Here is a 576,716-nt window from a genome sequence, read left to right as displayed (position 1 = left end):
ATAACCCTATAATATGTGATCGGGTCTTATAATATAGATGATGCTCAGTATAGAATATCGTTATTATATAATATTTCACTATCCACACCATGCAATCTCCGCGAGTATCATTATTTACCGATATTATAATTAAAATACATAAAATATTAATATTATTGCTTAACCCGTTACTTGACGCAGACTACTGTAGACTGTAGTTATAAAAATTATAAATATATTTTTGAAACGATACGTTTCGACAGTAAAGTAAATAATTATGATCTGTTATATCTATCAATACACACATTATGTGGTTACCTAAAGATATTATCATGATTTTTTTCATAGATACGAGTGTGTAGCTCTTAATCCAAAATAATTAATTTAATAAAATTAACCTGCTAAAAAACTATGATCGATCTGATTAGATCGTTCTAAGTTATAGGTAGTAAGTATATTATGGAATATGGATGTGGTACTCGTATTCGTATACTATACATGGTTTATTTTAATGTACATTATTCTATACGTATAGCATATAGTGTCTTCACTACAGTGAGAAAAAAAAAATACTTTTGAAGTTTAGAATATTAGTCTAAAAAAAAAAAAAAACTGACTCGATGATGACTAAAATTTTCAAGTAATCCTATTATACAAATATGCCATAATATTTAAAATAAAAACCATTCAAACGTTTTCTAAAGACTCAAACGCATTTCTTTGTCGATAGTGGAATTAAAAAAAAAATAAATAAAAAATTGGAATTACTATTTATAATTAAGTAAAAATCCCAGCATTATCGTGGACCAAGCATAGGCAAATTATAGAAGCTAATATTTTTGCATCATAATAAAATTGTCGCAAACTCCCCTTTTATGCATACACAAAATAAAATCATCTAGAAACAAACATATTAAACTATAAACACGCAAACGTCATTTTGTCATGAGTATACTTACGTATACTAATATTATGTTCATAGTATATTTAAATAACGCTATATACGCTATATAACGGAATACTTAATATAACAAATTCGTTATTCTTATTTTGAAATATTATCCTTTGAATTAATAGTTTAGTCGTTCTATGGCTTCGAGCTCTGTTGATTGAGGGGGCAGAGTTAACTAGTGACAGTAGATATCCTGGAGACTGCGAGGACGAGATTCTACCGGTTGTTGTTTTCAATAATATTATCCTAGAGAATAAAAAAATCGTGTTAGGCAATAAACCGTGTATGCTAGAGCTATTCTTCAATGTGACTGAAACATTATAAAAAAATAAAGAAACAAATATTCCGTTACTCGACCTTATAAAGGCATAATATAATATCTATTTGATTTTATATTGGGGTAACAGCAGCGGATGACCAAAATTAACAACAATAATAATAAATAAAACGAGTAATAAGTAATAACTAAGCATGGGAGACGATATACATTTTTATAATAATTTAATAAGAACGATTTTAAACGGATTATTTAAAAATTGTGTTTTTTTTATGTGGAATGGCACACGTATCTTCTTAACAGGGTGTATATGCGTTGTATATCATTATATATTAACGACGTTGTATACATATAAAAACGTAAAACGAGTTTCCATCTAAAATATTTAATTGGCGGTAGCGAAACATACCAAACACGATGATAATGTCCTGGAAGTATCACTTGAAGTATTTGGTAACATTATTATTATTATTGTATTAAACGGCATTTGCAGGTATAATAGTGGTACCATGTATTATGTATTATACATAGAAATAAAAATATAAAATATGATAGTAGAATCAAATATTACACCTATAATCTAAACATTATTTTTTTAATAGCAATTTGCTTTGAAAAAATACATTGACACAGTTACAGTTTTTGGTTTTGGTTTTCTTCAATTGATGTATAAAAATAAAAAAACCGTTAGTTTTACATAAAATATCTTTGACATAGCCAATTTATGCATGCTGTAAACATTTTGAACACGTTAAATCATTAAATAAGAGTAGGTATTATATGTATTGAAATAATCTTGTACATTTAAATTATAGGTTGGAGAAGACGAGTAGAGTAAATAGTAGGTGGGTATCAGGGTATGTATGTATATTGTATACGCAAGGACAGTCGTGGAGGACACCCTATATGCAATTGCCGTGGGTGTACAATTAAGATTTAAAAGACTTGGGAATTTTTTTTCAAAATTAAAGTTTTACGCGTAATAATATCATTAAAAGTATTATCTTTAAAACGTTGAACGATGACTGTATAATTTTATATCGATTGAATGAAAAGTTATATGAAAAAAAGAAAAAAAAAGTAAAGCGAATGAGCAAAATATAAAATGTAGCTTTTGCTTTCCTGAAAATGTTCAATTAAGTGAATCTTATAGCCGCTTAGCTTTCTTCTAATGTCATCATCGATGCATTCCACATAATATAATATTAAAATATTATTTATACACAACCCGCATTGTTGTGTTGTGATTTAACAGACTTGTACTCGAAACTTCCAAACCGTGACAGTCTTGAAATTAAAAAAAAAAAAAATCGAAATATGCGTTTAATTCTGCGTTGTCACTCTGGTCAGTGTGTCAATATCATGTGTACGAAGTCATGTCATGTTACACGAGTGTTACAGGATATTATATTATATTATCGTATACACTTGTATAAACATACACATCATCATCATTCTTCGGCATTAGTCCGCTATGCAAGAATTGAAGAATACCGACTACGTGCGATACGTATGTTTTTACAACGACTGTCGTTATTAATTTTCAGACTATCATGATTTTTTTTTCCTCCTAATACGATTATTAATGGTATGATCGCTATATACGGTATACGTCACCGACGATGCTGCGGCGCAGGCGGACCACAGTGGAGGCGAGGACTTCACGGCGATACACCGTACACATTATAACGACATAATAGATAACACACGCGTAGAATAATAGTAATAATAAATACACGAGAGCAAAAGTGAAACGGTACGTCATCCGAAAAGAAAAGTCGAAAAAAAATAACACAAAACGAACGACTTTGACTCCGACTGCAAGGCCGGACGCCGTTTTAACAGTGCACGTGTATACATTACATACACACAATGATAATGTCATTATATATATTATATATTATTGTATAATAATATATTATAATATATATCACTTTTTTAAAACGTTAATGCGATCGTTTTCGTCGGGCGCGGCGGCGGCGGCGGCGCTGTACGAAATGTACAATATGATATGCAAATGACTGGCGTGGGTGATATTTTTTAGAGCGCGTAATGTGTGTTCGTGTATTAATAATAATAAAAAATACGGTATATACGAGCATTACGAGCCCAAAACCGCAGTGCGACGACAATATACATAGTACCTCCCATATATTATAATACGTGTGCATTATGTATATATAATATTATGCATGTAAGGTTCGGTCATAAAACACTACGACGACGACCGACTACGATGACACCGACTCGCCGTCCTACGACAATCGGTCGCACGTTGCGTCATTATATATACCGACGACAACGAGAGACGCTTTAAAAAGAAAAAAACTAATAGTTTTTGTGATTTAATAAACACATTTTGTTCACATTATATCGGCACGATAATATATTATACGTTTGCCATTGAATGTACGTTAATAATTATTATTTATGAGCATTTATGGTATAATAATATAGTATGACTAAAGAGTGATTTGAGCTTTCCTTGCAGTTTTTACCTTTAAACCGTTGTTTATAGCATAATTATTTAACTTGCGTTTAGTGAAAATATACAGAGAAAACTAAAAAACATGTTTATATAGTAGTAGTGAGTTACCAACATAGCCCCCGACATGAAATCGGATTTTCCAGAAAAGTTGTATGAAATTGATAGCATAAAGTGGAGGTGCCGATTTCACGGACATACAAGATGATGGAACGATATGTCGATATACGAATACTTTTTTATATAAAATATCACAACAATCGTTAAAACAAACTTACACAAAAACATATAAATATACCAAAAACGCGTACGTTTCCCACGTATGTATTTAAATTTGGAATATCGGAACAAATGAATAATTAGTCAAAGATACTAATTATTTATTGGTACATCTTATATAGTTATCAGACTTGATACTTATTACTTACACGTACGACATAGACAAAACGCGTTTATGCAATCTGAGTAGAACTCACTCAATTTTAGTTCTAGAGTAAATTTACTTATTATAAAATTGAATTGTGACAATATTTCCGAGAGCAAGACGCTGCGTTTTAAAAATTAAGTCATTTAAAAATGTTGACATTTTCACTATTTCTAAACGATATAATAAACGTTATATTGAGAATAATGGAAAAACGCAGCGACTCGCCCTCAGAAATATCGTAACAATTCAATTTTATAATAGGTATATTTACTCTAAAACCAAAATTGAACGAGTTCTACTCCGACTGCGTAAACGCGTTTTGTCTATGTCGTTCGTGTTTAAGACAGCACATGCGGGTATTACGTCCTCTTAACACGCCGGAATATAGGTTTTAAATATTGTCAATGTTATAATGTTATATTGATAAATTGTATCTATAATATTATCTAAAATGTATGAATAAACTTGTAATTTATATGTTGGATCGCAGCTTGTATACAATATACTTATATAACATTTATTGCTAGTGTCGTTGGTATATATTGGTATAATACCCTTTGTAAAATATGTACATTGCACTATGCACACATCTTTACATAATAATAAAAAAAAAATTATTGGGAAATCCTCCCCTCTATTTAACATAAAATAATTATTATCATATCAAATATAAAATAGATGATGAATCAATACGTACGGTTCATTATAATATATAAATACTAAATATAGGGACGTAATACCAATATAATACACCCATATAATATGTCGTACAAGTCCATCATAAGAATAGTAATTTAACATCTGTACTTACGGAAAATAATAATTAAACTTTCCTCGCATCTCCACGTTATGAATGTGACGTTAAAAAATAGTATTTCACTGGCGTATAATAAATAATAATAATGTAATGCACGCAAACGCACTGTACGCCGTCGTCGACCCTTTCAGCTGAGTCCCGAGTTTCCAGTCATCCGTGAAAAAGACACGCATATAAGCAAATGCACTGACTCTCAAACCCTTTACATACTATGATATCATAACACATGCACGTTATAATATATATAGCGTTCGTTTTGTTTTACAGTAATTTGTCCATCGCAGCGACTCGGAAATAATTTATATTATAAATACACTCGCTATGTCATGATACGCTTTTCGCTTATTTAACGCATGTACACAGTCGTTTTAATTATTTTTTTTTCAAACACCCGACAGAGTTTAATATTTTATAATAATATATAATAATATATCTGGGACTTGGCAGAAAACAGTGGCAGATCCACTGGGAGAAAGGACACTCGACGTCTGAAAATGTATAATATGTATAATATGCTCATTTATTAATCATTATATCGGTGAAATAATGTTATCGTTAAGAAACTTATTTAAAAAATCTGTATCTATATCTTATATTATTTATAAAATCCTTTTTTCTAAATCAAAGTAGGTATACCGAACTTTAAATTGTTCATAGCCGCAAGCTTTGGAGTCTTCGTATAAAATACCCACGTCATACATGTGAATATGGAATATGTGATTATTTCTTGGATATTTTATAACATTTTATGCATTGACCACTGACCAACCATTTTATAAAGTGTCCAGTTTTATACTTTGCCAGTAACATATAAACCTACCACATAACTGCATTGGCGTGCAGTATAATACAATAGTTGTAACTTGTATAACACTCGCCTACATCGTTAAAACGTCAAACGTATAGGTATATATATACATCGTATATTATATATATATATGTAGATCGTTTATATACTATCATTTTATTATAAGCTCTGTAGAGATAAAAGGCCGCGTGCAAGGCATAAGTTATATCATACTTAAAATAACATTCGAGGGATGTATACGCACATATTATATTATACATACAGTTTTAGGTAGATAGTCTAAAGCATTCTGTTCCCTCTTTTTCGACGACCTTTCACGGACCGTATATAATATATTATTAAATATTATGTATATAAACAAGAGCCGAGAAGGTCGTGAACGTTGATTTTACTACAGCACCTAGCTTATGTACATACATATACATTATGTACGACGGACGTATTCGACTGGAAGGAGATAACTGCAGTGAGATGCTTCGTATAATATCTTTATAAAAATATAATATTATCTTAGCATGTTGACTTTACCGTCTTATATAGATAATAATATAATGTATAATGCATACATATTGTTTATGCGAGTAATTATAATATACCATATAAAAAAATACGCGTTTTGCGAGTATACCGCATAAGTTTTTACCAACGCAAAGCGACATTGTAAAGTACGATACTCAACGTAAACAAAATTATTTCTACCACTAAATTACCAGGACTGTTTTTAAGTAGTTTTACGTAAAAACCAAAACGTTGAATTTTTTTAAGTAACACTTTGATTTTATTATAATAACTAGTTTCTACATGCTAATTTTTTTGTGGCGTTTTTCCAAACACCAACTTTTTAAGATGCACTATAGTCATACTCATAAACACACTTATGAATATTATGATTTAGCACTTTTTTAGAAACAATAATAATATCATATTGGATATTTTCAACTATACGGAAATATATTATTACACGTGTTTAAACATTTTAAATAAAGAGTGCCAACAGATTATTAGATTAGATTTATTGACTACAAACTATCAAAACCATATTTACATAGTTATAATATCAAAAACATGTTAGAAAAATAATATATCGTTATTTATCACCAATGCAAGTGACGAAATCTATCCATAAGCTTAGGCATCTAACGCATACATTATTATTATATTTGCTTAGCAGTTAGCTTACGCATAGTATTATCGTGTAGTGACAACGGTTTTATTTATATTTTACAATGACTTCAATATTAAACCTAACCTGAATTATTTTACCTATGCATATTATAAATATTGTATTGTTTGTGATTTTGTGTACAATATAACAACTTTTTTTCATTATTGTGCTGGGTGTATGTAACAGTAATATAATAGGTAATGTTTTAAACTCGAACGTTGTGCGTAATTATTATCAGAATAATTATTACTATCAGTGTTGTAGATTTACAGTAGTCGCCGGTCGGCCATAATTTAAACAAGAAAAACCCAATCGAGTCACTCCAGATATGACAGCGTGGTAACTTACAATATTTTAGTAGTACCGATACGATGTTTTAATTGCAAAAAGTGCTATAAATCATGAATTTGTTTATATTTAAATTGAATAATTTCCCTTAAAATTACAATTATTGTTAAAATAATTAAGTATTTTAACGGGCGTATAATATTTTTATCTTAACAACCAAAAAAAATTCCTGTATTTAATTCCGATTGAATTTACTAATCGAAATGTTGTGTATTAATGTTGCTTAAACACATAATTACACTAATATCATAAGAATTTAAATTCTTAATATACCTACCATAGTATATTGAAATATAATATTAAATACTTTTTCTCACTAATTGGTTATAGTATAAGACATTTAAAATACATTAGACACATACATTTTAAATTTTAAATACCTACGACAAATTTTCATTTTACAATAAAATTGCCTATTTAAAACCCCTTGAATTAAAAATCGAACTTAGACATAATATTATACCTTTAACACCACTATAAAGATAAATTATTATTATTATAAATTTGATATTTTCGATACATTTTTACGTTTGAAATATGATTCTGAGTAAAGTTGTGAAACTATGCAAATAAGGAAATCGTATGAGAGGTCTGAAGTTAGTGGTAAATAGTTGAAATACTAAAATTGGTACCTAAACGATGGATTATAAAAATGTGAAATTTAAAAAACATTATTGTAAAATAATATAATTTAAAAGGCAATAAATTAAAAAGTGTGCTTATTATAATAATATGTATACTGACGTTGAGAGTGATGGCAGAGTAATATATGTTAAATATTGTACGTTTCATTATTAAAATCGTATTATGCATATTAAGTAGTTATTTTATTTGTTAATATCATTTTAACTAATTATAATTTATCAAAAGAAATAAAAAAAACTTAATAGCTATTCTATTTTAGCTATTTTGGGACAATTTTAATGAATAATTTTCTTTTACGTTGTAATGCCACTGTCAAAATTTAATTATCAATATTATTTTACAATAATTAAAGTATTCATTATATACGTTCGTCGGGCGTATATCACAGATGATACACAATATTAGAATATTATGTAACCAACCTTGAAAATTCTTGTAAAACGGCTCAGGGAACTGGCAAAACTACACTGACCTGGGCGTATTTACATAAATAGTTAATAGTGTCTGGATTAGTGCGTATACTATTATCGAAAGTGATTCACGTCGTATACAATTTATTCATATATCTAAATATTATATATAGGAAAATTAATATGCGTTTAGAAATTAAAACTTTTTAATCGTTTTTAAACCTATTATGTATTAATAGTGAATGGTATTTATAGTTAAATTTATAATATCTATATTTTGGTTTCATCTAAGTCGATTACATAAACCAATTAATGATTTTTATGTTTATACGCTGAGTTTTATATACTATTATAATGATTTTTATCGCATTTTATATTAAATATAGAGGAATGACCAATACACAATAATACCTAAAATTAATATCGTTATTGTTTTAGAAATTTTCAATCTAAGTTTACACTCAGGAATGTTTATTCAGGGAGGCTTACAACTTTTTCTACTTCCTATTACACAGTAATTCACATTATTAATTAAACTTTTACAACATCGATAGAAATCTTTATTATTTTTATCACCATTACCAATTAAAGGTGACGACCAACCACCCGTTCTAACCACTAGCAAAGAGGACTAAAAGTAATTGATCGGCGTTACTATAAATGTCTTTCAAAACTATTTTCTGTATTCAATATAATAATAAAAATCAAAAAACATTGTAACATATATATTTACTACAAAACAATATATTTTTACTATGAATGAGCTAATTAAAAAATTAAGTTTTTTTTTTTTATGGAGTCTTGTCCCGATAGGTACACCAGTTGTTTTATTTACCGTGACTTTATTACTATACTATATATATTGGGTCCTTGGACTTGTCGATTAAAATTTTTATCTATTAAAAATAATACCTACTTTGATTTAAAAAATAAATTGAATTTGAAGTACTTGAAATAAATTCAGATAACTCAACAAAGACAAAGAATTGTGGTATTGACAAAGATATAGTAAATTAAATTGAAAATAGATTCGACAGCTTTTATTAAGCATATGTATACGAAATTACGAAGCATGAAATCGTTTTAATGGTCAATTAAGTCAGTATAATATTTTTCAAACATTTTAAAGTTATTTAAATGTCTATATAATAAGTGTTAGTCTAAATAATGTCGTGCCTCGAAAATATTAATTTAAGAACAAGTTGACATCAGCAACATACGGATCGGAACTTTCTGTAGGTATATTGCAAATATATGTACATTATATTGATTATTAAATACATAATATTATAATTTCTACCCGTTTATACGTATTGTAATGTATACGAGTAGTACAGTGTGGTGTATGTATTTCTTATTTTATTTTTGAAATATCGTTACTTTACGACGGGTTCGATTAATACACTTATAGTATACCTATTTCAAGTACTTCAAGTGACACTATTATAATTGTGACTGCATGTGTTTTCGTGTTCGACCTACCACTACACTACACACTCTTGTCCCACATATTTCTATCTCGATGCCACCTACGTTTGTCATCGCAGAGTATTTAACCCACACTTACATTGTCTATGTCTGCAGTATGATTAAATACTGCATGTTGCCCGGGAAAAAAGATCATTTGGTATTTATATATGCTGCAAGGCCGTACGTTGCAAGGGGGATAGATCCCCTCGTACAGACTATTGTTGGCAAAATAATGGCGATAATGACGTTTCGTATAATTGATTAAATTATTATTCCATCTATTACACTGTTAATGTACTCTTATTTTATCTTATTAAAAGATTATAACACCAATACTGTATTGTAAACACGAAAATGTTCACCCTTTTTTTCAAATTTTACAATAGGTATTTATTCATTATTTTATAAATGACTTTGAGTGAAACACGATTGCAGGCAATCATTGTATAACAAAAAGTATTATTTTGCACCCAATAAATTATACGACTCTGGTCGAAATTTAGTGAAACGTTGCCACGCTGTGCGATGCAGTCTACCGAGCCCAAAAAAAAAAAAAAAATCCGGTTTAAGATATATACGTAAAATTATAATAATAATAATACAAATACGAATTAAAATACTGTAAGCGCTATATTATAATTAAATTTTATTATTTAATACTTTTGCAGCTATTACTGCAGTATTTAACAAAAATGACTTGTAACTCCATACTATACATTTCATAAGCTCAGAATCCCTACATCCTTACATTATCGAAGTATTATTTATAAATTTGACAATATGTGTCAGCAATCATGAAATTGTTGGGGGTCTATTGATAAACTATAATCATTCGCAATCAGGTCGCCCTGATAAGAACCGTCTGCAGTCGTGTATCACAGATAAAAATGATCCCTAACACGATATTTATTCAAGTTTAAAATACATAGTTTAGAACAGACTCGATTTCGTAGTTATTTTTTCGAAAACCAAATGGCGGGGACAACAACTAAACGTCCTAGAATTGTTGCGTATTATTATATTATTATCATATCATAAATCATTTTCTAATTTTACCAGTTTAAAATCTGTTAAAGATTTTTTAAATACGTCTGCATACAATATTACAATCATACGTCTATATTAATATATTATTGTAAAGATATACTAAATAGAATATACCTATACATATATATTATATTGAACAAGTTCACCTATTCGTTTACCAATCACCGTATGATTTAAGATCAAAATCGAAGGCGATTACTTATAGTTGTTTACATATTATGTATAGTACGAGAAAGCGTTAACTCGATACCAGAAAAACGTGAGACGCAATTGCTAAAAATATGATTATGATAATGTAATAGTTTCATATTTAAATTAATATAATATACAAAGTGATTTACTCATCATGCTCACCCTGATTTTTTAACTTAATGATGAATTTATTCAAATTTTTATACACAATTAGGAATTATTAAGAATTATTAAATATATTTAAATTTGTTTGTACTACTTAATAAGAAGTTTCCTGGTGATAAGATAATTATGTTTTTAAAATGAAAATTATCTTCTTTAGTACAAATTATTATGTGAACAATTTGTTTGTAAATATCAATGTACTTTATTCAAAATTCAAAGGATTAGTTTTTCAGTTATTAAAATGTTTATACTGGGAGTAATAATCCTTAAAAAAAAACAATGCATATACTTATTTGTAAATTAACAGGATGGTTATGATGACTGAGGTGATAGCCAAGTACTAAAATCACCACAAAAATTACACAGATTTTTTTCATATTCACTAATAAAATTGTTTAATCGAAGGACTCGACTTTGAATTTTGAAGTCACTTTCATTTCGTAAACAATAGCAAACAATTATACCCACATAAGTTTATTTAATAATATGCAATGATGAGCATTGTATCGTACCAATCATAATTTAGAGTCATTAATAGTATAATTACTATCATATATACATACAGGAGTAGTTATTTATATGTAGATATGCGAGTTGTATAATAAACTATAAATGCGTATGATTTTGTATACAATAATATTGTGTACGCGTCTATATGTCTATAATCGTGCCCGTTGCCGTTGCTTTTGAAATTTACGTGGACTGACAATGTGTGTATAAATTAATAGCTTCCTTAAAACTGACGCGTCGATTACATCAAGATATACACTCAAGGTGATTTTTTAGTTGGCATTTATCAATATTGATGTAATTTGCGATTTGTGCGTAAGTTAATAATAACATTACGTAATTTTTATTGCACGACAATAATAAAAAACCTCGCTTGATTCAAAATTGAAATTACTACATAGGAACTTAAATATTTACATATAGTTACTTATTACATTTATATTACATTTATTGTACATGATTTTTACGATAAATACCTTTGTATCTACATACTTTATTTTATAATATTTTTTAATTCGTTTACTGCAATTTTGATATTTATTCTGGTAAAATGTATCGTGCAATCGATTAATCGTCGGAAATCGAATGGGTAACCGTATGCTGAATGATAATTTAATATTAAAATATATTAACAATTATGTAATTCTAAGACAATACGTACTATATAATATATATATATATATATATATTATGTCGAAACAAAGGTTAGGATTTTTAAACTATAGTCTCCCTCTAAGGCTTTAATATTTGAATTAGTCTTCTTGATCAGATTTTAGTCGTTTTCCGTAAATTTCTATGTACTTTTTTTTAAGAAACCTGTGGTACTCGTATAAAAAGCTCGTTTAACGGCGAATGAAACTAGAATAATATACACAATAAATCCCCGCCGGGCATTTTAATAATAACTGTAGTGTCTGAACACTGTACAGGACATTGAGAACGATTAAAGCCCCTCCAAAAAATAAAAGTCATCATTCTCGGAGTATCACTGGAAGAGTATATATATTATTATTTTATGTGCGTTTCGTTCGTGGTTACTGCGCTTCGTTGATATCATAAAACGAAGTCAATTATTTTCGTGAATTTTTTTTTCATGTATTATGTATAGGTATTAATCCTGCAGGAAACTCTGGAGCGTTGCAGCGTACTGATTCACGAGTATATAATAACATATATGTATACACAGATATGCGGTTTTCGGTGTTAGAAAATAGTTACACATACACTCGCTTGCTCGTATACGATAATAAGTATATCTATATATAATATTATACAAACGACCTTGCCGAATTCCGTGCGTATACCTCTGATCTGCCCTCGTCCCCGACGTATATACGCCGAATTCTCATTTTACACACACCACTCTCATATTATAATGTACTCGACACACGTCGTTAGTCCCGCGGTAAACGTATACGTACCTACGCGTAAAATATTATTATATTATTGTAATATTAGATTTTTTTTTTTTTTATCTCACGGCGGGCGCGAAACGGCCGCATCATAGGTGCCCACGGTATTATTAGGTATTATTGCGGGAATCAAACAGCGATCTTCGCGTTCGGTAGTCATCAGAAACTGCGGGCACGTTGAAAAAGAAAATAATAAAAACGATATAATTACATATATATAGGTAGTGTACGGTAGGCACATACATTTGTATTTGATATTATATCGCTCTCGGTACGCATATCTATAGGCATAAGCGCCTACGTGGACAATGGATCGCTGATCATCGGCTGAGTGTAAATTGTGCGTGTGCAGTGTGCATCGTTGCACTGCAGCATAATAATAAATGTGTCTGAGCTCTGCATAGTTCGAATATTTGATTGGTAGGTACTAGATATCACACATATTTCGTATCATGTAATCAGTGTCGTATTATTTTAATTTTTAATTTTTGTTTTTGGGGGGAGGTTTCAGACCTTTCGTATCTAAACATACCCCTCCCCAAAATTTAAAAATAAATGGCCTAATATATTAATATTGTACTCATTCCTATCAAAACATTTATACACAATCTCCAACCTGCAAAAGTGAAATTAATTTTATTGCATGTTTTTATGTATACTAAAATACTATATTATAATTGATACGACATAATAATATATAATACCCATACTATCTGTTTATACTGTGATAGACGAATATTGTGTCTATCAAAAGCACATATTTACAAATAACTCATGGATAATTTTCCAAGATCGTATTTCAGTTTAATAATCGTCTAATATACAACATAAATATAGTATAATAAATCATAATATAAATCGTTGTCTGTGAAAATACTGCATCAGAGTACCTATATAATTATACGGTGATTCTATTTTCATCCACATCTGATCGCGATGCATGAAACTAATAATATAAATAATATTGAAATCGTTATCTATAGGTGGCTGTTGCATGTAAGTTATAACAAAAATATACATACACACCGCCAGTTTCAAAACGTAACCTATTGCTTGAGTATATTTATTTTTATTTTTTAAAACACTGCATGCCAATCAAGGAAAACCACATCGACGGTCGGTGCACCGTTTCGCATGTCTCGCGTTAGAATATAAATATATAGTAGAAATATAATATAATAATATTAAAAAAATATAAATTTATTTTTGTTTTTAAATCCTTCATGAGTATATTTGAAATTGTACGGAAATTGCGATTATTGCAATTTATTTAAATCGCACGATCCCCATGGTAATATCTATGTAAACACAATTATCGTATATAGGTATTCATATGTTATTAGTTATTACCGACGTAACTATATAGTTTGGAGGATACGGATTAGTGTAAGGAAATTGAAGGCTCTACGAATTTTTCATCTCTTCTCAATCTCAAGCCTGAGTAGTATAACTTACATGTATCATAAGTTAGAATAGATGACAAATTTTTTAGAGATTGATATTAATTTAAATTTTTAAATTTTTGATATTTATTAAATTATACTTTAATGCACTATATGTATATATACAAGTTAAATTGATAAGAAAAAATTGAAGTATCTAGTAATGCATATTATACATTTATATTAATATTTAATATGCTTCTTTAATAATGTGTCGGTTTGAAACAATTAGTATGTAGACTGCAGCTATAATAGTGAACATATAATATAATATAATATCTTAATATATATTAAATATTAATGTTTAATATATATATAACTGTAACCAATTAATAAGTTACTGTTAGGAAAACTTTATAATAATAATAATAATAATAATAGTTAAAAAAATGTATACCTACATAATTAAAAACACTATAGGTATTGTTGTATTTTGTTAAATTTTAATTTTATCCACATATCTTATGATAATTTTTTTTTTTTGAACGACTCTACATTGGGCACATGATCAATGATTATGATTTTTCTAGGTATATATAATTATATATATACGAATACCTAGAAAAACAAATTCGTATTATTTTTTATTATACATTATTTATTTACACGTGGGCATGATTGAGAAAATGATCGACTGTGATTTCCAAGTACAAATACATTATTTTGAATAACAAATTCATTAAAAAATTCCAACACGTCTGTTTTAAATAATAAAATGTATGCATAATCTGTATAGGTTTATTGAAATTTTGTCAGAAAAAAATGATTCACCGTGCTAATTTTTTTTTGTTCGCGTCGTCTGAAAAAGGTTAATGAACCAGCGGTGTAGTAAAATACATAAAGTATTACCGTATTAATATACATGCGTTACGGCTATAATAGTATAATAATGTCGTGCAGAACTTGTATACTAAATTAATTATTATTATGGGTGATTTCAAGTACCGAATTAAGTATTATATTATTATGTTTAATATATACACAAGTTTATCGCCAGTAATTCGAATGAATTACATACAATTCTCTACATTCATGTTATTTTTTCATTCACAGTATTATAATATAATATATTTTCGTTCAAATGATTATTGCCTTCTTGATCAATCTCGATCAATGAAGTTAATTAAAAAAATATATTAACTAAAGTTAAACCACATTAAACTATATTATGCTAGTTAATAAAATGTTAATTATTCAGTACCTATACCTATAGTTTCCTATAAGTAATATAATTATTCGACTCAGAGCTTATTTAAAATATAATTGACAACTAAGCTTTTAAGTTTTATAGTATAGGTACATAACAATATACCATAATAATCTACGACGATGGTGATCCGATACAATTATTAGTTTTGAACTGATTGATTTATTTCGTCAGATACTCACTCGTCACTCTCTTTATTATAAACATTGAAATACGCATAAACTACTCGTCAAAACGGAATAATAAAAAATATTAAACTTGCCTTGAAATCGTAAAATGTATAATTAAATCAAACCTGCTAAAATGTGTAATACACGTTGCGTGTAAACACACTAATATTAACTATTACGATATGATTTTATAATATATTTCTTCGGTTCACAGATCTCTTCATTCTCCTTTGATTGAGAGTTTATTGGACACACCGCATGCGCGTATTATTTTTTACACACTCCATACACCTGCTTGTACGCGATTACAATATATTTTATATCGTTCGAGTGAACCGCTTTGCGAATAATTTGTGAACTATTCGACTAATTAGGCGCGTACAGCCATAATACACGCGCATAATACCGTGGAGCATCTACGTGGTTACTGGTTAGGTAATCCATGAGCTTAAACCGTCGGAATTAATGACTCGTTTATTTTAGTAAAAACTTGTCGTCTTGTGTTTTATTTTTTTTTCGTGACGGGTTCATCGTATTGTTACCAATAGTAATAACCTAGCCTAAAATAATTTCATGTTTGTAGATTTTCGTAAATTTTAGGTAATTAGACTAATTATAGAGTTAATTCCTTACACAACGTGGCGTTATCGTCAGTGACCAGTGTCGTGCGCTTACAAAACAATGTAATTAATATTCATCATAAAATCAAGACTTATCAGTAGGTGCGGTTCTGTTTCTGTAGTAATGTGTCTTGTATGTATTAGAGCTGCGTCTTGTATGTTCGCTAGAAATTTAGCCAAAATCTGACCAGCGTTGCGATAATATTATATAATATACGACGACCGAGTACACGTGCTGTCGTGTTATATTATGTATAATATAGCAACGATGCGCTGTGAATAGTTAAATATTTTGGGTATTTATCGAGTACTTACTGTCACACAGACAGCCATTTAAAAATATTTTATAAAACATATAGATATATTGTATTATAATAGTGAGGATTACATTTTGGCAAAATAAGTTATTTATATAGGACAGAACAATGAAGCGAATGTGCAGAGACCATCATTGTAGACTCTCCCAATCCTCGATTAACGCTTAACTTCCATCGAAGCACATTTCGCTCAACTTATATTGTGAACATTTTGTAGTATCGTGTACTGCAGGGGCGTTTCACGATCAAACGCTGCCATTATTATAATTATTTCGTCGACGATGACATTCGTTGTGGAAACACCTATTCGTGTGTGGTTTATACCTTCAACAATGTCGTGAACCACACAGTATAGGACGACGACCGGTCTAATTCTGGCGAATCGAACGCGAATCTGCGGAAAAACGCGAGAACAGGAATTTCTAATGACGTTTTCGAATCCCAATCATCGGTAGGTATATCCACGGGAGGAATGCCGCAATTTTTTCCATTGAAATCGATCGATTTGTAAAACACTAACGAGAAAGGAAAAAAACTAAAACAAATGTATAGACCATTGCGTCATTTCAGACGAACTGACCAGACCGAAATCGTAAATGATTATCATATTAATTACACCATAATAATATACGTGCACACACCACAAACATTTCGTACAATATAATATTAATATTATATATTATATATAATATCCTTCGTGTGTTCCGAGTACGAATATCCGTCATTACGGGCGGCCGCGGGTTTTACGCGCGCGTACGATAATTATTACACACTATCAATAACGCCGCGTGTCTGCACGCGCGCGGAATAAGGTTAATCCCGAAGAACGCACTCATGAGACACAGAGTTCAAGGTTTGCTCACCGCATAAACATCTATGCGCCTTCGTACTATTTCGCACAATATCTGCACTGCGGGGCGACCGCGATGACTCACCGTACTTTAATCGACGTAAATAAATTATGATGAATTTAATACCGTATTATAATAGGTACTACCTATGCGCATATCATAAAAAAATATTATATCATAATATTATATTGAATGAAACGTAACGGGAGGCATTCATCTGCCGGTCAAATCCGCCGAACGCGTTAGTCAGTCGGGAAAACTAGTTATATATTCACTATACGATTATCTGTGTGTATAGTGAGACTATCATCTGCAGTGGTGGGTATTCAACATTTTTCACCGGTTAGGTGACCACGTCGAGTGGACGAAAGAGAATCCCTGAAAAATATTTGATGTAATTTTGATGTACGTAGTTTATATTAGTAAATTTAAACGAAAGGAGTATAAAATACCTAATGAAAAATAGTAATTGTTCAGCATATTATTTTGACGTTTGATGGAAGTCCAGTACGCCTTCCTTCCCGTAAATTTGTAAACTTCATATATATAATTTAATATACGCTCCGTTTATAAACTGTAGAAATCGTGCTGCATACTGTGCGTGCATATAAATCACGAAAACGGATTTTGACCATCGATTATCGATTTTTCGAGGAACTCTTCTTTTTTACAAAACGATGATGAAATGATATTAATATGATTTAAAAAAATATATTATACTATTACGTTTTTGTTTTTTACACACCGACAGTCAAATATCAACATCGACATCAACTAGCGAATCATGTGGATGTACGTGATTTTTGCAGAACATGACTCGGCATCGTTTAAACTACCTATAATAAATTATGTTGTAATTTATTAATATAAAAATATGAGGTTGGGTATATCTGGCACCGGCACCAAACTGAGAGTGTACAACTATAACATGATATTACTAAATTAGAAGTGTATTTAAAAAATAATCATAATAAATATATGGTATACTATGTCATACCTATAATAAAACGAGTGTTTTAAATAATAATTTATATTTTCCACAAGGGCGATGAAAAAATATCAAGTAAGGTATCTTTGTAAGTACAAAGTTATGTGAACGGTTTACCGCGGAATCAAATCTTTTTTTTTTTTTTTATCAAACGACTAATTAGTTAAACTGTTTAAATGTTTGTATAAATAATCGTAAATCATCGTCCTATACTATAAAGTAATTTAGACCCTTATAAGCAGCTATAATTATAATGATATAGAGTACCTATGGCATAAACAAGACGATTGCTAAAATTATATGTATCTAATCACCGCGAGGTCGATAGAACATAAACATTATACAAATATACTATTATATTTACTTATAGACAGTTTATAATGTTTCCATAACACTTTCACCTCTTCAATATTATATACTACATTACAATATTATCATATTATACAGTAGGAGCTTCAGTAATAATCTTACAGTAATTAGTTACGGCCTATTGCCCAATGCTATTTTTACGATTTTACGACAATATATATTATTTTTTTCTTTTTGTGCAGATACACATTCAGTATAATGGGTATACGTACGATTTAAACACCACGTATGGCTATAATATTATTATATATTTTATCCCTCCCGCGCGTGAGGTCATCATAATAAAGATAAACAAAATATGTGTTTAACTATTAAAAAGATCGGACAAAATGTTAGTTAATGAATTATTGTTTACAAAATATATGTATTATTATTATTAAATATACCAACACCGCACAGTCTGTCCAAGGTTGAACAATTAATTTTTATTTTTCCAGTCAGTTAATGGATTGCAATTATATTATGTATTATAATACATTATGCCGAAGACGTTTCGAACACTCCGTGTATGGTGTATTTGTCCAAATATTATATACACATCTTATACAAACGCACAAAGAGAAAAACTTCCTAAATCTTAGTTTTGTTACACTGCACAAACGTCTCCGGAAGAAACTTGACTAGACGAAAATATTTGTATACCAAAAACCTCGTCTTAAACGTTTAGCGATTTATTAGTTTCATTACTGATTACAATGTATAATATAATGTGTGCTGACCTAGACGCTTATACGTAGATGCTGCACATCTCTTGTCCTTTTTAATTTATTTGCTGGGCAATGAAACGCAAATGATACTGTTTTGGTAGTATACTTATTGTGTACGTAAATCGATAGGATTTTGCAAATGGTATTTTTTTGTTTTTAAAAATCTGTATAGTACGTGAACGACAATAAAATAAAGGAGAGCATTATACGTGATAATACGATTTATTATTCGATTCTACGGTGAATAATGATTGACGCGCTACAGGTAAATAATAATTTGATATGCTGATGTGCTCACCTGTTTTATATAAATGTCAATATTCTGTATTATTGTATGATAACACATGACAGTTTTCGAATGTTACTGACTAAAAAAGTAACAATATACTAATACAAATTATACACATTATAATATTATTGAGTGATGACTGATGATTATAATATAAAACATATTATTATAAATATTTTTATAATGGCTAACCGCGCGGCGGTATGCAACAACAACAAGACTGTTATTACAAGCACGTAATGATTATTGTGTTAACAATTAACATAACATTTCAAACGTTCGTCGTTATTCGTCGGTACACATAATATTATAATATATTATGATAATATGATGATTCTAAGTATAATTATACGGGTGCGAAATTGCAAATCTCCAGTCAAACGCCACGCCATATTACTATATATTATAGGTATTTTGGAGAAATCGTGCACCATAAGTACGACATTATAGCCGATACGAAAACAATATACGATAATCATTTTGTAAACCGACCGCGGCTGCATAGTTCACACCATGTGACCAAATCGTATTGAAGTGTCTGAGACTCGTCAGTCGTCGAAATTGCAGAATCCCATGTACCATACTAGTAAATTATACTATCATATTAATATAATATTCATACTACCATAATAAAATATCTTTATATTGCACTTGTATATGTGTCGTCGTTCACATCGTTCAATCATTTTTAAATTAAAAACCTGACAAAATATTAAGTATATTTACTTTTTGATCTATATTCACGAGCAAGTATATTTTTGAAGTATGTAATATAAAAATAAAGTAACTTTCAAATTGCAATAAATTTGATGAAACAACTTAAAAAATGTTAGGAAATCTTTTTATTGGTATGATGATTTAGACTTCTATCTCGTGTAAATGTACTAATTCATAATTGGCTAGATACCATAATATTCTATTAAAATCTCATTAATAATAATAAAAAAAAAAAATGATTTAGATTTGGAAATGGGTTGCATCCGAGTTCCGTCCCACATGTAAAAATCGAATTTAAAGATATACTTGTTCTATTCTTAGTTTTTTTTTAACGGATATATACTAATTCTGTCCTGTGCTAAGTCTTTTTATATTATGCTATAGGTCTATAGGTATATAAAATGTACAAATTAATAATGTCGATCATCTAATTCAATAATTATCGCACCAAATAATCTAATTTAAAAAGACCAAATTTTTAAAAAATTTGTTTTGACTATTATAGTATGCCAGTTTGACTAGCTATTTGAATAACTAAATTATCAATTTCGTATTAATTACGATTAAATTATGAAGATGTATTAATATTATGATTGCCTGTATTTAATATTTTTATATGCATTTAAAACAACAATATTTATACACTTTATTTATTATTACTTTTTAAACGGGTTGGAATTGGAACAAAAAAAGGTTCTCGGGACAGAACTCAGATGCAGCCGGTGAATAGTATAAAAAGGAAGGCTGGTATGTAGTCTGTTTTATCTCAATGTACTTAATACTTACGTATATTGGTATAATGAAAAAAAAATATTAGACTATTATTACTTTATATAATCTACAATATTCTGTTAATAGAAATAGTAAACTATTGGTAGATATTACATAGTTTACTGTGTATGGAGTTATTGTTGAACCCGGAATATTTGAACAAACAAAGATTGATGATATAAAAATAATAAACAATGGTAGAATTTTCTAATTTATATTTGTATATAATATTTATTATTCTTCTATCTGACATTCTACTAATATTATAGTATACCGAAAAAATCAAATGTTGAAGGTTACAATTTAATGCAGATTTTGTGAAAACAATGATAATAATCATATATACTGCATATATAATATTATGTATGCGATTCATACAGTAGGTAGGTACACATCATTATAGCAATCACAATAATTAGTATTTATTATTGTGGTACATCCATTATAAAATGTGCATCATCATATTATGTAATATCATATAATATGACAATATATTTATGATAGATTGATTTATAAACTATTAAATATTTGACAATACATTTTTTTAACGAGAAGTATTCATTAAGATAATATTTTTGTCAAACACAATTAATATTGATTTATAGAGTGAAATTTCAAATTTAATTATGTAGTAGGCAGTAAATCTACATGATTGAATTTCAAAAAATCTTATAAAATATAATAATAAATCATTATGATAACTGATAAGTATACCTAAATGAATAAAATTTACTTAAAAAAAAAGTTATTGTGAAAAATGTTTTAAAAAATGTCAACACCGACTACCATTTTTATGTGAAATTAAACGAATATTTATAATTTATGTTTAATGACACAATAAAAATATTCATATTGGTATTATGGTATATTGCCACGATATTTGATTAACGGCCGATTACTCATAGAAAATTTATGTGCTTAAAATGATATACCTAATGTGAAACATTAGTGTGTATTCTAAAAATAGTAGTATACTAAAAAATTTACATTTTGTTGTATAAAGGTACAATTTTTGTTTTGTCTTTTAAAAAAATCATAAATTTTCCTTGTTTAGATCAAATTTATAGATACCAACTCTTAAAGCCATAAGTATATACTTGTATAAATATATATATAAAATATACATACATGGACAACTAGCTGTATAGTAATAAAGTATCGTATCGTGTCCAATTAACTCTTTTATGTGTTTGCAATTGTAAAGCTATGCATGCATGATAATTTAATCGAATAGCTAAATAAATTAATTGTGTACAATGATTTTAGTCAAAACCTTCGGAAGACATTGTAGCGTGTGTAAATAAAAATATTTTAAACCTTGTGCAATATTTCATCCATTTATATTTTATATATTATTATGTATATATGTATTTCGTTACGTAAAATGATGACGTTATATTAGTTATACACTATAGCTATATATCTTATATTATATAGTTAGCTAATTCGCAATGTATGGATAGCATTTTTATATATAATTCTATATTATACTATAATGCCTAAGTGTAATGAAATAACATATTATTTAAAAAAGTTTGAGGGTATAATTAAAATAATATAGTGCTAAGCTTAAAATATTAAGATATTTAAATTATATTAAAATTCATAGATATTATAGTAATACGAATAAAATAGATATTATATCTTTATATACCTATACTTTTAATTTTAATCGTTATTGTTTTAAAAAAAAAAAAAACTGAAAAATTATAAGTATTATATAAAAATAATATTGAAAAAAATTAATTGTTTTAATTTAAAAAAAAAAAAAACGAATATTTCAAATGTCTATAAATAGCCTTTATATGAAGTGAAATATTTTAAAAATTAAATTATGTAAAGAAAATGCTTATCTAAATAACTGGTGCAATTTTCAAGTATCTACGATTTATACTTTTTGAATAACAAAATATATTGAAAATTGATTGAGGATAAATCGTTATCGTTACGTGATTTTGTAAAAACTTAAATTCAGATGCTCATAAACTATTTTCTTGCATTGACGTTTCAAGTTTTCTCTATAGCTATTTGAAAGAAAACTTAATGTTGAATTTCTTAACCTCAGATATGAAAACAAAAAATTTTATATATTTTCAACAACAAAATAATTTGCAAATTTTCGCGATTTTGATATATTTCATAAAAGTTTGAACTTTAAACGCTTATAAAAAAATTGTGATAAACGATTTTTAATTTTTTTAAACTAAAATAAGAACAACTTATGATAAATCTTGTGTTAAATTTTTAAGTTTTTTTTGGACACCCAAAATTTTTTATCAACATTTCAAAAAAAAAAATCTTATACTTCAGTTATCTATAAATAGCGAAAAAACCCATAATAAACTATGTGTAGAAAACACTAATATAAATATTTGTTGAAAATTTCAAGTATTTACAGTGATTTGTTTTTGAGTTCCAACTATATAAAAAAATCGATTTTGTCGAAAACTGGTTTTTTTTGTAAAAATTCCCGTTTTTCGTTACTTTTTATTGTTTTTACCGATTTTTTTAATACTACTTCTTAATTTTAACCTCTATAATGCACCGAGGATATTCACTTTGTCATCGGAAACCATTTCTGAAGTCTTAAATTGATGCATTATTACATTATAGACACGTTATGGTATACACACACACACACACACACACAGAATCAAAAATAAGTTAAAACTATTCAAAATAATAAACAGTGTAAACACTTCCTATATATTACTGATCACCCGGGTTCAGATTTTAAAGTATAATAAGCAACTAAAAAAGCATACGATTGTTTAAAAAAAAAAAAGAAGCATATTTATTTAAAAAAAAATCAAAATAAAGCATGAAAATTTACTTGAACTAGTAAAAATATTAATAAAAAAAATTGAAAAATCAATTTAAATTAAAAAAAAATTAACTACCATGTATTTCTTAAGATTTGCAGAAGTTAAACTGACTATATTGTCAGACAGAATATTTTTATACATAGAAAATGAACTCTACTTCCACTGAAGTAAATCTTAAATTTTGAAATAGCCGATATCGATGTTATAAGCATATTGATCGTATAGGTACTGCAGGCTATGTGTAGAACGATAATCTATATACCTACCTTTAATGTATTTAATAATCAAGCCGATAACGAAAACAATAACAACCCAATATCCGCATTCTGGGTTTTTACATTTCTTATTTATTTTTTTTATTTTTTTTTATTACAATAGAACAATAAACATATAAAAATTCTACAGCTGAAATAATTGAAAAAAAAATCAAAAAAAGCATTTACATAAAAAAAAAAAAAAAAATAAATTAGTTTGTTGGGAATCAGAATGATGTAAAACGAATTTATGTATAAAAAAAAATATACTTCTATCTCATATATAAATAAGAAGCATATTATGCATTAAAATCCAAGCTCTACTGTTCATCTTAAAACAATATATGTATATGATGTTTTTATATAATGTGTATTATAATATAGCTAACATATATTGTAATGAAAATAGGTTTACCAACCCTAATAATTCACACAGAAAATGTACACGATAATTTAATATTGTACAATTATTTCACCTCAAAATAAATGTCAATAACAATCCATTATAATACCTACATACTATATTATATACTATTTTATGGGTGTTATATAGGGTGCAGTACTACACAATACAAACGTAGTAGTATGTCTACTCTATTTTACTAGCCATAGGTATAAATATCTTGTTTTATGAACAAAACGATCAAGAATATTGGACAAACATAACGACGCTATATATTTTATAATATTATCGGAACAATGACACGTCTTATAAATTATAATATATCATACACTCACGTCTATATTAATTTCTATACATTATATTATTATGATTATACGTACCTACTCATAATATATGTGTGTATTTCAACATTTATTTTATATTAAATATTGTGTTTTATTCACAATGAAAGACCAATAAAATTGTATTTGGGTTGTTTGATATACACTCGTATTTATATAATGTATAATTATATAATTTTGAATTTATATTTCGTATATTGTAAGTTCTAATGTTCTAAATATATTATATTCTATATGTTACAGCAGTGGATGCAGTACTGTGTTAAAGCTAGCTATTAAGTCACTACAAATGCCAATAATTGATATGACTTTTTTTATTATAATTTAAACTTAAGTGTGTACGTTAACATATATTTTGTAAGTATTTTTGCTGAGATACTGTAATATAAAAGACTTTATTTAACTTAACAAAACATAGAAAAAAAATATATATTTTGAAATGTAAAAAGTTTCTAAGTTTTAAATTGTAGTTATTTGTGTAAGTAGTTTCTTATGTACCGTTTAGTAATTTTTTTGTGACACACATGAGTAAATATTATAACAACAATGCATCGTTTTGTTATTATATTAATGTTATAATAATAATTATTGGTATTAAAGTTTTCAAGCTAATTTAATAGATTAAGGGTTACTTATGTATATTCACACTTTCACATAGATAGTTTATATATCTATAATAATATTTATATAATATAAATATATTTATTACAATATTGTATCATCTAGAAACAACTGGATGATATTTTGGTAGGGTAATAAATATCGAAAACGAAATTCAGCGATTACGATCGATCTGTCGTTGCTGGCGCGTTTGTCCGAAAAGTTACCAAGGCAAACCGGTGTTTTACTCATCATCTTCGTGTATGCTGAGCGCATATATTTAACGGACACGTCATTACTGCTTAGCTCAGCGCGCGATGCCATCGACGAAGAGATACTGTTTGTAGGATTTAAAATTCTTTTTTTTTAATTTTTATATTTACGAGTGTTAAACATAATAATTTTTTTTTATTGTATTAAACCACTAGGGAAGTTATATTTATAGATATATGAGTCACTGGATAAGAGAACTTAGCATTTGATTTTTGGAAGAGTGTCATAAATGTTTGAATATTACACGAGCCGGAGCGAACGGCGGTAGCTTATTGTACGCGTTCTTTTTTTTTAGTTTTAGCTTTTGAATATATAATATATATAAAATAAATTTATATTTTTTTTGTTAGAACTGTAGGTTTTGCAGATCGTAATTTATCGTGTTTTACCAAACATAAACACATCATGAAAACTATTTTTCTTTACGATGTTCTTACCCTCGGATCATCAAAACGTTATAATAATATAGATATGTGGATGGTCGTTTTTACGGGCTATATTTTAATTGTTCACAAGCTCGCATATCCCTGTAGTCGTCCAAAATATTAAATAGTTCAGTGGAGGTTTCTTGTCACCCTAAAGAAATGGTTTAATAGGTATACGAAATTAATCGACTTCTACCCGTCGTTCAAAATATAAATTTTATAACAATTATAATGCCGTCGTGTACAAGCCGGAATCCATGATGAAACGGGAAACACGATCGCTTATCGACCTGCAGAATATTTTATTATTTATTTATTATTATCGTCGTTACATTATTATAATTTAGCTACGACAATCCTCGTCGGTACGGGTGCTGGTGGATAGTAGTATATGCTATTATAATACGATGTTTCGGAAAATAAAACACTGCGTCGTCGGGTCGTTGAGGTCGGTCGTGAGATAATGACAGAGCGGCGCGGCGGTTGGTCATCTTCGCATATTATATTATATGCATACCACTTGATTCGGCGGCAACTGCAGAAAGACGCGCGTGCACCTGACTAGCGTCACGCATTGACGAAGATTCGAGAAAATTGTGTTTTTCGTTCCGACATATCGTGTTGAATGCACATCGATGCAGGTACGTCGAGACGTTGTTGTGCAGTATAGACGTCGTTCACGCACCGCGATCGCAATGTTCTGCAGAGTCACTTTGGGATTCGATAGAAACTATACACATCGTTTTCGTGCACTTTACATTTATTTTTAAATCGAACGTACCGCAGTTCAGTATAATAGAGAAATCCTACAAATCCGTGTCCTATAGCCCAGACTACAAGTCTCGAAATCACCGAGAGATAGTTTATAGACGTACTGATAAAATAAAACCAAAATAATTACGGCCAACGAGGGGGGCATATATTATGTAATTAATCTTTATATAATATGCATACTATATTTGAATATTTCATAATATAGTATTTACGGTTTTCGTAAAATGTTTATTATTTTCGGGGAATTTGAGTTCAGTTATTTTTAAAATAAAAATATTTATCATTGGTGCGAAATATTTGCAGTACAGCACTTTATACACATTAAAATCCTAAATACTGCAGTGGCACTTTTATATAATAATTACTAATATTAGTGTATAAGCCATTAAGTATAAATAAACATTAAGCACACGTATTTCATATTTTTTCAGAACGAAGTAACATATTATAATATACTGTTTAGTGTTTACCTTAGTCAAACCTGTAATAGCTATAGCATCCATACTACTTATATCTATTTATTTTATGTATATGTTATATATAGAGAATATTATAATTATTTATAAATCATAAAGTCTAATTTGCAATAAAATGAATAATTACTAGTTGCGCATTATAAAGTTTTTTCAACATGAATCACGTTTTATATTTAACGTGAAAAACGTGTAATTCTTGAATTAACGTTACTATAATACTGTAAAGTGACTAGTGATGCTATTTTATCAAGGATGATACCTACTGCATCAATGACTGGATTTAATTGGTTTCATTGCGAATTAAATTTATGATGCACGTAATCTTCTATCAATAGACGAATAATGCAATACCTTAGAAAGCACGTTTCGGATTACACACAATAATTGCGAATCAGTCTAAGAATATTTCGTAGATCAAATGATTATCAGGAAGTGAAGTCTTAAAACCACAACTAATACAATTTTAATTCATACCCATATACTTACATCGAATTTCAAATGAGTTGTACGCGAAATTTAAAATACAATAAATAAGAAATAGCATATTATGTATATTGTATATACATATGACGTTACCTCAGACCTCGGTAATATTATTATCATATAATATAATATATACTTATTGGATTCACAACGGAGGATCAAGTCAAGTCTTCCGAACGTTCAAAAATATTTCAATAAAACATATTTACGACAAGTTCTCATCTTGGTTTGACATCCCAAACGATGAGTATAACACTTAAAATAATAACATGGAAACTTGTTCGAAGACTGAAGAGCTCCATAAAACTGCTTTTCGCCAATTCCCCCTAAAAGGATTAATGGTAAAAAAATGTAGTTCTAAACGTATTCGTCGATCATGACTGTTACCCCTGTACGTGCATTACATTACTGCGAATCACACGATAACAATAATTATATGTAACAATTTGTATGAGAAAGACACGTGCCAAATTGATGATCGTATTCTATATTAATAAGTTAAATAATATTAGGAACACTTATAATATATTTAAATTACATATATACATTGAAACGGGTTTTTACTACAATGCAAATCATTTACTTTATTGACTTATTGTACAATATGATACTATTACCTGTATAGATTCACCTATTTGTATTTGGGGTACATATTATTATATTAAGACGGATACACCATAGGTGGTAAAAATCCATAAACAAATTTAATGTATATATTTGAATGTAAAGTATAAATATTATTTAAAATATATTTGTAATTAAATCTGGAAGATGTCGTCACGAGCTTGCAAATATTTCAACAAGAAACGAATAACAACTTAAAAAACCATCAGATATAAGTTTATGTTTTTTTTATTGTTGATCTTTCAATAAATTTATCTCGAAATTGTTATTAAAATAGTATTTTAATTATTTAATGGTTTGAATATAATTTTCATAAATTGAAAATATGTTTAAAAGTATTGCGGGCTATTTTTGATTTGTTACGGCATAAACTGTTAGTCTATACTTTAAGTATACATACATCTATTAATTTTTGTTTGACATATTTTATTAAACCAATATAAATTTCTTTTGACCGTAAAGTGTATACATTATTATACTAGTATACTATAATATTTATAAGTAACTATATTCATATAAATACGTTTTAAATGGAATCGTATAATCTATACTATCCCCATGTGGGGATAGAAATCCATATACACTATATTGAAATAAAACGTAACCTAACCTAAACGTAGTGGGTATATATTATACAAACTAGAATATTTATATCATAGATAAAATCCCCCTCTCGAATCCCAGCACGTAAGTCCATTAGTACTATACGGGTATATAACGTTTACTTGTACATATATGATTTATATATAAATATCATAATAATAAAATGGCTGGTTTGAAGTCGTAAACGACGTACGGGCTATCTATACTCTGAAGTTTATAATATGTTACCGTGGTAAAATTAGCCCTGCAGTAGGTTCAGTGAAAAATAAATAATAAAAATACGACTCTGTAGATTTTAATGAAAAAGATGCATGTAATCGGGATTTGGAGATTAAAGATATAAAGAAAGATAAATGCAGCATTAAAGCATTTAAAACAAATTATTTTATTTACAAAATTACGTATCGACTGCCGCCATTAGAGGCATTGGTATATTATTTCGGTTTATATATTCTCTATTTTATAGAAAAATGAATACATTGATTACTATGTTAAATTCTACAGTATTTTTGTCTAATTTTTTTTTTAAGCTATAATTGTAACTTGTAAGTGATGAAATATGTCTAGCTCATATTGAATATTTGATCGTTATTTCAACAACTAATAATTAAATGATTACTTCACTGTTATTATTTAGTTGACATATCTAAGGTAACCTAGTTCGTATTCAAAAAAAAAAAAAATTTTTTTTAGACGCTTATACCTAATAATTAACTAACTATAATTAATTAAATTTTTTTGGTCTTTTTTTAAGACCTCATACTAATACTAATACTCATACATATACTAATTACATCAATTTAACGATTATTGACTAGTTGTTTATATAATACACCCAGAAAATTTGTTTAGGTAAATAGTATTCAAGAACGAAGAGTTAGAGTATACACCAAGACAGCCTTTTTTCACCAGTGTGGTAAAGATGCTATCAACGAAATTATACGGTTTAAATATTATTTTCCTAGTTCATTTACTATACATCATAATACATTTAATTGATACAAAATATCAAATTATAAATTAAACTTGTACTTCTCTAAATTAGAGATCTTTAAGTACTACCCTCAAGAACAGTGTTGCTTTGGTGATAGTATACTATATTAATAAATAATTGTTTCAGACTACTGTATAATTTTTAGTTATGTTAGTTTTGAATTATATTAGTATGACAATCCGTTTCTTAATAAAGGTGAAGTATCTACAGGAACAGCAAACGACTACTCATGAAATAGATAAGCATAAGTATGAACATTAATAATAGTGATTCAAAAAATCGAAGGAGACTTGTTGCTTCGTCGTAAGTATGACGTTATTTTTTTATACCCTACGTCGACAATACCAAGTGTGGATTACACGGCGTCGTGGATAGGCAATTCGGGTACATGACATTCGAAGGTCCATTTTTGCGGTATCTCATAATAATATTATGATACTTCACAATTAGAAACCAAACGGAGTAAAAATAAACCTTCAGGTTTCATGCCTGTTAATATATACGCTAATCATCTACAGTGCATAATACATAATATTAATATTATGAATGACGTGTGGATTATTTAGCTGACTGAATCGTGTAGGTAGTTATATATTTGCAGACAATTGTATTCATCTCATCAGCATTAATTGCATCTAAATAATTTACAATGACCTAAAATCTAGAGTAGGTCGCAGTTCAGAAATTTTGAAATGATTCATGAATAGATTAATGTTATAGTAATATATATTATACTAAATGCTCTATAATAGTGTTAACTTTCAACCGAGCTTCGTTTAATGTGGCCAACGGAATAATTAAAAAAAAAAAATTTCTATTTATTAAAAACTGTATAGTATCATTTCTGTGTAGAATTTATTGTTTCTATATTTTTTCAGCTATCGATATTGTGTTTAATAAATAAAACTATATAATTATTGCGAGAGGAAAAAAGGTACTTACGTACCAATAAACAATAACAAAAACAATAATTATTGATACCTAGGTACAGGTATATTACTATTCTAAATAAGACTGACAAAAAGGTCACTGGACTCGTCTTGTACGTCAATGGCATTTATCGATAAACATAAAATTATTTTTAGTTTAAACCGCAACATCTCCTACTACTATATATGTTCAATATAATACCGCGGATGAAAACGATGTCGCAGCACAGCAAGATTATAATATATATAAAAACGTAGCCTCGAGGAACTTTGCTTCGGCACGTCACTTAACGTATATCCGTTCGCCCATGATGTTTGACGTTCGTATTACGTAGTATATACTTATTATATCCGTATTATACGTGCATGTGATTTTTATACTTAAATAGTCGTATACGATCGTTCGGCTTCCGATTCGAAGAATTTTTTTCACACACGACTCGGCCGGACTGGTCCGATCGCTACACTAAAAGGGTAGGCGGCGGTCACGGCATGCTAGTTAAACTGCACCGCGGGCTCGAATTTATATTGCACTCCCGCTGCAGTTGCAGCAACGCGCGCACGTTCGGATCGTTCGATACGTACATAAAGCCACGGTGTTTATGATCATTTTCTTTTATTTTACAATCTCTAACAAGCGCTCGCGATTTAATGGGCTCGTGCAGCAGTTTGTTTTTTTTTTTTATCATTTTTCTTGTTTTTACTCCATCCCGTTCGCGACCGGTCGTTAATACGTGCGAATATATATTTTAATCTCCCATTTCCACGATATATGTAAAAAAAAAAAAACAGTTGTTTTTATTTCTCACTAAAGCTATTATGTGTGCGTGTATATTTTATATTACACTCATATATATATAATGTAGAATATGTAGGTGTTTAATGCGTATTGTACTATTGTAATAATATGATGGCGCGGTTCTTGAACTGTCTCTACGGGAACCTCGAAGAAATTATTCTGGAGAAATTTCCGACATAATTATTATAAGATTTTGATTAAGTCACAATATATACTATAGATTCTATAGATTAACCAAACTTAATTCGGACTGTTCAAGACTTAAATTACAATTTTTTTAAAAGCACAATATCAAGTACTTTTCACCGAGATTCATTCCAAGCAATGTTGTAAAATTATAAATGTCTTACAGACACCCTACATTTTGTTTTACAGATTTTTTTATTATTGATAAGTACCTGGGTAATAGAAATTACGAGTAACTCAAGTTAAAAGCTCATAGAAAACTAAATTCAACTCAATTAAAAAAAAAAGTTATTATAAAAGAGAGCCACATATACTGTTATAGTTTACAGATTATTTTGTTGTTTATTTTAATTTGTAATAAAAATATTATTATTGTAAATTAATTAATACTTCGTTTTGTTTTTCTTAGAACTCGGGATAACCAATATTAAATTTATATTATGTTATAGAGTTAATTATTTAACTAGTAGTTCCCAAACTTTTACCTCCCAATTGTAAAATAAAATGGCAGAGCCCCTCCTTCTTAAAAAATGGATAGGTACATAAGTACGCTATAAAAAAATAATCAAGCTTGTAACTTTCGTCGTCTCCCTGGATAGCCCTACCCCCCTCCCTGAGAACTAGGTATCATTGAAAAATATATTACTCAACACATATTTTTTCGAAACGCACTTATACAAATTGTATAATAATATTCTCATAGATATATAAACTTAACAACAAATATGTGTATAATAAAACTTCCACATTGCGTGTATATAATAGATGCAGTACCTAAGTCGTAATTATTAAGTACACATTTTACGAAAACTATTATTGTGAGATCTGGATGGTTGGGTAGGAGAGATACGACACCCATTCCTCTTTTCTTCTGTAATTGCGCTACCATGTACGACGGAGGTCAGCAATTAGCAATGTGGTTTTATCATTTTTTTTTTTTTTTTGTTATAATATATATACATATATATCTATATATTATGTTCATAATTGATATTTATATTATATATTGAATGCAATTTTTTTTTTATCTCAATAAGGTTTTTCACTCGTTTCTGTATTACGCGCAACCGTAATCTCGAAAGTTCGTTGACTCACATACAGCCTATTTTCGTATAATATTATTATATATAATATAATATGTAGTCAATATACCGTGGCGGTATTCGGCTGCAGTAAATAATATGCACGTTCACTTATTCGGGTACGTTTATGGTCACCCGTCAAAAGTAGCGCTTCGTTTTTAATTTTCCTGTTTTCGTATACGGAGTTTTGACGATCGTCTGATGGCACCGACTACTCATTTTTTATTTTTCTATCTTTTTTTTTAATGTTTACACGATACACATGCGTATAATTAGAAACAATAATAATATACGACATGATGGCCGGACGAAGACGACGGCTCATCATCATCATCATCGTCATCGTCATAATAATTATAATAATAATAACGGTATGATATGATATAAATCATATCATTACGTGACTATGGGATAATAATGATGTGTCCCGGTGACGACTGCAAAACTCTGCAGGAAGGGTCTTGTCTCAGTTTATTACAACATAGTACGCTTTAACAATATTAGGAAGGATTTTAATCTCGATGATGCATAATACGATGATATAAAAAATTGTATGTATTATTTAATTCATGTTTATTTTTAGAAATAGTTTCGTTCCGCTCCACCTGCAGCAATGAAAAAGGACCGAACGTCATCGTTCAGAAAAAGACGATAAATCGACGACAGTTGGAGTCACCAGTCGGCAAGTCGCCACTATTTAGGCACCCCCACGTCGTGCACGTGCTCCAGAAATCTCACGTTATTTTATTATTTAAAATTATGACTATAAATTATAACTATATAATATTATAGTGTATTTAATGTATCTAATTTGTATCTTTCTAATGTAAATTGGACTAATGTCGGTTAAATTATAAATAAATAACTTACAATAATGTGTAAAAAGTTTATTAGTACCCTGACTTCTAATTCTTTCGATTTACAAGATCTTTTATAAACAATAGTTCATAATACCGATAACAATATAATTAATATAATATGAATTACTGAAAATGAATTTTTATTTTTATCTACCCGTGTACTGACCGATATATTTTGTAAGTTTGCATAGTTAATATACAAGGTAATGTACAAACATTGGTGTCACACTGTAAGTAAATGATATAGATAACAATACAGTAGATAATGGGCACTATGACTAGTGGTCGCATGTACCTACTTCACATTGTCGTTATAGGATAACGTAATTAATATCGTAATCCATTATCGGGTGCGAAACTAATTTTTAATAAATTCGACATTTTTCGTGTTTAATTCGCGTATTGTCATCGTCGTCGTTTTAATATGTTACATTGAATCAATATACCTGAAAATGACCTGCAGCCCGAGGCCGCTGTTCGTATAACTATGCCATTGATCTTCAACCTCGCGAAGTTGTCTATTAAATGACGAGAGGAAAATGGTTTTTTTTCAATCATGAGATGCACATCATGGAGCTGACGTACGAGTAAAATGTAAATGAATGTAAATCGAGGTTACGGTAATGGAACTCGCTTATACTCGCGCATATTGAATGGTACGTTTTACATATATATACATTTGTGTGTGTGCGTATATATTGTACACGAGTATTCGTCCGGCAAGTACATACATAAGCACCATAATATAAGCGTGTATATTATTGAGCTGTTATTATAATATAACCGTTTATAACCATTATTAATGCACGTTGCTGTATACGGTATAAACCATTCCGCTGGTATCGTGATGCGAAATAAAAAAAAAAGCCGCCGTTTTACTGGGAAAGCCGGACAAAGGCACTTAAAATTATTATCAATCGCATGGCATAGTAATAGTCGTAATAATGTAGGCAATATAATAGAGACGCACAGAGCGTGTACTTATCTCTAGCCTCCGCAGACGAGGAAGAGAATACGTGCGTTATAATGACATTTATATTCGATTTCAGAGACGTATAATAATGTGATCGTAAAATCGTTAAGTAAATCAAAATCACCCATGTCGCAAGACAATTAAATAATTATTTATACATTGTGGTACCTATATATGGTTATACTTGTTATGTATGTAATATATAGTAGTATATAGTATATGCACTTATACAAAATGCGTTATGCGAGTATTATAGCGAATACTGGGGAGGTACGAACTGCGGACGATATCGTACAGATTTTTAACTGTCTTATTATTATCAATCGAATATTAAACGAGCCATAAATATGTCGGACGTGAAAATACGAGGAAGATCCACCGCTGAGGATAATCGAAAACGATTCAGTTCCGTTTACGTCACGTACATTATTGCAGGTGACCGACACGAATATAATATATTATACTCGACTCGCGGAAAACAATTGCGCTAACTCTTCAAAGCTATTATTCTAAGTACATGATCAGAAAAGCATTTTATAGTAATGTAAATGATTTCATTTATGATAATAATAATCATATTATGATCATCGTCATTACATTATACGCTATAGGATACGAGCGACCGTGCCGGTGGACAGCGTGTGCGCGACGACTTTATTATAAGCGAATACAAAATAAAATAATATTTATAAAAACATGACGATTTGAATAAGACGTTTCTCGGTAAAACGAGATTTTCGCAGTAAGTATTATATGCCTGTAAACATACGTGATACCAGCTCTAGGTCCAGACGTCGCAAAGTCGCTAACCTCCCAACGTGATAATGCAGATTGAAAATACAATATTGTCTTGGCCGATAAAATAATAAATTTGTAAAAACGACACGTTGAACTTTAAAGCGGAGGTGAAGAAAAACCGAGCGTGGCCCGACAGTGCGGCTGCTCTGCTGCATATTTATATTATATATATTACGATTTACAATATATATATATTATAGGTACAAACGTTTTATGCGATCTATAATTTGTGATTGTCGGAAAACGTACATTGCCATTTGCCGTGGCTCTTTAACGTATACGGCACATATATTATATACCAGGATTAGTGTTATGTTTCCTATAGTATCACGGAATATCCGCGACTCGCGAGTACGATATATATTATTATTTTATTACGTTTAGTACGTCGTATAATATATTGTACTATCACGACAATATTATCATAATAACATTGCAATAATATTTTGTACTCTGTGCGATCTATAAGAAAAAATAATGTGCGTATTGAGCAGTAAGCGACAACGACCAATTTATTTTCATTTCGACGTTGTAAAAAAAAATAGGTATATAATAGGAAGGTAAATTCCAATTATTGTTCATATTGTTATTATTTATTTAAGAACTTTCACTCTGTGTTAGAATGTATAATCGTATCGATCACATACTTGCAGTTTACACTTTTTATCCATTCGCGAGCGTGAAAGTCTTATAGAATTTTAGGTTTGATTAGTGTTTATAGTGCGCAATTAAATTTTCGATTGCGGCTAATTCGATGAAAGAACCGGCAATGAACCGGAACATACGTGCACCATTGTTATTGTCGTGATGCTCATATTATTATAATTTATTAAATTATTTATACTGTATAATGTTAGCTGATTTTCGTTTTATCAAAACACAAAAGTGCAAAACAAATACTTATTGACATAAATATAAACTTAGAATCTTTTATCTGAATAACAGCATAGAATATTCACTTTAGATGATAGATATAAAAACATAGTATGTGTGTTGTATAGCATATTCCTTTTATTTGTAATATAAGCAAAAATCTATTTGTAAAAAAATAAAACGATTTTTTATTAATTATCCGATGTTGGTTCGAATTTATTCGATGTCAAAAACATTAATGATAATAATTTGGCATATAGGTGCATAGGACGGATAGGTTGTGAAATCTGAAGAATCTTTCTTATGACGTATACCTATATTTTTACGTTGTGTATAATATGACCAATATTATAGCGGTTAAACAATTGTTTGGAGGTGTTTAAGATTAAGACTATGATTAAAGTATACCTGAACAGTGGCCAATGGTCATGTTATAATTATAATAATAATAATATAGTCTTTACAATATTATCGGGCATAATATTTAATTAACGAGTTTATTTTTTCATTTTTTGTCGATTTCGCCTCAAGAGTTTGAAAGTACGTTATGAAGAATACGATAAGTTTAAGATTACATCATCGATTCATCATAATATATTAATTATATATTATATTCTACATAGATACCACATATAAGGTTATGTATGCATCGGATATATTGGATAATGATTGACTATCACGAACAGTATTTTTTAACGCCCTTCGCGATAAGCTTAAAGTTTTCTTAAGCATTTATGTATAATGTATATATAAGGATATAAGAAAAAAAATAATAATGTACCTATATATATTATAAAATGTACGAATTATTCGAATTACAGCACGCCTTGGAAAATGTTATCAAACGGTACATTAATCCAAGAGCACATTGTTTTTTTCAATTTCACGGAAAAACGGTTAAAGCCGTTTCCGGTAAATCCTTCCAGCCAATAGCAATTTGTTTGGATAAACTGCATACACACACACACACAATCACACGTCACAAAACTCGTATTTATTTATATATATAGTAGAAAAATACGCGAATATACGTATCGACGCTACGGTATAGGGACAGGAAGAGCGTTGGCGAGAGAAACTATAGTATAAATCGATTTTTCCTGCAACTCTTCTAAGAGATTTAACACACCGCTCCGTATATATATTTACTGGTTTCACCCTCGGAAGACTTAATAACCTTATCCCGACCAACCAACCCTACCCAGCCGCCACCAAACCACCGCCTCCGCTACCGCCACCACCGTCGCCACCGTCACTTCATCCGTCTCTCGACCATCAGGACGTCCATTGCGCGGTAATCCGATTAACAGGCCGTTCGCGATAATAGATTATTTTTATACGTCTGTATACCGAGAAAGGGGAAACATCCAATATATACACGTGACTACTTACAACACACATATATACACCACCATCCCCCACCAATGCTGCTAAATACAATAATATTTTTTCATCCCCTCCATTTCTATAAAAATTTTGTTCGCATTGTTGTTATTTGGTAGGGCGAAAAGTGCGCAACGCGATTACGCATACCTACTCTCTGTTACTCGCGGTCTTCCCTATTTTTCGCACGCGGAAATTCACGCACGAACGGTTCGCGGATCGCATTCGATATCATATAAAGACTTAATTTATAATAATATAATATAATAATATGAACAGGACGTGTACATAGGTCGCTATATATTCTATGGGTGGTTAGAAAGGCACAGAATTTCAAGTTCACTAGGGCCAACGACATGAATTACTTAGTGTGATACAGTGACTGTCTTTAAACCTGCGCCGCGATCGTAATACCATTACTATAGTGTTGTTATTATTATTATCTTTTCAAGTAAAAAATGTTATTACCGCTCATTATCATTATTTTAAAACGAGTATAGTCGACAATGTTTCTCTATACGCATTTGAACATAACAATTTTTAAACCCCGTTTTAAAAGAAGTTTATTATGTTATATAACAGCGTGTCAACTAAATTACTACAATAGTAATCTCCAAATAGCATTTCTAATTTTCAACCTCTATAGTTGCCCGGTAGCCATGCATTATAATATTTCATGGATTTTGAAAAACCGTGTAATTTATCATAAACAACTAACGAATCGTATTTTCGTGAAGTGCGTTTCAATGTATATTATATTATATTTTGTTATATTATGACATACTGTTATACTATGTGGCGTATATTATAAAGAGAAAAAATATATATATTCTGAGTACCTAATTATGGGGGGAAAATATAATTTTATACATTGACATTACATTCATTCTAAATTTTTAAAAAAATAAATATAAAGTATTACATTTCCAAACAATGTTTATAATATTGAAAATTGTATACATTTTTAGCTACTTATTGAATTGCAATTTTTCGATATTTTGATGAATTTTGTCAACATTTGAACTTAAAATACTAATAAAAAATCGTTTTCTCGTATTTTTAATGTATTCAAATGGCTATTAGCCACAGTAGAACCGGTCTTAATAACAAAGTGTTTCGTGCATAATCAACGTGTTATCTCAATAAATAAAGTATTCGATTTTCTACCAAAAAGCACCCTCAAAGTTGAAAATTTAAAATTTTTTCAATTAGTTAAAGTATATTGAGATACAAAAACCATACATTATTGTAAAGTGATAAATTTATCACTTTTCTCAGAATTTAAAACACATTTCAAAAACCTAAATTTACGTATACCTATAATAGCTATATAAAACCACGCTGAATACTTGAATTATAAATATTTATAAATTAATTTGGCTGAAACGAATGCGCATAAAATTTATGTGCATTTATAATTTTGTTAAGTATAATATATTTTAACATTTTTAACTGTACGATAAAATGTATTAAAGATAAATGATATCTAGTTCCAATACACGACGGTGAGTCTATGTATAGTATTGTATAATAATATACACTTAAAGCAAAGTGGGTATAATGAATATACTTTGTTAAAATTTTTAAATTATTGAAATTATATGATTAAAATAAGTATAAGCTCCTATGCTTATTAAATTCTTTTAAAATAAAAAAGAATAATAATAAATAATTTTCGAATAATCCGTTGAAACTGTTTTGGTTTACCTACACTTAAAATTAAAATAAACTTTATCCAAAAAGCAATTAGAGTTCAAATACTAAATCATAAAAGACATATCATATTATTATGAAATATATTTTTGCAAATATATTTGAATTTAAAATATTATAATTCAAAATCAAAATGTACAATTGTATTTCAAACGTTTATAATAATTGGATGAAGTGGAAAGATATTAGGATAAGATGATAAATGATAAATAATACTGTGAAACGTTTTGTTTATGTATAAACTTATTTAAAAAATATATGACATAATATATCACTGTAACTAGTGTTGCTTAAGATGTTTTAAGCTCTCTTTCTCCTTGGCGTTTACAGCAAGTCCTTGGAAAAATACATTGTCATGAGTTCAATTTTTAACTATTAACTATACCTATGATATATATATATATTATATTATAATGTTAACTACTACTTTATGGTTATCTAGTTTTCATGGAAACGGTATAGTAGCGAAGCTACAGTATTATATTGTTTTTCTTGGAATGGAATAATTAAAACTTACATGGATGATAAATTATATTACACTTAGTGATTTACCTATACTAAACATGGAAAGTTTATTATTAAATAAAATTGATAATTATGTTATTTTTAAAATATTCACTTTAAAATACAAGCATAATATTAAATAAACATGAAATATAAAATATTATGCTACTTTACTGTAGATAAAATATATACTCTTAATTTATTATTAACATTTGATTTTTTTTTAGAATTTTCGTGTTAATTTCGAGGGCTCCTTTCTCTGTGATTACTAATTTCTTGTTATGCCCATGAAGGAGGATGTGGAAAGGGTGAAGCCACCAATGGTTTATTTTTAACTTTGATTCTCTTGGACCGGAAACTATTAAATAATCCTAGTTACGCTCACATATAAGTCCATATAAGACCTCACTGTCCATAAAGGTATATTTATGATTTATATATGATAATAATTATTGCACAACATATATTATAATAAAATCGTGGAGTAATTATTTAGAATAAAGAAGAATTATTCAATGAATATTATAATACAACACCTTACCAACATATTATGTGTACACGTATGTCAGTGGCGTACATATATAGTGATGTACCCATCATAATATTATTAACGCATTTTACTGCGTTTCACGCGTCAAGTCCGACCACGATGTGAGACAACCATCTCGTTAAGTTTACATAGTTCATAAAATATAAACGAGCCACGTGTTGTATTTATACATATATTTTGGGTAAGCAAGTAGAGAGAGATAGAAAAAGACGTACCATACGAGCATAATATTTATCTCTCCTAGTATCGCGGAAATAAATCGGTCTAGACTCAAAATTATATTACTGTTCGCATTTTATTATTTTTAAGGAAACGTATACATTTACATTAAGTATGTAAACCAATACTATTATATAGCAGCGCGTATATCTATGCTCATTTTCGGTAATTGCAGTTATTTTTTTATCATTCCCCTTCCGCACTCAACTTTATTCAGCCGTGTAATAATGTACCTACCAATATACTACGGAGGCGTCTAACGAAGTTTTCCGTGGGCGTATTGCACATTTATATGCATACTGTATGCGTATACTAAATTATTTTGGTACACAAAATTTGTATTTTACAAAACCCATATAATGTTAATGCATTACCTATACTATTTTAATCAGTGAGTAGTAAATTACTAAACAATGAAAAGTACTATTTGGATCTACATTTTTTATCATTATAATTGTATCATTTTTATAATTGGCTAAATACCTACATCAAAAGAAAATATAACAATATATTACAAGCATGTATACTGTATATAGTAATTTTGTTCTAAATTAACTCAAAATCAATTTATGTTTCTTTAAAATCTGAAATACATCATAATCCTTCGAAATTAATACGATATATTGTAATAAATATTTTAAAAATTGAGTTCCTGTTATTTCTATTAATCATTCATACAGACATACCGATTAGTTCTAAATAGTTTACACAAGAAAACAATAGAGTTTAAGAAAAGTATACATAATAAACGAGTGGGTTCGAGGACAGGCACTATGAGATATTTAGTAAATAAATATTAATAATAATAATAAACTGTTTGAACAGTATATAATATATTATCTACATAGAGCATAGATTTTCATAAAAAGAAAAAGAAAACAGCGTTTTTATTTTTTTTTTGTAATACATAATAAATAAAATATAAGCATCGAATACTCTATAATTTATAGTAGTTTATTATTTATAAGCAGTTAAGATATAAACGAGTGAAAGAAGTGGGAGAAATCGGACACCCTTGCACTACGATTTGTTTTAAACTTTGAAAGTTACAATGCGTATAAAGTTATAAATTACATGTACTGGGTATCATCGATAGTATCGATTCAATATTCAATAACCACAGCGTTTAGTGTACTGAAAAATTCAGTGTTCACAAAGTAAACACTAACCTAAAAGCCTATAATAACATGATTGAAAATAGACAATTCGTTGATACCATATTTTCGGCGTCTTCTATTCGGAGCGTTTAAGATACCCATGTATAGTTAAGAAATTCGCCACGGTTCAAACATTTATTTTTATCACTCGTCAAATGCGCCCATCACAACTCTTGATTTTTAAAAGCGTAGTCCTCTAGTCCCACCGCACAGATGCACAATACGACGACAAGTATGAAATAGTTTAGTCGGTCGAAGGAAAAAACTCGGCTATTGTGGGACCGAAACTTTTGAACTCGAACAAGCGGTGACGGTCATCAGCCTCCGATAATAATTAACGGCAGCGCGTCGCGAAGAGTTACAATTATTATTATATTACCAGACTATAAAAGGTTCGGTAATAGCTGCTGCTGCGGCAGGTATGTGACATTAAAAACGATTTCGTTTTGTTTTATCGTCGCGCGTTAGGCACTATTATAATAATAATATTTTATACCGTGAACGCAATATAATAAGCAGCGTATAATCGTGTGTACGCACGTCGCACACACTAACTCGGCCGGGGCTCGTTTTATAGTACGAAAAAATTGCGTGCGGCGTCGTTAATTGCGGCCGCATACACCTACCCATAACCATATATACCCAACCGTGTATACCATATATACCTACATAATATATACACATATATATATATATTACATATACATGTATAAACGCATACGAATAGACGCGCGTTTGCCGCCGTATATAAATCAACGGGCGAACGGAGCAACAGGTGCACGCGGGCGGGAAATAAAAACTCGTCCGTCGCCGCCGACTGTAGAGCTGCAGTCGCGCTTACGTATACCTACGTAAGTACAAACGTATAATAATAACAATAATAATAATATAATGATGATGTATACAGTCTAATAATATAAAAGTAACCCAATGCAATTCGATATCGCCGTATTACTTTTTTTCCATTTCCTTCCCCGCCCCGCCGTCCCTCCGTCACGTATCTCTGCTCGTCCGCTGCAGATACTTCGCCGCGCGTGTTGTGCCTTAGCTCGCAAGTCGCATGCAACATAAAAAATGAATATAAAATCGCATTTTTAAGACCTCCAAACGTGAATTAAATACGTTTCGTTGGTTTTCCCACCGACAGTGCGTTTGTACCCGTATTATATATTTTATATAATATATATATTTTTTATTTATAAATATTATATATATATATACTTATTTATTATTCGTATCGTTTTATTCTAAAAGTGCATATCTATACGTTTGATATTATTTATGACATAACACTAATATTTAATATTCATAATATGTAGGCGGTACAGGTGTAAAGTTACACATCTCGTAAAAAAACTTCAAAAACGTTTGAAACGATTTATGAGTATATCGGCACGCGATCAAAGAATGTGCATTTGTTTTATACACAGACTTCGCCGCGGACGTGCAAAATAATAAACAGACTACTTCAATATTATAATTTTTTTAATATTTACTCTATACTCGTAGGTACCTACGTCATTTTCATAAATGTGTAGGTACCGTCACTATTGCAGATTCAATTATTGTGTATATAATATGTTAATATATAATATTAATTATAACTACAATGAATAGGACGAGAATTTAAATTTAGTAAAAAAACAAAGAAAAATTCGTTTATAAAATACGATTTATATTATTATATTCTACTGTCCGTCATTGAAAATCCTGGTATCTGAATATTTATTAGAAATTTAAAGTAACTACTACGTGTATTATATTGCAATGTATTTGAAAACGAATATAACTTCTATAAAATCATTTCATATTACAACATTTTTCCTTTAAAAATGTTATAAAACATGATATAACTCTGCATCCGACGCGTTAACGATTCAATAGGTACCTATACTATATCTACATATTATACACACATATAGTTTTCAAATATAATAAATCGTTCTTGTTAATTATTTTCTCCGAGATAATAATATAATTTAATTGGTATTAGGTTTATGTAACTCTTTGGCATTATTCGATTCTTAATTACTTTTGTTGTACATCCTCTCCCACGCCCTGAAATCAACACCGTTCACCTACCACCCGCACCAGATATATTTTACGTGTACTTTTATCAATACATATAGAAATAAAATATAAATGTGGTCTTTTCGTTCAGACACAACTTTAATCGTGGACATACATTATTTTAAAATAACATCGGCAACTGTTTATTGTATATATGTATGTATAATGTTATAGAAAACATAAATTACACACCTCGATGACCGCAGTAGGTGACCTTCGTATAAGAGTGACCATAAATTTTCCAATTTTTCTAAACTTACGGCATCGTAACCATTTCAGATACCATCTCAGTTGGAAGTCTCCGCTAACACGTCGTTTATCAAAACATGTGAACTGTTGTTGTTTATGCTGTTTTTTATTATATTTTTTTTTTTTTGTCTCTTCAATCCTCACGTTCGTTACTGTATTAATACCACCGCAACGTTATTTCAAGATCACACAGAGATGACGAGATAGAAAAGTAAAAATCGAAAACCCATAGCTAAATTAGCTACTGACAAATCAACTTATCATTTATAAAATATATAGATATTACGACATTAAAAGTGTTCTATAAACTATAAAAGTATAAAAAAAATGTCTTTTTATTTCAAAATATTGATGAATTCGAATTGAAATTTAAATGAAACATTTCTAAATCATCTATATACATTATCAGAACTCTTAAGTAAAATTTTGAAGAAATTCAATTTTGAAGTGAAAAATTGAATGTATTTTAAATAGTATAATAAAGGTATGCTTAATAAAAAACTATATACTTATTTTACGATTTTCAAAAATAATAAAAGTTTTATATCTAATTAGACAGATTTAAAACTCGCATTATAGTATGAGAAATTAGAGTTACCATAATGCTGTATATAATATCATGTTAATACATTTCAAATTATTTTTAAAATTTATTACATAAGTTTTTAGGATAAAGCTTAGGTTTATGCGGTTAAACTAATCACGAAATGAATTGTAGTTATATAATACTATATACTTGATATAATATGAAAATTAGATAAAAGCTTTATAATTAAAATCGATAATCTACTTAAACTTTTATTATATAAACGAAAAAAAGTTTAGGTTCCAACCATCAATTATGTACAATGTATTACAGTACGTTTCTATGTTAAAACTAAACATTTTTTCAAACCGTTCAATTGAATAAAAAATTATCAAAATATCAAAATTTAGCAGTTGACTGAAAGTGAAAATAGATTATAACGTACTAATCACAGCAATATGTCATGGTTTTTTACTGATAACACTTAATATATTGTTATAATTTCACAATACATATCTCTAATTGAATATTATTTTATTTATCATACAACGTAACGTATTGTATAAATAAGAGTAATAACTTTTAATTAATGGAAGGATGGAGAAACGAACTCTTTAGATCGTAATGTTGATTATTGTATGTAATTGAGTCTTTCGTCTTTCGATCCAACCATTGACCGTAAAACATTGTGGCTATCGTCATTCCTTGAAAGGCGATGCGGGAATACATCATTTTCTGCCCCAATTTAGGCCGGTTGGTTGCTAACGAACTAAGTCCGACGGCGTAACAGCCCATTGTCATCACGATACCTACAGAATCAGCGGCTTTATAAATGGAACTGGTATTATCAGTGGGATCTTCAATCATTTCATCAACTTATATACTCGCATTTATTTAGTGAGTATTTTCCAAAAAATAAAAAAATGCGTAAAAAAAAGATACTGATCAATGAAAGTGATCATCTAATAATACACTGTGCATTAAGTAAATTTGTATACTACATCGACAAATTGAATACATTTAGATTTATACCTAACAGTCGTACCTATAACTGAAAGTTAATAACAGTATAATATGTAATACTTGTACAAATATAGGTAGCATACACTTTATAGTTTCATACGTATCTATTGTAAACTTTATTGTTCTATGTAATATTAGGCACTAGGTTTTTAGCAAAACGGCTAAATTTAAATATTTATAATAGAAAAATTGAAATGTTTACTAATTTTTGACACAAAGATTTAAAATAATAATAAGATTCATGTAAATAAATCTACAGTTTAAAAATACCGTGACCAAAAAGTCGTTTTTATCAAGGTTTGTGCCACCAAAAGATGTCTGCTTGCACATATCAAGTTTTACAGCTTTGCATTAAAATTATACACACTACACGTAATAATAATGTATCATTACGTTAAACTAACCTATCGGTACTATTACGTTTTCGCCCAATTTTTGCAAAATATTAGGACACGAATCGTATTGGAAAACCGGCATCCACTTCGTTTTGGCTGAAAAGTTTTCCTGAAACTCCATATGATCGCTCATTGTTCTTTAGTAATATAATATAATGTACTATTTTACCTTCTAGAAATTATTGTGATTAAATTAATATACTCATGAGACTATATTTATACTACTGAAGTGTTGCTATAACGATATTATTATAATATATAAATATGATCTTTTGTCTAATATATAGAGTGATTACTGATTATATATTATCACTGTCGACTTCTTCAGTTATATTTACCTATATATTTAATCTGTGTGTAGTTAACCAGTTAATAATAACATCGTTATTGATTTATCCCGATGCGGTTACAATATTTATTATTTATTGATTATTATTATTATTTACCTATATATAATATATTTAATAATTATTTCACGATTTATTTATTTATTCAGCAGAATTAATATTAACAAAAATGGGTTACGCGTATCGATACTGCAATGTATCGTTCATCACTAAGGATAACATTTTTGTTTTGATAGAGAAGAATCTCTATAAATAATAATTTTATAATAAATCGTATAGTAATCATTAAATTAATTATAATATAAATTAAAATGTATACACTATATAGTATAATATTGATAAAATTATTTTAAAAATTAGTTCACTGATTAATAACCAAATCTTTATAAACAACTTAAAAAATACAAATTGACAATTTTTTATTTGAATAGGAGGATTTTTGTATAATATTAATCTAATTTTAAATTATTTGTTATAATATTTTGAGGTGTTTATTTTGAGATGGATTAGATTTTCAGATTTCATTTAATAGTTTTCTATACCACATATACATGTATACAATTTATATAAAATCATCATGAAATCATAATATTATGTTAGCAATAAATAACTTATACATATATATATTTAAACTAGAACTGACTAGAATTTATTTTATTAAGAACTGTATGTAGTATGTACTTATAAATAATTTATTATGATATATCAATTTAATATTAAACGTTAGATTTCTATATATACCTATGAATAATAATAATAATATAAATTCAGGTGTCACTTACATACAGGTATAAAGTTACAAATATTGTAAAAAATTCAAACGTTTGAAACAATTTATTATGCATGGTATATCGGCAAATGATCAAAGAGCGTGTATAAAATAAAGATACTTAAATTTTTTTCCTATCTCTATCATACATCAATACATTTTATTAAATGTACTTACTATTTTCCGTTTCAGTTATCACATCTAACTAAATAATATTGCACATCAATTGATGAATGATGCGTACAATATAAAATGGTCAATAAATTATTTGACATAACTACACAATAATATCGTTTGATCGCGTGTAAAAAATTATAATTGTCATCCCATTCTCATAGCAGTACACATATACATTCAAAAGTATTTTTTTATTATTATATATATATTTTTGACAACTAAAGATAGTTACTGAAAATATGCACAGCGGCGTATTAATATGAATCCAAAATCAGTATTGAATTATTATATAAAAATATAACAAACCGATTTTTAAAATTATTTTTCAGGGATAATAATACAATGTAAATTTAATAAGTGTTAGGATAATGTAACACTATTTGGTGTTATTAGGTTCTTAATTATTTTTATTGTACACCGTCCACTTCCAAGCCACCTCACATCACTTGTTGCACCTACAGAATATAATATGAAGGAAAGGGTTTTTAATCGACTAGGATTTTGCGTGGTCATGTCTTATGTGCTTCATAATCTATGACACGTGATTTACTGGTTATCTAGTCGTTGCTTTGTAAATAAATATTGTCGTGCATATTATAATGTACACTACTGCAGCTGCAGTGTCCGCAGTAAATTTAAGTAATTCTTTCCGTTCAAGCTTTTATATTATTATCATTATTTTAGCAATATCGCCGACAACCATCTCATACGTGTATATATATTTACTAGTGTATACCACTGCAATTCTATCAGTAGGTATATATACTATAAAATATGTACCTTAACACCACCGCCGTCGCCACAGCAGTGCATAGTATACAATAAACATATAAATATATTAGTGCGCTTTTGTGTGTACATAGAGATAGATATATATTATGTACGTAGGAGGTATCCGTAAGAGTGTTTATCTGGACGGCGGATCTGTGCGAAGTTATTTGCAGCGCGCGTTGGTTATTAACACAATGGGTATAACGTATATAAGAATAGCTATATAATAATATCATGTGAAAAACAATCACGGAATTTAACTATTCGCGTCAGTGCGGCGCTGGAAAAATTAAACAATCGGCAGCGGGCGAGAGCAGGGTAAAAAAATCCCGCGAGAATCTTAAACCGGTAGGACTTTTTTCCTTTTTTTTTTTTTATGGTCATTTAATCGTTCGCTGCCGGAGTATATTTTTATTTTTTTTCATTTTTTTTTTTTTTGTCGTCGCCGGTCGACTGTCGACGATGTCGTTCGCGGTGTGTGGTGAGGTGGAGGTCGGAAAACTAAACGAAAAAAAAAATACTATATAGCAGGGGCAACTGCTGAGGTGCGCGCTTTTGACGATATATATAGATAAATAAAAGACGGTGGTTCGAGGTGGTCGCATCTATATACCTATAATACTCATCGTTCGACAGTATATATTATTGTACATGTACAGTCGTCGCAGCACTCGCCGGCCGCGGCCTTGGTACCGGGCTCGAGGAATGAGGAAAGGATATACACGCAGATGAATGCAGAGCCAATAACCTTGGCAGGTCACACATTTGGTTCAACGACTGTTACGTTTTGTGGATTTCGTCCGGGCGAACGTTATTATTTTTTTTTTTTTATATATATAATTCGTGTGTACTGTATTGCTGCAGTTATAGATATACGCCTTTATGTAAGTATGCGCACAGAACATTATATACACATCATCATCGCGTGCATGTTATGGCACGGAAACCATACGTATGCACTGCGTATATATGTAGCTCAGTAGCTGATTCTAACGTATAATACCGTCCGGAAGTTGACGCTCCGTCGTCGGACAACGGTAGCGTATCCTTGAAACGATGATTGTCATTATATTATTATATATTATACGTACTTATATTAGCATGCGAAACCGTAAATCCGTGGAACACCCGGCACAGATTTATACACTACATTATACTATTATATACTTAAGACCCTTAATAGTTTATGAAATAAATAAATACAATAAATACTTGTGCATATCATATAGTAGTTCGAATAGCCAATAACTCCTGTTCGGGTCGGACGATCAGTTTGGTACAAGTGTATGCACTCACATACAAAATCGGCGTTTTGCTTTTCTTCGGTTCAGTCGGTGATCCGGCCGGTTCGGGTCTATAGTATGAGCGGCTTAAAGTATTTCTAACGAATCATTTATTATACATTTATTCCAGGATTATTTAAGTGAGTATATCTTAGTTTTAATATGGGTAAGAAATAAGTATGTTATCGAATATTTTCAAAACATATATTGATGAACACAAGAATGTATGAACATTTACGAGCATGCTGTAGAATTTGTCACTTGCAGTTTTAAACTTTGAATAAAAAGCCTAACGTTGATTAGTAGTTCACTAAGTAGTCGTAATTATAAAATGGGTTACGGAGTAATACTATAAGCATGATAGACACATCTTAAATGTATTAATATTAATCGGGTCGCAACGTGGATATAACGTACGCAAAACCCTGGGCTGCATTCGAATTAGACCTTTTTTCACAGTTATCTCTGGGAAGCAAGTACTCAATTAATATTGAGTCCATAATATATTATAAATATACATAAATGCATACAGATATACCGTTGTTCCCGTGTTTATAGATTACACGAAAATATACAACCTATATGTCCTACTCGTATATGCACACACAATATTCACACCCACATGAGTGCATAACTCATCAGTATAATTGTCCGGCATTCCCAACTACTACTAATAATTGAACTGCTTACACCCACTGAACTAAATACCTTTTAATTAGTGTTAATAATATATTTAGTTCCGTGTAGATAATATCGTATACACACGTTTGGTTGGACGTCGGAGCATATTGACCATAATAATATATTGGCACACGCACGAAATAGTTGGCGACCATGCGGCACGGAATGTATATTAATATTATGCATCCCCGTCCTATATATTATGTCGATTTAAAGTAGAATATTTTTTTATTATAATAATAACTAATTAAATGGATAATTTTTATAGTGATTCAATAATCGATAACAATTTATAGATTAGGTATATACTTGGCAGGTATAGATACATATATACTAAATACTACATAAGTATAAAACAGAAAATTAAAAATATAAAAATCAAACTTCAATATCATATTGTAATTACTAGTTACATAAATTAATCAATATATACTGTGAACATGCTACGAGTATGTGATAAGACATGAGAATAATAATAATCAAAAAGATATTTTATATAATTATTAGGGCATGGATGTTAAAGCATAATAAGCAACTACAACTAAAAAAGCACACGATTGTTTTAAAAAAGCTAAAAAGAAGTACATCGATTTTTTTAAACATAAAAGGGAAAAATTAATTTAAATTGAAAAAAGAATTAATTACCATGTATTTCTCTAGATCTGCAGTAGTAAAACTGACTCCATATTGTCCGACGGAATATTTTTAGTAGAAAACGACTCTCTATACATCCACTGAATTGATCGGTGCATACTTCATACAAGAGGTTTCAAATAACAATACAAAATCTTATTAAGTTTTGAAATGGTCGATATCGATGTTATAGGCATACTGACCGTATAGGTACTGCTTGCTATAATAATATGTAGATCGATAATCTGTACGTTAAGGTTAAATATATTTAATAAACAAGCTGATAACAAAAATAATAATAATCCAATACCTATAACACACTCTGGGTTTTTACGTTTCTTATCAATTCAATTTTTTAATATTACTATAGTAACCTATTGGTTTTAAATAGTAGTCACGTAGAATTACGATGAAGACGCAAAACGAACAATTACAATACTTACATACCAGCAGACCACTGGTACCTTGCATACGGGGCTAACGGGGCGTCTGTGTGTTTTGAAATTTCGATATAGAATTTAATTTTGATAGGTACACGTGTCGTATAATACAGTACAATAAGTGTAAGTTTTGATACGAGTTTTATGCGCGTTTTCATCGTTGAGCTTGTATTTCGTACGATACAAGTGAATAAGCGCGTGTTATTCTTTAAGTCCGTACAAAAGCCGTCAGTGACCGAGTGTGTAAAGCTTAATCGAATTTTGAATCGCCTACATAATAGATTAATCGAGAGCGCATTTATCGCTATATTATATCGTACGGTCTACGGTCGGCGAGAATTTCATACGCACATTAACATAAAAATATAGCTCACATATATTATATGTGTACGTCTGGACGCATTATCATAATAGCATAATGTTTATTTATCAACAAAAGATCAATTCATGCAAACACACACACACACACACACACACACGATATTATAGTCAAACCGTGTTTTACTCGCGTGTTTACCACAGCGTCCGATAGTAGGTTGTATATAATATAGGTACCTATACATAAACGACATGTTATATATGTACCGCGATACTGGCTGTATACTTACCTATTATGCCGATACTTACAAGTCACAAACATTTATACAGTATACTAGACGTATATTAGCATACAAAAACTTGTATATATTATAATGTTATACACGCGGTGCTTTATTGGCTAGCTTTGTTCTCAGCGAACAATTGGCGAATATACGCGTCCTACCTATATATACACCATCAATGTGAATTAATTGTTTTTTATTTTATGCAGTTTCAAAAAAAAAAGAAAAAAAAACAGTGTACTTATAATAATAATAATAATAAAGTATAAAACGTGCATAGGCGTGTGTATACTGCAATATTATATATACATACTGTAGCAGCATAAAGCTGCTTTACCCGCACTGTACAAACCTATGTCGACTTAACAGTTCAAAATGGCATCGACTCTATACGTCCATATAATATTGTCTTGTATATATTATAGCGCATTTGTCGTACTATATTATTATAGTTATTATGTTGTACAATATACGCCTACAATACGAAATATTGTTATTTATTATTATAATGTAAATTGCAAATTATTATGTTTGCGATAAATTGACGTTCCTGCAAAGCGAAACGTAGCCAAAAACGGTAGAAACATGTGTAAGCATAGAATATATTTTTTTCCAATTATAAAATACGTATAAATTTAGTATAATTGCCGTTATAGTAATACTATAAATCGATTTGAACAACCATAAGCCTAATATAATAATATATTATTAGCTGTTGTATACACTAGCTCTTCAGTGGCAAAATCATTTCTCGTTAACGAATTCAAAGTACTTATGGCTACACATTTCATATAAATTTGTATGCACTGATTACCAAAATGAAGCGCGTACTAGTGTAAAAAAATTGTAAAAGTTGTTATGGTGGGAAAACTTATGCGGCAAAATTCCAAGTACGTGCCGAGGTGAATTTGCACTACGTCGAATAAATTGTATCAGTATACATGATACTATTTATAAATAATATGCTACCCTGCAGTAGATAAAATGTCGACTACTTCCAGAACTTTATTACCAGCGATGGTTCAGTAATATCTGCAGTTGGTTATGCGTACAGAATTGTAAATTGAACGTGTGACCTACACGGCTGAAAAAAATTTCAATCGATTTTGAGCTTTTTTCGCTATTATTATGTGTGTATATACTGGGTTTCGAAAACACACGTGTAATATATTATACGAAGTTGCAACGTTATAACGCTCCATTATAACTTTAATAATTTATTATACGTCGCGTTTATTTGTCGTCCTGAAATTGCAGGTAATAATGTAATGTGCCTTTCATTCGACTGCAGACTTCGTACGATTTAAGATTTTACTCGTATATTTTTTAACTTTTAAGAACGTAAATTATATAATGAGTGGGTACGATACAGGATAACGTATATAACTTATAGTAATAAACGAAATTTTCCTAGTCATTAATTATATTGACAATAAATTTATTACGTCATAAAAATACCAACGTTATTAGACACTTATCAATTTTTTAGTTGTACACAACGTTTTTATTTTTGTTAGAACATAATACAAAACTTTGATATGATGACCAAGTGGTTAGCTACATTTTACATGGACGCATATCATACATGAAAAGACCTAATCTCTGTAAGAGCTACTTTTTATTAAATCTAAAACAGTTATTTTCGCAAAAACCTAAAGTTAACCTATTTAAACGTGATAATCAAATTCATAATTTTCAAATACCTACCAGCTATATCGCGGTTATAAAATAAATAGTATTTCATTGAGTCAAAGTTTAGCTGTGAAACCTACCTCTGATCTTTTAGAATTTAACGTATACCCACTGTAAATCGAAAAGAACTAGCTTTTAATTTTTATGATCTAATTATAATGTCGACTATAATAAAATTTAGTGCTTAAGTACGTAGTACTAAGGTACATTCGCGAGATATAGATGTAAAAAAACCCCTTCAATCAACTTAAACCACACTTCAAATCCATCGTAGGAACGAAAGTATATAGTAGTAGCCTGCAGTAGGAACTAGAAAGATAAATGCTAATAACGCCGTGGAAAACTTAACGACCGTGCGGGCGTCGTAGTCATTCTGCTTCTACGTATACAGGTATCAAGCGGATTTCTGCGCAACGCGTCTCGCCATTCCGATCGCGTTAAGATATTTTTTACAACTACCGTGCCGTGATGCTGCAGACACACTGCACACGCACATTATTATTATTATTGTTATTACTGTTTTCGGCCTTCCGCCCGATGAGGTGTATAATTACGTCGTATATCGCTTAAAACCACAGATATGTAATATAGGTACAGCCGACGTCCCATATAATATATAATATGATACGTACGCATAATATAACTGTACATGTCCGCGTGTTATTTTTTTTTTTTTTCATTTCGACTTCTTCTCCTCGCCATATTTTCTCCTCTCGTCACTGCCCCGCTCGATGGCGTATTTACTTCTGCGTTCTCGTATAATAATATTATGTATATTGCCGGACGAGCAAATTATATTGTGTGTACCCGTTCGCGCGAGCTCGCCCGCACGAAGGAGCCAACAACCTCGCGCGTTGGCGCCACCGAGCGTCGTGCGCGTCTCCGAGAGAGAGAAAGACGGCGAAAGACAGCGGGCACCGCAGACCCGTTGTCCGATTATTAGCACTATTATCGCGAGTATTTATAATAATATTTATATATCATACATGAACACGCGGCGGTCGTAATTGACGTTCGCGATTCCGAGTGGATTTTGAAGTCATCGCAATATGAAAGCCCGACGACCGTCTAGAAACTCGCGACGTCGATGCCCATCTACGATAAAAAAAAAAAAAAATTATATCAAAACAAAAATACCGCTATGACCCTTTTCTTGCGATCGGTTTTTCTATTTGGAAGAGGTATTTAAAAAGTTTAATCTACGTATAAAACCCTCGAAATGCCGAAGAACTAACAGGTGTCTCCGCGATATAATTTCGTCAGAACCCGCGGCAGACGAAGGTACCTATGTATAAATGACATTGTCCGTGCGGTAGAGACGTAATAGTTATACTGTGCGGATCATGATTTTTCCCGCTAGTCCCAGAATCGAATCGACGACGACGACGACGATATCGTTAGTATTTCGTAACCGTACTCGTAAAAATATATATACCTGTAACATTATACATGCGTACCCATAATATGACTCTCGGACGAAACGTGCGCGGTATTACCGCTACAACAGTCGGCCGGAGATTCGCGGTGAAGAATGCGCGTTTTAATATAGAAAATAATATCTACTGTGCTCGACAGAACAAATAGTCGGGAAAAACGAGTTCTCCGCCGCTATGCGAGCAAAAAGAATGCAGTATGCTTATAATATTATTCTATTCGAAAAAATACTCGAGGAACGGACTATACGTTCGCAAACGCTCGCGTGTACCTATTATATACGTATTTTATATATACCTATATCTACGTGATATATAGAATAATATTAATAATAATACTATATAGGTATATATACGAGCCGCCGACGCACAGTATAACAACTACTATCGTAATATACCTGCTGCACCGCCACGACAATATATATAATATATTTCAACCATAGTTCTGCGCACGTGTATGTACATAGGTATATTATATGAAATATTTTCCAACTATAAACGAATTATTAGGAAAATAAAACCTCGACGCTCAGCGTTATTATAACTGCAGTATTGCGTACGGACGATACGCACGCATATTATTTATATATATATATAGGTATATTATATCGGTCGACAATATCGGTTTTCTTATTTTAGACATCATTAAACTCGATCTTGTACTTGTTGCATACATTGTGCCACGGCCCGGCGATCGGTATCCGACTCGTCGTCGCGCGGGCACTAACCCGGCCCTTAATGTTTTTTTTCTCCACACACACACACATATATATAAGTATTCCTATAAATAACTATATATACACTACACCGCTCTGTGTACATTAAATATGTATTGCTTTCCTTTGAAGGAAAACGTTTTCATTTATAACGAACGCGATATTGTTGTATTACGACGATATAATAATATTATATATAGTCGGAGCGCTACAAGGGTTCAAGAATTGCCTGTATAATAAAATACGTTACAACAGCAAAATTATATAGGTATAAATATTATATTAAATATACGTGTAAAACACTGATTACCTACTCACCGTTCGACTGTTGAAGTAGGTACTGTACCTTCCTCGAGGAATTCGTGTAAGTATTACAGAAAATATAATATATATAATGCTCGTATATAAACACATATTATACAGACAACGATGTATAAAACTTGTAACTGCATCCGACTGAACCGACAGAAACATTTAAATTATAACATAAATAATTTATTTTGCGTTTATATTATGGGCAGCAGGAGCCAGGAATGATGGGTACGGGTTTTATATTATAATATAATTGGCGTTTTTCCTATATGAATATACAGGCCGCGACTCGATCATGCGCCAGCGTAGCTGTCAGTTTGATATCATGGGAATGATATATAAAATTATCGATTAGAATAATATAAAATGTGATGTATAAATTTTACTATTGCGACATATTACTGTTATTTATATACAAATATAATATATAAACACGACATAATAATGATACTAGTCTGAATACGCGAATACTCGTATAATATTATAATTTAGATGGATTTACTTGTATACCTAAATACATGTCTGCAAAGAACGACAAGCTACAAACACCATCATAAGACTTAAAGTATATTATAATAACGAAAATGTTCGATTTGTTATATTAATCGTACCTATTATATATCTATAACAATAAATGAGAACTTTTGCTTGCAAACTTTCAAGACAAACAAATATAGTTTATAAACAGGAATTACTATGTCTACTATCAAAACTGAGACCACAGAATCTCACACAATGGCGTTGTGTAGACGCCGTAAAGCTTATTTAATATGAGTATATTACTATGAAAATTTTGTACCTTGATATTTTAATTTTGAAATAGTTCCTATTACAGCAATAAATTCTTTTTCTGATCAAAACTATTGTTGTTATTTATTATTATTATTATGTTTTTTATTATTACTAATTCCTGTATAGTTAAATTAATTTAATAAATCCTAGTTAAATAATTTTGTAAATTTGTCATATAGCTAAGTCTTAGAATATTGAAGTTACCTTGTTATTGAGTAAAAAAATTAATTAGGCTAAACTGAATTTTAATTTTAAAACGGTCCACATAATATTACAAGATCAAAAATAGTTGTGGGGTTATGGCTATATTGTTCGAATTTTTTAGTCATTAATAAAAAATAAATTGTATAATAGGACTTAAACTTAAAAGTTTAAATCATAATATTATAATATAATTTATTTTTTCGCGTACATAACAACTCAATATCAAAGAGTAAATTTTAAAACATTAAATATTATGGGTATACAAATATAATATATTCATTACAGACTATATTATGTCTCTACTTTATAATATATAGTGCAGAAAAAGAGTTATACGAGGTGTACACTTATATATTATACTTATATAGGTATAAAAATTATACAAAATGCAAATTAATACAATATAAACATTATAAAGTTCTCATAATTAGAAACAAGTGGTTATATAATTAGTGTGTATTAATACGACATAATGTATTCATACAGTGAGAAAAATATGAATTATGATAAATTTAAACGTCGGATAACGGATGAAGGATTATAATATATTGTGATGCAAAATATAATAAACGTTTCGTTTGAACTGACGCAGTGGCACGTATTATTATAATATCAAAAACTACTGTATACATTATATGTAACGTAGTGGCATACTCCTGATACCCCAAAAGGAAAAACGCTTATCAATGAATATCATCTCAACCATTATATTCGTTTTGTTTGATCGTCGTATACGATGAATTATAATTTTTCCAAATGAAATATTGAAGGTTTTTAAAACGTATTTAATTTTTTTTTTTAGGAAATATTATTTTAAGAACGCTTTTTCTGATTTTCTACGATAATTAATTAGTGTGCATTTAATAATTTTATACTCTAATGATGTATAGCATAAATTTGATGATTAATATTATCATTCTTAATACCTAATATTATCACGTAATAAAAATTAGTAAATTAAAAATAAATTGATAATTTGATTCGATATTTGATTCACGAAACAGTGTCATGCGAACCATGTCCAGCGTCATTTTATAGTTCAACGTTTTTAAGCCCGTACTTGTTTTTTATCGTATCCATACGACGTTTTCGTATTTTGTAACTTATATACAAGTCGGGCATGCCATTAAGATAATTCAAAATCAAATTATTATAATTTTCCATGTAAAAAAAAAAAAAAAACTAAAAATACACACACATATAGATTATATTTAGCTCTACTATAATGATATAGAAATAATAACAATTACGATCGCACGGTAAACACGTATATAAATAGAATATTATTTACATATTTGTATAACGCGACGGACGCGGTGATGACCGAGTTTCGGTAGTCCGCTAAAAAAATCGTACGCGCAGTATATATATATACTTTATAGATAATTATTATATAGGTAAGTACCCGGAAGCGCGAGGATATGTGATATTATTATTATTATTATTATTATTATATTTTTAGACGGGCGCCCCGCGGCGGCAGACAATCGGCCGGCACCAGTGACTGGGTCGAAGCGTCGTCGGCGCGGTCGGATCGACTACGGTTTGGCGCCATCGCGCGCGATAGGAAAAGAGAGAGAGAGAGCGAAAAAATTGAAAAATTGAAAAAATTTAATATAAATAAAACGATCGATGGATAGCACCTCGCGGGCGCAAATGCATCGAATACCTACGTGACGTGCACATGGCGTATCGTGTATATTCATGCACGTACATATATTATTATATACACAGCGCATAATAATAATAATGATCGTATATAATACGCGTCGGAGATATTAATAATAATAATAATATTTATCGACGCCGTTGTCGCCTCTACCGTGCGAATATAATAGTATCGTATACGCCTAATGTGTGTAATATATATATATATAATATTATTATTATCATGTGCGCGCGTACTCGCATAATTTACGATATTCGCGTGTACTATATGTATAATATGATCGTAGCCTCCCAAACCCGTGTACAGGATGATATTTGCATTCCGTCGGGTGCAGGCAGCTACACGCATTCCGAATAAATTATAAAAATCATTTTGACAGGTACTCGGTAAAATATATAATATACTTATATGATTTCGCGTAAGTCCGATCTTCTCGAGTCCGCGGGAAAATTCGGCACAACTCGCGATATTCGTGATACTACGCTGTACTTTATATTAGCAGATTACCCGACTCTTTTATTTATTTTCTATCGTATTTCGTTTTGCTTTGTGTGCGACTTGAGCTATATCGTTGAATTCAAATTTAACTACAAATATATAGGTATTATACTGACTTACTCAATAAGGAATACACTCGACAACACTTGCCACAGACCAGAGCAAGCGTTACCTATACTTACCGCATATAAATTTTTTTTTGCATCTTATATGGAATTGTTGGCATACCTGCTTCGTAAGTCTATGAAACACTTAAATTCGAATACGATCAATCAAAGGGTAGCGAGTGTAGTTAATATGTATAAAATTAAAATTAGATAGTAATTACCTCTAAGAAATAAGCGGCGTTAAGTTATTTTGCAAGCACTATTTTCCTTAATGAACTGCAGTGATCACTTTCGGGTGATAAATTTTTCAATGGTTCACAAGCTGTATAATAAATGCAAATTATAAGCGGAGTAAAGTATAATTTCTAGTATATTATGATACTACTTTAAGTTCAAATACTCAGTATTCACTCATACGATTTACGTTCGAATAGATACGGTTCAGAAACTTTATAAGTAATTTGTGTCCCATTGTAGTTTTTCTTTAGTTTCGTTCCACACTATCGATATAAAGATTTAAAAACAGATTAATATTTGTTTATCATATTTTCACAAAAAGTACATTTTTTTGCGGGAATATTAGTATAGTATTATATTATAATTTTTATTAAACAAATCATTAGTCATTAACGCATATAATTACAATACATATACATTTATACGGATACTGTATACTATATGAAATAATATTGAAACTTTTGGGTCAAGGAATACAAATAAAATAAAAGAGAATCCGTGAATATTTATCAGATATACGTTTCAAGTACTTAAGATAACGCAATAGATATGAAAAAAAATTATATGGAATAAATAAAATAAAAGTAATAATATTATAAATTAGTATTAAAAAATGCATAATATATGAGTGATTTAAGTAATTATATAATTATATTTTAATGATGTCATATTTTGTAATAAGACAGTAATTTATTCTATTATATAGAGACTTTAAAAATAAACTTATACATTTTAACCATGATAGTGTAATGTTAACTTAAACTCATCTTTTTTATACAACAACTATACGTATATATGAATAAATATTATACATACACCTATACAGGGTGTCCCGTGAGGATTTACCCATTGCGATATCTCCTGAAATAATGGACATATCATAATTCTGATTTTTTAATAAGACTCACAGGAATAAGAACTACAATATTTTATGTTTTAATTTATTTTAATGTTTTGGTAAAAAGTTAAAAAATATATTTTTTTATTTAATTATTTTCAAAAAAATCGAAGATAGCCATTTTGTAGAGTTATTTTTCTGAAAATATTGACGTTTCAACATTTTGATTTCATTAATTTCCTGATTTTTAATATTTTTTCTAGTTTCTAGAAAAACAGTGAATTATTTAATACCATAGTGGTAACAAATACAGATAACGAGATATCGCAATGGGTAAATCCTCACGGGACACCCTGTATATACAACCGTTTAAGTATACCGTAATGACTTATGAATTTATGTTCGTATAAAATATATTTAAATGTTTTTAATATCATTCATACTAGCCAATTATATGAAATATTATAATTTATAAGATATCAAATCGACTATTTATAAAAGTGTAAAATTATGTCTCGTGATTGATAGTCAATTACAGTCAATAATTTAATAATATTAATATTCATTATGCATAAAAAAAATATGTACGTTATTATACGTTATACGTGCATGGTACATATTATGCGAACTTTTACTACAAAACGATCAAACCCTTACTTGCGATTAATAGTCTAAAGTTTAATATTATTATAATAATATAACATGTATTATCATAGTCAATAATGTATTATTTTACACGGTTTTTAGAATTTATAATCGACAGTGATTAATAGGTAATAACGAATCGCCTCGCGTGTGCTGACGATTCAAAGATATTTCTGTCATTGAAACGTATGTATACGCCCGTACAGCATCTGTACTACGCATTGCATGCAGCATAATATATATATAATATAATATCGTTTACTGCCGTAAGTCGTTCACTGATATAGTGATAATATATTTATTATTTTTAAAGTCGTTGTACAAAACTACACGAGTATAGCTGATAGCAAAAATAAAATATATCAATAAATAATACTGGGAATATCGAGTATCCATACTGGAATATTGAGAATTCGCAAATACGGGAATAACACTGAGAGATTCATCAGACACGTAATACCTGATCCAGCTAACGGTTCGCTCAGTATAGTTCTTCTATACTATCGACCATCACTACTCACGTCAACGCAGGATTTCGGATACCGACTGATGGACCTAAAAACTCATCGATGATTATTCTAAAAGTTCCATTACACACTCGTGAGCGTAAAACTATACAACAATGTGATATAATCGTGTAGTTTCGTGTAATTTACATATTATATTATATATTACTACAAAAATGTTTAAACGCGTGAATGCCGTATGGTACAAGTACTCGCACGTTTATTAATGCGAGCTACGCTCTCTGTGTATTTACGTGTACGTACAACTATACTATAATATTATAATACGATTCAGCTCTTAACACATACTCGAGCACTACAATGCGCGTGTCTGTGAAGTTCTCAAGCGCAAAAACAATCGAAAATCAATTGACCCGGTTTGCGGGGTAAAAAAATGATGACGAGTACTACTTGGCACTGGTCCCTACGCGATATTGTAATAATATATTAATAATATATTTTATTATTATTATCATTACGATTGCGCCGCGTCCGAGTGTGTGCGGTGCACCGGTGCAACAGGCCAAACGCCCGGAGGACGTGATGGAAATCGAAAATAACCGTTTAAACGATCGCCACTCGGCGAAAACGCGTTCGCTACAACACACCGGGCGTCGTGTTATAATGTACCGTGCATTAAATATTATATTACCGCGTAAGTGCAACGCTTCGACTGCGGATTCACATCGTATCGTACTGTATATAGGTATCTGGTATATAACAATAATAATTTTATAATAGAGTTCGAGTTTCGATGCATTTAAACGGACGGCCGTGATATATTGTGCATTTGTGATACTCGTACGCGGAACCGTACGTACACGTGTATATGCATTTACTATCACATTAACATTTTGGCCATCAATCAGTTTTCACAATTGATTCCATGCGATTTCGAAATAACCCGCGGTACTGTTCGCTGCTCCTGGAATGTATTATGTAATAATAATATGTATTAATAGTTAAATGTAGTATTATTTATAATGTCGAAGCCGTTTTAAACACATTCGAATGATTAATAACTTATTTCGTTCTGAAAATAGCATCGAGATGGCGACGAACCTATAATAGAGATAATAGGACGACAAACGAATGTTATAATAATATCTCGTATACGCGTTTCGTCTTCAAGGACCTCGCTGTAACGGACAACAGCCGGTCGTGTTAAACGGTTTTGTTACATCGGGTGTACAGCTTATGATAATTCAATTATTATTCATTTTTCAGTCACCTGACCGAACCAATGCATGGACCGAAGAGACCGGTGATATATTATAATATTATTATACCCGTGTATATATTATTACAAACCACGTCTTAGTAGTATAATGCAGAATATACGACAAAGGGGGCGAAGAAAATTTAGAATGCTTAGCTGACAAAACTTATACATTTCTTATCGAAAACATAAACCAACATTATACATAAAACCTTAAGTACTATTAAATATGTTATTTAATGTTACTATTTTTAACTATATAATCTATGTATATCTTGCTCATCCTAATTTGAATATTAATAATTTAATTTTCGTTCACATTGATCATATATATAGTTACCACCCAGCTTAAAAAAAAGCGGGTAAATGGGTACCGCTCTGCTATAGAAACTACCCCCGAAGTTTGAAATTGAAGCATTATTTCGACTAATTATGCTGTACACAAAAAAAAAAAAAAAAAACATACATCATTGTAAAATCAATACATTCATCACTCCGTTCAGAATCTAAAAATGACTATAAAGAAATATAACTATATATACTTTATGAGATATTAAAATATTTAAGTAAATTAAACTATATTTAATTTTAAACGTAAAGAATATGATTGTTCAATCAAACTATATGTATTTTATTATCCGAGTTGACATCTTCTATTACATTGTTATTAGGATTCGTGAATCAGCCGAGACGGCTTCGTGAGGTTCCGTTTTATTCGACGGATGATGATCTGATATTGAAATGAATTGTCACTTTTGACAATTCGTGACACGCATCCGTGGCCCGGCTTTCAACCGTCCAAGTACCTACACTAAAATATTATAGGTATGACTTGATGATTGATCTAGTCAATATTTCGATTTGGCATTTAAATATAATATTATTTACTTATTTGTACACATAGTCATCCATACGTCATGTTGTTAGCTACAATTTTTACGACAAATCACCGTCTTGGTGCATTTGCAATTTATGAGACACTCGACGAATATATACGTTAATTTACCATTGTTAAATGTTTGTTCATCAAAATTTGAGCATAATATCAATAGTCACTGTATTACCTACATCACACGACGGAATATATTCCTTCTGTTGGACAGACATGAGTACAGGACATGGCATACTATATAGTGTTTATGTACCACGAAGTCAGCCGTTGGAAGGTACCGTGGCCGTTTGTAAGTTAATGCACACAGTAGGTACCGTTATACAACCGTGGTCGTGACGAACAGTTATTAATTATTCCTATTCATTGCAAATAATTATCAATGATCTTAAACTATGGAAAAGTACTTCAGTGTGGATTTCAGGACTTTATTCTACCACAAAATGCGCCATATGTGATGTCTTATTTACAATTTTATATTTACTTAATTTCAGTGTACTTTCATAGATAATCCGTGTCCATAAATATAGTAATATTTTAATGAAATTATAATTTTTTGGTTAGACTAAAAAATTGTTAATCTATTAAAATAAAGATCAATAATTGCTTAAAAACTAATAATAATATACTTACATGCATACGTATAATTTATTATGCAGTATAATAAATTATAAGTACAATAAAATATAGTACCTATACATTATAATTTATAGTGTACATATTTATATAATATTATACACTCATTACACGTTCGATATTTTTAACTCTCGACTGCAAACGCCACCTTGCCAAGTACCATCGATCTGTACGTGTACTCGCATTTGAGGAATGATATCTGCAGAAAATTATTACATGGACAGAAACCGCAAAATAAACGTCATTTTCATCAGTTGAGATGGCGTTTCCGTTGCACATTGCATAATGTTATGTTATTATGATTATTATTTTCGTATTCCCGTCACTAATACAACGATATTATTATGCCGACCAACCTTCACATCTGTCGCTTGTCGACATTGATGTAATATTATATTGTCTTACAATACTGCAATTAGGTATTTACGATATTGCACGATTTGGTTTTTCTCATCTCGATGCCTGCAGAATCTCATTATTGTACTCATGGTTAATATACATACGCATACATATTACATACAAGCATAGTATATACTATATAGATACATATATTTAATGGAATTATTATCATTTCCTTGCGCGTGAACTTCCCTTTTCCCATCAGCAGTGTTCCTTCCTTATATATATATATATATATATATATAGATGTACGTACTATAGGCACGTAGAATAGCCGTGTATCCATAGTATACGTAATCATCATCATAATCGACATCACCATCTCTCCGACATCATCGTCATTGAAATCATCGTTTTTTATCATCAACATCAACATCATCGTAATCATCGTCTTCATCGCACACTCGCAAGACATCAGATAGTCGACAGACCTATATACACGTATACATAATGTAAGTATTATACAGCTGACATGTGGACGAGACGTCTGAATGTGCAGTAAATACTGAAATCTCTGGAAATTTCGATCGTCTATCTCCACACGACCAGACAATGGTAAAAACAAATTATTGCATTTGAAATATTTCTACGATTAACATTTTTGGATTATATAAATACTGCTACAGATATTTAATATATTTGAATGCTAAAATTCTAAACAAATTATAACTACGCATATTAATGTCTTTTTACCGACGAAAAAAAATTGTTAGAGCACAGTATTGGAACAATTTGATTTGAAAAAAGTATTTTTATTTACGTATTATTATTTTTAGATGAAAAAAAATTTAATTTTTTATGGGTTAAGCTATTCACAGTTTCGCACTGCGTGATTCTGTTGTATGAAGTGGCGTACTTTGAAGGTAATATAATAGATCGTGTATGACGTATGTAATAATGTAGGTATATAAATGGTGTCTACGACCGACAATGACTAGTGGCGACGAAAAAAGAAACGTGATTTTAACCACAGAGACTTAAACATTTGTTAAAATTCACTCGAAGCGAGGTGTATAACGGACGGCAATCGGAAATTTTGCCTTGTCACCTAAAAGCTTCGTGTAATTACATGTCCCGTCTGCAAAATATACGCAGTTAAAATTATATTTTTTTTATCTTATTACCAAGAATAACGGTCGGTTTACAATCCAATGATGGCATTTTCGTAGTAAATTTGGCGTCTTGCAAAAATTGAGTTACCCGAACATTTTTTTATATTTATACGCGCGTTAAATTCGAAATAATTATTGTTACACATACCTAACTGTATTTTCAAATATTAATTTAAAATTTGTATCCTTTAGCTTTACTTGTATCAAATACATTAATATATATACAACAAAAACGTTCTTTACCAGCGGATCACATACCATCTGTGTGTGATAGTTCTCACTCACCTAGTCTATGTAATTTTATTGCATTTTATATATAGGTAAATGCGTTATAGCATCTGCAGTGACTAGCCCTATCTATGCCTGTATGACGTTCTCAGCTGGTTTATAATATTTATTTTGATTTTCAATATTTACTGCCTACTGATATGAAGTATGCTGATTAAAAATGAGATCGATAAAACTACGATCTTTTTGTTTTGAAAAAAGTGGTCTCGCCTTTGTATTTCATTGGCTTTATGTAGACATATTTGTCGTACAAATGAAATGTTTATTTAACATTACGATGTTCCTGTTCCTAAACGGTATCCTATTAGAATGATTTTCGTCGCTACAATAGTCATCATTATTAATATTATATTAATACATCCTAATCGTATTTATCGCGAAATTTTGGTATCCAAGGACAAAAAAAAAAACTTTTTTATATCATGTACAATAGCCGACAACAATGAGAATAATTTGTATATCTGTGTATATCATATTATGTAGTTACTATAAAACCGACCGCGGGATACAATGATAATGCATAGCCGCCGACACCGGGATATCACGAAAATGTTCTCCCGGATGTTCGATTGTTCGATGTCGACCTGGTACACGAAAGGCGGTCATCTCGTCAACCGTTCCAACTTGCAAAAGTATTATTCGTTTGTATACGATATACCTACATGTGAATATATATATATTATAATATCACGTGTATATACACGTTATACACACCATGACTTTTCGCGCGTCAAATCTCGATGTGTATAGAGGTGCATTATGTTAACAGGTTTATTTCCTAAATGAGATAAGATCGCAAAAATCGTGCATTTAGCTGGGTTATGACCATATAGCTATACAACAAGTGTATTATATTATAATATACAGGAACGTTAGTTATTGAATAGCTCGCAGATCTTATAAAAAATAATGTGAATTAACTTAAGTTTAACCATTATGATGTATTGCAACTTGCGAGTCTGAATCGTGAAAAATATTTAATTTTATTGTTATTATTATTATTTTTATTGTAATAATAATGCGCCCACAAATGGGCAGTCAATGGGTTTCATCGTGTTAAAATGTATACCAAGTACATGTAACTGCTGATACATTCCGGTCACCAACTTTAAATTTGCATTTCATGTGCCAATTATACGTGCGCGTTTATACACATTATAGTGATTTAAATTAGAAGCGCGTATGCACATCAACATCATATCAGTTGCCGCCACTATTACGCTACTGCGTATATTAATTGAAACTTGACTACATTAGCCTACAAGACAGTAAACGTTAAATATTATAATTTACAAGAAATTACAAATTTCGAATGATATTATTTAAGAAATATATCAGTAGATAGGTAGTTCATAAAATGCTGTTAAATTTAAAATATTATTTTCACTCCCAAATATTACGTCTAGGATTTTAGATCGGTTAAATACATTATATATTTGTATAAACGCCATAGCTTTACGTATTATATCATATATAGTTCCATCTACAGGGTTGTTCAAGTAAAAAGCTTAGGCTATTTGAATGATCACTCATCGTATCATACATAATAATCGATATTGTCTCGTGTGCGAAGTGATGTATAAAATACATAATAATATAATATACTATATACATGATTACGTTTAAACCGACTTATAATATAAATTTCCAGAAAAAACTAAAATACGAATTCAATTTTATGATTTGTGTTTGCAATTATTTTTCGACCACAAATACAACAGCTACACGAGTGATGAATTATATAATAAACACGTCTTCGTGAATCGAATAACAGTACTATAAAAAAGTTACGAGTAAATAATAATATACGCAAACAAACATTACGCGAGATAAAACAACACGCATTTGCTATATTAATGACATAGTAGGTACCTATATACGAGTAATTCGGCTGTAGGTATGTAGAACAAAAACGCTCACATATATGTACCTTTCATGCGTATTTACGGTATGTAGGTACGCGTATAGATAATGTAGTAATAATTACCGAAAACACAAATCGCAATTATAATAATAATAACTATCAGCGCTCTGCTCCGGACAAAAGTCGAGAGGTACCTAATTCGGTGATTTGTTTTCTGTACCGTACGGTACTCGCGGGTACCACCTCGGTATACTGCTTTTATATAATAAAATAAAACCTCTCTTCGGGTTAAATAAAAACGAATAATATTACAACGCACCTGTGTAACGTTACGGCGGCGCGGCTAAGATAATATATCTCTCGCGTACACGATATTATCATATATACCTACGTACATGTGCGCGTGCGGCGGGATGAGCGTATATATAGGAACGCCGCGGAGGAAAAGTCGACTGCGACGATAATACGGCCGGGGCTATACATATATATAGAAACGGGTCGTAAAAAAAAGGGTTAGGCGTACGATATATTATATACGCATTATGCGCGTTTATACGTATATTATTGTGATAACGACGATCGTAATATTATGATATATTGTGTATATAAACGTACAATAATAATGTATAATGTGGTACATCGGACCGCTGGGAGCTGGTGGATGCTGCGGCGGCGGCGGCGGTGGCGGCTGCGGCTCGGCCCCGTACGCGCGGCGGTAAGTACCCGCGGTGAATGACCTTGACGGTGAAGGTCACGGACGTGCGTGTACGGATATCGCGGCCAATTGCCATCATCTCTCGTCTTCTCCGTCTTCTGTAATCCGTCGGCCACTCGCACACGACGACGAATATATACGTATCGGCGTGTGTGTGTGCTGTGTAAAATACAAACACAACCCGTAAGCGCGCGTATATTATATGTATACGTGACGGGGCGGATATTGATGTCGGACGGACACGCGGTTTTGCGAGTGCGTCTGACGAGAATGAAAAAAAAAAAAAAAAAGAAAAAAAATGACCGCATAATATATTTGTGTATAGGTATATAACGGGAGATGACTATATGAACTGCGACGACGGCCCCGGCGGCTTCGGACGATTATATTATTATCATCATCGTCAACGTTATTATTATTATTATCATCGTCATCACTGCAACTATCATCATCATCGTCTTCGTCGTCTTCGTCGTCGAAGTCTCCGACGGTCGTCGTTATGTGCGATGCGTTGTTTCGTGTTTTCGGCCGAAAGCATATAAATATATATATATATAACGCCGCGGCTGCAGATTCCTTCGCAATTATTTTAAAACTGATTATTCGTAGGTATGTAGTATATGTATATGGCGTACATAATGCCCGTACAACCTCCTAGATAAAAAATGTGCACGGCGCGTGTACGCGTAGTTTATCCGACACCGATCGAAACCCGTCGAAAATTTCTTGTTTTCGGTATTTAATAATACGATCGATCGTTGATATACCTGGTACCTATTTATACCATTATTTATTCATATAAGGTGCCGAAATAAATAGAAAAGTTTGATAAGCGCGGGTATTGGGAAATTATCGTGTTTTGATATTGCCAGAACGGTGATGAGCAGCTTATATATTTTCGATATTTCCAGTAGTTATGTATTATGGTAGATATACCTATAACATTTATAATAATTACAAAAAACGACTATAAGACTTTATGCGGAGATGAACAAGAAGTATCTATAAATAGAAATACGCACCAACGAGATCTTATATTGTATTAAATTTATCCATAAATCATCAAATTTTACTCATTTATTTTTTATTCGTACTTAAATGAAAAATGCGAATTCACTGATAACTACTGCATAGCTATAAAACAAAAAATACATACTGCAGCCTGCAGGTATCTCGAATGCAATTAATATAAGTTTAATGCATATTAATAAATTATAATGTACTTATTGCAAACATATAAATCATAGATCATTTTATGAGACATTTATTACAATCGTATTTTTAAATATATATATATAAGAACAGTTTTCATCTAGTGTAGATTAAAATATAATAATATACAATCCTATAAATGAATACACTCACCTATCACTTTTCGTTATACTCCATACGTTTTTAAAAATTAATTTATATCAATATTATATCATATATCGTATATCTAACCAACCTGTACTGTTGATTTTATTGTTCTTAAATAGAGATCAATAATTAATACGAATAAGTGTACCATACCTGGTGTAGTTATAGACTTTAGTAGTATCTACTAGATAATACATTTTTTTCTTTTTGATTTGTGGAAACCGCTGGTAACACATTATTTATTGTTAGAGCGATGGGCGAGAATTACCTATACAAAAATTATAATATCAATACTGAGTTATACTGGTTGGATAATGTACCCACTGTTCATCTGAAAACTAACGAATACAAAATATGTTTATTGTTTATAGTTTACACACGTATGGTTTTTGTTAAAAGTTAGGATCTATACTCTATAGAGGCATAGAGTTCTAAAAGTGTACTAAATATCTGCACTTATAAGATCCGTTGTTCAATACGTAACGTCAAGTAATTTATATTAAAGCTTACCCATTGTAATAAACATAATACAATGAAATAGAAACTCAATAGAAACGAACATAAGTACTTATAAATAGAACATTTGTGGTGGGAAAAGTATATAGATCATTTTTTCTTCCGCTGTAAGTTTAGCATACGCGTTTTATCTTAAATATATATTTATAATTATTGTATGATTTGTATCTTAAATTATATAACTATCAAATTATATATACAAACAAAAATCGGGTAAATTATAATTAACGAAAAAATTCAAAAAGTTGATCAATTTAGGACGAAAAGAACTCGGTATTTAATTTCAATACCTAATATTAAAAATGTTAATCGCCCCTCTCTCTATTTATAGTCGAGCTTTAGATATGCCACCACTGAGTAGATATACACAACGTATATTGTATGTGCATAACAGAAATCAAAGAAAAATATAAAAAGTATATCTATTGATACCTCATGCACTGCAGGTGTATCATATTATATAGGTATACGCGTTTGATAATATTATAGCCAGAAGCAAATTAAATTGCGGCGCTACTGCGCAATTCGTTTTTTTCTCTTCGGTTTTTTTTCATAACAGATTATTACTACCCGTTTAAATGCATAATATGACGTGTACACGCATTAATGACACGTAGGCGCCGTTTCAGTCCTGTGTAACTTGGAAGGACTGTATTCGAAACGGTTTTAAAATGCAGAATACACTAGAATTTTTTATATTTTTTAATCAACTATCTGCTAGTAGGTACACATCATAAATGCAAAACGCTCCGTATCCTATACACTATACTGTGTGTCTGTGTATATAAAGTATATACATATATATATATAGGTACTATATGTATAAATATAACCTCTGAAATATATAATTTGTTCCTACGAATGCGTAAACATAATTACAGTTGTTACCTATATTATATATGGACTCATATACCAAAACGGCAATGTATATGTATACACGACACTCAATTATATATTATATAGCTGCAGCGCATTAGAATATATTATTATTAATATTATTATTACGTGTTACTGTACATTAAAATCGATCGACATAACCAGGAATTTGTTATATTTTCTTTTTTATTTATAGAACACTGCACGTCGATGCATATTTTTTATTAGCTATATACGCACCTACAAACTTGTTCTGCGCTATAACCGTATTATTCGTAGTACCTGGCTGTAGTATAAGTACTTTTAAAATCCGTGCAGCGATGTATACCTACCAACAAGAACTATTCTTAAATTTGAAACTGCGATTTACTATTGCCAATAACCTACCTACCTGTATACTCGAAGTAGACAAAAATTGTGATTAACTTTTGAGCAGAAATACTAGACGCAGACTCGTTACTAATAATGATTACATCGCTATATTTTAAGTAAAGAGTATTATTATCCATATTATACTAGGAATTACTAAAATATTTAAAGTATTCACTTCTTTTTTTTTATATTAAGTAATATCAATGAATATTTTTACTGATTACGTTACTTATTCGTGTTATTTTTATTACAATTCTATCATAAAATGTACCTATTATTAAGTATTACATAGATCAGCAGTTCACAAACTGTGAAGCGCGCCGCCGTTGGGATTAGCAAATTCTTGACAAGAGTGGCGAGAGGTAAATATTGATATTGTACCTATATTTTACTATTTATTTTACGCCTATAAAAAAATTAATGTTATTTTGTTTATTCAATTGGAGCGTAATTAATTATTTGATTTTAGGGAATACATAAAATACATGAACCAAGTTTGGAAACTGCTGGTATAAATGTTAATATTTAAAAATAAAATTACTAAATAATCAAAAAAACATATTATTGTCTTTATTATAACATCATAATAATAAGCAGAAATATAAACATTTACATTATAGATTAGGCTATTTCTAGAAGTCAAATGATGTATAAAAAAAATCATCAAATAATGTATACATTAATATTCTGAAACTTTTATATAATTGTTTTTAGACCATTGTTTTATATTTACAGTCAACATTCAAAGATATCGAAATGTGTAACGATATTTGAAAAGAACTGAATATCTGCAAGATAAAAAAAAAACACGTTAAACGAACGTCCGTCGTAACCAATAATAAAATTACTACGTCTTTTATACAAGTGCATCATACATGAATATTAATATATTATTATAAATTTAATAATAATAAACGATTGAAAAAGAGCTTCAATAATATTTTACTATCTTAAATATATCTCGATAATGTTATAAAAAACATATAGGTGCACATTAAGTAATTTCATGGGCTATTTATACACACACAGATACCACATCGCATGGATTTTAATAATGTAATATTATACACTATAGGACTGTCTGTTTATTATAATTTATGATAATACATAATATTAATACAATATTATCAAATAATTACATTCCGTCGCGATCGAGTTGGTAACGGTTTATATATGCTACATTAGCTGCACACTGAAGCTAAATAATATCTCGTTTGCTTCACACATTTATCGAAATTTTAAATATAATTAACGTTTAAGCTGGTAAACAAGATATAAAATTAAAAATCTATATGCCTAATTAGAAACATGTCCAGTAAAAAAATTGACTGAATACCATCGTCCAGCAGTTTTCCATTTTGAAACACAAGTAGACAAATAAAAAATGTATTTCGTTAATTTTTTATTTTAAATGTATTAATTTATAAAGTCAAATTGAATATTCTACTTATTAATGTGTGTGTAAGACTCTAGTAATTAATTGGCTCGACATATAACACACGTTTATTCTTCTGATTATCAGTGATACGAAGTTCGTAAATATTCCATTTCTGAGTACTTACCTACATATTATATTGTGTTAAACATTTTATTGAGTTTCAAAATTAATATTCATCTGACAAGAAAAAAAAATGAAAAATGAAATAATGAAATAAAACTGATAGTAAGCCTCTTTCTGCAGATAATGATGGTTTTTCTAATTATTTCGATATATATTATGTATTCCTTGGGTAACATCTAAACATTAACGAAACATCTAAACACATTACGCCCAGACCGAGGAATTTAAATTAAATTTCAAAACATCATAAAAAAAGTTATTTTTACAAGCAGTAAAAAAAAAAGATACTAAGATAATACAGTTTAGTGTTATTTTTGTCTTTTGGTTTCTAATTACATACCTCCTATCCGATTCACAAATATTTGTGTCACCGTAATGTCATACCTATTATATTAAATATATAATCCATTTGGCATTTCATCTTGATTTTTGTAGAATTCAGTAAAGATGCTCACAATGATTATTTACAAAAATTATAGTGCAATAAAGATGAAGTAACTACAAAAAAATTACAAATATTGCATTAATACCAGAGAGGTTTTCGTCCACAGTGTTATTGTAACAAACTATTTCATCCCATCGAATTAATTCAATTCAAATAAATACCGGTTTGTCTCGACGTATAATCGTATTTCAGTTAAAGATCTCGTAAACACAGTCTTCTAAGTTCTAACGTGTAGGTATTCAAAATTTGACATTTTTCCGCTCAAGTAAATTATATGAACACGAAAATAAAACTTCATATACGGTATTTGGCATCAAATACTTAATGGCATGTATAATTAACTAATGGCGTGGTAACTAATAACTTTATGTCTATTTATAGAAACATTCACTAGATACAAAACCATAAAAATGTATAAAACGTCGTGGAATTTATTTAATCAATAATCATAATAAATAATAATTTTAAAAATAATTATATAGATGTGTAACGCTTCTGGCGTTACATGAACAACGCTAGTAAAGTAGTAAATAAAGTTGTAAATAAAAAATCTATTCAAAACCAAGACCAATTTTTGCTTACCTATTTTTTTTTTTATTTGTATATAACAAAATAAATGTTTTAAAATGAATACATTAATTGATAAATTATATAATTTTGGCGCTACGGTTTTGATATTTTTCATAATTTATACAACCAAAATGAATCATTATCGAGATTAAAATCTACTCCGCATTATACTATACGAGTTTAACTATTAACTATAGGTATTTAAAACAAAAATAATTTTTTTAGACTTTTTTTCTCTAACATATTATAGGAAAGAAATGTGACAAGACTCCCCATATTAATGTTTTAGTTATTACGCCGATTCCCGTTGTATTATATTATTAGTAGTTACTCAATCGTACTATTCGTTCAAATTATTGTATTTATTGTTACAAATCGCGGTTAATCGATTGTATTTTTTAATACACTGCACAGACGATATTAAGTTCAGTAGGCTATCAATAACAGTGTTATAATATAATAAATTATAAATAATATTATATTAATTACTAGTTGGCCCTACATATAATATAATATAATATGCATAACACCATAATAATATGTCCATACATATACAACATTATAGTAATATTATATTAATATTTAAAACTGCCATCACTGCGTTTCGTGTTACATACAAAGTATAAAACTGCGCAGTATTTATAGCAAACACGAATATCTAATAGCTAACAAACAATTCATTAAAAAATTACAGTAAGTATATAATAACAACAATGATAATCATTTTACTTAAGGTATTCAATCACGAATATATCTTATCTTTACATCCAAATAGACCATAGGCTTTTAAATAATATCATATACCCATTGAATCCTCTATACATACTTTGCTACATTTTAGTATACATCTTAATGTCTAATAACACTACCTAATAACCTAACCTAGGTATATATGCACATTTTTTAAAGCTTAAATGACTGGACTAATAATAATATTATGACCAATAAACAGAACATTATTAATTGATACTTGTGTCTTGTTTCACTTATTGATAAAATAATACATATTTAATTTAGTCGGTTTAATATCCTATAAAAATTAACATTTAGTTGAAATAAAAACAAACGGCGGTCTTAGGGAATTTGAAGGAGAAATAAACCGAACGCATTTATAATTTAAAAGATCAACAAATTTCACGGTTTTATTAATTATTTATGTCTTTTTAATTATGACCCGTTGGCACAGCTGCCATAATATTTCATACGCTCGCTGTATATATTAATCCTACTGAAGTCTCTGAGCGGGGACTGTGTTATTATACTGCACGGCACTGCAGCACAGCAATTACAATATTATGCGCGTACTGTTGAATGCATATTATGCAAAATATGCATTAAAATGTATATTTTATGTAATTCTACGGTTTTATGTAATATTATCCAATAGTTGCATGCGGACAGTGTGTATTGTGGACGGACGGTTGGCGTCGATCGCGGACTTCTATCCGGACGGACGGTGGCAGTTTAACGACCGCGCTGCACTTCAACAATGGTCGTATTATATTATATATGAATGATTTACCGACAGACACGCGTGTGTCATTCTGCCAATGGTCCGAGGGCGGAAAAGGGAGGCCAAAAGCTCGCGAACAAAAGCGCGTGGCGGGGAGGTGCACCGCGGGTCGTCGGTATTACACGTCGTCTGCCGATCGCATGCATAATACCGTATAATAATAATAATAATAATAGAGGTACCTTACACCGTACGTCGGATTTATGCCGGCCGATTGTGCGGGGAAAAAAATCTCCTCGGCGCGGCCCGCCATCAGTGAAACGACCGGGACCCGCGGCAGTGTTTTCGCGTAGATATATTATAGGTAGGTACTATTATATACAAATATATGCATGTGCCGCATATGTGTATAGGTACCTTTAGATGTATAATATTACTGCTGACGGGATGGACTCGCGGCTACCTCGCAAAAACTGTGAGAAACCTGCGGGTACGCGCCGCACAAGAGACACGACGAGGCAATAACAAAATAAAAATCCAATAAAATATATATTATTTTACGCGTGTGTGTGTGTGCTTGTGTGCGTAAACGATTCGTCTCTGGCCGCAGGCGACTACCGCTGCAGTATAATATTGTAATCCCCGGAATGTCGGCTAATCTGCATTGGAAACGCGACGAGAGATTTATCGCCCCGACCGCGACGCCGAAGACCGCAAGAGATTCAGACGCACGTCTATGATGTGTACGTATATACTTAAACGGGCATTATCACAAAAGGGATTTTGTTTTATGCACAACTCGCAGTAGTAGGTATATATACACGCATAAATCGAATTGCACGAGCGTATTACTATATTATGCATTTATATCGAGCGACGTAATCCATTCACCGCTAGCACGAGATTATAATGTTTTTATAATATTATTATATTATAATAATTATATTTATATGTATAGGTTGCGCGGCATCGTCGTGGTAGATATTAATCTCGAACTCTTCGCAGTTTTCAAATTAAATCGTATATATTATTATTTATTAGTATACCTATATCTCGTATAGGAACGTATATAATATTATAGAATATGTTTTTAATTCTAATTTTTAATTTTTAAAGGTACTTACCCAGAACGCTGCAGTATACATTTTGAAATGTAAACGTCGATAAAGTGTTCGCAAAAAATACGTAGAGAAGATATTTTGTAAGATGAACATTCAGGAATTTAAGGACGTAGCGCAGCTTCCTCGTAGCAGATAACTTGAATAATTGTATGGAAATAGCACTATGGTACCACTATGGTGCATTGGTGCTATTTGCTAATGTGACTGCTTTAAATTTATAATTTGCTTACGTCATTCTTAAATTTTTTAATTATGACAATAAAGAAACAATTTTAAACTGACCAAATCCATTAGTTTTTTAATCAAATGTCAAAATTAACATTAAAATGCAAACAGGTGTTTTTTTTTTATAAAATCATAAACTTTAATTTTGTATAAACTTCGTTCAAAAATAAATATTTTAGATTCGATTGTAGTAGTTATACAATTGTGTGTATTTATTAATTTTTTATCTAACGTCACTTTTAGGAAAAATAAAACAATTTTTGTATCTTAAGCCTTGATAATGATTTTTTAAAGCAAATAAAGTTCAGTTAATACTTAAGATAATCAAAAGAAGACATTTTTCAGTTTTTTAAACAATAATAATATATTGGGAAAACAATAATATAAATAGGTAATGATATAGGGCTCAAATTTTAAAGCATATAATAAGCAACTAAAAAAGCACGTTCAAAAATTAACATGAACTAATTATAAATTTTGAAATGACCGATATCGATGTTATATCCATATGACCATATACTGATCGTACAGGTACTGCTTGATATATATTATGTAGATCGACAATCTATACGTTTAATACATTTAATAAACAAGCCGATAACGAAAACAATAATAATTCAATATTCGCATAATGGGTTTTTACGTTTCTTATTAATTCAATTTTGTATTAATACATTTTTTAACCTATCACTGTATAGTAGCATAATAAATATATAAAATTTCTTCAGCTGAAATAAATGAAAAAAACAAAACTATATCGGTTTATTTGGAATCAAAATGACGTGAAACAAATTTATGTATAAAAATTAGATTTCTTAAAAATCCGAGCCTATTAGTAATAAAACATTAGACATCATTGTAAAATAAATACATTCATCGCCACGCACATGAACTTGCGCCCCCCCCCCCCCCGACTTTGTTTTTTGATTTCTAAGTTTTCTGATAATTTACAAACTTGGGAATTGAACTTAAAATTATTTAAAAATTTTCGCAATAAATTTTAAAAGTTTTCAATATATTTTAATGCTATTCGTATTAATTATAAACTTTTGTAATTTTCTACTTTTTTTTTATTTCATTTTATATTAGATAAAGTTTAAAAATATAATATAAGCTACACGGTTTATACGCTGTATATAAAAATATTACTCGTAACACATTTGAAATTTGACATCACTATTCATATACATATTATTATTATTATTAAACTACGTGTACACACATTGACATTTTTGAAAGATTTAAGATAATTTTAAACTATTTTTAGTCTAAAGATGTTCTGAGTAGATAATTTGTTATAAACCGGGTACCAAATACAATTTTTAGAACTAACCCGGTGTCGGGTATTAGTCGAGTAGACATTTAAATTTTAATCAAGATAAACAACTAACAATCATCACCTACCTACCGGTTATAATTATTAATATTAAGAACGAACGAGTGCATGGTGTAAAAGAATGTAGACTATAGAGTGATTTATTACTTATGACTTATAAGTTATAAACTTATAACTGACAATTTGTATTTTATACCTACCACAATCCTATTCACTTATTTTAATCAACTAACTCTACTAGTTTACTTGTACATGTAGGTGTTTATTAAAAAATTGACATCTCTCATTGATTTATTTTTATATATTATGAAGTCTTCGGGTAAAACTTGGTCACAATACTCATAACTCATAATAAATATAAAATAATAATATAATATTAAATAGACTATGAACTGTGAGACGAGTATATAGTCGTAACGGAACTTTCCAGTTCAATTTACTAAATCTTTATTTATACGTTATGCTTAAGGTAAAAATACCTGCTATCTACATATTGATCAGATTCGTATTAAACAGAAAAATAACTATCCTGCAGTGTAACACAAATACATTAATATAAATTAATTATTGAAAGCTACTTAGCTGCATGCCATCATTTGAATGTCACTGTGGCGCTTATAATCAATCATATAATCACGTAGATATGAAATATAAAAATACTACGAACAAAATATGTAGAACCTTAGGTATGTATTTATAAATAAATGTAACTAATAATAATAAATCCTATTCCCGTTTATAAGTAAACACAATGTTTTATTTTAATGTATTCAATAATGGATATTTACGTTTTTAAATTTATGAACAAAAAGTAGGTACGGTATATAAGTGTAATTTGTATTATTTAATAATTATAAAATAAATTATAATGCATATTTTACTTATGTATATAGTTTGTATGTATACTATTTGTAACGTCTTATACTCATTATATACCAACCATATTATATTTACGTATATGAAACAGCGTCGATTTTTAATAAAATGTTGTTTATTTTTTAATTAATTAATATTGAAAAAACAATTAATCACGTTTCTTATACTGAACCACCGATCAATAATCATGATTATAACAGAAGTGTGTGTTAGACAGATACACGGTTAAGTAAATATAAATTCCAATATGTTTTTAAACGATTAACCGCGTCGTGTTTTGATATAAATGTTTATTAATTTTTCGTACATGAAATATGCTTGTCTTTTGACAAAATAAGTGTTTATACAATAGGCAAAAACTGTATTAAAAAATTATATACAGAGATACTTCTTTGTTGGGAATATTATATTTTTATTATTATGTTATATATACATTACATATATATATATATACCAAATCTTACTAACGTCTAACCATAAAAGTTATTTTAAATAATAATAGTTATTAGTGATAAATTCACTAAACAGTTAAAGTTTTATTAAATTTATCTATGTCATCTCTGTATACAAAATATAGTCGATTAAAATGATCAGTATTTAAACAAAAAAAGTGACTTTTAATTTGTATTATCTATCACACGTTTATGATGGGTATCGAAAAATTTAATGTTTTCTTAAAATGTGTATTTCAATAGGTACTCCCAAATTCATTTCCGGAAAACCCTATTTTAACTCAAACTCGTCTACTAAAATATTTAATGGTACCTATCTCCACGGTGAACCCGCTGTACTGTAGGCATTTTTTAAGATATCGCTTGCTTAATGTTACAAAAATAATCCTGTACAATATATCCAATAACAAACAATGTATACATATATATATATAGACATAATATTATAGATAGTATATGTTATATTAGTGTATGTAAATAATAACGTTGTACACACTATATATACCTATATAATAGGTACAAAATTACTCGGTCGAAGAAATAAAAAAAAATTGGTCAAGTCGAGAGTGCACGCAACGACTATGTGTGTAATAATAAACCGTTATAATAACCATCGCATAGTGATAGTTACCTATACGCCATATACGTATATATAAACACATAGTATACGATATACGACGTACCTATATACAGAGTGTGTATATATTATATCTATACGATTGACGCTAGATCTTGATCTCGTCTGTTCGCGTATATTTCTCGCGCCGTCTCTCTCGTACTCTTTTAATATATACCTACGTCGGCAGTTTTCTCTCTCGTCATCACTTCTACACCGTCGGACTGAGCACCGCGGGTAAAAACTCTGCACGATTATCATTATTTTCGACGTGAGAACATAATATTATTATACTCTACACATATGCGATATAGATACGATGCCAACGGTGTACGAATGAGACGGCGGCGGCGACCGTTGGTCCCTGCAGTATAACTGCAGCACCAGCCACGTATAAGCACTGCACTTAAGATTTTCCTGCCAGCGGACAAATTACAGTATTGTGTATACCAAACGTTGAAGATTACGTAATCAATTGTCGTAAACTATGTAACAAATCGATATTTTTTTGATATTTACCGGTTGTTAACGTAGATCTTAATTTTTCGTCATTTGCACCATAGCAGTGGTTAAATAATTCTCAAACTTCCTGACTCTAAGAATATGCGGTGTTATTGTGGGCATGAACCGATTGCTCTTGTGTTAAAATTTTCCCAAATTCATCAACATCGACATAAACAATCTACACACTAAAATGCTTGAAAATTAAAAACTTATTTGTTGATTAATTAATTACTAGCTAAAAAGTGACTGGTTATAATATATATAATATTATATTAAGTATTAATAGTTAATACTCGCAAAAAAATTGGTTAGTATATTCATTTATCATATAATTATAACTGAGTAATACATTTTTTCCTTATGTACTGTAAAATGTATGAGCGAAATTGGTATATAAAAAAGTATAATTTTAAGCGCAATTGGTAAATTTCCATTATTGTTTTGTACCATAACGTATATTATGTCATTACGCAATATAAAACGTGATTATTTGTTGTTATAAATTTACGATCAATTCGTCTCCACGAAGAAAAAAAAATCAACGATACTGCAGCATTTATGACTTTTTCTGTTATTAATGTTGTAATTTATATTAACTGTCACTCATATATAATATATACGTATGTGGTATTTGTAATCTATTCATGTTGATTGCACTGTATATTTTATTTTTATAATGTGAATAAGGAAGCGAACAAAAATATTTAGAACATTGATATAAGAGAAATGGGGTTATGAGTACGAATAATAATCACTAATCGACTAAATGTAAGCCAGATATTTAGTCGATTAGTGACGTCTACAGCAGCCATGTGATGATGTTAGACACGGGTGTTGAGTACATATTATATTGCTACATTGATATATATATATGTATATGCTATAATATATGATACACGGCAGATTTAGTATAGCTAAAGAACGCATATTATAATAATATATTATATCCTACCCAAGTATGTTATTTTTTTTATTATATTGTAGGTTACCGTTAAATAAACCGATACCGGATACCGTTTGACGAGCGTTCGAGTGACAGGAGTCGTAAAGACATTCTGTATAATATAATATTTAATTAATTTTCGAGAAGATCTATTTGGTGCAAGGAAATAAAAACGAATAGTAGTTTATTAGTACGGTTATAGTCTTATTATATGTATAGGTATACAACACCATTACAATATAATGTTTAGAAGATGCGTGCGATGGACTTAATTTTTAAGAAATTCCGTGAAAACCGTGGTACGAATTTTTGTCAGTATTTTAAATTGAAATCTAATTCGCATACATAATATAAATCCTCGTAAACACACCACTGCTAAACACTCGATAATTATACCGTTAATACAATATATAATATAACCGTATACACTGCAGCGCGTACACAGAGTTAACGGTATTATTGTACACGATAATATCGTCGACTGGCGCTTAAAATAATAATAATAATAATAATACGAGTACCTATAATATGTACGTACATAAATAAGTCGCAGGGCTACCGCATTAATATGTATATACGGTCTTGCCGTGTCAAATACGAACAGTTTTTAAATTTACATTTTCATTTGGCACAAACGCGCGGTGTACCTAACATTATAATAATATATATGGTAACCGTTTTACACGCATTGTAGTAAAACAGAATAGCGAGGCGTTATTATATGAGTATAAAAATATATTTATTTATATAATATATGCTTACATGTTATATAGCTGCAGTTTTTTTTCCGGCCGATCGGCTTTATAACGTGCGACTTATCAACTTTGATCTTCCACGGTGAATTTGATCAGACACGCGTGGCTGGAAAGTCGTTCTGCCAAGGAATTTATAGGTATAATGAAAATAATACTATTCAACACCATTCCGAAGTCGCGTGTACCCGCGGCCGTTACAGCTGCAGGAGCCGCGGCGTAGTAACATATTATCACATTGCAGCGGACGCATTGCAACGAAATTTATAACATATCAGCCAGCTATAGCTAACTATAGTGACCCGAGTACGGATATGCATATTCCATTGTCGAATATTCCCTGCGAGGCACACGTGTACGTATATAATTATAATATATTATTATATTATCGTAAAATATCTTAAACATATGAGCGTACATTTTTGAAAACATTATAATTCCGAGTTATGTGCTGGTATTCTGCCGTAAAAAATTGCATAAAATAGGTTTATATAAATACTTTAAATGCTAGTCTGAGTATATAATAGTAGTAGATAGTAAATAATATAGTAAAATAGTAAATATCGTGTGCCGTATAGCCGATGCGGAAGAATATTCGTACTGCAATAGATTTTCATTTATTAGACGATTACTTTTGTGCACGCTGTTCTACGCACAAAAATATTCGATTGAAATTTACATAAAATGTGTGCCAAATTCCAATGATAATATATAATGTATAATATATATCATCGCACGAAGAATTACAACGTGCGAGTCTCCGCAGTCGTGAATTTTTACTGCGATATACATATTATTGTACAGTCATACAGACCGCCGTGATTGTATTATATATTTCAGTATGAATCCTCCGTCTTCGCATCGCATCTATATTAAGTCATGCCTGCTGCAGTAGTCATTCGCCCGCGATGTACAAAACACATCTCGCCGGCTTTACGTCGCCACACGTTAGTGTTAACTGGCATAAGTCAAAAAAATAAATATTGTAAGTTTTGGGTATCTGCAGATCTGGTCCACAGAACCGCCGTTAAACGTTTTTGGTTAAAGTTCGGAGCTTTCGTTTGGCGCAAAAATATAGCACCGATGAATATCAATTCGGTATTTTAAATGGGTAGTGCTGGGAATGTGGATCCCTTACTCGTTTTTAAACGGATAAAAAAAAAATTGTTAAATTATAGATCGCGATCGGCGCGAATCGAGGCGGCGGCCGCAGCGTAGGTGGAGAAAGCCGATAGTACTGCGCATACGTGTAATGTGTATATTATGTGAAAATAACCGACTGCCGCCGCCAATGTCTGTCCGTCTGAAGGTCGTTTGTCCGTCCGCGTTCGGGGGCATCGTTCGGCAAGGTCACGCGGCGGTGGCTATACAATCACGCCCCCTCCTCGCATGCGTAACCGTCGCACAATTCGCGATCGAGGATTCGTGCGTTTTGATTTTCCCGGCGACCGAACGAGAATCCAATAATATAGTGACGCATCGACCACCGTCTGCCACAGACACGGGTAATAATGAACGTTATTTTAATTATTGATTCTTCTCCAGGCTGGCGGTGAACGTTCCAGCTCAAGATTATTATAGCAGTGAATACTATTAAATAGAGTATAAAAAAATTAAAAGTCGTCTAACACTGCATATACGCAACTAACAACCCACTAAAAAAATTCGTTAGAGTGATTTAAATGTCAGTTGCGATGTTACGCTGCTGTGTTAACATAAGTATAGTCGGCGATGAGCAGCTGACCGAATATGTATATAAATGACAGACGACGATAAATAGGATTATAAATAATTTAAAATGATAAATCCAAAATTGTAATCGGTGATGTATAAATGGATGTAGACCCAACGTTGTTTTCAAATCAATTACAACAATATAATACATAATTTACTAATATATCAATGTATTCCGAGCGAGATCGTTGTATTCACGGTTTTTAAATGATTACGGATTGTTAAAATAAAATGAAATTAAAAAAAAAAAATACAAGTTTCTTTATTTTTTGACAATTTTGAATAAACCGATTTTCTAGTCACGTGAAAAATGCCCTTAAAAAACTTACTTCATCACATATTCAGCATATTCATATATTATATACAAAGATATAGTTATCAAGAACTCTTTTACTAAAACGTTAAGTTAGTCATCAGTACTCGATTCCACTTGCGACGAACCCAGCTTACGTATAAATTACATGAATAGGTACATCTAATGCCTATGTCTGAGAAATTAGGATTTTTCCGATTTCTAGCTTTATGAAGAATTTTGTAATACTTTTTCAAGCTTATTATAGACATTAAAATCAAAATATGTTGGTAGGATCTAAATAAGACAAGCCTAGAAATCCAAACTTGTTTTCAAAATCCATCTCACGTATGTAATTATAGATTAATCAGTATTCAACATGTAAGAATGTGAGTCTATTTAGTTTCATACTTAAACTTTAAAAGTATGGTTCAATATTTAAACTTAATAGATAACTATGATAACTGTCGGCATACGAATTTATACAAGACAATTGTTTATAATGTGAAATACATATATTTCTGTTTCACGAACAGCGGTTTACTGCGAAAACATACCGAAAACGCGATGTCCTGAATGAACCTACGTCCTACATGTACGAATACAGTCTTTATATTATATTTATACGGTATTAAGTTTTACGTATTATCTACGTGACCTTATATTGACACAAGTACCTACACAACGTTAAACTGTTCAAAACCGTAATTTTCAAAGTATAATAATATTATATTACACTCAGTGGTGGCGTTATATATTTTATTTTTCGCACAATCGGTCGTTTTGAAATTCGCCGCTGTGCGTGCAGATGCAGGTATAATAAACCGAATGCGGCAGGTAACGAATTGGTTGAATATTATTCGTACACCTAAGCGTATACATTTTTTAGATAATCATTAGTATAAATTTATACGACCAATAACAACCGTTACGGACGTTTAAAAAACTGTTTATAATTACAAATAAAATTTATAATATAACCATGTCTGGATTGTGTATTATAGTACTTATACTGTATTCACCATAATATAGTGTATAATGTTATTAAATTTCGGTATAATTTAAGTGTCCTAGAGATTTAGGGTTTTTGGCTATATAATATAAACGTATAAATTGTTCCACGATAAACGATAATCATGTTCGCTCATTTATGGGTATTATAATAATTCGATATGAATATTTAAGTACACGAATTCTGTTATTCCTGTTTTTCGACAAATTTCCCATACTACTACTTACATACCATTTAAGACGTTTGTACGGATTTTAATTAATATAATTTATACCCAACCATGCTTATATCCAGTCTACAGAGTGTTCACAAAAATAGTAAATTGTTGTTTTTATTCTTCTAGATGAACATTTCTATAATTTCATATGTTTAAATACAATATGAACATTGAACATATAAGTACAATTTACTGTATTAATATAATACATATATTATGTTTATATGTATAAAATATCACAATAAACGCAAAAATTCAAAAATGTCTTTAAAATTATCATCTCTTTCATTTTACCAGTAAAAGGTAATAACGTTTAATTTTTAAAACTTGCCCACTTTTAGATCACAAACATAGAAAGTTTTTTTTTCTTTTGCGATACAGCTCGTCGCGTCACATCAATACTGTAATCTTGGCTGTATACTTACTATATACCTATAAAAATATTATTTTTATATTATAGTACCTGTATATTATGGAATTTTTTTTTCTGTTTTGTTTGTTAAACGTTACCAGAAAAGTTTTTTTCCATTGTTTCACCTATCATGCGCACTTAGATCCGTAATCCGTCCATTTGACAAAGTGACAACTGCAGATATATAGTTCAGCGCTCTCAGTTTTTTCTCTTTTTTTCTGCACATTTTCAATATAAGCAATAAAACGATGATGTTGATCCGAACCTACCGATTGTTGATTTAGTACATCATAATTCTTGAAGAATGTTAAGGACGTCTCGTTTAATAATAATATTCTTTTGTATTGTGTCCGTTTTAACGTATAGAATAATTGTTGACAAATACACGCGACAAAAATATATTCTTATTCGTTTTTCATTCCGATACGTCGTGTATATATATAATGTGTGTGTGTGATGTCGTTTAACCCTTGTCTAGACTGACGAGTGACGATAAACCATTAATTTTAAAATGCCATATTGTAAGGCATAATATATTATATACGTATATATAGAACGATTGTATATTGATTTATTCTGAAAATCGTACGAAATCATGAAATCAGCACTTATTAAGGTAAACAATATACGTTTACCTCCGTAGTAGTAATATAAGTAATATAGTAATATTAGTAAGTACGGCGGTTAAAATCAGTAAAATTACGATTGAAAATAAAATGTCACTTGAATCCCGTCGTCAGGCTGCAAGAAATTCGCAATACTGGGAAAACCGCACTGCAGCAATCCGATCGAAATTGTGTTCGTCAATAAAATTTACGCGCCTTTAAAACGATATATCGCACTGGTGCGACACGTCATAATATATTGTTGTGATTTATAAACTATAGCTATAGACGAGTCTAGTCAGTCCAGTCGATCATATTATTTAATCACGTTACCGTGCACGATGTATATTGTGTATATATACGTATATGACGTGTATAATATTGCAGATAATAATTAACGACGACGACGACGACAGTTGCAGCGACGCGTATAGGTACAGCACCTCTGTGACTCACGTTTATGTTATGCTCGTGTGAAGACGATTTTATTTATTTTTTACCCCGATCAACTGTCACAGTCGTCTATTCGATTCGACGAACTCCTACGTTTATTGTCATCACGTATACGCATTGCAGATCGGACGATAGGTATGTGGTGGTACATCAGCAGATCGATATATATTATATATAAATATACATCTGGCGATCGACGGTCTATGATTTAATATTGACGACGATCGTTTTAAACATTCCTCGCGCGCGCCATCGCAATGTGGCAAAAACGATATCGAAGCATTATGCACGCGTATCAAATTGATATTACCCGAAATGACGATTTATTTAAAACTCACAAACAAATATGACGTCTAAAACAATATAATATGCGTTCCGTGTTGTTTATTATTTTCGTATATGTATACCTCTATCGTGTACAAACGAGTTAATGTATAATATATTAGAAATGAATTGCTTGTTCATATCATTGCTAGGACGAAGGGTGGAATAACATTTAGGGGGTGCTTGATTTTTTTATTAAAAATTACCATGAAATTTAAACAAGTTCACATCGTTTTATAACCAGCTCTCCTCGGTCACTATTTTATACATAATATTAAACATCATGTTTCCATTTTTCTTATACGTTATACATTATACTTACTGCAGACGCGCATTGCAGTGTAATAAACTGAAAAAGCGCAGCGTGGAAATATAATATACATACATTTTATAAATGCCGACACTTGTTGTAAATATAATATTTATACTACAAAAAAACTAAGTACTTAATTTTAAACCATAATAATTTGAGTAATGCTATCATCACGATACAATAAATACGACAGGTATTTCGCTGGACGGCGGCTGCGACGTCTCACTGTACGCGGGGGTCGTAATTATTTTTATAAAATATATTGTTTATACGAACCTTGCGAGCTGCCCGGTATATTACTTCCTGGCTTCATAATTTCTGTAGCCATCAGTGTCGTAGTTACTTGTCTTCAACAATCCGTGGTAACGGCCATCTGATATTCCGGTACCCAAAAACACCATAATCAAATAATAATATTACGATCAATCGTTTATTTCGTACACTGTAAAAAAAAAAAAAAAATAGCGCGTAATTTATCAATTTCATTTATTGTCATTTGTTGTCTGCCAGCTAAATTGGACGTGTGTGTTTATGAAATTAATTAATCAACGGAATTAATTATTATTATACACTTATAACTTATATTAAACATAAATATATAGCAGTAGTCACCACAACTGGCAAATTATGTATTATTATAATATCGGAAGTAGTTTGGTTAACAGATAATTGATTTGTTGCATTTGATAACACGAATATTATCAAAATTTAATATTTAAATAGAAATGATTTCATTTATTTGGTACATTAGAGGTGATTTACGAATTTTAAACAATAATTTTTAACGTTTTATAAAAAGTGAACAGTATTGAACTTTACTATGAAATTCAATTAAAAATTGACTTGTTATTACTTATAGTTTAATAATATACTCATTATTTAAAGTTTAAATAACATATTTTGTTAAAAAAAAAATAATAATAATAAGTATCTATGAATACAAAATCTATGATTAGAGAATAACTGTGATAAAAATTAAAAAAGATTTATGATTACAATCATCAATAAATTGACTAAAAATAAGTGTGTATATGCTGTAAAATATACATACAGTACAGCATACCTGATGAATCATAGAACTTTCAAAAAAAAAAATTACGCATTTTATTTTTATTAATGGTTTAAATTAGGTGATTAAATATTTTGAAATTACACATTAAAATGAAATAAACATGTCTATTTTGTTTTTTAAAACTCCATACTATATAAATTTATATATAATAGCTACGCGTGTAGCGATCGCATGTATAACTTGTATGAACTATAAGATACATCCTGTAATACATAAATAATAAATATAAGTGTGTTAATGCTATATAATTATTAACGATGATAAACTATTATATTTTTTGCTAACGTTTCTGTATAACATATTGCGTTTCCTCGACTTCTTTAAAATAGTTAAGTTTGAGAACCGACTTTTCAAAGCATCATAATAAAATTAAATAATCGCTGTACAATACATAAAAACTTTTATCTAATTCTAGATAATTAATTTTTGCTAATTAAATAACTTAAATCGTTATTCGCTTATGATTTCCTCCTCCTCACATAAGCGTTTTAATAAAATACATATTACACAATATCAGGTTGTAATTAATAATTATTACAGATACAAAATAGTATCAACAAATCGTTATATCGACTGCATAGAAATATAAAGTTCTGAAAAAATTAATTGATTTAACATTGAAATATTACTATGTACCTAACCAACGTTTTCCTGTAATAGTAAAGACTTGTATAATCACACAATTTCGATATTAGATTTTCGATTAAAGTAGATAAATGTGTATGTATGTATATACTACTTATTCGTAGATTGAACTAGCCACCAGTGATGAGATGAAGAGTGTACAATAAATTGCAAACGTAGATTATAAATAAAAATAAATTAAACATTGTGACTGAGCGTAAACATAGATAACATAATTTATATTGTTCAAATCTATTTTATATATTAATACTTCCTTTGGTATAAGTACGTACAATATTAATGGTGGAAACCTCGATCGTGTTCATCTATGCCCTATGAGTTCATAAGTAAATAACAAATAAAATATTAATAAATAATAATGTTGTTATCAATAATCAATCTTAGTGATCATAATAAATAATAACAATTCATTTAAGATACAAAATTCAACATAGATTATTATATATATATATTTTTTTTTTTGTACTTATTAAACCATTTCATATTTTATAGATGGTAGGTTGGTATACGAGATATTACTATAACACATAATAAGAAATCATTTTTAAAACCAACAGCATTAGTCAAGCCAAAACTCATAACTATAATGATGTATTATATCCCATATGTATATATATATATATATATATATATGACGTATTTTTTTTTTTATAAATTACATCGAAGAGCTGGGGTAATTTTTAAATGGTGTTTTTAGAAAAAAAAATTGTCGGACCGATCTTTTTATGGTATGCTTTACAACAGTTGTACTACTGGTGACCGCCATAATATGATTTCACCATATAACTTGTCATCAATAGATAATTAATAACTATTCACAAATTGTGCATCCTGTACAATATGTAATAAAAAAAAACACAATACATTTCTCAATTCAGATAAGTACAAAATAATATATTCCTATGAATTCTTATTCTAATAGATAGATTGTTATTTATTAGTAGTTAAGTAGATTTTTTTTTTATTATTATTATTGTTATTGAAATATTGATATTGTAAATCGAATGACGATGAAATAGACGCAGAAAAAAAACGACAATATAATAACTGCAAGAGAATACAAGATAATTGTTATAAACGGGAGGTATTAAAACTGAGTTCGTTATTTCGTTATACATAATTGTATATTTCCGTTTCATCCATACATCATTATCGTTAGGAAACTGCGCGCAGCATCTCTTCTAACTGATACAGCTTTTTAGCTTGCATTTACTGCAAACAAGAAGGTTGCAGCTTAAGCATTTGCATAAAATTCATATAAAAACGTGACGGTCTCATAATCGTCGTTTCGAGAGAGCATAAATCAATGAGTATCTATGCCCTATAACTATATAGTACCTATATATACCGCCTGTATACATTTTATCCCTAACGATCAATGAATGGCACGACACCCATTTATAATAATATCGTATGTGTACGCAATCGAATTACTTTAATAATATATCAATCGCGATGTACAACAGTAGTTGCCGGCCAACTATATAGGTGCAGCACAGGATGCGATGACTTTAAGGTGCAAAAATATAATATAATAATATTATACTTGCAACCTAATAATTAATTTTGCACGTGTGCGAATAACACACACGAGCGTTTTTTTCGCGCGCACAATGTTCATGTATTTACAGGATTAACAGCAACACCCTCGATCCCATTGCTCGCCGTCTGTTATTTGGCGTATGTAACAAGATAATTGCTGCTGTGATGGCTAACCGAGTAGTACTTAGGAGTTAGGTGTATGTAGAATATATGTATTATATTATTATATTTCGATCTACCACACACGTGCAACCCAACGCGTATTTTATAATATAATATTAAATATTGACAGCGATGAAAAAAAAAATATGATTCGGACGTCCTAAATAATTACACGGCACGTAATAATTTAACGAGTCTGCAGCAGCCACCTTTAGCAGTGTTATGACGTGTAGTCGTACACGCGCGCATATTATGAGTGTAAAACGACGTTTATGAGCGCATTAAATCAACACACAAAGCCAGAGGAGGTATACCGAATCGCAATTCCCTGGAGTATATTATGGCGTGTTGTGATAATAATAATAATACACATCACACTCGTATTATATCCGTATAGTAATGAAGAATAATTAATAGCTAGCCGCGAACCGATAAATCATTTTACGTTTTGTATTGTAATGGGCGGGCCCTAATAATAATCCGATCGAAAGGTAATAATCAATAATAAATACTGTGCCCCGCCATATATATTAAATGTTATATATAATATTATATTCATATGTGAGTACAGATCACAGTTAACGATTGTATTGCATTGAATATATTTGAACGTGTATTATTATTTTCAAATGATCCGACAACGAGAGCGTACGAAAAGTACGTCAACGTCATACAAAGAGTATCGTCGACCTTTTCGATCATACGAAAAATATTTGTACTACGAATTTTTGTCTTGTGACAATAGTATGATCAATTAAATTTAGATAATTATTGTACAGTACATTATCATCTCGTGGCATAACATTTTAGGGGAGTATTTCCACAACTATAGTTATATGCGTATAAGCGGGTGCCATTGGAGGTGCTTAGCGTTAGCGTAGGTACCCTCTATAGTTTAATTGTAGTACTCTAGCAAGAACAGTATCAGAATATTAAAAATTAATAACAATTTATTTTCCACAGATATAAGGATAATCATATCGATTATAAATAAAATAATTAACTTTTTTTTAGTTATGTTTAAGACTAATATTTTTATGTCATAATATAGATTTAAAAAATACTATACCAACAAGTATATTTTTAAATGGAATTCTATTATATATCTTATTTTCTTTTTCAAAAATAAAAGAGCTAGTAATACAGTGTTTTAATTATTCCAATACTATTTATTATTCTCTGAATGTTATTTATAATATAATAGATAAATCAATGCAAATATATAGACTGGTAGATTTTATCTTGTCGTGTCAAGTGTAATTCATAAGGTACCTAATAACTAGACAACGATTTCTTCACGTCATATTTTATTTGCCTCATCACTTTTCAAACTAAAATTTATAATAATTTTCATAATAGTTGTAACATTATTATAATAATGTTATTATATTTATACTACATGATACAAGTCGTTGAGTGCGGACAGTTTTGCTACAGCAGACGACCATGCTGGTTAGATGTACCTACGTATGCTGTGGTTGATTTTATAATGTTAGTTGTTAGCGTGCAAAAAAAAAAATTACAAATTGTAATGTCGCTGAGATATCGTAATCCTCATTTAAAACTCCAGAGCATCGGTGGTGGTCTGTCGAGACGATTACGGGTCAAGGTGACTACAAGAATATTGAAAATAACGAGCACTCATCACCTGGTATAACCGAAGGGAGGGCGCCCCTTAACCGTGTACATATAATAATAATATAATATGCAATGAGCAAAATTGGCGTGTAAGAAAATCTGAGAAAGTACTCAAGAGTAAAGGTTTTTTATTGCCATGTCGTCGTAAAATAATAATAATAATTAGAGATGACCGAAGTAAGAAAGATAAACGAGATCGTTAAACAAACTAGATTTTAGGTTGTAGAATATGACGCAAATCTAAATGGCGATTTTTGTTGCGATTGTTCGAGATCGTAACGTGGTTATGGCAGCTTAAGGTACAGAAATCTTCTTCTAAGTATATGGGCATACTTAAAACTATTCCACTAATAAAGTGATAACTAAGAAACATTATAAATCATCATGGCTATATGTATCATATAGTACATGCATATAAAAACAATTCAAAAAATTATATTTTATATTTTTATGCCATCCTCTCCCTTTGCCTGTTCATAAAAAAACGAAAGAACAAAATGATTGTGTACCATACGAGTAATCCAACGCTGCATACATAATATATCAAAAGACAAATTCAGTATATCTATACGACCGCTACCACAAGACGTACAATGTACATAATATGCATACAATAAATATGTATAATACATAAGTACAGCTTCTTATCGGAAAGTGAACAATAAAAACATTAAATATATATATTTATATATATTATATTACCTATGTGTATAGAGTAAAATAAAACAAATACACAACTTATTGGAACAATAATATCAATCACGCCAAATCTACAATAATAGTAGATAATATAAAATACAGAGCGCTTCTCATTTTAGTAATTTGCATACCACAGCAGAAATAATTTTTTTGAAATACCTATACATTGGTATTCTAACCACTTATGGCCGTTTATTAACCTTTAGATTTTGTATGTGTTGTGAAATGAGTATAAATTAATTAATTTAGATGTCCTTTCATTCTCTTTTGCCCTTTTTTTTTTTAAACTGTGCGAATACATTTTCAGTTATCATTATTATATCACAAAGTTAAGATACTGGAGTCAACAACAAGAACCGTATTTGTCTAATAAACAAATAATTGTTGGCCTAATAATACTTTGTAATGGTATAAGTGGAAGATAATAAGCTCGTTCGTATTTCACAAAATCATTATAATATTACCACTTATTATAAGCAGACTTCGACGTTTGAATGCAACGACTACTATAACTATTGCAGTCGGCAGCATACGCAGCGCGCGTCATTTAAACCATAAATCTTCAGCCATTATATAAAAATCACCCCCCCCCCCCCCCGTACCTCAATACGAGTGAATAAAACTATAAAATATATTATATACATATTTTTATCAGAACCTAATATTATAGATATATGTTTTATAAGCATGTAATCAGTAATAAAATGAGTAGATACATCATAAATTTCACAATTTAAAAGTGTAAATATGACATATGTCCTATAATATTCTCGAAGTATCTATTAATTGAAAGTCAGTACCTATGTTACAAAGTTGGTTTGATGGGGCACTTACACGCCGTTTTTCAAAATAAAATAATTATAATTATAATTTTTTATTGTGATTGCAGTTGTCATACGATAATATTATGTATTATATTATACTTATACATAAAATTGTGGTTGGGTTAGTCTATAAATTATAATAAATCGCGCGTTGGATAATCATACGTTAGACACCCATCACACATACATGTCCTGACGATTTATCACGAATATTCACCACTTATATGCATATTATAAGTGCAGAGAATTGTGGAATTCGAAAAAATTACATTGATTTATCTTGAAGAAAATGTGCACGAAAATGCATAATATGCGTGTATGATATAATGGTTTAATATACCTAATAGAGAACACCACGAAACGCGTGTAATATTTTTACCGGTTTTTCTGTTGATTGAATACAGGAATATAACACTATAATATAATATATAAGCCCGGATTAATGCGAGTCAGTGAGGCCTCAGATTTTAACAATTTATTTTTTTCATGTAGGTAGCAACAAAATATAATTAGTATTAAACTATACCTACATATTAAATTTATATTACTAAGAAAAAATATTGACCCCAATTATTTTTCACTGAGATTTTTCTAAGATTTTTAAATAAAATCATCTTTTACTATTAGCTATATCAGTGTGATTTATAGTTCAATACTATAGTATAAAAATATAAATTATATAATATAATTTTATATGGACGTTTATAACAGACCGTTATTATCTCACCATCATCATCAGATGAACATCGTTCGCCAATCTATGCGATTCCGAATATAAAGAAATCAAACAATAATCATCCATAGTTTCGTATCCACATACGTATTCATATATTGTAATGTTTTAGACAACAATATACCACTAAAGCTACAATTTTACTACAAGATCGTTTTTTTAATGATTCATCTGCTCAAACAATTATGTTAAAATGTATATAAATTAATAATTATTGTATTATTGAGTACCTATGTTAGTTAGAAAGGCATATCATAATCAATTAAACAGGTACCATCTGATAAGTGCATAGTCTCATAACAATAAATATGTACCTATAGGCTTCAAATTTATACGTATCGAGAATTAATCCAATATACAATCAAAGAATTTCTTATTTTTTTTAATTAACTTAATATTTAATTACGGCGTTTTATAACATTAATTTATAGCGTATTTAATAAATAAACTGTATCCAATAATTTATCTTTAGAAGTTATTATTAGATACAAGGAAAAATGCATGAACTTATAGTTTAAAGAATAACTTTATCTGATTTTTATATGAATTCATAACAAGTAACCAATCTTCCCATGTCTATTATAAACAATATTATTTGATACTCATATAGAATTATAGAGTAATATGTACATGTAGAATAATATACATATTACATATTATGTATATATTACTTATTAAGTTACCTTGCATCGTGATGGTGCTAATAAAGTATAATGATATACAATTCTACATTAATTAATAGTAATGACATTTTTTTTTAAACAAATATTTTTATTTCTTTATTGCTTACCTCTATCACTCGACGACGTATTTGTAATAAAAGTGAACGATATTCTTTCATTGTTTTTATAATAGCACGGTTTTTCTTTAATGAAATATTTATTTTAGTTCGTCTTTTATCTAATCAAATATAATATATTCTTGAATTTTTTTAAATATATATCGGTTAATAAATTATAATTAATATGGCACTTAATAGTTTTTTTTTTATTCCTGGTTGAATTTAAATTATAATAAAATTTGATAATATTTTAGAATCAAAATCGATGTAAATGTTACCATATAAGAAATAAAATGATAATTTTTTAACTAAAAATACGTCACTTTTAACATGTTGCAGATTACATCAAATTTCAGGCATCCTTGGGACCGTTTAGTGGCGCGATTGACGCCATTTGATGCTTGGCGTCAAATACTGATTTGAAATAAATTTTTACTGAGCTGAAAGTGCTTAATAATATTGGTTACTGCGATGGTTCAATATATTTTTTAAATATTAGCGTATCTTCATGTACACCGTTTGTAAGTGTAAGTGTATTACCATAATATGATGGTGGTTTATATATTTTATTAAAAGTTTTTTTATTATACACCATATATACGCTGAAGTTTGAAAGAAAATGCAGTTAAACAATATTATATAGGTAACCTAACATAAGGTAAGCGTATACGATTGTCAAAAATCACCCTACTGCAGTAATCCTGGTACAAGACGAATAATATCAAAGAAAGTAAGCACTAAGCATATAATTATTACATATTATATAACATTGATAATATGGAATGTGTTTAAAAAACGATGTATTATTTTTCTAATTCAGTAAACTAGGCTTCGATTGAGATTGAAAACGATGCCAAGTTGTTGAATGATAATAATACAAAATATAATACACAGCCGAGTTCGCGCACCACTTACTGCATCCGCAGCCATCTCTTATTGATCCCGACTCCCAACTCACTTGTGTCTTGTCAAGGTATCGGTTACCGGTATTGCACGTGCTACATATTAGATTAAATTTACTTCCATTTCGTATGGTCGCTCTGGCGGATGCAAGTCGTCTGGAAGTGAATTCAAGTACCTGCAACTCATGAAAAACGAATATTATTTTTATTTTTATGTATTGTTTTCCATTGTACTCGTAGAAAATAAAATAGTTATTATAATTCGTTATTATTTTATTTTAAATTTAACGGAGTTTAAGACATTATGTGAACTATAGTAAATATGGCGTAAAGACGAAAATAATTACCGGATGGTTGTAATTAAATTTCAATTTTCCAGTATTCTGACATCCAAGTAACCAACCGTAATGTTTAACTGCGGCCACAGAAATTTGTCATATTTCCGTACAAATCACTATAGTGTTCCAATTTTAATCAAAATAAATTACGTCACAACTCAAAAGCAGAAAGTTGTTATACCGTTGTAACATTACCAAAAGGGAAACTTACTATATAGATTCCAATGTCTGAAAATATAAAAATCACGACGACAATAATTTTAGATTTTTTTTAACCTCGTCTGCTAATGTAGGTTTCAATGTTTGAACTTAATTAGTAACATAGAAATTTAGAGTATAAGAAACAAAAAAAATACGTAAAAATAAATAAATAATATTAACATTTAAACGAAAAAAAGTACGGAATTATTAAATTAAATTTAAATATTGCTTACAATACGTTTTTAATTATACTTAATACCTATACTTATAATATCTAGCCATGTAGATACAATTGAGACTACATTATTATATTATTTTGTATAATATTATATATCGTAGGCGATATGCCATTACAATTTTTACTGTGAATAATATTTTCAAAGTTTTATCTACAAAAAGGCTTTTTGGCTTATATTTCATTCAAATCCATACCTACCGTTTGACAAATCTTTTCTTGAGTGGTATGAAATCCAATTCCATTGCATCCACTCCTTTATAATAATATTGACAATACGTAGTACCTATATATATTAATATGTTTTATATGTGTTTAAGTTCCAGTGCTCGAGTCACAAAACACATTATATATATATATATATATATATATATATAATACGCCTGTACGCGAAACATGAAATGATTATATCGTACCTATACAAAGAACAGGCAAACACTGCCAATATATTATTGTGTACAATCACATATAATATATATCTGGTGAGTTCCAGATATGTGTACAGTCTATATATACCGTCACTGCCACGACAAGTTTTGACTCATGTGCGATGATAATAATTCCATTTACAAGTTCACGTCTCACCGAACCCTCCGCGCCACTCGAGTGTCATTCAAATATTTACCGGAGCTTTCCTGCACCCCATCATCGGTTCACTCTCTGCACATGCAACCGCTACTACGCTTCCACGTGACGTCGAGTGGGTTAGCGTGAGTTGGTATATATACACTCATGAATATTATAATGTATTATACATAATAATATACCTTCCTATATGTATTATTCGCACAAAAAAACACTTAGACTACGATGACAGAGTATAGTATAATAATATTTTAAACTTTTGTGAATAATTCAGAAAGTAAAATCGGTCACCTTTCAAATACTTTCATGGTGTTTGAAAATTGCAGTCCAACGCGTCCTGTTCGAAAAAATCTTCCTCTTATAGAAAAAAAAGTCGAACACAATATCATTACGCCCTAGGTTAGAACTTAAAGTATTGGTATTATATACCTAACTTATCCATACAGTCACAATCGCCAATGATGGTAGACCTTTTTGTATTAATATTCATTATAATCAATGATGTATGATAATGAGATCGATCTCCTCAATCTTCGCGAGATGGGTGTACCATATATGACACTGCAGGTATACCACGGCATGCAGCGCGTCGATTACAAATTATTGTAACCTAAACAATATAATATATATATTTAATTACTATAGCCTACAACATAATATTATTAAGTACAATAATTATAATCTTGTCTACTACATGTGTTCGATATTATACGTATATGGACTATTATGAGTATTTAGTATTATTATTATTATTATTATTGTTATTATTTCAGTGATGCGTATTGATGACTGCTGCAGTTGAGAAGAAGACTCGTCATCGCTGTTTTTCCATAGAAATCGTCACTGCGGCCGTATTGTACAAGTATTATATTATAGCAGGTATACAATAGTATAATACTCGCTTATGGCCATAAGAGCTTTAAAATATTCTGCACGAGCACCGCTGTGCGTGCGCGCCTCTTCCCCTCTCTTGATCTCGATGTCCGCCGCCATCTCTCTCGATCTCCACTGACTCCACATTTTAGTACCTGCGTGTGAATCCCGCCTAACCATTTCACTGGAGTTTTTTTTTTTTTATTTTATTATTATTGTGCATTTCGTATCACGTGTGTCAAACGCGTTTTTTTTTATCACGGAGAACTCTCAACCGCTGGCCGACCGCGCGCTGTGCCGACGAATACGCGTCTATATATTATATTATATTCAATAAATGTACGTATTGTTTTTCCCTCTCGGTAAAGAGGAGACCAACCTCCAATCCCCCTGCCCGCCGTCACCTCCACCTCAACACGCACGAGAGCACTCACACACACACACACACGCGCGTGCGTTCTCGTGACTCTTACCTATTCGACACTGCATACACATATATGTATATAAACTGCATAACGATGAGTCGACACTGCAACTGCATCTCCACACAAATGCAGTTTACGTTACGTTAATAATAATATTTTTGTATTTTTGTACGAATAGGATATAGTTCTACTGCACTGCTGCGGAAACGACGATTTGCGCGCACGCGTGTATACAGAGTGAACTACTCGCGTGGTCAAGAAAACGGTCCAGCAGCAGCATCGACAGCTCGGAATCCCTGTAATGCGCTCTGAGGTCAACGCACGATCATCGCCGTCCACGCGCACAGAAAAACTCTCTTCACGACGTGTGTGTAACCTTCGTTCCCCCCTTCATCTCTACACCGCATCTCCCCCCTGGAACTAAAATCGCCCTAAGACGAGGCACCGCGAAGAAATCTCGACCCGCTGGCAGAAAATGTTTCGTTTTGTTTTTACCAGATCACCTCCGTCGCTCGTTTCGAGGGCGAATTCCTCCGCTCCGATTTAATAATCATCACATTGTGCGGCATTCCGAACGATCTTTAATGTTATGAAATACACGAAGAATAAATCACGTGCCGAGCATTTGTACGCGCGAAAATTGTCACGTAATTGGTGGGAGGGGGTGCTTAGTACCCTCAACATTTTTCATATTATCTAAGAGCGTTCAGATTATATGTCTGTAGAGTATTTTAATTGCGTGTGATGTTTAGTCTATACCTACAGTGATACGTTAATTTCTAGCCAAAAAAAAATTTAAACATGATTCATTATTACAATACTAATAACTAATAAGCCTAGATGATTTGGATTTAAGAACAAAACTTCGAATCAACTGTATAATTAACTAATCTCGAACTTCAGAGTAACTTATGCTACTTTTAAACTTTCAAGCATCTATAATATACACGAAACAAATGTTGTGTTTACGTCGATAATATGTCTAAACACGTGATTATATTTATATATCATTATTGAGTATAAATAGACACCTACAGATCGTATAATTACGTCAATACGAAATTACATTTCAGAAATTATTTGAAACCTGTTAGTGCAGACGAGATTTACACAATAGTATACAAACAAATTGCAGTAGCAATAGTTTTCAATGATGAAATAACACTTTTGCAATGCGAAACACGCGATTCTTATTTTACTAATTTCATTAAGCGCGTCATTCGGAATTTAGTAACCACAATTTTATAATTGACTATCGTTGCTATCTATAGGTACCTACCTACTATGGTTGCGACTTGCGATGAACGTCGTATTATAATAATGTTATAAAAATAATAATACTATTTCTAGCTTTATAGTATAAATATAAATGTATAATAATTAATAGGTATATAGAATATAATTGTATTTAGTATTTATTTTAAAAATAGTACAGAAACGAATTTTTTTAATTATTAAAAATATTATGTTTTAATAATTTTATTATTTTTCAAAAAAAAAAACAATTTTTTAGTTGTAAATAAAAAAAAAAACAAGAATTCCAATATCGCATAAAAATTATGTTTACCTATATACTATCACTATAATATTCGTATTATATTCATTCGGTAGTGATAACTAAAGCAAATGAATACGACTATGCAATGCTGCATAGTATCGTCGGAATCTTTAAGCAACACAAATTAAATAATCAGAAAGGAAATATATAAAAAACGCGAAAGTGCAACTGCAGTTGCAATAATCACGGTAGCTGATGTGTAGTAAATTTGTTTCTTTGACAGCAAGGACATTTACTCTCGTACTACTTTTCCCGATATGAGAATTTCAAAAAAAAATTGTTAAAAATAACTTTTTCTTCAGTAAAATTAATTTTTAATGATATAAAAAAAAAAGAAAAATATTTGGACAAGTGGGTACTGGGTACCTATATGTTGTACGTAAAGTAGTTGTCACTGTTATGGATGTGCTAAATTTGAATTAAATGATATATCGTTGTAAATAAAAACCAATGCTGAGTGGAGAATTTTTAATTTTTAATTTAAGTTATGTATTAGGTCGGAACTGACTACTGTAATCGTTTTACTGAAAAAAATTATTATTATTTTTGTATATTTGTGTATACAAAAAATCTAAATATCTATATTTATCTATAATTTATGTTATAATAAAATGAATTCGGAATGATTCGTCTTCAAAAAGAACTAAAATTTAATAGTATGTACAAACTAATATTGCAGTCGGAAAATATAAACTCGATCAAAATTCCCTTATGGGGAAAATTACATTTAAAAAAATATAGGATATCGTATTTTAATTTAATATATATCTGATCATTACTAGTTAACATGAACATATAACATAGCTTAAAAATGAATTTTATCCAATAACAATAGAAACTAATGGGAAATAATAATATAAGGGTAATAATATAGGTAGGTACATGGTTACTTTTTGTACCACTGTACTATAATAATTTTGTGTGTCATACGAACGACTAAGCGATTATTTTAACTAAACACCATTATGATTTACAGTCTATACTTCACGATAAATACATGTGACAAATGATAAGTGAGAACAACAACATTAATATAGTACAATAATAGAATTAAATAATTTTAAATCGTTTTTAACAACTAATAATATATTATGGTAAAGATGAGTAACCCGAGAACATAATATGACCAGTGACTTATGACTTAGGGGCAGTCAGATCATTAAGTATGTATAAATATTAAATTATAACTAATTATTACAGATATACGCAAAATCGTAATAATATATTATACTACCTAATATTCGAGTAGTCATCGAGTGATAGAGGTTCAGGGTTAGGCCAGTTATCTTGATTGACGCCCGGCGGTGACTGACTGACGCGTTTAAAATCGGACGTGAGTACCTACTACACGACAAACATGATTAATAATATGACATCCGCGATCCATCCAAAGTATAAGCTCTTATGACATGTAACTTGTCACAGTAGAGGAACTATAGTATTTAATATTAATAGCAAAGATTGTTATTGCCTATATGTTTTTTATAATATATATACTTATAATTAATTATATAGTATACTTTTATTACTTAGGGTTTTGTGATTTCATGAAACGTATTTTCTTGATACATTGCATGTGCATGAAAAATAATAATATTAATTAAATGATAATAAGAAAAAATTGAAATTAAAATAATAATGGTTTATTATGTCATCATATGATATACGAGAAGAAACCATTTAAACCCATTTGACATAGGAACTAAGCTTTTTATACATATCGTTAAATGTTATATAAAAACTTAAAATGCAAAAAATACTAATTTTAAAACTAAAATAGTAAAATTCAAAATATTGGTTGATATAATGATAGTACATAAGTACCTATATTTGATATTTATTTAAATACTTACTTTTAAAAGAATATACATTATTACTATACGTCTATACTATATTATCAATTCTACAAGATATCCCATAACAATACAATAAAGTCCTAAACAAGGACTATAACACCCAATTATTACCAAAATGTAAAATAATAATAAATCATTTATTATCATTAATGTCAATAACAGACATGCGGAGTAATAAAATATATACAACCGTGTCATCTGACGGTAAAAATGACATATATTTCATAATTCTAAGAGAATCATTTTAAACCTTTATTATTACTACAGTGTATCTAGTGTATCTATTATAAAATTAATATTATTTATATAATACAATAATATTGCGTTTTATTATTCAATAATATGCGACAATCGTTCCGAATTCAACTCGATGAGAGTATTATTAAGAGGTCGTTCTTGTGCCCGAAATTCGACCGTAAAAACATACCTATACGACATCTCCGGATTCGACCGCCGCAATCCAAAGACCTTTTCGGGCATACCATCTGAATAATTTATATGCAATGCGTCTTTAACTACGATATTTTAATTGGACACAGAAATAAACTACAATAAAAAACATTATATAGAATTTACGAAAAAATCCACCACGACGACGATAAGTTTTTTGACGCATTTTTCAACGTTCAATTAATAAACCCCGGTGTGTAATTGGGCGTACCAACTATCAAGTCATAATATTATTATTATACGCATATATAGGTACTGCAGTAGCATTTATCAGTACGCATGGTGTATTATACAATATTATAGTGCTCTATAAAAAGACCGTATACTTCTTTAGATAAAACAAAAACCCGATTTTCCCTCGACCTTTTGTGTGTGAGCTGCGCTATGTAAGCGTATATTATTATACATACATCTAGATTTTTTTTCGTCTTAATCCTATTACTGGACCACTGAGCATTATAATATCGTTATTTTTACACCGTTCTTATACTATTTTTAAGAGCATCTGGCATATTATAATATTATATAATAATAATAAGTCTTTTAAAGCCCACCCATCACGACGACAGCAATAACACGGTTATAATTACTACATTTTATTTCTGTAATAATAAAATTATGAAAAAACATTTTTTTTTTCTTAAAACCGTCCCGATCCGTGTTTTTTCATATAATGTATATTAAAATTAATAATTCATAGGAATATGTTTGCATGAATTGAGAAATACGTCATTAATGTAGGCTACACAATCGATAAATAGTTATTTCTGACGATTGATTTTTTTATATATTATAGGATCAGCTAAACTAATATTTTCATCGACAGTAGATGAGGAGAATAAACAATTTAAAATAAAAAAAAAAACAACGAAACGAAACGTTTCGCATTTATTACACTTAGCACTGCATCAAGATCATAAATTCTAGGTGTATAATTGATATTGAAATCGTGTTAATTAGATTATAAAACATACTATCTATACCTAAGTCATACCTAAATCGAGTCTCCTTTGCAAGGACATGAAGATGATCTCCCGTGGTCTTTATTTTTTATTGGCCTTTATAAATGCCTAAAAACGTGTTTTGCACATAGATAATAAATTGGAATTTTTTCAACAGATCTTAACAGCTTCACCATACAACAGTTATGTATACACCGTCACAGAATATTCAGTGAAACCACACTGTCCACTGATCCCTTAAATATTTATCTACAAATTACCACTGTTATTGAATATTTATAATTAAAACGTATCTACACATTTAACCAATACGTTTATTTTGATAAACGTTCACTATTTTGTACTCACTAAACAAGCAACTCAAAAATATGAACAAAATTAATACCTTATTATTTTTACATATTCATTCGATGGCATGACCGCTACGGTATCATATTAATGTATTATATGTATAGAAAATAGATAATTAGACTAAGTGGTATATTCTTAGACAATGAAATTATACACATTAATCTGAGAGTGACTCTCAACATTATTAGTCATTAAAAAAAAAATATTATGCATAACTTTAACCATAATAAGTAATTACGTATGAATAATAAAACAACCCAAGTCCTGTATATTGTGATTAAGAGTTTAAAATATCATATCATACAACAATACTACATAACTATACATAAATACACTAACAAGTATATAATATTTTGTTAGTGTAGTACATATTATATTATAAAAAAAGTTCACAAGATAATTACATCCCAGTCCACATTATAATTTGGCACAAATTAGTAAACGATATATATATATTATAATATAGGCCAAACTATCGTTAATTTGATATCATACTGACATTTCTTAAGAAATATTGAAGAAATTGAAATTAAAACTTACCCCATATTATTTTATTTTGAATTAACGTTTTGGTAATCTGAATGATACTCAGTAAATCGAATCGACAGATCATACTATTTTTCTATACCAGTACAAATTAAGAAGTTAATATTTTCATTATTTCATGATCGATTAGTAAACGAAACACCACGTCTGATTTCATTCGTATCCTGTATCATAATTTTAATTGCAAAAGAATAAAAATCTAATAGGTACTGTAGGCAAATATTGTAGTTATATAAATATTTGATTGATATAAGTAAATAATAATACTTGCAAAGTATTTTGGACAATTTGATTATTTCTAAAAAATGTTGACAGTCATTCATCCGTCCATGGTTTGCAGTACCGTATAGCTATCGTAATATTTCATCGCCAGCTAATGAACACATTAAATTTATATAATGAGGTTTTATATAGTTATATTATAATAAAATCATAAACTACAAATTATGGATATTTAATCATAAAGTTTTAAAATTTAGTAGAATAATACCTGATTGTGTATTTAAAAATATATGGTTCCCGAAAATGTATACGTGTAACAATAATTGTTGTTAACTTGTCATTAATCGCGCTATGACCAAAACAACAGCACTTAAATAATATCTTTCATGTTCTGTAAAAAATGTATTTACTCACTTGTATATTTAAGATTTCACATACTTTATAATTAAGAATTTACTTCTAAAATCATTCACAGAAAAATTAAAACTAAAATTTAATAACAATATAATACAAATAATACAATACCCTGCAGTTATCATGTTTATAATAGGTACTTGATTATCTTAAATTATCATTCAATATTTTTTTTTATATTGGGTTTTTGTATACTAAAAAAACTTAAATTAGAAATTTTAAATATTAATTTGTTATAATACAATTTACAACAATTGTGAACAAAATAAAATCATTTATATTTTTTTATTAATTTTGCGCCATAGTATTTGAAAAGACTAAGAAGTTAATAATAGTGTATCTAATATTATATGCCAAACTGTCATAGTGACTAATTATGCGTATAATGTAAGAATAGGTATTTATGAACATGCATATATGAATTATACATACAGTAATCATATTATTGTATCAATTTATAATAACAAACAATGATTACATAATTTTACAAACATTTGATTAAAATTTTCTACTTTTTTAAGCGTTGACTCAACAAGTATATATGTGTATATAGTAATTAGGTATTGCACATAAAACTGTTTACTATTGATTGTGTTCAATTTATTTGTTTCGAAGACATTATTTAAGATTGTAAAATCCCAATTTTATATTACTTTATCCCTTTCCAATTCCTTATATAAGTCTAATTCATATAAAAATATATGAATTATATATTTGATCATAGTAATATACAATAAGTTTTATCTAACCTAACCCATCAAGCAACATGATCATAATTCATAGCATTTACGTGATTCATCGGTGCGAAACATAATAATGAGATTAATATTTTTTTTTTTAATTCCCAATGATATTACAATAAGTATTTTAGTTACAAAAAATTACCAACGCAAATATATAATAAAATTTTTCTATCCATTATCGCATATACGTCACTACTCTCTAGTATCTCCACGTTTCATACGTACAATGTGATTTTTAAGCTTAAATTATAAATATTTTAATTAAATTCTGATTTTTTGGGTAAAAAATAATTATAATTTTACTATAGGTATATACCAAGGTAAGTACATGAATATACACTTACAAACGTAGTATGTTTAATTGTACAACATTCATTACTTCGCTATTGACTCGAAAATCCTCTAGCACCCCTCTCGAGAGCAGTCTACTCACGTCCGAAATTATTATTAGCAGGCGAGTTAAATAATATAATGTGTATGGGGATAAAACGATACATCGTATACTTCGCCACTACAGCTGCAATGTCCTCTCCCAAAGTCATTCGACCGGAATAATGCAGTAAATTGGCAATCGCAAACAATTGTATTTTTTTATTTTTGTCCTCGCGTCGGATGTACAATAAAGCAATTAGTAAAAAAAATACAAATAATAAGAAATATATCGTATTCGCATATAATATGATAATTTATTATACTTATATCAACATATTGTATATTTTGTGCGAAAAAAAACTGTACGCATAGTTACACTGTGTAACTATTCGTAGTAAGCTGCAGTGAGCACTTAAATACAGTATTTGTATAACGATTACATAATATATTTTGAACGTATGGCTTTGAATTTAATTCAGATTTATTTACTACCATAAAAAACTTGTAGGTACTACACCTATTTTTTAAAGATTTAAATGTGTAATTTTTTTTCCCTCGTGTGCAGAAAAAAACGATTTCGAACTGCACTCCCAACAGGAGTGTGTTCAACGATTTGTTGCAGGTGGGGTATGGGGTAATATTCATAGGTTATTCATAATAACATCATACCATAGGTAGGTAGTATTTTTTATATTGTTATAGTTTATTTATACAAGCTCCTAATCACACACTTGTACGTGTCTATATATAATAGTTGATGGTATAATATGGTATTTTTGTGATTTTTATTTTAACAATATACACATTTTTAGAAATACAGGCTTGGAAAACGTGGCTTTAAGGGCCTCACCTGGAGGCACCCTTAACCCTCATTTTTAAAGTTTAAATCTAATAATTAGATTTTTGTCTTACAACATTTATTAATGGTGACTTTATCAATAAGATAATATTATACAAAATCTGATACCTCGTATATTCAATATCCAGTATCATCCGTATTCGAACACTCTATTGCGCAACAATAATAATGGTTGACTTAAAGGACACCACCGAATTTAAATTCAGTCCTACGCCATATGTTTAAAACAGATTGATGAATAAGTAGTTACGTCTAGATATTCGACGAATGACCCACATATTTTGCTATCTATGTAATATATTTTTTTTTTCAATGCGTCCCATCACTCATCAATCATCGCGTCATTGCAATTTCCACCAAATTATGTGCATAAAATACAGGTACTGCCATACTGGTATATTGTAGATAAATTATTTCTTTATTTAAAATTGAAATACATATTTTTTATTTTACTCGAATACTATGAAATACAATATGGTGCAATCATAAAACAATGTACATGTTGTGTTTTTTTTATTTTCTCTTACAAATCACACCGCATTCAGCATCTTTTCCGATATTACGATGACTATATTATAATAATAACAATAAAATAATACCAATACGGAAAACCAGGAACCAAAATCACGATAATACGATAATAAATGAATGAAAACAACGTTTTTGAACGGAAAATAGTCAAAACTCCTCGCGATCTTTACTCAACTATTTAAGTTATGACGACAAAATTTAAATAAATTTTTAAATAACTGATTGGTGCTTTGTATAATATTGTCTGTAAACATCATCTATGTAGGTAATATCATAATTTTTGATATAATTTAGCATAGATAAAAAAAATAGTTTTAAAATAATAATTTCAATATTTCTTACGGGAAAATTGAATATTATGTTTTGTATAATTTATAACTAACACAATTTAAACGGTTATTATTTGTTTATAAATTTTTACAATTTACACTTTTGGGCTATTGAATACTGATATTTAATAATTTAAATTTAAAAATCAATAACATACCTTTATTTAATACTTTGCAGTTCAATTGTGATTTTCCTCCGCTCTGGTAAAAATCGATATGACCTAGTGACTTAAACAGTCCAAGGCTATTTCCGTTCGTATGTACAATGTCTACAAAGGTCGAATCATTTTTATTGATCCTGTATTTCGGATCAGTATTTTCATAAAGTGGCAGCACGGGATCTAATCCTTGAACAAATAGAACAGAAACATATTTAGTTTAATAACGAAATTGCGATAATTAATATTATAATACAACGATAAGCAACATAACAAATATATATATATATATATATATATCACGTTAGGTCTATTTATAAAAACGAATGAACACAAAATAATATAATTATTCTTAAAGTTAAAGAGTTAAAGAGTGATATAAGAACTATTTTCCGATGAAAAAAAAATAGCTTCCATTCTCCAATAATCTAAACGATTTAACCATTACGTTTCTTAAAAAAAAATTAATTAAATGTGTATAATATATACTATGGATACTAGTTATCCGAGGAATTTGACCGTTTAACTTCTTCCCAGTGTATCCGACGATATGGGCTCCCATACCGTGACCTATCAAGTGGATATTTTCAGACCCTACTTTCATGTTATTCGTAAAAATTTTCAATACTTTAACTATATTGTAACCGATGTATTTAACATTGATTTTTACCGACGCATAAAATAAATCATAAGTTAACTGCTTCCAATCCACGCAAATCACGTTGCACCTTTCTACGCGTAAATAAGCTGCGAACAAATAATTAATGTATAGTAAACAACGAGTATAGAATGTCAAAAGGTTCATAATTAATCTTTTATAGTAAGCAAATAAATATTTTGATTTCATTATATAATTATTCGATGTGTTTATGTAACGTTACAGATTTAACCTAACCCAATAAATTTAATTTAAAAATTAGTTTAAGGTGCTTATTTTTCAAACTTTTGATTATTGAATCGACCAACTTTGTTTGACTACTATAATAACTCTATTAACTTAAAATGACACAAATTATCTCCGTTTTACTAATGCGTCATATACCAACATTGAACATTTATACTTTCAGCAGAACTAAAATTAAATTGGGGAGGGGCAACAATTATTTCTCGTTACCCACCACCTTTTACATCATCAGTGGCTACATAACTTACCAAAATAAATAGTAGGCTGCGAATATTATTTATCATTACACCAATAATTGCTCTTACACGAGCGCTGCATGTGCATCATACGTGTTATTTTCTGCAGTTTTTCGTGTGAATTTTGATGACGACGTGCCATATAATAAAATATGTATATAATATGTATGATGTGTATATAACATATGGGTACATGTTATTCAACTCGTGCGTGGATGTAATTGGCGGCAGGTCGGGACTACGATGCGTCGTCGTTTACTTTTCCTCGATTTTTCCCGGTTTATTTTCCTCTCTCTGACCACTTCATCGTATATGTTCGTTCTGAAGTCAGATTATCGACGGTATAAAATAATTTTTTAATGCATACACACATAATAATACATAACATACACGTGGCGGTTACAACAAAAGAACTACTCGAGAACAAGGGAAATATTTTGAATTAACGTGTGTGTGTGTTTTTTTTTTTTTTTTGATTTTTATGTTTATTGCTAACAAAAGTTCAACGACACACGTCGCGAACTCGTTGAAACCGTAGAAAATTGCAACTCAACTGCAGCATCAGTGACCTCCTGCTCGAGTATCTTGTTGTAAATAATCGTGGATCTACAACAACGACGAGGGATGACGGTGCTGGCCGTTAAATTTAATATAATATAAGTAAAAACCGTACTTCAATTTTATTTTTTCTTATATTTTCTTATCCTCAAATAATAACAATAAAAAAAAATATACAATAAAAGGATTAAAATTATAATTATATATTACGTACTTATAAGAAATCCGAATTTTTCACATCTTATGTGTAATGTGTATAATATTAATATGGTTTAAATCCGTTTAACCTGAAAATGATAATATTTTATAAAAGCGTTTTACACATAATATAATATGGTATGAGTTATATTATATAATAATACATCAAGCAATAATTTATCGGCCGTTGGATGGAGTCTGTCACAGTATACATACCGTACACGTCTAATATAGTATAAAAATAATAAAAATATATTATGCACTAGGTATTATAACATTATTATATTGCCTATCGCGCGTATATTTTATGATTATTATAATATATTATATTTTCGCTAAACTCGAATAGAATAAACCTGACATAAATAATATGAGTTCTGACTTTTGACACGTTAATATTATATTATATTCCGTCTGTTCTTTTCCCCAGTTTTTCGCGGCGTAATTTCCGTTTTATTATCGTGAAAATATTATACTAGAATATGTGTATACTACTATTATTATACGTCCTATACATAATATAATTAACGCGGACGCGAAAAGTTTCAACTAAACGCTCTGATTTATATACTCGTTTTACGAAATGTATATAAATTATACTAACGCCTCAATAATTATACGATTTATATGCGTATTTATAAGTATTGTGGCTTGAACTCGTAAGAATCTTATACACTAATAATGTACACAGAAGTTATCAAACAATACGTTTCTTCTATAGAGAAAAAAAACCCTTGGTGAATGTGCTTTATAAACTTGCTTGATCTGTATACGTACGATTTCAAAACAATATTTTTATCAGATTATACAATTTGAAAACTTACAGAATAAATTAGATAGAGACGTGATTGGTATAATTTTATTTTAATTATTCGTGTATCCTTTTAATTGATTACAGAATGCTATACCTGCAAAAAACAGGGGTATAAGATCGCGACATGTTATTGGCACCATATTGTATTGATATTTACGATAGTTATGTTTTTATGACAAATAATTAATATTTTTATTCTTAATCGTATAAAATATCTATAACATAATTTCAAAGTTAATATAACATAACATTAATAAACAACTACATAATATACCTACCTAATAAATATATTTGCCTATAATTAAAATACTACCATTTATCCTAGCCGTTATTTAATGTTTATTATTTTATTTATTAAAATTAACATATTACTAAACATTAGTACATAATATGGCAATGTATGTATTTTAATCATTTTTAGGCATGTATAAATCTAAACAAAAATTGAATATACTTAGATTAGATTTATTATGTTAAAATACTAGTTAGATATTTTTAATTTATTGATTAATCTATTTTTCAGATAACAAACGGAAAATAACTATACGGCCACCGCGGAAGCCGTGGCAGCGCAAGAACTATGAATTTAAGAGTTTAAGAAGCCCACTTGTAGGTTGCAAAAACATTTTAGTACAAAAATATTTTCTTTAATAAAATTACCTATATTGGCCTCTTATTATTATTTTAATTCATAAAATGGAATTAAGACCGGTCTAAGGGACCGGGTGAGGGTTGCGGGTTGAGGGTGTGGTTTCTGAATCGGCTATTTTATCCAATTCATGGAATTCCATGAATCGCGCTCGCAATCAGCAACGATTATAAAGTGCTTACAATTGATAATAAATTATTTTTCATACTGTTTATTGTCATTAATGCGGTCTGTTAAATTGTTAAATATAAGACATTATCATACTATACTACGGCATTTGATCACATTATTATCCGTTATCGCCCCATGAATTTAGCAATTTCTACTGCATCATCATCTTTAAGCGTTAGCCTTCATCGTCTTTATGCAAATATTATACTTTGGGTGGAACTCGCTACTTAATAATTATTTTTATCGTTTTACTATACTACAATATTCGCTATCCTATTAATATTAATAAGTATGTATAAATATAATACCTATAACAATACGTATACCTACACTGCACCACCATCTGCGACTGCTTCATAAGATGATGGCAAAATTCTCTCTAACTAATATTATGAAGTATGATAATGTCTGTGTTAATATTTTTTTATGTTTTTAATGGCAACAAACAAGAATATATAATAAGTAAGTTGTACATGAATTTATGGTAATATTGTTATTAAACAAATTTACAAATTTCATAGCCGCCTGTCAGCTTATGCATTTTTATATATTTTTTTTTTAATACAATACCTGTGGTAGTACCCTGGTACGACGAAAATTAATCGTTTCTCCGTATGACTTTAATATTTTGATGCTTGTTTGTCAAATAAAGGATATTTGCTTAACAGAATTGTTCAATCGTAGATGTTATAATGTTATATTATATAGTAGGTGTACCTATTTAGAATACAAATATTTTAATGACTAATTAGTATATACTATAGACAGTATAGATGCACGCAGGTATATATAATATTGATACTCAAGCACGATGCTTTAAGAAGATAAATAAATGTCTTGTGTAATAAGTATGCAATAAATTAAAAAGCTTAAAACATGGTAAAACAATATAATTTGTCCCTATTAAATTTAGGGGACAAGCGGTAACTTCTTATGGTCTGTATTTACTAATAGTATCGTTGCATTTATTGGCGGTTATAATTTACGTAGGTAAAGATAATACATACCTACTTAGGACACTTAGGTATTCAACAATACAGAGACCACGATTAACAAACAATACTACACCGATATAACTGATATAAGATATTCATAAATTCATTGACAAACGATATTTCTGCGGCGCCCTATCAAATCACTTCAGTATTTGTGTGAATGTGTACCTACAACACATAGATGAATATAATTAATTATTACAATTATAATATACGATACGTCTAAACAAATATCTAATGAAATAATAAAGGTATGTCGTTATCATACAGAATAATTGAATGTAAAACGCGCGAGAGATCGTTAAAGTCTACCATACAACGTGTGTTTGTTTAAAACGGTCACAGTTGAATAAGTGTTACTAAACCTTACTGCATCCTACAGGTGTAAAACAAATTTTATGTACTAATTCTTCGCAGTTTCTTGAGCGTTTGATATTTTTTGAAATTGTTGTAGTATAAAGAAAGAACCAATCATTTTGGAGGACAAAATATACAATTTTCATTTTTCTGGAGAAAAAAATCGTCACCAGATGCCATATTTCAATTTGAACGCCCACGAAGATGTTATCGACCTGTTATTGTCATCGTAGGTGTATTCGTACAACTTTTACCTGATGTGGCTATGTATATAAAGTATTAAGGTAATATATTGTATAGAACGACGGGATTGAGTAGTTTGAAGTAAAAAAAAAAAAAATAGTAATAATATAGCAACCTGTTTATATAAATATACACATTATAATATATTATAATATACATAGTACTACATAGAATTTAAGAGTTTCCATCTATCAATTACATACAACTTAGTACAATATGAATTATAGTATATTACATTTATAAGTATACATAATAATATAAAGTTAAGAACCAACAAACATTATTGCTTTTGTTTGATATTTTATATAATAATAATGATATTATCACTAAGCAGAATCACTTAATAGAATATTATAGTTACTATGGTGTGGTGCGGTTAAACCAGCTGGCGGGCTCCTCGTCGTATAAACTATAATATGTTACGTTACATGAATTGTTATTACAATATTCAGTTCTTTTTTCGATTAATATTACATTGTTTCATTTTTTACAACTATATCTTTATATCACTAGATTAATATTTTCGATAGGAAAACAATATTAGGCAATTAATAATAAATTAACAACTAAATAAGACTAAAAAAAAAAAATAAAAATACAATAAACATAATATTATCTATCATGTTTAAAATTGTACATTTCAAAAGGGGCACATACACGTAATTTACCATACTTATTTATAATATCATTTACGAGGAGACGGGAGTAAAAAAAAACATTTTAGTAATGAAAATAATAAAACCGTCAAGTCTAAAAAAAAGTAAAAAATAAAATACAAATATGACTTTTTTTCTTTTACCACGCATAAGATATACAATGACGTGTGTGTGTATTTAAGCAGATAGTGTACCACGTGCCGATGAGGTAGGGGAGGAGTGGAGTGTGTCGGCGATGACGAAATAGTACACGATAAAAGAAAACTAGATAAAAAATGGTATGGCGAATATCGTCGGTTGATCTCTAAAATCCGTTCGGACGACATGTGACCAACATCTCTCATCATGAATTTTACAGTATCGTCAAGCAATCGACAGACATTGTAAACGTCATAATAACGCGACGATTGTTCGCATTTCGGTGGTGCGAAGAATGAGCGATACGTCTATATAAAATATAAAGATGATCAGTATACACTATACACATGAATAAGGTATATAATACATAAACGCGCATACATACTATTACAGATAATAATAGATATACATGATAAATATATGTACACGGTTGTCTGACGATATCGAGCTGGGTCCTATACCGTCACAAAAAAAAAAAAAATTGGAGTTTTTCGATATTTTTCTTATATACCTAACCTAACGCCAGGCGATCGTCCGATTGCGGTTCGGTGGAAAAATCGTTCGACTTCTGACAACATATCGTGGTTTCGGTACACACGTATATTGTAACGAGTTTTAAAAGAGTTCGGGGGGCTGGGCAACTGTCTTGTTGGGTACAAATCAAGTATACCGACAAATGTACACTATACAGAATATTATACATTATACACATGATAATATAGTTATATTATACTCTTCCAAATCAAATTATCGCAATATAGAGGGAGGCACCTATATACGGTTGTTTGACATACGGGAGTAATTGTGTATATTACGACGTTATATATTGCATATAACACGATATATATATATACATTCATATTATAATGTATTAAAAATGCCGAATGCAACACAAAAAATAATAATAGGCAGTAGCGTACAGTTAGGTACTAAAAATAACAATAAAATAAAAATAATAGTGATAATAATAACTGAAAAAAAAAAAAAAAAAAAAAAAAAAATAGAAACGGAAAGGATAACAAATCTATTGATGTCGACGAACACAAAATCGAACGACTTTCACACACCTTTAATAATTTATTAAAAGAATGTTATATTTAATGCCAAAATAAACGTTTGGTCTGCAACAGCGTTTCGGGGCGCGCCGTCAGATTTTTTTTTATGCATAATTTATCCTCTTAACAATATCGCGAATTCAACTTCACGTGTGTTTTTGATATTCAAATCATCTCCGAGGTCCTCATCCTTCTCCTCCTTTTGAATCCTCTATCTTTTGTATATTATGTTATTTACACGACGACGATTTATAGTGATAAATGTATTGAATAAAAAATAATATATAAGATTGATCACCGCTAAGTCGAAAAATTAAAAATTAAAAACGTTGGTCAGACTGTGTATTGTTTTATGTATTTATAAATGGTTAACGTTTGAAATAAGTGTCAAAATAGAAGGACACAAAAGTTAAGTAGGTACCTGAAAAACGAAAAATAAAAACATAGTTATTACAATATATTATACAGAGTAGCATTAGAGAAATACATCGACATCGACATTTCATTAAATATTACTATATTATACATAAAAATATAAATTATAATATTATTATTAGGTTTTATTACAGTTTGTCATCGTTGGTTACTGTCCAGTTATAAATTGGTTCATTGAGTATAATTATTTTTTTTTGTATTTAATCGGAAGCAATGATGTTCAAGACTAGAGAGTCTATAGGCGCACTATAAATGTTGTTGGATTTATTTTACTCATTTCAGAATTCGGATTACGTAATTCGATCGTTATCCCAATTGACTTAACTTGTACTAGTAGGTACCTTCTACTTAGTAAGTAGAACTTACTAACAACAATTGTAAAAAGAATCTCTAATCCATGCTTTTTCACATTTCATAAATATAAATCATACCTTAACCTATTTATGTAGCACTGTATATATATTATATATACAGAGTATTTAATAACTTAATCATAAGTGGAATGTATATAAGAAACGGGAATAGGCTTCAATTAAATAACCTAAAGAAAATATGTTTCAGAAAATTAATTATCTTGGAGACAAACAACACGTTTTTGTTTAGAATCAGTATTTACAAAATATAAAAAAAAATACCTCAACTGCATCATTTTATAATCTTAACATACATAAATGAATTAAATTGATTTTCAATAATTTTACCACGGCCGCTGCTATATCAACGATTATAACGTATATTATGCCCATTTGCGATATTATAGATATTATAATGATTATTGAAAATCGATTAAAAAGAATATTAAAAACTATATTTCAAAACGCATTTATTCTAGGTTCAATCGTCACTGGGAAAACTTAAACGACCTCACAGACGGTTGTTTTATGGTATTTTATCTAGTTATATACAATTTACATATTAGATAATACTATAACAAAGAGGTAATCCATTTAAATGACAACAATAATTTTCCGAGTACATTTTTATGTTTTGAAATAAATAATATGAAGTTATATTTTAAATTTTAAATTTTGTAATGACAACCTATACATTTTTTATTTCATTAAAGAAAGCAGTTAAATTTTATCAAAATTTATAAATATCAAATATTAAGCCCATGACTTTATTTTTAATTTTACTTATCTAAAATGTAGATATAAGTGGAAAATAACGTACAGGCTACAGAATACGCAGTCGTATTATTTTACATCATTCAATATCTTATTAATCAACAAATTATTTGTTAACATTTGAAGCTTAAATTACATTTATGCTCATCCTTTTATTTTATAAATAATGTAGTTATTCTAAATTTTGATTTTTTTAATTTTTAATCATACAAGGACTACTTTTAAATTATTTTTTGTATTACTTATGAAATGTCTCTTGAAGATAAAAATGTCTGTTTTTCAAACAAGAATCTCCTTTTCTACTGTAAATTATTTAGTGAATATATTTTTAAAAACTTTTAACGTATCAAACTATCAAAATCGAAATTCGAATGAGTAATTCTAAAGTATAATAAATATTAGATCCAATGTTACATCTATATTTTTATATTTTTGTAAATTCATTTATAAGGGCTATTATATTATTATATTTAGCATAAATATGTTAATAACTGAGAAATTACCGAACAGATATTTGAGTATAAGACATCACAAACTATTCATATATTGATATTGGTTAAAAATTAAAACGATTTGTTGGTCCAACTTTTACAAATAATACAAATATTTTTAAAAACTAGAGAATTCATCAAAAACTCTAAATAAGTTACTCATTTTCAGTAGATACTTTAAGAGTATTAAATAACCATTAATCATTAAACTATTACTAATCTGAATCTATATTGTACATGTAAAAGTTACTTAAAATATTCTTTAATAAATACATACCATAAATAGTGGTATTTAAAAATGTCACTAGAAGTCTTGTAATTAGGAACAATAATAATATTCCTACCACTGCAACCGAACGGATCAACTACTAGTGAAGTTCAACCAGTTAATGAAATCCATTACTGCCCTTACAGGCATATCTGATGAAAGTGCTTTAACTCTTAAATTTCGATCCTCTGTCAGCAGCACAACATCTCTAAATATTTTTTTAGGTTCTCCTGCAAAAAGAAAATAATTAATAAAATATAATTCCCGTACTTTTATATACTAGCAAATTTACCTTCTACTGGTAGATTATCTACAGATAGTTGAGAATTATTTTTACAAAGACTTAAACAAGTTGCCAGTATTTTATCATCATTATTTCCCACCTAAATAATAAACATTCATTAAAATGAGAATTAAGAAATTTTATTTACTAGACCAACAACGCATACAAAATTGTTTTCTTCTTCAAAACATGTTGTAGATTTAAAACTTGATCCTTTAGTAGTTACAAATTTAACGGCAGCTGAATCTATGTTTTTTAATATCTTTAATGCATGTTTAGCAGCATCACACACTGAATCTCTGACCCATCCACCTTTGGCCAACCCTTCTAATTCAATGAGTACTAATATAAAAAATAAAATGATGTTTGAATTTTCATTATAATTCAATTGAATTGGTTGTTTGAGAAACTTGACTTGTACAATAAAAAAAGGACTAACATTTTATTGCAGTTTTAAATTCTTCAAATGAAAAATTACAAATTTCCATAGAATCACGGCTTGTTGGCCATTAAAATAGTTTTTAATAATTATGGAAATTATAGAAATCAAAAAAATTTGTATTAGCTTAGAATATATTATTTTAATTTTTCTGATAATTTGGGGACAAGTCAAGTTCTCATAGAACCAAGTAACATACATATGATATAAATTTTAACTATAAATATTTGACTTACCAACGGTAGGAATCATTAGAGTGCAAGTATGTTCTTGTGCATGTGATAAAGAATATATTAATTTCTCTAGTTGCGGCAAATAATCAATAAAACAATTGGTATCTGGAACCACAAAATGTGGTTTGATTTCAATTTCAATACAATACGATGCTTGTTTCAATATTTCCTAAAATAAAAAAAATTCAATATCAGTTTATAACTACTAAAATAAATTTATAAAAATCTTTAAAAGATAAATAAAATTTAATAATTTTCATACTTGTACACGTTTTTGCCTCAGTTCTTCATTTCGTTGTTTTTGTTCCAATTCTTCTTTTCTACTTAGAAGCTTCTGTATTTCATTAGAAATTGGTTTAACTTTTAACTCGGATACAGATTTGTCTTCAGATGGTCTTGATTTTAAATCATTCTCCTCATCAATCCAACTTTCAAAACACATTTCATCGTCTTCACTCTATTATAAAATATTATCAATTGTCAAACACTGGATGATATAAATATAAATATATAGATATAAAATAATAATTACATCATCTTTAGGGCTAGCTGTTTCAACAACTGAAATATATTCACTTGCTCCAGTGTCGGTTTTATGTAATTTAAATACAGGTGGTTCAGTACCACACAGAAATTCTGTACCAAAGAACAATATACAATTCACTCTATGGGTGAGCTCAGACAGGTCCTAAATATATTATTAATTTATTTCTAGATATGTAAACAATGATATATTATATATACTTATATAACAACACTCACTCTATCTGAAGTTGTTGTGATAAAAACAGGTTTTAGCTCATAACCAATTATTGGTGTAAACCCACTAAACATAGAATCCTCAGGCAATTTCAGTTGTTGTTTTAAATCTATAATGCATAAACCATGTATCATTTAAGTAATTTTTTTAAATACAACCAAATAAAACAAATAGATTTCTCCCTCTTACTTGGATCACTTTCATCAGGTTCATTTAAAACCAATTTAAAATGCTCTTGGAATTTTTCCAAATTGTTGACCAAAGAGGCTAATCGACACCAACAGTCTCCAGTCCCACTGAAAAATATTTATTTAGTACAAAATTTTGAAAAAAACAACACAAAAAGTAATTTTTTACAGTCGATAAGGTATTGTACACCAACAAACAACACTTGGTTAATGTGTACATATTATGTACAGTGCAATAGTGCATACTAAATTCAGGCAGAATTTTAGTTTTAGTTTTATAATTACTATAACCTATCATTTGATTTTTATTGTCCAGACTAAATTTTGAATTTCTTGATAAAAAGTAATTCAACACGACAAAAATATGGATATTTAAAGATAATTTTTCTCTTTATAAATTGTTTTAAACATAATTATTAATAGAAAATTTATCATATATAATATTTTAGTTCTTGGTAGTCTATATTACTCAACACTCATTTTGTGACTATACAATGTTCCAATGTTGTAATTTTTAAGTTAACCACCAAAATTTAACATTGTACACATAATTATAAATTATCTTAAATTATTAAAAAAGTATTAACTACTTAAGCTAAGACTGGCTATATAAGCTAAAGACACAATATCAGGGCTAGTAGTATTAATAATACTGAAATGAAAATGCTAAAAATTGCAATTATATATAAAAAATATTCACTATATAATCTTATACCAACAAATATGAAATAATGTAATAATAAAATATTCATTTTAAATTGAATAAGATTAATATTGAAACATATAGGAGCACCAAAAATCTTAATCTAGCCCTGCAACTATCTTTTATTGATTACAGCAATGTTTCTCAAACTGTGAGCCGAGAGAAGTTTTTTTTAAAAATACTGATTATAAGAAATTTGTTTTTTTTTTTTAAATTTATTGTGTAGACTAGGAATATCCATACTTTTTTATTCAAAGGACACAAAAAATATCATCATTTCTTAGTGGGCCAAAGTTTATACATAAATTATAACACATACAATTTTTAATTTTTAAGTGTTAGATATCTTCTTGTACATTTACTATCTTATGGGGGCCGCGGGGCAGTTAAAATTTGTTCAAGGGTCGTTTTTCAGCATGCAGGCCATAGTATGGAGACCCCAGGTATAGAATATAGAACTATAGAAGTATAAGAGGTTGCAATAGATTTTTGAAAGAATATTTGGGTCGCAGTCCTAAAAAGATTGAGAACTACTGGATTACAGCATATATATTTCCAAGTCTAAAAAATACTTACGAAAGTTTATAATCTGAACACGATGGAGGTGGATTCCATACTTTAGAATTACATAGAAGCCAATCACACCATACCTAGATAAAAAATAGTTTTAATTTTAATTTCCTAGGTTTTAATTTTAACGAATCTTTATCATACCTTTATGGGTGGTAACAGAAAGTCAATGTCACTACCAATCAATTGTTTAGCTGTAGATCCATCATCTTTATTCAAGATATCTTTCAATAGTTGATTGCATCTGTCAACAATCAAGCTAAACATTTGTAATGACATTGCCAAAGCACATTCATGAACTGTAGACCAATATCCTTGTTCTACATGTGTTTCTAAAGTAAACAAATTTCAAAAAAAAAAAAAAAATTAACTATCATAAATATTTGATTATTTGTATTATGAAATTGATTTTGTTTACCTTTTGGACGACTATATTCAATTGAAAACATGTTTAAAGCCAAATACTGCAAAAACCTTGTTGTTATGATTGGTATTGGTGTGTTTGATAATAATTTACGAAATTCTCTTAACATTTGTAATGCAGTATCTTGAAAGGTCTCCATACTAAAAATAAGAGTATAACTTTATTAATAATTATTAATTTACATTTTATACAATAAAGCTTATAACAATGAATAAAACCAATACTTAAAAAATAGAAAACATTTTTGATCTAAGTTTACAATTTCCTTATTTACTTTAACCCTAGAGCACACGCATCACAATCAAAAAGACCAGGCTTTTAGAATTTTGTTCATTGCTTCAACCATATGAAATACTAATCTAACCCAACTAAGGTACCTTCTAATTAGGAGATAAACAAAATAGAACTTACCCAACTTTAGTAAACAGTTTTCCGTGAACATGAAGAAAACTAACAATGAACCTTTTATTAACCTGTAATAAAAATAATAATTCTATACAATTTAATCAAGATGAACATAATATTTTTACAAAAGAATTATATAATTATTCAATTCTATTAACATAATAGATATTAAAAACTAATCTTAAGATAAAATTTAATATTTACCTCTGACTGAGATAGTTTTGATAATTCCTCTTCATCAATGTCTTGAGTTGGTTCAGTGGATGATGTTGTTCTATGAGAGCGTTTACTACCATCTGGATGTATCCATATTTCTTTCCTTCTTTTACTATATTTTTCTTTAGATGACATAGAACTCTCTTTTTCCTTAGCCTTTTCCCGTTCACGTCTTTCTCTGTCTTCTAGACGTTTTCTATCAGTCATTTCATACTGAAACAAATGTGTTGTAAGCTTATGTAAAAATAAACTCATTAAACATAATCTTACTTTTCTTCTATATTCTTCAAACAAAGATAATAGGCTATCTTTCGCTGACTGAAATGGATTTGAAGCCATCAAACTTCTCATGTAATAATAAACAGCATCAAGTTTTCGTTTTTCATACACAGCTAGTAGAGCCAACTGATTATAGGGTCGACCATTTTTAGGGTTAATTTGATTGGCTTTGGTATACCACCTACAAATTAAACTTGTCAGACAGATGTTACTATTTATATTAGTTTAATTAATACTTACTGTTTAGCAATAACATAATTGGTACTATGATTCATGATATCTTTATACCTTGCCAAGTCTCCTAATGATATGTATAATTTTTGTGAAGATATCAAAGCAAGACCAACATTTCCAAGTTTTTTTGTAGACAGGCATGTCAAAGATACATAATCATCCAAATTAAAATTATAATGTTTTTCCAACAACTTTAATAAGTCATTCATATACTTCATGCCCTAAAATATTAATAATTGTATTTAATAACTATTAACATTATGAGATAAAGTTTTAGAGATCATACTTCTTCTATTAAATTCATTAGTAATGTGGTATAATCTTTTACTAATTCTGGTGAATCTTCATTTATAAGTTTTTTTAGATGTTCAATAATATTGTGGTAAAGTATTTTCCAAAAGTGTGTTTCAATATTTTCTCTTTGGCAAAATTTCATGTCTGATTTTAAAAGCTCTTTTAATGAATCTTTTAAAAACTCCCTTCAAATAAATATATAATAATTATCATTTATCAAAACAAAAAACTGTGAGCATAGATGTTTATTAGTAATTTAAAATTAAATACCAACCTGCATGAATTGATTATTGGCCAATTTTGAAGCATATTTGGTTCAAAAACTAAATTTCCTATAATAGAATCAGCTTTTTTGATATCCAATAACAAAACTGGATAGATTGAGGCACGGTAACTAAAATTTAAAATTATTAAACACATTATTAACACACTTGATTGTTAGTTTTAAATTATTTAAACAGCCGTACTTATGAAGAGATGTTCAAAGGTTCAATCACCCTTTCCCCTCAAAATTTATTCAAACTACTTTAACTTTGAAATTTACATCAGAATTTTTTTTTTTATAATATACAATATTTTATAACTTTCCCCCTCGACATCAAAATATTTATTCTGAGTACGGCCTTGTTTAAAAATATTAATTTAATATAACTCTACCTTTCTGTGTATGGATCATACCAAGCAGGTGGTGCACTACCATAATGTGCGCCAGAATATTGCTGAGCATTTGTAGTGTTAATATTCATTGAAAAATGTTCTTTAGCATGATGTGGTTCTATATTAGCTGGTGGATAACCTGCTCTAGCATTTTGTTGTTTAGGAGATATCACTATAGGTTTATTAGGGTTATTAGGATTAAATAACTGCTTAGCGGGATATGAAGATTGTGAGGTTGTTGCTGTAACAGTCTTATTTAAATAACCATTCAGACTAAGTGACTTATTATCAGAAGCATTAGAAGCATTAACATTCACATTAGGTGGTAGTTTTATAATACCACCAATATTCTCAGTTTTGTGTGGTGCTGATTTTTCACTGTTATTTCTATGATAAAAAACAAAAATATTATACATATACATAAAATAAAAAATGTATGTTGAGCTAACCTGTGCCTACGATTCCGTGAACGATTCCTTGATCGATCAGTACTACAATTTCTAATAGATTTAGGTTTTTCTTTCCTCCAATTTCCACCATTACTATTCAAGCTTTCAGAATTATCATTGCTCTGAGAATGCCAGTTAGAATGAGTACTGCTAGATGGTTGGTCACGTTGATGTAATGTATTTATACAATTTCTATCCTTACTAGCACCCCTAATTAAAATGTATGGTCATTAAATTAAAAACTACATAGAAGTCATCAAATTTAATTTATTACTTACCTCCTCTGTCTTCTATCTCTAGGAGAATTTAATGTTTTTTCAGCATTTTCTAATCTTTGAATTTCCTTTTTTGAATCTTCTGCAACTTTGGACATGTTTTCAGCTCGTTCTACTTCTTCAGCCCAATTCTATAAATGTTTAATATAACAAAATTATTAAGTAAATACTATTGTATATGATAAAACTTACAATTGTGCCACTAGGGAGTAAAACTGCACTTTCAATGGACTGCTTTATACTAACAGAACAATTGTTTTCGGTATCATCCCTAGTACTATGATCAACAGTTTTCAGTTCATGATGACTGTTATAAACTTTGGTAGGTAAATCAAAATCAACAACTCGTCTACTTGATTCAGTTGAATTATTGGTAACTGCAGTTTGCTGTCTCCTCATTTCAGTCTTTAGTGGAGGTTGATTAGAATTGGTTCTATAAAATGTCTGTTCATGTCTTTGTGGTTCATTGAATCGACCCTTGCCACTTCTTGGAGGTAATGTTTGACTTCTCGATTGATATGAACTGTTAGGTTTATGATGTTCATCTTGAGATGATAATCCATTCGTTAACATTGTTTCTACTTCCTCCATAGAGATATGATAATCATCACAAAACTTTTTTCGCAATCTTGGAGGCAATTTTTCATAATTCATTAAAAGAGAACTAGGTATTGATTTACTAGGGACTTTCTTTTCTTCTCGTTTCTTATTACCAAACCCAGATGTTTTATCTGTGTTATTTTGTACAGTATTAACACGTGTATTTGTAACCATTGTAGGTACAACATCAACTGGAGCAGTGATTTTTTCTAAAACGATTGGTTTTTCATCAACTTTTTTAACTAATTTGGGAACAACCACTACATTAGGTGTTTTATGTGCTCTCCAATTCTCATCATCACCTTTAGAATCATTAGGATTTACAAAGTTTACTCGTGGTCGATCTGATCGTTTATCACTACTCCATTCATTAGGTGGCTCATAGAATAGCTGCGTTTTCTTATGCTGTTTTCGTTTTAAATTGAATGTACTGTAATTATCAGCAGCAACGCCATTCATTTTTTGACCTCTTGGAAAATTTTCTTTTTTCCTACTTGGATTTTCAAAATGTTTATTAGGTATAAAATCACTCTTTTTTGATGATTCAAGGTCACGATCGAATCCAGATCGTTTATCATCATCTTCTGCATCTTGGCGAGAATTTCCACTTCTTTTTAAAGGTCCACTTCCAGGCCTGTAGATTTCTACTTCTCTCGGGAACTTGTCTTTCCTTCCAAATTTATTACTCGAATCATCGCCTGCATCAACAAAATTATTTAAGGAAAATTAAAACTTTACATATTATAAAGAAATAATTCCCAATCTCAGATGGTCTCTCAAATAAAGATGACAAAAGTTTTTGTATAAATTAGAGTGCATAATTGACATATTACTTCATTATGGTGTTAAGTTTATAAATACTAAAAAAATGAAATAACAAAAAACATTGTGGAAGAAAACTTATAAATATTATGAAAAATCAATATGCTCATAAGTGTAATTCCTATAATTTTTCATATTTTTTATCGATAGAAAAATTTTAAAAGTAGCAACTTAATTATTTAAAATGGAGTTTATTTTATTACTAATTTTAGATTCTGAAAGAAATTGTGGATGAATTGGTTTTACAATAATAGGTATGTAATGTATTTTTATTTTACTGTTTTAAAAGATAAAAAATGTTTTAATCTCCAATTTTAAGTTTGGTTTCTAGTGGAAAGTTGATCTAGTTTGTAATATTATTATTTTGATTAATTCATAATAAAATAACATTAAAGACTTGAAATGTTCTCAAAGTATTAGATTTTACAAGACATGATATAATTTTCAAAGTATCTGGAATACATTTTTTATAAAATTTGATTATTTATACAAGAAAACCGTATTTTAGCTTTAAGGTACCTATTTCTATTTAATTAAAAAAATATTTATCATAAAAAGAAGTTAAAATATTTTCTATTGTGTAAAATATTATTTTTTATGCAGTGTTAGGTAATTTGAACACAATAAGAATTTTTAAACATTTAATTTATTTTAATTTATTAAGTCACAACCTATTCAAATTGTTTATGTTATAAAACAATAAATTTTTATATTATTATAAAAATTATTTATTACTAAGTGGTACAAAATACTTATATACAATGTGTTTTACAAAAATCTATATAACTTTTTACCTTAATACGACTAAGCTATCGTTAAATTTAAATTTAACACATCCATCACAGAAACTTACTATATAGCAAAGTGACTTTCTCGAGGATTTTTTTATATCTTATTCAATTCAAATATATTCAAACATTATTTATAATTCAGTAAATTCTATAAGGCATGTTAGTATGTAATTATTTAACTATTTTATTATCAAAAAAAAATGAAGTGAGCACCATTGAAATATGTTTATTAAACATTTTTTTTAAAAATTCAAAAGGTAAAAATTTCTTAAATTAAAGTTTATACCACATGATAAGAATAATATATTTAGATTTAGATTTTTTAGTAATAATAAAATAATATACTATCTAATAGACAAAAGTAAATCACTGATAAATGATAAGAGATGTTAATTATACTCATTCATGACATATTTTATACAGAACATTTTTTAAAATTTATTTTAACTAATACCAAATATTTATTATTATAATGATTTAATTGAAAAAAATTGAACAAACTTTAAAATATATATATTTAATAACATTTATCCAATTGTGGTTAATAATCATCTTATTGGCAGGCTACTACACAACAAGTGCAAAATTATTTTTTACTTAATATATGTATGAGTTAAAAATTGTACCAATTAAAATAAGTATTTATAAAAAAATAAAAATATTAATTAACTACAATTAATAGAGCAACCAAAAGCAGAAAACATTCACTGTTTATACTAAAAAAATAAATTGTCAAAAAACTTAAAATAAAAATCATATTAATAATATTATATTGGGTATATAATTATTACTTTTTTATTTTGTTAAATTTAAATTCAGAGATCTCGAGAACCTAGGTTACAAAAATAAATATGCCTCATTACAATAATAATGCTTGAACAATTATGAAGTCTAACCAGCCAGTAATTCACACAGAAGACATGTGCAGATCAAATTAATAACACAGTTAAATGCCATGATATAAAATTATATTATGATTTTTTTGAATTAAACAAAAGATAAAATGCAATCGTGGGGTGACTGTCAAAAGAAGAATTATTGAATTTATAAAAATAATATAAAATAATAATACAATACAATAACAAAAAACGTTTCCGGAAAAACGAATTTCACGCGGCCTTCAAAGGGTGAAGAAGTTATGTCTACAGTGGATAAAAACAGTCACAACCAATCAAGCGGTATTTGTAGTTTACGATGGTGTGCGAAAAATCCTAAACCGCGTATATGGCCTCCACTCCGGCAGCGGGATCATGATTTTTCGAACAAGTAAAGCACGGTACCAGTTTCATCACTCACCTATGGACATACGCGACAGATCTTCTTCAAGATTGGCCATGGTCAGGACTAAAAATACAACTTCATTACTTCCGTACGGTGAGTCGTCGAAAAAAATAGTCGAAGAAAATACGTGAAAGACAAACAAATAATAATAATATTATTGTCGGCAATTGTAGATACGAATTGAATGCAGATCGTACTATTTTTTTTTTACTCGTTAGGTAGTCGTTGTTTGCGCATAAACAAAAACAAATGGACATGTCTTATCAAAAACACTGCAACGAGTGCCGTTATCACAGATCGTGGAAAAGCGTAACGGGTGCAGTGCGAACGGGCCGAGGGAATACACGGCTGCCTAAACGACAACACTATCCGCCACATTTCCGCGTTCCGCCTTATTTTAACAAAATCTCTTTTCTTTCATTAGTATTTTAGCATTTTTATTTGGTAATATAATGACGGAAATTATGTAAACTGTAACAAAAAACTTAACTTAAGTAAGGTATTTATTTTCAGACGAGAATAAAATTAATTGATAGTATGAACATTTTAATATTAATTTTTTTAATAATTATAAGAAAATCAGTGCTAAAATCTATATTATTTTCAATAAAAAAAATATTAAACGAAGTGATTTATAAATATTCGTGATTTTTATCAACTTTGTTAGAATTTTAATTTTAAACGCTAATTTAAAAAATACGTGCCTATAGTTTTAAAATTGTTAAAGGTATAAAAAACACTTATACAGTTATACCCATAAAAATATATACCTATAATACCTACCTATTACATTTTCAAGTTTTTTGGCAAAGTAAACAAATTAAGAAATTTCAAAATTTCAAATACCTATGAATAGCTCAAAATAAGTCTATAATATAGGTAAGTATTTTGAAAATTTAACTGTAAATAGAAAATGTTAATCTTTATAATAGTAAAATGTCTCAAGTTTCTAATATATTTTGAATAAGAAAATATTAGCAAAATGCATCATTATTACATAAAAATATGTAACTAGTAGCATTGATAATCAAAGCTAGTAGGTTATTTCAAATGTTAATAGGTACTTCAAGAAAATAAGCAGCTTTATGATAAATTTATTTTAAATTTCAGTAGGTAATGTCAATTCGCAAAAATATAGCTTAAAATCAATTTGTATTGTATCTATAAAAGTATGTACTTAGATATATATTCAAAAATGATTTGTCAGATTTTTCTTTTGTTACATTTTTTAAGATTTTAAATTTTGAGCGGAGCAATAAATATATTGCAGCTATTTTACCATGATTTTTTTATTTTATATTTTGTGTGTGTATGTGTACAAATATAGTCGATAAAATACTTTGATTTTCAACTTTGAAACTGCATAACTTATATTTATGAATTGTTATAAAAAAAAAAATCTACATTTGTGTAATATAAGTATACCACACTATTATAAACAGATTATGTGGTTGAAATGCTGTGTACAAAAAATTATTATACGCGTGTGTTATTACGTGTACCTAATTATATATATATATATTTATGTAATGATATAGTATTGTATTATTGCAGTGCCTATTATATGTATGATTAATATTAATATGTAACATGATGATCCGTGATAATAAAAAAAAATAATAAAAGGTACCTAGGTACCTAAGCAGTGGGTACCGCTCTGCTAAAGTACACATTAATAAATTATACTTAGTGATAATACTAATAACTTTTGATAATGTTATTTCAATACGTTCGATGTATTAAATCAAAGAATTCAGTTGTTAAATTAACACCAAGTCATGGTTAAGGTTAACTCATTAAACAAATTTAGAGTAATGGTAACTTAACGGTTATTTTAGATAAAACAACATTCCATGATTACAAATTAACTAAACTTTTATAAGGTTAATTTACCTAATTTGTTTTAATATAAAATAACCCTTAAAACTGTTAATGATTCGAAATTCCTCAACATTTAGTAAATTTTAGGTACCTAGGTAATATTATAAATTTAACCACGACGTTGATGTCAATTCATCAGCGAGATAACCTATATTAGCTCAAAATCGACGTTCAAATGTATATAGCATTATAGAATTGACAAATTACCATCATTGTGGTTGAAACCTATGAATATAGTTGTCAAGTGGGTCACTGTTATGAATATTTTAAATTTGAATTCAATAATAAATCATTGTATAATAAAAACGGATGCTAAGCGGAGACGGTCTAAAGTGGCCTATGTCACCAAGTAGGTATATTTCATAATATAGCTAAAAAATTAATTTATTTTATTTTTTGTATAATAGTAGGTTGATATAATTTTTTCCAAAAAAGTTGCATTTATTATATCATTATTCATTAGTAATTTATTATTTTAGTATATATATATTTATATCGAATAATATATAAACTTATATGCAACTCAACATTTTATAAAATCTTTTTGTATGACAATAGGTACAAATATAGGTGCGATTTGTGTAAAGTAAAATTCATAATTAAATAATATACATACAATTTTAAAATTCCCGCGAAAAATCTTTTTAAATTAAAACAAAAAATTATTCATCATCGTTATTTATTGTTTAAATAAGTAATTTCGTCAAAACTCTAACTTCAAATGTATAAAAAAAAAATTGTGGTTATGTATTTTTAATAAATATTTTTATAAAGATACATAAACACCATTTATGTAGCATCTTGTAGGTATTAAATTTTCAAGAATTTTGTCAAAGCGAATAATTTTTTGTCAACATTAAGAAAAAAAAACTAAAAATATCTTATGCCTATAAATAGCTCAAAAAGAGATAAATTTATATAAATAGAAATTGTATTATATAATAAAAATTAGAATAAAAACCATTTTGCGAGCATTTCATGTACTTACTGTTATTTTTTTTAAATACATTAAAAAAATTTTTAGAGGACAAATAATTATTATTTAACAGATTAGGCTTAATTTAAAATTTCAATTATTAAAAAATGTTTTTTATTGTATAGGTTAAATAATTACTGAGAACTGTAATAAATGTTTAAAAATAAGCATCTTATAAATCTCTTTAACTTCAAAATCTAAATTTAAATGATTATAAAAAAATATTGATAAAATAAACTTTTGATATTTTTTAATTGAGAAATTAACTACTTATTAACTACGTTGTATTACATTTTCAAGAATTTTAAATCATTCATATTTTTTTATGGGCATTAATAAAAAAAACAAAAATCGAAATTTTCAGTTATTTATAAATAGTTCAAAATAAAATAAAATGAACAGATCAGCTTGCGTTTAACTATCGAATTTATATGACAAAGTGATGGACGATGGTTAGGTACTTTTAACTTATTGATTATTACCTATTACCATCAAAATTTGTATTAGCATAACTAAATAACATAATTAGTTATGTACTTTTGTTGTACCTATATAATTTCTATGATGCGGAAAAAAAATAGTTACGGAAGCATTATGATACACGAACGATTTTCAAACGTATAATTATTATTGTTAAATATTTTTTTCCGTATTTAACAAATTATGAATCAAAAGCTTAAGATATTATTTATAAATTTTTAACTGAGGATATAAGAATTATTTTTTAATATAGATTCTTATTAATAACCTTGTATTTTTGAAGTAATTTATCATTAATATAAAAATTTAAGAATAATGGATTAAAGTGATTTGTATCGTAAGCTTTTTAGCTTTACATAATTTTATGACCTATACTAAATGTATGGTTTTGTTACTCACTTGTGCAGTTGGCCTATGCTTCTCGCAGCCAAGTTATCGATGTGTTTTATTTGTTAAAAAAATATATGAGTGTTTAATAACTGATAATAATATAATAATTCGTTTACAGTTACAATAATCTAAATTATTGCATAATAAAAAAAGGAAAATATTATATGGTTAAAAAAGTTTATGGTCCTAAACCTGTGTCACAAGCATGCAATTAGGTACAAGACTGTATGATAATTAAAAATTCCATTCTATTCTATGTTTGTTAATTTAAAAAAAAAAGTTAGAAATAAGATACAAAATATTTGTACAAGTTTGGTGCTGTTATAATGATAATATGACAGGGGTGGCCAGCGAGAAGTGACTCGCAAACCACCAAATGTATTAATAAATATGGAAGAGCCAAAATGAAAAAAAAAAACAAAATAAAGGCATATTATTATATTATAATATGTAAATTCATATTAAAAAAATGTATTTATAAAAATGTTACGATAAGATGCGAGCCGCATAAGTCTATGTGGCGAGCCGCAGGCGGCTCGCGAGACGCGGTTTGGGCCACCCTTGTAATATGACTACATGATCAACTTACACATGTGTCAGTATTACATATACCTCTATATAGCTCTATTTATGTATAAGTAATTATAAAAAATGATTACGTATGTGGTTTGACATCAGAAAAAAATATGACATGTCTGTACTGTCACGTACTCATTAATGATTAATTAATACTCAATCCGTGCGCAGTAATTAAAATATTCTCTTATTATTTAAAATTGTTAATTTAAAATTTGTTCATTATTTTATAATAGTATATAATAAGTGCTTTCAATGGTTTGGACTCTAAAATATTGGTTCCAAATAAAAGCCATATTCTATAATGACTTACAAATATATACTAATGAATAGGGCCCGGAACTTGATGTACTTGCATCTTTTTTTCTAATGCTCACCTTTAATGCTCGTCTATACGGAAACGTGATTCATGAAGTATAGAATTTAATGGTACAATTTTTATTTTGCGTTTTTTGTATTTTTAGGGACATTTATGCTTTACGGTCATTTTTTAGTATTTTTGGTGCATTTTATTCATTTTAATAGTTTTTTTTACATATATTTGCATTTTTCTTGTTAAAAGTTACATTTTAATGTAACACATGCAGTCACATGCATACATATCATTAGTTTGTAGATTATTAACGTTCATTATTATTTTTTGTTGTTGTCGCAATCTACGATTATTTAATAATCTATAGTATTTAAAGTAGTATTTTTTAATATATAGTTTTATTTAGTTAAATAAAAATAATTTTATAATAAATAATAGAATAATAATATAATATAATAATTTTAATATTTTAATTTTTGTATTAAAACAATACTTATTTATCAATGTTTACAGTAAAATATACATTTTTAATATCATTTTTTAACATTTTATGCATTTTATATTTTGTGCATTTTTTATACATTTTTAGATCATCAAGTTCCGGGCCCTATACTAATGAATATAATTGGCAACTTCTTGTGATCAAACCTTATACATCATGTTTTTCTATATAATATATTTAACATCAACTAGGTAGGTAAGAGTCTAAACAAACAAAAATTATTTATTTATGTAGACTGAGCAGAAGTTATAGATTAATCATATAAATACCATTTTTATATAATTAAGATTTAAATTTAAGTTGACTGTTATGGTAGGTAATGACTATTTACGTCAAATAGTTTATCTTTCATTACATAATTAAAAATGTATGATATTTTAATTATTATTTTATTTATTACTCATTTAATGAATTTTAAATAATGACTTATTAATACTTGTATTATATAATTAAGAGTATTTAACTTAGCTATATGGATTATGCGTACACACTCATTGCGTTATATGATATGACATACGGCTGCAAAAAAATCGTTGAAGTCATTTAAGTATCTAGATAACTGGTAAAGAGGTCCACAACATAATATTTAACGAATTCACACTAAAAATCGTTTGTAATAATTATCAAAACCTACATATTTTCATCTATCCCGAAAATCGTTCTCAATATTACACACTTTTAACACCACGGCGTTGAAAGCTGTAAAGCTGCTTGAAAAATACTTTTTTTTTAGGTCAATTATGTCATATTATCGTAACCACGTATCTGACCTCTATTTTGTTTAATAATTTTAAAAGACCCATCGTAACATAAAATATATGAACGATTATGTAGGAGACCATTACTCCCCAATGACTACATAACACTGTTACACCCGTCTAATCTATACGACAGTTGATAAAAACATAATATGTTATATAGATCAGTAATCACTAATATATTTATAGCGCAGCATTTCAGTATATTTGCGTAATATAAAATCGATAATTGTTCATATAATTTTAGAAGTATCGTATTCCCTCCACAAATAGATTATATCATCTCGAAATCCAATTTAAGAATAATAAAAAAAAAAACAATATAAATTACGTTTTCTTAGATGTAAATTCATAGTAGTAATTCATTATTCATCCGTACTCCGTAAGCGTTCCCTGCGACAATTCACAGTTACGTTACATTATTTCGTAACAATGATTTCGTACCTGATCAATTTGATGTTTGATAACATCCTTTTGAGTTTAATTATTGTTTGTACTTTCCTTTATTATTATACGACGTCGACGTACGACACATGGAGAAAATTAAATGTGCCGTACGCAAAACCAGTGCCTATTTTCGGGAATATATTCAAAATGTTCACGGGCTTAGAGCATCAAGTGGACGCATTCGGACGAATTTATCAACAATTTCCCAATGAAAAATTTTGCGGATTTTATCAAATGAGTACGCCGTTTTTAATGATTCGTGATCCAGAGTTGATCAATACGATGATCATCAAAGACTTCTCGTATTTCACCGACCACGGTATTGACATGAACCCTTCGGTAAACGTAATGGCGAGAAGCTTGTTTTTTGCGACCGGACAAAAATGGAAAATAATGAGACAAAAACTAAGTCCAGGATTCACGTCTGGTAAGCTGAAGGGTACGCATGAACAAATCCGAGAGTGCAGCGATCAGTTGACAAACTGTATTCATGATAAATCCAAGGAAACCGACGGAATTGAAGTATATGAACTCGTCGGAAATTTAGCCACTGACGTAATTGGAACATGTGCATTTGGTATGAAATTGGATACAATTAATAACGACAACTCAAGTTTTAGACAGAATGTAAAAAAAGTGTTCAAACCTAGTGGTAAAGTAATTTTTCTTCAAATACTTGGAGTTCTATTTCCGAAAATCATTAAGATCTTAAAACTTCAAACTTCTCCAGTGGACGTAAATGCCATTAATTTTTTCCATTCAGTATTTAGAGAAGTCATCGAGTATAGGACCAAAAATGATGTGGTTAGAAACGACCTAACACAAACATTAATGAAAGCAAGACAGGATTTGGTTATAAGCAGTGATTATAAAGGAGAAGGTAAGACCCACAGTTTTTGAAAAGTCAATGATAATTTATATTTAATATAATATTATTATTTATTAGGCACTCATATGTTTGTATTCAGATTATTTATTATAGATTTTATGTTTATTTATAGAAAAGTATTGTGAATTAGATATAATTGCAAATGCAATGTTGTTGTTTACGGCTGGTTCTGAAACTGTAACTGCCACAGCATCTTTTTGTTTTTATGAGTTGGCATTGCACAAAGATATCCAAGACAGATTACGTGCCGAGATAATTTCGTCGAAAATAAAGTATGGTGGACAGCTTAACAATGAATTTTTAGAAGATCTTCATTACGCCGATATGGTTTTAGATGGTAATTAATATTTTTATAAATTCTTATGGTTAGATTAAATTTGGCACTGTATTATTTTAGAAACTCATCGTAAGTACACTATTATTACGGCCCTACTGAGAGGAGCTACACAAGATTATGACGTACCCGGAGAATCATTAACAATTGAAAAAGGACAAAAAATTTTAATACCAATTTATAGTATACATCATGATCCAAAGTATTATCCGAATCCAGATACTTTCGATCCGGAAAGATTTACTGCGGAAGAAAAATCTAAACGACCGAACGGAACATTTTTACCGTTTGGAGATGGACCTCGTCATTGCATAGGTATATTGATATTCCGAATATAAGTAAAATATACATTACTTTACTTGCATTAAATCATTATTCATTATGAAATATGGAATATCATTTACAGGAAAACGTTTTGCTGAATTGGAATTAAAAATTATTTTAACAAAAATACTATCGAAATTTGAAATTTCACCTTGTGAAAAAACGGAAGTACCGTTGCAAATGAAAAAAGAACGTGGGATAACTTCACCGAAAAATGGAATTTGGTTAAATTTTAAGCCAATTGTGGATTAATATACTTATTAATTATACACAAGTATATAAATAATTGACTTAAAATAATTTTAAAAAGTAATTAAAATATATATATTGTTGTTGATATATCTTCATAATATTTTATTACTTTAACTAAGTATTAAATTAACTACCTATTTGTTCAATATTTAAAAATAGTTTAATTGCACATTTTCAATTATATTATATAGATCGAATAAATAATATTAGTTATGAGTCATTTGTCATTACAAAAAGTGCATTTGTTATAGTACGAACATAAGTAAATTAAAATTGTTTTTATTAAAATTCATTATTATAATATTACGTGCGTTATGCATGCCCGAATACTTAATACATGTACCTAACTATTAACCATAATCTATTATAGTCTATAAGTACCGTAATATAATATAATATAGTATATACATTATAAAATAAACTAAATACATATGTACATTTTATAGAACTACTTATATACTCGTATGTTCGTATACAGATTACATTTAGTAAAAATGATGATATAATATTATGTTGCATCGTTTAACCAAATGTTTACGCTTCGCATGGAGAGGAACTACCCATCAACATAATATCTAGGTAGTTCATCAACGATTCCGATGTGGCGCTGTACTCATTTTTTAAATTATGCTTACAGGTTAGAATTTATATAAAATATTATTTTTATTTTTGTAAATTAAAAATTTCTATTGATTTCAAATAGGAGTATATTTTTATTCACTCCAACCACCCCTCCCATCAATCAGTGCTTTTATTACTCACAAGAATAATTAAACAACAATCAATTTAAAAATAAATCAAAAATGTAGTTTTTAGACATTTTAATTGAGTCTACCATGTTGGAAAGCATTAATTTTATTTTGTTATTACTTATTAGTAGGGCTCGAATAATTTCCTTACGTCATTTTTGAATTGTTCAATTAATAAAGAAACAATTTTATCAAATTGCAAAATGAACATTAAAATGCAAACAGACGTTTCTTTATAAAACATAAACTTTAATTTTGTTTAAGCTTCGTTTAAAAATAATTTTTTTGGATTCGATCGGAGTGATTGTGACGATTATAGTAGTTTTACAATAATTATGTGTTTTTATTTTTATCTAACGTCACTTTAGGAACAATAAAACAATTTTTGAATCTTAAGACTTGATAATGAATTTTCAAAGCAATTTAAGTTCAGTTAACACTTTAGAGTTTAGATGATCAAAAGAAAACATTTTTCAGTTTTTTAAACAATATATTGGGAAAAACAATAATACAAATAGGTAATAAATAAGGTTCGGATTTTAAAGTATAATAAGCAACTAAAAAATCACACGACTGTTTTAAGAAATCAAAAAAGAAGAATATTTATTTTTAAAAAAAGCAATAAAAAACATGACCCAAAAATTAACATGAACTAGTGATAAAAATTAATAAAAAAAAATTTAAAAATTAATTTAAATTAAAAAAATAAATTAACTACCATGTATTTTCCTAGATTTTCAGTAGTGAAACTAAATTTATTGTCCGACCAAATATTTTTATGCATACAAAACTAAAACATCCGCACTGAAGTGATCGGTGCATAGTTCATACAATAGGTTTCAAATTACAAGTTATATCACTAAATCTTAAACTTTGAAAATACGCTGACCGTATAGGTACTGCAGTCTATATGTAGATCGATAATCTATACGTTTAACTTAATAAATAAGTCGATAACGAAAACAATAATAATCTAATACGTGCATTCTGGGGTTTTACATTTCTTATTGCGTAATTATTAATTTTTTTATTACAATAGCATAATAAACATAAAAAATTCACGGTTAGAATAATTGAAAAAAAATCGATAAAAAAGCAAAAATAAATTGGTTTATTTGGAATCAGAATGACGTGAAACGAATTTTTGTGTAAAAATTAGATTTCTATATCTCATATATAAAAAAAAGCATAGGTATGCATTAAAATCCAAGCACTAATTAAAAATAGTGATTTATTTTTTATTAGAAACATCGAGTTGAATTAATGTCAACTATAATGAAGTCGCATATTATATTAAATATTTATACTTATAGAGTGACTCTACTTCGCTTGTGGGCTGCGAGCAGCATGCTATCGGGCCGTGAACCATATAATATTAATTATTAAATATTATATTTAAAATAATCTAATATATAAATGTGAAAATGAAAACCTTTGAGTGATATGTTCTCAGAAACTACTGAACCGATCGTTTTGATTTTTTTTTTAAATTGAAGAGCTCATTGCGGAGAAGGTTTATGGCATTTGATCGATTCTCTAACATTAAAAAACAAAAGAGTTATCAATTATCATAAATGAGATGACTTATTACGTAGGCTATTATTATTATTATGTTATTTTCGGTAACCATAGTAACAATTTTTTATTATTATTATTTATTTTCCCCATTTTTGTAACATTTTTCACTGATGATTCGCTCCTATTGGTAGCAGGAGAAGATGATTATGTAAATGTAATGATATGTAATGTAATGACGTCACTTTCTAGCAAGAAAATAAACTATATTAAGGTTGCTATTAGTTATGATTGAATATAATAGTTGTAAACTTATTGATATATTTTGTCAAAACCATAACAACAAAAATAAGAATTAGCGAAATAAGTCAATGTCCACAGTAAATCTCAAAATCACAGCAATAGACTAACATAACAATATGAAAACCACGAGATGGAACATTATTGTATTTTTCCATTATAGTAAAAAAAAATTTATTTAACTTTGAAACTTAAGGATTAGATATTATAAAATTACATATACATCTCACGGGGTCTGCAATCCACCACGGGTGGATTCCTACATGATAATATACTGCTCACATAATCATAAGAGTCTCACGGGTGTAGCCAAACAGAATGACTATACTATTATTACTTGACTAACTCATTGACTGATAAACGTATAGAGTCTGAACAATGATAGATCGTAGCTTGCAATTTACACGGTACATTCGTAAAATCGTACCACAAATTTAGTGTGCAATAAAAAAGCATTTTTAAGTGGTGCTTGAACGAGTTTATTGAAAATCAAAATGGTCAATGAAAATGTCTTAGTGAATCATTTTATAGAATTGGCATTTTTAACGGGCAACGAAGTGCATGGGGTCAGCTAGTATTGTTATATATTTCAATTGGCGGTATCGAACGGTTGAATGTAGTTTTATCTCATATGCTATAAGTGGTGTGCTATAAGTGGGCCTTAAAGATTTTTTACAAAATTTGTGGTCCGCACAACTAAATGGTTGGGATAATATAGAGTCAATAGACTATAGTTATTAAATATTTAAATGCTATTATTACAATACTATTTCATTTCCATATAATTTTACTAGCTGTTACTGACTTTAAACTCATAACTTGAGGGTTGCCAAAAAAACGTTCTAAACGGTTTTTTAAAAATATTTTTAACGTGTTTTAAACATAATGTTTAAAAAATTTTTTTTAATGTCTTATTCGTTTACTTGTTTTAAATTATAAACAACTTTTTCTTAATAATTTTCTTTTTAATTCAAGGCAAGTATATTTAATTTTAATAAAATATTTAAAACAAATAGACTTGTTTAAAACACTTTGCAACCCTGAACTCTGATTATAAGTCAATATCATCTTACAGTAAATCAGAATAAATAAGTTTGTGACATATCGTATGATAAATATGTTTGTATATTTTAAAACCTACGTCATATAAGTCGTACATAATTTAGATACATAATACTATATAAATCAGCGGTTCTCAACCTTTTTGTACTCGCGTACCACCTACACAGTTTGAAAATTTTTACGTACCACCTGACCATATTTTTGCTTTTTTTTTTTTTGGTTATTAATAATGTATACGTATATGTTTTTTATAAAGGGAGATTTTCTTCGCGTACCACCTATGAGCTTGCCACGTACCACAGGTTGAGAACCGCTGCTATAAATAGTAGGACAGGTGTTTTTAACCAATGCTAGAATGCCATCTAGTCGTAATTCGAATTTGTAGATCAATTCAATTTGTAAACCTATTACCTATTGTAGCATAAGCGGATATCATTTGAAAATGTTGGGGGGGGCTACAATTATTTACATAATTTACAAAATTATTTAATGCAGACAAGTCAATTAACATACCAATAATTATATAATAACAGTAAAGAATATTTTATTTTAAAACCAACTATAGCATTCTGGAGGAATCATATCACCAATGAGCAGTGCGAATTGCTATGTATGTGTTCTGTATTATTTATATATGGAGTGATTTCACGGGTGTCTTACATTAGGGCTCAAAAATAAAACAATTAACTATTCCTACTATCTCAATTGCCGAAAATTATAAATACTAAATACCTAGAATAGAATATAGCAATTCGCATTATCCGATAACTACTATGCGATCGACCGATAATAATAATAATTTTTATTCGCGATCGATCTATATTTCTAGAAAAATCGACCACTGCCTTATAGGTGTATAATATAATATATAAAATAATATAAGTAAAATGTTCTCAACATAAAATGTATGATATATTATAGGTATTTGAAAAAAAATGTTTCTTAAAATTTTTTCACTGAACTGTACAGTATTTTTATAATTTTGCAAACATTTTTGGGGGAGCTAAGCCTCCCCAAGCCCCCCCCCCAATATCCACTAATGTATTTTAGAGTGTATATTAATCCCTTATGCTAGGTACATAATTAAGATAATATTATTTTGTACGAGTATTAAACACTATTGCAAAAATATATATTAAATTAAATTGTAGGACGAAAATACACTGTGCGTGTGCACTTGAGTATTATTTTATCGCGGAGCTACAATGGACATCAGCTAAGTCGTACCTATAATATCGCATGACTATATATTAAAGTTATAAGTGAATATTTAAATATTGTGTAATTAGTAATTGTTTCTATATGTGCATACGTTTAGGTATACATGCACATCTATATTATACATATCAATTATCAGTATCTTAATGGTTATATTGAGAGGTACTGATAACACAAATAAGCATTTTTTGAGTGAGTGATTGTTAAAATGTAAAAACATGCCAAATTACACCATTATCGAATAGGTACTATAATGTACTATTGTCTATTGTCTATTTTTATGACTAATAATTACTCGTGTCTTTAGATTATAAGCATTATTTTTAATTAGAATTTTGACTTATTACGTAATTTATCTTAATTTAATCAGTTTTAACACACCATATTCTTATTTCATAAATTATTTCCTGATTTTTGTCGATCAACAAAATTGTTAGATTATAAAAGCATGGAATTGCCACGTTTGAAAAAAAAAACGAATGAAAATAGTACGTCATGCACTGTTATGAAACTCAAACAAAAATCTTTGGATGTCTTTTGTCAATAGCCACATTATTATTATAATATTTTATCGTTAACTAATTGAAGCCAAGGCACACTTAGGCTCAAAGTGGCCGGAAATTCAAACATGTTTGAACGGTTGAAATCGAATTTCGGGTCGGGCGATCGGTTGGGTTTAATAGTACTGCAAGCGCACTCAAAGTCGGAATTTTGTTTTTGTTTGGTTCTGTCAGTCCGGCCGGTTCGAGTCTAGTGTAGTATGCGTGGCTTTACTCCCTCATTTAACTCCCTCGCAGTCACCATTATTTATCAAATATAATAATTTACAATGACATGATAAACTATTAATTATATGGACTGGGAGGCCTCTAACCTCCCTGATAAGGCTGCCCTTCAGCCCAATTTCATCACAACATAGTTTATTATGATGTGATATTTGTAAAATGATAGTATAAAGTCCTTTGATAAAAAATAAAATCTATCGATTTATTTAATAGATAAAACAAATAGTGAAAGAGGTATAGGTATTTTACGCTGTCTTCACATACGTAGAAAATTCAATATAAATAATTCATTCAGACAAGTCAGTACTCAGTACTCACTAGTCATTCAATAAAAATGATTTCGTACTTGATAAATTGTTTGTTCGATCCCATTATCTTATGTCTCATTATTATTAATTGTACTTTTCTCTACTATTATTTAACATCCACTTATGATAAATGGTCAAAATTAAATGTTCTCCATGTAGAACCGATCCCTTTGTTCGGGAATGTGTTCAAAATGATGGTTGGCTTAGAACGGCAAGTACAATTGTTCGATCGAATTTATCATCGATTTCCTGAAGCAAAAATTTGTGGTTTTTATCAAATGAGAATTCCGTATTTGATGATTCGAGATCCAGTATTAATCAACACGATTTTGATCAAAGACTTCTCACATTTCGTTGACCACGGTATAGACATTGACGAGTCGGTTAACATAATGGGGAGAAGCTTGTTTCTTACGAACGGACAAAAATGGAAAATAATGAGACAAAAACTAAGTCCGGGATTCACGTCGGTTAAACTCAGAGGAACACACGAACAGATTCAAAAGTGTACTGATCAATTGTTGAATTATATTGACGAAAATTCCAAACAGAAAACTGACGGCACAGAAGTAAATAAAATCATCAAAAATTTAACCATTGACGTCATTGGAACGTGTGCTTTTGGTATGAAATTGGACACCATTAATAGTGAAAATAATGTCAACTTCAAAAAATATGTAAATAAACTAATAAAACCCAACGGCAAACTACTTTTCTTTCAATATTTACTTGGAACGCTGTTTCCAAAAGTTATTAAGTTGTTAAAAATTCAAACAATTGACGTTGATGCTACTAATTTTTTTCGTTCTGTGTTTAGAGAAGTCATTGATTATAGGACTGAACATAATGTGGATAGAAACGATATCGCTCAAACGCTAATGAAAGCTAGAAATGATTTGGTACTAAACAACGAATCGACAGGCGGCGGTAAGACTAATTTTTGATGATGTGACAACAACCAATTGTTATGGAATTTAGATATTTCAAACTATAAACTTAATTTTTAATTATAGAAAACTATTGTGAATTGGATATCATTGCAAACGCAATGTTATTTTTTGCCGCTGGTACAGAAACTGTAGCCGCTACAGCATCGTATTGCCTTTACGAGTTAGCAATAAACACAGATATTCAAGACAGACTACGAGCAGAAATTACTTCGTCGAAAATAAAACATGGTGCACAGATTAACATTAACAATGAATTTTTAGAGGATCTTCACTATGCCGAAATGGTTATAAATGGTAATGTATACATCCACATTTTATTGATTATCTTGCAGAGATATTTTGCGGTAAGCATTGTAGATTGTTAGATTCTTACATAAATAAACAATGCTAATATTAATATTTTATGGTTCAGCAGCATAATAAACTTTGATTAATAAACTGAATCATAAAATTATTTTATTTTCAAATTGTAATCATATACCGCGTGTCCACGTAACAGAGTACACTACGTCACTTTGTACCCTGTAAATATTTTTCAATTCTGTACACGGTAAATTAAACTAGACTAATATGAATCATAAATTTCTATGAATTTCAAATTTTTTAACTCATTTATCTTGCAACGTGAGCAATACTTTTTAATTTTTTTTTTTAATGGAAGTTCTTATTTTGAATAGGTATATCATTTTAGAATTAATCAAAATTTTCAAGTAATTTACCTTGTATTCTAAACCCAAAATGGCGAAATAAAAACTAGGTATAATTTTATAAAAAAATGTATTAAATTAAATTAAATTTTTTAATTGTACGAATTTTTTCATTCAAAACACCATATAGATATATGAATATATTATGATATCTATACATTATGCATTTATTACTAATAAAGTAATAAATTATTCACTATTTATATATTATTGCATTTTTGTGTTTGAAAAAAAAAATACGAACAATTAAAATAAAAATTTAATTTATTATACATATTTTTTAAATTATACAAATATTGCTAATGTGTCGCTGTAAATTGCGTCCTGCAGGGTATAATATTATATACATACGTAAATTGCGGCCTACAGGGTATATTTTTATATATTTGCCTACCTTAATATTTGTTATTGGTATGTAAATTACGTCTAACTGTCTAAGAGTTACGAAATCAATATTTTCTATCTCATTTTTCAGACTTATGACTGACAATATAATTGTATTAATATTGCAGGTATATATATATGGTTAGTTTTGCTGTTTTCTTTATAATTTAAAAATACATTATTAAATATTAGTTAAAATATCTGTAAAAATGTATAGGTATAGTGAAAATAATGTGCCTAGTATTAAAAATTCGAATTAAGATGTTGACAAAAATGTATAAGACAATTCCCACACATACCTAGTCTAACCGAATAATTGTTTTGCTTTTTTCGTTCCCTGACTTCTCAATGTGTTATACGTAATCACACGTTGGTTAAATATAACCATCTGACCGGAAATCAGAATATTATAAACTTTGACCTTTTTAGTGTAACGCAAATACGCAATTTACCGACTCCGTACTATATACTGTATTGTGCCTATTCTATTTTAAGTTTTTCAAGTATTACTTTATCGGCTACCGACAAATAGATCAAATGTAAAAATATTTCATCCCCCTAAAAAAAAAAAAAAACATGAGAAAGTATTACATCCATTGGTTATTGATAAATAATAAGTATAGGTTCAATTCTAATCAAAATGCATGTATGCATATTAAATATTACTATTGTAGTATCATATAATATTAGAATGGATGAAATTCGACCATTAAACAGTTTTAAATTTCAATTGTAAAGTCAACACAAAACAATTAGTATTAGATTTACTGTCACTATTTAATTTTGGTATCGGCATTTATACTTCTTTTATTTTATTCGTACATGAAAGTTTTATACAATACAAAAAAAAATAAGTAGGTATTTAGTACCTATTTTAAATTTTGAGTCTATAATATAAGCGATAAACATACACGAATATTATCTTTTGATACATTCTAATAATAAACTATAATTAATTACTATTTTAAATATATTTATATAATACATAATATTACATATTTATTTATAAATTTGTTAGGTCACTACTTTTATATTTCGTATTACTGCACTACTTCGCTCGGTAAAATTGTTTTAAATTTAATTTTATTGAAAAGATAGTGTATTACCATTTTCGTATTTTACCTGTCATTATATAAATTGTTTTTATACTTATATCCACTCTAAAATAGCTTTACAGTAATATTATATTAAAATTATAGTAATAGTAATAGTAATAATAGTAGTAAGTAGTAATTATACCCTATTATAAATTACTTGCATTATAAATAAATTGTAATATTTTTTTCAGAGACTCTTCGGAAGTATACCTTATTTGCGACCTTAATGAGAAAATCTACTCAGAATTATGACGTACCCGGAGAATCATTAACTATTGAAAAGGGACAAAAAATTACAATACCACTATATAGTATACATCATGATCCAAAGTATTATCCAAATCCCGACACTTTCGATCCGGAAAGATTTACTGAAGAAGAAAAATCTAAACGACCTAATGGTACCTTTTTACCGTTTGGCGATGGCCCTCGTCATTGCATAGGTAAACATAAATATATTATTATTAACTATAAATATTCAAAATATACGAATAATAACTATATATTCGGGATAGTCTGTATTGATCATTTACTAATATAATTAGGGCGCAATTTTAATGTAATAAAAAAGTCAAAATATGCATCAAAGAATGTGAAATATTTAAAAAAAAAAACAAATTTACAAAAAAAATTAGTATTTTATATGAATTTAATTTATTTGAATCGATTTAATTCATCTAATTATCTTCATTGTTGTCTTTTTCGAAAAAATTGGATTTAACATACATTTTGGTGATTTTGGTGATACAAATTGTAATCTCATGCTAACAGCTTTATCAGTTATCTCCTATTTATTATAACTCCGTATATGGCGTATATCAATAGAAGCTGATAGATCAACATTTCCAAAGTTCAAACGTGTTTATTTCAAATCAGAATTAAGAAATTTAAATAAATTTTTTTATTTACATAAAATTCTGCGCCCATTTAACAATATATATACCAGATACCTATATACTTTATATTAATATAATAATTTGATTTGAATTTAATTATTACAGGAAAACGTTTAGCTGAATTAGAACTAAAATTGATCATATCAAAAATATTATCGAATTTTGAAATTTTACCTTGTGAAAAAACTGAAATTCCTCTTACATTTAAAACAGAACGTGGAATGATTACTTCAAAAAATGGTGTTTGGTTAAGTTTTAAAACGATTAAAAATTAATTAAAAGGTTAAAAGAAACTAATTTTTGATTCATTTAGTAATGAATAATTCTTAAATGTAAGTATAATATTATTTTGATTTAGGTATATTTTTAAGCACATACCTGGCTACCAATACCTACGGTAAACAGTTCTTTATGGATTTTAAAAACGAAAAGAATTATACTTTCTAGTTCCTACATTTAAACATTTTCAATATTTCTTAGTTCAAGATATTTTAACCGTAATTATTTGTTTGAGTTGTGAGATTGTCCAAAATATTTTTAGAGGTTAGTTATTTTCGACAAATGTATGTCTAGTGTTTAACAATATTATATCTTTTCATATCACATTATTATTGACTAAACATTTTTTAATTTGTATTTACTGAATTCAACAATTTCAAAAATATCATTTTTGGATAGCTTAATTTATGCAGTTTGAACTTTTAAATAATGTAATTATATAAGCGCTTATTATACTATTATTATGACTATAAAATACAAAAATGTAGATTTGCTACAAAAGACAAATCCCTCACGAGTTTTTGATAAATATATGAACTATGTAATACTACGAGTAGGTATATGATTGATTGTAATTTGTGACTTTTAAGTTGTGAAGTGGACTATTTACTGTAAATTTTAATATAAATAAAAATTAATGATTACAAATATTGTTATTGTATGGGCATCGCGAAAATAACGTTAAAGTGATAGCATTAATAATGTGGTTATTAAAAAACACTCAATTATGGTTCTTTATATTATGTACAATAAATAATAGCATTATAGCTACCTACGTATACATATACTTCTATGTTCACTCAAAACTTGTTATTATATTTTTTTGCGAATGATATCTTACACAGTTACACATCGTAATTACCTAATTATAATATAGGTACGCATACACAACATTACAAATTATTAAGCCTAATTATATGATTAATTGATATGACGGACTAAGATAGAGAGGATTGGAAACGGGTAAATTTGTAATGGTTCAAAGTATACCTCTGCTGATTTGCGTAATATAGATACAAAGAATAATAATACTTATATTTTAATTTTTGATATAGGTACATAGCTGGTCTAAACGCTACCTAGTAACTGGGTGGACAGATTAATAATGATAAGAATGAAAATGATATTATTATTAGACGGTCTAATAATATAATTCATCAATATCATGAATATTTTCATATTTTGAATTTTCAATCTTGTTTCTGTAGTACAAAAAAGTAGACAACTTAAATATTTATGAGTAATGACTACGATTTTTGATATACAGGATACTGACGCATGAGAGATATAATTTCCCCTATGGTCATTAATATTTACCAACATTTCGTTAACAACTGATATAAACATAAACGCTTCAGTACTTTCATTACTGTCTAGGTTTACATCTTAGCCTAATATTGTACTTTTAAGAAGAGAAAGATCGCCCATGGACAACTTGGGTAACAGAATGATAAGAAAAAAACTTATAAGCAATTGTTAATACTTGATAAGCGTTACTATAGGTAGGTATATAAATTGTATTTTATAAGTAAATTGTAACAAAGTAGTTATATAGTTCCTACAACTATTACACTTTTTGACTTATTTTTTAAGAGTTACCTTCAAAATCATCCTCATCATTTTCAATCTTCCAATTCATTATCTTATATATCATAATTTGCAATTCATTTATAAAAACTGCAGCAGGGGGTCGATTCTTGAACTCGTTCGATATGCTAGAGAAAATTAGTAGTATACTACAATATAGTCGTATGATTAGTCGTATACGTTTTCTCTTATCTGTTAATGTCTATTCTTGAACACCACTCGACAATTTAGTTGTAGTATACTACAATATAGTCGTAGGAAATTTAGGTATTCATATAACCACGTATAACCGCATATGGTTTTTGGGTTATCATTATGATATGAACTGTTAGTGGTGATAAATCAGCTGATACATCCATCAGCTAATTATAATAAAAAACGAAAATTGAAAATTTAAATTTTTTTTATTAATGTTTAATATTTTTAATACAGTAATTTGCTCATAGGTACTAATTAAAATATTAAATTTAAAATGAGTAACGAAAGTAAAGGTCGAGCGACGACTGAGCAAATGATTGGACTAAACGAGTTTTTGAAAAACGATGTTCAATTGTTAAGTGGTAAATTTAACTCAACATTTACATATAAAATTGCTCAGAAACGTTGGGAAGCAATCGCCGAATCCCTAAATGCTATGCCCGGAGCGGTAAAAGACTGGAAAAAATGGCGTAAAGTAAGTAATTTATGCAGTGGTTGAACTGGAAAAAAACATAAAGGTGGACTCTAAATGTAGTTGAACAATTATCATTTCAAAGCATATTAATCTGAAAGTAAATTATGTTCTCTGCATTGATATGTGATTGACTACACTGATGCTTGGAAATCATCTTTCTTAAACTAGCTTGTTGTTTGAATATACTATTTCCAGATAGAACAATGTCACATTGAATCCAGTTTGATTAAGATTTATATTTATTTTATAGCATATATTACAACCCAACCTTTTGTTTTTGAAACATAGCCATGAATATTCTTCACAAAAGTATTTTGCTTGTTTTAAGTCCCAACATTTAGGAAGTTCATCATTACATGTAAACTCAATTGGTTGACAACTGTTATTACTTATTAACAATAATGTTTTCATTATTAACTGAAAAAAAATACATGTTAATTCCATTAAATTTAATAATTATTATAATGTTAAATATGAAAAAACTCAGTATTATTATGATAAGTATGATATAAATATAATTATTTAATAAAAATGTGTTATATATGTGTTACAGTACAAATGAATGAACAAATTAAACTTTAGATTGTATTATTAAGTAATCTAGGATATGTAGGTACACTATATATTTATAATGTATAAAACAACTATAACATTCAAATGTTGGCATACATAACTTTTCATGACCACAGAAATGATACCTATTTATATTTATATCATAATTCTTAGGTACATATTATAATATAATAATACTCATATTTAAATTTAAATATTGAATAATATATAAGTGAAGACCATAACAATGTCTGAATTAAATTGGAAATGGTCTGCAACAGATATGTTTTAATATAAAAAAAAAAAAATGTTAAGTAGAGTAAACAGAACCAACAAAATTATTAAATAAAAACATGTATTCCATGAATTGTAAAATACCTGCAAACATTTGTAAATATATAAGTACCTACAGTTTAATGTTTATTATTATTAATATTAATAATTCATTTATTATTACTTAACCTATTTAAACATTTATTTAATTAATTATAACAACAGTTCATTTATTAGTAGGTACTTGAAAGGATTTATTTTTATGGTTTCATTATTATAAGCAAAAAAAAAAGAAGAAATTAGATATTTGCTTTAAATTATTATAATAAAAGTAGTTAAATGAACTTTATTTTAGGCATTGTATTGTTTTTACCTTATAAACATTAATACATTACTCTTAAAAAATATTATATTATGTCCACTATACATTGTTTATTACCTAACTTTGGTGTTTGTGTGTTCATTCAGTGGTACAGTCACCATAAATTTCCAACATGTAAATATTGAATCTCATTCGACAACGTCAAATTGTAGTATACGACTAATAAATAGCGCCGTTCAAGAATCGACCCCCTGTCCAGCGAGTATAGTATGACATAGTATTAATCACGGTATTAACTATTAAGTATACACACTGAATCTAAGATAAAAAAAACCACGGATAAAAAAGCCGTCGATAAAAAAGCCATGGATAAAAAGACATGAATTTATTTTTGCGCTAAAACTGAATGGTTAGGTTAGCTAAAAATAAATGAAATATTTTGAAAATTTAACTATGTGAAGAATTATGTAATCCTTTTTTGATATAGGTATCTTTAAGTTATAACCATAAAAAATAAGTCAAATATTTTAAACTATAGGTATAAATACTATAATTATACATTTATGCATTTGAAATACATATAAGATATTAAACTGATTAAGGTTTATAAAATATAGCAATAAAAGTCATTGCCATTTGACTTTATCTTAAAACTGGTGTTGGTATCTTAGTATCTAAAGTATTGTATTATGTGAACAATATAATGTACAATGTGATTGTCTCTATTATCCAATATTATTATAGGTTGACCGAAACATATGATTGGGAAATTGGTAAAATTTTATCTTTTATACACTATTTAGTTTCCATTATGCTCAGTCTGTGTACAATATAAACGTCGTGAAATAAAAGTGTAAGGTGTTAAAATTTGTAAGAAATTTTTTTGAATTTTTATAATGGAAATTGTCAAAACAAACAATGGAGGTAACAAAATTTGTTTTAATGGTCATATGTATGTCATTAAGCATTTGGGGAAAAATAAAATAACATGGCGTTGTATGAAAGCGAGTTTTCTCAAGTGTACAGGGACAATGTACACTGAATTGCAACATGATAATCCTGTAGAAAAAAATCCACATTATCATCTACCCGATAAAGAAGAAATAAAAGTTACTAAATGTATACAAAAAATGAAGGATTAAGTAACTTCTTCTTATAGTATGATAAATCCTGTAGAAATATTTACGGAAAATGTATCGCAAATAGAAACAGCAACTAAAGCTAGAATGCCCACTGAAGACACGGTAAAACGCATGCTAAGAAGACAACGATCAAAAAACTGTCCTATTAATTCTACTATGATCGAAGCTCGAAGGTAATTACAAAATTAAAAAATATTAATAATTAAGGCTGTGAATTTGTAGGAAAGTGCATTTTTTCGGTGATTGTGAAACATATTGCTTTGTAAGTACATACCCAGCAGTAGCGTAACTGAGAGCCCGAAGACCACGCGTTGCGGGGGGGGGGGCACTGTAATAGGGGCCTTTGGTAGTAAATTTAATTCTCGCAAAAAAAAAAATTGAATAATTGGTTTTTTCAAATTAAATTAGTGTTAATCTATATTTATAATAATCTATTATACAAAATATGTTCGTAATCGTATGGTAAATGTTTAATAATAATCTTATTGTGTGTCTTACCTATACATGGTTTAAGATAGGTTTAAACTAGGTATCTTAAATCGTGATCTACAATAAGTAATAACAATACCTATTAACGATAAAACGTTTTATTACTCTATGTCTCCAGTCTACAAAGTTATGTAGTATTGTAGTGTGACAGTACTATTTTTACTAATTTTTTCTTATTTTTGCGGGGTCCCAAATTTTTTTATTACGCCACTAATACCCGGTAAACGTATCTAGCACGTATAATATACGTATATAATGAGTATATTTTTGGTGAATACATATATACATAGTTAATATTCGTATAATAACAGTATAATAAACGTGTATACTCGTATATTTTCCGTGATAAAATTACGTTTATTTAACGTATTATGTACAAACGAATTCATTAATAAAACTTTTATTTTGCATTTCTTGACGTTTTTAATTTTTTTATGTCATTTTTTTGCATTTTTAGTTTATTTTCCGGTATTTTTAATTAAAATCCACCAATTATCTATGAAAACCTTTTTTGTTTGTCTTCACAATTTTAAAAAATATTTCAATAAACACATTTTTATTTTATTAATTAATAATTATTAATAGGTAATTGGTGCACGACTGGTGAGCCTAATTTTAAAAGATTTTTGCTATACGTCAATGGTTCAAACTCGGATGAACGTATTACAATTTTTGCCACAGATGACGGCTTAAAATTGTTATCAGAAGCTGAAGAATAGTTCATGGATGGCAACTTTGCATTATCGTCGACGGAATTTCAACAACTATATGTAATTCGGATTCGAGTAAAAACAATATTTATTACACCTGTATTTTGCTTATTGAAAAGAAAAACCCAGTCTAGTTACGAACAATTAATTATAATTTTATCAGAAAAATGCAATGAGAGGGAAATTTATCTTGATCCTCTTATAGTACATGTGGATTTTTAAAAGGCTGTTATTGAAGCATTAAAAAATACAATTGGAAACCATATTTGTATTAAAGGGTACTTTTATCACCTTACTCAAAGCACACATAGAAAAATACAGAATCTTGGACTTGAAAATATGTATAGAAATAATAATGATTTTAGTTTATTTTGTAGAAAACTCCTCGATAGTTTAGCATTTTTACCAGAAAACAAAGTTTTAGAGGGAATGGATTTTTTAAGAACAATTATGCCACCGGAGGCAACAGATTTAGTCGATTATTTTAATACCACGTATGTCCATCGGTCTTACAGAAGTGTTCAGCATAATCCGAATAATGGTATCAGACTTAGAAATATTGCACCGCTTTATCCACCATCAATATGGAATGTCTATCAAACTACCCTTGATAATGGACATCGAAAAAAAAGGGTGGAACCATCGTTTTTCAAAATTAGTAGGCCACAATCATCCTTCTATTTGGTCATTAATAAAGAAAATGAGATTAGAGTTGTCTTCTGATGAAACGAAGTTAGCCCAATTCGTAATAGGCAAGTAAAAAAAAAAAAAACTTATGAAAAAATGCAAGAAAAATGTTATAAAATATGTGGTGAATGGTGATGGATTAACACAGCGGACAATAGACGAATATTTAACAGCTATTGCTTACACAATACGATTATTTTATATTATATTTTTAAATTATAATTTTAACTTTTCTTAATTACATTAATTGTATTCATTTTTAACATAACGGACAACGGATGAATATTTGACAGTTATTGCTCACACATTTTAATTATTTGTTTTTCATATTATATTTTAAAACTATAAATTTTATCTTTTAGATTCTGAATGAAATGATGAATGTATTGATTTTACAATGATGTGTGTTTTTTTGTGTACAATTTTTTTTTATTATATTATTATATATTTATATTATTAATTATTGTAAAATGTACAAGTAATTTTGTAGTTGAAAATTCATATGATACTTGATTTAAAATTCGTCTTTTTTGTCGGTGGCTTTTTTATCCGGTTACCATACACACTATATACACCACAAACCATGGTTTTGGAATAGAATATAGCAAAAGAAATTAAATTTAGATATACTTAATTCGTGGTATCGAAACAATTGCGGTCTGGCTCCCCGTTACTCGACCACCAAATCGTTTCCAGTCCTCTTGATCTTAGTCCGTGCAGGTAGATAATTATAGTATTTAATAAGTAAAGATATTTTTATCTTGCAGTTATTATAGGTTATATTTTATATTAAACAAATCCTGAGAAACCAATTTTTGGACTTAGATCTTCTGAGAAATAGTAACATTATTATAAGTCTATAACCACCACGCTATGTTGTGTAAAACCTGGAATTCACCAAAACATTTAATTTTAAAATGTAACCGGATGTCTGGATGTTAACGTTAAGCGTTAGCAAATAGGTGCCTATAACTTACATACAAATTTAATTAAAGAAATCTCAGAATTCAGATATCCCAACAGGCAATAATATATGAACATTTTATAAGAGCTTTTGGTAAAATTATAATACATATAATTCTAGAATCAGAAAAAGTAATTGATTTTTTTTCTATATATAAAAGCAATAATATTAAAGTAATGGGTTATTAGTTATAAGCTATAAAAATCATTATATTGTACTTATAGTTGTTCAATTATAAAAAGTATACTAAAATATATACGTTGAGTATATTTTTGTGTGTTTTCATTTATTTTAGAGCGTGTTCTTGTTCGTGTGGGGGCCCATGGAGACTTATCTAAAAAATATTTGATATATTGTCTTGTCTTAATATTAATTTGATATTTACATAAATATTGAAAATTTACGGTTTTTGCGTGCAAGGATTCGAGACTTCCTTCCACCATTAATCATCAGGTAAATACAATTTATTCACTCAGTGCATGTTTTGGTAGTAAACACCAACACAGACCAAAAACAAAAATTATAATTAATAAGTATGGATAATAGGTATATAATAATAAGTTATAAAAGGTAATAACACTAATAACTTAGTAATAACAAATAAGTATCAATAAAAATAACACATTCTCTTACACATAATATAAAACATATTATGTTTCTATCATACATTAGTAAACCATAATTAATTATGGTTATTATATATTATGGAATTGAATGGTAAAATGTAATGAACTTTTTAGAGTAATTATAATTATGGAAGTGTTTAACTATAATATGCTCTAAATATTACCAAAGAAATATTGATAATAATTATTTTCTAAATTTTTCATACTTTTTTATTTTTATAGTTTATTACAATATTTACTTTCAATTACATATTTCTTTAACTTAGTACCTATGTAAACGTATATTACTTATAATTGCAAATAAAAATAATTTCACGCTTAAATCTAAGTAATAGTAATATTTGACAATAATACAATATTGATATTTAAAAATATATTATACTTTCCTCAATTATATAAAAACAAATAGGTATGAGTTTATTTCACATACAAATAAACAACAATATAATAAGCTACAATTTGTTGCAGGATAGTTATAACTTATAGAGTTTAAAAAACGTAAACGACAATTAAAAATATATCAAATTGTAAACCTTTAATATACCAAAATATAACAACAACAGAATATATAAAAAATAATGTCCATCATTGTTTTTTTAAAGAGTTAGCAGCGCTACGTTATTCGCCATAAAAAATGTGTTTGGTTATTGTCGTACAAACATAGTATACTTTGACGTAACTTTAACTGTGGGCGAAGAAAAATAAAACGTTTTGATTTTTCAGTGTCAATCGTTAAAATTCACGATAATTTACCAAACGACGATGATGAAGACGTATATTTTGAAGAAGAACCGTAATCTGTTTTCATCTGCATGAAACTCCGAACGCCGACTGTAAAAAAATAACATTACATAATATTATTTTAATTTGTACATTATAATACATTATTAAGTCTTATGCCTATTATAGTTCCATACTTAAAATTTCTATAATTTAATAGTTGTGCACAATTCAAGAGATAAATATTTATTAATTAGTAATTATAATATGTATACTCCTGGTATAACAACACTTAAAGGGATCTTGTAAAAAAAAAATTAAAGTAAGTGTTAAAAAACATGTTATGATATATAGATACCTAGAGAGTGTACTCTTATAATAAACGGTACTTATGTATTATATGACATTATTAATCATACCTAAATTATCAGTGTTAGTGTGTCTCAAATGACTTAAATGAGTAGTGACCGATATTACCTTTAATATATTTTGTTTTCACAGTGCGTCAAAACCACTCTAGTGCGCATCGGCCCTGACATAAGTGTAGAACGCACAGAATTATAACGCGTTATATTATCATTAAAATATACAGTATGTCCCAAAAGTCCCGTATCACCCTTAATATCTCCATGTAAAATCACTATATTTAAACGCGGTTTTTTTTACAGTACTAAGTATGAAAATTCTGATTGAATGGCATAAAATTCATTTTTTTTTTTTTTTTATTCAAAAATTTTCAAAAAATTTTTTTACGCATTTAAGAAATTAAAATTTTTAAGATAGCCATTTTGTTGAACATATTTTTTAAAACAGTTCAAAAAAAAAAAATACTAAAATTAAATAAAAATTGACCAAGTTAGAGCAAGTTATGTTTTTGAATAATTGGTAAAAAAATCAATTATTGTTTCACATTTCAATAATGAAATATCTAATTTCAACACACGACAATACTTTTGCATTCCTAATTAAAGTTTTGATTTGAATAGAAATAAAAATAGCCGTGTTATATCGTTTGCTGAACAGTGAAACTGGTTACCTATTTTTAAGTATCAAATCACGTAATTATCACGTAGATATATGGGAACAAGGGGTCCAGTGCTTTGGCCACCTAGGTCTTCCTATTTAACACCGATGGATTTTTTTTTATGGGGTTATTTGAAAAATCTTGTGTATCCGTCGTGTTCATTGCCTGATCTTCGTCATAAAATTGAACAAAATATTCAAAATATCTTACCCGAGACATTAGGAAATGTTAAGAACGCTTGGGTCGAAAAACTTCAACTCTGTGTTGCAAATAATGGAGGTCATTTCGAACATTTATAAAAATAAAAATGTAATGAATTATTTTCGTTTTTATGTAATAAAATCTTTTTTTATATTAGCAATCAAGTTTAAAAATATTATCTGAATTTTAATTTTAATCTTTCCTAAAAACTTCACTAATAATTAGATGTTTACAGATTACCATTAAAAACAGCATACCTACATAACTATTATTACAATTATTTATAAACATACTCTACTCAACTAGCTCTATCTTTATTATAAATCGCATTAATTATAACTGTATGATTATGTCCAATACCGTAACTTTAGGTTCACTTCATGATAATTAAAATACTTAAAAATAGGTAACCAGTTTCACTGTTCAGCAAACGATATAACACGGCTATTTTTATTTCTATTCAAATCAAAACTTTAATTAGGAACGCAAAAGTATTTTCGTGTGTTGAAATTAGATATTTCATTATTGAAATGTGAAACAATAATTGATTTTTTTACCAATTATTCAAAAACATAACTTGCTCTAACTTGGTCAATTTTTATTTAATTTTAGTATTTTTTTTTTTTGAACTGTTTTAAAAAATATGTTCAACAAAATGGCTATCTTAAAAATTTTAAATTCTTAAATGCGTAAAAAAATTTTTTGAAAATTTTTGAATTAAAAAAAAAAAAAAATGAATTTTATGCCATTCAATCAGAATTTTCATACTTAGTACTGTAAAAAAAACCGCGTTTAAATATAGTGATTTTACATGGAGATATTAAGGGTGATACGGGACTTTTGGGACATACTGTATAGCAGGGACGGTAAACCTTTTTGTACTTGCGAGCCAAATAAATACTTTTGAACGGATAATATTTTCCCCGCTTGTTAATTAATTTTAACCTTCTTTTCCATATTAAACCTAAAAATTCCCTACGAATGATTTTCTGTATATGACACTTGCTCCACTTGCGTGTGACAAAACCTATAAAGGTTCGCCAAATGTGTTGTATAATATATTGTATAGTATAATACGTGGTTCGCTAGAGCACATCACTGAATATTATGTACTATATGTAGATACTATACGTCTAAAGTGAATACTTAAATGATTTCAATTTACCATTTTCGTTTCTAGGTTCATTCCACGACTGCACCTCCGCAGATCCGAAAACAATGTAAAAAATACTGGAGAAGAAAAGTATGACGGCTCCCAGCGTGAACACGACCCTCCATTCGTCCACTGAAGTCTAAAATATAAAACGTATATAAATAATGAAAACCAAAGAGCCCAATTGCTTTTTATAGGTGACGATTTCAATTCGATGACTTACCGTATTTGTATACGTAAAAAGGGTGGTTCGTGTGGTTAAATGAGTAACACTCTGTTGAACAATATAGGTATCGAGTGGACTTCGGTCATACAGTAGTTTTACTATTATAGTTAGGTTAGGTTACTATAATGGATGTGTTAAATGTGAATGCAATGATAGGTATTATATTGTATACGAAAAACGATTCTGAACGGATATGATTTGTCAACCTAGGATATATTTTTCATTGGGTAGTGAAAAAGATGGTTTATGTTTTAACTTTTAATGACCTGAATACGTCAAAATTCAATCATGTACAGAAAATGGCAATTTAAACAACTGGTGTATGTTTCAAGTTTCTACGACCAGTAATTTTTAATTATAACAAAAATCTAAAATTATTTGATAGTAAACCGTTAATTTACGCGTGAATTTTTGATTTACTAAAAATTTGAACTTAAAACGCTTATAAAAAAAATTGTGACTAACGATTTTTGATTTATTTTAACTACCATAAAAAGAACTTATAAAAAAACCTTGCAATAAATTTTTAAGATTTTTTATCGACATTTCAAAAAAATATAATTAGAAAAATCAAAATGTTAGTTGTCTATAAATAGCTCAAAAAATCCAAAATATTTTGAAAATTTAATCGTGTATGACGTGTATAGATAACGCTAACATAAACATTTGGTGAAAATTTTAAATATTTACAATGATTTGTTTTTGAGTTATAATAAAAAAATCGATTTAGTTAAAAACTTGTTTTGAGTAAAAATTCCTGTTTTCCGTCACTTATTTATGGTTTTTCCCCATTTTTTTTTAAAACTGCTGGAAACTTTTTACTCTTTATTTCAATAAGACTATAATGCACCAAGCATAATAAATGTTCCACCGGAAACCACCCCTGAAGTTTTAAATTGAAGCATTATTTCTACAAGTCATGGTGTACACAGACAATAAAAAAACACACACATTCATACATCATTGTAGAATCAATACATTCATCACTCCGTTCAGAATCTAAAAAAAAAGCCTAACGAACTATATTAATATATACTTACTTGATCGTGTACGATGAATCCGCAAACAGTAGGTGCTAACACGCCGCCTAAGGCCGCTACAGCGTTCGTGAAGCCCATCAAAATCCCAGCGTAATTGGGTGCCAAATCGAGATGATTGATGTTGAAACCGACATTTGTACAACAGCCAATGGCCACCACGAACACGTACATACATATGGCTGCGTTTGCGTTTTCACCCATATAGCCTAGGACCATGAGACCCAAAGCACCGCCACTCATCCCTGTATATGCGAACAAAAATAACACGACAGTGAATAATTGCAATTATACATCAGAATCCATTTAAATCGTTCTTGGCTTAAAAATGTCCGAATAACTTTTTATCTATTATCATTATTTTAAGTGTACCTGTGTACCCATGTACCTAAATGGGTTTTAACAAAAATAATTATACAGAGAATTTTAATCAAAATATAACTATAATAATAGAAAATAAAAAAACAGACTCTAGAAAAGTAAATATACATGAATATAATTATATTAAACACGTACATAGTATGAAATAAAAATATATAATACGAGTATATTATTATGTCGTTGAGTTTAATATTTTTATCGAGATTTAATTTAGCATTATTTGGATTAAAACTTCCTATACCGTATTAATGTTTTTAAATGAAAAATTAATAATATTAATAAATATTTATTTCTATACTTCTAAAATGTTTACAAAATCGAATTGCATAATAATTTTTATTTGATTGTTTCAAACAAACATTTTGTGGATTAAAAACAATATATTTTTTATATATTTTTGTAAAAATATGTTATTTTTCTATATAGGTAATGAATTGAAAAATAAAAATAAAATAAATTTAAATGAAAATAAAAGTCAATACAGTTTTAGTTTATTTTATTTATTAAGTATATAAATATATAATATAGTTCTATCAAAAACATGCAAACAATATTATTGTCGGTCTCTAATTATTATAACACAGCGAAGTTAAACATTACGTGGTTAAGAGTATTATATGTACTTATGTGCTTTAAGAATAAAAAAAAATGTAATGTCTAAAATATTACCTAATGTATTCCAAAATTTACGCGAAAAAGTGAGAGAAGTCACATTTTTTTTGTTCATATAATCGGCAAAATATGTAACTGGAAACTGACACAGCCACATGGCCAAGTAAGGTAATGCAGACACAAATCCATCCTGAAAACGTTTACCACAATTTTTACTTATTATTGTATCTAATATATTATACATTTGGTATCGTACTTTTTTATTTTAGATAATAAATGAGTATAAGTCAATATAATATAATTAATATTTATATGTACGGTACTGTTGTCTAGTATTTAGTAAACATAATATATTAATATGTACTATCTTGCTTTACTAATAATCGTACGTTAATTTTTACTAAAATATTCACTATTTTTAAATATTAAAACATTTACAAACTTAGTAATTAATTAAATAACATTTTGAATTCGTTATATAAATTTCGAAAATATATAATGAATATTATGGTGGCTTTTTCAAACAAGCAATACAGTTACATAACATAATATAATTACACTAACAAATTCTTACCGATTTAATGTCGAACTTTAGTACAGAACTTATAAATGTGGGCATTTCACTGAGCAGCAACCAAAACCCACAATTGTGACCAGCGTGTGATATCGTAACAGCCCATACTGGCATTGAAGTAAATATTTCTTTCCAAGGAGTTATTAAGTTCTAAGGTCGGTAAAAAAAAATTACCAGTAAGTGATGGAATAAACAAAATTAAAAACTCTTAAAAAACTATTAGTCAGGAGAATATACATATATATATAGGCCCATAGAAAGCCCTACCCCTTTCGAAAAATAATTAATGTTTTCTATTTAAATGAATGATATAATACATCTACTTATATTATGTCACTCTTTTTACCTTTTTCTCAGAGACCGTTTGGGTTAATGATGATTTTATATAGTTTCTCTCAGATCGCGTGATTAGCCGATGTGTATCTGGGCTTTCTGACCCAAATATTAACCATAATATTACCCAGAAAATACCAAATGCACCACTAGTATAATAAATCGATGGCCATCCCGATCGAGTACTAGCCAGTATTCCAGAACCAACCAAAGTTATAACAGTGCCAAATTGGAGACCTAAAATGAAAACAGGAAATTATTATTAAAATGTATAACAATTATTCTTTCGTACGAGGCTCTTCAATACATATCGAAACTTTTTTTGTGGTTTAGTTAAATCACATAATTTGAATAAAAAAATATTTATATTAAGGATATTGTCATTAATAAAAAAAATATACCTTATTAATTTTAATTAACCAAACAGTATCTTTAAATTTAATATCAGTATCGCAGTTTTCTTAGAAAAAACCGGGTCTATAAAACTAGTAACTAGTAACTAGTCTATCAGTGGCGTAACTAAGGGCCCGCAGACCCCACGTTGCGAGGGGGGGGCACGGTAATTTGGGGCTTTTGGTTATAGGGTTATATTTGGTATAACAATATATTAGGGGCCCATTTTTAACATTTTTTATTTTTACAAGGGAGGGTATAATTTTTTTTGTACGCCACTGTAGTCTATAAAGTAGCAACAACGCTAACCTAACGCTACAATGCTAAGTAATAATAATAACAGTTAATTTTTCCTTTAATTATACGAATTAAGTTCTGAAGACAGTAGTAATCGTTTTAAACGACATTCATATGACTAATCAAAATTAGACATAATAATTAATTATCTATTATAATTATATCGAAAGTAGGTAACAAAATAAAATTTAAAAATGTGATTAGGTATATTATATTTTATATTTTAATTCTTTTAAATACCTTATGGTGTCTATAAAATATTCAAATCGAATTCATTAGGATTATAATTTGAATTAATTAAAAAACAAAATCTATATTAAATATAAGTAATGAATGTATTGATTTAAAGTTAATTTCACATGTTCTTATGTGAAAATGACAGAGAATTGACTTTAAATCAATATTTCAAATTTTATATAATATTTACACGTTTATTTAAAATGTATATACCTAAACATTTTAAATTAATTTTTTTTACAAGTACAATGAACAATGTTTATTTTTCAAAGACAACTAATAAATATAAATATTTCAGTAAGTAAATATTTTTACTGTTTATAAGCACAATGACAATATTTACATACACTCAATATATCTACATTAGTTTTAGTTCTTATTACAAATTTATCTTTTGCATATTTACTATAAATTACCATTTAAGATTTTAAATGAATTCAAATTTATATTTTAAAATTTAAAACACCTACACCATAGTTAAATTTAAAACAGTAATACAGTATATAAGTTCTTCACATACATTCGAATAATATTTTTAATATTTATTTTTCTTATAATCAATACTATTTGTTAGAATTTCACTTAATTTTAATATTTTTAAATAATGATCACTGTTGTTTATTATTAAATCTATCATAGTGTACATCGTATATATGTCATAAACCTATTTTTTCTTAAAATCGACGATTTAGTGAAAAGTTGTCTATTTATGTTTATTTTATATATTTTTTGCGTTTGTTACATTACGTTATAGAGCAGAACATTTGACCAACTTTAACATTAGTGGTATCTAATAGACAATTTTATTTAATTGGTAATTGTAGTCAATAACTAGAAACATCCTCAATACCTACTTTTCTGAATAATAAGAAACAAATAAAAAAATATCGGAATATTGAAGTAGATAAACGAAAACTGCATTGCAGGTACGGTCTTCATAAATGTGGAATACTATTACGATCCACAATAGTCAAGGTTTCCCAAACTTTTATGGAAAAAAAAGAATACATGCTAATTCTTTAAATAATCTCGATTTTTATTTTAAAAACAGCATCTAATTGAAAATTAGTTATTATTATGCAACATTTGCAGCAAGCCTGCAGTTTAGAATAACCAAAACACCGCTTACAAATATTGTCAACTATATTTTCGGTCATAAATCACAATCAAAATATTTATGCAGATTAGGTGTCTAAAGACTAAAATATTTGTATTTATTAGTTCTAATATTATACTTATATACACTTATACATTTTATATTTCTTACCTACAATATTTAAAAAAGTATAGGTTTTACAATGATGCGAGTTTTTTGTGTTTCTCTTTAGTCATTACGTTTTTATAAATAATAATACTTCAAACTTCAACATTAAGAGCGATTTCTGCCGAAATAAGCAAATTAGGTCTGGCTTTAAAAAAGACAAAAGTAAAATCTCTCTATTCAGAATAATAGGAGAAAACAGAACAATAAAAAGCGACAAACTGGGAATTTACTCAAAAACAGTTTTGGCAAAATCGATACATGTAGTTTTTTGTCATAATTCATAAATTAATGACGGTATAACATTTAAAAAAAATTATTTAATTTAAATTTTAAATAGCATTTTATAGGCAATTAAAAAAATTAATTTACATGATTTTGAGCTATTTAAATAGTAATTTAAAATATTTATTTTTGATTTATACAATATACAATTGTCGATTGTAAGTAAAAAAGTTTGATAATTGAATAGATATAACATTTTAGTAATTTAGTAATTCTTATAGCAATTTATACTAATTTTAAGCTGATTATACGGTGAATCTATATTCATCATTAACATCATTCCACAGCACACGGCATTGACTTTAAAGCTAATAACAATAATGCATAAACTATCCTCCATATCCCCCTCCTTTCCGTATGTACACCACAGTATATGTTACATTAAATATTAGGAAACTTTTATTGGTCCTTGGTACTTAACATTAATAGATAAAAACATATTGACAATTAAACAAAAAGGTTTCTTCAAGTAGTTAAGATTTTATAAGACATTGTACACAATATTATTATGTATGTCACGAGGTTAATAGGATTATATCTCTGCTAGATATTAAGCTCATGATAGCTTTGGTTGAGTTTTAAATGTTAATGCCCTGATAATAATTTGTAAAAAAAATAAATAATACATACATTATAATATGCATATATATTATATATATTTAAGCGACAAGATGAAAGTTCGTTGCAATTATTAAATTTATATTATTAAATTATGCATGTTCAATATCTGTATACCTACTCATTACCTATAGTCGTTATGGATAAATTTTTAATTTTAAGATTTTTCAATTTAAATTGTTATTAAATCTCATATGTATCTAGGTACTTGGTGACCAATTTATATACAATTATAGATTTATTTTAATTTTTAACGCATGTAAAAAAATTAATAAATTTATGTAGGCACATATCATGTATTATAATATCTACTTGCTGTATTTAAATATATTGGCTTTAAGTTTGATAAAAAAATAGCTAGATGATTATGAAGTGTTTATAGTCACTACAGCATTATACGATTATAAGTTAATCTATTGGTAGCTTGTACAAGTAATATATGTATTAGATTAATTTAGGATGATTATTGTGACCAAAGAATATTTTTCGAGTTGATCTTACTTCTTAAAAGTGCCTCGTACGATAGTTCTATAAAATAATTTACCTCCCAATACAAATCCAACGAGACGACCACGTTCGTTCGGTGGCGCCCACTTGGCGCTGATGCCATGTATCATAGGCATGGTGAACGCCTAAATATAAATATTAAATATATAATAATATACCTACATGACATATTAATATATTATTGAAGATTACAATTACATAGTTATATTTGTAATTATGCAATTACTTATACACACGCATCAGATAAACAGAAACCACTAATACGATAAATACATAATTTATATTAGTAGTAAAATTATTATTAAATGTAAATAGAAGTGCATGGGCAACCATAGGTAACATTTTAAGGAGGGGGAAATCTTAAATGTAACATAATAAAGATTTAATGTTATTTTCACATATAAATGTAATTAAACCTGTAACCTAACCTATGCTTATAATATTTGTAATGTTACATAAATAAATAGTTAGGTAATTAAAAATAATTTTAATAAGTATAGACAAATATAGAAAATCAAATAAACGCAAAATTTTCATTACATTCTTTTTCAAATCATCAAATATGATCGAATCTCCATATAGTTAAAAATTAAAAATTTAAAAGAATTATATTGACGAATGACACTCAGCAATTAGCATTAAATATAATGTGTACGTATGTAATGTCACTCGGACAGTGGACGACTAAAATAGTAAAACGCAGTACAAAGATGCTTGTATTTTGTAATATTTAGGTAATATTATAGTAATATTTATTTAACTACAAATCCATATATATTTTGCCTAGAGGGGGAGTTCCCTATCTTGTCTCCCCCAATGGGCGCCCATGTATAAGACGTGTAGCTGCGATATGTATTATCATTAAAAAATAATATTGAATTTCAGCAAATATTTAATGTTCGATTAATTTTGTATTTACGTGAATTATTGGTTTTTTTTTTATTAATAAAAATCAAAACTATTACTACTATAATAATAATACACTTTTACCTGAGTTAGGCCCTGCAAGAACCTAATAAGTACAAGTATCGGCCAATTGAATGCGACCACTAACATTGGTGTGGCTAGACTGAGAGCTACGGTCAATGTCATACTCATGGCCAATAGCATTTGATTGTTGTACCGGCGACCGATCATGGCTGCTGGAAGGTTCATGATAAGGTAGCCCCAGAAGAATGCGCTTAAGATCAAACTCTTCGTATGTTGTGTCCAACTGAATACCTTTTGATCCACATGCGTAGAATATAATATTATAATACAGTGAAACATCTAAATACCGGACACTCTTGCGGTTGCTGAAATTTTGTCCGCTAACTAGAGGTGTCCGCTATTCAGTGGTTTCATTTTTTAGAAAATGTGAGGTTTGTTTAAAAAAACGTTCTCTATTTGAAGGTGTCTTTTAGGGAGTTATCGCTGTATTTATATGAAAAAATCAAAAGGTGATAAAATAATGTTTACAGTATAGAATATTTATTGGTTGGTAAGGGATAATCACATAACCTGAATTGAATTAATACGGTCGTTATTCTTATCCAAACGTTTAAAACAGTAAAACACCATAAACAATTTCTATTTCTTGAATAAGTAATCGCATAGGAATTTACAACAATTTATGGAGGGTATCACGAGCTTAAGTTATACTAAATGGAGCTTTATTAAATGCTGTTTAAATGTATACGAAAATTTATGAAAAGTGAACACAAATGAGCCCTGCAAAGGAATATTTAAGAGAGATGGATAAGATAAGATTATATTTTAATAATAAAATGTATTCTTACTAACAGGAATGTGGTAATGCGTTTCGAGTAAGAAGTCAGTAGAATTCTTGTCAGGCGTCATAGCCACTATTGCAACAGATATGCTAACCCTTAGCAGATAAGCTGCGAAAAGGCATAGAAACAATAAAAAACTTTGTAGGTATCGAACACCACGAATTTTTCCACCTATAAAAAAAATAGCAATGTTATTGAATAAATTACTTATTTAAAAAAATAAACATAGTAGGTACATATTATTATAAAAGACATAAACTTTACATACGTGTTTTAGTGTTTATAAAATCTGAAATACTTAATAGAAATACCATTTGAGTAACACTGCAGCGTGTTCGTAATTATTTTATTTGATATCTGATAGCAACATAATATCTTAACACAATAGTGAATAAAACACAAAACAGTATAATACAACTATTACCTATCTCGGCTATACCTAAATAATTAAGTTTTGAATAAATACATAATAAAAAGTAATAATATTTAATATAATATTATTGACTATCATATTGAATAATATTCATGAAAATTAAAACTTCTATCAAGAGATATTAGAATTAGATACAATGTAAAATTAGATTCAATGTCTAATAAACAGGGAAGAACCGAAGAACGCCATATCTACATCAGTTTTGTTACCTACTTTATAAGTAAAAATATTTTTATTAAATGCAGTACTTATGATAAAGTTAGGAGGGAAGCAAAAATATTTCCAACACCCTGCTTAAACTCTTCAACCCGTGCAACACAGAATCATAAAAAAATATACAACCTATTAAAAGTTATTTAAGATTTAAATTAACAGATTTTTTTTATATTTTAAATGATGTTATAATTATAATTGTAATTTAAAATCAAAACAAACACAATGCATGAGAATTATCAAAAAGAAAAAAGTTCCAGCCAGGAAGAAATAAAAAAATAACTGATATTTTTCAACTATCTAAGTACAAATCAATAATTTGTCTTAAACACGAATGACCAGATAAATTTGAATTGTATTATTTTATAAAATTATATTTTTATCGGATTAAATAATCGGCATAACAGTATTCTAATTTTCCCTAAGAATCAGTAAATGATAATCCGATGGATAATTATAATCTATACATACGCCGTTTATATCATATATTTACTAATTTAATAACCACACGTATTTTATCATCTTATGAATGTTTGTTATATTCATCAGTTACATAGGTACATTTAAAATATACCTAATATGAATATAAATATGAATAGATTTAAATGATTAAGACAATAAAGTATTTATTGCAGAATTCAAATATTTGGTTATGAGTTTATGACTCATAACTGTTGTAAGGTCATGTATATACGATGTTGTTTAGACATTTCGTGATTATTATATTATAAGGTACATAAGTCAATGCGGTGATAATTAAATAATATATTTAGAATTTAGATGCATAATTTTTATTTTGTTATACATATTATACAAAAATTAATTAATACTAGGTACCATATATAAAGTATTCATACTATGAGTAAAAACTGAAAAATATACATTATAGAAAAGAAATAAGTATACCTATTGAGTATTGGCTAATGATTTACGTCTCATATATGCTTAAAATTTAAATATATTAGCAATAGCAAACTTATTGATTTTGCATATTCGTGTGGTAGATCATTATGTGCTTTTTATAAACGAAATATTAATTTACAATAAGATAGAACAATAATATTATAGTAAATACAAAATTTTATTTTGCATATAGTCACACATATATTTGTTTACTTTTAATAATAATCGAAGGATCAATAATATTCAGTATTTTGCATCATTTTTGATTATTTGTAATTATTAATTACTAATTTGAATGAAATTTTAATACCTTCTCAGTTTTGACGATTTTGAATAAATATATTATATATATATTTTTTTTTTATTATTTTTATCAACATTTAGTATTTTTATTGATAATATAAAACTTTATTTTACTATGCTATTGGGTGTCTATAGGTATTAATGAGTAAATAAATTATAACAATAACGATATCTGTGAAAATATAATCCGATAAATAATTATCGATAGTGTTATCTACAGTAATAAATCATAATCACAAACAATATAGGTACCTAGTTATCGAAAGCGTTGAATTGATGCAGATCGCTATTCGTTCATTCTGATAAAAATATACAATTTATTTAGTTTTGTAGTTTTGTACCTAATCGCACCTAATACTATAAAATATAATAATGTCATTTATGTACAATTTTAGCTACTATAAAAAAAAAAAAATAATAACTGAATTTATGATTTGGAAATCATATTATTGTTTGACAAAACTGTTTAGGTATAAGGAACTAAACACATATTTTAGAAATTATGTAGGTAGTTTATAGCGCACAATATATACAGTTTTATAGAAATATTTAATATATATTTTTTTTCAAATTCAATTTTTATTTTACGTAGTGTAGTTTAAGTAGACTTAACAAAATCCCCTACGGTGCTACCCGTATTGTATTCACTCAATACTACTTGTGTGTGATTTTGTTTTAAAAGCATGTGGTTATGAACATTATACGTTTCAGCACAAACCATTTTCAACCACAATATTATACAATAATATAAAATACAAAAATAAATAGGTATTGAAATATTATATCAGCTACAAATTCACATTATTCACGATATAGCTTTAAAAAAAGTGGGCAAGTAGGTAACCATTCTGCTGTAAAGCAGGTGTAATTGAATAGGTTACGGAAATAGACGTGTTTAATTTAAATTCACTGATAATCATTATATTATACGAAAACCGATTCTGAGCAAATACTTGAAACTTTCATAATATATATTAATATATTTTATAAAGGAAGACAATTCAAATTTAAAAATATTTAGATTAATATTAAGTTATTGCCTATTTATACTATGATACTCTTAACACCGGTACACTATACTCGTAAATTTGTTTCAATTTTATGAATTTTTGATATTTCAATACCTGTAAAGATGGTCTCTGAACATTTGAGCATGGTTACTTTACTACAACGCCATGTAATACAACTTTTCCCGATATATTTTAGAAAATACATGTAGGTAACCCTCAAAACATAATTTGGGGTTATTTTTATTTGAATTAATGATTTCTACTATACGTAAAAATATAAAATGAATAATTACACTATTAAAAAGAAGACAAATCATAACTCTGGAGATAGACATGTGAATACATACTACCAACTGTATCTATAATATTGTAAGATATGCATTATGCAATTTTTATTTAACTTGACGAAGATCGATAAATCTGAATGCATCTACTAAATAATAGTAACTGAGCAGTAAAAACTTTTTTCGAATTATATGTTTTAGAATATCAAATAAATTAGATATTTATGTATAGGTAATTACCTTATTATTGTTTTTACATGCGTAATCACAGCTATAAATAACTAACAGATGTTACAATTATAACACTTGTGTAAGGTGAAATCGAGTTATTAATTATATGCAAGCATGCCGATTAGTTTGGCTGTCAAAAATATAAAACACATACATACAAAGTTTGTGATTCCTTTATTTACTATTCCTACGTACCTGCTTAGTGCCGTTCACAATATATCATCAAATTATTAATATAAATGTAAACTATATTATGTATAACTTATTTTACTTATTAGTAATTATTATATTAAGACATAATTCGTCAGGGACGTTGTGTAGTGTTGAATAAGTTAGCAGTGAACTAAGGAAAAAATCGGAGAAAAAACGCACATCATTAAGTACAATAGTACAATACATTGTTAGCCCGATGTATATTTCACAATGGGAAATATGTTATGTAGGTACGCTTATTTAATAAATTAAAATTTATATTATAAAGACTCAAAAATAACAAAATATAAATAAGCTGCCCTCCCCTTAAAATGTAGGTATTCAAATGTCCACCTGTATAGGCCTGAATGCGAAATGCTTGAATCCGACCTTACAGGATAGGACCAGAAGTCAGAACTCTTGCACAAAATAATCGCATGCGTGGTCAATCAGAACAATAATAATAATGTAGTCTGTAGATAATATAGTCATATCAACAAGATTAAAATATATTCATATAATCGTATGCTAGTAATAATAATAATACGTAATGAGGTAAATTAGAAACTTGTATAGGTTAAAATGTATAATACAACTTAATAGTTGGTGCATATAATAGTGAGATATTTTTAAATTTTTTTTTTAACAAAAGGTTCTACTTTACTCTGTAGGTACTCATGGTAGACATGGAATTTCTTCCCATAGTTTTATTAAACACACAAAATAATCAGTTTCGAGTAAAATAATTAACAAAAATCTTATAGTGTTTATTAAATGCCAACTGAAATATAACAAGCAATTTGAATAAAGCTTACAAGTTACAACGATACAGTACAGCCTACAACAATTATATTTAATAAATAAATTATTAAAACAAATAAGAGTAATGAGTAGGTACCTGCATCACCCTGGTCAAACAAACAACCAATACATACGTCATTCACTCGCATAATATACACATATGGATGAGTTCCTCGCACCAATATGTAACTACTAAGTACTAACTAGGTACAATAGGTACATATTTTATAATACGATAACCTGACGAAACTATTACAACAATAATAAGAAATTTCTTACGTTCGGAAAACTCGTCTTCGAGCAGATGCGTTTTCGACTGCATGGCACTGCGGCGTGTAGGCGAATAAACGGTAATCGATCAACTATATTGATAATATTTATGCAAATATAAAAACGAACCAGGAAAACAATACGATAACGTGATTGACGCGATGACGATAGCACTCGTTCGCGCGTCAAAACGGGACTGATGCGATTGCCGCTCTCGGTTTTGGCATTTGCTCGCGGTAACAAAAAACAATATTGTAACATTCCATAGAAGCGATACTAAAGTGGTCTGTTATCGAAGTTCACTTGCCACGCGGTTCGGTTACGGGAAACTAGCGGCACCTCGTTGCTCCACGCCTGCCCGGTCGACTTTGAAAGCAGATAACGCGTGACATAATATTGTAAATTGTAATGTTTAATACCATACCGTTTAATGTTTATCACCTGCTTTCAACACGGTATTAACAATAATGATGGTTTGCATAAAAATAAAAAATTTAGAAGAGATGCGATTGCGAATAACTGATATTGTTAATAAATTTAAATATTTAATTATTATTCAAAAGTTAGAAGTGTTAGGTATCGTAGAAATTGGTTATAAAGAGTAGTTGAGATCAAATGACAGTGGTTTTTTCTTTTATTTTACCAAGGATGTTTTTAATTGAGAAATCTGTAAATGAATTTCAACAAATAAAACATTTATCTTTTGAAAAAATCGAAAACGTGCTTTTTGCCATTGGCTATGTGATAGTTTCTCCGCTACACTGAAAAGCATATTTACATTTTTTAAACCTCTCCAGTTTCGAAATTCGAAATTAAAAAAAAAAATGACAGTGTTACAGGATGCTATAAATTGGTACACTAATGGAGTAATACAAGACTTAGAATACTTACAAATTATATTACATCATCTTAGATTACATATTATATGACATACCTAACTATATATTTTTGGATTATTTGATATAACGATTATTTAATGATTTTTTTACTATGATTTAAATATTTAATGTGAACGATATGATATTATATAGTAATTTTTTTTTAATAATATAATATCATGTTAATTTTATACTACTACTTGATTTTCTTCACTGGCGGAGTTTACAGTAAAAAAGGTTCTTGTGGCGGAGTTTACATGCGCTCGTAATTTGTTATTATAAAACGCAGATACATCACACATGCAATTTCGCGAAAAGGATAAAATACTGTATTAGGTAATCCACTTATTTCCGTTTTTATCCCACTACCAAGGGACAAAAGCGCAAATTCATTTTGTGCTTTTGGGTATCTCCGCAGATGTTTACCTACTGTCTACCATAATAATATAATAATTCGATCATATATCCGTCCATTCCTAACAGTTATTTTTTGGCACGCGTAATTGCGCATTTAAGAAAACAGTGTCTCATAAACACTTAGATGAGAAAAAACTATGTACCATGACGTGCTCATTGTGCCCGATTAAGTTGTATTAGTTTATCCATGAATACACAATAAATCGTCAGTGTTGTGACAGTGTGACACAACACATTTTTGAATAAATTATTTTAGCGATCATCTTATCATTGCTCGTTGAACATCTATATTATAACAAATGGACTTACCTAGACTGGACTCGTTCGATGACGAACAAAGAGTATAATCATAATATTTAATATTTATAATTATAAATACCTATCCAGTAGGTTGGTACTTACTAAACCGATTTTTATCGATATTTCTTATTGCATACAGTCATTAATAGTTATTCACTAGAAAATAACAATTATTATCTATTTTTACATTTGCACTTTAAGAACGAATAACTAATAATGTTATTTTTCGATTATATTATAACGTACTTACCTAGCTAGGACCTTATAATTTACTTTACCTACCGTAGTTAAGACATTTATAAAAGTTTAAAATAGGTATTGTACACTCGTAAATAGGTAGGCACTAATTACATGTTTTGAATAAGATTATTATTATTATCTGGATTAATAGAGAATGAACAATATACCACAGACTTTAGTTTATGAATAAACTCAAAAATAGCTACAATAAAATTAAACATATTGTACTAAAATAACTAAAACTGAATAAAACATAGGGAATTACTTAAAAAAAATCACTAAATAATAGTTGAGTAAGTAAATAACTATTTTATTTAAATAGATGCTTTAAATTATTTCTATCCGGGTACCTAATGATCAACACTGATTGATTATGCGAATTCGAAATTCCATTAAAGGTAGTCTGCTAAGTGTATCTACCTAATTATTAATTTATGTGTGTATCTGTAAAACAATAAGACTACAGTAGTTTACCTAAAATAATATTAGGTAGATACAAAATAATAATTTACGACTTTACTATACTTTAGTGTTCAGTTAGGAAATTAAACGATCTCACATTCGTATCTACAGGCACGTACGCAAAAAAAATTTTCGGGGGGTTTCATAAAAAATTTTACAATAATCAATGTTTAATGTTTATCGATGAAGTATGATAAAAAATAAACTACACAACTAGGTATTAATTTTCTTTGGGGGGATACACCCCCAACCACGTATACGTGCCTACCGTATCTAAATAACAAAATATACCTATAGGTAATATGTATACAAATATACAATTCGTGTAGGTATAGAGTAATGCGTAAAACATTATGTAAGTAACTACTACCTACCTATGTTAAAGTTTTTTTAAAAAAAAAAGTTAAAAAAAGTTTTTTTAATCATATTAATATAAATTATCCTTATCGCATACAGTCTTACAGTTATAAATTATAATATTATAAGTATTTATATAGGCCGGTAAGGGTATCCATGAACCTGATAATACCAGCTGACGATTGTTTGAACAACGAAATGTATGTCAATCGAGTTCGAGCGCGTTTAAAACGCTAAAGCTCCGGTAGTCCGGTGCTTCGGTCATACATGATACACGGCGTATTCCGCGGCATTTTCCGTTGAATTGAAAATGCGTTGGTTAATATCGGAGTATACACAACGGATGTAATAAGCCACGCTTTTATTACTTCAGCCTTCGCCAGCTAAAACGCAAGCTAACCGACGTTTTCCGCCACGGATTATTACTCGGCATATCACTTCCGTCGTCTAAAGCTACTTCAATAAGAAACAATGAGTTTTGAATTGGATGGAAAACTCCTTGTATAGCCTCGGCTATACCATTTTGAGGAGGATTCGAAAAATAATTTTAAGGAGAGCTCATCCTTAATTTTACGACGTGTTGAAAACGACACAAAAGTACAGCCGTCTTCTGCGGACATTAATATTAAGGAGCCAAAAGAAGAATTGGTTATCTATCTCCGGATGACTACCTACAAACCCGAACACCACTCACGAATTAATGTATCACCGCTGAAAATGTGATCGAATGTACCTAACGAAAATGATTTTACACCAACCCGATACTTGAAGGAAGGCAAACTATTGTTTGTTGTTCGTGATGCGATCTATCAGCTTCCTAACAACAACCAGATAATATCACTGCAGACTTCGATAGATTTTAAGATGTTGGCCGAGCTACTTGTTATTTAGATACAATTATAAAAACCCCAGTTCTAAACACTATGATTAGCCACCAATATAATCTACATTCTACAAGTGTTTCGTTTTTAAACTATTGCCATTTGGCATTTACCTACTAGTGCATATTTTTCTTTCTATTGAGCACACGGGCGCTTTAGTAGTTTAGTACTGTACACTATTGCTGTGTACGTTATAACTGTACTCAATTATACATTAATCCAAGTTAAAAGATGAGTACAGGTATTATGTATAATATATTAGACCTTCAAATCTTCTTAAAAATTCGACTTTCTATATTGATTATTTGTTAAATGATTAAGAAGTTAGTCCTCATCCTTTGTGTATAAATTTATTATTGTCTATGATTTTAGCCTAACCATTAGAGTTAGATTAAAATATTTTATTGTTACAGTAAAATCAAGGTAAATACGTTTGATACATTTTCTGGCTTTATCGATTAGCTAAACTTTAAATTTTCTATAGCCTTGGAAAATTATTGTATATGGTAATGTAATGATTTCTACTTAAGAAAAATATATTTTCAGTAATTCAATTTATTTAATTTTTACATTTTTGTAACAACTTTTGAAACATTTTGTGGAAAGAATGGAAAAAAAAATTAATAAGGAATACAATATAAAAAATAAAATGTTAGTAATTTTTTTCTCGTAAATTTACTGTACATGATTCCATTAAGCCATTAGTCTATAGTAATAAACATAAAACCAATTCATAGGTATAATAATACTTCATAATCAATTAGATTTATGAAATCTAAATGTAGAGTAATATTATGTTGTGTTTAATTTTGTTATAAAAAAAATTGATCACAAAAAATGATAATAAAACACAAAAAATAATAAATAGCTTATAATTTGTTGTGCGCTTATACAAGTCCAAAATAAAAATATTTAATCGGAATCACTAACATCTGAAGCACTTCCACTACTTTCATCTACATCATCATCTTCTGAATCACTTTTTCTTTTTTTCATAGATTTTGACTTTTCTTCTTCACTCGAGCCATCAGATGACTCCTAGACACATAAACATTTATAATTAAAACATTTAGCAAAGTTAGTATAAGTTGGTAAAAAATTATAAATTACCTTTTTTCTCTTTGATTTAGAAGACTCATCCTTTGTTTTTTTAGATTTGACTGGGGATTTTTTGTCATCACTTGAATCATCCGAAGACTTCTAGAAATATAAAACAGTTTTATTTTTATTAATTACAACTAATAATATATTATTAATAAGTTATAAGTTTGTAACATACAATTTTTTCAGAATAAGTCCTTAATATGAGTTACACAAAATATTATATTTTATATTTACCCATATTTAACAATAAGGCTAATTTATTCATGGTCAAAATTTGATGTGAACAATAATCAATATTCAAGGATAATGCATAAAATATATATTTTAACAACAAAATGAAGAGTGTACTGGAGGTAATTAACTAGTAATAAGTTTTTTGCTAGGTCTTTTCATAGCACATGTGTGTTCGTACTCTGTGCATATTATATATTATTATTTATTTTGTATTTATTTATTGTATCCTACTACTGTATTATTGTTATACATTTTCTCAAGTTTTTATTTACATATTTAATACATATCATCTTGTATACTTTTTTAAATCAGTTATTAGATCACAGAACACTAAAAATAATATCTAATTAAAATTATTTTTAACTGAAACCAATTTAGTTAATTGTATAGCATAATTATAACACATACAAAATTGTACCAAGTTCATTTATTTATGTTAGTTTCAAATAAGACAGTAGCTCTATTCATTGTATACGATTTAAGGCCAGTATAGTAGTGATTTTATGAAGTACACATAAGTCAATTAATTTAAATTACTATTTGGAATGTCACTTATTTAATTTGTGTTGAAATATAACATTACATTCTCTATTTTTCTATATTTAAATTGTATTAAATATATTCAACTTTGAGTAAAGTAAATCCATTCACAGTTATCTGCACTAGTATACCTGTCATATAACATAATATTGATAGTCAATAGGATTCTTAAGATAAAAGAATCTAATAACTAATTTTTATGTTTGAAAATAATGACCATAAATATGTAGTTTAATTGAATTCTTATTTGAAGTTCTAATCAAAGTTCATCGACGCCAAGAGAAAAACACATATATTTACACAACAAATCCCAGGATTTAGTTGTGTCTTAGAATACTCTTATCTATCTTATCATAAGTTGAATAATTTATTTTAAATAGGTTCTTTAATCTGTCACCTTTAAAATAAATAGTCGTTGTATAAACATTAGGTGAACGTATAAAAAGGTATAAGAACAAAGGATAATATTATATATCTATATTATTTAAATATTTTTTTTTTATGATAAAAATTAAATAATTAGTAATTAAGATTTTTGAAAGGCCAAATAAGTAATAAGTATTAATTCATATTAAAACATTTTTTTACATTGATTTAAATTTTCATAGGTATTATTTTAATTTGTAAGTTATTCAATTTGAATTAAATTACATATACAAACACATCCTCAAACTAAATTGTGAAGAATACAATTAATTAGTTAATTATCAAGGTTTTTATACTATTATTATTATAATTAACTAACCTTTTTAGATTTTGTTTTATTATTGCTTTTCTCATCACTTTCACTCAGAGATGAATCATCGTCAGATTCTATAAACTCTTTTGAAATGAATGAACCACTCTTTACAGGAGTTGAAACTTTTTTCTGCGAAGAAGGTTTCTTTGATGATTTTTTAGAGTCCTTAGATGATTCTGCTCCTCCACCGGATTCTTTAAATTCTTTCATAGCTTTCATATATTCTTCTTTAGATTTTGCTGCTTTTTCTTCATATTTCTACAGAAATAACATTCATTAACATTTAATATTTAAAATCTACTAATTCTATGTAGATTATTGTTAAGTGTCAAAATACAATATTTTATGTAAGTAATAATTGGTAATAAAGAATTAAGATATATTTATTTCAACCTTTTGCATAAAATTTATTCAGAGATTAATTTTTAGTTATATAATATATGCACAATACACGACGAGTGAATAAATTACGATGTACAAGTACTCAATAGCAAAATTGTAAAACAATATTTACATAATTTAAGTTTTAAAAAGTCTTTAAAGTTTCCAATTTACTTATATAGTAAGTTATGTCTATAATAATATAAGATAACTGCTATTGAATGTATTCTTACACTTTTGTTATGTTCTCAACATTATTAATTTAAAATGACTGTATTTTATAGTTAATCACAAATAATAATATAAATTAGTGTTAATATTAATTATCAATAATCAAATATTTTTTTAATAATGTAGGTAATGTAGGTTTTAATACATAGTAATAAATATTAAGTAAGAGCAATTATTTACCGATTTTTCACTGGTTGACATTTTTTTCCATAATTCACCTCCTTTTTTTGCTATTTCAACAAATGAAATTCCTGGATTATCAGATTTTATTTCATCACGTGCCTCATTAAACCATATCATATAAGCTGTTGCTGCTCTCTTGGGTCTACCATCATCAGGTTTTTTAGCCTTTTTTGACTTACGTGGTTTTTCAGACTAAATAAAAATAACACAAATATTATTTAAAAATAATCAAAACATAACTTAAATAACAGTAATAAAATTTAAAATTTTTAATATAAATATTTTAAAACAAACAATTATCAATAGAGGCATGTAGTTAATTCGGAAAATGACGTGTGAAATAAATCTACATTATTAATTTGCTGTAGCACATTAGGATACTCAAGTTTCTTGTTTATTTAATATTTATGATTGAAAAGTTAGAAATTCATTGGAAAAAAAATACACTAATTATTATCGTCAGATTGCGGTTGCCTAAACACATAAGAATGAAAAATACTAAAAAATTGTTTTTTTCACTTATGAAATATTATGATTTTGAGTTAAGGAATTAGAGTGCCATATTACAATCACATAATTTAGGTTTAACTGAAGTGCATTATAATAATGTCAATATATGATTTAAGTATAATAAATGTAAGTCATGATAAAAGTCTTTATACACGTGCGCTTAAAAAAAATTGTTGATAACCTTATTAATCATATTTTGTGTGATATAAATTTAGTTTCAAGTTAAAACTGATACTAAGATCCTTCATTTGAGTTGTCTTTACATTGTTTTTAATTTATTTATGATAATTAGTATTTTTCTTTTTTTTAAAAAAGAGATTGTAATCGATTTCTTTATTTTACACATTTCATTATTATACCAATCGATAACAAATATTTAAATATATTTAATAATGCATTCGACACCATAAAATCATTTGTTATTGATCCAGTAATTAATGAATACTATAAGTATTATAAATGTATTACATCTATAACACCTTTATTTTCAAACAAACTTACAATAGTTTTAGCTGATTTAGGTTTTTTATCTTTTCTTTTCTTTTCTTTCTTATCTTTCTTTTCACCACTACCTCCTTCCTCATTACCAGATTCTGATTCTGTTGTCGATGGATTACTATCAAACCTATAAAAGACGCAATATGTTTAAATTTTCAAAACATATAAAATAAAACTTACTCTTCAGCAACATCACTCTCTTGTCCTTCAGGGTTGAAATCTTCATCTGTACTCTCATCTGAATCATCATCATCATCTTCATCACGTTCTTGTCCTTCACGTTTAACTCGGGCCAAATAAGCATCAGGTTCTGCTTCATTATCAGAATCACCATAGTCATCTCCAGTGTAAGCAGGTTTATCCTAATGATGATGTTTAAAGTTGAGTAAATGATAATTAAAACAAATAATAATACTAATTCCATTACTGATTTGCCAGTGTTTTTCACTCTTAGTTTTTTAGCATTGATGAAATCATAAAGACTTCCATATTCTTCCTTTTCTATGCTGCTAAATGTATGTATAACTCCATTTTTTAGTTCAATTTCAAAGTCAAAAGACCTTGTACTACCGCCGCCTCTAGCAAAATTAACACTAGAAATTTCTTCAAATCGGATGTGTATAGGAGGCTTATGTATGTAAATAAAGCCTCTTTCAAGTGGATAAACATAACCAGCTGCAGCTTTATAAGAACAGCCAATTGCCGACGTTCCAGAATGACTGAAAAAATAATAAATATAATTTTCAATAAATTAATTTGTTTACAATACAGTTATAATTAATTACAACATGTATATTTAGAATATAATCTTATTAACATTGATTAAATATACATTAAATGTTTATCAATTGATATTTAATCAATGTTAATATGTAATAATATTACAAATTACAATATCATATCAAATGTATAATGTTAACATTTAATATTTAATAATAAATAAATTACTCATACCAATGTTATGTACATAGTTTATGGAGAATAACTTTACTTGGAAATAATTATACAATAATACAATACTTATTTTTCTATTATTAAATAAGCATAAGTAACATAGGGCCGTTCTCACAATGCCCAGTTAAGTGTCTGTTAACGCTTAACCTAGTGATTCCCAATCTTTTTTTATTCAACACCCCTTTTAGATTTTTAAAAATCACTCGGCTTGTTTAACATTTATACTTATAACAGTAATAAGTAATAACTAATAACTAATTAACTACTCATTAGAAACTTCATTTTAATATATTAAAACACACTGAATATACATGGTCATGATGTTATACAGAATAGTAATAAACTTGAAATTTATAATGATAAAAATAGTTAAAATATAATTTTCAAGAACTGAGTTTTTGAAACTGGTGTTTTTTGATGAAGAATCATTTTTTTAATATCCTTCTATTATATGCTGGGTTTTTAAAGATAAGGTATGCATTTGATAATTTGTTTATAAAAATAAATTATTACCCTTTAAAACTGGCCGGTGTTGTGATTTTTCTATTCACAATAGCTTTCATAACTTGAGCAAGAACTTCATATGTAGGACCAGATAGTTCTTTGGTTAACTTTCCAGCATATTTTGTTTCTATTTCTTCACTAGAAATTAATTTTATTAAATTAATACATTTTGATGTTATAAAACATAAACCTGGAGTTAGCTTGAATAACTAATATTAGGTTCAGTGGTGTATTTACAGAGTGAGATTAGGGAGACATATTTTCTCCCAGTCCTTTCAAATCTTAAGCTTATATTTATTTAGTTATTGTTGTTTTTATCAGAAGAAAATAAATTGTAGAGACGTTTGACATCAACAACTTTAGTCATATCTCCCCCCTTTCCAGGAAATTTAAATACACCACTGATTATGTCTGATATAAATAATTTGTGTTTTAAACTTACTCAGTGAATGGGAGTTCAATAGATGTTTCCTCTTCCATATTAAATAATAATACTAAATAATGGTATCTGGTTTGACCTTGTTTAATAGGTGGGTCCAAACTGACTACAAAAAATATTTGACGACCATCTTTGTGTGGTAATATAAACAAACGAAGAACAGTAGTCATTGGAATTTTGTAATCAAACGTTTTACCGTGGAGTTGGAAAAATGTTTGAAAAACTTTTATATCATAACGACCACTAAAATAATATTTTAAATGTTAATATAAGTAATACACATTTTCGGTATATAATTATAAACTAATATTTTTAATATAAAATATAAATTACCGAGGAGTAAGACACTGCATTTCTCTGAATATAGCAATTGCATCACCAGATATTGATATAACACTGGCTTGCTTCATAACTTGATCATGGAATGCATCTACTGGATCTTGGTCACCTGCAAGCTCAGCAGATGGAATATGAAATCTCATTTCACATAAACTAACTGGTGTTTCATCGTTCTATAATAAAAACCATAAATTATAATATCAATTGGGTAAATGTACAAACTCAATGGTTTAGTTTAATGTTTAATGTCATTAGAACTGAATAATGAAGCTGAGACACTGAGCTCAAAATCAACCAAAACATGACAATTTAAAAATCATGCTAAAAGTTTTAGTTTATATCTGAAGCATTAAACCAAAAATTTAGTTTGTCATTGTATGATTAAAAATATTATTTTTTTACCTGATGAAATTCTAATGTAACTTCATTCTTGCCAGTAGTACATTGTGATACATTGTTTAAAGGTATTTCAAAGGCAGTTAGATTACCAATATCAAAACTTAATATTGATCCATTAAATTTAGTACTACCCCAATTCCAGCCCTTAATGGCTAGTTCTTTTTCTAACATATCCAAGCGATATGTGTTTTTAAAATATTTGGCAATTTTATCTTGATCCTATGAAATAGGAAAATAATTTTATAATTTTTTAATAATTATGTATACCTATATTAAAGTAATATTATACTTACAGACTCATTGAAACCAGAGTATCGATGAAGATTACCATTTTTTAAAAAGATTCTGATACCACATGTACCAACTAATTTTTGCCAATTAACAAATTCTATATCAGAAGATGTTAATTGTTCTACTTTGCCAGTTTTTATATTTTTAAATACAATATTTTGTTCAGTAAATTTTAGTCTTCCAGTGCACTGAAAAAATATAAGTATAATTAAAATTAGTTATTCCTATAATAGATTAATGATTTGTAATAAATTATCAAACAATACTTTTTATAATTATAATAAAATATAAAAAATAAAAGGTGTATTTAACACATAAAACTACAATTTTTATAATAGGTATTAGATTATTTATGATGATATTTTAATGTATATGTAATGTAATAATGATAAAATATAATTTAAAATATTAATAAATAAGCATCCAGTAAATTATTTTTAAATGTTGTAGACTTAAACAATACAATTTAATTTTGATAAATTTAAGTTAGGGACTTAATTTTGTAGGATACTATGCCATTTCATGTATATAAACTAATAAGGAACTAATTAATGTACATTTTAATAACAAATGTTTAAAAATGGTTACCTTTGAGGCTTTGTAACTGTAATATAGGTAATATCAAATTTTAAGATACAAACAGAATTAATAATAAAAAAAAATTGTAATGCTTAAAAACTATTACAAGATAAATCAGTTTTCATTATTTTATTTTATTAATGTTACCAAAACATTAAATTTAATAAATCATTTCAGTTATTACAAAGTTAAATCTAGTAAGAACATCACATCTAATACAATGACTGGTATTTTAAAATAATATTGTGTAACCATGATATGTTTATTAAAATGAAAATATATCTTCTATTGTTCAAATATATTTTAGGATAACCACATGACATAGTGAGACAATTTCATCTAGTCACAATAACACTTAGAATGGAAAATACTACTTACCATAATACCCTTAACCTCAGCACGTACATCTTGGAATTCCAAATCCATATTTAAATATTGAATAAAAAAAACTGCTCAATACTCAAAACATGGAAAATTTTAAAAGTAATAGTTGATCCACGCGAGGAATGTGAATAAGATAAAGCAGTTAAGCAGCAAGTAGCAACGGCAGCAACGCATACAGCATTGTATGAAATACAAATTTGTAAACACAATTCACAATGTTATATCGTAAACATACGACGCGGGAAATTGATAACATAGTGATAGTCGTTGACTCGAGGAGATCGTATACACGTCGGCGTCGATTTTATAATCTCCTTACGCCGAGACCGTGACAACTCGCGTAAATAATCGCGGTTACGCTAATAAGTAATAATAATGGAATATCAGCTGTAGTTCCACTTAAGACGTTTATTCCAATTAATAAAGGTCTTTTATTTCAAAAAAAAGGTTTGCAACTATTGCATATTATAGTTATCCTCTCGTATTAACTAATTACTAATTACTAATGAATATCGACTTATGTTATTTTGTTGTACTGATTTAATTTTTAAAACATTGTTTTCTACTTTGTAGGGACTGGGATCGAAGGTTTTACCATTATATTTAAACGACACTTCTCAAAGCATTCTTTGACAGAACCTATACCTAGGTATATAATTACATGGAATAAATGCAGTTTAGTACCTACTCAATATATAACTACATTTTCATTTTTTTTTCATAATGTATTTTTAGTAAAATCGTCGTTCTTAGTTGCTCTCTTAAAAGAAAAGACGGGAAAATTTTATAATTTTCAAAATAGTTGTTAGCTTAGTTATGATTTAAATATTTAATCAACTATTTTAGATTCTGAACGAAGTGATGAATGTATTGATTTTACAAATTTACAATGATGTGTTATTTTATTTTTTATTAGTTTTATACTGTTCAAATACTAGGTACTCGTATTAGTCGTAACTCGTATTTATTGTGTAATAAGTGCAACTAGCAGTAAACAAATCAATTATTTACGCCGATGGTAACTTTTAACTCGTTAATAATTACGATGTGGAAGCATACCTCACTTAAAAGGTAAGTACCTACAATCTGATGTTCAAAATTATTTATTTAGTTCATAGTTATTAGTTGTGTGATGGTAACATTTAGCTTAAAAAATATGCTACTAGAAAAATAAAATCAATAAATAATAAATAATTGTTTTTAAATGTAGATATGTAAAAGTTAAGGTTTTTTTGAGAGAATAAATTTGCTTGAGAATTCTTTTGTATAACCATCGATTAAAAATAAAATAATAGAATAATTGAGTATTGTATTTATAAACAATGGTGCATATTTCATTGAAATCTTGTTGAAATTATTTCAACAAAGCAATCATTTTGTGTTAAAAATTCTTATTAGGTAGGTATACTTTATGTTTTGTTGGAATTTTTTATTGATAGGTATTTTAACTTTGAAGTAAGTTATAAGTATATGAAATATTATAATTGAAAAATGCTAGTGATTCATGTTTTTATTTGACTGAAATATATTTGCTTTTAATGCTTTTATATACCTACCTTAATTAAAAAAAAAAAAAATACAAAACATTGGTTGATGAAAAGTATTTGTGCGCATCTGGAAATCCGTTGATGACTTTCATCGCTAGATGGCACTACTATATGTGTCTTGCTTTAAAAATTTAATTTTCGATTTCCTACTATGATTCCGAAATGTAACCAATCGAAGTCATTTAGATTTAGGTAATTAGGTAGGTTAAGGTAGATAGGGTGGAAGAAGAATCCAAAATTTTACAGTTGAAAATGAATATTATTTTTATTTGAATCTATACAGGTTCGATTACCAAGTAGATATAATAATAATAATCAATAATAAAATATTCAAATTAATAAGTATCAACAAATAAGTTAATAATACAGAAATTGTTCGCTGTATACTCGTTATTTAATAGGAAATTAATTTCTTATTTAGAAAAGAAAAAAAATTGAATTAATCAGAATTAAGAATTGGAATTAAAAATTCTTTATAGGTATTTCCTTTCAATCCTTAAAAGCAAAAAAGGATAGTGTTATTTATTTGTTAGGTATTATTAATAATGCTATCGACAGTTAATAATTATTAGTTTCTTACCTGTATAGAAAAATAAATAATGGCGTGCACGTATATTGATGCAAAAATATAAGCAAGATGGTTGCATGCTTTATTGTACACGCTGTCGTTTGAAATCGAAGTTCTAAATCATCCCGAATTTTTATTATTATTATTGTATGTATTTATAGACCTAAAGAGATCGAATTTTTTTGGTTTAAACTTTAAAGCAGAACGCTAAGTTTTTGTCTAGAGATAGAATTTTAGTTAGTTGAAATTAAATTAATTGGTTAGATAACAGCTCAATGTGAAAAATTGTTATCTATATTGGTTTTTTGTAGAAGAAAACAGTAGGTAAATTACTCATTATCTTATTATATTTACTCTTGTATTATTATGTTTTGTAATTACTTATCATATTAATAGTTAGACATTGTTTTTAAAGAGTTTCAAATTTAGTGGAAATTTGGCTTTACCTCTGGCTTTACCCAATCGAGTCTAATCGACATCGTTTTTCAACTTATAATTAATATAACTGCACATTTAATTAACAGTATAAGGTGTTACTGATTGAGAGTATTATTTTATTTATCCTGTGGTATTAGCAGATATTCAGGTTATCACAAAAAGATATAGTATAATGTGTCATGAAGCCATGAAGGCACATTATTGACAGGATTATATTTATAGGGATATTTATTCTATGGACATGCGTTTTATGCAAATGTTATACATTGTATAGTGCGTATTTATGATTTATAGTATCATATATGAATTGAAATAATATTCAACTTGTAGGTGACGAATTATAAACATTTAGTTATACTTATTTATGTACATGTACATATTGAGTAGGTAAATGAAACGATACGGTAGGTACACTGAGTTGTAAATGCGTCTTTACTCGTCGATTTTGTTTATCGTAATGTTTTATAAATAATTTGATTACACATAATATATACTTATTGATATATAGTTTGATTGTATTTCAACTATTAACTTCACGAATAATAGCAAAAATATAAAATAAAATAAAATAAAATAATATAATATAAAATGCAATATTTTAAAAAAATAAATAAATTAACCTATCATTTTAAAAAGCTTACTTTTAAATATACTTGGTAATATAGTCTGTTAAATTGTCTCTACTCACTATCTACTCAGAATCATTTCCATGTATACTACGATGTATGATAAATCATTGAATTTAAAGTTAATGCATCCATTACAATGTCTATAGATGCCTAACGTATAGCAGAGAAGTACCCTCTTCCCCTCCTTTTTGTGTTGTCGTTTTTTGAAATTGCTGTCCTTTGCAGTTGTGACAATAAAAGGGTTAAAATATGTGTATATACCCTTGTCATTTATCTATTGTTAAATCCATATAGTTTGGTATTATTATTAGGTGGTAAATTGTTGCGGTGGCGCCAGAGTAAATTTTCAGGTCCTGTACAGTTTTACTATATAATAATAATGTTTAAAATACCTAGGTTGTAATATTATGTGAATTGCTATAGTCCCGTACTCCGGTCAGACACTAAAAATGCGGTGGTAAAGGGGTGATAATATATTATTAATACGGAGTACGGACCACGTATGAGAATGAGAATATAGAATTAAACCAGTTTAAAAGACATGTCTTATTTGACATCGCCGACGTTAGTATAACTTACAAATATTGAAATATCTAATACCTATAAAATAACAAAACATAGATTAAAAATATTAGTATTTATTATCAATGGTAATCAATAATTACTAATAAGTAATAATTATTATAGCGATTATCGTTTATTGTTAGTTGTTACTTATTAGTCATGTTGGTTATAACTTATAAAATAGAAAAGTGTAAACACAAAGTAGTAAAAAAGGTTTCAATTAATGTGTAGATGAAAAAAATGCTTGCATCGATGAAGTGAACACTGTACATAAACAATAAGCGTATACCGGCGTGTACGTATATTATTCTACATGGTGTATTACATAAATCATAATTATTTTAAAATAAATATTTAGATGGGTATTTAGATTAGGTGTTAGTGGCGGTGTCACTCTTTTTAGCCAAGTATTAATAAGATCTATTTTTAATTTATCCTGTGATTTCTTGAAACAAAATAAAAATTAAGAAAATGTTATGTACATACTACATAGAGACTATGATAATATTATGAATAACGTCACCTTGGAAATTAAACATTTACACTGAACATCTAAATGATTAACGCAGATTGACATAGTTTTATATTTTATGTTTCATAATATTCAATATAAAATTTATATGCAATAATAATAAATAGCATTCAAGTATTCGTAACTTATTAAAAACTTGTAATCGTTTATGATACCTAATTACTAGACAACTTTGGCAAACATTGAAGTTTTAATAAATTCTCCTGACACATTTTCTCTTAAATATATTTTATCTCATTTTGCACATTTCTTAATATGAATACATTTCAATTTGATTAGCTCATTAATAATTTAAATATTTAAAATAATATGACATGTTTAAGTGATGTTTGTCGACGCAACACCGGTTTTTGATTGCCGCCATAAATCGTTTATTGTTGACTTGTTGCATGTAATACAAGCATACAACATTCGCGGTTTGTGCTGGTTATTGGTTAGTGGTTTGTTTTCAGTGTTTTCACATGATATAAATAACAAATAATGATTGAAACTTTGACGGTTAGATATTTTGATACTCTGATTCTCAGATCTTTTATTTATCTGTTTTAATATTATATTATTATTTATTATCTATCCTAAATTAAGAAAAACAGTCTAGTTTTAATTGTATCATTGATCATGGTCCATGTCCCATGGTATCTAACCGTAGCGTTATTAGTAAATAGTGACTTCGTCCTCTAGTATGTATTAAAAATTTCTTTAAAAACTATTATTTCTAAAAATTCTGTTTTCTTTAGACTTTCAAATTGATATTTTACACTTTGCAATAAATATATTATACGAAGATGAATCTTTTAATGAAATATATGAAAACAAAAAGTTAAAACTCTAATAAAATTAATGCCGAATACGTGTACTTACTATTTAGTATTCGTATTCATAAAGTACTAGGTACCTAATATTTGTAAAATAAAAACCACACCTAAATTATGGAAAGTATGGAAGATTACGTCATTGCAAATTAAGCATATATTTATATTATTATGCAGAATAAAAACTATTTTAATGTGGTTATCTACATAAGTTATTTTATACTCCTGTACGTGTTGGCTAAAATGCTAAATATTATATTTTATAAGGGATATTAATTTATATTATACTATATCAGTAAATAATGATAATAATATGTAGGACGTAGGTATACCTATATATTATTATGAATGATAACATACAAATATTTTTTTCATTGAACAAACAATAATTTAATTTTTTTTATACAAACGCTATTATTGGTGAAAAATTATTATAAACCTATTGTATGCAAAAATAATTATGAAGTTAAATTTTATGGTGTATCAGCAGAATTAATACAAAGCACTTAACATTTTACTCATTTTAGGCAATAATTTTAACAAGTTTAAAAAATATCGAATATTTAATTTACGGTCAAAATAAATATTAGTATACCTACCTGACAGAAAATTTCAATTTTAAAATTGTAATATATTTTAAAGGTTGGTTATGTTGATATTTAGAAATAATAATGTTAACTTTGATGGTTAGATTTTTTTGGTATGTATACATTTATAAACATTTTTGCTCTTGGTAATATCGGTGTTGGTAAGTTGCGGCTATATTTTATTTATCACTCCATATGTATAAGCCACGGTTTAAGATTTAAGTATATCTTAAACCATGGTATCAGCCTATATCACTTATCAGCGTTTCCTAGAAGACATCACCAGGAGATTGGTTGAGTCGGCTCCCGAAAGTGTATTTTTATTATTTTTTTTACTGATGATAAGTAAAATTATTTTTTGAAATTATTGGTTGAGCAAAATTTTAAAACTTAATGATTTAACGAAATCAAATTGCTCTATTTCTTTTTATGCTAGTTTTGTCATCTGTCGTCTTATAAATGCTTCTTTTTCACATATTTTCTACGTTTTTATTTCATCGCTTCTACATTTTATATACGTCTCAGATTGACCAATAAAATTATAGATGTTAGGATGGTTAGATTAGAATGATAAATTTTTTTAATGGAAACTTTCACAGCTGTTAGTGGTACGGTTGAAGCTAGCAGAAATTTTTACCCAAATATTTGGGGGGAACATGGCGTCCGGGGATATTTGGTTGTTAAATAAAATCAGCAAAACTTAATAGTATTAATAGGTACAATTAGATTAGATGGAAAAGTTTCCTGGGCCACAACTCACCTATAGCCCTTGATATTACTGTTTTTATTCACGTCACTCGTCAACATATTTATGATGGCCACCTTTGCAGTGGTGGAATTTTAACAATTTTTTGGAAAATAATATGTATTTTAAAAGTATTATTTTTGTTTTTGTTAAATACAAGTATTGGTTATATTTTTATTTATTTATTATGCGCGTATTATATTAAAAAAAAAAAATAAAGTTATTTTAGTTTTATAGAGTTTTTACTATCGTAATATAACCGATTAACAGGAATTACCGTTACTATGGACGATTTTACCCGATTATAAATATTATATTATTGTTGAAAAATGGCTATTAAATAACTATTCAACATTTCAATATATTTGAATAAATTCATTATTTAAGGAAAGATGTTAGTAAGTCACTTAATATGCCTGGTAAATAACCCTGTGACCTAAATAATATTTTGTACTTAGTTTGAAACTGAAAATATTTTCGAAAATAAAAACGTTGTGCTTGTATAGAGTTACTGTTGTATTTTGTTACATGACTTTATCTTTGAAACTTTACTATACTGTGGGTAGCAATATTTATTTACAGCATTATGTGGCGTCTATATTATGACTATGCCACAGTAACACAACACATAATACCATAACTGGTATTAAATATCCATTCTTATAAAATAATACAACGAGTTACGCAGTGGTATTTTCAGGATTTTTAAATAAAAAGGGATAGGAAATTTGATTACAAAGTTTACCATAGAGTAACTATACAATAACAATAGAATATAAAAGTACGATTCCTATATACAATTAATTTCAATAATTATTATTTTTACCATATAGCGACATGTATATAAAACAATTTTATTGTATTTTATTATGTATAACTGTTATCTATAAAGTTTGATCATAATATGAGGTCGATCGCCTTATTAAAAAGTAAAAAAATAGTAAGCCTGCAGTTGGGTCCTCTCAGAGTTAATGTGGCGATGTGCTAGATAAAAATTCAATTTTAATTTAATAGTTAAGATATACTTTATAGGCTATTATCAATTAAAATATCAGTTCACTATAATTAGTAGTACAGTTTTTCAGTCCGATCTTAGAGGGGGGGGGTAGGGAAGTTTAATCAGTGTGTAATGTGTATAGTGTATGTGAACACGGTGTAGAACGACCGAAAAATCGATTTGAGGTGATATGCTGTGTGCTATAATACATTATATATATTATCAGCATAGAAGAGCGGTTTGTTTACTACAAAAACTGGCGGGTACAAAATGTATTTTCAAACCCGAGTAGAAAATTAATGTGGCGCCAGCCGGCTGAGTTGGACTGCGGATCCGAACGTCATATACTGATATACATAATGTTATACAGGGCGAATCACTGTGTTTCTAGGTTTCCCATGTAGCCGACAAGGGAAAGCGTGGCAGTTCGTCCTGTAAATATGCTGTAGTGGCAAGGGCAATTATTAGAGTTTTACGTTATTTCCTCTGCTGCTGCTGCTGCTGCTATAAACTATCGTTTCGGGTGGGATTTTTCAGGCGTCTCTATTGTAACTTATTCCGAGTACGGCGCCTGGTATAAAAGCTCTAGAAACGCATAGCGCCTATTCCCGACCTCCTGAAAACTGGGTTTACCGCTACTATACGTCTATTAAAGTGATGTCGTAACATTATAATTATTTTAATCTAATAACATAATATAGATATACGATACGTTTTAATAGGTGATACTATAGGTAAAGATTCTTGTATAGCTTTGTAATTTTTACGAAAAGTATTGTCACTTACATGCAATTTTAATTTGATGTATTTAAACACTTATATTATATTATAAACAGTATATTTAAGAAAATCGGATTAGAATTTGAATCTTAAAATAATACTAACTCAAATTTTTTGTCTATTTTGCGTTGATATATATTATAAAAAGGATATTCAAAATGTATTTTACAGCTACCTAATCATATAAATATTCAAAATAGAGAATAAAATGCACTAAGATATTTTTTTTATCTATAGAATGTCTAAAATGATTTGAATATTTGTCAATATATTATGGTTTGAGGATAAATTTTAGAATTTAAAGTTTAGATATTGAAATGGAGCAATAATCATTGTGTTTTATAAACATAATATGAAGACATTTTTTTTATAAATTTTAGTGGTTGAACAATATTAATTATTGCTAGACTATGGCCTATGCTTGAAAGCGATTTTTAGTTTTTAGTAATTGTATTTTCACCATACGTATGGTGGTTGTCGGTTGACGTCATCATTTATTTAGCTACTTAGCGGCGTGTAATTGAATTACAAATTTGAAAAACTTACAAACTAAAAACTAACTATAATGACTAAATTAATTAATTTTGTTCAATCACTAAAATATATTACATAAATATCTTCAAATTATAATTGTAAAAAACATGGAATGGAAATTTGAATTTTTAAAATTGATCTTTAAAATTGTTTAGGCCTAATACTTTCCTCTTAAAAATATATTGTAAATGCTAGGTAGTATCTATAAAACGTAAAAATTATTTCTTAAAAAAAAAAAAAACATACATTTTCTTTGTTTTTAAAATTTAGGTACCTAGATATATATTATATATAATAATAAAATGGCTATAACATATACTTTGAATCACTGTATCTTATTGTATATATTATATATTCTAAATTAGTATATTATAATCTCAAAGAACTAATGAATAAAATTCGTATTAACAAAAAAAAAAAAAAAAATCGAAAAAAAATTTACTACTGTGTTGGAGTTTTAGATATCGGTACATCGTCTTCGATTTGGGTACCTACCTCGAAAAAATTAAATAATAGCTCAGGTTTTTTCTGGTTTCGAAATATGTTTAGAAGATTCCGGTATTAATATGTAAAATACGTTGATAATGCGATATATACTTTCGATTAGGCGTTTCCAATTCAATCTATAACGATGATGGTTAGAACCGTATATAATAATATTAATATGTGGTCGGTAGTCGGCACGTCGATATCGAGTTTTAAGTGTATGTACGCTCAATGGTAACTGTGTACAATGTTAGGGTGGTGTTTAGTGTTGGCGGTATGAGGGTTAGGAGAAACCTTTGAGAATACTATAATTTATTTAGCTGAGCTTCGCTATAGGTTTTTGCAAGACGGTCCTTAATAATTTTGTAGTGGTGGAGAGTATAGTTAGGGGGAGGGTAGTAGCACTAAGCAAAGTGAGTTACGCGTAAAAAAAGTTTTTAATATTATGATGTAAAATAATAATAACATTATAAATATTATATTGTACCTATACCTACATACATATTATGTATCGACGACGTGACCGCCGAAAACGCGTTTGACCGGCCGACGTCGTCGTCACCGCCGCCCGTCACCCGTCCCGCCAAAGAGACCGATCTTTTCGCGTGACCCTTTGGCCCGATGATCGCTCGCGTGTGTGTGTGTGTGTCTCGGACGGCGATCAACCCACTCCCGCGGCGGACGGGCAGACAGAGTTGTATGTATATCGCCGCCTCCGCCTTTCCCTGTTCCACGCGCGACGCCGGTTCGCCTCCGTCGAGACACGCGGCGCTTATACACATTACACATACGCAAACTCGTAATGCATAAACCAGCGAGCGAGTCGGGGCGAGCGCTCGCGCGGTCGATCGAACAGCTGTTCTCCCTCCACCCGATCGCGGATCGCGTCCACCGTCATGTGTGCGCCGCGTTTTCCGTCTTCAGTCAACCGCTTTCCGTCGGTCGCCACGCGAGTCTTCCCGCCGTTTCGTCGTCGCCGTCGTTTGCGTGTTTTATCGGTTTCCGTCGATTTCGTGAAGTGCGCCGCTCGTTATCCTCGGACGTCGCGGCATGAAGTGAATCGTCGTGTATACCTATTATTAAATTCTCGCCGTCGAAACCATCTTCGAGCCTGAAAAATGCTGGGAGTTTTCAAAAAACGTTGGAAGCCCAAAAACAGGTGTGTTTTTGTTTTTTATTTTTGTCATCGCGGTGTTATCACTAAAGTTGTATTATTACTATCACCTGCTGCCGTGGTGTGTCCGTATGAATGTAGCATGCATCATATCGAATACTATAGGAAAATAGTACCTATAATACGATCATTATGTCGGTTGACGCGAGTGTGATTTTTATCCCGGAAAAAATTTGGTCCAACTATACTGTGCTTTTCCCAATGGTCTTTTAAAGTTGTTATGATAATTGGTTCGCTCGTAAAAAACAACGATGGGGGATGCTCAGTGTTAAAATACCGGTACATACACCGGTAGTTCATCGCTTTTTGTTTTTATTTTCATTTTTATTATATTATTGTACAATATAGATTTATAGACAATTTCTACGTTAAAACTCGTTACGAAATTTTTTAGAACGAATAATTATAACTCTATTACTCTAAGTATTGTTACACAATACTCGAATTATAAAATTAAGCTTTTTTTAAATTTATATTTACATAAAAACTTGTCATCTTGAATAGTTTTAAAAAATGCGACAATCCGTCCAGTTTTTCTTAAATCCTACTAAATATTTGAATATTTAAATATATTTGCCTATGCTATTTTAGTAGAATCCAAGTGCAAACTGTAGATTGTAGATTATTCTTATAATAAGTATGAAAAGTTTTAATTTTATTATAAACAATATTTTTGTTATACTTATACGTATCAAGTAATTCTAAAGCGGTTTGATAAATGACCATGTGGGTTAAGTGTTGGTTAACATGTAAAATTGTGTTAAAATTTATGAATTAGTTGTGTACTTATGTAATTATTTTTATCTATTATTGCGGAATATTAAACAAGTCATAGATAATTACTAAAATTGTAAATTTTTATAAATGTAAAGTAGTATTTATACCTAATAAGTAATATTATAGGTAATTTACTCATCGAAAACTAACCTTTATAAATCTCAATAAATTTATATTGAAACTAAGATTTTAATTTATATCAAATAATTTCATAATATTATTATAATATTAAAATATTTAACTACATTTTAGAAGCACGATAAATGTATGATTAATTTTAAATAATAATTCTAATGTACCTCCTATGTATTGGAATATTGTTAGGTTAATGATTATAGGAAAGTAAAACTTATTAATTATCGAGATGTAATTATTCTGGTCGTTTCAACTTCTGGAGTTTTGGATAGGCAGGTAATTTTATTAATTTTTATTTTATAATTAACCGTTATTTTTTGTGGCCTTATTGACGAAGTTTAGTTTATTAATTAGTTTGAATTCTGTAGTATTTCGTATTTCGAACTTAACGAAATATAGTTTAGAGTAGTCGAGTTTATCGATAGTTGTTAAAGTTTGTTAGTTAGTTAGTTGGATCTCTCAAATCTATAGTATGTTCAAAACACGACAATTATGTTATATTGTAGGTACTAAATGCCTAATACTAACTTTTAGAAGACTATACTATAGATAACTGATGTCCCAATTTGTACATAATTGATTACTTGGGTTATTTTGAATTATTATTTACCGTATGTAAAACCTAATGTCCTTTTTGAGGATAATGTTTGTAGTTCAGATAACAATTGATAACTTATTATAATCATATCATATACAAGTAGTAACAATAAAATGTAAAAACAATGGTAACATTGAATTGTCGAAAATGTTTCAGGTGGTTCGATTTTATTGCATGTTCTATTTTGTACACATTAGTGATTAGTTATCTGCTAAGATTTTTAAATATTCTCTTCGATCTGAAGATGTCTGAAGAGTAAAATTTTAATTTTTTATTTCATTTTGTTAGTAAGTTGTTGATACTTTGTATAGTTATGCAACTTTTAAGTTAGGGAAAATTCTATTTATTTAAAAATAAAAACATCAGTTCAAGTAAATTTAAAACTAGATTTTTAGTATTTATTTAAAATAAGAAAATAAATGATAATGTATAATATTATGGCATAGGTTATTAGGACAGCATTCAGATTAACTTAAGCTATAATAGTATAGGTATAGATATTAGACAAGTACAAGATTGGATTTAAGTTGTCTTTAACTTTTTAGTATTAAAATATTTAAAATATAAATCCGCAGTATTGTCTTAAAAAAAATAATAAATAAAATTTAACAAAAGTTACTGGTATAGATATTCAAATAAATTGAGCAACAACGATCGTAAACTAGCTACTTACAGTAAAATCAGGCCCCACGTGCGCATACGAATTGTTATATTGACAAGTTTAAAATTGTGATGTCTTATAAAAGTTAAATTTCCAGAAATTACTTATTATTTAGGTATTCAATTTTAATACGTGTGGTTGATTTAATATGTAACTAATATTTATTTTATATATACAGTTCTATATTATACTGATATTACGGAAGAATTTATACAAGTTCTATGTACGTATTATTATATTTGTTTTAGTCAAATTACCTTCTAGGTACCTAATATTATTAGATTTATTTCATTAAAATATAGTTACACATAAACATATTATATACAAAGTATAATAATAAATAATAAAATAATTGTAAATTAATACATCTTATACATCAATACACAACCACATTTTAGTATTATATATTGTATTGTACATTTACAGAGCATTATAAATTTTATGTTATACATTTGTATTTATAGTCAAATACTTAAATGTTATGATCAATGATTTTCTTACAGTAAAATATTAAAAAATATAGTCGTTACGCTCTTATGATTTTTTTTAAAAGTTTTTAAAGTAAATAATATAGCATATACGTAGTTGTTGTATGACTTGTAAGCGGGTATAGAAAGTTAATAATAAATATAATTATAAATAGTGTGCACTGTGTGCAGTTACCGCGATAAATTAAAAGTATAAATTAATTATTTATTATGAAATTTACTACAATATATTATGCATACCTATATAAGTAGTTATATTAAACGTGTATACTTGTAGGATAAAAAGATATATATCTATATGATAAAAGTGATAAAGTTATTGTTAAGCATGCAAATAATGTTAGCTATTATAATTTATTATAGTAGTGAACTAGTGACAATGTGACATTTAAGGTGGGTATATATTTTCGTTGTTCGAGTTACAATAGGTATTTAGTGTCATAACCGAGGTTATAATATTTTTTTTTTGGAATATTGTGGAAATCAAAACACTTATTGTTTATTTATATATATTTATATATTTGAATATATTTGAATGCTATAGGTACGTATTAACTATTATTAGTAACTTCCAATTCTTGTTTTTAGTAGTATTTCATAAACATAATTATTATGGTCTATTGGATTTAATTAATACTAACATTGATTAATGATTATTAATTTTTTAATAAGTCAAGTATTGAGTAAATATCGACATAGATAAAATGATAAGTATAAAAACAAAGTACCTATTAGATTTTAAAGTTTAAAGTTTAAACTGTCTATTTGTATTATATTTTAAAGATAGGTATATGCAAAAAGACTTTTATTATTATTAATAAATTATAAAATATTATTTATTGATTTAGTTTGTTACTGCCATATATATTAACAATCAATGATTGAAATCACTATTATTCATTAACAATTTTTCTCTTTTATTTATTTTTCATTCAAATTGTTATTTTTTTCTATATTCTATATCATTTGATCATCATACTGTTTCATTTTTTGTTTAAGTGAATTGTTTATTTTTTAATTTTGAATACTAGCAGACATACAAATTTCTTTTACTTATTTATGTCCAATACTATTCAACTTCTATTTCATTTACACATGATGCACATAGTTATTTGAATCATTTCTACATTATTTTTTATAATATTTTTTTTCCAATAACTGTAATGATGCATTAAACTATTTTTGATTATAAGCTTTTCTTGCTTAGCTTACCTCATTACAGTAGTGTTAAAAAAAATTAACTAATATCTTTATTATTTGGTTGATGCTCATTCATGAAGAATAACTGTTGTAAGTTATTATTATTTTTTTTATTGAGAATGTACATATTCTTGAAACTACACATGCAACTTTATGATCATTTATATTAGCTAGTGTTCATATCAAAAATATTTTGTAAAACCAATATATTTTACGTTTTATTCAAAATTTAAAATCAATGTGAAAAGTACTTTTTATAGGGTGATTTTAACTTATAAGTTATAATATATTCATATTAAATAAGTACTATTTTTAATTTATTCATTACAGTGAAACCTTTCTATAACGGACACTATTATTAGACGAAATCATTCTTATAACGGAAAATGACAATAGTCCCGATTCAAATAATGTCATTCTACCTCCTTATAACGAAAAAAATTGTTGGTCCCAAGCGATTCCGTTATAGAAACGTTTTACTATATTAAATTTAATAAGCTAAAATTTAAAAATCTCAAATTTAGCGTACCTATTCATAGTTTATACTTAAATACTTAATATTTCTTATAGCTTAAAAAATATGGTATAGAATATTTATAACAGGATTATGATTTATATATAAAGACATATATTATAGACAAAATAATTTGTTGAATTATTTAAAATATATTAGCCGTATGAATTTATCTATAGAAATAAAAATTGATTAGAAATAATAATGTACCTATAGCATTTTTAATTTTTTTTTTTTTTTTAAATAATTTAAAATTTATTCAGTCGGAAGTTATTCATAATCATTTCTATTCAATTTAAATGCTTTAGAGCACGAGTAAAAATATTTATTAAATTAGATACTATATTTTATAATACAAAATAATTAGTCACTAATATAAGCACTTATTTATACATTATTATACATAATAGTAATATTTGATATTTATTAACTATTTTATGGTAATAATTTATGAAAATATCTCTAAAAACATTCTTATGTGTATTTTTAATGACATTTTTTAAAGCTAAAAAATATTAAAGCACTATCAGATAATAATTGATAATTTAAAGAATTTGTATTGCTCTTAAAGACTTATTGTATTCGCGAATTATGATGTAGGTCTGCAAAACGAATTATTGATCTCCCTGTGACCTCCAAAAATAACTAGGTCAGGTTGAATATACGAGTATTCTTGTTTTGATATGACACATAGTGGGTACTTAAATAGTGTTTTAGACATTAGTTATACCAATTTGTATTTTTAAAAGCTTAAAAAGTGTTACTTATTAGTTGTTTTTTTTACGAATGATACATATGCATAAGCTAATTTATTAATGCATTTTGATTGCACTCGTGTCATGATAAAAGTTAGTATTCATTGTATTTAGTAAGACCCACCTTCTTATTCAACTTTTTTTTATGATACTGGTAGCCTTGCTTACGAATTTTTACATAGTAAAATACGATTAAATTAGTCAACCTAATTTCGTTGTTGATTTAAAATTTTATAAACAAACTAAAATAAAATCACGTAAAAATCATATACTAACTATCAGTTATTATTAAAATTTATAGTTGATGATTGTAAAATAGTTACCTATAGATTATGATGATACCAAAAGTATAACATGTGACTAACCACTAATTAGATGATGGATTTTTTAATTTTGTTATCTATATATAGTACTATATAAATCATTTTTAATCTTTCTAAAATCTAAGTCTTTAAAAAAAAAAAAAAAATTAAAAAATAGTAGTTAAATAATTTAGTATTTTTAAATTTTTAACAAGCCATTGTTAAATGAAGTTATATATATACAGTGTATATTATACACTTATGAGAACTATTTTTTTAGTGTACCATTTATATCATAAAATTAATTTATAATATTCTCTTATAGTTGAATTCTTTATTCAAATTCTATGGTCTGATAAATTTAAAATTCTAACACTAATAGAATTGGATAATTGGTTTGAAGGGTGGGAGAAACCATTGAAATATAATAGAAAGGTACAACTATCGTCAAATTTATATATCTTATTATCATGTTATAACGGTAGACATTTCTTAGATATACCTACTGTTATTTTTTTTAAATGGAGTTATTCAATGGAATTATGTTATTTAGTTTTTAGTTTTTTATATTCTTATAGATTTTTTCCTATCAAATAAAAATTATAATAGATAAAATATAGTAGATTTATAATATTAAATTAAATTGAATTAGTCTAAATATTTTAAAATTGGATTGCAGTGTATGGAAATATTAAACTACATATTGAAAATAAGTTAATTTTAGTTCTTAATAATTAAATTAGATAAATTGCTATAAGAACAACTTATGAGAGATCTTATATATAATATTCTAGCCTTTGTTATTTAAATTGACAACTTCGTGATATTTTTAACTTCAGTAAAATTTGCAAATATGGTTTTTTAGAATATTGTAAAAATTTGAATTTTAACGTTCATATAATATAAAATCATCTGGCATGTATATTTAATAATTGCTTTAAAATTTTTTGATAAATATTGAATCATATTTTAAAGTTATTTTACTGAGCATAAATAATATGTTTTAAAAAAAAAATTATCTCAATTTTTGTCTAACTTTGACCCAAAAAGTATCATCTATATCTAATCTGTGAACCCAGAAATTACACATAAAGTTAAAGATAAAAGGAAAAGTCGATGGCATAAAAAAATTAACTCACATAATTGTAAAACCACCATCAAAGTATACATTTTGTTCTGTTTGTAATCTAAAATATAATTACATAAATATTCCTGAGAATATTAATACAATACCAATGAATCACACTCCGAGTTTATACTATCTTTTTTATTCAATTTTATAATCTGATATCTTAACAATGCGGGTTCATTGGTTTATCAATAATTTAAAAAATAATAACTCTGTGTGGGTGTACTTCATATTATAGGATATACCTTTTTTACTTCATGTTATGTATAAAATATATCAATTCTTGTTCTATGTAAATTTTATCCAGATTCTGGGTCTAATAAATAATTTGCATTTCATTGTTGGCAAAATTTTTTGTACACAATAGCAATTGGTAATGTATTGCGTGGGTGTGAAATTCTTAAGCTCATCACATATCTAAATACTCTTATATTGTATAATCATTGTAAAGCACTGTAAATATACTTATATATGGTTATGAAGTTGATTATCTGTGAATATTAAGTGTTAAATTAAATAGTTAGAAGCTTTTACAATATAACATAAAGAAAGCTTAATGATTAAATCAGTTCTTAAAAAAGAATGTGATTTTTAGTTTTAAAAAAAAGGGTGAAAAATGATTACTTTAAATATTAACTGATGAACTTATACTTTATAACATTTTTTGGTAGGATCGTATATTATGTATCACCCGTAGTAGTGTTTTATTAAACCAAATAAATAAATGTTCCAAATTAATTTAAATATTATGTATGTGATATATTAGGTACCTATGTATGTGTATTATTAAATATATATGATATTTAATATTTTAAATTCTAAGCGAAGCGATGAATGTGTTTTAATTATACATTGATTTTGTTTAATTTTATAATGCAACTCGAAGCATCTGAACATACGTTGTACCAATCAATTACGAATACATTACGTACCTATAAAAAATTCCATAGAAGAACATTGTAATATAAATAAGTAGGATTTAATGCGATATAATATGTTATTATTACATTCAATGATATTTTTGAAATTTGAAAACAACTAATAACCATAGGTTACTGCGTATTTGTTTCATACCGATACCTATATCATTATATATTATGATATTTAATAATTTCACCTTTAGATTTTGAGTTTATATACTATAATAAACAGAGCTCATTATATTGTTTAAATTACCTTAATGTTAAAAAATTCAGAGTTACTCTTATTAATCTAACAACATTTATATATTCAATAATGCAATAAAGTAAAAAAAAAAAAAAATAATAATAATCAAACGATAATATTTTAGTTTGGAATAGTTATAGTTTAGTGTGATAATGGAGAAACTATGAGGAGAATCTTAAATATTAAAAGAAAAGTTATTAATTAAAATGTCATTGCTACATTTTACTGTTTATTATTTTAGATTTCTATAGTTTGACTAGTGCCAAATGATGCACATGTTATTAATAACACATTTGGCATATGTCCATTGCAGAAGTGTGTAATTTATTTTTTTACATTCCTTCTCGAGATAGAGATAGATTTATTCTTAAATCTGTGTTTTGAGTACAATTTAATTTATAGTGTTGTATAAGTAGGTGCGTGTGTAATGTTTATAATACGATAATACACTGTATAATGTATATAGAATTTCTTTTACTTCAAATTTTTTTACCTTCTAAAATAGATATACTTGAAATATTAAACGAACATTTTGCTTATTGTACTTGTTGAAATTATTATATCTACACTTTGACTAACTAAGTCATATTAATTTTATGTTTAATGTCCCTGTTTTTAAAGCATACAAATGTTACTAGCATAGTGTACACTGTACTGTATCTGTCATGGATTCAATATTAAAATTTTAAATACTAGTGTACTGCGTAGGTATTTATATTATAAACATACGACAGGGGCCATAAAAGTGGTTTAGAAAAAGTCGTTGGTGTGATAATTAACTACATATGCCAATTACGGTTAAAGATATTTATAATCTCCTAATATCAAGTCTAATGACAACTATCTTAGACAGACTTTTTTTTTATTTGTATGTCATATTAAATAATTTATATAATTTGTTGTTGTTTATACAATATTAGTTTTGAAAAAGTAGGTTAAATATTATACAGTGTAATATGAGTATAATACCTATTACCTATGTATCTACTGATATGCTAGTTATTGGTACTAATGAACAAATTTTTTTGTTATCCAAAATAAACATTATAAATTAAATGTTTCAATCAATTTTAATATATATCCTGTTATCGTGATGTAGAACTCAATCGTAATTGTATACCTAACAATAATGCTTACAAAATTAAGGAAATCTAAATTAATGGGTTGAAATGAATATGCTAAACTGTATAATATGTTATTTTGCTATTTTTCTGTCTTGATATTGACATTGGCCATTGAACTGTATAATAATATAATTATAATAATTTTACTAATTGCATTAGATTTAAAATTTTTTTGGAAAACATATTTTCAATACATATTATAATATATTTTAAAACCGGTCGAATCGATTGGATGAAGTAGGTATAGGTACAACCACAATACAGTGGATTAACGTGATTTGCTGCTAGCTGATCGTTTTTAAATTAATGGCTTTAGTAAGTTATTGTATACTTATATTATACTCATATCGCGTATAATATTATAATCGACCTTAAAGTTACTCTAATGCAATGGTGTAAATGTGGTAATAAACGTTGAAAAGTGCTTCGAACCAGTTTTTCATCAAAACATTAACAATTCGTGTACTAATCTCCATTATAAATGGTGTATATATTGGTACGTACCTATATTGCATAATATGTTTAAAAATGTGAATATATTAGGTATATTGTATAGAATAATATTAATAATAACAATATAATATCGTTACTTTGGATCGATTATAGTTTGATAGTTAGGGAATTTTCACATAATTACATATGTATATTATAGTTATTTGTTTATCGCAAGAAATAATAATTAATATGCAAATTTGCTTATCATTGTTGACGTTTATTCTAAAAAAAAAAATAAAAACCTTTTACGATTTCAACCAAACTCATAAGGTTTATGTCTCCCCAGGGGTCTCGGAAAATGCGTTTCAGAAAAATTCCTTTTTTAAATTTAATAATATTAACCAGTTTGAACACATTGAAATATATGTATATATTTTTACTTAATGTTGGCTGTTGATTAATTAAACATATAGTGTATATAATAATATATGATATACCTAGCTAGATATAAATGTATAATACTATAATGTATATTCTTAAAACAAGTTTCGCCATAATTATATTATTTTATAAAAACGAATTTCGTATTATTGTGTATTTAGATTATCTATCATTATTTATGTACATTATTGTGTGTTTTTTTTTATTTCGAAATCATGAAAATGTTCTTTTAAATTGTAGATACCTATTGGTTATTAAGTATGAGAATGCATCTTAAAAGAGTTATTAAATTTTAAACCTAAAATAAATTAAACAAATAAACATTACATTTCTAATATCTAATAAATGTTTTTAAATTTTTAAGGATTAATTTCAATTAATTTAATAATTTAATACAAATATTTAAGTTCTATAGGACTTATAATATTTATTATTAATCTATAGCTAGGGTTATTACTTATTCAAGACTTGTCAATACGTTCTAAAAGGTTAAATATTTTAAGTTTTTAGGTTTATTGCGATGATTGACATCTATAATACTAAAAAAAAAAATACCATATGAAATCGATTACGTACAATATTTATTAAATTATAACACAATAACTAAAATCATTAGTTTTCATATAAATATCGAATGCTGTCTACATTTAAACATCAAATATGTCTGTGGGTTTTTGATAATTTCAAATCATTGTAAGAACGATATATCGAATATTGTATTACATTTTCAAGCTTTTCTATCAATCACAACAATTTTTGACTATATATTGAAAAAAAAATCAATAATAATTAAATTTAATAGTTTTAAATTTCTATGAAAGCTTAAAATTAGTCTAAATATTTTATATTTTATGAAATTGTATACAGAGAATGAATGTGAGTAATATGTATTAATATTTGTTTTTGAATCACAACAAATATAAATCGTTATTTTATTTATTTATTCATACAATATCGGTAAATTTTAAACTCAAAATTATATTATTATTATTTTTTAATTTCCAATAAAAAATTCTATATATTTTTGTGATTTTGATAGATTTTATAAAAAAATCAACTTAAAATATGAATTAAAAAATTGTTGTTTGTATTTTTGATGTATTTTTACAATAGTAAAAACAACTTATGAATTATAATGTGTTTATTAAAAGATAGGATAGATATTTTTTAGTATTCGTTATCAAAATATCAAATGCCTGTTTTTTAATTAACGAATTTGCATATAATAGGTCTGTTAAATGTAAACTCATTGTGATTAATTAAGACTATTTAATTATATTCTTTGTTACTCTATTCATTAGATTATATTTTAATGATATAATATATTCGGTGAGTTGAAAGTATTACATTTATTCTCTATAGACATTATCAATAATGATTAATATGCTAATAATATTATTTTATCTTCATATTACAATGCTATATGTTTTATTTTTATTTGTTGACATGGAGCATATTTAAATATATATCTATACCTACCTATTAAACTGTATTATTGGTTATAAATTATTTTTTTTTTAAAATTGAATTTTGTTAGTAATATTGTATATTTTCTTTACAATTTACAATATTGTTATTGTGGTGTTTATGGTTTTAAGATGAATATAAACAAATAATTAATAATTACTTTTTAAAAACAATTTAGTACTATACAGTTTTTACTATAAAAAATGTATGTAGAGTCTTATCTATTTTAACTTGTGTATTTCGATAAAAGTTAGTTTTTTTTTTTTTTATAACAAATAGTTTTTGTTTTTAAAACAGTCTTGTTGTACATATTTTTTGGTAGTTGGTGAAATTTTGTACTTTATATAGTTATATATAAGTTGATTATAAATTAGGCGATGAGGCTAAAGCATTCTTTTTTTTCTATTTAGTTGAATTCTAATATCGAATAAAAAATTCAAAAACAAGTAGGAGATATTTGTAATTTGTATACTCAAATTTAATTTTCAAAATATTTAGAGCATATATACACTTTAGCAATTAGCATGTAATTTTTGGCAGTGAAATATCTTTCATCTTATAATATTATTCTTTACTATAACGTTGTATACGCTTAAAACTTCATTCGTTAAAAATAAATAAATAAAAACGATATGTATGTCCTAATCAATCATTTAGATGATCGTTTGTTTATTGGTGAAGTGTGTTAATGCCATTATCGACCGTTCGCCAACTCATAAAAATCTCTGGGTCCACTTTAAATGAAATATTCTATTGAGATTTAAAATGTCCATTACCTACTCTCTTGTAGTTTTGACGGTTGTTTTTACGACTCTTTTAAAAACCAAAGAACAATATAAAAGTATGTGAGTTCTCTCGTGACCTTATGTCATTATAATATAAACAATTGTACGAACAACTTGTCTGGTGAAATAAATATATGAGTCATCGTATAGTGTTTTTGTCTATTATTATCATATGGTAAATGGTCTTGTCTGCTGTCAAGAACAGATTATATGAGCTGGACAGATCGGTATTACTTAAGGGTACGTATGCGAGTGTGGTTTGTTTGTCGGAACTAAAAAAAATGAAAGAAAGTAAACTTTTCAGCTAGTTTTTCAGGTAAATAGTTTTAAACTTCATATAATTATATATATTCTATAAATACTTTATACTATGTGCTTAGTTTTTTTGGGAGAAATCACTTAAGCTCATAATTTATCGCTATAGGTGTATAAAATTATTTTTAATTTTTTCAAACGTATACTGTAATAAATTAGTTGTATAGGTATAGTGTACTAACTGTTTAATGCTATAACTATAAATTACGAAAATGTTTTTTGTCGTGTTGTTATTATTTATAATTATTTAATATATTTTAGTTTAGATATATATGTATAACTTATCAAAATACGTATATTTATAATATAATTTAACAATTTAAATGCTTTTAAGATATCTTTTCTAAAAAGTTGGTTGTATTTGTGATTTTTAAATGATTTCTGTATTTACTACATAGACTATATACCTAGACATAATAATAGAGGCTTGTCCATATTCTTTCTTCATAAATTAAAGTACCATTTTAATATCTTAAAACTCAAAAGTAAATAATAAATTAAATATTGTAAATGAAATTTCCTTCTTACTATTCACTTATTTTCTAATTTATTCTCGTCAGGTTTTTGTTTTACAACATCTATGCGGGTAAATAATTTGTATGACAACTTATAAAACCAGTTTTAATTAGAATATTGAATTATTAATAAATTAAATATTTTGAATAATTTTATTTGTTTAGGTACTAATGTCTAATACAATATTTTTCGAATAGTGTTGATAACTTTCATAGTTGTTTTGCAATGGGTAAATGTTTTTGTGTGTTTTATTATCAACAAAATTTATTTAGATAAGCGAAAAAAATTATGACAGTAAAATATTAGATTAATATTATGTTAATTTGATATTTTTATTTTTGATACTGCCATACGGGCTTAGGATTCCCTATATTATTAATTTTTAAAATATTACATAAAAAAAAAAGTATATATTCTATTAACTATTAAAATATAGGTGCTATTGGTGTGTAATGTCATTCAATTAAAATGCAATACAAATTTATATAATTATTCAAATTAAACTATTTAAACTATTAAAATTTATACCTTAAAACAAAATCAATTAGAGTAAAAATGTTCTACAAAATCTAGAACTAAGGTTTTTACCTATTAGGTTCATACCTATTATAAAAAACTACTTATTAACATTCCGATTTATATAAATAATTTAAATTTATGTATAAATATTAATCTATTAAATTATCTACAATCTACATGTTGACCTTATTTATAACAATCACTGCTTATCAGTAGTGATAACCATAAAACATGTTTTGCTATTGTTTACTAGATGTCCGTGGACCGTGAAAGGCAATATGATGAGGACACAGGTGCTAATAACCAATACATTTATTTTTAATATTTATAATCACCTGTCTACTAGTTGATTGTTGTATCTTGTATGATTAACTAGAGAAGAGAAGGTAAACTAAGAACATTTTTAAGCCCTTATTAAAATATGATTTATATATATAATAAAAATTTATATATTTATATATTTAATAATTTTTTCTTACTATTACTGATCAATATAAGATTTTAAATCATTATAATTTAAGTTATATAAGTTATTGGTATTATTCGTTGTTGAATTTTGATTCGAATTGAGTGGTGAAAAGGAAAATTAAAAAACATTATTTCTTAATTTTAGTGGACGGTTAACAAGTATTAGCTAAATTTGCTTTTAGTCTATTCAAATATGTAGTTTATTGAGATTTAGAGTAAATTAATAGCTAGTAGCTATGGATTTTATAATTAGATAAGTTTCGGAAATCATATATTTTTGAATACTGAAAAAACATGTAAATATATATTAAAGTAAAGTTTTTAAAATATCACTGGGTTACCTTTAAAGAAAATTTCAAAAATATAGATGAAATATTGAAGAAATATAATCCATTATTAATATTATCGTATTAATTATGTGATTTATATTTTACAATAAATAATATCTAATCTAAGTTATATAAGTCGATATCAACGTACAATAAACCCATTGGCTATTACGGCTTTTTAATTTTATTTGTATAAATTACCTATAATATTATTTAATTTATTTTTGTTTCTGGTATCTATAATATACACTTTTGCATATATCTACTCATTTAGTATAATAATATAATTAATCTTATATTATTTTAAATGTTTATTGGTTGACCTTAAGTTATTATATTCAATGTTTACTATGCCTGATGAATTCTTTTTTTTTAATATCTAAAAGACAATAATAATAAAAGTAACATATTTCTTACTGTAATCATTTAAATTATAAAAGCGGTTTTAGATGTAAATTCTTAGTAAATAGTATACTATTATCATAATTATTATACAATTACATTTATGCATATCGATTACGATGTTGAAATTTATTTTTATACATTTATAAAATTATATAAAAATCCTGGTTATTTGGTATTTGTATTGTAGTATTATATGTATTTATTGATTATTCAATTATTCTATATTTATTATAATTTTTCAATGTTTTTCATATTACTATCTTGATCATTATAAACATATTTTGTATATAATAATTATACATTTATAACCAATGGTAGCCTTTTATGCTGAATACTTTTTATAATAATAATAATAATAAAATACTAGTTGTTTATCTACGCTATAGTATATTAATTAGTAACAAATGAACATATTATTATGTCCATTGGCTTTATTTGAAAAAAAAATGCTCGAATTTAATAGATTTACCCGTTATCTTGTATACACATCTTTCTATTGGATTCACGTGCAATATCACAGGTATAGGTAATGTGTGACATCGACTTGTCCTTCGACCATGAGATCGATGAACCTGCTGCATTGCACTTTGCGGTCGTTGCGGGGCATTTGGCGAATAGTGTCTACAACTAACAAATACGTGCAGGGTATCGAGAAATCGCGTCACGTCACTTTGTAGCTTTATTATTGACTAGCTAGTATTACTTGTATTCTATGTTGTTATATTTATGAAAACCGGAAATTCATTCATCTGTTCTCGGCTATTCTGGTGCCGATGAGTGTATCTAGTGTTCATAAATTGTCTTGTTAAAATTAAATTACCTGAAAATACGAATGTTTCGTTATAGTTATTTTAAATTGATGATGTTACTACATCTATAATATTAGCATACCCGTTTTTTGTTAGGTTGAAGATTTATAAAACAAAATTGGTATTATAAAAACAGTTGTGGGCTTAACAATTAAAAAAAAAAAAAATTCTAATGATTAAAATTTTCTACATATGAATATAAAATAATTTCCATTTTAAATGAACATACCTATTATTAAAATAAATACAGTATTTATTAATAAAATATAACTATCTATATCATCTAGATATAAATTCAAATAGAATATTAAAACTATTTAGTACGTTTTTTTTATTTATAATAAATACCTAAATAAATACATTTTTATTTTCTATTTCATATAAAATATTTTATAATGATTTATTTTTTTGTCTATCAGCATTTTTTGGAGCAGTAAAAATATTTTAAACTTTAACTTTCAGTTTTTGATAGCCAATTATTTGACTTAAATAAAACAATAAAATTAGAATAATATTATATATGCGATGGAAACAATTAGTTCAATACTTTAACATACCGTATTACATAATATAAATTTGTATCTATTATAAATCATAGCACTAATAATAATAATAATAATAATATAAATAAACTACAAAATATACTTAAAAATAGGAAAACCGTTTACGCCAAAAAATTTTTTTTGTATGTAATGAATTATCATTGAATTCAAATTAAATACATCGATTATACAATATTACAATGACACGTTCAAAGACGATGTTTATTCAAATACTTGTTACCTATATAACATAGCAGAGTGACTTCCCTTATTATTTTCATAGTTTAATACTTATTTATACGGTTAGAATTTTAGTATTTTTTAACTTTCTTAAATACACTTAGGTAAAATTTAAAAATATTATGTTATGGTTGCTTTATACATATTCTAAATTAGCATAATATAATTAAAGTAATTACAAAAACATAAAAGTTCATTAACCTCTAGACATTTTGACATCAAGGGTTCATTAAAAGAAAAATAGTTCACTTTCAGGTTATACACCTCCACCAACCTAAATATATTAAAAATTTCAAAGTACACCTTTTCTTAAAATATATACTAAATGCTTACACTTTAAAAGGTATGTTGAACTAATTTTGTATTGTAATATTTATAAATGGCTTAAAAAAACAATAGTTTTTATTTTTTAAGTAATTTCTATATTATTATTTATCAATAAATAGTATATAATTAATGTACAACATAAATTATATGTAAAAAATCAAATGTATAGTATAAATGTAGTATGTTAAGTATCTTAAATTCAATACTTACTTATTTTATTATTTTAGTACCATAATATGATTTTTAAATATTATTCATCGTTTAATTAAAGGCTAAATATATATATATATATCAAATGGAATTTTACTAATTATATATTCTTAGTGCTATACTTCATATAATTTGTAAATGGTTGTGAAATATACTTAAAATGTATACAATACATCATAACATCACTTTATCGAAACATAAAATATCGATATGATGTTATGATATTGTTTTTGTCGATGTTTGATGTTTTATAGATTAAAGTGATTAGTCAGGTGGTACATGGGTCTCGGTGGCAAACACTGCTGGTGGTCCACGGTTTACACGTGTGGCAATAATGACTTCGCTCCAACTACGATAACATAATATACACTATAAACGTGATTATACGTATGATCTGTATACGCATTTATTTAAATTATAATATTTTCTTTACATCGGACATGGCTAGACATTAAACAGATCCCGAGGAGTTTGCACTTTGCGGCCAGTGAGCCATTTCAGTTGTCTATTGTTTTAGGTTTCAAAAGATTTATTTTGTTTTATTTAATCTTTTCCTTCCGGGCCTTATGGATATTTATTGTTCATGCGTCAGCCCGCACACATTGAATATCTATATTGTATCAAATATTTTGGTGAAATCATACATACATATATTTCTTTGGATTTTTGTTCTTTGGGTACATACCACCTGTATGTGTTAGGTGTGTTGACTTAATCTTACAAAGTTGAGTTTAGTAAAACCAATTTGGTGTTGTTAGCTTTACTACATAGAATGAATTGATCTACTATCATATTTAAATGTATCCACATAAAGCTCATCCTACGGCTACTAGTGTTTGTTTGTCAATTTTTTGCGATGTTTTAACTTTCAAATGAGTAATAAGTTTGAAAAGTATTAAAATAAAAAAATGATGCACAAACCCAGGTTAGGTTAGTTGTATGTGCTTACCTCAACTTTTAAGCATGATAATTTGATTATCCACTCAAGTATTAAAGTAACTGCATACAACTGCCTCTATATTGAACACATATTTGTTTTAATATAATGTTAATTAAGATAACCTAATTTTTTTGTGGGAAAATAAAACTTAAGTGATTATGTATAACTGTAAATAAATATTATTGTGTTGCTTAGTTTAATTAAGTAAATTTGAATTTGAATAAGGATTATTAAACTTATGTATGTAATATGTAAACTATGTATACACTATGTATAAAAAATAATTATTCAAATATCTTGTATATAAAATATTAGGTCATTGAAGTTTGAATATTGTTTATTATTTTTCCTGCTAATACTACTAATATTTTATTCAAATAAAATTCAAAATTTTTAATTCAAATAATTTTTGAAATTGCTGGTAAAGTTATTTAAAAGTACTTTTAGTTTAATCTAAAATTTACGTACTTAAACTTCACTATCTTATGTTAGTGTCTATTAAATTGTTAGTAAAAATAAAAATCCATAAAACTATATTTTTTTTAAAAATACTTATCATGATTTAAACTCAAAATATTAGAATCATTAAAATTTAATTTTTTTCCAAAAGACTATTAGTTTTTGAATCTCATTTTACGGCATTTAAAATTTAAATATAAGATTTTAAAATTAAATATTGCTACTCGCTTATTAGTTTAGAATCATCGCACCAAGGACAATATTATTATTATTATTATCATCGTCGTAAATAATAATGGACTTCCAAAAAACGAATTTCCCAAACATTTCATTTATAATTTTGACTTGTATCAGTTATTTTTATTGTCGTGACTTGAAACTACAGTTAAAATTTATTTCGTTTGATATTTTACTTCGTGACATTCAGAGATAATTCTAAGATTAAGCGTGATTAGAAACAGTGATGACTATAATCAAACTGTCTAATTCATAGCAACGATTTCTCTGGTTTTGCTGAGTAGATCTATACGGTCTTATAAGTATTTGTTCTTTGTCACCGTTATAATCGTGTTACATGTGTTATAAAAACATCAAACCACAAGGCACCAGGGATGATCATTATATTTTTTCAGAAACTCAAAATTTAATAATACATAAATCCCCTAGTGCATTGAACTCGTTTTATGATTCATTTTATCATAGACTAATTTCTACATGAAAAGTAAATTGCTAAGCTTAACTTTACCATATTTTTTGTATTTTTTTCGATTGTAATTTATCTAATATTTTTTATACGTTGGATTTATTTTTGCTTTTATTTAAAACAATATTAATCTATACCATTTTAATATATGTATTGCAAAAATAAATAACGGTTATAAATTTGAATCATATTAATATTAAAAACTATAAAAATAATATATTTGTTCAAATAACCTATGATAATATTATTTCGTTCATGGCGATATAGACAGTATTATAAAGTTATTTTTATTTCTAATAGTTACACGAATTTTAAACAGTGTTAAGCAATGAACGAGAGTACCTATTACTTCACTATACAAACGTGTGCAATATTGAAATGATAAATAATTCTAGGCATTTATTATCTTATATAATTGCTAGTTTGATATTTAATTTTATAATAGTAATAATTGATGAATATTGAAACAACTAATATATGTTATTTAGTATTTTTGACGCTGAGAGAAAAAAATCTTGTACCTGACTTTCAAAAAGGTTTTAATGATTTTTCTTATGCTAAAGCATAATATTTAGTGTAATACTATAAAAAATTAAACTTACAATAAATGATATTTTTATAGGTTGAAACTTTTAACCTTAATAAAATAAAAAAAACAGATAAACATAAATTATTTGTAAGTCCTGTTTACAGCAGTATTATAATTAAGGAATATACATGTATACCTAATGCTTTATGGTAACCTGTGTATGTAAATAAATTTAACGTCAATGACCTTTACTACAGTCAATGTATATGTTTATAATAAATAGGATTTTGATTTCATTAATTTATAGTATTTCAATATTAAATTATAAATTACAAAAATAAGTCACGATTATTATTTATTTTTCACAAACTATAACATATATCAGCTATTTTATTTAATAAAATAAGAGTGTAAAGAATGTATTAGAAAATTAATCGTCATTTTAAAATTTAGTAGGTACTTAGTTAAAAAATTATGAAAAAATATAATATATGGAAATAATTGTCTCAAGATTAATTAGTATAGGTAATAATTGAAAGTATAAACCAAAGTAATTTATCACTTATTTATTATGCATATAGTAATTGCCTATTGAGGTATTTATTTATAAAATATTATTTATATGACGATAACGATAATAATGATGTAGATGAAAATACTTATATTTATTAATTTTATAAAATATATTTTTACTTAAATAGTAGTAGGTACATTAGTAGTTTAGTATATATATTATTTTACAATTTATAGAGTTATTTTTATTTAGTCATACATACGTTTGTATTTATTGTAGAAAAATAATGTTATACTCTTATAGTATGGTTATAGTTAGTTATTATTGGTACATGATAAATAATTCATTTAATATCAATTTATATTGTGTATAATATTAATATATAAAAACACGAAGTAATTTAAAATTCACTTCTATGATATTAATCGGATTTATAGATTTTCTGGGGGAAAATCAAATATTACTATATCTAACTTTATATAAAACAATCTGTACAATAATTACATGTATCAAATGCATAAAGGATACAAACGAACATTTAAAAAATTAAATGTCTGTACCGTTTGTGTATGTACATAAAACATTGAGTGATTTTATAGTATTTTATGTTTCTATATTATTATTGCTCTAATATTTAGCATACTATATTATAATATCGATCGTGTCAACACATGACGCGTTGTATCGATTTCTGATTATATAATGCAATTTAAACAGTATACCTATACGGTTATTCGTTACAATAATATAATGTCTATAATATATTTATCATTAATAGCTGTATATTTTAACATCGAATGACAGATGTATAGCGACGTTTTATATACCTATTATGTGGTGATCCGAATTTTATTCCCTTCGGTAGTCATTTGAAGTGCAGGAGCTATACGTATATAGATGGTTGAGTCGAAAACCGGTTCATTATACACAAGACACGCGACTTGTGGTTGTTGTAGAAATGCGTGGGTGTCCGCGGCTCGTGACATTATCGCAGATGAACATGTTATTGGCTGTCTGTTCGGGCCGCTCGCTATATACAAGTCGCAGTTCACAAGACTCTAATTTAAATAAAATCTCCCAAGCCCATGTCTCGCGTTAGTCCGAAGTTCTAATAATGTGTTTTCTTATAGAGTTTTTTTTTAAATTTTTTTTCTCCATTTGGTATAGGTATGATAAAACAATGGCAATTCGCTATAGGGTCTAGAATCGAGTTTTGACCTCCGAAGACTTCGAGTATTAATATAATATTTGCCATTTATTGGAAGCACTCGTTTGTCTTGTTTATCTCGAGAGTTTTGTACTGCAGTTGGCCTAACCGTAAAGCGTATATAGATTTATAGAGTATTATCCATTACATAATAATATGATGCTCTAATTTAGTCACGAAATTATTGAAATTTTGCCCATAGAGAATATCTATAAAGTACTTCATTTAAATTTTTTATTAGTTATACTTTATAAATTATAATTCATACACTAAACCAATAAAAAATTTAGGTTTGTTTTAAACTGTAACATATAGTTAAATGTTTTATTTAATTTTAGTTAAATCGTTACACGATACGTCTCACTTAATATTTATTCGACTATAATTGTTATTATTTGTTTTTGTAATACAAATATTATGTATTCGTCCTTAATTGTAACAGATTATTATGAAAATTAAATTATGTTTAAAAACAACGGTATACACATATTACATATATATGCTGCATTGCTGCATGTCATTATATTTACAATGACCGAAAATAATTTAACAAAGGGTTTCGTCTAATTTAACTGATATTTATGAGGTTTTACCTAATAAAATAATTGTTCCAGCAGAAAAAGAAAATTTTTTTTCGGATTATCAAATGAGTGTACCTAAGTCTAACTGGATATCACAAAATGTTTAAGACAGTTTTTCGGATTTTCGTTTTAGTCGCCAAAAAAGTAAACAATGTTTTTACGTATGATCGATGATAATACATTTTTGTTCATGTTTTAGGTTGTATAAAAAATTATATATAATACTATAATAATATATTACATAATATTATAATAACATTTTTAAAATATAATTTATTAGTTTATAATATTATACATACCATACGGCACTACTACCTGAACTATAAAATTCCATATATTTTAATGATACATTTTTATGGAACTTATAAACATAAAAACACATTTGATCAGATACTTAATTAAAACACGAATACTGAAAGTTATGTAAATTATAACTTGAAAATAACGATTTATTGGAAAAAATAATTCATATACATATTTATATTATTATTTTTTTTATCTATTTTTCATTTATTGAAAAATAATTACAACTGAAATTATTTATATTATTCACTAACAAAATTCTTTTGAAATAATATGTGTTTTATTCAAACGTAGATAAACAAGGATTATAAATGACACTTTGATTTCAAATTTTTTAATGTATAATTTATTATAATCATGAAACGTAAAGAGTTATATGGACGATTACAATATTTTAACGTTTATCGAGTCATTAATTATGTTTTGCTGATCAACCTTAATTCCTTATTTGTTATATTTTGGCACATAAAGTGATGTAAATTGGCATGAGTTAACAGGAAAAAATAATAATCACGATTTCGATGTGTAATTGTTTGTATTAAGTCATGAAGTAATCAATATTATGCATACGTCTATAAAATAATAATATATCTATGATTTCTTGTCATTTTATAATGCATAACTATAATTACTGATTGTGCTAAATGTACTTATATTATAATAATATAAAAATATAATATATTAGTAAATATTAATTGAATGATTTGGATATTATGTATAGATAAATTATAAAATAATCACACTATTCCACATTTCCACGAAGTGACTTACGCATTTGCATAAAAAAAATTAGCATGTTTATATTAAAATGAATTATTTTTTTCTCTATTTATCATGTAGGCCATCCATGAAAATAATTGAAGTTTTAAATTAGTATTAAGTCTTGTGGAATTTTGTTATGAATATGACTATTTGATTTTTATTATTAATTATTATATATAAATGGTTTACGTAGAATGCGTATATGTGATTATGTATATACCTAACCATTTAATATAAATTTATAAGAAAAATATTTTTATAAAAACTAGTTTTCTATGAGCAATTAATAAACTAACATAAAATAACATGTATAGACATATAATGTATAGGATGTATTTATAAGAAGTAGACACTATATGGTAATATAAAGTTCATTATAAATTATATGTATAATATGTATGTATTATCGTTTACTGTTTAAATAACCTTATTGTGTATTAAATAAACGGTATTCGTTCGTTTATTATTATTTACTATTTATGAATTTTGGAACACTGCTCTTAGTTGTATTGATTTAGTTCCTTAAACACTGCGAATACAATATTATTATTTCTCAAGAGTACAAACTATATATTATTGAACATTAATTTGTTCTCGAATTTCACGGTGTATCTTTAACCATCTATAAACATTGTTTCTTTTATAATATGCTTCTTTCTAAATCATCGGTATACGACTTATACGAGTAGTGTCCATTGTTTTCAAACTAGTCGCAGATATAAATAAAATTACCGTAACCAAATTAAAAAAAAAAAAAAAAAAACTATAAATTAATCGAAAATTCCCACAGTTCCGTATCCTGACTTACATATTGTTTACACAAAGGCTTATAATGTGAAATAATAATTTAAATAGCTTTCAATTTGAAACTATCTGTGACGATTACGTAATTATAGTATTTAACACTGTTCTCAGGGATTAGTCAAGCATTGTTGTGCGAACTTCTGATTCAGTATGGCTATTGGGAAATTAATCGTGAGCTCGAATAGGTATACTGGTATATATATATATATATATATATATATACATTTCTCTCTCTTCATCTCATTATTCATTATTTACATCACATTATATACAACCTTGTTAACGGTGTTTTATTTATTATGGTAATTCACACTTGGGTCGATAATATTATTATTGGCAGGGAAGTTAGAAGTTGATTTATTCGATCATTCACTATTAGCGTAAGAATTAAAAATACATTATTAATTTTAATTCGTATACACTGTTTTGATTGTATTAATTTTTAATCGATCTTATAAATATTTAGAGTTTTTTTTCTTTTGTATATTCTTTGTAGGTATTTGCGTTTCGATATATACCTAACCAAATCATGTATATATTTTAAGTGTACACTATACCTATATAAATAAAATACATTTTCTTACAATTTTATATTTGGCTGACTATCAATATAGAATATTGATTTACATCTACTAATTTATTTTTTCTTCGTGAACTAATGGTACACAGGCCATATTGAGTCATTGAGTGATATATAAGTACACTATATGTTTCTATATTTTATTTTATTCTTATTTACTCATACTTGGGATTCCATGTACCCTACGACTGTTCGCACTAATAATTCATATATCATAAACTATTTACGCAAACATTTTTCCTGGATTATTCATTGTTGGTAATATTTATGATCGCATTCATTTTTACGTCCAATATAATGTAATATTATTTTACACTTAATAAAGAATATTTTATTATAATAATAAGGAAATGATTACAACTCACGTATGTTTTACATATTGTCTATGTATGATACTTCAAATCATTTAATAATATAGAATAATTTTTAGATATGTTGTTATCCTTGGATTGTTAACTGATAATAAAAACACTTTTGACCGAATTCAAACATTAGAATAAATTCGTTCTGATAGATCTCAGAAAAGTAAGCTTATAGAAAACTTAAAGTTTTGTAAATAATGTTTATAAATAGGAGTTTTTTCTAATTTAATATTTGATTTATAAAATCACCAAAAACGATAACATATTCAATATATTAACTACTTTTATAAATATAAATAATTATATTTTTGTGGGGTATCTACCTGTTTGGTTTTTTTTTTGCTTCGGAAAACAACTGCCAAAAATACAGCTGCACTAATTTTTTTTTACGATATCACTACCACTTGTCCTCGATGCACTGTTAGTGAATAACAATTGGAGGTTAAAATAAGAACAAGCGTGACTATACAGGAAGTCTTTATTTTTATTTTTGTTAATACGATTTTTATAGTGGACTTTTGTATGAAATTTAAACCAGGACGCCAGGTGAATTTTTAGTTATTCGTTTCAATATGATGAAGAAAATATTTTGTTTTATTCATACAATAGTTTCTTGATTATGTAATGATTGATGCATTGTAATACTGTATTATACAATTTTAGTTGGAGTTTATTTTAAGATTTAAAAACTATTAATTTTATAATAATTGAATTCTGGACACAATTGAGAGAGATTGATCCCAAACTTATTAAGTTGTACAGTTAGTTTTTGAAACTGTTTTTCATAAATAAAAAACTTTGAAAAAAGTTATTTCTAAAAACATAGATATTTTAAAATATAGACTAATAATTTATTATTAGTATTGTGAGTATAGTGTCCTTTTTTTTTACATGTTTGACTAAGAATTGAATCGGAAAATGTTCAGTAGTTTCATAAGTTTTGTACGTTATGTAAGAGTAGGTAGTAGGTTATGACATACATTATGACTATTTAATAACAACATATGCGGCAGCAGACATACTGCCGTTAATGGTAGTATAGTAGGTAATAGGCATACGCCATAGCTCAGCAGCCCAAATGATTTGTTGACCGTCACCCGATCCATCAAGCAACTCGATAAAAATTTCATTAGCCGTTAATAAACGACGTGAAACATATGGGCGAGCATACGCCACACTATAAAAAAAAAAGAAAGAAACCCGAGTGTTTTGTGCCGATCATATTATAATATTTATGTATACGCAGATATAGGCCGAAAATAGATTGTTTGTACACAGCAGGTGTTCGGATTTAACACCTTTGTTCTACTCGATATTTATTTACTTTCGTACTTCTATATGGACTGACGGTAATTTGTATAAAGAATAAAACAAATCGAATCTATGATAAAATTTTTTTACTTAGTTAAAAAATTATTTTCTCAGTCTTTTAAGCAAAAAAATCGTTAATTTTCTAATAGAAATTAGAAGGTATTCTACGGTACTTTCTTATAGTTTATAATTCATTCAATCAAATATTATGATTGTATTCCTATATGAAGTCTCGAAAGGACTAAGCTTAAATCAAATAATAATGCCAGATTCAGTTATAATATAATATTATGTGTAACAGTTATCATAACTTATGGATTACTCACTGTATATAGTATAAACAAATACAATAATAGAAACGTATTTAAAAACATTTAAACATTGGCATTTGTAGACCTATAAGCCATTACGATTGTCTATAAAGTTAATAAATATTATTTTCATTATTACGTTCATAATAGTATATTATACTAACATAGTTTATTAGCAGTGTGTTTACTAAACTCGAGTTTTAATGTGTGTCGAGAAACCCACGCGGATGCCATTGTTGTCCGTTCTATCTGGGTGCAGCAAAGATTGTCGTACTTGGTTTAATTTGGTGACATATACGTATATTTTGTTAAGTATGTTAATTTTTATACACCGCTGTTAAACCTGCTCAAGCTTAATATAAAATTACTAAATATTAGTAATTTAGCATCTTATTCAATTTTGTTAGAGAATTTTATTACATCGACTTATGTTATTTATTCTAAATTAAAGTTATCACAATTATTGTTAGCTTCTTTTATTTAAGTAACTTTATTTCAATAATAAAGTTAACCGGAATAATATGTAGTAATTGTAAATTAATATAATATTGCAATGGAATGCTTAAGTTTCGTATCTTTCAATATTTTAAATTTTTATATATTTCTTCTTTTAATGCTACCTACCAGACCGTAAATGACCTTCCATGAGATTCAGCTTGAAGACTATTTAGTGTTGATCCTGTCCCCGGGGGTATGGTACATTCGTCTTACTTCATGAATTCGACCAATTCCAAATAGTGTGTGATTTATGCCACCAACATTATGTAACAATCGATACACTCCTAGCATTGTTAAAACTTTATTTTAAAAATGTTGAAAAAACCGCAAAACTAAAAAAAAAGTTATTAACCGCATCGTTTACAGCTACGAGAGACCAACAAAGCATTACGTTCTTATTTTTTTTTCATTTGTCCATTATTCTTTTCACGCTTCAGAAAGATGAGTAGAGTAGCTTATTACTTGAACCGAGACGATATGGCGTCCGGCATAGACTCGTTTAAAGGGCGATACTATAACGTGTGTCTATTTTGGATTCGACCGATGTTTTCGTGTTCTAAGCATGTGGGACATCATCCAAAACTTTATAGAAAACAACATTCACCTTTCTTCGGCACTAAACTTTAGCAGAACTATGTACCTATAATTATTATGTTTTCTATAAAAGAGAAACGACAATGTTTTCGTCAATATTGTTAATTAATAAAAACTATTTTCCAACTTAATTACATACTTCTGGTATTTAATATTGTGATTATAAAGTTCATTGTATTTTGAATGAAAAGTATCTTTATTTATTTATATTCAAAGAAATTGGTTGTGGTTGTTTAGTTAACTAATTTAAAATAATCACTTGATGCACTGGGTATTTAAATTTAAATGCAACGTCTTAGTTTTACAAAATATACGCATGAACATCATTCTAAAGGGATATAATATTACATAATATTTTTAGGTATAATTATTAAATGACCAACTATATTATTTGAAAACGTTAATTCAGACGACTGTAATTTTAAATTTTTTTTCCATTTAAATGTATTTGTTTTACAATACATGATAAAATAACTATTTTTTTTAATCTAATACGTGCATTAATAGCAAATAGATATAATTATAATTTAAGTTTTATAAATTATTAGATCATAGTAGGATATATAATTTTATCATTAATAATAAGAGTTTCTTGAAATATAAAAATATATTTACCATTCTACATTTGTACCTATTTTCATTGCTTGGAAATAATGTGTCATTGAGGAAATTCTTTAGAAACCGTTACATTAACGCGTTCCTCTATTATTTGCTAGCTGGCTACGACACGACTTAGTGTGACAATCACGTAAAACGTATAAAACTGAATATAATATTTTTTTCGAGGTTTTGTTATTTTTATTTTATTTTATTATACTTACATAGGACATAATATCATGAATAAAATGTATATTAAACATACAGCTGATGTATGTGCCTACGTCTATCTAGTTTCTCAACCATTGCAGGTGACATTCTCCGCGGTATTTTTAACACACGTAGCACAAGAGGTATTTTCATTGCTTTATTGTATCTATATGTTGTTTTCCCTATTGACTTAGTGAATTTTTATTCAACAGCTCTTTTTTAAATACTCATAAGTCCTAAATTGGATAACATTGGATAACTGTATTATTTTATACTACACAATCTTGTTATGTAATAATTAATAACTATAAACCGCAATACCACATACAACGTAGTTTTTTATTCTTAAATATGTCTACACTTGTGTATTCAGGACTTAAGAGGTGTCTAATGTAAATTGTACTTATTATTTAGTTTATTGTATTCACAATAATTATCTGTATAAAATAATGATCAATGATTATAAGTACGTTAAAATGTGAAATATATAGATGCGCTAAATACACATGTAGGTATACACTATCATTTATAGTAAATTTATTGCATATATTCAGCTACCCATACCTATTATAATATCTGTTGCTTTCGTGTTATATCGTAGTCAGTAAACACTAGAATATTATAATCAAGTATTCAACTATCATTATATCTGTTTGACGGAGAAAGAAATATTTTACAGAAATATTGTATAAATAGAAAAACCCAATTTTGTAACTTTTCTGGAAATTTTTGTCGGAAGTATATTATAGTTTGATGGTCGAAAATACAGTTAGTTAAGTATAATAAATAGCATACGTTATTACTTTGCAGTTTACAGATAAATAAAAGCGAACATAAATTATTAGATATTTTAAAACATTATTATTCATCTAATTTATATTATTATTTTAATATAATAATAATAATTAGTTCTTTGATTAGAAAAAAAAAACAATATAAAAATACATCAATCATCAGAAATATGTTTTTTATCAGAAATTATTTGGTTTTAAAAAATGAAAATCGGTGATTGTTTTTTCTGTAAATTTATGAAATGCCAATTATTAAAGTCCGATCTTTTTTATTTTTTGATCTCTGTTATTAGTATATGATAAAAGTTACATCTTAATTTAAATATAAATTGTTATTCTGTATAGTATAGCTAATTATTTTTGAATTTCCAGTCAATGCAAAACCAATAAATTTTTGAATAAATAATCAACATGGTAGAGTAAATGATTTATATAGGTAATATTGAATATAGGATTATACTTGGTATTAATTGAAATTTTTACTGTAAAATTACAAAAACGATATCTACGTGTCTATAACTATCAACTAGGTGTTTCATGTTTATATTTTTAAAACAAAACTTTCAACATGCTTATGTATGTATGTAGGACGTAGGTATATACTTTTAAAAAAATAAAAATAAAAACCAGTTGTACTAAATATATCGATGTGTACTTATAATATGATTTTGAATAAAATACATCCAATTAATGTTATTATCGTTTTCAATTTCTTAGTAATAAATTTAATTAACAATGTATATACCTATTAGTTTGGATTTGGTTTTAACTATGTATTTATTTTTATAATATATTGAAAAAACTAAATTTTATCCATATTTTTAGTATACCTATATTATATTGAACTATGTACTTATACTAAACTTAGTTCATGTCGAGAGTTTTCTGTGAAAACTTGTCAAGCATGGTCATCTCTATCCTTAAACCAGTTTCCTATTAGAGTAAGAGTAACTGATCAGTCATACAGTGAGTGCAGGAATTGACATCAGATGGTACCGACGGTATTGCTCCTATCGTGAACATGACGTAGTAGGTATATAATACGTTATGAAGAAGTGTAGTTGCTATATGTGTTGTGTCTACTATTATAGTGAATTATTATACATAATCAATTTAATTCATAAAAAATTATTATTATGTTGCATTAATGCAATCACCATCACTAATTTATTTACTAATCTAATTAATATTATACATTATTCCTTATTTCATAATTTATTATCATATTTTTTTTGTGGAATATTATTAAATGGTCACTGATTAAAAATTTGTTTTTTTTTTATACAATACCTATTACAATTTAGCGTTTAAAAGTTTTATTTTTTCAGTTTCAGAATACATTCATGATTCCATTCGTAGATTGCTAAATAACGTTTGAAATTAAATTTATATATTTTTTTAAAACATACTCTAATATTTATCTAGCAAATAGAACCTCTGAGTTTCTCGTTTGCTATGTGTCTGTTCTATGAATTATTTAGTGCCTTATCTTTGACATGGATTTGTACTTTTGTTTACAAGTATAGGACTTGAAACTTATTTTGGTAATGTTTTATTAAAGTTACTAAATTATATGTTAGTGGGTTAATAATTTATTATTTACGATGCAGCATTGACGTTTATTGTACAAAATATAATTCAATTCCTAACATATAAAAAATATATATATATATATATATATAAATTATGTATAGATAACTATGTATTGGTTAAATTACCTCTACCTATATAGTATATAGTATACATTTAAAAAACAAAAACAAAAAATGAATTAGTGTCGTTTAATAGAATATAACCAAAATACTGGTCATAGAAAAAAAAATTTTGAACTAACCTATTTTCAGTTTAATATTTCATGGATTTTAATTGTATTTATGTACTGTTATGTTGATTAAGACTGGACTTTTATATCCATATTTGTAATTGTGTTTAATTGAATTACTGTATTTTCTTCTAAGGTTTACTTCTTTTAACTTTAAATAATTATTATATTTTTGTTAAGTATTTATACTTGTTTTAAATAAAATACGTATTTATTAAAACACATGAACTTAAACTAAGTTAAACTTAGTTGGTTGAATTAGTAAAATATTGATAGGTTCAAAGCAGTAAATAATTATACTCATGGGTTTAAACTACATATTACGTTGAGTGACTTTTTTACCAAATTTTTAGTATTCATGAGGAAATAAATCAAAACTTGTTTTGATTAACTACTGTACATAAAAAATATCTTGTGTCGTCAGTCACAATAATTTTTGTTTTTTTATTATTATAATCTATTTTCCCAGAATTAGTTGAGAACTAACGGTGAAAAATGATTATGAAAATATGAAACTTAATTAATTGATAGACGTGATTTTTGAAAATGTATTAATTATCAGCTACTTTCCTTTTATTGTGTAATGCATTATGCTTTTATGTACATAATAAATAGTGTAGCTTATGTTAACAATATTATAATTTGGTAGGTAGTTATTCTTTCTTTCTTTTTTTTTTTTTTAATTAGATTTTCTACAAAATAAGCTACCAATTTAGGTATATAATGATGATGTTGATTATGATTTGTTATTTGATTTCAATTTAATAAGAACTAATAACTTCTTAATGATATGTATTTAATTGGTTACTTATAGGTTATAGCTTAAATCTATTCACTTTATATACCTACGTTGGTATTGGTATCGGTTTATAATTTTGTATTAATTAATAATAGCTTATTGTATTATATGAATTAACAGTTTAATTTTTATATAATGTTTACAATTTGTTTTTGGCAAAAATGAATTCAATTTACCTCATCACTAATAGAAAAATAAATTACTAATATATAGGCTGACAGACTGTATCCAATCATAATTGTTTTTCATATGAAATGATTTATTAATTAATTCAAATTTAAATAACACATTCATTACAGTGACCTACTCATTGACAATATACGATTGATACCTACTAATATTAAAGCAACTTTTTTAATATGAATTTTAAATCTAATGGAAAATGTTGCATTGATATTTATAATTTTTCATTGAATATGATTTTCGTAACTTTTCCTATTACTTTATAACATAGTCTGTTTTAGTAATGCGTCTGGTAAAAATAATTATGTATTATTATGAATTATAAAACATCAGAATAAAATATAATTGGCAAAAATTTACCTATTAAAGGTACTTTATTAAGTACCTATCATAATTTGGACATTAGATGGACAATTATTATCAAAGAATAATTTATATAAAACATTATTTTTTTCAAAAATAATATTTACATAGAATATCATAATAATAATAATAATTAGAAAATAATAACAATAATGTGTACATTTTAGTGTGTAGTTCTAAATTTTATGAACCAGAAAGCCTCTTCTATTTTATTTATTATTTTTATGGGTGAATAATAATTGGGTAACCTAATAATATACAAATAAAAGTGGCGATGAAAAGATTCTATTGATTGATACAGACAATCGTTGGCTTTCACTGGACTCCAGACGTTTCGGGTGTCTGGCGCCAAAATTTTGTATTGTTATTAATATTACTATTATTACTGATTTACTTTTATAGTTAAGTCGCTTTTGTAAAAATTAAACTATATATTTTTATTCAATCGTTAAACAACCATGCATTAATACAATATTAGCTTTTAATTGGTAGTACAATATTATTAATACTTTTTATGCACAGTATATCAACACATCGAAAGTGATATTACTTTTGTGAAATTTGAATATAATATGAATACATTCAACTGTTGCTTAAATCAAAAGTATGCGCGGTATTAGCAAATGAGCTTGAGCAGAATAAGATGGGTATCTTAGGTACAGTCACACATTATAATATTTAGTGTGTTGCATTATATAATATTAAAAACGTGTCAAAATATTATTTTATAATATGTAGTGAGGTGTATGCTAAATGAATGCAGATTTATACTTTCTTCAGCCACTTTTCATAAATCTTTTCTACGTGTTATTATGCGTGAATAGCAATAATGTTTAATGATTATATACTTTATCGTATTTTTTTTAATACACGGTCATTTAGTTGATAATTGCAGTATAAAAATATGGAAAACGTACCTACGCCTATTCTGATATAAACATCACACTTACATATTATATATGCCTACGTTATTATCATGTTTTGTTATTATTATTCTTATTACTATTATTATTATCGTTGGTACATTTTAAAGACCACTATCATAGTTGAATTTCGTGTGCATACCTATACACAATATCATTACCGTTACCGCTACGTGTTATTATTTCCATACGATCAAATTATATAATAATAGCGATTCATCTGCTGAACACATATAGCTGCAAATAGTTTATTGTGATTAAATCTCTTCTGTTCCGACACAGCCGTACTGTTTATGTAGGAAGTCCTATTTTCTTTAATAACGACTGTATTTATATAATACAATGTAATATTGTAACTATATTGAATTACGATGTGAACTATTCGAATAGTGTTATTATTCAATCATTTGTGAATATTTGAATACTATTGTGTTGACTATTTGAAATATTAAATTTATTGAATTTTATTGAGAAATTCTATAGTACGTTCGACTTAGTAAATACATGCCTACATTATTATTTATACATTTATAAACTTATTACAATTATTTATAAAAAATTATATTTTTTTGTTATTGACGATTATGATATTAAGTGATGACAGATGAATTTAAACAATTTAAATTTCTTTTAAGAAGATTTAGGAAATCAACTACTAATGTTTACATAAGATTAATTTTAGTTTTTAAACAAACGTGCTTAAATACTATACCGATCATAATATTATTAAAGTAACTATTTTTACAGATATTTTTGGAGGCAGTTTCTTAGTATCGGTTAATTATTTATCAATATGGACAATGCCTTGAAATAATACGTTTGATATGTAAACAATAAACATAATATATCCATATACTTAAACTTTTTAGATATGTTTATAGATCAAAAATGATAATAGGGAGTTCAGATATTTTTTTTACTCATAATGCTATCATATAATATTCGTATATCACACTATGTTTTAAGCCAATTAATGTAGATAATGATATTAATATACTATATTATTCAACAGGTATATAATATGTTGATATGTTGTGTATCAATGTATATTATATCATTATAATTGAAATCTTAAGTTAAATTATATATATTTTTAAATTAAATATAATATATAGATTCGTATCATTAAATACATTTTATTTGGTTATACTTTGTGCTACATACTGTATAGTATACTAGAATTTAATATGAGGTATCACATACCATTATAGTAGGTGATTTTGGGCTGTAAATTACAAATTGTAAACACGAGATATAAGAATTGACAAAAGAATGTAGTTGTGATAGCGAAGGGCGTTGACAAATATTTGATGGATGAAGTCTGAATTATGCACTAATGATTTTTAACTTAAGTGTATGATATAATTCAGTTTTTCATATTTATTTGATTTTATCTATCTAACAGTAGGTTTGTACAAAGTTATTAAAACATGAAATATAAATTTATACTATAATATAATATATAATATAGATGCTTACCTATTTTAAATTCAAACAGGTATTTTATTTAAGCGCGTATTTCTCTATACTTATAAGATGTTGATAGATATAATAAACATTTATGTAGGCACTAAAATTGCTTTTGTGTTAAGCTCAACCGAATAACATCTCTATCTGTAATAAATCTGTAATAGTTATAGTTAATTTAATGTCAACTTTAAAAAAATATATTAATGATAATAATATATGTAGATGTATGCTATATTATTTTATGTGCACTTTTAAATTAAGTATAATATTATTTTAATATTTTAATTTTTTTAAATAAATATTCCAATTTTATTACTTTTGAGTTAATATTAACAATATATAAAACAAACTATGACCATAAACAATATACTTAAAATAACATACAACTACTGAATACTTAAATAAAATAAAGTATATTATTGTTTATTTTAAAAAAACAATCTAAGATTTTTCTTTTCTGATTTTTCTGATTTGATTTTCATAACATTTTGTTCTATTGTTTCATTTAAAATAACATTTTTGATTAAGCATATTCGTTATATTAAACGTACAAATTCAATAAAACACTGTTGACTACAATAACAATTACAAAACAATAACTTTTTGTTGAAAAATAAGAAAACAGCAGATGTTTAATGTTTATATACAAATGTGTACATACCTTTAAGTGGAGAATAGAGACGTAAAAATGTTTTTATACGAACTACATAACATCGTACGCGTAATTTCGATACTTTTGTAAAGTAGACAAACTTGTTAGTCTTTACGTGGGTTCCACAAGTTACATTATAATATTATATTGTTGTTGAGGTCAAATTCATAGATCATATCTGAGATCATCGTTGCTTGTATATCTCTTGCATCTCGATTTACTGACAAATAAAACATAAGTCACTAACTCTCAAACTATTCCTACCTGTAGGTACATTTTCTTTATTGCATTATTATTAATTTTGAAATGCATTGCGGAGCACTAAAAAATTTAATAAAATAAATTGTTGTATATGCTTGAGGCTTGTCGTTGGTTCGTGTTTTCCGTGTTTAACTAAATTACTGCTATATGTTTACGACCAGTAAGTGTATAATATTTGTATAATATTAGTAAAGTGTTTTCCTTTAAATGCACAGCTGCAGTGATGATATTATAATATTGGTATATTAATGCCACTCTGCGCGTGCAATATAATAATATTTTATTGAAAAAAAAATAACATACATTATAAACCATGAATAATTTCCTATATTTATATTGAGTAAATTCACATGGACAAAAATAAAAAACATATATATAATAATAATAATAATGGAGAAAAGAAAAGATATAAAGTGTTATGACGTCCGTACAATGATGAATGGCTTCTTAAATATAATGATCCTAAACGGTTTAATAGTCCTCGGAAACCTACCTGCAGGTATTGGTAGTAGTAATTACGATCGTCGTGGGTAGTCAACACGTATATTCTCGGTATCCGTAACTGAAATTTGAATTTTTCTACTCCCACATTTAGGGCTTGGCATGGATACTTCGAGTTATCATTTTGAATCCGTGGGTAACACCGATATTAGATATGTAATTTAATTTATCATATTATATTACTGTCTATGTAGTTATCATCTATATTAGACATATTTTGTTATGTATTATTATATAGATTGTATATACCTACATGGTCACATTGTTTCTGATCCAAATTAATATTAAAATATTATGTCATTGCGTGTTTCAGGGTTACGAAAAGTGAGAACAGCGATGATCTAATGTTGAGTTGTGGCAACGAATACTCTGAACCAATTAATGCTTACGTGCTTCCGGACTCTCATATCACCAAATTATGTTCTGCCAGGTGAATAATATCAGTGTTTACTTATTAGTTATTACTTTTTGTTTGTCCCGTAACTCTTATCAGATCTTGAGTAAACTAGATTAAAAAAAAAATAAGATGTTTAAATATTATTGAAAAAAAAAACCGTATTGCGTTATAGTATAAGGATTTAAATTAACTGCGAACATAATTTTTTAAGTCATTGCGTATTTACGATATGTTTTGTATAATAATAGTTTGTGTGTTTCATTATTGTAATTGAATACAAATGAAAATATTTATATTTGCCAGGAAGTGTAAATTGGCAATAAAAACATCTTAGCGATATTGTTTTACAAAATTATTTTTTAAATTGTAAATCTAAATATCCTTTAATATAGTTAACTCTAAATTGAGCAGTATGAAGACGTATTGTTTGCGATTTAGTTTAGTATTATAGAACAATGGATGTTTAGTTATTTTATAGTAATAATAATTAATGTTGTTCTTGCAATGTTTGATACAAATATTCATATTTCATATCCTCTGTTTTCGTAAATATTTTTGTCCAGAAAATATTATTTACTTATCGATACTGGCGGTATTATTGTATGTAATATAATCAATAATGGGCATTTAAATCAAACATAACTACTTTATCATAATACATTTTAATATTATGTAATTTATATACCTAGCTATTATACCTATATGATCCACGTTATTTGAACTGTTTGTAAATGGTTATAATATTCATTTATACATAAAATATGTATATATAAATAAATAAACAATATGAGTATACTTACCTATATACAATGTATAATAGATTATGGGGGTGAAAACTTTATAATATAGCTCATACATATTTGTGACTTTCTCGATTAGTTACCATATGTGTTTGTCACGATGCGTTGCTATAATATGTTGTAGACGATGTATTTTTTTTATTATTAATGATACAGGTTTGATGAATATAATGTGTACTTTATATGATAGATATGGTATATAAATATAAGAATTCTAAAGAATGACACTGTTTAGGGTTGAATCTCAACACAAACACTAGAGTGCATAGTACCATAATGGTTTAAAGTGTACACCTATATATAGAAACGGTATTCATTATTCCACTTGTGTCCAGTGTAAAAAATTATATCTCGCATCTCCCGCGATATTATAATATTTTTCAATTATTTATTTTTTTTTTTACGAAAAAAAATTCTCAAAACGTATTATCGTTTATTCGAAACGGTTTAATGAATTATTTAAATTTAAACCATACTTTATATTCTGTCTACGGTTAAATAGCTTATTCTCCACATATTGAATTATGGTGTACTATATTAACTGTTAAATATACACTTATTTGCACTTGCACATTATCGAGGACATATTTTACTCTATGAATTTCTATTTTTCCACATTGTGGTGTTGTCTGTAAAACCAAACCATCGGGATCAAAATATTATGATGATATTAATCAAACACGCATATATAGAAATAGCAGCGTGTACCTATTATATTAAATATATTTTATTTAAACACGTACACCGGACATGATGCACGCATATGTCACGATCTAGCCAGCTCGCGGATGTACAAAATATGTATATTTATAGAATTACACGTCGTTGTGCGATCGTATAATATAATATAGGACAATAATATAAAAATACAGTATTTACGTACATTATTCGTATAGGATTATGTGTGTGACTACACGCGAGTATATATGATATAGAGCTTAGTGTGTAGCAGCTGTTGGATGAGGACTGCGCGGTGCGAGGCCCTGGGGGAGAATCGGGAGGGATACGCGACTGAACGACCTTGAATCGTAAATTTTGTTTACGCCTCGCAAACAACAGGGCTGACCTTTGGTACGGATCGTGTGCAGCGCGCGCGGGGATACCGCTGAACGGACATAACTTTTATCGATCGCGAGTGGCCCGGCGGCGGCGGCGGCGGCGGCGGCGGTTGCGGCGTGAGTTTTCGACCATTACCTCTGATAATGATAATAATTATACACTGCCATCGGTGGTTTTTTTTTATTTATTATTATTATTATTTATTTATTTCATATAGAGGTACGTGTGGCGTATAACGCGTTTAATATGTAACATCATTATATTTTATTATAATATTTTAACCGTCGTATATTATTATTATGCCGTCATTGTATGTGCATTTAATGCACGCGGAGTGAAAAAATAAAACGGAGACGATTCGGTGTAGGTTTTCGATTGATAATAATTAAATTATACGTATTTGTACGTACCGTACGGCTTATCGTATAATGATTTACGCAAGACTTCGCACAGTCCGCGTGTTTTATTTTTTATTTTTTTATTTTCAACAACAACAACGTTGAGCTAAAAACCGTGGGAGGCCGTCTACGCGTATTTCTATGTGGAACATAAAATAAACCTTTCGACATCTCGACGTGTACGTTTCACTTTTAAAATTAAAGATAAAATGCAGTCTTGCGTTTTTGGTTCTTACGATAATTTTATTCTAATACGAATATTCGCTTGGATTTGTTTCACGTCGGAAAAACCGTATACGCTTGTTTGATGATAATTTTCGTAGTACTTATATAAGAGGTAAATGATAGTTATTAAAAATAAGAGCTCGTCGTCAGATATTTGAGTGTAAATCTAATTCTAAAAGTTTTATAAGAATAACAATGAAGATTGCTTGTAGAACATAATATCATAATAATAATAACAATAATTATTATTATATAAACCGTATCAATAAGTGAAAAGAGTTTTGTTGTTTGGATATGATGGTATTTTTCTCTTAGAAACTATTTGCTATACATTATGTTCTAAACAATAGTTCTTAAATATATCAATTCAATATCATACCAAACTTTAAACCTTGAATTTGCAGACGATAGGTAGTTTCTAATATTTATAATTAGTCAATAAAAGTGACAATTGTTTCATGCTGAATGTTTACATGTTTAATTTTTTTTAATTATGTATTTGAATTAAGTTAACGGAAACAAATTATAGCTGTAAAAGATACACGTAAATTGTTTTCTGTATATTAGGAGTATAGTATAAATGAAGGGCATTAATTATTTTAATTAACAATTTATTTATTATTGTTCCTTTGTATAGATCTAGGTAATTGAAAAGTACCTATGTTTATATTGCTTACTTATTATATATACTTATAACGTTGTAGATTGTTAGTGGTGTTTAAATTATACATATCATTTATTTCACGTTGATGGGATTGTTCCATTCCGGAGTTGAACATTATTGCTCTTAATTATTTTGATGGGATAAAACAAACAGGATATTACTACTGTATGTTGTTTAATTTATATTTGAAATATAATTATTGTTCTTGGGTAAATACCAATCGTAATAGTACATTAGTGTGTACGCTAGATAACTGATGCTATAATTGTTAAAACGTACTCTAACAAATGTACCTATTTAAATGTAGGTGCACTTATAATTAATAGTAGACAATTATAATCATATTAATATAATTCTAAACCGATTGGGCTACAAACTTCATTTATGAAACTCGCGTTATTACGTTATTATTTACGGACGACTTTGTAATGACACTAGATTGTATATTATACACAATATAATATATGTAGGTACTAGTACACCAAGTATAATACGTATGCGATGAAAGTTATTCATTTTTTTGCACGAGGACAATACGATCTTATTTCTTGACATTCACGATCCGTAAAACATACCTTTCACTATTTTGTGGTTGTTAGATGATAACATAGTATATTATAGTCATATACCGACTAAAAATTGATTCGCTAAATAATTTGATTGTGCCCGATAAAAAATGTTTAAAATAAGAAAACTTGTTGCATAAAATTGTCGCGTTACAATCGGCCACTCAAATCTCAATGTTAATCCAGGGTAACATAATTGAATTAGGTTATGTACCTATATACTTATTACCTTCATAAAAAATAATATAATATTTATATAATTATTAAATATACATATAATTATTAAGTTCCTACTCTGTTATCCGCGTAGATACGTATTTAACGACTTTGTAATTTCTCGATCGCATAAACTTATTTTTCTTGGTTATGTAGTGTAGGTACGTATTATTGTATAGATACCTACTAGCGACTGAAGGTTAAAATGTGAAATATGAGAATTGATACAAAAGTGTGTGTTTCATTAATATTATTACGTGTTATAAAACAAGTAGCAATGATATGGTAATACAGTAAGTATAGGTGCATTATAACAATAATACATAATATATTAATATATTATGATCCTTATAGACAATAATATATTATTGTATGATTTTATATTGGTATTTAAAGTGTTCGACTACTGTACATAGTTACATAGATATCGACAACAACTTGTTTGTTTGGTAAGACGATATCGCTGTAATCATATCGTGTATTTGGTGAGAACATTATGTAAATATATACTATTAATAGAAATAGTATAGCATAATTTATATTTGAATCGCCAAAATATGAATACATTATTAATTTTAAATATATTTTTGTTTGATATTCTACAGGGTGATTCACTAAACATTCTCAACCCATTTTTCCTTTAAATAATATATTAAAATTATAAATATATGAACATTTTAATACATTTAACGACCATGTGCATAGAACACCACTGGATCGTCACTGAGACAATACAAACTTCCCTATTTTCAAATGAAAACCACCATTTTTTTTTTTTATTATAAATCAAAGATGATATATTTTTTTTAAGAATGTTGATATAAAAAAATATAAAATTAGTTTCAGTTGTTAAAACATACGTACTTACTTATACTAAATTTTACTAAGGATAATAATCTGTAATTGTGCTTTTACATAAATAATAAAATAAGTAGGTACTATTTTTTTATCAATATTAATAAATACTACTTTAATGTGCAATCCTTCAATTCTATTACTATATTATACTATATAATATATTAAGTTCATTCATTAAAAAATTACTCATTCGAGTTTTGATTTATATAAATTAAATTTATTAAAAAAAAATCATCTACCTACTTTGCAATGTATATATTAAGAAGGGAAAAAAGGAATTTTTATCATCACTACTGTACACTTCTTAATAGCATACACATTTACCTACCTGAAAATATATTAGAAGCCTAATACATTTACCAACGTAGGAGTACGATAAATTAGAATTCTAATAAATTCATAATAAAATAAGTAAACGGTGTGAACATGCCTTGTGAATCATTCTGTACATTTTTGTTGTTATGGATGATATTCGTGCTCGATTTTGATTAATAATACATAATATCGATTCGTGTATGAGAATAAAATGAATTGATAATATATTATGTATACATAATATTCTACTGTAAATATTATATTACCTATGGAATTTTAACAAAATTGAATCATAAGTAAATACTAGATACTGTTACGCAATATGCAGTATGAATTTTTGTATGGGTACTTAAATCAATCAATTATTCTTGAAATTGAATGCATAATACTAAATTGGTGTTCTTACAATATGATGTATTTAATGTGTAATATTAATTTATATTATGTTCTATAAGACGTGTAATGATATGTGAGTGTGAATATAATTTTATAAATCTGTGAAGGAAAACTTTTTGAAATCAATAATAGATCAATATTTTAAAAAATAATTTTATTATTATTTAAGTATTAATAAGTTATACAATCATCTTTTATTATAAAATGCATATATTAAAATATCGGTTAAGGATAATTAAATTAGATAAAATATTAAAATATTTTTTTGTTTATGAATTTATGACTATACAATAATTCCTATGTATTTTAGTAGCTAAATTAAATATTAGTTATCACGAAGGGTATAACTAAGGGGTTGATGATAAATTATTTTCATTAATGTTTAATTCAAATAAATGCTTAGCCAACAATTCAACTTATATAAATATATTAAGTATTTAGGTAATCATAAATTAATTTCATATGAAGTTAAAATTATATATTATGGATATGTAATAGGTGTTTAAGCAATATTTTTAGATGTAGAGGAACGATACGTTCAAAATATTTTTAAAAAATAAACTTAAATATGATTTTATATATCTTAAATATTGACCAACGTATCGTTTTGATATGCAATGTGACTCATTTGTTTTTAATAGATATTTTACTAATCTATTTATTTTTTTCGTAAATCAATATTTAATATAATTTTACTTTGTTTAGAAAAAAAACTAACATGCTTTTATTTTTATAATTATTTATACCTATAAAGTATACATTTATTTTTTTATTTTTTGTACAACTTAAACAAATTTGGTTATTATTATAAATTACATTAATTATAATAATTAAAATTATGAAAGACAACATACATTTTATATTGTAAATTGTAATCTATCAAGATTTAGTTTTTAGTTTTTATTATTATATATTTTAATAAATTATAATTATTAGTGTTTATAAATTACATTACATGCATTGTTTGTAATTTTTTTATTTGAACTTCAATAGATTATTGAGTTAGAATATAACTAATACAAATAGGTTGAAATTACTATTTGAGTGGTAGCTTATTGCGATTATTATTTAGTAAAATTTCTATTAATGCAATATTTTATTGTAATTATTGGATATAATATTTTGTGTTAATGTATTATTATTTTATTTTTAGGCAAATGTTTCCGGTGTGTGATAACAACTCACATTATTCTGTAACATACGAAACATTAAAACCAGTGTTAGTATCGTCGGATACAGCATCTGTAGGCTATGGAAAACTGGAAACTGTGCCGCCACCTATTGGTGTAGCTTCGGGGAAGAAAATAGCGACTATCAACGGTGGAAATACAACTACCCCTAATATTTGTATCGAGGGTGGCCGGATTGAATTCGTCAAATCTCCAATAGATAGCGGTGATGAAAAACAGGACTACCTAAAGGTAATATTGATAGAAAGCGCTAATGTGATTATTATTTTTTTTTAAATAGAAACTTCTTCAATTACTTTAGATAATTTTAATAATTAATGATATTATTATAATATAGTATAAGGTATGGAAATTATTCGTTTGTAGGAATCGTATTAGTTTTATTTTAGATACATTTGAACTATAAGATTATCAATGATTATTGATTGAATTAGATTTATTATTTTCAAAATAATAAAATATAAAATATTATATATAGTCATACTCTGGTTTAAAAAAAAATAAATAATAATAATATCCAAAATCAAACTCAAATAAAAAACCAAACTAAACTCATAATATAAAAATTATATACTATTCTTACTTATAATAGAAAAACATACACTCGTATATTATTACCTGTATTGTTATTTTGTAGTTTGTACTAGGATTTAAATAAGTAATTATCTATGACGTTCATTTATCTTGAATAATATTGTCAAAAGTGGAAGTAAATAAATGATTGATACAAAATATATAGAACTCAAATAATAGTAATAAACTATATTACGTCATATTGTAATAATTATAGGTCAAAAACTCCAAATTACATATACGCATATTATCGATTTCTATAATATACTTAATATATTATAATATAGCTAAGCGCTTGTTTATGAAAAATCCTATATAGCTGACACATTTAAATTCTCTTATGGTAACTTTTATGTATAGAGGTTTCATTGTATACATTTTATAATATTGAAGCATATATAAAAAAAAATTTAATTAACAAAATTAAGTCGACATACTTGTTTTTATGTTTTCATTTTAATTGTTATTTATATATTTTTGCCTTTTGGCTCTTACAGCACGTTTAATATATTAAGTATGTATTTGTGAAGAGGCTTATGATTATATATTGTAATCCAGATCAACAGTAATGGGTTATTAGTTGAAAGCCGAGCTAGCTTAGGTGAAGGATTACACATTTTGGCGTAATGGAAATTATAACCCCAAGAGAAATCTACTCTTTCGTTTTCTTATAGCAATAATATGTCGGCGCAACAGCTATGCAATTTCAATGCGTTCTTGCTTAAGAATCATTAAATACGTATTTATACTACGCTGAACATTAATATCAACATTTATTTTTTTTTTACAATTTGCAATTTCAAATTTTGTTTATATAATTTTTCAGATTTGATAGGTTTAGGTGATATTATTTATATTTATTTCGATATTAGGTCAAATATCAGTTACCTACAGTAGGTCAGACATCTTTTTGAAAAATTTTATTATTTTATTACAAATATAAATATCGATTATAATTTGTAATATTTGCATTTAATTGATAAATTAAATAATATTTTTTTTTGTTTTATAATATGCAGTTATAATGTTTTACATTTTTAAACCTTTGGATTATTTATTAAAAATAATAGCGTTAATTATTGGTATAAAACCATGTGTATTATAACTTGATAACAATAGTAATTGATAAATTAACATTATCATTTAATACAATTTAGAAGTATAATAATATATTTCTATATTTTGAGTTTTTATTATTTTAAAACAACACAATATTATTTTAATATGAATGCATATCGTACTTTTATTTTATTCGGGTCCTTATAAACAGCTAAGGTTTGTTTGATATATAATATATATACATATAAATACCTAGATATTTGCATCGTTTTTTTTTTTTGCTTCTAGTGGTAAAACTGTTAATACATATTAATGTTAATTAAATTCAAATAAGGATGTATCATGGTCTTACGATTTATTCGTTATGCATGGCCTTTTAATAGCTTCTGATACAATTTAGTAATATGTATAAAAGTCAGTTGGATGGTTGACATTATATATATATTATTTTTTTGCAGTGTTAGGTATTTTAAGATATTTTGAAATAATAGTATCGAAACTTTCAAAAACGAAGGTCTAAGTTTTTCCTTCTTATAGGTGAACCTTTTTGTTGAAAAATATAAGGAAAATATAAAAGTGTATGTCCATTATTCTCACGACACACTGTTTATTAAATTGGAACGTGCTGTGAACAGTATATAGTGCTATATAGTAGTCAATATAAAATTGAAAAGACCTCCGGGAAATATTGAATTAGAAATAAACTGATGATGAATTTCTTAGAAACTCAACGTTATGACACAAAAACAATATTGTTTCAATAACATAATACAGAAATTGAAAATCTCCTAACTATTTAAATATATTTTTTTGCATAATATAAGTTTGTGCGTTATGCATGTAATATTTTAAAATATAAATATTATTATTAAGTTTTCAACTAAGATATTTTTCTGCAGTCCACCGCCATACAAGCTTATTAAATATTCGTATATAATTGATAATAGATGATTTTGAAAAATTAAAAGAATATTATACATCTTTAAAATTATATAACATACATAAAAGAAATTTAACTTTAAAAGTTATCCTTTGTATGAATATAAATTTGAATGTATGTCTCTGTAAGTATGAATGTACAATTTTTTATGATGATAAAACAAAACTATAACCAGGCAGGAAAACAAATTAATCTTGACAAGTTAAAAACTTAAATATATGAGATCAAAGTGCCTTCACTTGAAAGTTTCTTTATTCTGTCACTCTTGCTATAAAATCTTTTATCACGTACGCTTATTGTTTAAAATGTAACAGATTTTGGAAATACATATTTAAGTTAAAAAAAATATGTTGTCAATGTAAATATTAAATTGTAAGATTTATAATAATTACAATATTTCTTTGATTTTTTCAATATTATTGATACAGGGTTTCGAAATATATTTAATTTCATATTTTATGCTAGAATTCTTTTTATCCTTCGACTTATTAGTTCAAATTTGGTTATAAAAATTGTAATATATTGTTAGGTATAAATATACTAATTTTTTTAATTTTAATTTTACTTAATGATGTAAAATATTTACTATGAAACTAACATTAGACTTGTACTCATTTAAAGTTGATATACGTCATATTAAGAAATTTTTTAAAGTTTTTAGTCTATATTGTCTTATTTGGATTTTACAATTTTTCATTATATTTTTATAAATATCATCTACGAAGTCTTAAGAACTTTATAAATTTCTTTATACCATTATTGTAGTATAATAGGATTTCAAGTACGTTATAAACTTTTTAAAAATTTGATCACGTAGTTCATATGGTTAGGTTTAATATTTATGATAAAATATTTTTTTTTAGGTATAATTATACTGTCATAATGTGTGCGAAACTATATTTTTTTAGTTACAAAAAATCAATTAGCCATGTTTTCCTCCCTTCGGGATGTTTCCTATGGGACCCAACGTCACGGGGATGCCATAAGAGGATAAAGTGAGTCCTTTGGGACCTTTAGGAAAGGCGGTATATGCACACACACACACACACACACACACACACACACACATAAACATTTTGATCGTAATTCAAAATCGCACATAACGGATTTAACGACGGACGAAGGATGTGCTGTAGAAAGGGGAGGGGTCAGAAATAGACTGCTTCAGATTGTCAAAACGTAATCCTTTTAAGAGCGAGGTCGCCGCTGGATTAGGTTACTATAGTATATATAAGGATTATTTCGCAGTTTAGGTGTTTGAATCGACGTTCCAATATTTTATAATAGTGTGTAATTTTGAGTACAAGGATATCTTTTATCGAAACATATTAACTGCTGTTCATAAGAAATTTTGAAGACAACGTAGATAAAAGTTATTCTTTTAACTTATCACCCAATTTTCAATTGGTTTTATAAATCAACATTTCCCGTTGTAAAAATTGAAATGTCAAGGTTATAATGGATTAACTTGAAAATATAAACATGACTTAACTTTTTATAATAATAGCCAATAACTAAGAGCTTTACTTTTAAAATATTTTAGCTGTATTATCTCGTACTCCGCAGTAATGATATTTGAAAACCTATCTAAAAATTAAATTTGTATGTAAATATGGTATATATTTTATATACTCGGTATTATTTGTAAAAATCTTGACGTTAGAGTCTATTATTAATATAAAGTCTACAAAACCATTATAATGGCTATTGATTAATAGTATGTTTAATGTTTATATAGTTTTAAAAACTGTCCTTATGGAGATAAACTACAACAATACAGTAGTTGCAGTGTATGCGTTAATCAATTTATAATAATTTAATGTAATCTATGTTAAAGTATTTCTATAATACTTTATTATTATTTACTATTCAGAATCACATATACTAATCTTTTTATTTGATGTACATGATTAAATTAATAGTTAGTGTGTTTTCTGAATTTCGTAAAACATTCTACACTATGATTATACGGGCCTTATAATTTCATACGGTGTGGAGATTAGTATTTGATTAGTATTATTCAGTAGGTAAAAATCGTAAATAATTATAAAAAAAAAATGTTAAATATATGTCTATCGTTTAACAGAAGTCATACGTCGGAGATTAACGAACAAATATAAGTACATAAAGATAAAAAATCCAAATGCTTAAAATGTGTATAATAAAAAAAAAGTATAGAAAAAAGCTATTATGTTTGTTCAGAATATGAGATCTTTAGAGGAGTAATGGCCGCCGAAGGCAGTTGAAATAAAAATATAACAATATATATATATACTAACTGCAGTGACTGTTAGATGTTCCATCTTTTCGGTGATTTTATTTATTTATTTTTTTTTTTTTTATTCTGACTGCGGTAAAGGGACAAGTGGAAAAAATGAAATGACTTTTGAACGGACTTAAAAAAAAAATAGGGGAGTTACCACGAAAAAGGGAAGTATAATAATAATAACATTCTGAAACCAACAAAGAGCCTCGTCATCGTACGCATTACTTTCAGCTTTTCTGACTAATGTGGCCTAAGCTCCCAACACACAGCAGCGACCCTAGCATCAGTGGCAATTCATTTTGATTCAATTTATATTTATATATTGTCTTCATTCCGGAAACACTTTCGGCCGTATGTCGTGGGAAATAATGAAAAAATCAAATTATGGAGAAACAAATCAGTATTATAGCTAAATGTCAAAAATATTTACTTAAGCACATAGAAATAAGTTTATTAAAATTATTTTTCTACTTTTTAATATATTCATGTAAAACATATTGGTTAAAAATACATGAAATCGTATTTTTAGATTCGTGTTAAATAAATTAAATAATTACGTCTACAACTTTAAGTGGTGATTTAAATGTGAAATTATTTAATAATTTTTAACATTTTTCTAGTGCATATTATAAGTAGGTATGTATTATAAATTATAGGCACATACATACTTTTTCACTAATAATAATAATTTTGCTCGGTAAAAATAATTTAATTAAAATAAATAATTGTTTGAGAGTCATTCGTTATTATAATGTCTGTATAAAAAAATGTTGTATAGAATATGAGCAGAGAAATTATTCTCATTCCATGTAGTCCCTCTCCCAGATTTTAAAAGTTATAAGTCATTTTTAGTAAAATTGTTTTTGTAGTATTATTAAGAGGAACATTTATTTTGAAAATGTAATAAGCATATTACATTTAATTTATTATTATTATCATTAAAGCTGCTTTGATAAGTTTATTGAGAATTAGTTTAAACAAATTTAATTTAATTCACTATAATGTTTTTAGATTCTGAGCGAAGCTTTGATTCAAAGTCAATTTGTTTTATTTATCCGTCTAGACGTGTGGCATTAAATACGATGTATGCTAAAAAAAAATCCTAGTTCAAAGAAAATTAATGTTTTTCAAATATCTACGTTAATAATTTAAAATGTATTTATTTATTTATTAAATAAATACCACTTTAAATTTGATCAGATGTAGCATTATCAGATATATAATATATATATATATATATAATTGAAATATTTATAACATTCTTTGTATGTATTTTGTTGACAATTAAGTTTGACTTTTTTCTTGACGTATTTACACTTGTATATTACAAAGGTGTTTTAATGGTATTATCAATTAGTACTCGTTTTGACAGTTTGTTGGGTTCATGTATTTGGTATGTAAAAAAATTAAATAAGAGGGGTTGAGAAATTGGATTAGTTGCAGCAATGCTGTCAATCACATGACGTGCACACTGCACACACTGTATAATGTGGGTACACCCCACAATATTTCGTTACAAGTTTTCACATGGTGTTTGTATCACGATAGACGATATAGATTTTCTAGCCATTATGACATTTAGTTATGTTTTGTTGTATAAATAGCTGTAAATTATTAGTTTTATTTTATTATATGCTTTGAAAGACCAAAAAAGAATAATAATAATAATTAAAAAAAAAAAAAATATGAAAAATAACACTTTTATATTTGCGAAACAATAATAATATTATAGTTATAGTTGTTTACCCTAATCATACACAATTTATTATGTGTTTTACTTAATACAATTTGTTTAAAAATTGATTTACAGTTATTCAATTGAAATATTTAAAGTTAAGTATCTCTTAGCGGAGAATACTGTACATAAAATGTGTATTGTATATTCAATGAAAGAATAAGTAAATTATAGAAGTATTATAGTATTGTGTTTTCAATTAAAAAACAAATTTGCATAATAATAACACTTAAATAAAATACATTTTATCATTCACTCATAAATAATTCTGATTTAAATAAGTTTGAAAGCAAATAAATAAAAAAATATATATAACATATTATTATATTTTAAGTACTTATATCTATTTTAAACCGTGATTTCATACCTAATGAAAATTGTGCTATAAAACGCATGATTAATTTAGTGGTGAACGCGTTTCATTCGTATTATATTCAACTAAGTAGAAAATGCAATGAAAATCCATTGAGGTTTATAACTGTTTAAACGATGAAAGTCTCATAAAGTTATTCCGATGAAAGCCTTTAAATAGTTCAAAGGTGTGAATTTATAAATGTTCAAAGACAGTTATATTAGTTTTCATATTTATAATACCAAACTGTTTCTAAATCTATAAAACTTGTTTTTACTAGAAAATCTTAACGTATTATACAAATAATATTCAAGTCGTACCTAATAGTTATCTTAACAAATGAAATGAAATGATGGCAATCTAATTTATCTGTCTGGATTCAGACGAGTCGATCGTCATTATAATTATTTCGTCTATGTCGAAAATATATTTACTATTGCATGTGATAATATTATCATGTTTGTATATTTGTAGTGATATTATTTTAAAGTATTCTGCTGTGTATCTATGTGTGTAAAACGAACGGATGAAATTACGCCTAAACTTTTCGTGAATCGTAATTGTTATTATTATTATACAAATATTTTTAGTCTAACACGTCCAGCGAAGGTTTTTTTTATATTTATAACGAATACGTGACTATTGTCAGTTGTCACTAATAACCCGACTGCGATGGTGCTGTGTACTGAGCGTGCATATATATGTATAATGTATATATTATATATATATATACATAGTGTAAGAGCATCAAATGCAACAGTGGTGGCTACAATTTAGCTCTTATTGTTTGCATATAATATGCTAAACACGACGGTGACTCGCGCGTACAATGGCTGCCGGCGCGACGTATATATAATAAGTAGTCGTGAGATTTTTCGGTCTCTGAAATGGAAAACAAACGACGAAAAAAAAAACGATGGAAAAAGTCCGCGGAGGGCCGTAAATAACCCGTACATAGAGATAATTGTTTCGGAGAGGCGATCAATACCGTTCGGCAACGATGCATTATGGCTATTGTTTTTGGCGGATAGGCCTGCCACGCATTCTCGGTGATTTGTAAAAAATCGTTTGTTATTATATTATACTCATGTAGTAGTATTATATACTCGTAGATTTACTATAGCTGATGCTATTGTACAGGGTGGGCTACCGTGTTTGGCCACAATGTAGTATTAGCGACAAAACGGTAAAAATGGGGAAAACTTGCAGTGACTCACCGTGTGTGTATATAGTGTATACTACACTTGTATGTAGTTTTGCGCGAAACAAAGGACATTTAATTTCAATGAGATTTCCGGAAACCGGATACTGCACTGTGCCGGAATTTGGCTAGTGTTTGTGCTAAAACATTACTTATATAATTCAAACTTATTATTTTAATGATGACATAATATCGTATGATAGCTTATAAATAGTCTGCGTTTATCGTCAAAAATCAATATTCGTGGAGACTGTCAGAATTTAATAGTCCATATTGTAAAGGGAGCGCGGTGGGTAGGTACATTGCTATACTGCAGATGTCGATGATCTGCAACCGACAGGCAATTATAACAGAGTGTGTGTGAGAGAGAGAGAGAGAGACTATATTATATATTATATAATACACGGTGTTGCTCTTTGCCCGTAAATAATATAGTGACGAAAGGTTTTCGAAAACACTGTTGAATCGTCGCAACGTTATATATTACGCTTTTTTTCAGCGCAACATTAGGTTTTTGTTTTTAAAGGTTATAGATTCTTCGAGTCTTTCTAAAAATGTGATTTTAATGTCACAGAATAAGAAGTAATAATATAGCTACAAGTACCTATATTATACTAAATTAGTCATACATATTAGTAGCTATTACTCAACTGATTATTATGTTATTATAATAATATATTAACGCGTATTTTATTTGTTATTGAATTTGTGTTTTCCGACTGAGCGCACACAACCCTCCCCAAAATCTGTTAAATATAATTATGAAATATCGGGAGTACAAATTATTTTATAGTTCCAGTATATTATACTTTTGGAGTATTCAGTATTTGCGATTGATAATCATCGTTAGCGTAAAATATGTTTTTAAAATTGAATATTAAATCCGTGTGACGTTTTTAAAGTAAAGTGTCACATACTATTTGTTTATTATAAACATGTACTTATTTGATTGATCATAGAGATATATGAAAAAATTGAATACAAATCATTAAGTGTATCAGATAATCAATACCTTTACATATATAAGAACCAATTTTCTAAATCATCTACTACAAAATCTTTTGTTAATCCATATTTATTTAAAACATTGATAATTACACGTTAATTAATTTTCATTACCTTAATTTAATATTATTTCAATTTAGGATGACGTTGGTTGACATAATGTCAGTAGTATATAATACTGTTAAATGAAAATTATTTGATTGGGTTTTAACAAAAGCTCGTTTAAAATTCTTTTTGAGATTGATAGGTAATGCTATTTTATATTGATGAGAAATAAAATTGTGTTTAATTTAAAACTTTGTCAAAAAATTAAAGTGAAATTGTATGATAGTTGTATTATATACCACCATGTACATTATAACAGCTTCGTATGTATGTGAAAGTTTACATTTTATATATTACTATTAACTACGTTTTAAGATGAGTGAGGATGAGTCTTAAGATTTTGTACTTTTGTTGAGGTTGATGATTTATAAAGGGTAACAAAATTTTATTTTTAGTAATTAAAATATATTATATGCATGTATACACGGTTTAAATAGGTACATTGAATATTTAAATAAATACTTAGGTATTATAACGTCTAAAACAAATAAAGATTTTATTTTTATTTTTGAATACAATAAATAATAAAAAAAAATCTCTGTTATTTCACATATAGCTCTCTCTCTCTTTCTCTATCTTTCTCTCACTTCTTTATTAGTGATTTTATGTTTTAAACGTTTAAGTTTAATTTTAACTGTAAATATAGTTTACCTACTATTCTATATTAAAACTATAAAATTAAATAATTAAAATGTGCAAATAATTTTTAAAATTATATTGAAGTTGAGATTACAGTTGTGACCGAAATAAATATTATCATGTCAGCCCAGATTGTTATTATCTGTGCCAGTCTGTTGTATGTGAATGATTGACGTAATCGAGCGGGATACAAAATAAATCACCCTTTCCGTTGTGGCGTGGTTTTGTAATCCAATCCTTTTTTTTCACTTTCTTTCTTCAATTTCACTGAATTCTTTTTTTGTCTCGCTAACAGCTACAATACACGTTCGTGCTGTGACCATGTTCGGCCAAGGGTCGAATTTGTTCAATTTCCTGGGGGACTGGGTTGTCCTCGAAACAGCTATAGAAAATGACACATATCTCTTCTCTCTTGGTGTACAATGTATTATATTGATGTAAGATATACTTTATTAGTTTTTTTTATTATTATTTTTTCGTCACAAGGACTAGAACGACATTTTTTTTTTGAACGAACCGACAAACGTCAAACAACATTTTCTCTTATCTACACGGTTTTTGGTAAGGGTGAAAATGTAATAATGGCACTCATCGTTATCGTTTTCACAAGATTCCGAACTATTTTGACACACATGGTACTATGGAATTTTCCCCATAATATTGTATTTGACGAACTGTTCCTTTTGATTTGTGCTTTGACTTTTACCCCTTAAAAAACGCTTTTTTTGTCTATTTGATAGGTTCAATTTTAAGATCATGTGCACTGTAATACAATATACGTCAAATGGACAATGACCTATAGATATTGGTAGGGAAATGCCCTAAAGGCATATTATGCTAAATTGCCCTCTTTTCTGAAAATAGTTTGATTTCTGAAACTTACATTTATTATATACTATCTTACAAAATTGGAAAATTCTTTGCTCAATACATATAGTAGGGCATTATACGTATAATGTATATAATATAGGTATATAGTATATATGACCATAACATATGGCATATACTTAATCAGTAATTTCTATTTTTCCTGCAGATATTGCACCATGTTAATTTTATTTTATTTATATAATAAAATTCACCTATTCCATAATATGATATTTGTATACTATAATATATAATTTATTATATATATTTATATTGGTAAATTATACAGATTACATATTATATAGATAATTTTTGAATAATAACAGAGTTTTTTTAAATAATAAATAAACCTCTTTTGTTCTAAATTTGTTTCTTTTTAGTTTCAAAGTATACCTATTATATATTTCTTATATATAATGTAAGTATACTTATAAAAAATTAAAATATATACCCATGTTAAAAATTTACAATTTAAAACCTAATACTATTCATTAATTCTCGCCCACTTTTGAATTCAAAAATCTTTATAATGATAAAAAGGAGTAAGGGATTGATTTCTGTTTTTTCATGGGGAAATTGAATTTAGGTGCATCACATTAACTATCCCCCTAATAATATGTTTAAATTATATCTAACATGCAGATAAGAAGGAAATTATTTGTAATACTTCCCTATCTCGTCAGTTGTCTTAAGTAAAATGATGAATGGTTGTTTTGGAAAGTTTGGCCACCCACGAATATTAGATCCATAGCCATCATCTCACCCTAGAGCATAAAGGGTTAATATCAGGAAACATCCTAAAGGGTTGTTGCCAAACTTTACCAATAAACATGAGACCTGGAGCATCATACACCCTTTTGATGATATTACTAATGGTTGTGGTGTGATTAAAAATCAAGAGCTAATAATGTAAAACAAATACCCGAGAATGTGGGACGAGTAATTATCTTAGGTGCGTTCTAATTTGACAATGGTTTTTTTTTTAATCGATATGCTCTTAAATTATTCTCACTTGTTTCTAACGCATCTTAAATATACATGTCATTATAACTGTTAAATATATCAATGCACTTATCAAATAGCTCTGTATGTGTTTAAATTTACAATAGAAAAAAAAAATACTGTTTGACGAAAATTGTATTTAATATTTTAATAATTATTATGTGTTGAGCTTGAAACATTTTTTTTTTAAAAATTCTGAATATTATTTTCTTTCAAATGCATAATTTATATCGGTATATGTAAGTATCTACAAGGTACCTAAAAGAGTATTTTATCATTTAAAAAAAAACCTCTTGCTCGAGTGCACGAATATGTTGATCAAATTATTTTCTGTTTAAAATCATTTGTGTACGTGTACATAATTAATTGTAAAGGCGAGATTTGTTGTTCGTTTCTATTTGAATATCAAGTGGTTTATCAGTAAATAATATCCAATACCAATCGATGTTTAACACTAAAATATTTTTAAAAATTGTTGTTTGCTTACCAGTAAAATAAATAAATACAATAATTTGTTGTAACTAAAAATTTAATGAAGTCTTATCTCGTATAATCATTAATAACTAATAATAATATATATTATATAATATTTACCTTATTACTTAATATACAGCACAATATATGTAGAAAATGTATACATATTTTATAAACCTTTTTGTTATAGTCTGTTTGTTTTGATTATTTTCGTTTATTTAATATGATTCATATTTAAATTTTAAATACAATGTAAAATGTATTTCATAATGTCATAATGGTATATTTTGGCCAATTAAATCATTTTGAAACGTGGAGTCTAAATTAAATCTAAAATATTCCAAAACTTATTACCTATTAATATGCATATGGTTTTGCGTACTTGCATAAATACAATAATATAAATACCTATATATATATTATTGTATTACAATAATAATTATTTACAAAATTCAATTATTAAGACAATTTCACTAAACCATGATATTGGAATGTAGTATTGCGATAGTAGTTATTTGGTCGACGAAATATTATTTGATGCATTATTGTCGTAGAAATGTAATTTAAATCTGTGATTCGAAATTCATTCGATTTATATTAGTTATTGGGTAGCGAAACAAATGTAATACGTTTAAATGGGCTTCCGCAAGAATGAAACGTATTTTAAATATATTATGTACGCGAATACCGTGGTGACGAATTATTGGTGTGCGTAATGACAGTCGTAATTCCAGTGCACTTCCAGATTGTATAGTCATTAGGTTAACTGTGGATTTCGTTTCCGGTCATTTTGCCGTGAAGACGATAAAAGAACGGCACAATGCAAGCCGGCAATTTCAAGGCCATTAGCTTTTCGAAATCGGCGAAAAAACTTTCTTCGTATAAACATTCCGAAACTTCGTCGGCAATTCGTGCTTAGAATATAACTGAAAAATACGAAAAACGATTGTATTCACGTAATGCTATTGACTTAACACATTATTTTATCTATAAACCGAACTACAAAATTTTCATATATTTAATAAGAGTATACCTATAATCAGAGACGTCCTAAAGTTTTTTGGGACCAAGAACAAAATAATGCGGGGGCCCCTAAATCATTATTACAGTATAATACAGTATGAAAAATAATGAATGGTTTCTAACTTGATCTGTCCCTAAATGATACTGGTGTAACTTAATAATAAAATAATAATACCCTGGCAATTATATTTGCTGTACGACACTGAATAGTATAATTAAAAGTCATAAACACTAAAAGACGCTGTACAAGTAATAACGAATATATTGTACATTTAATAATCATTCATGGTAATATCTTTAGTTATTGCCGACTCAGTTATGCAACGTCGATACTTGTAAAAATGAATTTCTATGAACAAATACGGATATTTTTATCATTCAACATTATCCTCCTATATGATAATAACAACAGTGACAATAATAAATGATAATTATTATAGTTTAAGATAACTGAAATAGCAAAATACTTAATATAAAAAACTACAGAAAAATAAAAATAATTGCAATATAAAATTTCATAAAAATAATGATTTTGGAAATACCTAATAGACTAGTCAACTAGTGGGTAACGCCGAATAATCCTAATAATCCTAGAAATTTTTGTGTCATACATACCTGTCTGACATGCAAGTTCATATTGAATTTTTAAAGGGGTTTATTTGAAATTGTTCTAAAACAAGACAATATGGTTCCGTCACCCCTCCTTCTCTGAATATAAACATAATATCGTTAATATCGTTTACTCGTATTATTTATCAGTTTTTATTTCATCAATAAATATAATTATGTATCATATAATACAATTTTGTTTTGGTTTTTTCTCGACAATATTGAGTCTCTCCCAAAAATTAAGATGAAGGCTTAAAAATTGATCGAATAAGAAAACTCAGTTCGTTTAGTTCCCTGGGCTAAATTAAAACATCGCCTGTGATGAATAATATGGGGACGAGGAGGGTGGTACTAGAGATAATAACAAAGAGCACATTCTCTCGGCCGAGAAGAGACCCCTGAATATTTTAATACTCTGGCTGGAGATTTAATTAGTTTTTCTCTGTGTGTTGCGAAATGTTCTTTCCCCTTACAGCGCAAAACAACCAAAAAATGTATTAAGAGATAAAGACCATTATTATGTATATCATTTGTTTGAACGCATTTCCGCAAAACGATTTGTTATCCCCCAAAGCATCTCATTTTTGACAAGATCAACAATTAGTTATGACGTGTGCGATGACACCGTGGTCAAATCATAATAATTGTAATGCTTAATAATTTAAATAGGATCGTTTATATCCAACATGATTTTAATTTTAATTAGAGAGGAAAGAATTGAAACATGACGGTGTTTCTCCATTTAAATTAAACCACTTTCATGTCACTGTTGATTATATTACTATTATTGTATTTAAAAAAAATGTATAAAATATCTACTCGATAAGTCTAATATTTAGTCATTACCGTTTTTACATTTCTGACATATTACAACATAAAATACAATTAGTATTATCAACATAAATTGAATTGTATCTGTTACACGCTTAGACAAAATTTATAAATGTTAGTTTTGGGTTCAATATTGGAAATGTATATTAATCTTGAGTATAATTATACCTCCCAAAATTTTAAATCGATTTATTTATAAGATAAATTATTTTTAAAATGGTACTTTTGAGCATTATATCTTTTTTTATTTATTTTATTTTGTGATGTAGATTATATTCATGCTTATATATTGTATACATAAATATACTAACATGTAGTTGTCACTGGTTCATTAAAATAGTACGATGTTTTTAATATCGTTAGTTATTTTATTACCGAGTTAGCGCTAACAGCAATATTGTCATCAACATTATAAATAACTATTACCTTTATATTACCTTTAACGAACGGTTTTATAGTAGACAGTAGTTAACATTTTATTCTGCAAAACAGTGGACAAAGATTATAAGATAACAAGAAAAAACATAAAAACATATTTTTTTTCACGAAATTGCTTATTCATTTGACGTTCTCCATTTTATCATAAAAAATAATAATAATAAAAATAAACGAAACCAAATTTGTTGATTAATTTTGTAATAACTATAATGCAGTTACTTATGAATTGTCAAACTCAATAAGTCTGGGAAAGTTTATTTAAGTTTGCTTAAGTTTTGCTAACATGCAAAATATATTTTTAATTATTACGTTAAGTGTTAACTATTATATACAAACAGCTAATATCATAATGATTTATGCAGTATAAAGATTCAATACATATAATATTATATTACATAAACAAATTATTTAAATCTTTTTCAAATCTATAATTTTAAATCAAATTCCATATTATGTATGTTCCATATTTATCATTAAAATATAATATTACTATGAAAAACAAATTGTAATACATGTATTATATATCTTTTACTACTACAAAAGAATAAAAAAAATTAAAACCTATTCTCTGTTATTTTGGAATCTATATTTATGAAATGAGGTTACGTGACAAACTAAAAGTACATCCGTTTGAACACGATCGCGATAGTTATTTAATTGTAATTATTGTTTTCAAGTTAGTTTATTCTGTCGATTTTATGTTTGTCGTGGGCTTGCTTGTAATTAAGTTATCTTGGACATAGATAAAATAAAAATAGAGGTTAAGATGTCCGTCGCAATTGATGAAAACTCAACAAATATTACACGGTTAATGCTTTTGGCCACTCGCGCGTGTATACATATATACATAAGTGATTCTTTTATCGAACAATAATCATTATTTGAAAATATATTAACGTTTTTTAAATAAAATGTTAAATTATTTTTACACAATTGCTAGTCAAAACTAAACAAAATTAAAATTATATACCTATATACATACATTTAATTTCATATTTAAGCTTTGGTAAGCGAAATGGTTGAACAACATTTTTCGGGGTATCATTTTACTCCGTTAATCAAAAATTTAAATACTTATAATACTTATATGTTATAACTCGTAAACTTATCTTCTAAATTTCGATTTTTATGTATCAAAATACTTTGAAAAGTATTCTGTTTCGGAATATGAAGTTAAAAATATATGATGTTACACAAAACAGTAAAAAAACTTAAAAAATAATAGCGATAGAAAATATTCAAAAATATAATTTTTAAATAAAGTGATATTTTATTTTGACTTGAAACTATCAAATTTTTTTTTTTAGAAATGTTAATTGATTTTGATATAATGAATGTTGTTCGATAAAATAATCACTCAGTAGGTATATATTCGCACATAAAAAGTTTTATATTAAGAATGCAAAAATATATGATTGCATTAATTCTCGGGGAAAATGTTTTATAGAATTTCACCTAGTCCACACTATTTTCGTAAAGAAAAAAATAAAATAAATATATGTTCTTTTTTCATTGATTCTTTTTCAAACGGTAAGTCACAGCTCTTTTGTTCAATGGACTTATGCCAACTGCCGAGTGTCTATGTGTACACGCGAAAGTAAATAAAAGTCGGTTATTATTGCCACTCCGGATGGAGTTGTATTATTTTTGGCCAATATCCAAAATAATGTCGCACGCTTATTTCAAACTTCGCTGAAGTGATCCGTTTGTCTGTGAAAAAAAAATTCGAAAATATATTTGTAGATACTTATAAATTTAAATCGTGTCAATCATCGTTTTTTTGTCGGTTACTTTATACAGAAAGAATAACTGAATTATGTTTGTGTATATTGGATCATCTTTTTATTTTTTTAAACCTCCACATTTATAATAATATTATACCTATGCACACATTGGAAGCCTGCAAAATAAAGATGTGTAATTTATTATAAACAGCGTTTATCACATCATTATTATATAAAGTTATAAACAACTGAACACAAATATAAATATTAATATAGTAATACAACAATAAATTTAACTATTCATTGTCCACATTTCTCTTTATCTTAGTTAAACTGATGTACATATCGAGTTATTGTTCACAATTTATTATTTTCATAAATTTAAATTTAAAAATAATAGTTTTTTTTTATACTTCAAAGGATGATTATCGTCTATTAATTGTAATTCAATAAAATGTATTGTTCTAATATAATAATGATTTTATCATATGATAATATCTAAAGCAAAAAGTAGTATAAAATAGCTATAGGGTTTTTTAAAATTAATTAAAATATACCTAATTCAGTTTTACGAATTTAAATATTGTTTTATGTTCTTATTAAAAAAAATGTTTCTGGTATGTATAATACAAATATAATAAAATAAACGTAATCTGTAGATAAAAAATAATTTAATAATAAAAAATAAAATGTTTTATTTAGTATTATTATTATTATTTTGTAAATAATCATAATATATGAGTACAAATGTAAAGATATCGTTTAAGCTCTTGACTCATAAATCATAGATTAAACATAAAAATAATTTATTATTCACAATTGGTTATCTCGAAAACAACATTCACAAATTATATATGAAAATTATTTCACTATTAATAGTTTTGACTTTTGGGTTATTACATGGATAAAACATAAATTGTAATTGGAAGTTTGAGCAATTAATATATAATTAATAATTATACACTATACAGGTATAGTTATTTACAGTTATTTACTGTCTAATATATTTATTTTAATAGTTTATTCAAACTAATGTATTTTATCTGACTAAAAAAAATATTAAATTTTATTCGTGGAACTAAACTAATATTAGTTGCTTGTACAATATTAATATTTATTATTGTATTGTTTTTCAAATTACTTGAAAAAAAACCAATATAATTCTGTATTATTCTGTTTTTATTATACTATTAATACAATATATTAGATATTTTCTATTAAATCAGATTTTCTAGTTATTTGTTTTTGTGTTATAATATAACTAAAATGAATAGAACCTTAATTCTGCAAGGACAATTTAAATACATTAAATACTAATGAAATAGTCATACAATGTGTACCTAGTTGTACTTCATTTTTTTTCTATCTTATTTGTAGGAAAACATGTAATATTCTAATACGATTTTATAGTAGTTTAAATTTTTATCTAGTTATAGATAGGTAATATAATATAATAACTATAAAACTACGATGAGTACCTATTTATTATATTATATTACTATAAAATATTTAATTAATTGTGCATTTAACCAATGAAATTGTTATCTTTTTTAATCAACTTACAAAAGTATATACAAAAAAAATAATCTTGCAAAACCTTTTTTTCATTTTGGACAAGCTAAGAAAATAACAAAAATTAATTAAACTAAAGAACTTGTTAAATCAAAAATCAAAAACTTATTAAAACAATTTTAATTTTGGGAAACTTAATTATATATTATGTGTACACATTGAATGATTATTTTTTTATATTTTAACATTATTTTTATATTTGTTTTTTGTTGTAAATTAATTCTTACACAAATGCCGATATATACTCATTATAAAGTTTGTTAATATTACAAATTGTATAGCGCTATTGTTTAATTTAATATTATGAGGTTTATAGTATAAGAACACAATTATTTGAGAAACGCTGTTATAAGCTATAATTTGAATTATTAGAAATAATAACTTATTATGATGATATCTAAATTTCAGAAGTAATATTATTATTATTTTCTGAAACCGTAAGTGTTTTAAATGTGAATAATACGATAAAAAGTATTTTGTATTGCTATATTTTCTTGGCACGTTGACACAATGCAAAAACCCGTTTGAACAACCCCTATAGATAAAATTTGAATACCAATGATTTATGCGTCTGCACGAGCTATATGTATTTATGAGTTTGTGTGCATATAGCGTTTCAATCGAAAATTAATAACCCACAGACTACTTCAGTTTGTATAGTGTTAAGACCAATATAGTATGAGTGGTTTTTTTTTTAAATTTTTTATATTAAAATTCACGATACAGTTTTTTTATTTATAAACTCAACAATGAAATATTAAAATAGACCTTCCAATGATATTATATACACATCCAACTTCGGAGTAAGGTATAATAGGTAAAATGCATGTACTTGTATATAAATAATGTAAATAATAAGAAAAAAGTTCTTTTTATATAAATCCGTTTTTGATTATGATACAACTTTCAGTTACATTTTCGAGGTAGGTATATAGAACTGGTTGTGGCTTAATATTTTTATTATTGCTATTTTTTTTTTTTTATTTAAGACTTAAACGTAGTGGTTAATTATTTGCTACAACTTACAATTATTTACATTATATTTTGATTATATAAATTAATCTGTACATCATTTCCGTTTGTTTTAGGAAATGTATTTCTGTATTTATTTATTTATTTTTTTTTTTGTAGTAATATTTTATAATAGATTTAAATTTATATTTTTTAATGTTGTAACTTACAATAATAAAAATAGAAAATGTTACTTCGTTTAACTTTTGGATTGGATTTTTAAAATGTTTAATTAAAGTAAGAAGTTTTATACATTTTGTATCATTATGTATGCTTGTATAGGATATTTTTTTATTTATTTAATGCACAAATACGTGTAAATATGTGACTTTTATTTATTTTTGTAACAGACTATACATGTATGTGACTATATATTATGACTGAAAATAAGTTTATTGGTATTGGTATGATAATAATATAAAATTTAATTTATTTCAACTACCATGCTCGCCCCAACCTTTTTCTTTAATAACGCAATTATTTTAAATTTGATTTTTAGTATTTTTAAATATGCTTAAAGTCCATAATATTTTAAAGTTATCAAAATGTTGTATATTCACCTTTGGAAAAATGTCATGTGAAAATTGTGTTTTTTAAAGAATAGCGCTCAGTTTATACATTAAATTATTTAATATTGAATTTGTATGATCACAGGACACTTATCTTTAAGCTGTACAAAAAAATATCAAGAACTCAAAAGCATGGTTTTTAAATATATTTAAAAGTTTCAAAAATCAACATTTTACTCAATTTATTATTAAATGTAAAAATGGACCCGAAAACGCTTGGTAAGTTGTCTTGTTTAATAATTAATAACCCTTGTTTAGGTGGTGAACTATTACGTGTATATTCAATATCGTTTTTCTGAAAAATTTAAAAACAGATCGGTATAGCGCCATAATGTTTTTATTATTGAGAGCGTTTGTCTAGCATAAAATAATTATGAAATACTCTTAACTGGTATGTATAAAATACGTTAACACGTACGTGGTATACGCATCACACTTCCTTTTAAAACCGCAAAATCTACAAATGTACACGAGAAACGGTGGCCTACTATTAATTTCACTCATTCACATGCCGAATTCTAAATATATACTATACGTGACATAATTTAGTTTAAAATTAAATTACCGTCAAAGTGTTTTTATTATTACTTTTTTTATTCGCCGTTCGGTTGAGGCTCGTTGAGTTTGATTTTACAGTGATGGTAGTGATATATATCCTCGTCTTCAAAGGATTCGCGTATTAAAAATGTATGCCGGCTACGTCTCACACGAAGTATAAATTGCCCGCAAGATTGTTTTTATTTTATTCCCGCACGTGCTAGCACCCGGGATCCATCGAAGATCAAAAGCCGGAAGTATATAATAAAGTCCTTTGCACATATTATATATAGGTACCTACGCGTATAAACGGTTGAACTGGACACGGTTGAATAAGCGCGTGATGATAATATTATAATACTGTGCGACTGACCGGAGGCTGTTTTAAAATATTCAAAATTGGCCTTAAAGTACACATAGTTAGGTACCTAAAAGAACGACTTTCTGTGGAGTGAAATATTTAGTGTGCTATAAAATATAATATAAGCGTTATTACGCTATAAATGTATATTGTGCACTGTCGTAACATAGTTATATATTATTACATGTTTGGTTCTTGCTCGCGGGCTAGCAATAATTTTTTAAGTTACTAAAAACTTGAGCAGTTAAGGCGAGATCGAAAGAAAAAAAGTTTATAATTCGATTTTTTTTTAATTTTTAGATGAAGTTTTCCTTTGGTATATTTTTAAATCGAGTTATGTTCGTTTTTTTCTTCGTTAAATTGTCGAAATAATATTTTCATAATTTTAAATAACGAGTGTTTTACGGTGGTATTTATTATAATTAATATATCAATGTATTAATGTATTTTATACCAACATTGACATAAATATAATATTATGATATATGTAGAACACAAATTAATCTATAGCAAAAGTATCAATTCGTATTTATACATATTTCAAGTTATACATTTAAAAAACAAAGTTTTGCGTTGTAGCTGAAACTTAAACTAATATTTATACAATTCAAACACTTTAATAATAATTAAATAATATATTTATTGGATGTAAAAAACCACTAGTAGTATAAAAATCCATTTAAAATTAAAGTGGATACTAAATTATAATTTGTACATTATTACGATTTTGCTTCGAGTAGTATATTTTATTTTGATAAGTTATGGGATGTTTCACTTATTCTTTTGTCTTGTAATAATAATGATTTGTTGAATAGTTGTACTTGCTCATTTTTCATTTTTATGTTCTTAGCACTTTTAGTTGTTAATATGTTATTTTGATGATGTTTTTAAACGCACATCTCCCATCTCCCGTTTACCCGTTTTATATTGTTTTATGTTTAAACTTATTTGTCTCTTCTTATATAATTGAAAAGTGTTTATTATCTAATATCTATGTATTTTAACTATACATTAAAAATGGATACAGTCGTCGTGTTAAACAAGCGTTAGAGTCCTGTAATTTATTGTATCTATTCCTACATACACAATATAATATAATTGTAAAAAATTGTCTCGTTTTCCTTTCGAGGACGATTTCTTCTGCTTTTATCTACATGACGACGATAATAATAATAATAATAATAATATGTTTTTTCCCTCCCCGTATGCAGTTATATATATCTATAATGACATTTTACGAAACTCAGACGGAATTCCGTCTATTAATTCTCTCTCATTGTACCTGTATACATGCATATGGTTGAGACTATAGAGGCGTATTATACACGCTTAGAATGCCAAACATCCGTGTACTTCGTCGTCCGGTCAGCGGCTTCTCTTTTGAAATAAACATTTTTGCCGCTGCCCCTCCCTAATGATTTTCTAGAAGTAAAATATAATATACATACGTCGCATTTGAGTTCGATATATTATTATTATTATTATTATTATTATTATTATTGTTGTTGTTATTGACGTTGTGTACGGATACGCGTAGATGATATATAATGAAATAAAAGGCTACGAACAGTCGTGTTTTTCCCACGTCGAAAGTTGCCACAGTCAGATTCCGTGACGCAGCCGATGACTATAAATTGTGTTTCACCGCCACCGTGACATCGGGAACGCTTCATTCTTCGCAAACGCGTTCAAACCACACCCTCCGTGGTATATATCTATATATACCTATAATATCACATGGTTAGATAACGTTAGGTCTATTGTCTTTTGTTAAATTTCCTATAGCCATTGTTACACTTTTCTATGTATTTTTTAAAATTTTTTTTTTTTTGTCATCTGTGTTAATATGTGGTTATATAGTATAACATAATTGCATACGATATGAAAATTTGTTTAGAGGTCTTGACGACTTTGTTTGTGTTTTGGGATTTTTTTTTAATGCATACGACATTTGGTGTAGTTTTATCATGTATTATGTTGACAAAACATTAAAATATTATCTTTACGAGTCGGATGCGTCAATCCCAGGTGGATGAGCGTTGATGTGACTTCAATCGGGGTATATTTATAGTTTCTACATATATAGGTACTGTACATGTGCTAAGTATATCTAGCCAAATATTTAGGTACCCACATACGTATTCATAAATTATTTTTATGAGATAACAGTCATATCAATTTGAAGTTTATATAATAATAAGTTATAAAATGTTATAGGGAAGACTGAAGTTATCTACATCGTGGTGAATCGCGATTTAAAAATGAAATATAATGGGAGCCTAAATTATTTATTAATATACCTTTATAAGTGACATTCAATAATAAACTGGTAATATTGTGTTCATTCAAATGAATAAGATGGCGTTGAGATCAAATATTTAACTGTTGGATTTAGATAATATATATATATATTATACATAGATATTTAGTTTATTGTAGGTATATAAAGCTATGCCTCGAACAGTAGTCGTTTGTCGGGGTGGATTACGATTTATAATATCCTAAAGCTGTTTGAAATAAACTTATATAATATATACGTCTTAGTGAGCTTATCACAGAAACTGGTGAATAAATATAATCATGGTTTATCTTCGTCAACACTCTGTATTTGTGTACATATACATCCTAATATACATATACGAGTATATAAATACGGGAAATGAGATTTAACATATTTTCGGAATATTCACATGATGATGTTTTATAACTATTCTGCAGTAGAGCTAGTGTATCACACAAACGACAATAATGATATGATATTGCAATATCTGTTGTTCTGATTTGTTTTGTATTAATTTATATTAAATAGAATATATTTTATACAATAACAATATCAGTTATAATTTCGTGTTGAACTCACACTTGAAGACAGACAATTGTTGTGTGTATTTTATAATTACAATATCGCGTGTGTTGTGTACTCATAAAGTTATACATAGGTATTATAAAAGCATCTACGTAAATGTCTCTATATCGTCGTATTATTATGATATAGATGAAACTCATTCGCTATAATATTCGATTTCCCGTAAGCTTCTTAAATACATATTATATATACGCAAACGTACACTCTTACAGCAGACTATAATTCGGGAGAAATTTCATTTGAAATATAATATAACAAAAGACACGCAATAATATTATAACTCCTCTGCTGAAGGATTGTGTATATATATGGGTATAGTATCTTTTCCGGTTTTAATTACGCCTCGAGGGCTTAAATGAGTTAAGGACTAAATAATAATATATATTTTTTTCTTTTCCCTTTTTAACCGGCCCAGCAAAAGTTTGGACGTTTTAATAAATCGGGTTTTCACCCTCTTGTATCACCGTGGCCGACGAACGACAATGACGGATTCGCACCGCGGTCTTTCGGTTTTCCCTTTTTTTCCTAATGCCTACTGTGACGACTGTTCGAGTCTGTGGTAATATTTCCACCTGAAAGAACCGCAACACAGACCCTTCAAACGTAAACACCAGCAAAAAATAAAATTACTGTTGATATTATTATTATATAGTTAAACCGTCGTAGTGTATTATATAAAAAAAAAAGATATAAAATGTCGTTTTTCGAAATTAATTTTTCTGACTTATTATTACATTTATTCAATAAAAGGAAAACTTTTCGGATGCGTTTTTAAATTAAAAAAAAAAAAAAAACAATACAGCTATGCTGCATTTAAATATTGAGAGGGTTTTTAATTTGTTTTTAAATTATAAAATCGTCGACGGAATGGCAATTCAAGTTAATATTTATTAATAATTCTATCAGAATTCACAGAGATTATGTATTCCTTCTGTTTAATTAAGTATCTAAGTACATTTTCTTAACTTCGAAGTTTCAAGAAGTATTTTGTAAACGTTTTTCAGTATTAATAAATCAATTATTTAAGCACTAGCTTTCAGAATTTACAAGTAACTCACGTATATGTGTACTTTACTCGGTAAATATATATATGCAATGTATAAATTAGTCAGTTATATACTTGTTAGTTATACTGCATAGTGCTATTTTTTTTAAGATTTTATCCAAAGCTCCTACTGTCAAAACAACTTTAAGGTAAACACTGATTATACTGTATATATGTATATGTATGCAACTAACATTTTAAAGGTAGGTATTTATAATGTTACAATTAGAAATTTTGATTGAACACATGAATTAATATGTACGTGAATACGACATCCATGTACACATGTAAATAAAAAAATTGTATTCATGCATATTTAATCAGGAAATTTACTATACGTGTTCACGTCTTATAGACTTACAGCCATATCTTAAGTAATCGCATAAATCTACAATAGTTATTAACCTTTTATTCACTTTCAAGTAAGAATTTAAAAATAAATACCTAAAAAAAAATCACCAGATAGTTTTAAATTAACGAAATGTTATATTTTAGGACAGTGTTATATACTGCATTTGTCACAGCATCGCTCAATATTATTTATAAGTATACATAATGAAAATTGTACATTTTATACAATAGGTATACATCTATAATTCGACATGGCAATCAAATAGCAGTAGGTTACGCCATTATACCAACTATAATACTCCATGATATATTTAAAAACACAAAATAATCTTTGATAAGAAAAAAAATCATATTTTTATCGCTTGGCCCGTATAAAATATTGTTCTCTAAAAAATTATTTGAAGGATTAAATAAAATCAAATTCAATAGCCTCATTAAAATTAAAAAATGACAATCTATGACTATTAAGAAGCTTACATTTTTAAGACCAGAAGCTTCGGTATCACAGACGTATACGGTAGTGCGTGTGTAATTTATTATAGTCAAATGCAATATAAGTAACAAATATAATACATACATTTGGAGCGCTCGTTTTTATTTTTTCTCCACGTTCTAATAAGTAATATCCTTACTACATCCGAGATCCTAGTGGTAATATAGGTACACAATAATATAATGTACGATAACACAAACAAAATAACTGTATATTAAAATGTATTTTTTTTTTCAAAAAATTATCATTATAGTCCTTTCACTCTACCGCATTACCTGGCCGCCATCGTAGCCACCACTTTCCGCGTGTTGCGTTCCCCTCCGGTCTTCGTTCATTCGTCAGGACACTAATCAAACAACACCGTCGTCTCCCGCCAACGTGTAGGACCCCAGAGGCGGTTTTATCTTATATGCAGCAGTTTATGCGTACAAATAACAACGTTTGGAACCATTAATCCTTTCCTAATGCACCTGACGATGAGCATATTTACATTAAGCCTACCCCTCCGGTAAAGTCCCCGTGAGCTTTATGTCCGCTACTCACACGACCCTCATCTACAATGCTGCCACTGCCACTATTTCTGTGTTTTTAAAAAATGATGATATATTATACATACATATCTAAGTAATATATTTTAATACATGCTAATATGCTATATAGCAAGGGTGGCTAATATAAGTAAATTCGCAAACCACCACATGAATAAATACAATAATATAAATATCCAAAAATGTTAAAGTAAATTTTATATAATTCGATAATTTTTATAAATGTAAACCGAAAAAAAATTAAAACTCTTAAAAATAATTACATAACTTTATTATTATTTATAATTAAGACACAAACTGCAAGTTTGCCGCATCTGCTATTTATAATATTATTTTAGTACAATAAAATTTTAATTTATAAAATCTATATTACATTTTTAATTTCTTTTTTAACGTTTTGTACTAGAGTCGTTAAAATAAATATCATAAAAATTAAACCATACTATATATTAAATACCATTATTAATACATATGACACACTCGAATATTATTAATGTTTTATTTTTTGCCCTGGAGGATACTATATTAGGAGCGCTAATACAGTATATAGTGGTGCTCTCAATCTAATTTAATTTAAAAAATCTGGACATTATATAATTCATATTCTATGAACAAAGTCACCATATTTTTTTATTCATTTGTATGTAATTTATTCAATGAGAGATAATGTCAATAAGGTCATCGGCTACTTTACCGGGTGAAAGATTTAAATCCACGAGTATTCATAGTGATTCACGTGTAAACGTTAAAAACGCTTTTAAATTTTCATTCAACTCTAATATTCCTCTTCGAATATACGCGTATATTATTCATAGTATAATATAAATGAATTATTTTTATTATTTATGTCGTTGTGTTACATAACAATATATTATTATATTATATTAGGATAACGAATATATTGGAAATGAAAATATAAAACATTTCTACCTAACCATTTTCAAACCAACATAATAAAAAATATTTCTTTGTGTAAATACCAAAATAAATCGTATTATTATTTTTAATTTCCTATCCAAATATTTAATACTATCCATGTATAATATTATGCTATACGATTACAATTATCCTTTGTGTTAACCTTATGTATAACGCTACTGCTAATATTATTATACTCTGTTTGTTTGACTAGCTGTAATAAGCCATGCATTGTACCATATAGGTGTTATGCCGACCCGATGGTCGATATCATTGGTCTTAAGTAAGTTTTTATAAAATGTCAAGGTGAAAAGTTAATGTATTTATATATATAGATGTTTATGCAATTTTAATGTACCAAGTATTCTTGATAAACGTTCTTGTTTTTATTATTATTACTATTGGGAATATTATATTAGATATTATAATTATAATAATATATGAACTGCTGTTCACGTCTCCTAAAGTATTTTCTTTAAAAAAGTAAATTATTAAATATTTTATGACATTGTTTTCTTCTGTGATACGCGCTGAATTAATAACAAACTGCAGTGAGTACATATTGTAGTCGAATTCATAAACATTTATATAATATATAATATGTCTAACTAAAGTGAAATACGGTTGAGTGACTTTTTCAATTTCCCGCGCTCATGTCTTAAATATATATAAATATATAAGGGAAAAAGCTGTACATCCCAAAGCACACTATTATATATACCTACGTACATCGTACTCGTAGTAGCTGCAAACATCAAAGGGTTAGGTCGTTATTTTTGGTGTTCTTGGAAAGGATCCGCTCCGGCGAATTCTATAATTTGTCATCACCGCCACCGACGTGTAAACGACATTTTTCGAATGTTTGGAATGTTTGGCGACGACATATATTGTTATGATATATTGTATCGAATTTTCTCGTTCGGAAATGCGAACACATTTCCGATATATTTTTCCATATCACGGGTAAATTATTACGGTGTATTATTATGGTGACACGTAATAAGAATATTATTACTATAGCTATGGCGGTAAGACGACGACAACGACGACAATAGCACGCGAGTTTTACGGAATGATTACAGTCATATTATAATTTCGTATGGCTGTAGAAATATACGTTATGCTGTTATGTTGTAGCACTGCATATTTAGATGATATATTTTGATCTGCGCATTTATTATTATTATTATTACGGAAGACCATGTTTGAATAAGATCTTTTTTATTATTATTAACGTAATATCCGGACAATGCCGGTGTTCTGTTCATTTCCGTTTTGTTCAAAAGCGTACACTACGTACATAAAAATATTGATAACATAAAATAAATCCAAATAGAAGATAATATATACATAATAATATATAAATATTAAATTCAGCTGAGTTTATGCGCTCGTCAAAAAAACAATCAAGACAAAACATAATCTATCCATTCGTTGTTTAACACATATTATTTGCTATATTCAAAATATACTGAGCAGTAACTCCATAATATGTTATGGAAGATCTAAGAGTAAATGTGCGTGATTTAACTATGAATTGTGGTATCGTATATGACAGTTACAAAATTATAAGCTTGTTGCGTTAGGTAACGTAATAACGAGCGAGATCGTTACAATCTATACGAAAACGTGTTGAGATACAACTTATTTATTTCAATATCAAATTAATGAGTAATATATATATATATATTTATTTTTATCGACTATACAAACGTAAGTGACACTAAAATATTATGAAAAATCAATTCTCAATAATTGATACTTTGATAAGAAAATCAATACGTATTGAAGTAAATACATGTAAAAATATCCGGTGCAATTATCTATATTTATCAACAATCTTGGCATTTCTTCTTGGCACGTTAAACCGAATACGCAACTATTTGTTTTTCACATTCGTGAAATTGTTATTTTGATCAAAGTTAAGCGTGATATTTTGATACTTGGCTTGAAAATTACGTACTTGCAGGTTATATTTTATACGACATTATATATTATTTGACCAAAGATACTAAAATTACTGTCCACAACTAATTATTAGTTTTATTTATTTTTTTATTACGGAAAATTGCTTTAGTATATATTGTATAATACGTATTATGTCTTAACATCGTTAGTGTACCACTGGGGTTTTCAGACATTTGCTATTCGAACGATTGTTCTGTTTTTGTTTTTTTTTTTTTTATATAGTTCGTAGTTTCTTATTTGCCTGGTGATTGACGACCATGCCTTGGTCGATTAATCTTGTTAGGACTGTAGCCTCCCATGAGGATATTTTCAAAACTAGCAGTTTGCTGGTCTATAACTAGGTGACACATAAGCTATATTATATAGATTTTTACCGAGTTTTTCTAGTTTTAATGTTATTTATTTATATATGTAGATAAATGTATTATTTGATATTTATTATTTAAAAAAAGTTTGTTTCAATGTAATTAATCACTTGTTTATCAAAACAATTTTTTTCCTATTGCCTAACTTGCTGTCGTCAATATGATATAAATTCGTAACAAGTGTTTTCGACAAAATGTTGATAAACTTTTAATGTATCGTAATACATTTTTTTTCGGGTTTCTACTAATAAGCTTGTCGCTGTCGCTTTCGACGTTATTGATGAAGTTCAACATTTCATTACTGCCTTCCTATTGCATTCACGCCATTTTTCAGTTCTTGTACAAAACAATAATTTGTCTACGTTTCAATTCGTCCAATTATTGTGGCCAAAACCTCCGTTTTTTTTTATTCTGAAATTTTACATTGCATACCTTCTTTCTAACACTATTTCCGCCCACGTAACTTCCATCGTCCCACTTCACAATAAAACAGAAATACAGAGGTTCTAAGATTTATCGACGATGTTTTAATAAGACTGATTGCGGTTTTTTCCTGTCGCAAGACAGGTATTGCCTCTTTCGTAAGTCAACATAAGTGACATACATAAATATATATTGATTTATATAAATTTTAAAGTAAACTGTCAGTTACCGGCATTAATTTTCAATCGACTTATTAAAAATATTCAATTAATAAAATATTGTAATATAATACAATTATTTTGACCGTATATTTTTTAATTTTTGTAGATTTTAACAAAATGTCAACCTATAGTTATAAATTTTTAATCATTTAAATAAAATAACTGAAAAATTGCATTCTCATCTATTTTTATGTGACAAATATTTAATAAGTAACTATATTTTTCATAAATGTTTTGAATAATATCATGTACCAATAAAGTAAATATTACAATATTATATTTAAATTTAGATTAATTAATTATTCAAGTATATACTATAATATTATATTAAATAGTGGTATAGCATAATATTTAATATAATATTTTTTTTAATTCAATAGTGTTATTATATACGTGTATTGCATTTTTGTGAGATGTTTTCTTTGACGTACATGTTGTCGTTTCTTGTTTACTCCGGCAACAATAATGTCCCCTTTTTACAAATTCGATGGATACTACGGTTCATTGGCTATAACCCTAACTCATTCCTCTCAAAATCGCACAAGAATGTATTTGCTTCAATACTTTCTTCCCTTCATGAGTACGCGATGGTGATAAAATTCTCAATGTCACCTGGATTTTTTTATTTTTATTTATATCAAACAACTTTTGTATCAGTCAATTGAAGTAGTAGGCTCTATGATTTAATAATGTCGTGTTACTACATTCAATTTGCAACAATTTGAAATATTCTATATATAATATTAATATATTAATATGTATATAATATTATATGTATAATATTTCTTATTAATCGTTAACATTAAAAATACATATAATTGTTCAGATATCATTAAAACATAATCTATTTTTTTATTAATTTATCATATAGGTTTAATATCTATTATTTTCGTATCTAAAATTTCGAAGTGTTTGATAATTATTTTTTAGTATCAAATAAAACTATTTTAGACTTCCGCATGCATATCGCATTGTTTTTGGTTTTACAAAAAAAAAAATAATCTATTTTTATAAATTTTAAATTAATATTGTTATATCTTAAAATAAAATTGTTATATATTGTATACAAATTTTACTAGATTTTGTGAAATAGAAAAAATTTCTCTGTGTTAAAATTATTATAAATTGTTCTATGGTCGATAAATATAGGTAGTTACAATTTCAAAAAATAAGTATCTTATCTTATTCGTAGTATAAATTTTTTCTTTATTTATTATTTTCTAAGGGTTTTAATTTGAATCCCATTTTTATTATTTTATTACAATTAAATATATATTATGATTATAGTATTAGCATCATAAAATGTATACATTTTTATTATTCATGTTTTAATCTTACTTCATTCTTGATCAATGGTCGTTAAATTGGTGATGTATTTATAAGAAATAAGTAATAACATTATATAAATAGTACTATTCTTTAAATTATATATATTCATATCTATAATACTGTAAGCAATCATTAATCATTATAACATTATAATATTCTTTCATAATTAATAGTTTTAGTATTATAAATTGACCAAACATTCAAACATTTTTACAAATTGATTTTTTTTTTTGTTTTAGGAGTATATGGAAGCGAAAATCGTGCAGCTGGAATCTGAGTTAGTAGCGGAACGGCGAATTACGCAAAGGGAGAGGACTCTAAACTCCAAGCTGCAAAAACAATTAGCTCGGGTGAGTACAACATAATATCAGTTATAGTTTGTCTCCGATTTTGCAAAATGCATACAATATTCTTTACGGAGGGATCCGGTCAGTTAGGCAAATGAGGGTCACCCCCGTCGTTGGCATGGCGACCAGCTGGATAACAATCCTTGCAGTCTTTTGTGTTCTCTCTGTGAACGGACCGGCGATATTGAATTCTCCAGCAATTGACGGTCCCCCTTTCACGTCGTGTCCCCGCACTCCTATAGTTAATATATATATATATTAAACAGGTAAAAAAGAGATCGAATTAGACTCGATATGTTATTATTGCTTTGTCGAGACGACTTACGATTGAAAACAAGACTTTTGTCCTTGTGGTTTATTGCTCCGGACGAAATCTGTTTATATTTTACTAGAGATCGAAGACAATTTCTACGTTTGAATATTTTAGTATATAAATCAGTACTTATACATACATACATGTATACATGTATATAATATACAAATCACTTATACAATATACATTATTTATAAGTAAATATAATAAACATTTGTCATGCAGATGTAGGTAAATTGATTCAAAAGTCAATACTTATCGCTATTTTATTTATCCAGAATGATTTTCTATTACTCTTTAGTACTTTTTTGTTAATTATACATATTATATAGGAGCGCATTACAATAAAACATATTATATTTTTTAATTTTATCCTACAGCATATATACACATCCACATTTTTAATAGTATTAATTTTTTGGTTGATTAACTAATAAGTATATAAATCTATACCTACATAAATATCTCTTTATCTTGATTCGTTTGCTAATGGGAATGCCATTATTTTTGAGGTATTTTAATAAATTAATACATATTTTATACTTGCGATGAAAAATATTTTTTTTCACATTGTAGGGAACAGCTACTTGTATCTATTACCTTTGTTTATAACCCAATATTTTCCACCCAAATGCTTTGTATATTGTACTATCGAGTATTTTAGTGAATAGGAAAAACAATTATTTTAGGAAAAAGAGTTAGAACAGTGTAAGAGATAATAATCTCAAGAGACATATAATATATATTTTACAAACCATCTGAAGGCAACTTGGATTCAGCTGTGTCAAAACTGTCAACGGTGCATGATTTATTTTTTAAGTTTTAAAGATAAATATAGGCTTCTCAAGAATATACAACTTTTTTGACAATTCAAATTTCGATTACTCAGATATTCGATAACTGCTTTTCTGAAAAGAAAACTTATTTATTTATTTATTTCATCGTTTTATAATGACTAACTTCGTAGTGGCATCCCTCGACTAATTTCTATAAGAGAAGGGTAAACTCGATATAATATATAATATCATATACATATATTATGTTATATTTTTTATATTGTGAAAAAAAAAGTATGTACGTACCTACTATAATTCATAATACGAAATAGTATTGTATACAACCTATGTAAGTGAATACTATCCTAATAGATCGCAATATTCTCATATGCGCCGTCACAATATCAGTGCCAAAATGCATACAAAATTGTAAAATTTGTAAGGAAATAAATATTCAAAGTAAAATCATAAAAATCTTCATTATGATTTATTTAACTTCAACAACTGTATACGCATGTTGATATAGAGTATAGATGTAGTAAAATAATAATGTACGGTAAACCTGTGTGATTTATGAGTAGGTATTAAACATATCTAGGATTTTCAAAATGAAAGATTTTAAATTTAACTGCGGATGTAGCATTGATTTTATTTTAAAATAATCAACTAGTACAATGATCTGGATTTAAACCTTGTTGCTGTAAACTATATATATTTATTAGATATCAATGCGAACTAAAACGAAATAACAATAATTACATATAATTATCTTACAAAAAAATTTCATATAGTTCCTTTAACTCCGGAAAAGAGTGTATTCTTGGTTATTAATATAGAGATTACGTAACTCGTAAAACCCATCGCTATACGTAAATATCAACAAAATTATAATGAAAGTGTTGACGCCGGTTGTGGCAGAAACTTTCTGGATGGTCGGCTGAACTTGTCTGTCAGTGAAATCCGGGGAAGCCGGCATGATCCACAATTTGCAACTGTGATATACGCTCTGTCGACTCGGTAGGTATTAACTTTGTTTCGTTTATCGTACACTCGAAAATAATTGTACTTAAAATTATTGGTAATCCGATTTAAGATGGGCTCTAGCATTAAATATAAAACTAAATTGTTATTTCGTGAATTATTGTCGGATCGTAATATTCACCATGTATTCTTCAACAGTATCATAATATACTCGACAACGGTAATATCGACTACTGTGTAATTAATGTAGCAGATGATCATAGTTTAGATGCAATGAACACAATCACTTAAACTAATAGAAATATTTAAATATTAATTAATAGATAATATATTCGAGCGTTTTATTAAAAAATTAAATCTAATAGGTTGATATTTTATTTATCAATTTTAATAAATTAATATGAAAAAAAAAATATTATTGAAAAATGTTTTAATTAAACATCCATACTTTGAGAAGTAAAGAAAAACTTTAAGCTTGGGTTTACTACTTTATTAACATCGTTACTTTTAAAATAGTATGTAAACAAATTACTTATCAAACTTAGTATTTTTTTAAAATTATTTTTAGCAGGCACGATTATAATAAATAGCCGCGTGTTCGTTAATTAAACATAAAAATCTATAAAAATATAATCTATGTATATGGAAGTTAAAAAAAAGTTAGAACTAATAATTTAAGAATTCATAAAAAATTGTCTTGCTTGAAACTATACAAACATAGTATTTTTTATTTTATTAATTTTTTGAAATTTTATGATATCGACCAATAACAATAAAAATAAAAATTACTTGTATAATGACATAAGATACACGCTATGCATCATATTATATATAATGTTATATAACGCGCGTGTGTATGATGTACTAAATATAATATTATATAACGTATATATATATATATTTTATTTTAAGCTAATGACGATCCCTCTCGGATCTGGTTTATGTTTCATGTGAAGAGTTAGAGTGACAACGGTCCGTCGCTTTTCACACAACTTCCCCCTTTTAATTTTGAAAAGTGCTGCATTTCGTTTGTCCGAAACAAAGAGGTAGCGAGAACAATGTCAAAAAAACGTCCACTCAAAAGAGTATGACGAAATAAAAGAGGAGATACTACCCTTGTTTGTTGTACATATATTGTCCTCGGTAAACGAGTAATCTTTTAGATCAAACAAAAATAGTGTTTACGCAAACATAATCATGGATTGACTTTGTAAACAAAATATTTTTGGGTTTTCGATTAAAAAGTAGCGTAACAGAATTTGGATTAATTTCGTATGGAAAATTGTTTCGTGTCCGAAAATGATAAATGTCCCTCGGACGAGTTGCCAAGAGTGAAGTCGTCCCGGGGGGCGCATAAAGAACTTCAATGTAGGGGAAGTTCTTGTGAAATCTTATTTAACCATCTGAGACCTTTGTGTTACGGTTCAAGTATCGACTAAGAGTGTTTGGCTTTAATTGGACGTTACGCCTGTTGGTCAACTCAATTTTCTAAAAAAAAAAAAATTCTTCTGTAGGTATATACTGTCACTATAGGTACCTACGTATAATATATATCCACATTTATCTAGTTTTTGCAGTAAACGTAGTAATTATTATATAGTTTTAGATATGGTAGAACTTCTTATAACAAATTACATTATTGCTTTATATGAATAAAACAATAAATGTATGTTTGTATAGAATATAGATACACACAAGTGATGTATATATGATTATATGAATTTGTAAAAGGTTAGGGAGTCTATATCAGCGAATTCAAATTAACCTGGCGTTTCGATTAGCGGCAATACTCGGCTTGGCTATAAATTACATTATGCAAAACATGGGATTGCATTATAAATACATACTATAATAATAATACTTTAGGGAGATATAGTATATCGTACAAATAGGGTACCTTTTGAACAATAATCTCATAAACTGGATTATCTTTCGATAAAAATTTAACTCGTTTATTATAGGGAAAAAATTATTTTAAAATCGTATTTACATATATTTGTTTGATATCAAGTGTATTCCTACCTCAATTTTCTATACTGTATGTCATTTTATTTTTAGTGGCCATACCATTCATGTTGCTTATTTACATATAGGTATATTGTTTTATTTCTAATTTTCATATAATTTATAGTATTTTTTTCATTAGTTATAATATTTTTTATACTATACCTATATATTTTATCAATAACATATTTTTTTTAAGTAAATTATTTTAAGAATAATATCAATTGTCTTATAATCTAATATTAATGGTTCGTACAAATTATTATATTATGCAATAATATTTTTTTCTAACCTTATTGATATTCTATAATATGAAAAATTTAAGACAAAGAATATATTGTTTTCGATAAGAATAGTATCCAGGTGGCTTTCTTTCACCCTTGTATATACGAATGCTGCGTATTTTGATTTACGTTTCAAAAGCAATCCCGTTTTTAAGAGTCGAGTCTCGCGTTCTAAAATTTATCGCATCCTAACAGGAAGCCAACGAACCGCGGTATAAGCCGGTAAATACCACTATTTCCCCTCTCCCAAGATATTACCCTACAGAAGGTATATCGTAACCAACTATGGAATTTCTTTAAACATCCGGTATAGGATTTTCCCAAAAAACATCAATCATCAAAGGCTAACTTCTATATCACAGCTTGGGAAAATAAAGGCTAAGAGAAATACAATCGTAAGTCGTTCGAATCCCTTTGTCTTTAATATAAATTACTTATTTTTTTTTCGGACTTTCGGGGTAAAATAAAATAGGGGTAAAGCTATTCGGGTTCTAAACACCCTAGGCCGTTTTTCCCCGTGCGAGGCATGTACTTTAAGATGGTTGGCCAATCCAATTTAAGAAAAGGGGAAAAACAGTTCGTAGTACTTTTTTTGGAAACAATAAATATATCGACTGTTGGTGGGGAAAAAAATGTATATGGCTTTTGTATTTCTAATACGTTTAAAAGTATACGTTTAAGAATTGTTTAATCGCATATCTTATAAAATATATAACATACACACTACACATATAAATTATACATACTATGTAGGTAATATTTACTATTTGTGATAGGTAATATAAAGTATATAAAAATAATATATATATTATTTATAGGTAGTGTATTTTAAAGCAGATATTATTTAGTATTTAATTTTCAACTGTATTATTATATTCAATATTTGTTTCTACCCTTACAATGGACAAATTAATAAAAAACATTAGTTCAATAATCAAAAATGTATATTGAATTATAAATTACAATATATATTTCAGTTTGTTAAACTATAAAAGTCATAGCAGATTGTTTTAAGTTTTTATTTATATAAGCAATTTAATAATTCAATTTTAACTTTTTATTTTACATTTGATCTTGTAACCAGGCGTTTTATTTTATCATTTATTTGTAAAAAGTTTTATCATTTTTATTTGGCAGTATTGATTGTACTTATAAAAATGCACTATATAATAACGTTCGAAGAATTTTTATTTCTTACAGAAATGTTCCTTTATAAGAATTGGACAGCCGTCGGTAGAGGGTGACTTGCATGTAACTCTTTTTCGTTTTTTTTTCTGTATATGGGGAAAAGTATAAATCTAGTGGCCATTAAAAAAGCTTTCTTCCGTATATATTGTGCGCTTTGTCAATTCGGACCGATTTTACGCGCCGTCGACTGAATGGAACGTTTAAATCTCGTTTTGCTGGCGTCTACGAAAGTATAGAACCTCCAAACAACTGTATACCAGATAAGAAAACGCAATTTAATCTTAAAAAAAAAAAAATAAAATAAAAATAATTCTTTCTGTGTAACTGTTTCAAAAATTGTGTAACACAAACTATGTTTGTTGTTGTTATCACACGGTGGTTAATGGTTGTAAGACTCGAGAGGGAAATGGCCTTTTAATCCAACCACGTGACTTCGAAATAACACCACTTTCTTGAAAGCCTTATAGTCTCTATTTTCAACTTAGGAATTTAGTAAATCCAAATGTTCTACAGTTACACGAAACTATGTCAATAATATATTCAAAATATTTTTGAACGGGTAAAACTTCAAAAGGATTCACTATGCAATATTCGAATTCCTCGGCATCAAACGAATTGAATATTATATTGATGTAATCACTCCCTTCTATTAAAACATCGTCAATACATACATATTTTATATACATATATAAGACTACAAGGACACAAATGTGATAATATAATATATATACTGTTAATCAATATATAAAAATTTGATTGTTAGTTTATATTTTTTTAAATTTAAAAAAAAAAATAGTTGCAATGCTTTTTTGATTTAAAATTAAATAACAAATTAATTTATTTAGGAGTTTAGGATTGCAAGTTTCAAAATACATATTACTGATTTAAACAAATCACACATATTAATTTAATTAAAATCTTATTATTATTATAGTTGACAGAAAGTTTTAATTCAAGTAATATTGACAACTGAATAATTTAGTTTGAATCATAATAGTTTTAAAAAACTATAAAAATTTAAATTAATTATAATAATGACTGATTTGATTTGAATTTTTAACTTTTCACACCAATTTTATTAAAATTGTAAGCAATTTTTTAGTCATTTAGTCTTTTAAATAATATTCTTATCTTAAAAATTCTTCCAATAATACCGATTTATCTAATTCATAAAATATTCCAATAATTTAAAAACACGGATATAAAATATAAATAGTAAATAATAAATAGTATGTTCTATATTATCAATGTGTTTTGTATATGAATGTTATTTAGGATAGGTTAGGTTAAAAAGATATTTAGGAATTTATATACCGTTGAGTCATTTGAATTCAGTGTTGAGCTTCAGTCAAGCCATGAAACTATTTAATTAGTAGGTAATTTATTATTACATATTATAAGAAAATTAATTTGAAGTTAAATAACCCTTAAATAAAACGATTTTAACAAAGACATTTGGGTAGTCAGTTGAAATATAAGGGTTCACAAAACTTAATGATGAAGTTCTGATTTTCGTTTTAGAAGTATTTTCAACGATTATATTATAAATTTGGAAGAAGTACACTATTATTATTTTAAAAACATTTATAAAAATTAAAATATACTTAATCACTAATTCATTTTTAACTTGCCAACCATTAATAATAAAATAAAATGATTAGGTATTGTAATAGTAAATCATAAGACATAGTATAATTAATTGTTATTAAATAATAGTCTTTTTTCCTATTTTAAAATCAAAATATTGAATATAATTTTTGTAAGTATCAAGAATTTAAACTAATACTTATTAGTCATTATTTTTCAAACTTAAAGTTGCTTATTTCTTATAAGATGTACTTAAAAAATAAATGTATTCTAAATCATATTTTATTATGTCGTGACCACGGTAAACATTTTCTTTCTATGTAGGTACAGCAACACAACTTTAGTAGTACTACCATACTTAATTAGACTTAACATATTGATATTTATAAATTAATTTTATTGCAATACACTATTGTCAACATTTTATCCATTACGATAAATAACAGTCTCTTAATTTAAGCCAATGCAAGCTTTTGTGTTTCTCACTGCAATGTCTTTTGTGTCGATGTTTTAAAAATATCTAATCCTGATTACTGATTAATAGTCTCAATTTCTCTTTATGAATGTGTATACATTCTTCGTTCTCTTTAATACAAACCGATCGTAATAAAAAGTTCTGACTCGTTCATATTTCACAACTACGTGACACTATGTCGTGGTTTTCATAGACTTTAAAGTTATGCTGTAATTGAAAATAAAATAAAGAAATACAATTATTATAAGTTAAAAATGTTGAAATTAATTGTTTCTGTAATTCAAATTTGATAAGTGTTAGTAGTTTTGTTGATTTCATTTAGAATATAGGTATAGGGTATACCTACATAGATATGATGATAAATTATCTTAATAATTGACAGTCACAATACTATTAATAACACAATAAAATATATAATATTTATGCATTTTTAAATTGAAAAATCTTTATTTTTTCCAATAATGTTTTCATTTTTATGCAATTTAATATAGTAGCTCACTTTTAGTTACCAGTATTCGGATGGTTGTAGAAATTAATTATCTAAAAACCAATTTCATTATTTCACGTCAAAATGTTTCCTTTTCATGCATATTATATTGGCTTATATAATATAGATTATAGACTCTGGAGATGTTTCAGGGAGGATTTATAATACGTTATATTCTGTTCGTATTGTCTCGGATTTTATATCGTTCAATTATAATGTATAGTAATTTATGAGCATCTGCTAAAGGCTATACCAGTATTTATCAGGAGAAATATCGTCGTTGCCCACTTATACGGGCAATAGGATACAGAAAACGTATGAAAAAAATTTGCGAGTATTTTTTGTCGTGTAGTTGTTGTCTATACATATCGGTCTGAGAAACACGCGTGGGTGAGACTTCTGTTTATTAACGGCACACGGTGAGCCATGTAGGTTTCCTCTGATAATATTATACACTATACACTATACAATATACAGGATGTATTTTCAATGTAATATGATCACTAATTTTTTCAAAACAAATCTTTCATTCTTTATTATGTTAGGCAAAAATGTTTACCTACGCGCGCTTATAGATTTTTAACACTCTTTGTATTTTAACTATTTTTAGTTTTTTATAGACTACAAGATATTTTAATTGTATCTAAATAATGTTCCATGCAATTTTGATATTCTCTAAGGTTTCATATATTCCTATCAAAACATAATTTTTTTTTATCCCGTTTGACAGTTTAAAATTGAATAAAAATATACTCAATACAGTATTATTATATTATAGTGGCTACTGCTTCTATAAATATGATGAGTAAATATTTATGGCATTTAATGTCGTGGATAGTAGGGATTAAAAGTGTCAATAATTCTAAACCCGACTACAAACTTGATAAATGTACGTTTTTTTTTTAAAAAAAAAATATATATGACGTATACGTACTTTTTAAAAACACAATATTTACGCGAAAAAATAAGCGTTTGGAAAAAAATATATCCTCTAGTAAATTATACACATTATACACATCAATTACGGTATATAGCCATCTATTATAATAGATAATATACAATTAGCACTTATTATATGTACTACACACCGTGGGAATAGTTACAGCTACTTTGGATGGTTGTGGGGAAATTGATTTCGCGAGCGCCCGCCAAAACGGAATGGTGCCGGCGTCATTTATATCGCGTACGCGGCCTCATACACACTTGTTGCATACAGACATACACACACACATACACACTTTGCCACACAGACTGCGACGATCATGTTTTTCTTTCGTCTGTCGACGTGCATTCTCGCGCAGACGTTGTTTTACGCGTGATAACGATGACTTTTTCGAATTATATGTTTACAATTATTATGCATAAATTGTATAATTTAATATTTATTTTACACACACACACACGCATATATATATATAATTAATAATATTAATATCATCATAGACTTCGTACTCATTGTAATCATAACATAATATACGCTGTACAACAGTGTAATCAGAGCAACTGAATTTTTACTTTTTAATTTGATTTTGTTTTTTTTTTTACATTTTTACAGCATAAGTACATTGCACATGGCTGAAATTTGAAAAATTCTATTGTTAAACTCTTTTCTTAATTTAATATTAATTTCTTTACACATTAAAAAAAAAACCTGAATCAAGTCAAATGTCATCTGGCTCACATTTTTAATGTTTCCTTAAATCATGGTAACGTTGTATAGTATATTATAACATTTTTCTAACTATATGATACACGATAGTATATTAAATATCATCTTCGTGTATGCGCATTAAGCACGATGTGTGTGCGCGCGCCTATACGGTTTTCACATAATGTGGAATATAATTTGTGCGTGCGAGACGTGAGTGTAGTATGTACCTACACTATATAATATAAAGTACAGTACAAGAGGTTTATCTTCAGCGTACGTGGAGTTTCGTTATAAAAAAAAAATGTTGGAAAAATATGTGTTATAAGTACACTAAAGCTATATTATTATAAATACTATACTCGTGTATAGAGTAACACGTTTTAATTTTACAAAACTAACTTGTAAGACGCTGAGATAGTAAGATAGAATATATTATATATTTTTAACATAGTAGAATATATACCGCAGTATTACAGTGTACTGAATAACTATACTGTTTGTGCTCAACAGTTCACGACTTTACTTCTTCGTTTATGTTTAAAACTTCTTACTTATTAACGCGTCTATTATAATATAATTCTATCCTGTTCGCCACGTATATCAATAGGATTTTACTGTCACAAACCATGACATGATTAACGCTCACAATTATTTTTTTAAAATTTTTTATCAGTATATTTATCTATTGCCCCCCCCTTATGTTTTAAATAAGCTATTGTGTTTGTGAGTTTAACATACCTTCAGGTCGTGGTCGTTGAATAAACGCAAATTACGTTTTCAACGTGCTGCTAAGACCTTCTCCCTAATACCACTTTTAAATTTTATCTAAAAACATATTAATTTGTTTATTTATATTATTTTTATTAACCATGTTGTATAAGAGAAAGAAAAATATTTTTATTAGTATCATTTCCAATTCTTTAAATTGTGTTAACAATATTATTCAGGACGTATATTTCACTATAAATTACCCAACAAATATAAAGATTATAATATTAATACCTATCTTTTTACATTTGAGATGTTTTCATAATTATGTTCAGATAAACTAACTGGAAGAAAACAAAAACGTGTTAATGCTTATTTTAAACTTAGCGTACCCTTCCGTTGGTACCTAGTTCAATTATAACAACGATAAGGAGTTTCTCAAATAAACGCTTAATATTATATATATATTTTTTTTATTATTTGACTATTCAATTTTAAAAATGCATACAACGTAACGAAGATAAGAAATTCAAATCGTATTGTTAAATATTTCTTGTTAGTTAGAAATTATTATTTTGTTCGTATTTTATTCATATTATATTAATTGAATTATTTATTTATTTTTATGGATTTAAATTTATTAAATTCAACTTTTATTACATTTATACGAGAATTTTTATAACTCAATTTAAAATGTTTGCATAGCTGGCTATTTTATTAGTTTATTACTATAACATATTGTATATTTTTATATGTGAGTATACCAAAAGGATAACCGATTTTAGTATTGTCTACTGTTATACGTTTGCAACTGAATCATTTTATTTATCATTTACTGTATACATACATTTTAAAAATACGAAAAATTATTTTCCAACTTTATCCAAAGAATCGGTTTTTATTGGCTAAGTCATTTTGAAATTCTCCAATTATCATACATTTGAACATTTACGATAGGAACATAAAATAATTATGAGCCATTTATTTCCTTTAAAATAAAACAAACCAATATTATTTAATATATAATATATGGTTTAACTTATTCTAAATTAGTTTTGAAACTAAATACTTATTTATATTATATATTATATTAGAAGAAGTTATAGTACATTCATTAAATTAAATTAGAAATATTTTTTGCAGAAACTAAAAATTATATTTATGAAATTTGAAAACCTTATTATTGAAATTGTATGAGTTAAAGCTACAACTAAATATAACTGTTAACTTCTATTCACTATAAAATAATTTAAAATTAAAATCTTAAATACCTATAATTTTATGTAATATTTTTATACAAGTATCTATTTTAATTTTATAATACTCTAGTTTTAGTATAAATTATACTCCATAAACTTTATACGTTATACGTAATTACACGAAATAAATTAAATATAAAATATTATGTATTTTGTATAATTAATGTATAAAACATCGTAAACTTGATATTGGTTTAAGTTGACTTTAAGTTTATCTAGTGGTTCATTAATGTTACTAAGACACGTGTTATAAATACACTATACTTTATAGTTGTCTATACTGTTCCGTCTACATAGTTTATAGAACTTTCATTTTGTATTACAGTAGCAATCATATGTAGCAAATTGAAAAGATTAATTATGAAATTATATGTGCTATTGTTGTCTTAAAATAGATCGTTACTAGTTATATCATATTAAAATGCGACCCCAACTATACAGATTTATGGTTTCTAGACTTTCTAACTTTTAATATCGTTTAATCGCACGAAATCCTCCGACACGCGTAAATCTAACAACGCTATGCGTTCACTTCCAAATAACACATTACTACAATATATTATTATTTTATGTGTATCTCGATTAATCGTCGAGTTTAATCGATCGTCTTGCACTCCTTCTCGTATACACGACCATGACCACGCGTTTATACTATGTTTAAATACGGTTACTATTTGTAGTTACTGGTAAACGGGATTTACCATGGCCATACTTAGAAATTTTATGACCACAAACAAACAATTTATTTCGTTGATAAAAACCTAAATATGAATATTGTAAAACTTCTTTGTAGATTTTTTAATCATTTTAGAAACTTACCATTTTCTAATATGTTATTCTTATTATAATCGAATAGTATTATTGAATTGAAGTCATTTACCAATTGCAAGCATTTTATTAAAAAAAAATGTTTTTATAAAATATAATAAAATAAGTATTAATTGTATATAGTTTTTTTTCTTGCCTAAATCGTTATTTAATTTTCCCTATACAATTATAAAATTTATTAAAAATAATATAATACATATTTTGTTAAATTAATTTTTACTAAATGTTTTCGTACACAAACTCAGGTCTTCTTTAAATATCCCCACCTCTAATGTTTTAACTCAACGATACTGACACGTGATGTTATTTTACCTATACGTAATTAGGAGGGTGAAGAAACTTTTGAAATCGGTGCAGCAGCTGACGATTAGATACATACATAATATTTGCGTTACCAATCTCCTAACACTGCATTGGGTAGTGTCTCGTTTAAGAGGAGAAACTATACACATTGAATAACATACATATATGGTATATAATACTTAACCGTTGAATTGCCATGTGTGACGTTACGACGATCGCCGTCGCCCAATGCCGGGGGGGACCGCAAAAACTTTCCGCCTGCTCTAGATCGACTGTATATATATATATATTTATATGAATGCTTGTATACGTATGTGCAGTTGCTGCAAGCGGTGGTAATATTGAACATTTTAGCCACGATTTGCTTTTATGTTCGTTATTTATGCTGCACTTTAAAGGGCTCTCGGTAATCATAAACTCTCGGCCAAAACAAAACGAGTGCGTATCCAGGGATGGGGGTATGGTGGAGAGGAGCAGTAGGCTTAAGTATTGGGTGGGTAGCTGCAACGGTGCGGGGAATGTTCGGGCCTCCGCCGCTGCTTTTGTATGGTATCGTTGGAGAGAGTTGTGCGTATATGTGTGTAGGGGAGGGACGAGTTGAGAAGGGATTTCGTTTCCCCCGTTATGATTTCGGGCGCCAAATATTAACGCAGCTAAAGCAGTGGTCCACGCCTTCACCACCCACCCATTCATCTTTCTAATTCTACCGCCTTTTTGCTGGCAAAGTTTTAATCTGCGAAGAAAGTCGATCGGAAATTGTACTCGCGTATAACCGGTGTATGCGTATATACTAAGACCCGAGAACGGCTCAAAGACCATAAAAGAATTTATAAAAAGTTTCTGCTGACTTTTACGACGTTGACGTTTAATCGAAATGTCCACTCTCTGCATTAATTCAGTACCGTTGCTTTTAGTCATCTACTTTATTCACACAAAAGGTTGATTATTACCGTTGTCGATTATAGTTATTAGTACAAACTATGTATATTAAAATCGGGCTATTTTGATTATTATTACACGAATTATATCTTTAATATGCAACATTTATACAGTCTTATTATTCGTATATTTTAGTAAATAGCTTTGCTTTGGATCTTAATATTTTAATTTGATTTATAGCATTATTGAACAAATAGCCTATATCGATTCTATATTGATTCATTAAACTTTAAAAAAAATAAAACTCATTATGTTTAAAACTAATGATTTAAAAAAAAAAAAAATTGTTGTACTATTTTAACTCGTTAAAGACTATACTTTTTAATTTTTAATATATATTGTTTTTTTTTTGTTTTAATGTTTTTAATTTCTGAAATTACAACATTCATTTTTAATTCTTTCTTCAAAGTAAAATTTTTTTTGGAGTACTTTATTGATTTATTTCGAATTAAAGATGGTTTCATACAGAACAAACGTTACGCGGTGAATTCGATTTTAAATCACCATGAATATGTTATTAAAATTTAATCACTATACATAGTTTTAAGTCAATGTTGTCACACAACAAATAATTGCTAGGGTATACGTAGCGAACAATTGCAAGAAATCGGTCATATTTAATTTTAAAACAAAAAGTTTACGAGTTATAATTATTTTAAGTTTAAATAAGTTGAGTGGAGTAGAACTGAGATAACCACAAAATGTTGGTCCACAACTTCATTCATCAAAACTTTATTTTATAACTAACTAATTTATAAAATTATATGATTACTAAGAAAATACTTGACTGAAATTTTATTTTGATAAATCGAAATGCTCTTAATGATGATCTGCTTCGTGATATAAAATTAAAAATATATACTTTCAGTCAAAAGAATATGAAACTTATAAAAAAATGTAATGATTGTATGAATAGTATGAATTATCATTTTTTTTCAACAATTTTGCTATCAAATGATGTTTTTAATGTATTTAAAATATACATTTTAAAAAACTGTTTTTTGAAATAATAATTGTTTCACATTAAATCAATAACTCAGGATCGTCTACAAGTCAAATTAAGAAAATTAAAACAAAAATTATAAATTCTCTTTTCGATATAAAATATTAATAAATATGCGGAATGTTATTTTTAATTGACTTTATTCAATTGATTTGTTTAGTTTTAAACTTTATATAATACAGTCTATGGAAGTATTAATAAACAGTTTTTAATTAACATTGTAATATTGTACATAACTATGGGTGGTGATATGCTTCTATGTCGGGTATATATACATACGCCCTACAACGTTTTGTCCTCTATTAACCATAATTTATGTTAATGCGATTCTCCCATAATCCGGTCGTTTAGCCGCATAAAGCGCAAAAAAATGTCAGCCTTTCGAGCATTGCATATATCCCACGGAGCTTTAGAACGTCCCTATCTTTTGGGGTTGTAAGTTTTTTTAATCAAGTTGGTTTGAAAAAAAAAGTTTGGCTGTAAAAAATTTAGAAACTTAAAAGAAGCGACTGCTTATTATCTTATATTGATCTGTTTTCTCTCTCGAAGTCCCGATAAAATTTAAACGAAAAACCGTAAAAGTGTATTATACTCTATACATATATATATATTATAGTATTCATTGTGTTTTAGTCTTCGTCATGCAGTTTAATACCGTTTAATCATCCTTACTTATAAGTTATAACAATATAGTCGATTTAGTAGATTGTTGGGGTTATAGTATACGAGGCTTTCCAACTGTTTCGAATCATCGGCGTTGACCCATGAGTAAAGTAGTGAAAAAAGGGAAATCTGATAACATATATTATAATGTGTTTTATTTATATCAATGTATAGGTAATGTGGGCGATGAAACAAGCATTTTTTTACCTCGTGCGTGCATCGTTTTAAATAAATGGAAGTGCACACAACTCCTCGAGGGTGTAATTCCGACGGTCACCCCCTTTCCTCGGGCCGTTATGCTTTTACACCCTCTCCGCCTTTAACGGACACGTTAATAAATAGCCACCTTCAAAGGTATGTGTATATATGCAAGTGTGCGTGTGTGTGAATACTGTACACAATATAATATATTATATAAATACGCAAGTATTTTATTACTCCGTAGCACGCGCATACCCAAATATTATACATGTGATAAAATTATAAAAATATTAGCGTAATAAGTAATATATATATATAAATATCGTATAGTTTATGTAAGGTATATTTTATAAATATAGGGATGTTTGGTTTTTCCAGTATGCAAAGGCTAATATTGTCGCTAGTACCTAGTATAATTAATTACAAAAATGTAACGAGTACTGCTGAGAGAATATAGCTTTCTGTTTTTGAATATTTTCGTCTTATTTTCGTTCTTGTATTTATTTCGTCGGAAATAATATGAAGTGAACTCCGTGACGTATACCGGATAACAAAAGAAACAAAAGGTAGTGGGTACTGAAGGGCAAATGAACATTTTTTTTACAATCATTTTTTTTTTTTCAAAAGTTGGAAATCATCTTTAACGATGCTTTTTGAATCAGCACAAAGGACTGTTGTAGATAATGAACGGATGTTCTTTTGTTACCCTCCAGGAAAACAACTCTCTCTGTATCTCTCTCTTCTTCTCTCATCGTCCTCTTTCGTTTCCCAGTCTGACGATTCCACCGTCATACACCACGTGGCTGTGTCGTTGTTACTCCAATCGCTTCTGTGTCTAGCGGATTTTATTATCTTCACGGCCTTTACTGTTTTTCAATACATGTACGCAGAGAACAGTATATCGACTATCTCTATAGACAGTAAAAAAAAAAGTAACTCGATAGATATATATAATAAAACGACTAGCAATAAAATATATTTCATACTATGTTTTTTAGTTTTATATGTATGTGTATATATATAATATTATATATACTTAATAATATATTTTCAAACGTTTCCGTCTGCAAAATTTAAGTGTTAAAAAGATAAGAAAACTGTCTTCTCCGAGTATGGGTGGAAATTATTTTATTTATTTGAATATGTATAATGTATATAGATAGATATAAATATGTAATTTCGAATTTTTCCACCACAGTGTTGGCTTGATTTTGATGATGATTACGAATTTTATTTTTAAAAATATTATAACGATGATTTGTATTAAAACCCTAATATATTTATGTAGATTATTATCATTAAACGTTATGGAAGGAATAAATATGAAACTCTTGAATAATAAAATATTTTTGTAATATTATTACGATATTTTTAAATATACGTATAAGTAATAACTATGATAGAAAACCTATTTTAATTATTTTTAATGTCTTAAAAACAAAAACTAAAATAAAAGATTGAAATATTCATTCAATAAGCGCATCACCTAAAAAATTTAAAAGTGAATTTCTTATATAAATATATATTTTATTTTAACGTATGATTTTGTTAAAAACTTTAAAAGTGATAATTTTAAATAACAATAAATAAAATAAATAATTAATAATTATTTTTTTCTTGATTAATAAAATGGAAATAAAATAGCCGTATGTAACACTCAAAAAAATAACTTTAATACATATCGAGTCTTAAAAACATACAAAAATATAAAACATAAAATTATATCGTAATAATATCATTTACCGAATGTCATATACGAGGAAACGCTCTAGAAAAATACCTGTTAACGGTTTACTCGTTAGTTAAAAGTTTAGAAGAAAGGTGTTTGATCATCCTCGGATAATTAATATCCGACACGGATATCCGTCGAGTGGACGACGACTCGTTGACGGACGACGGCCACTAAAGACGCGGACAGTGAAAAATTCACACGGGGTCCCCCAACGCAATTTAATGCGAATTTAACACCACTATATGTTTCCACCAAACGACCATCACCGTCTGGGCCTGTCGTACCTACCGGTGCAGTGGCGTATGGACACGATAGGTGTATAATGTATTTGTGTGTGTGTGTGTGTGTGTGTAAAGAGAGAGATTTAACGGTCTCGAGCCAACTCGGTCGCGGCGTCGAAAAAGCTCCAGTGATAATATATTATATACCATTATTAATCCTCAGCATGTATATCGTGTACATGTATATATTTATATCGGTTAAATCGACGACCACCCTCGCGCGGTCCATGTATAAGTAATTGACGCAGTTGTGGGCGATAAACGACGCATTCCCTACTCGAACACACACACACACACACATACACACGAACGGCTAGCCGCTGACCTTAAACCGCAGCCCATTATCCGTGTCGTAATTCTTCTCGAGACCAAAGACTGTTTTATCGGCAATACATATTAATATGTTATAAATTATGTCTCTCTGCGCGCATTTGAAAACCAATTTTATGGTACACTCACCACGAAATGTATAATATAATAATAATAATAATAATATAATGTACACACGCTCCGTATTCCGGTTTTTGTACAATAGTATTATTATTGTCGAGGTGCACATCTCGATATAAATATCTATTACTTAATTGCGACTAAGTCGTGGACCCCTGTTATTTCGATACGTTTTTCAAAAACCGTTTATTTACTTAAAAATATCCCTTATATATTTGGCCTTTCGAGACACTTTTCCTCGTTCTTAAATCGTTTTAGACGGATTCGATGAGCTATCGGTTTTCCATCTTACAGTTTTACTATATATCATAATATAATATATTATTATTTCCAAATGCAGATTGTTTATCGGCATGAATTGTAGCTTCTGAAAATATATATTTTTTTTATTGTATCGTTACAGTATTTATTATGTTGTATTTCGAGTGATTATTAATTTTCAAAAAAAAAACATTTGATAAAGAAAGCGTCATGTTTCTATATCATTAAAATACTTGAAATAAACTAAATAAAGCAGTATACAAAGTCTAACTCATTTAACATTTTATCGAAAATCTAATTAAAAACCATTACTATAATCAACTTAAGTTCTTAACTTAATATCTTTTTTTTAACTGATGCAAACGAGAGCAATGTTTTATTTTTAATTTATATTTTTTTTTACTCGGTTATAATTATTCTTGACTCGGAAAGTACAAATGTATTAGTCCAAATTAGCTTTAAATACATTTTTATTTTGCTCCGTCATGCCTGCAGTGGCCGCTGTAAACACAGCGCATTAAATTATATTATATTGTCCGCTCGATAAGTTTGTTAGGGCCAATTAAATATTTAAAGCACTTGGGAATCAGTTACCTGTGCCCAAAGCGCATTAAAATTATCCCATAAATTTTCACCAACAATCCAGACGTGATGTAAAAAAAAAAAAAAATATTATACTTATAATAAATAATAGTAACGTCTTCCGCTTAAACGATTCAAAAAATAATATACTTCCTCCGAATATAGGCGGCTAAAATGACAAATAAAAAAAGAAGAATAAAATACAAAAAAAACAACAATATATTATATAATACTATGACGTAATTTTAAGTTTTTTTATGATTATACGATGTTGGATTTTCAACAATCACGCGCGGAGTAGTTGCTGGTGTGATATAAATATATAATATGAGTTCTCTCGTTTGGATTTTAGATTTTATTTACTAATATCGTGATAATAATTTATACAACTATAAAAGTTTGTGTATGATTTAATATTATAACCATAATGTATTATATATCTCAGAATTACAATTTATAAACGGATGGCTTTTGGTGGTTCATAAATTATTACTACGAAATTCATAGGCACGGATGCCAAAACGATCGATTATCTTCGGGCCGTTAAACATTGGGTCATCGATGGATATGTATATATATATATATATATATATATAATATATACTCAATGTCTTTGGTGTAATAATACCTGTCGTGTATTCATTAATCATATTTTATAATATGCAAGAGCGCATCGCAAATCCATTGTGGCCGTGAAGTCTTTTGTTCTTCACTGAAAGCTTACTCAGTTACTCGGGTATCTTAATAATTATTATTATCCTTCCCAAAACACGAATAAAAATAATAATAATGTCCTTACGTCGATAAATCACACCACAATAATTGCCTCAATTATTATATTAAACTGTAGAATAATTAATTTACTTTTAAAAATTTCGAATTCATAAGGTGCTTGCGCGTTTATTCATGCTTATTACATTATTACCAACAAGTAATTATTACAATGTCAGAGTTATACAATTAATTACATAATGTAATAAACAGAACTTGAAATATTGACGTATTTTAACGATATTTATTAGATAGTTGTGTATTGGGTTTGGTTAAATTATGTTACGTGTTTATCATACCATCTATTTAAATATTAAATTTATTCTGGTAGGACGCTATCGTTTGTGTTTAAAAATTGTATTAAATGCGTTCAATAAAATATGCATTTTTACGTATATATTTAAAACTTCCGTCACCGAGATTAAATATTTGTAAATATATCAAATCTAAAGTCTTGTATGGTTGTGAGATTGGTAAAGTGAACAAAAATAAATGATTTGTTCAATAATAAATTATAATAAAGTATAGGATGGTATTATATTTTTGAGACTGTGTTTCGTATTTATTTAATGCATTTTTTCGGTTGGATTAAATTATTACAAATCTATAACGTTGTCGATTCAAAGAAAACTAAAACTTCTAGTGTATGATAGTAAACTAATGTGTAGCTAAATTTATAAAATATAATAGGTATATCGTTTTTGAGTATTTAAAAGATATCCAAATGTTAATATATTATGTAATTATACTTTCAAACGGTATTTGATGTGTATATTTTTAAACGTTATTTTAATTATTTTTAAAAACAAAAATAAACTTAAAAATCAATCACATTGAAAATCAACATAAGAATTGGATGAATAATTATAGAAAATATCCACTAATAAATATTTTAAATGTTAAAAAAAAATACTATTATAGTATGTTAATTATTGGTTACAAAAATTAGTTTAAATTAACCATACCTATTTAAATAATAACAAAAAAGAAATAATGAAATTGAAATTTCATTTATATCATAAATATAGTGTAAAAAGGGAAAAACATTACTCTTAAGTCATAACTATTTTTTTTTAATATTACACTATGTAAATACTATATGTGTATTGTTTATTATTAATGTTAAATAATGGTTTAGTAATATTTTGTTTAATGGAATTTGAATTTTTCTGTTTATTGATTTCGTTATTTTTTTTTAAAAATATTTTTCCGTTATAACGTTATTACATTTTTTTTCCTGATCTTAATCCCTGGAAGTAAGCACGTCATAATTTATTATAAATTGAGGAATTTTCAATTTTGACATATTCGTAGCCCGTAGGTACATAATATATGTCATAAATCTAAAACGAAATATTATATCATTAAAACGTTCGAGCCTTGATCTCAAGGCCGCAGTATTTGAGATAATTTCCGTACTCCAAAGGGTTCGGATGTAATATGCTGCAGATGATTTGTTTACGGTTCGCGTTCTATTAATATATAGCAATATTGACACACGAAGACCGCGACGTCCGATTTGCACGCACAAAGTTAATGTTCAAAGTTTATGTTTGTTATCGGTAAACTCGCAGTGGTAGTTAAACGCCACTACAGATATATATCATATATGCATAATAATAATAATAATAATAATAATATTGTGAAATATTAATATTTAATAGCAGCCAGCCCGTAATAGACGTAAATTGGATAAATTGATTCGGAATGGGAAAAATTCAAATGTATATATTGTACAATACATTATTATATATTATGATATCGTGTTATATCATACGGGTTTCGGTTGACAAATTATGTTTTTATGTTACCCTACATACAGTATAAGGCGAATCATTCGCTCGTTACACACACACAAACCTATATAATGTATGCGGTTTAGCATTATTATTTTTTGGTTTTTTTTTTTGTCTTTTAGCTCTAAACGACTTTTAAAACTACCGCCTTTCCCGGGATTTGAGTTATGTCTTTTGTGGCGACGTCGTGTAACGACGGTTTGAAATTCCACTGCATACATACAATGTTATATACATATATTATATAATATAATATGTGCACAAGTACAATGATTAGGTATGCGATATCGAAATATAATTTTGTAAACGCCCACTCGCACACACATAAAATCGGTTAGGTATATGCGTATCATAATAGGTAGTATTATATTTTTACGTTATTATATTGCCATAATATTATGGCTATAACGCAGTCTATTGCTCGAAGTTTTTTAGCCAACTTACTTTTGCTTCTCATTTTCCCTTCCCCTCTTCACACAAAACGTGGTATATTTTAACCTCTCTCCCGTTCCCTGACGACTGCAGCTTTATTCCTCCCCCAGGAACGCGATAAACAACAACGTTGCCGCGCCGAAACAATGATATTTTTTCCGCCGCGATATTGCGCGTTATACGTCGCGTGTTTCGGTGCGCAAGTGTGATGCGTTATTGCATACACGTGACGCCGGCTTACCGCTCCAGACTATGACCGCCAAAATTCGTCTGGCGACCACGCAATAAAACGAGTCGTTCGTTTCGGGACTTTCACACACTGCGAAGAAAACTCAAGTGTTTGCATAGTATAAAATATGACTGTCATCGATCCCCGTCTTCAGACCACGCCACCAGATGTACTCTGAAAACAATAAAAACCACGTTCTACTCGACAATTATTGTCTATTACTTTACTGTGCGCCGAGACATAAACAACAATAATGCGTTTTACAATTAATCGTTTATATAATTAGGTTTTATATTGAACTACAAGGTTTAACCCCTAAAGTCTAAAAGGTGAAACGCTGGAAACTTCACGCACTACTAGACGGATTACGATAAAGAATTTTGGCATTTAGTGTTGCACCCCATCGTTTTCATTCGGTCTTAAGTTCATAACAAATCATCTGTGGTTCTATAGAGTTTTCGTTTACTATAATATGATCACCTAACTAAACCTATACCCTCTTCTGATGCGAGAACACCCCTTAAATGTAAGGATATAATGCAATAACATAATAAATAATATTGTCAACAGTTTTTGATCAGACGAGTAAAATTAAATGGACTTCTGAAGCTTATCAATTCATAACACGCTCGTTTTATTATCCAGTTTGTTATGAAAATATGTATATATCACGTTCACCGGTAAAAATGTATACGTAAAAAAGAACATAATATAAAACATGATACGTAAAAAAAAAAAATGTAGTATCCACCGAAAATATAATCCGAACTAGGTTCATCGAATTTGTCGTTTTTATGAAGCATAAAACAAATTAACAAGTGACTCTTTGAATGTTATTTTTCTCGATTTTTTTTTTTTTTTTTGTAATTACATTGCTATTTAATAAAACAGACTACCTCCTACCAATAAAAAATAAACGGAGATTGACATTGCGAGTTATGAGTTGTGATAAAAATAAAAAGTAATATTAAAAATATTCCCTCTGCAGTTTGAAATACGTTTATATAAATAAAAATGAATATGTTCGTTTTTACTACATCAATAATGTGCAATTCTCTTTAACTACGCTATTATATTTTTTATTTTTAATAACAATAAAACACTCCTGGAAAAGTAATACAATATTTTAATAAATATATACTATTATAGTAGATACTTGTATAAATCATAACTTTTTTTTTACTTTATCCAATTTAAATTAAATCAGTTCAATTGTTTAGAATTTTTTATCTTTTTAAATATAATACTATAATATATAGTATTGCAGTTTCTTTACAAAAAAGTTGGATACTTTTAAAATAGTTTTATCTTAATCTTTTTTTTTTAAATCACTAATAGGTATATATGTAACAAAATTTAATAGTAATAATAGTATTAATATTTTACAATAATTGTATTAATTAAAAATATACGTTAAATTATTTATTCTGTGGATGCCAATATTATTTACGTACCTACTAAATTATAAACGCATAGATAACGACTTTCAAAGTTAAATTAAATTAAGTCATTGAATTTAAATTTAAGTTACATAAAATATCGTAATAACTAAATTTGTGATAAGAGAACTTTTGCCTGTTATAGTCATTGGAGAGGAAGTAAGTTTTACATTTCTTAACTAGAATCTTTGAATTCTTCGAAACGAGTTTGAATACAATAAAATAATATATTCATCTTCAGATCTCTATAGATTCAGATGTAATATTTTCAATTTATTTTTGGATATATCTTAAATTTAAAAATATGAATATCACAAAATAGCATATTTACTTTCAAAAATGAAATAGGTAGTCAAATAAACAATTGAATAGAAAGCAAAATATAAAATGCGTTTTTTTTTTATAGTTCTAAACACTGATATCGAAAACAATCAATAAATAATATTAAACCCGATTCTGTTGAATTATATTTTACTATTGTAAACAATTGTATGCAAATCAAACTTTTGGCAATTAAATGTTCGAATTCAAATAATTTTAATTAATCTCGAGCTTGACAAGTGCCGCAAACATCGATCAAATTTAAACTCGACAAACAATGAATTCCTTGGACAAATTACATCTACCCCAGGTTGTGTGTCAAGACCCCTTTGTGAGACTGATTTTGTACTTTACAACGGTTATATTAAGTTAGCCTCCGATATTCACAACTAATTCAAGTCTAAATTAATTCCATAACCCTTTTCCGTCATTCTTAGAAATTCCACGCGACAACCGTCTTGTTATATTAGTTCTTCTGTACCTAAAACATGTGTCGTGTTTAAGGATTGTAATTTTGTATTTCAAATCATCTATTTTATACTATATAGCCAAACAATAATGGAAAATAGTTGATGTCCACCTGTCTTTTATAGTCAGAAGTTTTCATTGAATCTGTATACAAATTAAAATAAAATGTACCTACATATCATTTAAAAAATATTTTTGGTTGCGAAAGTATAATACATCATTTTGGTTTTATTTTTTTATTTTTATTTGTTTGAAGAATAATATACATACATATATCATGATGTGTTGCCATACGTATCAAACAATCAAAGTCCCAAAGTATCCCTAAGAGGATACCGTATTTTTTCCTTTCGATTTCGTCGATATAGTATTATATACCATATATATATACTATATATACTATATATACTATGTATGTGCTTGTATGTGTGTACATACTTTTATTTTTTTTTTACATCGTTCACCTGTTTTAGATTAAAAGATCCGTCTTCACCCTCGTTTCTGATGTGATGCGGCTCGCAACGTGCGCGTATCCCTGAAATGCGATTCCCCCACCGACGAACGTATTCTCTCTCTATATATGTATATATATAATAATATAATAATATAATACAAGTATAGTGACTTTCCCCGCCATTTTTAATAAGGGGAAAACGAATTCCGCGAGAAAGTCCCTGTATATATGATACGTGTATATACATCGACTTCCGGGCGTTCAGTGTCGCGCTTGCACCCCCTCTATTTCTCCGAAAACCGTTCATCCCCCGCGAGAATTCCACGATTTCAGCGCCTCCGCGGGTGGCGATGCTGCATAATTTCACGTCACGAAATTATATCGTCGACGAAAATTCTGCAACAATAATATTCTTATACGGGCGACCGGGTAAAACACGCGAAGGTATACATAATATAGCCTGCGGTGACTGGGCTACATTATACAGGGTGCATAGTCACGTGTTGGCAATATTTATGTAGAAAACGAAAAACACAGTGCATGTCTCTGTATACATAACTTTATAGCTGTTACCCGCAGCTATTGTATACTATATTTAACGCTTGGAAAACTCGTTCAGAGTCCATTCACGGACGTGCGTTTGCCGTATGCGGTGCAGCTCGTATATAATATTATGCGCGTACATAATATAATAATAACGTTTTTGTGTTATTTTTTGTAAATTATAATATCGTGTGTGCCTACGCCATTTTGAGATGAGTATATGCGCGCACCGTTTTCGTGGGTTTGTCACACGAGCCGCGTTTGTTCTTAAAATATGTAAATGCATAAAGAACGACTACTACGGTCGCCGGCGACGAATTTTACTCTTGTTAAAAGCTTTTGTCATCTAATACGGGGCGATAAATCTAAAAACTCGACCGAAAAACGTTTTGATGTGTGAACAAGTGCACCGTATATGATATATACATTATGATATTATACGGCCGTGTACAAGTGAGCAAGAAAAAAAAATAAGTCGTCTTAGTGTCTTACGGGTTGAATGTTAAACATAAGGTTCCGTGTGCGATGTTATGAAGCGGTTTTTTCTTTCAATCGCAATACATGCAATACATACATAAACATAAATTTACAAATGCAAAATACATTAATACATTATATTATTACATCATAATTACATAATTATTCAATTTTACGATCTAAAATTTGTGCCACTACTTATGTAAACGTTATATTATTATTTATTTTCTTTCTTTCCCCCGAAATTTCTTATATATTTTTATACTTATTCTAATATTTACAGCCATAAAAATAATTTTCAAATTTAAATTGTTTATAGAATGTTTTATGTTATAGCATTATAGCAATATTATTCTTATGCTTCAAAATATTACATTTTTATCGATAAACGACCGCACTACCAATGATTTGCCTACAATTAGCAGGCAACTTACAGTATTACTAGAAATAATAAAATATTATCGTATTTTTAAACTTAGAACTTTAATTATTCATTAATATAATAAAAAATTGTATTAAAATTTGAATCAATACATTCATGAACCCTTCCTCCTCTCCTGCCCAATTATATAATCTATACATGGCCTTGATAATGTACATCGCTAGTAATATGAAAAAAATAAATTCCAAACTCGTTTTTAAAATTCTAATCATTTTGTTTTGTAACGATAGTTTGTGAAATGTGTAACGTTAGAACTAATTTTTTCAGTATACTATATATATTCAGCACATTTATAGGTATATATATAACTACAGTAATACTTCATTGAAACTGTTACGTGAACAAAAAAAAAAAAAACCGTCAAAACCAATCTCAACTGGTATTCATCTATATAATTGCATCGTTCGATAAAAGATAACTTTTAATTGGTTTTCCATGTGGAAGTTTCGTGTATATATACATATATACATTGATTACTTTTAGTCTCTTAATATATTTGAAGATATTGTTTTGTTCTTTACAGAACACAGTGTATAATGAATTAGATGTTACTTATAATTTTATTGTATTAGAAATTTCACTTTTTAATTTCAAAAGTTTCAAACAATTAAATATATATACTACACAATAGGTACATTAACTGTTGATATGTGTAGGCGTATATAGCGTACTTACGAATTTATTACCATCAACGTGAATATTTTCAAATATGCACAAATCAAGCGTCCTGCGTAAGTCTTTAATTATTATAAATTGGAAAATAAAACTGCGTCATGATATTATATAATACACTTATACTTAAACATTAGTTCTTATTTATAAATCATAAATATTTATTTTAGTATAAAATTAAATTTTTCATAAAGCAGGTATAATATATTTTTAAGTTTTAAATCAATATTAACATATTGTATAGAATAAGCATCTATTTGTTAGTTAAACATATTATACCTATTATTGTTATTTACATACTGTTTCAAAAAATATAATATTTTCATCGACCAATTTATTTTTACACAACAATATTTTTTATTAACTGTATTTCATTTCGAAATCACTGATTCGGTATATATTAATAGAATATACTTTAGGTATTTTAAACTATAAATTATTTTGTTATCGTGTTACTATATTTATTTATTTATTCGTTGTTGCTTTCGGCGTTATCACAGTTTTTTTCATGTTCATGTTGATCAATAAATTGACACTATATGTATTCTTTATTATATAATCATTATATTATAATGTATTACCGATTTCCTAAGATTCTAAAATAATATTTATTTTTATTGTTAATGAATGTTTAAAACGTGACAACTAATTCTTTCACTATTAAGAGCCATTAACAATACCACGTATTGTTTCATTAATAATTTTGAAAATATGCATCTATGGTAAATATTATCTATAATATATTGTCCTACCATCCTATTGTCTACGTGTTTAAGATGGCTTTGGTGACAAACGATAATAAGAAACAATTATATGTCGTTTATCGCATTTTGAACACGCGCGATTGTCGATAGGTGGTCCTATAGAATATAGAAACACCGAACCTTTCTTCTTTCGTAAGTCTTTTAAGGTCTCAAGTGTAGAGTGTTAGAATTTTTAATCACACATTTAATATTTTCCGGTGTATTTTCAAAGAATATTGTTTTACTAAAGGAATAATATAACCTGCAAACCTAGAAATGTAACCTTAAAATGTCCATAATATACAGGTAAACATTCTGAAACGCCATATAATAATACATTAACTTAATAATATCGCACATAGTGTGTACAGAGCACTGTAATAACTATTATAATAATAATATATATTTTAGATTATTACGTCTTTGTCCATCGTTTTGGTCGGGTAGAACATAATATTATACATCCCTATACACTATACAGTATATACATAATTTTATATTCGTCGCACGTGTATATCTATAGTGAAACGATCGTTTTATCGTGTAAACATTTTGGATGTAAGTAGTATCATTTGCCGTCGCCATTTGGAAATATGAGCGTTTTATTGTTGGGCTAATGACTCGCGAGTCTAAAACACACATTCACACAAACACACGTGTATGTTACACGTACGCTTCATAGTACTGTACAAAATACGTATAAAAGATCCATTCCGTGTTGTCAATGTAAACATGCGCGTCTCTTCTGGCGGGACGGGAAGAGGTGGAACCATGTAATGAAAGAAATAGAGAGAGAGAGAGAGCGGTATATAGTACAAGAGTGGATATTTGACGATATGTTCTTTAGATTTTTTTTTCCTTCTCGACGAGCAGCGCGCGCGGAGGGCGCCGCTTAAAATAGTGTTGTGTTGCGCGCAGTGCCCCAAAGGTTTCGTCAGGGCCGAGAAAACATTTGGTCTGTACGTCGTCGTGGTACCAAAACGGTTTTTACGGTCGCCCGCAGACGGTTCTAAATAAAAACCTACTCAAAGACCGGACCGTTTGATTGATCGCACCCTCCGGCGGCGCTTCCCTTCCGCTCGTTCGGCCGTTCCTACGCGGCAGAGGTCACGGCTACCAGACCGCCGTCGCTGGCTCGCAGTCAAATTACACGCTATTATTAATACATTAATATTTCTATTCCATAGAAATTCCCTGGAAGCGCAGGTACATTACCTATATTAAGAATTAAAAATCGTATTATAATAATATTAAACGTATATATAATATAGGTAGTGTTGTAGCTGATACTAATCGTACCTATATAAATTGGTCCTATTATTCCGATAACGTCCATCACAGTATGATTTATATTAAAAAATAAAAATGTACGTCAAGAATTTATTTACATAATATTATTATCTAGTATAAGCAATTAGTTGATATTTTTTAAAGCCTTCTTTGTAATATAATCTTTAAGTAATCTTCAGTATTATAGTGAGTATAGTAGGTAGGTACTATAATATATATGTATGTATGTACCTATATATTATGCCTCACATCGTTTTTGTCTCATTTAATATTTGTATGTATTAAAATGATAAATTAAGAAAATCTGTATAATCTGGTAACCTAACATTTGGCTAGTAGCACGTGATTGCAGGGGCAAGAGGGACACTTTTCCACTTTTTTGTTTTGCTACCTTGATATTTTTAATACATTTTTATTTCAAAATAAGTTTTTATATGTACGAGTAATATATTTGTGTACAATGTTTTATTATATTATTATTATTTAAAGCCTTATTTATTTAAATTTCATTACCTTATTTTAATATTGAAATATTCAAGCAGTCTGGAACTATTATATTTTTGACTACCTACTTATTTCAGAATATTATTATCGACAGTAAAATAATTCCTCACACCTACAAGTTAATATGTCTTTAAGAATTGTATATAAACAAAAATATTGGGTTTATCACTTTTAAATTGATTTTGTTTATTTTTCTAGTCAATTAAAAACCATCTATTTGGGTGGTGTGAAAGATACATTATAATATAATGGATATGACTATTATTCTGTTCAAGTAAAATCGACTATACATATACAGGAAACAGATTTTGTGTATTCAAATACAGACATTAAAAACAGTAGTGACAAAATTGAACGGACGTGTTCGATAAGTTCAGTGATTTTATGTTTTCGCATCGAACCCATATTGAGTGTGTGTGCGCGAATGCTTGCGTATTATGTTCTGTGTATATGGAAATTCTATTCAATCAAATGCTTTGCCGATTATAGAGTAGCAATACGAGGGGGCGGAAAAAATAAAAAAATATTACGTGTAATTTCCGAGAGACGTGACGTCGTGTAAAATCGCACTCTTATCTGCGTAATTTCCCATTTAATAATAATGTGTGCACGGAGGTGCTTGCTTTTATTCGGTCCTCATACGTGCACTTAGAATGCAAAACGAATGTAATATTATAATATAATATAATGTTTATGTGTAAACCTGTGTTTTCCAAACGCATTTACAACATATTACGAGCGTATATTATATTTATATATGCTATGCGTAAATCCGCAGGGGATGTGGTTTTGCAGTAACGTACTATATAGCGACGCGTATGCGTTTTAGTCACATTTGAGCCATAGCTAAGAGGTAGAAAGACTGTGTTGTGCGAACAATTACTATTTTGTGAAAAAAAATATATTAATAAATAAATAAACGAAAATAAAAATGAAATTCCTCCGTGTGTTGTCCTCTGCGTCACGTGTGGAGACGATAAAAGCAACAATATAACGCGTAACGGCAGTATATATATATATACATATTATATATATTCAATATTATATATAATCGTGTATGTAATGAGCCAAAACGAGTGAGTGTGCGTGGAAAGCTTTTTAAATGTACTTTTTATGTACTATATTCCCGAGGGCTACTTGAACAAAAGCTACTAAAAAACAATTACCGTGACAAAAATTAACGCAAATACATTCTATTTGAAACAATAGTTCTTGTAACGAACAGAGAAAGACTGAAAAAAAAGAAATTTTCTGTGGTTTTGTATTTTGGATTTATATCCGCCGAGGTTTTTATTAGAATGATATGATTTTCACTCTCTTTCCTGGCGGCGATGCTGTAGTGTAGTAACGATAACATCCGGCGGGTATATCCGACGTGAGTATATATATATTATATATTATATATACACATCTACCTATGTCCTGTATAGAGTATATATATGCAAATCAGAAATCAGTTACTCATAAAATGCCGTCATCTTATTATATACAATATACACGGTCTGAAGAGAAAATAGATTAAATATTATATTCGTAGTATTATTATTATCATTCTGTCCGTACACTTTATAGTTTCGCAAAGGGTTTTCGTTGCTAAGATACCTATTTCACAGTCGATTGAAAACGAGTTTGCAAAATATTATCTTATGTAGAATACGAATTCCAGAAAAAGACGAAATGGTTTTTTTTTTATTATTATCTTCAGATGAATTCAATTATTTATTCACATATATCAATCCCCGTCAATAGGCTCGTTATTATTATTATATTCGTTTTGAATGGCTTAACTATATACATGCAATATATATGTATAAGGTCGTCTGCTGCAGGTCGTACGTCATTCTTTTCTGTTCTCTTGCCTTGCCAGCGGTTGGGCGCGTCATTAAGATCTTCTACACAGTTCGATGCTTTGTCGCCCTCGCCTCTTCGTGTATAGCCACCGTATGATCCTATTACTGGGCCCCCGTGTCTCGCGAGGTTTATGAAATATTTCTCTCTCTCTCTCGTGGGTGTTTAGTTTCATTAGACTCGTTTTCGGTGGAGTAGTGGTACGCCGGTAGTAAGGGAAAGGCAGGCGCAAACAGTATACGTACACAGTAACACAATAATAATAATAATAATAATACAACTTACATTATACAAACGCAACGCGTCGTTTAAGACTGTGCGGAGGACGAGCCAGAGCCGCGTCTTCTTTGCGCCCGAAGTCGTTCTCTTTATTTTAGCTTCACTCCGCAGTGAATAGTTTAGTTCCGGTTGAAAGAGCATCCGCTCTCGTCCTCTACCCGAAACACCCCACTTCCACCACCTTGCAACATTCGCGGAAAACTGCGTGCATATTATATAATGGTATGCGTACATATTTTATGCTTTGCGTCGGGATTCTTCTTTCTGCTCTGTGTTTTTAACAAGGACTGGTAATTAATAAAACAATAAAAAATAATAACAATATATATGTAAATATTACACAAAACGACGCCAGTATGTGCGTAGTATGCGCTTATAGTATGTTATATTATTTTGTACGCAGAGATAACTAACTGCAGGATACCGTTAATTCCACCGTATACCTTCCGGACACTGTAAATGCATACGTGCTCCATATTATATATATTATATTTGCACTTGTTTTTTTTCCCTGGCGTTAAATACATTCCCCCCGTCATCGGGTTTGTCGAAGGGGGCGCGGTGTTATGTAGGGGCCGCCGAGAGGAAATTTTCCAAAAAAACAAAACATGCGAAACATCCGGCGACGGTTACCATGGTTACTCGTATGCACGCGCGCGTGGGTTACTGCTGCCGGTAACTGATACGCCGCAAGATAAACAATGACTGCGACCAGTTTTACGGCATGTTGTGCGTGCATTGCGTCCCTCGGCATTGCACATTATTGTACAGTATATATAATACGAACGTGGGGATGGAAGAGGTATCGATTCGCCACACAGGACCTGTCCGCGACTAATTAATAACATCGTGTATGGATACGGATATAGTATGTTTAAACTCGTGATTTTCGATTCGACTCGACTGGTATCCAACTCCTAAAAGTAGGATTCTCTCTCTTTTACTCACACACACGCATACTCTCTTCCTCTCGCTCTTTTCGAGTTTTGGCCCTACGTTTCTAACCATCATGTGCATATACCCATTTCTACTCTCGTCCACTTGCGAAATTTGAGAACGACGCATTTTTTGTATACTCACGACCTTTTTCGTTATATTATACGTTGCCCGTTTTTGTGAAAACCCAAACTGACTCTCGTTGAAACACTTGAAACGCCCGAGTTTATAAACATATCACGTCACACGTAAAAAACACTATAATACTTAATACTAAAAATAATAGCCATCTACCACCGTATAAACGTATTACCCATAAACTTCAGTAACGTCTAAACGTGTGTCAAAAAGCAACTATATAATCTATATTTATACACACATATTCAAAATAGAACGGTGATAATTATTTAGGATACTCGGCAGCTATACTGTTTTGACATACCTACACTTAAAAACGATTGTCTTTCCATGAAGAACAGTAGTTGGAATAATAATAATTACAATAGCTCATGAGTGTGTGTTATTCGTGTATATACAGGTGTTCCTCTCTATGTTCTAAATTTACTGAACGCAACTAAAAAAAGACTACGTAAGTGGCTGACTGACTATTTTATATTCTTGTCGTACTTGCATTGTGTTGTTTCCATTTTAATAACCCATACCATACCTATCAATTTGTATATTCAGATTTGAACTTTTTTTTAAAAAACGTTTGATAGAATTTTAATGAATAAACTTAAAATTAAGAATATTATTAAAGCTCCATCTAAATTTGTTTTTTGTATATACATTTTGAAGCAAGTTATACGCATTTTAAGTAACATTTTATTATACGTGATAGTTACTTATATACTTAATTAACTGTATACGAATTCATCACCAACAAAATTATTGTCAACGGTTATATAATATAATTAATAATTATAACATATTTGATAAAGTTGTTTAATTTTTAAAACTTTGACCCAACAAATGCGTACTTGAATGTATTTAACTTAAATGAGTTTTCAGAGACGTATTCAAAACTTTTGCGGCCGGATGCTAATTTACTTGGCCCCGTCTATACTTTTAAATGTCTAAATTGTATTACAGTTTTGGTACTGTATAATATTACACTTTAATTAACATTCGGAAACGGTATTGTGAAGAATCAAACGGCACAATATAGACTCGGAAAATCAGAAATTATCGTTTTTGTCGTTTTTGTTGATCACGAGCATACCTACCATATAATAGAATATAATAATTAATAATATAATATTTTTCGTTAGTCAGTCTTACCCCAAAACGAGAATCATTTATAATCGGTCGGCACCCACCGTTTTCCTTTGAAAACTATAAGTAACGGAAAATATCCCAGTTACCTCTATCAAAGAACATAAACCATATGGACGACGGTCATCTCAACTATAGGGTCCACATTTTACACGGCACACTTGTGGGCTGGTAATCCCGTTAAACTTCGTCATCATTTTGAACGCAGTCAGTCTCAGTACCCCGCGACTCCCATAAATATTTACTTACGATCCGCCACGGATGAATTAAATCGACAATATAATAGTTTCTAACATGTTTCTAATAATTAGAACGATTATAAGATAGGTAAACAATTATTACCTACCATAATATATTTTTCGTCACGAATGTTTAATCTTTTGTTGGACGTATTTACGTAACTAGCCATATAGGTACAGTTTTAAGACTATATTAAATTAAATTACAAGATACAGTCGCAGTAAATATGTCTACAATGATTACGTTTAACAATGCTTTATTTATAATATGTTTCTTTCAGAGATCGATAGATACGATGTACACACAATTATACTTAATGTAAATAAAATATCACTCGTACGGTATATTATTATGGCGGACACATAAATAATTATGTTGTCGGTTTGGGGGCGTTTGATGTACTGTAACAATGGTTGATTTAGAGTGATGCATTTGTCGTAATAATAACACTCCACTCGAGTTTGAATAATAAATAGTAAATTGATCATTAATCCTCCTTATAATAATTATCTACATGAAAATGTCGCGTGAAATGGATCCCCGTTACAACCATTTCAAGTGATGTTCATGATCAGACCAGAACAAATAATTCAATTTGATATTTCAATAATTCACGGACGTTAAATTTCTGCCTTGTATTTTCTGGTCTTGTAAATCGTTATTTAGAGAAACCTATTTTCTAAAAGTATTATACGCTTATATTGGGTTTGGCTTATTGAGCTCTAAACGGGATATATATAGAATACAATATATATATACCTATAGTCCTATTATAGTAGGTAGATACGCTTGTAATACTGATTTCAATCTAAGAGCGAATGAACTATAGGTCGTATACGAATGTTCCTATAATCTCCAAAATGTGTGTGAAACGCAATTTTCTCATTTTGCTATTCGACATTTCGACCTACCTTTACGTCTTCCCCTTAGTTCCTTAATCCTTTTTGGTCCGTCTCGTCTCATTTCATTCTTGATTTGATTTGATTTGTAAGCAATCGAAATTGGCTTTAAAGTCAATGTTAAGTCGATAGATTTTCCATGTCTTATGATGAGGTGTATACGAGTTTACATAATATGGCATTGGCTTTAGTAGTTTTTGCTTTCTATTTTTGAATACATTTGAATAAATCAAACTAAAAAAAAAGAAATGAACCACTTATTAAAATAATGTTTACAAATAATTCATATAAAATATGAAGAAATAATATAATTTAATTACTTATAAGAACTGTGAGTAGCAAATCGAAAAAATATAGTAATGGAGGTTGGATATTGATGAAATAAAACGATATAATATTATTTATATACTATGTTGTAATAGTTAATTAGAGTAAAGTAAATAAAAGCGACAATATTTAAATTGTTAGCAAAGTTTAATAATTAGTAAAGTCATGACTAATATATGTTGGAAAATATTATATTTTAAATTGAAACAAATTATGCTTAAACCCTATGTAAATACATTATAATATGATTATAATATTGAAACATACTTATAAAGAAACTAGTTCGTTAATCATTTTGACAACTTAGTGCACGCTTGTAAATCAATCATCGCTATTGAAACGTGAAACGTATTTAGGGTAAACTTACATGTATGCTGTGTTTGAACGGACAATGATAAACCCCTTTTTAGAATAACGCAATATTCTGTATCAGAGCGGAGCATAAGAATATAATAGTCACACATGTTTAAATCATTACGAATAAGTCCATTAAGAAAGTATATTGTACTACAACATAATGTTGGTTTTATTTAATTGGAAACACAATATGATATGTTTATACGATGTAAATATATAAATAAATATGATAAGCTGCTAATTAGCTCGATAAATTGTCGTTTTTTTCTCGATGATATTAAAATGATATATTATTTTAACCATAATAATATTTACAACTAAATATTGAATGATGAAAAAAAATATATAATATTTTGTCAGTTTTCCGGTTATACGAGAATTATGCATCTGATACAGGTCGGGTATAATCAATGTTTCCGTCGTGTCAACATCAATAATGGATTTTTTTTTTTACATTTATATTGGTTGGAAAATCGTCGTAAGTCTATATGTCGAGTAAAAGGTTTTTTAAGCTATTTGGGGAAAAAATAAGTATAAACTCATCTGAAACGCAATGCGAAATCGATAACACCCGAACGGAAAACTACAACGACAACGTTATCGGGTTAGGCGACTCGTATATGGCGTACATTATAGTACCTATAGGTACGTATATATGTATATAGCATAGTAAAATACTCTTCCGTTAAAGCAGTAGAAAGGAAATGAAAACGTCCCATTGATATTGGATTTAGTGACTCGACTTATTGCGTCAATGCGTCGCGTAAAAATCGATCGATAAGACTTGTGGATTTTGCACGCTCCCCAACCGCAGTTACTCGTCCGGTGTGTTACTCGCGTTAAAACGTCTTATGCTTCATATTGTTATTTATATATATATATCACAACTATTACAGACGGACGTAGTCCGTATATATGCGTATAGAATATATATATATATATATATTATGCGTTTTTTTTTGTATAAGGATACCGCGGTTATATCCTATGTACTTGTATAATATTATCCTGTAAACCAGGACAGGTCGTTACATGACTAAAATATATGTGAATAAGTGCAGGTGTTCGTCCGGTCTCTGACGCGTCAATCTTAGGCGAAAACACGATAAACGACTTAGCCCTAAGCTTTAAGATACACTGCCGCAGTGTCGATAAATTGCAGCCGGACACAATTTACCGCAGCATTGTGATGTTCACCGTAATCACAGCCCTTGAGCATGTCGAAATCTTATATAAAACATGTTTTTCGCCACCGTAGGCGAAAATCAGATGAGTCGTTCGACAGGGTTGTTCAATAAACACCAACACAGCGATCACATTATGTGAGTTTTAGACTTATACATATAGTGATTCCGCCTCGTGTATAGTTTATATTTAGGTATATCATATTATAAAATATGTCGTTCATCGCGTATGACGGTAAGGTTATTTCTACGGTCATCCGTTGTTAAACCCCCGTGTCCTTATTATATATCTACTATCAATGCTGCAGGTGCAGGTGTAGTGTGCCAAAAGTGTCGTGTGAATTTCGATCCTTGGCCTCAGTATAGAAGGTATATTTTCAGTCGACCGACGGGGAACTAATTTTAACCGTATCGGTTTAGCTCAACCCGTTCGATGATGATATTTGATTCACTAGTCTATACTGATCGCGGTGCGGTCTCGTCACCTTTGTCCTTTATGTCTTTTGTTTTATGAATACCTCGACTTTGCATTAATATATTATAACTATTGACTATTTACTATAACTCTCAATTGTATGGAGATCAGCGATTAAAATGTTTAAATATGTACATAATGAAGCTCTAATAGCTATACTTCTGTAAAAAGTAATCATCGAAAAACGATTATAGATAGCTATAACATATTTCCCTTGAAGAGTTCTGATTGAAATGTTAGTACATAATTATACAGTAAGACATTCGTACAATATATACTTCTGATAAATTATTCCGTATTTGAATACACTCGCTTTTCATTCACCAAGATTTATTCATAGTCTATAGCAGATTTATTCTCCTTTTTTTCGTATAAATTATGATGATTCAGGGTTTTTTTCTATATACGTGTGTATAAACCATACGTATACTGTAGTTTAATAGTACAATTAAATATAATTATCCTGTTTAAACTTTTTTTACGACGTTTTGAATTGCTCAGAAACACTTGCGAGAATATACGCATAAAATACACACACACACACTTACTACTCTTTATGGATAGCGTTAAAACACGTGGGGTAAGGATATATAGTTTACGTCCTGTGAGCGAGTTAGTATACACTTCGTATTTCAGATTACTTTCTCCCGTAAAAATGTAAACGAACAAACGCCCGCAAAAGTAAAATATATGAAATTTAGTTTTTATTATAATAAGTAATAACTTCTGTCATTTCCAGATTTTGTTTTTCGTGTGTATTACATAAATAGCCACATTGATCGGGGGCGGGTAAGATATTATTATGGTTATGTATGTATACAGTGGTGATTTTGTAAAAAAAAAAATATAAACTAAAAACTTTATATGTTCATTTGTGAATTTAAGTTAATGATGCGATGAGTATTCTAATTTTATAAGCGCAAAGTTAATCAAATACAGCCCTTCAAAAATCAATAAACAAAAAAAAAATAATAATAATTTAATCATACAGAATTTAGATAGCTAATTTTAAAATCCCATTCCGTGTGCAATGTATACCACTGGCTACCTATATACATATTTTTTTAAACTTTAAAGTATTTTATAGGATAAATGCTAATTTACCAAATGGTATACTCCCATGTATATGCCCTCCAAAATGCTATTGGTTTTATATACGAGTTGGTAATAATGTTATCGTCGTCGTCGAAGCGTTGCTTTGCTAAGGCAAAAGCTGCTTCGTAGAGATAGTTATGAAAGGCCTAATAGGTTTTGACTGGCCTTTGATGGTGGAACGAGGTTATAGGGTGGTGGCAAACTGGCAACCATGATGTATACATATTAAATGTATGTATTATACGTATACAGGGATAAAAAACAACCTCGGAATATTTCATTATTCGCGCCGTTTTCGTTTACAACGTTTGAATGCGTAATGCGAACTGACGTGTTCTGCCATTTGTTTGCCCGTCGTCGTTGTCTACTGCTACTCATCCTTTTCCTCCATCATCATCATTATCATCATCGCGCATTTCCCGCCGTCGACGGTTTTCTCAAAAGTTTATCAATCCGACGACGACGTTGTATGGAATTAAGTCTAAAACTGCCGAGTGGAGTGCATATTTTATGCGTAAACGGAACAGGAAAAAAATACCCTATTTGAATTAATTTTTCACTCAAATGATGCTGCAGCATTGCGTATATATTACAAACGTTTTTGTTAGTGGGAAATATTGTTCCAAAAGTATATAAGCTATAGGGATGATAAGATAATGTGGTTTTATTTCAATGAGACTATATTTTTGATATATAAGCTATATTATTCAATTAAATGCACACCTATTTTGCAAATTCTTTGCCTCTGATTTGATGACACAAACAAAATATGTTTAATATTTTACTTTTTTGAAGTGTTTTTGTATCATTTTTATATGAACCTAACAATATATATATATATTTTTTTTTTAAATCATCGTAAACAGAATTAAAAAGACATAAATTATTATTGATATTATTCGTAAGAACTATTCTTTAATGACTCTGTGAAATATTTTTATTCAATCATCATTCACTATTGTTAGCCAACAATTATTTCTGTCGGTATTAGATATATAGCACATAGATTGTAATTTCAGTTTCAGTTCTACGGGCTCGTAAAAATAAACAGTACAGCGCTTAATTAAAAAAACGTTTTATGATAGTTGGAGTTATTATTAAAACAAAATACTTTAATATTTACACTGAAACCATGCAAGTTCAGTTTTTAGTATTTAATTACGTATATACTTATATATATATATATATTATATATATATATATATATATATATATAATATTAATTAACTTGAGCAAAATGCGTATTTTTGTATTTGGGAACATAATATAATGTTACACTACATTAAATATATTAATAACTGCAGTGTTAGGTTATAAATTATATTTTACACGTGTTTTTATATTTTCATCAATTGCGTTTGTCCAGAGATTAAGGTTCGCTTCGGTTTAATAATAGCAACGAATTAGTCTTTTTTGACGTTCTTTAACGAAACATTTCCAAGCTATGCGTAGAAAATAATATAAAATAATTTTATTTCACAAATTATCATGAAATAAAGAAGGAGCAACAGAAAATTTGAGGTATTCATCATAACTGTCGTTATGATGACGAAATATGTAGCTCATTTCGAAAAAGGGTTCAGTGAATGTAGGTAGGCATATGCATGGTGTAGATACAGAACACCCGTTGTCTCGTCTGTTTGGTACAGGGTAATATAGCTGGTTAAAAATTGTTCTGTATGAGGGGTGGAATGAAATATTTAATACATCAAACATACGTTGAAACGGAAAAAAATATATTATTTGCATTATGTAATATACGCGTACATAGTGCACCTAAAACTTTGGGGACAAATTCGCCCTCAATCTACACGTTGTGCTATGCTGCCCACGTGCCGCCGCTATGGACCCTCAAACGTTTTAAAATTGCAAAAACGAATCAGGAAATTCGATTTTGCATTCATATTAATTCTAAATAACAAAAACAATAATATGGCAAATATAGGCAAAATAGCTGGTATTTTAATCTTTAATCCAATAAAAGCTAAATGTGTTGACGGGAAATTTGTCGTACGGACGATTTTGAAAAGGGTGGAGTGTGTATAAAGTATACATGTATATATATATTATATAATATAATATATACAAATGTTTTGTTTCTGCAGCTGTTTTGACTATTCTACCCTTCGGTGTTCTGCGTGCAGTTTAAAAATCCCACCCATGTACGTGTTCAAAATAATATGTATTTAGGTGCAGGCCACCCGTGAGTGTGAGGCCCTGTCACTAGAAAACTATAAATATATATTTTCGCACCACCAGGGATGTATCAACTTGTCATCGATCGATACGTTCTGGACCTTCTGGTATTAAATATTTTTTGAAGTCTGTCAATACATTAAATTAACGTATATAGGTTCAGAAAAATATAAACAGTTTACCTTTAATCCTGACTTATCACTCATTTTTATTCATAACATATCATAATATCCTGGCAATATTAAGATACTTAATAGTTTGTTTTTATATTTGTTTGAAAACAGTTTTTTATACCCAGTTAATTTATTTCAGTTTTAAACTGCTTATTTTACAAAAATTTACTTATATCTTAAAAAAATTGTATAATACAATATTATATTAAATAGGATATCTAGTTTTTATGTGTATAATACAACTTGATAAATCCATAGAGCTTATATCTCACTTCCACTTTATATACCTAATGGCTAATGTACGCAATCGTTAATTTTATAAACTCATTTATGCGCATATTATTGAGTCGATATGATATGATAAGAATTCGTATTATTATTATTTTTTTTTTTTTGAAATAAATAACATACATTTTTGTCATGATTTTAGTATGCAGTGAAGAGGTTTTCCATCCGGTGTACAACAATATTTTTTTATATTTTGTCGGAGTGCGTTCTATATATTTATATAATAATAACATATAGGTTCACAGTAGTAATATTCCACATTTTACGATTCAAAATATTTGCATATGCAGTAGAGACGTTCATACTGTTCCAGACAATTGAATTTGCACATCCTTTTATGTGCTCCCGTTGCGAAATTCGTTTCCAAAATTGTACAACGTCATAATACAACGCCGTACGTAAGAATCAACTACCCCGATTGCCGCCGTCGACATATTATTATCATCATAATAATAACACGCCCACCGGTAGCTGGTAATTCGATTACGCAACCGGAAAATATGTTTTTCGTTTTTTGATTCTACTCACGATACACTATAATAATAATCTAATCCCGCATGACTAGTATCGTCGTTGGATGATGGCAGTTGGAAATCGTTATTACCAAAAACACCTTGTCATTATTGGGTTCGGTCTATGAACGTTTATGTATTATTATAGTGGTGGTAGTTGCCTCTTTAAACGGGAAGAGTGACTTAATATAATACTACTCTAGTTGTAATAACATCACGCGATTTTTACGGCCGAATAAATTCGCCGATTGATATAATACGATTCGGCGAAACGTGGTTGCCCTATCGGCTCTTCTGGAGGCGTTATTAAAAACAAGACGCCGATATAGAAATAACTTCGATTACTACACCGTCGCATAACGTACTTTAGGTTTAGGTATTAAGATGGGAATTGGCGTTAAACGTGAAGTGATGGTTTACCCTCCTCCCGCAATTTACAGTAATCTCTTACATAGGTATAAAAAGTCTGCAGATGCATTAAATACTTATATCTAGGGAACATTTCAAAAGTTATAAAATTTTATCCATCCCGCAACAGAATGTGTACATTTTAATATTATATACTACAATTTTGTAGAACATATAAGAGTGTTTTATAGGTCTTTTTTGTTATCTGTTGTTAAGTTTTGTTGTAAGCGATTATATATAGGTAGGTACTATAGGAGGTAATTTAGAGTTTTATTTTATAGTGAAGATGATATTTTTTTGTTTAATAATTAATAATATTCTTGATACTTCATTGCTAATAACTAGCAAGTAATAACTCTTACGAGTTACTCTAATGTAAGTAAAAATACTCGTATAGTACAATATATTATTAATTTTCATTCGGATAATCAATGGATAGGATGTCAAACAATTGTAATATGTTGTACATAATTATATGTATATTAAATGTAAACTATTAATTATTAACCATAGTAACCAAATATTATTGGTAATATTTTATTGTCATATAAATTGTTATTATAGAAATAAAAGTGGCTAAAAATATTATAATAGTATTATTCTTTAAATAATAGTTTTAGATTAGCATTACACTATTTGTTGAAATTATAAGTGTTAACAATAGATTATAATATTATAATAATATGCTCATTTTTTAAAAAAATTATAAAAAATTAACAATAAGTATAACTATATTTGAATGTATATTTTATTCAAACAAATGTTTTTATTTAAGGACACAAAAAATAAAAAAATTCAAATGCTTCTAGACTTTTAATATTTTTCTCTAGATATTATTATAATATGCAATTGGATATCTTTCTATGTCTCCATTTGTAAAATTGTAGTCATTAATCATTTTGATGTTTAAATATATATCGGTTTAATAGGTATATATATATATATTATATATGTGTGTATATTTAAACGAGATATGTAGGTATATAATCTATATTCAATTACCGTACGTTCTAATACTTAATAGATTATAGCCATATACATTTTAATTTGATTAAACATTATAATAAATAAACAAATTTCGTTAGTTAATTAACAGTTATTGAATATGATCGGACTAAATATTGACCATTGACCTCTTGAGTTGTGAACTAATTTTACAATCACAAGATTAAAAATGAAATTAGATTGATATTGTTTATATTATATATTATAATGAATTATATTTTTCTGAGTGCGGGGTCATGTATAGATGTTTACTGTTTAGTATTCTTCATAATTTGTTATGAAAAGTTTGCGAACTACAAAACGTGTATATAATAAAAATTATAAGTTTACAATATTACTCGTAGATACTTTTTATAATTTTTAATATACATACCATCTCTGCGATTTAGAATGTTAAATAATTTTTTTTTTTTTTTTTTATGACATTTATGTAGAAAATACGTGAGCACGTGTACCATCGATTAATAAAAAATAAATAAAGATTACCATTTAGAAATATACATCAATGAATGATGACAAATAATGATGATGGTTAGGTTTTTTTTTTCATTCGATTATTAAGTATCCCCTTTTACTTTGGAACAAAATCTCGTCGAACAATAGGTGCCGTCAAAGAAATTCTATTTTTAAAACACACTTATTTTACATTCTCGTTGCGTTCGTGTTTATTTTAATTTATTAATGGGTGTTGTGTATTATATACAATGTGTAGTATATAATAAACATATTATAGGAATCGTAATTTGGGCGCTGTTTTAAAATAAATAATAGTAATAATAATTGTAATAAAAAAAGAGAATGTGTCGCGCCGGCCCGGCAGTTTGGTACGCCTGCCCCGCCAGCGGAGGAATATAAAACACGGTTCGTCGGCGGCGGCGAGTGGCGACGACCAGCGGCTGAGCGGCTTCAGTAGGTAACCGATCGCGTACTTGTTCGCGCGTGTTTTCCCCTCACATTCGGGGTACGAAAAGTTTTTACGATTTCTCAGAATTTTTTAAGTCGTAAATTTATTTTTTATTTTTTTATACCTTACCGGATAACATCACTCGGGCTAGTTCGTATCTACCATCGCAATCGGTTTTAATTCCCCAGACCGGTGTAGTGAATAATAATATTGTTTTCGTTATTACGTTCGAAAAGTGAATATTACCTACCTACCTACCGCACGAGTAACGCGTCGGCGATGTGAAACTGCTGAAATCATCGCACGCAACACTCATGGCATGGGAACTAACTTGTCCAAAGGGAGAAACGTGAGTGCCGGTACCTATATGGTTTTTCCAATGTGCAGCGTGCATCCGGCAGCCCTCGTCTCGCGTGTGTAGTAGGCCGTCGAAGTTCCGCCGATGTATTGTATAAGTTCTTTTTGGGTACGGTAAATCAAAGTGCAGTGGTGGTGGTGATCGTTGGTTGGTGGTTGTTGGTATAGTGATGGTGATGGACCGTGGGCGTTATTTAATTTAACATGATAAAATGTACGATTTGTTATTTTGTAATTGCTTCGCACCTGCAAATATTATATAATTATTATATTAACACACGTGTTGTATAGTTTTTAATATAAGTAAATATAACAAAGCTCGTGGAATGAAAAAAAAATATATATAAAAAGTTTTTAATTTGGAAAGTGTGACTCCGGGGGAGGAGGATAGTTTCGTGAGAAAAAAAGATTGAGGGGAGGGTAAGGAGAGAGATGGAGAATGGGAGAATGAGGGAGAGTAAAAAAGGTCGTATATTTTATTGCAAGCAGCGGCGGCGGACGTATAGTATTGTACACGGCGGTGGTGACCGGCAACAGCTGCGGGACGCAAACCGTTAAAAACTATACGCCGACGTCGTCGACGGGAACCTTTCGATCGGCATCGTAAAATTTTACAATGGTCATTATACAATGTAATAGAAAAAAAAGCCGTCTAATTTATTGGCGCTTCGTTTCGACATTAAAACGGCCATAAAATCATATTATCGTTCTATTTAATTAAAAATACATTGTCGTTCTATTTTTTCGCAAAACAAAAATGAATAATTTAATAATAATAACAACAACCGTTGCGGTTACAACACAATAATGATATCATACGCGCTTATATTCAAATTGTTCGTGAATCAGCAATAATTTTACTTACCAACGTAAATACTAATGTACCTACTAACGTCTGGAATTAGACAAAACTGCCGATGTATATTATTATTAGTTCATAATATATATTATATCGAATGGGTGACATTCAAGTACCGGGAAGTTATATTGATATATAATAAAATGATAAATATAGGTTTAATCGAAATAGTAATTTTTTTTCGAACTACTAAAGCTAAATTATTCGTGTTATTATCAATTTTGTATATGTGAGTGTGTGTAACAGGATTACTAAAGGATAAATCATGTTTAATTTACAATTTATATTGTATTATGTATTTACTATTTATGTATACCGACTAAAGTTTATTGAAATTATGAGATACATTTGTTGCGCACACGTGACTGATAATATAATATGAATGTTTACCTCGAATAGTTCCACTGCATGCTTTTAATATTACTATAAGTTACAACATTTTAATCAATAAAATTTTTTTTTATATTCATTGAATAACACTATTATGCGTGATGAAATTTACTTTTATTTGAACAAGTATGTAGGTAGGTTATAATATTAATTATTACCTATACATATTTTATACGCATTTATAACCTAATAAATAACTAAATACATTGTTGTATAATGTAGTTGCGAAACGTTAAAAACATTTCCTGGCCTTAAATTATTATTTAAAATTTTAAAAGAATATCAAATTATTCATATTTAATATGATAAGATATTTAGATAAAAAATTAATTATTTCTTTAATTATATAGGTACTTACAGTATAAAGTAATTGAATAATAATAATAAAATCTTTGATATAACAATTTTAAAAAATCCATTTACATATTAATTACTATACATAAGTGAAAAATATGTTTTTCAAAAGAGCAATTATATTTATTTGAAAATTAGTAAATTTATAACGTTTTATGTGCTATAGCTAAAACTTTTCTGAAAGTCTTCAATAATTGAAAGTTTCACTGTGTTAAAGCTAAATATAGTTGAAGTGAATGAGTGCATTTTTGTTGGGTCCTGTAAGTAATAAATTAGGTATACTTTAAAATATTTTCTAGCTACCATTTTAAACTATAATTATTATATTTTGACGTTTAGTGATTTTTATTCGAAATAGCGTGTTAAGAATAATATTTATTACCCAATTTATCTTTAATACATGTTACTTATTATGTTTTAAAATTAACAACATGTTCATATTTGTTATGTTAATAACTGAAGTTCAACCAATTACCCAAATATATAATACTATATTGAACCACATAATACAAAACCAAATCATTTGGTCACGAATATACATTATTTAAGTATATCTTCAGGGTTGAAATTCGACAATATAAATCGGATGACATGTAAACAAAACGTAAAGTATTTACTGTTTGTTTTATAGTTTTAATGTTTTTACTGTTTCGGTCGATTAAATCTTTACTAAACTTTGGTGAAATATGTAAAATATTTCTATGTTCACATGGTATTCCAAATCGAATATATAAACTATAATAATAATAATAAACAGCATTATACACCGTATTTTTTTTTGTTTTTATAATATATATATATATATATATGAATGCATTAGGAAACAGTGATGAGTAAAATGTCAAGGCTTTAGCATACAGTTTATGAGTTTATACTTAAACTTTTATCGTTTTATTTTTAGGTCAAATATCACGACTTCTCGTATAAGTATTACATTTTATCATTTCAACTTAACTTCCTATTTCGCGATATTTCTATAATACTTTGGTGGAAAAGTTTTTACTCAAGCTGGCGCCTACCGGACGCCTATTGTATTCGATGACAAAAATATAACGCTTTTCATGACACTAACTATACATATTACATATATTCCCCTCGTCAATAAACAATATAAACTATTACCGTTAACAGCTCATAGTATGTAGCTTGACCCTCGACTCTTCTCGGATGAATTTCCGTAATTTAAATTGAAGTCTATATAGTATTTATCGACGCGTAAATAGTATAAAAGTTCTAAAACAACGTATTTATAATTAACACTATTTATAAACTCAAAAACAATAAAGTATTTTAAAAAACAATTATTTGAGAAACGCTATTAAAGATTGCTATTCCGGTATAATATAATAGATTATCATGCATTTTTATTTTTAAATTAATTATTTTTGCGATTTTGATGTTAAACGAAACATGCAAGCAAACTAATTGATTACAGTGATGTGTTATTATTCTAAACCCCTTTTCTCGTAATTATTTTTTCGCTTATGTTACAGTTCTAATTATACGAATTAATTTTACAATACAAAACAGTCTTTAATTACAAAGTATAAACATAAGGCATTGTTTAAATAAAAAAAAATATATTTCCTTTCCCTCTTACTTTTTTTTTATATTTTGCATTTTTAGTGACCATTTTTCTACCTAACGGAATGCCTAGAGTGTTCATTATTATTTGCGTTGTAAAAACAAGTCGTTTTTAACATTTTTCTCTGTCCTTTTACTCGTTTAATTTCTCTTCCTTTTTAATCCTTTAATTTTGTTTGCATATTCTGCAGATAGGGTTGTATATTCCGTACATCGTGCATATAATAATTTAATTATTATAACACATTTCGAGCAAATAAAATGTATTACAACAAAACAGTCTACTACGTCAGCTCAACGACTTACAGAAAACATTTGAATGATTATAGTAGTTTCTATGGTATGATTTAGGACGAACGATATGTTCAAAGTTTGCTTTTAATGACACATCATTTATATGTTGTTGGCTTTAAATTACGTAAACCCAATTTGTTTATATATAGGTGTATATAACTTATATGTGTATCAAAACCTACGAGTTGTGATGTGATTTATACTAGCTCTGCTAACTCTGCCTACCATATTTCTCTGACTAAACAAAGATTTAATCCCTGATTTAATTTTTGACTCTTGACTAATATTCTATACATTAAAATATCAATTGTCAAACAATTCTTATTCTCATAAAAAATAATATAATTATATCTATATGCGTATAATGACGTAGTCTATGTCATGTAGAATATATGTTTTATAGTACAATTCGTTAGGTTTTTGTTGCGCGAAAAACAGTTAAAAATAACGTAAATCTAATAATTCTAACAACGTGCATTAAAAATATATACTGGTACCTACACTACGATACGGGTTTGCTGTCCACTGCTGTGTATGTTTTCATTATATATTTATATGTCAATGTTTTAAAATCATTGTATTTTATTATGTAATAAATATATACTTTATAAATTGTATAGTCATCAATTCCTACATTTTTTTTAATAAAATACAATATGTTATTACATAGTAAGTTCTATAATAATATATTGTATACCTAGTTTCGTTTTTGTTTTTAAGTTAGTGTTTTACAATGGTTGACAATAACAAAATAGTTTTTAAAAAAATTCTGATATATCGTAACAATATTGTAGTATATAATTTTTGCATGTAGTCTATAGGTAGATACATTTTATATGATATGCAGGTTTTCAAAACCACTCGACTTTGCTCTTATCTATTCTTTTATTATGAATTTAATTTTTTTTTTTAAATTTTTTGTAACCTTATATATATATAATACTATAGTGGCATAGTATATTCATTTCTATGTGTTTCCTTATCGCGGTCCTTGATGCAACGTCGCGGAAACACAACCGACAACGTATTGTCATCGCACGGCTGATCGGTCTGATTTTTCGTTTTCGTATTTCCGGATTTCCTTGTTAAACTGAGCGTGTGGTAGGAAATAGATGATAAAAAAATTAAAATCATCAAATATAATATATAATTCGTGAATAAAAATTATAAATTTAAATAATAATGTAGGTACTACACGTTTAGTCCTCGAATGCTGTAGTCGACACGGCGTAATCAATGCTTTCCGTCACGCCACGCACCGTCAACGATGACATCTATGTACGTACACTGTACTTCTCGCTCTTATTATTATCTATTTTTTTTTATTACATAACCTCGGGTGTGTGCGTTTCGGTGTCTTGAGTTTTTTTTTTGCATAGGTTATTAACAATGTGTGCATTAGTACAGCTGTCGAGTCCGGAAACTAAGGATATGCTGTATAATATAATATGATATACGTAGTACACATAGTAAACGTTACATGCTACATTTATAGTCTATATTATAAATAATCTATAAAAGTTGATTTTGTTATCACGAGTTAACTTTTTTATCGGCCAGTTTTCGTATTTTTATAATTATTTGTATGTCTAAACAGTTTTTTTTTTTTTTTTAAAGAATATTAATTTTTTTATTTAAATCTTTTGTAGTCTTGTTGATGAATCTTACACAAATTAGTTGGCAAAGTCAAGTGAAAAAACTTATTATAGACACAATATTATAATATAGTATTCTGAAAACCAATGCAAATATCTTACATGTCAAAAACATCATCGTGTATATTACGAAGAAAGTATAATGTTTATATTATAATAGTACTTGCATAAAAAAAATATAAATCAAAAACGCTGTTCTGTGAATCGTCGTTTCATGTATTTCGTACATTGTTCGAACGCCATATCGCTTACATATGACGTTTTTTTGCGCGCGTGTTCGTTTAAAATTAAAAAAAAAATCCTCTTCTCGCAGTCGCTTTTCACATTCAGTTAAATATGCATATATTTTTGACTATACATAAAATCATTTCGACGTCAGTGAAAAAAGTACATGCGTCCTTAATACAGTCGATCAGCGATAAATTAAGTGCGCCGACCGTCAAGTAGCACTTTCGAATTTTCATCGTCTTGTTATACCACACTCCGAGTAGCTTTTATTATTACGAGTGGTGCGTTCGTCGACGGTTTTTTATACGCTATATATCTAATACATTACGTCGACCACCGTCGTGTTTTCCTGTACACACGCGTATGTGCTTATAATATACAGTCGTTGGTAGTTTTTTTTTTTTGTGCTTTTTACAGCATAACATTTCTGTCGTGTGTAGCCAATTTGCGTAAAGCTTTTACTTACAATATTCCAAAAACACAAATTTAACAGAATTGAATCCAGTCACGCGATTCTATTTTAGGCCAAGTTGGACAACAAGCGACAGCTTTTTTTTACATTAGATCGCGTTAATTTAATTGCATTCAGCCGACTGTCAAAACGTTACGAATGTCGTCGGTTTGTTTCTGTCGATTCCCAGTGGTTCAAAAATAAAAATATAGGTATGCATCTAACATCTTCCCTATAGTTATACTTCAACCTCCCTCCAAACAACGAAATACCCTCGTAGTCTCGAAACGAAACATCAAATTCAATGGTCTTCTGTCTCCCTGCCAAAGTTCTCCCGGGCCAATGGCGTTTAGTTTTTATATTGCTTCTGAGTTCAGAAATTTAATAAAGTTCTTTATAATACAACGCAAACACAGTTCATGATGTAATATTTAAAAAAAAATACGAATGTACAATTTAATGATATATATTATTAGGTATATTTGTACACTAGCGTGGTTTGATGTTAAATCGGCTGGAATGTATTAAAAATGACGGTTTTTTTTTTTTGTTTTATTATGACGTCAGCACGTCACACGATAATAATAATTTTATTTAAAGTTGTATATCTGCGTATGTTATTGTTAAAACTGGCGGCGGGAAGTCTACGAAGTACAAATAAACTCTTGACTAGGTTTTAAAACTAAAAAAAAAAAAAAAATAGAAAAAAAACGTGAAACCAATACGAATCTCATCGATCACTGAAATGGAATAGGTTTGTGAAAAATGTCACTTACGTTGGAACCACGACATTGTAGTGCAGTAACCATGCAACACAGGTGTAGATAGTCGGTTTCAAATTTTGTCGGCGTCTTTTATGAGTAGTCCATCGGTAAACTCCAGCTGACGTTTTAAGTTGCCGGATTTTCGATTAAATAATATACAACACGCGTTACGATAGCTATTTCGGACTATATTTAGTTTATATTAACATTGTACTGCACGTGTAAAGTAATGATGACAATATTTTAATGAAAAGAACTGAGGAATAGAGCGGTATCGGATGTGTTGTATGTAAAGGATTTTAATATAATATTGTATAAGTACTCACATGAATCCGTACTTAAGAATATACACTATTCAGGGTGTTTTATCATAATAAATCTTCGTACCCAAACGTTTCTTGCAAAACTTAAAAATAATAAATTATAGGATATTTGAATTAACTAAATTTGTATTAGTAGTTAAATTATCAATAATCAATTATCTAATAATATCGGTGAATTCAAAAAATATTTGTGTGGTTTAATAATGTTATAATAGATAACTTAGTATAATATGTTGAGACGAAATTATGTTTCAAAAATATTGAATGAGGGGATAAATAAACACACTGAGAAACACCCTGTATATTATACAGTAAGCGAACTTGACTTGTGAATAGAATCGCACGCATGCATGGAGACCGACCGTCATAAAAATGTGTATAAAAGACGACGAAAAAGAGACTTATATTTTATAGTTTTGTATAAATGCGGAGAAGGGCAGTATTGTCGTACAGCAACGAGTTAATCAACCGAATCGTAGTCGCGAACAAGCCGGGCGGAAGGACCCGATAAAACGAGTGAAGAAGAGGAGAAAATAATTTTATACACACGACAAATCTACGGCACGGGCGTACCACGAACGAGGAAGAGACGATTTTATTTTTTGTACGCTTACGCACGTCATGATCTCATTTTCGTTAAACTTTTCTTACCGCCGCCGCCGCCCTGTGCGATGATTATGACACACTGCACGCGTGCAATACGATACTCTAAAACGTTAATAACTATCGCGGCCTGACGGACCGGAATCGGGTTTCGAAAGACGGTTTATCGTCGTAAATTGTACGAATATTCGAGAGCTGTACTCCACGCACACCCACTGTGTTTTATCTGTGCGCTCTCGTGCCGCCCTGTCATCGGGATGTGTACAGCACACGTTTCATAATAATATAATGGCGTACAAACATTGTTTCGTTTATGATTTCGTCCGATTCGCCGAGACGCGCATCAACTATATTCCTGTATCATATTATTATGATATTATTTACACAGTTTTTGCGCGCGTGTTTTATATAACCGTGGCCGTGGTGGACTCGAGACCGCTGCAAAATAACGTTAAACTTCGAGAGGTTTTGTGGTGAAGGGTTTGGCTCAAAACGATCCCTAAATGTGTCACATCGTCATCGCGTCTGCAGCGAAACGAATTTGACATACGAAATATCGTACGGCTTTTATAGCACAATGAGCATTTGTCGTTGCACTGTACAAAAGGAATTTTATAAGTGTATGTCAACCCACTGCTCGCAAGACGATCTATTGTTGGTTATCGATTTCCACGCATTGTACGATACGCGTATTATATGTATTGATGTGTAAGTGACATTTATGTACATGTACCAGCTATACACGACGCGTACGCGTATTTATAAGACTTTCGATCTCTAACGTTATCCCGTTAATGTTTATAACTACTCACACTGTTCTAGTACATTCCGAAAACTTTACTGTATGTGTCGTGAACAGTTTGTTGCGGTAAGTTCGGGGATACGAAAACCGTGTTGAAAGTTTTGATCACCGCGTGTGCAGCTGCAGTCGACATGCGATGGGGTCGCAACAATATAATACACGACTTAAGTTTATATGTGTACATAATAGTCACTTTTCTACGTTTTATTTGAACACATTCATATCATCGAGTGCTATTTAGTTTCTCGAGTTTGAAATTTTACTTAACCAATGTACTGCAACAATTATCTGAAATTGTTCGTGAAAATAGTAGTTTTACGAAAATATAAACTTAATTTTGAAAAAAAAAATTAATCGCTTTTTAATCAATTGTAACGTGTTATTTTCGAGATGGAAATAACATTGTAACGCTGTTTTGATTTTCATCATAATTTAATTGTTGTGTTATAGTATTCCGGTGGTCTCGGTCGTTTTAATAATGTAACAATATTATTATTATTATTATTATTCAATCGTAGTACAAGTCGTTGTTACTCGAGCAATCTGGACTGGTGCCTATATTTTATAATACATTATATATTGTATTATAATATTTAAGACGGTGGGCGCAGCTATGCGGAGGGTTGGGTGGGCAGTGGATGGCGAACGACTGACCGTTGATTACATATTAGTATCCTTAACCTTGGGGTGATGCACGCGGTGTGTCTGGCCCCGGTTTCTCCGCCGCCGCCGCCGCCACAGCTGACTACCCGTTCGGTCGGTGCAGCACATCATAATAATAATCTAAGTGTCTACCTGCTGATAGTATATTATGTATAGCCACGAACGAGCATATATATCATGTATTATGCACTGTATAATATGATGTCTACATAATATTATAATATAAAAATAATAATACTTTATTATATGTTCTCTCTGTAATTTGTAAGTAGTACATTGCGCACACTCATGACTCATTACGCGTCTTGTCGTCGGACGTATATGACACGTCTCACGCGTCGTCGTCGATGTGCTTGGCGTTTATAATATCGCATACAAACAGCCGAGTGATCCTTTGAAATTGCTGCACTCATTTTCTCGATACTCTATCCGTTATCGTATATATACGTGCGCACAAGCGATCGCGTGGTGTCCAGCTCCATATTTTTACGAATATTATATAGTTAGATTATACTATACGATATATTATCCACTGTATAGCGGGAAACGATCGGTGATCGGTTACGTCCGGCGACGATTGCAGATTTTTGACTGGAGTCGAATATTAATCGTTTTATAATATTATATTCGCTGTCGTTTTCGTCTTCTTTAACAAATAAAATATTTAAACCGCGCACAAACGAATATAATAATATATTATATTGCGAGTGTAGTATAAGTAATACATAGGTACTTTATTATGTTTGACGTGCGTGTGTACCGAAATACACTCGCGGGAAGGACACGAAACGCGAACGCATAAATATTCATTTGTCGACAACACACACAGTCGTTCGTCGGTCTTCTAACGAAAACATATTATATATATATTATATTATAATAAATATTAATATAAGACGAAAAAGATAATAGTAATAATATAACGACGTAGAGCATATTTGACAAGACTTGTTTGCATGCAAAATATAAATATATATTGCATACAATCTGTAGTGCATACGTACTACGTAAGTACCTATAAAATAATACATTTTTGTTCAAGTTAAATTTATAAAAAAAATTTAAGTCTCAGAGGAAATTCCGGAATAAAAACTGGATACCTTTAATAGGTTGGCTAGGTCGGCCGACAGCATGTAATTGTTTTTCGTTTTATATATCCAACCGCCATCCTCTATCATGGCTCCTCTAAAATAGACTAGAAACGATATAACTATGCAAAAACGTCTTATTCGTTATTCCTAGGAACTTTTCAAAAACGTAAATTATTGAATAACGAAGCGTTTCAAGATTTCCCCATACAGGATACGAGTTATAAAACCCCTACAATGTCATGTATTCTGAGGAAAACACAGGCGTTGCCGACCTTATATACTTCGCATCAGTCGTGCAATTTCATTAATCTCGATCGAAAATCGTGTTCGCATCGCATTAGCTAGTGCATATTAACACTGTTTTGTTCGACGTTCGCGATATGCGTGGCTGCTGTCGGTCGCTGAGTTTTTATATATTATACGGCGCCAACGCCCAACGATATTTCGAACATGATTATGTGTGTCGATGTTACCGTAAGCGACCGCCATATAGTTTATGCGAATATACAATAAAAACACAGGACGGGGCGTACAATGTTCGATACTGCACACCGATTTCAAACGATGCTGCGCCAAAAGCTTGCCGTTCCTTCATACACTCGTGTTCCGGTTTCCGTGTTTCACGCCACGCCGTGCACGCCATTATACATAATACACAATTTTTTTTTTCGATTTCATACTTCCGGTGCATCGTTTAAAATCGATTTTGTATAGATATCAGCCGCGTATCGTCGGCATACTATTCGACAGTAGTCTGAAAAATCAGGTTAAAATAATAATCAGATTTCCACTATTTCCATAATTTTGCGCCAAGTTGAATGTTATGTATTTTACTTATAACGTTTTACTAACGTAGGTTAGTAGGTTATTGAACACTCGAGACAACGGCACAAGACACTAACAATGCGGTGTAAACCCGATTTTAGGTTAGGCTAAGCACACTCATCGTAATATGTTAGTGTAATCTCCGTCGCTTTACAAACGTACGACATAAACATTTTGTTTTCAATAGTTTCAACTTTGTGTAGTGACCTTTAATTATATAATGTATAATAATTAATGTTAAATTATAAAATATAGTTTTTTACCTACTACACACAATTATTGGAAATGTCGAAAACAAATTTGGTATGCGATATAAGTTTGTGAAACGGAGATATCGTAATAATTTGCGGGCGTGACGTCCTCTTTTTAAAATTGAATTTGGTAATAAGTAATAACGCTTTGTCTACAACAATAAACATATGATATATAATAATAATAATTATACAATGAATTTAAAACTATTGTCGACTATATAATATTTGAGAAGCTATTATTATAATATGTCTTCGGGGCCTCTAATATACGTTTGCACCTGGGCCTTAAAATTTGAAATTTGACACTGATGCTTATTCCCGTGAAATAATTATAGCTGACGCGGTAAATACTGAACGGCTGTTCGTGTGGCCATCATGCTGTATAATACACGTGTACATCACATTATCAATTATTATAATTATTATAAGGTTTAAATGTTTTATGTTCGTATTCGATAACTCGTACGGTACAGCGATAGAAACACAAACACTGAAATACTCGATAATATGTTTAGGCATAGGGTTGGGAAAAATGTGGTCACTCCTCCACGTCTAACTTCCCATTTTAATATCATATTTTCTTGTCTTAACTTAAATCCTACATACTATAATTTATCACACAAAAATCAGTTCAATGATATTGTGTTATACCGTCACCATCCACCCAAAACGCGTCCCAGTAAACAATAGTTAAATAAATTAATAATAAAAATACAATATTGTCTTGAAATTTTTGAGCACTATCATTTTCTCATTGTACATAAATAAATAGAAGGAATAATGGTATTGTACTATAGTAGAACACTCGCGATGACGATGCACAGCTGTATATAATATTATTTATTATTTATACGATTATACGTAATATTTGTACTGTGAATATGGTCTGACGGTAGTTAATATTTTCCGTTTTGTTTGTTTATAGCGTGAGTGGCTGCAAAGGGATGTGGACAGAGAAAGGAGACTGCGCTTGGACACGGAGGCTAGACTCAAGGGTTCCAGTTCCGAAGCAGACAGATGCCGTGTCAAGCTGTCGACTTTACAAAAAGACTTCACCAAGTGAGTTTTTTTTATTTGCATTATTATTATTATTATTATGATTATTATGATCAACATCGCTGTCATCGTTTTGATTTTTCCCGGTGCGATTGCCCGCCTACTCGCAATATACCATAGCGCGAATCGACCTTAGCAATAGGTTTCAATAGTAACAGCGAAAGCCGACATATAGGTACTTCAAATTGACAATCGCTTTGACCGTTATAATACGGTACCCGTTACGACTTTTATATTACATTGCACATCTATGCGAATATTACAATATTATGTGAATGTATAATGTAGCGTGTTGGATATAGGTATATCTACTACTATTATTATTATTATTATTATTATTATTGTGACCGCGCAATGTATTTACCCATTATCCGCGTCTGGTCCATACTTCTGCATAATAATTTATTGCAATAGATTGACAGAAAATAAGCCAGAAATACAGAATACAAATATGTATAATAGTTTTATTTTTATTTTAACACAACTCACGTGGATTTGATTTCCTCTGAAATAATTATTGAAATTTGACGCTATCTATATATTATAATATAGCACGTATCGGTTGTCTATAATATTTATTCTATATTATTGCATATCTTAGACAAACGTTAATTTGAAGTGTCGACACGTCGTACCAATATATATTATATATTTAACTCGTAAGTAACCGGAGCGCGATAATTTTATTGTTTTATGATAATGAATAATATTATATTCATTTGTCACGCCGAATTGCGAAAACTTTTTATTCTGTTCGAGGTCCTAACCTTGCCATTTTTTTCTAGTCTTTACGACATTTTACACTAAGAAAATTACGACAGGTACCGTTTTTCCGTCACTAAGGCGACTAAGCACAGTTTCGCAGTTTTATGTTGTACCTCCAGGGCTTACTCCCCCTCCTGTTTATAGTTACTTATCCAGATGTCGGCAACGAAGGTTTTCCTGTGAGATCCGAGTGTTGTTTTTATTATATACCTATATACTTATATGATATTAAAGTATCATCGTATCGTCGCCGTCACTTTATCAGGATTTAAGAAAAAGTCGAGACCGCGAGATTTTAAAAATGCTCGCAGAGAAACGTATTTGCGTGCTTTTTATTGTGTGTATGTGTGTGTAGCAAAGGAGAATTTTTCTGGCGCCTTTCACTAACAATTATTGATGGTCGGGGGTGTTGTAAAAGACCCGGTTTTCCCGGTCGCCACGAATATCAACGCGCGGCTGTGGTGGCAGGCACAAAGCCAATCGCCTAACCCGCATCGGACAGCTAATAAATCGGTCTCTGTCCCGTATATATACCACAACGACCGGCTAGTTGCTTTTACAGCCTTTCGTGCCCTTTCACAGCATGCAGACGTTATAATTATCGGAAGACTTTAATACCGAGGACGAGTGGGGATGGTGTCGGGAGGCGTGAAAAGCAAGCGAAAAAAATATATATCTAAAAGAGATCATGTACTTAAGCCATATACCACCATTATACCACTACCACCACTGTTTCACTTTATTTATATAATATATACCACTTTGTCGGGTACCAAGGACAGTGGAGTTTCTGCGGGAAATCCTTTAAACCACGGCTCTCTTTCCGTCTTTTCTCTTTACTTTTATCTCTTTTATCTACCTATATAATATATAATGTATATACTTTATATATATATATATATTATATATATTCCATTTGAAAACCGTCTGACAATTTACATATAATTATCACCCTTCTCAAACCGCACTGGTAGTTATCTATTTTCCGAAGGGGCATACACACAGTCAAATATATATATATATTTATATTAAATGTACAAAAATAAAATAAAAATGTACTGTTTTGTGGATGGTGCCAAGTTAAAATATAATACAATAGCGGTGTAATGTAGGTAGGTACTAATACTATATCGTATTATACGATTGTTAGATTCACAATTTCGCTAAATGCTCATTAGAATAAAAATCCGGTATTATGTGTATGTACATGTATATTTTAGTGGTTTAATACACATTAGTTATTTATAATTTTTATAATATGTTCTGTGGAATGGTCTTATATACATGATATAGACACAGTAATTAATAACAAAATAATATATAATATATTTAATTTTATAGACTATATGTAAAATAGTATGATAAATGATAATGTTTCACTACATAACGATAAACGAATATACCTACTTCATTTAGGTAACACAATAGGTACTATGTCACCCTAAAAACGACGTTATTCACTGTCTCTTTATTTTTCCGATGTTGAATAGTACCAATGTGTCTATTTATACTCGAAAGCGCTCACCCCTATTGAATACTCTGACTTAAAATATTCTATTATTATTGATTTAAGCTTAATTTCTCGCCAATATAAATAGTCCATGCACGTGTTTCTAGCTGCAACCGCCGAACGGTGTATTTTATTTGCAGGACGAACGACCGCAATTATACGTGGGAAAAAAACAAACAAATATGTATACAAACTGCAAAATCTCAATTAAAACGGTACGACCACGCTAAGCGCATAAATCGTGCGGTTTTTCACCTCCGTCGCTCGTGGAATACACATTGATGTATATATATACCTATATGTATAATATGTGAGCACGCGTATACTCGCTATAAAATACATACAATGGACTCCTTTATGTACGTGTGTATATATTATATATGTATGAGACCCTTGCTCGTGCGAAACTCGAAATTCTGGAAATACTCCCCTGTGACTACCATCATCATCCCACCTGCCTTCCAACCCGCCACCGTGTATATATATATAATGTAACACCCAGGCTTGAATATTAATTATGCTTGAGATTTTTTTCCTGGCCTTTGCACCGCGTGTATATTGTTGTGTGCGAATACCACGGTATATACGTGCGTGAGCGTGCAGAAAAGGTTCTGTCTCTCTCAGTGCGTACGGGTCATTTATTTGTCGCAAATGGGGAGAAAACAAACTCGCCGGTGTCGGACCGCTGCTGCTGCTGCAGCTACGACTACGGCGCTTATCCACCGGAAAATCGGAATTGTTTGGGCACCGGTTGGGATGACGGTGGTGGTGGTGGTGGTGATGTTGTAGGCGGTGGGTTTCGGAGTGGTAGGCGATCTTCGTGCGTCCGCTATACCCGGTATGTCGTATACGTATATACGTGTTTATTTTATTTAGGGGAAGGTGAATTATATCGAGAGGCATAAAATGCAGCCCACACGCGTACAATATATATAATAAATATAAGTACCGGCGGCCATGTCAGCGTTAAATCTCACGTCGTTAGAAAGGTGCGCGTGTGAGCGTAAATGTATATAATAATAAAAATAATATAATAATAATGTCACCGGGTCTGCCGTAGACGTCCCTCTGCATGCACGTCTAGTACATAATAAATAGATATATGTTTAAAGTGAAATACCGGGCCAAAATATATTATATGCGCGTTCGAAAATAGAAAAGACCCAAAGGGACCGCGAGGCAACGACAGGCAATCCCCTCCCGAGTGACTAATATATGTTTAGCATCTACATAGAACGTATAGTGTATAATATATATATATATAGTCAGATTTGGTCACGAATTACCCCTTCTCCTTTTTGCATTGTATATATTACGTGAGTACGCGACGCGTAAATATTATTCTTTAACGACGACGACGTCAACGACAAAGACGCTGGCGATCTATAATAACAACGGCTTTTCAGCGGTAAATAATAATATAATAATATATAATTCTCACATGTGTTTGAGGTCGTTTAAATTTATCTATTTTCACGTCACCACACTACTTTATTGATTAATCGAATTTTAGACCTTATCTCGTATCTGCTTCGAATTAAAAGTCTTCAACTACAGTGTAATTATTCAAGAAAACTCAAAAAATGTGAAATTTCTCTTTCACGTATTAAGTTAATGTTATATAATTTGCAGGGTGGTGGTAATAAATAATGTAAGAATACAAACTATAAATTTCTATGTCACAATTTATTATAATTATCTTCCAAAGTTGTGATAGGTATATTGATAGATAAATTAGAATTTGCACTGTTGGGCGTATTTTATATATTACATATTTTACGCGCGTCTTTTTATTCTACTTCTCCTCCCGCACTACTAATATTGCTCGCTAATGGTCCAAAGCGGTTTTATACGCGTTTTATCTTTCGAGTACGTTATGTGCATTGTGTGTTTAGTGCGTGATATTCAGTCATACGGGTCAGCGTACTCGTTCACGCGTTTAGTTACACACTGCATACACGTACTATGTACATACAAAGGTACTTGGAGCAATATTTCTACCCCTCAGTTGCAGGTTTATCGCGGTACCTACAACGACGTCGTCTTCGGGATTAATTGGGTGGATGGTTATATATACGTGCGCACTCATCACGGATAGGTCGTACATCCGTTTTCCATCAGCCGACCGGTGATATAAGAATGGGTCGAAAGAGGGGTAGTTGTAGTCTTGATGTCGTTATTTAGGCTCGTAAGTCGTGCTTTCACCGTGAAACACATATTATTTTATTGCTTTTTTTCACGACCGTCTTGAAGAATACGATTTTTGAGGGATAAAAGTTTTCGGGGCCGATATATAATATGCAGGGAACCGAACGTGTATATAGTTATATCAACCATTGCTTGCACGCGAGTGTGTGGCGTGTTTTCAACAGTGCACGTGAAACGCTAAAGAAAGGATATACTACATTCCATACTACATATATATAATATATATATAGTAGTTTATGTATAATATAAAAGTCGTTTGTTATAATATCATAATATTATATTGTATGAGCGCATTTTTTTACGAGGAAATGCACCTGGCGCACGTGGTGGCTGTGTCGATGATGATGATGATGATGATATTGCTTGTCTCTTTTGTGAGTTTTTGGCAATTATACTAAGTATAATATAATATATGTAACATGAATTACCTATAAATATATCATAAAATACAAAGCATTGCGAAACGTGTAAGCGCATATACATGCGTAATATATGTTAACAGTAAACATGTCGATAGGGAGAAGCTTTTTGTGAAATCCTTCAAAGACTTTCATGCAACAGTAAACTCTATTACTTTATTAATATTGTACGAATTTATACTTCCGAAATGTTGTAATGGGCATTCGTAATCTAATTCACAATATTTTGAACTAAACAATAAATGCATTCTTATAAACTCTTATGGAAGATAGCTAGTTATACATAAACAACATTATTGTAAGACTTATACCACGCGAGTTTTCGATATGTAGAAAAGAAAAAAATCATGTAAAAATATGTGGTATTTAGATATACTTCTATAGAACCAATTACTGAGAAGATTTTGCATTATACATAAGAAATTTGAGATCCTGCAGAAGATACCTACACGATGTGTTTCCCCAACTAATGAAATTTGTCGTTTATCATTAAATATAAAGTCACCACTTGCAATTGATTTTCTTAGTTCCTATTATTGCCGCACAATATAAATACGTATATTGTATTGTATGGAAAACGCAGGGGCTCATCCGTTATATAACGTTAGAAAACGGCTAGACAGATATATTAAATGTCGTAAATTTAAAATCACGTATTTATAGACGAAAATAAATATACAAACCTTTACGATATCGTTTCGCAATATACCTATATATTATATATTATATATGTATATAATATATATATATATCACTCGAACGATAACCACTGAAACGACTGTAGTCAATCACGTCGATATGTCATACCAGCTATACGATGTGTGCTTCGTGGGAATTGTGTAGGGGAGGTGAGCAAGTCGTGTGTGTAAAACGTCACAGTATTTCCCCTTTCGCGAGGACGAACCATCGACTGTGAATTATATATTATTATATACCACGCTGCGTGCACACACTCCGATACAAATGATTGAACACGCACGCACGCACGGCTACATGTGCAAAAAAAAAACAATATCAAAATAACATAATATGACCACCACATTACGCAGACTACGCACGTGCTGGCACACGACGTACCTATATAATATACGAGTACACGGCTGTATGCAATACTGTGTATACAATTTATAATATGTGGTCCGATGTTGATCGATGATCAAATACGATGTCGTCGCTCAAGCGCATTTACAACGTGAATTTATAACGTAACCTAATTATAATCTGTTCACATTTGTTTGGTTAGATTATATATGTAGATACGATAGTCCTGTTCTAGTGGTAGCGGGTTGCTCGTATTTGTACATCGCTCAACGATAATTAGACTCGATAATATGTCGTTCATAGTCTGTTGATAATACTATAATATAGTAAGAGTTCACGGACGTATTATTCTTAGACAAAATTAGTAAATTCGGTTTTTTACCACACAGTCATCTGATGTCCGTGAGGTTGGTTTGAGCATTTTGTAATAAAAGAATGACTACCCACAATGTGTATAATAATTGTAATATTGTATAGTCATGTGTGTAAATAAACCCAAATTATTGTTTTGGCTGTATGATGCTCGCTCTGTATTAGTTTTTGAAAATATTATCCAGTAAGACTTAGTAATATGTACTGGGTACTTATATAAACTGTTAAATGGCGGGTCTACTCGAAATTGCACCGTCCCCTCTGCTATTTGCATCATTTTCTATACAATTGTAAGCACCGTAGCTGCAAAAAGGTTTCCCGGCTCACATTCAAAATTACTCGTGTTTATTGTAATAATATATTATTAGCGCTCTTAGTCTATACATTTCAAAAAACCTTAACCACACACAAATACCTCCGGCGAGCAACGATCTCAATGTGTATTTATATTAATACACTTTAATGTATAGGTATTTGCACGTATAATTGCAGTAGAGTGAAGTACTATCTATACCTATTATGATAATAATAATGCTTGACATTGCCCCGTGGGCGACGGTTCATCACAAAAACACGATCTCAATATATTTTTTGTGAATCGCGTGATTTAAAATAAATACAGATTTCGCGCCATCGCATGCACTGCGGATTGTCATTAAGTTGTATAATAATATCATATTGGTTATATTGCTGGAGCATGTTTATTTGTAATATCTCCGTTCACATTCCTTGTTTGTCGTTTAATCGTTGACATTAGTTTATTTTCCTTTATAATATGCGTTGGTACGCAAGAATCGTTTGAACATAAATGTAGTTGGTTTGACTGCGTATTCGTATTCGTATATTTAAGGAAACTAATCAAAAACGATTGCAGTCTTAAAGAAAATAAAATGTTAAAGAGAAAAACGCGATAAATTCGTTGGCGAGGAACACATCAAATAAAATGTAGGTATATATTATAATCGATTCAGATTTGTTTACGGTACATAAAATACATTGGAAAACGTTTGAATAATAATTTACGCATGCGTTAGTAGGTAAACATTATACAGAAAACGACGAGTGCCGAGAAAATTCGCTCTCGGCGAATATTTTGCAGCGAAAAAAAAAATGTTCTGCATCTATATCGTATATACACCCTGTTTGTAATACCCACAATCAATAACTTTTTTCGATTTAATATTCCTGAAATATGATATTGGCAAATTCAATTTTCTATATTAATTCAATTGTTTTTTAATCAAAATCGAGAAAAAAATTAATGGATTCGCGTTTCTTAATAATCCAAGATGTAATTATGATAGGATTAGATAGGATAAACAATACAGTGGTGAAACACTGTACCTATATTCGGGTTTTATAATAAGTCAGCCCATATATTTTTATATCACATCTTATCTAAGAACGACTGTACAGTACGGATGGCAGTTATTCCGACGGTAATGATTTGAGCACACATCGCAATAAAAATAAAAGTCGAAAAGATGTGAGTACAGTGTTTAGCCCGAAGCTGATGCTGGCCAGAGCTATACGCGTTTACTGAAACAATGCTGGAAATGGGGAAGAACGAAGAAGTTTAGCGATCATGCCATTTAACCGTCGACTTCCGCTCGGGGAAGTATGTGTGTATACATATATATGCGAGTACGCCCACTTGAACTTCGATGGCGCGTTTGCCGTTTGGTCCCACCAAAATAATACATCCTCCCGGGAAGATGTATAATAATATAATATACGCGAACAATAATATAATATGGGCTCCGAGGACAAATTGCCCTCCGAGCCTGTCATAAACATTCGGCGCCCATAATTTAGATATTTTAGACGCGCTACGGCGAAAAGGGTCTTTTATATAGCTGACGGCACTTAGGTCGCCGCCGTTTGTGTCCAGTGGCAGAGAGAATGGCTGCGGAGAAAGGTTTATACAGTTTTCTCCTTAAACGAAACGCCACTCTGATTAAAATCACGCGGCCTATCGATCTCGCGCCCGCACAAGTCGCACACTATACGGTTGTCTGTCCGAGTCGCGACCCTCATCCATCTCCGTCACACGGTGGTGTTATTCGTCTTAATGTCGTTGTTCTCGCCTCGGTTTTTCACATTATTTTTCATGATCCGTCGCAGATGTCCTCGATTCTTGCAAAACTAAATCAAGATAATGTTTTAAGTTTTAAAATTATTTTTTTCTAGTTCTTCATTCAGTATTTGTCTGTATACTATAAACTGTATATTCAGTTTGGATTGGCAGTGATAAAATTAATATCGTTAAAAGTCAAGTTAATTATTGTAAAGATCAATTAATGTTTATAAGTATAATACGTTTTTAAGTATAACTTTGCTAATCAATATCCGTATTCATCTGAATAAACAACGTTCGCGCACAATAATTTAACCTTTTATTCAGTTTATTGAATACTTTTTTGGGTATATAATTGCAACGTTCGCAGTTAAGTGTAGTTGCCAGTTAGGCAAATTGTTCGTAAAAGCAAAAACGCATTAGAAAGTAATATAAAATGAATGGGAAAAAAAATCACCTGACTATAAAAAATAAAAGTGCGTTTGAGGCGGTAGTTCCTATTCAAATAAAAGGTTGATCACTCTTTGGCTGGTATTCGTCGACATTTTTTTTTTATTTCCAACAACCTAAACCATTTTCAGCGAACATTTTCTCGGTCAATACATCCGGATGGTGAATTAGAGAGAAGGTAAAAGGTAAATTCTTGAGAATTTAATAAAACATAATTTCCTTTTCCTATACATACAACTTACAATACATATATACTTACAAAATATTCTATCTAGGTAAATATATAAACCAATTTATTACAGCAAATTAAACGAACAGACATCAAAGAAATGCTTTTTCGATTTATACACGAATACACGTATATGCGTATGTTATATTAATGTGTTTAATAATAAAACATAGTCATAAACTCATAATAGTTGTCACACGTGTGTGTTGATGCAGCCATGCGGATCGAGTAATAATTATTAATTTAAACGTATTTTTGAAATCCCATTAAAGGATTTAAACATTTACTCGTTTACAGAGATTTATACATCTAAATACACACACATACTACACACATACTTATAATTCATATAGGTATAAAATATATTATATTTTAAGCGTCTTACAAACTCGTCACTTTTTTTCCATTCCCGCCCGGTCTTTACCAGCCACTAGTCGAAGTATATGTGTTCAAATTCAAAAATATAATATATTATAATACACGCTATATAGCTATAGTATATGGACACATGGTTATAGTGGTATACTACAGCAAGGTACTACTACAGAACGCACTCATCGCCGACGACGGCTAATTAGCGATGCGATGTGTATGTGTGTGTGCAACACGATTCCATTAAACATCAGTGCAGCGGAGCAGTAGTAATAATACATATTATTATATCTTGTGCGCATGTACGCGTATTATAATTATACCGACGACGAAGTCCTCGAGCAGAAATGTCGTCTGACATTTAATTTGTCAACGTACCTACACCGGTGCACTTTATTTCCACCGTCTCTCTTTGTCTATCTGTGCGCCTGTCGTTCTCGCCGTGAAACTCTCTCCCTGCACTGTTTAATCGGCTTATGCCGAAAAAAAAATAGTCTGAGCTCTTCGGGATCGCGTTGCACGATGCGTTATATTGCACTTGCGAGCAAATAACGTTATACTATACCGTAGTTTAAACGTCGACGGATATTACACGTTCGTTATAATTTATAATAATATTATATACTAAAAAATATATTTATGCCGCTTGCTATCGGTATCGTATTCTCGCGTTTCCGGAATAGGACGTTTGCTCTTTTACGCAGTGATCCAAAGTCGTAAACAAATCTCCGCCATTTTACAGTAACTATCTATTCGAAAACCTCAATCGTATAGGTTATTCAATATAACAGCCATTACGTACGAATTTTTCGATTCCTTCGAATCCGAATGCCGACGATAACAGTATTATATCTATGGGCTACGATCCTTACAAAATATAATGACACACTTGTTGGTTAAAATTCTAATCGTTTACGGAATGTATATAATATAATATATAATATATTGTTTTATTTTATCCCGTTTAAAATTCGAATGCGAAAAAAACAGTTTAATTTATTTTAAGTATTCTTACTCTATATTAATCTATTTATCTATTAACCAATGATCCAACCTATATCAGAAAACAATATTATTTGTAAATTTGTAATATGAATATTTTACTTTGGCTTGATAAGTTAGCTTGTGGTTAGTATATGCATAATATGCATTTACAATTTTTCAATTTGTTTTAATAATAAATAAGTAGGTATACTGCTGTTCTTATTTTCTTTTTTCAGTCAAATATAATGATTTAACCACAAAATAAATGTTACATTCTAGGCATTAGGCATTAAACCGGTTATAATTTTACTGACTATATATATTACGGGGGCTTACATTATATGTTAAATATGTAAATCAAATAATTAAACGACCCTAATGTACGAGACAAAACGTATTGTAAGAGATTTAAATGTCGTTTTTATTAAGTACACAAAAACGGTTATTATTCTCATTATTTTATTTTTTCTACCCACGAAATCGAAAAATAAAGTTAAAATCATTACAAGTTCCGGTATACAGTGGTTATTTTATATAGATATACATAAATTATGGTCCTATTATTCGTTTCTACAAAAAAAAAAAAAAAACATCTTACCTAGTTTTTAAAAATTATTATTCATCGATTGATCGTATGAATATTAAATGAAATTTATTGAGAAAAAATAACTAATTTGTAATTTTCACTTATGTAAAGTGAGGCAGAACAATTATTTTTTTATGTAAAATAGCGTCAACGCAATCGTGGTATTATTATATTGGTTTTAAATTTAAACTACTTTTATCCACAGGCTAAGTTATAATTACAAGCATAAAGTCAAGTTAAACCAAAATCTATTCAACACTCTATTTTTTAAAAACGTTTAAATAGTAAACCTTAGGTAGTCATAATTTCTATATTTACCTATTTTTGAAACAAAAAAATTGTTGTTATTATTACATAACAGCGATGCCTAAAGCCATCAGCGGTTATTCTTATAGTTGATAAACTTTAAATCGATCAATGTAAATATAACGTCTTAAAACTCAAGTAAAATATCATGTATAATTAATTTCTATGAAAATGCGAATCGAACCTTTCTTTTAAATTTGGCGACTGTTAGAGTAAATAAAAAAAAACCTCCTCGCCAACTTTTAGACTCTGCTCTATACTGTTGTTGCATTTTACAGTAGGTATACCTTTATATAGGAAGATGGTATATGTATATTATTTCAAGCTAGCTAGTACATATTATATTCGGTAAATTCACTTAAGTACGATGAAAAATACACAGAAACCGAGTTAGTGGTTCCTACTCGACTGCTTTTCGAGAGGTGCGCGTATTATGTATATAATATAATGTATTTGAGAACCTTTTTTTTTTTTGTTATAATTCTCTTCATTCTTTTTTCACCACCCGCAGACGCGAGTCGAGTGGCCGTCGCAGTATTATTTTATTGTTTTCGCCGAGCTGCACTAAAAGCCAAGCCGTGCCCGTCATACTTTTAAACAAGAAAAAATTAAATCCGTGCAATACTACATGGCTTGTATTGTATGTACATTGTACTTGATACTTACGATCGGATTCTGTCACTACTGGCGCGTGTACACAATAAAATGTATCTTACATCATATTTATGTTTTTAATAATTATTATGGATCGATAGTATCCAATTTAAAAATAATAATAACGACTTGTTTCTTTATTTTTAATGGAAAATTTATTTATACAAAATTTTAAGCATGCATTGAACGATTATGACTATTATTGTTTTCAATAAATTTTTTTATAGTGTTTTTTTTCTGAGTATAAATATAGTTGAATCATTTCGTTCGATATTACAACGACGGTCATCTAATATTATAATGCTATACTGGCCGTTTATATCAAGTTCTGTTAACACTGTATTAGTGCTCGCCTGCACGATGAAAACGTGTATTTGTCCAGTACCAGACAAAGTAAATTACAGTTCATTCAGTTAAATGTTCGCCGATTTATATTATAGTATTATGTTGTGTCATTCGAGCACCGACCTTGCGTGCAATGAATCGTTCGTTAAATTCGCTAATAATCGTTTGCGAGCCAATAAGCTAATAAGGTATTACAGCAAGACTGAGTGCTATTTAATGAACACTTATCGAACATTAATAGTTAGGTATACATATTAATTGTATATATATCCATATAATTTCTCTCAGCTATAATATTTACTTTATTTTATGCGATAGCTTGCGATATGTTCACGAACATTAAAACTTTTTAATTTTTAACATTTTATTTAAAACAAATACTATTAAACTTTATTTGGAAAAAACGAAAATACGGAAAACTAAAACTGATTTATAATTATAATTGTTTTTAATCAAAACTATTAGGTAATTAGTTTACTACGAGAGTAAGAGAGTGTTGTTAATAAAACAATGAACCGTAACATTAATGATTCAGCTATAAAACTTTTGATAAAAAAAAAAAATCTACTGGAAATAATTAAGAAAATACATGTTACCTAATATTAAAAAAAATTGATTTTGCTAAATTTCGGTATGTACCCTGTGTTAAAAATGTTTAAAATATCCATAAAAAAGTTACTATTATGAATAAAGTAGTAACACGTCTTTTTCTATTTTTTTTTTTTCATGACATTATAATATCATAGATATAAATTATTATACATATGAAAAAAACTAACTAGGTATGCATACAACGACATAAGTAATAAGTTATTACTAATAACAAATATACCTATGTTTATAATAATAATATCGTCGTCGTTGGATGCCTTAATTAACAAACATATTCATTTCAGCCGAGACTCTCACAAAACCGTTTCGTGTACGAGCGATACGTGTATTATACGTTTACGACCTCTCCCACGAACTATCGTAATATGTGATATACTATATGGTATAATAATAATATTATTATCATACACTATGTTATGTAATAATAATAATAATAATCGTGATCTACCCATATAGTGGACACGGTAGTACATTATGATAATCGCAGCATACGTTGTATCAAGAGGATGATACTTGTATGTAAGTGTTTGAATTAAAATAGAAGATTTTAAATAAATTTTCAAGAAATATAGAAATTTAAAGATTATTCCTCCAGATGCGAATATTTTTTTTTTTATAATATATTTCACTAAATTATATCGAATGTTTATAATATGTTATAATATGACCGATGTTCATGTAGGTACATCGATGTCCTTTTGCTTTTGCTTAACCGAGACAATTTGATTCCAAATTATAACAATAATATTATATAGCACGAAATTCAGCAGACAAAATAAAATTTCTTTTTTTTTCAGTTTCACTACTATTAATTTTGTTCACCCTAATCGTGACGCCGTAGATTTTGGCGAAACACGTGTTTGTCCTGGCAAATCTCTTAAAAAATACAGCACATGCTATGCGTATGGTATGGTCTATAATCCTAGTCGAGTGCATTGTTTGATACGTACGTTCGCATGCGTAGATAGGGATTCGTAGGTACACAATGTTATTATAAAATATTATTATTACGCGCGTGCAGCGTCCCCGCGGCAACGGTAAAATCACCCGCGAGGGAAAAGAACGGCGCGCTGCGGTGATACCGTTCCGGCGCGCGCCGAATACGACTTATACCCCGCGTTTATCATACGTTATTATTATTCACAGAATGTTTGTTGGATTGATTTTTTATAAGTTTGTCGCTAGGTATTCGACGAGATCGACGTAACCAGACAAATTCAAAAGGGCCTAACTCCGCGAATAATAATAACGTATAATACTATGTATATTATTACAATATAGATATAATTATTATATTATAACCTGTCAGTATATTTTACGGATATTCTTCTCGTTAATATTATTGAAATATACAGATTTATAAACATTTTTACGTAAAAAATATACGACGAACTAACGTCGAATTCTAATTGTAATACTTATCAAAATCGTAACATTCAATATATAGGTATGTGGTTAGTAAACAGTTACATCAATTATATCATGTTCATTGTGGTCAGCGATCAGTTGTCGTTTTCTCTTGTTCGTAGTATGTCGACTGAGCTTTGGCAAGTAATTTTTTAATAATATCATAAATAATTTTATTTCGTCCATTAAAAAAAATAAAATTAACGATCTATGAAAAAAAAATTATGTGTTATTAGTTTAGATGGCTTATAATTTTATTATTATTCGATGGTATAATATTATACAGAGAACGCACGTTTAAATATTTTCATTATAAATCTGCATTTAATCAATATTTAATAATAAGTATATATTATACATACTATATCGTAATAACTATTCCAATCCGCTCTCAAGTTTTATTTTGCGTATTTTATCACTACCACGATATAGTATGGAAGCGAAGTGGCTTATTAAATATATAGCTTATCCGACTGAATCACGTCGATCGTCATAATAAGTGATTAACATAATAATTAATATAATATTATACCTATACGTTATACGGTGAACTACCTATAGTCCTATACGTAATACTATGACGACAAAACAAATATTGACTCAGAAATAATATTATATTTGGTTTTGTGTACTTCCACTTTGTTATTTAACAATAGTCGCGCAAAAGTTTATTGAATTCTAACGAGTTTATTAGAGTGGAGCTGGGTAACGACTATATATTATATTATATTTAAGTTTAAATCAATATACATACACTCGTATTACATTATAATTATATAGTACAGTAATCGATTATTGGTTTATAATTTGAAAAATAAAATTATCGGTCGCGTGCGAGAAACGGGGAAAAACACTGCGGCCCACCCTCGCTGATATACCCACCTTCGGGATATCAATGACATGCGATTTTAACGTGGCACAAACAATAATCAGTTAAAAAAAAAAAAAAAACTTGTCGACGAAATCACATAATACTCGAATATATAATACATATTATGTACTTCGGGATAATATATTATATATTTTATAACAATACTTGTACGCACTCAGAGACAGAGTGCCGGATAATGCATGGCGTATTTCCGATTTGCGATTCCGATGCGATAGGTAACTCATATATATATGAATTACTGATAAATAGTATATATATAAAACCTCGTTTGGAATAATAACTCGTACACGTCTGTTGCAGTAGGTTGTTGGATTTGAATAATTGGCAGGAAATTAAAAAAAAAAAAACCTAAATAAAATAAATCTAATACCATCGAACATATTATGATGTAATATATTATTATTATTATACGTTCATCGCGGTTTTTGTGTGTTATAGCTTTGTCGTAGTAAAAAAAAAAAATGAAAACGCGACTGCAACGTGTCAGTTGTGAGTTCCCCGTCGACCTCAGCTTTTTTTGTTCGTTATTTATATATTATTGTTCCGCCGCACGAAAACGACCAACATAGTCGTTCAACGGTACAACACCGGGCTGCGTGTATGTAATAAATTTTATTATTATTAAACACACGTAGAACCGCGGCGTTTTTAAACCCTCGGCCCAGGCAACGTTAAGTTAATGATACGCTGTCAAAACCATTATCGTATCAATGAATGCACATTATTAATACCTACGTCGTTCTGTAGTGCACAATTAAACAACTATCGTTCTACATTATATTATACACAATATGAGCTATATAATATATTACTATTGTACACTATGATATGTATACACAGGTCGGGTGATTTCTGTAAACCAACACACTATATGTTTGATTTTGTTGTATCTAAGACCAGTGATTTTTGTGTTTTTGAAGAAAAAAAAGTACGTTAGTGTTTGTTATTATAACGATAATAATATGATGCTCAATTTTTGTAATAAAATCGCTGTGTATCATAATATTATATAATATATTATTATAACAGGGGGTCATCATATTATGGTTGGAATCCAACCGTTTCCGCTCTGTATATTATATTGTATTGTGTTTCATTATATTTTTTCATTTTCGACACGGCGCGGCGGAGAAAGTAGGAGAGGAGCAGAGCTTGATTGCTATACTCGTGTGTCTGAGTCTAAATCTCGAATAGGCACCGACTTATACACAATATGTGTAAGGAACAATATTCGCGTATACAGTATAAGTGACGATGATTTATGATTCGTAAAATATGTGTTTAAGCTAAGGTACGGTAATTGTTCGTCAACGGCTATGTGTTATACTTACTTCTAATTTTCATAAATAAAAACACGTGCACCATTGTTGTTTCTTACAAAAAGAAAAATCGTCTAGTTAAATGCGTTCTAAGTTTTTTCCTATCGTACTTTTATGTGCCCGCTCACAAAAGTTGACGAGTCACTCGCTGACGACGGTATGACAACGATCGTAAAGTCGATACGGAGGGTGACTTCGGAGGTGGCGATGCACGAGTTGTGAGGAAAGGGAAGTTACGGCGACGAGTCGTATAAAAATCGTCGTCGTCCCTTTCACGTGTTATATATAGGTATACGCAGTGACGTATACCTATATAACGTTAGCACCGTATACAGAAGAGAGAGGAAATCGAATTTCGGTTCGTTTTATCATGTCAATGCGCGTCCGTCCGCTGCCAGTGCCGCCGCGTAATCTCACCGTAAACGCACCTGAGACGGATTTCCAACCCCTTGTTACCAACGGAGGAAGTGAACAAATAAAACGCTCCGTTGTACACCCACCCAGCTACTTTGGCCTTCCCGAGACGTAGGTACATGTATATCTGTGTATTTATATTTTATAAATATATATATACACAAGTATGTGTTTAGATTATACGTTTGTCGCCGTCGGAAGGGTTTAGACTTATGTAAGGTCTCACGCATCGGATTAATACACTCGCTTCATGACGTCGTGTTTTCCCCTTTCCACCCACGCAAATATCCGCAAACAAAATATGTACGGCCGACACGATACGTATACGAGTAAAGATATATCTATGTAGGTATATATTATATTATGTGGTGAATTGAGGAAATGATTTAGTAGATTTTTATCTCGATCATGACTGGATATATTAAATCTGGCATAATTATGTATCGCGACATTAGTATTATAAGGATAATATTTACCGGCTAATTTTGCGTCTCTTCGTCTCGTTAACTTCTGCAGCTACAACTTCAGGAACGTGCTAATAATAACTATATACCATTTAGAATATAATTGTAAAGCAAGATTAAAAAATAATAATTCAGCGTTATTACCTATATAGTTTCGTTGTTTTCTTGAATCACTGGTCATTTTGATTAATTTTTATCCGGTAGCTCCGAAATGTATCGGCCGAACGAGCAAAGAACTCTGTCACGCGGGTATGTGTATGGACTTTAAGCGTTGGTCTAGGCCCTAAACTCTAGGGATTTTGAGGGAAAGTTTATCCTTTGTTTCACTATAGTACGGTTGGAATGAAACGAAAGGGAAGGTAGAACTCGCGTGCCGTAAATGTTCCATTGTGAGCGTCTAAAACTATTGGAAATCACTAACACGCCGGACACGACCAACTCGGCCACTTCCTAAAAACGGCTATTTTTTCCTCTCATCCGATTGGCTTTAACTGCTTACAAGGACGATTCTGGGCCCATAATAAAGCTTTTGAATACATGACAATGAAAACAACAACAAACTTCGGGTGGTTAAAGATAACGTTGTCTGGTTACCCTCTTCCCACGGCAAAAACCATCTGACGACAAGCGTTCAAAAGTTTGTGTGTAATATTATGTCATTGTACTCGTATAAATTATAACGATGGAATAATAAATTAGTTAATGTTTCCGTTTGGTAGTATATTACATAGGTACTTAGTTGTTTTTCGATTTTTCACTTGGGAATTAGTCGAGATTCAATATCGCCTGCGATTTCTACAACGATAATGGTCACGTGCAGTAAGTACGTACCGAAATATATTTGACGAGAAAATACATTTATGGTCGTTTTGGGTTTTACGATCAATTTCAAATAACGTTCATTACTGCAATATAGAACCATAATATATAAATATAGACTATTCAATTTGTATATATATTTTAATTATATCTAAATATCAGTAAGTTCAATATATATATGCAATTATCTGTTAAATCTATCAGTATACAAATATTAGTTTAGAAGATAAATCATAATATAACAAAAGTTTTTTTTTAACATTAAAATTATTATACTAAATTTTTAAATATTATACAAATAAAAAGTATTATAAGTATATCGAGTGATTTTTTAAAAATATATTACAAAATAAAAATATTAAAACGTTTCTATGTAGGTATATATATTTTTTTAAAGCTATATTTAACTCGATGCGAGTCTCTCTATCCTTAATTCAATTTTCCAATGCACTATATTTAATACAATCTTGGGTCACAATGGTCGTAATATTTATATAATATACCTATTATTAAAATATTACATGTATTCAGCTTAAACAATAATTATTATTAGGTAAGTTGTTGTATTATCGTCATGATGAGTTAATCCCACAACGCACGTTTCTATATCATACTGTTGTGGCGTCGTCTCATGTATTCGTGACTAGTGACGTCATTGACATCTATTAACTTCAAAATCGGTTTATAATTATTTTGATTATTTTCGACGTTATTTGAATTCGTTTTAACAAGAAGCTTGTCTTTGTACGACTAATCACGATTTACATGGTAAACATACTGTATTTTATTACACATTATAGTATACTCATAAGTATAATTGAACACGTTAAATAAGAAAATTATTACGGCATTATCGATATATTAATTTTCAGTGTTTAAGGTACTTATAAATGTGGTAGTATATTGGTATATATAATGTAAAGCTTTTGTATTAAACATAATACAAACGGTTTCAGTACTAAACGTATATAACGTATATAACTTATGAAATATTATCAAACAATTCGTCTAATGTTAAAAAAGTTTGTAGACTTAAATCCTTTAATAATACCGGCATATGCATAATACATGACGTATAATGTATAGTGTACCCGGTACCGTTAAAAACTTTACACGGAGAACTATGCAAAATCGCTTTCGGCTCATCACACATCGCGCGCACATACGTAGCCGCAGAGCCTACTTTATAATATATGTATACACTGCGATGATGTACATCAAGAATTTCATATATTAGATGAAGTTTGGTCTTGTGCTTAAAAGCGTACTCGCTTTTCCGACAGACAACCGAACGCGTTTAAAATATAAATGTTTAGTATTACGCCATTCGTCAGCTGCAACAGTTGGCTTTTGTCAACGTTTTTATCCGAGCACAGATAAAAAATCGTTTCATAACCTCCAGTTTGCGATTTCTTTTTTTTTTAAAACGTCCTCCGACCAACCATGAAAATAGCAAGTCATAATTGTTCTTCCCCTCGCATAGTGTGACAATTGCTGGCCGTGACGAAAAAAAGACCGGTCGTGTGTGATTTAATGTATAATATTATATTGGATTTGCAGCATCTACCCGCTATATCGCTTTCATTTTACGTTTTGGGTAAATCGATTGCGTATAGAGTATAATTTTTCCTTTTATATAATATCTTATTCACCCTTATCTTACGTTAACACTTTTTCAGCGCTTTCGAGTACTTTGAAATATTTATACATATCGATTATTAGACATTAATAATATCTATAGAAAAATCGGCATTTATTAAATATTTTTATAAAATATCATGTTATTATATTCGGTTCCTACCTATATAAAAGGTAGGTAGCTAAAAGTAGATGAAAATAAAAAAAATCCAAACGTGACAAACCGTTTTTGGAGAAGGATATACCGATAAAGATTTCCAATTTCGTTTAAAAGGTGTTATATACACACAATAAACTGCATATTATTGATACCTCAGATTCTATATTTTGAAAGTATAATAAAAATCATTGTAAAGCGATCCAACACATTCCTTATGCTCCGTTTAAAAATCTCATAACATCTCGAGGGGTGCCAGGACGTCTAAGACCTTTATCGTCACCACTACACCCAGAATAGGTTCTTGGACATCGTTCATTGACATTATCTGCACAGCCACTATTCACTGTAATTGGCACAGGCGTGTCGTATGATCACCGGACGCTCTTTGTGAAAATATACCTATCTATACTATATATTATCATTATTTATTACATGCGTTTGATCGACGCACGTGTATAATTTTGTACAAGCGCCTACATTGATCGGATTAATATATACGGTATGGTCGAATACGACGACTATCGCTTTTGTCGGGTGCAGCCTATAACGAGCTTCTTCCGTACCGTAAGGCGTAATTACTGTTTAGGGTGCAAATTAATGCTATTATATTATTATTATATACCCTTTACTGGTTCCGCGACTGTCCGCCGCCAACACGGATCTCAGCCAAATCCATTACGTATACACAATATAATATTATATAAACGTATATATTATGGTTGCCTTTTGACGCCACCTTAATATGATTATAAGCACATACAGCTAAAGTTGTACGGTCTTAATAACATAATTATCTTTCCCTGCCCTCTCACGCGATTTCAACCGGCCGCCGTCGTAACTTTGAATATATTATATATTTAGATGTTCTCTTACCCACAGTAAACTTAACTTTAGAAGAAAGCCTTTTCACTCTACCGCTTTTTCTATTTATTTAAAAATAAGTTCGCAATGATTGACGCGTGCAAAATTAAAATACTTATAGTGTTATACCACAATACAATCACTTTCAATGTATGTATATTGTATATATTTTGTAGTTTAATAAAATGTGCACCAATATAGAACGATGTTGTTTTTATATAAATAAAATTAATTAAATAAAAATTGTACATGTTAAAATCTAGAAACTATGACATAAAAACAATATATTAACACGGTATAGGTTAATCAATAATTAAAAAAAAAAAAATCGACTGATTTGACAAATATCAATTATGGTGATACGACGATTTTTTTCTGGATAATAAACCGCTAAATGTTTCGAATGGCTTTTTGTCAGCAATACAAGTCCAACAGGTACACATTATTTATCATTGTACCATACTGTCCTAAACCTTTTTATAACTTATTATAGTTAATAATGGCAGTTCGCGCTTACATCGTAGTGAAATATTACTGTTGACAATAATATAATATTTCACGTGCCACGTTGTGTGCACGAATTGAATTGTCTAGTCAGAATTATTATATTTTTGTAAATTATTCTTTTGCGTTAGTCATAAATTTTTATTATCAAAGGTAAATAATAATATATACTTGTAATAAAAATTTGTTAAGGATGCATGGTGTCTCGCAGAAGTGCACTACACGTCCAACGGACAAAGTACTATATATCCTTTTGAAAATCATGACAATAGCTTGACAAAGACGTCTTTCGAGTACATAAAAACCAGATCATGGCTATATATATATACAGAATATTGATTTCATATTCTTCTTCTTCTTCTTTTTTTTCCGTCTATATAATATCGAGTTCGAGCCAGCGTGTTTTACGTAAAATAATTCATGCGGTATTAATTTAATTAAGAATTTAATAAAGAAAACTTTCGCAAACTTTGAGTTAATTTTCGAACAAACGCATAGTATAGAATTTTCCTTAAAATTAATGAAGTTTTAATAATAGAAATAAATAGAAGCAGTGAAATAAAAATGTAATGGAAAATTATGAATAAATAGTAGGTACCTATTATACCTACATAATTAATACATATTGTAGTTATCATTATGTCATTCTTATTAATATTTAATTAAGTTAATATAATTACATGATATACAACTTTAAAGAGGTAGTTTTTACTGTAAATAAATAAGAAATAAAAGATATTTCAATAAAAAAAATTATATTATCATAATGAAGAATTCAATTAAATATAAAAACTATATCGACCAGTACACGAATATAACAATTCGTTTGTTCCATTTGTTTGAAGTCTTGAGTTTTCATTATATTATATTAGGTACACAAATGAACACAGTAATAAAAACGTATTATTCTGAATTTTTTTTCTTTGCAATTCACTTTGATGTTAATAAAACTCAACATAAATAAGACTTATTTCAAAAAACCAGTGTATTATAAAATGTTATACATTTTAAATGTATTTAACTTGATAATTGTTTTTGTCAATTAGCAGAGGTTTTTAATTATAGCGCGTAAAATTGTATTTTTGCTGTTGCAAGAAGTAGTATAACAAACTTAATAAGTCATCCCCATTATTATCTCATGACCACAAGAATTATTAAGACTTCAAAGTTCAAGAATTAACAAAAAAGGAGTGTTTCAGCGAAAGTTCTGAGTACTAGTAATTTATTGCCTATTGGTTGATTATATCGATTTACTGGATCAAGGAATCCATCTATGAATACCACCATAGAAAGCAAAGTCTATAGTTAGGTCATTTTCGGGTTTTCTCTAAGAATCGTCTAATAACCTTTCCTTGACTACCGCGGCTGTTGTGTACTTTAATGTTGCCACATATTCGTATAGAAATACATCTATTATCGTATAGAGTGTATACTGTATAAACGAGACGTAATCTACGTGCCTTCCTATCAACATTAGGTGATTTAATTTGTATGTATTATAAACACTCCCAATCAAGAGCGCTACATTGAAACAATAATATTGTAGGTACAAAAAAAATATCAAATTATTTTCCAATCATATAGATCACTTACAGTGAAATTGAGATAGCATGATAGTAAAAAAAAAAAAAAAGAAGGGTTCTTATTAGGTGTATAATAGCATATTATATAGATAATCACTATAATTATTTGAGACATGACTATAACATTATAATAATATATATATTCTGAAAGTAAGGACTTTTTGGTGATTTTTTTGGACAGCTCAGCTATATCATAGATGACGAAGAATAGAATTTATTATAGCAAACTATACATTTAATACTTACATATTTTTAATCTGAGCATTGGGCAATTCGGAGACTCTATGACACACTATACCTCATGAACTTATTGAGAAATGTAATTTCCTGCACGTACCAACAGGTCCTATTATATAATCATTATCAGGATTAAATGACAATTTGTATATTTTTTTCAAAGCTCTACATGCAGTACTAAATTTGATCGAATTCGCATTACATAAGTTAATATGAAATAATCGTTATAAAAAAATAGTAATAGTAATAATAATAATAATAATAATGATTATTTTTCATTACCCTATATATGTTTGAAATGCAATAAATATTTCACAGGGGCAGTGAAGCGACGTTTAGTTGTGTATTATTGGCTTTCAACGAATATTGGATTTTAGTTAAAAAATAATTTATAACCGTAATTAAAATCGACGATCCTAACCAACGCGTTGTTATACCTTTTTACAAGCGCTTCGCTCAGTTTGAAAATATATAATATTTAATAATTATTGTTGTGCTTTTACCCCGTTAACTATCTGTATTCAACTTTAACGATTTGTATAGCAACAATAATTTTATGAAATAACAGTTTAATTTCAGAATATGAAGTTTTATTTACCTTTTTATAAAAAAAAAACTATGTATGCCTTTATAGTCTTTATCTGTATTGTATTTACTGGCTATAACTTGAATATAAAATATTTAAATTTACAATACCTTTTTGACTTGCAACATATACTCGTACCTCATACATATTTATAGTTGTTTAATATTAACCATTTTATAATAGTATATGAAAGTCAAAGTCGTGCACACTACACATAGAAGTTTAACATATACAATAAAACCAATAAGTGCACTGTAACTTTAAGTCTTACTTGTGTGAGTACTAAATTTGTAAAGCAACGCTCTAATGTGTATATAACGACCCACCCAAGAAGGCCACCAGAATATTGATAATTCTTGTCATTATTAGGAATATGATTAGATAAATTGAAATATATGCATGTGATTGTGTTGTCTTTGTTTCCAATAACTAATTAGTTATTAGTAATTTAATAAATAAACAATGATGCATAAATTATCTTCATTACAAGGATTTCATCAAAAAACTAATGTCAATATGGATATAATAATATAAATATTTATATCAATAATTAATACTACCTATATTATTATAAATTAAAATTAAATATAATATTATATTTATACAATCACACAAATACTTTAAATTTAAATCACAATGTATCTCAGACACAGTAAATCGATAATTTCAACTAAGTAAACGCCACAGCATAGACACATTATGATTTATTATGTTATCCTTTTTTTCTTGGTTTTTATTTTATTCATTGTCTATCATGATTAAAAAATCGCTTACACTTCGCGATTATTTTTTATTGCAATTAAAATATTATTTTAATAATTTAATTTAAGAATATTAAAACCATTACCATGTTAAATTTTTATATCATATTATTATAATATATTGAGATAATCTAAAATAGGAATAAAGTATTATAAGTAGATCAACCAAGAGAAAATTGTTGGTTTTGTTCTTTTACATTTAAATTTAATGGGAAAGGACCAAAGCGGTCGTTTTGAATATTCGCATAAAAGCCGAAATGTATATATATATATATATATATAGAACGTGCCACTGATTAGTATAGGCATACTCGTATTATGTGATATAATTAAATTATATGTGTTATTAATTATTATTAATGAATGCTGTAATATTATAGTATCTACTAAGTATTAACTTCTATTAATATTAAGCTGTATACCTATAATAATATTTGTATGGCTAAATATCCGATTCTTTAAGTGCATTGAAGAAATTATTGTAATGTTAAATTATACGATTACAATATATTTAAAATAAGTTTAATATTAACGGAAAATCGAAGAAACTACTGGACCCAATTCAATAACAAATAAATCTATAGATTATTTGAGATTCGTGGGGTGTTTAAAGCTTCTTTTTTAACCCTGATATAGTTTTTTTATAGAATACTTCACACGTGCGTTTCGTTTTGGCTTAGGAAAATAGAATAATTGTTGTTTATTTTTAAAGTTTTCGTCGGTTAGATAAATAAAATTAAAAAAAGGCTTTGCCGACCTTTTATGTATTTCTATGGAATTTTTTAAGCGAACAAAAAATAACATTTAATTAATCGTTTGTTATTCAAACGTATGACAAAATGATAGTATGTTTGTAATTTGTAGACTTCAAACTATACAAACAATTTTCACAAAAATGTCATAGTTTTTTATTGGAGATATGAGAAAAGTTTAGAGAGCAATTTTAACCACGCTTTTCAAAATATACATAACGCTATATTCAATCTTTCACAGACGGATTGCCACTCTCGGTCGAATCAATTCACAAACCGAAGTTCACCGATTTCGATTTGTCAGTGATATGGAGTGATACACTAAAACCAAAATACACCGACACGATATGGCATTTTATGTTTTCTTATTTTTTTTCTGGGAAAAGTCGGGTTACGTCGTTAGTAAACATATTATGCTAAAAGAAATTTCAGTCTCTGCTACAATAAAAAAAAGTCGTTATTCACAATATAATACATCAATATTGCAGTCCGCGAACACTCGTCAGACTAGGTGCGTACTTTTGTACTGCACCTTTGACTAGGTACGTAGGAGAAGCGCAGTGAATATACAATGTCCAGTTGAGTATAATACACGCTGTAGGGTATGTGTATAATATTATCGTAAGTACCTTATTACATATTTATAAAATATACGGCCGATTGACGATAACAATATGGTCGTCGCAAATACGTATAATATGTACATAATAAATAGGTAAACAACTTACATCTGATGGCAATACCTATATATGAGTAGATTTTTACGAAACCACTGCGGGGGTCAGTGGTAGACGAGCGATCGAGAGGGAGAACGGACCGACGGAGTCACGGAGACGCGTTTCCGGTTGTGCGTGCTGGTTTCGGCTTCTGCAAGCGGAACGACGATATTATAATAATATAATTACAATATATTAATATTTTATTTTATACAGCGCGTTTCGTTCAATCGTATCGTACTGCACTTCGTTCACGCTGGTTTCTACTTTGCGATGTATCGTTTGTTTCATCCGAATACACAGCATATAATAAGACATTGAAAATACATATATTAAGTTGGCTATACGAAATCCAAAGGCTATAATATTTGTAGCTTATAAAATTCACCTAAGGAGACCAACGCTGAGCGATATCCTATATAATATATAATATAACTGGAATTCCGGATAGTAAACCGCTGTGCTTTCCTCTAAACGGCGGACAAACAAAAGAGCCAATTTCAAAAGCTCGCGTCGTCTCGCTCCGCGCGTAAAAGGGTTAAAATTCCCATGTCGTATACGCTGCATCAATTCGTGCCTTTCACGTATTATTATCATGATTATTATTATTATTATAGCCGTACAACACGGGTCGCGGACGGCTGACTGTCTGGCGGGCGGTAGAACCGCAGACGCGCGAAACCACCGCCGCTACGGCCGGAAGTCGATTTCCTGTTCGCGCGAACCGGAACGGTAAAAAGCCGTCGAATGTACACGGAGTAGTGATGGCGTTTTCTAGTTTCATCCGCTTATTCGCTGTAAACATACAATGCCTATACATTATTGCCGGGGTTTCGGGGCGAAGGGCCCTGAAAGGATTACCTCGCGCGTATTATATATATATTAACGACTAAATTGTGTACGGCTTGTTTAGGCTCATCCTCGCGCCTTCTGTATACGGTTTACGACTTGCACGCGGTGTATATAATAATATGGGTTTACCGGAAATTCGGCTTTGCAGCGATTACAGTTTATCGCAGTATCTGGAGATATTTATTATATTTTACCGAGTACACCATGTGTGTAGATCGTTGTGCAATGCTTTCTCAGACATCGTCATCGAAAACTCTGTTCAAAATAAAGATAATATGCAATTTGGTAAACCGTTACTAATATTCTCAATCATAATTATATATTACGATTCGTCGTCGTCATACGTTCATTACGACGATAGACATATTCAATATAATATAGTGATATAAACATCGTGTTTGCATACATTTGGAAAATCATAATGTCTTGCGGTCTATAACCGCTGAAATGTCCGTTGCATTCGTCTCATCCGACGTAAAAATAAATAATAACCGTCTCTAGTTATCCCGTATTAGTAAAAACTTTCTACTTTATGGTGACTCTCCTCGGATAACCGTGAGAATAGAAATCCGCCTTGAGTACACAGAATATTATTATATATGTATATAATAATATAGGTTCCGTTTTAAATTTAAAATGTTTATTTGAATATAATTATAATGCCATTGCGGGTATTATTCGTTATGTTCAACAGTGAAATTCGTAAGGAAACACGGTTATATAGTTCTATATGCGAATTCCTATATTACATATATATATATACTTTTATCATCTACCGATAGTCGGAATAGTTATTTGGTTTGTTCCTTTCTGTTAGTTCACATTTCTAAGACCACCGTCGCCTTTCCCGTTCAAAATTGCATATATGCTCGTAGAGCTTTAAATCGTTGACGTTCCGGGGGTCTGAAACTTAATAATGTACCCTATATACGCCTATACTACTTGTACGCTGCAGTATTATGAGGACTGAGACAATTGAATAATTAAAACTTTGCAAAGTCGTTATCGTGCCGTGGCAACACCTTTAACACGCATCTTCCGGCAACAAAGGGTAAAAAGACACGATAAATTATATGAAATAATTGTTGAACATAGTACAATTTTACGAGACTTTACGAGGCTTTAATAGCATAATAATGAGTTGCGAAAACAGAAAAAAATAACATATTATTATTTTACGTACCTTTAAATTATTAATCATAGGTAGTCGTATCTATCATACAATCATCCCTTGATATGGAAATATTACACGTTATTAAGTTGTATTATAATATATATATATATATGTGTTATTCCGTTTTTGGACACGTTTTATGTTTGGCGATTTAAAAAAAACCGTGTTTAAATCGCTACATATAATTATAGAAAGTTGCGAAAAGTCCACATTGACAAATTATTATTTTTTTATCATATAGCATATTTTGTTAACGAGCTTCACTATAAGCCAGTAGCACTCGCCAAACCTAACGACCTTTTTATTTTTTCCATAATTTTAATACTTCAGTAATGAAGGATAACAACAACGAACCACAACTTAAAAGCGACTTTTATTTCTTTAGTTTTATTTATTCGAAAAACATAAAACCCTAAAAATATACTCTTTGTTATGACAAAAACATATGCACGACGGATCAATGGGTAAGGGAGAGCTATTGCACCCAAACACCCCCTATAAATCCGCTTTTGTATATTATAATATATACAATTGTGTATATTGTTGTAAAAGGCTTCAGACCATTATTAAACCGGCGGGAAAGGTTTCCCCAACTTTGCGTGTCTATAGCTACGGATAGTACGCCGTCGTAGTCCGTCTTGTTATTTTTATATTCGATGGTAAATAATCTCATCGCTCACTTATTATTATTATTATTATGTATACGCATGTTCACCATATAGCTATTGATCAAAGCTTCTTGGACTCTCGAGTACGTTGCACGTGTACAGCTTCGTTATTTATGTTGTGTTTTAACATTAAATTATAATTATATAAATTAATAAATTGTATCATATTTTATATGCCGCTTTGTCAATTCGGACCATCTTTGTGGTGGAGCTTATTACCTGCAACATATATAAATCCCAAATGTTTTCAAGACATCCACGACGAATTAAATTATTTACACAATGTATACTATATATTCGTCTAAATGCTATGTCATGTTAAAAAGGTACATAATATATAATGGTTTAAAGTTTATACTTTCATAAACCTGTTATCTATATGCTTCGGTATAGAGATTATAAAAATGTATTTATAAATTAATATTTAAGTGCAATTTATTTCGCTATTTTAAAGTATTTATAGCAAATAATAATCAACAATTCAAACAAATACAACAAACATGAATTATTTTATAATAATGATTTGGTAACGAAGGAAGAACATTGGTATACATTATCTATACACCATTTTTATTTTTATTATTTTTTTTTTTTTTGGTAGAATAGTTTACTCGCATGAAATATATGCTGAATTGTATATATTTTATATGAATTATGAAACTCGTCTTTTAATGAAAAAAAATATATACTCGTATATTATTTCTTTAAACTCGGATTTGTGAGTATTGTTTTTTTTTTATTTCCAAGTCGAATAACTATATTGTGAAACCCAAAAGACTTTTCAAACAATGGAACAAATCCATCAATATATACACATAAAAGTTCAAAGTCCTATACACTCTTAAAATGTACTAGAATGTTGAATAAAAACCGTCGAAAGTAAAAACTTTTGAAAACCAAAGTTCGAATGTACTTTCTTAGTCAAAAAACTCGAGCGTGTAATTTGAAGAGGCCTCCGTCGGGTGGAGACGTCGCGCCTCGAGATTATTTCTTTCAAACGCCTTCATTATATTATAATAATATATAAATATATTATTATGCCGATTTAAATTTCAATAAAAATGTGTTACTTATTAACTGAGGTAAATTACACTATTTCTTAATTGCACACACTTATTCACCTGTTTTCCAACACCTATAATTATTATAATAATGATCGTAATTGATTTTAATTTTACGCCACTACAGGTAAATCGTTATTGTTCTTAATGGCAACGTGAGAATTACGCTGCATATACCTATTAAAAAATAAATATTGACGCATTATTATTTATTGTTTTATAATATAACTATAACATTACATTTAGTAATGACGACTGGGGTATATTTAAATAGCATTAAAAAAAAAAAAAATGGTTCTGTATTCACGTTCGATCGTTAAATTGGATTTTTCCCGAGGCATGGCTATAATTTTCGAATGGATAATTATTTAATAATGCGCACTCGATTTGATACTTTCGCATAATAGGTAGATAGGTACTTTTATACTTTGGCGTGGTCCACGTATACCCATCACAAATTCGATTATAATAAACGATAATTAACCCCATCGTTGACTTTATTATTGTACTGCATGTATAATAATAATAAATTATTAAGGTACGCGGTTACAGACTGCAGTAATAATCACAGTCATGAAGCGACGTCGTTGGTGGCGATGATTATTATGATGATAATAATAATAAAAATCCTAAATCACAGAAAACGGGTGTAGGTACCTTTAATAATTATTATTAATGCGAATATATTATTTAGTTACGTTTTATTGCGACGACGTAACCATCAGACCGCCGTTGGAACGTCCATATTATACTACTGCTATACATGAAGAAGTCCTTAAAATCATGTTTGTCCATAAAGTGTATGCAAAACCTATGGTATTTAATGAATTTCGGTCGGTTTCAAGTGTAGCATGAAATAATTTTGAGTATTGTTTATGAATAAAAGTTAAACCATTGTAACTCTTATTACTTATTTTGGGTCTCACGGCAATATTGTTTAACAAAATAAATTAGTACATTTAAGAAAATATTTTACAAGAATTGATTTAATCAATAGTACCTATTTAACAATCGATTCATGTGTTTTCCATTTTTATACTTATAGATAGGTAGATACAATACTATTAATAACTTATATTTGATAGCTAATCAACCATTTGCGATTTACATTTTTTTTTTTTTTTGAGAAGCAGAGATGAATTATAATGTGTTTTATTTAATAGAAAAAAAAAACAAATTAAGCTGTTTTAATATTTTTTTTTTACAAATTTATATTCAATTCAAGTTTCAAATTTTAAATATTACCCATTGTTTATTGAATAATTGTTGTACATTTTTAAAAAACTTGTAATTTTTTTTTTTAAACACTAAATAATCGTATCACTATAAATTCTCAGATGATAATAACAATACTGTAATAAATAATGTGTTTCTTATACATACCTCTAATAGTTATCTACTACAATAAATTAGTTTTCATACAAATTCGTATAATATATTTGATATTAATACTATATTATAATATATAGTATTAATAGTATAGTATAGTATAGTATATATACATATTATAATATCCCATTATTGTTAGATAAACCGAACAATTCATCTATCAAATCATCGAAACAATAATTGTTTATGACATTGTCATGTCGATGCCGTTGTTCAATAATATTATACCTATTCAAATGCAATATTATATAATAAAACATTTTAAAAAAATTTTAAAAAACTAATAAATTCATCATGTTGATGGTAGTGAGAAATCATAGTAACTATTCAGTATTTTACTCTACACCTAAAAATACATTATAATAATTATTTTTTTTTTATTTATCTAAATATGTAGTGACACGATCGAAAACTCTAATCACTAATACTTTTACAGTGGATACATGGATTTAGAGAATATAGTACAGATATAGCCTATAGGTAGACATACAAGTGCAATTTTCGACGACTTCGCCAAAATAAAAAAAATATCGCGTGTCCTTTAAAGTAATAATAATAATAAAAAAACATTTCGCCCGGCGGGCCGTTAATGATTTATACTTATGTGCACAATACTGCGGTGTCTGTATGTATGTGTGTGTGCTTGCATGTATGACAGTAAATATAATTATGCGATAATAAGCGGTGTTTCGACGAGGGGATTTGCAAAAACATGACTCACAGATTTTAATGAGCCGTTTTCTAAGGCAGCGACGGCGCCCTCGTCGTCAAAGCGTGTATCGAATTATCGCAAAGTGAATATTTTATTATTATATTATAATACATTTTAATTGAATATTTTCGATTATACATCTGTAGGGTTACTCACGATTTATTATATTGGATGTCACAAATGCGCTTTTGATTTTTACGTTTAACTTTTATAATATTATCGTAAAATAGTTTCACGACAATGCGCTATAGCTATATTATATGATATGGATTCGTACGCGGAAATTCACTCGAGCCTTTGCACGGCATAATATTTATATATACCTTTTACTTACCTATGAAAAGTGGCCGATAAATATTTATCGTATTTTTATATTCGATTCGAATTCACCGCCTTTTGCGGACTTGCGGTAGAGCGAACCCGTATTTTTATCATATTATTATTAAATAATTTCGTGCGAGGGTGCGAAAAATAAAACAGTCTTTTTTTTAGACTTCTTATAATATTTTCTTCTCATCCTGCACCCTTCTTAAATTATAAGAGTCGTCGGCAGCTATCGCGTATATTATATAATATAACCATTATGCGCATTATACACACTATGCCGCACATTTTTACGTTTCCCTCGAAAAAGAGAAAAACGATCATCGCGTACCCACGTCCGACGTCGTGAAGCTGGCTGTACCGCACGCGTATAGATGTATAAATTTAATATAATGTATGTATATGCGTATGCGATACTGCTGTCCCGGGACCGTTTTAATAAATAACGCTGGTATATTATATACATGTGCATATAACCAGACGATTTTATATATAATATATTATATATTATTATGTATTCCCATATAGTCATCTCGTACTTTTATTTTTTATTTTTTTGCTCGGCAGCGTCGCCACTGTATATAATATAACGCTACGGGTTTGTTTTTTTTATGCGTTTTCAATTTCTTCTCAATTTTCTCCTCCAACGATTTCGTCGAGGTTGTAAACAATATATATACACCCTCGATACCGCGCCTAGGTCTGTGTGAAAAACACTTCCATCGGATATTTTCCATTTTGTCCGTTGCGCCGTATATATTATATATTATCATACCGTGCCTATAATACGGATATGTATATTCAAATAACATAATAATATAAAATACATAGATCGAAAAATTTATAAACTTTTCAGACGATGTGGCTGCGCGTGTTCCTTATCAATAATTTATCGATTTCCATGTTTGTGTTTATTTTATATAGGTGTACCTATATTATAATAATATAGTTATTACATTATTATTATTATTATTTTTACAGAATGGAAGAAACCGTACGGTCTTTACTTCAATACAAATCCAAATTTGAGCAACTAAAACAAGACCGACACTCAGTGGCCAACTCCTATGAAGTAAGTCAATGTTTTTCTATAATAGAATAAGTGTCAGTACGCAAAATAAAATACGTCATATTTATGCGGAAACTGAAATCTATATCGTAATGATTATCCCAATAATTATTTTTAATAAGTACATGCCTACCAGTCATCGATGCATCCCCCCCCCACAAATTAAATTGCATACTTTAAACCTACATATTATGTTGTGTTTTAGCCGGCATACAATAACTATTTAATAATAATAGTATCATAAATGTTACGTTTAGTTGTTAAAATACTTATAAGTTGTCGTAAATTATAATAATATTAATGGCATCATATAATAGGTGCTTTGACCCTCACGATTTAATTTTTTTTTTACGGTTTCCAAACAAAAAAATAAAATCACTGCGGCGCACCATGGTCGCAGAAACATATAAAATACATGTGCGTTTTTAAAAATGATTTATTGTTTTAGCTTTAAATACGAAACGAAATATGACGCGTTTTTTCGTTTTTGTATTATATATGATACGTTATACACCCGCATACATTTATATATAGGTACCTATGAGCCAGGAGGTACCTGTGTACCGTGAATTTATGGCTTATTTTTCCTTTATTTATTATTATGTTTGTGTGTGTGTGTAGAGTCGACTAGTTTTCTCTACATTATTACTCCTCGTGTAATTATATATAAGTGCGCACCGCCATACAGGTGTAGACGATACAAACGTGGTAGTCGAATTTTCTAAGACCATATTATTTACAATAGGACCGGGCGGCTCGGATAAAAGAATTTCGCGAGTATAATATTATTATTGTGCACATATATTATTCGAAACTACGCAAACATTCACATAATAATATAATACAACAAACTATAGACCGTACGCTAGCTGTTATGTTAGGGCTATAACGTATGGTTGAAAACGGGTAAAGAAAAATAAGTCAACAACTTTCTTATACAATACAATAGCAGTGTATTATTATTTATTATAATATTATATAGAATAAGAAATAACGAGATAATAGCGTATAATATGAGTATTGTCACGAGGGGTCTAGCGGTGGTGGTGGTGGTGGTCGATTATATATAACGAGGTTCACTATAATATCATATCATTTGTTTTCCATTTTCGCGACGTGGACGGTCGAAATTGAATTCCACACATGATTCCGTCGTTATTTTTTAATCGACCGCTTCTGGAACGTTCTCTCATTTAAACTATATATACGAATAATAATAATAAGTCATAATACACTCCAGTTCGCCCCCGCCACCGACGTGCGCACTATGTATATATGCGTGTGATGTCTGCGCGACGCCGCACAAAGAAATCGTATATACACCGAAATTAGGGTGGACTGCCCTCCGAACGTGACCCTTTTTAAAACCGAATTTGGTTTTCGCGTTTAGCATCGGGGGTTTATTGTTTTCTATTTTCTATTTTTTTTGTCCGCCCCCTTCTTTCTCCGCCACCGTCACCGCCGCCGATCGCGACCATCGACCCGTCGGACGACGCCGTCGCCACAGCTCTATAATCCTCACTGGGTCTCTTCTCTCTATATACCGCCATATATACGTATATACAATCTAATATGTACTCTCGTGTTGTTGTCGGGCTTGTCAAAAAAACTTAGCGCGGAAAAGGGGTTTCGGGCCTCGGGCATACGCACAAATATCGATTGTACGGATAAATGACGTCACCCCGCACGGTTGTCGCGGTCGTGGTCGTGTATGCTGGAGACGTGTGTACTCGGGGAATACGAAATTAATTGCGGAGACACGCCACGCACGACCAGGAAACGCCGCGCCCGCTCGCCCTCCTTTTTACACTCTCGTGGACGACATATATATTATATACGTGTTTTCTGTATATATATATATTGTATATACATAGATTTAGACTTGGAAGCGCTGACAGGGCCCCATTTTACAGAGCACGACGACGATTTTTCGATGAAAACGCATTCACTTATCTATATGCACGTGATGTATATATCATGTGTGTGCGAGTAGACTTACAATAACTGCCGAACCGTTTACCCGCCGAAAGTGCCACAAACCCTTCCCCAGAGACTTTTTATACATTTGCTTTATACATACGTCCGACGGTATATAAGCGGTATAATTGCATTAAACATTTACGAGTTTATGCACGCTGACACTTAACCATTATATTATACATCTCTAACGTAATAATACATTGTATTATAATAAGACAATTCAAAATTATCGTTTTTCAAATTCATTCACTGTAATTTATTATAATTATTATTTATATATAACTCGTGTGACTACATCTGTAGTTTATATTATTCTTTCCATTTTAAAGAAATCATAAGGTTTGATGTATTGTTTTCTTAACCAACTTCTGTTTCGCGTCTCTATAATACCAAGATAATATTTGATCTGTGAAAATTATATGTCACGATTATTATTAATGCGAACGTAGTTGTATTTGTTTTTTCGCTCGTCGACCCGTTTTTAAATAGTACATATTAATATTCGGAAAGACGAATAATCACGGCAATCACGTCCGATTTAATTATTTAACATTGCCTACAACCGCACGTACGACTAAGTGTACAAAATGTAATGGCATTAAAAAAATATTGTTCGAATTGGAACGTTGACGGAGTACGAATGATCAATATGCCGATGACTATGAACTACACGTAAAATAATATATTGTGCATTCAGTATTGTATATGTAAACCTAAAATAGTGTGTATATACACTATACCTATGTACCAAGATATTATATTCGAAGGTAGTTGCAACAAGACAAACACGACGTAAAAACAATAATAATAATGACAATATAGGTGCATACTGCATAGTGTACTGTATGATAATATATATATATCGTTCTTTTGACTAAAATAATACGCGAAACGTGACGATAATTAATTTCCGTTTTATCGAATTGGGCACACATATTAATTTTACGTATAAATAATAAAATATAATAATATTATGTCGGTTTTGGGAGGAGAACAAAAATCGAAGACAATAACTATCATAACATAATAATCATTGTTTATAAAACACAAGGCTTATATGTAGGTACGCACTAAAATATTGAATGATAAACAAAAAATATGTCCGTTATACAGATAATATCGTAAGGGAATAATAATTAATGATGTACTACGACGTATTAAATCAATCCGATTCTATCGTAAGCAGCTGTGTTATTGGTTCCTAAGTTTCGTGAACTAAAATGTTTATCTGATGAATGAAAAACTTCGATTTGAAAGCAAATTCAATTAAATTTTTTGGTGAGATAAAAAATAACGTTCGACAATAAATAATTGATAATTTATGTAGTTTTCAGTTAGTCAACAAAATCAAACTGTTAATATATAATTCGTCTTTCGATACGACATTGGAATAATTTGAATGACTTCAAAAATTATGCCATTGGTCTCTAAATATATTACCGATTTTAACGACTATCACTATACATATAGGAGCTCCGTGTGGGTAATCGCAAAGAAACATAACTTACATAACCACAACTTACGTTACATTATATTATGTACTCGGTCGTGGTAATATAAGTCGTCATCGATATAGCTGGTAACCTGCAGCAGTATACACGAGTACCTTCCGGCTTCTTATATATTATGTATTTGAACGACGATGTCATACGACCGCGATTTACCATCCAAAGCCCGGCCCGAGGGGCTGTTTAAGCGTCTACTCCGTGATTTCTACACGCTCAGAGATCGGGTTGTAGTAGCGTTGGGGTGGTAAGGGTTGAAGGGATGGACGTTGTAGGTAGGGGTTGTGTGCGACCCTCCCCGTGTGGTTTTGACTGTGCGTTTTACAGATAAGGACATTTTTACGGATATATCACGATATCCGTGCATCGGCCACGATCGCGTATCTCCGACCATGACAAACCGTATAGCCAGCCACTTAAAATTTACGACTGGTCTGGAGAGTATAATAATAATAATAATAGTAATACTGTATATTATGGGTGATTGTGTAGTGTATACGCATAGAGCGACGATGTGGCAAAACTCGGACCTCGGAAAGGGTCGTCCACAAATCGCCGTTGGTAATTTACTTTTACTCTAAACACCGCGCGCTTCTTTCGTGTATATTAATACCTATATTTCTTAACCGCAAAGTTTATTAAAAGTATCGGTGTATAACGCAGTCATATTAAGCTTAATAAATAAATAAACATCCAATAAATTATAGGGTTTTTCAAAAATGTTCAACAAATTGCTAAAAACAATGTTGGATAAGTTTTAGTCGGTCGGCCGTCAGTTGTGAACATATTGCGACGGTTTTGGGAAGAAGCCCATAACTTCATAACTCTTTAACGAGCGTCTTACAATCATTATTATTTTATTATATTGTTTTAGTGCAAACAAAAAAATAACAAAATTCGTTTAGTATACATTATAAAAAAGTGCAGTAATTTATATTCTAGTTATGTATAATAGTAACGTGTACTTAAACAACATTGAATATCGTTATTTTGATCGAAAACTTTTGTCTGTCAATAATATATTCTATATGATGACTTATAAGTGAAAATACATTCAACAAATAACATCATAGACAGTCTCAAAGCAAATAACTGTTATTGTTATCGTTTGTGTTTATAGACACTTTTTGCGATATTTCTAAAACGTAATTATGATGTATACTGTTTACTTTTACATCGAAATATTTATTAATTTATTATATTTATTTTAAAACATTTTTGTTTCGGATAAAATTTTATTTGCCCGGATGTTTTTTCTTTCGAGTACGTTTATTTTTTAACTGTTATCCAAATTGCGTGTAAACTTAATAGACCCTGCCACAAAACAGCACATTCTTTTCCATTTAAATTTATTTGACACGACGATAATATGATAAATAACACGAGTTTAATTTATACCATATTATATAGTGACACCATGCTGTAGCATTTATTCTACAACGAATAACGATAATTGTTTTGCGCAGATAATATATCTACACGTGTGAAAAACTATGTTTGTGTGTATGTGTGCATTTAATATTGTTGAAATTTGATTAAATCGAGGGTCGCTTTCCTCGTTTAATTATCGTGATCTAATTTGCACGTACGTGCGTCGTATAAAAAAGCGTTCTTTTTCAAAATATATATTAATTTTTTCCCCGTTTGTACGCATCACACGTGGTCTTCGGCTCTGTTGATAAAATATAATATAAGTTTAGTATAATATTGTGCGTACATTGTGCGGCCAGAAGTAATAGTAATAGTATAAAGCTATAAAGACGCGAACGATCAACCTACATAATGTCATAATTATATTTAGGGTTGATACCCACAGTGTATTATATTATTGTGCGCCGACGACTTCGTAAAATCTTAACAATATTAAAATATCACTATTTTACTTAAACTTGCGTCATACTGGCAGAAAAAAACATCAATACAATATTGTGGTGGGCGTTTGATTAAAATGCACCACATTTTTGTTATTGACATTGAGATTTTTACCAAATTAATATTTTCTGAAATCATATATTTTCCATAAGATGTAAAATTATAAAACCAATTTTAATTTAAATTTTAGAAGAAATATTTAAACATTAAATATAAATGTTAACAAAAAAAAAAAAACAAGTAACACGAATCTCGTCCATAAAATAAATGTCGTTTTCGCTTTGCTGTGAAAGGTAAAAAAAAATACTCATATATAGTGCCTTTTAATGGAATGCCCGCGTGATATTGTTTTTTTTTGCGATATGCATTTTTTTTTTAATCCGTACGCGCATTATGTATATAACGCAGTATATTTACACCGCCTTTTTGATTATATGAAGTGATTCCCGTATCTTTTGCGTGCTCATATTGTGGTAAAGTACACAAAAAATTGTTTTTCAGTTACTTACCGACGTTTGTCAGAAAATTATTTTTATACTATTTTTAAAAACATTACACATATATCATATCTATTAATGGTTGATAATATAATATGAGTTTTATAAAATTATAATTTTCATAAATATTTAATAATATTTTTTTGCATATAATATAATATTATTGAATATAATTTTTTTTAATAGTATATAGTTATTTCTTAGTCTTTAAATTATACATTAAAACATTCCTAACCTAACATTCTTGATCGGGACCAACTGATTTTAGACTAAAATATACAATATATATTAAATCTATATACGTTATACCGATTATTAGATCTATAAAGAAATTTCCATTAATTTGAGGGTTCGATTTATAGATGTTTTATTATTAAATTAAACTTATTAGGCTATATTTTTTTTGTGCTTTAAAGCTCCTTTTACCACAGTTGTGAGTCGAAATAGTTCAGTGTGTTACATTAGGTATTTTTTTTAAAAGTAAAATTAAAATTTTAAGTTCCGTAAAATTATTAGTTACATATCACGTATATAATTTATTAATACTATTAATCACACACTGGACAGTTTGTTTTTTTTACAAATGTACGGAATCGTGCTAAGCACTCAAATTTGTCAACATTTAAATATAGTATATTATTATAAAAATCTGGTGAATAATAATAAAACTAAATGTTTGCAGATAATGGAAAATGTGTTAGAGCTATGCATATTTATACGTTATAATGTTGTGTATTATTATTATAATGGACTACAATATGTAACCATTTATAAAGTAATTTATTTGTTTTACTTCTAACGAAATCGTCCTGAAATGGGTTATCGCGTGAAACTGCAGGTATGTATTTACACAATATGTATAATAATATTGTGATGCAGTCGGCGGTAAAATGTCAAAAAAAAAAAAAAAAAAAAAATACGAAAATAATAACAAAAAAAGAGTTACAAAAAAAAAGTTACACGTTCATAGTCCCCTGGGTGGCGCACGTGTTCGAAACTTTCAGTAGAGTACCTACCCTTTTAACGATATTAATATAGGTAAGCGAAACGCACGCGCCTCGGTTTTCGGTTTTATGTATATGATATAATGTATTAGATAAAGCATCATTCCGTTCATCGTGCGGGTTATAGCGCACACGGTATAGTACGTGAAAAATAATCCCGACGCGTTTTTATCGATCGCCATGCTATTACGCGCCGTGATATTAAATTGTTAATCATAATCGACTGTGCGCGGTCCATATTATCATCATGTTATCATCGTCGGCCATCTACACCCTACGGTATTATAGGTGCACGATGTGTTCTAGTAATACAATAATAATTTATATGTTGTATATTATATAAACAATGAACGTGTTAACTTATGGTAATATACATTTCTAAATATTATAATTCACATAATAATGCGTGCGCACGAACCGCCGACGGCCGTTTTACTATAGTTAACAACGATTTAATTTTTTGTTTTCGTAATTTTTTTATAATTAGGAACCACGTAAGTTTTAACATGGTATGAAATAGGCATATTGACGGACTGTTGGAAGTACGAGTACGACGAAAAACGCGACCAGGGCACTGTATATTATGACTTAAATATTATTTGTGTCATGTATAATATTATAAATTGACCGGGGCACTGATTTTCTATAATTTATGTTTTTTTTTCATAAAATCTTGATAACATAAAATAGTATATTTTGTTTCTTCTGCATGCACATTATTTATTATATATAAGCAATAAGCAAAGACAAACGTTTAAAATTTGATTTTTAAGATTATATTTTATTGTTTTATCGATATTAATCAAATTTTAAGACAGTCACTAAACCCTTTTCTAATATTCATATTTATTATTATATAAGCGATTCTATATCAAACGTTTAAATCAATTTTCAAACATCATCTTATAAATATTATCGTGTTTTAAAATCGTATTCTTATCTGTTTTATAATTTGTTTTTTCGTTACAAGGTATACCATAAAAAATACACCATAGTTGGTATATCGTCGTTTCCATTTACGAAATACTATCTATTTTCAATATTTTTATAGACGTTCGGTAGTCGAATGTCTTTTGTGTACGGTTTATTATTTTTCCCGAAAAGGATTCCAGATTATAAAAATATAACCGATCATATTACTATATATACCGACCATACGGTATCGACATATTCGTGGCATGACATTCTACACAATATTATCTTTATCATTTGTCAGGAAGCAGTTTTTCGAAGCGTAACACGCTATTCGTTTTCTCCGTCAATTGTTTTCATTTGTAGACTTGAAGTACTTCCAACATAATATTATTATTATTTTTTCGTTCAAGCGATTCTTACTTATAATAACTATAAGTTATACGACAATAGAACCATATGTATTTTTAAAAGTTTTTAATTTTATTTTTATGTTTAATAATAATTATTATCAATGAATTATTACGAAATATTTAAAACGCAGATAAATGGATAAATAACGTAACATACTTCTACACGCACTACGGGGCTCCTATTGTGCGTGCCATGCTGTTCTTTTTATGTTTTTAATATTGAATTTAAAACTAAACACTATAAACTCAATAATTACTTTCGAGTAATATTGCTATATTATACACTCCCGTCGGTTTAGTTAATCATTGAAATTTTTAGGTTTTTAATAAACTCAAAATATTTTAGTCGTGGTCGAGATTTAGTCGTACAAGTTTATACTATAGTCAGTTCAGCAACTGCTGTGTAGAACAAAGCGCAATGCCTGATAAATTATGCACTATTATATTGTAGTATATGTGTACCGTGCGCATTATATATTGTTGTGCGATGAGTTCAATAATATTGTAATATACTATGTGATAGTTATTCGTGTCTCGTCGTACAATCGAATCACCGCGTGTAACAGACATAACACCTGGTCCACACGCATCCTCCGCGAGTAAACAGAACGACACAATATTTATGCAGTGCGTCTCTGCAATCACGTGCCGCTATAGTAAATCCGTCTTCTTTCGTTCTTAAATCAATAAACGAGAAACGAATGACACGCTTATCGACCGCGGCTCGTAGATTATAATATACGTATAGTTGATTTAAATATAGTGCATATGTATATACACATATATGAGTTTAAGGAAGGCGGCATCATGACCGACTGAAGGGGGACTGAAAAACTCTCCCAGTTGTTTAATGGGTCGTGATGGGCCGCGCCGCGTATATTATGTGTAAACACACTGCACAACACTATACACACGTATATTATATATTAATAAATTATATGTATATATATATGCTGTACAATGCGTGTGTACTGCGCACACTAAATCGACCGTCGCTGTGCCGCAATAGCACCACCACTATCCGTCCTATCGCCGTGCTCTGCTTTCGTGATTCCAAGAAAGGGTTAATAAACTCCGATTTATTAAATTTTGAACGATCGACGAGATTATTATGTATATTATTATAATATCGTAATATCGTAGTCTGGTATTTCGGTAGTCTGCAAATATTATTATCAAACACTGTACGATGTACATATTATACTATCTGCATTACGTTACATTATACCTATACTGCAGTCCGTCACTATAAACATAATTAATAATCATAATAACTTTAAACCGACCCTGATTCCAATGATATCGCCCACTGCAGCAGCAGATACTCGGCCCAGTATACAAACATTAACCATACGTAATATCATATTATATGCGTACTGTGCACGAGCACAGTAATTGTGTTAAAGCACTGATATTAATTAAATATATTATGTACATTGTACAGGTATATTATGTAGATAAGCTGTATTTCGACTATCATTAATTCGTCTCCGCGAAAATGAAATATATTTATCGTGAATACCCGAACCACCTAATATAGTAATATAGGTACACGACGGTCAACGATTATACATTTTTTTGTTCGTTGCGATGGTAGTTTTTTTTTTTTTTTTACAAAAAATACGTTTTGTTTTTACCGTAGGTATGTAATATTTCGTATAAATATATATATATATATATATATATTTATTATTTATTGTAAAACCAGACTTACCGTAGAAAAATATCAACCAATATAAAATTTGGCGCTATATCGATTTTAAATGTACCTACCTCAAATCACTGACAAATAAGCATCGATGTACTTCGCTTTGTGAACTAACTCAACTGAAATGGACAATTCGTCTGTGGTAGATTTAGTATAGCATTTGGTATATTTTCAAACGTGGTTCAAACTACTCTCTTAACTTTTCTGATATCTTTGAGAACAATCTTCGAACTTTCATTAAAACTATAGTCGAGTAGTTTCCGAGTCTACAAACTATAAATATTTCAACATTGTCTCATACATTTGAATAACAAACATAATGCAATATATATATATATATATATATATTATTTAATGTTATTTCTATAGCAAATTGCATCTTTACATTTATAAAAAACAAACAAAATATTTGATTTTCATGTGTCACTTTACAATAACCAATAGGGGTTTGAAAAACGAAGCAAAGAACACCATTGTGGTTCAATGAATATATGTGTACAAAATTTGACGACAATTGTTTAAACGTTTCCAAGTCTATAAGGACTATACAATCTTATATTAAAATGTACATATTATATTATGTAATATAATCATATTAGTAGCATATCTAGAAATTGATGTCCGTTACTGAATATATTATAATATATAGTTAAATTTTACAAATATTAAGACGTGTTTTGAAGATTATGACCTAATTCAATGACATCTCTTATATAATGTGAATAACAATGTAAAAGGTTTTACAACTAAAAAATATAGTTTGTGTTCATTTAATTTTAAAGAATACGCAGTGTAATAAAAATAATAATTCGACGGTGATGGTCGAAATATATGCAATGCATATTATTAGTTAGGACATAATAATATTATATAGGTACAGTTTTTAGTATAAACAGCTGCTCGTAAATTTCCAGTAACCTGCAAAGTATACAGGATGATCCACCAAACATGTTCCCCTCATTTTTTCATTTAACAATATGCTTATTTTATTTAAATTCTTGAGATACTATTTACTACGGATATTTAAAAATTTACTTTATTTGGATCATTTTTATAAATTATAAACATTGATAAATTATAGAAATTACTAAAATTTTCAAATTTACTATAATCCCTGTAAAATCATAATATAATCATAGTCCTAATAACCTTACTAATACACACAATCTAATAACTCAAAAATTACACGTTTAAATTTAAATTTTGATATATCAACATTTTCAAGAAAATGGTCTGCTAATTAATTTATTGTTCAAAGGTAGTGGGGATTGTCGTTTGAAAAACAAAAGTTTGTGTCTCCACAGGACCTCCTCATAAACAGTGCGAAAGTCTCAATAATTTGAAAATATCGTCTTTAAGTATATGTATTTATAAGTTTCAAAAAACATATATCGATTATAAACTAACTGCATTATTGAAGAAGAAAAAGTGGATGGCCGTGCTTGGTGAATCACTCTGTATACAATTACGTATTGTATAGCTCACGCGCGCGGTAGTATAGTCCTCCCACACCCATCCAAATTACGACGTCCGGAACCAGTTTATGCGACACACGTGTGCGAAAAAAACAAACGTTTCACGCTCGATTTTTTTTTCTTCCGTATATTATAATAATATATGTAATCACCATGACAACAGCAGCGATTGTCCGTGTAAACTGCAGTTAATTCGGTCACAGTCTTGGTACACGACCGCGACTGCTGTCATCCCATATAATATATCTATTATAAAATAAATATAAGCGTATAGTTCCAAAGATACCGCGGTTGTGGTATACACGCGAGTGGTATTCGACGGTCTAGCCGGTCGTACGCTGCACGGACGTTTGTGTACATAATTTCATATATTTATACGATACACGTGTGTACACTGCACTACTATGCAAGTACACACTCGCGGGCTTACGACCACAAATTACACATAAATATTATAATATATATATACAATACGTATGAGTATATGTATGGGAAAACGATGTATGTACAGAGCTCTCGCAGTCTCGCGGGACTAAACCACCACCATCGCCTCGTACGACCGGTCCCCGAGCGGTCTCGACGCTTCATTACCGAGCGCGAAGCGACCCTTATGGCACACGCTAGCCTGATTCCCACCCCCGCTACACCTATGTTTGGCTCCGATCGAGGCTTATTATTACCTCACCCCGAGTCACCCTTCGTCACAAATATATATATATGCACGTTTGTGTGCGTGCATATATATGTATATATTTATATGTACATTATTCACGTCGATAGTTCGTTAGCGACGACGGTGACCGGTGACAGCGGGGGCGAGAGGGTGATTTTTTTTTTTACTAGCGTTCATAATAAATACCACCCGATCCATCGGGAGAGCTGTCTCCTGCGTACGACGCACCCCTAAATTTGCACTGTTCGAGAGAGTATATCGCCAAACCGTTCCAGTGAAATAACGACGTCGCGGTTGTGCGCTGTTTGTCGCGAACAGTTCGATAACGAACGTCGGGTCGTAGCTGTTTCGCGTGTTTGGGGAGAGAGATTTTTCGAAAATTAATGAAATCGCGATCATTATAATAATGATAATCATAGTAAATATAATGTATTCCTGACCCGGATAGGTTACGCGCAAATATAAATGCGACGTACGATGATAACGTAATATTTTTCCTGGTGATGTCTGCTTCAGCGACCTACCACACCGCGGATGCATTTAAACCCTCGAAATTAATCCTGACGTGGCCACCCTTGTTTACGCGTGCACTCCGTCGAATTACATTATATTCCGATGTACGCATATACATATTTGAAGCTGGTCGTTTTTTATGTTTCCCGTCGACATTAACGATAACCGAATTATTGAAGCCTGTAGGCGACCTACAACATCAAAGTTTAGATCGTATGGTGTATACTGCATTATTCATTATATATATAGTGTATAATATATGTGTCGTTTTATTTTTGATATGTCATAATATATGCTTTATTCGTTTAGAATCCCATTCAATACAATAAACAATCAATTTCCATATATTATCATACAGGCAAGGGGAGATATATATTCGTGCCGTGGAGATGAGTAAATTTAGGTTTTTTCAAATATTGCGTGATAAAAATGTCGGATAAATCATATTTGTCACGCAAAATTTAGGTAACAATTTGATATAGTATAATATATTATATAATATTAAAAAATATAACTTGTGGCATAGTCTTTAATTGAATTAATTTGGATAAAAATGATGTCAATATTGATGAGTATAACGTACCTATAAAATGATTTTATTTATTATATAAAACGGTCGGTACGATCTCGTTTTTGATTGTAATTAATTTGTATGTCCTTGTACATTTCTTTTTTATTACAATTTTGATTTCACTCATCATCCTTGTTGGCTGTAGGATAGTTATGTATTTTCTAAACAGCATTTTTGAACGGGTTTTACGTATACGAAAACAGAGAAAACACGGGTTTCATAAAGTAATTTCTTATATCATCTTAAAACACAGGCTTTTGGGGATTTTTGTTAAAAAACAAAATGCCGTACACTTAATTACCGTCAGTCAACGAGAAATGCGTAATATGTTTTGCAAGGATTTGGTGCGTGATGATTAATTTACGGCAGAAGCGAGTCTGCAATGATCCTCAGAATGTATTTAATTTGATTTATAGCGCTGCATACCGGGATTAGTTTTGTGAAATAGTTTACATCATTAGTTAACAGCTAACTCATAGTAAACGTAGTGTTCTTCTATATATTACAATAATATATATGAAAGTATACATATATCAAACAATTTTGCTCAATGGCAAAAGGTATAAGTTATTTTTTTGCCATACTTTTTTGAAGTTTCCTTAAATTTATAAAAGAATCTTATCTCGATTGAAGTATCTAGTATTACAGTACTGATAAGAATACCGAAATTATAACGCCAATACATATTCTATTTTGCAGTATCCGAAAAATCACTAGATGAGTATAGTCACTATAGTCAGTAATCGAATTGTAGGTGAATGGGCGAAATTAAATCTTGAAATTTTCGAAATTCTTAGTAATAATTTATCATCGAATAGACCTATAAAACACTTTAACGAGCCAATTGTCGTGCCAATACCTCTGAGGTTTAAATCTTAAATTTTAAATGCATCGAAGTAACCCCGCAAGATTTTAATTTCACTATGAATATTGATTTATCCCCATCGATTTTTGGTCTGCATAATATATAATAATAATATATTATATGTATCAGCTGCATTATGCACATCTCACGTTGTATAATGCGTACTATATAATATTGATAATTTGTACATTGTAATGTATAATAATGTAGGTATTACGACGTGTAGGTCGAAATTATTTCCTCTGTACAATGAAACGTGTGATGTTTACGCGGCGATGTGCTGTACCGGGTCGCTCTCACACATTTCGGCCCCACCGCGAACACAATCGCAAAGTTTCCAAAACCATCGGTGTCGCTGGGCAAATTTGGTGTACCTATATACATATACGGAATGTTCTATGGTGTTAATCGAAGTCATTCTATATTATATGAGGGGAAACTTGAAAACGCGGTGGCCTGTACTACGAACGTGTAGAATTTCTGTACTGCTGTGGCAGCGTAACTGCGGACGTGGTCGGATCGGCGGGTCGGATTTATGCATATATATATATACGCATAGTATAAGTTTGTAAGCTGAAATGCTCGGCTAATTAACACTGCGACTTCTGTATACTCACTACGCGATGGCGTTTGACTTGGGTTTCGCTCCTAGGTCGTTACATAATATTGTTATTATATTATATATACATATAAGATTGTATATAGAACGGGCTGGTAGGGGATATGATGTGCATATATATCTGACTTATGCGCACACCCGATGCGTAAACGTATACGTGTGTATGTATTCCTATAACTATTGCCGGGTGCTATTAATTTCCCGTCCTCACCTTCACGGTTATATGCATGTGTTGCACTTATAAACTATATATATACATTATAATTTATATATATATGTGTGTGTGTGTGTGTGTGAGTGTGTGTATAAATATTAATAAAAATAAAATTGTGCCGTTGGTAAGAGCACAACTTGAAAACGGATAGACCGATAGAACACTTTTTTTTTTTAATATTCATAATAGTACATGTAAGAATTACAACTTTTAATGGAAAGAAATATTGTAAAAGTTCTCTGGAAATATTGAAAAGCTGACAAAAGGTTTCATCTACAATTAACAAAAAGCAAGAGTGTAACATCGTATTCTAAACTAAAACAATACGTATTAATTATTATAAATATATATATATATATACTGCCCTGCTAAGCAAAAGTGCCGTAACTCGAAAAAAAAAAAAAATTAGATAGATACGGCATCTGATCGGTAAACACATTTTACACATTCTCTGTAGAAAAAATACCCCCAAAATCACATTAAATAGGCTACAAACACATAAAACGTTATTTAGAAACGCCGTAAGTAACGAAGAAAATTAGAACTACTAAGTAAGAACGCCGTATCATACATTTACTAAGCATAAACGCCGTAAATATTTTGATAGATACGGCATTTTTGCTTAATATTTCTATGTTCTACCCAAGTTATACCCAAGTTATAGTATCTACTAACCAAGATATAATATCTATCATAATAAATATAAAATTATTTACGGCCATTAGTTCAAGTAATTATATCTATAGACAATTATAATTATTAAGCAATAATGCCGTAAAATTGACTTACGACGTTTTTATTTAGTAAATAGTGGTATATTTACGGCTTATGGCTCTAAGTAATAACATCAAAATAACTTTTATTCATGTAACATATGGATAAAAGTTTTATTTTATTATTTCATTGCATTCCTCGTCAAAAAAACTATAAAGGTGAATATGTATTATACTAAATTAATTGGGATAACAAATAATAAAGTTATAATAAAATTAAAAAAACAAACATTCATTTTTCTCAAAAATAAGAAATTGAGTTTTACGGCACTTTTGCTTAGCAGGGCAGTATATATATATATATATATATATATTAAAATAATATAAATCCCAATGGGTTATACAGTACGAGGTATGTCCTTTAATTCTATCGACCGTTTCTCGAAATTAGCTGCTAGTGATTGTCGCTAGAATCGACGTCTCGATAAATACACGAAAACGGTTCTATGCACCAGGCCGGTATTTACATTATTATTTATAATAATATATTATACAAAGTCTGGGTGCAAACATTTTCATCTCCTCCGAGTTATATTATATACGCGCCTTTTAATATAACTTTACGACGCATAAAAGTCTCGCCTCCTCCCTGTCTAAATGCCCTCCCCTTCTCCCAGCCACCCCGACCACCATCTCTCACTCGTTCTTCGCGCATTGTAGTATGTGTCTATCACTCTACTCGTTTATGGATCCGATGAGGGTGCCTCGCAGATGTTACACACCCCTTATCGTATCTTTAACACTCCGCGGGGCTTGGGGGACTCGGCGAATATTGTGCTGAATTCGGTGTTTTTTTTCATGTATGTTGCTCGCTATCGAGATGAACGAATTAAGTAATCTCGGGCGCGTTTAATACAACACAACAACAACAACACAAAAAAAAAAGGTCACCCTTGAATTATAGCCGTCTCAGTTACTTCGAACGCAATATAAATATATATTATTGTATTATAAACGAGAGTCAGCTGCTTGGACTTAATATTTTCTACATTTCCGTTTTGTATTATTATTCATTATTTTATAATATACATTACGACCCCCCCAACCACACGATTTCCGATTCTGTTCTCTGATCTCATCTCCTGATTTTACATATTAAGAAACAACCTGCGAGCGCAGGTGTACAGCACCTCTTTCAATACTTGTATTATACTCATATAACAGCTTAACAATATACATCACAACTATATTATAGCGTTTATGTATATTACTATATTACGCGATAACTCCGCATCGCGCCTTAGGATTAATTAAGATAAGAATATCTCGGTTTTCGGTTCTCGGCGACCGAATCGCGTGCACGAAAACTATACACACCGCACGCGTACAATATAATATTGTAATATTATTGCAGCGTATAGTTTGGCCCCGCGTGCCGCCTGCACGACCCCCCTCACGACACCCACGCCGCCATATAATATTTAACATTACTGCGCATTACCTCTGACCACGTATTCGGTTACGTAATTAGTCGACGTTTTCGTTTTATCGTGTTCGCGAAACTGCGGGTGTGGGAATTTAAATGTCCCCCGCGTCAAGTGCGTATATTATATATTATTAAACGATTTCGCCGACGAGGGCATATTATAATATCCGACTCGCGGAATACCGTAAATTTATTATTTCTGCCGTTGAATTGATACGATATATCGTGTTCGTGGGCTGCAGGTGAAAAACAGTACCTATATTGTATGTGTCGGACGTGATTCGCGAACCGATCCGAAAAAGACTTTTACGACCCGATAATGGCGGCGGGCGAGCGTTCAGCGATAATTGGCGGTCGTGCACTTATATGCCCCGCGAAGACCCGAGGGGGGGGACAGAGTGCGTACAGCGTCTCCACACTGTCTCCGCCACCGCAGACGATGTGCGTTTACAAAACTTTGCCAATAAAGTCGTGTCATTATTGCCGACAACGACTGCTGCCGCAGTACATATTATTGTTCACCGTGTACGAGTGTGCACGTATAGGTGTAGGCCATAAAAACAACGCGTCGCGGATAACTGCCGAATGTCCACTGCATATCGTCAACATAATATACCATTATAGACTGCAGTAAATAGGTAAAATATAATATATATATATATAAGGATTGGTTCGATTTATATAATATAACGGCTGCACGGGAAAACTCTCCGGAAACCTCACCCGTGGCCCCGAAATCGAATGCTTTAATGTCGCAATAAATTACCTAAACAAACACACACATATATATATATATATATATATAGGTATATATATTTATCGACTATAAATACTAATATTTATAATCAATGATATTATATAATATATTTGTCTCGTCTGCACATAGACAGATGATCTACTCCGAAGATACTATTCTACTATCGCCGTATTCCATTTTATAATATGTATAGATCGGGTTCAGAATAATTGTCTCGTCATTAACCTAATTAAATAATATCGTTTATTGATAAAATTATCATTAATTAGTATTATAACGTCATTATGATAACCACGAAGAACACGGCGAAGTAATTAAATATTTTCAATTATTTGTTTATTATGGTAATGCGTTAATGCTCGGAAATGGAAAACGGCGATAGTGTCTTTATACAAATATAATAATATAATGTACACTTATTCAGAACTCCAGAATTTGTCTAGTCCTAACCGGCAATTATCCGTACGGAATCGGGTTAAGATTAAATAAAAAAAATTGTGTTTTATAATTAAAAATTTAATCTAAGTGGTTTTTTCTACGCGAAGCGGTTTTTTTCAAAAAAATATAGATAATGTTAAATTGGATTACACACAAGGCATTTCAAATATTTGAGTTTATTTTTTTTTTATACTACATTGCATTTTATTATACTCTTACAATTAAACAGCTGCGGCCTGCGATCGTATGATTATGTTCACTTCTACAAAAACAATGCTTTCTGTAATATCCCACAGTATTTAATAATTATAATTTTTAAACTATAAATTATAATATATCATAATTGTATAAACATGATAATTTTATTTTTCAACCAATTTTACATTTATATTTTTAACACGTTTTTTTCAACTGGTCCACAAACATAGTTTGTGTATAAGTATATAAATATAATATAGTAACATTGTCATGGTTTTTGTCACAGCATCAATACAACTAATTATTTTTTAATCGATATTATAAAAATGTAACTTAACCAATTGCACTCCGTGATATTCATTAATTTATATTTTGGCTGCAGTTTTAAATGATTTATTATCATTCACTAGAATCACATTATTATATAAAGTAAAATAACAATAATAATTCTACTGCGTTCCGTACAATAAAATGTGTATGAATGACTTTTTTTTTCTATTTCCGCTGATCCTGTGGTCAGATATAAAACAATTTTTATACAGTCGACTTATAAAATATACTATATTTTAGAATTTATATAATATAATCGATAGAGTCATATGCCCCGACGGTTGACGAAAAAAGGAGCAGTTTTAATTTATTTTACGTAAACCGCAATGGCAGATGTAACGTGATTCTTATTTCTTAATCGAAAACGTTCGATCGATAAACATATTATATTATGCGCGCCATATACAAAGTATGCATATACATGTTCGTATTTATTTTACTCAATTGTTTCGATAGCGCATCCTGCGAAACATCTGTTTGCTTTCACCGGAGACCATACTAAGCGTGTATAAATATACGTATTATATTGTGCATAAGCTAGGTACGCTACACTATACTATAGGCCGTTGCTGATCATTGCGCTAAAGCCTGGGGAGCGTGACCAGCAAAAGCTGTTTGGAGAGAAAATCCTTGTCCGCCGCCACCTGCACCTGCTCGCAAACGCAGCTATAGTTTAATTGAAACGTCAGGGACAGCAGCTGACAGCAATTAACGGAATCCGGGGACCTCCGTGGGCTTAAACGATATTATAATACTTACATATAGCTGCGAGGAGATCCCCTTCGGCTGGCGCGGATACAGTGTTAAAATACGAACAAAGTTACAAGCGTAGTAGTATACACAAGTCGCTTACATTATGGCAGACCAGCTGGTTTTCACGTCAACCCAGTTACCCCCGAAGGAACGAGGAAGTGGGATGCTGTTGGACTGGTGATAAGGGGAAGAAGGCGAAATTTTATTTTTCTCTTTCTCTCAGCCTGTTTCTCAATCTATTTCCACCGTGTCGTTTCCGTCTTGAGTTTGGCGATGAGGGTGAAGGAGATTTTTAACGTTTTTCTTTTTTATTCTATCGCCCCTTCACCATTTTCACTCGATTACAATAATATTATCATTATAAACGACCGCCATCGCCACCACACGATCTATAGCGAAAACAAGCGAAGTTGGGCGGAGTGGAGGGCCGTCCAGTGCAGAGGACGGGTCCTGGAGATTTATTTACCCGCCACTGCAGGCATATTCGCTCCGCAGTCTCGACATTCGATGCCCATGATAATCTTTGCAAGTATACGCACATATATATTATGAGTATATAAGCGCGTTGCTTAACGTCTAGCGAAAAATGATTTCCTTCCTTGCCATAAAACTTCACAAAATTAAGAACGAAAATAAAATACATAAACAACGATTGTATTTTTTATTATTTGGTGTACGCATAATAATATACTTAACGCCCAGAAAAATGTAAGACGTCTTCATTGTGGAAACGTAATTGAAATAAAAACAATAATAATATAACTACTGTCGCTTCGTCGATATTATAATAATATATACGTTAAATCGCTTTTCTCGGTTTCTGTCTCCCGCTGTTGCCCTATCTATTCCAACCACTGTTGTTAAGTATTATAATATCTTACATAATGCTATTATAAGAGTCCAACGCGTATTATTTTGGTAGTTTTTTTTCAAGTTATTTCAAAACGTGTGCGTTTGATTTACATACGCACGTAAAACGTATGATTTGAATAATTTATATTATACGTACTTGTGAATCCGTGATTCGTAAACCAAACCTTCCATTAAAATCGTTTTGAACACTGGACCACATCTTCCTATTCCTTATATTTTTACCAACTCTGATGCGATGCCGTCCTATAAACACGCTGACCTTTTCGAGGTGTGACCATCAAAGTAGACCGAATATGTTTATTGTATACATTTGTATAATATTATCATCGTCAATTGTTCGTTGTAAAACAGCTGCCGCGGTTATTGTTTATTATGCATTTTTGAAAACCTGCTTTAAAAATATGTACGTTTTTACGCGACACAAATATTTATAGGTATACCTACGATTTTAATCTCGTTTTAAAATATTAAACACGCATTATTTATAGTATATCTTTTAAAGGGAGAAAAAACAATGTGGATTCAGTGAATTTCGTTTTGTTTATTTTCCAGCTTGACGATAACTTTCGAAAATAATTAAGAATTAAAAATGCACGCTGTTTTCCATTTTTATAACTTGTAAACTTGACACTCGACGACGGAAAATATGTTTTAACCCCTTTTTTTCGCGAAAAATTATAATTAGCTAATATGATATAATATTTTTATTTCATTTTCTATCGTCGTGTTATTTTTGTGTGTAAACATACCGATAGGAACAACGTCGCAGTAAAGGTTTTTGCATCAATAATTTTTTGGGAATAATAGCAATTGTCAATTATAATTTGGGGGACGACTTTAATTAACTTACCATTTTGTACACGAATTTAAACTAGAAACGATTGGTCGTTAGTTTATGCTCTTATAAACTTACAAATTAAATTTAAAAAATAATTTTTTAAGTGATTTATTGATTTTTTATTACATGTACCTATACTGTGTAGTAGGTATACATATTGTGTGTGTTGATTAATATGATCATTTATAAGACACATCTTATTACTTTTTTTTTGTTTCTTTAAAACTTTTTTTGGATTCACCTGACTGAAACAATTTATCTGCATTTTAAAATTAATTTACGTGAATTCCTAACGAAAAGTAGGTAGACGGCAGACTGTAAAATAATAGTTATACGTATTTTTTATAATATTATATACACCGACACGAGGAAAGTACGCGCTGGAAATGATCATAAATTTATTAAAATTACTGCACCGCCCGCTCGCGTTTCTCGAGGGGTAAAATTCTCATCTTATAACTATTACCCGCCGTAGCATAATATAATAATAATAGTTATAATGATTGCATTCGTTCCATTAGGTTAAAAGCTTCACACCTAAAAAAAACTTTACACGTTTATATATTTTACATTCAGTGCTACAGGTAATAGTAGAGAATCGTGTACATAATATAGCAATAATATGTTAATTTCCATAAATAAATGAACATAAAAAAATGAATGACCGTTCAAAACACGCGGCGACGCATACCGTATACGGAACTCTGGTGGGTAGTTTGAAATTTTAAGTTTAGGTAAGGCTATTCTAGGAGTGTTTTCTTTGGAAAACAAAATATTATATAGTATTATTGTGTACCTCCTCAACAACATGAAACGTACAGACTATAATAACTATTAAAGTAGCATAATAAATAAGCACTCGTTTTAAATACGTTTCGAATATTATTAAAATAATAATATGCACCTATTCTACTACGGAAAATATTGTGAGCCGTTAGATACAGGAGAACTGTATCGTCAAGGCGTCTTCGATATCAATAATCCTGCTTTCGATTATAGTATTATAATATTATGTAGAATTTAAATTTGTCATTGATTGGTAGAATAATCATATTTCTATAAGTAAAAAATATAGATACCATCGTAGTTTCTTTTAAATTTTTTTTTTATTTATTGAATATTTTCAATTTATACATAATTTAATACTTAATACGTAAATGAAATGAAACATTTTTTGGATAAATTATTTTTAAGTATAATATAAATAACCATGTCAAGAGTGAATTTCAAATGACGCCAGAAATGTCCAGTACGAATTCTTCCATGTACAACAAACAATAATAATATAGGCTCGTCGATGTCGTTTTAAAATTCCATCAATATCAGTATTATATTCAAATATCTTTAACAATTTTCTAGTTTAAAAATAGGTAACTATATTCGAGTACAATTTATGAATAAGATACATCTTTTTAATAAATATATTGATTGCAAAGTCGTGGTTTTGAAGTATAAAATATTGAACAATTTGCATAATAGAATTGCACCGGAAGAAGGGTATCAACAGTTTTTCAAGCCATTATTATTAGGCGCCTTATTGACAAATTTTAAATCAGTTAGTTATTAAGTGGTCTTGATAAAAAACAAAGACTTACAGAAAATTTCAAGGCATAATATGACATTCTGTGTGATGGACAGTTTTCATTAAAAACACGACTTGCGACATTATTTAAATATCGAAACAATTATTTCTGTGATAAATGCTACATATCGTGTGGACAAATTGTTCACATCATATAAGTGCCAATAGTTTCTACAAACGTTTCATCACATCTGAAGCCGTTTTAGCCGGCTTAACGAAATAAAATATCAAACTGCTCGTAAATCGTATTTGAAGATTGATGTCACGTCTAAAAACTTGATAAATTACTTATACATAACGTTATATTATTATCGTCCCTCAAAACATCACCTGGAGACACATATGTCTTCAAAGTTGTTAACGTCACGGAATCGGCAAAAAAATAAAACAGATCAAATATTATTTCCACGGAATATTTATGGCGCTTTTAATTCTCACATTTATGTATTTACATATATCATCGCCCATTTTGTCGGGTCATCTCTTTGCGATTGATAACACGGAAAACACGCATAAATCCCAACGGGCGCGCCGCCTCGGGTGTAAGACCTTTTTTTACCGTGCATAATTTAGCACACGTGACAGGTTAAACCTCTCGCGTCGCTTTTATACATGTGAATTCAAATGAATTATTTATTTGTACATAATTTGACGTTCCGCTATAGTCTCGACCGGTATTTTTATCGTCCGATAACAATCGTTGTATTCTGCTACAATGCCAATGACTATTATAGTCCTCTACGGGGATTTTTTTAATCTGATTTTGCGAAAACGACAAATGTTGTCATACATTTTACGATATTATAAGTCAGCACAAACTATACAAAATGTAATAATCATATAAATACCTTTTGGCACTGCGCTTGCAGTGTGTAGACATTAATTGCTTTAATCCTGTATACTCCATATCTAACCTATAATAATCAATAATAACTTTAATAAATAAATCGTTTATGAACCTGGCTCGCGTCGTTCGTTATAACAATAACGAGCTTAAGCTTATAAGTACCAAAAGTCGAATGTCGATCCTGTTTTAATCGACTCAATTAATAATTATAGTATCGCAAGATCGTTCACCGTATATCACTTTATATCGTAATAGTGAACAATCCACTTGGAGAACCTTTATACTTTTGCTAATTAAATCGTTACTGCTCGGAAAAGGAAATCGTATTTCAGAAAATGTTTTAAAGCGTTATAAAATAAACAGGCAGCGTACTAAATCCGAAATCAAGATTATATTCTCTGACGTTACGTGAAATGAAACTTTTGTTATATTATATTATACCTCGTTCGTATAATAATTATGGAATATATATATAGTTATCGATCGGTCGTGACTCGCGGGCGTCGGAGGAATTAATAATACAACATATACGGCGAAGACATTGTAGTTTAACGGCGCGACGCGAAATTCGATTAGCGTCGAATCGAGTGAAATACATAATATAATAACGATCATTGATGTATTTTATTTATTTTTAAATTTAAACTTCGCCGTTGTCCGGTACACTATCGTTGACTTCGTGGCGGCGGCGTTATTATCCGGATTGCCCGTCTCGGCAAGTCTTTTCGTGGATAACCGATAACGGTTATATCGCGGAACCGATGTGTATTTATTTCCAAGAGAGGCCTTTGAGCCTTGAGCTGGCTTCTACCCAACCGTAAAGTTTACCCGAACACCACACGTTTACATTTACATGAGCGCATTTACGCATATAATCGTACATATTTTATATGTATAAGATCGGAAAGATACTTATATTGTACGGCAGATTCGGGGCGTTAAGAGAAAGGGTGAGAGAAAAAAGGTAAGTGGTAGGGGTGGGAGTTGGCACGACGGTATCAATTTATTTATTTATTCGGTCGGTGCCGGGGGAGATCCGCAGCCGGCTTAAGATTAATGGTACGCTTTTCGAACCGCTCGGACTTTTTTTCTCTCTCGCGCACACGTCTATAATATACTCGCGGATACCAGCTATTCTCTCTGCGGATCGGCCGACAGACGTGCCTCGCAGTCGCTAGTCTATAAATCTTCCGCGGTTGTTTCCGCCCCGTAGGTACCGCTCGTGTATAATATGATAATATACACCACTGCAACAGTCGGCTAGGTACGCGCGAAAATGTATAGGTATGTGCGCTCCCGCATCACACGCACCCGGACGTGCACTTTTCGGGCTAGTGAAACAGAAAAACAAATCGCTGACGTTGCGATCACGTTGGCCGCCGTAGCTGTATTGTATATAAATACATAATATGTAGGTCTAAATCCCCGCGGACCTCATCACGCAGTATACAACAGCGCGTTTTCTTGAGCGACGTTATCGTCGGAACCCGGTGCCCGAGTCGTTGAGGATAATATATGGATGCATTTTTGATCCCAAAATTTTACTCGAAATTATTTCAAACCATCACTATGTAACGTGACAAGTCCCGATTCGATCCCGATATCATGTAATAATAACAATTATACGTGCATACGATACGAATGGTCAGGGTAAAGTGAAATATAACATTATAACATCATAACCTAACTCGGTGGGATAATAACGCAAAATGATTTGAAATTTGAAGGGAAAATTTGAAGTCTTAAACAAAACACAATCCAATAAAAACGCATATAGTTTTAGAGCACTTCATGGCTTAGACTAAAATACTGTAACTTTAATTACAGACTGATAAATGCAATGATGTTATTCGCCCCTAATAAAGCGTCTTGAATCAATTTGATATGTCAACTGAAATCGTGTGAAGTAATATTAATTAATTCGTCTTTTTTTTGTTTCAGAATCAAATCTTACAGCTCCAAAACGCAATCACCAAACTCAAGATTGAAAACGAAACGTTAAAGAAGCAGATAGATACTCTCGAAGCAACGGTAATGTATAAAACACTATAATATGATATAGTCGTAATACGTAAAGGGTCCTCAATCTTTATGAATGACGAATCCACCCCTCCTATTTTGTTAGCTAAATAAATTGTAAACGCAACTTTTTGATTTGTAAACACTAAACACACAGGAGAAAAAAAACCAACATAAATAAATAATAAACGAGTTTTTTAGGAAAAGGTCGATCTAACGTTTACGTGACAGCCGCACGACTCGTAAGACACGTTTGATCTTATGTTTATTTGTCTTCCGCAGGGCATCAGCCAAGTACAAAAAGCGTTAGTCGAACGACTCCGGATATTGGAACACGAGAAAAGTCGCATCGAACGTGAGGGTGAACAACAGCGCAAACAGTACGAGAGGTGTCTAGACGACGTGGCCAAACAAGTGGTCAAAGCGGTGCTGTCACAAAAGGTACGCATCATCGCCCTAATAGTGTATAACACGACGATAATGTCATGTACATATCACTACAATTATTTTTAGACTTGTTTTTTAAATGTATCTTTGCGTAATAATTTTAATAACTGTTATACGTTTGACCACCCTATCGCATTACAACAGTAGTATAGTAATCAAAAAGTGTTAGATGGACGTCCGGAATACACCGGATGAATGTTGTTTTATCATGAATCGATTGGCAATACTTCCGGAAATATAAAATATTATCGATATTAGTTTAAAAACATATAGGTACTATTTTTAATTTGTCTATAATTATCAGTATTTCATTAAAACGTATTTATATGTAATATTCATTATTTTTTAGGATATTGCAACGGTTTACAATGAAATATTAAAATAAACATTTACAGCTTTAATAAATTTTTCATTGTTATCACGATAATATGACGAAAATAACGTTTCTCGTTTGCTCGTAGGGTCTACGGGAAGAGATATCCTCACTCCAACACCGCGTCAAAGAACTTGAGACCGGCAACTGTGCGCTATCCGCCCTTCTGGTGCAACGACTACAGGGCCAGAAGATCAACTATTCGCCGACCACGATGCCGGTAGCTGAGAGTCGGTCGGTTATGTTTGACATCCACCGGTCGCCGTCTGTGGTGAGTCGCACTACGATATTGTTATAATGCCTATAATTGATGTGATGTGTTTTTAAGTTATAACAATGTTGCTGCAGTTGTGGTACTGCTTATTTAGTAATTATTAATACATTTTTTTTTTTGCACAGAAAATGGCTATTGAACGACCAGCAAGCTGCGATCTCACCAAGGGTCTGAAGAGATTAAAAAATGACGGATGGCAGGCAGCGGTATCATACCACAGACCGCAGTCGTTGAATCTAGAGATTTGTTGCTCGCACAACGGTAAGATAATACGATATTGTGTATACAGAAAGGTGAAAATCTTTTGTGCACATTTTTAAAATTCTATACGCTACTTGATAGTCCGCTTGTACACAGAATTAGAATGTGTAACCTTACGAACATACAAATCAATATATTATATAAAAATAAAATAAAAATAAATCTAAAATAATACTAAAATATGAAACTATTGCGATTATTATTTTTTAAACTCCTATACAAAATCGAATTTAATGCAGTTTTCACTATTGTTTAAGCATCTCTATGAGACGGTTATATTATACGCTATATGTCTATATTATAATGACTCGACTTCTGAAAGAGTGAATGATAAAATAGAAATATATGTACTTGTGGCGCTATCTATACAAATTGTACCATAACATTTCAATTATTTTCTTATATAAGAACTATTTCACCATTCAGGCTGGGTCATGATTCACGAATAACTAAAACAATAAATCGAAAAAAAAACAATTTAATAAATGTTTGCACTAATAGCAAATCAAATTTCAGGTAAAATATCTTATGATGTGGACAAACGGTTGACGGTTATTTTTTTTTTATAATACTTTTTTTCATTTTGAAGTATAAGAAAAGGGAAGTTAAAAAAAAAACTTAATCATGTGAATTGTTCATTGTTGTATAGCTGAAGAGACAACGAAATGCGACAGAGTGCTCGGTGACGAGACGCCTGAAAGTGGTAACCGAGACGAAGGGTATTCGACCATGTCGAGCGACGTGCAAGGCACAACCGAACCACCGTCCACCAAAGGTTTAGAAGACGTGAAGGAAGCCAACGAGAACGAATCGAATGCGCTCATGGAATCATCGCCGTGTTCCAGGTACATATTATATTAATGTTTTTGAATACCTGTTATTAATGTTGTTATGTCAAATAAAAAAATATCGGCCTAAATACCTGAAATTCGGGATTAATACAAGTCATTTTATACGGGATGATTAACTCGATATATCCGGGCAGGTTCGTTCGTAACGTTTATTATTATATAGATTAGATTAAGAATTAAGATCAAGTGTTCCAAACAAAAAATAACACTTAATATTATAAATAGTTTTCAAACACGATAATAATAATAAATTTAATTACATTATTTTTTCGAATAATTATTTTTTTTTTTTTTTAGATTACTTCTTTCGAAAACTTGATCAGCGCCCAAATATAATCCTATCTAGTCAAAAAATTGTAAAATCTTAGTTGAATCTCTAAATATATTATTATAATACTTGCTACTACTCTACGTGCACGGATTATGCATTTCTCGGCTAGATAAGGACTCAGAATCGTTACTCCAAATTACCTAAATATACCTCTTCTACCAGTCCCATCTATTTATTGCGCATATTTGCGTGTTAATTACACACAATGTGCATAGTGGTAATTAGTAATGTCGTTTTCCCGAAATTAAACAGAGTTCAATTAATAATATTATGTATAATATATAATATTATTATTCGTTGCTAAACTGGAAAGCTGTTTGCCAAGTCATTACGGACCGTTTAAGGCATATTATTAATGAAAGTAAAAACGAGTTTAAATTCATTCCGTTAAAATAATTATTTTCATCATTAATCAAATTCTCAACAAATAAATGTTAAAAAAAAAAAAACCGAAGACAATATTGTCAAAGCAACACTCTCCCTTCTATAATCTTATAATTCCTCGTGGCTAAGAATAAATTAATTACTCGCGGCTATAAACGCGGTTCAACGCTATTGATCTGAAAAAAAAAACAATAATATAGTACATACTATGTATATAACAACGTAATTTAGTCTTGTACGTTACGCGTGAACTACCCTATAATCGTCTGTTTTTATTTGTGGCAAATATACCTATATCGTTAAAAGCAGGTGAAAATCGATGAGACTCTCTTATAAACAAAAAAATCATTTATATTATCTTATTTACGATTAAAAGGTTCAAGAAGACGAAAAATGTTAGACGTGAGACGAATTTTTTTTTCATTTGTCATTATTAAATAGATGTCTAATATACCAAAGTACTCATCAATCAACGCGCACTGCACTTATTATTATTCGGCCTGTTATGCAATATCTTGCATAGATCGATAATAGTTTTTATTTTTTATTTAACGGCAATACGACAACGGTTAACTTTGCGGACATTATGTATATTGAGCCATTATATAGTTTTTAACTACATGCAAAGTGCCAGTTAGGGTTGAATAAATGTCGCAGGCAGCATAAAATGTATTCCAACCTCGGGCAATTACATTAAACGAACTATGTGTATTAATGGACCGTTTCGAATAAATCGACTTTAATGGATATGAAAAAAAATAAATAAGAGATCAACTCATTTTTAAAAAAATATATATACTCGGCAATTCGTTATAGTAATCTACTCTGTGTGTGTCTGCGTCCGTATTCCTCACGATGAATCGAATCATCTACTCGTTCTGCTGCAAAATAATAGTTATCGGACAAGTTCTTTAATTATCTATTTAAAGAAAAACTTACATAATACACCGTTTATAAGTCCATAGTAACTTCATGGTTTTTAAATGAGTAATAGTTAGACATATTTTCAGAAGACTTTGTTAATCAATGTTACAAGTAGTGTTGCTATAAGTAATGTTTAATAAAATAATTTACGATTGATTTGAGTGCATTTATAAATAAAACAAGTTGATTTAACTGTCTAAAAGCAATATCATTGTTTCAATAATATTGTAGTTGTACACTTGTACGTCTAATTACTACTATATGTTGACCTCACAACGCTTTTTAATAGATTTTTGGTATAATATTATGATATACACAGTATTATAGCTATATGTTCAGAATGTTCAGATAGTTATTACCTATTGGCTCATTTATGCTGTATTATAAATTTTCCATAACTTTTTGGAAGTATATGACGGCAAAAAGTTTAGAAAATTTATTTTTATTTTTTATATTTATACACACAAAATTAACCTCGTATATTATGATGTACGATTGATGAACAATTATTACGTTTCGTGTTGCAGGGTGATGAATAGCGAAGATACGGACGTGATATTCGTGCCGCTCAGTCTGTCGTTCAGCTTCATTAACCCGCGTCACAGCTACCCACCATTGCGATGTGGTCCGGCGGTGCACAACATAATGCGAAGCTACTCGGACTCGCATCTGTTCCTGAAGCTGGCCGCGGCCACGGGTGGTTTAGTCGAGGACGAGGACCGGACGTCGTGGTACAGTGGCGGCGAGCTGTGGGACATGGACTACGTGCAGCACTGGCTCCGATTGGACGAGACGCGTACCGCCATCCAACAACGGATGGAGTACGACGCAGCCGAGCTGGAAGACTGGAGCATGGACGACGGTACCGGGACGTCGAACGGCTGGAAGAGGATGTCATCTGTAGACGGAAAACTGCAACAATCGTTGCCGTGCATCGAGGAAGATGACGCGACCGGTTCGTCGTCGACGTCCGGCTGCCGCAAAGACGACCTGCTACAGGACATAGGATCGATCAGAGACATGTCGTGGTACCACTTCCAGCATCACCATCACCAACAACAACACCAACACCACCAACAGCCCCCCTACGCACCACAAGGCCAGATTCAGGTGCACAACAACCATCAGCACGATTGCCAGCAACAACAGCAGAATCACCACCTCCACCACCATCACCACCAGCACGGCCTGCACCAACAACAGCACCAGCAGCTGTCGTACGGTTCGGGGTCGCCCGGTGGTGACTCGTGGTCGAGCGCAGATGAGTACGCGGTTGCCGACACGCCGCCTTCCAAGAGGTCGTCGGTTAGCTGCTCGGCGGACAGCATCGAACTGCTGCCGCCGCCCGGGCCGATTGCCGGCACCGACTTCACTCGCGACTTTTACCGTCTGGTCAAGTTTGAAAGCTCCAAGAGTCTGGCTTCCACCTCGTCGCGGAGCGTGACGGGCGGAGGATGTGGTCATCGGACGCCGCCGGTGGTCGAGGCGCAGCTGGATCGCGACCAAGCGTTACAGAGCGTGCTGGACTTTATCGCCGAACAACAGCAGTACTGTTTGTCCCGGCAAGCTGAAGACAAACGAGAATCGCCTCGAGCCCCGTCACCAGCGGTCGAGACCGAGGAATGCCTTCGTTCGGATCAGCCCTCGACCGACACGAGGTCTCAGACACCACCACCACAACTACCGACGCTGCCGACGTCAAATCCGACTCCGCCGTCCGCGTTGCCGGCGGCGCACCAGACGTACGACAGTAACAGCTGTAGCGACAACCTGCTCAACTCTAAGGACAGCGGACTGTGCGGCAGTGACGTGGAGATCGAGTGCCTGCCCGAAGACTGCAATTACGCGGCCGATCAATCGCCCACAGCCGCATCCACGCCACTTTCCACTCTTCTCAGGACCGTGGTGGAGGAAGACGAAGAAGCGTCAGCCAAGTCGACGTCCCCACAACCGCCGTCGTCGTCGTCGTTTGTCGGCGCCGGTGGTTCAAGTAGCGGTTGCACGGCCGACACCACGGTGTGCATGGTGCCCGCGTGGGCGGACGCCACGTCCAAGGATTTGATCGACCAGTTGAACTGGATGGACGGTTGTAGCGAAGGCCACCCGCTCTTCAATACGTCACCCGAGGATGATGTCGTTCAACGTCGTTCTCCGTCGTCATCACCCGACCTGGACGAGGCGTGCTGCTGTCCCACCGGATGGGTGCACGTCGAACGTGACATCGACTTCGCCGATCCTAAGGTTAGTTTGCTCGAAAATGTTGTTTGAAATTGTATACATAATAAACTATATATTGATATTTTAGAAAAAATATTTTTAAAAAAATTGTCTATAATATAGTCGCGATAAGCTTAGTCGATAACATATAGATAGTACCTAATCGTAATTCATATTTTTATTTCATATAGGTAGATTAATCAATCATTGAAGTACCAAAGACTGTAAACTTTCATAATTATTACTTATTAAAGGTTGGGTTTATAAATTATACAAATTTAAAATATTCAGTTGTAATTCAATCGTTCTAATAAGAAAAAAGGCCATTCTAAAAGGTCTGGTACACACTATAATGACTGTATAATAATCATTTGTTACGCAGCTCCAATTCAAATAATAATGTCGCATATATTGTCTATATTAAACTCCTCAAAAAGTTCGTATCGAGTAGCCTTGAATTAAATACAATGTATACTTGGTTTAAAAAGTACAACATTAAATCGATACATATATTTTTCTTTAGAACTCAACTAAAAGAAATGATTACCCCCCCCCCTCTACGACCGCTCTTATATCCATCACTGAAACATATTGTATAATATAATGTACATTTTTAGAGCGTACAAGTTAGAACCCTACTAATGGCAATTAATCGTTTATTTTCAATAAATTCTATGCCGTTATGTATATAATTTACATGATATACACACACCATGTATCAATGATATGACCTTTTTTTATTCGATAACAACATATTATATAATATGAATGATATAACTGAATAGTTTGAGACAGCCGATCAGCGTGACAGACAAGTCTATTGGGTATATCATATGAATTATTATTTGTTTAGATAAATATCTTCGTTGGATTATGGTTTTTATTTTTAAATTATAATGTTATTACAACTCCGCGTAATTTGCAAATCGACTACATGGAAATCAGTTTTCAATAATCTCCTGCAGTATTTGGACGTAACAAACCACGTGATGATAAGACCTCCGCAGACTATAATCTGATTATATAGATGATTTCCTAATAATTATGGTACACGCACGCGTACTTTAATACTCAATTAGACTTAATGCGTACGGTTATCAGCTGCAGCAAAACATTAAAAAACGATGATCCGCTCAGCCTATAGTGAATAATATGTAAATAACAATACTATATATATATATATAATATATATATATAAAAATATTATTCCACCTGACGACGGTACCCGACACCGTCGTCGCTTGGCTGCTCAAACTTCCAACACCGATTAAGACAGCTACGATGTATTTTCATAGTATATGTGACGACTGACGACGAATATTCAGTGTCAGACTAATTATTTGAATACTACATAAATTATTATTTTATTATTGTATATACACCACAATCGGCTATATTATTCAATACATTATTACATATTATACTTTTATTGAATAGGAGTACCTGTAACTTTTATTATCCGGTAATCAAACTCGGTAACGCGGCAATTTATAGGTACGATCGTAACGAATTAATAACAAATTAATATATATAATAAATTTTATTATAAATGTATTATTAAAAAAAAAAAACTAACCCAATTTTATCGATGAATGTTGTCTATATTTTAGTTTTATTATCATTTTATGGTCGCTCCCCGGGTAACGGAACAATAAAACACAATAACAATTCCGTGTGTAGTTTGCGCATCTTTTATAATAGGTATTACAATTACGAATTACCTACACCATTGTAAAACATAATTCGCGTCAAAATGTATTGACTAATATAGTTACAGGCAATCTTGTTTAATAAACAAACTCGTCTAGGCCACAACAACTTGTAAAATTTCATCTACGAAATCGTTTACGCTCATGTGTCGGACTTGTGCAGTTTCGAATATGGATGTTACCTTATACTTACACAAGTTTAAATGATAAATTCAAATCTGAGGGAGTAAATAATCAACTTTTAAGTACTCGAGTGAGTTACTGTTCCATTCATTTCTAACACTCAGTAAATAAGTCGATTAGCTGACAACAAATAGTTTTCGATTTATTAGGTATTTTATGTTGATGTTAACACTATTATAATTATTATTATATGTATATATAAAGCTTTACAGATAAATAATGTTGAAAAAAAACGCCAAAACATAATTAGTTTAATTTTCTCCACTAATATTATGTTATTAATTGACCCACGTTTGTTATCTTTAATGGATGATGCGATTAATGAAATCCATATAATATATTATATATATATATATATTATATTTAACTAACGCGTAAATAAATTAGTGTCTCCACGACTCCACGCAGACTTTGTAAAATGAAAAATAGGTTAGGTTACAGTACCTACACACATGTTATCTCTTTACATACATTTTAAGTAAAAGTAAAAATAACATACTTAAGAACGCAACTATACATAATATACACATAACACACCCACATATACAATACTAGGAAAAAAAATACTATCTCACTATTTTTGTGATTATATATTATATTTAATTGTGTAGCTAGCAATTGTATTGTGGCCCATTTTAACATAGTATTCTATTTTCAGGAACGAGCAAATCTGTTGGACGTTATGTTAGCGGCCAGTAGAAGTTCTTCTAGCAGCACGAGCAGCGCATCGACGGGTGAGGACGACGACGACGACAGCTGTAGCAGTGGCGTCAGTGGCGGAAGCTGTAGTGGCAGAGCTGGTGGCAGTGGTTGCAACGACACAACTGACGACAGTAGCGACGACGAGCGTGACCCAAACGACGACGACATCGCTCGTCAAGTCAGCAGACGACGGACTACTGAGGCCGGGATCGATGCATCAAACGAGGAATCGTACAACCGTCTGCATAGGTTGCACCGGGTGCGGAGACAAAAAAAAGGTAATATGTTTATCTAATACCGCGGGCTGATTACTTGAAGGTGGACCAGTTAATTTGAACTTTACTCGACATAGATTTACCTGAATTTTGGACCTCGGTATGATCCAGCGATCTATACTCACAATCCAAATCCGATAATGTATCAGATCTTATATAATATGATGCACTTACAATATTTTCGTATATGTATTGCCTTCGGTTTCATGTCTATCAAAACGATTTCCAACGTCATGAGAGATTAGGATTTTCTCTTTTATTATTATCAAAATTGTCTGTCTTCGTACGCAATATTTTCTCTTTCGCTTTTAGTTAACGTGGGGAGAAGGCCCTGAGGGATTTACAGAGAGTGATACTGCTCCAATAGTGCATTTCTTATCGTTTTTTAATTTGAATAATAAATATTTAAAGAATCTGAATTGCTCACAATCCGGTCGAAATATGTGTAAGCTTTGTATACAGACGCATACCACTTGGATATTGAATAACTTTATATTGCAGGCTTTTGAAATTTATACGAACGAAATATTGAAACAAATATTTGCGTTGTATCCCGCTCCCTATTACTGTGTAGGAAACTAAACAATATAATATTATATTATCTGATTGTCATCTTAAATAAAAAACAAAGCGCTTCTCATCAGTAATAAAATAGACAGTTTAACGTTCGAGATGTTTGTATGATAAATCGTATAATATTGGTGTACAACGCATGCCTACATTTAGGTGAATAATTTCAGTAATTATTGATAGTTTCTCGTCTCTAGTATTGGATTTTCAAAAAAAATTTCAGATTTCAGATGTCTTCACCTGTGATTTTATAGTCTCTGCAGGTTATGGTCACTATATTCAGTAACAGTATATACTAGCAATCTAATAAAAAAAAAATAAAAAAAACATATGTAATAGTTTATAATGTTTATATTGTGCGTAGTGTTTGTAACGTATCGTTATTTGTAGTAACTCGTAAGTGGGACGAGTGGACCACATACCAGCAAAATACTATTTAAATGTATGTTATACACGTCAACCGTGCACTATAATAACGTTTGATGTTTCATCGGGGCAGGGTGCAGTGTAACGGGGTTTTATACAGCAGCGGCTTACCCGAAGACGATAATTTACTGCATATTATGTTTTATAAATCGAATTAACGAAATATATATGATTAAAAACCCGCCCCAGAGAGAACCCCCCCGGAGTCGTCGTCGCGGTATAATATGCCCCGTCGCGGGTTAGGCGATATTATAGAAAAGGTCAAAACGATCGAAAATATTAAAACGTACAAAAATTTTGTTTCAGCTTCCGCGATCCGCGACGGGTTCGGCGTGCTCCGGTGCCCGGCGGCGGGACTCCGGCAGTCGATCGTGGGCCGCAGCGACTTCTTCGTCCGGTTCGGCGACAAGGAGCGAGAGGCCATCTCCAACTTCGACTTCCTGGACGACCTGTCCACCACGTCGCTGAGCACCGACTCGAGCGACCGTCCCCCGTCGCCCCGCCGACCGTCCGCCGTCCACGCCGCGTCCACCTCCGCGGCCGCAGACCACCGCGGCAAATACTACTCGTACACGTGTTCCTCGTCGGCCACCGCGGCGGCCGCCAACTCCGCGGTGCCCGGCCACCGGCGGCCGCCCGCGTCACCGTCGGTGCTGCCCGCCGACTGCCGCCGGCAACGACGCCGCCGCTACTCCGGCCTGTCGCTGAGCGATTCGTGCGGCGACTCGGACTGACGTGGCTGCCGTCAGTGAAGAACGTACCGTCCGTCCGTCCGGATGTAATCGGCGACCGCATAATATATTGTTGTAAAATATTCGTATTTTCTCGCGAGACAATTATTATTCTTCCGAAGCCTCCTCCGCGTTTTGAGTTTATATAAATATTTTTTTTTTTTTTTTTTTGATATTATATATTATAATATAGAGAGGTATATTATACATAATATAAATATATTATTATATTTCATCACACCGTACTACTACCTATTATATTATTATTATATTATTATTATTAAAAATCGTATTATGACGATGAGACGTTCGGTATGTTTTCCGTTTTTTACGAGAAAAAAAAGTATATTTATACGAAAAAGTAGGTAGGTAGGTACATGATGTAACGCGAGGTATTATACTACTCTGTCCGTATTTTAAAACGTACGGGTTTAAACCGACAACTAAATTATCTTAGTTTGTTGTTTTTTATTTTTCATACTTCAAGTGTATACATATAATAATATGTATTATTAGTTTACATGTACCTACCTTTTAATATTGTATAGTCGTCGGAGGCGGTACGACGAATAGTATTATAATTTCATTATGTTAAACATTATTATATATATGATACACTTATATATTATTATTATATTATGATATTATATACATCTTATTATTGTAGTTATTTCGTTTATCGGCGCCGCTTGTACCTCGTGAAAAAAACCGCTTGTTTTCTTCTTTTTATTATTATTTTATTATTTTTTTTTTTTTTTGTCTAATATAATTATATGTGAATAAAATATTAATATTATATATTATGATAATTCAAATGCAAATCATTATTATATAATATAGTCTATATTATTATAACTATTATTGTCGTATCGATGATACTGTGTGTGTGTATAAATACATATTATTATATATATTATACTACATTATTACATTATTTTTTTTTTGTTCAAAATAAAAATTTTTACCCAACGAGTTTTTATGACTTTTCGTGTTACAATATTATTATTATAATATTATGTCAAACAAAATATAAATTATAAAAATATTTATTTATATAAATATTATATCACAGTTGTACTTGTTAAAGATATAATTTATAATCTATTGGAAATAACGTAGACCATCGCCTCTCCGGAGTTGGTAAATTGCGTGTCGCAAAAAAAGGTCATAGTTATATTCTGTGTAAATTGCGGCCCGAGTATATTTTATACATACGTAAATTGCAGCCTGGGTATATTTGAAATGTACGTAAATTGCGGCCCGGGATATTCCGATTTCGACCTCTCGCGTATTTCAATTTTCAAAATGCTGCCCAAGTGTTTTGCTTTCAAGACACTTCGGAGAAATTGCTTTCTAATCTGAAAATTTTGTTCGTATATGTAACATAAATATATTGTATACACTAGGTATACATTATATTATGTGACAGTAAAATTTAGAATATCAGTAAAACCTAGGTTCTACTGACTGTGATCTTTAAATACCTGAAATCCAGACATTTACCGATTGATTTCTATAAAATCTAGGATACACAAAATAATTTGGTCAACCTATATTACAATATAAATTTGTTAAATTTTATGTTGTTACAATAAATTTATATTGTTATTAAATATCACCACAATAATATTTATTATGTCTTTAAGTCGTGAATAGTGATTTGATTATTTAACATTGATAGATTTTGATTCTTTGACTTCATTTAATATTACATCGTACTTCTCATTATAGTAGTTATGTATTTATGTACAAAGAATTGTTATAGTTTTTCGCTGCGAAAACACGATATTAAAATCTATAAAACCGTTTATTAAAATATAACACATTAGAATGTAAATTCCCAAAGATTGTAATTTAATAATTCGTAATATTAATTTAAATGTGTGTAGTATGTACCCATATTATGTATAATATTGTTTGTAGAATATGTTTGGCCGGGATTGTTCGGAGCATTAATAGCATATTATATTCCTACAATCTAACTTATTAAGAAAACGTGAGGTTTAAAAAAAAATGTTTTAAATCTTTAAATATTACAAAGCATTACATAAATTTCATTCTGAAGATATGTAATTAAATATGTATTAGAAAAAACTAAAAACACAATAATTATTCTATCTATGATCTATGTAAATAGTGTCAGTACTTTATTAAAACTAATATATATTTAGTTGGCTGCGAATTAATACGTAGTGGTTAAACTACACAACAGATAAATAAAGTTTATAGTATAAACGGTTGGCTGTAGTCAATTTGCACCAAAATTTACCCAAAATATTTACAATATAAGTAAATTTGCACCATTTTTTTTTAAAATTCGTTTGTAATTTACATCAAAATAAAGATAATTTGCACCATTCTCAGGTAGTAAGAAATAAAAATTGTAATTGGGACCAAAATTAAAACTGATTATTTTTTCGATAATATTACAAACATACAAGTTTTTATATCCTAGTATAAATTTAGCTTAGTTTTACTTATAAAATAACTGAGCTTATACACATATTGTTGTAAGTTTATATAAAATCGTAATATTATGAACATAAAAAAAGTTGGTCAATTAAAAAAATAAATGTATACAATATAGATTTCGATAAAGATGTATATAATCCTAATATATAACTTTAGTTTAGTTTATATTTATAAAACAGCTGAGATTATGCACATATTAAAACTGTTATAAAAAGTTTATATAAAATCGTATAATTTTGATATAAAAAAAATTAGACAATTAAAAAAATTATACCTATGTAATTACTAGATAAGGCGAAAAATCCCGAAAAAGTATTATTTTCGTTCGTGTCCATTTAGTCTCGATGTTTACGAAGCTACCGAGGAATAATCGAATATTTCAAAATCGAGTACTCGATAATCGAACAAATAAATAATCATTTTGGTGCATATTACAAATTCTATTTTCAACTACCTGAGAATGATGCAAATTACATATCTTTAATATAGTGCAGATTACAAGCTCCCAAACGGTTGACTCGATAGTGAGCCCTAAGCCCCTAACTGGTTTGACCTGCCTTCCGCCAGACGAAAACTATTCTCCTCTGACATGTTTCTTAACTTGAAGTATGAACAGAGTATTTGAATACTATAAAAGTTAGTGTTTATGTAGGGAATATCGCAATAGTAATTAAATAAAAATAAATAATAGTAAGAGACAGGTTGAGGCTTTAAATCAAAATATGTTTGGCCAGGATTGTTCGAAACAATAACTGCATATTATATACCTACAATCTAACGTATTAAGAAAACGTGAGGTTTTAAAAATGTTTTTTTTAATTTTTAAGCAATGAGCATATTAACAAAAACACCTAAATACCTATAGGAGAAAAGTTATATAAATTATTGAGTCCGGGGTGTTAAGTTTTAAATGTATAATATTTTTACTTTTTTAGTCTGCTTATTTAAAGAGGGAAAATGTTATGGCACATACTCACTAAATCTAATTCTTTCTCATTTTCAGCTTCTTATCCGATTGATTATCTTAAAGCAAATATGGTCAGGTCAGATTGCCAATTGTTGAGAGAATTAATGGAATTGGTCACATCGTAACTTTTGGGTTAATCATTTAATGATAAATATCATTTGAACTGATTAATAAAATAAAGTTCTTTATTATAATTTTGAAAAAAAAAAAAACAAAAATATATTTCTTACTTTTTACTTGTATTTACATATTATAATAACGTATGACAATATTATATTCTCGTTAACACAATAAATAAATTGATATTTTATGAAAATTCTAAATTTTTACTCATGGTTTCCCTATGTATGTATATTATATAATTGTATATTAGATATAAATGAGAAGGAAAATGTTGATTGATACATTTTTCTAAATTAAATAAATAACGAAATATTAATTTTATATTTAATTATTAATTTAAAAAAAAAAAATTGTTTTAATGAGTGACCGCAATCAGTATGTAACCTTTTTGAGGGGTGACCGCAACTAGTACCTATGTAATTTTTGATTTGACCGCAACTAGTAACCACTAAATGTGATGCAAGGTTCATGTCCTTATGCCATTTTATTTATACGAGCTCAATTCAAAAACAAAAAAGTAGTATGGACTCATATTATTGAATATCAATACCTAGTTTATATTCTATTATAATACATTATACTATACCGGTATAATTTACCATATAAGTACTACATTAAATATTATATTTAATAAAATAAAGTTTTGGAGTTACCTACAGCGCGTAAAGCTTTCATACTTTGTTGGACATGTATTAAAAATTGAGTACCAGCTACATGATTATTCTCTTATCCTTTTTAATCAATATTTAAATCTTCGTTGATTGACAGGCGAGTACAACTACGTATACATTGATTGTTTCTTGTTTATTTTTAAATTTCCCTGTTTTAAATCCATTAAAATATATCATCATTGAGAATAGATTACTGTAATTAATGCGTGCATTACGTATTAGTATAATTAATTATTAAATACGAAAAACGATTCTTTTCCTATCTGTCATAAAACAAATCACATACATTATAATAAAGTAAATTTTTATAATATTATTACATTAGGACTAGCATACAGTTTGTATGCCAGCTGTTATAATGTATGATGTGTACTAGGGACCAAAAACGATTAATGATAAAACAATTAGGCCACATAATCACCTATATAATAATGGACAATAAGCAATGACTGTTGATGAAAATAAATCAAACATGGAAATTTTATTTAAGATTGATTGGGGTAACATCGAATGCTACAATTTATATAATAATGTATAGAATTATAATCAAGAAAATAAAAAAAATAAAAAAAAAACACAAAAAATAAATTCTACTCGAATACATGGAATAATTTAATAAAAGTTATAATCATTATAATAATAATATAATTTATAAAATAAAAACAGATATTCATTTTTTACAATTAATAAAATAAATACCCTAAAATTAAAAAAAAAAAGTGATTTATACATTATCATACTCCTTTTTCGTTCATCATAATAACATGTTTACATAATTTATTAAGACATTTAATTAATTATATTTCTAAATACGAGAAAAAAAAATGTTACAAATCAAAATGCCAGAGTGCATTTGTGTGTTCGTGTGGGGGTGTTTGTGTATAATGTGACACGAAAAATTGAAATTTAAAAATTATTATTAGGATTTTGGTTTGTTGGATGGTTTCAAATCGGCACAACAAAAAGGCTTATAATATGTTTAGGAAGGAAATAGTTTTACTCGATAGAATGTGACACGAAAATGTATACTTAATTCTATAATAATGTATCATGTCGCTGCTACATTTAAGCGTATCCTTGTCGACGTTCTTCGTTCCGTATGCTGCTCGCCAGGCACAGCGCAAAAACGATACCGACCAGCTGAAACAAATTAACACGTTTGATTTAAATAAACACGATACATTTTTGGTTTACGTAGTTACCTACAAGTCCTACATTTTAAAATTAGCCAAGACAAAATGACCAAATTTTAAATATCTTTTGATATTTATTATCGTTTAATCGTGGCAGAATTATTGCGAACTCCATCTGAATATATTGTGTATATAATTATTATACTTTTGTTAAAGAATTTTTTAACACTACACAGTTTATCCCATTTAAAACAATATTATTACATAATATGTACCACGGACATTACCCATAACTCTGAACAATCCAAATTTATTGAATCTACTATTCAAAATGAATTAAGAGATTATCCATAAAATATTTGTTGACTATGATATCATATGTAGGTACATAGTTATATAGTATCATTTATTTATAGCTGACAATGTCAACACGCTTAACTGAATTCGATAATACTGATAATAGTGTTATAATGCAAATATATACATATATTTTAATGAGTATTATGTGTACGTCGCATAGATAGTAAGCAGTAACTATATTTACTAGTTATAATAATTATAATAATATTATGAAACGTGATAAACTGATAACCATTGATGAGTTTTGTTTTAACAGACTGTACTTCAATTTATTCGTATCAATTGTTGATGTGACTTAAAAAACACTGGAATTTATTTAAGAAAACAATCGTCGCCTGTACCTCACTCTACGTTATTATTGAATATGTTGTTTACGAGTAGAGTATACGAACAAATATTTTACAAAAATCCTAAACACAAAGATAATTTTTCTACCTTTAAATGTAATAACAAGTCTATTGACTCTTAGACTAACGAAACAGAACTGAATAAATTTACATTTGTCATGTTTCGCTTTACAATAATATGTATACAATATTAAAACAAAAGAGCGATTTAAAACTACATAAGCACGTCTTAGTTTATTTTTTTTATTATTTAAAATAATATAATATCTTTTTATTTTCCAAACACTACTTGTTAATCAATCAATGATGGCAATAAGTACTAACGTATGCTTCAGAGTTACATAACTCGTATTTTATAATGTTAAAAAAATTCTAATGGTAATTTTTTTTAAATATTTTAAAATGGTCACTGGTAACACATTGAAGTTTTATACATTATGCAACGTGATTTACTTAAGGATTATAATTTATTATAGTCTACTATTTACTAATGGGTCATTATAGTGTTAAATAGATTAAATGTTGACGAACATTCTACTGTAAATACATAATACTAACATAGACGATATTTTAATGCGTAAAATAACGAAAATAAATTTTTATCACGTTTACACAATTCTTGGCTAATTTTTTTTCATCACAAATCCAATCCCTATACTATAAACCTCACTAAGTATATAGTTAAACTCATAGTTGTGATTTCATGCTCACCTCTCCACCTGCAATACCCATTATGATCTTGAATAGCATGCCTGACGTGCTTTTGACCAAGTCGATAGACTTTTGCAGACAACCATCCTGCCATGCCTGAGCCTTAGAGCATGTCGTTCCTTGGCCACCATCATCGCGGCAACAACTGTGCGGTATAGCAGCCGCGTTATTTTCGGTCCAGTAGTTCGGTCCGTCTACGCCACAACAGGAAAACTAATAATACATAAAACGAATGAATTATTACATGTTTGATTTCAATCTGAATAATCAATAAACCAAATGTAAAAATTGCAATTGGAATTGTTGCATCACTTGCATCGCTACATAATATAGGTACTAATGTATGTATTAACTGTTTTAAAATGTTTAGTGAATGCATCGTACTTAAATAAGTTGTCTTGTAAAACTTGACGATTCGGGTTCAAAACATTTTGATTGACCTACAAGAAAATCTTTTTTCGCCACCGAGTAATTGGGACGTATTTCATTTAAAAATAATTAGGTATCTAATTTAAGAATTAATCAAAAATAATTTTTATCTTAACATCGACAATGTACCGTTTTCACAAGCACGTCTTATCGATTAATACTGTTAATACGTAAATGTTGTGGATAAAACTATCAGATCTCATAAATAGCAAAAAAAAAAAAAAATGCATCATCTTAAATACTAAATGAAAAAAAACTGTGTGTAAAAATAATTCTCCTATTATTATTATTAAAAAAAGGTTTTTACCTTCAAGCCCGATGTTACTAAGATACTAAGTAATTAGAGGGTAAACGCCTATACCTTCTAAAAATTAATTAAAGACATAAGTGAAATAAAATACTAATTACTTTCGAAAAAATAAAAATATTTTTATCTTGTTTTCGACCATTTAATTTAGTTGTTTAGTAGAAAAATTATCATTTGTTTAATAATAATCAACCATCATATTATCAATATCTAACAATAATTTATATGGTAGCAGCAAGATTTTTTAGAGTCTCTTAATATATTAAGTAAATAAATAGTTTGGGCAATGGTAATATAATATACATAATATATTATACACTAGCAATATTAATTAAATTACAAATAACATAATTACATGACATTATAACGATAATAATATGTGCACTTGCTCGGGGCGATTGTAAACTCTACCGATAGTAAACTCTAACGATGCGATAAACTCTCCCAGGTCTACTCCAATATTACCTGTCTGAAACATGTAAACTCTCCCGGGTCTCCAGTACTGCTAATTTAATTAAATTAAATTTCATAAAATCATAAAAATTTTTTTTTTTTGGTACCCACCAACCCTCGACTCAATCAGCATAAATATTTGACGACTAAAATCAGTTAAATGGTACAATACAGTAAATACTGCACGTATGTCTGTAAATTCTATATACTATTTAGTATTTACACTACATTTTATAAGATCTACAGTAATATATCAAGCAGTCACCCACTTACCTACTAACCCACCAACTAAAACAGTTTTGGGGTATTTACCATCCATATACATGTTCAACGTCAGGTAAAGCACCAGAACACAGTACTGAACACGTATGCTATTAATCTACGAATTAATAATGGACACAAATAACTAGTATTGTAAACAATAAATAATTTACGCAGGGATTGCAATTTTTTTAACAGAATAATTGATAGGTAGATAAACCTAATAATATGTAAATGTTAAATTTTATTACAAACACTATATATTAAATGATTGTAACACAAATTGGTGAAATGAGCTATATAATCTTTTATTTTTCTGTAAAAATGTATTGCTTAAAATTCTTACGCTTAAAATACATTATGATAAGGATAACCCTTTAAATGGCAATAAAAAAGTAGTCAATCGTTCTTAATAAGCTTTCTCATCACATACCATGGAACTCATGCCATCCATATACTTCCAAAACCTCAAAAATAAAATAAACATTTCGACTTTCTCACATAATATACCAAATACATTGTTTGCAAACAAAACAAACCACTCGGTCCATATTTCACTTCCATAAAAACATACTAAACTTCTCTAACCGTTTATATTTAAATTTACAATACAATGTAAATAAATTATATAATATAGTGCAATTTTAATCCAATATATTATTAACTTAATTATAACTTATATTATGGCATATTATCATAGATATATTGTAATAGTTACCACGTATTCTTTTTTAATAAAATATATTTAATATGTTTGTTATTTATCGTTTATTGGCCCGTATGTATTCGTTCTACATAAACGAAATTATTTGGAAACCACGACACGAACCACAATCTCATTGGTCAAGATGGACTTTATTATATCAACGATAATGCAACAACAAAAACAAATATACATTTTTATATACTTACGTCATGTTGTATTTCATCGACAAAAGCGTGTGATTCCGATTTATTTGAATAATCATCAAAAACTGTAGTTAAGGATTTTCGAGTGATTGATTCCACTTGTCCCCGGTTCACGTATAAGAAAACTCCGACGGCTACCTCCAACAAGAAGAATGCCAACAGGAACATTGCGTACTGAAAATACGTCGTATAACCATCGTTATAGTATAAGTATTTATACATGTGTGTGTGTGTGTGTGTGTGTGTGTATAATGTGTACATGTTGTGTATGATAATAAGTGACTGTAGCACACGGAGTAAGTATTTAAAACGGACACCTCTGAATATTATAAAATACTGCAAATAAAATTATTTTAAAGCACATCATAGTAAAATCAATACATTCATTTCTCAGCTCAAAATCTAAAATGTTATTTGAATTATGTTAATATTTCGAACTAAGGAAAGGAATTTCCGTGTTTTATAAAAATCATAAAACAACTGCGGAAACGAATTATAGTTTACGCATCATAAGACTAAATAATAGTGTATTTAATTCAAATATTCAATTTAAAAAGCACTTTTTTGGTTCGTTATTCGTTCAGCATAATATTATAGATCACGTGTAATCAGAAAATGTTTCGACTTTATGTGTAAAACAAAGACAAAATATTGTTTATTCGTATAATGTGTAATTTTATGCCTGTACGCACGACTAATCAACAAGTTTAATCCGAATAAAATCAACCATGCGTACAAATATCTACATAATCATTCAAAAGAATATAATATTTAAATATTATGACTTATTTTGTTTTACAAAAGTTCAAAACAAGCTCAAAAACAACGGAGTAATTGCAAACAGTTAATTGATATACAAAAGGATAGATAATATATAATTAAACAATTTAGAGGGAAAAAAGTAGGTAGTTCATAAACTTATACTAATAACTTAGTATCTTACATTGTTTATAAGATTAGAACACCAGATTACTCATATGAACAAAGATCAGGGATTTGTTATTATTAACAATACAGGAATTTAACAGAAAACCGAAATATTTTCAACAAAAACACACGTATTCGAGTGACACTAAATTATGACAGTGGATAAAAAATTATATCTGTGTGAGAGATCATACCAACTTTCTGGCTAAATACGTAGAACAAATCTATAATATTTCAAGAAAATTAATATTCTTGTATATTTTTAAGTAGAGTATCAATAAAAAAAAAAAATAATGCATACTTAAATGTAAAAAAAAATTGTGTTCTCATAAAGATTTAAATGAATTATTGAATAAGATATGAGTATAATTAAAATTTAAAAGAGTTTAGTACCCAAAAAATATTTTATTTTTAATAAGTGATAAACCATGTCCTCTAAGGCTTTAAGTTTAAACAATGATGGTTATAAGTAAATTATTATTTTTGGAAAATAAAAAATATTTTTATATACCTAGAGTTTGAAGTATTTATAATACTACTTAAAAAATAATCTAATTTTCTAAATAGATATCAATTTATATACCTAAATAGGCACAAAAATATTTATTTTTTAAAAACACAATAATTGATTTTAAATGTAACGTGGCCACAAGCCTGATTAATAAACCATCTTATTTAGTTTGCGTATATAATATTTATAAGTATGATACATAATATATGTCGTACCATTGTGATCATGCAATGACTCTCCCGGATAGCTCCACAACAGCCGAAGAACGACACAATGAATATAGCTCCACCGATGATGATGAATGCCAAAGCCGCAAGACCAGCTGCATCTCCAGATGCTTTATTGGCCAGTTCTTCAGTTTTCGTTGAATAATACCGGGTAAACAAACCCAAGGCCAACAGTGCTAGTCCGGAAAGCTGAAAAACAAGACAACAATGTTATCAATTTATCGTGTTTGTGGTGTGTAAACACTTGGTACAACGATAACATATAAAAATATATTAATATTTTACGGTATTCTGCAGAATGTAGAATACTATTATATGTTGGCGGATTTTGAAAATCTAGTTCTGAATCATATTTGATAAAAGAAAATAATAATAACATGTAATATTACAATATATACTGTTATTATATGTATACTGTTATGTATACTTACAGTCATTATTATCCAGATCTAAAAAACGTTAGTTTTGGAAATTTATTAAAAACAATAATTAGAATAATACCTATTACTTTCGAATATAAAAATAACATTTGAAACCTATGGGAATGTATAAGAACATATCAAACACACTTAAAATACCTAACCAGTTCGATATAACTAATTATTATAATAAGTATTTTTCGTCAATTTTTATAATAGTTCTTTAATTATCGATGGATTGCCTATTAAAAACATGGAATTTACAATGCAAAATAGACTGATAATTATGTTATTAATTATATTACATTCTATTCCTATTTAATTGATATGGTTTCTGACAATAGGCAGGTTGATAAAATTTATGCAGACATAAAAAGAGCGTTTGTTACGGTCAATATTATAATTTTAATTGCTAAATTAAAATCAATTGGCATAAAATGGTCCCATATTAATGTGGTTATTGTCATACTTAACTTGTACTTAGAAAGTATTTTTCAATGTCAATCAGAAATATTTAATGTGATTTCAGACTTCCCCTTAAAAGGAATTTCTCGCACTGTTATTTTTAATTTTTGTTAATGAATTAAAAGATATACTGCATAATTATATTCTGTACATTTTTATGACTTATTTCATAATGATGATTTAAAATTGTTTGCTCAAGTAAATAATACAATTTATGATCAGTCATTGAGTAATTTTCGTGATATAAAAGAATAAGATATATTATATATCTATAAGGGCCTCTTTTTTAAATCTCATAAGCCCCATTTACGGTAGAGCGCATAGAAAATTAAAATTTATAACACATAACTGTAGGAAATTATCAGCCATTAGCCACTTTTAAGTTTTATTTTGCATTGGTCCTTTCTTTATTAGACGTGGGATCAATTATTTATAATCCCAGTCAATTTGAGCAAATACACATTATACATCGTTTATTTAATGCGAAATATTAAACATATTGATAATTAACAATAAAAATAATATTAACTTCTAAGCTATATTATGATATCAATAAAATAGTATACATTATGACGATGTCTACATGTGGATGCCCATTACCCATAATTACTGCTGACCGAAATGCACTCAAACCGAGATACACCGATACACGAATGTTAGTCAGATATCAGATATTAAGGGGCAATATGCGGGCAATTTCTAGTTACGTTACGCGACAGCCATACAAAAAGAATGAGAGCAAACCATTTAAAATTACTTTACAGGAAAGACGATCCACTCATCGTAAAACAATAAAATGTATAATATCATTTATATTTCGAGTGGAAGAGAGAAACTTTATTTATATCACATTGGGATTAGTAAATTTAAACTTTAATAACGCTATAAAAATACTAAAAAAGTGTGATTATTCGGATATTTATTACAAATTATACAAATTAAATCCACATACTTAAAATAATTCAATGTGACCTATGTTTTGGTTACCATAATCGTACATAGTTTTAGTGAAAATGTCGGAAATTACAAAATACGTGTATTTTTTAATATTCAGTCGATGTGACGCACTACATATTGGACACTCTTATGACTACATGAAAGTATATACATTTAATATAAATAGACACATGTGGATGGAGTGACACATCGAACTGCATCTCGAGTGTATTGTGTTGTTATCGAATAAAAATACATATTTTTTGACGTCAGCATAACATGTCATCCTGAATAAAAAGCTATTAAATATTCAAAACGATGGTTTCGCAATATTATGAATTGCCTAACTGATTTTTTTTATTCGTCGTGATATGATGAACTTTCAACGGTCAAATTATTATCATTGTTAAACTGCTGTACACGTTTAATTAAGTAAAATATTAAATTTAAAGTTATAAGACGTGTAATAATTATATACTATGGAATATAATATTATTGTTCGCGATGTCCAACCAAATTTCTTGTAGAATATTATAATATTAATATAGAATGTAGTGTTGTTTAATAATATTATTACTGATGGAAGTTCTAAGTATATTTACAAAATTTACATAATTTACTACTAATGACTTATACACTAATCCTCATTGCACAGTGTATACTTCCTCGACCGTCGATAAAGAACACGTCGCTATATAATATGTATTGTTACATTATACGTTTGTATATTATATCTATATTGCCGTCACACGTTTCCGGACGCTTGTAAAATAAACGGTACAGGCGTAGTACGTCGTGGGAACGAGCATGTTGCAGTCTTAGAGTGGTTAAACTACGTGTATAAATAATAATAAAGCAAATTTTAGATCATCTTCGTAAGAAAAATACTGGTATTAATCGATTAGTACGTGATTTGAATAATAATTTAAGATTGAGTACAATAATATGTGATATACGTATAAAAAGAGTAGAATATACTCGAAGATGCACATGCTGCAATAACATGACATTTTATCGTTATCCATACCGATAATGATAAATAATAATCCATTATACTACAACGGTGTGATCATTGGTCGGTCTCTTTCGAGACAAATAAATTAATCGTTTCCGTTGACATAGAACACGTTGAGTACTTGTCGGATTGATGACACATGTGCGTTATATATAATATAATATTATTATTACTCTAGAAGTGCGCCGCCCACGACGACAACAAATAATTACGAATTATAATAATTGACACGAGATAGGTACTACGATAATATTACTACTATTATTATGACACCATATGGCTATGCTGTTGTATCTATTATAGTCATTACTTGTTACTTATTATAAATACATTAATTACCATCCGATTATCATTATCGTCGCTCTCGACAACGGTTTAAAAACCGTTGATATTTTCGTCGAAAGGATGCGTTTCAGTCACCAGTGTCTCGCTCAAATTTATTGTATTCGTCTTGTAAACGTAAAACATATTGAATATGATTGAATCAGCATTCAAGTATTCAACAAGACCAATTTTGTGTTGTTAGCTTAGTTTTAATTGAAGTATTATCAAACTTAATTATCAAAACCTTATGTTGTATAGTGTATGAATAGGTCTTCCTAAGTGAGATATTACAATTTAAAAATGCTCATAACTGGTTTAAAATTAATGTATCCTAAAACACCAATAAATAAATATATAGATAAGGCGACATTATTGTTTGATAGTTGATAAATTCGTTCAAATATTAAAGCTAACTACGCAAAATTAGTTCTACTGAACTTATTTTAACTTGAACCGTACCATCGATGAGTGTATATCGACATGACATAATATGCACAATTAATTATTTTGTATGTGAATGTTTATTTTTTCAAATAAACTTTTCGGTTGTATTAAGGAGGATCGGTTTATATCAACAATATTAAATATAGATAATAAAATTATTAAATTGTTCATGAATCGTTTCTATGAAATATTAATAACTTTGCTCTGCTTAATAATACACGAATAGTTTATTATATCCTATAACTTAACTATAAAAGTGTTTATCGTATTATTATTATCATTTATCATTATTTATATGACTACGAATCAGTATACTTCATCAAACGCGCCTAATCAATAAGACGCAATACGTGTGATCGAAATGGATACAAATCTTTCACCTTAAGATAAATATAAATGTTTAAATATAAATAAAATAATAATAAAAATTAGGTATCTATTTTTTTATTTTTTTACGAACAATTCTAATTACCGTACGTTCAGATTTGAATTTCAAACCTAATCGTTCTGCGGCCCGAACAATATAACATTCATATAGTTTAATGGTTCTGGAAAGTGTGTATGTGCAGTGTGTACAAGTACAAATGTATTCAAGTCATTAGGCGCGTATTATGTAGGAGACCATTAAATTTTCGTACAAATTATTTCGTTTTACGACGACAACGCGCATGTAATTGCTGGGAGTTCTTTCGCTTTCGATTGTCTTAGCAGCCAGTGTATTCGTTGCGTTTGTATTTGTGTACACTAAAAGTCGACGGCCGGCCGCCGCGATCGATCCGCACGGTAAATTGATATTAATTATTCAACGAGCCACTATATACATTATGATTGAAACGCGCTACAGTGTGTGTCTATAATATTATGTTTATTATTTTTGATCGAGTATGACAACACGCGTTGCTTTATAACACGCCACACGCGACATACTCTTATTATTATTACTGTCGTCATGACAGAGATGAAATTAAAAACGAAAACAGACCGCTCGCCGTACAGCTAACAGACTTAAAAATCGTGCGTTAGACAGTAGTATAATAGTACTGTAATATGAGTAATTATTATAAAACACGTATATTATAATATTATGCGAAAATGCAGCCATAAGGCACCCGAAAAGGATATTAAAATTGCTCGATCGAATCGGTATCTGTGGCGGATTTTCAAAAGCCGCGAAGTGATCGGTTCAAATAATTAAACGCGATTATCCGTTTAAACACCGATTTGTTTTATATAACAACACGATGGAGAGATGCGGTTGTATTTCCGGAAAAAAATCATCTGCCCGGCGCGCGATTGTAATGCGCGCTCAACGTACACATAATATTATTATACAGACATGAACCGTCACTCGTTCGCGCATCTTAAGACACGCAATTATCTCTCGATCCGACGAGCGAAACGAGCAATGCGTAATAATTTCATTGTCGTTATTCGGCATGAATCGATTGTACACACTTTCCTCGGCGCGGTCCGACAACCATCTATAAAAACGAGCGCGGCGTTGCGCAACGCCCGGCGTACCTCCATTAATTCGCTATAGAGATAACCTGCGATAATATTATAATTGATACTAAGTATACATGAATCGTGTACGTCAGTGATGGTTTCGGATTTTTTATGATATTTTCTATAGAAAAAAAAAAATACTTATATCGTTATTGTTACAGTGGCTAACACATGCAGTACTGCGACTCCTGGATGTGCAAAGTGTGCACTGCACGGTATATCGACTTCAGCCTCCCATCGGGACTTTTATAAGAATAGTGAAAAAATAATAACACGTCATTTAGCCGGAGCTACCCGCGGTAATAACAAAATAAATATGAAGATGCTCAGTCGTGATCAAACCATTTCGTGTTCCCAATCGCAATTAATATTACATTCATGTTATAATATACAGGATAGGTACATAGAATTACAAGCGATGTACTATTGGTAAAACGTTTAAATTATAACAAAACAAAAAAATTGTGGGAAAAAGTTTTGTTTCCGGAAAGCAAACCACTGAGGACAAAACTACAGGAAGTACTGACAAAAAAAAAAACACCAAAAATATTAACAGCAAGTTGTTGACAACAGTCATTACACTACTCATACTAAATGTAATTAAAAAAAATCATAGAGTCAATCATCAAGTATTATTCAACATACATTGACGTTACGCAATGATAATAATATTATGTAGAGTGAAACGAAAAATGTGCGTCTGTGTTATATATTATACAAAAGAACGCGTTAAGTGAATTTCTAGATTTCAACAAAATGTTTTTATTCTCGGTCCGATTAAACAAATGACGAAATCGTTATTTATTGAACTGCATACGTAATATTGTGTAGTTTAAAGTAGGTCTAAAATAAATCGTATTTATTTTCATACAGACAATAATATTTTTAACAATATTAATCTAATACGCATAAGTGTATATTCTGAGAGAGCAAGTGAGGAGAAGTTTTGTATTGATACAAAAGATATCATTTTAATATTTGACAACAAAGCATTAAACTCTTGAACTTGACTATTATTTTACTTTTCTGTAAGCGTTTTATGTAATTACTAATTTTCCATTATTATAATATTATATTTTAACAGGAATGCTTGAATATATATAATTATAAAATATATGTATATAGATAAAGTAGTTACTACTAATTATTTTATTTTCATTCAATAATTTTGCATAGATACAAAACTTTAAAGTCTTTCATAATTTCACCACCTATCACACTAAATGTATGGCCATAATATATAAAAATATCAATTATACATCATAATCCTTCCATCACAAGAAAAAATACTTTAAAATAAGGATGTAATAGTTACCACTTATACGAATAATATTGATTATTGTTGTCATATACTTTATTTTACAAGCTAGGTAAATTTATCAATTTCAACTTTTTTAAGTATCCTATAATAAAAGTGATAAAACAAACTCTAAACCAGTGATTCCATATGTGGGTGGTACCCCTTCAATGGGCTCTTTTGATTTTGAGAGGGACGTTTTAAAGAAATGCTAAGGAAAGTGATTCTACTGTGACTTTTATTTTTATTGTTTACAAATCATAACTTATAGAAATGAAATGTATATATAGGTAACTGCCTACAATCAAAAATAATTTAAAATAATATATCAAAAGTAATACACAGAAGTATATAGATATGCATATGTATATTGTATACAAACTGCAATACGAATTTAATATATAAAAATAAAATTTGCTTACAGTTTTGTTTTTTTTTTTGCTTTAATTAAATTGCTAATTAGAACACTATATTTCTTTTTTATTTTATTTGGGGAAAAGTTGTGTAAAAATGTTGAAAATCTTAAAGGGGTATTGAGTAAAACATATAGAGTCTTAATCAGTAAACCTAAATTACCAAAGCCTTAACTAACAATGTTATATATTATAAAAATTCCGCTTGTACGATGTATTCATACGCACATCCCGGACCTGATTAAATAATAATATATTCATGTAATAATATGTGGTATAATATACACGACGATGAAGTGTCGTAAAACTGAGAAAAACTTTATTGAACAAGCCGACAAAACAACAAACGTACCGTGTTAAAAATTCGATTATATAGCTTGTCGTCGGCTTCGTCATTCATCAATCCAAGGGTACCTATAGTCGATTTATACACAGCCGTACATTATATTACATTATTACACCTACACGATTGGGAGTTACGCACCACCTGTACGTGTATATAATAATAATAACCATTGTCGAGACCTAAGCACGGCGTAAATGTATAAAACAAAAATAACAACGAAAAAATGTGGTGTAAAAAATCGTGAGCCTACAACCGAATCGAATAAAAATGAATTATGTCAAACGACAACGGTGTTAGGTGTATCTATAGGATGAAAAAACACAAAAATACGCCTAAAATCATTAGACCGGAAATCGTTTTCCTCTATAATCCCCTCCCCTACCCACCTGATATAAACTCGAGAGAACAACACGCACCTATTATTATAAGCTCGGAGACTTGCGGTTCGCGGTCGCGTTTTTTCACATAGTATATTATTATATTTTTAATTATTACTAAAACTATATATATATATATATTATATTGTATTGTATTACATTACATATTTTGCACACTAAATAATCGTTCTAGAACTATAGCGAAAAACAACGATGACTGACCGACCGGTGACAAAATCTGTTTTTTCGATTGAAAATAATAATAATATATTATATATACTGTTCCGAAACGAATCGATAACAACTCGGCTTATTTCTGAATGATTCACACGGTCTACAGCCAGACAAATATATATATATTATATAGTATTTTCTTTTGAAAAACTATACAAATTATTATTATTATCGGAATACTGCCGGCCGAAGGTTGTATAAACAGCCGTTAAACGCATCCTGAAGTGCAGTTATGATAGGCGGTATCACTGTCAGATGTTTTCTGGTCGACTATTTAATTTGATTTTAAGCCTATTTTGAAGAAAAAAACATTAACCGCTTTGTTTCTACACGAGAACCACAAAAAAAAACCGCAACATTTTTACATAATTCGTTGGACGGCAGATTACATATTGTGTTGGTATTGTCGTGGATCCAGGCCAAAGAAATATATTGATATAAGTATAGTACCCAATTTTAGCGGTTCATAAAATGGAAAAAATATATACCTATTATACACATATATATTATATTATACATAGGTATATATTTTAACGTATCGCAACTAATATCCATTACTCCAGGTAACATATTTGAAAATCCATGCATCACTTTTGTATACATGGACAGATTGGACGGAACGCGTTTTAGGAAAATGGCTTGGGCTCTACTTCTTGGACTCAAAATGACTATTATTTTTTTTTTTTTTTTTTATTTAATATTTCTGTTATTGTTTGTTATAGATTACTTAAATTGTCAATCTTCTCTGCAGAATTTTACCGTGTGGTGCAAGTCATAATAAATATATTTTAGCCAAATACTATACGACTATACTATTACCTAGCCAATACTCGATATTATATAAATATAAAAGAAATTAGTGTGTCTATACTTGAAGAATTTGACAATTGCTGGTTGTTGATGAATAATTGTTACATCCGTCGCATATACCTATACATATATAATATAAGCAACCTAAATATGCCATTTCCGTCATTTTAAAATAGGTTCCCCGAGTACCTACTTAGTACTTACAATTAAAGTACTCGTCACCAACACCAATTGCCAAGGTATCGATCAGCGTCTACAAAAGATTATAGAAATTCTGAATCGGCTGAATCAATTCAAATATTGAATTATATAACGATCGCAACGGTCAGGGTCATTATATAAGAATGAATTTTTAAAACGATTGGTTTAAATGAATATTTTTATCTATCGTGTATTCATGCAAGGGATAAACTAATTTATCAATAACATATGATATATTTTTAAGCTTATACAGTTTTACAAATATAAATAAAACATTTTATCGAGGAAATTACACACCAATTCTTATAATATATTATCATAGTCAGTAAATTATGTACAATCAATATTGTTACAACCTTGAGTTTTTCACCCTAATATGTCCTGCATAGTCGATATTTCGAATACTGTATAATTTTTTTTTCATTATTATATCAAATATATATGAACATGCCTGTAGCCTTTTATTCTTGTAGCTGCGTGTTATGACATACTCATATATATGTCACATGCGTAAACAGCGATAACTAATTCACGCAAATCGTTCATAAATAATATTGTAATACCAGGAAATGATTTTGGAACTGAAACGACAACTTTGTGTTATTATATTGTGCATATAAATATATAATATACATACATATATATTTACAAATAATTAAAATACTTAAAAAAATTACAATATTTTCGAGGACATCACGTCACGGGAGTATGATCAATTTATTTTCAATTTATTAAATACGTGCATAACAACGGCCAATATAAGTACATTAAAAAAATATTTTTAGTACTTTAAAATTGATGTAAATATTGTATACACAAATAAATATATAATACGGTATGGCTGATATATGGCGCTAACACGTTATAAAATTTCGTAATACATTAATGTGGATGCACTTCAATTACCGTCTTCACCACTATAATAACCAATCAATACTATGACAGATGAACAAAAATCAATTCGATGAAAAAAAACTGAACTTATTAACGAATAAGATAAAACATGTTATAAAAGAAAGTACAAAATATACATAATAAATTAGTCACAAATTTCAATGAATTATTACTAATAATTAACGACTGATATAATAAATCAGATAATCATATCGCAACTAAACAATTATAAAATCTAATGCACAAATGTATAACGTAATAATATATAGAGTAAATTATCAAACGTGGTAATTCCCATTTTTCACTTAATACCTAATAAATTTATTCAAGTTCTGATTTTTGGAATTTTTAAGCATACTTAAATAATAAACAATATTTTCAAGTTCTTATAATTTTAAATATTACTTAAGGAATGTCCTTTAATAAATCTAAACGTCTATTTTTGAAATGAGAACCCTTCCTCTTTTTTATTTTAAAATATATATTAATCATATTATCATAACTCATTATCAAGAACCTATTGGACCAGACTGAGTGTAAGCTCAAGTGTCACCATAACGTGGGTAGACTAAAAATTATTTTTAAGTGACAGTGACACAGGTTAGTATGACAAAATATACTGAATTTATAGGTACTAGGTAATAATAATGTTTTAGCTTTTTCGTTGTCTAAATAAAATTATAATTTAACATTAGACGTGAAACTTACAAATAAAGATTTGTCAAAATATTAAATTCGTCGTCGGCAATAAAAATCAATAGACATATATATTAATACCAACATCCGTTACATAATACATCACTTGACAAACTATATATAAATATTATTCCTCAACGTACCTCCAGAATACCCCCAGGTTTGGTTGGTTGGTTTGTGGGGCGAAAACTAAAAGCGTTTAAATTTGTTAAATATGGTAACACAAATCCATACACATTACATACTAAATATAAATGTATAATATATATATATATATGTGTGTATATTTATTTTTTTTGTGAAATTTTTATGTGGCTTATTGTATGTTAAAAAAATACTTATTACTATTTATTTTATTTTATGTATTTATAATATACACTTCAAATTGTATACATTAATGTAGGTATAGGTAATAGGTACTTATATAAATATAATAATATAAAGCTCAGCATAAAAACAGAGTAATAATAACGCACAACGTAAAGTTTGCACATTTGTAATCTATATTCTATATATAACGATGTATTATAATATTATATAATACTATGTAAGTACGTATTACTAACTTAAGATTGTACACTATGATGATATCTCTCCGGAGTCCGGAACGATAAGAAATTTGGTAAAATACCATACGTTTTAGTCATAAAACTTATAACTAAGATAGAAAATGTATTTGTTTTTAAACATAATATAATAAGTATAATATGTTGTAATAAACCATCATACAAATTAAAAAAAGAAATATGAACTAGTTTTTATTTTATTTTTTCATTATTGACGATAATCTACATTAGTCAGGTACTCAGGTTTACAAAATCGTCCTCGTGATTTAGGTATAATTATACCACCTACATCATTTACCTTTATATGAGTACTCATGCTACACCTACGAAATGTATTTATACCCATCAAGTACAAATATACATTAGGTACGTAGGAGAATACTAACCAAAAATGTCGTATTTATTTTTATTCTCGTTTTTATTTTATGTTTTTTTTTTTTTTTAAGGACAATCCGACTCTATTACAAATGTCGTAAGAAGATTCGTAAGAAGATTCACTATATTACGTAGGTAGGAAATCCAGTATAAAACGTGTACCCACACACACACATCATACATAATACCTACTTATGTAATTTCAACATACTATTGCTCCAAATATATTATTATTTTAAAGCCGTTTCATAATATACTTGTATTTAAAACGTGACGTGTGCAAATATAATATTATAACTATGTAAGATGCATTACATATATTTCATATATAGTAAACAGTATATAATATAATATAATACTGTTCCAGAATTTTCAAGTTAGTTATGCCTTGTGACATAGGTCCGCTCCGCGATTCAGTGCTCGAGATTACTGAGAAAACGTTTAGCTGGTTAGGTATAGAAATAATTAATAAATTGAACAAAGTACCGTAGAAAGGAAATAATCGATTTTCCGGCCCTTAGCTCGTAAAATGTACCCAATAATCTTGTATACTTACAAGATCTTTGTATTAGGTACATTTTCGTATCACACGCTTAAATTTTAATTATTAGCGGCGCTTATTTTTACAGTTAGGTACGCACTTACACTTATTTAGCAAGTTAAATTTTTAAACATTATTGAAATATCATAAACTTTTTAAATTTTGAGTAGAAGAAATCTAGGGATAAAAAATATAACTTATTTTTATGAACAATTTACTAAAAATACAATGTTTGACTTCGTGGACGCTATATAGATTTGGATTACTATTTCAAAATAGATATACCTATGCCTCCAAATTCTTCCATAATACCGCACCTATAATACATTAATACTATGTCGTATACCTATGTCGGAACAGAACACGACAGTATATTATTATATAAAAAAAATAAAGAAAATATTACGTGATAATTAAGTGTGTATTGTCATAGATTAAACATTTAATCTGTTATATTAAGCGCTAACGCGTGTATACAGCTACAATAAATACCACACCCGTTCGACAGTTATATTTTACTTTTAAGTACATGTAAGAATATAAAATATGGATCAGTGGTCCCCAATTCCCAAATAATTTTCATAATATTTTACAGTATCTATTATATTTAAATTGCGCTATTGTATATTACAAACTGGTACGCTTTTGTAAAACACATTTTCATTAATGTAAGTAATAAGTATACATGTTAACGGGTATAATTCCATCATCACAATTAAAATAAAACAGTCACAAAACTGAAATCAGTATAAAAATTATGCTAAACCCGACAAGTTGATATGTTATAAGTTATAGTATGCTCTATACCTACCATATTGTTGTATTAAAATAATATGAATGTCACGTTAAAATGCAACGGTATTATACCTAAAAAGTATGCATTTAAATTTATAATATACACTCAAATTTACAATAAATTATATAAAATAAAAATGTGCCAAATGCACACAATTGATATTAGTCCAAGTACGTTCAAACATTGACAATTTACAATGTAAGAACTTAGAAGTAATAAATTATGTAAATTATCAATCGACTGTAATTTTTTCTATGTTAATTTTAAGCTGCATATAGATACTAAATACTTTATTTTATACCTTGTGAATAATTGTTACTCAAGTTTTTAAAATATTGTTTCTTCCAACATTCAATTTTATGTAATTTTAATAATAAATAAACTAAAGAAAAAAGTATGTAATGGATATCAGTAAATACATTAAATATTTTTAAAAAATGCAAAATATGTTAAATATTACGAATATATTATAATGGTAATACATAATTTATTGGATAATAAAATTTGTATTCTTAACGATGATGTAAATTAAATCTTGCCCATTTTTTTTATTAAATTTCCAATAGATTATTCTAATAAATATATGCATTTACATAAAAAAAATCTGTTTCTTGTTATATAATATAATTAATTCTTCACAGTACACTGCAATGGTTATTGATATTTTTATAAGATTCCCGTGACGATGATGATTATAATACATAATAATAATAATTTAATATAGGTAGCAATAAATTAATAATGAATACAGAATAACTGCAACTATACATTTTTAATATCGCCGAACCCAAAGCACATCTAAACATTTCATTATAGTAGATCAGCAGATATAGATGATTGGTTGAAATTTCGCTAGATCGATTTTGCAAACACTCAGGCCAGATTTCTGTTATAATGCGCATATTTAAAACAAAAATATTACTAAAACCACGCCGCCACCATCATTAGCAGAGTTCTTTCAACGTGATAATCGAAAAATATTACGTACAATTATAACTTTTCTTCACGCCCCATATTATCACGAGTATATTTTACACAGTATGATAATAAATAGTCATCATAACACTAATCGATTGAAAAACGAAAACCATAACGGTAACACCAGCAAATGAGAAAATTAGAAAATAATATTCTGTCGAGACTGTATATAAACAATATAATAAGTCACATCACATCGTAAGATCGAAATAATATAGGATTGTCTTTTCGTTCCACACCGCATATGCGATATTATGATCAAATGCCTATTATTATCATATTTTTATCGTCGTTGAACGATGAATTCACGGCCAATATTTTGTGGCAGATGTTAATACATGCTATGTATATACTCTATAGTCTACTGTATATTATAATAGAAATCGGATTTTAACATATTATTTTGAAACCGAAACGTCACACCGAATACATTATATCGTCTAGTCGCATGTTGCATGTGCACAAGGTAAGGTAAATTCAGCTGCAGCGATGACCTAAATCATAACGATAGATATCGTCGACAAAGTGGAACTCGAGCTACCCGATCCGACTGCGATTGCTGCAGAGACAATACGATCCGGCTATGCTTTCATATAATTTCTGTTGCTTGTGTGTGTGCACGTTCCGACGGGGCTTCAGTCTACGGTGATCAGGGAATTCAGAAAACTTTTTTTACAACTAAGGAGTGCTGCATGGTTATTAAAATATTGTGCATGCTGGATAATATGTATAATATGTTATATACTATATATATGTTGTATTGTTATCAATGGCCAGTGACCGTTCATCAATTTAAGCTGACACTGCGTCTCCCCGAGAAAAAAACACTAGCTCCTATACTAATAAATAATTATCATATTAGTCTACAATAAAAAATAATAATTCATAGAAGTATTTTATTATCTGAATTGGAGATATATTATACACCGACCGGAATCATAAATATAACAGGAATAATTTCTGTCATCAGCGCCAATCTAAGAAAAACGTGGTCGCCACCGCCAAATATTTTCTCCGCATCAGTGCAATTCTCCTTCAACGCGTATGAACAGTATGTCAAGTATGTACAACAGAATGTATAGACTGAATCGACTATATGAATCGCGAAGTCTCTATACAACGTAGAAAATATGTTAACAATATATTTTCGAACGTTAAGACTGGATGATACCGTGAGTGACACGTCATATTTGGTCGCGATATACTGACATTGGTTTCCAACAACGCTTCGCCAAAACCTCGTCGATCATACAAGCTTGTACTTTAGAGTACACTCGTTTTTCAATTTCTGTGTTTTGTGCCTAACAGTGGTTTTAAGTATTATAACGTATAACTATAGATTCTCTTTATATGTAAACCACGCAATATAAAGATTAATACGTGCGATCATTTTGGGTAATACGGTCTATGATTATATTAACTACTTTGTAGTATTATGTACTATGTATTATCGAATATTATACAAAACACGACAAGATACGATATATACGGTGTAATGTTAACTTTTAAAGTTGAAAATAAACGATACAAATTTGTTGTCGATACTTAACCTATATAATTTTACTATAATGAAAATGAAACTGCTTTCGATTATTACATTGGAAACTTTAAGAATTAGTTGATTAACAACAAAAAACACTAAAATATTTTTCACCGGTGCCTCAAAATGATTATTACGATTGCGAAACTGTATACCTACATTAAATCTTAAGCAACCGACGATATTATATTGTAAAATTACCTTCAGAATAATTGCATTTTATTAGTATGCAAATATTATAATTTATTAATAGTATCGTCATTTACCAACCGATGTCCGCTACATTATATTATAACTATGTATGTATTATGTATATTGTATAGCTGCAAGAATATTATATATGTGATTATAAGAACGAGAACCAACCCCGGTGGCATAACGCACAACAGATATTTGGCCGAATACCAAAACATAAAAGTACATACTTAATATAAATGTATTATAATAATATACTACTGTATAGTCTATGTACCAGCAATGAATAGTTGTAAATAATACAAAATTTTAAATTAAATAAATAGATTCTAATTATCTTTATGTATCCGATTAAAATTTAAAAATAATAACCTACATTTTCTAGTGATAAAAAACAGTAGTTGCTCTTTTAAAAACAACTTGTTATTTTTCACATTAAACGAGTTATCATGGATTTATAATTCAATGATCTCAGATAACAATATGGGCCCCTAATATTGTTTACCTTCTCCATCCTGTCATACTAAAATTAAACATATTATATAAAATTCATCTCTTCACATCAATTTTTACAAATATATAATATAAGTTATTATTTTTCTATTACGTACCAATGGAAAATATTTTTAGTAAACTTTGAAATCTTTCAGTAAAAAAAAAAAAACCCGAAGATAATTTTATGGAAACCTTAAAACCCAAATTTAATTAGATAATTAAAATAATAATTATTACGTAATACGTATGGTAATATGAATAAGTATATTATATAAACTTACTCGAAACCAACATCACTAATGTACATAACAATTATTAATTAATATTGCGATAAATACGAGCAATATACCTACGAAAAATGTATTATTATTAAAATACAAAATTGTAAAATGTAAATAGAAACAACACCATACGTCATATATTATATTTATCTCTATATTATGTACTCCTTATTATCGCATCCATGTGGTGTAATCAAACTAATCGCAAAGCAGATAATATCCATTTAATTAACTTCAATCACAACTTGTTTTTAAGGTTCATGTATTCTGTGTATGCAAATTAACGTGTAAAAATTACATGTAATGTATTTACAATACCGGAAAATTTGTTATCCACTTCCACTAAGTATATACCTAACCTTAAAAAACCATCTTACACGTTATGCATGAACTTCATTGAATTTATATTAATTACATGTTCAATCAAACTAAAAACATTATTTATATGAATGTGATATGCCAAAATAGGAATATAATGATAATCATACAAAATAAGCGTATGGCATAAATTGATTTGGATTTTATTCAATATTCTATGAACGTTTTTTTTTTTGCAAATCGAACTTATCTGACTTATCTTTTTCGACCTAAATTTCACACAAGCAAATATTTACATATTATATATGAGTTTGCGCAATACTATGCAAAGAATATCTGTGCGATAATATTTAATTTTGCAAAACTTTGGATTTTAACGAAATAACAGATGTATCTATTTACTATATCGCTATATATATATTATATATTCTATATTTACATCGGGCATATATAATATGTATTGTATGGTTGTATGTGTGTAATATACTTATATGGTATATGTAAATCGTGTATATCAGATAATAAGTACGTAACACCATGACAACGTTTTAAAACTAATTTAATACGACCTTTTATTGAAATTATTATAAAAAAACAATGTTCAATCAAATAATATTGCCATAAATGTTCATAATATTATATATTATATATATTAGGGAATAGCGGCAATTATTCATTTGGATAATGGAACAAGTATAATTAAAGACAAGACATTTTAAGAAATAACGATAATTCAGGATTATAATTGACTAAATAAATTAGGTAATGTTTCATATGTATACTAATCGACTAGCACTGTTGGTATTTCTTAACCGTTTATTATAAATACCTATATAATGATAATGAAAATTATCACTGAGCCTATCATCGGTGTCATCATTGTCTAAATTATTAATTTACTTTACACTTAGATATGGATTTATATTGTATTAAGTTATTATTATTTAGATTAACTTCTGTAAGTACATTTTTGACTAGGATTGTATGCGTAAAAATTCTAATAAATTTAATATAATATCATAATCAATATAGTATAGTGTGTTTAGTTTAAGTATAAGATGAAAAACGCACCATAACATTTCATACTATTTATATTTTTATATTATATAATTCGTTTGTATGATAATATTAGGTATTGTTGCTAGACAGATAATAAAATAATATATAAATATATATTATAGTAAATGTGTATAAGTTTATTGAAATTATCGAATAAATATTCACCATAAAGTTCGTTTCATATTGCAATAAGTAATAAACTAATAACTCATAGGTAATAATTTTTATTTTTATTTTCTAAAACGTTTATGTTCGTAGATATTCACGGTAACTAGATACCTAATATATGAATATTTCATGTTTGTTCAAGACAGTTAAACATTATTTAAAATAATTAAAAATCATGATAAACTTAGCAAAATAGTCACTATTGACTAGTAATTCACTAAAATGAGTAATACTAAGTATATTGATAATAATATATTTATATATATTATATTAATACAAATACATTATAATTCAAAATTTATAAGCTAACGAAGATTACCACCGATTGGTCATAATATGATCAATGATCGTATATTTTTTGTACTATAGGTACATAATATAGGTATTTTATGTTTGGTGATCGTTGTATGAATATACATTTTAATTTATAGTACGTGCATGCAATATATTTGTGGAATATAATACTCCATATTTACTTAAATATAATAATTATATTTAAGTAAATAGATAATGCAATATGTTATTTACTGCAACAGGACAAGTCTGGACCTACACGCAATGATAGATTTGTAAAAATACTTAAAAAAAAACATATAAGTATAAAAATATTTGTTTTGATATAAACAATATTAAATATTTAATTAAAATGGACATCAGTTTAATATGATTCAACGAATTATATAAATCTGAATGGTCCGGAACCAACTCATTCGGCATTGTTAATGAAGCGGTGCAGATCCAATATTATAACTATAACTTTATTATATTAAATATTAAATTTTCGATGTAAAATTATCTATTGTTCTAGCCAATACACTTGGTAGTTTGCATCGTAATATAGTTCACCGATATTATACTATTTATACTTCTTCGACTAGCGTACAAATATTTTAAACATTAAATAATACACAACTAGTACAATAACTGAATAGCCACCATTCCTTAGGTCAAACTCGTTCATTATCACAAATCTGACACATTGAAAGCACGATAGCTGTGCACACTTACGAATTGTTTGCTAATAATACTCCATCAATCAATCGTCATTAGAATAATATATTACAAAACGACTATAACACAATATAATATTATATACAATCATCTGTCATTAAAAGCTATACGGTGTATGAATCGGATTCATACTCCATTAAATATACTTAGATATGTATATACGTGTGTGTATGTGTAAGATGTGACATACATTAAGCAGGAAATCTGGGCACACAGTCAAATTTATCTTCTATACTTCTTACTTTAACAGTAACATAATATTATATATATTGGATATATATGTATTAAAGTACACTTTTCTTCAAGTACGTATCGGTAAGTGCTTATAAGTATTTTTCAAAATTACATAATATTCATCACCATTCGGAAAGATTTAAAGAAATACATAAAAATATTTTTTTCAAAAAAGTCAGTCTCCCCAAAATGCCATCACGACAGTAATAATATAAAGCATGAGTTCCCAAACCGTGGTTTATGATCCAAAAGTAGATCGTGGTCATATTTTTGTGAGCCGTGTTAAGTTTTGAAATATTTACCAGGTAAAACACATAATAAAAAAAATCAATGTGTCACATCTCATATTATTCTTCATATTATTATATTATTATTATTTTTTTAAAAACTAATAAGTCTTACTAATATTTTATAAACTGCATAATTATAATGCGACTCGTCGATAAGATCATTGTTAGGGACTTCACTGCATTTTAATTTTCGTTGAAACTCAGAATAAGGATACATCTGAAATAGTTATACCTACAGATTATTTAAATCGGTATACATGTACATTTTACGTGGTATATTTACAGCTGGAGACGTGCATCACGCTTATTTCAACTCAAGAACATCATGTACCTACGTATGATAAATCACGAGAACCATTTTTCATATGTACAATAAGCGGTTAAGAGTGTAGGTCAACAGAATTCATATTCATACCTAATATATTATACTTTAATATTATTTCATATTACCTTTTTTATTTACTGTCTATATCATATAGTTGTGGTTGTTAAATATATACTTCGTGTAGTCGCGAAATGTTAAAAACTGATAATTGTTTCCATTACAATCTATCAAGAAATATTAAATCTTCAACATACGATTCGTAGATTTAACACTAAAGCGTTTGGTTTTGTTTGTTTTTTTTTTTAAGGTTCATCGCACATGACACCATCACCTCGACTATACGCATGACACTTGCAAGGGCAGTGCCGCTACAGCCATGACCGTGAATTTAAACTTTATACAATATAATAATATTATATTTCTGGCCTGACCAAGGACTCGGGTTTCAGGGAAAAAAATATGAGAAAACGGAAGCGGTACAATTGTCCATTGTAATCGAAAAATACATAATTAATTACTTATTTATAATATAATTAGATGTACTTATTTGCGTATAAAATATTTAAAAAAAATCTTCGAATAATCGTTAGGCATACTACGCACAATTACCCTGTCGAGGTATGCGTCGTGCATATTATAATATTGTTGGCGAAAATAATTTTTCCCACGTTTAACCGTTGCTTTGTAGATGTTCATTAAAATGTTTATGTCTAATGCTATTGAAAAAGCCTAGACACTAATATAATCATACATTTATAATACCTAGATAAATAAAGTAAATCGTTACGACATTTAATAATTTTGTGAACTAACTGTAACTATAATTAATTAAGTAAATATACTGATTACAGACAAAGCAAGTGTACGATGTCCATCAATATTTTAATATTATGTCGATTTACATGCGTTTTACTCTAACTAAATTAGAGAGGCGTATACGATTTAATATCTATGTAATATATTGAAGTCTAAATAATTGACACGACTGCAAATAATACGTGGTGAACCAGCCAAGATTATAGACGAATTATATATTATTGTAGACCTCCGACAAAAAAAGAAAAATGTTTCCGGTCGCAGACTCTCTAAGATCTCGGGTAAAAAAGCTTTCACTTTCGTAAACTTATTCGATCCCGACGTCTGCTCCTACTCTCATACGTGCGTACAGTGTACACTGATATTATTTACCACTGTACAGCCTTTCTCCTTACTTCGACCAACAGAACGTATCCACCAAACATCGCCACCATCTCCGTCATTGTATTCCTTGTATTCCCCTGTCGATTTCTAATTGGTGTTTTTGAGTTCGACTGTCACTCACGACATTTTAAAAATCTAATTATAACGATCTATATGCAAAACACTAAACCTTTATAGTTTATACCTATAGGTCCATACCTATATATCAGCGTGATATACTGCAACTACTAGCGAAGCCGTTGATTTGACTCGCTAAAACTTAGTTAAATCGTAATACTATGTAGTATATCTTACTTATAAAACACTTGTACGCTAATATTTCTCTTGGTTTTGGTAATAATGAACCTACGTTTTACAAGGTTATGTTTTTCGATTTTAAAAGTACTACTCTAACACACTGTTTCCTGCTAAACATTCATTATAATATTGTTCAAATACGTTTTTGGTTCTATTGAAACAGTAAAATAAATATTCGCAATATTAAATGTGTTTAGGTACCTAAGTTTTTTATTATATCTTATCGGCATATAACACAGGTTTTATGGGGTAGAAATTTAAATAAAAAAATATATACTTCCTACACAATAATATGATAAAATGGTTAAAAAAAGTAAATATTAAAAATTAAATTTAAAATATTTTTCTCTCAAGAATTACAAAAGTTTACGGAATCAAAAATCTTGATTGATTTAAAAAATAAACTTACATACAATTATACACATTACTATGTAAGATAGAACAAATAGCGACTATCCTCAAAATAATATATGTATTGCTGAAGACATTTTCGAAATGGATCTACCTACAAACGATGGCTGTATTTAGTTTAAAATATTTGAACTTGATAAAAATCACCCCAAACTATATCCACTATGGGTAGGTACCATTAAATACATCAATACATCATACATTCTTAATCACAAGGTCACATATTTATTTCGATTTTGTATTCACTTTTGAGTGGTATCAAATTATAATGTGTCTAATAATTTAAAAATAAATTATTTAACACCAACATATAAAAAAAAGGTTCGAATTTCTACTTTAATAGTAGGTACCTCTATTAATTCCCGTCTAAACCTAAATTATTAATTGAGTATACATTGAAAACCTTTGAATAAAAGTGTATAAGGAATACTTAACAGTTAACGATCAAATTCTTAAATGTCGTTAATGTCGTTTGTGGCTAGTGTTCAACGAATTCTATACTCCTCTTCATAATACAAAAAATAGGATATCAGAATATCTTAAAAATTAATAATATGTATTGTAAGTATTTGAGGACTACATAATATTATAATAAATATTAAATAATATGCTTTCACTTCACTTATACGTATTCTGTGTGGTACCTATTCAAATAGGAATAACACGCGTCGGTTCGTATCGCTATGTCTTATATTATTTTTTACAAGTACCAACACATGTTTATATTATTATTATTACTAGCATTGTAATATTGTATATGTATAATATATATAATAAACCGTATATAAAATAATAACGCAATGATAATATAAACGCCGAAACGTGTGTATGGCACAAATAAAATATAGAGCAAACACCTAAAACGAATTGTTAAGTCGTTACGGATAGTTAAAATCAATCGGTAAACCGATAAACAATATCACAACATTATTATTATTATTATTATTATACAGACAAATCAACTGCAGCTAAGCGTACTGTGATATATTGATAGGGACGTATATTGTATACGGCGCATCGAAATTATAATATTACATATTTATATGCGAATTACCGCTTCATCTGAATAGAATAATAGGTTTTTATTCGATACTATATTATATTAATATTATTATTATGGGAGAGACGGTACAAGACAGCGGTGTGGAAATTATACACGAAAAATCAGAAAATATATTATATTACAATTTATAATAATACCTAATATTAATATATAAATTGTTGCCTGCGGGTGGACGTCTGTGCACCGTAGAAAGTCAACCGCTCTCGTGCATCTACTATACCTACGACAAAAAGTGTACAACGCGGTCCACGAAGGCACGAACCGCTACGAAAACTAGTTTTTGGAAAGTTCCGTCGACCGCTAGAAGATACAACACCAGCGATAACTTCTCTGATTAATGATTATAATGCGAAAAAACACTTTCAACTTCGTCTGAGATTTTCTAAAAATACGAGTAGGTGTATACTATACTATAATAATTATGCATTACATTAGGACCCGCAAGTTTAATTTAATTTCAATAGTTATTATGTTTATATGAGCATTTAAAGTTTATGGATCAAGCAGCCTAAAATAAGTTAACATATAATTCTAGAAAAATTCTTATTTATTTATTTAAAGTAAAAGCAACATTTCGTACATCGAAACTAAAATGAAAAGTAGATACTTATAAACTAATGAGAAGTGACCAAGAAAATTGGTACTTAGAATGTTAACACATTTTAGTTTGTACAGAGTAACTCATTCCATTGAGTGATGCCTTAGTCATGCTGATACTATTTTTATGTTTGAAATATACATTATACATTTATTCCAATAATTTTACTGGTTCATAAATTTGAAATCATCACAAGATATTAGACAATCGGCTTGAATGCCATCGAAAATCTAAGTATTTTAAAATATAATATACTTTCAATACAACAAAGCTCAGAATTTTAATAAATAAACAAACAAATGGGTCAAACCTGATAAAAAATCAGGTGCTTTCCGGTTTATATGTGTATAAGTATCTAGTACCTACAGTGTGTCTATGTAAGATATAGGAGAAGTATAGCTCGCACCAAAAACGTAACGTTCTATAATCGAGGATAATATGTAATTACAGAAAAAACCTCATTATGATTTGTAGCCCACATGTATTAGAGTGAAACTGTGCGCCACTGTCATGCTTATATTAAATAGCTGTACAAATGTTTTAACAGACGAAAAAATCAAAATCACCGTCGTCTCCACAACATCAGATCAAATGTACCGCACGTGAATACGTAGTAAAAATACCAACATACAGTACAAGTATTTAAGACATGATTTGTATTATGTCGCGTAAATTATAACTCATTGGTCCGAACGAAGTACATTAAACGTTATATATAGATTAAACGATATTAAAGACCTCACCTAAACCCGCAGTACGAGATATGAAATCTCGAAAGAAACTTTGCATGCAACACGCTAACGCGTACGTTAACGTACTTGAAATATATACGATATACATAATGTACAATGTACATGATAAAATATAAAGGCTATGATTCCGCATAATGAGTTCTTATATCGTGTATTATACTGCTATCTGACGTCGTTTGAAGAATATTTTCGTTCGGAGGCTTCATCGTTGCATATAGGTTTACCAGAGTGCCTAACCTACATGTCGTTTTACGTGCGGTGTATCAATATAATCGCGTAAATATTTTATAAAAAAAAATAAGAACACTACAATGTATATTAAATCGTAGATGTTATACAAGTTTATGAACGATTTGTAACCAGCCATGCCATTATAATAACGATCGACCGGAAATATATTCGAATATTAGGTTATAATGATAATATAATGTAACGAATACTATAGACTAATCTACATATATACCTATATTATATATATATATATTGACCAAATAGTTACTAAACCGACAGATTCCTTCAGAACAACAAACAGCCACATTCACCAGACTATTATAATATAATTATAAAGTATGCATTATATATTTTACTGCCATACCGACCAAACCTAAATTGGCCAGTTGTATATATATTAGGTATACAATGATATTATACGGTACGTCCCTAATCATCGCAAACCCCAACATAATAATAAATGATAAATGATAATATAATGTTCCGAATATGTATATCATTATACCGAAACACCTAACAAACTGTACGCGAAAAAACGAAATGTACAAGCGTTACTATCTATCATATATAAATTTACGATTGCATATGGGGGCTTATATAGACTTGAAAACTACTGAACCAATCGGTACCAAGTTTTTTACACATTTTCCTGGACACTCTAAGAGTAACTTCATTTTTCATCCTACATAAATTGCATGGAATGCAAACTAATACCTCACACATAAATTTTGGTTTTGTTCACAAAAAACGATTATTTGTTTACAGGGTGGCCGTTGCAGATTACAAAAATAAAAGAGATTTTACAAGGTAGATACTAAACGTAACAGTCGTGAAGCATACTTGCACTGCATATCATATAGAATTGTGTGTATAACAGATGTAAAACACAAGACTTTGAAAACACTTATAAGTGATGGCTCACCACCGGAAACGCCAATTGTGCGGAGCACGACTTTTTCCCGACCGAATCATGTATTGTCTTCGCAAGGCCGACCCGTCGGCCGTCGGTCGTCATCGTTCGAAACAAGGTTCAAAACAAACGTTATAAAGCAATACAATACATGCATTATATATTACGTACTACGACAAGTGTGTGTATTTGTGTAGGATTCTCTGAGTCTTTCTACCTACATAAAAAATATGACTCTCGAGCCCCTCATTTTACGACTGTTAAATTGTTATTATATACGGTGTCAGTTAAATTCGCTTTGTAAGAATCAAGATGTAAGCAGCGTCTGTCAATTCTAGGCTAGTAGAAAATATTTAGAAATAGTTAATATTTTTACTTCATTGGCTATTGTAGTATGATGCATGTAATTTCTAAAGTGGTACCGTAGCTGCAGATGATAGTAATATATAGTTTATAGTTGTATACATTAAAAATGAAAAAAAGGCTGAGTGGGCCGAATTGTAAGGTCTATGCAGAATTCAATTGCAAGAGGTCATGAACTTTTTAAATCCTAAAGACGGGTCCCAACCAGTAACATATTTGAGAGTTATTTATGTATAAAAATTGGAAAATGAAGTAAAACAATAGGTAGGTATGTTTAATAATTGTTTATAAAACGTATTATATGTTTATATTTCTGTTTAATCATCCTATAATTGCCACTCCAGACTACAGTTGTATAAATAATACAATATTTCATTAGATGTCTTAAATCATGACTTTCCAAATAAAATAAAACAATATCTATTTTCTAATAAAAATAAAAATTGATTTATAAGATCAATAGTTTAGTAACGATTAAAAAAAAAGAAAAATATCTCAAGAAGGATCTTTCAGTGTATTGTATAAAAGTCGTATTATATTATACGATGTGGTTTTAGCGTTTTCCTTGTTATAATTATGAATTACTTCCAATTAAATAAACACAGACATTATAGACAACACTATTGTAGACTGTTGTACAGCAGGATATGTTTGCCATAAACGAAACCAGTAACTCTGATGTTGTAACGTTAAATTCATTCCTTTTTAATACGTTTTTTTTTTTACGAAATAATACCTATGTGAACAATACTGTAGTATAATTATTGGTTAATTTTATTTAAGTATGTGATAATAATCCACAATTCCAAGAATTATAATTATATTTATACTGCTATTAGGTATAATCAGAATAAATTACGAATATCCTATTAATACTTATTACGAATAAGTTATCAGTACCTAAGCTATTATGGTTAAACTCAGTGCAACATTATTTTTGCAAGTTTATGTTATCACTACAATGGCGAATGACGGAAATGTAATAAATTAAGGTAAATAACAATGTGTACTCAGCTGATATCGATTATGTTCAAATTTAAATAGTGGAATAGAAAATTAACTGATTTAAGGCCAACGAAGGCCGCGTGTGGACCACTTGATTGGTCACAACTCTTATTATGTAGGTACGCGTTATAAATGTATATTATAAGTGCAGTGATGGTCTATCATTACTATGAGCGACAGATAATTTTCCCACTTGTTCTCTATGGTATTAACTGATAAGTAGTATATTTTAGTACTTATATATCGTACATTCTGTTCCCATTTTTGTTTCTTACTAATATAACTAGCTACTAAGACATGTTTAACATGAATTGCTTCACTCAGTCACAGAAAAATCAAAATTTACTATGTTAAATTTCGAGGAACCACACAGCACGTATGACCGTATGGTTTTCAAAAAAATATTTGTCACATGCAAAACTTTTATTATTTTATTTCACCAAATTGTATTACATACAAGTTGAAAAACAGCTTAAACAAAAAAATCAAAAATTGTATACACGGTAAATAATTGTTTGAGAAGCAAAAATTACTAGCCGCACACTGTGTAATTTCCCTGGAATGTTAAATGGTAATTTCTAATTTTTTTAAACAGAGCATTACCCACCGTCAAATATGTGGTTACCGCTATAAAAAAGAAATAAAAATAAGGCTAAAACATACAACACTCGGGTGCTCGTATAGAAATAGAAACTACTTAAGAGGTACACGTTTATTTGTGTAGTCTAGTGTACGTACAATATGCGTCAGTTTTCTACTTCGGAGCGATTAATTTTCTCGCAAATTATTAAAAACAGAGTACGACAGTCGACAACAACGAGCACGTGTAATGTTTATTATTTTAATAATGATATATAAACAATGATTGGTAGGTGGCTGTACATTGTACAACTGTCAATGTCTATCAGTCGAGCATATTATACATTCATGGATTCGACTCCGTCAAAGTATGAACATTTTAATAATTCGGTCGTTGTTGAAATAGGTGCGTATTATTCTATCGGGTGAACCCATATAGCGATGCGCCATTGTAGGTGGGCGCACTTGCACGAGAAAAACAGCCGACCGATTTTTTAATTGTATGCAAGTTGTGTTTTGGTTATCATGAATTCATTATACGGTTTTATTACGTACCTTAGGTTAGAATAGGTACTAATGGATTATAGGTAGATACTATGGCCTACATCCTACATGTATATATTATCACCAACGCACCGCGCATGCACGCACACACATACAACACAGTCGAGTTTACTGAAATAATATTCACCCGTCGGGCCTAAAACCAGAAAAATCTGCCGTTAGAATCGTTCATGAATAAGTTCGTTTATTTTCCGTTTGATTAAATTCGATCATAAGTTATAACACCCGTGGTGTAATATCATACTATAGTTATATTAAATATACAATCAATGCACGATTTAAATGTTTAAAAAAAGTCTTACACAACCTCCAACAGTCCAGATTGTAAAGCACCGCATATTTTTTTGTAAATCATAATACGTAAGTATACTACAATTTATACAGCCATATGATGAAGATGTGTCGGTTTTCGTCAAGAAATGATCGTTTTCTTTTCGAGACATTAAATAATAGTAGTACACACTGTAATCTAAACTTAAAATCCGAATGAAAAATATCAATCAACGCGCGTATTTGGTTTGAAGGAGAGGACACGTGAGTTCAAAACGGAAAAGGCCGTCGAAGATAGCTATGTTATAATAGTAATGTGTACACATTACACAAACCTATCGAAAGTCCAAAAGTCAGTGTAAATTATTGTCAGATCAAATACACGACGTTGTGGAATTACTACAATCTTCCCATTCATACATATGAATATAATAAAATGGGTATCGCTACATTTAAATACATCGTTTTAATAGATTATAATATCCGTTAAAATGTGTTCAACGTTAACATTGAACAAACGTTAACAGCTAAACCGCTAAGTGAATGTAATAATAATATTCTACCGTCTACTGTTGTAGAGCCGTAAAAGTCCGTGTATACGATAAACCAAAGAGCTTATTGGTGGACAACCGACATAATATCATACCGATATGATAGCATACCTAAATTGCTAATAAAATGTGCAACGTGCGCGTTACTGAACTTAGCTATTATAATATGCATGTTACAATACACCCGTATACAATTGTAATAATAATATGAAGTGGATTTAGGGTTATGAATGTTATAATGGATTTTATATGATATAATATTGTGAATATTATATAGTGTATACAGAGTGTACCGTATAGGTATCACTCGTTTAAATTTGACATTCAATTTGCATCGTCAAGTTCTCCATAATATTATTATTAATTATTACACGATTAATGTATAGAAAATACTTCCTATACGTATACAATATACTTCGAGATATTTAACTATCGTCAAGATTGAAATACGACTACTATATAAATACAAGCAAACGTGTATTTTATTTTATTGCCTTGACAAGTGTGCAGCTGTATTTATTTGTTAGGTATTAGTAATAAAAACGTCAAACGACTTTTGTAGGTACTCACGGCGAACGCAAAGTTGAAAAAAAACAAAATGTATTTGATCGTGGATGTTCCAAAACCCATTTTGATGCGGTTTTATGCGACTGAAAACGAGAATATCTCCTGACGATGGCACGACGTCTGGACGTAAAACACTGGCGTTCGTACGACAATTAAAAATAAATTGTAAAAACCACAACAATTATAAAACAAACTACGGCGGCGACGACGAAGTCAGTATTATCAGCGGATAGTACGTGGTGTGGCGTACATGAACGGCGGCAAACTGTAGCGCACTAGTGACGAGAGAACGTGTTGCTTGCGTTTGTTTTGATCGTCTTCGACGGGAACGCGAATGACGAACGGCGACGGACGAGACGCCATCTGACGGCATAAATCGGCAGAAACCAAAAGCTCAGAAAAAAATTGCGTCATCTCGGTGTACTTATTAACTAATATTATACCTATATTATTATAATTTATAATAAATATCCCTTGTCGTCAAGGGTGCCCATAGGAAAATTCTGGGGGGGACAAAATTTTAATTTATATCAATTAATATATAAATGGGAATGACTATATGTATATTGTATATACTATATAATATATATAATATATATATATATACATATAATAAGTATATATTATGGTGATTGGTGGTGTAAACATACATATAAATATCATATCTATGGCAATACACAATATTTTAAATAAGGTGGATATATATATATATTATATAATATATACGTATCCACCTTGATTTTAAGAATTTATAATTACCCATAGAATAAAAACGAAAAAGCATGCTGTTATTTATAGCTGATTAATTACCTGGTTTTTCATAAAAAAAATTATGGATTATCTTAAATTCAATTAAAGTTTTTAATTCTATCTAAATAATTAAATAGATTCTGACCACAGTAAACAATATGCTAAGATTTTCTAATTTTCAACATTTTCCAAGGGGGACATGACCCTTCCTTGCCCCCCCATATGGGCGCCCTTGCTTGTCGTGGTTCGAATGATACACTGAGATAACACTACACTGGTGACAAAATGTTTACGCGGAAAACGTAACCGCGGTGTTAAGTGTGTGAACATTTTATAAAACTGTTCAAATATTTTAATTGTTTTCGATTTATTTATTTACATTTAATGTTCTTTTACACCATTTGTTTCCGTATATTATATTTCCTTTACTCTTGTATGACCCATTATTTGAAAACTTAATGATATATTTTAATGATAAAATAATATATTGTTATAACTTTATAACGCGGTTTAGATACTATACCAAACCACTTCAAAGTGTGTTGTGTTTAATATTACGAAAATATAAAACGTGTAAAATGTGTTATGACTTTAAGTTGATTCTCACGATTTTTGATACTTAAATCATTATTTATATGTATTTATTCAGACTATAGCCGCTTTAGAATAACTTATTTAAAGAAAAAAAGCTTTTATTGAAAAACAACTAACAAGTATTAAAATATTTAATAGTATTATAAAACTGTTATCATTGTACCTATCTACTATTTAAATAAATTTATTAAAATTTAAATATGTAAAATATGTTAATCTGATTTACAATAAGAAGTAAGAACATCCAATTTTCATCGTCCGATTTTTTGAATTTTTATTTATACTTTATTTATACTTAAAGATAATATTCTCAAATTCTTGAGATTTTAATTCTGAACAGACTACAGAACGATGAATGTATTGATTTTACATTAGTATAATATATTATAATGTGTCCTGTGATTGATACAAACTCTGGAATTTAATACCTGGATAGTAGAAATCTAGACGGTACAAAATTGGAATACCTATACAATTTTGAAATCCGTAATAATCTGGACCGGACAAATTTGGACGGTAAAAATCTGGACTGGACAAATCTGGACCGTAAAAATTAACTTTTAAGTAGTATGAGTAGACCATAAATATTGTTTTAACAATATTTTGGAACAAATCTAGTTTAGCACCCCCTCGACATGTTGGGGGTTTTTTTTTTTTGAAAACCTATGTATTTCAACGTTTTAAAAAATTATGGTGCCAAAAGTTTTTTCCGGAAATCATTAGATTTTGAGTAATCAAAAAAAAAAAATAAAATAAAAGCTTATTCTAACAACATATAATTTTCAAATACATTTTCAAAAGGAGTATAGGCCAATTAGGCCAGCGTTGCCACTCGCTCGGACATTTAAAACGAAAATATCCCTCTATTTGCTATGCAACACCATCTAAGGTAGGTCACATATGTCCATACTTTTGCTAACAATTTATGGCCTCCTAAATACCCTTTAAAAGTTAATTTCTACGGTTCGGATTTTTACCATTCACATTTGTCCGGCCCAAGTTTTTACAGTCCAGATTTCAACTGTCCAGGTATTAAATTCCAGAGAATAACATTCCAGGTTTTTACTCGTCCCCCTAAAAAATTATATTACCAAAATAGTAAATAAATAATAATTAAAGATCTAATGTTTATCATACCTGGACTTACAAATTATGAATGTTGATAAATTTATTTATTTATTAATTACTAAAATATTTAAATCACTTTAGTTCCAATATTTTTCATGGACATAGTATTCTTAATGTAAAATGTAAAATAACTCTGATGTTACATGTAGCTAAATAACACAAAAACTACTTGCTCAAAATTTGATTTTGTTACATGAAAATTATTAAAAAATATATTCACTAAATAATTTACAGTAAGAAGAGTAGATTTTTATTTGAAAAATAGAAGTTTGTAAATCAATCACAGGACCCTCCATAATAGGACGCTTCATTCACATGACGTATTGTCTCGGTTTTACAAACGTAGGTTGATACAACATAGAAAAAACCGTTCTAAGAACCATTAAGGCTATAATCAAAATTAATCAACTCAATTTTCCCAATAAAAAAAGGGAAACACTGTCTATGCAACATCGTATTTAATTTTTTGATAATAATTAATAACATTCATGAACAAAAAAGAAATGATGCATGCTTGGTGATCGGTGAATCACATTATAATCTGTACAATTGCATATAATTAAAATGGTACCTATTATTGGTATTTTATAATTTATATATATTTATTTATAAGTTACATAGCACGTTATTCCCGCCCACCCTTCAAATATAAATAAATAAGAATTAAATAGTTGTAAAAACCCTACAAAACTGATTATATTAATTTATGATTACAATGTGCAAATAAAAGTAGTGACTAATATTAAACACAGTACAATAGAGCGTTTACTATCTAAATGAGTTGTCATTTTACGATTGGTAGGTAGGTAGGTAACTTAAATAACTATTCTACATTTAGAATTCAAACAAATAAGATTTATTCAATTTATTGATATTGACTACAATATTATATACCTATCATATAATTTATTAGAAAGTACCCAGTAAACATGTCAATGTTTATTAAATGTCTATTATATACTTTTTATGAGATCAAAATATCTATTTTTGATGTATAATAGATGTCCTTTTTATGTTCCAAAATAAGTCTAAATGAGACAACTATTTAAAGTCTAAGTGAATATTGTTAATATACGTATTTAAGACTGTCTTTAATTGGTATACAGGCACGGCGCCAAGGGGGGGCAAGGTGGGGCTCTAGCCCCCCCAGAAAACAGATCAGCCCCTTCGCCAGCCCCCCCACTAAAAAATATGTACGATATTGTGTAAAATATCAATATTTAACTTATATAATATATTGTCACAACTAAAAAAATTGAGGAATAAATTAAATTTATTATTTGTCTAATAAGGAAAAAATTTACTACAATTTCAATAAAATGTGTTTTGAAATTTGTAAAATAAGAAAAAATCTTTTATTTATTTTTTATTACCTTTATTCAAATACTAATTATTAGATGAAAATGAACAAATAACGTATCCCAAATCATTGCATTAAAGATGATTGAAACAAATTGTTCATTACTAAACACAATTACTTTAATTTATATTTATGAAATGTAGGTAAGTAAAAGAAACATAATTATTCATTCACAAAGGTATGTAATATTAAAGTCATAAAGAACTTATCATTTTTGTGTATCATGTCATCATTATGATATAGTTGTTGAAGGTCTGTGATTAGACATTTTATTACATAAGGTACAAAAAAAATATTTGACATTATTCTTAAAACATTTTTAACTATTCAAAAGTTTGTATATATTATCTGTTTAGACTCTTAGAGCATACAATATAAAACGTATGTACTATATAGATAATAGCTATATTATGTTATATGATACGAAAATATTTATATTTCATTAAAATAACCTCAGTATTGTTGAAAAATTTTAGCCCACGTAAAAAAAATATTTGCCCCACTCTGCCTCCCCTGGAAAAAAATTCTAGTGCCGTGCCTGTTGGTATACAAACTAGCATTTTAGATGACATATATAAAATATCTATTATTTGTATAGGATATGAATATATGATACATGACTAATTAATATAATTTAATTTAACTATAGTACACTAGTACCTAATTAATGATGTCATCAGCAATTTTCTGAGATGTTAGTATAGTGTAGTTATTATGATTTTTGAATACCTAGTGTTTATGATTTTCATGACTTATTGATTTGTGAGTTTTTTTTTTTTTGTGAACCGCTAACAAAGTATCAAATAAAAAGAACTGTTTAAGCATTACTTCTATTCTTAAACTTAGTGCACACTCACACTGTACATTTATACCGTAGATTAAGTATACTAATAACTTAATCTATAATTATATACATACTAACTGACGACAGTGTACTAAGTACTTATATAGATAATAGATATATTTACATTGTTGATACATTGGAGCCAAGCCCTATTTAAAAATGCTCCCATATTATTATAGTTTTGAACTTTAGCGCTATAAACTGATAGGTATGTTATTTTAATGATATTTTGTCAAGAATAATTGACTTTTTAATAATAATTATAAAATGTACCCTACTACATAGGTAGATGATATAATACGTTAAGATCAAATTTTGAAATTTTCACGTATTAATTTTTACACTAAACTATCATAGGACATAGACACCGGAGACAAAATAAATTAGCAGCCGGATTATTCGGCACAACTTATTTAAAATACTAAGTAGGTATTGACAACATATCTAATTATGTATTAGGTTGTAATGCATTGAATAATTTGATTGCCCATTAATTTTCAAACTTTTCGTACTCAGGACTGGTCTAACTATACTTCCATGGAAATAAAATATTATTAGGTATTTTAAAAGTAACTTTCATTAATCAGAATTAATCTAACATTACTACATACTTACTAAATCCTAATTTTTTAATTTTATTAATTTTAAAATTTAAATTAAAATGTAAAGATTAATTGTGAAAATACCATCGTTTTTTAAAACTAGGTTTTAGTTAATAGTTAAAATAATATGTAGGTAGGTACCTAATTAAGTTCCAATTATACTCAATGGATGATAAGGTTACCTTTATTATTATTATTAATATTTGATAATTACTAATACTAAACTAGTAGGTACATTGATGTTTACAAAAAAGGTAAGATCAACAAAAATTAATTTAAATAAAAACAGTATATAATAAAGCTCACAACTTATGAAACAGAAAAATAAAGGAATAAAATAAAATGTATTAGGTACTTTAATTAAAATAACAATATATCAGAAAGTTGTATAAGAGAAGTTGTGACCAAAACAATAAATAATGTTTGTTTGATAAAGGTAATACGAGTAATAACAATTAAAAATCAAATTTCATTAATAAGTTCATAAAATATTATAATATAGAACAGTGGTCTTTAACTTTTTTATTTGCGACTCATGTTTGTTTTTGTAAAAATTTTGAAGACCCATGTCAACTTAATCGGACATAGAAGAAAAAATAAGACAAAATTGGTTAATATAGATGTATTACTAAAACTAACCGAATAAAAAATTGATTTATGTAGGAAGTATTTTATTTTTAACATTGTTTATATAGTAATAAATATTAATACATGAAAAAAAAATTAATATACCAGCCATTGATTGTTTTTACATAATAAATTCCATAAATCATATTTGTTATGAAGTCAGTTCTTTTTGGACATTTTCAGATAAGATAATGGAAAAAATCCATTTTCACATAAAAATTTTTTTGGAGATATTAATAAAATGTAGATTCTAGTTTTACATAATTTCATGTACATAAGTGTGCCTAAAAATTGTCTAAAGAAGATTCTATAACATTTGTTTAAAATTATGATCACCCTAAACCTCAATTAATTGATTTTCTATATTAGTAGATAATGACAAAAAACTTTTCATTTATATAATGAGCCTGCATTTGATTTTATGGTTTACTAATATCTTCAAATTATATGAAATAAAACAGTTTAGTCATAAATTATTGTTTTTCGAATATCATACAGTCTTACAATGATGCTCATAGGTACATACACAATGATACAATATCCATTATTATTATTTATGGTTTATTATATGTTATTACAATTATAATAATATCATGTTAAGATTAAATTCTCTACATGAAATGTTTTATTTATTATAGTTTTATAGTCTTATAATTTTTAATTTTAAAGACCTGTCACAACCCATTTTTAATGCTCACTCATAAAGACCATTGATAGTATATGTCTTACAAACAATACTTTATTGCAATAATGATTTTAAAAAATGTCATATAATAAATATGCGATTACAAATAATTGTGGGAAAATGTATTAATATCAGTCTTAATTTTACAAAATTATTTTAAAAAGCACTCTTCATTAATTTTCTTCTTCTTCTTCCATCTGTTCTTGCTTAGTAATAACTTCAAATTGTCCAGAAAATTGTTTGGTAGCATGTAATAGCATTTCGGTTTCTGGTTCGCTGAGTCTATCATAAAAATCTTTAATACCCTGAAAATTATAATAACAATAGTAAGCAAACCTTAAGAAAACCATTCATTATTCATGAATAGTATTTGAATTTAGATATTATACAACATATTATTTTAAACATTACATATTTTGTCATCTTTGCTTTTATCAATTGGAAGTATAAATATGTACAAAGTTATAGTGATAAATTGATAGTTTAACAAAATTAACAAAACAAAAAATGGTAAAAATGTTTATTCTATTTTAATAGAAATTTAATGAAACATTTCCTTGACATAATAATTACCTTTCAATTATTTCTTAAAAAAAAAAAAACATTTATTTTGCTTCCAAACTCAATCTCAATTGTGAAATACTATAGAGATATAATAATTTGTAGTCAATCAGTAGTCAAACATTATATACAATTTTGATTCATTTATATTTAAATGTAACATGGGAGTTCATACAAATAATATTTTCATTTAAAGTATATGTTATCATTTAAATATTAAATTATTTACAAAACAAAAAATAAGTTTTTTTTTAAATAGAAGACTCTAATAGTAAATGAAAATTAATCCTATAAACTAGTATTGTTAATAATCTAATAAGAAAATGTATTTAATAGCTATGAGTTTAAAAAGTATTACTTAGTAATCAGTTAATGAATTAAATAAATACCAAAGATAGTTGTAAAACCGAGTCTGGTGGATCATTGACTAACATCAGTTTTTCCTTCTTTGTTAGATTAATTGGCATATGTTTTAATTTGATCAGGAATTCTTTTATTTTAGTTGCATTTTGTGTTGCACATGGTCTTTGCTCTAAGTACTTGTTAACCTGTGAAAAAACAAATATTTACTAACATTTCCAACAATTTTAAAACATGGTAGTAAACCAAAGGATTAAATTGGATCCACCTCATATAAAATTGTCGAATGGTTCATGCCTCCAATAAGTTTTGTATTTTCTTGAGATTTTTTTAGCAATTCAAAAACCTAAAACAATAATAATTATATTTTTAAACATAGACACAAGAAAAATTATTTCACATTTGAATATTTTATTAGTTTTTCTATTCTATAAAAGAGGAGACAAATTAATCATGTTTAATCATCTAAAGTTTATGGTCTAATGAAAGTGATTTATATGTCTGGCAACTTTCTTTACACTTTTTTATAGAAGCTATTTTGAACACAAAATAAAAATAGTTTCCTATAATACTAGAATAGTAACATTTAATTTTAAAATATACCACTGATTGTATCTAATGCCTATCTATTGTATAAATTTAAAAAAAAAATTGTCAAATCAAGAAAATTACAATTTAAAAATACTCATAGGTACATAATATAATAAAATCTCTCTATAATGAAATAGCTAGGGACTAACAATTTGTTTCCTTTTAAGGAGGTAGAAGTTTCATATACTATTTGATCTGGGACTATTGACATTATTCATTATAAGGAGGATTTCTTCTAATTGAGAAGTCTTACTGTACGTCTGTACATACAATCATAAATTATGTTTATATGTATAGATAATGCATCGTGTAGATGAAATAAAAATATTTTAAACATACACCATACAAACTTCAAATTATTTACTATAATGTAGCACCTTATACACATTTAAATAAAATAAAAATAAACTAAAATAATTTATTTTGAAAATATTAGTACCTACCTCATTTGATTAATTACGCATCTAAATGAAAGTTTATATTTTCCTTATATACTAAATTTACCAGCAGTTTATCCTACTTTCAATTTATAATACCTTTCTTAGTTATTTTACAATCTTATTTCATTTAAAATCAATAAATATGCACTTAATAATATGTAATTGAGCAACAGACGCAAAAAGTAGTGGCTGGAGGGTACTGCTCAACTGTATACTATGATTGCTATGTAATAAAAAAATTAAAGATTTTATAAGTTCACAATTACGGATTTAACCAGAAAAGCTTCATAAAAACCCAATATGGACCTGAGTTTCAGTTTTTACAAATCTCAAACACTATCTATTTGAATAGACTAAAGATTGCAAATGTTTGTAAATTGTATTACAAACAATACAGCTTGAAAATCACAGATTTAATAAAGAAGAAATCATACTGATGAATTAACTTACAAGAATATCATTATACCTATTGTCTATTAGCATATTTACTTGTACAAGAATTCTAGTTTATGTATGTCAAAAACACAAAGAAACACACAAAAAATCATTACATTTGATGAATATTTTTGGTATTTTAAAAATATATTTATTTTATATATTATATTTTATTGTTATATGTATTATACTTATTAATCTAAAATATATTTTAAATAGGTAATATTTTAAAATACTGCAATCTCAACATGACCAAACTTTATATTGACTGTCATTGTCATGTAATTATAACAATCATAGTTGCAAGTTACAATATTACAGACAAAAGACCATTTGACATGGAGAAACTCTAACACACATATTAAAATTGTATGTTAAATCTTGGAAAATTCTTTGATTGGTTTATAATGATTAATGGTAGTACAGATAACTTTACCTCATTGTTACAGAGTACGGCTACTTGTGGATTTTTTCTGTATAAAAAAAAATATATGACATATTAGTAAGTAACAAATGGAAGTATTATGCAAAAAAAAATAATTCTTTAGCAATGTAATACTTACACCTCCATTTTTTGTGTTGCTTGTGAATGATAACATATACAAGGCACTATATAGGTAGGTATTACTGTATTATATGGTATTTATAATATTATTAAGGTAAATCAATCATACGATCAAAGACTCAATGAAACTAAATAACATATATTCAAATTCAAAATACCTACAAGGTAGGTGTCTAAATACTAGAATAGCAATATATTATTAATTCTTATACTAATATTACTAATAAATACAATAAATAGTAAAAAAAAAACTAAAAACAAAATCTAGTCTAATATTTATTTATTCTACTAGATGTAGATTATTATGTTTATTTTTTATTCTTATCAATGATTGTTATTATCAATTGGCTCAACAGTGTTGACGTGGTCGGGAAAAATAAAACAATATTGTACCAAAAAGATGTTATAATATTATGGTCCTGAACTAGACTAATATTATAATATAGGTACTACTTATTACTAATTATCTACTGACGAGTTATAACTTATAAGACATTTACACTCAATAAACACTTCCTTAAACTACCCAACTTTGAGAAGCTATATCTTATCAACAGATTAACGAAAAATTAAAATTTGAATGTGATAATTCATAAAAAAAATAGCCATATATTAAATTTATGAAATTTTAAGAATAGGTTGTAATTTGAAAATCAAAAGTCGATAGTGGCTTACCTAATAATTATAAGATTGAAAATATGGAAGAGTTCTACAATTGCTACATACTAACAGTATGGATCATACATTTTGAAAAAAAAAATTGAAAAAAGTCAATACTTTTTGAAATAATGAGTGTTGTTTGATAAAAGAATCATTCTGTATATATATTATACCTGTATAATATAAATTTAAATATTTAATATGTACTAATTTACTTCAAGCGGTCAAAGATATTAACACGGTTTTTCATTCTTAGATCGGAATTGTTATTTGTTATTGAATATAATCAATATCCAAGTATAATAAAATGTATATATTTTTATGAATTTTACACAAAAATATATCATATTATGATATCACCTAAACTATTTGTAGTTAGTGTAGTAGTTACTTGGTTACGTCACCTGAAAATACGCGCGATATAAAATAATAATAGTGGCGACGTGACTACTGTAGAAAATATTATAACACTGGGGCTAATATGCTGTACATACGTATAACATATGCATATTTTGTATCTATTTATTATTAATATTGCAGCAGTGTAAATAATATGCGCCCTCGGCCCCCCCTTGGTTATTTTCGATAAGATACCGTAAAAATACTGGGTTTACAGCACAATAATAATAATAATAATATATTTTGCCACCCGTCCACGTATGTTATGTACTTACTATTATAGTTATAGTACTATGTGTAATACTACTAATACGTATATGATAATATTACATTATTTCAGTGTTCGCCGCGAACCACGCATGATGCACTTACACATATTAGGATTTACGATCGATCGACTTTGCCGGAAGGGGACTCGCACAAACGACGTGTTATATATATATTAAATCGTGAACAATTTCGTATTATTTAGGAGACAAATCCTTAAAAATTAGGTCATCAAGAACGACAACGTGTGCACATAAAACGGAACTACGCGACGTCGGCAAGGGTGTATAAAATATAAATGTATAATAATATACCGTCGTCGTAATGTGCACCTATATGGCTATATATTGCTAGGTTATACATTATTATTACAAATTTATAACTAATGTACACGACGATAGGTATACGGTTACCGTAATATGTATTATGCGTGTATGGCACGATGGTATCGGGTTTAAAAATTAACATCCTGTATTGAATAGGTACTAGGATTATGTAAACGCGCGTACTTTACCAATATACATACTTATTAAAATACTTGCCAAAAACGCATAAAAATTAAAAACAGTTAATTATTACCTCATCATTGCAGTAATTTTCGACCGTTATTTCGGAATTGAAAAAAAATAACAATAAATACCGTTTTGAGCGTTGATAAATTTTTTCCGGGCTAATATATCAAAATGGTGATTATAAGTTATGACCACGTAAAACAATACTTTTTTCAAACAAGAGAGACAAGGTTATTTATAGTGTATATAGGTATAATTAATAGTGCTGAATTACATTATCTGTGTTTTGCAGTCTTCGTTTTTGTCTTCTAATAATAAATTACACAACGGTTATTAGTTATTACTATCACTATTAACTTACAATTATTTTTAGTATACTTGCGTCATGTACTTAGACGTTATCGTGTTTTTAAAATCTAGGTACTTATATGTTTCAATTAAAATGCCTGTATTGAGACTTGAGTCCCTCAAATATTCAGGTGTGTGCAATCGCTTAATTGCCTGTGTAATAGTATCAAGTGAAACACTCAACAGCGGAACTCCAAAAACATACACATAATATAATATTAATATATATAACCCCGGTTAATATTACTTTAATAATTTAAAGTTATTATTATAGCCAATCAAAGTACCATAAGTATTTTTATTGTTTTTATTTCATGAAATTTTAGCTATTAAAAAGAAATATATATATTATTTTTTGAGATTACGAATGATTATATCCCTAAGATAATACTATAATAATTACCTATTATATTAGATATGTATTTAATATTTATATAATAATAGTGTGCACATTATTCATCTAATTCTACCTATATATAATATGATATTATATTCGTCCGCCTTTTTAGTACCTTTGTTATATTAAGATCTTTTTAACGTATTCGTTTAAGACTTAAGAGGATAAAAAGCTATTTTGTTTGCGAAAATAAATAATATATTGCTTAAGAATAATCGTATAGGTATTTATTATATTATTACTATTTTATACAGCTTTGCAGTGTTTGTCGCTTATTTCGTTTTCGCGGTCACCGGTTGATGCGATCGATATTTTTGCCAAAATGTACCATTTTAAAGGTCAAGGACTAGAATTTGGGCTTTTATGCCAATGCGCAGTGGTGGCGAAAAAAGGCCGTCGTCATTGTTAACAGGTACCGCTGTAGTCGTGCTTATACACAATATTTCCCTAAAACACAACCATCTGTATATAAGTATGTAATACTATAATATTATGTTAATTTTGGCGCAAAACAGTCAACCATAACACGAAAGTTCAATAATAACGCACAAGACGTAATGTACTTTTTATGAATGTTTACTTATTCATTATGTCCGTTTTTAAGGAGTTAAGTATAGGCAACTTAATAATAGCATACTGTGTATAAACGTGTGCGTAAGTATAGAGATCATTATAGAGTGACGCGCTATGGGTGATTTTAGTGAAAAAGAAATATCTGATATAATTACCTGCTATATCAATGTTAATTATTTGTTGTTAATTGTCAAAAAGTTTCAATAATAGCCTAATAATTATCTGATAAAAATTGGGAAAACGTATTTGAATTTCGCATCTTGAAATTTACTTGAAAAACTTTCTTCCAACTTTAAACACTAATTTTTAATTCAATTTTTTATACACTATGACTTTGTTTTTATGTTGAAAATTTAAAAATCTAATTTTTAGCATATTTAGTTTAATTGAAAAAAAAATGAAAAATCGTTTGCAAAATAGTTTACTTATTCGTCATAAAGAATAAATCACTCTTTATAAAGTTAACTTTAATTATCCAAATATGTTTTCAAAAATTTTATTCCATTGGTATATAGGATAAAGTCGGATACAAATGACATAAATATATAGGTACATTTTAGTAGAAATCATAGCAGAGATCGAATCCTAAAATAAGCACCCTGTGTATACTATAATTAATATACTTATATTAATATATTATTAATTATACGTCGTATAAGCATTTATATTGTACAATTGATTTATAAGCTTGTAATTTTAATGTACGAACGAGTATATAACGCATATGTATAGTATATTATTATAATATATTGTACACAATATTATATTGACTTCGATTTTTATTTTCTTTATTATATCTAATATATTTATCGAAAATACGAATATATGAATCAACTTTTTGAAATATATCAATATACATATGTATAATATTGTAACTTAACTATACTAATAGTATATAGAACGTATATAGTATTTCCACTGAACTTATATAAAATATTATAACAAACTTTACAATCGTGCTTAGATTCTGCGCGATATGATTTGGCATTATTACAATCATTGATTTTATAGTATACTATAGTCAAAGTTACAATGTATAGAAAATATCGTCATAACATCGTGTATTATTGTCGTATTGTCGTATAGACGCATATAACAATATTTATAAAGTAATGCGTATCACGTACACATAAACATTTTAATAATAAAATAAAATATATTTTATACGGTAGCAATTACATCTTTGACATTTTAGTTTATCTTTATTATATTTATATTTATATAAGATAACATAATAAAATATTCATGAATGTAAATTGTAAATAAGTTTAAAATGACTGTGAAAAGATTAACATTTTAAACGAAATGAGAAAAACATTTTATATGACTAACTATTTGAAAAATAATGGCGTAAATTCGCTCATATCAGAATATTTAAAATCTAAAACAATATTTACCAATCCATCTTTTAACCCTAATAAATCTTCATGCTATAATAGTAAACATAATTATGTACATAAATTATATACATATATGTATACTATTATTTAGGTATATAATGTGTAATTGCATGTTATATCATAGTATTTTTAGTTTTACTTTTTACGCAATATAGCTGACACATCATAACACTATAGAATGATTCAAAAACCCTGTTCACGCCCAATTTTTCTTTAAATAACGCAATTACCTATTCAAATTCTGATATTTTGAGTATTTTATAGTTTTCTTAAAGACCATATTTTGAGATAAGTAGATTTTTTTAAAACGATTTATGAAGTATTTTATGAGATTGTGAACGGATTAATGAGCTAATGAATCGGTTTTTAAAATGACGTGTTATTTTTGAGTCTAAGTACAAATTTGAAATTTTATTGTAGAAAAAAATATTAAATTTACTATTTAGAGTGTGATTTTTGGTAATAAATTCTGATTTTTACTTGGGTCAAAAGTAAATAATGCCCAGTTCTTTAAAAATAATCGGAATGAACTAAAAAAATAAAATACAGAAGACGTTTATATTTACTCAGTATTATAGTTTTTTGACAAAATCGATTGAGTATTTTTAATTCAAAAATTAAGTATTGCAGATATTTAAAATATTCAACAAATATTTAAATTAGCATTGTCTGGATATGATTAATGAATTAACAATAAAAATATTGTATGTCGTATGATATACTATCATAATTAATAATTATTATTATGTTGTTAATATAATTTGTGATATGTGATTATGCTAATATTTCTCAACCTTTATGTTATGTCACCAAACTATTAAAATATTTTATACTCATTTATGATATACAATAACCAAATAAGAATAATGGGTAGTATAAAATATGTAAAATATGTCAATAACAAATAACTTCTTTTTAATCGTCATAGAAATTATATCAAATACTTATTATTAGCTTTTGTAAATCATATCAAAAATGTTTAAATATTCTGTGTCCTTTAATATACCTACTTCATGGCACATGACATTTGTACTTATTTCCCAACATACCAGTTTATATTGCTATATTACTAATAGAAAATTAAAATACTTATATATTATATAGTTATTTATTGAAAATGATATATATATATAATATATATATATATATTATATTATAGTAATAATAATTTAAATTTAACTCATCCATTATATTATACATACTTAATAATGAGGAACACTTGAAACCTATTAATATTCAATAAAACAAATTACTTGGGTTTTCTTATTATGTTTCATAATCTTACACATTTGGTGTAAAATTCTTAATTGAAGTTTGAAAGTTTAGTACAAATCAATTAAGTTGAACGTCGTACTTGAAGACAACTTAATCTTGAATAGTTTATAATATCGCTATTTATACGCTATCTAATTTAACATATATAGACATAAAGATTACATATGGGTTGCGTCTTACAAGTATATAGTAATCGTTTTATTTACCAATTTATAGTTTATGAATTATTAATTTTTAACAGTTTTTGTTCAATCTATCTTAGTAATTACTACATAAGTATATTGACTATAATAATTATAGTACACTATCTATGTAAATATCTATATTAATACTATTCGTATGTAGTTATATATACGTTATAATTTATAAAATTAATTAACAGGGCTATATAGTATATACATTATAAATATTGTGGTAATAATATCCTTTGATGTCAATATCTTATTTGAAACACTGACACAAGTATATTATAATATTAAATCGTGTACGAATTAAAAATTACCAATGTGCATAATTATATTTAAAAGACGGTTAATAATACCAACTGATAATTATGAGATCGTCGATAAACAAATTAATAAATCTATATCGAAACAGAAAGTATTGAATATATTTTAGGTAATACTGCAGCAATCCGCTGATTTGCAGTTATAGAAAATATATAGAAATAATATTCGAAAAATTGTTGAAACCCTCAAGAGTTGGTATAGGTACAATAATAATTTTATAATATTTGGTACACATTTTACTCGTTCTTAGTATAAAAAAATAAGGCACCGCTATAAGCGTGTATTACATAATATAGGTAGTTCTTTTCTGTGAAAATACACGTCATATTATTTTGATGAAGTAACTATATACAGCGACGAAATGGTAATTTTTTAAAACTTTATGCGTCCATTAGACTACCTATAATAGTCATTTAAATGATACATGTAATAATAAAAAAAAAATCTAAAACCTAATATACATATATATAAAGAATAATAGTTAAATAATACATCAACATATTGAATAACAATATGCGCGATGTAGGTACACAACAAGTACACATAACACACACACACACACACACACACACACACACACACACACACACACACACACACACACACACACACACACACACACACACACACACACACAAGTACATATAACCATATAGAATATGGGCCATGTGGGCGCAAACCGGACGAAAACTATTCATCACACGAGAACAAAAATCATTTGGTCGTTCACATGATATGTTTACTAAAAAACGAAACCGGCCTCGGTCCTGGGCGTAAAAAAAAAAAAAAAAAATATAATTACGCGCTCGCGTGAATGGATGTTCGTCATGATTTATATAATACCAACTCGCGTGTATACTTATATATATATGTGTACAGGTATCAGAGTTGTACGAAATGTAAACGATTTTACTATTGTACGCATGACGTGTTTACGCGAAAGAGGAAACGATTTGTGGGTGCGTCGGTGTCGAGGAGGAAGAGTGTGACCGACCGTCTGCGTCGGCGGCGAGTGGTATGACGGCCATTTATTGATCGGCCGCGAACCGTCGAGGACGATGACCTTGCCCTTGTTAGCGACGAGCGCATGTCCGTGCCCTGTGGCTGCCGCGCCGCCGCCGCCGCCTTATTCTTTGCCCTCCTGGCCGAGAGAATGATTTTATATTATTATTATTATTTATCACTGTTGCGATTTACTTTTGCTTATCATAATAATATTATCACAATGCGTATGATAATATTTTAAATTATGTACATTGTACATTGTAACAACATTGGCTTAAAAAAATAATTAGTCAATAATTATTAACTACAGGTATAGGTAAACAAAGTAATACGTAACTTCTAATCGATATACATTGTTTTTTTAACTTACGATTAACTATATATTCTTATCATAATACGATACCTAAATTTAAATTTAGTACATTTTATTATGAATTCATAATAAAATGTACAAGAGTACCTATATTATATAGCATATGTTAATTAAATCTGAATGTGCACTATAGTAATCGGTTTCTTTATGAATATTATACATATTAAGGAATAACTTGCAATTCGTAAAATAGTAATTCTAACAAAAATACTGATTTTGTATAATCGACCTTAAAGTTATCAAAATTTGAAGTATACGAATACTTCTCAATATATATATAACCAAAACGATCATAAAATAAGATTACCCATCATATTATTGTACATAAATGAAATCTTTTGAAATCCGAGCATTAAAACATGTATATACGCAAATTAATACCCGTGCGATAAATGTTTAAAGTATATATTTTATTCGAGTTATATGGTAATATATACAGCCGGGTAAGTTATGATTTGAAAGTGTTTTAAAAATCATGTCACTCTAATAATATAGTATAAGTATGCGTTGAAAGTTATTGATTTTCATAAGTTTATTCGCATTATTGTAAAATTATATCTTTAGACATTTTCACGATTTTATTATTTCTATGGGATTTTTACAGTACTATAACACTCAATGAAAGTAAATCAAAAACATTTAATTGAAGTGCATTCTTGATTTTCATGTTATATGGTAATAAACGTAGTTTTTCATAAAAAAAATCTAAACTCATGGAACGGAGTGACGATTGTTAACTTATAACTGTGTATTGTGTTCTAAGTATTATAACTTGTTCAAAAAGTGTATTAAAATATAAATAATATATAAATATAATGCATTTAAAAAGAAAACATATCAAATTATCAAATTTTTTTTTATTTAATCATATAATCTATACTATATATGTATAGTAAGTAGTAAATTTGGTAGAACATGTACTAAGAACATATAACATGATAAACGGTGAAAAAGATTACAGAAACCAGGACATTTAATAATATAACTTAAAACGTAAAAATAATAATATACTTACTGCATAAAAAAATCGATTTTCAAACATTTCATCATGGTTAAATTAATAGGTATATCGTATTTATTAAATTATAAATCATTATGCAGTTTTTAAGCAATATTTTTTCTAAGTATAATATAGCAGCGACATTTATTTCAAAATGAACCATTTACCATTTAAAATAGATGACTATAATTATTATAAACTAAAGAAATCAATTGCATTTGTTTTACAACCTACTGTATAAATATAGCGTAAAGTGCCGTATGAATACCATAATATACATATTTTTATTTTACCTCATATTATTATGACATAAAAACATTTTTTTTTTTTTAGACTAGTTTCATCCAAAAACGAGACTTTGAAGATATAATTAACAACACATCATTGTAAAACCAATATTTTATCGCAGTATTTTCAAAAATGTAATAATTATTAAATTATTTAAATGACCATCTATTTACGTTCTGCGTAGTTTTTACTCAATGGTGAATTTGGCGAATAAAATACATGTTGCACAAAACACGTGGCTTTATTGTGCATAATGGCACTTACATAAATGCATAACGCACAACGCACATGAACATATTATATTCAGGTATATCTGGTATAGTGGTATATAAATATCAAATTCTGAGTCGATTATCGTCCGACAATGTCGCGTGTTATAATATAATAATATATGAGTATGGATCATAATAAGATCGTAAAAGTCATAAGAAATCGTCTTGCCGTGGTTTTTGTACAACTGTACAAGTCTTTGTATACATTACGCAGCTTTTGTTTTTTATTATAATGAGAACGCGTTGAGTATACGTCGCAATACTAATTGGCCGTGTGCCACTCGAATCCTAAAACGAATCCTTTTCGTGTGCGAAGTATGTACTTCTATAAATTATTGTGTGTATATATGTATGTGTGTGTGTGTGTGTGTGCTCCAAAACCGTTTCAAAACTCTGAAAACATTTTTAAAATCATTAAGCAAACACTTCGTGTCGAGTGCTCTAATTGTGACCGTCTACATTCTATACTTCATCGAATGTTACGGATTTCACAGACGTATAATAATTTATTGCAAATTTCTCGGAGATTTTTCAAAATCGCATAATAAATACTAAAAATTACGTCATCCGACTAAAACGACTAAAATAATATACTATACTGTAAAATGTCTGTAGCATGAAGATAAGTTAAGATATAGCATATATTAACTATGTATACCAATAGTCAGTGCCACCCGGAGAAAATGTTTTGGTGCCAACTGCCAACTTACCACATGCATGTATATCAACTTATCGCAAACAGAGTAATCACACACATATTACAATAATATTTATTTAAATCCATTTATGTTTTTATAACATTTATGAGTAGGTGTATCTACCTATATATTCTCACTTTTTTTTTTTTTTTTAAAGGAATCAAATTTTTTTTTAATAATTTTGTAAAGCATTAAAACATATTTCGTACTGTTAGGAAAAAAAAACCCCAAAAACATTCGATCGTCTTACGAGATTATAATATTATTATGACATAAAATAATATACGAGTCGTCTGCGGTCGTGCAGCGTAAACTGCAACGACACTATAAACTCGTATTATAGATGTAAAACGTCGACGTTTAGTGGCCTGCATTGAACACACGTGCACCACGAGACGAAATCTTCGGACCCGGGGCCGCGCGTCAGCTCGTTCCGGCGCGACTGTTGTAGAATATATTTTATCGTCTAATATTATAATATATATATGGACGAAAGCGCCCGCACCGAACGCCGCCGAGTGCAGTGCCAACTCGCTGATGCACTTGGTCGGCGTGAATGAAGCTTTTTAAATAGTTCGTACACGCAGCACCTATATACCGACGCCGTAATATGTGTGTAATACATATATAATATTAAATAGGGTGTACGATTCACGTCTCGTCAGACGCGCGTGCGATGGCAGCGACGACTTGCAGCACATATGTTAAATCCGTTCCCCGATGCGCTCACTGCTCCTATTTATAAATAGCCGATGATCAACGACGACGTTTTAACGGACCCGAAACGCGTCAGATCCGATTTTCCCTTCGTCTCCTGTACGGTATACGCAGCACGCGCTTTTAGAAACGACGCTGCACGTGTTTGTGTATAAATTATATATCCAGCTCTGCGTGTTTGTGCTATAGCAGAGATGACGGTGACCAGCAGCACAGACGACCGGTGACCCATCGACCTAACGTGGTAAATATAATGTGTACGTAAACGCGAACGGGCGAACGTATGAGCTGCGACGCGTGACGTGTCGGCTTTAAATATATATATACATAGTAAGCACCGGCGCAGTATTATTTTGTATACATACACACGTGCGTATAGTGAAGTCAACTCATACTTGGCATAAAATTTTATGTATTGCGGGGCACGGAAAACAGATAACGTTTTTCCGATGACTTTCCAAAGTCCGCCGGACGATCGATGGATGACGAGTATTATATTATAATATTATTATTATCGTATGACTAAAGTCATTATCAAGTATATAAGTACGCTCGGCGGTCGCCCGTGAGTCACTACTCGAATCTTATGCGGTGACTCATATTATGTGATTTGTAAATTTCAACCGGCGCGCACACAACGACGTAGCTGTTTTGAAAAACTCGGCTGTCGAAAATCGTCAATATTTTTCAGTTTTACAGGGTGTATGCGGATGATGGATCGTATATTTTGTCGGGGACTAATATTAGTATTATTATATATAACAAATAACAAGTACGTAATACCCAAGTTGCACATAGATGTTCATAGAATATTATAAGAATTTAGAATATTCATAAAGAAGACATAATATACTATATTATTCATGAGTTATTCGCAATTGTTCCATACTTATAAGCTCTATAAAAACTTGCAAATTGAGCTTACTTTAGATATTCTACATGAATATTAATTAATATAGAAGATAGAATAGTTATCTTCTATTAATCTTTTTTAAGGAAATTCATATAATATACCCAAACATTCATATAATAAATAATAATCATCGGATATTTATTGTTAATTAATTCGTAATATCAAATATGTTATAGTATAATTATGATTTATGACGTGTCCACATCTATCGCTTCATTCGGAAAATTAACAAAAGTTTAATCTTTTTTCAATTGTCTTATTTTACGATTGTAAATATATTATACCAAAACTATATTTTTACAAAAACGGGCGTTTATTATATATGTTCGTTTATTTTCGTTGTATATATTGTCTGTATGACACACTATTTGAACTTTAACGCAAATCTTGTTCGTTTTTCGAAACTTATAAGATTTCTAATGTCTCGGAGAAAACGATCGATTTCGCCATTTGTAACATAATCCTTCTCCGAAATCATATCGTTAAATTCGTGGCTGTATGTGAACCTCGACAAAATCTCACCTTTTCTAAAAAGTTGATAGGTATGTAAACTGCGGCTAAACATTTTTAATATTATACGACCTGCGACAAAACCGATAACATAAATTATACAAACTGTGGCAATTTATTTTTTATTTATAGGTACTATGTGTTATCACGTACATATATCGTTTAATCGCTTGATCGCTATCATATTTATAAAAAGATTAGAAAATCGACAAATGGCCGCTTCAAACATCAATATTTATAGTCAATATTTGACGCTTGTAAGATGACGTAGATCAATATCGAATCAAATTTTTTATTTGCGATTTACGAGTGTCTGTAATATGCATGCATGCATGCATGCAAAAAATCATAATCAAATTAAATCGATATAGATTTGTCTATAATATGCATCGCGTACAGATTCACATTTCATACCAAACGCTAAATATAATACGCTCGATCTTGCACCAGATTCGAGTGTATAATATACGCTATAATATTGTATTTTAATAACATGAAAAATCGTATTAAATAGAGTAAGCGACATTTATAATTTTTGTCTTCGTACTATTTCAGTTTCGATTTTGGCCCTCGCGTTTATGAATTCGTAGGCATTTTTGTTTAGTATTTTGTCGCGTTAAAATGTATATTTTTTGTTTTAATCAAATGCTTACGAGCCGGAAGCTTACAATATACAAGTAGTATATAATGGTCACCATCTATACGACTCGTCCGTACGTGCCAAACGGAAATACACGGACCATTACCATAATATTATTACGTGATATCTATGTGTATGTTTTAGGTGTTTGTACTGTGTATAGCGAATAGTGACGTGGTTATGACTGGACCGAGTTGAATGAGTTGTTTACGTTAATTAGAATATATAAGCAGCTCAATCAGCATAAGTGCAGGAGATTGCCGCGGGCTAATGCAACTCACGAACTATTACGTGGGCTACGAATTGTGTTGCTTTATATATATACGTCATCGTAAGACTCACTATATGGTGTTTCGGGTAATTGCGTGTGTACTATTTTGTTCCTTGTGATCTATTAAAAGCGACAAGTTATGTTGTACGTAACGATATAGTAAATAAATAATTCACAAGTATAAATATACGATACGTTTTTAATGAGAACCGTCTTAACCCGATTTGTGGCTGAATAACTGCAATCGACTACTAGCCCCCTTGTCATATATTAATGCCACCCTTGGAAAAATCAGCACCCGGTGCTAAGATGCATTTAAATTACGCATAGTTAAAAAAACAAAAAAAAAAAAGTGTACTTACAACTATACGTCATCAACGCTGTAACTAGAAACACATTTTGCGGAAAAAGAGATTAGTATTCGTTCAATCTCTTTTAGGCTTTATCTGCACGTTAGAATTTTTTTTACTGGTCTGTGCAAACTTATCGAGTACCTACATATAGGGGGACGTAATTTGTACTCGTCAATCATCTGCGGCCTTCCACATAGCTATACGACATTATTATTGTAGTGGTTAGGGATACTGTAATAAGTGATAAGTAAACATTTTGATGTATATTAATGAATTCAGATGGTTATAATATTTAAAATAATATTATAAAATGGCTTTTGGCGCCCCGCCGTCTTAATGCCCGCCCGGTGTGCGTATAATATGTACCTTTCGCATCCCACCAGACACGACTCTTTATACGTCCATTATTACAATAATATTATGTAATGTAAAACAGACAATATAATATTGTACAAAATCGGTAGCTCGCTACGGATATTCTGATAAATTCTCAAACAATAAGCTGGCCCGAAATATTTTGGTCAAAAAGAGCTCTGTAGTTGGCCTAAATTCTGAATAAATTCTTCACAAAACATAAACGCAAAATGCATAAATTAAACTTAAATTAAACTGCTTAAATCGAACGATATGGAAAATATATTAAATTAATTTACCCAACGTGAACTTCGATCTGGGTATATTTTGTTTATAATAACGTGTAAATTGTTGTCTAAATATTTTGTAATCATTTGTAAACTATGACGTATTGGGATATTTTTGTTAATTGATATTTTACTTTCATTTCTCAGACTTAATCTAAAAAGATAATAATTTTTTTAATACATATTAGTTTTTCTGTTGAATGTTGGTTGTTTATGGTTATTACATAGGTAGTTATAAAAAAACTGGTAAAACTGAGTACATGAATGTATGATAACTCTCGCACAAACTAATATTATTATTATTTTTTTTTGCTTGCAATTTTTTTATTGTACATGATTTATGCATTTTTTTTCATGAATTTTTAATTTTTTGTTCCCTGAATTCAAACTAATATATTATTATGTATATCTTTGCATGTTTTTTTTTTGTTTTAAACGCCCCGACCGGGTCCACAATTTACACAGTTTATGACTGTGACCTTTTTTAAAGAGGCGATTTATATATTCCAAAATTAAAGACCAACCGCGATAAAGAGTCTGCGGCGGTCGATGACGCGACGTCAATAACTCACTTAATAACTCAGTTAATAACGTTAAGTTAAAAATAAAACGGAACAAAAATATGTACGGTGAGACATGTTTCATGGCACATAACGATTACTTCCCCTTCACCCGCTGTTTTTCAATTCCTGTGCACACCGCGCCAGACGGGAAATAAGACATTTGACATCGTCTCATATTTATTTTTATACCGTATTTGTATGTTTACTGCACGTATTGACCCGCCACACTGGGCACCGCCAGCTCGCCCAAGCACCTAACTAGACACCAAGTCGCGATAAGTTATATTATATGATAAATAAAAAAGATTTTAACAAGTATAATATTATGTACCATTAGGTACATTTAAATTTGTAAAAAAATATATTTTATTTAAATACAATAAAACCGAATGATAATTAGTCAGTATATTCCATAGTATAGAGAGAAGATGTTGTCTGATCGTCTCCTGTGACATTATTATTACAATAATTGAGTATAAATGCATTACAGGCTTTTGAATTCGTGGGCATGAAGCCAGGGATGCGCTATGGGGGTGGTGACGATAGTATCATAATATCTCTTAGTTTGTCACTACTTATTTATTTTTTTGTGTTCTTTCTAATTTATTGATTTTTCATCGACACAGAAATATATTTGTATAATTTATTTTTAAAATAAAAATGCTTGTTTTAAATATTTTTCCTGAGTTATTTTTAAAATTTCATATACCTAAGTCAAGTTTATCGATAACAACAATACATATTATACTATGACAATGTAATGCGTTAATGCGTTAGCATATTTACCGCTTCCAAGGGTTGATTTATATCAAACTGGGTTTTATTAAAACATACATTTAAATTCCCTCTACCCACAATTATGAAAAAAAAAGAGTTTGGAAATTCCAATAATATATATTATATACATAGTTGTTTAATTTGGTTTGATTGCTCGGAAACAACAAAGATATATCGTTTCGCCAATGTGGCAGCATCATGTACCATATACGTTTTTTCAGCTGTCCGTTTCAAATTCCGTTAGCGAACACAATATTATCTAGAATAAAAATATCGTCTATCGGACGATTACGCATCAACGTTAGTTGGGTCAATGTCGATTTAGTGTCTGCCAATGGGTAGGTTATATGATCACTATAATTGACAAAACAAAATACTATTCGAGCAATTGCTTACACACGAACGAATACCATTCGGTTAATAAATCATCCAAAATTACGCTGATAAAATTAAATAATTGATCATTTTCTATGTTTTTGCGAACGACAAAATAAAAGTCGATAATACAAATAATTCGGTTGCCACCAATCGCTAAGTCGGAAAACGGTTTCTTGTACATTTTTTCCTTTTTAATTTAATATTACACCGCCGTGTAAGTAACGAGTTATAACCACAGAATAGATGAATAGAATTGCATCTGTTCTATGATATAACTTTTAACAGCACATTATGAATGAATTGAGAATTCCAATAGCCATGACAAAATATTAAGTGATCTGTTCGTCGACGGCGTCGAAACAGAAGACTGACAGATAGATAGCGCCCCGTGACATGATACGACTATTATTTTGCCTAACGTTCGGGCGTTTCGTTTCATCGCGAAAAACGTGAGAACTTCAACAATAATGATAATAACAATACCGATTTACAATCAACAATATTATTGTCGTTATGCTCCAATAGAACCACAAACGGACAGCAATGGATTTTTAAATTTTTCCATTTATTCTCATCTGAAATAGATAGTATTTAAAAACTATACTGAAAAAATCCTTATATAAATCTGTATAGTAAGTGCGAGCTTGTATTTTTTTTTTGTCCCCTCAATTGCTGCACAAATAAAATATACAACATCAAAAAACCAACACGTTTTGGCTAATATCGAGGTACTATATTATATTGTTTCCATAATAATTTAGTTATCCATTTGATTTCCAACTCGGAAGACAGATGACGCGTACTGTCCTACCCGGATTTGACTATATCAACACGTATATAATACTATGTATAATGTGTATTTCATCACGTGCAGTACCGTATTGTGTTTACAGGTAGGCGAATTAATAATAATAATTATTAAATAATATATCGACGCGTTATATTATTATTGTACGGATCACGAGGAGTTCCTCAAAGACCTGACCAACCAACGTCGGCATTGCATTTTAATTTGGCAGATATCCGAGGTGCACCCTGTACCTATACATCGTAGTAATAATAATATATTGCGAACAAAACCGTTATTTGTGTGGTCGGACGAATCGCTCGCTTCCGCGCCGTGACATTTATTATTACGTTTTCTACTCACGTAAAAGCCCACTATCGTTCCTGTACCCGCAATCGTGTGTATTATAGTTGTAGCTGCGTATAGTGGCAGACACAATAATAATAGAACTTCACTTCATCTCCGCCGAAAGCTTCCGAATACTTTCCGTGTTAGTAAAGTAACACAATAATGAAATTGTAAAACGCGTACCTAAATTCGCCGTCGTCGTCATCGTCGTTTTTATTCTCCCACCGACTATATTAAATATATGTATATAATATATGTATAGGTACCAACGCGTTTATTATTATTTTTTTTCTTATACGATTATGGCTTTGAACACGCGTAGGTATACCTAAAATTCTTTAATAAAAATATAATCCGCTCATTGTATAATATAATATACTTTATACGGAAGGTATACGCGCATAATAATATAGTGTAGTTACTACACGCCGATCGCGAGCTACACCGGAAAGATGGTTTTTGTATTATATTATTCTGTTTTTGCACATCGTCGTCGTCGCCGTCTCCGCGTCAAACACAGCCTTGAGCCGGTGAACAATGGTTTTGGAAAAAGGTAAAAATACTAAACAGTAACCGTTAAGTCGAAAGTACATAATACGATTTAAATGTAGATATATGATGAACAGCAATAAACGTGTCGAGATAATGTCATAATAATATGATGATGATGTATAATAATTTATTATATTATAGATTGTATAGTGTTATAATTTTAATTGATATTCGATTTTGATGATTAATAATAATATAATACTAATACTATAATAATACGGATAAACGAGATGTAAAATCGTAATTAAAAAAAAAAAAAATCGCACAGATGCACAAAATATACAGACTACAAACAATATTATTATTGTCGTGAGGCGGTGCACTATATACACATAAAAGATTTGATCGCGTGGAATAAAAACGAGTCAAATGATTTGATATACATATGAAAAGTACATTTACCTATGCATAAAATGTTATATAACGATTTTGACGGAAAAAGAGCAGCATAAATGATGAATTGCACCGCAGAAAAACGTCGAGATAGCATTTTATAATGAATAAAAACATAATAATAAAAGAAATATTAAAAAAAAAAAAAAAAAAACGTTTGCGTGTACTGTGTGTAGATTGCTGTGTATTTTTTTAAATGACGAGCGTTTTTGTAATAATACATGTTTTGAAACACCACGTAAAGTTTATTTTATTGAAATACGAATTTGATAATAGTCGTGTATAAAAATAAAACCTTCATGTGCATTTTATATAAAGCACACTAGGCGATTATTTTACGCGACGGCCGCAAAGCGTAAAGTTGATTCCATTTGGCCAAATCGAATGAAAATATGAAATATAATTTGACGTCATATCGATAAAACCACTGATACACCCACGCTATTATGACATTTTCTATACTTTGTAAAATGTAGTTATATGAAAGTATATTTAGTTTTTGAAGACGCGAGGAGGTGATTTGTGTCGAGTAAAACAGGACAAAAAGAAAAAAATTGATTGAAAAAGTGATGGTAAATTGTACAAGAACAAAAGATGGTCAATTTCGAGTAACTTTTTTACTCGAAGAAGTTATCCCGAAGGGTTGAGTAAACAATCTATACTATAACTAATCAGGTACAGCTATACATCAAGCTGTAGCCGGGAGGGGGGGTTAGGGTTCATACCCTCCACCCTTGAAATTGTATTTTTTTGGAAATAAGATTGAATAGTAAAAATTTAAATACTATTTTTATAATTACATATTTTATTACATAATATAACAAATCTATACTTTAACCCCCCTCCAAATATTTTTCTGGTTACGGCCTTGCTATACATATATATCCTACATAGTTATTGTTCGGCGTACATTGCTGTTTTTCTAAAAATTCGTCGCGACTCAAAATCGGTTTGTTAGTGGGCACACACGCAGTTCGTGTCTATAGTATTAGCTCGGAATATAATCGTGATAACATTTCGAATTATATTGCCAGCGTGCGCCTCTGCGCGCGTAAGTTGTACGGCTAGGATACTGGGTACATAAAATATGTATATATAACGACTACATCATTGAAGAAGCACAGCCGCATGGGATTTATTTTCCGTAGTCATCGTCGCGCGATCCGAATGCATTATACCATACTATACGACACACGGTCAAGACGTGTATACGTAATAGGTACTCATTAATACGCTCGTACGGGAGACCAATAGAGGTTATAATATTATAATAATGATATAGGTCGGTCGGGGATCGAGGCGGCGTCTACGAAGGGCATCGTCATCATCGCCGTCCAAACGGCGCGGGGTACACTGTTTTCGTGTGGGGTGTGATGGATAAAAAAAACGATACGTTTCCCAAAATACACTCCGTAAACACACAGCGTGTACGCATTCCATCGAAATGTACCTATAAATATTGTGATTCAAGAGTTCAAGGCGAACGGCGGCAGCAGAGAACAACACATTCATTACGGACCGGACCGCGTCCCGCGACCAGAAGAGGGTTAATTAAAAGTATAAAAATAAAAACACACCGTGGCCGTGGAGAAATACAAATCATAAAAATATATCAGGAGGCGCCCGTTGTACCCTCGTGGCTTTTAATAATGTGTTTTGTTTAAGCGCGATATATCACACACATCATACTCGTTATACTATATTATATTATATATATATACACACACACGCATTTTGGTTTTGATCCAAATCCAGCGTCTTATACAAGAGATCTGAACATTATAATATAATATACCGACGAAAATATGGTCAGTGACCCATTTCACCACATGTACAGCAATAATAAGTATATACATATTATTATTTAAGTCTGCCGCCACCACCGCCGCCACTGTGTTTTTTATTTTAATCTCCAAATGATTATTATTATTATAATGCTTTGTTTTCATCGTTGCATAATAATATGGAATATCATAATATTAAAAGCTTAAGTCCGTGTCCGGTCTAATAATCGAAATGGCTAAAACGGTTATGACGAGATTTTCACGGCAAGTGTAGAGGACTTTGCAATCCAATGCAATAGCTACTTTTTATCCCGAGAAATGTTATATGTTTCCTGCTTAAAAAATCGTTAAATTGTTGATATTAGTCCAATATTTTAACAGCAATGATTGTCATTAAGCTTCAATGGGTTCTTTGTCGCTGGTTACTTCGTCGAGTTGAGTTTTATTGAGTAAACTACAGAGCAGGTTTCAAGCATAGTTTTATAGACCCACCTTCGCCTGTTCCCGAAAAATTAAGCGAGGAAAGGAAATACACCTGTAGCGCCATCAGCTGATGTTTACTGGAACCTTATAAACATTCTTTACGAAACCGCTTAATTTACCTTGTTAAACATTTGTGTTATTTCACAGGTGGAAAATATACACATAAACTATAGACAAAACCAATTTGCTCGTGGAAAGTGATTTCACTTAAACCAAAATACACCGAGCGGTAACTGCCGTATTTTATAATTAATCATTTTTTCCCATGCGAAATTGTTTAATACAATTAATATACTATATATAAACGGCAATTATATAATATTAATCGTGACACATAAAATCATGGTTGTTTTTGGAACGGGGGGGGGGGGACGAAAGTTTATCGAATAACTTTGTGGTACAATCTAAGTTACTAACCACAGTCTTTGGTTACATTTAAATTATACATAATATTCTGTACTCGTCTCTTACTATGTATATATATATATATCATTGATAGTTTGTCCTAAACCCCATAGCATCAAGTATCTACCCATTGGCATACCACACACTAAGTAGCATTTGTTAGTTTAGATCATATTATCATTGTTTATAATTTATATATGTGTATATTAATATTGTTCAGTCCACTCGGCCAGAAACTCCTAGCTTTCACTGTCATTTTTTCACGTTTTCGACAGTATAATGATCCATAAAAATATATTATGGAACGAGAATATTAAAATTTCAGAAATTAAACCACTACACCGTGAATAATAAATTGAAAAATTCATACGTAAGAACAATACGGGTATAGACGATCGGCAGTCGGCACCCATCTTACATTTATAATAAACCAACAAACTAAATTATAAAATGTCGACAATTAAATTTATTTTAGCAAAGCTGCGCAAGTTAATCAATTTTTTTGACTACTTAGTTTAAATTAGGTTATCATAAAAAAGAACAAACTATAAGCTAAGTTAAAGATAATTTTAAAATATAAATGAATTTGAGTAACTAAATTAAGTTATAACATTTTTCAGGAAAATAATAGTTGCTTATATATAAGTTAAAAGTTAAGTTCTTTTCTTTTAATTCCCTCAACTATATATTCATAAACATTTTTCTCGTCGAAAATAAAACGACTAGTTTGTATAATATATATATATTATTACTATTTCTTATTAACAGACTGTTTTCATCCAGAATATTCGGGTGACCGCGTTGTATTCAATTATTTAACTTAATTTTCAACTTTTTAATTGCCCAGCTTTGTATCTTAGAATATAATATGATATCTTAGTTAGTTGTGGATACGGATTATTGATGACAAGGAACGCATATAATATTCATGGCAAATATTATGAACAATGAGCATATAATATACAAATATCATATCGACAAAAATTTCACTAAAAATTAATTTACTCACCTGCAGTATATCCATTGTTACATAGATAACTTGTGGAAATGGTTTGTACTACGAGTTCCTTCTGCTATGGTTTTTTTTTATTTGATGAAAAAGCCATCAGCCAAACGTTTTTCAGCACTCAACACGTTATTTTGTATTATATGCAGTAATATCTGAGTCTTGTAAGTAATATATATATTTAAAATATTTTTTTTTGTAATTAAAAGTAAGTATGAGATTGTTTTATAATATAGTCGAAATCAGTGGAGTAGCCAGCGGGTAGGCCTGGTAGGCCCGGGCTTACCAACTTTTCTCCCTCCAAAAAATGTTTTATATCATTAAATGTGTAGTATATAAAACAAATATTGATAGGTACTATGAGTTTTAAATTTTAAAATAAATACTCATAATATGCATAATATAATAAATGTATAATATACGATATCCTGTTACTTTTTTATTTAATACAAATACCAAGCTATTTATTGATAATCATTACAATATCAAAATATTGGGTCTACCCAAAAAAAAGTGTCTAGCTACGCCACTGGTCGAAATGTATTCTTTATTGGTTTTACAATAATGTGTGTTTTTTAAATTATATATTATATTTAATCAAATAAACGTATTTATATACGGTTTTTAACATAGTTATCTGCTTTTTGTGGTATTTAAATTTCAAGCTGTCGAATTTTGACCCTTGCCTAAACTAACATTTCGTTTGAGTAAGATCAATATCACCTAATTATTATTATTATTATTATTAATTACACAAACTACAGCAGCAGAAGACCGAATTCATTTCGAAATCACTGTAGGTATTGATCACTTAATTTTAGACGACGGTAAAACAATAAAAATACGGTGCGAGACTCATCTACATATCAATTAATATACAGCAAAAACCCGCAAAATGAATGGCATGGGGTGATGAGTTGTACATATTTAAATTTAAAACCATTTTAAAAATATATTATTTATTTGATATTACATTTTATACACATAATTGATAAAAAAAATTGAAAGACTAATTGAACTGTAATGAAATATGAATAGTGAATACAACTAAGACTATAATAAATTAGTGTATCACCGCAGTCGGTCTATCCACGATAGATAATAATAATATGATTTTATCCTTGGGACGAACTATTTTAATCGGACACTAAAAATGTTCACGCGACGGCTCAAAAGTAGTTAATTACTATTAACAGTGTCTATTGCATGTGACTATATATTATTATTGTGCATACAGAAGTAGCCAAAAGAGGTGTAGACGGTGCGCAATTTGTGTTGCCAAAGCGTATATTATCATATTATTATACGTATAATATATATTATACGTCAAGGGCGTATAGATTTCGATTTCAAGATCTGATCCCTTCAATAATCACAGTGTGTTTAAGCTCGTTAAATAATACAATTTCACTTTACGTTGACAACGACGTTGCAGTTGTAAAATAACAACCATATAGGTATGATAAATTAAATATTAATTATTAATAGCTATACATTTAATAGTAATATTTTATATTTCTGGTTTACCATATACACAATCGTATTCCGACAAACGTCATTTATTCTATGATGAAGACGAGTTATGTGTGACAAATGCGTTTAATTATTTCAAAGTAAAACATTTTAATGATTATTGTCACTGCAGATTTTCGCCAATTTGAATAAAGATTTATATCGTCCTTGAAACTAATATTTATTTGTGTCATAAATTAAATTTAATAATAATATACTTACTAAGTGCTAGTTATATCCTTGGCTTTCGTCTAGACAGCGATAATCATAGCACTAGTTACGACCGTTTGAATTCCAATTAATTTTGTCATACTCACTGCACCTACACAGAAATAGTAAGATTATAGTTTAAGAGTTATTATTTTTATTTGCAGTCGGGTGTAAATGTTAACTTAAGATAAAGGTCATGTATATAGACAAATATTTATCGAATAAGCATTTCGTCAGTTGGTATATTAGCAGATATTACAAACAAAATCAATGAAACTTTTTAACTGTGTTAAGTAGTCGTATTTATTATTATAAATTTTAGCTAAGTAAATAACCAGTGAAAAAAAATTGTTTACAGTTTCTTAATTATATATGTATTATGTATAGTATATAATGTTTATATAATTATTATATAATCAAACATATTGTTAAAATTATACGTAATATTACGAGTACCTACAGCATAATGCAATCAAACGCCAATTAAAATAAATAAACATAAATGCACTTTTGAGTAATAAGTATTTTTTTTTTTTTATGAAAACTCAAATTATTGTATATACGTATATAAAATACAATGAGTATATAAATTATTGTTATAGAAATAATATATCCTACAGACTTTCAAAGAATGCTTGAAATATCCGGTACTTAGGTAGTTAGGTATAGTATAAAAAAGAATTGTTTAAAATATTTAAATAGTTAAATCCATTTTACAGTTTTTATACATTATGTTTAACAATAGAATGTGATGTGCAGAAAAATATTAAATTTATATCATCTTGATATGCTCGCTTAACAAAAAAAAAAGTATTATAATATTACAAGAGATGAAGGATAGCTTCACTAGGCTTCAGATATAATAAATGCCATACAAAATATAAATATACTTTTGTATAAATATGAGTATTTTATATGTATATATTATATTATACTTATCTAAAAGTAGGTACATATAAGTTTTTCTATATTTTTGTTTTTTCTCTCGATCTATCGTATGGAATACGATTGTTTTACTTCAATAATCCCTTTGGCGATTATAATTTAAATTGACCTTCAGTGACATCGTTACAATACAATGTTGATATCAATTTATATTAGAATATAGCTTATTATATAACATAATAATATAGTCCTTGATTAATTTTAAAACTGCGCATTTGAGTACAGGTATAATAATATAATACCAGTTTATGTAAATTAATATTCAAATGTATTATTATAGTTAGATAATATAAAATGTCCATTTATGTATAGGTTTTGTTAAATATCTATTCACGATTTTAATAACTGATAAGTGGAAAATCAAAAAATGTATTTAGTTAGCGTAAATGCCATCCAATATTATAATAATTAATATGATTTTAATTGCGCACCCGACGAAAACCATTCTTTTTTAGTATAATATTATAACGTATTTATAAGGCAGCAGTTACCTACCTACTATATTATTTGTATTATTAGAAAAATAGACATAAAAAATAAAAATATGAAAAAAAAATCATTAAAAAAATTTAATCAATACTGTAAATTATATTGACTGTATATTATAATAATCGTACTAATCAGATACAATTTCTAAAAACATATTTGTATTTGGCATATAGTTTACTTGGAAACTAAAGCTTATTATTGATGAAATCCCAAAATTAATAGTATAACAAGTTTTAAAGGGAGTGTCATCCGTTTCCACCAAAATAATATTGTTAGTTTCCACCATAACCCTTTTCCGCAAAACAAAAAAGGTATGATTTCTGTTTCCACCAAAAGGTGATTGTGTCTAAAAAAGTTTGGTAATCAAACATTATGTTTGTTGTAGTTATGTAATTGTAATGTAAATAGTGTTTTGTAATTTGTAAATAATCATGAAGACTGTACAATAGTAATAAATATATTAATAAATATACTTAACATATTTCATATTTGTTAAAGACTTATAAAAATAATATTATAGGTGAAATACAACTATTAAACTTTGATAGTAGGTACCTTGTCCAAATTTTTAAAATTCTACTGACAAATTATTTATGTTATTTTTAAAAACCACAATTAAATTATATTATTTTACTTTAACTAGAACCGTTAGGTTTTTCGTTTTTGGCAGAAAAGAATTATGTGTAAATCAGAAAATCAGGAAAACGGGTTTTAGTGGGAAAGGGCCATGCCTTTAAAAGAGATCTGCATTTTACAGTATATACTATACATTACATAGAACATATTATATTTTTGAATTTGTATCGAAATAAAAACAATTATCATTGAACGCAATGGTTGTATAATATGTAGACTATTTAATTGTAGTCTACATTATGGTATATTTGTATTGCAGTCTCTAACTATACATACAGGGTAATTCACCAAGTATACTCATCCCCAAGTTCTTAAGATTTTTTGTACTACGTACTCAAGAAGTGTCCTGTGGCCATACAATATTATGTTTTTAAAACGGAAACTCACTTTTTACTGTAAATTATTTAGTTGGTAATTTTTTTTGAAAATGTTCATGTACCTGTTTCAAAATTAAATAAAATGAAGGTTCTCTTAAACTTTTCATACTAAGAATAATAATGTAGTCCTTAAAAATGCATTTACAAAAAAATAAAAATTTAATATTGAATCTAGACATCTATTATTTATTTTACTTAAACTATTATTTTTACAAATTATAAAATACTGTTGATAGATTTAAATTAATATTAATTACTTAAATTTTAAAATCATCTGTGTCTCCATATCATCCAAACTCAATATTATATTATCATGGGACTTTTATCGTTAGTATACCTACCTATACAGAATTAAATAACTCCAAAACTGTTTCTTCAAATTTTGATCTCAGGGCATTAAAGTTTAAAAACAATATTATTTGCTAACTATGAATAATTAACAGTAGAAAAAGGTGTTCTTGTTTGAAAAATAGACATTTTTATTTTTATCGGACGATCCTTAAGCAGTACAAAAATTAAAAATATAGTTTTTCAGTATATTTTTTCAATATTCAAATATTGAACAACTGCATTAATGAATTATTGAAAAAAAGGGAGTGATTATGCTTGGTGAATCACTTTTTATAGTAGTAACGCGTGCACTATGTGCAGCGTTTTATTTTTAGTTGGACTTTTTAAATAAAAAATGGCCACAGATTTGTTATAGTTTTTGACTAAAAAACAAAAAATAGGGTGCCTGGGTACATATTATAACGATTGCAAAAGAGGGGTAGTAGTTAATCACACCCCATTTGGACCCCGCTTGGACGTGATTTTCGACGAATTACTATTATATAATATATTATAGAAGGGTAGGTATACATACCAAATTTCACGTTTTACGGTTTAGTGCAAAATCAACACAACCAAACGTGGTGAACTAATCATAATAATAACAAGAATAATGCGTGCAAAATGCGAACGGACGCGAAACCGGAAACACTGTGCAAATTAAATATCAAATATAAATGGAATAAAAGTTGGGTCAACGGAAACGCATTCAGTTTACATTGTACACCTCATAATTTATATTATAATATACCTACAACACATCGCGAGTGACAGAGACAATAATAATAATTGTGGTTGTTGAACGGTGTTTCGCGAGATATCCATGTTGTGTTTTGGCATACACAAATTTGCATTTCAATCACCGAATATTAGATGAATGTATTATTATAAATTATAATAATGAATGATCAATATGATTCGATGGGCGGCAGTGGCAAAACGACTGTAGTAAAACACGCTGGTTTGGACGTGCGGGGCCGAGCTTCATCAATATAGTGTATATTGTACCTGGAAATACGATGATAATAAATAACAATACTTAACGTCGGTCCGTATATCTAAACAATAATAATGATATCGCAAATACAACACAGATACCAAAATATAGTGGTTACAGCCGCCAAACAATAATAATGAACAGTTGCAGACAGTAGTTAATATTTATGTCATCAGCTCTCGCCACCGCCGCCGCCGCCGCTGAGTCTGCGAACCCCTGGCTTGGCTGGAGATTGACCCAGACAGACACTACGGCAGTGGCGGGTGGCTGAGCTAAATATTATTTTATTAAACCCCTCCTACGTTGACTATGACGAATAATAATAATGAACTAACGCACGCACGCGTAGGCACTCGTCTTACGGTGTCAACTGGATACCTTAAGTCCTTATTAATATCTATATAGATATAGACGAGGAGACCAATCCTATTTTAAGGACCGCCGAGAATAATACAATTATATCATGTGTGTATAATGTATATAATATATGTGTGTTATGTATATGAAAATAAAAAAGAAAAAACGTTTCCACTCTCCCCTAGTCGTACATTATTTATGTTTATTTTTTCCATACGTAATATCGTCGAAAAAACACCCAGCGATGGTGACCTTAAACTTGGTGGTTTTACTTTTACAGACGTACAGTGTGTTATAACCTGTCCTTAGAATATCGATGGCAGTGGCGACGGTAAGTGGTAACAATATTCATATGGCCACGGCGCGACGTCGTAACCATGACGGTCAGGTGAGGTCGAAAAAGATCAGACACGAATTACAGTAAATACAGTAAAACACAAAACATTATAATGTGTATTATTTAAACTCGAACTGAGCGTATGATAATAATAATAATAATAATAATTTATTATTAAAGCCGAAGTCGCGTTCCGAATGAGTTGTAGCCGATGATTGTAATATAAATATAGGTATATAGTATATAAAGTGATTTTTGAACGGGAAGGGGTTAGGTGGATTAACAGTGGAAAAAAAATTTAGACAAGTTCTTTAGAGCTACTGTTATCCTAAAAACTGTTAGAGACGACGTATTTGTCTAAATTGTTCTAAAAGTCTGGAATCTTTAGATTAAACATCAAATTGATCATTACTTTTTTATTTACCTACTTAATTAGAAAAAAAATTACTAAAAAAATGCTTTTTCAATATACAATTTTAGGACGATCGATATGAATACATACACTTGTTATCAGTTGTACAAGGGTGTTTCGTTTTATTATGTAGTATACATATAATTTTATCATATCGTACAGACTTGAGATGTGCACGAAGGACACGGACAGTCGGCGGTATTTTAACGCGACGAAAATATACTTAAAATAATATACACCGCGAAATGACGACTACTCATTTTAACGATTCTCATAATAATGTTATCGTGGTCAGGGTGAGGAAGTATCCGACTATATAATATTATAACTGCGCGTTTAAGCGCGTTGTCAACTGTCATTGTCATAAAGTAAATTTCGCGTCGTCTGTGCGAACGACGACGAGAGATGTCGCGACTTTTTATTACCTACACGTCTACAACACCATAACACTTATCCGCACTATTCGGGTTATGCACACACTCGTAAACATGTTAAACAAATAACATACAATGCATATTTTATTATGAGTATAAGTCGTATGTACTTACAATTTACAAACGGGTAAACAGCATTAAACGACGGTTACCGATTTGTCTGATGTAACCAATTACTACACCCGAGTATACACCTGTATCAAAAAATCGCATTAGAACACGGACCGCTTTGTATGAATATCATAATAATGCCAAATTATATATTTTTGTCTCGAGATGTATTTATTTGACGTCAATGTGTCGCGACTTCTTAATGTGTCTTATACACCGCTTGTCTACCTATACACTTTATAATAATATAATAATATTATTATCATTACCTATTCCGCTCATTTGTCCGTGGAAGTAGATGTTAATATGTATATTACACTTGTTTTGTAACTCGTCCATGTATACCTACGTCTTTTTTCCTGTGGACGGTTTACACCATAAATATACTTATTTAATAAATTTATTATATTTATATAATTTATATAGTTACGTAATCGTAACATATCACACTTCAAAAAACTAGTGTCGCCGGTCGCTGAACATTGAGTATCTGTAAGTTATTTCCCGACGATAAAATTTTGTGATTTGTGAAACTCGTGAAATAAACGTACGACGAGATTCCGTCGAATTTCGTCCGGAAAATTGACCGGTGCAGCGATGTGAGAAAGCTAAAATTACATAACGGTTTATTTATTAATATAATATATTATTGTATAAAGGGTCGTGATGTCTGCGAACTATATAATGTGTCTGTCTGCTATCAAAAACGTTGAAGACGTTATACTCGCAACGTGAAGTTAAAAATAATCTTTTATATTTTCTTCGTTCTCTCTCACCCTTCACGTGGTATATATGCTACCGACGTGGGGACGAGTTCTATTCTAACCAACCTCCAGCTCCCTCACCTTGTCATATAGTTAAATAATATTGTACATTTTAATATATTATCATGTTTACACATCAATCTGCGATCCAACTAAATTTTTAAACTTATTAATTTTACTTTAACTTTGTTATAATTGTTTTTTAAAACTCCAATCCATTATGAAAATTAAAAAAAGCAAAACTTCTTCCGTCCATAAAACGATATTACAGATTATTTATTATTATTACTGTACATGACTGTTTACAATAAATAATAATTAATGCATGTATTGCTGATGCTGCAGGTTTGCTTACAAAAACTTTAGACGATCAACCGATAAATAAAAACAAACTCTACGCCTTTCACAAACAATAGGCCTAGTGATATTTTTCCAGTGTGGTATATAAATAAAAACAATTTTCTTAATTTTTAAAAGAAGTCTTAACGCGTAAAATATTAACTTGAGTATTTTATCTTAGTACAATATTAATATCATTAAATAGCAATAATTTTAATCATATCATACAAAAATATATAAGAGTAAATATTATTCCTCTGTAAATTATACACGTGGCCCACGATGTATTTTTAAGTCGAATGATATATAATATAAAAACACAATTATTTTCAAAATATTTAAATTTTATTTTTTCTAAATGTACCACAGGAACGGAACATTTTACTATTGTGCCCCCGACCGAAGAAAAAAGGTTAACCGCACCATTGATATAGATGCACAATAGTCATATAGATGATATTTTTATACTGTTTTTATTATTTATACCTGCGGCGCCATTCACATATGCAATTGTATAATCGTATAATATTTATAGATGTTTTCAATGAAAATCGATATTGCTACGCTACAACAACGGCCAACGCACCGCAATCGCAAAAACTAGAGCACGCATTGCAAATGAAAATATAGAGACAATTTTTACGGCGTTAATGATGTGGTGCATCATGTGTTATAATATAATTTTTTTTATACTTTAAAGTGTTGGCACTTTTCCTTATACTAAAATGTCCGCAACATAAATCAATATGCCGTAAACATAGTACAATAATTTTAAAAAAAACTACCTGCTGTACCTTATTTTGAAATACGTTTTTTGTTATACCATTTACTTTGAAATGCAAAACTTTATTTATACCACTCAAATTTCTAAAGTGTAAAATTATACTTATAATAATGTATATAACATAGATGAATCATCTGTATTGAAAATTCGTTTAACTTCAAAGTAATATACTGCAGTTTTTACCACGATAAGTTTAAATAAAAAAGTTGATCTTGAGATAAAAAATATGTAAAAATATATATTTTTTGTTGATTAAGAGAAGCCAATTTCACTGTCGTTTAAGTGAAGTTTAAACTAAATACTAAATGTACCTATGTCCTATATACATAAACAAATTAGAAGTTAATTTAGTTAACTAATAAAGGATTAACAAATACTTACATAGTACGCAGTATTCATATTTAATAATCGCATCTAAAATCGTTTAACATCCATGAAAACTTCTGAAATAATAAAACATATTTTTATATATACCTATTTGTAATTGCTGTGACTAGAAAAGTTTTTTTCAACATTATTCTATGATATTATATTTATTTAACGAATAATTTTTTGACATTGGATCATCGTTGAAATGAAATTATACGGATTAAGTAATAATAATTAAATTCTTTGCTCTAGTAATTATTTTATACAATTATACACCGTAGAAAATTATTTTGGTAAATAATGACATATTAATATATTTAAAATTGTTTTAATCACGTTTTGCAAAAGATTAATAATAGAATTGTTATATATTTTATTAATAATCATCATCATCATCACTTAGCTGGCTTCGGTCTCCTACATTGAAGTTTAAAGTCTACTATAAAAATTGAATTTCTATTGTAGATTAATTAAGTATAGAAGAGTATTCAAGAATTTAAAATATATATAAGTTAAAAATTCTGGAATGTTTGCACTGATTTTATATCTCGACGGATATCGATTAAAATAAATATGCGTTGTATCAACAATATTTCAGAGCTTGTTTTTAAATAAGAATTTTCGTTCAAAAATATTGTGGTGTAGTATTTGTGATTAATGCCTACCAATAACCTAACTATTATTGGTCGTAGGCTCGTAGCCATTAATGTAGAAAAACTAATAATTCACCGTAAGTGACAAAAAAGCAACAATTTTGAATCACAAAAATATAGGCACATTATGCCACATGAGTATATTTTTTAAAAACAGTTAAAATTAAAAAAACATTGTATAGTTCATAATTGACGCATTATGAAGCATTATTATACTGTCGAAGTGTTTTAATTTTTAATAAGCTTTTATCGTTTTATGCGTAGGATGATGACCTAAAAGATTCAATAACTTAATGTGATGAGATAATGGAAACGGTGCATTATAGCCACCATCACTTAAAGTTATTAAACGTTCATAGGACACCTTATTTATTATGATATATGTACACATATGACGTTGATGTTAGCCAGGGATGATAACCAATAAGGGCTACATCTGGTCTGCGGGCACAATTATTATTTCGTCTGACTTGCTGGTTCATTTATTCAATTTTTATTTAATTTTATCATAGTATAAACAATGAACATATAATATAATAGATATAATTAGTTATTATTGACATTTTTTCCTAGTATGATATCAATACACGTCCGTCGGATGCAAAAATCTTATATTTATTTTTTTAATCAACCCAATAGATAATTATAGGTGCATTTAGAATTGTGACAAATGATTGAATTCCATAAAATAATTCTAATGTGCCATCCTTGCAATAATAATATTTGAAAAAATGAGATTTAAAACCAGTTATTTAAATGGATTAATGGTGTACATATTTACTACATAAAGATCTAAGTACATAATATTAATATACATTAATATGTATAAGTTCGTTGTTGTTAAGTTTATTTAGGACAATAATATTAATATATATATATATTATGTACACACTCGTACACGGAAAAATGAGAAGTACAAGTATTGACATTTGCGCGTTGTAGTTGTAGATATATACGTATGTTCGTGTTCATTGTTCAAAAGTGAGAAAATATTATGTAAAACACGATAATGATATGTATTATGATAAAAATATTATAATAACAGTTCATATTATTGTGTTGCCCGGTCGTCGTCGCACGGTTTCATAAACCTATTGAAAAAAAAAGTCGTATATTGTTATATTTTTAGTATTTACTGGACCCGACGCACGAGTATGTATTATTAAGTCTTGAAAAATAGCCCTCTACAAAGTCCGGTCACGTTGAGTTGACCATATCCCAGATTATTGCGTAACCTTCGCAACGTTCGTCTGGGAAAGCCTCGTGTGCCGCACACATGTGCGCGCGTGTATATAATAACAGTCGTCTGAAAATCTTCACAATGTTCTAATCAGTGGTACGATGTATTTTTACAAGTATAAAAAAGTCGAAACGAAAATAACGCCACAATACCGTAGTACGGGGTTCGTGATGTAATGCTTACACGAATCTGTAGGCACGTATAGCTTATGTATTTATATAATACATATATATAGCGACCCATTACCTCGGTAGAACCCGTTATTTATACTTTGGTGTATTAATCACTCGCACGACTACGATAACATTATTATAATATCGTCGTCGTGTTAATAAAAAAGGAGGAATTTACTAGTACGTGCGACGTAGCTGCGGAAAACGGTCCAAGACCTGCATCGGGGGGATGGCGCGTCGGCCGCGTCGTTACCGCGTAACATAACCTAACCTAACCCGAGCTAGGCGTATGCGTATGTATATTACCTATTACCTATTATATATTATTGTTTACGACTGCGGTGCGTCCGAATTTAGAAAAACAAAATTTGTCGAATTCCGGTTCTCGACACTGCGGGGAAACAAGCTATTTTAATGTGTGATGCTGCTGGCTGGAGGTGAAACCGAGAACCAGACCAACCAGTTATATCGTACACGTACCTATAGTATGACGTGTACCTGTCGCGGCTCCGAGATGAAAATATTATTATTATTATTAATAATCTAAAAATAAATACGATATAAATACAACTCGTATACGCGCGTACCTACCGTTGACGTACATAAAATCTCGTAACGCGCGTATATAAACACGGACCGGGTAGGCTAGTAGAGTAGGTACGTGACTCGGACGAATCGGTCCGGTCGCTCCTGCGGAACGTTTTTCAACTGAACGTAATATTACATACCTATTACGATATCGGGTATAACATGATAATTATATCGTTACAAATCACATAATAATAATAATAATATTATCGTCGACTTACCGACTGCGACTCGCTCCTTCGTTTACGTTATAATAATAATAAATAATAAAGTATTGATGATTGAATAATGTAGTGATTCGTATATTATATGAACACTGTATTCCTGATAGTTTTTCCGTTTACCAAATCATGCAGGCACGGCACTAGAATTTTTTTCCAGGGGAGGCAGAGTGGGGCAAATATTTTTTTTACGTGGGCTAAAATTTTTCAACAAATACTGAGGTTATTTTAATGAAATATAAATATTTTCGTATCATATAACATAATATAGCTATTATCTATATAGTACATACGTTTTATATTGTATGCTCTAAGAGTCTAAACAGATAATATATACAAACTTTTGAATAGTTAAAAATGTTTTAAGAATAATGTCAAATATTTTTTTTGTACCTTATGTAATAAAATGTCTAATCACAGACCTTCAACAACTATATTCATAATGATGACATGATACACAAAAATGATAAGTTCTTTATGACTTAATATTACATACCTTTGTGAATGAATAATTATGTTTCTTTTACTTACCTACATTTCATAAATATAAATTAAAGTAATTGTGTTTAGTAATGAACAATTTGTTTCAATCATTTTTAATGCAATGATTTGGGATACGTTTATTTGTTCATTTTCATCTAGTAATTAGTACTCAATAAAGGTAATAAAAAATAAATAAAAGATTTTTTCTTATTTTACAAATTTCAAAACACATTTTATTGAAATTGTAGTAAATTTTTTCCTTATTAGACAAATAATAAATTTAATTTATTCCTCAATTTTTTTAGTTGTGACAAATATATTATATAAGCTAAATATTGATATTTTACACAATATCGTACATATTTTTTAGTGGGGGGGGGCTGGCGAAGGGGCTGATCTGTTTTCTGGGGGGGCTAGAGCCCCACCTTGCCCCCCCTTGGCGCCGTGCCTGAAATCATGTCTCCGAGTAACGACTGCAGTGATAACTCTGGCCTGGATTTAGGCTTAAAGATGCCCAGGGAAAATCTTTGTTTGAGGCTCCTCGCAGAAAAAAATTTAAAATATGCAAATTTGTAGTGCTCGCACTATCTACCTTCCTAAAACGTAAGGAAAGGAAACACCCTAACGTAAACAGCCATGTCATCACTCCTTATCAAACCTTTTTTTTCAGGACACTACCACTGCTATAATGCACTAAACTACTAAGTATTTAGAGTATTTGCTGGACGCCTCATGTGTCACGTTCGCTGTACGTATCTCTATACGTATTCACTTTGCACCCCTAATTATATGAACACACGAATAAATAAATAATTTTTAAGTCGATTTATTTTTAATATTTTTTCCTAGGGTCGAAAAGTTTTATATTTGTTTATACTATTATTCTCAGTATCTGTCGTAAAATCCTTTGTCAATTCCTTGGTGCTAGACTGATACGTGCGCATAATATAATATAATATACGTGGGTGCGCGCGTCTGGAACGTTTGCGCGCGGAGACGACAACGAGTATTTTACTGTACTAAATATACACCGTACATAGTAGGTACGCTGTATTATTATTATTATATAGATTCTTATATTCTATATTAAGTATAATGTCATTTCGACGAGTCTGCGAAAAAGCGATTATGTCGTGTGCCCACACTAACACACACACAATACACTCGTCGTATACAATATACACGTCGTGTCTAATCACCGTCTCGGCGGCGTCAATACATAATATATATATTTATATATCGCATACTATGCTGTGTATATTTGTGACGGGGTATATGTACACTTGTATGTATAGTGCACATGCAACCGTGAAACGGACGACCCCATTTCGAGGGCACGTCGGCGCGGCGGGGAGGTATACCGTCTAGCCAAATCGATCGGTCTGCGTTCCCCTCGCCGCGACGACTCGCTGCTCGCTCGATGCTGCTGCCGCTGCTATGTTCTATACCGCGAAGCACCGCACACACACACAGACACGCCGATGACGACGGTCCGACATTATTTCCCTTCTATACGCATATATACATAAAGATATATACGCGTATATATAGATATATCGTACTTACAAATACGCGCGTCGTATATATATGTATAACAATTTATGTGTAACGCGGCGCAGAGATAGATAGAATATGCCAAAACACACACCCACACACAACGGGAGAGAGAGCGCAGTTCGCCCAGCCGGTGAACTTTCGTCCTCGTCCCGTGTTACGACCCTTTCCCGCCGGTGCGGCGGCCGCAACGCCGTGTGGAGGCAACAGCGTAGTAGCTGTAGTATTATACGTATAAATATATATACACTCAGTTCGTCGCATGTGCTTTTACACCCTCTCGTACCCTTCCCGGTGCCGGAGCAGACGGCGGCGGCGTTATTGACCTCGAACCCGGCTCAGCCACGTATATACCAGTAGGATACTATTAAAATCACCCCTTCCTCCGTATATAACAGATACCGATATATATATATACAACAGACGACGCCGCCGACGTCGACTGCAACTCTGCGCCCCCGAGTGTTGAACTTGCCCGGGGTGGAGCTGCAGTGTATATATATATATATTATATATTATATTAACGTAATATAGATGCACTCCGCCGTCGCCGTCTGTAGATTTCGATTTTCAAAGTGCGATAAATACCTACGTAATTATAATAATATAATATACGCGCGTATACTCTGAGATGATCGTCATCGCGCACATTTAGCGTCACATTAATTAATGCATTCGTAATAATTCGCATTTGCTTCGCGTATAATAATAATTTTATATTAAACATAGGTACATCGACATCATCATCGTAATATTATATATAGTTAAATGTATTGCATACTTATGATTTTTCACTTACCACAGATATCTGTATAATAACAATACAGTAACGATCCGCATAATAGTGTGTCTACATTATAAATACTATTATAATAGTACCTATATTTTATAATCAATGGTCTATATATAGGTCGACAGATCCCCGGAGTTTTTGATATCTGTACGTCACACATAACAATATACAGGGTGATTCGACAGACATGATCACGGCTCACCACCGTTTTTTTTTTATTATTAGATACTGTATTTATTCAAATTTTGAATTTTTTAAATTTTAAACATAAATCCGAAGAGCATATTTTGAAATTCTTGAGATCTTCTGTATTGTTTAAAGAGTTATACGCACTAAGCATACAGGTCCTTACAAACGGTTTAACGAGAGTATATAATAGATAGGTATACAATGTACATGGCCAATTTTTACTACTATAAAAGTTGATAGATTAACATTGAATTAATATGATTTTCAAATCCCCATAGCATTCATATCTTCTGAGACAATTATCACGGGATCTATTATTCTAAGTTCACAATATTCACCATTAACTCAAAACTAGTAACTACTCGTTAGAATTTTGATAAGTCAACATTTACAGAAAATTATTTGTTAATAGTTTACAGTAAAAAATTGTGATGGGGGTGGGTGGTGGAGGATAGTCACTTGAAAAATAAAAGTTTGTATCATTTCAGGATATTCTAATAAGTAGTACATAAACGTCTCAGAAATTTGAAAATATTATTGTCTTAATCTATATTTAAAAAATTCCAAACATCAAATTTTGATTATCTGTAATATGAAAAATGGCGAGCATGCCAACGCGATGAATCACTCTGTACATGTACGCGAAAATCCCATTGTAATAGCTTGTAACCGCCGCTGAGAGTCTGCGAACAGAGAAACACGGTTTTGGACTAATGCCATTGACCCAAAACGACGCAAATCAGCAGATGATCAGTCGATAGCGATGAATGATGTTGAATTTATGTAGGTATGTGATATGTATATTTCTAGTGTTTAATAAAGCGGAGTCAAGTATGATTAGACTAAGAGAGAGCATGCCAAACATTACTCATATTGAACATTATATTATGATGCTATCGTGGACTAAAACGACGCTAACCTAACCTAACGATAAGTGGCACTAATTATGATATGACAAACGTCGATCGTAATATAACACACAAAAGTGTTTTTCTAATTTTATAACCACAATAATAATTATTATTATTATATACACATTCAACTGCATTTTAATATGAGTGTATCAGTATAATAATATGACACTTGTGTTGCGTGGCAATATAACGTTATATTATACAGACAAACAGTATACACGCATTGTCTTATTGTTTTATAAATGGTTAAACTTGAATATCGAACAATCGAGATACGTCAAATAAAATTTGTTCTACTTACGAATCAAGATTTATACTCACTCTGTAATAAATGATTATATTAATGCACAGTATATTATATAGATAATAGTTTGGAAACCCTCGATAATTACATTACACCACATGGCTCTTGAATCTTTGAATTGGGTCCAATTATAGTTTAATACTTTAATCCTTCTCTATTGTGTATTTGTGTTTCTGAACCGTTTTGTACAACAATTATCAATATTTAATTAACTGCGCTGTAATTTTCAAACAGCGCATAGACTAGCATAAATAAAATAAATATATGTAAAATATTCAAAAAAAAAAAAAAAATAACAAAAATCAATTACACGTTGTGATGAGGTTTTGATTGTATTGTATAAATTATATATTTTTCATCAAATTTATCTAACAATAAAAATGTATTTACTCGAAGAAAATGTCTTTGAAATTAATATCGGTTTCAATTAGGTTTTTGATAAAATAAATAAAAGATAGAACGATAACGAAAATCCAATTATTGTTCACTATTGGAATCACACGAAATGCTATCAGTTATAAAATATTATCAATTTAAAGCTTGGATATTTATTATATGTAATTCTATAATTATAGGTAACTAATATTCACTCATAACTTATTTTAATTTGGATAATAATGAATTGAACAGTTGTATTCACACAAACATCGAGGAACCCTAACTATATCGAAGAAAAAGAATATTTAGAACTTTACAAATTTATAAAAGTATAATATAATCATTTACTCATTTCTATTGAATGGATGATGTGTTAAACTTGAATTCAATGAAATACTTTATAAATCTACATTCTACAATAAACGATTCTGAGCAGGAACAGTGCATCAGCCTCAATTATTTATTAGAACTCATTAGCTACAAGTTATTATTAATGATATTAATTATATTAATATAAGTTTATTTTTTTATTATACTAATGTAGTAATAAAAAAAAAATTGTAATTATTTTTAACAAAATTTTAATAATAGATATTCTATTGGCATACAAAAAAAAAAACTAAATAAATTCAAAATCTTAAAAAATTTCAAATATCGATAAATAGCTAAATATTTATTAAGAATATCAAGTACCTATAGTTTTTTTTTTATCAGAGTAAAAAAACAAAATCAATTTTGTCTAAAACTAGTGTTGCATAAATATTCTTGTTTTTCTACAAGAGCTATTTTTATTTTTTTTATAGACATTTTTGTAAGACATATTACATTTATCACTCTGCTCAAAACTGAATATCAATTTTGGTGTTTCTAATGAAAAGTCTTAATCAAATTGTTCCTATTTTATAATCGTAAGTACTCCCAGTTACGCATACTTAACAACATAAATTGAAGTCATATCTTAATGAGTCATATAAATTATTCACAAGTTTTTTTAACTAACCAAATTTAAAAATAATAGTTAAAAAAATTAAATCGTGTTAATCATCGAAAAAATGTGAATTTGGATGACTGTGCCTATTACAAAATAACAATAATTCAAAAATTGTTTGTTCTGTAGAATCTTTATTTTCGGAAATAAAATTTCAAGCCTATTATTGTATTGTTTCAAATAATATGATGAATGCCTGAATTCAATGTTTTTTTACAAAATGAGGTGACAAAAGAAAACAATTTAACGAGTTAAAATGAAATTTGTTCATAGTAATAATATATTTATATAATTATTATTTAGGCTGATATTTTTATTATTTTTATTTAGTCATTCAAATTATTAATCTAGGTATTTAAATTATTAAATCTAATAATTATTGTTATTAACCGTATGTATATAAGTTTAGTTTCATCTTTACTCTCTAGTGTCTGCATTAATAATTAGTAATTACTAACTATATTTAGAATCAAGGTTAATGATATATAATATTATTATAGAGTAAGTACATACTACACATAATATTTTTTGTCGAAGACTTATTTGATAAAAAAATAAAAACAAATAAGTAATCATGCTATTAATTGCAATCAATAAATAGAATTCGAGTGTGTATGGTGTACTGTATTGATAAAATACCCATCTTGTTTTTATTTTAATAGAATTATGTATGTTAATTTGACCTTTTTCTACCATGCGCATGTACAAAAAAAATATATATATTATATAAAGATACGATGCAGCTTATTCGAATTAAAAAAAAAATTAAAAACAATAAGTTGTACCATCAACTTACCGAATGTAAGTAAAAAATTATTAGTATTGAACGTACATATCAACTGATTATTAGTAATTTATTATTACAAAAGTATATAAAAAATATAGTACGATTATACTTCAATAATTTATATGACGTTGATAAAATATTTTTCCTTGATTATTTGCCAGGTATACAAATAATATATAACATTCACAATATTACACATAAAAAACATCTTAAATACGTAGTTAATTGCACGTTTATCTATCGTCCATAAATAACGCGAATTCGATAATTAAGCGTTACAATAATACATAAACATTAGTGATAATAACTCATAATGATTATGAAGTATATATTTTAATTTTGCCAATACAATAAGTTTCAATGTCAATAATAATTATGAGCTTCGAATAGATATTATAAATTATTATAATAATTATATGGAACGTAATCAGCGCTCTTATTTTTATCAGTTGTACAGTTGTAACAAATATGTTCGAGACGAATGCTGCTCGAATAATAATAACAAATCTTTACACGAAAACTGCGCAAGTATACAATATTACAACAGGCACACAGCGTTAAACCACGTACTGTTACACCGACCGTTAATCGTGTAAACAAGTAAACAAAAGTTCACAACGATTTGGTATTCTTAACGTCCGAAAAAGAGTTTCTTTTAAGAACAATAAACATTACATTAGATTATATACAAGTCATTCGAACGTTTTTAACGATTGAGCGAACAAATTTCACTTGCTTTTTCCTTCGCGTTCACAAAATTAATAAAACAAACGAGTCATGAGTAATGAGTTTTTAGTTTTCACAGCAAAAGTATACCAGTCATAAATTTGTATAACAATTACAATAATACAGACGAGTTGAGAACGTCTAATGAAATAATAATAAATAATAAACTATATTATAAAAATATAAAAAAAAAACGATAAAATAATAATAATACAGCGAATTTGACGAACAGTATTGTAGCTTAACGAAATCCATTTGAAAATTAAGCAGATGTACATTCGAGAAAGAGTAAAAACAGTCGTTTGATATTTAACCGACTCGACTGAAATACCCAATTACATATTATATTATAATATACCTTATATTGATTTTGTCTTAGATTCATAGAACTCGACTCAATCTCTATAATTTAAACTTTCGTCTGAAAACATGTATTCAGATTTTCCCTCTGACGAATACTTTAATATATGATATCGTTCCAATTACGTATATGTACAGCAATATATATTCACCACGTCTCATAACAGAGTTTACCTGACAGCAGCAGCTATCGAATCGACAAATCGTACACACGTTGTCACATCATAGTAAAACGATATCGAAAAAACTGCTGACGCAATTGTATATATATATAATAGAATAATAATACGACACGTACACAACTAAAACTATATTTTAGTATTGTTTTATACAAATATAGAGTACAGTTTTCAATCCCTGCAGACTGGTGGGTCACGTGGAAATCTGACGACGCGTCGAATCGTATATACGTATAGTATGGAAAATCTGATAAACGTATATGTTTTTGGTACCTAATACCTCTATATAGTACGGTTCGATCGATACGACATTATGGTGTTTCGACGAATTGTACGCACAAACAATCGGGCAAATTTAATGCAAACTATATTTCACGCCGTGTGTGTTGTACAATTCTCTCGTCGTTGTCGTAGTATGTTTCTAGCGTGTATACCGCATCATTGTTAATCGAAATACTACCGTTTGTCCCGTTTGAATACAGAGAACGTACATGCGTTAATTTAATAGTATATTATTATTATTGTACTAGGTATGTACTGTTGTACGAGTGAGTAAAACATCGCGTAATTTTTTTACTTTTTTTTTGAATAACATAATCTATGATATACCTACGCGACGTCTGTTACAACACTATATAATATAATGATATGAGTATATATATATATTATTATGACTACCGAAAAGAGAATTAGATACTCTATTCATATTAATATATATTATTGTTATATTCGTGCAGTGTTGTGTTTGTCACACGAGTACACCGTACACGCCGAAACAAGTTCAACGGCATCGGAACGTCGCGACGAGGTGCCCGCCGCCGTCGATACGAAGACACCGAAACTCGTAACGATAATAATACCTAATAATATTATATTATACATTTAAAATATAATAATATTGTACGTATACGCCACGCCGTCGCATTACCAATGCCGACTTACTAATCTACATATTATACACTGCGATTTACGAGTCGTACGCATTGTCATCGTCGTCGTTATTATGCACCGCTGCAGCAGTGTGATAATAACAACAATAATATTACATATTTACACGTCATTGTGACGGGCACACGCACTAAAAAAACGCGTCCGACGCACGTGTAATAAATGTTTTTCGATGGCGTATATTATATGACATACAAACTGGTACCTATCGAACGTTAATAGTTCCAGCCGTTCCAGGCAAGTAAGGCGGTAATGCATAATATATGTTTACGACAGGTATAATAATAATAATATGTGGAACGCGAGCCGAAAGTGACGGTGACCGCAAACGATAATGTAATACAATAATATTATTGTACGAACGCGACTATTAGTGGTTTCATTCAATTATTCAATACCATCATAATATAGGTACTGTGTAATAAATCATTGTGTAGGGGTTACCTGTACGAAATAACTATTACCATTTTTGAAAGTAACGATTTTTTTTTGATTTTTATTGTTGGTAAACATTGGTGCTGCAGTTTAAAGTTTAAAACCATCATACCGATGACTGACTGCTGCAGTAGGAATAGAGTAGGCAGTAAATATAATAATATGTATCTGTATAAATACACACACACTCACGGTGTAATCATAATATATTATATTTAATATGGAAAAAACTAATAAAATTTTGGTTATGCTGTGAAATTGTTTGTTGGCGATTTTAAGTGCCACAATAATGGTCCGTGTAAGAAGTAAATGAAAAAATAATAATTACTTATTTTGTGCAAAACGTTTAATCAAATTTAATATTTTAAGTTTATTGCACATTTAAATAGTCATAAATAGTGAATCGTGTAAAAAAAAAAAAACACGAAATTAATAATAACACTATATATTTTTATTGTTCATAATATATTAATATGTTGTACTTAATATTATGTTTTATCATTTTTTTTACCCGTCTTACGAACTTTAAGTTCCACTTTAATGGTAAAACATTTTGATTCATATAAAAATTATATTAGATATCTATTATTATAATATTATTTTTATTTATTGGAATTAAATATAATTTTGTTATGTTGTTAATTTTTATACTTTATCTACTTTGCCACTTTATTTGGTCATTATAAGACATAATATAGACTATTTCCTACCTTGAACCCTAAAATCAGGCGTTGTGTACACTGCACGTAACATACTTACACACATGTATTACGACTGCTGATGATGCGTATAGCATGGTTGTGCGTAATGTTATGTCGTAATAAAATATTTTATTTGAATTGATCATACCAATAATCATAACGTCATATACATTAACATGATAAATTAAATTTAAATGTATTTAAAAATCAAACGATTAAATTATATTAATCGCAAAAAAATCAATTTAAATTGAATAGTGCTACCTATAAGTATTAAATATATTTATAACTCACCATACACCAGCATTTTAAACATATCATAAAACATAATTTAAAGGTTAACCGAACTAATTATACATCATACTTTGTACATGGTGATCAAACATGTTCACTCACATGTTTTTCTTTAACAATTAATTTATTCAAATTCAGATTTTTGGAATTTTAAGTAGGTAGGTAGGTACCTATATTTTAGAACCATATTTTCAATTACTTAATTTTACTAGTTCCATTTATTGTATACCTTGTAACGATAACAACTTTTTTTTTTTTGTAACAAAAATCATTCTTTGGACTTTATTTTCTATAAATTGCTAACCAGCTGATTTTTAATAAAAAATATTGAAACAATCTAAATCGAAATTTGAACAAGTAGTTTTTAATTTATTTGACATTAAATACTAATATGTCCAAGATAATGGATTTGGAAGATGGGTAATAACTATTTCAATACGAGATTATATGATATATCAATATGAGTGTAATAATGATTAGCATAATAATTTAAATTATTATAATATAAGATCAATACACTTGTATACTTATTTAAATTATTTTATTTTAATATGTTTATTTGTTTTCCATAATATAATATTATTATAATTTTGTTAAATAATAATAATTTTATTAAAAAGAACTAAAATATTTCATCTGAATGGTAGAGTTAATTTTTTTTTAATTTCATGAATTATTATCTTAAATTGACTCTTAATGATATAACACTGCAGGTATATAATAAAATTATTTTTTGAATTATTAACGTTGTTAAACAGGTACCAATTTTAATTATTATTTATTAATTTTTAGTTTTATTATTTTTCTATTATACAATTCTAAATAAAATACTATATAATTATTATGTTAAATACTACTGTAACATATGCATAAAGCCAGTAGGTATTATACAGGTTTATATTAGGTTATTATAATTCATAGCCGTGAATATACAAGGTAAAGGATCAGAGGGGTAGACTATCCTTTTTTGATACATGATAAATAATGTTATTTGTTCCTTAAAAATAGGAATTCATCGCGCACCCCGTTTATTGAGATAAAAAATTGTAATCGTAATACATACCTATGTAAATCTAAGAAGTATACGTGATACAAATAAATTATTATGTATGATAATGTAATACAGTTGCAAATATGTTTTCTCGGTTAATATTTATAAATTTTAGGTATGTAAATTTAATAGCATTATCGTTTAAACCAAAACAAAGGTCTCATTGCAACATTTTAATACATTTACAATTGCATTATATTTAAGTATATATAGATATGCGCGTGTATCTAACCAAATCGATAGACGTAGCACGTGTAAGTTATTATAAGTTTCATTACCTAGTGAGTAGTGACTACTGTATTATTGGTTTATTTTTGTTTAATACAATAGTGCGTTCAATTTAAACCTACACTAATCAATTATTATTCAAGGTTTACTATCTACTAAAATATTATTAGAGCAAACAATACTATAAAGTCGTGCTGACGTGTAGTTGTCATAGATTAAATATTTAAATTTTAAACCTTATCTTAAAATACTATAATATAACATTAACTTTTATGTGTATGAATATAATATATCATCGTATATACATTAGTCATTCATGCATAAATACATATAATATTGATACGTTTTGAGTATAAAATTATTAGTTTTAAAATATAATACTAAATAAACCTTAAATATTTGTATATATGTATATTAGTGAATAAATAGAACAGTGTTATCGTGGTTATTTCATAACTTGCAATGACGATTTGTTAAAAATTATTTAAAAAAATGTATTTAATGATCATTGGTTATATAAAATTGAATGTTTTACCTCAAAAATAATATAAGCTATATACCTACTATAATACATAATATTTCGTATATAACGACGTTAGTTAAAAAAAAAAAATGAATTTTACTACTATATGACGTGTAGAATTATTTCACGACCACAAATTTCGTTGAATCAAAAATTAAAATATTTATGATAATTTATAGTACATAGGTACCTACTATCTATTACATTAATTTATTGGAAAAAACAAAAGAATTCGTAAGAAGAAAAAACAACAATATTCTAAATAATAAAATAACTATAATTTGATCGGGAAAAACGGTATCCCTACCTACCGCAATACTCGTTCGTTATTTTATAACAATTTAAAACACAAAGTCTTACAAATGACAAACGGAACTCGAACCCTCAAACCGCTCGAAACCATACCTTTATACATAGATTATCATTGATTGTCGTGATTGTCGGTTAGATAATATTATTCACAGTGTAATAATAATAGTAGGTATAAATGAGACGGACGTGCGTACTGTGTTAAGTAGTTTGTACAAATTTTGAAAAACTTGTGTCCGTGGTCGTCGGATATGGGACAACGGATATTTATATATACACGTAAACGTGTCAAGTACACGCAATGTCTACATACTTATTAATACTATATAGGTATACTGTAGCTGTTGCAGCTATACGCAGTATACGAGGGGGACCGTGTGTAGTCTCGTCTGCGGTCGGAATTTGTTTTTTTAACTTTTTTAATTCTCAGTCATGGTCACTCGGAAACTTTAACGTTAACCCATAAAAAATAAAAAAATAAAAATAAAAAACACTGTTCAATGGCCGCCGTCGCGATTAGGTTAGGCGAATAAGCAAAACGCGCACGGGAAGTTGTTGCGGTAGGTATATCATCTACGTCAGGTTTGACCTACAACAATATATTATGTATAATACGATTATGCCGCTCTGTATTCGATTCAATACGATGTTTTAATTGTGACTTACGATAGTAAAAAGCGCGCTATATATGCGACGTCGACGGTTTTAAACGAGGGTGACACGGTGTCGCGTCCGCAGCAGTTTACGAGCAGGAGCATATAGTCGTAATGAACGAAAGACCTTGAGACATACGACGAGGATAATAATCATAATAATAATGGGACCGCCACCGCCACCGCCGCTGCCTATCCCGCCTGACCCTAAGGATTCCTAATAGTAATAATAAGAATATAAAAAAAAATGTTTAATATATGTGTTATACGCGTATAACATACATACACCACACGAGACGCTTACAAAAGTGAATCTATGTATAGTGTATATAATATTATATGTATACACACTGCGAAGGTCATCGCGGTTTGCAGCTGCTGCTCCGGAAGAGGAGGGCCAACCAGTACATAATATAATATTTTAAACATATATATATATATATATAATCTGTACGTATTTTAATATAATATTCGAGAGAACTCTCGTTTTTTCGTCTCTTCCTCGTTTTTTCCTATACGCGCGCTCTTCGCAATTCTATCGTTGTTAGATATATGTGTTGTATAATATTCACGGTTCCCCGATATATATATAAATATATATATACGTACACATATTGTAGGTCTTTCATATCGTATTATAATAACGTATAATGGATTTGGGTTAGCGAAATTTACTGCGGCAGACCATCGCACACACGAACACATGTCACACACGTAAAACCACATTTTGCTCTATACGTAATATTTGCACGCAGACTGACCGTGCGAGCAGGTCGTTTAATTTTTTTCACCCGTCCATTGTGTCCGAGCGATCCACCGAACCGAATTCACTCCTACTCCGCAGTCCGCTAATGCCGCCGACGCCGACGCTATACCTACAGGCGCGTGTCCTTCAATAAAAAAAACGTTTAAAAATTGAGCTCAATAGACATAGTGTATGGCGTCTTCAAAGTCACTGAACCAATTTTTTAACATGGGTTTTTGTACCGGAATTATAGTACGTTTCGTTTTTATCGTTGAATATAATTATAAAATTTAACACGATATACGAGTGTATACCGAGTACAATTTGTGTTTTAGTATATATACGAGCTTTTTAAATCGTACAGGTAGTAAACGTAGTAGACCAATATTGCAAAGAAACAAAATTAAAAAATTAACCTAAAAACGTCTACTGATCGATCGGTCTTATCGAAAAGGACTGCCTGGAGTACCTACTTATAGACACGCCAATGTCACCAATAAAAATGTATTATTCACTCATACAAAACCTGTGATATAAGTTAATAATCGTTACAATAAATTATTACTATTATTATATCATTTAACTTTTGTTTGCCCAAAACGACGATGAATAACTAAAAAGAATTTCAATACGAGTTTTAACAATCAATTTAATATCTTTATTCTTTACATATAATAAGGTAAAATGACAAAGTTTTAAAAAGTTTTTTAATTATTGGTGTTGAGTAAAAAAAAAAAAATATATTTGAACTCACCAAATATAAAATTAATATTATTCACATCCGTTAGTTGCTGTAATAGAACAAACAAAGACATTATAAATATGTGGGCGTAACAATCTAATAAGAGCACTATGTCAGTATAATAATATAATGTGTTTTCGAGTAATAACTATAAATCTCAATGTAATGAGCTGAATTTCGATTTCACTCAAAGCCAAGAACATAATTTAGACGATAATCTTCTAATGATCATTAGTGTATCATACTATATATTAGTATACATAATAATACCCGTTTGTGTACCGAATAATTTTGTAAATTTATAATACATTAATTACTATAGTGGATCCCATAATAATATAATGCTAAAATACCAATGTGTAGGATGTGTGTCGTGATGAAAACGTGTTACGGAATATCGTTGTGAGTTTGTGACCACCGGGTCGAGAGGGAAAGTGCAGTTATGTATACATATGACTTGGACGGCGCAATTTCAGCGAATGCGAGTATTTACTATATTATTATGTGTGCAACGACTATTTACGACGGCTGCAGTTATCAACACTCCGCAGCTGCAGTGGCTTATACATATGAATTTATATGGATCGATATGACCTCAGTGAAAACTGAATTTTATGTGTGTATGTACTTAGACCAAAGCGAAAAGACCGTTTGGTCTGACAGTTTCCCGAGTGTATTAGATAAAATAATAATAAAAAAAAGAAGTAACAAATTTAACGATTGACTGTAGTCACTGTATACCTGTGTTCCAAATATTATAGTAGAATTTTAATACACTTGACCGAGAGTATAGTGATACTATTATTATGTGCATTAGAAATTGCATGATAGCATTTTTTGGGGCGTTAATTTTTAATCACACAAAATTCTCCAAAAGAGATAGAGACATATTATAGCGTGTTAGGATAAAAGAAAAGGACCAGGCGCGATAAAGATTCAAACCTTAATACAAAATTAAAATAATAAATGGATTTTGACTAAGAAACAATTTAATCTGATCTGTATAAATAACTATATAGTTATAACTAAGTATAACCATTTTTTTTTTTTTACCTAAAACGACAAAATAACACTGCAAATTCAAGAGGTAAAAATAAATTAAGGACACAGTACACAATATTATGTAGTATAATAATTAAGTTCTTTTACATCTTTTTACCTTATTTTTTATGAGCATTTTGATAGGAGTATTATGAACATTATTTATTTTTATCATCAAAGTAAAACGTATAAGAAAATAAAAAATCCTGTTTAACGTCTGTTGTCATTAACTAATAAAGAAAAGTAATCTTAAATAACAATTTTAATACTTAAACGTATTTTTGAAGTAGCGTAGTGATGAATAGAGTCTATAATATATACATAACATCAGTGTATTGTTTATTAAATATATAAAAACATACATATTATTATTATTATTCATATAAACAATCTAATACTTAAATCAGTTACATCAATATTATACACTTATACACATTTAATTAAACGACCGTAAGAAGTAATTTAATTACAAGTATTAATAAATAAATACATTGCGGGATATTAGAACAACAAATGTTTATAAAGTATACAGACATTAAGTCAATATGTCTTGTTTTCGTAAATTAACATAATAAATAGTTATTTATCAATGATTAACTCCTTCAAGTGGATTATATATAGATATTAATTACTGATTAATTATCATTGTCGTCATTACCGGAATTAAATATGACGATTTCTAATATATTATACTGAGTGTAATAATATGTTACACTATGATAAAAAATATACTCTTTATGAGGTTATTTTCGATAAGTTATCATCTGTATTTTTAACTATAACATCTTCTAAAAGGCTGAAACAATCAGGTAATTAGCTAATCAATTAACTAATCAATCAATTAGTCAAAATTAATACGTTTCCATATTCCCATCAGTCGAAACCACGGTTAGGTTAGGTGGTAGTGACTAATACAGATAGAATAATGTAAGATTTGCTTTATTATTAGAAAAACATGCATATTAAATCATACATGTTTAAACAGAGATTTTGATTTTACGTATTTCTATATTTATTTACCTATTAAAAATTGAAAAAATACCGTTATAGTTTTTTCGATCATAATTTTATGGAAATTTTAACGTACAAAAAAACAAAAATTTTAGACTAAAAGCTGAGTCTTCATGTCTGTAAAAGAAGTATAATGTAGTTTTCAGAAATTATTAAAATATTTCAGGACAAATGTCATGATTATACAACAAATCTATTAAAAATTTTCAATATTTTATAAGTCACTATAATTGCCTATATTAAACCCCTTGAAAAAGCATCATTGTTATGTTTTCTTTTAATATTAGTATTTATATTGGACTATTACGGTCGTTTATTAAAAATACATAGTTAAACGTTTTATTTAAAAATAAAATAACAAAGTGATTATAACTAATATGGAGATAATTGAAACGAACTTAATTCTATTATTTGAATTATACATGTTTCCATTTGTCCATTCATAGAAATTGATTCGATATTCCAATACATAGGTAATAATATTATATAACTGAAATAATCTCATTATTGAAAAATATAATGCATCAGTATTAAACTGGAATTAGTCTCGGAATAGGCAGGATTTGTTATTGATATAATCTAAAATTACGTTAAAAATAATGTAAATAAAAGATAGATAGATTACAAAAAAAAACATTTTTTAAGTAAATAATACTAATCATTTAGTGATTGTAACAATTACCAAAAATAAGATTCAAATTGATCGTTCCTCAATTACCTTAATAATTTTGTACGAGTGTACATCCATGGTTCATTATTAATTTTGTTGTAAGTGACAACTTAACGACAGATACATAATATTACTATTGACTATAATATTATATTATGTATAAAAAATTCACAGAGCGCCAAACATCAAACACATAGAAATTCTAACGTTCTTGAAAAAAATTTGTTTATAAATAATTTAAATACTATATAGTATATTATACTAATATATTTTATGTAAAACAGTCGTACTCGTGAATTCATGTATATTTTATTAAAGACTAAATTTATATAGTTGAATCTTAAATCGTAATAAAACAATTCGACTTAAATCTTCATAACATTTTTCTGTAATAGTTAAATTAAATAAAAAAATCCTACGTTTTTACATTAAATAATATTCAATTCTTAAAATTTGTTATGGACTATAATAAATATAGGTACCTATATGAGTATGATATGACTATAAAATACGTATTGAATAAAATAAATATTTAAACATATTGAGAAAAGTAGGTTAAGTTAATTCTAGCATTTTTTTTCTTTTTATTTAAATTATGAAGTAGTATGAAAAAAATTCTTTTTGGGATATAGATAATCTAAATTCAGAACTTTTGCAAATATTTGAATATTTTTAAGGTTTTTCTTGTATTTTATAAGTATATTTACTTTTTCCCATTATATAAATTTTAATCCATTATATTAAATTAAACTTTATAAAAAAGAGAAAAAATCATAAAAATGTAAAATATTATAAACTTTGTATGTTTTACTATAATAATAATAATAATAATATATAATATGCTCAGTATTCATATTATTGTCGATGATAGCCTTTATATTATTGACTATTATTTAGTTTTCATTAAATGAACTATTATATTGGTATAGAACCGATACCATTTATAGAAACAGAAAAATGAATAATATGAATAAATATAATAAAATATATATTAAATAAATATATCATTGAAAGGTAAATTTTTTTTTGCGTATTTGTTATCTTGCATTTTTCTTTTTTGTTGCAAATCATATTTTTGTGCTTTTTAGATATGTACGTTTCTAAGCTTAATAATGAGTAATATCATAAATTAATACTAATAATAAGTTCAAAACAGGATAGGTATGAAATATTTAATTCTCTATGTAAGTATATTATGAAGTGTTTTATTTAAAGTTGCAATCGTTTATTTGCACACAACAATAGAAAAAAATATTATTATTATTTTAGTTTGGCTTTATTCCAGAGTACAACATGGTAATAATTGACCTTGAATGTACATTATTATTCAAAAACACGCCAAAATATTTTTAACTTTACATACAAACCAAGTATGATATTAGTAAAAATCGCGAGGTATAGTTTTCGTATATCCAAGTAACAGGGTGATTTTTTTCTAAGATTAAACACTCGTTATTTCAGAAAATATAAAAATGTTTGAAAATATTTTTTATATAGCTCATGTTATTACAAAATAGAATTTTTTATTTAAAAATGCCATATTTTTTATGTTTTACTTTTTTCATGTTAGCATATATTTTTAATTTATTTTCTGAGGAAGAATATATTTTTAGAAAATCTCAACGTATAAAAACAGAATTTTTAACTTGTAGATCAATTATATCGTTACCACTCCTTGATCCAATCCACTGATTTTTCAGAATATGGAATAAAAAGTATATGAACTTAAAAATGACGACCATTATATTTAAATAATGTTAAAAAATATAATTTTAAAATTTTGTTTTATAATAAAAAAAAATTTTTTATTGATATCTATTTTTTTTATCGTGACAAGAACCACCCAGTATAATAATCATGTAATTCATTATTAAATGTGCTGCAATGAACATTCGAAAAACACGTGTAGTTATTTAATTTTTGTTTGCATTAAACCACGATAAATTGATAAAAAAAAAAAAAAAAAAAATTGTAAGCAACATTTATGAATTATTCAATGAAACACATATTTTATTTACTGCGTCATATCTCTGTTTATTTCTTGTTGTCCAAAACTTCACCACGGCGTCTATCGGTGGTATATTGTAGACGCGCGATCGTTTATCCGCCGAGTCATAGCAGAGCCCCTCCTCCCCCCGTGATTAGCGAACGGACGGTCAGTGTGGAGATAGGCGAAAGCCAAAAACTCGGTAATCCTCGTGTCCTAATACTTTTATCCCTAGATATCTCGGCAGTTTAATATAATAGGTAGTTATGGTCATTAATTTATTATACTTGGTTATATAATAACATACGTAAAAATAAATGAATGTCAAGTGTAAGACGTAATACTGCGGTATTGAAGAGTATAAAATATGTAATATGTTAACCGTATAATATTATTTTAAACTATATAGTTTATGTGTTACCTTGACTTCAGTCAGCCCCGTATAAAGAATACATTTTTTTGTCAGATAATTACCAGAAAGTTCAATGTTAAAATTCGTGCGCTTTACATACATCCGGTATAAACACATTTGCATAACCCAACTATATTATATTGACGTTTTTTATTAATTTACAAATTATACATTATACCTACCTCTGATTACCATTTTTCCACGACTTAAAAACAAAAATATAATTTATGTCAATTGGATTAGTATATTATGAACAATTAACATGTAATATACAAAAGCTGTACTGTCCACAATTAATCGATTAATTTAAATAATAATGCAATAGATATATATATAATATGACTAAGTAAATCAGAAATATATACGCTTAATACAAAAATATGCACTTACATAACTGTCAAAAAATAAATTAACATACATAAGTTTTATAAGTAGAACCTACATTTCCCTTTCATAAGCAAATAAAATAAATTATAATTATAATATTATTTATTATACTAATGGTTATCACATAATGCATATAATAAAATACAAAAATTAAACTAAATTAAAAAGGATTTCAACAAATAGTATATTTACCCGATTTGTTTATCGAGTTCGGTAAACTCAAAATGGATATTTAAATGAAAGACAATTTGTCAATAATTGTATTTATTGTACTTATTCATACAACTATAATGGTCGTTACTTTTTATTATAAAAGATGTTTCGATAAACATCAATGAACCATGTCGTATGACGTAACTAGACATGTCAAACAAAATCTGTGACGAAGTACAACAACATTGAATACAATTTGATCCGAGTGTTGTTTTTGCTACTACTACCCATTATGGTTTTTTAACTAATGGAGCAGGTCTTGCGAGGTATTTAATCTTGATAAACGTTAATACATTAAATACTACCCTATGTAATTTCGTAATTATTAATTCCATAAAAAGAATAGAATAAAATAAATACAATATTCCAAAAATTTTACAAATAAATAGTATGCTTACCACGTTGCTGTATTGATAAAGTTTGTAATATTTATTATTATATAATAAAAGATTTATTTAGAACTCAAAAAATTAAAATTTACATTATTTATTTATTTGTATCTATAAGTAAAATTTAAGTTTATACGTAATTGTACTCAACTATTGAAGTTTACAATTTTACATACAAAGCTCTTTTATAAAATAAAGGCACCTACATGTTTTTCAGTTTTAGTCAACATATTAATGAATAATCGTTGGAAAATAAAGGCCAAATGACATTTATTATAGGATTTAGAATTTAATATGACCTTCGCGTCGCGACTTTTTCTAAATTAACTTGAGATAATGATCTCAAACTTAAATTAATGATTCAGTCGATTTTTATTTATAGCCCGGAAACTGTGTACTGTGTAATAGTTTTTTAACGTTCTCTAACCGTCCTCTGGATTGACCCGTGCTCTGTTTCGAGTATAAGGGAGTATTGCAACTGCTGCTCATGTTGGTGTGCAGCCAACAATTACCAAAATAGCTTATGATTTCCGGAAGAGAAAGGATATATCCCTACCAAATGAACGTAATGTAAACATAGACCTTTGGAGATGCACATTGGTCGTTACGTCTCAATATTATTGTAATATATGTTAAATGGTATCAATATTATATTATAAATTATTTTTCCGTTTGACTGATATATTTAAATAATCAACTGACCATCGAATGTAATTCAATTGACTATAAACAATAAATCGTAATTCACAATATTAATAAAATAAAAAAAAACATCGTTTGTTATTGATATTACAAATTTAGACCTACAATGAATTATGAATTAAACTCTGTTCATAGAAATTAGAAAAATAACAAAAAAGTTTTTTATCGTTTCTTCAAAATTTGTTGTATGTAATATAATTTATAATACGTTGAAAAAAATGTCAGCACCTATTTGTAAGTTCACTAAAAAATCATCAATTTATAAAACTATATAAAATTAATTAAAATTTGTTACATAATAAAACGATTTTTTTCATACAAAATATAAACTTTGAAGTATGCACAAAAATAAAAATGCAAATCTTCTCTGTCCTTAATATTTATACATTTGACTATGATAATATTACGTCGATCTATAAAATAAAAATTTACAATACCTACTTTTTATACTTTGATCAATGAATAATAAACTCGCTCGGGTTCTGATTAAGAAAACAGAAAAAACAACTAATATTCAGATCGTTAACGATCTTGAATGAACTTTATGGAAAATATATTATTATTTTATCAGACCACCTATTAGGGTTAGACTTAATGAAGTTCAATTCAATTTGGATTTTATGAGAATTATTTGAACGGGTCAGAACATTAACCTCAAATTAAATGGCAATTTGTTTCTTTGTTAAAAATTAGTTTAATATATTTGATGGGTAATATCCATGGGTACACAATTCGCAGTACACGAGATCTGAATATAATTATACATATATAATATATATCTTTTTTTACTAGATATTGCAATAAATTATAACATTTAATACTATATAGTTTTATATTATGCATACATTTATGGTAGTTTTTACATTAATTAAAATATATTAATATACGTTATAAAATATTTAAAATAATACATTTTTGATAAACAAAAATTATAGAGTAAAATTAAATCATACACATATATATATATATAAATCAAAAAATGTATCAATTATATGATTTATTTACTTAACTAAAATGTCAATATTTTCCTATATTCAATCTATCTATAATACTTATATTTATAAAAATCATGTTACACAGTTTTCGTAAGACCGATGTCCTGCAGAAAGTCAACTCGTATCGATCAAACTCAATGACAGGAACCAAGAGGTAAGTTTGGCGTATTATTGCATATTAAATAATCGGATACAACTAAAAAAAAAATTGTGACAAGTATGAATTTTCCAAAACCGGTCTAAAAATGTAAAAGAAAAAAATTAAGTCCGTTGCTCGTGGACGATCGATGGTAACGTTGCTGCGTCATACGCCGAAAGATGAATGAACTCGCACGGACTTATCTATTCTTTCTGCAAGTAGAAATGAACGAAGGAAATAATATACAGAGCGATTTAAAATTTATGGGAATTCAATATGTTTAGGGTTTACTCTCATAAGGATAGACTTATAAATTAGGTCAAGTGGATCATGATACACAATAACGATTAATTAAGCATTAAAATAACATTCCAAATATTTGGAATGTTTTTTATGTTTTTTTTTAATGACAAAAAAATAAATGGTAAATTAATTAGATTTAATATTTGTTAAACATTATTGCAATAATGTCTGTTATTACCTTCGGATAAAACATTTTAGAGTTTCCTATTAACTTAATAACTATCTTAATGATACACTTTTAGTTTTTTTGAATTTATTTTAGCTAGTTATCTTTATTTTTGTTCAACCTATAGTTTGTTTAGTTTGTTTTATAGTATTGTATAGAAAATTAATGTCTTCTCAGTGTACAGTCTGCAGTCTGACCTAGAAAAATAAAAATTGTTTTGTAACGATTTTTTTTCTGTATATGGTGTTTTTGTTAGCAATTAAAATTTTATAATACATAAAAAGATAATTTGCTATAGTAATTTATGTGGTATAGCTATAGGTTCTAATGGCTAATGAGTTACATTAACATTTTCATAAATTCATATAATTTATCTATTGCAATCCCGGCAAAAATATTGTAATAAAATGCCGAGACAGGCAAATGAAATACTATATATTGTTTACAAAATCGATTTTTTATAGACGGAATTAATTAAAATTGGACTTGTGTAGGTTTTTAGTGAATTAGGTCAATCAAATTGTTTCCAAATTAATTAAATTAGTCGAAACTATTAAGATGGCTCTGACGATTTTGTCTACACCGTCGTTTACAATATTAAACAATACATATACGATTCAAACGCAGGTAAAAGCTATAGCTGGAATATAGCTACTGCAGGGAAAATAAATACAGTGGAGAAAATAATATGTTAGGCGTGTTTACGTATTTTCCTATGCGCACGTAGTTTTTCTTCGAACCGCCGTCGTCGTGGTAACCCCATTCCCGTAAAACGTATAATGGTCGTTTTTAGCTCTACAGCGACCCTTTATATTTCCTTGCTAGGGGTGTGATGAGTCGATTTCGGAAAACAACGTATAGAGAGTGATTCACCGTCGGGCGCCTAGTTTTTCTTCATATATGTATCGCGTGTTCTCCAAAAATACAGATAGCGTCACACACTTGGTCATATTGGTATTAACATCGAATGACGTATATAATATTTATATTTGTATAATAATAGCAAAACGAGTTTTGGAAAACCGTACAACGACCAATATAGAACATCGATTGCTACTGTCGTTCCAATTCTCACGGGAAATTCGTAAATTGTTCGTCGTCGGTATCGCCGATTTAAATTACGAAACGATAATCGGGAAAAGACACGACACGACAACGATAACGCAACCTAATAACCTACCTTTAAACGCGTTACAGCGCCTTAAACAAAGGTTACCGCGTGCGGAATATAATAATATGCAGTGCCACGACCTGCTCATCGAAAACCGACTGACGGGTGAACGTTATGCGTTGGGTCGTCGCGCTCTGCCAAGCTATTAACCATTAACAGGATACCATTAATATAGGTGTATTAAACGATGTATAAATTCAGATTTGCGATTTCGACGATCTCCCGGCCGTTTCTCCGTCTCAAACGCGCGTTCCGGGGAAACGTAGTCCCGATATCCCGTGTAACTCACATTTTTTTTTTTTTTTGCTAAACGGGAAAATTCTCGACAGATCGCAGGTGTACCGCCATATAACCACTCTGTACCACTATATACCGCCTATATAACACTCACACACACACACACACACACACACACATGTATACGTCCATTGTAACAAAACAGAATAAATTGCGTTCGCACGCTACCGCGCGGACGTCGACGTGCGACGGCGAAGTGAAGTATACAGACGACGAGGAGCAGCTCATGAAGTCGTGTATATATTACTCGTAATATTACAATATATAAGTGGTTATAGCGTATAAAATAGTTGCAGCAGTTAGTGGTACATTATAATTCTATGCACATTTATATTGTGTGTGCGCGTATAATATAGGAGGTCATTGGACCATTGGAACAAAGAGGTCGCGGCGACGGTTGAAAAAGAAAAGCGCGTATATACCTATACGCCTCCGCCTCGCACACGGTAGGTATACGTCCGACGACGACGACGTAACACCGAAAAGAACAGCCCACGCGCCGCACTGCAGCGGAATACGATCGCAGTACTACGATCGGTCTCGGTGGGAGGAGAAAAAGAAACGACTTGCGATGCGAAGAAATAAAAAATAAAATAAAAAAACACAATATTATGTGTTTGTGTGTGTGTGTGCTATTGGCGCGAACGATGTGCTGCCGATGTCCTTGAACTCTTAAGTCGGCGACGACGACGACGGCAACTCTGCGGCTCAGGTACGTTCGCTCGTGTGACGGCGGCGGTGAGATAGGGTCTAAGACCTTTCGCGCTCGTCGGCCGAGCTGCTGCTGCACCGCGCCGGTCGTATACGCACGACCGCCGCCGCCGCCGCCGCTCGCCGTCGATGACCGCTCGGCGATTTTTTTTTCTCCGTTGCATTCGTATGCACGCGACGAGTATTATTATTATGTATAATATCGTCGCTACACAGGATGCAACTGTGTACATTACGTTATTATTATTGTCGTTATATACGCCTCTATATTATAAAAACGGAGCTCGCACCGACGACGTATTATCGTTATATTTGTGTTTGTTTAAAAAAAAAAAAAACGTATATATTGTTCTATTTAATATTATGCTGACCCGGAGGCAAGGGCGAGAAGGGAGAAGCGGCACGCCCGCGCTCGCAGTACTGCAGCAGTACAGTTATGAGCAAACGTGTAATATTATAATATATGTATAATATGCACTGTAACTGCCACTGTTATGTAGGTACCTACCGATACAGAAAAAAGACTGTATATTAAATACCTACAGAGTTCGATTTTACGCGATTTTATGGGTGTAATATACGTCGAATTTCCCTGAGAAATTGCCGTTCGACGGACGATTTTGGATTGGGCACGGTTCGCAGACTGTCGTAGAGACTCAAACTTTTCGGAACGATAGTGCCGATTTCGCCTAAATTCCGTGGCGATTGTTTTCACCAAACGCGAACCACCGCTTTGCTCGTATACCAAGTTTCTCTTGCGATTATAGACAACAAAATGTTTATAAAATTGCAGATTATATGGTATAATATCAGCTAAAATTATACGAGATACGTGCCACCGACGTATACATCAGCTAGGTGCGTCTATAATATCTATGTTACGCTAGAAAAGTGAAATTTTTGTACCGAGAATGTATATACTATTATAAAATATAACGCCAAGGCAGTGACGGCATAGTCGCACCCATGTCCTTCGAGATGTGTATAATATTCGTTTTACGTTATTTCAATTTTACTTTTGTGAATATATATATTTCAATTGAAGTAATGATATCGTCGTCTCAGATGTACCTTATTCTGCAGTTTCTTTTAAGTCTTCATAGTCTGTTAAGTTTATATTAACAAACAAATATATACGCGTATTTATACAAATAGCACGGTGCTTTTATAATCTTTATGTAAGTAAATGAAAATTTCATGAAACGCGAAGACTTCATTTGTATAATCTATACGCAAATTTTATAGTTATAAAATATCCGTAAACAATATTTTAGTTTTAAAATTTTAATTCACTCCTTACATCGTCGTAATACGAGTATTCAAATCAGCGTCTAACTTGTAAATAGTTGTAATTATTATTGCTTAACGCACAGAACTGCAGTTCTGACAACCTCAATGCGAACTAATTAAATAAATTACCTGATATTTGTGTCACACAAGTACATGCCATTGTAATGATATTTGAATGTATTCATGATGCAAGTATATACAACTATACATGCATAACTGAAAATTAAAGTGATTTGTGTTCAACTGAATAATTCATATTATTAATAAGTAAGAACACTAATAATTAATAATATGTTACAATTTGAATACGGATAAGTCAAACTAAAAACTATAAGGCCAAATTTTAATAAACACAACCTAGTAATTACCTACGACTTAATATGACATCACTTCCGTAGACATTTATAGAATGTCCTTATTCCTTAATCTGGATTTACTGTTTGAGTCGAATGCTAGTGGAAAATCAAAATAAAACAAATGTATAAAATGTACATGATACGCACTAGCGTTTGATTATAGAGTAAAAATATAACAAACAACTTAGGTGTTGCCTTTAGAGTATTAAGTAAGTGCTTAGCACCCACAATTTAAAAATTAACTCGTAAATTTATATAACGTGTGTAATTTTTTTTTTTTAATATTTTTTAATAATTATCTAGAATTTGAATGTGATTAGTTAAAACCTAATTGAAAAATAACAAAATATTTGCTAAATGAAACGTATACGATTTTTTTATCATAGTAGTTTCCTGCAATATTAAATATAGTTTGATAATAATTTTACCTATATACAACCAAAAACGATAGTTTAAAAAGAAACAACGATCCAGGACTGATAAAGAGTGCATTGGTAAGATGGTTTTTTAATATTTTTATTTTCAATTAAGTTATGCTTTTTAATCTCTATTTTTAACCATTTATAACTTTAAAACAAATAAAAAGTATTAAAAACCTATTCAACAAATGCAAATGAAGTACCCTTCTTAGTTTTTTATAAATCGTCCCTAATAGATCCCTATGTCGTAAATCAGAAAGTCTTAAATCGTAGTAATGGAAATAGAGAATACCTTTATTATTCTTATAAATTGCGTAAGACAACCCGAAAAATAAATGTTGGTGTTGTGACCCCTATAAATATTTTCGACGTTGTGGTTTGAAACGGTTGTGGTCATTTATTTTTCTATGATCATGGTTGTATCATGGTAGGTATGTATTATTGCTATGTACATCAGCGTTTTTACAATTTTTTTTACAGTTTCTCAAAATGTTTAATTATGTTTATTCAATTTTACATAATATAAGCGATAAAAGGTTTTTATTATAAAAATATTATAGCATACTATTATTTATAATAATATTAATAACATTTAAAATGGAACTAGTGTTTGAATAATAGTTAGGTAATAGGTTTGGGGATATAGAAGAAAAAACAATATGGCTAAAATTGATTTAAAAACATTTAAGTACAGAATTGCATGGTGTGCATTCAAAGCACGTTTACTCCCCTCAAACCATGAGTCATGCCTAAACAATAATACATGGTGTTATAGTACACATTCAAAGTCGTATAGGTTACCAATATAGATAAGGCAAGGGAGACATTTTATACTTATTAACAAAATGGCTGGTGGGTGTGGTTGGGTGGACACTGCAATAGAATGTTTGGTCAATATAGCTTATTAAATACAGTGTTTCGCTTAGTTGAATTTGCTAAGGATCATAAAACTCATGACAAATAATTAAATTCTACAAACAAGTGAGCTAACCAGGAATATCGCATCACTGCGGCAGAAAAGAACCCCGACTTATACGATTTAACCTTCAGTACAAAATACATCAAAAATCATCGGAGTTGCAGAAAAACAATTATGATGAATAGAACTCAGCGTTAAAACAACACGATAGTCATAAAACAATTTTCGCAACATACACTTTATGCAGGTTTATGGTAGGTTTTTCGTTGAGTTTTTTTTTTTGGAAAATGACTGCTAAGAAAATCAAAATAAATTAACACTTCTAAGCTCTAGACTAAACTTCATTTTCAATTATTAGATGTATACATAATTATATCTAATTGAAACTCTTATTGAAACTCTTGTGTATCTTTATATATTTTATCCTTAGGAAATTAAATAAAAATAAACATTTATACATTGAAAATACCTAAATGTCAAACATTGGTTATTGTGTTCAGCGCATTACTGTTTGTTCATAATATATTATATTGCATTACCGTTGCAAGCTGCAAGCGACCTGGCAACTCGTTTGTATAGTATAACGTTACAATATAACAATAATACAATCTGTACCACAATATTATAATACGCGTGTGCAGTGGATATAAACTCCAGAGATATATTATTACGATAATTTACACGACGCGTGACGACGACGTCGAAAGTTAGGAGAAAACTCTTTCCGTTTCACCTTCAGACGAAGTGTGACGACTGGGACGTGTATTTCGACGAAATCTGTGTGAATTCGTGAACTGTTATCCAAGGTTGTATTATATATTAGACTATAAAATGTTCTGTGTGAAAGAAGATGAAAATAAAGAAGAAGCCGTGAATGATAATTTTATACACAATTGTCATATATTATGCGCAGTAAAATTGTCGTAGCCGACTGAAATGTTCTTTGAATGTACTCATAAACTGTCGAGTAAAAAAATTATGTAAAATGTATCCAAATATTTGTTCAAAAATCGCGTCAATAACACGTGTCGACGGTTGTATTATCGAAGAAAAATACCGCTCCGATGCTCATATACCTACGTCATATTACCAACACAGTCTAAACCATTATATTATAACTGTACAATATAATAGACTCTGCAACAACAACAATAACAACAACAACATGACGTATTACATTTATATATACAGTGAGTATCCTAAAAGTCCCGTATCATCCTTACCATCTCCGTGGTAAACCAATATATTTAAATGCGATTTTTTTACAGTAATAATTATGGAAATTCTGGTCAAATGGCATAAGATTAATTAATTTTTTTTTTCAAAAATTAAAAAATGTACAATACAATAGCGTTCATGCAATTAAGATTTTAAATTTTTAAGATAGTTATTTTTTGGATCATATTTTTTTAAACAGTTCAAAAATAAAAACTACGGACATACTGTACATGGCAAAGTATAAGTAATCTCATCTAGATATAATATAAAATGGGTGGCCCAACCCAAAGTTAAAAGTAATATCTGTCAAGTTGGTACCGACACTTAGTCCTACAACTTTAGATCATACATAAATATTTTGCTATGAATTTGATACATTTTTTTTACCATTTCCAGAATTTACTTAAACCTTTAACTACTGTGCCAGTGCTGTCTTGACATCACATCAAATTAGGTACAAAAATGTTGATGTCCATTTTGAGGTGTTTAGTCAAGGTAGCGAATTCGTATCAAAATATTGTTTTGTGATTTAAAGTTGTAGTATTAAGCGCCGGTATTCACTTGGACTTTTAGAATAGTATTAATATATCAACGTATTATTTATAAATATGATTTCGTAAACTTTAATCTCGTAAAAACTAAGAATACGGACGACAAAACGTTTTTAATTTATTCTAAATTTATAGTATACTTTGAATTAATTTAAAAAGAAAAACATACACATTTAGAGCATTGAATAACCGGCTTACCAATGAACGGTTATCGTAGGTGTTACATCATGTTGAAGAATCGTACCGGTATACCCTACGCCCTATTCTTCTACCCATGCTGAAAAATGCTCAGGAAACAAAATATAACACTACATTGCACGTCTTAAATTCACACTTTCATCATCGTAATTACGCCTGTATGGATAAATAGGGATATTGCATACAGTATATACTTATGGTTTCTATTCAACTTGTGTTTTATGATAAGCTTAAAAACTCAGTGAAGTGGTTCAGAAATATTTCAAAGGACCACTATGTAAAAAAAATCCCTCGTCGTTTCTCATGCAATAATACAAATATAACTTGTAAATCAGTGGCGTAGCTAGTGAGAAGGGGAGGGATCTTTTTGGTTTTTTTTTCAATAATTTTATAACTGTGCGTTTAAACATAAGTATACAAATATGAATACCTACGTCTGAATATATACCTATGTCAGTACTCAGTACATATGGTAATATAAATTTATATGATAAGTAATTATTATAATATATGATAATAAAAATTGTTCACTAGTATTCACAGATATACCAAAATTTTTTATTTTTATCTTAATTTATTATCTATAACCGTAGTAAATAAGGTTACGAACGTCATAACTACCATTCACGCAGAGAACGACGGTACAAGCCTTCCAAGTACGATTTAAGATAATTTATACTATTGTTGTACGATGTTCACTGGTTGAAAATATATTTATAAATGAAGAATGAAGAAATGTTAAGCGACTTATTCCTAATTATTATAAATAAAAACGAATTAGTAAAATATGACAATGGAAAAAATATATATTTGATGCTTTTGTTAAAAAAAATTTCCAAGAAGATGAAAGTTTTAGATTGGACTTCGACACAATAATAATGATTTAATATTATATTTTGTGAATATCTCGTTAAGAATATTTTAGATGTATGTTGTTTATAATAAATTGCTAAGTATTTTATTTATTTCAGTGGAGTGTATTTAAATATTACATTTAGTCATACAATATGTATGTACAATGTACATTTTTTTAAGTGAAAACAATACAAATTTAATTATTATGAGATTTTTTATTGGCCCCCTCCAGAGTCAAAGAACCTAAGCCTGGTTATGTCGCTATTACAAGCTACAAGTTTTATGATATAAAAACACATTATTTAAGTAACACATAATAATTAATAAGCTCTTTTGATACATGCATTTACCTAACCTGACCTTAAACCCTTAAACGTTGAATTGGTGGACGGTACACCACAAAAAACGCATTATAATATATACTTCGTGTGACAACTAGTATAATTATCAATGACAAGTTTTAATACCTTATTGGTATCAAGGATGTTCCTGACGCTGATTTGATGCGTATTATTATGTACGGATACGTACTTATTAATACTATATTACAATAGACTGGAGAACTGCCAAAATACGTGTGAAAAATATCTTGTACCTTATTCGCGTGTTTGTTGTAAGTCGACGACGTATACCTACACCTTATATTACTATCATAAAGAAAAAAAATATTATTTACTATACACATTGACAGGGTGTTTTCCAGTTTTTCTGTTTGAACACTATATAGTTATGGTTATCAATGTACTAACAAAAAACAAAATGGCTATGGCCCACCCAGCATAAACATAATATTTCGTAGCTGCAGACGTTGGATTAATTTTCGAAATATTATTATCCAGTGTAATTATTATTATATAAGTCAAGAATGCGAATAAAAAAAATATTCATGTTATTTTGTTATTATTATTTTTATTATGACGTACCATATTTTAATAAATAGTAAACGTAAAACTATAGCATCATATAACAAACGACAATGTCATTGTCCTTTCGGTGGTTAGTGGTGTGTATGCATTATGTACGTTCAATTCTTTTTAGACACATCTTTGATGGTGTATGCTTAGTCGGTACAACGGGCTAAGTAACACATCAAATATTCATACCGCAGGCACAAACGATGTCAATTAGATAAAAATAAAAGGAATAAAAAGTGATAAAATAAAACAATAACGCAGTTACCTATCAAATATTTTAAATTAAACGTATCCATTGTGTTATAATAGGTATATTTTATCAAATAAGGAGATATTCTTAATAAAACATCGTCTAAAAGTCAAGTTTATTATACTGTTTCAAGCGATGATTTAGTAAACACTATTACACTCATATTATTGTGTTGTCTGCTTGCTGTAATAGCATAATATAATCGAGTGACGGAGAGTGTAATGCTGAAAATAGATTATACCTACCAGGGCATTTATTTTTATTTCATAATATTTTTTTATTTATGTTAGCCATATTATACAAATCAAAATCGTAAAGGTATTAAATGTCGACAATAAGAAGTATTGAATTTTGAAATATTAAAAAAAAAAATAAAAAAAACTATGATTGTTATAATATTTACTTTTTCATATAAAAATCAATTTTAATTTTGACGACTTTATAATTTGATCTTTTATTATTATTAAATATATTATTTAAATAGGTATTAAAAAACATTTTAAAAATCGTTTGCATAGAATAATAATGGATTTTTTTTTTTTTGTTTTTGTTATGATTATTTGTTGTTAAAGTGTGTTTTAAAAGTTGAAAGGAGCTTCAAGGATAGACATATACAACGTATGAATTTTACATAATACAGAAACATCTAATCTTTATTGTCACATATTATATTTTGTAAAGAAAAATTGACAACATTCCTGCTGCCTGGGACAAATTTCCACTGACAACATCGTAATAAAAATGTCTATAATGTCATGACATGTTGCGCTCGTTGTACCAAATTTAGAAGTAGACGCATATAGTTGTCAGTTTAAAGATGTGTTCGCTCATAATATAGTAATACGTGAAACATGATAATATAATATTATACAGATATTAAACCGAGTGGCGTCCAAACTTGACACAAAACCCAATACCAAATATACTAAATAATTGTATTATATATATTATTGTTATAATACAATGTTGTTATATTTTGTTAAATACATATTTACACTCGAGATACGTTTATATTAACGAGCTAACGGAATGATAACGAATGACATACCTATGACCTATATTATAAAGCCACATCGTCCCATATGTCTATGATAATACACTAAATACAGTTAACTATACCAACAATGGTGTACAAACTAAGGGTAACCGCCTGTCGCAACCATTATGCTGTATATTTTTGTAGATATCGGTGTGACGACAACTTGGTAAACTATAGTAAATAGGTCGATGGTTTTAAAAGAACGAATGAGTAAATATTGATACAAATAAATGTATACTACCTACTGATAAACGACAAATGCAAACGAAACAAACTTTTGTCCGAAAAAAAAATTACCGTATTATATAATATTACGGTAACGACATGTTCGTAGAGCATAAAAACACTTTAGAATAAAAATATACTAAATTCACACATTATAAATATTTCATTTTCGTATAAGTATAGTATACGATATAATTTATATTATAATCATTGATCAAACATTACATAATTTATATATTAGAATTATTTAGATTGCGTTATTACACCGTTAAACAACATTTTACTAATATTTCTAAAAAAAAATCAAGTTTTTTTATTATTATTAAAATAATTGTAGAATATTATTATTATTAATCCAACGATCTGTATCTTGCAGGTACTTTTTATTAATTGCCGAGTATGATGGTTAATGGCCTTGTGACGTAAAATTATATTTAATAATGCATCAGATTAGTCTAACTTTATTAAATAAGTACCTATTATGTGTACCATGAACAATACGTATTTATTATTACACTTAAAAACTGTATATATTTTAACGGACTTTTACTTTTGATGAACTTTAGCTTGAATATTTTAATGAAATAATAAAACTAATAGTCCAATACTCATCGGCCATCACTGTTCTTCTATAATCATATTATATTATTATCATAAATGATATAATAATTAGATGATTATTATAATAAATTAATATTATTACCTATACCTCTGGAAGAAAATACATTTTTACGTTTTGAAGTATATCTAATTTAAATTATGATTTATAATTTATTTATTACAAAATATCTTACTTTTAATCATAAACAATAACTTACAATTACTTGTTGATATAAATAAATAAACCTCAAGATCAAGATATTAGATCTGTAATAAGTTTTATGGCCTACAGTAAGAAATATTAATGATATTATGTTTTTCTCAAAAGGGAGAAACTTAAGTTTTTTTTCATTCCGAGCGTCTAAAGATTGTTCATGTATAATATATATACATATGTGTATATATTGTTGTGTAATGTAATATATTATAATATAATGATGATGCTATTTAATTCGACATTAGAATTATTAACGAGAACGCTCTATATAATAATATGTTTGACAACAGTGTTTCCATCTATCTTTTAATCATGATTCATGACTGCAGTTTTAACATTTAATTACACACTGCATGGTAAATACATTTTATATATAGTATTTTATAAAGGTACCGAGGCTTTTTAAAACGTCTATGATATAATTATTTTTTTTAAAGTTTGAACATCTATTTGTTATAAATAAAACCAACTTTTGGCGTCATTTTACCAAACAAGCTTTAATATTTCAATGCTTTAGGTTCACTGCAATTTAGTCTTCAGCGTTCATTAACACAGTAACAATATTAATTATAAGTAATGGTGATGCGAATTAATATAAAACAGGTATTATTTAACTAAAATTATTAAAAGACAACAAAGGAAAAAAACAATTGTAAAAAGTGAAGCTTGTAATAGAAAGTCAAGAATATATTATAATTATAATTATATGATTATAAGTATGCTACGCATAGTGTATGTGTGTATTGCGATAATTTTTTTTTTCAAGAAAAAACAATTTAACCTTTTCCAAATCTACTTAAATAGAGATCACGGAGTACTTCTAACAGTGTATTCAAAATTTCAAAAGAAAGCGAAGAAGATGCTATGAGAAAATGAATAACAATTTCAATTTAATATTAATTAGTTATTCATCTACTTGTATTGTGCAGGTATAACAATAAAAAAATTATAAAATTTAAAGAGAAACATTTTAAATCACAATTATTAATAAAAATACTTTATTCAACCGTCGTTACAAAATATTATGTTAAATACATTTTTATGATCATATTTCAATAAAAATATAATTTGGATTATTTGATACATATTATTAATTTATTCATTAATTTATATGCAGATTTAATTGTTAAGTACCGTTAAACTCTTACTTCAATTTGCAATTATCATCAATTACTTTTTATACTTGGTATTCTGCAATTAATAATATTAAATTGTATATAATATTATTGTTTAAAAAAGCTAGACCCCGAGAACAAATTTAAAAGAAAATTTTAAATAGTTAACTAACCAAAAACTAAAATGTGAGTTTTTCAGTCATCCGTCACATGGTCAGAATTTTCAAATTAACGAATTAGAAAAAAACTGAAAACGCTGTTCTGGTGTAGGTACATGAATATAAGGATTCAAGCATACTTGATTACAGAGTAAGTCGTTGTAGTAGAAGTGTTAATAATTTTAATTAATTAATAAAAAAATATATCAAAACTAAAAATATCGCAAATTTAAAATATCTATAAATAGATTAATGTGGATTTATAATTTATTAATCGCTATCCTTAAATAAACAATAATTATTAGAAAAACTTTCAAAACAAACGCAGTGTGCGTATTATCTATGTAACAAAACTAAGATTTCCTGATTCGGATAGTCTATTCTTTGAATTATGTTTTTCAGTTGATTCCAGTTTCTCCGTGGAGTCTTCGGAAAAATACATGTCTAACAAAACTGTTTCGGCTTTGGCAATACAAATAAATAGCACTCATTTATGTATATATATATATCTCCAGACATGTATGGATTGGGTAATGAAATACATTTTTTGTCGCAAGAGAGAGTACAGTGAATATAACGATAATTTATCTTGTATCCATTGGTTGCAATGGGTTAACACCTACTTTCTCACACGATGTCTACACTTTGAAGCCCTAAATTAATTTGTGTAGTTCAATCAATACATTTAAATATCGTTGCCTACTGAAAACGTTTTAAAATTTAATTTGGGACATTGCAGGTATATTATAGATTTCTTGTTTTCTACAATAATTATCATATTACATTAAATATTGTAATAATAATGTACATTTGTTAGTTGAAGCACTTGAAGTGATCAATTGAGAGATTAATGTGGTGGAAGTTAAAATTTTTCACTTAGAACGTAGTTTACGATTCGCAAAGCTTTGCTGGGATTAATGAACTTAATAACAACGTGAGAGAAATCCATTATATTTTTAAGAGACTTTTATAAAAATATCATTTCTTCAACCATTTTTATATTATGTTTAGATCTAAGGTAATGTGTAAGAAATATTTTCTTTCATCCTTTTAAGCTATTTAAAAACTAAAGGATATAAAATTTGAACCAAAGTATAGGCCTTATTTTATGTTATACGTCTTGATTTTTTTTTAAGTTCCATTTAATATTTATAATGTAAGTACGTAAGTAGGCGCATTATAAAATATTCTCGAAATATTACTTTCAGATGTATAATAATAACACATTATAATATAAATTGTTTAATATGTTGAGATAAGCGAAGCGAGACGAGTGCCCTTTGCCCATTTCATTTGTATCGGGTTGGTTATTTTTTTCTATATTCAGTCAAAATATCCAGTAAATGTTGTTTTTTTACGAGAAATAGTTATTAATAATACCCTGTCATTAAAAACTCTTAAAATAAATGTTTTGTAACTTAATAGGATGGCTAATTGTAAATTATAATAGTGAAACTATTTTATTCACGATACCAATGACAATCATAATGATCTATAATAAAAACTAAATATCTACTAAACTATATGTTTAAAAATGTAATACAATATTGATATCTGAAAATATATTATATTATTATCAAGTGTAAATTTGACTAAATATTATATATGTATAGGTAGGTACTTATTAATAGTATAATGCTCTCTAAAAATATAAAATGTGTATTGTATATAATACCACTTAAATTAGTTTGAGTAGTAATCATTTTTACTGTAAAATACTAAAATCATATTTTTCATGTATTAAATTTTGACTGAAACGTCGATTACCCTTTTTTGTCGGGCTTGGCCGTAGACACTATAATCGAAATAACTTTAGTGACTACAAATTTAATTTAGTAAACTAATTCGTTCAAATTTTTTAAACGGTTAAAGCAAAAGTCGATAAAATCAATTATTTTTTGAATAAAAATCAAGATTAAATTATTTTTATATCTAACTTAAAGAATTATGAACACTTACCGTAATAGTATAAGAAAGATTTATTTTGATAATAATATTATAATATAACATCATAAATTCATCAGCTAACATGATTTTATAGTGTATTGCGACGATCAACGAACATTCACAAAAATATTTGTATATTAAACGTATATAATGTATTAATTTCGGTGTTATAAAAGATCTATCAATATGGACAATTGTTTAGTAAATAAAGTAAATATATATAGTATGAATTAAATCATATATGTAGTACGAATAAGATATGAGCCTATATGTGTACGTGTATATATAACTTTTATGTAGCTAAATATAGCGTGTTATAAAGACGTGTTGATATTAAATTTATGTTTTGATATTTTAGTGGTGACTAACCCATTCAGTAGAAGTATGAATAATTGTTATAAAACATCAAAAATATGTTTTGAATTTTTTTGAGTAGTCTCATTAATGTCTCCGTGTATAATCAACCCTATTTTCGTCCTTTAAAAGTATTTTCTTGATATTAATTGCACATTTACACGCAAAACTTATTTATGTGTTGAGTGTAAACCAAAGTCTGTGATATTTATAAAAATTATAAAAAGAAACTACCGAAGAGAGATAATTTTGTAAATAATTAAGGTATTATACCAAATTATTATTTATAAGTTGTAGATTAAGGTTTAAAACTTTAAACGTAGCAGTAGGTGTAATAATGTCTTAGGTCATAATATACTGTAGAATAATGTACCTATCTATAATGTTGTTTCGGAAATTTTATCAACAAGATAAAATAAAACAGGTTAAGTCATATCTCGTCACCACAATGAAACTCGTACAACCAACCGACGGAAGTTTAGTAGTTTAGAGACTTATTTTAGCGTCCGAATATTTTTCGAAACATAAAATATTTAATAAATAAACGCACCTATAATTTTTTGATTTTTACTCAACTCGTTTTCGGATCGAGAGGTGTATCTCTGATAAAATATGCAAAAATATGTAGAACATATACACTGATGTCACAATACGGAAAAATATACACTATACAATTTTGATATTTAATCAATCAAGTTTTGATTTATGGACGCTCATTGATGCATGTATATAATATTGAAAACTTTATGCAACATCCGGTCTTTACATATAGCACGAAGCGCCACTAAAATAGCCAAAACAATATTTTTATCATAATATGAAAATATGGTATGTATGATATAATCGTCGACCTAAGTAGCGACGTAGCACTCTCGCACAATCATGCAGAGATCATTTTATTGGTAGTTTGGTGTCTCGAAATATCATATACCTACATCCCACACTTCACTGCAGGTACTCGAGTCGGACGATTTTTAAGGTTCAACCGAGCATTTTTTCAACGTTTCAAGACAATATAATATAATACATCACGTGGCCACATAATATGCAGGTAAATGCGCGTGTCTGTAGGTGCAGTAATATACATTTCACACGGTAAATATATATTATATATACGTATAATGCACACAATATCATAATAACCTATGGTCGGCGCACTCGATTTGATGTGCATATTACATAGCCGCACAATGCTATCGTCCATTAGAGTTTTTATTCATAAAAATGTTTCACGGCACGCGCGCGTAGGAGCCTAAACACACACGCACGCGTCGTGAATCGTAAACTCTTTTCTTGTATTTAGGAAGATTAAACGCCGCCGCCACGGCGTCTGGTGGGCTTCAGATGGAATTTCGTGGCAGTTCGTTTCTAAACATAATAATATGGAGAAAAATGCTTTTCAACTGACGTGATGCGTGTGACATTCTAATTCCTATGACGATAATAGTGCACAAGAATACTGATAATGAAAAATCCATCATATTTTTTCACCTCGGAATAGAGTTTTGCCACTATAGAAAAGATTAAACTAACCTATAAAATTCGTCATGCACATATCATATACCGACGACAGACGTATAAAAAAATCAGCACATATGATTTTTTGGAACAATAATTATAGAATCAATAATAATTGTTGGATTCCTCGCGATAACGGCTGTGACATCACGAAATACCAGTAGCAAATAATTTTCTTAACGTTTTTGTTACTGTCGAACGAGTTTTTCCCGTTTGGGCACGTGCACACTTATTCCTGTATATGACTACATTTTACATGCATATAATATGTAAAGATATTAGCAATTAACTTACATATTATAAAATGTTTTTATATCAAGTTAGACTATGTATATACTTTTTTTCTTCAATTATAAAGTTATTCAAAATCTTGGAATTTTCAAATAAACCGAAAGACCGTATTTATTATTTTCAAGTTCTTGATAGCATTCTTGTACTACTTAAGGACTGTCCAACGTCCCTCGGAAATATAAACTTCTATTTTACAAATACGAACTCTCCATCTCGACAGAAAATTATATAGCGGATAATTTTCTGAGAATTTTGACGTATCAAAATCAAAATAATTTGAATATATAGTTTTTGTGTTATTTATCGTATTTATGTATTTAGGATAATAGGTCCATGATAATGAGTTTAAAAGAAGAGAATACTAAGAACTAACTTGAAAACTTCAGTAACTAATATTAATCCATCAACATTTATTATTTGTACAAATGGTCCAACTATAATAAACACTAAATTCAATATTACATTTATTTTATACTTTTATTAAACAAATTTAATTATTTTTATCCTTGGTAAAATTTTTTTTAATAATTAAGATATAATTTGATTTATGTACATCAATATTAACAAAAAAAACTATTCACTAAATAATTATCATTAAAAAGGGGGGTTTTCAGTAAATAATCTCAAGAACTTGAAAATATGGTATTTAAAATTTAAATAGATATATTTAAAAATTCCTAAAATTAGAATTTGAATAAATTCACTATTGAATGAAAAAAAACAGGAGGTGAGAATTTTTGGTGAATTAACTTGCATAAAATATAATATAATAATATGTTGCATTACATAAGTAATATGTTATTCGATCGTCAGTCGTACGATACTAATGCTGACAACGTACAGTGTTTATAATATATATATAACGTAATAATTATAGACGTCTCAGAGGCGCCGGAGTAATCTGAAACAAATACAACAAGATACCGAACATATCGACGTTTATTGCCCACCCACCCATTGAAAACCGCGTGAAACCGCTTTACCGATTTACACTAACTGTATCCGATAACCCAACCCCGTCCGTTGAATGACATATTATGCCACAGGTAAACTCTCGGGACCTCCGACGTGACAAAAAATGCATTATGCACGTGCTTTAAATGTATATAAATTAATAGATATTGACTGCATATTGTATTTGTATTTCATAATACGTACAATATTATGTCACATCCGTATGGGAATGTGATCATAACTTCGATAATAATATTGTCAATTTTAGGTTCATGAAATGGACAAATATTTTATTCAATTCACAAAATGCAAATCCTTATTATTAGCTATTTATATGATACACTGTATAATATCTTTAATTATTTGCATAATACGTTGATCTAAATTCTACACTGTGTGGAGCAGTAAAAGCTCCTTATCGTGGACCAATGTTCCGAAAATCGAATATTTAATTTCAATAATATGATATTATCTAGAATAGAGATGAATACCAGAATACTCCTACTCGGTAATAACTTTCAGTCAATAATACAGACGACTACATATCTTCTGTAGTTTTCAGTGTTTACTGACCAGATATTCTATGAACAAAAATAGCACTTTCTGGTGTATTGCAAATCATTTCAACAGACTTAAATATTTGATGAAATTCATTATTAGTTCTTTCACAAATATATTTTAATGTATTTTGTGTAGTTTTGTAAAAATAAAAACATTTTATAAATCCATTATATACATATTATGTGGAATCCTTATTACCTATATTTCTCAGATAGGTTTATCATCTGATATTTTTAAATCTCAACGATTGTATATATTACTACAACTTTCCATGAGTTATTGAATTCATTTTTTTTTAATAAAATATTTAAACACCACTAGATAAATATTTAAAATATTCTTAAATTTATAAAATATTCTACATTTTGAGTAAATAATTCAAAAATTAAATCACGAATAATAGAACACTAAACTATAATTATAACTTACTTTTATTGAAGTTTAAGGTTGTTCATCAATTATTTAATAATTCTATTAAAAAATAAAAGGAGTTATGACTCGTGGCTTTTTACTTAAGCTAGGTACTATATTACTATATCGGGTATTAACTAATGTGTAATAACTAGATAAATTATTAATTTAATTAAATAAACACTACATAATACGCTCAAAAGACCAATTAATACTCTACACACTAAATAGTGGAGAATTGGAAAAAACAACTATGTTATATCTTACTTGTAAAGACGCATTTATGTTTAGACAGTATCTGCAATCAAGGACGTCCCGTGAGAAATGTGATAAATTCCCCCCCATGGTCAAAACTAGGAGTTCAACAGTCTGGTCTGCACACTGGTCTATCGAGATATTGTGTTGTAATAATAATTTATTGACAATATTACTAGTAGAAAATTATTTAATAGACCATCAGGCTGGCACGTGTACGACGACGGGAGTCGGACCGTCATGATCTTGTTCCGAGTGAAAGACGCTGGCATGGTGAAATTTGTTTGGTAGACATCGTCTTCCTATAACTCGCTACTACGTTTCCCGCTCGTGTTTTTTTATCTTTTTTTTCCAAATCTAGAGTTGTACAATGTTCATGCTATTATTTAGTAATAAGCACGCATACTCACTAATCATAAATTTCAAATAACGCGTATTTAAAAAAAACTTACGTTATACATCGAGTGATTCATATTGATAAATTACTCTATTATTATTTTTTTTTTTTGTCATTATATTGCTCTATACGAACAATTAAAAAAAAAATGAAAAATGATTACTCACTATATACAATACAATATTTACAACATTTGGAAGGTGATTAATATGCTAAAATCTTATACAAAGTAAAACTTTCCAATGAATATTTTAATAATTTTCAATAAATTTTGATTATTTCAATATAAACACAGAAATACAATATAGTTCTCGTTAAATTTGTGCAACAAAGAAAAACAAAATGAAATATATATTGTAAATATTATTAAGATTTTGATATTTTTTTTAACTCTTATTAATTTTATGAAATGTATGTACAATATATACATATATACTATAAAATTTTGTAATATGGCCGAATAATGATTCAGCTATTTGAAATTTAACTTTCATTTTTTTAGATTCTGAGCGGAGCGAGGAATGTATTGGTTTTACAATGATGTTTATTTCTTTTATATTCTGTAAACACTTTTCCTCCCCCTAAACTTGCTCAAAAGTACAAGTGTAGCATATTTTCTGAAAGGCAATGTTCTTGAGCTGGTACTTTAAAGAGGTCATTTTTGGATTTTCGAAACGGTACTCGAAATAAAAGCGGTTAAAGGAGATAAAACGTACAATATTATCACGATTTTGTAATATTAAATAATTACGGACGACTAATTACGGCTTTATTTATCACCATAGAAACGAATAAAATTAAATAAAAAAGATCCCTTCGTCTGCTCCGAATCGTTTTTTATCGAATGTAATCATTGCATTCAAATCGAATACCTACAGTAAAATTACACTATCCTGTCCGAGGACCGAAGGGACGATGGACAAACATCCACCACCGAAATGCGCTGACCTACTTTTTTTTAAGCATGAAACAACAGTATTCATAGAGAAGCCGTCGTCTGCAGCTCCATAAATCTGCTTATAATAATATAATATGACTGATTGGACACCCCGACATCGATTTAACATTCGATAATCCCTCTGCATGGTATAAATGTACATAAAACATCATAATATGTACCTATTTAATACAAATAATACCTAATAAACAATAATCGATTACGTGCTACGATGTTATAATAGTAGACACAAGTACACGGAAGGTAGAAACTTGGACTATATTATGGCAACGCGCAAATATTTGAAATAAACGTTATAAAAAACGAATAGATCCAATTATTTTATTTCCTAGTACCGTTTTAGTCACAGATCAGGATATCTGGGTGTTTGCAATTTACGACAGGTTTTACTACAAATGTTTTGTTCTCCTACGCGGGCTCGTTGTTAAATCCCATCTATATATAGGTATCGCTATATTGTAGCCAATTTACGCACGTTCCCCTCGTTCGCCGTTACGTTGCATTTCTATATTTAGTCGAATTTCGAATACAAGCATTCGATACCTTTGCGGAGGGAGCAGGCAAATTATTATCATCCGTGTCACGTATATACCGACGGGGAAACCGAAGAATTCACAACCACCGGATCTCTGTAATTCGATTTTCGTCAAAAAGTCACGTAACCATGCACATGCGCGTCTTTATCGAAACAATAAGAAATAAATAAGTAAAAAAAAACGTCTGGAACCTAACCGATAAATATCGATTACTCTCTATATACACCGCAGCTTTGAGCACCGGCACACTTAGCACTTTTATTACATTAGTAATTGCTAATTATATTATACGATATACATAATATAGATTCGACTACGCGTAGAACTGGGTAAATACTCCCCTTGCTTTAAATTCAATATGAATTTCACTTTAGTCATAAATCATTACATTTAAAATTAAACTTGTGTTGCACTTTATATTACAGTCTGTCTTAATATAAATTATTAGCGATTGGTTATAATGATCATAACGATTTGGTTTATGGATCAATATTATGACAATTTCACAACGAAATCAAAATTATTTTTGACTTTGGCTCTCAAAAAATATACATCAAATTAACCATCAAAATATGTACTGAAACGAAGTAACTCCTGAAAAAAATTTAAAATATGTAATTATATGCATTACAGATTTTGGTTATTTTTTAATCAGTGATGTAATTCGTATTTTGTACTTACCTAAGAATAGGATACAATAGGATATTAAATGCAACTTAAAATTTGTAAAACTGTAATAAGTTACAATCCTATATATTATATGGGTACATAAAATTCATAAAATATACTCGTGGATATAGTATGAACGTCATGCCGGTCGAAAATGGATACACAACACGCACCAGTATATATCATTCATCATAATAATATTTCGGATAACAAACGACACTGCTAAAGCATCCCATATCGAAGCTGGATATAAAATACGACTAAAGATTTCTCCGCTATACAATAGGGAAAAGGGCAAGCGTGAGTATCACTTTTACGAAAACCCACTTTTTTTATACGAGACGAATCTCTAAAAAGTTCAACACTAGATAAAAATAATTTAATAACTACGCGTTTTTTAAAGTTCTACAAAGGTTATAAGTATAATAGTTTAATATTTTTAGTTAGTGTTTATCTTTATTTACAAACAAATTAGTTTGACAATTTTAAGTATAAATTGTACATAATATTATGTTTCATTGGTTTTATTTTGTTTTATTGATCCTATATAAAGAAAATTAATATATTTTTTTTTTTTGGAAATAAGTATTTTAATAACTCCTTTTAGGAATTTGAAAAATTGTTCTCACATATTTTTACTTAAAATATCATTTAAATGTACACAGTAATACAAATATAATTAAATAATTAAAATAACTTAGGTTTTAAGTTTTAACATAAGGTTACTGGTAAATACATAGTTTTGAGATAAATACTATTATTCAAAAATCTATTTAATTTCGTATTTTAAAACGAATTGCGTTTAAATACAGTCTATCAATATTGAATAAAAATGTTATTTAAATTGGTTTTTTTTTACGGTTCACCAATATCATAAAAGGAAGGTTTAATAAACAGTTCGATAAAAATAACATTTTATTGTAAACTAAATGGCTTTACAGGTATATACATTATACATATTCTTCTCTCTTTTGAGTTTAGTCAATGCTTTCAAATACTACAGTTAAACACTGTATCAATTTCACAATTGTTTTCTCTATTTAGCCTATACATACATTAGGTAGTAGATATACTAATACCGCCACAATACTATATATTTTTTATTGATTTTAGTGTAAATTAAAATTTTCATTAAATTGTAGATTTAAACATTTAATTTGATCTTTGCCTTCCATCAAACATGATACATGTATAGTGTATACCATTTAAAATATAGAAGTCTGAATTATTAGTGCGTGTGTTTAGATAGAACATGAGAAAACTATAAAATGTGTTCTATATATTGTAATGAATAAACTGTTTAAAAAAGTTTTTTCTTTTTTAAAATTCTATTAGATGCATAGACAAATACTCTTTAAACGTATATACTTTTTACAACAGCCACCGGTGTTTGATAACGGTTCAGGTATGCTGGTGACAGTATAATGTAATAGTATTTGTATATTTATACACCATAAAATGTATGGCATATATTGTTTATATTATTTTAAATAAAATAATAAATTATAATGACAAATATCTACAGAAATTGTCGGCCTGAAAATTTTAATAAGTACTATTATAATATAGTGTCTATTATCAAAATAAATTATGAATATATCAATTATTCAGATGTTTGTCACTATTGTCAATTAATATAATCGTGAAATAATTTCTAATAATAAATTTAAATATTTGATACAAAATTCAATACAAAGTACAAACTTTTGAAATCATAAGGTGATATTTTCTAATATAAAGTCTATTGTCGATCATACAAGCTTTATACTTATACGTTTGAAGTCGGAAGGCGTACTAAGGAAACACTTATATTCGACCAAAGTTAAGAACACTCGGTGGTTATTACCAATAAAAGTTGGTGCACCAATAGAAATAAGGGGTGAATCAAGAGATACCGCGACAACGAACCAACGCACCGGCGCCAGTTGTAACAACAACAGCATAGGGTGTGGAAAAACCATGAGGTTCAATCACAGACGATGCTGGGATAAATTTTCAGTTTATTTAGAATTCTAGAGCTCATCCGAACACGTACTTTGGTTAGAAAATATTAATACACCTATAATCTTCATACAACATATGACATTTTGAGTTTTTTTTGAAAAGTATTTTCATGACTGTTATTAAGTCTTCTAAAAATTGTCTTCAGACATGCCACCGTCATCGTGCTTACAGCTTACACCTATGTCAAATATAATCTTATAATATACACACCATTCAACTATAACTTATAAACATCGCCTAGGACGCTAATTTTTTAAACTTAAAGTACTATTACATAAGCCACCACAATAACTTTTGAAATTCCAATTTATTTTTAGATTTTATAATATCCTGCGATTCCCCTGTAAATGTATATTATGACTCTATCAGTGACTGGTCAATAATGTAAGTAGAATAATGTTTATCGATAATAAATTAAGTTTTGAAGTTAACATTATTTTCAATGTAGATGTAACACTAATGCACATTTCACAGTTTGTTGTTTTTCGAGATAAATAATAAAGTTTCTAGGAAATATAAGTACACGATGTGTTAATCGTTCGAACGTGTATTATATTATAATAATAATATGTGTACAATATGCGGGTGTACTTAACAATGACAAAAAAAAACTTTTATACTTCGAAAACATTGAAATTAAACCTTAAGTACATACATGACAGCACAAATTTAATTGATATTATTGTTTAGTTTAGTTGCGGTAAAAAATTACAGTAACATAAATTGTAGTATAATTATATGACGTTGAACGTGATAACTATACCTATGCTAAAACGTCATAGTAATGTACAATATAGGTAAACACGGTAACGTGGCTTAGAATAAGTGGTGAGGAGAAGACGAACTATACACAATATAATATTCAAATATCGACTGCTGTAATACGCACTTACAGTTTCATTTTCTGATGCTTTACTTTTTTCTACTTAATAAAAATGATCACGGTCAGAAAAAAGTTTTAAAGTAAGACTCAAACGGTGTACCAATTTCGATACATGATTTACTCAAGTTTTAATTTCCAATTATTTCAAAATTTTATAATATAACAAAAATTTTTTACGAGTAAACGTGATTTTTTAAAAGTAATATTATTTGTCACATATTATGTTGTTGAGCCATTAATTAAAAATTAGGTAGATATTCATTAGTAAACACAATTTCTAACGACGCAGTTAGTACTCTTGCTCATTTACAATTATTTTAATAACTTTTTTAAACGATTTTAACGCTACCTACACATATTTCTACAAAATATATTTTTCAACCATCTGGTGTCGAGAAAGTTGGTAACTTTTCATCTAAATCAGCTATAGTTGATTTTATTGAATTTTCAAGCTTAATAATAAAACGACTCGACGAATTTTATAATTTTATATGGAATCCCATATTATCGTTGCAACTACGTCTTATTATACACACAGCCATGAGCCAACTCTTTGGCACGTTCACTGAGTTCCGTTGAAATTTCGCGAGTTCTCGAGATGCAACATGCATACTTGCATTTGTACTACTTTTAAAAAGGCCAATTTTAGATTTCGCTAGTACGGGTCGCACATATAACTCGAATCGAAATAATTTTCGTTTCAACGTTTTAGGCTGCACGTGTACGATTACCGCAGCTGTGTATTGTGTATATTATATTCAATTTGTTTTTCCCGACGACGAGCGAAAGTCTCTTTACACGACCGACAGCTAGGTAGGTATGTCATCATCGGTAACCGTAGCAACGAACATTCTGATAAGAACACTCTGACTGCTCTTACTCGTAAAGTCTACGATAGCGGTGACGGTTCTCAACCCACATCCGAAGCAGCAGATTTCTTCTGATCCACGCTAATGTCGAGAGACCGTATCGATCGATTCGAGAGAAAAACGTTTGCACTACGATATCGAATATAATATATATACACGCATAAACGTAGTGTACCCAGTACACCTGCAGTATACGAGTGCAATAGTCTCGAGAAGATGGGTCGATGACGGTCGGCTAGCTGGTGGGCGGACGGAGTTATATATGCATTACCAGCACAGTCGTTTGCTCTTTATAATATTATTATATATTTTATAATATGTACATTTACGCGTATATTATAATATTATACGAACGCCGTCGAGTTGCGTCGTATACGTATTGTGTGTGTGTGTGTACGTAACGATATATTCAGCTCCCATGGTTGGCGCTGCAGATGGCAACACTCGGCCTTGACTCTTCCAGGAGGAGCAATGCCCCTTGCAGAACTCTCGCGCGCGTATTATACATACATATTATATTAGATATACGCATTATATTATTATGTGTACACTTCTATCCGCGCGCGCGTTCCTCCAGTGACCTTGTGTCGGGAGCGCACACGCGCTCGTCGGCCTATACGAAAACCACGCGAGTAAGTTGTCGTCGTCGTCGATGTCGATGTGAAATCCTACGAATCCTGAAATTAAGCGTTCGTATTGTGTGTGTGTGTTATATACGTATGCACGAGAGAGCGAACTCGTGTGTGCGCGCGCGCGCGTGTGTGCGTTTGTACGAGTTTGAGCGTCGTATACGAGAGGGAAAAAATATCTGCGTATAAATTAACTCAAAAAAAATAATAATAATAATAATAATAATAAATATAATAATAATAATAATAATAATAATAAAAAACTTGTTCACACGCACGCGGACAACGATCTGCCTTTTGTCCAGATTATGGCGGTGACCTCGGTTTTGAAAATAAACTCGAGAAAAAAAATCACAACTACCTACGCTCCGCCATGATATATATTTATATATATATATTTATAATAGTATAATACTATATAGTGACTATAGTTCAACTAATATCCGACTGTGTAATTTTGTATATTATACTTATACTATAGAACTATATAATATTATATAGTGGTAATAATTAGGTATTATCGCGTTCACTAATATCTACCTGGAAACAATCGGGCAAGGACTGTACCGAAAAAAAAAATCGAAATTGCAAAATTATACAACAATCTTCGTTTCACTCTTCCTCTCTCACTTTATCTCTCTCTCTCTCTCTCTCTCGCTCAGTGTAGTATAGACACCGTACCATATCCTAGAGTCTGTTAAAATCTCTATTCGATAAAAATATTCGCATTTTTTAGCTATGAAGTTTAGTATGTCAAAAAATAAAAACGATCGTTCGCTTTTCTTATGTAAACCACAAATACGTTGTCGAGACATTCATTCCAAAAAAACAGCACTCATTGTTTTATTATTAAAACGTTTTAAATATTTTATTATATGGCAGCAGACAGCCTTACAATTATTTTAATGATAGAAACGACGATGTTAATGTAAAATAACAATCACTTAATGAGAAATACCGATTAATATTATATTAACACGTATATTGATTTTAGATTTTGAGTGGAGCCATAGATGTATTATTTTACAATGATATTTTTTGTGTATATGTGTATGTATATGTCTTAGTTTAATATCACCTTCAAAGCAATAAAACGACTTATATCTTCAAATTTGAAGGTGAATTTTGAAAGACAATTGGATTTAGTTGGTGCATCAAAATGTCAAAAGTAAAAAATGTCAAGTACTTTTCAAAGTGTTTAGTAATAATACAACAAAATTTCAAAAATTTTAACCATAAAGACTTGACCTTTTAAATATATAAATTAATATTTTATAGATTTAAAATATTTTTTGGATCATTTTGTGTAACATATATATACAGAATTTTATATTTTTTTTTTATCGATTTATTAATAACAAAAATTTATTCACAAGTAAAAAAACTTGAAAATAGTACAGTATAGTCTTTTATAAAATATTCATACAGTTATTACTAGTATGAAAATACAGTAAGCAATTTTTTGTAAACATTATTGAAGTTAGAGTTTCTGCAAAACCCATCGAAATCACGATAATTTATAAATTATTTTGTAGTTATAAATTCTTTATTAATTTTTACATTTAAGGTTTAAAAAAATTAAAAAAAAAGTCTTAAAAAAACTGAGCTTACGAAAAAAAAATAAGCCTCATAAATATTTTTGAGGAATTAAAGTTCAAATGTTGACGAGAAATTGAATATTCATACGTAATATAACTATTTATCATATCAAGTTTCTGAGGAAACTTTAAACTAATATTTACACCCTTACCCTATTTACATTGTACTTCACTACGGTATTGAGTATTAATTTAATAATTAAAAAAGCAGTTAGTAAAATTATATAAAGTTATATTATAATAATTTTTGTTTAACATTGCAAAATATTTTAAATCAAAATTAGTTTAACCTACTTGGCTAAATACTTTCATTAGAAATTTGAATCATTAACAACAATGTAAATATACAACGAAATACTTTTAGAAATATAAGCCAACTTCCACTCAGAACTGTTTTTCATTGTATACGATGGCTTATTATTAATTATTATTGAAGTCTTATATTATTTAATACATCAATTACAAAAACCTGCTGAATGACGAGATACACACGACACCTTTTATATAGCAGATAAATTTCAAAGTTTTTTCAATATTATATTCTTATGAAGTTTTTCATAATAAATAATAATCGTGTGAATAAATCTATTAGTTATTTCAATAGCATTTTTAGATATCGTCAAATATTCAGACAGCAGTAAAAACGTTTTATAATGAACGATTCTAAAAAAATATATAATTCATATAGAATATTTTTATTTATTTAAATGCGACGTACGATTAAAAATAATATTATACAGTATGTATACCACTAAATATATTTTCAAAGTTAAGTATAATATAAAATACTCATGATTCGCAAGTATGTTTAGACTGCATAATATATGCAAAATAAAACAATGTTTCCAACCTTGGCCACTTCCTGATCAGATGAACATAATATAGTAAATAAAATATTTATAAGTATACACATATTATACATATTATTATAATCAAAAACCAGAGCCATCCATAAACAATAATTGTTGAATGGCATGAATTGTCCTTTCTCAAACAGCATGTATTGTTGTCTATACTCTATAATAAAGGGAATTTAACACCACTATGTATTGATACATATTATAATATTGAGACTTATCTAATTGAATTTAAATCTTACATAGTGAATAATGTGGTGTATTTGTTTTTATTTTAAACAACTATATTTTAATTAAAATTTGGATATTTCGTTAGCGCGTTTAATTGATAATATGAATTTTACATTTGAAATTTTCTATTACATTTAAAAATTGTATCTTTGGAATATATTTTCAAAAAAAAAAACTAACCGACTAACTATCTATGTACAGCAATGAATTACGAAAAAGAAAAAAAAATATGAAAAATATAATAATATATTGTTCAACTATGGATTTAATATGAAGACCTAAAATAATGTGTCAACGAAAAAAGTGTTTTAAATTTTTAATACTACAAAAACACTTAACACGTGGACAAACAAATAGCTAAACACGTATATAATATATTATATAAGCCTTTATTGTTTTGTAATAAACGAAAAATATTTTTTACGAGTTAAACAAATCATTAAAGGTGAAAATCACGTAACAAATAAGTAAGGAAAGCGCAAAGAACATCATTTAACTAAAACAAAAAAGTTATATTATGGCCCACGTAAATGTCCAAATTATATTATTATTTTAAACCATGAATATTATCAGTTTTCTATGCATTATTACGAGTTGTATATGAAGGTTTATTTTTTCAAGATGGAAATATAACAAAAAATGGTGGGAGTAGGTAACAGCTGTGCTGTATAGTATAACTATCTGTAATGTATTTATGTATGTGTTAAATTTTAATTCAATGATAAATCATTGAATACGAAAAACGATTCTGAACAAAGAATATATTACTAAGTATATTTCATTAACATTTAAATTGCTATTAGAGTAATTTATTTTACTTTTTAATTTTTAATAATGATGTATTTAACTTACCATAAAATTATGTGAATTGAGTATGAATAGGAAATATTTTAAAATTGACCAACCTAAATGTTTTGAATATGTCATTGTGTGTATTAAGTATAATTATATATTATATGTAATACTGTAATAGAGTTTCAAGTCCTCATGATTAATATTTTTAAATTATAATAAAATAATTAACTCATTACTCATTACAGTGTTTAGTACTTTTATATTTTTAATTATTTTGATTTCAGTATAAGCCAATTATGAGGAACCTTGTACTATAAAGTTTTAGCTATAAAAATTAGACATTTTATAAATTTTAAGAATTTTGTCATCATTTGCAAATATATATAAAAAAAAACTGTGAATTTTTTTCTTTAATACTTTTAAAATGTTAAATATCTATTGTTACAACTTTAAACTTACGATGAACCTTGATTAAATATTTAAATGTTTAAGTTTTTTTACCAAGCAACTTCAACAATTATTGAAAAATAATTGAAAACTTCACAAAGCTATTAATAATTCAAAAAGAGTCAAAATATTTTTTAAATCATTCTACACGTATAAAAATTTTGTGAAAATTTAAATTTTAAAGTATGTACGATTATTTTGTTATTATTTATTATTATATATTTTGTCTACGAGTTACAACCAATTACTATAAATACATCTTTCCTAAAATTTTCCATTTTTCCAACCTATTAAGAAAACTACTAGGAATTTTTATTTTTGATCTCCTCTAAGTACCATTTAGATTTTCTTTTTTGTTAAAAAATAAATAGAAGTTGAAAAACTAAACGTTTTTATTTCTCCAAGAAGTACGATGATACATACTATAATATTATATACAAAAATATACCATTACAAAGTTACTTATACATTCATCGCACCACTCAGAATCTAATATAAACAAAAATAAAATGTTTAATTTTTTTATTGATTCACGAATATTAATAAATTAAAATTAAATAAACATTTATTCTCTCAGAAAATGTAGTTGCGTAGAGCGTAGAGTTATCTATAAAATAGTGTACAAAATTTACATTGTTAATTAAGTTTAAGGCTGTTAAAAATTAGGTTATTGTGGTTTTTAAGTTTTTTGGCAGCTGTAATTTTCACTTGTAAGTTTGTTGTTTCATTCTGTTTAAAGTTGAATACTAAAATTTGTTATTTTATATATACACTTTATTAGTTTTAAGGAGCAATGGAATACAAATTATACTTAGTTCAGTGAAAATTGCATGGAGATTATTTACAAGGGACCTTGTAAAATAAACGTGCAGACTTAGTGGTTGTGTAAACTATACCAAAAATGTGTAAGTAGCGATAAAAAAAATTCAAATAAAAATTCTTTGTTATTTGCTTTAATTTAAAAAATCAAGAATAACCGTTCACTTTTTTAAAAAATAATTTCCAAAGATAATTATTTTATGCCATTAACTGTAGATAGTTTTAAACAGCAGAGTTAGAGGTCCTGATTAAAAAAAAATTAAATTTAAAAATAAAGACCACCCAAATATACATGCATCAACAAAATATCGAAGAATACTAACAAGTAATGATTTGTTGAAATACATGAAACTATATATATTATATTTATTATTAATATTATTTTAATTAAGACGTAAAATAGTCTGAAACAGTGTTCAATTGTTCACCTATTATACAGATTGAATATTGATGTATAATTAATTTTTATCTTTCAGAATGTTCCTAGTAAAAATTGGCGCCATTCATGGTAAATTAAGAATACTAACTGCGACACATTAAGTATTAAATGTTTTATCTAGGGAACGATCAACAATATTCTGCATAGTAGTGTGTACGAAGGCTTTATAAACACACAGTTATCAGCAGTTTTTGATAAAAATGTTTTAGAATTTCTAGTTGTCAATGGACTAACAACAAGTCTTTATTGAATTTTAAATTCTATCAAATCAAAAAAATTATAGAAAAATAATAAACGTATTTATACTTGATTGAACATTATTATTATAATGATTGTTTTATACGTCATTCGATGAAAACAAAATTTGGCACCAACATCATCGGTAGTTTCATGAGATATATTCAAGTAAAAAAAAATACACGCAGCGTGCGTGCGTGATGTAGCGTTCGTTTTTAACGGTTTTCAACAGTCCTCGAACCTAATTATGTAAAACTGTGGGTGAGGAATTTATTATATTAATTGCATGATTATAATATTGTCGTGACATTGAAAAGTTAAAATAAAAACGTATCTATATGTGTAGTACGTACGCATGTAACGAGGCGATAACAATTAATTTGAGACAACTTTGAAGGGCAATATAAGTATAGATAATAGATGAAAAAAGTGTATTATATAATATATTATGTAGATATTAGCTGACATACGTATTATGTATACATTGGCACTCGGCGCATCGCATTTATTAGAGGAAAAAAATGAAAACGCAAACGATACAAAAAATAATAATAATAATGCGTTTCATGACGAAATACTATGATCGTGGATCGCGATGTTGTGTAATATAATATAGGTACATATTAGGTACCGAAAACATTATATCACACCCACACCCGTGGAGATAACGTTTTGAAATGTGTGCCATTATCGTCCCGTCCCATCCATCACCATTTGTTCATTTGTTATAGCTAGTACCTATATATAATAATAATTGTGACGATGATCGTTATTGGGTTATATCTTATGTACAGACGTCGTCATCGTGGGCGCCCATTAGGGGGGCAAGATAAGATAAGGAACTTGCCCCCCCCCCTGGACAAAAAAAAACATTAACAACTTGTGTAACTCAATAAATATTACCTACATAATATTATTATTATTTTTAACACTTTACATTTGAGAATTTTTTTTGTTTTGACCTAACCCTAACCCCCTAAAATGTTACCTAGGGGCGCACATGGTCGCCGCGTAGACGCATTTTGCCCGTCGCGAGGAAGGAAATCGAACTTGGTGTACACACAATACAAATATTTTTAAGCTCTAACGGATATTTTTTTAACAGCGATTATGACGAGCGGAAACACGCGCATAGAAAAAAAAAACTAAACGATACTATACGATAAAGTGGTGAGCGGGAAAGGGAAAATGTTTTTATTGTATAACAGAAAATAAATAATAATAATAGTACGTATATTACACACGTCGGCGACGGCCTAACTCGGTCGTACGTGCAGTGTGCAGTGTTTGCATGCGAACGTCCATGTATAATAGATATGTACGTATGCGCTTGCGTGTGTGTGTGTGTGTGTTAGTGTGTGTGTTTAGTCTGGTGTAATTGACCTACAGACACACACAGAGTACGTCGTACGGTCATTGATTCGTCGGGGTACCTTTAGGGAGCAATATAGATATACATATATTATTATCTATATAATACACATATTATAAGCCCCAAACAAGGTCACCGGAAATTGCGTTTCGTTAACGAATATAACAATTATTATTATTATTATTATTATTATAACAAGACATAATGTACACGTCGTAAATGATATTATCAATTATTATTTTATTATTGCATAATTGTTTGGTACATCTTAATTATTTTCGAGTACCAACAAGACAATACAGCAATTATTTATTAATAAATACCTAAATATATATTAAAACGAAATCAGTTTTCTAAGGGGGTGGTGAAGACTGAATAGGGGGTGGTCTCTTTTTTCGTGATCAGTCGATATAATGAAAACAAAACTATAGTAGTCGTATAGTATAATAATATATATTATGTGGTATAAAATATGTACGATATACTAATATTTATACACATCATCATCAGACAAACAATCGTTTTGAATTCCAATGTCTAAAAGTTGTTTATATAATACTCAAATGTATTTTTTACGATACAGGATGTAATAAAAACGGTAGACGTTACGAGTCGCGCGTCGTCGTTTTTTACCCAGTGAGAAAAGAGTAAAAGGCGGACCGATATCGGAACCATACATCATGCACTGGTACATAATATTTTTATTGTTTTTCGTCGCGTTAAACGTAAATACTAATTATAGTAATTAGCAAAAAGAGAGAGATTACGCTGTACATACAGTGAACTAGCTATAATATAACACAGTAATCAGCTTTGGCAATGACCCTGGACAATGTTACACCGTGGCCGCCGCGTGTATACATATTGTGTGCGTAATCATATTTTGTACGTTCTGTACGACCGCGCCGAGTGCAGGTGCAGCCGCAGCGGGAGGCGGCGAATGTGCGATGGCAACAATAATAATAAGTGATGTTTTAAAAACGATATATAATATAACAATAATATAATTAAGTTAACCCGCTATTGTACATCATATTATTACATACGCGCGCGTTTTTATTAATTTTATAAGACAACAAAACGCGCTTTAAGGCACAATACAGTATACCGCGGCCACTGTACAGATATAGCTACCTCACAAAATCATGCTTGTACTGATCTAACGCCCGAAAAATATGGTTAATTCTTTTTGAAATTCGTTCACCATTCATTGATTTTTGTGTCACAATGAACATGTTACTGACGAAATCACCCAGAGGGAATCTATAAATTCCACGAGAATGCGAACAAAAAAAAAAAAAAATGTTTTCTTAAAAATCCGTCGTCACACCGATGTCTGTGTTAGTACGTGTTTTTACTTTTTTTTTAGACATACGACGCGCGAGTTTACACTTGCGTTTTACTTCAGGTCAGCGTGTGCCTAAACGTATAATATAATATAATATGTTACAAATTACAGCAATACATTATAATTTATAATACAACGGCATTATATTTTATTTTATTGTTGTATACGCAAAGCACCGTCGGACGACATGAGATATTTGTCGAGCAAAAAATAAAAAATACAAAAAAATTTATATTTTTTTATGTTTATCAAGGTCAGGCATGAGCACAAAAAAATTAACAATAGACCCTGTCACCTAAACAAACGACTTCCACTAACTTTGCAAGGGACAAAATATAGAAGAAATGTATATAATGTACTTACTCTTAAACTCTTTTGTTAAAGCTGCAGATATAATAGTATAATATTTTATTGATTTTAATTCGGGAGACGTATCAAGATTTCACCAACTTATCATCTTTGATATTGGTACTAGAGTGATTAGATGCAATTGTTAAGTTGTTAATGGAAGCTATATAAAATAAACCAATTTATCATAATTTTTCAGGTCAAATTAGATTAATTTTTAGGTGTTTTAAAAGTTACATACTACTTAAACTCACGTCATACGGAGTAGGTTTACGTAAAAATTAACTGATAAATTAATAATATCTATATATTTATGTGTATATGTATATCATGTATACTTAGGTACCTACATTTATAATTAATAATAAATATAATGCACTTAGTAATTAATTACTATTTTTATGTTTGCACACAGAACAATCCAAATATACTGAATGATTTAAATAAACCATTAAAAATTATAAATGTTTTTATTATTTTTTATAATTATAAATCTATCTGTATTCAAACATCAGCAATAAAATTGATATGGTCAATATTAAACAAATAGGAACAGCTTAAATGATTTCATTCAATACCATTTATTATCTCGCTGTCTTTACAGTTTTTATTATAATCTATATCAAACTTAACTATAAAAAAATGTATCTATATTAAATTGTATATCTGCAAACACAAGTTAAAAAATAAACGGTATGCCATGAATAACAATATTTATAACTCAAAGTCGGCGTGATAACTGACTACCTCTTAACTAATAATTATAATAAAAAAAATAAATATTTGAAAAAAAAACTACTTTTATTTGATAATAAAATACAACTATTTAGTATGTATTATATACGTAATATATATGTATATATATATAATATTTTATATCACGGTTATCTATATATGTACAGATAACTATGTAAGGTATACCTGTATAATATTAAATGTGTGTGTGTGTATACTTATTTATGTATTTTTTTCTCTATGGTCGAGTTGAGCAAATAATTGGGCATAGTAAATTTGTGAATGACATATTGCCGTGACCGTCAATATTGAAAGGAACTTGTGTACAATATATATGTATACAATACACAGTCAATGCGTGGCCAAAATAGTCTATTTTTTTTACGCCAATCGACATTGTACTTATCTTTTGCCAACAGTGTTGTTTCACGAGCAATGCCCTTTATATAGTCGGGGTCAATTGCGTTCGATTTTCAAGACCAGTTTTATACGGCGCGCCATTGTGAATCCCACAGCTACAGCATATTACTATTATTATTATTATTATAATGTAATACGCACAGCTATAATACAATATGTATAAAACTTGTTGAAAAAATAATAAAAACGGTAAACCATTGTGCTTAATATATACTTAACTTCTTAATAAAAAACAAATACATAGCTTGGATCCATATGTGAGGTGCAGACTGTACGACGGAAATCTATAAAAACTCACACCACTGCAGCAATTGAAAAATATATGACACATAACGTTTCCAAAAAAATTCGAATTTAATTACGATGCAGCATAAGTGTTTACAAGTTTATGTACTTAAGTATATGATACACGTAAACTGCAGGATCGGAATTCGAAGGTTTTTCGAAGCTATTTTTGTGTTCATATAATATAATACGTACGTCTATTATTTGGTACCTACTCAAAAAAGAATCGATTGAGTCAACTGGCGGAATATATAATTGAAACGTTTGGTTCGGAAACACGCATTACTAAGAGCAGTTTACTGTAAAGTCCAAGGTCTAGTTCATGGGAAAACGTCATCAGACATCAGTCATCGCACAAATGTATAATCTATATTCTATACCAGTTGACGCAAAAAAAAATAAATAAACTGTAGCGACGATGATGAAATCGACGACGTCAAAAATAACAGCTATAACTCAATATTGGCGTCGATTCTGTTTCTTACAAAACAAATGTAATTTATAATTATCAATAGTTAATATAATTTAATTTGTAATTAATTTGTATTTTTCTGAGAACTTATTTAATATAATATTTTAATCGCTTGTGAGTTGTAGCTATTTTGTAGTATAAGAATATAATATGTATATAATATATATTGTAATTGTTCTATTAAATACCTATACTATCATCGTCATATTCATAAAATATTATATCATTGTCTGCGTTACACAGTAATAATTATTAACTTAAATACTTGAAATATGATAATTTTTCTAACCAACTTCCTTAACCAATAAATTTTTAAGCTGAAACAAGAGATCACGCTTTAAATACGTTGATGATAGAAAACAGAGTATCTTAAGGTTCTTGCTTAGCATTTTTTTTTTTAATTTCAAACCACTGTCGACAACCTAATTCAATCAACTGACAAAACAATACACACATATTATACATTCAAGCAACTCAAGTTTCTATGAAGCCCAAATTACTCCAACCGACATTTCTTAAATAACTTTTCTGAGTGATGTTTCAAAGTCAGTTTCATTTCTTTATATCAAAAAAAAAAAAAAAAATGTTTTTATTTTTGAATTATAAGAAAATTAACAAAATATAAACTTTTTATCGGTCATGTTAACCATATATTATGTAGAAAACATTAAATAACTTTTATTTTCATTTTTATCTACATATATATTATACATAATACAATATAAAATATCAATAATATATCTAAATTGCAGTTTATCATAATTTTATACTGTTTTACTTTTATGACAAATTATATTGGATGTTACTAATAATTATATTGTATTTATTCTTATACTATAATATATATTATTATTATTTACATAATTTCCTCCCATATTTTACGGGTTGCTATTATTGTTATTATAATATGTGAGGACCAGCTGGAAAATTTTGATCAAGATAGTTTGGGGAGTATTAATAAAAAAAGTACTTTTGAGGGAAACTGGTAAATGTCCGAAATTTGCACCGAAATGAATATCTATTAGTGATAGGCACTATTAAATAGTAATATAATCAATAGTTATAGAGCTATAAATTGTTTAAACTATTAGAATAATTTTAAATACTGTTAATATTTTTTGGATGACGGTTTCATTTAATACAGTTTTGGTATAGAAAAACTACAAAATTTAAGATTATAATGTAATGCGTATAAAAATATTAAAACACTATAATACCATAGACCAATGGTTGAATAATATTTTTTAATCCTAATTATTAAGTATATATGCTTCTGTTTTGTTGATGACTTATTTATATCCAAATACCAGTCGATATACAACTTCAAATGTTTTACTGAATATTATACTGACAATAATGCATTATTTCCATTATATATTTGGACAGTTGCATCATTATTGTCTATATTTACAACGAATGCCTGTGAATCATTTCACAGTAGATTTAATTCAGAGTTGTATCGTCTATATCCTCAAATGTTCAACTTCATTCAAGTTCTCACCAATTTTCAAACAGATACGTACATATAAGACTATCGAGTATACATATATCTAACCGAATGACTTTTCAAACAAGTGAACGAATAAATCGAATTAAAGTAAACATAAAGTGAAATCTAACCAATCTGACAATCAATGCAACATTTGCAGACTTTTTATTTTTAGCATAAAAATAGGTATAGGTCGTAGGTACATACTAAATTATATTTTTTCCTAAAATAATACAATTTTATTTTTATAATATTATGTAGTATGTTAATCATATATTATTGTTATAAGCTATAGATTTTAAGTCAATAATACAGTAGAATCGTTTAAATACATGAATACATGTAATAGATAATTAAGTGATTAAATACTCAGCACTCAGAATCTTTAAATAAAATATTCTCTAATCTCAATATATTATACTCTACTATCGAAACTTGTAATACTATTCTTCCTATAGTACCTACCTATCTTATAATAATCGATTTTAATTTTGATGCAAATTACAAACGCAGTTTAAAAATCATGGTGCAAATTACACGCGTTGTAAATATTTAGGATCAGCTTTGGTTAAAATTGACTACACACAACTAACTATAAAATTAAGGGAACCCTATATTAATGCTAATGATTACTAGAAAAAATATTTTATCCTGCAATGGATATTCCAATGTAAAAATAACCAAAAAGCAAAGAACTCCTCGGAGATATCCAAATTACATAACTAAACAGTTCCAATTAAATAGTCTTGTAGAGTAGAAACATGTATACAGCCAAATACTAATTCAATTAGTTTTTAAGGTTAACGAAACAAAAATGGCAGATTTTCTTGTTCTTTTAGTACACTGTCCAATTTGGAATTTAAAATACTAATAGAGCTCTTTAGCTTTAAAAGTCAGCAACATTATTTCAAAATCTAACACATATAAACGATTTATTTGAACTCAGAGTTACCTTATGGAAAATACAGAATCGATCTCATGTCCAAAATATAATACACATAACTCCACCAAACACATAATCGTCTGCTGTCCTAATTTCACCGAAGCCAGAAATTAATTCAACATTCCGGGAAATCTATATAAAGTAATAGGTTAATTATTAGAAGTCTAGACTTTATAATTTCCTAAAAATATGTAACTCAATGTAATATAAACAATATAAATATTTATATTTTGATAATCATTATAGATTGTTATAGTTGATGCAATAAACAATATGTATAAATAATTTATAATACACATTTTTTTTTTTGATGTTACAATAATTTAAAAAACCCAGATAACTATTGTGACTTGTTTTAATTGATGTTCATGCATTTATTGATTATTGAAGTTTGTTCTAATTTCCTATTCCTTTACCTACAATTAAATGAAAATTAAAAAAAAGAATTTGTATCAAAAACGATCTTTATAAACCTTATAAAGGTTATTTAGTTGAGTGAGTAGGTTAGATAGGAATACTATTAAACATTGTAATATTGTAACATTTGACATTTGCTTAAGTATTGTTCTTATATATAGTAATATGTTAAATCAATAATTTGGTATAATATTATAAACGTATGAAGGCGAAGGAACAACCAATAATTTCGGCTTATATCAAGGATTACAAGTTATTAAATGAACAATCAATCTAAATATTAATGTTAAATAAATAGTTCATATAATGGATGTTATTTATACATCGTATACAAAGACTAACCATAGTCAAGAGTCTTTATTTTTTTTCAAGGAAGTACATTTTTAAAAATATTTAACTACCACCTACCTATTTTATAAAAAAAAAATACAAATATTTGAATGTATACAATTCTACTAATAATTCTTAAGTAAAATACCTAACCTATATAGTAATATATATAGTAATTGAATTACTAAATGTTTCTTGATTGTTTAATTTAATTTCTAAAATTTGTGTACCTTGAAACAATTAATATATTTTTATCTTAAAAATCAGAAATACATACTATTATAGTAATAATAAATTAAAAATAAATATCATATTATAATTTATAACTATTATTTTGAATAAAAATATAAATAATTTAATTTAATATTTGAACTGTTATTTAATATTTAGGTCGTCAGTAGTAACAAATTTATTAAATATAACAAATACATTTTTTTTTTTTTGAACAAATAAATAAATAGTTAACATATAAATTAGTTAAGCAAAGACGATTCTCAAATCATATCATTGTTCTTTTTTTTATAACTATAAAGTATAGATAGTAAATAATCCAGTAGATATTTAAGAAAATTTGAAAAATTAAATTTGAAGCTAAAACTATATTTAATCATATATTTATGAAAGCTTATCAATTTAAAAATAATTAAAATTAAAATAGAATTATAACAAGTCTTTCAAAATTGGTTCAACATTCATAACATAGTTTAAGAGAAAAATAAATTAAACTAAGGAAATGCAAAAATGTACAATTACACTTTTAATGTGTATAGTTATATTAATTTGATGATCTCAAAATTGATTATAGTTACTGTGAATTACAATGTCTATAATCTTATACATTTTTACAGAATGATTGAATAATGTGTTTATTGAATTAAAATAAATTTATAATTGCTGTAGTTAAAAGTAAAATATTATTTATATATTAATAATTGTAACAGTCAAGTTAGTACCTTTATTGGATTAACAAATTCGTTGTAAATGTTTTTTTTTTTTATGTTGAATTCAATTCTCATTTGACCTTTATAAGTATATAAGTCATATTTTATTTAATTAAGTTTTATAAAAAATAACTATTGAGAGTTTCATCTCAGATTCTTATACTTCTACTCTTATTTATAATTAAGTTAACAGAAGAAAAATCCATCATTAACAACACTATAGAGGTTAAAATATTATATAAGATATAAATTTCGAAAGAGGTTCATATTTTTTTTTTTATACTTAATTAGTCTTATTTCCCTTTCAATATGGTATTATTTACAACAGCCCTAAGACCCAAGTAGTACAGTTTTCATCTTTCACTTTTTTTTTGTATAATATATAATATTAAAATACACTTATTATTTTTAACTCGTATTACCCACTTTAAATGAGATCTTTGTAATAAAAAAAATTACCTTATTGCAGTCATAAGTTCGTTATAAATTAAAATTTAGTAATTTATTAACATAATAAAAGTATTTCATTTTCATGTATTTAACATTTTGATTTAAGCAACCGTATTCTTTATAATATTCGCCCATCATCCATTATGTGCTAAGATAATTTACATGATTATAAATCAATAAATATTCATAAGTCGTAGAATATGTATAATATATATATAAGGGGAAGTTAGAATTCAGAAGAGTTATTAAAATACTCCGTAAAAAAAGAATATGCAAAGCCAAAAAAGTTCAAATGTGCTGCGAAGAAAAGTTTATTCTTTCGTTTGATGATAGGTAGGTAGTTGTTTCTTATACCTTCTCTTTCTTTCTAGTCACCCCTATTATAGGTACTATTCATTTATTATAATCGAACAGTTCAAAGGAATTGGAATTATCGTAATACTATAATAATATAATATGAAACAGAACAATGAGAGGAAAAAAAAATTAAAAACACTAAGTTAATTAAATGCTCGAATGTAGACTTTTAACACTTTCGTAAAAATAAGCATAAACTTTTTATTTTAAGATTCCTCAACTTTAAACCCCGTTGAGCATTTATTATGGTAACATATTATGAAAACCACATGTTACGAGTCATCATCGTCCTTTGTGTTGCAGATTATTATAATATTATATGTTTAGGGACGACGAAGAACGTCTGCATTTATAATTAGAAAATGTTTGCGCGCAAGTATAAAAATATTGTTGTTTAGAGGACACGTCTTGAGATATAATATATGACGAACACAAAAAGAGAAATAAAACAGTGATTCTTAATTTTGCTTCATCTTGATCGCTATATTGCCATTTATTTTTATATATATCTTTTCTTTTCTTCTTTTTTCTTTTTTTTTTTTTTTGTTGCCTGCATATAATTAAGTTTGAACTGACCTAGACCTAAGCTCCAGGTTATTATAGATACCAAGAATAAACCTAGTATGTGTTATAACTTATAAAAATTCATAGTATTATGTAAAAATGTGTGCTATATGAATACGATGGATACGACTACTTTTAACCTCTAAACCAACCACGATTACTATAAATAACGACGAATCCTTGCAATAGTCGTAGCAACCCTCGCTGTGTTGTATACTTCTTTCCCCCTATATATGCGCTCCACCTCGATCGTTAAAAGGGTAAGTTCGTTCCCCTATAATATCAACAGCAAAACGGACGTGGGCGTGTAAGTGCATCGACCAGCACAGCAGTGTTTCGGCAAAAGTCGATTTTTCGGTTTATTTAAATAATAATATTTGTTTCACGACTCTACTATGTTTCAAGGTTATAAAATCAAGTTCATCGAATTCTACAGCTAAATGGTCTATTATACATCTTTAGAAAATTATTTATCTTTTTATTGTAAAACTGGTTATGATTTGTAAATGAATTTTTATCATCAAATCTTATCTTACTTATTATTATATTATTATATTTAATTACAATTTATTTATTATAATATTTAATATGATACACATATTGTTAATACCATTAGTACCTAATAATTTTATGACAGTTATTAATTTATGTGTGTACAAAATAAACATAAAAACTAGCATACTCACAAATTAGGCGGGCCACTCAACAACTCAAGTGAGAGTGTTAAAGGTGGTGTTAAATAGGTAATACTAGGTATTAATGTATTATAGTGTATTACTGTTCAATTAAAAAAAAATGTTATTACACATTCTAAAAACATTTATAAGTGAAGCAATTTTCAACTAACGACAAGTTAGCACTATTCACACATTCAAAGTATAAAATAGGTACAAGTTTAATTTCTAATCGAACACTTTTTAATTTATTAGTATACTGAACATATTACGATTACGTGTAAAATAATTAACAATTTATATTTCTCTTAAAAAATGAGTATTTTTCGGCTAAAATTTCAGCTTGAATTTTGTTAGTGACCCTGATGTAAACAGGTTTTTCTAGTATTCGATTGGTTATTTATTCATTTAAATCACATGGATATTTACTTTAACAAAATGAAAACAAGTTCAAATCAAATGTTTAAGTTCAAAGTTCGGTTATTCGTATATAATAATATACTAAATATAGAAGCCTTAGAAAAATGAAAACAAACAATTTCAAATATTGTAAATAAACATTATTATACTTAGATAGTACAATTTATTGAATTGTCTAGAATTGTTATAAAAATTATAAAAAGTGTAAAATAACAGCAATAATAATATTCTGTATTTAACACGTGTAGTTATTTTATACATACTAATCCATATAATATGTTTGATGGCTAGATGCATTTTTAATTTTAAATGAATTTATACAAAAAAAAAATGGCATGAAAAAAACAACAAAATCACAAAAACATTGCCTTTAATAATATCACTTTGCTGATCATGCGTTAAAGAACGTTTTTGGAAAAAATATTGACCACTACAATCTTTTGAATATAGAGTATACACATCTTATTAAGGCATTATACGTGGAGTTATTTATGATTTGTTATGAATCTATAATATACCAAATTTCATGTTTCAATTTTCAAAAAATTAAAATTATATTATTTCTGAAAACTATATGTATCTAAACATTCTAAACATTAAATGTTAAGTTAATGAAATTCTTTAGTTCTATACCCCTAGGCCCTAAGGATAATTTTAAAATTCAAAAATATGTTAAAACAATTAAAGCCTAATGCTTATGCTCCTTTCATAAATTATTAATTCTTATGTATGTTGTACTCGTATAATCGATTACAAAAATAATCAAAATAAATTAATACTTATCAGATAAATATATAAAAACTATAGTCTGCAGAGTTATTTTCAAAATTTTATCTTTAGGATTTTTATATAACATATACAGCAGAGCCTATACTGTAATAGAATATAAGTAGGTACCTACCTACTACCTACCTCTATAAAATTTAAGAAACTGTAATGTATTAACATAATTCCAAAGTCCAAGTTACAATATATTGAAAACAACATTTATAATATTGCTATTAATTTTAAATTAGACAAATATTACAAAATTATACACACATCTGATTTTGAGAATTATTATTTAAAACTTAACGATTAATTTGAACAAAAAACAATAAAAAAATTTTTCGAGGATTTAGAAACTAGTTCAGACATTTCACGACCTAAAAATTGAAATTATACCAAGGTAAACAATAAGTACACCTAGTCAGGAAGTCGCTAAACCTATGTATAATACACAGTGTGCCAGAGTATGAAAAAATCTCGAGGGAATTCAATGTCAAGAGTTTACAGTCTTTGCGACGGTAATAAATAATTACCATCAATAGAGATGTATAAACAGTATACTGAGTATACCTACATATAATAAACGAATTATGTAGAAAATTGATGTTAAGTATTATTGATGTCCGATACCGTTATATTTTCAAATCGAAAATGTGCAATGCACAATGATTGGTAATGTATTAAAAATACGACAGTAGGTCAACGCTGTGATTATCGCATATTATTATTATTGTGCTATAATTATTTGGAGCATATAGATTTTTTGTGCTTGTAAATAATATTATGTCTAATGAACTAATGAAGTAGTAAATACATGATAATTCTTTCAATTCACAGTGATCATACCGATTAACGTTAACACTGTAAAATGCGTTTACGGTATAGGTAGTTTTACTATTAATGTTCTTATCGTCGTAATCGTCATTAAAATTATCAAATTTTAATTCATAAGGTTTCGGCCAGGTTATTTACACATCCAGAGTTCACCGTCAGAAACAGGATATAATAAAAATTATTGATAGGAATAAGAAGTGTGTGTTCTTGGGCGACGTTATAGATATTTCGAAAAGCTTAGCCACCGCTGTAGTTCAGTTGTTGCCGGCCGGCGGTTTAACGATTATGCAAAACGTATTATATGAAAGACGCGACGACGGCGGCGGCGGCGGCCGACTTGCACTTCAGACGAACTCGGTAATCTGTTAAACCACCGGGGCGCTCGTGACCTTGAATACCTACACATTATTATTATTATTATATTCTTCCTTTTTCTTTTCTCGTCCCAGTCCTCTCTGCACTAATATTATAATATATTATTATAACGCCGTACGCGGGCGCGTTCCGTTCACTTTTCAAACGATTATCTTACACTTTTCTTTTTTTCACGCACTATTATATAATATATTACACACCTATATAGTTATAGAAGACCATAGGCACACATTAATACAAAAATATAGACGTATTGCGATGGTTTTTGAGTGTAAACTCACTTGATTGGCGCCTATATAATACGAAATATTTATATGGGTTCCGTCAACTGGTGGCATGTGCTTTTATATTTTGTTATTATTATTACGTGCGCGGCTTCGGTACATAAGCGGCGCCGATATTGATCCTTGTTTCTAATTGTAAGCGTTTTTTTCCACGTTTTACATCCATTATATGCGATCTATAACGAACAGTGATGAATACAGTCATCATTTGTGAAATTGAAACGGCTTGAACAACGTTTTTCACTGGAAAACGAATGTATAGATAAGTAGCTGTACGTATATACCCACAAACTAGTACAAAGTATAGATATATTATTATACCGGTATACCTAAAAATCCTGTTAAAATAAAGGAAAAAGCAAAGACAACAAATCAGAGAAAGAGTAAATACCTGAAAAACAACGAACGACAATTTTTCCCAATTGTTCCATGTAAAATGTGTAACACTTTGTCTTTAAAACGCGCAATTACAGAAACGTATACACAATAGGTTTGCTAGTTTTCCCGCATTAATTTGTATACATAATACATATACATTTTGTACACACAGTGAATTCATTAAACCATACAATTTAAAAAATAATAAAACAAGATTTTTCAATAGTATTTTAATTTAAGTATTTCTATTAAAATGTTTGAAAACTAATAATAATTTTAAGTTGTCTTATAATATTATAATACATTATACACAAGCAATATAATATATATACATAGGCTATAGAGATAAATTTTGCTTTCAAAATAGGTCTAAATAAATAAAAATAGAAACGTCAAGACAAATTGAAAGCGAAAAAAATACCAAGAATATGTCAAATTCAATGTCACACGGTCATTGCGTGATAACAATATTTCATAAAAAAAATTTGTTCAAAAATGTGTATTGTTATTATTACGGTAATACGGTAGTTTATTTTTAAATTATATATAATATTTGAGAACATTCATTAAGAGTCTTATAAAATGATTTGTATAGGTAAACTCACAATAGTATATTACTTAGAATTTTTATGTACCATGTATTATATTTTAATTTATTTATGAACGCGCAAAGTGCCTCAAAATAATTAACAACTCTATTTATGAATATTATTTTATTTAGACTAAAATACCTCTGAATTAACATTATAAACTGAAGTTTATTAAACTTTATTTTACGTTATTTTCATTATATTAAAAAAAATATAATATCTAAAATTAATATTCATGTTATTATAAAAATAACATTATTCTATGTTTTTATGGAATAAAATTTAATCATTATTAGAAAGCTTATTATCAATTATTTTTAGTTAGTAGTGCTGTCACAGATCATCCTCTCATCTAACAACGTTCCTGATGAATATTAATAATTTTGTTTTTTTTCAGTTATTTTCCAAGCAAATATTATGACCACATATGACGTTAAAAACATCAAACGTTAAAATGATATTTGATATATTTTCAGCATTGAATATATTTTTTATTATCGATGTTATAATGATTACCAGTGCATCGCTGCATCAGTGATGTATGTGTCACTACATCCATATTATACGTGTTATTTGAATATCTATATTTCATTTTTTATACATCGATATGTAATTAAATAATTTACTAATTACGTGTGATCAGAATATCGTGCATTAAAGTATGGTGTAAATGAACCTTATTATATCAAACTAATCTGTTTAAATTAAAAAAAACATATAATAAAAATAGTTTTTGTAGTTCCTTGTAGTATAAACAATTTTATTTCCATAAGAAAATACGTACGATATACTCAATACATCCAAATATTTACTCGGATATGAAGCGTAAAATATCGTATTTAAAATACGTTTTTGTTTATTTAAATGTTAATTCGATGTTTGTATATTTAAACTATATATTTACTATAATATATCCCTTGTTTTTTATTCTGAGCGTTCCAAATTATTGGTTTTACAATGATATGGTTAAATTGTTTTGTCTATAATGTCACTTTTAGAATCAGTAAATTTGCTTTAATATTCAACTTTTTTGGTATATAAAATTAGAATTTAATAGTTGGTACTTTAGAAGATCTAAATTAAAAAAACCCTTGTAATTTTCTTAATAACAGAGTTATCTGCTCTCCGAGTTTAAGTAATATACAATATGTTTGTGTAAGTTACCAAGTAATACAATTTATGGCCAAAAAAGTTTAAAAAAATATAATTTTATGTATAATTTAAATAATTGATCTAAATTTTAAATTAAAAGTATAGACACTAGGGACAAATACTGAATATCATTATGTACTTATTAGCTATAATAAAAAATTTACATTATTTGTAAATTTTCAATGACTATAATTTTTCAAATTAATAATTCACCAAGCATTTTCCTCCTTTAATCCTCTAAAATTACATTAATTATTAACATTTTGATTTCTGGAATTTTGAAGTATATATAATAATAAAATCATATTTTTTTCTACCAGAGTTATTACTTTATTGGTTAGAAAAATTTTTTGAGTGTACCTATTACCTACTTAGATATTTTATAAGTTATCAGATTATAATGAAAAATTGTTATTTTTCACATTATTTTATTTATAAAAATATCAATCTATAAAAATTTTTATTTACTATAAATATTGATAAAAGTTATATCCCCACATACCCACATTTAACAACCCCTGTAGCCTTTATCGGCAATAATACGTCTTGTGCTCAAACTAATTTTTCAAATTACACAATTTTATTTAATTAATATTATAATTTCTAAATCATGCCCACATATATTTTAAATCTAGTGCCATAAACTAGGTGTATATATTTATACTTAATATATTTTTTTAAAAATGTCCTTAATAATGTACAAAAGCGGGTGGTTTTCAATTGGAAAAGAATTATAACACTACTCTTCAAACAATAAAAAAATCTAAGTAATTAAAAATATAATCTTCAAGTGTAAACGGACTCTAACTCTGTTTAAACAGAAAATAAAATAAATGGAGTTAGTTTTTATAATTTTATCACATAACATTGTGCACGTTGTACAATGGTCACATAATAGGTCTGCTATTCTATTAATAAATTTAATACTAAGAATACGGAGTAATACCTTCTGACCGCAATACCTCTGAGGTACTAGTCGGAGGTACAGTGGTCAGTTATAGTACTTTAAACCGGTTCCGTTCAGTTTTCTGAAGAACTATATTACTTATAAAGTTGTAATTTACAAATAATATGTAATAAATAGGTTTAAAAAAAAAGCAACGGCTATACTTGCAGAAATACAATTATATTAATCATTAAAAATTGTTAATGCATAATTAAATTAACAACGATTTAGCTGGCGAGTAATTTATAAAAAACGGTGCACTAAGAATATTTTCAAGTTCAATTGTATTTTTATGGCAGCTAAAAAGTTAAATGACGCATGTCCGCTATATATATGAAATTAAAATGGGTTTATCGTACTCTTGAAGGTCTTAATCGTTGAAATCCATAAAAACTGAGGTCAATATTTTATTTTTAAAAAGCACCAAGCGCGTGAGTTTTGCCAACTTGGACAGCTAACTTTAGAAATTGTAAATGTTTATTTTTGAATAATTTTTAAAAAGAAATATTTTTAAGCCCGATATAAAAAGATTTATTAAGTCAAAACAGTTTAATATTTATTTATGTTTAACATGAAATTTTGTATTTGTATATTAATTGTACCTACTGACAAACAGATAAGACAATACATATTACATATTCGATAACGTGAAATTTGTATAATTAGTATAGATATAAACTTATATGAGTTATATCTATACTAATATAAGTGGCTCGATAATACATTTGTATATTTCATAATAATGAAACACTTATTATTTCAAGATCTATTAATATTTTTCTTAAATCATTTCCACTCGAAACAAAACATCATTTTAAAAAATATATGTATATAATATATTATTGTTTTAATTGTTTAGATGATGAGACTGATGTGAGTAGTAGACTAATATTTTGCGACTTATTCCCATGCACGCCACTCCGCTCATCACAACTTCAAATAGGTACCTAACTCATAAAATACTCGTCCGAATTCCAATTTTGATACATGAAAATAATCCGAAAAACATTCTTCTTATAAATATTAAATTTTAAATGTATTTTTTCATTTAATAAGATAAAAAATTAATAAATTTTTGACTAAAAATTATATAGGAAAATATTTTCAAAAAAGTTAATATATTTTTGTATAACGAATTTTGTTTATTAATTTATCTCCCTGTATACATATATTCCATGTACAATAATAATGGCAATAAACAATATAACTATATTTTCTCAAGTATCATAATAATAACGATGCCAATTTTATTACAGCTATATAGAAGCGTATAAATATTGTATCGTTATTGAATAATATTAGAATTTAGGATCTATAGGTACCTATAATAATATATAGATCAAAATAAAACCAAGGTCATCACATGCGTAGTTTCCCCGGAAACGTGCGCATAATCAACAACGGCGACTTAAACTAATATACACACACCACAAAATAATATCAAAAAATGAACGCAAGAATATACAAGAATTCGGTTAAATGTTTTGATTACGTGATCTGCCCACGCATATGACATATGCAGCAATGGTAGTCGGAAAAAGAAAAAAACCATATTTTTTTTAACCAAATGATTTAATGATCTACATTTCAGACGCGGTCTCGAACATCAGACACAGGCCATTTTTTGCAGTATTATACAATGTATACGTGTAGTTCACGGTATTTACTGAAAAATTGTTATTTTAATTTTTCAAATTATTTTTCTTCTTTGTACAATATTTCATTAAAATTTTACGTAAGATCGTGAGATTTGAATTTTATATTATTACTTGTTCTTAGATAATAATTTATAAGCGCTCAAACTTGTTTTGTTCGGACGTTATAGACGATAACAATTTGAAATCGATATTGCTTTCAGACTCATTTTATTTATTTCAAAAAAGTATCTGACCAATTCTCGGATGTAATACGCACTAATACTGCACATTGAATAACAATATCATGTGTATACTGTATTGGATACAATATTATGAGGTCATATTTTCTCTATCATTATAAGATAATGTACTTATTGTACTTGTATTATATTATATCATAAGACATAAGTCATAACTCAAGAATTTTAAAAGGCACAGTACCCGCATCTATAGACCCGTCTTACTAACGTATAATATTGCAAATTTTTTGCTAAGCTAAATCAATTATACTCAATGTTTTTTTTAATAATAGAGTAAACTATCAAACGTTAAGGTAATACTATAACCTAAAACACTGTATAACATGAATCAACTTGGCCCACCTATTTACCTTATGTATATTATATAACTTGTTTATATAATTTTAAAAACAAATTTACGAGGTAGATATCCTAAATAGTATTCTAAATTCTTACCTTTAAAATAAATTATGCTTTACTTAAAATGTTTTATGTTGTGCGTTAGTATGAAACCGAGTCGACATATTATTATATGTATTATGTGTTCATAGTGTAGGATGATGTCCCTTTTTAGAGATATTTAATAAGATATAACCAAACAGATCAGAGTATAATGCATGTTATATAATATAATACATATTATGAACTTTATAATTTATAAGAAACCAGCCCACTTTCGCTGTGTAATATTTGGTTTACGAATCGTATCAAATGTAAAAGTCTTATAGAGAAAAAATGTCGAATAAATTCATATGATCTCACTTGTAGATGTACCTATTCCCAGGTTTCAAAGACTAATCTTAATTCTAACCACGCTGAGCACTGATTTTACTCCACTCGTGTCGCTGATTCGTTTCTTAAAAATGGACTATTATTGCTTTTATACAAATGCTCGACGAAGGTCAATCAGGCTTTCGTATCTATGTAATTTATAGTTTGTGGCATAATTGGCCATCGGGGAAGTACTATAAGGAGGCTATTACCCGCTGTATGGTCTAAATTCTCCCATTATTTTTCCCGAAGGAAATCGACAAGATAAAACATTTTATCAATTTACTTAATATTATGTTGTATAAAAGTCTCACGCTAACCTACGATATATATTTTAAGATTTATAATATAATACAGGACACATTTATTAACTCCAGAAGACGGGTATTATACTAATATGACATTTAAATTGAACATTTATTATGGCGGGTCTCAAGACCCTCAAGGTTTATGAGGTAATTGTGCCATACTGCCATCACTGCAGCGTATATTATATGTATATATAGTATATCGGCATCGTATATAATAACCAAAAATAATAATAATAATACATAGGTGATCGTATATCGCGTAATTTTATATAATAATATCATAACGATAAACACGGTCGCTGGAACGAATACCTAATACTTAAACGTCATCATCACATTACGTTGCACATGTGTATGCGCCACCGCCGCCGCCGCCGCCATCGTGTCCGACGTTGATCCTCTGGAGGCGAAACAGGAAAAAACCACTTTTTTTCGCCAAGAACTCTTCATTCGACACACACACACACACACATTTATACTCAGGTCTTAGTAAAGTGTGCGTGTGTGTGCGTGCGCGAGTACATTGGCGCAAATGACCTCGTGCGCAGCGACCGGGTTCAGGGTTAACGTTCGGGCGGCCACCGAGTCGAGGACCGCCGCGCGCGCGATCGAAACGCGCTGGCGCGCGCCAGATCGCGGAGGGAAACATTCTTGGATAACAGCGGCGGCGAAAACCGGTAGGGCAAAAATAACGACGAATGAAAAAGAAAAATATTTATAAAAAAAAAAAAAGTGCACTCGCGTAATAAGCGTATATATAATATATATGTATAAATAAAAATATATAACAATATATATGTATACATCGCACGCTACACTAGGTAGGTAGGTAGATAGGTAGGTAGGTAGGTAGGTGTATACGGTATAATAATAATAATAATAAAAAGATGATGTAGACGAAGTATACGCGCGTATAATGTAAAAAACGAACGTATCGTCGTCGTCCTGCGAGAGTGGCGGAGCGCCGAGGCAGGTTCGCGTTCGCTGGTGGGGTGGCGCGGTTCGCGTGCGGGGGGAGGGCGGCTATAGTATTGCGATTGTTGTAATAATAAATAATACATATACCTATGCGGCTATTATACATAAACACATATACACAATATTATATAAATACATATATATATATATATATTCTAGTTTAGGACGACGGCGTTGGCAACGCTGATATAGGACGTTAACCCGTCTGTCGGCCAAGGTCAGAAGCGCCGCCGCCGCGTACATATTACATATTATACGCTCATATATATACATACATAACACGCTTGTATGTGTATTATTTTGCGCTCCGGCACTTTGCTCGTTGTCATGGTCACTCGCCGCCGCCGTACGATTCGTATTACTTTTTCTTCTCGTCGTCCGTCTGTGTGCGTGCGTTAATGTGTGTCTTGTACCACTGCGCTGCTGCTCTTCCTTCCCACGCCGCAGCGGCAATCCAAAACGGTCGGCGGCCCCAGGACGGAGCGAAAATCCTCGCGCAACCTTCGGAACGCGCGAGCGATTCCTTCCCGATAACAGTTTGCGGCTGACGGTTTTCGGTTCGCGCGGCAGGGGGTGTTGGGGAGGTGCTCCGGCAGGAAGGATTATTTCGTATTTTTTTTTACGCGTTTTTGCGTTTTGTTTCGGTCCGCTACGCCACGACCGGGCGTATACCTCCGTAATATAATTATAAATTTATGATGATATTATAACGTATATTATACTGCAATGATCGTGTACTACAGATCTTTATCGCCGGTCGAATTTCCCGTAAAGCCCGACGGGAAAATCGATTTTTTGTTTTTTTGTTTTTCGGTTTTACTCGTGGATGTCCTTTGTTGCATTCGGAGAATAAAAGTTTTCAGAATCCGAAAACCAATTGCGGACGACGGGGTGACCGAGTTCGTGGTATCGCGGCCTTTCCTCATCCCCTCTAGCAATTATTCAAACTTTTAAATTCCGACTTTTGATTGTGCAGATAACGCGAACTGCGCGGAAATTTTCATCAATTCGGCTCGATGGGAATATACAGGCTGCATGACGTGTACGGGAAACGTGTAGCGAGCCGACGAGGAGCGTACGACTCACGTGTGACGTAAATAAAATAGAGCACGATATGTACCGCAGGTGACAGTGTGACACACGCCGCTGTTGGCAGAAGGCCTAGTACTTATGTGACTTGTAATATAACAAAGCGATGTAAATGATGTAATAATTAGTTCAATTAAAAAAAAAATGGTTTTTAGAATTTTTAAATATACTTGAACACTATATTTTCAAATTCTTTAGATTTTCTGTAATACTAAAGGAGTGTCCTGTACTCCTGTGCAGAGGCATAACCAGGATTTTTTTATAGGGAGGGCTAAACAAAAAAATTAATAAACTCTTTTAATAATAGGTACTTTTTTAACTTAAATATTCTATTATAAAACTAATAACAAGAAATATAGGTATTAGTCAAATTTGTAAGAAAATGTCCATACTTAAATTTAAATATTTCAAAACAATATAAAAAATAAAGCCAATGGGGGAGGCTATAGCCCCTTTAGCCCCCCCCCCTTGAATACGCCACTGGTCCTGTGTTAATACAAGGTCTGTTTTTTTTTTTATTATTATTATTATTAATGAAAAACCTCCTTAATTAATATAAATTATTATTAAGTGGATAATTGTTTTGAAAAAATGTATTTTCCTAATTCAAAATTCAGATGTATAACTTAAAAGTTATTAAAAAGTTTATACAAGGCATATAGATCCTCAAAAATGGTTTTAAAATAATATAAAAATATATATATTTTTATAAATTAGAAATATTAATAGATCAATATAAATTAATACAATTTTAAAATTACCATATCGCTCTATTATCGTGTACCAACTTATTATCCTTAGTACACAATGTAAACTTACTCTAAAACTATACCCATTCGTATTTTGATTTTAATCGTCAATATTTAAGACAAATTATAGGATAAGTATTTTACATTAGATAAGGGTGTTGTTGTTTAAAAAATAAAAGCTTGTATTTTTACAGAATATTTCTTAAAATGTACAAAAAGTTTCTTTTTGAAGGTATGACTTTAAGTATATTTAAATATTACAAAAATAAGATTTTTAATAACTTAATTATTGAAAAAGGATGCTAGCAGCTAGCTACTTGGTGTGTGGAGTATATCATTCTGTGTAATATGCGTATATAATACATAGGTTACTTCAAATAAAATTAACTATTTTTATTATTTTTTATGAGTTACTGCCTTTTTATTTCATTTATTATAAATTGAAATTATTAGTAAACTTCCATGTTGAAATTTGAAAGTATAATTGTTGACATTTGGATATTATATAAGAAAAACATATTTATTATATTATTATGATTCAATAATTTAAAGTATCCATTTACTCATGAATATATTTATATTATATATATTAATAATCAGCCGATAGGTATTTGAAATTTGGATTGGTCAAAAAAAATGTAAAAATAAGTGTAAGTGTTTATTTCATTGTTAACGAATAAACCTATAGTCCATAGATTATTCGCTGTTATTTCTTGCATGATTTTTTGAGATGGGTCAATGAATGTCCATGAACTCAAAATAAGAATAGAATACGCGCCAATTATTTAGTTGGATACGTTTGATGATGCGAATTCGTAACACAATATACCTATCAATATAATTTTCTTTCCATTTTTTTTTTATTAAACATTATTATTTCATTAACAGAATGTTTTTGTTAGTGACAATGAAGATACCCTGGAAAATGTATTAGTACAGTTAAAATATTAAAACAATCAATTAAAAAAAAAGTCGGCAAGTGGGTACCGCTCTGCTGTACATTAGGGGGTGGGGTAGACCTCGGACTAGGGTAGATTAAATTTGAATGCAATGATAAGTATCATTGTATACGAAAAACGATTCTGAACGGAGATGATTTGTCAGTCTATAATATATTATAATTAAATATTGTCATATATTCTATTTTGAAACAAATATTCCGATTTCATAAAAATTTAAAACTCAAACGCTCAAAACATTTTTCCTATAATGACTCTTAAAATTTTCTCTATAGCTTTTTGAAGCAAAACTTATGGAAAATCTTGTATTAAATTTTCTACTCTTAGCTACCTATACAAACAATTTTATGAATTTTGAACTACAAAATAATTTGCAAATATTCATGATTTTGACGAATTTTTGTCAAAATTTGAACTTCAAATGCTAATAAAAAAAAATTGTGCCTATGTATTCTTATAATTTTTTAATCACTATAAGAATAACATATGAGGAACTTTGTATACAATTTTCAAGTATTTTGATAGGGCCAAAAAAATGTTATCGACTCTTTAAAAAAAAATTTTCAGAAAAATTGAAAATTTCAATTGTCTATAAATAGCTCAAAAAAAACTCAAAATATTTTGAAAATTAAATCAAGTAAATAAAATGCCAATCTAAATAACTGGTAAAATTTTCAAGTATCTACGACTTATACTTTTTGAATTATAACAAATATCAAAAATCGTTTGAGGCTAAACCGTTATTTAACGCGGTTTTGTAAAAATTTAAATTTCAAACACTCATAAAATTTTTTTGTCTGAATCCGGTAGAGTTTTTTTTACAGATATTTGAAGAAAAATGTATGGAGAACCTTGCACCAAATTTTCAAAACTTAGTTATAAAAGAAAAAAATTTTATGATTTTTCAACTTCAAAATTACTTGCAAATTTTCGCGTTTTCGACAGATTTCGTAAAAATTTGAACTAAAAACGCTTATAAAAAAAAATTGTGACTAACGATTTTTAATTTTTTTTAGCTACAATAAAAACAACTCATAAGGAACCTTGTATTAAATTTTCAAAACTTTTTGGTCATCCAAAAATTTTTTATCGACACTTAAAAAAAAATTTCTCAAAAAAAACGAAAATTTCAGTGATCTATAAATAACTCAAAAAAAGTCAAAATTTTTTGAAAATTTAACTATATACAGATACTACTGACATTAACATTTGGTAAAAATTTCAAGTATTTTCAGTGATTAGTTTTTGAATTACAACAATAAAAAAAAATCGATTTGTTCGAAAACTGGTTTTGCGTAAAAATTGCCGTTTTTCAGTCATTTTTTTTTTGTTTTTCTCGATTTTTTTGAAAACTATTGGAAAATGTTAACTTTTTACCTCTATAATGCACCAAGGATATTCACTTTTACATCGGAAACCACCCCCATAATTTGAAATTGGAGCATTATTTCGACTAGTTATGCTGTACACAGACACAAAAAAAAAAAAAACAAAAAAAAAAAAAAAAAAAACATACATCATTGTAAAATCAATACATTCTTCACTCCGTTCAGAATCTAAAAAATTATGATTATAGTTTCATATATTTTATTGTTATACAACTCAATAACTAGATGTTTTTGACTTCCGGTTATTTCCAAATTCAATCCAACTATACTGATATGTTCAATAAATATAATTGTTGTTTCAGTCTAGTTGAAGTTTAATTAATTGTATGAGTCGTAGTTAGTAGTTACATAATATATATGGGTAAATACAAATATTTTTATTTGACTGAATTATTTAAATAACCAGACATTGTTTCTAAAAACGTTTTGTATTTTTTCGTTCTAATTGTAAAACAAATGCCCACTCATTACGAATGTACCAGTAATCAAATATTATTTGAACACAAGGTAATAATATTATAGGTATTGTCTTTTAATTTTTTTAAATGGCAAGCATATTATTCGTATAATATAATATTATACTTTTAATTTATATAATATTGTCATATTGAAATACTCATTTAGGATTTTATAGCTGAAAATCTTTTGTACTATAACTTTCAGGTAATATCTAAATTTCAAACACAACAAAGTTTTAATTATTAAACAAAGAAAAATTCATTATTAATTAGATTATAAAAGTAATACATAAATTATTCTTTCTAACATTATAATAAAATAATACACGTGAATGCATACATATTGTATTAATTACCTATAAATATATTTAAAAAAATTTTCAACTATAATGCTAAAAACTATCTATTCAATATAAAATCCATACAATACACACAAATACGTAATACAAAATATTTTATACAGATTACACATTTTTAAATATTTGACATATTTAATATTATTATAGTGTGTACATTATTTACCGGTGGATGTAGGTATAATACCACGAAATTAATAAAATAATTTTATTAAATTAGATATATTGTTGCGGGGGGTGTTGCATGCATACATTTAATGTCTGTACCAAAATATTAATGAATTTTCAAATATTTAATTTTAATTTTTCAAAATATTATGTTTTATGTAATAAAATAATGTGAATATTGAAGTAATTTCGAAGCAACTTGAAGGTAACCTTTTAGATATCAAAAAAATGACCCATGGAAAAATTTTTGACGATTTTGTAAGATTTTCATCGTCAAGTTCAAATATATTATATAAATAGGTATATAAAAATATAATATAATAAAATATAAATGAATTATGCCTTGAATCATAAATTGTAAATATTCTTGAAAAAAAAACTATGCTTATATAACTAAATAATTGTTTTCAAAGCCAAGGGTAAATTAATATTACAATAAATGGAGGTAATATCAATAGCCAGGTTATATTTGATAATAAATAATAAGTTTTTTATATGTATTTATAAAAAATGTAATGTAAATTGTTATATTGCACCACACTACTACAGTTAATAAACGTTGCCATGTTCATTTCGGTAGTTATCAAAGAAGGTCGGAATAACATTTTAAAATAGCTTACTGTTTACTAATCTTTGACCATGACCCTTGCACGTACAGGTCATATATATATATATTGAATTCAAATTTAAATTATTAAAACTATTATGCATATATTTTATAAAAAGTTTCAAAATAATAGGAGTTTTGTATTTTTGCAAGCCATAAGTTTTTGATATTTGAACTAGTTTTTTTTGGTGAACTATCAATAATTTTCTTTACTTTTATTAGAACATATTTTAAGTATTATATTTAATGTAATTAGGTTAATCTATTTTATATTATTTATAATTAACATGATAACAATAATTAATCAGTAATTATATTAAAAAACGTTTAAAAAAATAATTTATTTGTTTATTTCAGTGTTTATAAAATGTGTTATAAATAGACTCATAATTAAAAATTGTTCTATAGTACCTATCTCTAACTTTAATATCTATTATGTTAAAGTTTTCATAACAAGTTAAACCAAACTGTTAGGGAGGATCTGAATGTAATATCATGGCATTCAAAATATGCAAAAATAGATGGATTTATTTTTTTGTCAACATGATATATATATCATATTATATAGATGGGTATTGGATAACTATATAATACTACTATAATTAAGATCATTATATTTGCAGCAATTTACCAAAAACACGAAGCCGATAATTGTTGGTTTTGGAAGTATATATTATGAAATGTAAAGGTTAAAACTTAAAACTTAGATAATCTTACCTTTTAAATTATTTATCCCTTTAAACATTTTGTGTTGAACGGTTAAGTTATTTAAAGTGTTCATAAAATTTAAATTAGTTTAAACATATATACATGTTCTTCAACTGAATACCAAATCTAACACTAGTATATTATTACAATTTTGATAATTTTATTACTGAACTTTAATATCCTCAATTTTATATCTGAGAAGTTTGTCTCCAGCATTATCCGATTGATTAAAAATATGTGTTAATATTTCTCAAATTATCTCTGATTATTAATATGTCAATAAAAATGTATTATCAAAATACCATTGAAGAGGGAAATGGAATTCATAAAGCCTCGACTTTGTCCGATCAATTAAACTATACCAATATTTTAGAAATCAGTAATTTTATTTAAGTGAATTTCACATATTTTTTTTGTAGCTTTATTGTTCCACATAACAATATAATATACCAATTAATTATTAAAAATAATGAAATAATAAACACACTTTTTATGATAGAGGGTGATTTATATTTTTTCAAAACCTCTAACATGATTTGAATAAATATACCTATAAGATACCTAAAATATTTATATATATATTTTTTAATCTTATTATATAAAACGTAATTTGATACAAAACATAACAAATAATTAATTTTTTAGTTTAAATCATTTTTAAAAGCTTAAATATAATTTTGTTTTTATTAAAATAACCTAGAAATTCAACCAGTGTTTTACAAACCACGCTATTGTCCAGGATTTGTCATACTCATACAGGAAATAAATGTTAATTTTGCAGCAATATGCGCCAGTGTAGCTTTAGTATCTCATTTTATAAGTCTTGAGAGCATATTATAGGTCAGCCTTGTCCAAACATGTTAAATCAATATTTCTTTATGAAACCACGTCAGAATAACCTATCTTTAGCCAATAATAACAATAATTAAAACTACAAGAATAACATCTAAATGTGATTTTTGGTGTCAATTTTGGTGGTGTTAATAAATATTTTGAATTGGTTTGAAAAAATAATATAGAGCACAACAAATATTGTAAGAACTCAGCCATTATTTCTCATAGACCCGCAAATATAGTATATAAATTATAAATATTATTAATTACAATGTATTATTTTTTATTTTAATCAGAACAGGTGTCGTTGCCCTAAAAATGATATTGTTCTGTGACAATGAACTTGCGCGACCTGAGATTAACTATATATTCATTATTAATTATCAGTGCAATTTAAAAACGCAATTTCGGATTCGATACAATGGTTAGGTGGGAAAAATAAATAAATTTCTTAATACAATCTCTGAAAAACAACTATTATTCTTGCGATTAAATTCGCAAAATTAACTTTTTTTCACACTAGATATATCAGCCGCATCTTTATTTTCTGATAAACGTTAACTACTTAAGCTATAACGAAAAAGTACAAAGTGCAAAATATAATGTAATGATTTATTTTTTTTTGTTCTTTAGTCACTTTGGTCTCTAGGTGATTGAACCTCTCAAGGACCAAATTACCAAACCTTATATATCGACATTATGTATATGTGTGTGTGTGTGTGTTATTATAATGAAGAAGCGACCTTGCAAAAAAATAAGCAATGCTAAAGATCACGTAGATTTTTCCCCCACCCATTTTTATTTTGTGGGCGCCGAAACCTTTTCGGTAATAATGTAATTTATTAGGTTTACAAGGTTTCAGTTTTGTGCCATGGCAATAATCTTGAGTCGCGAACTTGCCTTGAGTTCATCGTCTATATAATATAATATACTAACTATATTTTTCTCCCCACCTCCACACAAAGATGGACGCCGTGGTGGTTATTAATCATAATCGCACGGAAATGTCAAACTCTAGATGAGAAACCTTGACGTTTTTGTCTTCACTTTATGGTCATTGTATACCGATATTGTGATATTTCTAGTTGGATCGTCTTTCGTGCAGACAATTCTATGGTACTTACAGTGGACCCATTTTTTAACATTCTTAATCAATATATTTTACAGTGTCGATGTGAAGAATTATATTTACTAAATTATCGGAAATAATATAATAATTATGTAATAATTTTTATTTCAATAAAAATAATTAAAGCATAGGCAATAAATAAATTATTTAAAATAGTTAAAATGTTAGAGTTAACCTATTAAAATGATATTACGCAAGTAAAAAATCATTTTTTATATTTATGTATAATTTGTTTTTTTGGATTATTACCTACTTAAGTAAATTTATACAAAAATGTACTTATATAGTAGTTATCTAAAATCAATTGTATTTTTTGAAAAGATTCTTAATACATGTCAATATTTCAAAACAGAAAATAAACCTAATTTTTCTATACTTCTTATCAAATATATATTATTAACTCACATTGTATGTGTGTGTTTTTTTTAAATCAATTTAGTTAAGTTGAGTGGTTTTTTTTTAATTTTTGGATTTTTAATGACCTAAATAACAATATACTTAAATTATAGCTCCATTTAAATTTCAATTATTTCAATAACTATTAACCATAGAATAGATTTTGTTCTTGAATATTTAAATTAAAATACAAACAATGGTAGGTTAAGGACGTGTTTTTTAATTGCGCTTTCTGGTCGTGTTTAGACGCATTTGCGTCCGTGTTTTGAATATACGTGGATATGACGCGTAGACGATTCGATTTTGATTTGAAGGCAATCAGCGGCTACAACTATATAGTGTACTATACTGTCCGAGGTTAATATTTTTAAGACAATAGATGTACAATTAAACAACTAGATACATATTTTTTTTAATATGATGACTCCGGAAGTTTTTCCTTGCCTTCGAATATTTAAAAGGACATAATATTACTATTATAATAAACATCCTCATGGGCTACTAAAGGATATAATCGTATGTTTTTGTAATAGTTCCTTGATAAATGATGATGTATGTATAAATCATTGATCTGTAATTAGTATAATATGTAATATTGTTTCACTAGTCAATAATACTTACTATCAAAATTGAAACAAATATTTTAATTTATTTTTTTTTTTTATCTTCTAAGTTTGAAGTAAATACTAAAACCATAAATGATGACAACTAATAATAATAATAATGTATATATCAAATTATTTTAATGATTTGCTGTACAGAATAATTTGTTTACAGTAAAGTTATAAAAATATATGTTTGCTTGTTATAATATTATAAAAATACTAAAAGTAAACTCTTAAACAATAATGAAATCAATTATAAAAATATCGATATTTTTCATAACAACAAGGAACATAATATATTGTTCTTAATGGATTCTACATACGCATAGTATACCTGGAATTTGTTAATTAATGTACCGTTCTGTAGCCCTAGGTTAACTTATCTATCACAGTCTACAAAGTCTATCAATATGTGCACGTGAATTTAAAGCTGTTCATAGTTATTCATTTTTTATTTTCAAAGAAATATAATTTATTGTGTCAGTCGATAGTATGAATATTATGAATCTAGGTAGGTATATGCCTACCTATTATAATTTATTGTAATCTATAAAAGTATGAAGCAAATTATATGAACTACTGCAGTCAAATCATAATAGATAAAAGAAAATAATAAATCATAATGTTGTATTTGTAAATTTGTAATATTAAAGATAATTGTGTTTTCTCTATTATGTAACTGGTATTTTAGTTAATTATTTTAGAATTCCAAATAGTTCGCATTTTAGTTTATATATTTTATATTTTTAATTTAATCACATAAATTAAAAAATAATTGGTGTTAAATATTCTATAATATAAAACAAGAAAAAGCTAAAATAAACTTGGTTCAGATGATTTATAATTTTATAAAGTATAAAAATTATACGCAAAATAATTAAAAGTATCTTTCAATTCTTGTTTAAACTTTGATAGTATTAAATATCTCTAAATTTGTCTATAATTATTCATTATAACAATGTAATAATATAATAATAATTATATTTTTTTCAATAATTATTATAATAATTCATAGTACCAAGTACCTAATATGTTGTATGAAGCTATATTATTACAAAATTTATCATTAATAATATTAAAATATATACCTAGAATTATTATACTATATTAAGTATGACCGTAAATGCAACTTTTATTTTTTTATTTCGAAAATTTAAGTTGACTAATTAATCCTAGTTATAATTTTAGTTATAATATTTTCTAAATGGAAATAACATAAATTGTTATACTTAAAATATTGAATATAATAATTTATTTAAATGATTCAAATAAATATCTTATTAGTGATGATAATAAAAATAATAATAAAAACATATTAAGTAATGAAAACATATATATTATGGATGAATGTCAAGAATTATCAATTAAAGTGTTAAATCCAATTGATACGAGAACAACTGATGGAGATTATAATGAATTGACGTCACAAGAATCATTTTATAACTTATGTAATAGACAATGTGTATTTGTATGTTACAAAACCGGTTACACCAGTGCAGCTGTTCAGAGCTTTAATGCATCACCACTACCCTTCTTTACAGACAACAATCAACAGTAAAAATATACATTTTCCACATAGAATCAAAATTGAGTTTAATTTTAATATAAAAATCGTATTAAAAGATATTTATAAATATATATAAGCTTTGAATATTATACTTAAATTTTAAACATTAACTACTTATTTTGAAATCCAATGTAAAAATGTAATAACTAATAAGATAATATGGTAATTATGAGTTAATTCAAACATATATAATTATAACTGTTTTAGTATTATGTATAATATTATATATTATATAGACTTATAAAAATATAGTATATAATAAAAAAAAATTGTTAACAACCGTTTCAATACTAATTTATTACGTATTGAGTAGTTAAACGTAAATAGGAATTGTACATATTAATCCAAAAATGTATATGCTTATTTAAAGATTTAAAAAAGTAAAAACACTTTCAAGAGACGAAGCCTTCTCAAAAATGTTAATTAAATTACTTAAATCTATGGATTAGAATTTTTTGTACAATAATGCAATTTATATTGGTATAAGAATTAGTACCTGTAAGCTATTAAACTTGCATAAGTAAATCTCTATTGTGAAAAAGTGGTTAAAATAAATAGTTAATTAACAAGTACACTGTATAGCAACTACAACCTCGTAAGCAAATACAATAAAGGGGATATTGATATTTTGAAACTTTATTAAGTGTATAAAATAACTTACTATACATTGGTATGATACTTACAAAATCAAGGACCTATCGTTAAACTTCTTCAGTCATTTACACAAAACAAGCGATCCATAACACTTCAGACTGAATGTTCAGAGACAGAATCCAACGTAATCGTTTTCACGACGTTTTAAATTAGCTGATTTAACATTAACTTTACCTATATTGTTATAAATATAATTTAATTCAATTGAAATTGTTACGAGTAACATAATTATTGTATAAGTAAAATTATTATTGTTCTCTGTTAAATTTAAAACCAAGTAATCTTGCTATACAACCGTCAACCAATGTTATCTGATAAACAAATGTTAAAAATTTCAAATTGATATACCTGAGTTAGATGATTTAAAGTCTAGAAAACTTTAAAATAAAAAATAAAAAAAGCAAACTTATTTTACCTGTGAGTTCCAATGATATAAAACTATTTAAAAAAATCTGAAAAACTATTTATTTATAAATAATAGCTGCATAATTTTTACAATAACTCATTTTTGTAAGCTTATTAGCTGCAAGACGTACCTAATATAAAATTATTTTAAATTATATGTACCTTTGTCAAATTACTACAAACCAAAACATCAACCAGTTTAAATGTAATTTGATGGCATCGGTATACGTATAAGTGTTATAACGGCCAGACACTCTGCAAAGAAGAATTTCATGGTCAAATCAAGAATTTCAAGTTGCTTCCCGTAACGTGGGCGTCATAGTGCAAAGACGAAGGCAATGTTTGGTTAATACTTAACATAACACATTTCATGTGTGTTCAGGGTGAAAATAATTCCTTAGGCATGCAATTAAAACCATGTGGCCTTCGGAATATCAATAAGTATTATATTTAAGGATACGGCGTGTATACGACAAAGCTATAACTGAGGTTAAGTAACACAAATATTGGGTTAGAAGTTGTTTTTTTTAGAATTTTTATAATAAAAGTACCCGTTAAGTAACCATTTTTCTGAATAGTAAATATCGAGTGTAATTCGCCAACTCGTCATTGAATAAGTTATCGTAATGTATGTTTTAAATTTAAATTCAATGGTAAATCATTGTGTATGAAATACTGATGACTGATCAAACACTATCGGTCAACGTATATTAGTATTTAATTTATTAAAGATATTTCGTCTACTAGCTTTATTACCCTTCATCTGGGTTAACAATATTTATCTATCTTTCTAACGTTTTTCGTTTCAATTCAATTCAGTTTAAATAGATAGTACCAAATACAAAAACAATTTAATCCGTTCGTCGTCGAGATTGCAACTTGCAAGTATTGTTTTTATCAGCAGAACATTTTATAAATTAAGAAAGTACGTTAATTCATGAAAACAATCATTGTAATTGTGTTCCTGAGTATTTGACTTTTTTGAAATTTACTTGGAAAAATTATATATTCTATATTTTATTAATTTTAATAATAATATTAAAACCATTTAAATCAACGAAAAAGCATTTGATTTTCGTGTAGGTACTAAAACTAAATTTATGTGCAAGTCATTCAATAACAATCCATAAGAAGTTAAAATGAAAAGCTATAAATACTCTACAAGTCTTAAGTTTAACTTGTTGAAAACTGTCCATAAGTTTTTGAGTATAAAGAATACAAAAAACCATGAAACATTAATTTATTATATAATATAAATTTATATTGCTGTTACAGTAATTTATTTTAGTAATAAATGTAACTTATAGTTGGTTGAATTGATATTTTCCAAAACCATTGCATTATAAAACACCATTATATATATATAAAATATACTTGATAACTGATAAGTTTAAATTTCTTAAGGATAATATTACAAAAAGTTATTTATCTAGAATAAAGTAAAATAATTGAGTTTATAATACCTAATAAATCATTTTACGTTCATTATTTTTAATTTTAAAGCCACAAACATGTACCTATCTACGCTGTTATATAAGCATTAAACAGTAATACTAAATTAATATCAATGAAAGCATTAAATTATTTTTACTACAAATTAATTGCTATATTATATATAAAATAGGTATACTAAATTATATATATAACTAAAGATATTTTTTAAACGATAAAACTGTAACTGTTACTCATAAGAACCTATATTTTCTCAGAACCATATAGAAAATTAAATTTTCAAAGTTGTAAATGAAAATTATAAGTTTCATTATGTATTTATAGTATATTATGTATAACTTTGTTGATTCAAATAAAATAAAACATAACTTATTATATTATATATTTTTTAATTTATTTGTTTTATATTCTAAGATGAGCAAATGAGCAATATGTATTTCATTATAATGGTTTTTTTGTTTTTTACAACACAATTTGGAGCAAGAAAAATATTTCAAACATTATATCATGTGGGTTCTGGTTTTATTTTCATTTATGTTAATACAATTTTTATTACTAAGTCAAAAAGTTTATAAATTTAAATATTTGATACAAGGTTTGTTATTAGTTGTGTATCGGTAAAATATATTAAAAATTAGGTCAGCGCATTTCGGTGGTGGATGTTTGTCCATCGTCCCTTCGGTCCTCGGACAAGATAGTGTAATTTTACTGTAGGTATTCGATTTGAATGCAATATGATTTGATTTCTTAAATTTCTTATATTTTTTATTATTAATGTTGACAAAATTTGATATTCAAAGGTAAAATAACAGCTATTACTTTCTCAAATAAGTTTAGTCATTTTATTTGTTATTCATTTTATATGAATCATAGAAACATGAAATACTCTACTTTAATTTAAATTTTTTTTTTTTTTCAAAACACAGTTAAATAACCGAAATATTTAGAATGATTTTAAAATATTTATACCACAAACTCATACCTATAAAACCTTTCTATGATAAGTTCAAACTTGGTATTTTATTAGTGTTCAACACTAATTTTATATAATACCTATAATATTATAATAATAAATAATATTAAATATGCGATGGTTTTAGTAAAAATGAATTCAAACTACTGTATTACTAGAAAAATATCCTAAGAAATAGATGCCGATTCATCATTTTTATTTATAGTCATTTTTCGTATACAATAATTATTGCAATTTTCTTTATCTAGCCATTAAAGTGACCTACTCAATAACAATAATAAGGGATAACAAATACAGTGTAGTGAATTTTCCGGTTTTTATATTACTTTCATTGATTTTAATTAAGCACATTTGTATTAAACTAGAGTTACATGTGATTATATAGTAATATTAAATATAATCAATGCAATTATAAAATGATTGAACCATTAATTAAATTATACTACAAGGGTCAAGCTCTCTATTTTTGGATAAATTGAATTTCTAGTTTCAATTTCAGTTGCAATATTCGATTGGTTTAAACGATTGTAATTGCTAATTAGCATTAAAAATAATTATACATCATGTCACAAGTGTGGGTTACCAATGTGGTACCAATTTAATAAAGTAATATTATTGCATAAAGATATTTTTAATATGAACCTTATTTCTTAATATACATTTGTAGTGTTGTAACATAAAATAATTATACTTGTTATTTTTTTTTCAACATCAGTGTAAAATTTAAAAAGTTAAATCAAAAACAGAAATTTAAAAAAGGAGACATCATCAAAGGTTAAAAATTTGAAAACGTTGTATTAGATTAGCCTAACTATAGTATAAAAAAGTAATTGAGAGGTGGCCAAAATTTTCCTTACCCAGACTTCTCTGACACATTGTGAACCCATAACTTCTGAACAAAACTTTGGAATAATTCCAAGCTATGTGGTTTCCGATACAATTTTAAATTTTACCGTCTCGTCCTGACACATCGAAGTGTAAAAGTAAAGCCAATAGGCTGACTGAAATGTTATTTTTTTTATACTCTATTTTTCTTTTTGTATTACTCACAATTGGTCAGTAAATTTAGTTTAAAGTGATCACAGGTGTAGCTAAGATGTAGTTAATAATAGAACAAAAACTGTAACGTGTAACAGTTGTCCATTGCTTACGACTTGCCTCAGTATACGCATATTATATTATTATATAGAAAATTACACAGTATGATAATCGTACAGTTATTAAAATATTGTATATTTGTATATTTAGTGTAACTTGATATTAACACAAATTACTATTGTACCTGAATTTGAGCAAAAAAAAAAAAAAATAATAATATTTTAAATTCTGTGCATTTTTATTCAAAAAAAAAAAATACTTGGGCGGATGTGTATCATATATCCGGGAACAAATACTTAAGGTCGTCAACTATAGCCACGGGTATGACCCTTGAATTAGAAATGCGCCCTGCCCTTGGTCCATAATCTTCCGACAGTGTTCCGGTCAACGCAGGATAACATTTTTATATATCTTTTTATTGTTTCATTATTATTCAAGTACTTAATCATTACCCATAAACTCAATATGTATAATGCCTTATATTTTTTAAAATGGTATATAATATACTTTCTCATAAACATCAACAAAATACCTACATAATATGTAGTACATATGCAAAAAATGCATTTATTATTTACTTTCACTCAGTCATTATTTGCCTTGAACAGTCAACCTTAACATTTTAACCGAGTCATGGCCAAAAACTATATGAATAATAAATAAATATAAATTAAATTTACTTGCTATGTAAAACGAGGAAAACTTTCTATAGATATAATGAAAGTTAATTCAGACGCTCAACTAAATATATCAAATAATTTTATACTTGAAGAATGAAGAGTATAGAAAGGTATAAGTATAGTATAAAATTAGCTCAAAATCACAACAAAAACAAAATATAGCTATATCAATAGTTGGGTGAACAAATTTAAATTGTGTTACTTAACTATAATTTAAAATTTGTTGAAAAATTAATGAACATTTTTATAAATTATATTAAATTGTTGAACTTTTTAATAAAGAAACGAAATTTTTGATTACGGCAAATCTAAGAAAAAATTATAACTTCAAATAATTATTATATCTATAAATAATTGAAAACAGCTAAAACATTTTTTTAACTTTGTTTGAGAAAAAAACTAAGCAATTTTTTACTCATAAATATGATGACAGACCCACAAAAATAAAATACACAATATTGGAAAACCTACAATATTTTTTCGCTCAGAGTCTAAAGTATTATAAAATACATGGTAGTTTTGACGTTTTGTTAACCTTCGTCTATAATTTACGATTCGTGGATAAAAATTAGAAAAAAAATGTGATAGAAATATTCATTCGAGTTCATCTTTACCCATCTTCATATTGTCACGTTATAGTAGTTTAAATAAATCATGAATTCGTAGTTAGTTGTCTTTTGAAAGATATTTATAATATTATTTATTATAAAATAAACTAATTATGAATTCTTAGAAACTGGCGTATCCTCGAGAAAAAATATAATTTTGGATTCAATAAAATTTCAAAATAAACTATTATTCACAGAATATAAATAAAAATTGTATGACCAAACAATCATTATTTTTTTTTTAATTTAAACATTATTTATAGCTCTAAAAATACTTAGTGTACTACATACGTACTTATACAAAATTAACTAGTATTAATAAAAGTTTTTATTTTTCTAAACGCGATAAATGGCAGTATAAGGGATAAATACGCAAATACATTTTTGTAACAATGTTAAACAGTTGTATATGAATAGGTAGCCATTAAAATACTAAAATAGGTAACTATTAAACGCAAGTATGTAGATTGTTGTTCTAGTTATTTTAAGACGACAATACAAAATAATAATAATGTAATACTTAAATGTAATAATAATGTAAGGATCTAATAGAGTATATTGGATTGGAACAAGCAGAAGAATGAATAATTGTCATCGGAATATGTAATTGAAATTATTTAGTTTGGACGAAGACAGTGTACAATTTAAATTACTCCGTCGCCCCTTATATTCGACGATTGTTATAAAGGTATACATATAGTATATACAGTATACTACGACTATGTAAGACACTATTTTAGTGTACCACGTGTATATTCAAATGAGAGAACTATATAGGAGTAAGGACCGGAGAAAATGAGAGAAAAAATGTCATTATTACATTGAACTCTCCTCGATTGTTTCGTGTCCGCACACAGTACTTATGGACGCGAACCGATCGCGTATGCGTTACGAATACGTATTTATATAAGAGGTGACACGATACGCATTTTAAAAAGTTGTTGTCAATCGTCACTCTGTAGTCTATACTGTATACACTTGCACATTTGATACGTATATAATATATGTAATATATATGTATATATATATTATATGTATAACAAACGTGTATTGTTATATACCATGATCGCAATCAAGTCACAAAATTATATAGACGAGAATCGTCTTTTTATTTTATTTTTTAACACTCTCAGGGTCATTGTCTCCGCAGCAGCCGCCAACGCAGCTATATAATGTGTATTTTTTATTATTAAGTGTCGTGAAAATCGTGGGGTACCAACATGATATACCTATATAATATTATATAAATTTTATATTACATGAATTATAAAGAAGATGTGGTTTTGTCAGATATTCGTGGATCGTGTGTACACGTACATAATGTTTGCATAAATAAAATAACGCGCTCGTGATTCCTGATACGAGTAATAAGAGAGTGACAATTTGACAAAAATTCAAAAATTAAATACGTACAGTATCGCCTGTCTATATAATATGCATTATACATGCATTTGATGAAATACGATATTATGTATGAAATGTAACTCATAAAAAACACATTTTCTCATAATAGTAGTTGATTATTATATATTATGCACAATGCTATACAGAGCTCAATAACCTTGACCGCCATTTTGTCCTTGTTAGTGACCCAGTGTAGAAGCGCGTGTTCATTGTACACAGTAACACGCAGCCGACATGAAATGTGTATTATTTGCGCGTGTGTTTTTTGTCTTCAGTGTCAACCGATGTGACGCTAAAAACCCCGAGAAGGCCAGGAGAGGCACAATTTAGGAGGTACGGGGAAAATTTGAAAATCGCACATAAAACTCGCATATACGTAGAATTATAATAATAGAACTACTTGAAAATGCCGACGTCTATGATGACGATATTATTGTTTTGAAAATCCTATAAGATAACATTCGATCAAGGTTTTAGCAGTAGGTAATAAAACGCACTCTCATTATTATAAATGTACGAGTATTCATATTAATTTAATTTTGTGTCGAGTGCAATAAAAATAAAATCCAAAAAAAAAAAAAACTACAACGACGACGCCAGACGTTGTCGTTATATAGTTTTACAATGTAATGTCTATAATATGAGAAAACCTTGACTATTCTATTTTTTGTAATGTATGCAAACATTTATCAATATGCGATAATAAGTAATTGAATTTATGTTTAAGTGAAAAGCTTATAAATAATATACCTAATAAGTTATTTATTTTATAAAATTGTATAGTTATATGAGTTTGTTAATGTTTTCATTAAAACAAAATATTATCATCTAATTCATTTATATTACTTATAATGTCTATACTCGATATAGGTATAGGTATGTATATATTTTTTTGTATTCAAAAGACAAAAATGTAGAAAATTAAGTATAGAAAACAATATGTTCTATTGTTATTTTGTGAGTCACGAAGTTTACAATGTAAATAAATGTATTCAATATAGGTACACTATCCTATATGTCATTTAAGTCAAACAATAAAGTAATTATATACTTGTAAGCATAACCATATTTTTTTTAAATATAGACAAAGGCTGCCAATGTTAAAATTATTATCATACTACATATTGATTTTAAAATAATTAATTTGAATAAATGTTATTTCATATAGCGTTTCATATTGTTATAAACTTACCTATTATTTACCAGTATATGTCGATTTGTGTTGTCTCATAAATATATATATATATCGATCAAGTACACATTTTTCTATTATGTTTACAATGTTACCATAAATTTGGCATTGAGCCCGTCAAAATTCACTTATAATGTTATATTATGTACCATATTGTATAGCATTGACCAGATTAGAACATTAGCAGATGTGTTAGAAAAGGGATGATGTCTGCAAAAATAAAAGTGCACACAATAAAAAAACATCAACAACGTATTAAAGTATAATTATGCATACATATTATTATCGTAGACGTACAATTATTGTCAGTGATAGTCGCGAATATGAATTAAACACTATAATACATTTGATAATATGTAATATGTCCATGAATTATGTTTATGCGCTCACAACTCACAAATCGTAGTACAGGTATCACCATTAGAAATACCAATAAGAAACTAAAAAAATAGAAGTATTTATGTTCACTTATAAATTATAATAACCAAAGAATATATAAGAAGTATCTATAATAATATTAAGAACTTTTAAGTAATAATAGGTACCCTATATATCATATAAAAATAAAATTTCTAAGTACTTGTTAATTAATAATCACTGTGTCTGTTATCGTAGATTTTAATGCCGAATCAAACAACCGTCAGTAATATCGGGTTAGTGTGGAAGCAAAAGGGGGTATAATATTTAAGGACCAATTTCTCTCTTCCCCCGGATGGGTGTGACTGGGTATTTGACCCCAAGTCCGGATGTCAGTGTTGCATACGTACATCATATACTACATAATATAGTATAAACGAATAGGTAGCATTATGTTCTATTGTATACACACGTACTAATACACATATTATACATATTTGAAATTAACTAAACACGCACAATATTGTTATGTATTGTTAAATTAACGACATGGATGACAAATCGATCACGTATTAGGTTAGTATACCTAATATATGAAAAACAAACTGTGTTTATTAATAATATTCTACGTGATTGACAAATGAACTCTAATAAAAATAAACATCTACACTCTACAGTATACCTTATCCTTAAAGTTAGTCAGTTAGTCTATTTATTATTTGTTTGGTTTTAGATTAACTATAATAGCATATATTCTAGATTGCAGTTGGACACTAACTGTGTAGTGTAAAAAATGTAATTGAACTATACTAATGAACAGTTGAAAACATCGAATTGATTTTATAAATACCATAATTTTTACATTTTAATTGAAAATACAATATTCAAAATAAGGAATTACACAAATTTAAAGCGATCGATGCTAATAAAGGTTAACTGTATTATTAAATATAAAAACGATATTATCTTTAATTTAGTTATCCGTTAAATTCTTTCAACATAAAAATATATTTTTATAATTTAAACAACGTAACTTACTATCTTGTGACTTGTGGTCCACAATTTTTTCCGTCTGATTCTTATCAACACTATTCAAGCAACAATCGAATTTAACAGTTTAAAAATTATTTATAAATATTCATACAACATACTAACATTAATTGTATTGAACCATTGTTTTATTTTATGTCTCTAATCTATTTTAATTACATAAATATCTTAGTATGCTTAACACATTCGAGTGATTTGAACGTTTAAAATAATACTCGTATACTCGATGAATAATTTTAGGCCATGATTTTTTACATCATCTAATTTATTTATTCTTTAATATTTATTAATATGGAGCTAGAAAATCTATAAAAATTACTTAAGACCCTGAACGGCCTGAACCCACAATTTGTTTCAGTCAGCAAAAAGTTACAACTTCGTATTTATATTGGCCATGTGTAAAATTATTGCCAATTATATGTTGATCTCTCATAATTACCTCTAGGAATAACATCGATAACGCCTCGAGGTTTTATTATATTAAGGTTACAGTAAGAGATATTCCGAAATCATAATCCAGATAAACGACTCGACGGTCTCTGGCCAACCTTGGCAACAACTTCAGAGTTCATACGCTTAGACAACAAAGTACTTCAGACATGTACCTTGAAATGTGCAATCAAAACATACTCCTCAATATTTGTCTTGATTAAAAGAATTATATCAAACATTTTAGATACTTTCACAAATAACTGCTTCCTATTATTATATTTTATAGCCATTTTACTCAATCGTAAATGTTAAATACAGTGTCTTCGAATAAATATTTCTTGATAATATATTAGATAAACCTAAAATACTAAATTTTATGATTTTTTTTTTTTTACATATATTAATATATTATTATACTATTGATTTATAAATATTTAAATAATATATAATCTATATATATTTTTTTTTTTATGAAAACATAGTGATTAATAATTATTTGAGTCATTTTGATTGTTATATTTATAAATATAATTTTGATACATATATCAAAATTGTGTATTTAAAATTAAAATTAATAAACGATTAGTTTAAAATATTTCAAATAAATGTTCATCAAAGATTAGGAACTCATAACATTATTATATTGGTAATAACATATTTATTAATGTTTGGATGGTTTGTACAAATAACTCATATAATACTCGTATTTCAATATCATGAAGTTCATATTATATAAATATTATATATTTATACTATGAATACCTGTATATGTTTATAAATTACAATTTACATAATTTTCATTAATTATAAATGTACTTTAAATATCAAGTGAACCGTGGTCAATGCCATTTGATCACAATAGATTCACTGCATGTCAATAGCCGCCATTCATCCGTCATAATCGAATTTATTGACTTCAATTTAAATGTACCATAGAAAATAAACAATAATTTTGTGACCACGGGCTGTACGATCACTGTATATAATTATTTTACTATTATATAATAATTTAAAAATGAATTTACATAGGTAACACTTATGATAAACACGTGTATTAAATGCGATACATCCACCTTGTTATCTAAAAAGTATATTACTTAATATTGAATACATATGCAATTTATACATATATGTATAATGAAATATTCCCTATAATTAATTATAAAGATTTGACTTTTTTTTTTTTGTGTCTCCGCAGCCAAAATTATTTGACCTCTCGACTTATATTTTTCGATTTATTATCAAACAAATGTCAAGAAAACGGTTCTTTGTTTTTTGTTTTAACTGCAGACTTTAAAAATCTAAATAATGGCAACGGCCGTCAAAATGATAAAATGAAAACTAAAAAAAAGCATGTGACACACAGACCCTGAAACTTAAATAGCACGAAATTCTAAGTTTTTCTTCACAGTTGCAAGGGGACATTGCCATCGGGCATCGGTCAATTAAAATTGTTAAGTTTAACCTCCCGCATTAATTCCTATACAGTTACAATTATTACTACCTACTAACTACCTACTTTAAGTGAAACATTGAGACAATATGATAATTAAACATTTCTAGTTTATAAACTCCAAGAAGGTGATTAATAATAATTTTTAATAACATATATTACACTTATCCGAGGTTAAAACTACTTAACTACGCATACAGTTTTCAAAGTCACGTGAACGTATTATACTACAAGCCTTCATACAGGAAAACATTATTATACCTATTTTTCACCACTATAGTTGCGTGCGATTAATTTCCCTATTAAACTTTTAGTTTCTTAATTGTTTTTAGACCATTTTCTTTTCACGATTATTAAGAAAATTCGGGGAATTCTACGTTTTATACAACTACCTAATATATTATTCATCACTCAGTTCAGAATCTAATATACAAAAAATGTACTTATCGATAGATTATATTTTTTTAAGTATGGATTTACTTCAAAATATGCAAAAATATGTAAAAATAAATATTTTTAATTTTATTCCGTATGTAAACGTGTACATTTTTTATCGGGAAAAAGAAATTTGCATTCAATACAATTGTATATTTACAATATTTACATACAAAAATGCATTTTAATAAAATTATAATAAACATTATATTATAATATAGAAGATTATATTATGTAGTAAATTACATAACATAATAGGTATATTAAGGTGAATAACAAATCATAGCATTTTAGATTTAGATTGTATTTCTAATTTAAATTTTCAATATTTAATTACCATGTTTTGTAATAAATATTTTTCAAAATTAATCAAAGAACCATTGAATAATACGAATATAGTTTTAAAGACAATTTTATATTCATAAATAAATTAAAACAAGAGTTAAGCCTGCATATACCTATACAGTAGTATAATAGGTAGTCTCTCACTTACACAAGAAATATCAATAATTACTGTTAAAAATTCAACAAAACGTGGTTGTAAATGAACTTTTATTATTGTGGTTATTTAGTAAGAAATTATAAGTGTTTTTATACTTTGAAATGTTTTATGATCACCTCAATTATAACTAGTCATCAAACATTGACATTTGCAGTCTTCCAGTAATTGATTATTTGTTATTTGTCTAACAAGTTTAACCTGTTTGTGAAAACCGACATTTTATTCTCTTTTTAATCAGTAACTTAATTGATTTATATTATTATTTATTTTTGTCTTTCATCGTTAAGCATTTTTACATTATTTTATACCTGCAAATTCTGCAATGCGTTATAATATATATATTAATTCTTATAACTAAGTTAATACTTAATTCATATTTTTGTCGTATGGCACTAAAGTCTATGATTTGTCGGTAGATAAGTATTTAACCAATACTTTAACACATATATATAGGACTTATGTTAAAGTACATGTAACCTAATAGGTGTGTCGCAGGACTAAATTATCATTGTGCCCCTCATGTCCTTTTTTAACAGAGGGTCTATTGAGGCTCGTTCCTTTTATTTTTAAACAAATTACTCTGTGTCTTGGCACGTGATGACCTAGGAATAGTTCCAAACGTACCGATCGACTGTCATATATTTGTTTGGGGGGCTGAAATTGTTTCGTCTTTAAATAACTCACGTGCTAATGCAGACACGAGGGTGTGGGGACATTTTACCATCATACGGTCATAGCTGACCGAAAAAAGAACGTATTCGAAATACTACTTAATGAACAAACCCGGAAAGAAGTTACTAATAATT

At 28.7% G+C, this 576,716-nt stretch overlaps 7 protein-coding genes, 3 long non-coding RNA genes and 1 pseudogene across 15 annotated transcripts; 3 read left to right on the top strand and 8 right to left on the bottom strand.

The window, feature by feature from the left end:
* Window positions 1–97,181: 97,181 nt before the first annotated feature.
* Window positions 97,182–106,841, bottom strand: LOC126549424 (uncharacterized). Of its 2 annotated transcripts, XR_007603535.1 has the most exons (10): window positions 106,603–106,841; window positions 106,380–106,485; window positions 106,107–106,276; window positions 104,231–104,288; window positions 103,182–103,291; window positions 99,521–99,701; window positions 98,923–99,448; window positions 98,708–98,792; window positions 98,080–98,298; window positions 97,182–97,908 (listed from the first exon to the last, which is right to left on the bottom strand). It is a non-coding gene; the product is annotated as an uncharacterized LOC126549424 (long non-coding RNA). The 2 variants fall into 2 exon arrangements; XR_007603533.1 differs by having other exon boundaries at window positions 98,923–99,701.
* Window positions 106,842–109,842: 3,001 nt separating this feature from the next.
* LOC114121701 (uncharacterized) lies at window positions 109,843–111,511 on the bottom strand. The gene is made up of 3 exons (XR_007603542.1): window positions 110,893–111,511; window positions 110,411–110,487; window positions 109,843–109,929 (listed from the first exon to the last, which is right to left on the bottom strand). It is a non-coding gene; the product is annotated as an uncharacterized LOC114121701 (long non-coding RNA).
* A 3,451-nt stretch (window positions 111,512–114,962) lies between these two features.
* Window positions 114,963–129,201, bottom strand: LOC114121699 (telomerase-binding protein EST1A-like). Its single transcript, XM_050198450.1, has 23 exons — window positions 128,954–129,201; window positions 125,637–126,742; window positions 125,448–125,575; window positions 125,170–125,379; window positions 124,721–125,107; window positions 124,338–124,457; window positions 124,056–124,248; window positions 123,776–123,990; window positions 123,527–123,716; window positions 123,245–123,469; window positions 123,047–123,108; window positions 122,630–122,775; window positions 122,356–122,543; window positions 122,218–122,291; window positions 120,940–121,046; window positions 120,753–120,859; window positions 120,523–120,678; window positions 120,253–120,447; window positions 119,994–120,159; window positions 119,476–119,660; window positions 119,328–119,418; window positions 119,045–119,265; window positions 114,963–117,135 (listed from the first exon to the last, which is right to left on the bottom strand). Exons 1-22 carry the CDS (start codon window positions 128,991–128,993, stop codon window positions 119,129–119,131), a joined length of 4,428 nt encoding a protein of 1,475 aa, XP_050054407.1. The 5' UTR covers window positions 128,994–129,201; the 3' UTR covers window positions 114,963–117,135; window positions 119,045–119,128.
* Window positions 129,202–134,524: 5,323 nt separating this feature from the next.
* On the top strand, window positions 134,525–147,958 carry LOC114121695 (uncharacterized). The gene is made up of 8 exons (XM_050198551.1): window positions 134,525–136,141; window positions 136,263–136,487; window positions 136,548–136,799; window positions 136,891–137,051; window positions 142,994–143,924; window positions 144,011–144,241; window positions 146,327–146,578; window positions 147,137–147,958. The coding sequence occupies exons 1-8, from the start codon at window positions 135,247–135,249 to the stop codon at window positions 147,304–147,306; spliced, it is 3,117 nt and encodes a 1,038-aa protein (XP_050054508.1). The 5' UTR covers window positions 134,525–135,246; the 3' UTR covers window positions 147,307–147,958.
* Window positions 147,959–152,968: 5,010 nt separating this feature from the next.
* On the top strand, window positions 152,969–154,356 carry LOC126549410 (uncharacterized; annotated as a pseudogene).
* A 1,335-nt stretch (window positions 154,357–155,691) lies between these two features.
* LOC114121693 (putative inorganic phosphate cotransporter) lies at window positions 155,692–171,936 on the bottom strand. 2 transcript variants are annotated; one of them, XM_027984132.2, is made up of 11 exons: window positions 171,616–171,932; window positions 166,977–167,137; window positions 166,185–166,415; window positions 165,232–165,319; window positions 161,610–161,833; window positions 161,264–161,413; window positions 160,747–160,879; window positions 159,700–159,941; window positions 158,446–158,572; window positions 156,089–156,166; window positions 155,692–156,020 (listed from the first exon to the last, which is right to left on the bottom strand). In XM_027984132.2, exons 1-11 carry the CDS (start codon window positions 171,656–171,658, stop codon window positions 155,980–155,982), a joined length of 1,518 nt encoding a protein of 505 aa, XP_027839933.1. In that variant the 5' UTR covers window positions 171,659–171,932; the 3' UTR covers window positions 155,692–155,979. The 2 variants fall into 2 exon arrangements, with proteins under 2 accessions (XP_027839933.1, XP_050054467.1); XM_050198510.1 differs by lacking the exons at window positions 155,692–156,020; window positions 156,089–156,166; window positions 158,446–158,572 and adding an exon at window positions 158,644–158,779 and having other exon boundaries at window positions 171,616–171,936.
* Window positions 171,937–175,923: 3,987 nt separating this feature from the next.
* On the bottom strand, window positions 175,924–183,653 carry LOC114121700 (FACT complex subunit Ssrp1). The gene is made up of 13 exons (XM_027984142.2): window positions 183,445–183,653; window positions 182,490–182,675; window positions 182,200–182,415; window positions 181,792–181,970; window positions 181,462–181,701; window positions 181,029–181,157; window positions 179,989–180,280; window positions 179,742–179,923; window positions 179,565–179,688; window positions 178,551–178,745; window positions 177,765–178,016; window positions 176,252–176,341; window positions 175,924–176,179 (listed from the first exon to the last, which is right to left on the bottom strand). The coding sequence occupies exons 1-13, from the start codon at window positions 183,490–183,492 to the stop codon at window positions 176,054–176,056; spliced, it is 2,259 nt and encodes a 752-aa protein (XP_027839943.1). The 5' UTR covers window positions 183,493–183,653; the 3' UTR covers window positions 175,924–176,053.
* A 9,935-nt stretch (window positions 183,654–193,588) lies between these two features.
* LOC114121697 (uncharacterized) lies at window positions 193,589–395,450 on the top strand. 4 transcript variants are annotated; one of them, XM_050198453.1, is made up of 14 exons: window positions 193,589–193,828; window positions 229,845–229,961; window positions 236,579–236,846; window positions 268,275–268,385; window positions 324,743–324,876; window positions 358,078–358,168; window positions 383,743–383,832; window positions 384,103–384,261; window positions 384,729–384,911; window positions 385,040–385,175; window positions 385,825–386,020; window positions 388,193–389,906; window positions 392,433–392,754; window positions 394,054–395,450. In XM_050198453.1, exons 1-14 carry the CDS (start codon window positions 193,788–193,790, stop codon window positions 394,479–394,481), a joined length of 3,990 nt encoding a protein of 1,329 aa, XP_050054410.1. In that variant the 5' UTR covers window positions 193,589–193,787; the 3' UTR covers window positions 394,482–395,450. The 4 variants fall into 4 exon arrangements, with proteins under 4 accessions (XP_050054410.1, XP_050054413.1, XP_050054418.1 ...); XM_050198456.1 differs by lacking the exons at window positions 193,589–193,828; window positions 229,845–229,961; window positions 236,579–236,846; window positions 268,275–268,385 and adding an exon at window positions 312,318–312,669; XM_050198461.1 differs by lacking the exons at window positions 193,589–193,828; window positions 229,845–229,961; window positions 236,579–236,846; window positions 268,275–268,385 and adding an exon at window positions 312,318–312,679.
* LOC126549429 (uncharacterized) lies at window positions 208,912–220,575 on the bottom strand. Its single transcript, XR_007603538.1, has 3 exons — window positions 220,492–220,575; window positions 209,077–209,193; window positions 208,912–209,000 (listed from the first exon to the last, which is right to left on the bottom strand). It is a non-coding gene; the product is annotated as an uncharacterized LOC126549429 (long non-coding RNA).
* Window positions 395,451–399,299: 3,849 nt separating the features above from the next.
* LOC114121698 (CD63 antigen-like) lies at window positions 399,300–434,497 on the bottom strand. Its single transcript, XM_027984139.2, has 5 exons — window positions 434,200–434,497; window positions 405,275–405,475; window positions 403,625–403,795; window positions 401,263–401,475; window positions 399,300–399,851 (listed from the first exon to the last, which is right to left on the bottom strand). The coding sequence occupies exons 1-5, from the start codon at window positions 434,257–434,259 to the stop codon at window positions 399,777–399,779; spliced, it is 720 nt and encodes a 239-aa protein (XP_027839940.1). The 5' UTR covers window positions 434,260–434,497; the 3' UTR covers window positions 399,300–399,776.
* Window positions 434,498–440,818: 6,321 nt separating this feature from the next.
* On the bottom strand, window positions 440,819–444,029 carry LOC114121703 (uncharacterized). The gene is made up of 5 exons (XM_027984144.2): window positions 443,737–444,029; window positions 443,610–443,646; window positions 441,976–442,053; window positions 441,737–441,895; window positions 440,819–441,091 (listed from the first exon to the last, which is right to left on the bottom strand). The coding sequence occupies exons 1-5, from the start codon at window positions 443,742–443,744 to the stop codon at window positions 440,960–440,962; spliced, it is 414 nt and encodes a 137-aa protein (XP_027839945.1). The 5' UTR covers window positions 443,745–444,029; the 3' UTR covers window positions 440,819–440,959.
* Window positions 444,030–576,716: the final 132,687 nt, after the last annotated feature.

Source organism: Aphis gossypii, chromosome 1 (genome assembly GCF_020184175.1).
Source record: "Aphis gossypii isolate Hap1 chromosome 1, ASM2018417v2, whole genome shotgun sequence".
In the NCBI taxonomy this organism is placed as follows: domain Eukaryota; kingdom Metazoa; phylum Arthropoda; class Insecta; order Hemiptera; family Aphididae; genus Aphis; species Aphis gossypii.
This window is presented reverse-complemented; position numbering and strand designations above follow the sequence as displayed.

Excerpts from the sequence above, each read along its gene's own strand:
- LOC114121698 (XM_027984139.2), bottom strand. The coding sequence starts at position 434,259 with ATGGGTTTTGGAACATCCACGATCAAATACATTTTGTTTTTTTTCAAC. Across the intron at positions 405,476-434,199 it reads TTTTCAACTTTGCGTTCGCC|CTTTCCGGACTAGCACTGTT; the intron begins GTGAGTACCTAC and ends CTTGTTTTTCAG. Across the intron at positions 399,852-401,262 it reads TGGGTATTGCAGGTGGAGAG|CTGGTCGGTATCGTTTTTGC; the intron begins GTGAGCATGAAA and ends AATTTGTTTCAG.
- LOC114121693 (XM_027984132.2), bottom strand. The coding sequence starts at position 171,658 with ATGCAGTCGAAAACGCATCTGCTCGAAGACGAGTTTTCCGAAC. Across the intron at positions 167,138-171,615 it reads CGAAGACGAGTTTTCCGAAC|GTGGAAAAATTCGTGGTGTT; the intron begins GTAAGAAATTTC and ends TTTTTTTTATAG. Across the intron at positions 166,416-166,976 it reads AAACGCATTACCACATTCCT|GTATTCAGTTGGACACAACA; the intron begins GTTAGTAAGAAT and ends GTGGATCAAAAG.
- LOC114121703 (XM_027984144.2), bottom strand. Across the intron at positions 441,896-441,975 it reads ATTCGACAATTTTATATGAG|GTTAACAAGTACTTAGAGCA; the intron begins GTGGATCCAATT and ends GTTTTTTCACAG. Across the intron at positions 441,092-441,736 it reads CGGTTTTACAACTATCTTTG|GGTATTAAAGATTTTTATGA; the intron begins GTATTTATTTAA and ends TATAATTTTCAG.
- LOC114121695 (XM_050198551.1), top strand. The coding sequence starts at position 135,247 with ATGATTTCGTACCTGATCAATTTGATGTTTGATAACATCCTTTTGAGT. Across the intron at positions 136,488-136,547 it reads CGCCGATATGGTTTTAGATG|AAACTCATCGTAAGTACACT; the intron begins GTAATTAATATT and ends GTATTATTTTAG. Across the intron at positions 146,579-147,136 it reads TGGCCCTCGTCATTGCATAG|GAAAACGTTTAGCTGAATTA; the intron begins GTAAACATAAAT and ends TAATTATTACAG.
- LOC114121697 (XM_050198453.1), top strand. The coding sequence starts at position 193,788 with ATGCTGGGAGTTTTCAAAAAACGTTGGAAGCCCAAAAACAG. Across the intron at positions 193,829-229,844 it reads CGTTGGAAGCCCAAAAACAG|GGTTACGAAAAGTGAGAACA; the intron begins GTGTGTTTTTGT and ends TGCGTGTTTCAG. Across the intron at positions 386,021-388,192 it reads GAATCATCGCCGTGTTCCAG|GGTGATGAATAGCGAAGATA; the intron begins GTACATATTATA and ends TTCGTGTTGCAG.
- LOC114121699 (XM_050198450.1), bottom strand. The coding sequence starts at position 128,993 with ATGGCCAATCTTGAAGAAGATCTGTCGCGTATGTCCATAG. Across the intron at positions 126,743-128,953 it reads TCTGTCGCGTATGTCCATAG|GCGATGATTCGAGTAATAAA; the intron begins GTGAGTGATGAA and ends TTGTTGATGCAG. Across the intron at positions 119,661-119,993 it reads TCTAATGATTCCTACCGTTG|TACTCATTGAATTAGAAGGG; the intron begins GTAAGTCAAATA and ends TTTTTATATTAG.
- LOC114121700 (XM_027984142.2), bottom strand. The coding sequence starts at position 183,492 with ATGGATTTGGAATTCCAAGATGTACGTGCTGAGGTTAAGGGTATTATG. Across the intron at positions 181,971-182,199 it reads TTACATTAGAATTTCATCAG|AACGATGAAACACCAGTTAG; the intron begins GTAAAAAAATAA and ends TTTTTATTATAG. Across the intron at positions 176,342-177,764 it reads ATAAAACAAAATCTAAAAAG|AAGTCTTCGGATGATTCAAG; the intron begins GTTAGTTAATTA and ends TTATATTTCTAG.